The sequence below is a fragment of the Microtus oregoni genome, unplaced genomic scaffold (genome assembly GCF_018167655.1).
Source record: "Microtus oregoni isolate MIOR12 unplaced genomic scaffold, Mior012 000042F_ref0000377, whole genome shotgun sequence".
NCBI classification, from domain to species: domain Eukaryota; kingdom Metazoa; phylum Chordata; class Mammalia; order Rodentia; family Cricetidae; genus Microtus; species Microtus oregoni.
In genome coordinates, this window is record NW_024543209.1 from 11,151,911 (window position 1) to 11,723,299 (window position 571,389).

Below are 571,389 nucleotides of genomic sequence, written 5' to 3' on the forward strand. Positions count from 1 at the left end.
GCACCATGCCTGCAAGCTCCCTCCTGTGGTGATGACGGACTAAACCTCTGAAACTCTGAGCAAGTCCCCAGTTAAGTGCTTTCCTTTATAAGAGTTGCTGTGGTCATGGTGTCTCTACACAGCACTAGAACCGTGACTGAGACAGTGATATCCAATCTCCAGACTTTGATAATTATCTTGAAATTATCTTATGTATAGTATTGTTCTTGTTTTGGGGAAATACATATAAGGGAATTTAGGGGTACAGTGGCAAGGGGTAGAGTGGAATGAAGAGGAGGAGGGAAACACTCATATGGAAAACAGAGATTGAGAAAACAAATTGGATACAACTCTAAACTGTTGGTGAACTGGATAAAGGGTATATGGGAGATTCTTCTATTTTTACAGTTTTTCTGAATGTTAAAAATCATAACAACAGAAAGCTGGACAAATACCTGTGATTTTATCCATGTCCTCTCTATTTCTTTCTTGATTGTTTATACTAAAGATTAAGGTCAAGGATGTGATGATTATTCCCCTCTATCCAAGGTCCAGTGAGTAGTAAGTTGGGGACAGCTCTGTCACCAGTGTGGAGGGCAGTCCAGGTCTCCATAGCTCCTACCGACTCCTGTACATCATCTCAGGGTTATTGGTCATTGTGGTAGTTTGAATGAAAACAGTCCCCAAAGGTACATAAAGAATGACATTATTTGAAAGGATTAGAACATGTGGTCTTCTTGGGGTAGGTGTGGCCTTATCAGAGGAAGTGTCTCATTAGGGGTGGACTTTGAGGCTTCAGAATCTGAATCCAAGCCCAGCGGTTCACTCTCTCTTCCTGATACCCACCAATTCCTATGTAGAACTCTCAGCTCTTTCTCCAGCATCATGTCTGCCTGCAGGATACCATGCTTCCCTCCATGACAATGAATTAAACCTCTGAATGCAAGCTAACCTCAACTAAATGCTTTTCAAAATAAGAGTTGTCCTGGTTATGGTGTCTCTTCACAGCAAAACTCCAAGACGGGCATCTGAGTGGACAACTGTCAAGACTGATAAGCAAATCCCAGTATTTTATATGAGTGGAATAAAACATTCAGTGGTCTTGCTTCTCTCCTTACCATTGAGCTAATATGCATTGTAGCATGGACCAATGCCATATCCCTTTTTGTAGGGAAATACCATTTTGCTGTGTGTAAATGTAGACTCCATTTTGTCGGTTCTTTTAGTGACCAATGAACACTGGACTGTTTCTTGCTATCTGAAATCATGAAGAGAGCTTACGTGTATACTGGCATATATGTTTTGTTTGATCATTTATTGTCGATTCCTTGTAGTTATGGTTTTAAGTGTGCAATGTGCCCCCAAGGCTCACATGTTTGGAAACCTGATCTCCGATCTGTGGCACTGTTTGGGGGGTCTGTGGAGCCTTTATGGGGTGTGGAGTCTAGTGGAGGGAGTAGGTTATTAGGGAGCAGATCTAAGGGTTCACAGTCCAGGCCTGCTTTGTCAGTCTGAAGCATCCCAGAGCCACCAGCTGCCACCACACCTTCCCTGCTAGAGCAATACTGTGTTCCTTTCAACTGTGAGCCAAAAGTCCAACTTCTTCCCTTAAGTTTCTTTTTTTCAGGATATTTGTCCATGATGATAAGAAAAGTAAAGGATAGACTTGTGAATAAGCACCTACAAGTGGGACTGCGGGGCACATGATCAGCTTATATTTCACTTATGGGAAATTACAACTTCTTTCCCCAATATTTTTTTTTTTAGTTTTATTTTAAAAAAATCTTTTATGTGTATAGGTGTTTTGTCTGCAGGTCTGTGCACCACTTGTGTGTCTGGTGCCTGTGGAGGCCAGAGGAGGAGGACAACAGATCTCCTGGATTGAGGGGCCTCTGAAAAAGCAGCCAATGCCCTTGACCCCTGGGCCATCTCTGAGCTCCACTACTATCTTTTTAATACAGCATTTTCCCTGTAATATGGGTAAAATTCTTTTCGACGAACCCCAGTGAATATTTTCATTCCTTTTTTCCATTTGGGAAGATTGAGGCCCTGGGAGGTGGAGTGGTTTGTTCTCAGCTCTGGGTTGCTAGGGTTTGATCCTAGCTACAAACCATGTGATAGTTACAGACAGTATCCTAAGACAGAGAGGTTCTCTTTGTAATTGTGATGGCTCCCAATAGGAGTCCCCAGAGGCCAAGGGCTCTATGAGTTCTCAGGGGTCTGGGAATTATTTTGATGGTTCCAGAAGCTGTGGTGGATAGTCTGTGTTCCTACATTAAAGCTGCTTGGGGTATCTACAAGGTCAAATGACTTGCTTGGGGCCAGGGTTAAATCACCCCTTTTGGTCATAGAATTATTGCTGCGCCAGGGGACCCTGGCTGGCACGTATACCACTGACTGGTGTTTAGAGTGGAAATGAGTGATTGATTATCTGACAGTTACGGCTGTCTGGCAAATGAGACTCTCTTAAAAGCCAGGGTCCTTGGGAAGAGATATTGCTCATTAGTTTCTTGGTGGTAGAAAACCACACACACAATGGGAAGAAATCCTCACCTGGGTGCCTGGGACTCTGAGTCTGGCCTTGCTTCTGCCATGAGCATCTGGGAACATGCACACCTGCATCAAAAGCTGGCACGACTCTGCCTGCCCTTTCCTTCCCACCCTGCCATCTTCCTGCAGCCTGGCCTGAGCAACCAGGAGCTGTGCACAGTCCCCTGGATGCTCGCTTATTCCACACTGCAAGCCTCCGGGTCACCCATAATTGCTTTCTTGACATTTAGCTCGAGAAAGTGACAAAGGGCTTAGTATTTTGATTTCTGGCACTCGATCCTGTCCCTGCCAACAGTACCGCAAGTCCTGTGGGGGCTCTGTGTGCAGCTCGACCCATCCCTGCAAACACATGTCTCTGGGTGCAAAAGACACTAGGCATGGCAAAAAACCCAATGTTTTCCATGGACTTTACCTTGAGTTATGGGCATAAATAAATTAGCCTTTGTAGAAAGCTCATAAACACTGTAAGAAAAGGCCCCTTAAACGTCTCTCCAAACTGCTAGCCTCAGAATGCAATGTTTCATGTCAGCCACCATCTTCAATTGTCCCAGCAAGAATATGGAGAAGGCTGAGACATCAGCTTGACTCCCTGGGCCCCAGGTTGAAATACTTCTCACTTGTCTGTGGCTCTGAGACCTAGAAGTCAGGAAACCAAGTGCTAGCTGGGCTGGCCTCTGCCGTTGTTCAGTGTGGACTCCGTGGTCTTGGTTTCCTGAACTCTCACCCCTGACCCTTATGCCCTGCTCAGTGAGGACACAGCACAGGAAAGGGGTTGATATTTAAAAATAGTGCCAAGCCAAGCTCCGAATATGCAAACCGGGCTTGCTTAATTCTAGCCAAACACGCTTGAAGGGAAGGGTGAGAAATGGTTTGTGCATGGTGGAAGATACTCGTGAGGAGACGCTAAGATGCCTGGCTCTCTCCCTTCCTGCACACAGACACGGGATATGTTGCTTGTGTTCCTCTGCCCCATTGCAACCCTGGAGGGTCAATGCACCACAGGCAGCAGAGCTAAGGAATGGGAAGGGCCTGGGTCTCAGTGGTAGTGTGCTTCCTCTGACTTCTGGTTCTCTGGGATGCTTGGTTAAGTCACTGTGACTAGGCTGGGCATTCTGATCTTCACAACCAAACTAGCCAAATTCAGTCAGCCATTTTACACCCATGGGCTTAGGGGAATTTACCTCTAAGGTGGGGGTGCTGGATGAGTCCTAAAGTTTCTTTCAGGTCAGACCTTCTGGAACCACATTTTGCAGATGCCTCCCCGTCCTTCAATGGGGACGGTGGCTCTCTGGGAATCTGTACCCCTCACCTTTCTAATACCAGAAACTATGTCAAACACGGTCATTTCATTCTTAGGATGAGTTGGGCCCCTTCCTGCTCTGCATTTGAACCTGCATCTGCTAGAGTCCAAAGTCAGGGTTCTTAGCCACTTTGTAAACTACCATGTCCATCTTTACAATGCGTCTTCCCTGGCCATTGCAGTGTTTCCCATCTCTGATGCTGCATTGGACAAAAACTGATGCTCACCTGGCCCCAGGGTGAGTCCTTATAAAACACTAGCTACAGCTTGCTGGATGGACACAGAAATGGACAGTCACCTGCAGGCTGGACCCAGCTGGAATGGCACAGCGTGACCTGTCAGAGCTGGTCGGCCTGAGGCGTGAGGCAGGGAAGCCTGTACTCTTTAGCTTCCTCTACCGGGGTTTGGTGGTGTCGGAGCTAAACAGACAGGGAAACTCCCTGTGCTGCAGAGAGGCCCTGCAGTCTGTGCTCATCAGGGCATGGAGCTGATTAACGCACAGAGACAAGAGCAGGGCCAGCTGCCCTGGCAAAGGAACCCTGATTTACCAGGTGCCGTTTCCCTCACCAGCAGGTGACAGCAAGGCCTAGCAGAAGCTGCAGTTTACACGGCATTGTAACTGTCTGAATACGCAAGCCAAGGCAGCCTCCTCCAGGGTAGCTGGGTAGGAGACAGGAAAGGGTAGGGGAGTAGAGAGCTGGTGAAGGAGGGGCCACATGAAAGAGCTGGAAGAAGAGGAAGGAAGGAAGGAAGGAAGGAAGGAAGGAAGGAAGGAAAAGGAGAGGGAGTGGAGGAAGGGAAGGAGGGCAAGGTGGAAGGAGGATGGTGAAGATGATGGGAGGGGACCATGGTGAAAGAGAAGGAAAAGAGTGATGGGAAGGAGGAGAAGAAGGAAGGGAAGGGAGGGAGAGAAGAATAGTGTTCTGACCTCTGGACCGGGGATTTGAGGGCAGAGAAACAGGAGCAAAAGGGAGCGGCATCCCCTGACTGCCTGTGACAACCAAGGCTTCCTTTTCCTTGCCTAGGCAGGGGATGTAATGATTTGTGGCAGTTGAGAGAGCTTAGTGATGTCAACTTTGTAGAATCCATTGAAACTCATGTCCAGGTTGCTTGGAGCCCTGGGACCCTAAGTATTAACCAGGCCCAGTTTGCTGCATTCCAAGATCAGAGGCCATCAGGCACCTTCAGGAGTACAGCCCCAGACTCTAGACTGCAGATGGAGACATGGACCACACACACTCTATGCAAGCACTCTAGGCCTGGCCTCCATTGCCAGCATTCAGTCTCAATGTTTCTATCCCTTGCCACTGGGTGGCAAGTTCCTAGAGATTCCAGAGAGGGTGTGTTACCTACTGGTATGGACGTGCATTGGCCATCTATGAACTGTTCTTCCTGTCTTGGGTGTCAAGGACAGTCCATGTTCTTCTGTTACTCATTTAACTATTACATGCCCGTATGTGCCAAGGTCATCAATAGGCAGAGCACATGGCCATCCAGGGCACTCTTGACATGGACAGGCCTTCCTTGGCTGACTGCCTTAGTTCTGTGCTTGCAAAGTTTGGAGACACCCTCCCCGCCCACCCCTCCACCCCCAGTCTCAGCTGTATGGACTGAACTTCCAGACCCTTACCCTTAAGTGATACCCATGTTACATACCTCTCAAGAGGCTGCCAGGTGCAGTTCATAGGAGTCATGTGACAGCTCAGTGTCTCCTGGCTAGGTTAGACTTCCAGTCTCCTCCCTAGGTAAGAGGAGGAATCTTAGGTGAGACCCTCATTGCAGAGACTTAATGAGACAGGGCAGTGGTTTCCCTGTTTTGGGGTGATGTGTTAGGTTCTCAGGACCACCATTAAAAGTACCCTGTGGCAGTCTGAATGCATTTGGCCCCCATAGGCTCGATGGAAGGGGCACTATGAGGAGGTGTGGCCTTGCTGGAGGATGTGTTTTGCAGTTCACTTCCTGCTGCCTGATGTAGAACTCTCAGCTCCTCCTCCAGCACCATCTCTGCCTGCATGCCACCTGCCATGATGTTAACAGACTAAATCTCTGAACTGTAAACCAGCCCCAATTAAAGGTTTCCTTTATAAAAGTTGCCCGGTCATGATGTCACTTCAGAGCAATAAAACCCTAACTAAGACATACCCCAAACTAGAAATATACTTTGTCGTAGTTCTTGGGGCAGAAGTCTGATTTCAAGTATTCAGCAGATCTTTGCACTCCTTTGAAATCCATAGGGAATCTCTCCCTGTCTCCTATGGCTTGTTGACAGTCATTGGGAATGCCGAGCTCACAGACAGCTCTCCTGGTATCTCTGTCTTCATGTGGTCCTCTTCTCAGGATACCAGCCATTTGGGAAAGGGTCCATTCTCCCAGTCAGATGTCATTTTTAGCTAATTGTATCTACAATAAGCCTGTTTCCAAACAGCCTCACTCTGAGCAGCTGCCTGCCCCCTACATGCTTGCTGATAATGGCCACCTCTCATCAAATATTTATCCCAGCACTCAGAGTCTTCCATCAGCCTCCAGCATCTTGTCAGGCCTGAAATCTGATTATTAAGGCTGGTCATGAGGAAAGCAGGCAGACTACAAAGTGTACCAGGGAAAGGGGAAGACATCAAAGCCCTTGCTCTCCCTTAAAGGTCGCCTTCCTTCCAGAAGGGGAGGCCCCCTGCAGGGAACAACCGAAGAGTTGGCCCTCGGTGTGTCTCCTCAACTCAGGGCAGTTCTTGCTCCTTTCCTTCCTCTGCACCAGGGCAGAAGGCAGGAAGGTCCAAGCTCAGGGCCAACAGGCTGGCCCCTGGCCTTGGGCTTATGAAAGCGAATGGCTGCCTTGCCTGCTCTCCCCACTTTCAGGGGAAGCCCTGGCATTTCATCAGTGGCCTCTTTGAAGCCCGCCCTTTGCAAAACAAAGAAGAGAAGGGAGAAAGGATGGCAGAGATTCAAAGGCTTCCTGGACACGTGTGGTTTGGGGTGACGATCTGGTTCCAGACTACTGCGATACAGTGAATTCATCAAGAAGCAAGGCACAGGCATCTTTGGTCTCCCAGTGCATATGGAAGTATAGGCTTTCCTGATACTGCCTCCTTAAGGTGCACAATAGCTTTATGTCGGAAAAACCCATGTGTTTACCCAATTAAAAAAACTGCTAAGAAATACTAATGATTGTTCAAGTTGAAGGAAAATGGGAATGACAGGCTTGCTCAACACAGGTTGCCACAAACCTCCAATTTGTCAAAATGCAGGATCTGTGACCTGCACCGAAGCAGGCGCACAAAATCTAGGCATGCCTGTACTATACATCCAGTTTCTGAGGCCCTTCTCTGTGGCTTCACTCATTACATGGGTGGAAGAGCCTGTCAGGCGAGAAGCATGCCTGGTGCTTAATGGAACCCAGGGACCAATTAACCACGCAGAGAGTCAATGGGCCAAGCATTTCTAAACGAATAGCAGGGAGCTCTTCTATTAGTGCCTGCTTTCTCCTTCCCCCAAACAAAAGACAAATGCTACGTCAGTGCTTCTCAAAAGTAATCCTTTATTTCCTCAAAGTCCTAAAGCAGACGCATTTATCAAGAGATGACAGATACTCCAGCTCACAAACAATATCTTTCCCTGTTTCCAGCAAGTCTTGGAAGTCCATGAGGGCCGCAGCCTGAAAATCAGGACATCAAAAACGGCCCTCCACACCCAGCAGCTGCACGGCGGCCTCCTGCACAGCCTGGTGGACACTGCTGACTTCTCTCTGGGACAGTGTCCGCTCCATGTGGCGGTAGGTGATGCGGTAGCAGTGGCTGATCCTGTGTGTCCTGGAGACGAGGAGAGAATGCAAGCAGGCGAGTGAGAAACATGTTTGCACATGGACTGAAAGCAGGAGGCCTTATTCTCATGCATGGGTTGCCACATCACGATGGTATGGTATCACCTGCTAACAGCAAACCTAGTGGGGCAGGATCCAGGTATGTGTCATGTGTTACCACAGAAATACCACTTGCCACCAAGGACTACATATTTTCAGTCTGTGGGGGGATGATGGTTAGGGAAACAGCAGCTTGAATAATGGAGGGGCTGGTTCCTTCATGCTGGATGCACCACAGTCCCCATGGTAGGTGCTCCCCCACAGGTCTGATGGCCTGGGCTAAGCACAGAGTCTGATTTCAGGACATAGGACCTGGAGTTCTGAGCTCGTTATGACTCTCCAGGCATTTCTGACAGTATAAGTATTACGAGTCAATGTCAGTGACCTCCACCTTGCCACGGTAAGGAAAAGAACTGTTTGTAGACCATGCTCCAGCAAATAGTGCCAGAGACAAGGCCGGGAAGTTGCCCCAGCACCCCGTGGGCCTAGGAAGTACTTACATCATTCCATACACAACAGGCATTCACACATGTTGGATTGACCTCTGCTTTCCCACAACAGTGCGGACTTGCTTTTGGGGATAGCTCTGGGAAAGCGGCAAGACAGCAGGGGTGCTTATGCTTGTATGACAGATGCTAGGACATACTGGTACGGTGGCCTCATCACAAAGACCAAAAGGCTATGACTTGTGTCACTGACCCTTTCCTGTGGACAGAGGGAGGGATCTGAACAACATCTCTTTTGTATAATGAGAAGCCATGGACGCTCCTGTTTGCCAACCCCATTAGTAGCAGAGCCAACCCTGGGTTCTTAGGAGAAGCTACAGCAAAGCAAGTGCCCTCCAGTGGGCGCCCCTCCCAGTGATGCCATTAAATCTCTGAGCCCGACCAGCAAAGGCCACAGTACCTCTAGCAGGTAAGTAAGGACCAGGCCTTCGGTCATGCCAGAACCTTGGACAAGTGGGTTTCAGGTGCACTGGCACCTTAGGAAAACACCTCACAGGAACACAAACTAGTCCCCATGTGGCCAGAGTGCTCTCTCCCTTGTCCCCCACCTGCTGATTTCAGGTCAGACTTGGATGTAGACAGAATATGCTTGAGAAGAGAAGTGTCTGCCTTGGTCCTAGCCTCCAAAACCTCCTTCCGTTTCTTCCCCACCCTGGCGTGTCCACTCCACTCTGCTTTCTTTTCCTTCCTTTCTTCTTGGAGCCACATTTGGGAAGGGTGGACTTATAGGAGCCTTTGCTGTTCCTTGCAAGGTCTGTCCTCAGTCAGGCACTGAGCCCTCATCTACGAAGGGCAGCAAGAAGTCACCTCCAAGGCGCTCACGGTCAAGGCTAGCTGGCATGTCCCCTTCTCTTTAGCCTCAGCAGCCCATGCTAGGTGAGGGGGAACTGGCCTTCCTTCAACCCTCTATTGCTTTCCCACCCTAGCCCAAGCCATGAATTGAGACCAGTCCTAAGTGGCAGGCCCAGATCTGTGTAGCCCCTGAGATTTTCAGGGCAAACAAAAGACTTATGGAGCTTTGGCAAACTGCCAAATGTGTAAGAAATAGGATTCCTTGAAGGGAGGATGGCCTTGGCAAGGAACCCAGGAGTTTGGATCAGAGCTCTTTACTGCATCACACCCTGCATGGTGGCCCTGGAGCCCCAGTGCTCCTCAGCCTTTCACTGGACACATAAATCCACTCCAAGTGACATCTTCATTGAGCAGACAGCATCACTGTCCTCAGGATACATCTGTGATCACAGAAGGCAGAAGTGACTTGTCCAAGTTCAAACAGCAGGACTATGTGACAGGATTAGAATTACAGCCAAGTAATGTGGTAGAAATATGAAACATATGTGTTGATGTGTAAAGGTTTAGTGGGTTTGAAAACATGGAATGTATTATTACAACATAATCCAGTAATACCTAGGTATATGCCCTGGAGAACAGAAGGTGGATGCTCAAACTAAGTCAGGCAAGAATTCGCTGTTGAGCCTCTTGATCAGGCCTGTAATTCTGGCTACCTGGGAGGCCCAGTGAAAAGGATCATAAGTTCAAGGCCTGCTTAGACTACAGAGGGAGTTCAAGGCTAGCCCTAGCAACTTAATGAGACCCTGTCTCAGAAAGGAAAGTAAGAGGGGCTAGGGCTATAAGAGTTCAGTTGTAGAGTATTTGCCAAAGATGAAGTCATAGGTTCAATCCCGAGCAACACACACACACACATTTTCCTAAAATGTTTAGCTATTACCGACAGATGAACGGTTATCAATAAATTTCATATAGCCAGAGAATGGATTACTGTTTGGCAAAATGATGATCATAATGATGATGATGATGATAATAATAATAATAACCCACTAATACCGATGAGTGGGGACTAGATGAACTTCAAAACCAAAGTATGTAGAAGTCGCACACATCCAAAACATGCAGACTAGAGAAGTACTCAAAGGTACTGAATTGCACATTTCCAAAATGACTAATTTCATGTTATGTCAATTTTATTTCAATAGAACAGAAACAAACCCTAGATGGTCTGGATTTAGAATGTAGCCTTAACCACTGCACTCAGGAGCTCTGTCAAACACACTCTCCCTTTTACATCCAAGCTCTTGCTATGGTTAGGATCCTGAATCTCACCAAAGGCCCCAGCTACTAGGTGGTTGTGGGGCCTTTAAGACAGAGGGTGTAGTTGGGAGGCTGTCTTAGGTTATTTGGGGCAGGTTCTCGAGGGGGATAAGGGGACTTCAGCCCCTCCTTCACTTTTCCATACCCAGCCATTGGGTAAATGAGCTCCTTTGATCATGTGCTCCCAAACTAATGTGCTTCTACAGGCTCTAGACTGTGGGCCCAAATGAACATGCCATCTTGTCTTAGGCATTTCTTATAGTAACAGAAAGCAAATACATCCAACTTCCCTTAAGTAGCAATATAGTTTAAAGTAATCAATTTAAAAATAATCTCATCCTACATTCCTTTCTGGCTTAGGGAGGACCTGGCTGGAGACAAGGAGGAGCAGGATGCTCTTTGAGAGGGACACATAGACCAGGAACGCACTGTTAAGGGGTCTTTCCTACTGTAGTGTCATTGAAATGTGAACAGTAGGCAGCAGGCAGCTGGCTGGGAAAATAGGGCCCAGAGAGCAGGAACACAAAGCAGTCCTGGGTCTGAGTGGCAGGCAGTTGCTATAGCTTTCTATTCAATTCACAGCGCCCAACATTCATGATGAGCAGAGTGGGTTATACTATATGGAGCATCATAGGTAAATCAAAGTTTACTTTTGTATACCGCATAGTTTCTACTCATGAGAAAAATAAACAGCGTCATCTATTGCTCAGTTAGGGAGGTCAAATCCCTTTGTTGACAAGATGGAAGAGAATGCAAAAAAAAGCACTCCAGAACTTTCACTGCCTTGTAATACCAGCTGATTGTAAAATGAGCCGGCACTGGCTAGAGCTGGACTTTTTGCTTTTTTTTTTTTTTTTTTTTTAGCAGAGATTCTGATGCAAGTATCTTACAATGTTTTCAACTAGGGATAGTTCATTTATAGACTGCGTTAGCCATTCAACAGATAGAATCTTGCAGGCTCTGAGCTGGACAGAGAGGAACAGGGGAAGAGAGTGGTCAGTCTGCTGCACAGCAGTGAGCCAGCAGGCAGCAAGAGGGGCTGGTGGTCACCGGGCAGTGAAGCCAGCTGCACCACACTCCACACAACCAGATCTTCTGAGTTTCTCCTCTTCAGCTGATGGTATTTCCCAAGAAAACCGGCATGGTGCTGTCTGCCTAGCTACACTATAGAAACCACACAAGAAATCTGGGTCACTAAGTCTGTTGACACTAACACAAGACAGTCATATCTGATTGTCGTTGTCTGCTTCTGAATGAGATTCATGATGTTTGTTCTGCCAGTACTACCACCTTGTGCTTCTCCCAACCAGTCTGCCGTCCACTCCTCTTTTTTGAGGTACGGTCTAACTAGGGGGATCCAGAAACATGGCTTACTTTCTTAGAGCCCTGTTCCTTGCTCCACTGTGAATGCCAAGGTTTACCCAATTTCACCTCCTCCCCAAGTCCAGATGTTCAGGTAGAAACTGAGAGCTGGGATGGGCAATCCCATATGAGCCATGGGGAGAGCTGGCAGAATAGTGTGGGACAAGCCAACAGGGAGGGATTCCGTTTTAGTGCCTCCTCCTCTCAAACTCCTAACTTTAGACCAAAGCTAAAGCTGCGTAGGAGTTGAGAACAGTCAAGACTGGCTCAATGAAGAACTGTCAAGCTTATGCTTAAATGGGCTTTGCAATTCACTGCATCTAAAGGAAATTTTAACCATTGTGTTCAGAGGACACCTGTATCCCATGCTTACTGGGACAGTATTCATAAAGCCAAGATATGGGATTACCACAAACATCCACCAATGGATGAATGGAAGGAGAAAGTACAGGGAACACATACTCAACGGAACACTATTCATTCTTTGAAAAGATAAGATCCTATCATTTGCAGTAACCTCTCTGAATACATTCAGATAATCACTGAAAACATTATGTTTAATAGAATAAGACAGACAGAGGGGCACATAGGGTATGTTCTCTCTTATATGTAGAACCTGAAGAAGCTGGTCTCAGAAAAGAAAGCAAGGGGCTGCCAGAGGCTGGGGTTGGGATGATAGGTCAACAGGGGCAAAGTTATGGAAGACGCAAGAAACGGGTTCTAGTTATCCATGGCAAAGCAGTTTACTATGGCTAACAATCCTGTCTTGAAGATTTCAAAACAGCTATGAGAAGATTCACCTTACGAGACCTGGATAGAGGTGGGCAGTCCTTGGGCTTCCCACAGGTCAGGGAACCCTAATTGCTCTTCGAGCAGATGACGGAGGGGGACTTGATCGGGGGAGGGGGAGGGAAATGGGAAGCGGTTGCGGGGAGGAGGCAGAAATCATTAATAAATAAATAAATTAAAAAAAACAAACTCCAATGGGTTGCAAGTGAAACAAGAAAAAAAAAAAGAAGGGAGAGAAAATTGGGGTGCATACGATCAAGATACATTGTTTACTTGTACTACATTGTCAAAGAATAAATAAAAGATATTCTTTAAGACCTAAAAAAAAAGAGAGAAGATTTTAAATGTTCTCAACACAAAGAGATGGTAAATGTTTGAGATGAAGAATATGTTAAAAACTTTTATTATTATATCATTACACATAGCTAAAAATACTACACTGTACCCAATAAATATGCATATTTGTATAGATGTTAATATAAAAAAAGCTGAGCAATAAATATCTTAAAATCAAACAAATAAAAAAAGTGATAAAAGAGTACGTGAAGAGTGACGAGCACTCCTCAGTTCAGAGTATGTCAGTGGGGATGTTCTGAAGGTTGCAGGGCTATAGAACCTGCTAGAAAGAAGGAACAGTGGGTCAGAGTGTTGGTGAGGGCAGGAAGAGTTCTATTACACAACCACTTGGTTCACCGTGGCAACCAAACCAATTCTGAACTTGAAATAAAACCCTCCCTCACTGCAGTCCAAACCCAGCTCCTACAGCAGCCACAATAGTATGTGTTTCCATCTGTGACAGAGCAGCTAGTCCGTGTTCTTAGATGGTACGCCTAACACCTCCCAGAATAGAGCAGGCATGATCAGTGGGCACTGCAGACACTGCCTATCCACAGAGATTATTTAATGGAGAAAAGATGCTGCCCACAAGAGCTCCACTAACAATGAGAGACAGCCGGGCCCTTGGCTTCATCTTCACCTGGTTCCTGTCTGTTAGAGACCCGTGTTCAGTCTCAAGTTCTATGTTATTACCTCTCTGCTCAATGGAGAGAGTCAGTTCATCCAGTACTTACTCTCAGAGGCTTGTTGAACCCAGGCAAGAGGCACAGCGAGGGGAGACAGCCCCACGTCACTTCCATGAACAGAACTGAAAGCTGAAGAATGTAGGAGAGAACATGACTTTGCAGTTAAGAGAAACCTGGTTCCAATTCCTCCTCGCTTTGCTGTGGGATCTAGGGCAGTTTGTGTGACCTCTTGTGCCTCAGAGTCCTTGCCATGGAGTAGGAACTCCATTTCCTTCTTAGGCCCTCTAAGGACTAGATGGGCACTATACAGCAGTTATTTCAGAGTCTGGTGCCCCGAGTGGATGTTCATTACTGCTACCCATTTATTCGTGGGGACACATTCCAAGACCCCCAGTGATTGCTTGATGCCAGAGATAGCAGAACATACTACAGATACATTTTCCTAAGTATATATGCCATTGATGTTAGATTTAAAATTAAAGCACATTAAGAGGCCAAAACAGTAAAATAAAACAATTACAACTATGTAACAAAAAAACTTGCCAGTATCACGACTCAGGTTTTGAGCCATTATTAAATTAAAGTCTACTTGACTCAAGGACTTTCATATCACACAGCTGCTTTGATATCTGAGAAAGCTACTAACTGACGGATGGGTGAATGTATAGGTGGTGTATACAGGATAGATAGGTTGGAAAGCAAGGGGTGAGGTAGCATAAAAATTTCATTGGGCCCAAGCAATGTGAATTAGAACTTTTAAATTATTTACTCCTGGAATTTTAATATTTTGGATTACAGTTGACTTCATATAACTCAAATTGCTGGAAGTGAAATTAAAATGAGGAGGGTCCAACTCATTTGTCTCATTTTTGCCTTTTCCTCACATAGTTTATTGGAGGACTACTCCCCTCCTGTGTGTGTGTGTGTGTGTGTTTGTGTGTGTGTGTGTTTGTGTGTATTGAGCACATGTGGGTGCTCAATCCTATTTTATCATTTTTAATCTTTAATGAGTATGGAATCTGACACTGGTCTGAAGATAGCCAGAGCTATTTCTGATAAAACACAAGGCACAGATTTGGGCCTGGTCTGAATAAATGATCCAGACACTAAGTAAACCAGACTGCTCCCTTCCTGGCTATAAACAAACACTGAGAGGAGCTAATGAGACATTCTGGTAATAAGACTTGGTGGGTGGGAGGTGGAGCCCAGGTGAGCTTGGGCGAGTCACCTTGCCTGGTACCGTTTTCCTCAGTGGTGAAGAGGTAGGCTTAGAGGGCTTTAAGGTTCCTTCTGGTTCCAACAGCCTGAGAGTAAACACGAGGGGAGAGAGGTTCTGGAGAACTTTAATAGCAGCGTGGAATGAAATGGCAGGGCTGAAGTGGGCATGAGCTACAGTCATTCCTGATGTGACGTGAGGATACTAGGAAAATAAAGAGCAGTGGACTAGCTTCATGGTGTGTATGTGTGTGGGGGGGTTATTGCTCTGAAGACCAATGAAAAGAGGCATCCCATAGCCAGTGGGTCTCTAGCCATCTGCAGACACTCTGGACTCCTGCTGATTCCATCCTCATCCCCTCCTCCTCCCATAGCTGTATTCGTCCCTTCTGCATAGCCATGACTGAACGCTTGTCAGAAGCAATGGAGCAGAAATTTGCTTGGCTCATGGTTTCAAAGGGTTTGGTCCATGGTTACTTGGCCCTGTGTGATCAGGATAACCTTCGGAGGTGGAGGTTCATATCATGGTAGACAGGAAGTAGAGACAGGAGTTAGAGGAAGGGACCAGATAGACGGAGGGACATGGCCAATCTCTTGACCTATATCACCTCCCAATAGTGTCATAATATAAATATATCCATAGATCAAATAAGTGGTTAGGTTAGACCCTCAGGATACAGTCCTCCAAAGGCCTGGCAACGAAGTCCTCAGTATATGAAGTTCTGGGGGCACTTTATATCAAACTGTAACAACAGCTAAGAGGCCTGCCACCTCATTCTCAAACTCTGTCTTCTGGGCCTGGTGCCCTCTGGAGGCCCTTCTGACCTGTGTCTCTCTGGAGTTCTCAGCTAGCCAGGGAACTAGGCTTGGATAAGTGGCTCACTGCCATTGCCAAGCTTGCTAACTCCCAGAGGGATGTCTGTTCCTTGGAGTCAGTCATAAGAAACTGGACCAGATGGTTCCTCTGACAGCGTCTGCCTGGGGGAAGACAACTCCCATGCAGGCCTTCATAGAGGCAGAGCCAGCACCTGGGAAAGGAACTGAGCTGGGCCACCCCCAACCAGTCCACTCCCTGGTCAGTCCCAGTCGGCAACTTAAGAGTGCTACAGAGACACATTTTACAGGCAAGAAGTGCTTTGAACATCAAACACCTGCCAACTTCTCTGGGAAGTTCAAAGCACCCCCAGGCTCCCCCCCTTCCAACACTCCCCATAACTTCTGGTCCTCTTGAGCAGTGGCTTCTGCCAAGCAGGTATGGGGAGGGAGGTGGAGTCCCGGCCTCCTGCAGGGTGGGGCTGAAGTTCTGGATCTTCATCTGAGTAAGAGTGAAAATAACTACTTTGGGAAGTCTTTTAAAGCTCACTCTTACTACTGCTTCTTAGCTAAAGACTCTGGGGCCGGTTTCTCATCTGAAACAGGTTCTCACTCTACAATATAGACTCACAGGAGTGTTTAAATGATTGAATGAGAAAACAAACCAAGGCGATTGTTTGGCCCAGTTCAGGCCAGCTGTCACCAGCTGATCTTCCTGTACGTGCAGGCAGCATAGCAGAGTCTTTGCTTTGGCCCATGCAGAAAGGCTCAGGTGGTCGCTCAAGGTTACATGTGACGACGTGGATGAACACTGTGAGGACACAGCACTCAATGAACAAATGACAAAGACCAGCATTCCATGACTTTGCAGTGCAGGGTGCCTAGAAGTCGCATGTACAGACAGCAGGGCACAGGCACTGCCAGCTGCTGGGCAGGTGAGCACAGGGAGCTGGTTAGAGGGCACACAGCTTCAGTGCGGCGAAGAGAGACAGCTCTGAGATGGACAGAGGTGATGGCCACACGGTGCTCATGTGCTCAACGCCACTGACCTGTGCACTGAAAAGTGACAGAAGTGAGGAATGCAGTTTAAGTTCTACCATAATTAAAGGGGGATTCAAGGAGTGTTGCCCAAAATAAGCCAGAAGTTAGGAATTTACACTATGCTTAAACCAAAACCCAAACATCAGAGAATGGCTCTGGACACCAGCACTGGTCTACTGAGTTCTGGAGAGCCTTCAGAATTCCATACAGAACAGTCAAGATGCCCCGCATCTTACGGAGACAGATTTTTAAACCTTCACTCTATAACACAGCAGGATTTTCCCCTTACTGGACGATTTCTTCTTCAATTGCTCTACTATCTTCCAGGCAATCTTCTTAACAAAGGTGAAATAGCCTCTCAGTTTATACAGATTTCCAAAGCTCTGCTGTGATTTTCACTTGTGTGGAAGATTTGAAGGTGATTTTCAGCTTCCTCTCTGGCCTAGACCTGCCAAACCTAAGTCCACAGGGCCAGCTTTCACTGTGTGTTGTTACAGGGTGGCTTCCTGACTGTACTGACACAGGTCACCAAGCTTGGTTACAAGAGATGTGTGGCAGGTGAGGCGCCACAGTTCCAGCTCAGCCCATCCATCAGCAATTGCTTATTCTGTGCAGCTGGTTCCTCAGCAACTATTCATCCAGTGCTGAGGTATGCACTGTGGGAGATACAGGCGTGTAAATTCATTGCTGAATCAATACGTGAATATTCATGCAGTGACTAGTGCCCGATACTATTGGAGTGTAAGAGTGTCTGAAAGCATCAGAACGAGGGATGCCACTGCATAATGACACATGGTCAATGGCAGACAGACCACAGACACAGGAGCACTCCTGGGAGTCTATCACATAGTGACGGCATAGCCACCTTCCTTTATGGGATTAAGCTGTATGATGCTGTACCATACAAAACCATCTGATACTCATTTCTTAGAACACTTAGCAGCATGCAGCTATATTGCAATCCATTTGGATGCTAGGACATTGGCCCATGCAAAGAAAGCTGGCAAAGCACAGTTACTAGTGCTAAATATTAAAAAAATGGTATGAGCTATGAATTCAAAGGTCAGAAAAGGCCGAGAGGCAATGAGAGTAAATCTAGAACTGGGAGCACAAACAAGATAGTGACGGGAAAGTCCAGGGTCTTGATCCACCTGGGAAACCCACAGTGGTGCTGAGGACCGCAGGGGCATTTGTTGACTTCCCCCCTCCCATTTTAACTAGGAGCAGCATGTCCCAGCTATTAGATGGACCATGAGGATCTCCCAGTAGGTCGCCTGCTTCATCTCTTGGTAGCGGACATGTTGTATACAATCACAGGCCAAAGCTGTGATGGCAGGAGCGGAGGTGGTGAAGCTGCCCAGGAGAGACTGCACTGCAGTGATTTTATGAACTAATAGGAAGGAGGAGGGCACAGGAGCTGGGCATATGCACAAGTGCCGCAGAGGAATGTCCACTCTGTAAGGCATGCCAACAGTTCGAGAAGCGAGTACGTCAGTGTAGCCAGTGTAGGGATACAGAGGGTAGAATACAGAAATATATGTGTGTGCTGGGGTTGGGGTCACAAAGGTGGGCTCATGTTCCTGGCTAAGAAGCCTCAGACAAAAGTTTATCTTTAAGCCAACCAAAAAAACCTGAGTTCAGACTTGGCTTCTACAGGAATCTTCCAGAAGGTTAGAAAGGTGTTGTGGCCTGGATGAGAAATGTCTCCTGCAAGTTTGTGTGTTTGAACACTTGGCCCCAAACTAGATATGAGCTTTGAGGTGGGGCCAAACTAAAGGTAGTGAGTCCCCGGAGGTGGACCCTAATTGTTTTTTTTTTCCGAGCCTAATCCCACTAACAGTGTGGCCAGCTGTCTGAAGCTCCTGCCACCATACACCTTCCCTGCTGTGACAGATTGTGTCCTCAAATGATGCGCTACAATAAGCCTGTCTCCCGTAGGTTGTTTGGGTCAAGTATTTTGTTACACCAGGTGAAAAGGAAAGGAACTAAAGCAAAGGCCCTTGTTCTGGGCAGCTTCACTGCATACAGAGGATGTTGGTCAGCTAACATTAGAGCTTACTGGGGGCTTTCAGAGTTGCATTCCACCAGGTGTCAATAGCTACCATTTGAGCATGAATAGATGTTCCCCAGTGCCACTACACAGGAACTTTTACTTCCTTAGTGACTGTTACATATTTCAAGATTCAGGATCATGTTTGAAAGAGTCACATGTTAATAAAGAAAGATCTACAGACTTTTCTAATGACTTTATTTTGCAGATATTTTATGGAAGAGACACTTTGGGTCAAGTCTATAGTGCCACTTCTTCACAAGTAGGAATTCAGACATCAAGGGGACAAAATAGGGATTTGCTTGGCAGGATGAGCATCATTAGTCTATGATATCCTAGGCTGTAGGATACAGTGATGGCTTCATTAAGTACCACTGCACAGCTGACACAACTTATGAACCCACAGGGTGAAGACAACAGACCTTAGGGTTCTTCAGATCCACACTTGTGTTCTTCTTACAAACTATGATTGCTTCTAGGGTAGCCTGTCCAAGGCTTTCACAGTGTGAACTGAGAGGCTGCTCCCCTCATACGGAGTGGACAAATGTCCCATGATTCTCTTTGCTGGTCATGGCTTTACTCTGGTCTCTTTCTTCTAGGGCAGTTGGCTAAACTTCATTACTCAACCCCAGCATTTGGGAGGCAGAGACAGGTGGATTTCTGTGAGTTCAAGGCCAGTCAGGTTGACAGAGTGAGTTCCAGGACAGTCAGGGTTATACAGAGAAATCTTGTCTTGAAAAAAGCAAACACAAAACCCCAAACAAACAAACACAACTCCATAACTCACGACCAGCAGCAAAACGGCACAATAATCCTGGGTATGCAAGGGCCGTCAGTAATTAGAGAGGAAAGAGATCTTGGAGGGAAGGGTGGTCCAGGTCACATTAACATCACTGTTTCCAGTGTCAGGAAAATATTCATCATCCATCCATCCATCCATTCATCCATCCAATTCATTATTAGATTCACTCAGAAAATGAACAGTGTATAGCCGGTCCACTCTACGCAGTGCATTCTGCAAATGCTGAGAATCTAATGGTGGGATAATACAAATTAGACATGAGCAAGCCCTTATGGCGCTCTCAGCGTAATGCAGGAGATAGGTACTAATCAAAGAATTATGAAAAAATGTAAATTACAACTATGATAAAGGTTATAGGGAAGAAGTACATGGCACTATGAGGCTCCGTAAAAGGCCCATTAACTTAAAGGTCAGAGAAAGTTCCCTGTGGAAGTATCAGAGCTGAGATCTGAAAGAGGATGGGAACCAAGGAGGTGCATGAAGGAAGGCGTGGCAGGCAGGGGCATGCCATTGATAAACGCCTTGGGATCTATATGCAAATTCTGGTTTCTCCTCTTCTGAGTGACAGAGTCCTGCTCAATCCATCACCTTGATGAAGGGACACGTGAGGGCCACAGGTAGAATACAGCCCGGCTTGGGCTCTGCCTGTCACTAAACGGCTGTGGCTTGTCCAAGGTCCATTCTGTTCAGCTTAGTAATGTCCACAGCTGTCGCTAGCAATTGCTTGTAACAGGACTAACATGGTAATAGTTACCTACCAAGCAAATTTCAGGATGTTTCTAGAAATATGACTTTCTCCCCAAAGGGAAACAATAAAACCAATATGAAATATTACTTAGAACAGGAAGTATAGAGACTAAGAAGTAAAGGCAAAAGAAGAAAGCAAAATTATTTTAAAGAGCAAATGATCTATTTGATATTATGAATGAAGTTGTAGGTGCTTTAATGACCTTAATTTAGTCTCATAACCAACAGAAAACACGAAAAAGGTTAAAAGTCATAGGAAGAAGAAAAAGGTTGATGAGGGCAGGGAGCCAAGCCTAGAAAACAGCACAGAGCTGCTGGTTGTGCGTTTGGTCAGTGCTGAAGGAGCAGAAGGCAGGTGCCACGGACTCTATGGTTCACTAGCCAGAGAGGAGAAAACAGTGTAGAAATGTAGGCAACTTCTAACATTCTAAAAGAATTTCTTGGGAGGAGGGTGTGACGCAGAAATTTTTGATTAGTAACGGTGAGGATCTGTGGATCACTTTCTGTTATTGAAACAAAGAACTGAGGTCACACTCATTAAATCATTTAATTCTTACAACAGTTCCAACATGATGGGTGATGTGTGTGCATGTGAGTATACACACACACACACACACACACACACACACACACACACACACCAGTCACGGCTCACAGAAGTTCAAAATCCACCCAAGTAACAAGTAAGGTGTCCAGGTGCCTCCCAGCGCTCCTTTATGGGACATCATCTGAAGACAGTGGCCACTGTCTTGGCCGCATCCCCATTTCAAAGTACCCACAGCTTTCAGAGGGCTGTTCTGGCAATGAAACGCGAAGGACCAACTTCAAAACACTATCTCATGATCTTATAAAAAAGCAATTTTGCTTGGGGCAAGGAGGGAGCTGGGACAGGCTTATTTTTCAGTGGCCTCATCCTTGCTACTTGGATGAATCCACAGATTTCTCCAGGTCCCAATAAAATAGAAGCAGTGTTATTTGCTCCTAAATATTCCCTCAGTTAGGAAGGACTGAAGTCATGTAAGCAGAGTCTTGTCAGCAACTTGAACAAAGTGTTAATAAAGGAGAAGACAGAGTCAATAGAACTTCCTGCAGAATTATTGACTTGCAGCTGTCCACGTTCAGACTTAGTTAAGAGAAGGGCTCACTTTCTGTATCTTCTTACTTCAAGGAAAGAAACATTGTTTTTCAGGCTTATATTTCTAGTATGTAGGAGAGAAACACGATGAATTTTCTCAAGTTGAATTTGTCCATTATAAATGTTTTGGAGAAATTCAGGAGGGTTGGGTTAGCAGCAGAGACAAAGTGGCTTCTCAGGCCCAAGGACACTGCCACGCATCGCGGTGTGAAGCCGACACTGATGTCACTCATGTGTTTGTGCCCCTCACTTGAGGCTGAACTTTTCCGGGCCCAGGAATGAGCAGAGTCATGTCTGTTACAGACTACGGGAACTGGTGACTGGAGGACGTGTCTGTCCTCTCTCAACCTTCTCTATGCGTGTCACTTAGTTTGACATACGACATGATGCTCAGAAAGTTTTAGAATGATGCCAGGATAAGATGACTAAGGAACCTCCTGAAGTACACAGCAGGCATGCCAGATTACATAGAAGGACAGTGACTGTTTTAAGGAAATGGCAGAGGAGATAAAAAGGAGAAATTTCCAGGGACCAAAATGAAGAACATAAATGGTAGCAGGATGTCCCCAGTGCTTCCACCCCTGGAGTGGAGGACTGTGTCAGTCACCGAAGCCTGGAATTTGAAATTTAATATTCACCCCAGAAAAAAAAAAAACAAGACTCACATGAACATAGAAACTATGGATATTCAAAAGATTCTTGCCAAGGTAAATACTGTAAAGGGTTGCCTTCCCCATGCAGCAAATACATGGAAAACAATATGCCCGTGAAGACTGGATGGAAGGATCTTGGCTCTGTGTTGATTCCGTGGATGAAGGAAATGAGGCAAACCTGAAAAACCAAATCTCCAAATTCAGCTCATATCTCAAGCTGATTCATGAGCCACTATATACAGTATCTCAGATCGTAGGGTTAAAAAGTCAAGTATAAAATTGGTTCTGGGAAGTCTTAACCCTTGGATAACTAACAAAAGAAAATATAGATTCTGTCAAAAAAAAAAAAGGTGAGGTATCACCCAGTAAATGGTCCAATGAAAATAACTTCAAAGGCCAGAGAGAGAGAGAGGGGGGGGGGGAATGTATAACATTAAGGAGAGAAGAACAGCAAGACTAAAAGAAGATTTACATAAAATATGTAGAAGTAAGATTGTAGTTGTGATTTAAAAGTCTTAAAAGGGTTAAATGACAGATTAGACACAGACACAGATAAAACATGGAGGACAGATCTGTGGAACTTATTTAGAAAGAAATATGGAGAAACACAGAAATGAGCAAGTATAAACCTTGAATTTTAGCACGCAGAGGCTGAGGCAGGAGCTCATGAGCTCAAAAACAGCCTGGGCTACTTAGTGAGTGCTCCTATTAAAAAAAAAGAAGAAGAAAGAAGGAGAAACATGTAAGATAGCACATAAATACTAGAAGACTACAGAGAAAATAAAGGTAAGCAACATCTGAAGAGGGGACAGGATAATAACTGAGAAGTTTCCAGAATTAATGGAATTCTCAGGAGGCATAATAACATCCCAAATCGGGGGAACTTAAAAAACAAAGTCTTTATTTTATGCCCTGTGCTTCAAAGAGATGTCCTGAAAATAACTTGCAGTGAAAGATTTTTCCACATTCACAGAATGGCCAGGCAATATGGTTTAATTCCAGCAGAATGCCCCATGCTCTGGTCAGCTAAGCTGCCACTCAGGAATGGAAAAACTACAATACACTCAGGATTCCCATGCCTTCAGTGAAAGACTCAAAAACCACGGCAGGAAGAGACCGGATTAAGATGGAGGAAGCAAGAGTCCAGCGCATCCATTCTCCCTCTGTCACACCATGGTTTCAGAAGCCGGGTATTACAGAGAGTCTCCACTTTAGATAGCATTACCAGAATCTCCCTGAGCTGACATGAACGGCTGAGGAAATGCTGGTGATCTGCTCTGGCCATCAACACCAGTGCTGCACTTCCCAAAGGACCCGCTGCTCACTGTCAGTCTGTGAGAAGCAACAACCAGAGGCCTGAGAGTGCAGCCTGCAGGCTACAGAGACTAGCTCTCAGCACACAGAAGGTGATTTTATTTTTTTCAGATTACTAAATCTCTTTAAGCCTCAGATTTGACAATTTTAAACCAAACTAATAAAACATACTGTACAAAGTTGTGCATCACTTATCTTGGGAAATGAGCGCTTGAGTGATTGATTTTGCTGTTGGTTGAATGGCATTATACAAAGATGGCTGTAACATTGCTGGAGGGACTTCCTTCAGGTGTCAGCCTAACACACACACAGAGACAATGCAGCAAGTGACTGCATGTGTGGAAGATCTAAATAGTAACTACCACAAAACGGTCAATAAAGAGAGCCCAGCTGGCATGATGGTTATTACAATTACAAACTTGATTAATTCACTTGCTTAATTAACAACACACACATTCATTTTGGGAAAAAGTCCTGTGTCCCAGGATTTAGCTACAAAGGGGGGGGGGGGGGAAAGAGCATTGACAGTAACTGAAACTTGGGCAGCTACTTCCCACAGTCCCTCCAAGTAAGCTTTCTAAGCGCACACAATAGAACAGGTCCTCCCTCAGCATGACTGGATCGGCTTGCTCGGCATTTGCCCTCCAGGAAGCGGCTGGTGACTCCCTCAGAGAGAGATGCAGAAGCCACATCCTGGTTGGTGGTGCTCTGTGAATCACTCTCTGTAGTAATGTCTAGCCACAGGAAAAACAAACAGGGCAGAGAATGAGAGAGTACAGCCCATAGTTTCCTTCCCAGCAGAAAGACATGGCCATGAAATGTAGCCCTGTCACACGGGGAGTTGACGGGAGGCAGAAGAAAGTCAGGACTGCTGCCAGCCTCATGCCATGCTGCTCACTTCTGCAGTTCAGCAAAACCCAGCATTTACCACTGCTTCCAGGGACAGACAGATCTGCTCCAACAACAAAAGCAGCAACAGGCACGTGTCCAAAGAGGCACCAGGCAGACTCTACAGCTGGGATAGTGGTTTAAATAATAATCCTAAACCCCCAAGCAAAATTATCCAAGAAAGTGCTCTTTCTCTTTGTTATCAACCAAATACACTGATATTCCATAGACCCTTCTGGCCACCACTTTTATTCAATGTTTAGAGGAAGTGACTTTGATTCATAATATTTTCCTGTCCACTTTCTTCTTCTCTGTGCTTCAGTGCCTCCAAACTATAAAGGCATTTTTAGCCGATGAAAATGAGTGTCCCTACTTTCGGGACACTTTGAAACAGCTTTCTCATATACTCAAATGCTATGTGTCGAATTACTTTCTTAATAACAATCAGCAAACATAACTAGGCCCACTTGGCCCTGCTAAATGGAATAGGATCACCAAAGCCCCTCCTTACCATACTTATCCATCCTTGGATGGCTCTGGTCTGGGTACACAGATAGACGTGGGTCATAAGAAAGAAACAATGCCTGGGGTCCGGATGTTGGCATTGCAGTGACATGGAAATTTCTTTTATGTCATCTTGAGCAAGTGCCTAACATTTGGGGCCTCGATCTTGCACTGGGATTGGATGACGAATCCCTGAGACCCCTGACTCCCCAGATCTACATTCTTGGATTCTCTTTCAATCTCTGCTAAGCAATGACCAGAAGTTGGCAAAGTGGGGAAAGTGCTTTTCTAACTCACCAAGGGACCCCACATTTGTTCTGTTTCTCCTTGGCAAAGGTCATTGCTGGTAACCAAGGAGTGGGCTGTGGCCTGGAAGACCTGGCTGTGCGAGGTTCGCAGCCAGACTTTGAGCTGGCTGCTCTGAATAAGCAGCCAAAAAGCTGCTAATTGGATCTGGCAAGCTGCTGAGTCACTGTCGCTTAAGATCAAATCGCTGCATGCTGAAGATGAAGCCCATCCTGTCAGCAGCCGAGAACACGTCTTTGTGATTAAGAAGAACGGGGTGCACAAAGGCACACCGTGGATCAGTTTTCACAATTTATGACGAGTAATTAAAGTCTAACAAACCACAATTAGAAGGCACCCACCACAACCTTATTTTGTCATTCGTCTTTTAATTAAACGTTTCCTATGATTTAGCTGTAGCTCTGCACAAGAGCTGGAGCCCTGATGTATTGGTTGCAGCATCTTAGAGGAGGAGGGTTGAGAGAGGAAGCTTAAGTGTTTCCTTTAAATCACCAATCTTTCCTGTCTTGGGATCTCTACACATCACAAGGAGACAGTAAGTGAGGCTGGCCCTTCACAATACCAGCATGGGCAGGGGATGTGCCCAGGGTGATCCTAAAAGCAGAGCCAGGACAAAGCCAATTGGAGAATGTTTTTTAATTTGCCAACACTGACAAGGTGATAAGTGGAAGAAAGGGACCATTATATCATAAACAAGGCATATTTAGGAGGACACTCTGGTATAAACTACGGCAGAGGGAATAATTTCTCAGTGTAAAGAAAGTCAGAGTCCCCTCCCATGTTATCAAGGGAGTATCATGAATGAGAAATGGTCTCATGTGTGCCATGTCCAAGGTTACTATGGAATTAGAGACAGGGTACTTTAGTAGAGGGACTATTGGTCCTAGGGGAGGATATCTTCCTGAGTACAACTTGGAATGTCTCATGTGGTGCTGGCTCCCACCAGGCCCACCAGGGAAATGAGGCAGGCATAGGGTTTACTATTTGAAGTTGGCAATGCGGGAAAGGTTGCACTGTAGATTAGGGAGGGCCCATGTTTAGAATTAGATGCAAAAGACTGCACACCAGAATAAATGCTGCTTAAGGACAGACAGGAAAAAGGTCAATATGATGGCTCACTGTCAAGCCTGCTTTCTGCTTGGCAGAAAGTTACCTGCTGCGTGGTGGGAACTGCTGCAGTTTTACTACTTTACCAACTATCGAGTGTCTTGGAAAGCAGCACCTTACTTTTAGGATAGATGAAGCTATTGTTAGCCTCCTATTAGGGCTAGTTCAGGGCAGCCGAAAATGCCATGCTTTTAGTTAGTTTTAGTTGTACAAAATAATGGGGTTTACCACAGTTTTACACATGTATGTCATTATACTTATCTCATATTCACCCCTTCCCTCCCTTGTCCCCCCAAATTGTTACGCTTCTGCTTTCATGTCATTATGTATAAACTTAAATATATATTTAAGTTTGGGCCTACATAAAAGAAATTGTGACATAATGGTTTTCTTTTCTCCCTGTTTTTCTCTTAACCTCTCCTCTTGTCTTTGGACCTTTTCTTCTACTCCTATGTCGTGTGTGTGTGTGTGTGTGTGTGTGTGTGTGTGTATACACATCTAGATTCCACAAATGAGACAACACACATGACACGTCTTTCCGAGTTTGAAGGACTTCACTCAGTATGATGTTCACTAGCTCCATTCACCTTCTTACAAGTGGCAGAATTTCATTCTTTATGGCTGTATGAAACCCCACTGCGTATATACACCACATTTTCTTTGCCCATTCATTTGATGATAGGCTTCTAGGCTGATTCCACATCTTGAGAATACTGTTCTCTCTTCCATATGTGCCCCCGCATTCCATTTCACAAAGTTCTGCTCCTTCTGCAGCTGCCTACAGAAGAGGTCCCTGTCCCCGACTCCATACTGTGCTGTGATGATCTGGCATTAGTCTGGCACTATCTTGGAGAGATTAGAGACTGAATCCCTCTTGGGCAGTTTGGTCCTCAGTGCCCACCATTATGCTCTCCCCACAGGGGCTCAGCAGGTGTGTGCTGGATGGCAGATGAATGCAGACCTTCTGACTCCACAGAAGGCCTGCAATAAGCGAACTCACTGAAGGCCCAGAAGCTCTTCCATCAATGCGCAAATGTGTTTCTTATTCTGTCAATCACACCTGCAGTTCTGCAGGGGCGGAAGGCATGAGCAGCTTGCACTGCTGTCACAGCCGTGAGATGCTTAGTAAACTGTTAAGATGCTGGAAGGAAGGCATTTCCACCATAGGCATGGCGCTCAGAACACACTTTTCTTGGGAGCTCTGAAGGCTCAGGCCAGGGTTGCAGTTCCTGGCACAACATGCAGGATATCTGACAAGCTTGATGCAGCTGCCTCCTCGATCTCTGCCATTAGCTGTGTCCATCGCAAACCAGGTTATGACTTATTCTGAAGATGAGCTGACAGCAGGCCACACACAGGCCCTCACCAGAACCTTCTATGCAGCCTGGCCTGGTGCTCAATGAACCACTATGGTCTCCTTTTTCATGATCCTCCCCAGCCGTGCAGTTGGCCTTTCCCAACCCACTCTTCCCCCATAGGTGGCAGGATCTTTGAAAAATAAAAATCTGACAATGCCACATCCCTGCTTAAGAAACTTAATTAGGCTGCCACCACTTCTGACACAAAGAGAAAGTCCCTGCAGGCCTGGCCTTTATGTGTTTCTCAGGTTATACTGATGTTACCTCCCTGTGCTCCTGACACTTGGAATCAACAGTCTCCTGGCTTCTTCAAGGTGTTCATCATGCCCCCTGCCCCTAGCCTCTCGAGCTGATTCCTGGGAGGAAGGTTAGTCTGGGGAAAGGAAGAAAGAACAGAGAATACATGGCTCCATCTTCACAGGGTCTCCCTGGGGAGAGGCCTGGTCTTTAGATGAAGGTAGGCCTGTTGTGGAGGTACTGTTCTCCCTTGCCAACCATGGACAAAGGGGTCCAGACATTGTTGGGAAAGGAATGGCGAGGGAGAAGGCCAGAATTCCAAGGTCAAACATTAGGCCCACTTAAGTGATGGAGGCTGGAAGCTGAAGGAAGGAATGGGGGGGGGGGGGTAAAGTAGGGAGCTTTCTCAGGGTAGAACTGATTGACAGGCAGATTTTGAACAATTTTTGTTAAATCTATGTCATAGAAAGGCTTAATCTTAAGAAATGGTCTAGAATGAAGCACAGAAAATTTAAGGAAGAAAGCTCTTGTAATTAGATAAAATGGAGAATTTGAATACAGAGTTTAGAAATCAACCCTGAGCACCTGAGCTTCATCCCAGGACCGTGGTGGAAGCAGTAGTGAATCCTGAAAGCTGGTGTCTGACATCAGTACTGTGGCACATGGACGGACACACACACACACACACATACACACACACACACACACACACACACACACACACATAAAATCTTTTATCTCATCCCATCTGGCACTAGCACCTAAGCTTCATTTGAATTTCCACAGTGGTCCACTTGTGGCTTGCAACTGAGTAGGCAAAGTGCTAAGTCATGCTTAGTCATCTCTGCCCCAGGTCTTGCAAAGCTTTCCCAAACTGTTCAGAGTAAGAGTCAGTCTTTCAAAGACCTACAAGACCTGTGTGATCTAGACCCCACCCACCATTTCTGACTATCTCCTCTACACATAATCATGCAACCAGTACTAACTAATGCGGGCTTTTGGTTGCTTCCCACTACCTAACCATTCAAACTTGGGCTCTCAGTCTTTGAACCTTTGCAACTGCTCTTTCCTCTGCTGGGAATGACTTCTCAGATCACTCTAGGGTTCAGTCCTTCATCTGCAAGTATTGACTCCGCTTGTACCATCTCCACAGCCCTCCCTAATGCCTGGATGGAATCCACACTACTCCTCACCACAATGTGAATGTTCTGTGTGTTGCTCATTGATTTTATGCCTGACCTTTCCCCACTGGGCTGTTAGCTGGGTGCATGCAGTGTTTCCTTCTCGGAGAGTCACCATGGCAGTCTCTTTGAATCTGGCCAACAACAGAGTATAAACAGCAAGAGACAGATATTGGTCACCACTGGTACTTGGGACAAGTGATAATAAGGACTCATGCTGCCCCTGCCCCCCAACTTGGGTGGCTTCACTTTGGCTGGCTCTGGTGCCACATTTCTCTGAAGCTGCTGGTCAAAGCGGGTGCTATTTGCAAGGACTTTGGTTTCAAAATTCTAGGCACTCTGCCAACCTCTGTGACTGAGGGGCTGAGTTGCAGGATCTCAACGATACAGGGGTGAAAGCCACCACCTGATTTATCCCCAGAGTGCCCACAGACTATCATTCAGACAAGAACTGTCAATGTCAAGCATGTAAGTTAGACACCATCAAAACTGAAGCCGAGTGTATACGAGTCAGTGTGTATATGCGCATGTGTGAACACACACCCTTCCATTAATGCCACCTTCTTTGTTCATAGGGCAGGCACCTAGCAGAAAGCCTGGCTCTGGGCTCGTCTCAGCAGTGTACAGAACTAATTATGTGAGAGCTGCCTGGGACTGCTTGGTATCAGACAGATTACCAGAGTAATTAAACTAATGAAAGTCATCTGGGCTGGAAGATGTGCTCTGCTTCTGAAATGAAGACCTGAAAGAAGGGCTACGGTATGAGCAGGTGAGGGCGCCCTGCTTAGCCTTTCTCATAGGCAGCAGCAGCAGCAGCTGGGGAGGTTCTACATCATGGCAATTCAGGTTCCTGTCGCTGGTGCACTTTCCCCAGGGATCTGCCTGTCCCATGCAGGCCACAAGGGCTCCATTTGGTACAAAGGCGCCTCTTAAGGCCTTGCAGCAAGTGAACATTGTATGTTATGTTCAAAAAGACCTTTTTATTCTACTGTGTTTGAAAAGAGCCAATAAAGGCTCAAGGACAAGAGACATATACAGACAGAAATTGGCGTGTACGGACCTGGGGTACTTATGAAAAAAAAAAAAAAAGACTGTTCAAGCCCAGACACGCAGAAGTGTGCCCAGTGAAGATGGCCCCTCCACAATTGGGTGTGTCCTGACCCTCACTTGAAAGGCCAAGATTATGTTCCAGGCAGCAGATAAGGGTCAAGGGAAAGACTGTGTGAGAGGGACAGTTATCTCTTCTGATCAACCACTTAAGTGCTGTAGTTCCTGCAAATCTGTTCAGGGCACATTTCCTCCAAGAACATAGTATAGAACACGAACAGTGTGGAACAAGGCTCATTAGAGCTCTGATGCCACCATTGCCTGACCCAGAGAAGCAGTTTTCTGTTTCTAATGGCTCCTTTCCAGAGCATCCCTTTTGTTTTTGTAAAGACATAGTCTAAAACAGCTTGGCTTGGCTTTGAAATCATTATGTAGTCAAGGCTGGTCTTGAACCTCTGATTTTCTCACCTCTGCCTTTCTTGTGCTGGAATATAGTCATGCCATCCTGGGAGCCAGGCACCATTTTGTGGGTGTTATCTGTGGGTATTCATTTTGGTATTCATTCATTTCATTGTGTATGGTATAAATATCATGACTTTCCCTAGAGAGTGCAAATGCTACAGATATAGGGCGTGGCCAGGCTGGAGAAATGCCTGTAATGATCATCACCATTGATGATATACTTGCCAAATCTAAGCAAATTTTGACATGGGCATTATCTTTATGATGCTCATTATACTACATATTTATGTTTTATGCCCTTTTTCTGTAGGTGTGTTATATGTGGTAATAAAAAGAACTAAAGACTTAATGGGCTGCCTTCTGTGCAGTTCCCAAGGCTACCCACCAACTCCAGGACTGCCCTGGAGCTGGGAGGTGCAGGGCAGAAGCTGATAAACTCTTGCGCTGTGCTCTGGTCTTCATGTACTCAGGCTCAGAGGCAGAGTGGTACTGTGTTTTTACAGGTGCATGCTGGTCAGGACACAGGGATGAATGGAGTCCTTTGGGGAGGAAGGTTATGTAGGAATAAGGCAGAATGGGCTTGTACTGAGCTTTGCTAATTACTAGTTCTGGACTCAGGAAAGCTGCCGAGTCCCCCAAAGCCTCTGGCTCCTCCATAGATAAAGACTATCTAGTACTGATCTCAAAAGAAGCTTACAGTATGTTCACACACCCATCAGTGTCACTCAGACGTGTTGTTGGTTACAACAGAATCCCGGATATGATAGCCTCTAGGACTGCAGGGCTGTGTGGGATCACACTTATTCTGGCAAACAGGGCAGTGAGAACACTGTCCTACCTCAGAGGTCCTGGCTCAGATTCTCTGCTGCTTTTTCAGGCCTGTTCTTTCACTCACCATGGCATGTTCCTCAGACTTGTACCAGTGACTCCAGGTTCTCATCCACAGGAAAATACATTCTCTGAGCTACCCTTTAGAGGAGGACACAGGCCTAGCCACCAATAACTAATCTCTTAGGTCACCACTCCTTCCTAAGCCAGTTCCTGTGATGTCAGAAGTGCTATTCACTGTTGGTTTGGACCCAGTAGAAAAACAGAAGCCAATGGTTAAAACAATATGGCTGGCATACAATAAATAAGAGGGAGGCTGTTGAGGGGGAGTCGACAGTAAGAGTTACACATACACATACATACAGACATATATACAGACACACATACTGTTCGCTTAATATTCAGCTCTCAATAAATGGAAATCTATTACTGTGTAATAGTGTAATCAATATTTCCGATGACTGCTGATAGGATAACCCCCCCCCCTTTTTTAAACTTCCTCCAAGGAAAATTGTTACACCCCTAAACACAGGTTGGTCCCCAGACAATAGTGCTAGTGGGAGATTATAGAAACTTTAAAAAATGGGGATGATGCCAGGCAGCGCTGGCACACGCCTTTAATCCCAGCACTCGGGAGACGGAGGCAGGCGGATCTCTGTGAGTTCTGGGCCAGCCTGGTTCACAAGAGCTAGTTCCAGGACAGGCTCCAAAGCTACAAACCCAGTCTTGCAAAAAAATAAAAAAAAGGGGGGGAGGGGGGTGAATGGGACACAGGAATCTTCCTTTCTCTTCTTGCTCTAGACATTAGGTGAATGGCTTTACTCCACAAAGTGCTCCCAACATGATCCTATATTGTTACTTGTTTCATTATGTTATATATGTTATAGTTATGAAAGCAGTGGGGCTAAGCTGATCATGGACTGAAACCTCACAAACTGCGAGCCAAAAGAAATCTCTCCTCTTTATTCCTTCCTTATCTCAGGTGTTTTGCTATCATCTTGGAAAGTTGACGAACAGAAGAGTGACATAGCCAACCTTAAACTCAGCATGTTCTCAAGGAATACACTTTCTAGGGTATTTACCGAAAGTGACCTCTCTTATGAAGCTACCCTAAATGTGAAAACAATTCTCAGTGTGAGTATGAGCCTCTAATAACTGCACTAGAGGGAACATGGTTTTGTTTTAATCTATGTTGCTAGGGAAACTTTCAGGATGTCATGATAAGCATGGACTTCACCTTATATTCACACCAACATTTTATGCAGTGGCAATGAGACAATGAAATTAGAAGCATTGGTCAAGTATTCTGGAGACCACAACATACACAACAACCTTCCACCACAAGAAAGGTCATGTGAGCTTCTGACCTGACCTGTTGTTCTTCAGGATGATGGGTGCTTAGGGCTAAGAAGGAGGAAGGAAGGTCTACAAGGAAGGAAGGGAGGAAGAAAGGAAGGAAGGAAGGAAGGAAGGAAGGAAGGAAGGAAGGAAGGTTTTCCATCATGGCCTTTTGAAAGACAAAAGTTACCAAGTTAAAGTGTCTTATCATGAGATGAGAAAAGTGAAAGGTTTGAAAGGGGCTTCAGTTGTCATCTAGTATGATATCCGAGTCCTTAAAGGACACATCTCAAGGTTCTTAAGAGGGTTTGGGATTACTGTTGGGAGAAAATAGCAAAACTTGCATCACGAGATATAACCCATAAGGCACTGAAGATTGATGCTCTTATTGATCCACCTGTCTCTGCCCCCACAATACTCATACAGTTCTTTTTGATCTACTTCCTAGGAATGGAGTTATACACAGTCAATGATGTCTGAAATAACACATGGGAAATCCTAGAAATGAATAAATTATGAATTTTGAATAAGGTTCATTACAGTGCATCGTTTGAATTATTCTGTTTGCATTGTTAATTCCTTACTTTGCTTGACTTAACCAATTAATTTTGTCACTGATATGCACAGAAAGGCACAAACAGAGCCTGAATAAGGGTTTAGTAATGATTCGCGGTTCATTTATCTGCAGAATTTAGAGAATGCATGCCTCCTTAAAGGAAGGATCTTATATTTGCCCGGTTCAAACACATACACATTTGGAGGCAACTTGTTGGACACTGATCAAAAAACACAAATTCTCGAGTGCTGTGAGCCCATTTGTCAGCAGGAAGTGGTTATTTGCTTTGTTTCTATGTTCAAGAATTCCTTTATGATTGTTTTTCTATTGTAAAGTAGTTACTATGGAATAACAAGTTTGCTTTTTTGAACAATGCTACCTGCTTCTCCTCCTGTGACTGGAATACTCTTTAAATGTGTCTTTCTCTTTACAGACCTTGAAAATACGGAGGCAAGCAGGGGAGGGGAAGTGGGGGCTGTGGGAAGGTAGGAAAAAAATTAGCCAAACCAACTAAGGGAAAAAAAAAAAAACTTTGACCAGCAAAATTCTCATTGAAGCCAGAATCTAGAAGGTTCTACACGTATTGAGGGAAATAAAACAGTTAGCAACCTATTGGAATTCTTATTCCATTAGTCTGTCCATTTATTTTCCTATGTTCATTCTTTAGAGGTTGCTCTTTTGTACAAACTATGTTTAGAATTAAAGGAGTAAGAAATCCAGGAAAAGATGAAATACACAAGGATGGAGACAGAATAAGGGATGGAAAGAAAGTGAGATGACTAAACACAAAATTTTGGGAGGGTGAAAACCTACACCCCAAATTGGATCTATGGAAAGGAGAAACCAACAAATGCCCTATTGCGTCCACTATATGTGAGCATCCTGTAACAAAGGCTAGGAAATGATTTAGGAGCCGGCAAACCTAGTGAGACTTTCAAAGAAACTTGGGGACAAGGCTGGCTGCAGGTGTTCATTAATCTTAGACCTGAAAGACTTGGGACTGTCTTTCCCAAAGCCAATATGCACAGACTCTTGACGCCTGCAGAGAAGTCGGACAAGGAGGCTGTGGTAGGCCCTGGGTGCTAGTGAGTAGTCACGGGGTGACAGATCCAAAGTGCCTATAGGTACAGTGGAAGTACACATGAGCTGAGCGTGATGCTGGAGATGCTCCCAGCTGTTGAAATCCCAATGCTGTGCAGTGCGAATGAATCAGGAGGAAACACAGGAACACAATAGAATGTGCAGAAGGCTGGGGGAGGTATGCACACAGTTCAAACTGCCGCACCAGTGCTTACTATCATATGACAGATGAATCCCACACCCCCACTCCCATACCAGTGCAGGCAACTCTGCTCAGTTGGAAGGCAGCCCAAAGACAAGTGGAAGAGAAAATGTTGAAGGAGGTTCTGTGACCCCTGGTCATAGCAGAGAGGAATGAAAGCACCAAGTATCCTGGTATAAGGATGTGCTCAGAGGCAATGCAAGTGCCTGCATATTCAGGGTCTTTGATCTGTTTTTCACTTTGACTACAAGGCTCTAGGTGCTTTTTTAAAACCTTGTGTCAAGTCTGGCTTTGTTATGTGATCTTGGTAGAGTTCTTTTTCTAAGCCTTAATTGCCTCTCCCATGAAATGGCATCAGTGGCAATATCTACTTGTAGAGATACTGAGCCCATCAAATCAAATGATGCAACAAGTACAGTTAACTGTTGGGACTACGGCTTTGAGGAGAGGGACAGAGGGACTCCAGGCATCATGCGAAAATGCAGTTGCAACAGGCAACAGGTACTCTGCTCTGATATATGCAACATCTTGAAGGCATTTCAAGGGGATTAGGCAGTGTAGAAAACCCACTGCAGAAGGTTACATAAAGTATGATGACATACATATAAACAACACGGTTACAGAGATCAAAAACAATAGTGGGTGCATACTAAGTACACTGAGACAAGGAGGTGGGTGTAGCCACAAAGAAGCTGTTTCCCCTGATGGAACGCTCTGGTGTCTGACATTTCTGCTCTGGAGAAGCAGGGCCAGAAGCTACTGGTTGTTAAATACTTTGAATTTTATTTCCCATCTTATAAGCTTTAGTTTTACATTCTAGAAAACAAAAACAACAACTGTTCATTGTTCAGGATTTTCTTTGAGGAGTTCAGAAAAATTTGACTTTTTTTCTTCTAAATGTAGGGTCTGTGATAAGTATTTTGGATTTAACTGTTGGAAAGAAACCCAGCTAGCTTCGTGACTTGTAACCAGCTCTTCTTGCTGTTACCATATGGTGTTTCCTTTAATAAAAACATTTTGCAGAAATAATGATAAAAATTACTTTAAGCTTGTATAAAAGTCTGAGGTTTCTGGTGGTAAAAACACCCCTTCAATCACGTAGATAGCCGTGTACCTGGAAAACCTCCACTCTTTGGGCTCCTTTCTCTAAGACAGACTCTGGCATTCACTCGTGTGTCATTCATTAGTGGTGTTCTGACTCTCGTTCACTGACCTCACTGTAGACGACATATCACGTATATTCTGAGCTTCTGCTGTACTCTAGATTCCACTTCTTTTATGAGTTTCAGTAGAGTGGTACATCCTAGCTGTACACGCCATCATTTCTGATCAGGTCAGCTTCATTCAAACAACACAAACACAAAACTGACCTGGCTTAAACAAATCAAATATAATCTGGAGGTGCACAGACCAAAGAAGCTGTTGTAATGAGGGATCTAGACTCTTTCTTCTTTCGGGTCTATCTCCTTGGGAATGCATATATATATATATATATATATATATATATATATATATATATTCCCTAATGGCTGCATGATGGCTACAGAGCCACAAATCAGCACTGCCAACATAAGAGATAAAGGAGTCTGCATGGGGGAAAGTCATAGGGCCCTGCTAGGTCAAAAACTCCTAGGGCAGTGGTTCTCTACCTTCCCAATGCTGTGACCCTTTAATACAGTTCCTCATGCTGTGGTGACCCCAGCCATAAAATTGTTTTCATTGTTACTTCATAACTGTACTATTTCTACTGTTATGAATTATAATATAAATATCTGATATGAAGGATGGTCTTCGGCGACCCCTGTGAAAAGGTCATTTGACACCCAGAGTTTGCAATTCACAGTTGAGAAACACTGCCCTAGGGACTCTCGGAAACTTCTGCTCATTCTTCGTAGCCAAAACTGAGTCTCCAGGCCATGTCTAAGATGAGGAAAAAGAATCTATGGGGGATGAAGTCAGTTCAGTCACATGATAACACCCTGACTGACCCTACTCAAAAAAGGGAAAGAGGGTGCGCTCCCTGCCTCCCTGTGGAATGTGACTTTTGAAGATAGTTTATTTCTTGTTTTTCCCTTTTGCCCTTTAGGAGCTCTTGGCGTGGTTTTGAGTCTGTATCAGGTCTTGGCTGTTTGGGTTTGTTTCTGTGGGAAGCAACCATGTGGACTCCCTTTTATACCACCTCAACTATGTTGCTGATGTCTGGATCCTATGATGTTTAACTGCGTTCCCTTCCTGGAAGATAAGGGTGATGTGGCAACAGAGTACATTTAAATCACTATCTTCACCCTGAGTCATCTGGCTCCGTGTGGAGGGCGGGCAGGCGTGAGTGGAGTGGTAGGGCAGCTAAGAGGCGTGGGCTGAGGGGTGCGGTTTCTCAAGCAGCTAGCATAGACCAGCTTGCTAGTATCCAGCCTCTTAGATAACTTGTTCTGGATTAAAAAAAGAAGTGTTCTAGCACCTATGATGGTTTTACATTTAAAACAGAGCTGAATTCTGCTGGTCTATTTAAAGATCTGTAGCCATTTCTATGGTAAACAGCGAGGGGACACGCAAGAGGAAAAGATCCCTTGAGGTTAAACTGCAGACTCAGTTACTAGCTTTTATTTTAGAGTTAATATTATCAGTGGAGTGTTTTGCATGTGACTTCGCACACTGAACCATGCAGAAGACCCATTAAATGTGGACTGAACCTTTTTTAAGGTTTTAGGGCCTGCTGGGTGGCACTTTACAGAGGCAGCAAGTCGGGAAGAGGAGAAAAAGAAGCAGTGGGAAGAGCAGGCAAGGGCTAGGACAGCTTTTCAGAGACGAGACTGTCCCATCTCTATTCTCCATCTGCTAGAGGCCCCTGAAGATCCCCACCTCCTGGGATTCCTGCCATGTGTAGGCTCTCCCACACTGTACCAGGACTGCTGTGTGGATAGCACAGCAGCACAGAAAAGATGGTGTGGGGCCTCTAAGAGAGGCTGGAAGGGGAACCATGGCTTCTGCATTGCGCTCTCACTCGGGTGGCTCCTTTTTGGAAGCCAGTGGCTACCTGCCCGGTGTGAGCCTCGTGGTGAGGAGCTGAGCTCTCCTTGTACAGCGCAGTGTGAGAGCTTAGAACTGGTCTTCTGGTCCAGAGCTGGAATCTTGCTGCCCTTGATGACAGCTTAACTAACCTTAGCAGACAGAACTAGCCCACTGGGATGCTCATCTACAGTTCTTTGCTATGAGAGCTGTGAAGGATCAGGTAAGCCACTCTGTGCTGTGTAATACTCCCCCACAACAACCTTCTCACAGCAACAGGTAACAGCCACCTTTTCCCTGCCAAGTGGTTAAAGAGAGTATTCAAATCTTCCTAAGAAGAGTTTCCTAAGAAGATCACCAACAGCTGTCAGGATACCTAACCTTCTTGGAAGTTTTTGGAAAGGTAATGTCGAAGCCACAGGGTCCTAAGATGGAGCAGGACCCAAGGTACTCTATAGTCTTGGGGCAGAGGACACTGCCTGACTATTTATGTGATGGTTTAGAATATCACTACTATTGACAACAGTCATGACAGTGACAAGATTCAGAGTCGCCCGGTGGCATTTCGGATTTCACACTGTTACACTATGTTGAATACTCTTGATCCAAAATGCTCTAAAATCAGAAACATTTGGTGGCAAAATAATGCCATAAATATAATTATTCAATAAAAAAAAACTTTGTTTGATACATTCAGTGATGAAGAACACAGGAAGCAAATGCCAGGCGAGCATGACGACCTGAGCATGGATCCCGAGCATCTACCTAGAAAGCAAGCGTGGTGACATATGCTTGAAATCACAGTGCTGGGGAAGCTGAGAACGGAGGATTTCTGGAGCTAGTTAGGCGACCAGATTAACTGAACTGGTCAGCTCCAGATTCAAAAAATCAGGTAGAGAGCAACTGGTAAGAAACCTATCATTGACCTCTGGCTTTCAATTACAAGCACATACACACCTGTACACACACATGAACACATATGCACACACAATACTGTATGCTGAATGTAGTAGTAGTATATATCTGTAATTCTAGCACCAGGATACCTGAGGCAGGAAGATCATGAGTTCAAGGCTAGTCACAGATACAAAGGACATTCTATTCAAAAACACAAAAAAATATAAAATGTTTTCAAGCTGTGTGAATAAGATGTATATAAGTATTATGACTTCAGTTCCATGCCCCAAATATCTCATTATGTATATATGTAAATAGTCCTAAATTAAAAAAGAACCTATGTCTGAAAATGTTCCCATCACAGGCATCTGCAATAAGGGATACTCAACCTGTCAATGTCTGGGAGAACAGAGCTAGGAGCGTATATGTGTTAACAAGCACAGACCTGATGATCTCATCAGTGCCATGGAGCTGATGGAGTCAGAAGCTGACTGGAAATCACATGCTTTTACTATTGAAATCCTCACATTTCCCTTGGTACAATCTACTGACAAGATCTGGTGATCTACCCATGTCAAGTGGAGGATCATAAGGAACACTTAGAGACAGATAGATCCAAATGGTTTGAAATACTGCAGTTCCAGCACTAAACAGCTCTATGACCTTGAGGAGATCATTCATAGATAGATAAGAGAAGCAACATTTCTGTTATTAAATAATGTTATTGTTAGTGTTGTTATCTGACAGGGTCTAGAGTCTACTAGAGGTAAACCTCTAGGTATGTCTGGGAGGGAGTTGTAGATTGGGGCAGGGAGAGATTTTTGACATTACAGAAAGAGACAAGAGGGAGGAGAATTCCCCCATCATTTCAATGTACAAATTTCTTTTCTTGGTGGTTCTGCAAAGATGAATGTCCCGTGTGACCCCAGCTGCATTTGAGGGACTCAAGACCCAACCCTCATGTGAGTGACAGAACTCTAATCTCCTCCACCAAAAACCAAATTCCATTTTCACTTCTGGGTATTTCATTCATCTTTGCTTTTTTGGTTTTTTAATTACATTGCAGAAGTGTGACTGTAATTTCCTCTCCGTGTCATGATGGTGGCATTCATCAAGAAGTTTTTAATTCTCTGCAGCAATCACTTCTTTTCCCAACTCTGATTCAATCTCTGCCCAGGCAGAGGGGCAGGGCATATTGACCCCGAGGTTAATTATCTGCAGATCAGTTAAAATCACACAAACCCTCATCTGGGGAGAAGAGAAGCCATCCATTCCAAGAATTCCTATGGCTGGTCCTCTCTTGGTGGTGGCAGGGAGGAAGGTTGGGCTGGGCAGTCACCCTGTGAGGGCCCCATCTGTCCTGCAGGATGGGACTGGGTGAGGGCAGGCTGTTTTGATGTGGCTGTAGTTTTGCGAACCTAGTATGGCACATTACAAGCTGTAGGAGTGGCACAAACTCAGGGCCGTGAATGAAAGAATGGGGCTTAGACAAGATAGGTATGTGACAAAATCCTGTGGGGAGGGGGGAGAGGAGGCAACAGGGAGGCTTCCCAGGGGCCATGAAGACACTGACTCCTTACAGCTGCTGGAGGAGTCGGCTGTTCCATTGGAAGGGTCTTAGTTGTCACAGGACCTGGCCTGTCCCTCTGTATACTTCTCTCCTGACAGGACCACCTCCACATCAAGAACGTCTGCTCATCTTTCTGTCTTCTCAAATCCTCTTGTGATGAGCACAAGAGTTATTTACTTGAATTTCATTCACGACCCCCCCCGCCCCATGCAATGCAGGAATGCACACAGACAACAGAGTTGGCCACTGGGAGTTGGTTCTCTCCTTCCACCAGGGACTGAATTCAGGTTACCAGGTTTGTGTGGTATGACTTGTAGGAAAGTCTGTAGGGCATTTTCTTGATTGACAGTTAACACGGGAGGGCCCAGCTTACTGGGGAGTGGTGCCACCCCTGGGCAGGTGATCTTGGGAGGTATAAGCAAGCCGCTGAGAAGGCCATAGGGAGCAAGCATTCCTCCATGGCTCCTGCTTCTGTTCCCCCCTCTTTCTGACCCCACCTGTATTTGATGAATGATTGTGATATGGACATGTAAGACAAATAAATCCTTTCCTCCCTAAGTTGCTTTTGGTCATGATGATTTGTCTCAGCAATAGAAACCAAATTAAGACATGTGACAAGTGCTTTCACCCACTGAGACATTTTACTGAACATGTGACCACATATATGACCTAATATTGGAATTTGAAGGGAGAAGAGAAATCGTCAAGTGCCTTCTATGTGCCATGTGTAACTGTTTCCCAACCCTAAACTCATGGAGTCATTCTAGGAGGCTGAGGACACAAGGAGGTCTCTGCTCTGAGGAAACTGTGTGCTCCTGCCCTGTGCCAAGGGTTGACAGGCCTGCCACTTCTATTAACTCTTCATTGACTTTTGCATCCTCAGCATCTAGCATGATGGCTGGCACATGACAGGGCTAAGTCAATTTTGCTTTATGATTGCAGTGACTTTTAATCCAGCAAGGATGGGCATACCTGTAAGAAGTAATACAAAGATTCACTCAAAGGGGCTCAGAGGGCAGAGTTTGGGGTAAGAGACAGAATGGCAGAAACAGATCTCAAGTTGGGGAACTTTGAGATCCTGTTTCTGTGATGGGTTAACAGAACCTTGCAGGAGGTAAGGAGATGAGGAGGTAGAGGTAGGAGGGTAAGCCCAGAATCTACTGGGGAGGGGGAGTGGGGCTCTTCTAGATCACCCTGAGACTCCATGTGGCATGGGCCTATTTAATGGGGTAAATCACATCAGGACTTTGATCATGGGAAAGGTACAGCTTCAGGTAACATTCTTTGGTTCCCTAGAAGGGACCAAGGGGCCTATTTTTATGCTCTTCAATTTTTAATGAGAAAGGATGTTGGAGAAGACAAAGCAAGATCAGAAAGCAGCCATAGCTTAGAAGGGAATTTCACTGCAAAGGGGCTTTGAGCTCCAAGTTCACAGTCTGCCCAGCTTCTGCCTCCCATGGCATCATGACACTGGTGGCTCAATGAGGGATGCTCAAGAGATCACAGGCTAAGATGGCAAACACTGTTCATTAAAATTTTTATAGTCCCATGTGTTAAGAGGCCCACCTTTGGGCCCTCTGGCTTTTAACAAGCCCATGCGGCAAGTATCATGAGAGTCGAGCATCTCAGTCTCCGAGGGCTGGGATACAACCCAGCAGAGGTGCTGGATCTTGAGGGAGAGAACGAGGAGATAAGAGATAGTGGAAGGGGGCATGAGGAGAAGATGACAACAAGAAAGGAGGTGGAGAAGAAGAGGAAAGGGGGCTAATCTTCTGGTTCCTGGGAGGCTGTCCAATTAACACATCCTTTTTCCCAGTTCCTTCCTGCCTTACAAGCCCCATCTCCAGGTTCTCTGAAATGCCTCAGGCCTGCCACCCTCTCAGATGCTAGTCACGTGAGCTGCCTTCCTAAAGCTCTTTAGGGCATGGTAGCAAGGCATGCACATCCCAGCTCTCAATCACTTCTCCAGACACACTAGCTTCTGATCATGTGAGCTAGGCTTTCAGAGCCAGTGGTGTGGGTTAGCAATCCAGCTATATCACTTGGTAGCTGTGTGGTGTCTGCCAAGTTACTTAACTTTATTGGGCTTCTTCTATTTCCTCATCTTTAAATGGCCACTTAGGACAAAGAGGATCAACAGAGTTGATCCATGTAAAGCTCTTAGTACAGAACTTGGGACAAAATATACACACCCTAAAACAAGCAACTGTCATTACTAATTCCCAGCAATGGGAGGAGGTAGGATCACTGCTAACAGGAGAACCATTCAGAGGAGCAAACAGCTGAAGCTTAGCTCATGGCCTCTGAAAGGTTGCCAACTCTTGCATAATCTGTCCCTGGTGATAAATATTTTTGTCACTTGGAAGGAGGCTGAATTTCTCTCTTGGTCCTGGGCTTGGACACAGTCACTGATGAAAACATCACCATTCTTTGGTGTCTTCAGAAAAGAATGTTCCCCCAAACCCCAATTCTCACTGGACAAAGACCCACTGATAATCCAGCGAATTTCAGTACCTAGGACTGGGGTTACAGGAAGTCACCATCACCACTCAGACCGCTCCCTCTCTTCCACCCTCCTTCCGCTTTGGTCTTAGCAGCAGCAGCTGCTGCCTTCTTGATTTTCCCTGGATACTGGCTTCTGCCTTTGCTCTGGAAAGGAGCTATCTCCCCTTCTCTGAAGGAAACTCACATTAAACATATCTAAAGACTCCTATTTTTCACCTTTTCTAAGCAACTTCATTAAAAGATTCATGTCTTATCTCTACCATCCATAGCTAAAGATGAGGCCCTTTGCACTTTTCCTATTACTGCAGGCTGAGACCTTCCATCAAACTTCAGGGAAGTGTTTTTCCATCTCCCCACCTAGATCTTTGCACTATGTGCAGTGACCCCGATTTCCTCTATTGAACCTCAGTCTCTCAACCTCCTGAAGTTTTAGGGGGCTCTGGGAGAGTGCCAAACCATTTCTTGTGGGCTCAGCACCTACCTTTGTTTCCAGCCTCTACTCTACTCACTCCCCTGCACAGCTCCCCTGGATGTGGGTGGTGCCAGACCTTTTCTCTGATCCTTTCTTTCTTTCACCCTTTGCTCTGTCTACACGCATGGTTCCAGCATTCACTATTAGGAGGATGCTACAATGACTATCCCCAGAGCCCACATTTCTAAATGCTGGCAAAACACCTCCAGCGACTTCCTGTCTATAGGGCTCAGATCAGCTTGGTTCAAACTCAACCACCACCTTCTCTCTTCTACTACGTTTCCTGGTTCTATTATTTGATCACAGGTGGACTTTCCCGAGTCACTTGGATGACCTGTACCCCTCATGCTTTCTAGCCTCTGTGTCAGAATCTTATCAACTGCCATCTTCCAGCCCCACCCCCAGTCCTCACTAAACCCGTGAGCCCCACCTTCCTAGTACTCATTAAGCCTGTGCCAAGCACTGGTTCTTGGCTTGCCTTTGGTCTTCACTTTCTATTCAGAATCTGGGTTTTCTTTTGTTTGCAGCTTTCTGCAGTACTGGGGTTTGAAGCCAACTTCTTGGCCCAGCAAGATATGCATTCTGTCACTAAATAACAGCCTTGTCCCTAATCATCATCTCTGCTTTTGATCTCCCTCCATTCCATCCTGTGCCCATAAAACCCAGTCCAATCACAACCCTGCTCCATTTCCCACTTAGTGGGCTTTCTCCTCATCTGCAAAAGGTCAAATAAGGATCAGAGCAGTTAGTTATAGAGGGTGAGTATCTATATCCAATATACTACTACTGTCCTGTGTGCTGGTTAGCACCATAGACATATGGGTAGATGAGTGGGTATACAGAAGATGCTAACTAAAGAGATAATGTGGGTCTGGAATGTTCCACAATGACCGTGTGGCTAAGACTCGGTCCTCAGCCTGTGATACTATTGAAAGTGCTAAAAACCATTAGGAGGGTGGCTAGTTGACCACATCAGGTCACTGGGGGTGACCCTGAAGTGGAACTAGAGATCCTGCCACTTTTTACCTCTCTTTTCACTTCCCATCCTCCACAGAGAAACAGACCTCCTGACATGCACTCAGCATGATGGACTGTGCTGACACTGACTCAATGCAGGACCAAGAAAGGGATCATGAACTACAGTTCCGAAACTCTGAGCTCAAGTTAGCTGATTAAACCCACCTTCTTCTTCTTCTTCTTCTTCTTCTTCTTCTTCTTCTTCTTCTTCTTCTTCTTCTTCTTCTTCCTCCTCCTCCTCCTCCTCCTCCTCCTCCTCCTCCTCCTCCTCCTCCTTCTTCTCTCTCTCTCTCTCTCTCTCTCTCTCTCTCTCTCTGTTTTTATTTTTTTTTGAAGCAGGGTTTCTTTGGAGCCTGTCTTGGAACTAGCTCTTGTAGACCAAACCTACCTCTGTCTCTCAAGTGCTGGGATTAAAGGTGTGTGCCACAACCAACGGCCTGGCTGATTAAACCCTCCTTGCTTTAAGTGGCTCACATAGCTAATTTGTCATAGTGATGAAAAACAAACTGATACCTAATGGATGAGTAAGAGAAGCCCATGTTCCTCACTCAAGTTGGCTCATTCACAAGGGGTGGCTGCTTCCGGGTGCTCCCGTAGACCAGTAGATCTTAACACAGGAAATGCTTAACAGGGGAAATGCTTTCCTCCAGGGACATTTGATGGCCTTGAGGCATCTTTTTGGGGTGATAGTTGGGGGAGAGGGGATGCTGCTCCTTGGCATATGGTTGCAAGGGATCAGAGTATCTGCTGACCACCCTGAAATACACAGGAGCACCATGTATAAAGAATGATTGCCAACATGGCAGTTGTGCTAGGTTAGAAGGACTCAGAAGTCACCCTGGGAAACAGGCAGGGGTTTGAGTAAGTGAAGGAACATATTGAATCATGTTACATCTGGAAACCTCAAAAGCAAACAACTCAAAAGAACATCAGAAGCATGGCCACCTGTGCAGCAGAATGAGGACACAGCCCTTGTGTTTAGGCAGTAGGTGTAACATCTGGGAGGAGAGTCTGGGAAGGCCAGAAGCTAAACTCTGAATGCAGAAGAGTCCAAAAGTATTTATGAAATTGTCTAGAGGAGAGCAGCCTGAGTACCAACCTCACACCTGACAGCACGTCACCGATGCATGCTGCCCTTCCGAGCAAGCTCTCAGCTCTGGCACACGTCTGCACCCTGCTACCTGGCAGCATGTCACCGATGCACGCTGCCCTTCTGAGCAAGCTCTCAGCTCTGGCACACGTCTGCACCCTGCTACCCTGTAGCCCCTCTCCACATCCCCTCCACTGTCCTCAGTCTCTAGAAGGCTCTGTCCCAGCATCAGCAAACAGTCTGTTGGTCTAATCAGGTTCTGGGGCCATTTGTTAGCAAAAACTGTCCATCGGTTGGTTACCTAGAGGAGACCAGTCAGTCAGTGCAGGCTTAACACCAATGCAAGTGACAGCTGCCCAGGGCTGGCCCTTTTCTGCAGTGGGAGACTGATGCGGGCTGGAACGAAACGCTTGCTTGTTTAAGTGTCCCTTTCTGTTACTCTGTGAAAAATGGAAACCATAGCTGTCTGTAGATGAGTGAGCAGCACAAATGCCCACAGCCATGGGACCTCCCCAGCAGCTTTCTGGGGCGTGTGACAGCCTGGCACCCTGCCAGGCAGGCCACTGTTATAAGCACATCAGACACTGATGGAGACAAGGGACATTTCCTCCCACAATCTCCAAAGTCAGTGGGAGAACTCGAGAGCTTAGGTAGGGTTTTGAGGGTGGCCCAGCCTCTGCATAGTGGAGGGAGGGAGAACGGGAGGACAATGGTAGGGTAGAAACATCTGCCTCAAGAACAGCTTACCCTGGGGCAAGCACTTGGCTCTTTTTCAGGAGAAAACCCAACTGGGTTTGAGGGTTCTGAGAACTAGCTGGGCCTGCTGCACACACCCAGCTCGCACTGTGATTTAAGCCCATTCACTACCCGTTATAGCGATCCACGGCGCACAATGTGTTTTTCCTGTCACTTATTGCAGGCAGGGACTCCTGTGAATAGATTCTCAGCTTTGCCAACAGCAAAAATCATTTTGAAGAAGTCATTCTTTCTAGACGAGCAGAATTATTCCCTTTACTTCCTTGCCCCTCACTCATCATGAATAAACAGTCATTTCAGCTCCAGCAAACCTTACTTCAAAATAAGCAAAGCCCAAAACAAAAGAATAAAACAAAACAAACAAAAACCCAATAAAGCTGTAATGCTCCAAAATCCATAATTTCCCTCCAAATGTCACCGTATGAAAACACCGAGTTCCTTCTGAGCACATCTGCAAAGCCGTATCAGGCCATTTCCCAGCTGCTGGGTTATTCTGAAATACATACAAATTAATGGTAGACTCACAAGCCAGGCATAATTCCTCCATTTATGTTGCTCATGAAACTGTCGGCGTGACTGGAAATTCCTGCCACCATCGCAACGAACAAAGAATGCAACCCCACTGCTGAAATAGTAACGGCCAATTTGCAAGTCTTGCCAGTCCCTTCAGTTCACAGCATGCTCATTGATGTAGCATCCATCCACCTTGCATTGGATTCTTTCCCTTATTTAGCATCCATTAGGTGCCACGGTACATTCGTCTCTGAGCCACGCTCTAACAGCTCCGTTCATGGGGCGACCCTCCTAATAGTCTGAGCAAACTGACCTCTGCCTCCAGACACACATGCCATTTAGCAAGAACTTTCTGTTGGAATTCCCTTGTTACGTGTCAATGACACATAGCAACCATGGGTGGATGGGGGGGTAACAGTAACCCCCAGAAGTGTTCAAGCTGTCACAAGCACCAGAGGGAAAGGTACAAGACCTTGGTGTCCCTAACTACTCAGACTCATTAAATCTGCACTTAAGTAACTAGCTGGGGCACTTATTAAATATGTAACAAATGCCCACATGGTACCAACCGTTGTTCCTCTCGGAGCGGGGAAGATAGAAGGCACTGGATAAAGGACACACAAATGGAAGGTTCAGGAAGCAAGTACTTAGCAGAGCTGAGACTCGGTCCAAGTTCTCAACACACAGATTTGGGTGGATGCACTTGTTGGCATAGCTCTTCTGGTCTTAACGGAAACCCCCTGACCTGGCCTTTCAATGCTGTGGTGATTTGGCATCTTGTTTCTACCTCTGAAAGTGATAACAAACACAAAGGACCTGTTGCCACACGAAACTGACAGCTGCCAATGGAAGAGGCATGTATATAATGTCTCCAGTGCTCAGACGGGACAGAAAGTACTGGGGGAGGAATGGGGTCCAGCCTCAAGGAGGAGAGTGAAGGAGAGCTGACTAGAGTGGTGGTGCCCAGCGATGTCCGCTACTGTCATTCCATGCTTCCTGGAAGGGCTGTCATGTGGAAGGGAAGGACTCACTGCCTGGCTAGGGATTGTAGTTAGAAGACAGTGTGTTCCAGGGTGAGAGAGTGCACATGGGTAGAAGACAGTGTGCTCCAGGGCAATAGAGTGCACACGGGTAGAAGACAGTGTGCTCCAGGGTGAGAGAGTGCACACGGGTAGAAGACAGTGTGTTCCAGGGCAATAGAGTGCACACGGGTAGAAGACAGTGTGTTTCAGGGCAATAGAGTGCACACGGGTAGAAGACAGTGTGTTCCAGGGTGAGAGAGTGCACACGGTAGAAGACAGTGTGTTCCAGGGTGAGAGAGTGCACACGGGTAGAAGACAGTGTGTTCCAGGGCAATAGAGTGCACACGGGTAGAAGACAGTGTGTTCCAGGGTGAGAGAGTGCACACGGGTAGAAGACAGTGTGCTCCAGGGTGAGAGAGTGCACACGGGTAGAAGACAGTGTGTTCCAGGGCAATAGAGTGCACACGGGTAGAAGACAGTGTGCTCCAGGGCAATAGAGTGCACACAGGTAGAAGACAGTGTGTTCCAGGGCAATAGAGTGCACACGGGTAGAAGACAGTGTGTTCCAGGGCAATAGAGTGCACACGGGTAGAAGACAGTGTGTTCCAGGGTGAGAGAGTGCACACGGGTAGAAGACAGTGTGCTCCAGGGCAATAGAGTGCACACGGGTAGAAGACAGTGTGCTCCAGGGTGAGAGAGTGCACACGGGTAGAAGACAGTGTGCTCCAGGGCAATAGAGTGCACACAGGTAGAAGACAGTGTGTTCCAGGGCAATAGAGTGCACACGGGTAGAAGACAGTGTGTTCCAGGGGGAGAGAGTGCACACGGGTAGAAGACAGTGTGTTCCAGGGGGAGAGAGTGCACACGGGTAAAAGACAGTGTGTCCCAGGGTGAGAGACACACAGGTGTTCAGCTCTGCACACCACGCTGGTTCCTCCACACATGCAGCCCCTGTTTTCTATTGAAAGCACAGCTGTTCAGCAGAGGGGTCCATGAGGTCCAGAGGCCTCTTGGCAACACTCCACTCCCTCCTTAATCCTTTCTACCTTTATCTTATCACAAAACCATTAATGGAAAACCATTATTGTGGATAATCAGGCACCATCTCCCTGACCACCTCCATGTGCCTGCCATTCTCAGTGCAGCTCCTTCAAGGACACTGTAGATTCACATTTTTACAACCATACCGTTTTAGATTTGATTTGACTTAACATTATAGCCTAAATATTTCCCCGGTTGCTGTCATCACTGTCAGCATCTTGTTGGGCCACAGTAATGAAGTGCGCACCTTTCTTCACCGAGACTTGCCAAGGATCGAAGCTGCTTCCCAGAGTCACCTGTGAGAAGTGATTCACTAAATGTGTGTTTGTTCCACATCCCGATGGAGGGTTGTGGCATGTGATTAATCCCAAGTGAGGATTTAAAAAAGGGTTTCAGAAAGAAAAAAATAGAGCTTCTATTTGTGAGAGGAAACATGGGGCAGGTGCCATGTAGCGGGCAGGTGCAGCACACCTCGTTTGTCCCACTGCGACAGTCACTTACTTACCTGCTGGAATTTACCCACCCGCCTTCCAGTTATTGTTCCTAAAATGACGACACTGAGTACATCCCATGTTCCTCTTTTTGTGTCTGGCTTACCTCACTCAGGATAGTGTTTTCTATTTCCACCCATTTGTATGCAAAATTCAAGAAGTCCTTGTTTCTTACTGCTGAATAATACTCTAATATGTATATATTCCATACTTTCTTCATCCATTCTTCCATTGAAGGGCATCTAGGTTGTTTCCAGGTTCTGGCTATGACAAACAATGCTGCTATGAACATAGTAGAGCATATACTTTTGTTGTATGACAAGGCCTCTCTTGGGTATATGTAGCCATAAACCAAGGACATTGAGCCTATAATTAGTGATCCTAGAGAAGCTAAATAAGGAGAACCCAAAGAAAAACATATAGGCATCCTCCTGAATATTAACCTTCAGCAAGCGATGAAAGGAGACAGAGACAGAGACCCACATTGGAGCACCGGACTGAAATCTCAAGGTCCAAATCAGGAGCAGAAGGAGAGAGAGCACGAGCAAGGAACTCAGGACCGCGAGGGGTGCACCCACACACTGAGACAATGGGGATGTTCTACTGGGAACTCACCAAGACCAGCTGGCCTGGGTCTGGAAAAGCCTGGGATAAAACCGGACTCTCTGAACATAACGGACAATGAGGACTACTGAGAACTCAAGAACAATGGCACTGGGTTTCTGATCCTACTGCACGTACTGGCTTTGTGGGAGCCTAGGCAGTTTGGATGCTCAACTTACTAGACCTGGATGGAGGTGGGGGGTTCCTTGGACTTCCCACAGGACAGGGAACCCTGATTGCTTTTCGGGCTGAGGGGGGGGGGACTTAATTAGGGGAGGGGGAGGGAAATGGGAGGCGGTGGCTGGGAAGAGACAGAAATCTTTAATAAATAAATAAATAAAAAAAATAACGACACTGATAATGATAATGTTGATAGCAGCCATAGCAATGGCGTCCCCTATCACTGATGCTTGCTCTGTCTCTACTAGTTCCTCTTGGTCAGGGGGACCCAGAATCAGTCTATGATTCTGAAGTGTGGCATGGAAGGCACTGGTACCCGCCACATTGGTCTCTGCTGGCTGACAGGCCTGGGCCAGCCCTGCCTTAGGAAAAAGAGTCTAAGCTATTGTCATGGCTCAAATGTGAACATGTTCCCCACAGGCTCGTCTGTTTTAGCACCTGGGACCTGGCTGCTGGTGCTGTTTCAGGAGGCTGCAGAACCTTTTGGACCCGGGTCCGGACGGCAGACCTCAGTCTGTAAGCCTGGGGCTATGACAGAGGGTCACAGTCTTTCTTGCTGCAGACACATTTCTGTTTCCTGGCACGCTGAGAAATGAGTCCCGGCCACATGTTCTTGCCAGCATTAACTGGTTGTGCTGTCCCCGAAATGGTGGACTAGCACTCTTGAGTTAAAGCTTAACTCCCTTCCCTTAAGTTGTTTCTTGACAGGTGTTTGTAAACAGTGATGAAAAAAATAACTAATCCAATTATGGAAATAGACTAATCAGGTAGATTCCAAATCTGCTCAAAAGAACTACAGCCCTGAAGAGTAGGAAGAGGTGCACTAAGAAAACCCTTGCCTGGAACAGCCTTTCCCTTCTCACCAAAACCCCTTTCTCAAGCAGCCCCACTGCTCTTGGGGGCTTCTGCAATCTTAGGGGAATGTGCCTGTCTCCAGCCGGCTGCTCAGCTGAGGCTGCTTGCTCTGGATGCTTCTAAAATTCATTTCTAGCCACATTTTGGCCCAAAGCCCCGAAGCTTCTTTTCAGGAAGAGAACATGGAGCCTCCCAATTTCATTTTGTTTTCTTACTGCTTGTTCAAAGAACAATCATCGAAGATAAAAATATCATCCGCAGGCAAAAAGAATTGAATTTAAGCATTCTTAAGAACAGATTCAACAACTTTTCCCTCACAAACAAAACAAAACACAACACAACCACACAAAGCTTCTTCATTCTTGGTCCCTAGTTACCTTAACAATGAATGAAATAAAATGGGTGGAGGAAAGAGTATTCAGAAGAGAGACTTCCTACCAATTAGGAGACGGAGTGGCAGTGGATAGGCCGTATCCCAGGACATGGTCTCACACCCTGCAAGGGGACTGCCACTAGTTTACACTGCAGATGGCACCGGGGACTAGGGGGATCAGCAACGTGCCCCTAGGTCGTACAGTTGGTCTCAAAGAAAGTTTCAAAAATCAAGCAGCCTTCTCCCAGGACCCATGTTCTGATCCACAACGCTACACTTGGTATCAGCATATGGCTGTGGCCATAAAATAAGCCAGGAAGTTAACCCTTGGTGAAAGAAAAGCACAATGTGTTGGCATTTGACAGCTCTCCTCTCTCCCCTTTCTTTTGTTTTAGTGGGAGTGGTGCTGGGGAGTGAATCTTAGCTCTGTGCTGCTAAGCACTGATCCACCAGTGAGCTACACTCTCCACCCTTCTTATGCTACCCCCCACACATCGCTGTCATGAAGTACAGCTCCCACAGCCAGCTGGCCCACTTCACAGGCTGCTGTCCTTCCCTGTTCCTCACGAGATACGAAATACCAGCAAAGCCACTGGGTAGCAGAATTTGAAATCTCTGCCTTCGGAGTCTCCCCAAGCCATCGTCTGAAATGTCTCTCTGAACGTTAACAATGTTGCCTATATTTTATTTCTTTTTACCTCACCACAACTATCCACAGCTTATGACTTGGTTTTTATTTTATAAAATAAGTATCGTGCCATATATAATCTTTGGGGATTTTCTATACGCTATATTTACAGTGTTAGAACTTTGAATCTACTATGGTTGCTTGTGGGAGAATTGAAGCTTGAGGCCAAACTGGCACAGTGAGAGCTACACACACACACACACACACACACACACACACACACACACACGGGAAGAAGAAAGGATGCAAAGGAGACCTAAATATCTATTTGCTTGGGAAGCACAGTTCTACTTTTTCTCATATGCTGGGCACTAGATGAACACTGTACCAAACACTAAAGACATTATCTCTGACATCTGTCTCCTTTCTGAAACTTCTCTCTTTAACCCATTCTTTGTTTGTTTCCTTTCCTCATGAGTCCTGCAGTTTTAACAAATGCTCATAAATGTAAAGGAGACCTCCACCCCTACAAACACAGATAAACACTTCAACACAAATACAGATAAACACTTCAGAATCATCACGAATGCCTGAAGCTATTCTTTTCATTCTTGCCTTTTTCTTTTTTTTTTATTAAGAAAAGAAGAAAAAAAAACATAAACAAAAAACAAGTTTCCACCTCCTCCCAGCCTCCCATTTCCCTCCCCCTCCTCCCACCCTTCTCCCCCTCCTCCCACCCTTCTCCCCCTCCTCCTACCCTTCTCCCCCTCCCCCCACTCCTCTCCCCCTCCCTCTCCAGTCCACAGAGCAGTCCGGGTTTGCCTTTTTCTTAAGTGCCTACATTAAGACAATAATTTTAAAGCTAATTTTTACAAGATTATAAAGTAATTGCTTTCCTGTTAAATACTGGTCTCACAATATTTTTCACTTTCTGCATTGTAAGTAGAGGGCAAAGAAGTGACAGTATCATTTTCTACATTCCTTCTCCACACGTGCCAAGTTTTAAAAGCAAATCTCAAGCTCCTTTCTAGGAGAAAAGGGACACTGTAATTGTAAAGCAGGGAGTGCACAGAGTGTCACACTATAAGGAGGCCAAACTCAAAAGCAAATAATGAACTTTCCAAGATTATTCTGAGTGGGCTACAGAATCTGAACTTGGAGTTACCTCGTACTGGGGAATGTGTTCTCTCTGTTACGGAGACTGGAATGATGAACCATTGCCAAGCCCAGCTCCTGGGAGCCTATCATCAGAACTTGTAGATTCTCCATGAAGTTGAGCTTTGTGCAGACGCCTGAGAGAATGCTCACACAAGGAAGGGTATTGAGAATGCACTCACATAGCCTTGCCAGGGTTTTGCAGAACAGGGCCTGTTTCCCAGATGCTGGTTAGCATCTATATCTGTCTTTAAGGTACAGGGAGCCTTGTCTTCAGACAAGTCTAGCAGAATCACCAGTGAAGGGGATGTGGTGAGAGCAGATCTCAGGCTCCATAAGGCAAGTGGTGATTTGCTTCAGACAGGTTGTAAGCACCAGGAACAAGACAGGCAGCGGTTCAAAACACTGAAGACTCAGTATTAACAGCAAGATTCCCCATAAATGATTTCCTTGTTTTTAAAGCACACTGGCCTGAACTTAATAATCAGAATTTAATGAAAATTTTCATTTAAATCCAAAACAAGCAACCACAGCCTTAGGCTGAGAGTCAGATTCCCCCAGCTAAAGAGGAATAGGTTCTGCCTTCTGATAGGTATGCGGCCCCCAAATTTTTTTGTTTAATTAGATAAAAGAAGTTTTGGTTAAAAAGAAAAAAGAAAACAGCCTGCATTCTGAATTGTAGTCTTGGATTTGATGTTCCATGTCACTGTGTATATCAGTGTGTTCTAGCCCTTCTCACCTGGATTGATGATTACAGGGCACTGGCAAAACACCCAGAGAGCTACACAAGTCCTTCTACAAAGGCTGCCAAGTTAAAGAGCAGGTACAGGAAGGAGAGCCCAGTCCTTACTCACCGGCCTCTACTAAGTGAGTACTGCCACAACCCAGGCTGAGCGGAAGGTTGTACTGTGGGTCTAGGAGTACACGGTAGAGCTGATGCTGACTCTCAAAAGTTCACAGTCTAGCATGGAAGAGTGGAGTAACATTATCACAAGATTAGCATAAAAAGAAAAGGATCCTTTAATTATCAATACCTCACCATCCCTGCAATACAAGGGAAATAGCGGTATGGTTGGAAGATCACAGCTGCATTCTCAGGTGGCACCTGGTGAGACTGATTAGCAAAGCAGGCTTCCCCAGTGAATAGCAGGTCTAGGCAATGCTTATGGATGACTACAAAAATTGCTAATGCAAAAAAGATGATGGAGGGATTGGTGGTTAGTTTTGGTTGTAAAACTGGCCACACACAGAGTGGATGCTGAGAGAATTGGTCAGGCACACTTTCGGGCATATCTGTGAAAGTTTACAGAGGGAACTAGAATGTAGGTCAGGGATGAATCAGGAAGACCTACTCTCAATGTAGGGAACACTATCTATGACTAGTGTTGACTGAGAACTTGAGAAAAGTTAGAATTATCTGAGAGGTGGGCTTCTGGGCAGGTTTGTGGGAGAGTATCCAGATTACTTTGATTGAGATGGGACAATTCACTTTGGGTGGCACTATTCCCTAGGCTAGAGACCTTGCACCATCTAAGGGCAGAGAAAGCTAGTCAGTACTAACGTGCTGCTCTCTACTTCTGATCATGGATATCCTGATTCCATCTCTTTCCCACCATCAGGGACCACCAGGGACTGTAACATGGAATCATGAGCTACACAAACCGCTTCTCCCTTAAGTTGCTTTGGTCAGAGTGTTATCACAGCAAGGGGAAAAAAGAAAAAAAAAAGTCATGTAATAGGCTGAGGTTGATGGAGCAAAAAGCCCAAGCTAGACTATCTCTTGCCTGTGCTTGTCCCCTGAATTTGGACGTGCATCACAGGCTCCTCAGGGTTTGTATTAATTGCTTTCTGTTGCTGTGATAACGCCATGACCAAAGGCAACTTAGGGAAGCAATATTTTATTTTGGCTCAATTTTTAGAGAAATAAGAGTCTATCATCATGAGTAATCGTAGCAGCAAGTGGCAAACACTGCAGCTGGAGCAGGAAGCCAAGAGCTCAGATCCTCAACTTCAAGCATGAATCAAAGGGAGTGAAGTGGAAGTAGGGTAAGCTATATACCCTTAAAGTCTGCCCCCAGTGATGCACTTCCTCCAGCAAGGCTATCCCACTTAAACCTCCCCAAATAGCCCTACCAAACAGAAACCAAGTGTTCAAGTATCTAAGCCCACGGGAGACAATTTCATTCAAACCAACACAGGACAGGTCTTCTGGGTCTTCTGCCTTGGACTGGGATTACATTAATGGTTCTCTCCTGATGTTTTCTGGATTAAGCAGTTTCCCTGGCTTCCTAGTCTGCAGATGGTCACTGTAGGACTATCCAGGGTCTGATCCTGTGAGCCAGTCTAACAAATCCCATCTTATATACACGATGATACCTTGCTTTTCTAGAGAACTTGAATTGGGGGGGGGGATTATATAATACGCATTTTATACAATACTCTGTATAACTGACTAAACTTAAAGACATGACAAGTGACAGGGATGGACAAGCTCTGCCAATCAAAGTCTTGTCAAACGTACAAAGAAAGTTAAATCTGACCAAGCCTCTGAAGCTTGAAGGAAATCAGAGGACAGCAGAGCATGTGCAAAGACACCACAGGGATGCAGCTGGCAGGATTCAGAAAAAAACTGTTGAAGTCACATGGCCCAACTTCATTCATTCACCACAGGATCATGCAGTGGGGAAGGAAGTTTACAGATTAAGAGAGCCAAGGGACAGCAACTGAAAGCAAGCACTGGCCTTGCTTAAAGCATGAAACAAACAAACAAAAAAAAACCATGAATATTATACAATCTGATAATTCAGAGTTTTAAAAGCATTGACCACAATATTGTGGTTACACAACTCATACAACCAAGGCTCAGAGAACATTGTGGAAGAGGGTGTGGGAAGATTGTAGGAGCCAGAGGACCAGGGTGCTTGCTGTGAGGTGCTGCCTTCTGGACATGACAGGGATGCTACAACCATGCAATCTCAGCATTATGGTTGCCTATATAAACCCTGCTGTCAACCTGTTGGCACACCAACATGAATGGGGACATTTTCACAAGGCCCTACCCATGGATGAGGAGCTACAGCCAATTAATGGCTGCCGAGAGAGGGAGAATCAATGTTCACCAGCATGAAAGTCCTGATGAGGAGTTATCTAATCCCAGTAGTCAACCCTAAACACAAGTACATGTGAACAACACAGAGTGGACTCAGTAGGTTATATAATATAAATATGTTTATGTATATGTATATATATGTTAATCACAATTATAGAAGAAGAGATCATGAACTTAAGAGGGGGTGGGGAAGAAAGAAGGGTAGAAATGATATAAATACAGTGTAATCATGTATGAAATTCTCAAAACTTAAAGAATGTGGTCATCTTCAAATGTGTGTGTGTGTGTGTGTGTGTTTGCTATAGTATACATATAAGTTTTTGTGGCGGAAGACCTACAACTAATGGTAAAAGAATGGTGAAGTTGGGTGGTGGTGGCCCACGCCTTTAATCCCAGCACTTGGGAGACAGAGGCAGGTGAAGCTCTTTGAGTTCGAGGCCAGCCTGGTCTATCAAGTAAGTTCCAGGACAGGCTCCAAAAAAGCTACAGAGACACCCTGCCTCAAAAAACAAAACAAAAACAAAACGAAACAAAAGAACAGTGAGCGGTAGGTGTGATTTACCTTGCCTGTAGCTGCAACACTCAAGAGGCTGAGGCAGTAGCCAGGTGTGGTAGCTCATGCCTTTAATCCCAGACTCAGAAGGCAAAGGCAAGTAGCTTTGTGAGTTTGAGGCTAGCCTGGTCTACAATGTGAGCTCAAGGATAGCCAGGACAACATAGAAAGACCAAAAAAAAAAAAAAAAAAAAAAGGCTGAAGCAGGAAGACCGTAAGTTCCCGACAAACTTGGGTTACTACTACACAGTTTATAAGAATAAAGACAACAAGGGGTGGGTCAGTGAGTAGCCTGCTTGCTGCTAAGCCTGATAACCTGAATTTGACCCCCACACGGCTGAGAGAACCAACTCCTACAAGTTTTCCTCTGACCTTCACAGAGAAACCCTGACAGGTGTGTAGGGGAAAGCCCAGCCCAATGGGGGGCGTGTTTGCCTCGGGCTAATGTTCACATATAAATCTGGCGTGCGTGAGCCCCGCCGGTCCTTTTTTGTATTTTCTGCCCATCTCTGGATCCCTAGTGTTGTAAGCTATCCCTTCATTAAAATTTGCTGTTTCATATTAAGCTAGCCTGGTTATTACGCCGCATACACAGGTGCCCACAATAAATCAATAAATGTAAGAAAAACAACAACAAAGAGTGGTGGGGAAGGCAGACGAAGGGCTCCATATCACACACTATCAGAGGAACAAAGCAGGGTCCGAGTGACACAGCTATGCTGGCTCATGTGACAACGTAGCTTTAAATATGCTACCTAATTGTAAATTTACAGAAACATTTCTTGATAAAATTTGCATTTGTAAATGTCTTAGGCTTAGAAAAAGACCTGGGAAGGCAGCTGTCACACTGCCACCTCACAGTGTCTCCTTTATTAAGCTCCCATTAGCGGGTAAACCAATATCGAACCCTATATACTATTTCTCTGAAGTCCATCCTTTTGCAGATTGTATTCCTTTTTCCTTAATATCTTTTTCTCTGCCCAGAATTCTCCCCAGCATGCCCACTGAAAATGAGGTGTGGCTCAAGATCTCTAAGAAAAAAAAATTAAACTTAGAACTTTTTACCAAAGCAAAGTAAACTTTTTCACTGTGATTTCCCAGCTACTAGGAAACAGAAATATGGCAAAGAAAATTGTCTTATGAAGCGCATCAGAGTCCCCTATCAGTAGATGATCTTGTATTTTGCAATATGGTGATATAGCAAGATGCTGTGAAGAACTGTGTAGGGACCATCCCAGATGGGGTGTCCTTGCAGCACCTTTGGCTTTACCCCACCCTCTGTCCCATGCCACACACCACATACTCATACCTTAAGGCTCAGGCAAAGCAGAAGAAACAAATATTCGTCCTCAGAGAGGCCAGTGAGGGACTCCTGACTTCTGACTCAGTTCCCTTAAGACTTGTTTACTTCATAGCCAGTGACAAGGGCTTTGTTAAGGCAGGGAGGGGCAAGTGGCTAGCTTCTGAGTTACTGATTTGCTGTTTTTTAAAGGAGAAGGGGTGCGGTGTGTATGGGGTGTCCTGAGCTCATTTGCCACAGGAAGCCTGCTCTGAATGGGCCTAGGTTCTTTACTGATAAAATCGGGGTGCCTCCAGTGACTAGCAGTCTCTTACCCACTCCCAGTAGGCAACCACAGGGGTCATATCTGTAGATTCCCACCTCTAGTAGATCACAGACCTAAGAGGAAGACAGCTGGACCTTAATTAGCGCCTACTGTAAATGACTGAAGCTGGGACAGGGACAGACCAGCTGACCCCACATGCAGGAAGAGGAGCAACACAAACCAGTCCCCAAGTGCAGAGTGAGGCTTAGAGCACAAGGGAACCCCACACCTGGGGCAACACAACAAAATTAAGCTGCTGTTCTCCACACCGACAGCTTGTTTCCTCAAGGATAAAGCCCTTCTGCCCCTATCCCTACCAGACTGTTCACTGCTCAAAACACACCATGCACTCAAGACTCTCCCGGGCCTGCACATTTTCACTCTACCGAAAGCATCCTTCCTACCTGCTGCATCCAGGAAAACACTCCTTCCTCAAGATTCAACACCCACGTCACTCTCGTGGAATATTACTCTAACTAGGCAAAGATATTTACATTTGTTTAATGATTATGTTGCTCTGCTTGCTGAAGGCACCTGATTAGTCTAATAAAAAGTCAGACTGCCAGTAGCAAGGCAGAGGAGGAATAGGCGGGGCTGGCAGACAGAGAGAATAAGTAGGAGGAGGAATTTAGACTCTGAGAGAGGGACAGAAAGTGACAATGAGGGAGAAAAAGGGTGAGACCCCCAAGGCCAGCGAGCCAGCCAGTCAGCTACCAGCCCAACATGGGGTAGGACATACAGAATAAAAGAAAGGTTGATGAAGAGAAGCAGGTTAATTTAAGTTATGGGAGCTAGTGGAATAAGCGTAAGTTAAGGCCGAGCATTTATAACTACCAATAAGCCTCTGGGTCATGATTTGGGAGCGGTTATGGGCCCAAAAGAAAGCTTGTTACATGTCACCCTAGGTGTGGTCTCCCAATGTTCAATAACACACACGATGGCAATACGGAACTAACAGCCAGACTCTTCCCTATCTAGGTTCCACAGCTGCACCCTGAGTTCTTGCTAAGCTTTCTTCTGCTTAGGAGCATGAGGTGCTGGGGTAGAGACTGTAGTTCCATAAATCTCTGGGATCCCAAGACTAACAGAAGGCATGGTGGGAGCTTCCTGTGATGTGCACTGAAGACAGACAGGACATGAAGGAAATTGTGCCACTCTGTTGGCAGGGTACTGTTTCAAGGTAGGTTGGAAGACGTTCTCTTGCATACCTGCTCATGAGAGGCAGGAGAGGTGTTCTCATGGCTCACTCACAAGGGTATCTATCAATATCAGACTATGTTACACAACAGGGAGACGGTGATATCCAAAGTCTTGTTTCTAGCCTTGGTCATCCCACCACCTACCCACAGTGCCTTGGAGCACATCTGCAGGGCTGGCCAGTGTAATCACTGTTTCTAATCATGCCGTATGTCTCTGCCTCTCTTTGGGTCATGTGGGCTGATGGTGAAGCCTGATCTAGCATCAGGGTTTTCTGATATTTAGCAGCTCACTGAGGGCCCCGATGCCACTTTATTCTCAGATGCCAAATTTGTTTTTCAAATCTGTGTGGTATTGGAATAATGGTTGTTGCCCAGCTGGCAGCAAGAATATGCTTTTATGAGTGACGTCTGCACCACCGGCATGGCATGGGGCAGCCCGCGCTGTGAACTGCAGGCGGGACCCCCAGGAAACTGCATGGACATACTTATTTTTTTCAGCAAACATGGCAACAAGGTGATGATATCCAGCAGGCCTCTAATCAAAGAAAGTGGAGAAAGGACACAGAGGAATAGGGGCGAGCCGAGCAAACAAGCACGCACAGCCCGAGTTGACTGTGCCTCTGCTAAAACAAAAACACCGCGTTGTGGTTCATCAGGGCACATTGGGGAAAGCTGAGTTGCATCTGTTTGGACTTTAAATATGGCTCTGCTCCTAGAAACACGAGATTCATCAAGGATGCAAAGACTACAACCTCAAATACTACCCTCAAGTCTAACAAAACCCTTCTCTAAAAGCCTTTCTGGCTATTTCACCCAGCAACGTCTGGCAAATGGTGAGGCTGGAGACGAGTTACATATATAACAGGAGCTGCTGAATATATTTCTCTGCTTAAACATGTCTCAATACAGTTAAAATATAGCCTGCGATTACCAACTTGTTTGTAGCTGAAGGACTCATGTAGAAGCAAGCTAAATGTCTTCGTAGTTGTAAATTCAGCCATGTGTGCAGCCTTGGGGTTAAAGGAACATTCTTGGGCTGTTACTGTGAAGACTCCTGGAAGGGTCCTAGTACTAGCTGCCAGCCAGCGCCAGGACCTACAAGTCCCAGGAGGTCAATGACATTTGATGTGGGATGGGACAAACCCTGAAGTAACCATGACAGCACTGACCAGTGGCCAGCTGTATTAGAGGGATATGATGATGACCAGGACACAGCCCCTGGCTATCAGAGAGCTGTCATCTAACAGAGGAAAGACCAAGTGTCACTGCTGAACACAGAGGATAAGGATAATGATTGCCAAGGGAGTAAACAGCAGGCTGTCACTTAGGTCTAGAGATGCGAATGGGCACCAACAACCGTAAAATAGAGTGGCTGCAGCAGGGGCACTCAAGGTGGGTGAGCTCAGATTTGGGGAGAAAGATAGGCATTTATGAACTTGGAATATTCAGACTTAGTCAAGGAGGGACTATGTATATAGAAATAGAAAGTAAAGAGTATTATGGGATCCTTAGGGTAACGAGCACTGGACCAAGCCACTCAGTTTAGTAGAGAGAATAAGAAGCACTAGGCAGTCTCACAGAAGGCACTAGGCCTGCATCAAGGAAGACTAGCTAGACAGCCACATATAGGATAGATTAGAGAACACAGACCCAGGAAAACCAGCAGGATGAAGGAATGGATCACACAGAGAGCACTGTTCTGGGCTGGGCCACCTTGATCAGGGAAGAAAAGTTGGGGGCAGTGGTTGGACAGTACAGGGGACAGTAGGAAGGTGATGCTGAGGCCCCATGTCTGGGTTAGACAAAACTCAGGTGGGCGTAAGGTAAACCCTGAGTGTCATCAGATCGAGGGCAGAGTGGGCAGTGGGCAGTTGGAGATAGGGCTCTAGGTTAGAAGAGAAAATGCCTTTAGAAACAGATCCGGGAAGTACCCTGGTATATGGAGGATGAGGGATGAGAAAGGGAAGCCAAGACAAACAAGCATCCCATGGAAATTTACATTCTGGAGGTGGTAGGCAGCAGAGAGAGACACGCAGGCACCAGGGTTCCAGGCACATGAATCTGCCAGGGAGGACTGAATCACAGCCAAGCCCCCCAGGTGCAGGTCTGAGTGGATCTGTCATGTGTTCTGGGGAATCCCCAAAACAGGGGAGTGGGCAAAGGGAGCAAAAGTCCATGGATACAGGGAGGGGTGTTCCTCAAGGGCTTCATCCACTTCAATTTTTTTTTTTTTGAAACAGAGTCTTACTAGAAAGTCTAAGCTGGCCTCAAATTCATGGCCTTCTTGTCTTGGTCTCCCAGAAGCTAGAATGACAGGCATAGTTTCACACCAGGCTACTTCAATTCTAACAGAAGAAGGAAACTATCTTCTGTGATTACCATTTGCCAGCTCCAACAAATCATGACTTTTGTGACCATGCCAGAGTTTCTTAGCTTCTAAGGACCAATTAATTGAAGGACATCTGGCATGCCCATTTTGTTTAGTGATTTTCTTTAAAAAGCGAATACACATTGGATCGGAAAAACGTAGGCATTCATAACAAGCTATCACCTTTAGCTGCCACGAGCAAGGACCTTGCAGTGAGCCACCTTGTGGCACGGTTTTCTGGTTAATGGATCCAGTGTCAAAACACAGTCGCAGTGCATGTCATGGCTGTGCTACCTCCGGCAAGTCATTGAGTGCTCCATGCTGCCATCCTCTCAATTAGTGTGACAATTAAACACGTCTTCACAGGGTTACTGGAGTGTCCGTGAGGAAGGGGAAACTGAGTCCCCGAGAAGGGTGTGTATGAAGTGAGATGAGGGTAGGCAGTGTCAGCTATCCCTGTTACTCCCACGGTCAGAAATTCCAACAGTGCTACAAAAAGCAGCTGGTGCCATGTTTTGGGTGGCTTAGGTGGGCAGCAGTAGTCATAGCGATCCGTAGACAGATCACAGTGGGCCCTCTCAGAGGAAATTGCACTGGGAGAAGACAGATCTTAAGTCCAGAGCAAAAGTTGCCCCTTTCCATAGTGAGAAAGGACTTGCCTCTGAGGAGGTCAGCACTGGGGAGATTCCCGATTCTTCCTTTACTGCCTTTGTTTCTACAGTGTTTCCTCATGGCCTACAAGTGGTTAGTAACTATGACCTTTAATACTTCCCAATTTCCTCTCAAATGAGCAAAGGGAAACCCCAAGGAAAGCTAAAACTCTTGGGGATCCAGCTGTGTGCACTTCGGTTCAGCTGGCTGGTTGATGTGGATGAAATCTGTGGTCCTACCCTCTAAGTTGGAGTGTGACGTTTCTGTGATAGCTTCAGACTATTCAATACTGAATTCATCTCTTTGTCTTATTAAGTAGGTCCTTGAACTCGTGTAAGTGGGTCTCTCCTGGCATGGTCACTGTTCCAAAGGACGCTGCCTTACTTCAAACTCATGAGGATAATAAATGTAACTCCACTTCTCTGAAGCTCAAGAACGAATCAATTCCCACAGACAATGTTACAAATCAGGATGCTTGTTGCCGTGGAGTACCGGGTGGCATGAGAGAAGGCCCTTACAGGGAAAGGGCCTAAGGGATTTTCTGGGGTGACTACCTAGGCGAGTGCAGTTATTGAGACCATCCAACTGAACAAGGAAGATTGGCGTGCTCTACTTATTTTATATTAGTCCTGTCACCACAAAAGTTAAAATAGTTAAAAACCACAGAGAAACCCTGTCTCAAAAAACCAAAAAAAAAAAAAAAAAAAAAAAAACCAAAGAAAATCTATGTGAGTATCCTGTCCTTTCAGAGTCACAGGTCCAGGGGTAGAATAAGGAAGTAGAGGAACCGCTGTCCCCTCTGCATGGGTGCTAGATAGACCCAACCCACGGTCACACTTTTTACTTCAACATCTGAAGGGAGTCAAGGAATGTCCAGTTGCTCCTCAGAGGTCTCGCCAATGATTCTGGTACAGTCTCTTTCTTCTAAGGAGTTACTTCCTTCTGTTTATGTAGTGTGACCACTGCCAATGATCCCTGCATTCCTTCCAAGACAGCATTCCTGGGAAGAAGTCATGTGACAGTTTGGGGGTGGAATAAATACAACTAGAAGTTCCCAAGTATCTCACAGAGGCACTGGCTATGTGGAGTGTGTCTGTAGAGTGTCTTAGAGTTTCTACTGCTGTGAAGAAACCCTATGACCACAGCAACTTTGACAAAGGAAAATATTTACTTGGGGCTGGCTTAGAGTTTCAAAGATTTAGTCCATTATCATCATGGCTCCTTACAATTATGTCTAGATCAGGTTGGCCTCTTATTGAGACTCTTCCCAGGTGGCTATAGATAGAGACAAATCGAAAATTAACCAGCATGAAACTTGCTGTGTTGGATCCACCTTGTGTATTGGATCCACTTCTAGGATTTGAATATCAATCCCCTTTGTTTTAGACCGCTAGAATGATTCTGAAGCCCTGATACAGTCCCTGACAGAAAATGGCTAATTGGGCCTGATAGAGCATGCAACAAAGGGAAAACTGGACTCATGATGTTTGACTAAGACCATGGCACTGTATGAGGCTTGTCATTCATGTAATGACAATGTCATAACACATAACCCATCAGATTCCACAGATATGTCAGCTAGTGACAACTAACTCCATTCTGTTTGATGAGAATTTGAAGGGAAGTACTTTACTTTCATGAAATCTTGCTTGTGGAAATGTTCAAGTGTGAGCATCTCATTTCCCTTTGAAGCAATAGGATCTCAAAAAAGCCGATGCCTTTAAATCAAAGCCATTGTGTGCAGGAGCTATGCTGAAGTCCTATCATGGGGGTTCCTCTGCTGTACCCATGGGAACAGGGAGGTGGGTAGCATCTCAAGGTATGCAGAAGGTTTATGTCGGTCATCTCTGAACTGCTGATCTGCTCTGGCCTGTCCAGAGTCCTCCATTCCCTGCCTCCTTTTACCCTGTCAGCTCAGTATGTATGGGAACGTGGCAGTGCACAGAAGGGAACGCGGCAGTGCACAGAAGGGAACGTGGCAGTGCACAGAAGGGAACGTGGCAGTGCACAGAAGGGAACGTGGCAGTGCACAGAAGGGAACGTGGCAGTGCACAGAAGGGAACGTGGCAGTGCACAGAAGGGAACGTGGCAGTGCACAGAAGGGAACGTGGCAGTGCACAGAAGGGAAGGGAAGCCCAAAGTAAATTATCAAAAATTCTAGTTAACTATAAAACCTTAGGAACACAACCTCAGCTGTATGAACCTGGTATTGTTTTTGATGTCAGATGGAGTATTGACATAAGTAAGAACTTTCTAAATACGGCGTGGGGAGGAGTTTGACAAGATCACCTTAGCTTCTAAAATTCTGCTGTAATTACTGACTTTTAACAATCTGTTAGTGAGTTGCCTTTCCATCAAATTCCGCACAACCTGATGATTACAGTCAACTCAAGAAGGATTCCTATTACCACAGACTAAAGCTACATTTTATTCAGTCCTTTCAAAGGCAAGAAGCACGCACCACTATGGAAGACAACAGCCAGAGCAGCAATGGGTGGCATGTAGCTCGGCAGTGGACCCTTCCTACCATGCTCAAGGCCCTGGCTTAGATCTCCAGCGCTTGGGGACAGTGAGGGGTGGTCTGGAAATGAAGTTTTCTGATTCACTCTCATTAACTAGGACTACTCAGAACTGACATTATTACCTCTGTGGTCACTGTCCCTGCCCAAGAGTTGTCCCCCCACCACCAAAGAATTACCAGAATCTGGCTGAGTATACACTATGCTAAACAACTACTTTTGTTTCTAGTATTTCAGTCCAAAAGCACAAAACTGCTAACAGTGAGGAAATGCTACTGTTGTTTTCACTTTGTTTTTTGTTTGTGTCCTCGCCCTCAACGAAACATTTAAAAACCATCTATAGCATTGGCCTTCAAAGCCTCAGCTTTTTAGATACCATGTTAACCAAAATTCCAATCTGAGGTTATGTCAAGAGCAACAGTACAATAAAACAGAAGGCAGAGAGAGGCTAGACTGGCTTAAAAATAGCCAGTATGAATCTGGAAATAAAAGTGTAGGGACACATATATATGCAGACTGCTGTATTTCGTATCTGACAAGCCATCCATCTATTTCCACCTACATTACTGCTTCCAAGTGGCTAACGAAGAGACCCACAACCCACAGGCCACAAGCACCCATTACAGCGCAGTATAATAAAAACTTGGTATTAGAGAACAATGAATTTCAACAAGCCCTTTTATTACATGATCTGAGTTAATCGCGTCAAGCTTTTCATTTATTTCACATTAATGGTTGTTCCTCCTTTGTCCCTAGTGTTCCTTTAGGGATTAAGGAAGAGACTATGAAAAACACAAGGGTGGCGACACTAAAACTGGGGTTCTTGGTGTCAGTGCAGGCGACAATTGTAAGACTGGCTATGTCTGGTTTCCGAGGCTTCATTGGTCCTCAGTCCTGCACCCGTTCAAATCTGTGTGCTGTTCCCTGTTCCCAGGAAAAGCCTGGCTCCGAGAGGTACAATGCAGCCGGATTCACATTCATGCTTCTACCACTGACACAATCCCCACACCTCCAGGCTGCTCACAGGCAACGTGCAGTGACAGCCCTGAGGGAGAGATGACAAGGTGGCTCCCAGCACACCACAGACACCAGTTTTCTGCCTGTGACCAACAGCTTTTGCAGATAAAAACACACAGGGCTCTGACTCTGCAGACTCGGTAATCTGCAAGAGTGAATCCTGTCTCCAGGGACTGGGTCTGCCACGAATGCACACTTGTCACAGGCTGGCAGGCCATTTTTCTGCCGTAGCCCACCAAATCCCACAGATCCTGCTGGGCCTTAGCAATGAGCTCTTCAGACCTCAACTCTTATTTAATGCTCACACGGAAGAGCAACTGTACATGTTGTCATCATAAAAGTCCTGTAGAAAATTAACAGCGTTTGTGAGGAAAGCATGAAGGAAGCCATTTATTCTCTTCTGGGCTATTTGGGAAAGAAAACAATATCCCTGTGAGCGCCAGTCTAGCACAACAGGTGCTCTGGCGACAGAGGGACCCTTTCCAAAAAGATGGGGACCCTGCATGTGGCAGCCTTATCATTAGGGACCATTTACATCTGTCCCTATATCTGAATGTTTCTCAAATATGTGTTACTGATCATGAGTTGACATACAGAAATTAAATGAAAATGACCACTCCTATCTATTTATATATTTTAAAAGCTTTCTCAGAGTTAATTAGATAAAGCCAAATACATTACTTATTCCATTTGTCTATATTAATTATTTTTGTAGTACTGGGGATTGAATTCAGGGTCTCTTGAGTTCTAGGCAAGCATTCTATCACTGAGTTACCACCCCAGCCCTACCTAACACAGTTCTAAATGGTGAATAGTGAATAAAACAAGAAACAATGGTAGTAAATGAGTATCCCTAGGCAATCATTGAGGGAAAATCAAGAGTTACATTTTACACATTTGGAAAATACTAACAGTACAGTTTAGTAAATGAATGCATTTGTATCCACGGCACTTGCACCCCCAGCATCTTTAAAGGTGGCTGTCCTAAGCACTCTCCAGTCATGGGAAGAGGTATATCTGGAGCGCTGGGGTAGTTTACTGTTAGAGTATTCTGTCAGTACATGTAAGGCCCTGGGCTTGATCCCCAGAAATTTAAAAAAAGAGTTTTACATAATGTTTTGTGACTTCTGAAAGAAGCTAAAATACTGCCTTTAAAAGCATAGAGTATATTTGGAGACCAGAGCCCAGTTGGTACCAGTTAGGAGGGGAGATGGCCCTAGAAGGTTCTGGGCCACAGTAAGTGCCCCTGAATGCTGCCTGAGAACAGCAGCAGTGAGTCTCCAATGCTGTAGCTGACAGTCACCTGAGCTTCAGCCAATCTTGAGGTAAGGCCTCATTCAGACCTGAGGACTGGGTATTTGCAATCTGTATTTTCCTCTCAGTCCTTCAGGTGATTAAAAGTGCTGAAAAATTTGAGAACCTGCACTCTGGAGACATGATTTTCAAACTCTAATGTATACACGTCTCCTGGGCTATTGTTGAGGGGAGCAATGTTATCCAGCAGGCTGCAGTGTGGCTCATGAAGCTGCATTTAAATAGACCCCAGCTGATGCCAAGGCTGCAAATCCATGGACCAGTTTGAGTAATGAAATTAAGAGACAGTAGGAAACCTCCAGAAATTCCTGTGTGAGGGAGCGATGTTATCAAAGCTGAGTTTTCCGAATATCAGCTATGAATCCCTTAGCACGAGGAGGCTTATGGGGAGGCAATAGACCCCCAAGGGCTCTAATGAGAAAGGTAAGGACTAGCCTGAGTGAATCTGGGAAGCAAGTGACAGTAAACCTACAGTGTGCAATATTGCCCCACAAGGGGCTGCTGCTATGGGTAGTCTTATAAAAGAGGGAGGGGGACTTACCTGGGGGAAGGGGAGGGAAATGGGAGTTGGTGGCGGGGAAGAGACAGAAATCTTTAATAAATAAATAAAAAATTTTAAAAAAAAGGCCTCACAAAGGTCAGAAGACCCTATACCACTACAGCCTGGCTAGGGGTTCTGTACCAGCAGCCTGAGTCACCACCCAGCAAGGTGCTGTAGGGATGCTGGTGTCGGCCAGTTCTTGCCCAAACTACTTTATCCTCCCCATCACTTCCCATCACTTCCATTCTCCTTGTAGGCACAGATGGCCAGTGCCTTGCCCTCTGCCCTGCAACAGTTGGGAGGGCCTCTGATGGCTTCTGATCAGTGCAGTGTTTTCCTGCTTCACACTGCAAGCTGAACTAGGAACAGGATAGAATGAAGAGCCTCCATAATTCCCGGCATGGAGGTACCCCAGGCACAGGTACTCATAGCAAGAAATATCCTTACTGTGTTAAATCGTCCAACTTTTCTAGGTTATTTGCCACTGTACCATGTGTCTGGCCAATCCTGACTGACAGACAGCCACTGACACAGGCTCTGAGACCTCTGGAGTGGTTCAAGAAACCCAGAAGATATGATTTGAGGCTCCTAGAGCCGAAATATCCACTGATATGGGGGAGCTCACTGAAGAGCCTGATAGTGACTCCCCTGACCTCCAGCCCCAGGGGGAGCTTGTCAAAGGGCTGCTAATGTTCCCTGTATCCACTTTACTGTGTGGCTTTTGCTTCCATTCTCAGCGTCAGTCCAGATTCTATCCTCTACAGGCAGAGTTCTAACTAAGGGGCAGAAATCTGTTAAGATTCAAATACTATAAGATGATATTTTTGATTAAAAAACTAAGTGTTGCTTTTAAGTAGAGAATAGAGCTGGATAGCCTCTTCAGACCTTTCACTTCACACCAAACCACAGACAGTTCAGAGGGGTCTAATGCCACTCGGTTCAACTGCACCCTAAAATGAGATATTTGAAGTCTGCAAATGAATGTAAAACATGTTCTCTTTGAGCAGCGTACTAAAATAATGACACAGAACCCTTTCAAAGGTGAATCTTCAATTCTGGTCTTACCGCATGGCTTGTCTCCAGGGAATGCTGAATGATGCTCTAGGAAAGCATGCTTACATCATATGGTGCTGGGGAGTGGGAAGAAGACGGCACAGCACACTTGAGCTTTTGAATGGAGTTGATAAACTGGACCCAAATTTTGCTTTGGTAAAACAAAGCAGCTAGAACTCGTTTTGTCTCTAAATTCCTATGCAACAATGGTTTAGGACTCCCTTTCAAATTTGAAAGGATGACTTCACTCCTCTCACACACTTAACCAATTTAAAATTTATATTTATTTATTTCGTGTATGATCATATGGAGATCAAAGAACAGCTTGTAGGAGTCAGTCCTCTCTTCCCAGCATGTGTCCTGCAAAAACTGGGCCCAGGTTATCAGTCTCAGCAGGACTGGTGCCATCTCTCAAGCCCTCTCATGCCCTTCTACATACTTTCATTCCCCATCTTGTTTGTATCTCCTATAACTCAAGTTATAGAAAAAAATCATTCATCATCAAGTCAGCCATTATGCTTTATGCTTTTTCTCTTTGGTTAAGTACACTTTTGTTATCTGTGTCTACTTCTACAGCCTGTTTGAAAGAAAACCCATGAGAAGTTACTGTGATTCTCCAACTTCACTTAGGTAAGTAGGAAAAGAAAGCATCTTGCCAAAATTCTTGTGCTTTTCTAATATCTACCAGGCTGAAAAAGTCATTAAAGCTGGCTAGCTTTGCTATTTTTTTCCTCTTCTGTATTAAATCACTACTGTCTATTTTCCATGGTTTGTGAATTCTGTCTATTGGCATGCAGTGATCTATTTATGCAGGCTGCTTCCTGCACCTAGGGTCCTGATAAATAACGTCTCCCATACTTCCTTTGTAAATGAGTGCTTCTTATACAATGTAATATATGCATATCACAATGAAATATTTAAATTGTAAACAGTTCTCATTTTCAGAAATAATTGTTAATTTTTTCCTTTGTACCCTTTATGTTCTAACAAGCACAAAAGTTGATAATAGTCTATAGCCCATCGTATAACTATATTCTTTAATATATCTGTATTTCCTGTTTGTTGGTATGCAGAATACATCATACTGACTGCTACAATTTCATGGTATAAACAGTCTATGATTTACTCAGTCCTCCACTGGCAAGCAGTTTCTGGTATTGTATATACCACTGTAATCAATGTATGTACACACATCTTTGAAGGCCTGTGTTAAGATTTGTATGAAGCAGGTATGGTGATACATGCCTGTAATATCAGCACTCAAGAAGCTGAGGCACGAAGAATGTATAGCTGATCTGGGCTATACAAGAAAACTGTCTCAAAAGAAATCAAAGTAATTTAACTCTAGTCAAAGAATAGGTTAAGCACACACACATACACACACACACACACAGAAAACTGCTCTCAAGAAAATTTGTATAGATTTTTACTCTACAAATAAATAGGTGAGTAGCATTTCATACACACTGACATCACTGAGATGCAGTTCTTTGGAATCTTGGAGGATAGGTTCTGTGACCACGCCCCAGACACCTGAATCCACAAACATTCATGCCTCCTATGTAAAATGGTACAGTGTTTGCATAGAAACTGTGCATACTCCCCTATGCTTCAAGTCATCTCCAGATGGCTTATATCACCTACCCAGCATTGCAAGTTTTAAATAAGCAGCAGGTATACTGTACAGAGAACAGGGAAAGTCTGCACATGCCTGGTGTAGGTTCTTCATCTATCTTTGATCTGTTGGCTCAGTCCACAGACTTGGAACCCACAGGTGAGGATTGCCAAGTGCATTATCAACCCCTTGAACCTTTGCCAACAGCTGAAAGGGTGCCCTCTACAACCTTTAATCACAGTAACATACTTATTCAGATAAAAAGCCATTCCAGATCTCAGGTGACTGACCCCAAGTGGCAGCTGCTTTGTAGGTTAAATTTCAATTTAGGTAACACTGGCACATTGGAAATTAGCATCTAGGTCCACTGTGCAGGCGCCACTGACCTTAGCTACTGGAAGGCAGCTGCAGGCTTAGCTGTCGGCTCATGGCCAGATTTGGATGGGACTGAGCTTGGGCATTCACCCTGTCTATCTCCTACAGAAAACTCCATGTGAAGCAATGCAGAATGCCTGGCATCTACAGTTACCCGACTTTCTTCTGACAAGACTTACTCACCGACCCTTTGAGAGGTGTAGGCTGCAGTCCTGTCTCCTGGAACGTGGTGGTCATGAGACTGTTCTCGCTAACAGAGGGCAGCATAAATGCTATGGGACCATCAAGGCCTGATCACAAACACTGTTCTCTTTTCTCTCTTGAACCAATTGGCCAGTAAATGAAGGTTCTCATGACTGAGAACACTCTGCAGCGAGACACACTGGGTCGCATGGAGACTGTGGGTTCTCCTGTTCAAATCCCACAAGTCCCAGGTGTAGTTGGTACTCACTGACAGCCATGTAATGGATGGTCCTCAGAGCAGTTCTGACACTCCCAGCCCGAGGCTGATCACACAAGACTTCATATTACAGAACAGAAACAATGGTCTTGAGCATAGTGAGACCAGCACTGAGGATCTCCAAGTTTGGGGGTGATCTGCTATAGAGCAACAGATAACTGGACTTTCACACTAGGTTTATTTGAGAATGGCTACCTTGCAACTGGTGAGGATAAATCATGTCCTAAAGTGCTGTAAAATTTCCATGGGAACAGTGTAAGCACATTAGTTACCCTGCCCATTAATATAGCATTTACTCATTTACTATCACTCTGTGGGAAACAGGTTTCCATTGTTCCCACCCTCTTTCAGAGCTAAGTATGGGATTCCCACGAATCATCAAGCAGCTTCAGGGTCAGCATGAAGAGGGAAGGTCAGCTGAGGGCTTCCCATAAAAGAAAGAAAATATTCAGCCCGTCTTGTGAGGGGCTTGTCACATGCCACAGTTGTCACCATAGGTTCCAGTTAATATTTCACAGTTGTCTCCATGGCTGTGCAAGTGTAAAACCACCTTTCCAGAGACTGTGCAAGGGAACTGTCAGGCATAGTTTGCTATGCGTAAGATAAACTAATGGGATGATACTGTGTCAAAACAGCATGGCGATAACTCCTTGTTAATATTTATTCTGCAAACAGAATAGATACCCTGAAATATGAGTTCTCTGCTATAAGGCCTAACACAGAACACTAGGATAGGGAAGAACTGACACCGATTAACCTGCATCTGCGAGGGTCCTCATTTCTGATGGCAGAAACAAACAAGCAAACACAGATGCATGTCCATGTCAGGAAAGGGGACAAAGAGCCAGGAAGGAAGCTAACTTCTAGATTTAGGAAGGGAGGTCGCAATCTAGAGGCCTGGTTACAGTGCACAGATATGGCCAATTATGACAGGTTGTACGTAAAAACCAGCAAACAAGAGCAGATGCATGCATGTATGTATCAGACCCACACAATCATACGATGGTAAGTTCAATATATTAGTACAGTATGAGAATAATGTAGTTCATGTCATCACCTACTCTAGATATTTTGTATAATAACATTTTATTATTCCTCTACTAATAAATGGTTAGGAATAAAGCTGTTACAATTTCCCTAGACCAGTGGTTCCTAACCTTCCTAATGCTGCGACCCTTTAATACAGCTCCTTATGTGACAGTGACCCCCCAACCACAGAATTATTTCATTGCTGCTCATAACTCTAATTTTTTTGATGTTATGAATTATAAAGTAAATCTCTTATATGCAGGATATCTAATATGTGACCCCAAGAGGGGTCACAACCCACAGGTTGGGAACTGTTGCTCTGGACTAAGTGGGACACTGTTTAAGCGTCTGTGTGCATTGGTACTTCAGTGTTTTCAATAATCCCATTGGAAGGCCAATTTTGACTTGTCAGTACGTAGTCCATATGTGGTAGTAACTGAGTACTTTGGTAGTGTTTTTGATGGGCAAAAATGGGACCCAGAAGCCAAGAAAGAGTGAGCTGCTTGACAGAAGACAGACCTAAGGTTAAATCTCACAGATTTTAGATCTCACAGATCTAAAGCCAAGGCTGGGGCAAGTTTTAAACAGCTAGAGAAGGTCATAGAGGCCAAAACTGCTACTGTGGATGACTGACCCTGCATGCCTTCTTCAAACAGCAGAGAGCCCACTTTGGCAAGGAACAGGGGACACAGGAGAAATGAGGACCAACCTCAGTGCTCACCAGTGTCCTGGGCATAATTCTGGCTCCTCTGTTCTCAGCCCAAGTATCACTCTCACCATGCCATATAACATGCCAGTCTCTAAACCCTAAGCCCTAACTGTAACCCTTTGTATTTATGTAGTCAGCTTCATCTAGGATAAGAAAAAAAATAGAGTGTATGCCTTGATCATGAACATGAGCTGCTCACATGGACCAACATTTGTCAAAATTCCTAGGAATTACACCCAAACCTGATGCTCTGGATTCTTGGGGACTTATCAGACCACTGCTGGCTTTACTCATGGACGATTCTTTCCCAGCTGTGTGTTCCTGCAGAGAGCCGGGGATGCAGCCTGACCTGGGCAGGGGTGGATCAATCAGGGGCATACATCAGAGCCAGCTCACTGTAGATAAACAATCCTTTCTAAACACAATGTTCACTGCCTGGGACAGAAAGTAACAGGAACACCACTATGGATCAGAGGCAGATGGGCAGATGTGCACCAAAACTGCGTTGGGGAGGCTTGTGTGGGTGTATTCGGTTACACTGCTGTGATTAGCAGAGGGGGCAGACTAGAATGGCAGGCTCTTCAGTCACTGTCTTTCCAATTTCTGGACACTCCCTTTCCATATCCTAAATATACAGCCAGCAACTTCAGGGAAGTAGCAGCTGCTTCCAGGTGGAGCCAGAGTCCCTCCATCTCAAAAAGACTTTATTATTCCAGGGCCATCTATTCCAAGTAGACACCTATCTCGTCCCCTGACCCCTCAGCACATCTTTTCGCCTTGACCTTCAGTGTGATGCCCACTCCCAGCCCAATGCTCTATCACTTTTGCCTGGCCAGGCTCTCATTGTAACCACTGCTAACAGGCTCTAACTGACAATTCTTTCCCCAAGTCTCTGATAGACCATTCTCTCTGTTGAACCAGTTTTGAAATGTCTGAATCTGTTTATATTGCTGAGAACTTTTCTTGTTGTGGCCCACTGAGCCCTATACTTCCCACTTTCTGCTCATTTATCTCAGCTCACTTTCTCTAGCAAACATACTAACCCTGCCCCTCCCCAGGTGTGTGCTGTGGGACAGTGGTCTTCAACCCTGTAAAGATTTGTGGCTTATATTGCTTTAATACAATACTGATTGGCCAGTAGCCAGGCAGGAAGTAGAGGGGCAACAAGAACAGGAGAATTCTGGGAAGAGGAAAGGCTGAGTCTGCAGACATCACCCAGACACAGAGGAAGCAAGATGAGAATGCCTCACTGAGAAAAGGTACCAAGTCACATGGCTAACACAGACATGAATTATGAGTTAATGTACAATGTAAGAGTTAGTTAATAAGAAAGTCTGAGCTAATAGGCCAAACAGTTTATAATTAATGTAGGCCTCTGTGTGTTTCTTTGGGACTGAATGGCTGTGGGACCGGGCGGGACAAAAACCTCAGCCAACAGGTGTGGTTACTTTGTATAAGCTGTTCCTGTTGCTTCCCTAGACTTCACGCTGTTCTCTTCTTTCCACCTATGTCACCCTAATCTTTTTAAATTTACTTTTATTTTACATGTATGGGTGTTTTGCCTACATATGAGTCTGTGTACCACATGTATGCAGTATCTGTGGAGGCCAAAAGAAGGAGTCGGATCCCCTGGAACTGGAGTTAGAGACGGCTGTTGACTGCTATGTGTGCTGGGAACTGAACCTGTGTCCTCTGTGAGAGCAGCCAGTTTCTAAGCACTGAGCCCTTTCTCTAGCCCTCTGAATCTCCTTGCAGTAGGCTCAGCATCCGATGTTCCTTGTCTGTACTCACCTTTACTCTTTTTCACTGCGGGTAACACTGTACTCCAAATAAACTTGCCTGCTCATATCATGTCTGTTTCCCCCAACATCCCAGCTGTTTTACACTGGTCAACCCTAACAGAACCTGGCACACAGCAGGACTCAGCATCTGTTGAGTGCATGGATGAAAGAACACTGTGCAAGTCGGCAGGCAAACAAGCACACTGAGAACTGCAGACAAACTGAACTCCAGCCCAGGCACTGTGCAGGAATGGTGCACGACAGGTCCTCCCTGGTTGGAGTCCCAGCTGCCTTTGGGCACATCTTTGGAAAGGATTCCACTATCAAGTGATGGAGGAAGGTCATTGGTTAAAAAAATAAAGAAACTGCTTGGCTGGCCCTCATAGGTTAGAACACAGATGGGTGGAGAAAACAGAACAGAATGCTGGGAGGAAGAGGAAGTGAGCTCAGACTCGACAGCTGTCCTCTCGGGAGCAGATGCCTCAGAAGAGACGCCATGCCCCGCTCCCGGGCAGACACATGCGATGAAGCTCTGACCCAGGATGGACGTAGGCTAGAATCTTCCCGGTAAGATGGGTGCTCACAGATTATTAGAGATGGGTTGATCCGGATACCAGAATTAGCCAGTAAGGGCTAGAGCTAAAGAGCCAAGCAGTGATTAAAAGAATACAGTTTCTGTGTAATTATTTCAGGGCATAAGCTAGCAGGAGGCTGGGGTGCTGGGGACACAGCCCCGCCACTCTTATCACTACAATCAAGGTTCAACTGCTTTAATATCCAGCATATTAAAAAACTTTGTTAGAAAAGTACATAGTTTCAATGTTTTAGGTAAGGTGAGTATTCAATACTTACTACTCAATTACTATTTTTTAATCTGCCATTAAATTATTTTCATTTCCCATGCTTCTTCCATATCCTTCCAATACAAATGGGCATTTTTACATTGTCGTAATGACAGTTAGATACAGCATTTTACATTTTTCTTTGGTAACAACTTTTGATACTTTAACCCACTTCTTACAGGTCTTAATGGCTCTATAGCATTCTGTCAAGGGGATGCACTACTGTAGGGTACTCATGCATTCTTCTCTCTTCAAATTTAGCTAACTGAGCTATTGAAAGATCATGGAGAACAAAAGTGCCGCATAAACCCAGGTAGTATGGGAAGCATCCTTTTAGTAGAACTTAAACTACATTTTGACGAGGGCCAAATCAAAGGCACACAGTCCATCACTGGCAGTCTTAGCTGGCTAGTTTATAAGAGCAAATGGTAGGCTGTTGTCAGGAAGCTCTAAATCACTTCACAAATTATTAATGAAAGAATGACTTCAACTGCTGACCGAACGTAACCACAGGCTTAGGAAAAGGCACCAATGGAAGGAGGGAGGAGCACAAGGCAGCGACGGAGGAGGAAGCTGAGAAGACATTACCCAGGCCCAGGACTGGCTGCTTTCCTTTCTTGAGGTGTTGAGAACAGACAGCAGTTTGTGAGCAGAGGGGAGGACAGGGCTTGGGTGTCCTGGGGTTCCCTATCATGTGAAGATGTTTCATAAGCGGCTGCAGTTCCTTCTTCATTTCTTAGGACAGGATTTCATGTTGCTCAGGATTCTCTCGATCTCCATGGTCCCAATGAGGTTGGTCTCCAACTCCTGGTCCTCCCTGCCTCCTGCTCTCAAGTGTGGAAGTGTATGTACGTGCCACCACCCCAGTCGCCCTTGGCCTTTCATATTTTAATTACAGATGGAAATTTGAATCACTACTATATTAAACTGCATTTTTATACACACAAATGAGTTGGAACTTTTAAATTTTAAATTTAGATTAAACTGGTGAATTATTTTCATTTTACTGATCGTTTTCCTATTAGAATGAAGTATGCTTTCAGTGATTATTTGAGCTACTGTAACACTGCTTTGAAGAAGCAAAACAAACAGCACATGTTTATACATAAAAAAGAAATGGAAATAAGATTGGAGGGAATTCTCTTAAGTATTAATCATGGGTGAAGTGCTGAAAGTGGATACTTGAATTTTCTAGAAGTATAATTTAAAAGGTAACCAGAAGGCTACACCGCCTCCCACATAACTGCCATGCGATGATGATGCACAGAAAATGGAGAGAGCAGGTGCTGCAGAGACCCTCTCCTCTCTTGCCTGTGGACACAGGGTGGTGGCTGCTGCCGGACAGGCTGGTGACACAGCTACACATGACCCACCTGACACCTTCATCATGGCCACTGTCTTATTTCCCTGGCTATGAGCACCTTGGCCCTTGGACCGAGACTACTTTTTACAGTTATTCAACATGCAAGCACTCACTAGAGTTCAGAGCACAACCACCAGGTTTTAATCAAGGCCCTAACTGTCAACTTTTCTTCATGTACCAAAAAGGAAAAGCTGCTAAAAATTAACAGCTGCTACAGCTGCCCCCATTAGGCTAGAGGGTGAATTCAGCGGTGGCACGAGATCTGCTCTTTAGTGTTGGAAAGCGCGCCAGTTTCTTCATGAGGGGGAGCAAGGCTCTGCAGAGCTGGGCAAGTGAACTTGATGCTAACTGAGCTATGTAACAAACAGTACAGGAAACACTACGTGGTATTGTGAAAGAAAGGCAGTATTCAAACCTGAGTCAGGTCACAGACACAAGAATCTCAGGGAGACTGGACACTCACTAGGGAGGCAAGAAATTCGAGAATCTTTGCTCTAGCAGGCTGTCCTAGTGCTGCCCTAGCTGCAGGCCAAGGATGGTCTCTGAGTGTCCCTGGTGACAAATCACTGGAAACTGTGAGACCACTCTACAGAAACTCAATGGCCAGTGGTGTCTCTATTATTGCTAATTTTATGAAAGCCACTGTGCTTCTGAGGAGCCCTGGGGAAGTGGGGAGCTGAAGTGATCAGTGAAGTTAATGCCAAGGCAGGGAGGGCTGGCACATGGGGGATTAGTGGATCAAGGGGTGCAGAGGAAAGAATGAGAGTTGGGGAGTTAAACAGGAGCAGCCACAGGCAGCCTGGAAAAGCTCAGCAGGGATGCTGGTGAGGGAGGGCTGACTGTGTCTGACTTTAAAGGAGAGAGAGAAGGCTGGTGATTCTAGTGTGCCTGCAGTCACTGACTACACTGCAGTGGCCCCTGTCAGCCCTGATTACACTGCAGTGGCCCCTGTCAGCCCTGATTACACTGCAGTGGCCCCTGTCAGTCCTGGTTACACTGCAGTGGCCCCTGTCAGTCCTGGTTACACTGCAGTGGCCCCTGTCAGCCCTGACTACACTGCAGTGGCCCCTGTCAGCCCTGGTTACACTGCAGTGGCCCCTGTCAGCCCTGGTTACACTGCAGTGGCCCCTGTCAGCCCTGGTTACACTGCAGTGGCCCCTGTCAGTCCCATGAAGACCTGGTTTTCATCTCATCACAGACATGTGGTCTACAGAGAAAGAATATTGCTCCTAAGAGCATTGCCTAAACAAAGTATGAGAAAGGAGATCACTTTGTCACCTCACTTTTCTAGACTTCTTAAAGTGAGGGGCAGCATGTAATAGCTCTATTAGAAAAATAAACCTATAAGGCCATTTCCTAAGGACAGGGTGCTGTCTGGATGTTCCCAGAGCTTAGCTTGTAATTCTGACCGTGGATCAATGTGTTTAGACATTCCTTCTGATTAGAGAGGCACCAGTTCTGGGTGGAGACAGTCTGTGGTCTCATTCATTGGATTATCAAGCATGGTGAGCAAGACTTCAGGGCAGAGCATGGCTGAGAGTCTGCTTCCTGTCACCTGTAGAGGGACTGAAATGATTAAATGAATTATTAACCACTGTAATTATTCTCACTGTAATAGGGTTGCCACTGCTGTGAGGAAATACCATGACTAGAAGAAACTGGGGGAGAAAAGGCTCAATTTTGTTTAAATGTCCACATCACTCACTGTTCACATAGAAAGTAGTCAGTGTAGAAACTCAGGGCAGAAATCCGGAGTCAGGGGTTGATGTGAGAGCCACGGAGGAGTGCTGCCACTGGCTTAGTCCTCCTGATTTCTTACAGCACCCAGGAACACCATCCCAGGGGCGGAACCGTCCACAATGAGTTGGGGTCCCTACAACACTAATTAAGAAAATGCCCTACAGGATTGCTGACAGCTTCTCTTAATGGGAAATCTCTCAATGAGGCTCCTTCCTTCAGATAACTATAGCTTGTGTCAAGTTGATATAAAATTAGCCAGTACACTCACAGACTTAAGGACCACAGACAGAGCCACTCCCTCCTCATTTACATGATGCTCAGCTAAGACTACTTTGGCCTCCTGAAAAAGCTAAGAAGAGGAGATGTCTGAAGCCCGGGGCAGGGGGGGGGGGGTGGTCACAAGAGATAAAGATGGTGGTCAAGCAAGCAGTCCTTATGCTTCAAAGCAAAAGGTGCAGTATGAGTTCATCATCTTGGATGAACACATATAAAGACAGATGCATGGTTTGATAAAGCATGTGTTCTGATTTACAAATTCTCTTCATCTTTGGTTATATACAAATTCATCATCCTTGGTTTGTTTTAAGGCTTAGAATATTTAAAACGTTTTCAATCAAAAAGTAACATTTGATAAAACTACTCAAGTGCATTATTAGATGTGTGGGCAATTTAATTATACATATGGCTCTGAACTCGAGAGTAATAACTATCTCCTGGACATTCCAGAGATGCCCATTCTTCGACAACTTCAGACAGAACTGCATTTCCTCAAGTCTGTCTATATTGACTAGAGGAAGCAGCAAACACCAGGACAATCTCTGAGCAAGAAACAGAACACTTCAGGCATAGGATGGGGCTAAAATTTAAGGTGGGTTATATGATTTTAATTTCCTAATACAGAACAAAAGTACAAACCAAGCCCTATTAAGTTCAAGAGCATTTAATAGATAACTGAACAAAATGAAACTTTCACATGAAGAAATATGAGTCCATATAGTTTTTAAAGCATGCTGAGGCTCTGAGAGTCTGTCATATGAAATCCTACACTGTGATTTAATGTATTATCACAAGGCAAGGGGCACATACTACTTTAATGTGACATTGTAAATGTCCTTATGCTGCTCTGATTTCTGCAATGGTCTTATTAAATGCTGCTGAGAATTAAAGCAGATCCCAAACTGGGACACCACAGGCATGTGCAGTGAAATATATAGTTAGTGTCATGATTTAAAAATGAAAGATTAAATAAATCTGAAGTTTTGAATGTACATCCAGCCTGAGAGGACCAATGTATGTAGCAAGTGCAAAATGCAACTGAAGGCTAGTGCCTAATATGAGGAAAAAAGGAGAGAAAGAAACAAAATAATATAATCATTACAAAAGACATATTCAGCTAATGCCTGATGAAGTACATTTCTTAGACAATAAAGCCAACATCTGTAAGAGGCACCAAGAAAGGCCTCAAGGTGCTTTGTTGGACTAAGCCTGTCACAAGCCTGAGTCAGGTTGAGTTGATGGCTACTCATTAGCTTTTATATGAGTCTAGCTAGGTTTAATATAATTTGTCTTTATTTTAATTCATATTTTAAATGCCACTTTACCACAGTAAAGTAAAATTTCCATATGTCTCTCACCAGAGGTCCATTGTGGCACACGATCCAATTATAGCCAAGATTCTGAGCAGTACACAGGGAAGGCGATCAGGAAAAAAGCTTCTGTGCTGTGAGAAAGGAGCTAGCCAAGGAGAAGCACCGTGGGAACAGCAGACCATTTGTAGCTTACTTATGCATTAGTTCTGGTTCACTTTATTTTCTTCTCTAGTGCTTTACTTTGTTTTGATAAAGTCCAGTGTTTCCAGCCATTTGATGTGCTACTCTTATGTTCCCTAACTTGCCCTTTCCATACGAAATATGATACGAGAAGCTTGGAGGCAGTAATCTATCTATCCACCTTTCTATTTGATATATGACTATTTTGCCTGCATGTATGTACGAGTACCACACATGTGCAGTGACCAAGGAGGCCAGAAAAAGGATATCAGTGCATCAGGAAATGGAGCTAGAGACAGTTGTGGTTGTGATAATTAAAACTAGGTCCTTTACAAGTATTCGAGCACTGAACCATCTCTGTAGCACCTTAGGTGCTCTCTAGCTGAAGAGCTTACACTTGCTCTATGACTGACCCTGGTCCGGGAGGGCTCTTCTTAAACACTCAACTTGGTAGGCACGGACTAGTAAGGCACATGTTCAGGACTAAACCGTTACTGTGGACAATGCTGCATTGCCATCAGAATGTGAGCAAGCTGGCATGCATGGTTTTCACACCACAGTTAAGCTGGTAGATCATCACTGAAAAGGAGCATGTGATATCGTGCCTTTCTCTTCCAAACTCCCTGTGCTGACAGAACATGAGATGTAACTCCATGTGTGGTTTTATCTAATCGATCTCTCTACCCATCTGCTGGTCTAACTTGTCTGGCAGTCTAATCCTATATATTTTATCCTATCATCTTACCGCAAGCAGGCTTTGTATACCTATAAATTCTTATCTACCTACCTACCTGTCTGTCTACCATCTACCTACATCTGTCTTTCATCTGTCATGTATTTCTGTTGATCTAATAGTAAAATATATACAAGTTTATAAAATGCCTTCTAAGGGAACCCTGAATGCTCTTCAGACTGGAGAGGGAAGGGGAAAGGAGTGGGGGGAGGGGGAGGGAAATGGGAGGTGGGGAGGAGGCGGAAAATTTTTCAATAATAATAAAAAAATAAAAAAAGAAGAAAAATAAATAAATAAATAAAATGCCTTCTAAAAGTTTTTACTGATGATCTGTGCTGTAAGCAAGTCCTTTAATCTTTCCTTCTTTTCCCCCTAAGAATGCAGACTCTCATTCTTCTTTTCCTTTTTTTCTTTCTTGTTGGGACCATTTGGAGTCCTGGCCTTCAGCTGTTCTTCCCTGCTAAAGCCTTCTGATTAGATTTACTAAAAGCTGTGCCTTGTTTTGAGGATCAGAGGATAAGGTTTTCACCTGTTGGCCCACTTGACTGTTGGGTATATAAGCCTCCATGATGCTATTGAAGAAAGGGCTTCTTACCAGTGACTAGAGGTCCATGCCTCTGTCTCTCTGTCTGTGTGTCATTGTGTTTCAACCTCCAGCCCCTTGCCCGAAGCTCGGGAACTGTATGGTAGCACACACAGTGCAGACGCATTGTGTGCTGCACTTTCTTTTTCCCCCCTGTGCTGTGGATTGAACCCAGGACTTTGTGTATACTAGGTGAAGTACCTTACCTTGGAATCAAACTCCTAGTCCTAAAAGACTTTTAAACTTTTCCCTTAATTCCCCATAACCATTTGGAAATCTGAGGTGAGAAGCACTGAGCATCAGAAGTAAAAAAGAGAAGCGCCTTTGGTTTTGTTGTGCTGACCAAACTTGGGTTCTTTCCTTGCTGGTGTTGGTGTCAAAATTTCCATTTGCATAATGAAGGAACAAAACCAGACAATATCTTTTAAAAACTCCTGAGTACAAAATACCACAGTTCCAAACATGGAAATGCTTTATAATGATGGGAACTGGTAAAAATAGTTCTTCCAGAAGAACTGAGCAATGCTGATCTCATGTCGGCTATAAGCATTCCTACATGAGAAGACAACATTTCACGCACACTCTCCCCTCTGAGAATCTGAGCCTGAGCAAGCGAAATCAGGCGTTCACAAAACTGTTAGTGAACAAATGACGAGTGATCACGAACATTTGTAAATGTGAAAGACAACTAGTCGTGTCTGACTGCCAGGAAACAAGAATCCCCAGCTCCCAGACTGGATGACTTCCACATGGTGTCCTAGCGTCAGTCACCAGTGCCCTTTATGTGATGACCAGCTAGAACTAACACCTGAGCAGCAGGGTTTCCTCTTAGAAAGGACGTTAGCTGTACGAGACCACCAAAATATGGAGTAAAGTGGGCTATCCCGGCTTTCCCTAATTTGAGGTTTATTAAAATTAAGCAAATTAAAATGAATGGAGTGAATATATCAACAATTTCTCTGATTTACACCTCTGCCTGCCTGCTTTCCTCCCTTCCTTCTCCCCCTCTACTCCTTTTTCTTCCCCTTCTCTTCTTTCCTTCCTCCCTTCACCCCTTTTTTTTCCTCTTTCTTCTCCCATTTATTCCTTTCTTAAAAGAATGCACTGAGTGAAAATAGTCACCTTTAAACTGAAGAAAGGAAAATGAAGATATATCTTCAGGGTGAATGGTTTTAAAGTCAATATTTGAATACAATACATATATAAATCTTTGGTAGAATCACCCCTAGGTTTCAGTTTAATATTCTGTTTAGTGTTTGGTTGGGCTGAAAAAAAAAACTAACCAGTAATTCATATGGATTATTTAAAGTTAAATAAGCAATATAAATAAAAAAGACCATTGTCCACTGATCCAGAGAAGAGTTGCCAAACTTTCTAGTTTCCTGGGATGATATATACCTCAAATATATTGTGTATTTGTATCTCAAATTAATCCCATAATCCAGCAAACTCAATTGTTCAGAGACCCAGGAGATCACGGTGTTGACTTGCCTGCCATGCATGTCTGCCTGTGTACTAAATTGCCTGTTGGGATCTCTGCCCTACACTGTCTGCAAGTCTGTGTTCATCAGAGATAAACATCATCAGCATGTCAGTGAAACAGATTCATTTCTTGAAAACTCCCCATGTTTCTTCTTTCCACCCCTCATTTCCTCAGAACTGGCACAAATTCAAAAGCACATAGGCAAATTCTGCACAAATGCCAGCGAGAATCCTTTGCTGCTCAAGTTCCATTAGGAAGTAAAACCACTGCAACTGTACCCTTGCTAACACAGATACCTACATCATAGAGGACAGGCCCAAACTTGCGGCTTGTCACTCAAGTCCTCTGGCAAGTGTCTTAACTGAGACCGCCTGCTGACAGAAAGAGGGAACAGAGTCTGCAGGCAGTGCGAACTCACTTCAGTTCCAGATTCACAATGGAACCCTCACATAGGTACCAGCAGAATCAGATGCGGCTTCTGCCCTTATGATGCAGATCTGGATTGTGGAAATGGACACGAGACCTGCACAGAGCCTCTTTATTTGGACTGGTTTCTCTCATGTTCTTTTAGGAGCATTTGGTCATTTGCCCCCTTGACGTAACCCACAGTACTAGAACACAGGGAAGATGCACAGATATGGTGGACTTGATTCCACACTGCAAAGAGATGCAGACAAATTTCTTTCATAGTGTCAAGGCTTCATAGCTCTTGCATTATGTTAATAATTCACATCCTCCCTAATATGGCTAGGAATTCTATGTTACAGTGATATTTTATTTATGTTTTAATCAATAAAGCTTGCCTAAAGATCGGAAGGGCAGAGCTAAGCCACTAGAGGTCAGGCGGAGGTGGCACACACCTTTGATCCCAGGATTTGAGAAACAGAGGCAGATGGATCTCTGTGAGATCAAGGCTACCCTGGGCTACACAAGAACAACGCAGAAACAAATCCAGGTGGTAATGGCTCGTACCTTTAATACCAGTACTAGGGAGTCACATGCCTTTAATCCCAGCACTACAGGGAATATAAAATGGGAGGAAAGAGGGGCTCAGTCTGTTTTAGCCTGTTTAGTCTGCTTAGGATGCTTAGTGTGCAGAAGCTCAGCACTGCTAGAGATAAGACTTCTCTAGTGGCTTGGCTGCATTGCATTTATAGTTTTTTTGTTAAACCCCAATATCTGTCTCTGGTTTTTTATTCTTTGTGCTAAATGGAGTCACCAGAGGGACACATTAATTACAGTGGACCATCTCACCTCATTATGACCACTATGCAAAGATACTTGCTCTAAAGGCAAAATATGGTGCCTCCAAATTCTAGGGTGGGAGCTAAGAGGACCTGTCAGCAGAGTCAACCAATCTCAGCTTCCATCACAAACTACTGTGCCTCGTTCTTATAGTTCAGCTGCAGCCCAGTCCTGGGTCATACTGAGCACTGACTCAGCCACAGGTAAACTTTAGACCAGGGTCAACCTTCCTAGTGCTGTGACTCTTTAATACAGTTCCTCATGTTTTAGTGACCTCCTCCCCAACTATAAAATTATTTTGCTGCTACTTCATAACTGTAATTTTGCTGTTAGGAACTTTAATGTAAATATCTGATATGCAAACCCCAAAGAGAATGTGACCCACAGGTTGAGAACCACTGCTCTAGCTGCTGTAAGGGTAGGTAGGGGGCTGCAGGGAGTTGGGGTGGTGGTGCATGAAAAGTTTTATTTTTTCCCCCTGAACTTTCTTAAGCTTCAGTTAAATCTTTGTGCTGAAACCAGTTACAGCCCTGAAACTACATCACCCATAGCATTTAGCATTCTCACTGTTCTTTCTGTCAAGGTTGGAAATCACCTCTCTGGCCAAACTGAGCAAAACACAAAAGAGGAGCTTTCAGAAGAGCCTGGGCGACAAAGTATAGAATCAGAACCCCTGTCAAGGTAGGCTGTGTCATGCAGGAACTAAATATACAAGATGTTACCAAGCACTGTGCGGTAGAGCAGCTGCCTCAGCTGGAGTCTCTCCAGAGAAGGGGACTGTTATATTAGCTGTGCATTTTATGAATTCAGTGTTCTCCCCCTTTTCCTCCTCTTGTGAGTGGGCTTTAAAAAGCTGTTATAAAAAGTGTGCACTTTGAGGACACCTGTTGCTCCTTCTTTCATATTTGTCCCAGAGTATTCCTCTTTCTAAGACGGAAGGCCTAGGAAAACCTAACACTCAGAATGGCCCTGCCCTACCGAAAGGAAGGGGGATGAAGGGAAGGAGCCCATAATCTGCTGAGAACGTATCCCCATCACCAATTTTGGCCATCGTGGTTCCTTTGGTGTCTGCAGGAAACAGAAGAATTACTCAGAGTACCAACCTAAAGCTGCATTTCCCTCTCACTGGACCGTACGAACACCACATCTCGTCGGTGGGTCATTAGCAAACCACTTTCAGCAACAAATGCATCCAAGTGGGGACAGGAAGGACAAGTTGAAGAAATGCCTGCATTACATTCTGCAAGCTCAGCGGTGCAACCTCATTTTTCTTTCTGAGAACTCACAGCACTGAAACTTTCTCCTCCTCAGCTGCTGGCCAGCAACAGGCCCTAAATTAGTTAAATTTAACTATAATAAACACACTGCAAATGAATTATACTTAACCCTAGCATCTACCTCAGGGGCTTGTCTTCAGATGGAATAATTTTAGTTTATGTTCCCCTAAGTCCCCTAACTATGGCAGAGAGTAATTACCCAAGGATTTACCATAATGAGTTCACTGACACTCATTATTTATTATAGTATGGGGACAGTCCAATCATTACACAGTTAGGAACAGACTTCAGACTTCTAAAAATACAGACTTGGATGGGAATTAACAGGGCACTGAAAATAAAAATGTTCCAGATACTTATGGTTTCACCCAAGACTCACCATTAAGAGTCTAAGCTTAGCCTTGCAACGTGAAGAGAACAGGGGCTTGCTGGAAGCATGGAAAGTGTGAATCAAATGACGAACAGGGAATGTGTTAAGAAAGGAAAGAGGAGGCTGGAGAGACATCCTGGAGGTTATGAGTACCTGCAGCTCTTCCAGAAGACATGGGTTTGATTCTCAGCACCCACATTGCTGCTCATTGCTGTCTGTGGCTCCAGTTCCAGGGAATCTGATGGTTTTTTTTTTTTTCTGGCCTCCTAGTGTATCAGTGCCCCTGTGGTACACGGACATACATGTGGTGCACAAATACTCATACACATAAAATAATGAAATATATCAAAAACAATTTTTAAAAGAAAACATAGTAAGGAGATGTCAGTGCTGTGCCCGCTAGTGAGGATTAGCTATATACAAAAGCAGGGATTGATTCAGGAGCTTTTGGCTAGAACAGTGTCTAGAAGCAATGGGAACTTGTACAACAAGTCATTTCTTATCAATATTATGATATTCTATATTTCATCAATTTGAAATATATTCTCATTAATATTTAAAAAATTCTTCCTCCCCTTTATTGAAAATAGAGTCTTTCTCACACAATACATTCCAATTAGTTTTCCCTCCCTCTATTCTTCCCAGTCCCTCCTCATAACCCCTCCCAACCAGATCTACTCCCTTCCTGTCTCTCATTAGAAAAGAACAGGTTTTTAAGAGATAACAACAAAACATAACAAAATATACTAAGGTAGATATAATAAATACATAATATATTTATATAAATATAAAATATAATAAAACAAAACCCATCATATTAAAGTTGGGCAAAGCAAACCAACAGAAGAAAAAGAGCCCAAGAGAACGCATAAGAATTAAAGACCCACTCATTCATATACTCAGGAGTCTCATAAAAATACTCCACTGAAAGCTATAGCATAGATACTGAGTCCCTGGTGCAGATCTATGTAGGCCCTGTGCTTGCTGCTTCAGTACTGTGAGTTCCTATGAGCTTGGCTCTGTTGCTTTAGAGGGACTTTTCTCCTGGTGTTCATCTAGTTGTCTTTTACATATTATTGCATATCAGTTGTGGGTCCTATATGGTAAGAATAAAGACTTAGATAAGAGATGGGCTCTTTTCTCTGGAGGCTACAACTTTAGTTGGGCCACAGCCCTGTGCTGTGTTTGATTTTCATAAAATTATACTGTGTCTCACTTTCAAGGCGGTTTAAAGTGGCTAACAAAAGAAAATATGTAATAGAATGCTTGATGAAAATCAAAGAACCAGCTGACTTCCACTCACTTCCTTGTCATCCCTTTCAAAGGCCCTGAGCCATGGAAGCATGGAAAGTCACCTGAAAGTGTGGGCTTACAAATGGTTCTTAAGCCAGCTCACTCTCTTCTCCACCAACTCCTTCACTCATTTGACATCAGATCCAGTCTTGTGCTCTGTGGCTGATGAGGTGATCCCCAACAACTACTCCGCTTCAACAGTCTCAATTCTTGGGGGGTTCATAGATGCTGAGGTGACAAGAAAGGTACTAACTTCTTGAGTGGTAACTACAATACTATGTTATCAACCTTGGATATGACATGTGTGGTCAACATTAGTACTGTTGAGACCAGAGAGAAAAGTAATGCAAATTCAAGCCCTGAAGGCCGTCACAGAATCAGCAGGGTCTCTCCCCAACCAAAGAGACAGGGAAAACAGAAGCAAAATTGCTGTGGATCAATCCTTCTGTACACTGTGTGAATATATGTTGCTATGATTGGTTTAATAAACAAGCTCACTGGCCAATAGATGAACAGGAAAAAGCTAGGCAGGAAAGCCAAACTGAGAAGGATGGGATGAGGAAGGGCAGGGTTGGGAGACACAAGCCAGCCAACCAAGGAAGCAGGATGTGGTAGAAAATGAGGTGACGAGCCATGAGCCACAAGGCAAAACACAGAAGAGAAATGTGGGTTTATTTAATTGTAAGATATAGTTAGCAACAAGCCTGAGCTATTATGGACCAAGCATTTATATGCAATATTCAGCCTGTGTCGGTTATTTGGGACAGGAAAACTCCACCTACACAGAATGCTTAATACTAACTTAACCTGCACCACGAGGAAAGCTAAATTATCACAATGAACTAAAAAATTTCTCACAGAAGGTTTTACAGAGCCTTCCAGTGCTACAATGGACAAGGTCCTGAACAAGTTTACTAATGTGTCTGTAGCAAGCAACTTCCTCTGCATTTTTTCTTATACGATCTGCTGATGGAGCCAAAGTACATAATGTTTGAGAATCATCAATGACATCCATGCTACCAAAGGCTGCATTATCACAGCTAGTTTAATATTATTAAATGACTGTGACTTTTTCCATCCCAGAATTTTCCTTTCTTTTGAGGAAGAAAATTAAACTCCTGCTTCTATTTGCAAGTACAATGGAAGGTATCTTATTCAACTAGAACCTTCTTGAAAATTCTGTATAGCATCACCATTATTACCACTGGAAACACTTGAAGCCCAGAGATGTTACACAGCCTGTTAAGGTTTATATACCTATGCCAAAGAAAGCCAGGATTACACCAGAAATGCCTTCAAAACCACCCATTCAGGCCTTGGATGTTCCCACATGAAGAAAAACAAGACATGCCCTGTCTGAACAAAGCCATGAAAAACATGCAGTAAACATCAATGCATTCAGTTAATAAATTTTAGTGATCCTGTTCACTCTGGTGCTTTTGGTGGTTTGAACTGACAATGGGCCAGCTCCTTCCATTATACGTCTCTCCATCTGTACAACACCAAAATTGTTCTGGGTATCTATCTGTCAAGCTTCCAATGGCCATGAAACAATTCAGTTCCATTTATGTCCCACGTGATAGTACAGAGTGAAAATAAATTAAACATTCTCCTATGTGGTTGCTTAGAAAAATGCATATGAAACAGAAAACAGCTCACATTATGAAAGCAAGCCATTGCCGTTTAGAACAAAATGCAGAAGAGAAGCTTCAGATGCCCAGATCACTCCTAAGGGGAAAGGTAAATTTACACACCTCTCATCTGTTTTCTGCACTATTTATTGTTGGAGAGCAGAGACTTCTGAAGGGACCAGGTAGAGGAGTGGCAAGGAGAAACACTCCGAAGGTGGGCATTAAAGGAACGTGGGCTGCCAAGCATCACATGGGAGTGTTTTCAACACTTCGGTAGTTCAGGAAACCCCCATGCCACACACATATTCCACATCAATACTACAAAGTCTTTCTCATGTTCCATGAGTCTGTCAGAAGCAGCCAAAATATCTTCAGAGAAAATGGCTTCTGTCTGTCCCAACCCAGAAATACTAAGGTGCGTTTCCATACCACAGACACTGCCCAAGAGAAGGGTGGCCAAGTGCTGCTGGCGTCCCCACCTCAGGATGACTGATTTGAATAGACTGTTCTAGGGACTTGTCTTGCTCTGATATTTTGCTATTCTGTGAATTTTAGCTGCTGGCTCTATTTTTGATATTTTATAGGATTTTATTTTCTTAATGTCAAATGATGCTTCTTTTTCCCATTTCTAAAATTTGATTTTTGTTAGATACAGTCTTAATCTTACTCTCCTCACTCTGTCTTTGAACTGCACATGCCTGGTCCATAGAAACCCAGTATATCCTAGGTAATGAACTGCTGTTGGCCCTGCAGCTGGCAGGTGTCTTAGCACTCTGAGCATCATAAGGAGAGAAGCCAATACTGTCCCCATACACCATGCTGGCTACTTTCCTCAAGTGAATTCATGGGACATTTAGGTGACACTTCCTCAACACAAAGTGCACTTGGGGAGCTGCAGAGATCCTTTACCAGAAAGTGTTTGCTCCTCTCAGTTACCCACTCCATATAACTGTGAACTACACAAGCAAAGAAGACAGATGACTCAGTTGTGCCTCTTTTTAGTAAGGAGTAAATGTACAAGGTGATGGTATTACTGGATTCTTTGCACAAGCCACCATTTCTGATTCAGGCTATTATGCTCAGGAAGGCCCCAGAGTATTTCAGGGCTAGCTGAATGCAATCGAACTCACAGCCCTTTAAATAAGTACAGCACTCCAGAGGCCATGAACTGCCATTCTCCCTTCCAGATTCTACCATGGAGCGCTGTGCACTTCCCCACACAGGGCTTCTTCAACACCAATGCCTCTAGCAACCCTCTCCAAACTTCTCAGGATATAAGTACAGCAGCTCTTAACCTCAGAAACGATGAGAATTCCTCGAGAGGAAACAGGGAGCTCTCACGTGTAGGCTCCTGCCAGGGTTTTCATTACCCTATCTGAGTTCTATCAGGACACTTTGCGAAAAAACAAAACAAAACAAAACAAAAAACTAGAAAGGCAATATTCCTAAGTTAAAACCTCAGAAAGAATCCTTTAAAGAACAACAGAAAACATCCATTATTGTTCTGAGAACTTTCTCTTCTAGGCTGCTAACAGCTGTGTGGTTCTGGCTCAGATTTCCCAAGTGAGGAGAGAATGAATTCAGTGGGCTGTCTTCTTAAGGAGCAGTTGAGTGCCTCAGCCACACATAACCATGCCTCTGCATCTCCCCCCCCAAAGCCCTCAGGAGCTATGTGGCCCTAATCTCTAAGAAATCAAGTGGTATCACAGCCTGTGCCTGCTCCTGCTCTTGCAGCAGGACACCACAGTGAGATGGCAGCCCAGCAGCCTTAGGCACAAAGGGGCCATAGCCTCTGTGTAGCTCTGTGCACTTCATCTCCCCACTATACCATGCTGAACATAAGTTCCAGATGTTGCTATTGGAAGGAACTCTAAGGGAAGCCATAAGCATCCTAGCCAGCTGAGAACTGGGGTAGGTATCCTCACAACAAGAGCCGATGCTTGACACCTGACTTTGCTTAAGTGCCAAGAGTTCCCACAACCAAGCACCAGAGTGAGCTCCGGGAATCCAATCAAAAACACGGAAGAGGGCATATGAGAAAGGGAGGTGAAGATTATAATAGAGAAATCAACAGAGACAGCTGAACTAAGCTTGTGGAAACTTGGGAACTATAGACCGACACCTGTGGAGCCTCCATGGGACCAAACTAGGCCCTCTGTAAGTGGGAGAGAGTGGTGAAGCTTCAACTATCTGAGGCGCCCCTAGCAGTAGGACCAGGATCTATCCCCGCTGCACAAGTTAGCTTGTTGGAGCCCATTCCCTGTGGGCAGATGCCATGCTTGGCCTTAATGCAGGGCAAGAAAAAAGAGTTCTTGCTTTCTTACAAACATCTTCCTAATTTTTTTCCCAAGTTGAAAGAAACTTCTTGTGATTTTCTTCTGGTCCTGGAAGCCTCCTGCATCATGTATTGTCTCTTTAAATAAACCAATTAATGCTTTGCAGGTAAGAAAAGAAACAGGAAATAACTGATAAGACTAAATGAAAACAAAACCAATCAGACATTGCATCCTTTCTCTGCTAGGTGCCCCGAGGCACTCTACAGCAGACCAGGTAGACCTCCAGAGCACACCTGTAGTACATCCCTCAGGTATGCTGATACCGTGCTCATCCTGAGGAAGTTTCCACGTTGGTGCCCATAGTGCAAAGCTGACTAAGGTGAAGGTCCCACCTCATGAACTAGAGTCAAGTGCAAAACACCTTGACTGACTCAGACTCACAGTCCTGCTTCTGAGGCCACTCTGTGTCTAGGGAAGACGCTTTGATGGATCAGTAAGCAAAGTCAACACTGAGATTGGAATCTGCAGGGAAACTGTTGGAACAAAGGAAAACATCCACACTTCCCAGGCCCAAGGATGGTGAAGGAAGCCTTTTCTCTCAAACTGCCCCGCCCCTGCCCATGGGGGCAGCCTTGGCTCCCGGAGGACATTTCCTCACTGGAAGTGAAAGGAGGGTTCACTAGGATATCAGTCACACAGTTGGTCTTTGACTTCCAACCCCTTTTCCATCCTTTCCGCATAGGCAGTTTCTGTTTTCAGCATAAAATTAGCATAGAGATGAAAGTATTCCAGGGAATTCAGAGTGAATTGACACAGAAGATATTAAGTTTTCCGTTTCTTAAATGAAAAAAAATTTTTTTTGTCTTTGAAACCCCACACTGCCACTTGTGTTCAGATGGTTCTTCTACAGGGAAGGGTGCTGAGGAAGCATGCTGGGGGCTGAAGGGGGCCTAGGTAGAAGATGGTTCTTCTACAGGGAAGGGTGCTGAGGAAGCATGCTGGGGGCTGAAGGGGGCCTAGGTAGAAGATGGTTCTTCTACAGGGAAGGGTGCTGAGGAAGCATGCTGGGGGCTGAAGGGGGCCTAGGTAGAAGAGAAGAGCTGGGTGGAGGGGAGAAAGGAGAAGTAAGGACAAAGGAGGAGGGAGCTGAAGAGGAAGGGTTGGGGAAGGGGTGGAGAGGTAGAGAGCTGAGGAAAATGAAAAATGGGTACAAAGGAGGAGGGCTGAGGGGGTTTCTGAGGCAGAGGGAGACTGAGAGGGGTATAAGCAGAGAAGGGCTCAGGAGGGTGTGGAGAAAAAGGGGGCTGAGGCGGTATGGACACAGAGAAGGGCTCAGGGGAGTATGGGGGCAGAGGAGGGCTGAGAGAGAAAGGAGGGATAGAGTAGAGGAGGGAGGGAGGAATGGGTGATAAAGGGGGAGGGCTGAGAAAAGAAGGAGGGCTAGCCGAAGGAAGAGGGCTCATGTGGGGAAGAGGGGTTGGGGATAAAAGAAGGGGGTGAGGGGGTAGGTTAAGATGAGGCAGCAGAGCAGGGCTGGAGGGGAGAAGGAGTGGGGGACAGAGGAAGAAGGTTGAGGAGGGAAGGAGGGTTGGGCAGAAGAGGAAGGCTAAGGGGAGAAGGAGGAAGGGAGCAGAGATGGGTTGTGGGGGCAAGAGGGCTGCATAGGGCAGGGGTTTGGGAAGCTGAGTACTGACAAGGACTGGGTGACTTATGTGGAGATGCCAAAGAGAGAAGAAGGGAACCAGGAGGAGAGCGACTATGGGCATGGACAGAGCCATCTACAGTGGGCAATGACGTGCCTACTGACATGCCATCAGGTGGGCCCAGGAGGACAGTGACTATGGACATGGGCAGGGCCATCTACAGTGGACAGTGCAGTGCCCACTGATATGCCATCATGCGGGGGTGGGGGTGTCCATCTGTTGCTCCCAAGTAAATAGGTAAACATGTCTAGGAGCAAACACTAGCTCTGGAGAGAACTGTCTGGAGATTTGCTGGGTGGGACCTGCTCCAGCTCAGCTCCATGTCTGTCTGGCTCCCCACAAGTCATCTTCATTGCTCTTTTACCAGGATTTCTTAACTCTCCTGCCACTGGGAAACATGTTCTGGGCTGGGCAGATTTGCCCTGTGCTCTCACCAGCTTCTGTACCTTCCCAGGGTTTCCCGCATGCCTCCCTCAGCTATTTTAAGTTCTCCTGTACTTTCCAGCTTCCTTTCTTCCAGTCTTTAGTGGACTGCTTCTGCTCTCAGTGGGAAACATTTCCCAAGTCATCCATGATGAAATACTCTAGAGAAGGCTGGCTTCTGGATGGCTGGGAGGTAGGCCTGTCCAGGGACAGTGTCAGGGCCTTTCAATTAAGGAAGTGCAGGGCAGCTTTGAACAATGCCACATTCCTGCACGAAAGTATTCCACCCTAAATCCAAACACACTATAGTAAGAATTTTATTTTTTTAAATTCAAATATTTTACTCAATTGTTAAATGGTTAAAAATGGCTAAAAGCAAGTATATTTATCAGTGCCAAGCTGGCTGAAGATGCTCCCTACATCAAAGGTGTGTGGTATGTGTGTGTGTGTGTGTGTGTGTGTGTGTGTGTAGTGCAAAGGAACAGATACTGGTTATTGCCTAGGTGGTAGATAACACTGTGAAAACTAGGTCCAAAGTAACCAACTTTCAGAGCTCTATGTAACAAAACCAAAGAACATCCTAAATGAAATGGTCAACAAATGGTAGTAAGCCCGAGAGACATAGGAAGTCCCAGACCTGTATCTAAGTGGATAAACAGTTCAGATGCTGAAGAGCTCATCATGCCTCAGGTGCTGTTTTACAAGCTCCATGTGAATGAACTCATTTAACCCTGTGGTCATGAATTTAACTCATGGTCATCAGGTGAGAGGACAAGAATTCTGTGTGTTTTACAGAAAGGAAAACTGGGGCACTATGAAATTAAAAATTGTCTCAGCTTACAAAGGGCCAGGCAGTGGCTGGTCCAACATTCAAACTCAGGACATGTGACTGGAGGGACTGTCCTCTGACCAGGGTATGTACCAAGTGCTTCTCATACAAGGGCTCCAAAATCAACCCCTTTCTTAAATATGCAGTTTGACAACCAAAGGAAAATTATTTTTACAACACTTGAATGACATATACACTCCTGCTCCTAAGTTATTCAAAGTCAGCTGAGGGGTGCGACCTTGGTAAGTAATGTCTCCTTTTAGGGCAGGGTGGTGACTTCCATGTGCAGCAGCAACTGCAGCTTTGGAAGGGGACAGGGTGGGAGGTCACTTCCATAATGCAGTTTAAATGGATTGGACACACAGCACTGAGGTATTAGGATGGTTTTGTATGTCCTGAACTGCTTGCTGCCACTCATAGAGATGTCCCTGCAAAACTGAAGGAACCAATCATTCAAGACAGGAAGAACTGCTGTTGGCAATATGTTATAAAGACAGAGAACATAGAACAAAGGAAAGGTCCAGACCAGAGCAGGAGCTGTCAGAGATCAAGACTGGAACAAAACCGTGCAGTGAAAATAGGTGGATAATCTACAGTAAGAGAGTAGGGGAAATTAGAGTGGCCTAGATCCATGTCAAAGGGAAGTCCCGTGAGAACATACCACAGTAATGTACCAAGGCACCAGGGAGGGATTTGTGCTAGCATAGGTGAAGGCTCCATGCCCCTCATCAGCACCCAACTCTAACAGACCTTGACTCTGTTGTTCGTCTGTTCACCCCACTTCACATGTGCTCCCCCAACCATTTTGAATAGTCTCCAGAGCCCCCTGCCACTCCGCAGTTAACTATAGTCCAGTGTTTTATCTGTTGAATATTGAAGAGTCTCTGCATGAACTTCAGAAAGAAATTAGAGGCTATCAGGTGGGAATTCTGTGACTAGGCTGTCCTTGAACTCTCGGAGATACACCTGTCTCTGCCTCCCAGGCATTGGGATTAAAGGTGTGTTCTGCCACACCTTGAAGTCACAGAGGTCAAGCTACCTCTGCCTCCCAAGTGTTGGGATTAAAGGTGTGTACCACCACACCCAACTACTCTCTTTCTTTCTTTACTTTAAGAACTTTAACATTTTTTCCAAGCCTTCATATATTTTTAAACACACTGTAAACCATTTAGACATTTTTTTTCTACTTTGAATCTTTCTTCTACTGTATATGTCTCTTTTATGACCACATGAGTCTTTAATTTACCAAGCCGTGGTTTTGGCGGCTGGATCCAGCCCTCCTTAGCTTTCCAGCCTCATGGCAGAGGTACTGCTGGAGCCATTTTTATTGCCACAACTCTGTGGTGTTTCAAGGTCCCTGCCAGCAAGCAAGCTGCAGCATTCTGCTCACAAACCACACTCAGTCAGACTGCCTGTCTGAAAGACTCAGAGTTTGCCCTCAGTACAGACCAGAATGCCAGCATTTTTAAAACACCACAACTTTTTTCTTGCTACGGCTGAAAACAAACAAGCATGCAGTCAGCTTTTATCAACACCATTTAAGTGTTTTGTAGCAGGACCTCTTAAGAACTGCAGGGTTTTGCAGCTAAAGCTGAGTCAGGAAGTCTCTCTTAGATGAGAGTGCTTGCTTGCCTCCAACAAGCAGAGCAGACCCGAGAAATTGCTGCTACCAAGAAAACATGCTTTATTCTATTCTTTCCCAAGCTTTCTCAGGCTTTCTGTGGATTCAGTTATCCATGTCTGGGTGCCATTTGTAGAAGGAGGCCAGCAGGCCCGCTTTTCATTCTGCCCAGCTCCCACACGGCTAGCTTAGCCCCGGAATAACAACACACAAACTGTATTCATATAAACAGTGCCTGGCCCATTATATCTAGCCTCTTCTTGGCTAACTCTCATATCTTGCTTAACCCATTTCTAATAATCTGTGTAGCACCACGAGGTGATGTCTTACCTGGAAAGATTCAGCATGTCTGACCTGCATCCATCTTGGGCTGGAGTTTCATCCGCATCTCCCCCACTTCCCTTCTTCCCAGAATTCTGTTCTGTCTAATCCACCCACCTAAGGGCTGGCCTATCAAGTGGGCCAAGGCAGTTTCTTTATTAACCAATGAAATCAACACAAAGAGAAGACCCTCCCATATAATTTCCCCTCTTTCTTTTTAAACAGAAAAAGGGCTTTAACTTTAACATAGCAAAATTACATATAACAAAACACTTATCAGGTAAGAATTACAGTTACAATATTTATATCTATTTTATCTTTTATCATAACAAAGGAAAACAACTATAACTATCTATCTATTCTTCAACTCCATCAAAGACTCCAGAAGGATATAATATTACCTAAGTAAATGAGAAGTAAGCAACTTACAATTGAACTCTAGAAATCAGAGAGACATCTCACTGCCTGGACAGTCACCCAAAGTTCCTCTGTACCATTGGGGCATCCATCTTCAGCCTACAGGCATATCCATAGTTTCCAGCAGACATTCCCATGACACATATGGCAGATATGACACCCAGGACAAACGAGACAAATCAGACACGCATGACCGATTTGACACGCGTGCCTGATTTGGCACGCGCTGAAAATTACACGCTTGTAGAAATAAACACACGTGCTGAAAAATTCACACGTGCGTCCAATCTGACACGTGTGTCCAACCCGACGTGTGTCCAATCTGACAGGCACGTTCACGCATGTCGAATCTGACACATGTGTTCACGCATGCTGAAACCAGACAGTGTGTTCACGCGTGCTAAAATTGGACATGCGTCTTCACACATGTCAAAATCAGACATGTGTGTTCACGCGTGCTGAAACCGGACACGTGTGAACACACATGTTGAATCAGACACACACATTTCACGCGTGTGGAGCGGCATGTGTGTGATTTCCGGCATGCGTGTGAAATTGCCAGATTGGACATGTATGTGAATCAGACACGTGGGTCAGAAATTTTGCGTGCATTTCCGTAATTACGCGTGTGCCCAATTTGACACACATGTCCGATTTTACATGCGTGCCCAATTCAACACGTGTCCCGGAAATTACACATGGGCAACATTTCTGATTTCTGCTCTAACCTCCCTGCACTTTTAATGTCCTGGCACTGAGTTTGAAGGGGTTCTTACAGTGAAATGAATGGGTCTAAAAGAAGGGCCCCTTTCCTTGTTTACTTTACTAGTTATACTACTGGCATAAAATCAACTTGATTAATCAACAAAATTAGCTTTTGTTTACAGTTTGGTAAAGACATCCTAGTTGCAGGGACATGAGGCAGCTGGTCCCATTCTTTCTGTAGCTAGGAAGTAGAGTCCAGCAATAACATTTCAATGCTTGCTTCCACTAACCCATTTCTTCTATTGATGCTCAACCTCCTAAAGGTTTCATAACCTTTGAAAGGAGCGCCAGTAGCTGAGTATTCAAATACATAGAGCATATGGGGGACTTTCAGATGTAAACCACAATGCTTGCCCAATGATATAACTATCAACTGAAAACCATCTGTGATCACAATACTTGGAACCTTAGAAGCCCCTTCCTTGAAAAAGTCTGGGACTCTTCTGACCAAAATGACTAATGAAAAAGATGTTTTGAGGCATTATTCACCAATAACCTAGACCCCATGTGCCCAGCTTGTCCTGAGGGTCACCTCGGAACTGCTCTGCCCTGCAGAGTCTAATGGATAAGAACATGGTCCAGAACCACAGGGCTAGGGTTCAAGTTCCAGCTTTGTCACTCACTGCTTGTGTGACCTTGGGCAAGTTCCTTAGTCTTCTAAGCCTTTGTGTTCTCATCTCCAAGATGATAACATTCATCTTATAGAGTTATTTAAATGAGATACCATTTAAGCACCAGGGAAAATGTGTGGGCTGATGCCCAGGCAGGGCCAACACCCTGGTTTCCTGTACAGCGCTTCCTGGACTGGAGCCTGAACACCTGCACAGGTAGCTTGACCTTTGCATGCTCTTCCGGACTCCACAGAAGCTGACCTTAGCTTTCCAGGACTGTGCCAGATACTTGCTTTCCACAAGGCACACCGGGGACAGAAGCTTTGGATAAGTAAAAGTTTAAAAGACTGAAATGATGCGAGCTACTTTAAGGATACCGGAGATAAACGATCTATTTATATTTTTATGGTGAAGACATAAATAGAAAAAAACACAGCACCCGAAGAAATGTTCCTTAAAATATACATACAGCATGGTTGAGAGATACACACTGAACACACAGATGCTACGTAGATACCTTTTCACATCAGCCATAACTTTGCAAGACACATTAATTCAAGGAGATTTACCAGGCACTGATATAATTATAAAAATGAACTGTCTGACAAACTGGGAAATGGGGTGCTTCGGTGACTTTTTTTAGAATCCATTATATAAGCAATCTGTTAGAACAGAATGGAAGAGCTTCTGAGTCATGGCCTTGACTCCTGACCCACAGACATTACTATTAAGCAAGGACACAGTGTTTTATCCAGCATCAATCCAGTCAACAGCTGTTTACTTAGTGCCTACTGAGCACCAGGCAGAGCCAGCACTCTGGGCACCAAGCAAGAACAACAGAGATTCCAGCCCACAAAGTGATGGAGATATAATTAAACACGATCATGCTGGCTGAATCTCCCATTAAACAAGAAAGCTGTAAGGCTTGCTAGCTGGCCACTCAAGCCTGACCATCTGAATTTAATTCTGGCGTCAAGGGTGAAGGAGAGAACCAATCGGATGAAGTTAAGGCAGGCCTTTGAGTATGTGTATATTGCTCTTTTACTGTTGCTCTCATTCTGAAATGAATCCTTCAATCCCAGCATGAGGGTGGGGTCACAGAGGAGCCCTGCACCTGTGCCTGGTCCTTCCAAGTTTGTTAATCTCTTTCCATGCCAATCCAAGGTAATATTCCAATCAAGATACAGCTCAATTTATTTTGTTTATGACTCTAACTGAATAAATCTAAAGTAACAACAGACGTGCCACTCAGCTATGGCCTTGCCCAAATCCTCTTTGGACACTTGGAACACATTCCACCTGCTTCAATTCTGTCTGCATGCAGGTAAACACACTAAGTCCAATCCCTAATTTTGTCCCAGAGGAACAATGACTGCCATTTGTTGCTTTAGAGGCAGCTAATATTTACTGATGGGTGAAAGCTGTGCAGATGAAGTGTCTAAGAGGAACTTAAGCATCCTTGAAGGTAGGGATGGTAGTATTGTCCTCATTGTTCAGCCAGCCCTTACAGCAAAGATGCTCAAAACAGTATAGCCCTGTGGCATGGTATTACTTCTTCAGATTCACTGAAGCTGGAAATTGAGCAGATTTCCTATGTCCTGTTAGGAGAGTCCTTAATGATTCCGAGTGCATAGCTTTTCTCATTCATAAACATCTTCAGAGAGGATGCCATAATAAACTACCAAACATTCTAGCTTCTCTCAGTTTTTTTTTTAAAGAAGTTAAGAAATTTAAAAACTTATACACTTACCAACTGGGAGGAGGAATAAATGGGGGGGGGAGAGTAAGTAAGCTGTCGGAGCTGCTGAATTAGAGTGGGTGGGTCAAGCACGGAGCCATGGAGCAACACCCAGGCTCTCAGACTAAAGGTGCAGAGAGAGTAATGAAGATGACACGAGCAGATCTACTGTCACTCTATAAGCTGCCGAGAGACAGAATCAAAGGTACTGCATGCGATGGAAGCCATGTCCAAGAAGCACGTAAGGAATCACTGTGTTGTGTTCAGTAGAGGAAGAAATCCTTTGTCTTAATGATACTACCTATAGGCAAATCTAGCCTCAAAGCAGGTAGGTGTGTGCATGCACGTGTGTGTGTGTGTGTGTGTGTGTGTGTGTGTGTGTGCACATGCGCGTGCACTCACTATTTTTATCCTCTACTCCACAGAGTTAAAAAGTTATTTCTCATGACAGATGAGCATTCTGCTCTCCTCTGTAGAGACCAAGTGGTCTTCACCACCACTATGTTTGAATTAGTCCCAGCCTTTCATTACCTTCTCCAGGATTCTGCTGTCTCTTTTTGATTATTGAAGCACAGGTATAACTATTTCTGGAGCTGGGGGACTCTGACAGACAGAGTGTGCTTGAAAATTGGCTTCTAACCATAGGGGAGAGGCAACTTCTGTTATAGGGCACAGTTCCCTGGATGTGCCTTGTGTCCCAGGACGGCTCTAAGTCCCATCACATGCCTATCTTTGGCCACTAGGGTAGCATATGCCAACTTTCCTTATTATGGCTGCAAATGCTATCACCGATGCTCCAGACAGGCAGGGAATGTTTACTGGGTAAGTACAGAAGCACCAGTGCTGCTATCCGCAACAGCCTGCCCACTCATTAAATCTCCCTCAGCCTGTGCAGTTCAGCTCCTACTTGAGAGTTTTCCTTTTTACATCCATTTTATGCCCCTCTGATCTCACATCTTGTTTCTAATCACAGCTCTGAGTGAAACACGTGTAAGGTAATTACTCCTTGGTGTACAGTGGGAGTGCTCATTGATTAGAAATAATTTTTAGAGTGAACAGCATAGCAAGGAACTTTGATCAAGCAGGGTTATTATTTCAGTTATATATCTGCTTCTTCTTTCTGTAAAAAAGTGTGTGTGGGGGGGTGCATGAGCGCGTGCACACACCCACATGCTTGCCTGTGTAGACAAATTGGTGAAGGAGGTCCTTCTGCATTTGTGTTGATTTCATTGGTTGAATAAAGAAGCTGCCTTGGCCTTTTGATAGGGCAGCCCTTAGGTGGGTGGAGTAGACAGAACAGAATTCTGGGAGGAAGGAGGCAGAAAGAGCTGCCGTGGAGCCAGCTGCCAGGTCAGACATGCTGAATCTTTCCCGGTAAGCCAAGACCTAGAGGTGAACACAGATTATTAGAAATGGAATAAATCAAGATGTGAGAGTTAGCCAATAAGAGGTTAGAAATAATGGTCCAGGCAGTAAACTAATAATTAATACAGATTTCCATGTGATTATTTCGGGCATAAGCTAGCCGGGTGGCCCGGACGACAAGCAGCCTGCCAGCCCGGGTGTAAGCCAGTTGGGCGGCTGAATGCAGCCCGCTGCTCCATCTACAATGCAAATCGTGGGGCAGTTAAGAATTGTGTCCCTACCGCAACCCACCCCATCTTCTACAGGGTCTCATGTAGCAGAGGCTGGCCTTAAACTCACAATGTAGCTGAAGATGTCCTGGAATTTAGTCTTCCTGTTCCTACTTCCTTGCATCCTTCCCTCCCTATCCGCCCTTCTATTCCTCCCATGTACATTGCTACCTCACTCTCTCCCAAATCCACAGCTCCCTTTCTTTTAACTATTGTACCCTATAAACTAATAAATCTATAAATACAATCTGCTATCTGTTCAGTGTTAACCAAATGAATGCATGTTTTTGGGGGCTGACCACTTATCAGATGACCAGTTGGCGGGGGGTCACCCTCTCTCTGCAGTTGCTAATTGCTTGCAGTTGTTCATCTAGGAACAGAGTCTTGAGAAATTTCCCTTATATATGTGGGGACGTCAGCTGTTGTTGGAATTAATTGCTCACGTCTTGACAGGCAGTCACCTCAACAACATGGCTGCCTCTACTCTAAAATTGTTTGAATTACAGGGGCAGGCCATCAAACTTGAACTATTTCCTTTGATTTTGAGGGGTGGTGGGTAACACTCTGTAGTCCTAGCTGGTATGAAACTCACTATGTTGGAGCTTTTGACTACTCTGCTGCTTTGTCTCATGAACTCTGGGATTATAAGTGTATACCAATAGGATCCGTACTCCAGGAAAAACATCTAACAAACAGATTCTGGACTCGCTTCTTCCACAAGCTCACATCTGTACGGCTGTGTCATTCTGCTCAGGTTAGTCCCTGAGTCGAGCCTGTGTTCAGGTCAAGATTCAGTACATTAGAGAGCTAGACAAAATAGACAGTGAGACTTCAACCTCATCAGGGCAGTGGGTGCTGGGGTATAATTATACTAGGTCCCAGTGGGAATCCGTGGGACTTCACATGGGCTGTGGGGGTTTTGAGGATTCATGAGAGTTGGCTTATAGGTCCAATCTTTATACCCTTACTCTATGAGCATAATGAACTCTAGGAAGATGAGCAGCTACACTGAGGCAGGGCCTTCTTTGCAGGTGTATACACTGCACATTTTCTCAATGGAAACTAAATTTTATCACTGCAGAGCTATATTCGAGGTCTGCCACAGAAGTGGGGGCAAGATATACAGGAGAAACTTCAAAAGTTCAATTATATATGTATATGAAATATTATATTAGGATATTATAATATTATTATCTATAAACATATCTTCCATTCTTCTTGAAGTTCTGTGTTCGATGCCACACACACAGGGGAAAGATAGGGTGTTTTATGATGTCAACTCCCAGCTCCTGTTTTAGATGAGCAAAGAGAACAAGACATTCTAGAAAGCTTTAAAGTAAAGATTTTTTTAATAAAAAATTATTTTATAATTATTTAAATTATATATATGTGTGTGTGTGTGTGTGTGTGTGTTTGTGCATGTGTGTGCTATAGAGGCCAGAAGAGGGTGTCATATCCTTAGATGCTGGAATTATTTGGATCCTAGAAGTCAAACTTAGATCTTCTTGAAGACCAGCTGAGCTATTTCTCCAGACAACACCCCTGCCTTTTAGAACAACAGTCTTAACCTGGAGGAAACTACCATAAGTTATTAATCCAAGCAACCAGAAAGCTTAACCAATGAAAAAAAACTTAAAACATGTCAATCAGGAATTTTACAGTATGCAGAAGAGCACATCAGCTTTTATTTGTGTACCAGTCCCTACCATTCTAAAGAGTCTACGGTAATTATGCAGTGATAAACTAAAATATACACAGGAATATATTTATATATATTCATATCTTTATCTACATGTATATTGGTGTAAAACAGAAATTTTATTCACTTAGTAAATTTTGACTGACTATCCAGTTATATCAACAGATTTACTGTCTGCGGGGAGTTTACAATTCAGTGGTAGAGACCTGAAAATAATAAGTATCATAATAACCAGTGGTCAGTTCATGGACCTATATGCAAGTGAGGAACACCAAACATGACTGACTCTTTGAAGGACAAAGGTATTAAGGAACATTCTCTAAAGACTGTACCTTCAAGTTACAGTGGCCTTTGCATGTGAGCACTTTGAAAACTTATGACTGTTGTGAGTGTTGTGAGTGATATAACTGTATTTGGCAAATATACATCTGCCATATGGCTCCCTGGACTAATCCTGAGGTTTGCAACATGCTCATTGGCAGGGAATACACCTGGGAAAGAGCTAACCACTTACTACCTAGATGATCTTAATCTAGGAAGATATTTCTAGCCACAGCCCTATCATGGTACTACTTCATGTGTGTGTGCACACGTATATACACACCTATCATGGTACTACTTCATGTGTGTGTGCACACGTATATACACACCTATCATGGTACTACTTCTTCACACGTATATACACACCTATCATGGTACTACTTCATGTGTGTGTGCACACGTATATACACACCTATCATGGTACTACTTCATGTGTGTGTGCACACGTATATACACACCAACACACACACAACTGAGAAAAGTTACATCATATAATATCGGTAAAAAGAGACTTAAAGACAAGGAAATGTTCAAGCTTATTTTAAGAATACTTAACTTCAGAGCATCGACCACTGGAAGCGGAGGCAAGAGCACATGCATTTGCCAGCCTCACTGCATAGTAACACTTTGTCTCAACAGCAAAGCCCAAACTAGTTTGGTCCTGTGAGTGTGAGTGTGTGTGTGTGTGTGTGTGTGTGTGTGTGTGTGTGTGTGTAAAATCGTGGGATGCCTTAATGTAGTGGGCAGGAGCTTGGTCCTACCCCAACGTCATGTGCCAGACTTTGTTGACTTCCCACGGGAGCCCTTACCTGTTGGGAGTAATGGATGAGGAGTGGGTTGGAGAGGAGGTTGTGGGTGGGAGGAGGGGGAATACTATGGATAGAATTTAAAATGAAATTTTAAAAAAATTAAAATAAAAAACCCAAATAGTCAGGTAGGAGCAGTGCCCGAGAAGTCTCTTGAAATCGCTCTATTTTGCTCACTGATCAAGCAGCAAGCCACTTTTAAAACCTTTCATATTTAGCATATATATTATATATAATATAAAAGTATGTATTATATTACACATATAATATATTAACCAACAATATACTATATTACACATAACATATAATATTAACATATTATATTCATTATACATGTATGTATATATATTAATATATGTATATAGGTATATATAAATCAAAAGCAGTTCAGCCTGACAGGAACCTATGTTGTTTAAATTTGTGCGCACTGGCCACTCCTGTCACATTATGAAGCTGTGCTCCCACCAATGGGATGAGATAGTGTCTGACCTATGTTAGGGATAAAAGCCAGAGACCATCTTGGCCGAGCATGCTCCCTAGCTGGTATATGGGGACAAATACAGAGAACAACAACTGGACATGTGTGGAGAATAAGAAATCTTGGGATACCCAGTCCTAAATGGATGTCTCCATAGAATCCCTTCCCTCAGAGAACTTTGAGGAAGAGGCAAATGAGATTGTAAGAGTCAGTGGGGAAGGGAACCACCAAGGAAACAAGACCTTTGAAACACTGCATGGCTTATGCACATATGAACTCATAGAGACATAAGCAGCACACACAGGGTCTGCAAAGGTCCAAACCAGATGTGGGGGATGGAGACACACTCTCCCATCCTAACTAAGACACTATCTCCAACTGACATCCACTTTCAAATGAAAATTTACTTTTCTCCAATGGAGCCTCTCTGGGTATACAAACCACACTCATGGGCAGGCCCCAGGTCCAGCAGTACATGAACTCAATGGTATTTGGGGAGATTTTTCTTTTTGTCTCATAATATTTGGAGCATTTTTTCCTTTTCTTTTCTTTTGGTTTTTAATCATACTGGTATTCTGCTTATATATGATGCTTTCCAATTTTGTGTTATTTTTTGTTTGTTTTGTTCTATTCTGAGTTGGTTTTTTGTAAGAGAGAGAGAGAAGGTGAGAAGGTGTAGAGTTGGAAGGGTCAGGAGGTGTAGAGGATATGGAGGAGATGAAGAAAGAAAAACCATAATGAGAAAATATCGTATGAAAAAACCCTTACTTTCAATAAAAAGTACATTAAATTAAAAAAAGAAAAGAAAAGAATAATCAGGCATGAGGGCACACGTCTAGCTCTAGGGAGGCTGAAAAGGGACCTTAAGTTCCAGGCTAACCTGATCTACTTGGTGAAAGCCTGTTTCAAACAAGCAACCCAACCCATTACAATTCCTTGAAACCCTGTTTCAAAGCATTGCTATTGTAAGTCAGTATAGAAATACTGCTTTAAAATGACTGGCTAATAGTTGATGTCTTAGAAATCACTTTACCATGAACTATATTTTAGAATACCAATAGGTAATGACAAAATAGTGTCATTTCTTGAGAGTGATTGATAATCCTTGTTCCAGGAACAGTGACAGCAGCAACTACTGTTGAGTGGTATTCACTCAAACTGAATTCCAAATCTGAACACAGACCCATAGTCTGTAGGTCTCATGGCTACTAAGTCACTATGGGGTAGACACTGGGCCTGAACTGTACCTTGAGAAACAAAAGCTCAGGACCCATGCTGGGGGCACTCTTTAGCCAAACCTTCCCAATTCCCAGTGACAGTTCCTTCTATCCCTCAGGACACTTGGTCAGGCTTCAGGTATCATCAACCACGGCTCTGCACAGTGGTGTTGGCTGCAGGTGCTGGTTCTGGCACTGTTTATCAGAGGAACCCAGTGGTTTTCTTCTGCTGTATGTTCCCTTCAGGAATAGTGTGCCACCCACATGGCTACTGTGCTTCTAGAAAGACACAGACATGGAATTCCTTATACTACTATAGAAGTCCAGCTCACAGAGCTAAGGCCACAGCTTGCGCGTCCTTACTATTCCCTTTTCCTGCTTTATGCTTTCCTTCTTGAGACAGTGACAGTAGCACGCAGAGTGGGTTACCAGTGAAGCCGGTCGATGCCTATTTTTATATGAGCTCTACTAGAATTATCAGACCTCAGCTGTATTTGGAAGGCACTACCCTGGCTTAGAATTTGTTTTTCCCAGAAGTTCTCTTGTAAGATTTTATCACTGCCATCAGTAGGGAATCTTATTGGCTACTGGTGTGCAGTAGCAACAACTGTGCAAAGGCCTCTCAATCCTGAGCGGTAACACCTTTCCTCTCTTCCAGGGCTTGGTAGGATATGACTGACTACAACAAAGGTCCCACAGGGAAGCTATGTGGCCAGGGTAAGTCTCACTACGATGGTGGAGCCCCAGGACTTAGCTACCCATTGGGTCAAAGGGATAACCAGGTGCTGCCTCTGGCAGCGCAGTAGTCTCAGTGAAGGGAGAAGGGAACTGTCATGGAACCACTCCGGTAGGAAGGGAGAGCAAGGTGTCTTTTAGGAAGGATTGGAACACATGAAGGCCCAGTTAGAAACAAACTTTTTTCCCACAGAAGCTAGTCTCTGGAGTAGCTGTGAAAATGTCATGTGGAATAACTGGGTTTACGTCTTTTGTAAGAGATTGATTTATTGCAAATGGTTCATCTTATAAGGGAAACAAAAGTATGATATTCGATATTCACATCTTATGATGCAGTGGCAAAGCCAAGATGAAACTGGAAATAAACTGTTTAACAGTAACTTTAGAAAAATGTTAAGTAATATCTATAACATCTTTTGGGAATGAAGGACTTTCTACCTGTAGAAGCAATGGAATAAATGGTGAAAAATGTTACTTATGATGATATAAAAATATCTCAATGTCTTGAAAACTGTAAAGGAAAGAAAAGGTAAGCAACTACCTGAAAAATATCGGAAACAAAGATGGGAGGCATCAGTCTAGAATGTGGGCATATAATAGCTTACGATAGTGGGCAAGAGATGGTATTGCTTATACAGCCCCAACAGAAAAGAAGTAGAGACAGAACACTGGAAGCTAAGACAGGCAGAGAAGGTCCTGTTCAGAGAGGCTGTGTTCCCAGTGACTCCTGTGGGCTCCTGGCATCTATCCTCCCACTGAATTTTAACAACTAGCATTTCCAACTCTTTTTTTTAATTGGGAGGTAGGGAGGAAGCCAGGGTGAAAAACATAATCCAAAGGCTTCACTGAACAACAAACAAGTGTCTGGGTGGTGACATGGGACAGGAGGGAAAGAGCAGCAAGAGAGCAGGATGACAACTGGAAAATTCTAGCAAGCGGACTGGGAACCACAGGTGATGCCAGTGCAGTGCAGGCAGGGTTCTCAGGAGACTGCAGCTGCTTTTAAAAGAGGAGAGATGGATAACGAGGTGGATGTGGTCATTTGTTTTGGGATAGAAACCACTTAATTAAAACAATACATGAATCCCATGATGTCATCCCGCAGGTCTCGGGTATACTCGGGTATACACGGTGAAATGTACTGAAAAAAGTGTCAGAATGGTTGACTGCTATCCTTTAAGAACTATGTAATTATGAGTATAACTGACTTGTTGGTTTTAAATCACAGCATGAAACGGGAATGAAACCTAAGTAAAAGTATTATTTAAAAGAGCAGAAGTGAGTGATGACAGCTCCTAAATGCCCGCCTCGAGCACATCGGCAAGTCTGCCTTCTGACCAGTACAGTAACAGACACAGGGCTGCATGGCAGGCCAGTGAGTGGTCTCTAAGACGATAGCCTGGAAGACAGTCATATTCAGAAAGGAACGGAGAACTGATTACTGCTTGGAAGCTCTTGGTTCAAATCTCTGAGACATCTCCCCCCGCCTGGAAGGAACCTGGAATCAGCTTTGAAGGTTAGGGGGACCTTGAATTTGGGTTTTAGATTTACAGTGAGAATTTTTCATCTTGAATCTCTATATTGATCTCCTTTACTCATACAGCGCTAAAAATAGCACTATTCACGCTAGTCTCCTCAAGAATTTGATCTGTTTAATATTGCAGGTGTATTCCTGCATCAGACATGGTATAACGTTATTTCAGAATTAAGCAGGTTCATGAGCAGTAGGAGTCCCAAAACTAAGGTGTGGGAATCCCAAAACTAAGATATTCTATGAAGAAATATTCAACAGTTCAGTCTAGGTTAGAAAATCTATAATTGTCCCTCTTCTATTTCCCCTCTCTTCCTTTCCTGGAGTCTTTCTCTCATCTTGGGGAGGCTGTTTTTAGCTGGAGAAATGATCAGAGGGCAGACATAATTTCAAGAGGCATGTGTACTTCACATTGTATTTCACTTTGGTTTTCAAGACGTGGAGGTGACAGTTCCGTACAGCTGGGGCACAGACTCCCCTGCCACCTAAAGCACCAGGGAAGTATGTACATTTTAACAGGTGGGTTGTCTGGTCTCCTATTTTGAGAAATGCTGATCAATATATGGTTCAAATCCGACCCATACTTTCATTTGCGTAGGTGAGGCACCTCAGTTGCTAGGAGGTTGTTCTCTCTCTCCCTAAGATTCATTTTAGCTTATGTAGTGAGGGTTTTGCTTTCATGTATGTCTGTGAAGTCACATGTGCCCAGTGCCTGAGGAGGCCAGGAGGGCATTGGATTTCCTAGGACTGGTACTAGAGTTACAGAAGGTTGTAACCTACAACATGGGTGCTGAGAATTGAACTTAGGTCCTCTGCAAGAACACTCGGTAATGCTCTTAATTGCTGAACTATATCTCCAGCACAACTATCATCCTTAAGAAATTTTAAACAAGTGTCCATTTAGTGTGTGGGTGGGTTGGTGTGTGTGCGTGTGCGTGCGTGCATGCGTGCGTGCATGCCATGGTTGGTACATGAAGGTCAGAGGACAACTTGAGGAATCAGTTCTTGCCTTCCCCCAAGTGGGTTCTGGGTACTGAAGACAGGTTGTCAAGCTTGGCAGCAAGCACTTTCACCCAGAGTGAGCCATCTTTCTGGCCCAGGGTTCTCATCTCTAATCCAGCATCTGAGTATTTCATGCCCAGAAGGAGACTATAAATCCATCAGCTGCCCTCTGCACTAGCTGTACAAGGATGAAAAATAAAAACAGGAATGGCAGGGAAAAGTTCCCATGGCATTCTCCCAAATGACATTTGGGGACATATAACTAAGAAGAGGCAGGGCTAGTTTCCGGTCACAATCCACTGGCCCACAAAGCGTTGGACAGATACATACATAATTAAAACCAGAACTGTCTCATTATTAACATTTGTGGAAGGGAAGGCACAGTGTGTGGTGTGTGTCTATGCAGGAATACGCCACTCACCATGGAGCATTTTCTACCACTACACTGACCACTGGGGAACTCATCATCAGAGCCTTGTCATCAGGCCTGCACTCTAACTGGAAGGGAAAGGATCTTGCAAGAAAACTATCCCCCAGCCTCTGTTCCTTCAGTCACACTTTCTCTATACCCTCTGTGAACCTTGATGTTTCCAGAGTCCTGCTTCCTTTTGATTTTCCTAGCCAGACACCCACAAGGCCTCTAGGTCTTCTCCAGAGTATGAGTTACTCAGTCAGGATGCTTTCTGACCCTGGCTCTCTCAGAAGCTCTTGTGGCCATATCCCCAAATTCAGGAAGTCCAAAATAACCAGGACATTGTTCCCTCTTCTCTGTCTCCACTTCACTTTGAAACACTGTTCTCTTGGGTACACGATCAGGAGTGTATTACTTAGGTAATTACTTAGGTTTATCACTGCTATATCTTCCTCAAACAGGAAGAATTTCCTATGGATTTCATTTAAATATTCTTCAAGTAAACTTCTTTCTGACCCGGTCTTAGCCCAAACTCTTTTCTCATCTAGACTCTTAAAAAAGAAGATTTTTATTTTAATTATATGAGGGGTGTGTGTGTATGTGTGTGCACGTGCGTTTGTGTGTGTTCATGTGAGTGTAATGCCATGGAAGCCAGAGAACAGTTGTTGGTTCCTCTGTGAGTGTAAGCACAGGTGCTTTGTGAACTGCTGATGTGGACATGGGTACTGAACTTGGATGCTCTTGCAAGAATAGTAAGTGCTTTTAACTCTTGAGCCATCTCTCCAGGTGCTCACTCAGATTCTTGAGGTGTGTCTCATCTGGTGTGGTGGTATCTGCAGGAGGACCTCAGTGAGCTGAGGCCAGTTGGGTTGCTAGGGACTGACTGTCTAAAACAAAAAACAAGCAAGCAAGCAAGAAAACACTCATGATTAGGTTGTGTCCTGTGCTAAAATGCTCCAGACTGTGTAAAAACAGTGTTTTCTTCAGGTTGCACCTTGTCTCCAAGAGATTCCATTTTATAAGCAGACTTTGAGGAAGGACACTTCGCTCCCAGGTGGACACACAAACAGTACTATCTGTTTGGCATGGTGCATGACTTACTTCTGGGAGTAAAAAGGTTATGTTTTATATGTTTATAATGGTGAATTTTGATTTGGGAGCACATTGGCATATTAAAACTGTATCAGCGAAATCAAGCCCAGGAGCTTATCAGATATTCCAGATTGAAGAAAAGGTCTAACCCTTCACGTGCATTCCATAAAAATGTAGATATCTACCACTAAGATGCCATGACACTCTACCGACCAATCAGCTGACACCAGTATATATGTCACAGACCATGTACATCAAGAGCCAGTATGTCAGCCAAGGACCGACAAGCAGAAAATTAAAACTTGTCCCTGCTGTTCACATAGCCTACTCAGCTGCTGTCTGCTTGTCCTTCTGTTTGCCCAGCTGGATCTGCCTTTCATCCAATCACTGGCTGCAGCTTTGAACCTAGTCCTGCCCTTTCACCTGGAGGTGGGGTTCATCTTAGATCTCTGCCCAGACTACAGCAGCAGGTTCTTTCAGAGGACTGGTTTGGGTTCCTTATCTTATCAATACAGTTCCATTACCATCTATCAGCACTGCTGAAATCTGTTAAAACTTTATAGCTGTACCTTTAGTGTATATATGTGTGTGTGTGTGTGTGTGTGTGTGTGTGTGTATAAAACATTACAGATAATACACACACACACAAACATTCCTCAACACACACACTCATTACACACACACACATACATGTTACAGCATGGGTACAGAGGGACAAAGGGATATGTATGGGTATTGTGTGATATGTGATAACAGGTAGAAATTTAGAGAGATAAAAGAACCTGTGTTCACCTTGACCAGATAACCACAGCAAATGGGGTTGTCAGGCAAAGTTTTGCCTATAAAAGCGACTTACATTGTAAATTTGCTATTCAGTACATTTTAACATCATGGAAAGACACAAGAATGTTTTCTTATTTCTGGAATGCTTTACTACTTAAAACAATAACAAACCAACAGACATCCCTCAACTTGTTTCCCAGCCTTAAGTCTTCCTGGCCAACATCGTCCCCAAAGGAAGGAAAGGCAAATAGAATTAGATCAACAACTTTCCTGATTTTCTACCAGATAAGCTAACGTTTTATAAGGGAAAACAAGTCTTCTGCTGAGGTTTGAATGAATCTCCCCCAAAAGTTCATGTTAGAAACTTATACCTCAATTCATAGTTGGTGGCATCTGGAGGTGGGGCCTTTTGGAAGGATAATGGCTAATCTTGGTTGTCAATGTGATAGGGCTGGGAAGAAGGGACTTCAACTGAGACACTGCCACCACCAGATTGGCTCTGCGGGGGCATTTTCTTGATTGCTAATTAATGGCAGAAGACCTAAGGCACTGTGTGTGGTACCACCCTGGTCAGAACAAGCCTGAGGCAGCATTCAAACTCCTACCTTGGATTCCTCTGATGATGGACCTGTAACCTGTAAACTAAAATAAACCCTTTCCACCCCAAAGCGTTTGTGGTCAGTGTTTTATCACAGCGACAGAGAAGCAGACTCAGACTGGAAACAACACTGATCAGAGGAGATGGGGGAGGAGTCCCCCAGTGGGATCACAGCTCTGCTAGGAGTCAAGAGCCAGGATGCTCCTCTTTCCCTCATGCTGTGATATAGCAGGAGGGGCCTCTCCTGATGTTGACGCAGTGCTCTTGGACTTCCCAGACTTGACCTGTGTCATAAGTAGATCCCTGATCATTATAAATTAACCAGCTATTCCTTTCTAGTAGTGGGAAAAGACAGAGGCAGCGGCTAGCCCTTCTGAACTCGGGCTGTTTCCCGCACGTTCCCATGCTGTGTGATGCTGCTCACATCTCTTTCTCTTCCCCACATTCTGCTCAGTCCACCTAAGATTTGGGAGGCCTCCACTTTAAGCTCCATTTGTTCTCACAATTCAGTTGGACCATAACCTGCAAAAGTCACTAGAGGATTTAAGGGAAAGTATGGTGCTACCTTTCTTTGAAACAAGGGTGCTTGCTTATTTAAGGCCTTTCCCTTAAATTTCCTGAGGACCAGGGCAGGGTTGAAGGTCATCCCATAGAATCCTTTGGCAAACAGAGCAGGTGTGAGCGACTAAGGTAACTGCTTCAATTTGGCTGATGTGAGCAAAGAGGCCTGCTGTGAGAAGGTAATATGTGGATCCTTCATGGAGTGCTTGTAAGGGGCAGCTTGGGGAAAGAAGGAAGAAAGCTAAGAGCCAGGGTCCAAGCTAAAAATAGTTCCTTAGGATTGCTTTCCGGGCCATTTGAAGTACAACAGACGGTCTCTGGCCCCTGCAGCAGCACTGCAGTAAAAGAGGAAAAAGGGAGGAGGGCAGGTGAGTTCAAAGGCAGACCCTGCTGCCCCTGGCCATCTCTGTGATACTGCAAGTTGTCACTCTGAAGGAACACAACTTCAGACAAGCTTTCTGGACCCCGGGCTCTCCTCAGATTAGCAGACTATTGGTTATTATATCACTGCTACTATTATAATCATTACAAAAGATTTCAAAGGAATCTTTAAGTTCAGATAGGGCATTCACTTGGTTCCATCACAAGACCAGGAATGACAAGCAAACTAGAGAGGTCATCCCACCTGCCTCAGTCCACAACATTTTCTCAACCCAGGACCCAGGGAACAGCCACAATGGATACAGCACAGCTCTGCTGGTCAGTATTGAGGCCTCTTCTCAATGGTGCCCCCCCCCCCCTTTAACAATTCACTCAAGCTGCAGGGTGAAGGAACATCACTAAATGGCCATTTCTTCTCCTCACTCCCAGGGCTTGCAGTCAAATGGACCTGGCTGACAAACCAAGTCTCCCATCTCTACCAGGAGTGTTTAGAAGTTACTGTCTTTTGTTTGTTTGTTTATTTGCTTGTTTTAAACAAAACAGTAATAGCTAATTATCTCAGTGTATTTCCCACACAAAGCTCTAAAGTAACTAATCGAGGAAAATATCACTCCTAATAGCAGATGAGGAAATAAAAGCTCAGATCAGAATATTACACACAAGAGCTTAGGACTGGATGTACAGTTTCCAATTACACGTTCAAGGCTGCTTCTAATATACACATTGCTCCACACTAAGAACTCTTCTAAGAAAGAAGATTATCCACTCATCAAGCATGCTGAGTGAGGACAGTGAGGTTCTGGCCACCATTATAAACACTGAGAGAAGACGGAAGTTAGCTACTCCTGCCTTAGTTTGCTTCTGCTGCTATAACAAAATAACTAAGCCTGGGCGATTCATAAACAACATAAAGCAATTCCTCTCAGTTCTGGAAAGTAGGAAATGGAGATGGCAGCAGATCTGGTGCCTGGTGATGCTAAGTCGAGGCTCCTCTCATACACGCTCGCAGTACCAAGACTGTGAGAAACATAGAACAGGCAGCCCTGAATCCTCCTCTAGGACAGAAGGCCTCCTGATTCACCCACTTCTCTAAAGGCCCACCTCTCAGGACTGGCACAGTGGTGCTTAAACGTTGGCACAGGTTTCAGAAAGACAGAAGCATTCCAAACATGGTGTCTACTCAGCAGCAGCCCTCAAGGAGTGCTCGCCCTCACACAGCACCTGTGCAAATGGAGAGTACATGACAGGGAGGAGCAATGTGAAGCAGTCACGAAGTCTGCAAGTGAGCAACCTGGCCAGGGAAGGGAGGTCGCGCTCATGGGTTAGTCTGAAAGAACTGTACTGCCAGCCTTCTAACGGGAAATTGTGCTGGAGAGTACAAACAGCAGGGCTGTTTGATGAGTGGTCCTGACAAGCCGACACTGGACTCTGGCCTCACGGTGGTCATCCACTGACTGTAGAGAGCTCCAGGAGGCAGCCCGATCCAAGCACTCTGCCCCAAGGTGATGATAGTAAACTCTGCCAGTTGAGTTATGGCCCTTTCCAAAAGCCACTGTGGAATTATGGAAAGGACTGCCCAGGGGAAGCTGTGGGCCACAGGGAGACAGAGGTTGGCATGTATGTATAAAGTGGGGGAGCTGAATATAGATAGGCCTGTTGAGAAAAGGAAGAAAAGTGACAGAATCAAGGCACCAGATGTGGAGGATCTCTGCCCTTTAGGTCTACCTCAGTTTGAAGACCCTCATAGTTAAGATTCTCAAATAAATCCTTAAATAAATCCCTTCTGTCCCAAGACAGCCAGGCTACTACCCTGTGGAAATACTTCTGCCAGTGAAGACCCCTTTGGAAGCCCATGACAATGGCAGTGTTTGGGAACACCCTCTATGACAATTTAGTAAGTGAAATGATTGGTCACAAAAGGGGGTACAAGCTCTAGAGCGCTAAGAAGAAAAGTGACACTAATCTTGAGTGACTCACAGGGCTGATTTATCCCTCTAGCATCACAGCTCTGACCAACAAGTTTCAGAAGACACTCATCATGACCATATGAACAGCGGCAGTACTGCAGTCCCAGAGAAACTTGTGTCTACGAGCAAAGCCGGTGTGGGGACATCTGTATCTGCTGTTGATGCCTGCATTTTTACCACTATGCATTTCTTAAGTGCCAACCCAAATATGCAAAAGAAAAAAAAAACCCAAAAAACAAATTTTAATTCTCTCAACAACATGTCTTAAACTCAACCCAAAGCAGCCTATTTGAGGCCATTTTATTTGATAATTTATCTCTATAATTCACAATAACCTGCTGCCATATCCAAATGGAGTGTGAGCCTGGAGAAAATGGTCTGCTTTTCCCAGTTCCTCTTTACTCTTTCTCATGCCTCAGGCTAAAAATATTCTGAACAATTGTGTCGCCTAAGAAAATAAACTTGGCACTATCCGTCTTAAAGCTGCATGAACTTAAAGCTGCAGAGACTAAAGATGATTGCTGCCTTCTAAGGGAGCTGAAGGCACACATAAGATGACTTATGATTTACCTTCATTACACAGGACATGCCTAGAGAGCAATAGTCCACAGGGGTCCAGACAGCAACCCTGAGAAGGGGTGGCCACGATGGCATTTGTTGTTAGGTTAAACTTTTGAACTACAGACTCCATTTAGTACATTAAGAGGCCCAGAGAGGAAGCAACAGTAACCCTCTGGAAGAAGGTTCTGAATGACCAGCTAGAACCGAATGCTATTTTCTTCTTAGCCATGCATCCATCTTCCTGCAGGGGACAGACTGTTATCTGTAATTGAGACAAAATTCCTCCATTTGTTGAACATTATGAAATTAGCCCCATATTCAGTAGATTATGTTTCCCTCAGATATCCTGAGATGTGCTTTTGTTCAAAACACAATATGCAATTTGCTCAACACTTATTTATCTCAGAGAGGAGTCTCTGTGCTTCCTCCATGTTGACATGTGTTCTGGATGTCAGGCAGAGACAGGGTTCAGGCTCCTTTGTACCATGTTCAGTTACATCTGCAGAGAACACTCATGGTGGGTATTGACAAGTTCACTCGCCACACAACCAGGTGCCTTCTAATGGGGTGAGAGGTGTGCAGGATGCTCAAGGGGCCTTGGGATGGGGAGAAGGGGTGGAGTGTAGGATGCTCAAGGAATCTTGGGATGGGGAGAAGGGGTGGGGTGTAGGATGCTCAAGGATCCTTATATGGGAAGGGTGTGCAAGCTGCTTAGGGGGGGTCTTCCATGGGAAGAGAGGGGTTCTAGGATGATCAGAGGGTCTTCCATGGGAAGAGAGGGGTATAGGATGCTCGAGGCCTTCCAAAAAGGAAGGGGGTGCAGGATGTTCAGCATGGACAACCTCCCAGGCCAGGGTTACAGACTCAAAGTGGGGTCTTGAGTCAGCAAACTGTAGCGTACAGGCCAAATCTGACTCCTAGGTTGACCTGGGGCACAGGCAGGCCTGGCCACATGCACTCCGTCTATGGCAGCTTTTGCAGTGGCAGTCAGGTCGTGTAGGAGAGACAAGAAGGTCCACAAAGTGAAAATGCTTAACAGTCTTGATATTAATTGGAGAAAGCATGACGACCTCTGCCCACAAGACTGTGTGAATGTGAGCAACACGGCGAAAGAACATCTCTCCTCAGACATGCTCCTCAGTGGTATGGACTAGGTTTAGCTTTGGATGTGAATGACAAACACCTGTATTCAATAAGCTGCTTTTCTCTCACCTATAGTACCAGGGCTGAGGTGACACGCCCCAGGGCCAGCAGTTTTGGTACTGCTCTCTGGACAGCATCACACCTTGGTACAAAAGAGCTTTGGTACAAAAGACATTGAGTTTCAGCCAGGCACTCTAGTAAAGCCAGGAGACAAGTAGCACATGCAGGTTCCAAAAGTGGAAATCAAGTAGAAAGCCAATAGGATGAAGCAAAGAAATACATGTAATATCTCAAAAGCAAAGAAACACATGTAATATCTTACCTCAAACGACCCCAACAAATAGCTTTGCTTTTACCCAAGAGCTGAGGTTTATAGTCTAAAGAAATGTCCATTCTTGGATAAACAAGAGTACATCTGTTCTGAACAAGAATAGACTTTGGGTCGGAGGCAGGAATGAAAGATCAGGCTGGACCTGGCAGCATAAGTTTGTAATCCTAGCCTCTCAGGAGGCCAAGATGGGAAGATCCAGGTTCAAGTTTGCCTGAACTAGAGTGAATTCAAAGCCAGTCTGGGCAACTTACTGAGACCTCATTTTAACATAAAAAGAAAAAATATGTCAAGAGACATAGCTCAGTGGTAGAGTGGCAAATGGGAGGCCTTGGGTTCTCTCTCCAAATCTGCAAAGATTTGGTTCTTGGGAGTAAAGGGGAAAAGAAGTCTTGCTGATATAGCAAGTTACCATGAAGGAGGACTTGAGTGCCCCCCCCCATCCCCTACCCCAGGTCAATTCCCAACCTCCCCTGCCAAGCTTGTGCAGCACTTGGTCCAGGAAACCCAATACATTCAAATGAGTTACAAAAAGGCAATCCCACTTCTACCACACACTCATCAATCAAAACAGAGTGAATGAGGAAAGTGGTAGAAAAGCTTACTAACAAGAAATGCTAAGAGGAAAGACTGCTGTCACTGGAGTGCATACAATTTCTGATTAAATATTTTACAGTGACTCGTTAAAACCAAGTAAAGCAACTTCTCTGTTAATGAGGGTGATAAAGCAGACATAGGGAAGCCAGACAGTGGTAGCACACAGCTTTAATTCCACTACCCAGGAGGCAGAGGCAAGTGGATCTCTGAGTTTGAGTCCAATCTGGTCTACAGAGTGAGTTCCAGGATAGCCAAGGCTATACAGTGAAACCCTGTCTTGAAACAACAACAACAACAACAACAACAACAACAACAACAACAACAGACATACCAAGATTAGAGGAACAGGATGTGAGCTCTCAGGATGTCACAAAGGGGGAATCAGTGACTGAAAATGAGTACAGATGTGTGGACAGAGGAGAGACAGAAAAGATAAACCCAAGGCCAGAGTCTATCATAGTAAGGAGGCCTACTAGGTGAAGTGGAAATAAAGAGATTTAGAAGATGAGAGAGGAAAATAATAGGAGCAGAGTTATATGAAGAACATTCTCAGAATGAACCCATAAAGAAAGAATTTAAGAAAGCTCACCTAAAGCAAAAGCAGAGACAACTCTCATTTCAGAAAGATGCACACGGGAGGAAGGTTCCCATTGAGGGGTATCCTGATCAAGTGAGCCGGCTTTTTAGACAACAAAAAAATCCTTTAGGACAAAAAGTGAAAACGGTCAAGCGTGGCCTTAGATTTCTTCATACCAAGTTAAACTCAAGAAGTCAAGAGAGTAACACTACACCTATGTCTGATCCAAGTGACACTCATTTAGGTATAAACAGACTGCCAGTTTTGAAGACACACAGGTCACAAGATACTGTTTCCACAGTTTTTTGAGCAAACATTGCCTTTAACAATGAACTTAGGATCGCTAAGTAATGGGGGAAATGAGGCAAGAGCTGGAAGTGAGAGAAAGAAAGAAAGAAAGAAAGAAAGGAAGGAAGGAAAAAGAGTTAACAAAACAAAACAGAACAAAACAAGAGAGACCGTGTTCAGCAGGGTAGAGAGTGGAAGTGCAGAGCAACAATATGGCTGTGATACAAGTGTGAAGGCCAGGAAGGGGGCGCGGAGGGGTGCTAGGCCAGATTCAGTGACCATCCAGTCTCCAACAGCTGGGAGTCAAGAAGGTTCTTTGGAGAAGGATGAGCCAGGAAGGTGAGCACCCCTCCATCTCTCCTGCTCACACACTTCTGACACTTCTAATCACAGCTAATGTAAAATACAAGTCTCAGACTTGCACCTTTTGGCGTGGCCTGATCCTATGGACACATCTCTACCTAAGAGTCCACCTCTTTTCATTGGCTTCCCCCTAGCGTCTCTAGCCATATTTCTTTGCTGCCTTCAGCATCTTGTATGCGTCACTGTCCCACCAGAGGATTCTAATTTGATTTCTATTTTGTTTTATGTAGCTCTTTTTCCCCCTTTTAATCTTTTGAGTCAGGGATTCACCATGTAGCCCAGGCTGTCCATGAACTCAATGCAATCCTCTTGCTTCAGTTTTCCAAGTGTTATGAATATAGGCATGAGTGATTATGCCTGGCTCTCAAGTCTGCTTTCTGGAATGTTCTTTTCTCATTCAAAGACTGCTCAGCATACTTTTTTTTCTGAGTATTTTCTACAGTGCTAGAGATTGAGCCTGGGACCTCCCACATGCTACACAAATGCTCAACCACTGAGCTACATCCTCAGTCATTTTTTTAATTATTATTTTTAAAATTTGGGACAGGATCTCATTAAGGTCTCAGCCCATCCCTGAACTCACTCTATAGCTCAAACTGACTTTGAACTTGCAATCCTCCTGCCTCGGTCTCTGGAGCAGCTGGGATATTACAGCCATCATGTTTATTTGCTCACCTTCAATATCTTCAAGAGCTGATCTAATCTCCCAGCTGGCATCAGCTCGTTGATGGGCTGATAATGTGTTTTCCCTCATTAGACCGCCAGTGTGTGTAGCTATTTATGTACTATGTGCCCCTCCCACCAGACAGCAAGTTCAGGGAAGACACTGGAGCACAATGCACGTGAAGACCAACAGTGGCTCTTGTGTCGCTTAGTAAATGTGACTAAGGTTTGCATCACAGACTTCTTCCCCTGTCTCATCAGCTCTGCGCCTGGAGGGTGACAGGGCCAGAAACCCCTGCTCAGATAAAGGACCTTTCAAATACTGTTTCAGACACTTTCTTTACCAAGGCAGGAAAGGATAAGAGGCATTTTAGGAAATTTTCTGAGAGGGCAGTTTTCACACACACCCTCCCTCCCAGTAAGAATTCAGAAGACAGTGTGTCATGACGCAACGGGTTTCAGCGAAACTCTGTTGTAAGTCTCCAGGTCCCATTTGTCACACAGAGATGGTAAAGGAGAAAATCGCAAAGCTTTTCACTTACTTTGGATGTTCAAACTTGTCTATAAGATCAACCTTTTCCACCAGGTCTCCCCCGACTGTTCGGACGATGTCATAGAAATCATTCTCCATGTAATTCTCAGAGGGCAGCCAGAATGAAATGTCATTGAACACAGCGGGGTACTTGCTAAGAGGCTAACAAAATGACAAGAAAAGGACACATACTTGTTAGTTTCTGAGAATACATTCTCTCGTGGAAGGTCTCAGTTGGGCAATTAGGAAATACTTGTAAAACACTACTTTAGTATTTGAATTATCAGAAACAAAATAAATTTAAAAGACAAATCAATGTTCAAAATTAGAAAATTCTAGCTTGAACGCTATAGATTCTTACAGCATTCATGTATAATAATAATATATAATAATATATTATATTTACTTTGTCACTAATAGTCAATTGAGTAAAAGCAATTTGAATGTACTGTGTTTCAGGTTTTTTCATTTGAATACCGCAGAAAAAAAGTTCAAACCTAATTAACATGGGATTCATTAATTTCTTATGGTACTTTCAGGAAGTCAAACTTATTAGGGAAATAAGGGTTTGTCAAAACAGATTTCAATTAGTAAAATCATTCTTTGTTATGATTTTTAACTATTAAAACCAGGGCTTAGGTCGATAAGTCATCATTTAGAGATTATTTTTTAATTATGCTAAAAATGTGATAAACACAAAAAATAAAAAATTAAAAAATGTGATAAATATATTTCCTGCATTTTATTCCACTTATTCTTGTTTAATAGTTCAGTTGTTCATCATATTAAGTATTTAAAATTACCTATGCAAGCTTTGAAAATGCTGCATTTGTATTCATGTCTATAAATATGCATATCATATATATATACATACATACATACACACACACATAGACTTCAGTCTATACGTAATGCCACGATGAGAAACACTGCAGCATGTAACTAGGAAATGTTAAAGAAATACCTAAGTCTATATGTTTTCTAAATGGGCAGATATATAAATTGACTTATGCTAAGGCTGGTATAGCTAAAAACCCTTTGGTGAATCATTGATTAGAAGAAATGTAATCTCTGAAGAACTAAAGACTCATACATGAGTGATTATTGAACTTGAAATGTCACAAAGTTGTCAAACCAATGAGTCCGTTTCATGCACATGTGGCAAAGCTGCAGTGTGCATGCTCTCTGCAGAGTTCCCTGGATTCTGAGAGCTCCCGTGCTTTCTTTCCCTACAGGGAAGTCAGGATGCTGTGGCTACAACCCAGGGACAAGGAAAGCAGGTGGCACTTCTGTGGCTATGCATGAGGCTTTCCCTTTTATTGTCCCAGGTCATCTTTTAAGAAACATAGAAATTTAGGGAGATTAGAATCTAAGACTATCAAGGACTGCCATAAAATCTTCTCTTCCTGGTCAATCCTGAGGAACCACCTTTCCTGAGTTCTGATTGGAGGTAAGGTCACAGAGGAATGGCAGAAGGTACCCCAAGAAAGCTTCTGGGCTAGCAGCCTGTGGACAAGCCAATACAGTGATACATCAGGCAGAATGCCTCCCCCACCCAGATAATTAAAATACATAGATTATAATAATTATAGTTTCAAAACCTATACATTTAAAAGTAACAACCCACACAACTAAGTGCTTTGTAATCTACTGTGAAGCTAAGAAACATAAAAAAGTCTAAAGTACAAGATTAACTAAATGGAGCATGAAGATTGGCATTGCTAACTTGACAGAATCTAGAATTAACAGAAAATGGCCTCTGGGCATCTGTGTTACATAGGACTATTGCCATTCCATCCCCTGGCTTTGATCCTGGGCTGTATAAGATGGAGATACTTGCTGTGCACAGTGCTCCTGATTGTGGATTTGATGGGAGCAGCTTCTTGACGTTGCCTTCCCTTGACTCCCCTTCATGATGGGCTGTATCCCTGAAGGGTGAGCTGAGCAAACCCATTCTTGCTGAAGTTGCTTTCATCAGGGTATTTCATCACAGTAAGGGCAAAGAAGACCAGGATGGCGAGCATTTATTTTAATGACTGGCAGATTTTAATGGGACACCTAGTGTTCTTGAACAGGAGTTCTTGTTTTGTAAATCACAATTGCAGAGCCATGATTCCCAAAATGTGGTCCTTCAGTTGCTGAACCCCCAAAATACTCTGCTGGGGGTGGTGAGTGGCTCAGTGGCAGAGTACTCATCTAGTAAGAATCAGGCCCTGGCTTTGGCTTTCAGCATTAAAACACACAAACCACTGGTAGTAGTGCCTGGGATTGAGTTTTAAAAGTTAAAATGATTCCTATAATAGCATCTACCTATTTGTTGGGTTCTCCACATTCATAACAATATGCTGTTCAAAAATTTGGATTAAACAGATGTCTGCTCAATACAGAAAATTCACACCAGCAACTATGGATCAAATGAAGCTATTATTCAAATCTCCATACAACAAGAAGTTAACTGATGGCTCACAGTATAGCCTATCAGGTGTTTAAGGTAAAAGAACTCGTTTTGTATATAAAGCATTTCATAAAATATAAGAGAATCTAAGCTCAACAAATTTTCTGAGATTTGAAGACAAGATCAGATAAGCACAGTACAATTCTTTTTTTTTAATTTATTTATTTATTAAGGATTTCTGCCTCGTCCCCACAACCGCTTCCCATTTCCCTCCCCCTCCCCCGATCAAGTCCCCCCCCCCCCCCCCCCCGTCATCTGCTCGAAGAGCAATCAGGGTTCCCTGACCTGTGGGAAGCCCAAGGACTGCCCACCTCTATCCAGGTCTCGTAAGGTGAGCATTCAAACTGCCTAGGCTCCCACAAAGCCAGTACGTGCAGTAGGATCAAAAACCCAACACAGTACAATTCTTTAAAAAATTGACTATCAATGAAGAATCCTGGCTTTACAACATTAGTAAATAAAGTTAAAGTATATGTTAGTATAAAGTTTCAAGATGGCCAAAATTACAAGAGTGATTTCAAGCTGAAACTACTAATATGCAAAGAAAACAACCCATGATTATTTCATAAGGAGAAAGTATTTGATAAGTTTATTATTAATTCATTATAAACAAAAACAACCAGCAAATTAGAAACAGAAGGCAACTTCCTTAACCAAAGTGTGTATCTTCTAAAACCTGGCATCAGCCACCAGATTTAACCATAAATTCTAGGAGCGTCTCCAGAAGTTAGATGTAAGCATAAGACAGTTCCTGTCACCACTGCCCTGTCACATAGCAGATCTCACCCAAGCAGTGAAGAGTTAAAACAGTCTTGGGAAACGGTTCGGTGGCTAAGCTCCTTCAGTACAAGCACGAGGACCAGAGTTTGGATCCTACGGTCACACAGAAATGCTGGGTGGGTGGGCTAGCCCACAATCTAGCCTGGCGGAGCCAGCGCTAGCAGGCTAGTAAGAATAACCATATCGGAGAGCTCTGGATTACTAGCAGGCTAGTAAGAATAACCATATCGGAGAGCTCTGGATTACTAGCAGGCTAGTAAGAATAACCATATCGGAGAGCTCTGGATTACTAGCAGGCTAGTAAGAATAACCATATCGGAGAGCTCTGGATCTCATTTAGAGCCCTGACCCGATGACTAAAATGGAGGAGTGAAGGAGGATGTTTCAGACGTCAATCTCAGGCCTGCACATGCAAAGACATCCATGCACACAAACACACGGAGAATAGAAAATGAAATTAAAGAGTCTAAAGAACAACTACTTAAAAGCTGTGAACTGAATTTCAAGAAGCAAAACTTTGTGACCTGGAGGTGGCCTTTTACACAGTTACTCGAAAGACTTACATACCAGTATTTTTTTTTTCTTTATAATGATTCTTTACTAGCAACTTCAATATCCAATGCATCAATGGGGTTTACAATCTTGATCGGGGGAGGGGGAGGGAAATAGGAAGCGGTGGTGGGGACGAGGCAGAAATCCTTAATAAATAAATAAATTTAAAAAAAAAAAAGATTACATACCAGTATTAAGCATTCGTGACACACACACTAGCTCATCCCTATTTTATAATGGTTGTTGCTTCTAATGGACTTGGAACAAAATTCTGTTTTAAGACAATTATTGTTTTGCCAATTATTGACGCTTAGCACTTCTGAGACTGTTGTTCATCTTGTTTGGTACAGAGCAGGGAGATCATAAGAGTTGTGTGCTTTCCTGGCCCTAGGCCTCCTGACTACTTAGTACCTCTTGAGTTTGTTTTTCATTCTGTCCTCTAGGACAGCATACTTGGCCCATCTGTGCAGCCTTGCACTCTCTGATGAATCCCTGGTGGACTCTAGTTGAATCCATTGTGCTATAGGGCACATGTCCGTGCCCAAATTCCCCAGTGCAGTGTGGACTCTCAAAGGATCAACTCTCCGTGCTATCTTAGCTACATGAGCTCAGCTTAGAAGCCGGTGCTGTATCCCTCCCTACTTTCTTTGAGACAGCAAAGCCTCGGAATGCACTTTCTTACTAACTTCCACCCCAAGTCCATTTACCTTACCCCAGTTTTGCTTTTTTTTGTTAATCGAAGGCTTATTCATCTAGGGATCAGTTCCCAGACTTCAGGAGTCAAGAGTTCAATTTCCAGATACCAGATATTAAATAGGACATAAATGAATATGTGAGCAGTTTTTCTTTAAATCTCAATTAATTTGTCTCTCTCTATATTTTTAGATAGAGTTTCATCTGTAGCTAGGTAGCCTCAAGCTTGAGATCCGCTGTTTGGTTCTCAGCCTCAAGTGCAGGCATGCACCAAGCCTGGTTTGATTTCTCTTATCTCCTTGTTTCACTTGCTTCCATCTGTTCTTTTTCTATGTGAAAAATTAATTCACACCTTTGAAGGCTTTCCTGCCCTTAAATAAGAACATGTCTCTCTAAAATCTCTTTAGATACACTGAACAGCTTAATATGGTATTTTCGTTGTTGAGCTTGAAATAATTTTATATCACTATTTTTTACTTTACATGGCAATAATTTTTTACTTTTCAAATATATGCATTTAAATTATCTATAGCTATTGTAAAATATACTTATATAAGAATAAATATAAATATATTTCTTTTCTGGGGATCAAATTTCAGCTATCACGGAACTATCCTCCAGCTTTAAAAATAACTCTATTGCTAATTTCAAATTTAATTGCACTGATATTGAAAATTAGATAATAATTATTCCTGGTTTTGTTGAAACTTGCTCTATAATGCAGAACATGGTCAAGTCTATACATGTTTTCAGTGTGCTTGGGGACTTGACCAGCTTCATTTTGGCATGGAGTTATACACACACACACACACACACACACACACACACACACTCCTCCTCTTCATTGCACAGTTTAAATCTAGATCCCCTTCATAGTCTATGTGTTTGATTTTTCTTGACCTATCAGTTTCCAATAACAGATAATAAAATTACCCACTGTTATCACTTCATCCTATCGGTTTTACTTCATTTTCTTTTAACCTATGTTGTTAGGAATGCAATAGCGCATTCCATCTTCAGCAGTTGAGAGTACCCGAGTTTGCTTCCCAGCGCTCACACAGGCAGCTCTTGATCACCTGCAACTCCAGCTCCAGGGATCTAACACCCTCTTCTTCTCCACAGGCACCTGCCACTCACTTGTACATAGCCACACACAGACATGTGCATATGAATAATTAAAAATAAAAATCTTTAAAATTAACTTGAATTAAATAGCTTGCTTCATGTGTGTTTCTTAAAAAGATAAAACACAGATGCTAGAAAGGGATTGTTGGGGAAAAATGAAGATTTTTTTCCTATTTAAGATAGTCGGTGGTGGTACACACCTTTAACCCCACCACTCGGGAGGCAGAAGCAGGTGGATCTCTGTGAGTTTAAGGTCAGCCTGGTCTACAAGAGTTAGTTCCAAGACAGGCTCCAAAACTGCAGAGAAACCCTGTCTTGCAAAACCAGAAAAAAGAAAAAAAAAAAAAAAGAAGAACCGAATCGAGGCACTAACTATATTTTAGATTGACTATATAAAAATTTGTGAATTCTTTAAGAATTTCATACATGTGCAATGTATTTGGATCATATTCACCCTCTACTCCTCCATACCCACCCCTATCCTCTCAACTTTGTGCCCCTCCCCCAGGTAGATCTGCCCTTATACTCATGGGTACATGGCCGCCAGAGTATGGACAACCTACTACAGGTCAAGCCCTTAAAGGAAATTGGCTCTCCCTCGCCTAGAATAGCTCTTCAGTTTGGGGTGGGGACTCATGAGCTCCTCTGCCCCCATGCCAGAGCGCTGACTGGCTTGGCCTTATTTAGGCAGCAGCCATCCTGAGCTCCCGAGTACAGAAAGCCTGTCATGTCCAGAAGACATTTTCACTGCAGTCTTCCCTGACCTGTGTTCCCTGAGTTTGGGGCGGGGGGAAAGGGGCTCACGCAGATGTCCCATTTGTGACTGAGAATTTCTCAAGGACTCTCTGCTCTTTGACTAGTTGTGAGTTTTGGTGTTAACCACCAACCATAGAACAAACACGTGATGAGGTCTGAGATCCACACTACTCTCGGTATGGGCTGACCAATATGAATGTCCAGGGCAGTTTGAGACTAGGTCCATGTTTACTTTTGCTGAAATACATTTCACAGCTTCTTCGGTTCCAGAGGGAAAACGATTAGAATAGTTTTTAAATTAATCAAGCCAGAAAAAGGTGGATAAGAGGAAAATAGGAGGACAAACACTGATCACAGCCTTTTTCCAGGGTATTGTTAAGTAGCAGTGGCGGAACAGTATCCTCACCAAGTCTGGCTGTGTGTGTGGTGCTGGGATCACACTCACGGCTGCATGCACGCCACACAAGTTAGGCAAGGGCTCTGCCCCTGAGTTACACTGCCAACTTGTATAGCACAGGACCTCGGAGGAGACAGGCAGTTGCTCCTGGAGTGAAATGGAGTAGCAAGAACAGATTGCCCCCTCAGGAGAATGACAGTGGCAGTGTTTGGGAACAAAAATGGAAGTTTGTTAACAGTGCAATAGCAGAGAAGACAAGTGACCACAGGTGAACAACTGAACTATATGGAGGTCCCTCAGTGTGAGGGCTCTCTTAACCCCTGCCCTACATACACTTCACTCATGGGATTAGGGCTGGGAGAAGGAATATGAAGAGAACATTCCTGCTGCCTTTGCTGATTGAGGAAGTCCCCTGCTCCCAAGGAAGTGCTTCCCTGGCATTTTGTTCATATCCATGAAGCTAATCTGCAAGCAAAGTAAAACCTCAGCCTCTCGAGGTATTAACTCCCATCTTAACCTGTCCCTTCTGTGATGAAGACGGAGTTTGTTTTGGCTCATAGTCTCAAAGTCTCACTATGGGGTGCTTGGCCCCACTGTCTTTGGGCCTATGTGAGACAGTATGACACCAAGGTAGAAGGCAGTGCAGAAGTAAGCGGCCTACCTCAAGGCAGTCGGGGAACAAAGAGAGAAACAGGAAAGGCTGGAATCCCAGGATGTCTTCCAAGGATACTTTCCCAATGACCTAACTTCCTCCCACTGGGTCCAGCTCCTAAAAACCAGAGTCCAGTAGTTCAAAGGCAGGGGCCACATCAGTGACACCTGGGTCTTTGGGCTGTTACCATATAGCACCCGAATTTCTCCTTTGCTCTCTTTGATGAACAGCCTTGAATAGTTTTTTTTTTTTAATGGAAAATAAAAGTGTGTGGAGGCAAACCATCCCAGCGTTTCCACATCTAAGGCCCTCACACTTAGGTAATTTGGAAGAGCACAAAACTGTGGGCTTATGGTTGTTTCACCTCACCACTTTGAAAGTATTTTCCTGGTACCTATTAGTAATGCTGACAAGCCGGCTGTCAGTTAGTGCTATTCTTTCACAGGTAATGCGTCTCTTCTCCCTGACAGTCCGGAAGGCTGCGTCTTTATCCCTAAGGCTCTGCAGTCTGGTTCTGATGAGGTTGAGTATGCGTTTATCTCTATTTATTCTGCTCAGTTTGTAGAGGGTGCTCTCAATCAGAGAGCTTGGGTCTTGTTCTAATTCTGAAAAATTCCAGCCACTACTGCTCAGCCATCCCTTCCTCTGTTTCCTGGGACAGCATCAGGACTTTGTGTGGGGCTCCTGAGTTTCTCTTCCATTTCTGTTAAGTGACCATCTGTGGATTGTATCTGTGTGTCTGCACTGTGGGTGGCTTCTGCAACAACAGCCGCTGATCTATGTCCCTTAACTGAGACACATAGCACCTGTCCTTTTCCCCTTTGTGTCAGTGAATCTATGACTTGCTTCTGAGATTCTAATTTCGTTCTTTTTTCTATATTCATTCTTCATTTCTGCATGGTTTGCCCCCTATTAACACTTTCCTGGTGGTTTATTTGTTTTACAATTAGTTCTCCATCATCCCTCCCTTCCAAGATATGAGGCATCTGTTTTAAATGCTGCTTTTGACTTGACTTCAATTATAACCTGGCTGCTGATGTACAAGGCTGCCAGGGCAATATAAGGTACCCTGAGAAATGTGTGACATGTGTAGGCAGACCCTTCCTGACTGAGAGACAGCTCCTAATGTTCCGCCTGTTGTTCTTCCGCTTGCAACTCTGGGCTCTACATGGACATTACTATGGTAGTCTGGGTCTCGCCAAATGGTCCCTGCGGATGCAGCTGCACCCACTCACATCATCCCTGGCAGAACAACCTTTTATCTGTTCAATTTTGCCACTGGAATCAAGGCCCCAGTAAGCTAGAGGCCACAGGTGACAGTAGTGCTGGACTTCCCTCCTGCTCAAGCAGAGCACAACACTGGAAAAGCAAGCCCCACTCAGTTTGTCCAGGCCTGGTGAGCCATGACAGCTAAGCCACTCCCCTCTGTGATAGCTCTGGAGCCCCCGTGTTCTTAGCCTCATACTCTGCTGGATTTGAGATTGTCTCTTGCCCACAGCAATGTGTGTCTTTTAAGTGGGGTTGGGGAACAAGGATTTGACTTTTTAATTTTTTTCTTTTTAGATTTTAATCAGGCCTGCGTCTGGAGCAGGCAGAGGTGCAGTCTATGATGCAGCATCAATTAGACTATTCCTTTAGGAAATAGCCCTCACACTGTGCAGTAAGAGGGCACAGAGCTCTGAGAACATGATGTGAGATTTAAGTCCTGCTTCCATAAAGAACTTATTTTCATAAATGCAGACTTTTATAAAATACTTCTAAGACTGAAAAGCCCAGTGATTTTGACAGCTTGGAATTATAACTAAGACAATATGTGTGCTGACTGGTTTGTCAACTTGACATGAACCTAGACTTCCACGAGAAAAAGGAATCTTTTTCTGGGAAAATGTCTCCATAAAATCAGCCTGAGGCAAGTCTGTGGGGCAATGTCTTGACAAATGGCAAATGTGGGAGGGCCCAGCCCCCTGTGGGCAGTGCCATTCCTGGACAGGTGGTTCTGGGTTGTATAAGAAAGCAGACCAAGCAAGCAAGCCAGTAAGCAGCTCTCCTTCACAGCTTCTGCTTCAGTTCCTGCCTCCGGGTTCCTGTTCTGCTTGAGTTCCTGACCTAACTTCCCCCAGAAATGGATTGGTTATTTGGAAACATAAATAAACCCTTTCTTCCCCAAGTTGCTTTTGGTCAAGGTATTTTTTATCACAGCAATAGACACCCTAAGTCAATGTGCAATAGTCACAATTGAAGCATATATTTCAAATATAAATATCTGGGATGACTTCACTAATGGAGTAAAAAACTAAACTTCTACTTTACTAACAAACTGCATTTACATGGGTACATGTATCCACATTGTAAAGGATATAAATGACGACAGGATGTATATATCAAAGCATCATTATTGCCTTACAGTAGTTATATGTTTAACTTTAAAATTCTCCTTTTGGGTGCAAGAGAGATGCTCTGTGGGTAAGAGTACTTGCTATTTAAGCAATAGGACACCTGAGTTTGAATACCCAGCACGTGGGATGGAATCTTGGGCTGTATAAAAATAATGGGAGGGGAGCCGGGGCATTCATCACAGCTGCCTCAAGCTCCAGGCACCAGAACTTACATGCCAGGTTGGGCTTTACTTGCAAATTGTGAAAAAAAAAAAAATAAACCCTGCCTTCCTTAAGCTGCTTCTGTCTGGATGTCCTATCACAACAGGAGGAGTAACTATGACACACCCATTCACCAACAGGAGGAGTAACAACGACACACCCATTGACCATGTTTGGTTTGCTGTGGTCCTTTCTGAGAGAGTAGATAGCTTTAGCTTGTCTTTCTCTGTATCTAGGTAAATGAAAATCATCCAAGTCTCTGAGTAGCTGGCTGGGTCCTTTCCTGTCAAATCAAGACCATTCCACGGTGGTACAGAAAACATGAGTGACATCACTCATGAACACAATGCAGTAGTTTTTTGACTAAAATGTTGATCTGGGCAGCTCAATGGACATATAACGTCGTGTGTGTGTGTGTGTGTGTGTGTGTGTGTGTGTGTGTGTGTATGGACAGTTAAGAATTTTAATGCAGTGCACAGTGCAGCCCTCTAAGAATAAAGAGAATGGGATGAAAGGTCTAAAGGTGAAATTCTGTTTATTGCTGCTCGTCTGTCCTGCCTGGCACTTGCTTCAGGCACCTCTGTCTCCCCATCTAGAATACAAAGGCTTCCAGACTCTTCTGAGGTTACAATCCTCAAAGGTTCTCCTGTTTTCATTCTATAATAAAATCAGAATCTCTGGCTTCTATAAATATGTCATAAATACTCTCAAGGAAGATCACCCTGTAAGGTCAGCTGGTAGCAAGGCCCAGCAAGGTGCCCTTTATTCTAGTGGTTTGTTTCCACATGGAAACCGCCCTCTTATCTTACACCCCTCTCTTCGCTGGTCCAGAGACAGGATAACAGTGCCCCGCCCTCCACTATACAGTTTTGCCTGCTGCAGTCAGTTATCATTAAGTCCACCTTCAAATTTTCTTCCATTTAGGCTGAGTTATGATGTTTGCTTTCGAGTTTGGGGAGAGGAATTAACTTTGACCAGCAGTCCAACAAAAAGGGTCTTGTTCCCACAACAAGCTCGCCAGAGTTCCACGGTTGTCAAGATGACCTTTAGTTAGCTTTTGACATTGCCGAAGTTGACCCCTGAAATTCTAATGTGATTATATTCTTACCTACCCTGAACATCCCTGGGGTGCTGTGTGCCAAGCAGGTACTTTATGTGCACTGTCTCATTAACGCACAGAGTAGCCCTCTAAGACAGCCAATACAGCTATTCCCACCGTGCTCCTGAGGGGCCCAAATAACACAGACTTGACTACTTTGCATAAAATCAAATAGTCAGAAAGTGGCAGATCCAAGATCAAATGCACATCTACCAGAGCTAGGCTGTATTGTTAGTGCCTACGTTGTAAGGCCTCTCATTTAAAACTGAGGGTCCTGTCATAGTTGTGGCTGCTGAAAACCAAAATACCACAGCTTGATGGCCTAAACAACAAACAGTTTTCAGAGCTCTGGAAGCACAGTGAGAGGCTGGAAGGCCATTTCCTCCTCCCACCGTGTGTGTGTGTGTGTGTGTGTGTGTGTGTGTGTGAGAGAGAGAGAGAGAGAGAGAGAGAGAGAGAGAGAAAGAGAGAGAGAGAGAGACAGAGACAGAGACAGAGACAGATAAGTCAACACTACCATGCCCCACCATTGTTTTGAGATGGTCTTTTACTGAACCTAGAGCTATGCTGGTGGCCATCAGAACCAAGTGATCCTCCCATCTTTCCACCCCCACCCCACCCTACCAGTGTGTTTGGTAAAGTCAGGATTTTACATGGGTATGGGATCCTAAATGAGGTTTTCATGCTTGTAGGTGAGGCTTCCTACTCCTATTTCTGAGGGTGCTTCCACCATGCCCTAACCACTTCCCTAGGACCTCTATTTCCAGAAATCACATAGGAAGTTAGGATTTTAACATATGGATTCGGTAAAAGACAGACATCCAGTCTACTATAAGCTCACAGGAAGTGGCTCAGTTCCCTCTACTGTTTCCAGAACTCTGTTCAGCCTAATTAACAATTATGTAAATAAGACCAAATCTAACATTTATCCCTGTGGTGCCTTCCCTGACATTTCCTTTTCAAATGATTCATGTACCTCTTAGACTAATTATTCTGATACACAAGTACTTCCAGTCTGTTTACTGTCCATGAGATTGTGTTCTTATCTAAAGTTACTTAAAAATCACTTTTAGTCACAAAAATAGCATGTGCTTTCATTTGCTTTTACATTCAAATGCTTGACAGTCCTGATTTTAATTTCGTCTAGTCATTTGGCATCAAAAACTGCTTATTAAATTTGGCTAACATGTTTGGTATATTATTAATGTAGTTTTTTTTTAAACTCATGACTCTGTTGCCTTGATCTTTACACATTTTCTTGCTTTGTTCCAATATTTTGTTTTTAGTTTTCCTTAATCTCCTTGAGTTCCCGGCACACACTGTGGTCAGAGAGAGGCAGGCACAGTTCCTACTCAGGCAACTTTGCTTCTGTTTCTTCACCAAGAAACTGCATGAGGCTCACTGAGTTCTCAACATTCTTTCCAATGTGGGGAGGAAGCTTCTGTATTTATTGTTACCTTGTCAAATAATTTCAGTCCTTTCTGAAGATCACAGAAAATAAAGTGTTTCCATTATGAAGTCATGTGGAACAAATACTGTGAATTCAATTAACTGCCAGAACATAACATGGTCTCCAATTCATAAATGAGTACGAAGGAGAGAATTTCAAATCTGTCTGAGCCCGTTCACATTTACTTTAAACCCTGGAAGGCTTTATTAAGAGCAAATCATAAAACAGCATCATTGGAAAGTGAAGGTCTGATGTGCTCCCTTTGTTAAATGGTGTAGATGGGTAGCCAAGGTACCTCAGCACATTGTGGGTCTCTGTGTGTCTCTGTGGGTCTTGGAGATCCAATACAAACTTCAAGTCCCCTGCTTGAATGTGATGCTCTTTAACTTAAGGGAAAACAAAAAATAAAGGAGAAAAAGAAGGCTTAGACAACACTGTTCAAATATCACATAAAATTTTGGCTGAAGAAGGAACTGTAGAAGAATAGGGGGGCACAGCAGAGAGCTCTCATTTGCTGCCTCAAAGCATCCAGTGGAATATCTCACACAAGTAAAAATGCCAAATTAAATTAATATCTTTGGAGTGATAAAAATATTCTAAAGTTGATAGAAGAGATGACAGTAAACATGTTCACGGATCTCTAGGAACACAATAAGAACCCCACTGAATCTTAGGCTCCAAAGAGTGAACCCTATACTGTGGGCTGCACCTCAGTACAACTGTTAAGAAAGTAGCACATGACCAGACATATTAACAGAAGGAATAATCATGCCCCTCCCCAGTAGCGAGTGTCCTTTTTCTTTTCTGTCTCTTTAGATCAACTTTTGGAACTTATCAGATGTTATCTATCCCCTCATCATTTTTAGGTTGAGTAATCCAGCTTTTCTAGAGACTGGACTACTTTGATTCTCATAACGGAGAAGTATCTGCAGAAGTTTTGCCCCATTGTTTAAATCCTCCACCAAATTTCCATACACATCTTATTGGTCCTATATCATCATTGTCTTTTAGGGAATTTTGTCTCAGTAATCATGCTTAACACGAGACAGGGATGAACCTACCATTTGCTCCTTTTAAAGTGAGTAGAGTAGTTAGGTTTTAAAAACCAAAAGTAATGGGAAGCTCATCTGTGATTCTCTGCTATAGACCGAATATGGTTTGTCCTGGCTAAAACACAATGCGGAAGCTTATTCCCCAGCTAACGGTATTCAGAGGAGATGAGATGCTGAAGAGCTGGTGTCTGGGAGTAGGAAATTAAGCCAAAGGTGCAATCACAAGGGATTAATCACTGTCTCTAGGAGGTGGGTTAGGTCTCATGCAACTGTATTAGTTACCACGGGAGTCCGTACTTCTAAACTGAGGCCACTTGGTGCATTTTCTTCCTCATCTGGTATCTGAGAAGCACTGGGTTAAACAAGTTAGGCAGGAAAAGCCCGATAAAGAGTATTACAAGGAGGTTGTCTTTCCTAAATCTTAAATTGAAAAGAGCCAAGTAATATCCAAATTTGAGGTCCCTCTAGCTACCTCAGTCCTGCCATCCTGACCGTCAAAGCCAGAGAAGATGCCAACAGGGACATTTGCTAAGTCCTGACTTCCAGGGTACTCGCAGCTCCTACTAAATCCTATACCTGCCTCTCCAATGATCCTGAGCTTAGTAACAGTCTCTCTCTAACTTTTTTTCCTTAACTATTTAGAGTCAGAAAACAGTCTTTTCGAGTTCTATCAAATCCTCAGAGGCTCCCAGTGAGCCAGATCATTAACTCAAAGGTGCCATGCCCCGCCTACTAATGACGAATTTTTCCTCCTCAAAATGTTCAAAATGAGTAACGTGTACCGAGGATCGACCCCGAAGCCACATGTTCAGATTTCTTCTCTCAGAATTGCCCTATATGCTGGTTACCTCCATAGGATTCAGCTCTCACTTCCCATCCTCACGGTGCAGCATGGCAGATGGTGCGAGCCAGATTCTGCGGATGGGAAAGGGAAGTGCGGAAGCCACTGTGCTCAAGGATGCACAGTAAGAGTGAGAAGAGAAGGGGATCCTCCCCATATCCACACATTAGAGCACACCCACAATGTGCCCCCTCTTCCTGAAGCCCTCCCCAGATCTGCTGATCCCACCACGGTTGTGCTGTTTCTTCTGTCTCTCAGGCTCCCTCTGTTTCTCTAGATGTAGTAAACCCCTGCATCAGACTATTATAAAAATCAAATGAGATAAAATACAGACAGATGTTCCTCTACTTCTAACGAGTTACATCCTGATAAACCCATTATAAGTGGAACAAATCAGAAGTGGAAAAGGCAATTAATTAATGCAGCAACTGAATATCCAAGCTTAGCAGCTCAGTGTGTGTATGTGTGTAAGGCACCAGTTGTTTCCCCTTGTGACTGAGAAACTGGCTATGACAGTGAGTCTCTGCTCAGAAGAGCCAGAGGATTGGACCAGATAGTGGTACCCAGGGAAAAAGACACAAATTCCCAACTCAAAGCAGAGTTTCCATTCAATGCCATCACTGTGACAGCTATCAATCAACAGTCCTTACTAAACCCCCTAACATATTAGAAAACACCATACAAAGGTGAGACGTGGTAATTGTAACCTTTTTTATTTTTGTTTTTTTGAGACAGGGTTTCTCTGTAGACCAGGCTGGCCTGAAACTCACAGAGATCCACTTGTCTCTGCCTTCCAAGTGCTGGGAGCCACCACCACCTGGCATGATTGTAAGCTTTGAAAATTGTCCATCTAATCTGATAAACAGGGCACTGCCGTGCTGCTCACTCTTCACTCTATGCCCGTTTCCTCATTTAACCTTCAGATGGAACACATGCAGGAAGTCACCAGGTTTTCATGCACTGCTAGTTTTTATGACTTTGGGCAGTTCTTCAGTTCTCCACCTGCAATGCGGGTAATCATTCTAGTATTCCTTCACTGCCACAGGGGCAGACATATGGGCATGCAGAGACCACATGACTGATACATGTTTACTGTTCACATTCACCTGTAGAGCAGCTATGAGGGACTCAGATCTAGGTGTCTCTCCTACCTCTTCATGCTATTCCATTTTCATCATCGTCTATAACCTACAGAGACTTTGTGTGTGTGCATGCATGCATGCCTGCGTGCACGTGTGTTCTCTGGACAGGAACCACATTTCATCCCTATTTCTATTATGCAGAGTGATGGTCACAAAATACAAATGGCCATGTGTATGGAACAGACTTAGAGCATGTGCAGCTCTCTCAGCTTCACTAACCTTGACGCAGTGGTAGAATCAGAGATGCTAGCTCTGCGGTGGGCAAGGAAGAGACAGACAATCAGAGAAATGATGGCAGCAGAGAAAGTACTGGAAAGAGCAAATATTGGAGGAATAGGCAGGCAGGACATGTAACCAGCCACCTGTACACCATTAGAGGATTAGGGGATAGCTTTCCCCTAGTGGAGAAATGAAGGGATTAAGAAATGGACAACTGAAGGATCTTTGTACTTGTTCTGGAATGCCCAGCAATGAAATACTGAAGTGGAGAGCAATAAGCAGACAGAAAGCTTTATGCTCAGCACAGCTTTGAAAGGTGTCAGGGTTTGCTTTGAGAATGATGAAGCCAATCATCTGTAGTCCAGGGGCTAATCTCCTACCACAGATCCAAGCCCACCTACATTAGAAGCAGTGATGGGCTCTGCAAACCATGCTTCAATTTTGCCAGGGTTGCTGTGGGGCTCTGCTAATGGGACTGTAGGAAGGACTTGGACAGAGGAGCCCATTCCTCTCTATTGGCTTCCTATTAAAAGTCCTCAAATTACCATGTCTGCCCCATTTTTTAATTGGGTTAATTAGCATTTTAAAGTCTAGTTTCTTGAGTTCTTTATATATTTTGGAGATCAGACCTTTGTCTGTTGTGGGGTTGGTGAAGATCTTCTCCCAATCAGTAGGTTGCCTTTGTGTCTTATTGACTATGTCCTTTGCTTTACAGAAGCTTCTCAGTTTAAGTAGGTCCCATTTATTCAATGTTGCCCTTAATGTCTGTGCTTCTGGGGTTATACATAGGAAGCGATCTCCTGTGCCCAGCTCCTGTAGGGTACTTCCCACTTTCTCTTCTATCAGGTTCAAAATGGGGCACTGAACTGAACAGAGAATTCTCAACAGAAGAAGTTCAAATGGCCAAAAGACACTTAAAGTCGTGCTCAACTTCCTTAGCAATCAGGGAAATGCAAATCAAAACAACTTTGAGATATCATCTTACACCTGTCAGAATGGCTAAAGTCAAAAACACCAAGGATAACCTTTGCTGGAGAGGCTGTGGAGGAACGGGTACCCTCATCCATTGCTGGTGGGAATGCCATCTTGTGCAACCACTGTGGAAGTCAGTGTTTCGGTTTCTCAGGAAATTCGGGATCAACTTACCCCTGGACCCAGCAATACCACTCCTGGGAATATACCCAAGAGATGCTCTATCATATGACAAAAGCATTTGTTCAACTATGTTCATAGCAGTATTATTTGTAATAGCCAGAACCTGGAAACAACCTAGATGCCCTTCAATGGAAGAATGGATGAAAAAAGTATGGAATATATACACGCTAGAGTACTACGCTGCGGTAAAAAACAATGACTTCTCGAATTTTGCAGGCAAATGGATGGAAATAGAAAACACTATCCTGAGTGAGGTGTCCCAGACCCAAAAAGATGAACATGGGATGTACTCGCTCATAATTGGTTTCTAGCCATAAATTAGGGCCACGGAGTCTACAATAGGTGAACCTAAAGAAGCTAAGTAAGAAGGTGAACCCAAGGAAAAACATATAGTTATCCTCTTGGCTAAGGGAAGTAGACCCAATTGCCGGGGAGAAAATTAGGATCTTGGGGGTGGGGTGGGATGGGGGTAAGGGGAGATGGGGAGAGAAAAGGTAGAAGGGAAGGAGGGGGGATTTGGGGAATCAGGAGAATTGGGATATAGGAAAGGTGGATAGGGGAGCACGGAACCACAATTCTTAGTTAAGGGAACCACTTTAGGGTGAGCAAGAGATTTGACCCTAGAGGGGCTCCCAAGTGCCCAACATGAGGTTCCCAGTTAGTTCCTTGGGTAGCTGAGGATTGGGAACCTGAAATGACCCTATCCGAGAGCAATACTGACGAATATCTTGCATATCATCATAGAACCTTCATCTGGTGATGGATGGAGACAGAGACAGAGACCCACACTGGAGCACTGGACTGAGCTCCCAAGGTCCCAATGAGGAGCAGAAGGAGGGAGAACATGAGCAAAGAAGTCGGGACCACGAGGCGTGCACCCACCCACTGAGACAGTGGAGCTGATCTACTGGGAGCTCACCAAGGCCAGCTGGACTGTGACTGAAAAAGCATGGGATAAAACTGGACTCTCTGAACATGGCGAACAATGAGGGCTGATGAGACGCCAAGGACAATGGCACGGGGTTTTGATCCTACTTAATGTGCTGGCTTTGTGGAAGCCTAGCCAGTTTGGATGTTCACCTTCCTAGATATGGACGGAGGGGGGAGGACCTAGGACTTACCACAGGGCAGGGAACCTAGACTGCTCTGTGGACTGGAGAGGGCGGGGGAGAGGAGTGGGGGGAGGGGTAGAAGGGTGGGAGGAGGGGGAGAAGGGTGGGAGGAGGGGGAGGGAAATGGGAGGCTGGGAGGAGGTGGAAACTTGTTTTTTGTTTATGTTTTTTTTCTTCTTTTCTTAATAAAAAAAATGTCTAAAAAAAATAAAAAAAATAAAAAGTCAAGGGGAGATGAGCAACATCAAAAAAAAAAAAATTACCATGTCTGTATAGCATCAAAATCACTGGGGCCAGCAGCAGCAGCTGAACTCACGCTGTAGTTTCCTAACTCCTGCAGAACTGGCCTCATCTGAGCTAGGCCCCAGGTTGGAAAGTTAACTCCTAGGAAGCCTCCTCCACATGCTAATGATAAGCATTAATGTCAGCCTCTTCCTTGGTTACCTCATCTCTTTAGAAGAGTATCTTTTTGCTCTTGCAGTCGCATGATTCCTTCGTTCCTATTTCCTCTCTCGAGGTTGATACTTTATTAGAATAGGTACTTTCTTTATACCAAAACTCAATCACTGATACGGTCTCTGCCATTTGCCTAGAATCCAACATTCCCAGGAAGGAAGGGACAAAGAGACTAAGGAGTATCTGTAGTTGCTAGCCTTGTTAGCATAGCTGATTCAAATCAACAACAGGAGATTCAGAAAACCCAATTCACAGCAGAGATCTAAAGAATAAAATGAGAAAGGCAGTACTGGTAAGTTGTCCAGGGAACAGCCAAGCTCCATCCAATGCGAATCTTCTGACCATTTAAGGAAACTTTTAATTACTAACTCTGAGCCCTCTTATAACACGCAACACTGTGTAAGTCCTAATTCATTTTAAGGTGCCCCACCCCTGCAAAGGAAAAGACCATGCCCAAGTTTCCTCCTAGAAAGAATTCAGTGATGTCAGAAGAAGCTTCAGCTGGGAAAGGGATGCAATGATGAATAGCAGGGCATCTTGAAGACGGAGGCTGATGGGTGAGTGCTGGAAACTTATGCCTGGCAGGTAGAAACAGCTCCTGCCCATGGGTCCTTCACCAGGCATTTATCTGTTGTAAATCCATCCGTCTGCTGCCCAGGAGCCTCTGTCAGCAGCGGTGACAACATGCAGCCCCACACTCTTAGCCCAGGATTTTCCCCTTTACCCAACCACAGCCTCTTTGCTACCTGGCAAAGTCATGAGAAATTTAGCTTAAGACTGAGTAGAATGGAATCAAATATCTTCGTAAAGTTCATTTCTCAGGACTTCTTCCCCAGATAACGCGAGGACCCAACATGTTCTGCAGCACTTCACTGCTGTCCCCTCTGACAGGCATCTCTGTTCCTAAGCCCGATTCTAATGAGCATGATAGGGCAAAATTTCTTCTTGGCTCTTTGATTTTTTTCTTGATTTCTTTTCTTTTTTCCTCCCTTCGTTCCTTCCTTCATTTTCTCCTCCTCCTCCTTCTCCTCTTCCCCCTCTTCTTATTTTGGAAATAGAGGCTGTGGAGGGTGGGGAGAAAGGGAGGAACTGCCTCCTCATTGAGTTGTAGAGTCAGTCCAATCTGGCTTTCCTTGCTTCACCTGCTGTCTCAGTCCCAGAGTTAGGAGAACTACTGTGTTGCTGGGCAGAGACAAGGGAGGGCAGAAAGCTGGGTCCTGCATGGAGGTACCCCAGTGGAAAGTGTTCCCAGGAAAAGAAGATGGCATTGAGCTAGAGAGCCTTGGACTACCTAATAACCCATCACCTGCTTAGCTGTCCACCGGCCTCACTTAGTTCGTGTGTGATAAACGAAGCAAAACCACACCAGCGCTCAGGAACACACTGGTTGGCTCACTCTCTGGCCTGTAACAAAGAGAGGAGGTGGAAAGCTGAGTTGGGAGGAGGGAAAGAGCTTCATAAGGGAGGCTTGAAAGCTGGGCAAGAGGCAGGGTAAGGAGTAAAAGGGGCCATGACAAGTCTGAAGAAAGAAGTGTGGTGGACAGTCCTCAGAATGTCAGTCACTACCTTTAGTACTACTCCACTGTCCTTTCTGGGCTCCTTGGGGGCCTGCAGTGGCCTGCCAGGATGCTGATTATTGGAAACAGGAAGCATTTCCTGGCTATGGAAGGTAGGGTAGGGAAGACACAAGCAGAACATGTCAACATCAGAAATTGTCTGCTCTGCCTCTCACTGGCTCTTCAAAGTGCGTGGAGAAGCCACAATCCCAGCGCCCAGGAGTCACAACAGAAGGGCCTCATGTTTGAAGCCAGCCTGGGAAAAGTGACTAAAATACAAACAAGAACAAAAACCCCAAGTGTATGATATGGTAGATTGGAAATGCACTCTCAGCTTGTAGTAAAGGTACTAGAAAAATCTAATGATCCAAAGACACATCAAGGGGCTCAGTCAATCTTCCAGGATGAGGGCTCATTACATTTTCTAATTTATTTATTTTTGAGATAAAAATCTTATGTAGCTCAGGCTAGCCTCAAACTCATGACATGTCTTTGCATCCCAAATGCAGGGTAACAGGCATACATCACAGCATCCCCAGTGGATTTTAGATACCTTTAAGATTTAAATCAATAAAAACAAAGTGCCATGTTCTAAAAGGCTTGACCAAGGATATAAAAATATAAATATCGATACAATATACGTTTTCTAAACACTTTGATGTTATTTAGCCCAACTTATTCTTTCTTATCTTCATTCATCCAAAAATATACTTTTTAATCTTTATGCAAAAAAATGTAAAAGGCAAATAAGAGATACAAAATTTAGTAAAATATACTTGTTCACAAGAATTACAAACTGACAAGGAGGCAAGTACAGGCTAAATTAATGTGGATGTCAGTTAAATTGGAATGAAGAGAAAAAACAGAATTAGGGGAATTCGAGAGGAGCTTGAGTAGTTGGGATGCTGATGAGGAGAGGCTATGGAATCTGGAGAGGAGTAGGAGATGGTCCTCAGAAAAGAATGGACCCAGTAAAGACAGCCCATCATCAGAGCCCAGAGAAAATACAGAGGCTCCTTCAAGCACACAGGCGGCTGCATAGCTGAAGCATGTTCAGCATGGTGAGTATAAAATACAAACAGGGCAGTCAAGTAGACATGGCTAGGAAACACACACATTGCGTATCCCGAAGAAGAGTTGAGGAGAGCTTAAGTTCTGTCTCAAGTCTCTTCAGATTGGTTAATGTAACTTGGAGATATAAGTGTCCCGGTCATAGTCAATGAACTGTCAAATATGACACAGTGGTCATGTAGCCCAGGACCAGTCAGTCTCTCTGGTTCCCTCCTCCTGGGGCTTGTGAACAGCTGAATTTCACTTACATACAGTATTCTCTTTCCTGAGTTTCAGAAAATTAACTTTATCACACACAGTGGAGGTTTTCTTACTCAAAGTTCAGTAGCATCAGCCCCAAAGAGCTCCTTCACCCACGGAATGTTTCAGAGTGCAGCTGTCTGGGTGACTGTCAGTGTCTGGCTGCTTCTGTGCTTGCCTCCCTATCTGTGTTGTCTCAGCTGTGTCCAACCTAGATAATTTAATGATATCAGAGTAAATTCGCATGGCTGATACTGGTGGCTACTTAGTCCTTTCACAGGAAAAGAAAAAGAAGAAATTAAAAAAAAAAATAAGAGCTAAAAATTTAGTGATTGAAAAAAAAAACCCTATACAAAAGTGAAGCAAAGTCTTCTTTCTTACAAAATAAAACTAAACAAAACCCATCAAAACCAAAGAAACAGAAGTCACTGACCAGGCCGCACAACTTACAGAATTAACTCACGTGGCTGTTGTCTGACAAAACACTGAGCAGGGTAAGAAGTCCATGCAGGGAGTTCAGGACTACAGATGTGCCTGAAGAGTGGGTTAGTCCCATCTCCTGTGAGCAAACTAAGCTGGGAATATGACTCTAGAAGGTAGGAGGTGGAGGTGGATTTGGATGAACACAGATGCATCTGGCCTGCCCCGTCCTAACCAAAGAGAGACCTCTGTGCTGGAGATGATGGCCATGACTTAATGAATCTATAACATAGGCTAGTGCTGAGTTCTCAACTGGACTGTGTACTTGAGACTCCAATCAACTTGATCCATCTTTGAGAAGGAAACATTGGGTATTTTTCTTTTCTGACAGATGCTCAAGAAAACCCAATGCATTGGGAGCCAGTGTACAAGGCTGAAGGTGCACGGAATCGCACTGCTCGCTGGCTTTACACGCATTCTCTCCACCCTTACAGCCACCCACAAGGCCCAGGTGTGCAGCTGTCACTTATACTCGAAGATTTTCTGTGCCCTTTCAGTGTGCTAGGTACTCAGCTAAGGACTCCACACATATTTTAAAACATAGCAATCAAAACCCATCTTAAGAGACATGGAATATGGTCTGAGTTTAGAGGAGTGTGGACTGTTTTCACAAAGTCACACAGCTTCTAGGTGGGCCTGGGCCATGACCCCAGCCTGTCTGACATCAGAGCTTGTGCTTCTGATCATTAAGATTCACCAGCTCATTTATAGCTACAGAATTCTCATTTTTCAAATATGTCGTTTATCTCCACACATCCAGCTTTTTAAATCACATTCATCCACAAAATGCAGAAAATAAAATTTCACTTGAAAATGACTTGTCAAAAGGATATATATGCAGTGTCTATTTTCACAAAACACTCTCCTGCCTGTGTGTTTTCAGTGCAGCATCCAGACTGAGCAGAAGTTCACTGGCACTCTCAGACACAGTGTGTAGTGTGTCCCATGGTGCTTCATTTAAGCTTACAAATCACTGCAGGATTGCTGCAGCCTGGCACATCTGCAGAAGTGACCAAGGCCAGCCTACAGATTGAGAAGGCGTTGAAAAACAGGACACTGCTGAGTGAAGCTATAGGAGCTTTGCTGTTTTCAAAATTAAAAATGATTCTTCTATTGTTGTGGTTACTGGCAAGGACAAGCTAGTGCTGCGAAGTCATTCTACGTTACATCGCAATGATTGATTCCCCAACTAATGAGAGTATTTACCGTGTGCTGTCTTTGTGTCGCATGCTATCCAGAAGCCCTCACCAGACCCCCGCCATGGATGCTTACATGAAGCAGAGAGGCTGAGGGGATTGCATTAACAGAAAATTAATATTACATTACAATTCCAAAGACATTGAAAATACAGTTGACAAAATCAAAATCATCCCTTCAGAATAAAAACACTACAATTTAGGTGTACAAGGCTAACAAGGAGATGAAAACATGGACTGTAAGTTTATCTATTGTTTAGAGGCTATCTGGGGAAAAGTCATCCGAACAGTGCTCTGAGGTACTGGCAGATTTTCCCCTTTAACCTGCTCTGATGCAGTGTAACTCAGTGTAAACGGACTGGGTAAACTTATCCTCTTTCTTGCATAATCCTTCCAGGAACCATCTCTTTGGACTTGGTATTTTAACGTCTAAAGAGAAGCCACACACACACACACACACACACACACACACACACACACACTCAGATCGAATAAACTGCCTTGTAAAAGTAGAGTGTTAAGAAAACTCAACCAACCTCCAAAAGGTCTGAGTCAAATGACTTTTAAAGAAAAAGTTAAGAGGCTGCATGTTGATAGTTCCAAAGAAATCTATTATCTTCTGCTAATCTATGCCTCAAGTTTCTTGTTTTCATTCACTTATTGATTTGTTTTCCAATATAATGCTGAACAGTAGATAATCTAAGGTCTGGTAACAAAAGGAATATATCTCAACATATATACTCTTACCATATACAAAAAGTCCACAGCTAATGTTATACTCAATAGTAAAAACACAAAAAGTATTTCTCTAAGATAATCTGCAACAAGACAAGGACACCCTCTCTCATCACTTTCCTTCAACAAATTACTAGAGCTCAAACTAAAGCAATTAAGAAAAAAAAATACTCACACTAGGAAAAATGTTGTTTTTATTTGAAGATGACAATATCTTACATACTAAAAAAAATCTAAAAAATTCATTATAAACTGTTAGCACCAATAAATGAATTACTTCACTGAAGTTGAAGGATATTAAATTAGTTGACATTTCTGTTCCTGAGATAAAATCTTTTCACAGCAACCTATGGAAGACAGATTTTATTTGGGTTTATAGTTCTAGACTGTAAGAGTCAACCACAACAGGGAATCAGAGCTGCAAGTGGCCCACATGGCAGCAGAAGCAGGAAGAGCAACCTGGAAGTTGCTTTTCACTCTAAACCCACTCTGGTCCCCAGTTTTGTACTCCAGCAAGGTTGTACCACTTTAACTCCCCAAACAGTGCCATAGGACTGGGGATCTAGTATTCAAACGCCTGAGACTACAGGAGACATTTCTCATTCAAATCACCACAATTACCAAATCAACATACAAAAATCAGTTATAGTTCTATATAGTAACAATGAATTGTCAAAACAAAAAAAAAAGAAAAAGAAAGCAAGTCTTCTATATAAAACATCAAAGAAAAATATTTTGGAATTAAATAAACCAAGGAGATGAAAGATTTATAAACTGAAATAAATTAAAGAAGACACAAATAAATGAAAAGCTATCCATCCATATTAGAGGATTAAAAAAATATTACAAAACATTCACGGTTGTGAAAGTGGTCTATGTAGTCAATGAATTCAATCAAATTTCTAATAGGACGTTTTTCAAGAAATAGAAAAAATACTAAAATTGGTATATACACAAAAGAACAGAAGGGCCATATCATTCTTGAACCAAAAGAACAAAACTAATAAAATCATACTAACTGATTTTCATACTGCATTAGAAAATTATAATAATCTAAATGCTATTGTAGCAGCATAGAAGCAGAAGAGATGACTGGAACAAATAGAAATCTCAGAAACAATCTCACTTAGATGGGAAACTCTTTACAAGGTTTCCAAAAATACACAATAGGGAAAGCATAGGCTTTTCAAGAAATAGTGTTAAGACAACTGAACATCCACACGCAAAGAGAACGAACTTGAAAGTTTACCTTACCCCCAAATGAATTAAACCCTTTCAATATTTGAAACCTTAAATTTTTATAGGATAAAACAGGAATCAAATTCTCTCTCTCTTTCTCTCTCTCTCTCTCTCTCTCTCTCTCTCTCTCTCTCTCAAACACACACACACGATATACAACACCAAAAGCTCAGAACAAAAATAAAAATATTTGACTACATAAAAATGCATTTCACAGCAAAAAAAAAAAAACAAAAACAAAGGGGCAACATATGAATGGAAGAAAATATATGCAAACTTTTATCAAAGCAAAACTCTACAGACTAAGGGATCTCTGACACATAGACTTATTAAGGCATTACAGATGCAGGCCAGAAAATGAATGAGTCAATTAATGAATGACTCAATGAATGAATGAATGAATGACTCGGTCCTGGGACAAGCTCTTATAGGCTGCCAGAAACATAAACCCGAGATTTCTTATAACCAGCCTTTGGGAGCTGTTGTAAACTTCCCTAATCCTTTATCCTCTGACCTTTGTAATTTAGGAAATCTCAATCTTCTATCATTACATATCCAATAAGTAACTAATAATATATTAGGAACTATGCAAAAGCAACAAAGCTACATGACTCAATTTAAAAATTAGACAAAGGACCCAAATAAACATTTCTCCAAAGGAAGCAATTTTCAACATTATTTGAAAGGATGCTCAATGCTAACCATGCAGGCAATGAGACATCACCTCCTGTCTGCTCCGATGGCTAAGAAGATGTGGGAAAAGGGAAACTTACTGATTGTGGGTGGGTCTGAAACTGGTACGGTCATTATGAGAAAGAGTATAGAGGGCCTCAAAACTGAAAGACCTTATATCCCAGCTATGTCGTGTCTGTGAACATCCAAATCAGGATCAGAAGAGATAAGATCTGGAACCCCGTATCCATTCTTAGAGCATGACCACAGCAGCTAAGTCATAATACCAGTCTTAGTGTTGTCAAGGAAAGAATGGATAAGGAGAATGCAGAGTGTGTGCTGCGTACACACACACACACACACACACACACACACACACACTACCTCTGAATAGTGTTGGGTGTGATAATTTGTATAATTATTACAGTGAAATCAGCACAGTCTATGCCTTGAATTCATATGCTTGTATTTCAACTAAATATTTCTAAATAAAAATAATAATCAAAGAAGAAGTATAGAAGGTTTTAAATCTATAGAAGAGTAAACATTTACTTGAGACAATTCTTTCTTTTTATACAGAGTCATTCCTAAAGGTCTCTGACATTGTTTTGGTATGACACAGAATATAGGACAAAGAATATTACAGCAATAAAAATGAAGCATTTTTCTTCCCTGGGCTGCTCCTGTCATTTAGTTTCTGCATATCCTAATTCATATTCTGAACAGAAAAGGAAGTGAGAACTGGGGCTTTATTAACCCATCGCAGCCCCCTGCTCTCAGCACAGCACTGCTGCTTCTAATTCTGTGTCTCACACAGGAGCATCCCTGGCTGCTCTCCATGCACAGGATGCATAATGTAGCATTTGTTTTCAGAGATTTATGTCAAAGACTTCTTCATTAAGTGCTGAGGGAGGGCAGATGCATGTCTAGGGTAGGTTAAAACAAAGCCCAACACGCTAATAAAATAGTCATTCAGTAACTATGGCTGTGAGAGGTCCCAAAGGTCTTTCTGCAAAGGGTATATCACACACACACACACACACACACACACACAGCACACATTTGCGTACAAGCAAGCGTGCGTGTGCACAGACACACACACACACCACACATGCATGTACACACAAACCACATCTTTGCACACACTTAAGCAAGCATGTGCACATAGACACACACACAGAGACACACACAGAAACACACACACAGATACACACACACCTCTCCTTAGAAAGAGAAAGAAGAAAATGAGGGGAAGAGGGAAAAGGAGGAGTAGAAGGGCAGAAAGGAAAGCAAGGATGGGTGTAATTTTAAAAGGCTTTTAAAACCACTTTAAACACATGAGACTCCTATGCAGAGGGATGATCCAGACACTGAATGGCTGAGTTTACACAGAAGCCCAAGCACAAGCTTTGCTTGCTTACTCCTTTGTTCTGAAGGCAGGGAGTAGAGAGAGACTGCTATGAAGTGACCAGAAGCCTTTAAGAGCTTGCTGACTTCTCTAGCATTGGTCCTGCAGCTTAGATGAGCCCTTGACAGGAAGAGTAGGGAAGCTGGAGAGTGACATTCTGATCAAATAATGGCATCCAAAGCCAAGGGGCAGGGCTGCCTCCAAGCTGCAGAGACACCTGGTGAGGAGGAATTTGGCCTGACATGCTAGCGAAAGTCAGAACAAACAAGACCTGAAATTTTGTAATTTTACAAACACGCGCGTGCGCGCACACACACATGATAAATAAAAACACGCACACACAATAAATAAAAACTATAACATAGAGCCCACAAAGGAAGAGTCACTTGCCTGAGTCCAGGTTGACAGCTCATAGGAGTACAGACCAGATTAGCACTGGAGCTGCTATGTTCCCTGTCTCAGCTCAGTTTCCTCTTTTGTAAAATGGAACCATTAGAACTTCAACATCTAGGCAAGGACTTTATGTAACATGTTTACAACAGAGTCTGGAAGCAGGACATGAAGAAAGTTCTGCTAAACAATAACTCTAGCAGGACAGGTGGTGCCTGTTTTTAATCCCAGCACTGGAAAAGCAGAGGAAAATGATCTCTTAAGTTCTAGGCCAGCTTGGTTTATTTAACAAATTCTAGGACAGCCAGGCATACATAGTGAGACGGTCTCAAAAACAACAACAGCCAAACAACAACAACAACAAAATTCTATTTGTAAATATAGACAGGATGGGATTGCATTTCTTACTAACCAATGGTTTTATTAATAATTTAAACAATCAACATTTCTCTGAAAGGTTTCAGGATGCCGTGTAAATGAAATTACCTGGAAGTGGAGTCATCTTTATTCATTGGAGAACTAGGGAAACTAAGGCAGATTTAAGCATGCATGATTCTTCTCCAAGTCTTGCAAACACAGCTCAACTAGCTGTGACCAGAGCAGACATTCAATAAACAATTGTGGTCCAAGACCTATCTGCGCATTTTCTTGTCTAATTTCACTTATATTCCAGAGGCTAAGCGAGAACCATTCTGTGCTCACAGTACTTTTTAAGCACAGGAACATTCATAATGATGGAATGAAAGTTGAGAGCATAAGACTCTGCAGCAGTTATTTTTAAAGCTTCTCTTGCCGGGTGGTAGTGGCGCAGACCTTTAATCCCAGCACTTGGAAGGAAGAAGCAGGGGGACCTCTGTGAGTTCAAGGCCAGCCTGGTCTACAAGAGCTAATTCCAAGGCCAATCCCCAAAGCTACAGAGAAACCCTGTCTCGGAAAAAAACGAAACAAAGCAAAGCAAATCAAAAGCCTCTCCTAAACACTCACAGACTATGCCTCAAATGGCTTTAGGTGAGTGCTGCCTTGAATATACTCAATTGTCAAAGATACATCAGCACAGCCTATCACAAGGCTGAGCTTACTTATGTCTGCAATGATTCCAGAAACTTCATTAGTCTTTGTCTACAACTTTCAACTCATGCAAAAAAAGAACTGTCATACTTTTCTGAAAGACAGTGCATTTTTTTTTAATTTTGAAAAGGTCATTTTGTTCATCTGATGAAATCAGATTAAATGTTACCCAGTTGTTGAGGGGCACACACAGAACCTTAGTTGTCTAATGGCAAAGGCTCTGTCACAGACCGTCAGATTGAATTGTACAGAACTGCTAGTTAGTGACTGTTTCTGGATGCCTCCAAAGCTATGCTTTATTATTCTACCTGGTAGTTGTGTAACTCTGGTCAAATTTTAATTTCTCCAAAATTCGATTTTGCCGTATACAAAATAAGGATACTCTTAGTAATTACTCTATGGTAAAACTAAAAAAATCGTAGAAAGCACCTGGCAAGCCCTTTGCAGTCACTGTGGGTACCTGAGTACTTAATGAAGGTTAGTGGTTATTCACAGTAAGAGGACTGGCATCTGGCTCTGAGGTTGGGTTGGATGCCTGAACAGAGAGTGTCTCATTTGGGATCAGTTTCTAAAACACGGGAGAAACAGCCTCCTGCACAGAGCCTGCTGTGCACAGGCAGAGGTGCTTGGCCCTTCTTTCTTCCTCTCTTTGGCACTGAGAGCAGCAGTTTCAGCAAACCAGCTGCCAGCTGTGGAGGAACCCAGAGCTCAAAGCAAAGAATAAGCACAGCACACACCTTGCACACATCTGGCTGCAAAACTCTCTGTGTGCGATGCCCAGAGTGACAGTGCCCCGAGGGACCGTGTTCAGCAACACACCAGTGGCTTTTCCAGAGGCACCACTTGCAGGCTACACAGATGGCTGACTGGGTTTTTTAATACAAAGTAAGAGGGAACCCAGATAAAGACTTTCTGAATCAACTTTTCCTGCGCTAGTTCCTTTCCTTTCTTCATGTGTATTCTACTTTTCATCTTAAAGATTTGTGTGTGTGTGTGTGTGTGTGTGTGTGTGTGTGTATTATACATGGAGGCCAAATCCCCTGCAGTGGAGTTTATAGGAAGTTGTGACCTGCCCAACTTGGGAGCCAGGAACTGATCTCTGGTCTTATGCAGGAGCAGCAAGCACTCTACCTCCCATACACCTCTCCAGTCCCTAGTTCTCATTTGGTAAAATGAAAATGCAGTCTCCTGCATTCCTGGTCAAAGGTGCACGAGAAAGAGCCTCTGAAAGTGTTTCCAGTGTGCTGACTTCTCCAGCTGCAGGGGGGGACTCTCTAAGGTTGAGCCATCCTGAGTGCAGGGTGCACGCGGGCTCTAGGGAACCAGGTGGTGAGGAGAAAATGCTACAATCCACTTGTGGGTGCCCTAGTCTCCTTGCAAACCTTCAAGGCTACAAACTTCCCACACAGTCTTTTTCAGCTTCTTGTAAACACTGTCGTGCTACTGTGAATGCCAAATTCTTAATTCTACAGACTTGGGATGTTCCAGAATAGACAGTTCTCTCAAGAGTACTGTTTACCTTTCATAATTAAAAAATATTTTTTGGCAACCCAAGCTTTTCACTAATCACACATATTGACAGATTTATATCTGCAGCTGGTAACAGAGCTAAAAGCCAGGATTGCACTGTAAGTATGACAGCTACCAAGAATGGGAAAGTCAAGTCTGGGCTCCCTGACCATCTTCTACTAAGAATGGTGGTCTCCCATCCAAGTTCTAACCAGGCCCGACCCTGCTTAGTTTCCAAGATCAGGAGAGATTGGGTACATTCAGGGTGGTATGGAAGAAGAAGGGGAGAGAGGGGAATGGGGATGGTATTTAAAATGAAAAAAAAAATTAAATAAAAAATGAAGAAGAAAAGAAAAAAGTCATATTGATTTCATTTCAGTTCGTGCAGAAAACCTTAAGATCCTGTTTATTTGAATCAAATAAAATTATTTTAATAGTCAAGAAAAAGGAAAAAAGGAAAAAGAATGGCAGTGTCTAGAAGCACAATAATAATTCACATATTGATGGCAACACCAAATTCTGGACCTGTTCCCAAACTGAGTTCAGAGGCAAAGTCTTAATCACTGCTATGATATATGCAGGAGCAGCTGTTAGATGGACTTCACAGAGAATCTCTGGCTTAGATGACTGCAAGGCCACTTGGTGGACCAGTCTGCATCCCTTGCGAGTATCTGGGCTGTATGAAGGTACAGCCATTAGTGAAGGTGTATTCTTTTTCTGTGTGATTACCTTTCTGGATGTTGAGTAAATACCCAGAGCCTTATTTTCTTAAAAGAAAAATAAGAGGTAATGTCACCTAGAGAATCAATCATCTTGTCCCACAGTCTTGCAATAGGCCCTAGGTTCTAGAAAAAAAAAAAGTAGATAAAACTCTCAGCAGAAAAAGTGGAACAACAAAGACTAGGACTTGTGCTTGATCTCGATCATGAGAACCTGTTTCTAAAAAGCAATGCTGTGCTGCAGGAGACTCGCAGGTATGTGTCTTGCATCATCAGCCAATGAGTGACAGTGCTGTCTTGGCAGTACCTTATATATTTAAAACATAATCAGAAACAATCAGTGATTAAACAGGGAAGAATATGTCAGTCACACACAGGCAGCTGCAAAATTCCATACTTAGTGTACAGTAACTTAATGGACAAAAGAAAAATATTAGTTGGTGAAAAAGAATTAGGTTCTTCTACTAACCCCAGAGACGAGGCATACAAAGACAAGATGGTGGGGAAAATCATTATCGTGAAAAAAGCTGGCAAAACACTATTTCCATTCATTGATTGCTACCTTTAAATTTATATAGTGGGGCTTGTTATTGGACTGTAGGAGAGTTTATGTGTCAACCTCTAGCATACCCATTTAAGTATGTGCCGGGTGTTTATTTGCTATACTAGCACAGACATTTACAGCTATAATATTTGAGATTTACATAACACTTTTTATATGTTGGCACTGTGCTAAGGCTTTGTATTATATTTAAGCCCCTTAATCCTCTTAACAACCTTCTCTGACTAGGAGGAATTACTATTTTTCTGCTTTTCCAGGTGAGAAAACTCAGACTACAGTAGTGGCTTGGGACTTGAGTGCAGATGGTCTGCTCCAGAGCTCACACCCCGCTGTCAACCTTACTGCTGCTTCCCCAACACCCACCAAATCTTTTTTACAGCACTTTGCACAAAGAGGGAAACACAAGTTGGGACCATGAAGACAGTTTGGTTAAAAACAGCCTCAACACAGCTCAGAGTCCCTCCCTGGAGTGTTGTTCCAGATATGCCATGGGTATGTGAGGGAACAAGACCTGGTGGAGAACTCGTGGGACACTAACACCCAACAGGTGTTGAGGAAGCACTGGGCAAGGTTCCATAAGACACAACTACCAATCATTCTTACTCAGATGGAATGGAATGGATATGGAATTTCAGGAAGCACCTTGTACGGTCAATGAAAATCAAGTTATTTTTTTGGATCCAAACTAATACTTTATGTCTGCAAGCCCTACTTTTGGGGTCCATGCTTATTGGGAAGAGTATGCTCTTACTCCACAGCAATATTGGGGAATAGTTTAAGAGAAAAGTCATTAAATTTTAGACATTATTGTGAAAGGAGAAACAAAAAATGTCACAGGATTATCACCTTCTGTTTTTCCTCCTCTCCCTTTAGTCTTTTCAGCAAGGGACACTTCTCTTAATGGAAAACAGTATTTAGAAACCAAGGTTATCAGGGTTGCTCACTGCTACTGTTTCAGATGCTAAAAAAAAGGAGGGGGCACAACTATGGCAGGTCTATGAACTAACAGACAAACACTCTAGGTTTAAACAAATATATTTTCAAGGCCTGCCAAAGTATAGGGAGGGCGCTAGAGAGATGGCTCAGTGGATAAGAGCACCTGATGTCCTTGCAAGGATCTCAGCACACACATGGCAGAAACTGTCACTCCAGTTTCAGGGCATCTGATACCTCCTAGGTAAATGTATGAACATGGTGCACATACACATATGCAGGCACACCCCCATACACAAAAAATAAAATAAACTTAATTTAAACAAAAACAAAGGAAAATAGGTATTGGGGATACACCTTAGTGGTAGAGCATATGACAAGCATGTACAAACCTTAGGTTCAGTTACCAGCAACACACACACAAAACCAAATATATCAACCAGCCAATCCACAGATTTATATTAATTTCCCTGATTCTAACATATAGACTATTTATTTTTGTCTTTCCTGTTGTATTTATTTATTTATTTATTTGTTCTTAAGACAGGGTCTCACTAAGAGTTCTGGCAGGCTGGGAGTTCACTAGTTAGATCAGGTTGGCATTAAGCTTACAGTGGTCCACCTGCCTCTGCCTCATGAGTGCTGGGATTAAAGTCTTGCACTACCACTATTTCTATATCTATGATTCCTTTTAGAGTTCCATTTTGCAATCTTTTGCTTTTCTAAGGAGGATGTAAGTCTAGATACAGAGAAAAGCACAGAGCACAAGTGTTCATCTCCATGGTTTTCAGAGCAGACACACTCACGAGCCAGCTCCTGTCAAATTACAAAGTATTTCCAGTGACCCCAGAAAGTACAGCGTGTCTAGGAATCACAGAGTCATGCACAGGGACACAGAAGACAGTTGAGCACACAGTCAGAATCACATCAGACACTAAACAAAGAAATGTTGAAACAATGAATCAGTAAATCATTCACTTCTGCAAACAGAAGTCTGTGACTGCCAAAAAGTAGGCACAACACATGCTTTCTTGTATGTGTATCTAGACAAAAAGCGACGCGAAAGCAAGGGGTCATATTCTGGAACAGAAAAGGTACCTGTGGGAGCAGAGACTAGGCGGTGAGGATGATCAAAGTTCAGTATGTGCAGGTTAGAGTGAAGCCCGCTATTCTGTGCAATTAAGAAATGCTACTAAAAAAAGAAAGAGTGGGTATAAGGGAAGCAGAGCAAGAGAACCTGGATAGGAAGGGATAATTAGTGAGCAAACAGCCTGGATAAAATGGAAAGGCATTCTAAGTAACGAGAACTGCTGAAAAGGTTAGAAAAGAATAGCAGCAGCAAACGGGATGGCAGAAATGGATCAATCCAGACTCAGAGGGGAAATAGTTGGTTACTACGGCAGTGTGACTTGGGGTTTTCAAACTCTGATGCAGGAAGAACCTCAGAGTTTGTGTGGAAGCAGACTCCTGGATTCCATCACCAAAGGTTCTGACAGAGGTCCAAGAATGGATAGAAATTTACAGGAGAAACACTGAAATAAAGGTTTTCAAATCTAATACCCTTAGTCCCCCCAGCCCCCATCGAAGAGATGAAATTACTAGAGATAGAGTAGTAGTACCAGGAAGCTGTTAAGCACGACTTGAACTCAAAATAGAAAAGATCCAATTGTAAAGGGATTAATTAGCTCTGCCTTATTAGTTTTAGTTGTCTTCAACATGGAACAAAAGATCCAAACAGGAAAAAGATGTAACTTGGGGTTGACGCAGAAGATGCCTGACCAGGTAAGCAGACATGACTGAGTGAGAGCTATGGATGCTGGGGAGAGCAATCACTGTCTCTAGCTGAGCCTGATGAGCAAGAAGGCCTACGGAATGCAGGCAGAGTACATGGGAGATGGAAGATGAAGCTGAAATTAAAAAAAAAAAAAAACAAGCAGTAATACAAGTGGTAGTGTGGTAGGGGATAGGATGGGTTACTATATAAGACAGATGGACCTGTGGCTATTCATGGTGGCTTGTAAGGGCTAGATACATTTGTGAAGTCTGGCGAATATAGTTTTCTCTTTCAGAAGGTCACGATAACTATGGTACTTAAGCATTGTCCTTAGGCTGTGATGAGAAAGACACATCCAAGGACAGTAGACACTAGGACATGATGGGGAGGTGACCAGGAGAAAATAGGTATGGTTGTGAAAGGTGTCACCATTAGAAGGCTTAAGAGGAAAATGGCCACCTCTGAAAACACCACACCTGGAGAATCCTAGTAAATTTTCTATGTCTTCCTTATAGCTTTTGCTTTTATTGTATATTTACTTATTATTACTTTTTACAGTGTTTGGAAGGGATCTGAGAGTCTTGAGTATGCTACACAAGCATTCTACCACTTAGTCATAGAAGAGTTGTTTTTATTTTTTAGTAATTATTTCAGAAAAGATTCAATCAATCCATCCATCTACCTATTTTTCTTTCTCTTGGTAGTATGAATTAGGCCCAGGGCCTTCTATATGCCAAATATGTATCTTAACAAACATATCTAAGGTACTAGACTTAATTCATAGTTCCAAAATGTAAAGAAAGGGGTGTTGAAGCATGATCAATAAAAACTCAGAGAGAGAAATTGGGGTTCAACCTGAAGGTCAGAAAAGCAAAACAGCCAGCCACTGGTTCTTACCTCTAACTCAGTCTAAAATGACAGTCAAGCCTCCAAGAATCATAGAATGACACTGTGCCCAAGAGCAGCTGTTTCCTCCTGTTTTGTAATCTTTTCTAGGCTGAGATTAAAGGCGTGCACCACTGGGATTAAAGGCATGCACTGCCTGGTTTCTATGGCAACTAGTGTGGCTACTGGGATTAAAGGTATGTGTTACCACTGTCTGATCTGTAAGGCTGACCAGTGGGGCTATTTTACTCTCTGATCTTCAGGCAAGCTTTATTTGTTAAAATACAAATAAAATGTCACTACAGTGGTCCCTCTACTCCTTAATTAACTGATACAAACAAAGTATCTAAATCATTTTGAAATAAAAAATACCATGCCTGACAATCACACAGGAGGCATGAAATAATGAGATGAAAACGAACTCAACATCTGCTGAAAGCATGCAGGCCCCCACGAAAGGTTTGCACATTCTATAGGCTCTCCTCCAATTACAATAAAACTAATTAGTCAATAAATAATGTTTGAGGCTCTACCTCATTTGTTCAGCATTCAAGTTCAATTTACATACTAATTGTTGTATATTTGCCTTTAATGGATGCAGTGTGTGAAAGTAAGCATAATAAATGAATATCCATTTTAGTGTAAAGTTACTATGTCCTCATGAAAAATAAGAAAATGGAATAGCCAGTGAATCTGTTTATTTCTCCTCTGGTACAAAATAAAGCTAATCCCAGGATGAGAAGATAAATGGAAATTATTTTGTAGTACATAATGAATGTTGTTCAGTACCTCCTTGGCAAAGAAATGGGGGGGGGGCTCTGATGGGAAGGGCAGTTAGTCTGGTCCTGCGGTTTGGAGCTGGCAATGCCTAAATAGCTGTGCCCAACATGGAGGTGTTGCCTCTGCTTCCAACCTGCAAGGATCTTTCCTGTTGCTGTTCTGAAATGTGTTGAGCCACCAGCACCATCCATGATTGGGAGACTCTACCACCAGGGGCACCAGAGTTTGAAGTTGAATTTATCTACTAACAAGAATAACAAGAATATGGTTTCTATTCCCTCTTCTTTTTCTTCTTCTTTTTTTTTAATGGAAAAGGTTAAATGGCAGAATATGAGTTCTATGTAGCAGGTACAGAGATAATAAGGTGCTAATTGGAAAACTGGGTAAGAAGGAGGAGAAACAAACCACCCACACAAAACTAAGAATCTGAGTCACAGGACTACATGGACGAAATTACCTCCAGACGATGTCAATGTCATGATAATGCTAAAGATGCTAATGAAATGTTGAAGAGTGAAATAAAAATATATTGTGGGTTTTATAATGGCACCAGAATGCAAAGGGCAGGCTCGGTTGTGCAGGATTGCCAAAACTTAAGAATATAAGGAAACTTGTACTATCTTCTTCTCTTCCCATTTGCTTACATTTCTATCTGAATAAACACCCGAAGATCTTCCAAATAGTCAAATGTACATACCACCTGTTATTCCAGTTTGTTTTCCCTCACTTTTAAGTCTTTGGTTGAAAAAGAAGTATCTTTTATCCAACATTCGAAAACAAGAAGTAGAGAGATGAAATCACCCCAAGCTTGAGGCTGATTTTTCATGATGATTGTTTTTATGTAACTACTCTTAAGCAAGTTCAAGGCTTAGAGCATCTTCAGAGAGTTCAGCAAGCAGAGCAGGCAGTGAAGGCCTGGGTACTGGCCTGCAGAATCCTCTTCTACTATACCCACATACTCATGTGGCCCTTCATCCTCTAGGAAAACTCAGCCATCTTGCTATGGCAAGCTATTTTCTTTCCAGCAATTTTCCAGAGCCATCTATGCTAGTGCTTGCTACCAACTGACTCTCCCTTGGTAATCACTTCCCAGACCAACCTAAGAGAGGGGCTCAGCTATGACTCACCCTCCACAAGAAATAGCTGTTACAGCTTTTCATTTCGTGGCCTGAACTGTGACTTGGTCCCAGTCTCATCTGCAGCTATACGTCCAGCAGAAGAGCTGACCCTGCCTTATAAAATATAACAAAGGCGATAACAACGTATCAACTTGTACACTCATGGCCTCCCTTGGCCAAAACTGGACTCTTAATTTACTTCTCCAAATATTTATTATTTTTATTTTCCTCTTTCCTTTTCTAATTTACCAAATTCCAAAGGATAAAAGCCTAGGAATCACTCTGGATTATATGTGTGGTTTTACTTATGGTAACTAAAAATCTGGGCTTGTGAAAGTCAGTTAAAAATTTACCCTGCAGGGGCAGCAGTTACTAACTGTTGTTAGCAACCTCTTAGTAATCTGTTGTTCTCCATGGCAGCCAGGTCTCAGTCTAATGAGATAATTACTGCACTTCTGCCTTAAATCTTGTCCACGGCCTATGGCCTTTCAGTGTTGTCTTTGCAACATCTTTTGATCCCAGAACCACCTTTCCATCTTGTTCAGCTCCTACCTTATTTGGTCTCACATCATTCCTGTGATAGGTCTTACATGAACTACTAACCTCATGGCTCCACCCCAGATTTCTTACTGTGCAGTAACACTGGCAACTAATACGGAATTCTGGAAACAGAACACTTTACTATTTTCTTCTAGACAAAATTCAAAGACAGGCTTGATCCTCCAATCTTCCCCTGACCACATTTCCCACCCTACTTTAGAACACCCCAACCCCCTATAAACACCCTAAACTGAGCTGGAGACCATGGCTGTATTCAGTCACCAGTCATGTTTCCTTTTCTCATTATAACCCTGACTCCTCCTACCCAGGATAGATTCTCCAGGAAGCCAGCCTGCTTTATCAAAGCCCTTATACATCTTACTGTCCACTACCACCATGAGATATTAGAGGGCAGGGAATTCTCTGTATCCTCAGTGTGGAGCAAAGTGCCTGACATAAGAGTATATGCTCAGAATTTTTTTTGGAATGAATAATTCATCATGTTCTTGTGTTTGGGAAAAAAACCCTGTCAGATTTCACACACATCAACTACAGCCTCAATAAACAACAGGGAAACGACTCCCTTTGTGGATTTCATGCAGCCTGAGACCATTTCTTCCTTGCTGTGCTGACAACCTAACTTGAATCAGAATCATATATTAAGATGGTGACAGGTACAGAGTGAGATAAACGTCACCTAGAAAAAACAGAGTGAGGTGGACAGAGCTAAAAAGATGGAAGGCTGGGGAGAGGCGGAGGGAGAAGTGGTGAGAGAGGCCAGTGTTCAGGGAGTCATTAGCCCAGGGTCACAGCAAGACCTGCGCTCTTGGCTAGAAAGAGTGACACACAGAGAAGGTCTTGCTTATAAGGTGTTTTATAAATAGTTCTAGAAGAAGTGATTGTAATAGTTAAAGATCTGGCCCTCCTGACTCCATGTCATATGACCATTCCCTCTTTCCTCTTCATGCTCTAAAATCCAAAACTTGTTTTGAAGATTTCTGTCACCTGGTGTAACCTTTTCAGCAGGATGGGGTCCAGGGACACACATGGATTTGATTCTATTCTTTTACTAACCCTCCATAACTCTCAGGGTTGTGGTGGCAATGGTGATGGCGGCGGTGGTGGTGGTGGTGATGGCGGCGGTGGTGGTGGTGGTGGTGGTGGTGGTGGTGGTGGTGATGGTGTTGATAAGGCTGGCAAGATTAACTCAAAAGTGATGGCCAGGAGTTAACAATGAAATTTCAGGCAGACAGGAGAGAAGACAAGGAACTCTACTAACTCTCCATTGTCAGAGAACACAAAATGGCCTTTCAGTGTGCAAGACAAGGAACAATGACACAGTGGGTACTGAGCAGCCCAGATAAAAACAAAAAGCAGTGAATAACCAAATGGCTCTTTCCACCAAGGTCTGCCAATCCCAGGTCAAGTCCTCCTACTTAACACATTCAACATCATATAGTGGATCCGAGAAGAATGTCAGAAAAGACCCGGGAATCAGCTCTCTACCTTCCACCCACCAGGAGATAGGCTGATGATAACAGGGCTATACTCAACAAGTGCATAAGTAGTTACAAAGCAAAAAATAAGAAATGGACTTCAAAAAAAAAAAAAACACCAACAAGCCATAATAACAACCATGAGGCCATGAAAGTCTAAATGTTTTATATAAAAAGATTTTTCATCCATGATGCTTAATATCCAACTTCTATTGCTAATAATTTGTTTCTAGGACTATTAACGCAAAATTTGAAATTTCCTTAAACATATGTAAAAATAAAACAAAGAAAACCCAAATAATTTAATGACAAACCGGGGAAAGGAATTGTACAGACACTGCTGCAAAGACACACCAATAACCAACAAAAGCCTGAAAAAATATCCAATATCACTAATCACTAGAGAAATAAAAATCAAATCACAGTGACATCACTTCACATACTACCACAACAATAGAAAGATGTGCAATGGAAGCAATCGATAAAAAAGGATTTAAGCACCCATGTTTAGAGTAGTATCATTCAGTTATTAGTAACAAATAAACTAGTAAACAAATGAATATAACATTTAACAATTAAAAGGAGGAATTTTTGATATATGTTGTAATATGTATAAACCTCAAGGACATTATGTAAAGGGAAAAGAGCCAGTCACGGCAAGTCAGATAGTGTGTGATTTTTCCTTGTAAGTGGTAGCTGCATAAGTTTACTTCACAGGCTCAGAAAGTAGATGGCAGTTTCCTGAAATTTGGGAGAAGAGGAACAGGGAGTAATTATATGATGATTACAAAGGACCAGGTTTTCAAGATGAAGAGTTCTGGAGATGGCTGACAGTTATAGAGTAATGTAAGTGTGTTATTGACAATGAATTATGAACTTAAAAAGTAATTAAATGGTAAATTCTGTTACATGTAACTAATACAATGAACACAAATGGAAACAAGTTATTACTTTATGAATATTAATTTAACTCTGTTTAAAATTATACACATCTCAACTAAATAATTCATAGTTGTATAAAAAGATGATATAATCAAGTTTATTTACTATATTAAATTATATTTCAAGATTAGAAGATTGGCTTAACATTAAAAAGTGTGAGGAAGAGGGGAAAAAAGTAGAATTGCTAATTGTTCAAAAGCTTGAGCAGTGGCCTTTGCGACCTGATGTGAAATCAGGGAAAAGGCTGAGTACTTACACAGCAGTGGGCTGGGCCAAATGAAGTGAAGTCAGGGAAAAGGCTGACTTGATAAGCACAGACTTGGATCAAGGCTTAGTTCCTGACGAATAACAACTCAACTGAAGATGCTAACGTTAAGGAAATTATTTCCTTAGTGTCTCACTGCAAAATCTTGATATGATGCTTCAATGAGCTCAGGAATTGAATCGTCTCTTTAAAGGGTGTTAGGTGTACAGGGAAAAATGAAGATTCAATGCTCTTCATGAGTTATAAGCCCAAGCCCTACATTACCCCACTAACATGGTAACTATAACGAAGAGGTAAGTATTCTAAATGCCACTAGGACACTAGTTCTTAAAGACAGCACATGAATGACAAAGTGGAAGCCATACAAAACCAGAATAAACAAAAATGCAGGAAAAATAGCAAAAGTGTGAAGAAACAAGTATGTTCAAATGGCCTAAAAAGGCTGGATTCAAACAGAAAAAATTAGAATGTGAAGAGCACAACCAACTAAATCAATTAGACTATGAACTGGTTTTAGACAGGAAGCTCAGATTTCTCAAGAGTTAATTCTTATACAAGAAGAACTCAGCAAATATTCAGTGGAATAAACATAAATCCACATCAAGACATAACATAATAAAATTGAAGGACACATGTAAAGAGAAATTCTTAAGAATTATCATACCTTAAGTATTACAAAATTAATTACAAAATTAAAGGTATTACTATGTACAGAAAAACAAACTGACTAAGATCAGACTGCTCCAGAACAGGGGCCTGAAATAATATCTTCAAAATGCTAAAGCAGAATGATTGCTCCTACTAAATTAGCATTAGATGATGAGCACAAAAGAGCTGGTAGTACAGTTCAGTGGCAGACCGTGTGTTTCGCATATGGAAGGCCCCGGGATCAGTACCCAGCCTAGAAGAGGAGGAGGAAGAGAAGAAGGATGAGGAGAATGAGCAAGACTAGAAGGAGGGGAAGGAAAAGACAAAGTGGTGCAAAATGTAAAAGGCTTCGTACATAAAAATGGTATCAGCACAGGTGATTAATTACTAACTAAAAAACTAAGTATCAGAATAACCAAAGAATATTATAAACACATTTATGCCAATATATCTGAAATTTTAAATGCAATAGATATTTCCTGAGGAAGAACATACATTATCAAACTGATACAAAAAAAACCTTAAAATCTGGATAGCTTGAAATCTACAAATTTTAATTTGTAATTTAAAACTTCTACAAAGAAAACTTGAGTCACAAATGATTTCAATGGTAAATTTGGTAAATTTGATATGATGTTTAAAAAATACAATCACCTACAAAATACACTTCCAGAGACTACAAAATGGAAATACTTTCACACTAGCTTCATGAAGAAAGCACAATCTAAACCCAAGAGAAATGAAACAGATGGAAAACTATGAGCCTGTAACCCTTGAACAAAGACTTAGAAATCCTTAACAAATATTAGCAAAGCAAATCCACAGCTACACAAGGAAGGTAATATAACCAAGCACATATATGTGTTTTTCAATAATAGAAGACTGGTTTAGCATTAAAAAATTAATCACCACCACTACAGTCAAAGAATAAAGTCCCAACTCATGAGACTACCTCAGAATATATGGAAAGTGTAACACATTTTTCACACACACATTAATAATAAAAAATAAAGTTCTCAGGAAACTAGAAATAGAAGGAAATAGAAATAAAAGGAATTTGATAAAAGCCTTACCAAAAAAAAAAATGAAGAGCAACCACTTTGAATAAATAAACATTTCAAACTTTCAAGATCAGTGATATAATTAGGTTTTAATTTTACATTACCATAGTTCATTTAGTTCAATCTCCTCAATTCAATTTACTCCAATAAGAATCAAAGAACCACTCATGGTAAAATGAGTTTTTCAAGGACTGTAAGCTAATAAATCCTTTTATATTCAGATATCCAACCCCCACACCCTATCCCAGAACTCATTTATAGCTAATGAAGAATGCAGGGTCATTTCTCCTCTTTACCATATACATACTCAAATCAGTCCAGCTGCATCTACACAGACTATTCCTTTGGCACCACTTGGCAGGGCCCATATTGCCATAAGCATGGTACTGTAGGAGCAGGAGTGTTGTTCTTCAGAGTTCTAGATTCTTACATACTCCAGGGACTGTAAAAGTTTCACATTTTGTCAAGTCGTATAGATAATTATTTGGGCACTACAGGCTCTCTACATTTTCAAATCAGTTTTAGAATTTGTTTTTCAAATGTCTCACCAAGCTTCTCTGTATTTCTTTTTAACTGCGTTCATCATATGATTAAAACTTTGAAGCAATCTTATGAAACATTTTAGACATAAAGTGCATCAATAACAAAAATGACAAGCATGGAGATGAAGCGCGTGGTGACACTGTGGGGGAGAGCAGGAGGGAATTTCACTTGGATGGCAATGGGGTCTAATCAAATCTTTTGTCTTTCCTCTTCAAAGAAACACGTGGCACAAGCTGAAAGGGACCTCTAGGAGGAGACTACAGAATGGTAGACCTACAGGTAAACACTGCTCTTAGCAAATCAAATTGATAAGTACTTGTTTCAAATGCTTCATCATTTTAAAAAAAGAATAAAAGGAAATACAAAATTAACTCTAAAACAGCAGTTAAGATGAGACTGAGACTGTGCCAGCTGGTCTTTCCCAAAGGTCACGTCTCCATACTCACTGTCCTGAGACTTATAAACTGTGTATCTCACAGAGCAGCCTTGAGAAAAGAAATTCTTCCCTCTCACTGAGAGAAAACTTTTGATTCATTACTTAGCCAAGTAATAGGAAAAACAAGTAAGACATCCACGATATAATTTATTGCTTTCTTTGACCATTTTTGAGACCACAAAATCACACATAAAAAAGTCAACATAAATGCATACTTGAAAAGCTGTGCCACAATTTAACTGCAAAGTACTTGTCATTTCTCTGTTTTAACATGGACAGCTTTTAAGTCCCATCATCTCAGATGAATTTAAATTCATGTGTCTCATCCTCTACACGAGAGCAGGCTATGCCTCTGACTGAATCATTGGGAGATTTGTTTGTTCTTATGAATAAAGATGTACAGACACGTTAAACTACACTTACCTTCAGTTCTACTAGTTATTCTTACAGGCAAATTTCTTTACTCTAATTTGGTTCCAGCTCATTAATATGAACTTTAGATTTTCTGCTGTATTGACTGATCAGCATTTTTAGTTCCTTCAAAACTCTGAGAATCACACGCCTAGGCTGAATGACCTTGAAGTTAGCATTTCAGACCTTTTTCCTTTGGGCAAAACAGGTAATTTAGTCTAAGCCTCCAAGATGACCCTTACTTTAAACAGAAAGCAATGCTCTGTAGCCACATACAGAACAACAAACATCTTCTATTTGCTCTGTGAAAGTAAAAAGTTCTAGATAATACAGACAGTTCTAGACAAAAGGAATTTCCTACTGAATCAAAATTCAAAGCAGGAAATTAAGGGAGACTTCAGGCATTAGTCAGAGAGAAAGATATAGGCAGAATCATATTTTCAATAGTCTCTATCGTTCTATTTCATAAATGATAATCTATTAAAACAAGGCCAGTACAAAGCTGTTTCTTTCTGGATACAGTCTAATTATATGCACCCGGTGCTGCTGACTCTCCAATCCTGCAAATGTAAGCTTGCAGACAAGAGCACAGTCTACATATTAGGAATAGCAGGTGGGCTTCTAGACCTCTGCAGCTACCTTGAGAGGAGATGTGAAAAAGGTCAGATGAGGATCCCTGGAAGGCTTTTCCTCATACAAAAAAAAAAAAAAATAGGATGAAAAGCATGTGTATTCTCTTTTCCCTCCTGTATGTGTGGTAACTGCTGATGTTTTTGCTGACATCTTTCAGGCTTGAGGGGACAACTGCAAGCAAAACCCATATAGGGTCCTAGAGCATGGGCACTGGTGGAGGTTTGCTGTCACTGTTCTTAGCTATGTCGATTCCCACTGGCTCTTCTCTTGACTGAAGTAAAAGGTTTTCCTATCATTATAATCCTTTTTGCAACAATCTCTTCTCAAACTCACATGTAGGAGAAAACCATGAGCCTGTCCATTGCCACTTAAATGACATACTGTCTTTATGTGTGGCAGTTCCTGCCTGCACTGATGATCTCTTACTAAAATTATGCCATCTGTTATCAGTGTCCAATTTAGATGATTCTGCACAGCAAATCATTAGCACTCTTTTTTCCGTAATAGAAATAAAAGCCTTCAGCTAGTATGACAGACAGTTCCAAAAATATACTGCTCATTGGTTAGTTGTATAGATTTTGGCAATATTTAATGTTCAACATGTGATCTACCCACAAGAAGCATTTGTATATTCAGTTAAAAACTAAAAAAAAAAAATACAACCAGGGGTCCCACACCTACCCGAGGAACTATAAACAGTCATGGTCACTAGCGGAGGGACAAATGTTTTCTTCAGTGGTGTAGCCACTGGTAAGTTGACGGTGTTCCTATATATAACTTCTCACCTGTGCTCCCTTCATAACCCAATTAAACTTCTCAGTTTACCCCAAACAAACATGAAAGTAGGAGAGGCAAGCAGAGAAGAGGACAGGGACCAGCAGGAGTAGGAGTATGTTGGAGGGCACTAGGGGTGAATACAATAAAAAAGAGAAGCTTATATACACATAGAATATAAGATTTTAGGAGCCAGAAAACAGGAAATATCCTGTGACATTGTGTCTTCTAGATATGACAGGGAAGCTACACCCATGATACTTCAACAATATGGCTGTTAAACAAGACCTGAACAAGACAATACCAACAGAAATGCTAAAGTGGAAGAGGGGGAATCTCAGTTGGCTTCATTTATAGACAAAGAATGACAGGCAACTAGTGACTGTTGAAAGACAAATTCCTCCTCCTCCTCCTCCTCCTCCTTCTTCTTCTTCTTGTTCTTCTTCTTCCTCCTCCTCCTCTTCTACCTTCTCCTACTTCTTTCTCCTCCTCTTCCTCCTCCTTCTTCTTCTTCAGAGATGAACTGGTAATACCTTATCCAGAATCAAGGGGTCAGCTTGATACTTATTACATACATACATACCCACAAGCAACATTAACAGACTCAACAGTTTTTTAATATATTTTAGGCCATACATATATATGTGTACACACACAGAGAGACTACACACACACACACACACACACACACACCTAGAAGATCTTCCAAGCTGGGAGATTAATACATAATCAGGCAAGAATCTTGAGACAATTGAGACAGTTCTGGAGAGACACGAAAGGATTCAGAGAATTAACTATCAGGAAAGGATTAGAGAAAGGAAAAAGAAAAATATGACCTCCACATTCACTGGTTAATATTATCGTAACTGAGCAATCGTCTAAGTGTAGTTCCATCACTACTTATGCTTCCCAGAATAGTAATAATAACAAAGGAAAGAAGGTTATGAATTTGAGAGGGGTTGGAGAGAAGAAAAGGAAGAAGGAAAATGATACAATTATATTCTAAACTAAAAAAAATTAGCAAAAACAATAAGAAAAACTGGTTCCCAAATGTGTCTATTCTCTAACTGCTGTTCACATCTGTAAATCAATTACGCTTACTGAACTGGCCCCAAACCCTTGCTTTTCCATCTTCCCATTTCTTCCCGTGGCACCTTCTTCCGGGAAGTTATCTCTTTTCCAACAAAAGAAAATGTTTAATTTTGATTGAGTAGAAAAAAAATGCATGTGGTAGCAGTTAAAAAAATGTCACTTGCAACCCACTAAAACTCATGAGATTCTAACAACCAGATATATATGAACTAAAATAAGGAAATACTGTGAAATCCTACATTAAGTCTCTATCAGATACCATTTATGATAATGATAGCAATACCAGACCTAGAAGTTCTTTCAAGCTGGGAGATTAATACATAATCAGGCAAGAGCCCTGAGACAACTCTGGAGAAACATGGAAGGATTCAGAGAATTAACTAGCAAGAAAGGATTAGAGAAAGGAAAATGAAAAGTATGACCTCACATTCACTGGTCAATATTACCTTAACTACACAATTGCCTAGGTGTAGTTCCACCACTGCCTTCTGGTACTGTACGTGTCTCAGTGAATCTGCTTCTTCATCTAGATTGGAAACACCTTGGAGTTGGGAACTAAGAATTTCACCATAGTGTCTCCATGTATAGTACCTTGTTATAGGTAAAAAACAGAGCTCACGAAGTATAAGCAGCTGTGTGGTCTCAGGCTTGGCTTAAATTTCTGGCTGTCACTGAGTAGTAAAGTTACTATGGGTAGGTTTACTTGCTGGTACCAAGACTTTTTTATGTCTACAAAATATATTTACAATATCCACCTAACCCACTGGAGTGCATCAAAGCTGTAAATAGGCAAAGTATTAAATCATGGTTTGCATATGGCATTCAACAAGTGTTAGAAGGTTTTAATATGGTCACGTACAGGACTCAGTAAAATGGCTGAAAGTGAGTAGGTCAAAGTGATTATAATCCAAGCCTGACAACCTGAGTTGGAACCCAAAAACCAATAATGGGAAGAAAGAAGACACTCTCTGAACTCCACCTACACAGCATGGCAAGTGGAATGGTTTAAGTCAAATGCTGCAAGTCCCAAAGTGGCAGTGGCAGGCCACAAAGGCTGCTGGGTCCCAGGCAGGAAGAAGCCGCATGGCAGGTGACAGACCAAGATGGATAGGCATGCCATGCAGAGTGAAGTTGGATATTTATTTAGTGGGTTATGGAAGGGAAGAAGAGAAGGGGGAAGAGGAGAGAGAGAGAGAAAGAGAGAGAGAGAGAGAGAGAAGAGAAGAGAAAGAAACAGAAGGGGTAGGGAAGAAGTGGGGAGAAGGGAGAGACAGAAGCTACCTTTTAGAGAGAGGGAGAGAAAGGGACTCAGGTTGGAAGTTGAAGATGGGTTTGCCTCAGCAGAGAGGGGAGTGAGTAGGTGTGGCTTGTCTCTTAAAGGGACAGGACAGACCATTACAGCAAGTATCTCTTGTTTACACACACACACACACACACACACACATAATACATTATGATCACACACAGAAGAATTAAGTATTGAATTATGCCCACTCAAAAGTATAGATAAACAAGGGAAAAGAGCCAATACACAACACTCCCTTAAGAAACCTTCAGTCCCCAGATAATGCAGAACTCAGAGCTAATGATTCCTGCCACTGGAAGGCACAGACAGAGTTTCCCTTGGTGACTCAGCATAGCAGGATTCTGACAAGACTGAGCTGATACAAGAAACTTTCGCAGCTGCCATTTTCTGGAGCCTGAATACCAAAGTCTTCGTCTATTTCATTTCTTTTTAAACTTCTTATTTCATCATCTCTAATTGATATTTATTCTGATTTGAATACTGACATCTCTTCACTTTAAGCATAAAGATAAAAAAGAGATGCAAGTACCAGTAAAGGGGGAGGAAGGAGGGAAGAAAGGAATCTTAAGTGGCTCATCAAAAACTTAGAGTGTAAAAGTAACCAAAATTCTTTAAAAAAATAAAAAACATAGGGAAAGAAAAAGGGTTATAGATGTGTTTATGGAAAAGCAATGTTAAATCCACAAGAAGAGTGCACCAAAGGAGGAAGGCTCAGATCCTGGTCAGAGGGTCTGCTGCCACCCGGAGAGTGTGGCTTGTGGGCATGTGGCACCAGCAACTACAGGCAGGTAGTAAGAAATGCATAGTCTTAGTTCCTACATGGAAGCAATGAATTAGGATCTGTGTTTAACACGTTTCATGGGTGACTCATCTGTACATTAGAGCTTAAGAATCATTAATATATATGGTTCACTATGATTAATTAAAAATGGAAGTTAATAAACCTGATAGTTTATATATTTAGATATATGCCATATGCTTTGGCTGTGAATAATCCATCTATGAATTTTAAGACAATTAAGCTTTAGAAATAGGACCCTGAAATCCTGGCGGAGTAATATACTATGCTAAGGCTCATACTGAAATGGGCCTATTTCCTCGTGTATACAGTGAGAGAATATCAGTATTTAACTCAAAGGGTTGTTGAGAAGGATAAGGCAGTGAAACCTTAAAAATGTCACAGAGCAAGGCCAAAGGGAGCATCACCCAGGCTTAGGAATAGTATAGTATGCAGTTAGGGAAGGCGACCTGCAAAGACTCCTCATCTGGCAGAAAAGGAAACAGTCACTATTGCTAAATAATCATAAGCTACTATGGACAGACATTAATTAATGGCATTTAAGCAAGCTGTGTAAATAAACACATGATGTATTAATATTCTATATTATATATAGGGCTAAATATTGAGCTCACAGTTGTAGATGGTCTTAAAATTTGTGAAGGATATATAAAAGCTATTTATTGTGCATTCAATTTAGGGCACTGACGTGCAAGTGTGACTTCAAGGGAATTGAGAGAAACATCCCACAAAGGCACACGCACTTAATGGATGCACACTGGGCCTGCAGCAGGAGGCAGAGAGCTCTTGTGCAGAGCAAGAGGACACTTGGATGACAAAGCAACCACATTGCTTATCCACTTATCTCAAGTATTATCCAGGTGGGCTGAAGAGAGCCACCATAGGCAACATCTTTGATCAAAATATGCATGCCAAGACCAATAACTTAAAATGACCTAACTCAAGTTTCCTACTTACTAGGTCTAAGAAATGGCTCTCAAGGTATTACAAGAGTCTCCTAGATAAGGCCTCAGGGTGCTCTAAATCAGACACTGCTCTAGCAGCCTGAGCACCCTCACATCTAGGAGCTGATTTACAAGACCACAGAGCCTGCAGAGGATACAGCTACTGAGGTCAAGAGAGCTTAGGGCCCAAGGGAAGATAAAGAAGACAAATCTGGGCCTCCACACAGCAGGGTTCTGGAGGTTCCTAGCCAGAGAAGTCATAAGCTGTAAGACCACAGCCACAGAAGGCTCTCCTCAGCATCTCCACTCTCATCTGGGCGAGAGTATTCTCTAGGAATACAAACAGCCATCTCTACTCCTCTGGTCTGGGCGAGAGTGTTCTCTAGGAATACAAACAGCTGCTTCTGTGAAGACACTCTGAGTCCCTCTTATGAAGAGAAACATGGCAACTCTATGAAAACAGTAAAAAAGTGGCAATAACAAAATTACCAGAGTTGATGGCAAGCAACTTTATGTGAAAAGGAGAGAGTGGCAGGCAAAATATGCTCACTAAAGACATCTAGAACCCTGGAACTTGTGAATATGTCCCTATGCCTTTACAGAGGAAAGGTCTGGACAGGCTGGACATGGTGGTGCATACTTTGATTCTCATCACTTGGATGCCTTCCAAGAAGCACATTGATATTTGGGAGTTTGAGGACAGCCTGGTATACACAACAACTTCAAAGGAAGTCAGGGCAACACAATTAGACTAACTCTCAAACTAAACAAAATAAGACAAACAAACAAAAACCAGGTAAGACCTTTCTGAACTATGTTGCTAACACCATGGAATCATAGGAATCCTTCTAAGAAGGAGGCAAAAATTCAGAAGAAGTGATGAGATGCCAGGGGGTAAAGAGTCCATGTGATACATAGTCATGTTAGGGCCTAGAGAGCTGGCAAAAGCACAGGAACAGATTGTCCCCAGGAAACGCTCTAAGGAAGCACACCTACTGCTACCTTGACTTTGGACAGGCCAATTACTACATTAAGGAAAGGACACAACTTCATATTGCTTAAACCTCTGACTCTGTAGTCATGTGTCAAAGCAACAATAGAAACTGATACATACTTTGGTTTCTTGTATTTAAGGTATTTATAACAAATACCTTAAAGTATAGAAGTGGTCTTGGAATTAGTTACTGGATGAAGAAATTAAGAGGTCATGGTAGGGGCTTCCATGGGAAAGGCGGGGGTGAGTGGGTGGGGAGAACACAGTGCTAAAAATCAGGAAAGAAGAATAATCTTAACAATAATCTTGAAACTTGGAGAGCAGAGTAGAGGGAGTATAGGGAGGGATAATTAACACCAAAGACCTTCTTGTGAAATACTAGATTAAGATGTGCTACATTGATTTATGCTGGGGAATATTTGTTTAATGATGCTAAGATGTTTTGCATTATTTTATGGTGCATTTGATTAACTCTGTGAAGCTGTGTTACTTTGCCTACCTAAAACACCTGAATGGTCTACTAAAGAGTTGAACAGCAATAGCTAGACAGCACAGAGGTGGGGCTGCCAAGCAGAGAGAATAAGTAGGAGAAATCTAGGCCCAAAAGAAGAGAGAGGAACAAGAAACGGTGAAGAAGAAGTGGATGCCAGGGGACGGGACAGCTACTCAGCCACACAGCCAGCTACAGAGTAAGAAGGAAAGAAAAATATGTAGAAGAAAGAAAAAAAAATCCAGAGGCAAAACATAGTTAAAGAGAAACAGGATAATTTAAGATAGAAAAGCTGGTTAGAAACAAGACATTCAGAAGATAAATTAAGTCTCTGTGTATTTATTTGGCAGATGGGTAGTGAGCCCCCAAAGATTTTTTTTAAAGAAAGAAAGAAAGAAAGAAAGAAAGAAAGAAAGGAAAAACTACACCTTCTGAAATGTTTGCATGAGAAAACAGCTACTGTAGAAGACTTGGTCTTAATGAGGGTCTCTACTGCTGTTGACTAAGGTTTCTGTCCCACCCGGTACGGCAGTCATTCAGTCCCAAAGAAACACACAGAGGTCTACATTAATTATAAAACTAAGAAGCCTGAGCTAATGGGCTGACCAGTTTTATAATAACTGTAGACCTTTGTGTGTTTCTTTGGGGCTGAATGACTTCAGGACTGGGTGGACAGAAACCTTGGTCAACATACTGCTGTGATAAAACACCAAGACCTGCAGAATGATGGTGGTACAGCCTTTAATCCCAGAACTCAGGAGCCAGAAGTAAGTGGATCTCTGTTAGTTTATGGCCAGTCTGGTCTACAGAATGAGGTCCAGGACAACCAGGGCTACACAGTAAAACCGTATCTTAAAAACAAACAAACAACCCCCCCCCCACAAAATAAAACAAAACAAAAAACCCACCACCAAGACCTGAAATAACTTTGGGAAAGAAGGATTTATTTCATCTTACAACTCTCAGCTCATACTCCATCAATAAGGGGAAGTCAGAGCAAAATATCAAGGCAGCCTCCAGCAAAGAATGGATAAGGAAAATGAGGTACACTTGTACAATGGAGTACTACACAGTGCAAAATATAATGACATCTTCAAATTTGCGGGCAAATGGATAGATATAGAAAACATCATATTGAGTGAGGTAACCCAGACCCAGAAAGACAAATGTAATCCGTACTAGTCAAAAGTGGCTTTTAGACCTAAAGCAAAGAAAAACCAGCCTACAACTCACAAGTCCAGAGAACCTAGACAACAATAAGAACCCTAAGAGAGATACATATGGATCTAATGTACATGGGAAGTAGAAAAAGACAAAATTTCCCAAGTAAATTGGGAGCATGAGTATCATGGGAGAGGGCAGAAGGGAAGGGGTAAGGAAAGGAGGGAAGCAGAGAAAAATGTATAGCTCAATAAAAACAATAAAAAAAAAAAACCCTCAAGGCAGGAACCTGGAGGTAGGAACTGAAGCAGAAACCATGTAGGAATTATGTTTACTCATTTGCTCAGCCTACATTCATATATACACCCTGGGACTACCTCGCCAACAATGGCACTGCCCACAGTGGATAGGCCCCTCTCACATGAATCACTGATAATAATAACACCTTACAGACTTGCCCACAGGCTAATCATATGGAGGTATTATCTCAATTAGGATTCCTTTTTTCCAGATATACTTAGGTTTGTATGAAGATGAAAAAAATTATGTGTGTGTGTGTGTATATATAGATACACACATACACACACACATGATAGATAGATAGATAGATAGATAGATAGATAGATAGATAGATAGAACAAGAGATGGAGAGAGAAAAAGAGAGAGAGAAAGATTAAATGGAGTTACTCTCTAACAGGACAACAATGTCCAAAGAATACACCATAGCTTAACAAATCAAAAGCCCAGTGTCAGGAATGGGTTACCTCTTTTGGAGTTGTTGGTCTGTAAGGTCCCACAGGCCATCACATATTACAGGCATTTGCCATTGCTCTTAGTCACCTTCCAAATCCTGTTGCTGAAGAAACACTGAACTACAGTGCAATAGAATATGGAGAAATCAAGCTTAGACTGATCTAAAAACTAATGAATGGCTTTCATAGTGCTAAGCAGTGTTATGCACACCACTGGATGAAGAAAGTTATCAGTCTTACTGAGATATGAAAACTGGGAGCTATAATAACAACTTGCCTGTTTAGATAAGCTCACAAATACTATAGTTCCATAAATGTCCTAGAAGCAACCAACAGTATTTGATTAGACTTAGGCCTGCTCTACAAGATGAAACCCATATTTTATACTGTTATAAGATCCAGATACCTGTGGCCAGACAGGACATAGAACCTAGAGATCAATTTACAATTTCTACAGTAAAAGGACATGATATTAAAATAACTCCCAATGACCTACCATTATGTCATTATACCTCATATTAATATACCTCTCAAGCCTCATCAGAGAAGCTTTTATTTTTTTTCAGTAGACGGTAACCTACAACTAGTCAAGGTGAAGAGAATAAAACAATAGAATGTTCAAATCCAAATGGGACATCTATAACACACACACTTCCAATATCAAAGGGACCACTGCCAAAGAAGGAGTGGAAAGATTGTAAAGCCATAGGCAGTGGATGACGACAGCAAACAATGCCTTCTGGACAGCACAGCGCAACTGTGTCATTGAGCATGGATTGAGCATATATGAGACCTCAAACTGTAGCTCCACAGTGGCACACTTCCTCCAACAAGGCCAAACTCCCTAATAGTGCCACTCCATATGGACCAAGCACTTAAACACAGGAGTCTATGGGGCCATATTTATCCAAACCACAACACCTTAAAGAAATGCCCACAGATTTGTTTCCATGATAACTTTAAAACCCATCAAGCTGACAGTCAAGATTGTCATCCTGAATTCTAAAATAATATTTAAAAATTCTATAGTTTTCAATAAGAAGATCCTCCTCTATTTTGATGACAATTTTTATCAACATTATCCTAATTCTTATAGTCATCCTACCTGAAACTTGACCTTCTGATTGATGTCTGACACGCGGAACTGCTTCAGGAAGCGCTCGTCCTCACTCCAGAAGAGGCGGATGTCAGGGATGTCGTAGAGGATCATTGCCAGTCTTTCTAACCCAAGACCAAAAGCCCAGCCAATTTGATCTTGAGCACCAGCTGTGAGAAGAAACAAAGTAAAATGTGCATTTAGGAAAGCATCAAGTTCGCACAGATGCCTGGTGTGCTCTGATGAACACTGGCAATGACTCTTAGTGGCAGGGCTGAAGAGTGGACTCATCTAAGACAATGTTTAATCTTACATTTTCTTCATTTCCACACTCATATCCCCCTGGAAGCTCTCTGGAATCATACCAGCTGGGAGTGTCTTTAGCTTCTCAATAAAATTCAAAGGGGAAGCTTGTTCATCCACATAGTTCTCCTCCAGTCTTCTCTCCCTCCTGCACCGTGTGTGTGTGTGTGTGTGTGTGTGTGTGTGTGTGTGTGTACATTTGAGTGCATTTGTGGGTAAAGGAGCAAGTGTTTGTGTTGGAGCCAGATGTCAGCAGCAGGTACCTTTCTTAGTCCCCTTTGTACTCTATTTTTAAAAGATTTATTTATTTTTATTTTATGTATATGGTTGTTTTGCCTCCATGTATGTCTGTGAACCACATGTATGTACATGCATATAGTGCTCACAAAGGCCAAAAGAGAGCATTGGAACCTCTGGAACTGTAACTCCAGGTGGTTGTGAGCTGCCAGATGGGTGCTAGGTGTGGAACCTGGATCTTCTGCAAGAATGAAGTGTTCTTAACCATTGCCAGCCTTTATATCATATTTTGGAGATAGGGTCTCTTAATGAACCCAAAATTTGCCAATTCAGTGAGACTTGTTAGCCAGCAAGTCCTGGAGATCCTTCTGTCTTCATCTTCCCAGCACTGGGATGACAGGCTTGCATTTACTGTCATGCCTGGCTTTTTATTTGCATACTGGGGATGCAAAGTCAGGTCCTCATGCTAGCATAGCAAATACTCTACGTGCCGAGTCATTGCCCCAGCTCCAAGTCGAACCCCTGGCTCCTGCCTCTGAATTAGGATTTCCTGTAATCTGTGTTTGCTCTGATTCAAACATTAGTAGCCTATATGCAGATCACTTAAGAGAAAGGAAGATAAGATCTCTCCCTAATTAGCTAGCTATACAGAGATAAATCTTCAAAATGTGCCACTGCAGATGGCTGACAATTGAAAAACAGTATCAAGTCTTTACGAATTGTACACATGCCCCCGTCCTTAACCCATAAGCTATCTCCAATTGATAACCACTTGCAAGGGAGTCTCACTGGGGAAACAAACTATTCTTAAGAGTAGTCTGCATGTCAAACAGTAGACAGCACAGAAAATTAACTCCACAACACCTTTGTAGGTTCTCTGTCTCATAATGTCATATTGAGCCCTTTTCTTCATTAATTTTATCTTTATCTCTCTCTGTCTCTCTCTCTAGTCATAAATGTCCACTGCATATATATTATGGCTTCTGGTATTGTATTTTTATGTTATTTACAAGTGTATGAATGAGTGGGTCACTGCATCTATGTTTTTGTGCCTTTTCTGGAACTCTTTTTCTTTTTGTTTGTTTTATCCTATTCTGATGTATTTTTTTTGTTTTATCATTACATTATATTATAACATAATATATTGTAATCCTTAGAAACTGTTTGTTTTCTAATGAGAGACAAAAGGGGGTAGATTTGACTGAGAGGTGAGGTGGGGAGAACTGAGAGGAAGAGAGGGCGTGGAAACTGTAAGTAGGATATATTACATAAAAAATTCAATAAAACATCACCTTTTTAAAAATACCACTGTTAATGTTTTATAAGCTATCTCAGGAATGTGGAAAGAGCAAGCAAGCAGTTGGGAAATGAGTATTCAAAGGCAAAGTGTCCTGGTCAGATTCTGACACAGTCATGAATTCTAAGGCCGTAGTTCACATAGAGGACGCAGAGTAAGAGATTGTATGAAATGCTATGTGGATGAAGGCACAGAAGAGCATCTATGAAGAGCTCACGAAAGAAACACCATTCCAACTGAACACCATGATGAACAGGGTCCCATGGTAGTCAGAAGTGGCTCCACCTCCACGCACATGTCCTAGAGAAAGCCCTTTGAGTGTGGTGAGAACCCATAAAGAATGAGATTTCATGCCTGTGATTAGCCTCTTTTATGTAAGATTCCATTCTTACAGATGAGAGAGAATGGACTTTGATGGCCATGAACAGCCATATGGCCTTTGGAAGACTTAAGGATCTGCAAGAAGAAATGGGGACCTCATTCCTACAACCCTGAGGAACAAATACTCTAATACCTTGGTGTGCTGAGAAGTGAGCTTGGGAACTCCAGATGAGCTTCCTGCCAATGCCTGCTCTAACATGATTCTTCTCTTCCTTGTTATGGCCAGAAGGTTTGGTTGATGGGTTGGAGAGATGTCTCAGTGATTAATAGCATGTATTGATCTTGCAGAGGACTACAGTTTGATTTCCAGCATCCACATCAAGCAACTCACAAAACTTGTAACTTCAACATAAGGGAATTTTACAACTCTAGACTCCCCAGAAATCTGTAATCACCCCTCCCCCCACAGACATATTGTCTTTTCAAAAACTATAAAAGCTTGCTTATGTGTTGATGGAGGAAGGTCATTGGCTAATAAAGGCACTGCCCTGGCCCATTTTATTGGTTAGAGGATAGGTGGGAGGAGTAAACAGAACAGAACGCTGGGAGGAAGAGGAAGTGAGGGCAGAGACTCCACCGCTCTGCTCTCGGGAGCAGACGCCTCAGGGAGACGCCATACTCCCAGCTCCCAGGCAGACACACGCCATGAAGCTCGACCCAGGATGGACTAGGCTAGAATCTTCCCGGTAAGACCGGTGCTCACCGATTATTAGAGATGGGTTGATCGGGATATCAGAATTAGCCAGTAAGGGCTAGGGCAGAAGGGCCAAGCAGTGATTAAATGAATACAGTTTGTGTGTTGTTATTTCAGGGCATAAGCTAGCCGGGCAGGCGGCTGGGGTGTTGGGGACGCAGCCCCGCCACTGCCTTTATTACTTCAATGTGTGACACTCAATCAGCATAGGAGATTTCAAGAAAGAACATGGTTTGCTGAGCTGTAACAAATTTCATCTTCAAAGCACCTTGTTTTGGTCCCACCTAGACTTATATCTGAAATACACTCAGCACTATACCATGGTTCGTTAAATTATTAAGACAATGCCAGGAAGGCCTGTTAAGGGATGCTGGTTACCAAACATAGTCTTCCACGGGAGGCTTCAGGGAATAAGTAGATCGCAGATCGAAGAAAATTCCCGAGTGCTATGAACAGAAAAGGGTTCTTCCAGAACAACTGGGGTGTTTTTAACTTTGAGGATGCTATGCATTACATAATTGGTCATAATAATTCACTTTTTATTTTAACCCTGTGGAAACTTAGAGCAAAACATGTACATCCACTCAACAATTGAAGAAAAAAAACACCCATGATTTAAGTCTATGTGACTCCTATCCAAGGTTTATTTCCATATCCTGATTTCCATATTGCTCTGATTATTTCAACTACTTATTCTACCCTCTTCTATGTATTTTATAAGGTGCTTCAAATTGTTTGTGAAAGAGAGCAAGCCATAAATAAACAACACTGGAAACCATTGTCAGCTGAAGTGGGTACCATCTTTCGGCTCTTCAGTATAGCTGGCTGTAATGAACTGACAGGTGTTCAAGTTTGGACAGAGCTTACAGTAGCATTTCCTCTTCATTCTAGAACCACAGACTACAGGAAGACAGAGTCTCCAGGCGGGCATCCTTACCAACAGAACCCCTGTGATGAGAGGCACCCAGGCATTCTAATGGATGCCGTTCTGCAATGATTGAATATCCTATGAAAGAAAGAAGGCCAGTCACGGCATGAGAGGAAGAGAGTGTGAGAGTCCAGAGAAGGGAAAGTTATGGGAAGAGAGGAAGAGTAGGAGGTAGGCAGTGGAAGAAAAGACAGCAAAATATGATCACTGTGAAAGTAGAGTAACAAAACTGATCCTATGGTTTTAGATGATTCTAATCCGTGGGTGTGCTTATGGGATGGCTGGCCCTTCAGGCCCTTGCCTCTACAGCTACCGAGAAGGGACTGAAATATTAATCAGTGTCTCAGATTTCCATCTGAGATTGCAACATGAAAACAAAGATTATAAAACTAAAGATAAAATTTAAAGTAAATATAATTCCAAGGTGAGGGAGGCTAGAAAAAGCACACAGGCCGATACCACCATTGAACAGGGGAAGATTGCGATTCTCTTTCCTCAGACGCTGAGAGGGTCTTTCCTCTTTCATCTACAATTTTCTGTCAATGGCCTATTTAACCCCTGGGAGACAGGATAAAATCTTCACTAGGGATATAATTTAAGTCTAAGGAATTGGCTCAATAGGGCATGTGCTGATTTTTCAGAGGCTCTGAATTCGGGTCTCAGTGCCCACACGCAACCATTTACACCATCTGTAACTATACCTCCAAGAGATCCAGTGCCCTCTTCTGCATCATGGGCACCTTTACTCACATGCACCTGGCAGCCACACAAATAAAAACAAATCTTTCAAAAGCTGTAATTACTAAAGCTTTCATGGTCTCCTTTCATAGTTTTGCATTCTAAACCCTTGCCATGCTAACAAATAGCAGTATGCATTCTTGGCTCTTATAAAAAAAAAAAAGTAAAGGAATTCCCAGAAGAAAATTTCTTCAGCAGTTATAACATGAGGGGAAAATTCATTAAAACTAGAGATAATAGAGTTTTAAAGTAAAGTAAAATTTCAGAGGGGCATGCTAGGAAATAAAAAAAAAAAAACAGGCCAATATCCCTATGAACATAGATGCATAAATCCTCAACAAATTACTAGCAAACCAAATCCAGCAGCATATTAAAAGGATTATACACTATGATCAAATGGGATTTGTGCAGGAATGCATGCAAGGGTAAATGCAAAACATAAGACCCAATGAAAGTAATACAGCAAGCTAGTTGAAAAAAGGCAAAAAACACATCATTATCATAATTAATACTGAAAAGCATTTGATAAAATGCAGCATTCTTTCATGATTAAATAAATTTTCAATAATTAGAACACAATGGAATTCCTCTCCATGAAAAAGACTGTGTATGAATAACTCATAGCTAACATCATATTGAGTGGTGAAGAACTGACAAGCGTGTTTGGTAACCCCCACTACTATTCACACACAAAATTAGGCAAGAACAAGAGATAAAAGATACCCATTTAAAAATTACAAAATATAATTATTTCTATTTATAGATGGTACATTTTCCATGTAGAAAACTTTAATGAGTCTATGAAAAACATGAACTTACAAATTCAGAGAAGTTGAGTAATACATAACCAAAATTACAAAAATAATATATAATCAAATTGTTAAAATTAATTATATATCCAAACATCAATAATGAACAATTTGATTAAAAAAAAACTTAATTTACAAGAGCATCAGAAAGAACAAAGTAGTTAGAGCTTGGCAAAAAAAAAAAAAACAAAACCTGCCTCTAAGCCATCTTGTCTGCCCCCACCTGACACTTTATTCAAAACCTAAAATAGGTTGGAAATCTAAATTTAAGGCTTAAAAGTTTAAAACTCTTCAAAAACTTGGGGGGGGATCTCCCTCCACCTCCAAAAGCACAGGAAACCAAAGAAAGAAGCTGAGTTTCATCAACTATTTTTTTTTTTTGTACATCAATATACTTCAGGACTGTGAAACCATACCCTAGAGAATGGTAGGAAAGATCTGTCACGTGTCTGATAAAGGTTGACTGTTAAAAGGTGAGAATGGAATTTCCAGTGCAACCACAGACAGCCCTACTTAAAAGGGGGCAAATATTTGCACAAATTCCCCAATACACAAGTGGCCAACATAGTAAGATGCTTAAATATTATTAGTAACTAGGAAGTTCAAATTAAAACTACAATGAGAAACTACTTCACACATTTAACAATAAAAACAAAAAGCAGGTTTGGTGACTCCAAAGAAGTCACTGAATTAGGTTTGGAAGGCAGCAGCTCACATGTACAGCATTCATCTAGCACGTACAATGCCTGGGGTTGATTCTTAAAACAGAAAAATCTTATAGGTTCATAATATGTCACAGTAATGCATTCAGTCTCCTTCTCTTCATTCTCTCTTCCTTCCCCTACTCAAACAATTGCATACTGGTGTTCAGTGCTATTGATCCAAGTCAAATGGTGGTAATAACTAATAAGCATTTCAATAGATGAAGTGTTGATAGAGGTTTCTGTTCTGCCCAGTCTCACAGCCAAACAGTCCCAAAGAAACACACGGAGATCTACATTAATCATAAACTGGTTGGACTATTAGCTCAGGCTTCTTATTAACTTTCTTTCTTCCTTTTTTTTTTTTTTTTTTTTTTTTTTTGCTTTTTCGAGACAGGGTTTTGCTGTAGTTTTAGAGCCCATCCTGGAACTAGCTCTTGTAGACCAGGCTGACCTTGAACTCACAGATCCACCTGCCTCTGCCTCCCGAGTGCTGGGATTAAAGGCATGTGTCATGACCACCTGGCTTACTCTTTCTTACATCTTAAATTAGCCCATAATTCTTATCTGTGTTAGCCACATAATCAGCAAGGCATTCTCATCTTGCTTTCTCTATGGGCTGGGAGACTGCAGACTCACAGTTTCCTCCTCCCAGAATTCTCCTGTTCTTGTCACCCCGCCTATACTTCCTGCCTGGCTACTGGCCAATCAGTGTTTCATTAATACAAGACCATTGTCACACAGCAATGCAGGGTTGAGGAAAATGCATGATTTACATATAACTGAATATGATTGGGTGGAAAATTAATGACGTTCTAATAGATTGCACAGCAATGTGACTTCTGTAAGTAGTATGCTACACAAAGAAGCCAAGCACAAAATGCATGGTCTCTAGAAGAGACAAACTCATGAAGACAGCAAGCTGATTAGTAGTTCCCAGGGTGGGAAGGATGACTGGGGAGTTCTTGTTTAATGGGTACAAAGCTGCTGATGGAGGAAGGGAAACTATTTTGAAACCAGTGGTGAACTGTACAGTTCAGACAAGCTAACAAGGCAAGCTTTATATATTCACTACACATGAAGTATTTTATAACTAAGTAAAAAACAATTTGAAAAAGTTTAACAACTCTGAAGTTTTGTAGTTCACTTTAAAGGACTTAACTTGCACTGAATCTAAGTAAATGCTCAATGAAATATAAATTATAGCAGAAGGAGTAATTTTAACATTTAACAACAAAATTAAAGATAAATCTGTCAAGTGTTCTTTGCTATGGTCTCTGGTCTCCATGACCTTGGAAAGACACAGGTACAGCCAACTTTGATGCTGTTGATGTGACATGGTACCTACTCTGTGGTCTTCTTCCATCTGTGGACGTCTCTGTTTGGATGTCCTCTTCTCGGGGATCCCCCCCCAATACACATGACAAATAAGAACAAACATGTCCCCCAACACATATGCTAACCTCTGCTGCAGTCTGCTTCTTCACAAAATACCACCTCATCCTATCCCTCCCATCCCTCCTATCCCTCCTACTGTCCCAAGTCTTTATTTGTCACCAGACTTCTAAGACACCCTGGACAGCATCTTGGCCTTCTAATCACTGACACAGCTCCAGGAGCTTCCTAGATATTTGGCATAAAACTAGTGCTCAGTAAGAATCTGCAAAGAAAGCAGAATGCCAGGAAGGAAAGACATCTCAAAACCTTTTCATTCTCACTTTACTTGCTTCATGGAAACTAATAATCTTACAGAGAATTTCATATTTAACAACAAGCTTTCAGTTATTTTTTTTGTTTGCAAGAGATTTTATCAATCATATATGTATACATTGAGGTAACATTTTAACAGAAGTGACTTAACTTTTCTTTCTTTTTTTTTAATATAAGGGCAAAGTTTCTTATTGACCAGTCTTGTCTCAAACTCACTATAAAGCAAGGAGTGTTTCTAAATTCCTGGCCTTCCTGTACAGGTATGAGCTTCTATGCCGGGTTTATTGTTAAAGGGCAGGCCATACTGCCGACTCCCAGCAGCTGGAGCCACACAGGTGACCTCAGAGATGGCACTCCAGAGGAGATGTCACCCAGAGGAGAAGGCAACATGCAGAAGTACATGTGTTCCTCATTTTCCCCTCCCCATGGCTGACTAGGCGGACTCTGTGTGTGGGCATGAGCACACGCTTTCCTTCTGGTTGACTTTCTTCCCCAACAACAGGGATGTGGTAAGGTAACAGCCCTATCTGCTGCTATTAATTGATCACTCTTTTTCACAAGGCCAAGGGCTAAAAGAAAGATTTAAATTTCTACCTATTAAAAGGAGTTTTTGCACTATATTAAGTATATATACACCATTTTTTGTCAAAAGTGTTTAAAATATGGGAAATCTTCAACTTCTGGTAACATGTGCCCTAGATAGCTGTCACACAAAACACTGAATAACCTATCAATTACTATGCGTCCCTCATGGAATGCCATCAATTCCAGGACATTTCACCCATACTGTATGTCTTGATTTTATTCCTGACAATGAAGACATGGAAACAGACAGATTGGTACCTAGGCTTTATCAATGCTGGAACTCAAAGCTATGGACAGCTCAAGTACATATCCGGTGGCTAGTTCCCTAGATTCATGTTGAAACAGTAACTTAGAGGGGTCGCCTTAGGCCTTTCCAAACACCTGAGCACTGCATTCCACCTATGAGCCTTCTATTTCAGAAGTGCTTGTTTCCAGATTGACTTTGTCATAGGCCATGAAAGCTAGCAAAACCCCTTACATCAGATGTACCAGGAGGCATCTATGTGGGGTCTGACTATTCCAAAAATGGCCTTTATGCTAGATCTGACCTGCATATGCACACAGAACTGATCCTGGGTCAGCTAACAGCACTAGTGCTTAGAAGTGGCCCTGGATGAAAGCTTTTGCCTCCCTGCATCATTACATACAATGACCCTCATAGGAAAAGCAAGCAGTACATTGCCCAGAGAGACACTATGCACACAGAGGCAGGACTAGAGAGGCCTATGTAGCGACATCCATTCTTATTTCTCCTCTTCCTACCTACGATGTGGTCCTTGGCCTCCTTTTAGCTTCACTTCTTCAGCTTTTTCCTCAGGGACAGGCCACTGGATGATGACTTTTCCAGCTGAGCCCCAAGATCAATCTCCTGTCTGAAAAATTTCTCTAGCTCTATATATCCTTGACCCCACACACTTCTGTCATTAAGTCCCTCACATGATCCAAAGGCAGAATTTTGGAGCAGACTGTGAACTGGCCATGAAAAGAGTTCTCCTTAGAACACTGCACTGTGCACCACTCGCAGTACACAGATACCTGCATCTGCCTCATGGAACTCACTTTGGTCCAGGCCCTTTCTTTCTGGGTACAGGATTTGGTTTTATGTACCTAAGAGAAACAGAAGTTTCTGGAGCATTTGCAAATCAATAGTACATGACATGATTGCCAGAGGGACTCCCCTCTACAGGCATCCTCAATTTCCCTGAGAGACTTGAAAGTCAGGAATTTTCACCCTTTTGATCCTTTAGACTTTAATCCAGGTGTTGTATGGGTAGCCTTCCCAGCTGCTAGCATGCTCTGTGCAATTTGAATAGTGAAGTACCAACCCCCAAGGGCCTGATTCCTCTTCAAATACCTGCTCAAGGAAAAGGCATGGATGGTGAATGGGCAGATAGGAAGAGAAATCTACTATAGCACTCATTGGCTAGAGTTTCACCTCTGGTAAAGGACCCTTTAGAACTCTCCTCTTAACACATTAGCTACTGTCACTAGAGAATACAATGACTAGAATGTACCAGCCAGCAAATCAGGAGGCAACAAGCTGGTGGTTGAATGCTAGTGTACTAAGAAGAAGCAGGTAAGTGTAGAGCCTGATCCCTACAAAAGAGCCTTGAATCTTCACATTACATCTGTCTTTGAAATGAATAATGACAAGCTATGTGACTTACTCCACCATTAACTATGGTTTTGCTTCTTGCTGAAAGATGTATAAAACCTTAGATGATGAGCAATAGGGAGAGAAATATAGAAAGCTATTTGGATGACAAGTCTTGATGGAGATAAAGGGCAATTTCAATGAACAGACTTCTTTCTGGTTACTTTCCCTAAGGACAGCAAATATCAGCTTCCAGCTTTCATCTGTTCTCAGACTGCCTTCTTCAAAGTCAAAGTACCATTCCCTAGTAGATGTGCAGAGCCAAAGTTCAGGTCTCAATGACACCAGAGATGGAGCTGTGAGTATTAATAATATTATGAACATTCATTGTAAATAGCAATGAAAGTAGATTAGGAAGCATTTAGGAATTCTGGACAGAGAGAGAGAGAGAGTGAGAGAGAAAGAGAGAGAGAGAGAGAGAGAGAGAGAGAGAGAGAAGAAACTAGTCAAAGAAAATTATAAAGATTCATCACAAAGGTATTATGGATATTAAATTAATAAATATACTATCGGCTACTCCTTATAGAGAGAGAAGAGACTTGAATCAAACAGTGTCAGGGACACCTCAAGAGGGTAACTTGGTGCTTTACTCTAGCTGTTTTCTTCAATATGCACCACAACGTAAAAGTACAGCCCCACAGGAATAATGAAGACTTTTTTCCCTATGGAGTGAAGTGGTTTTATCATCTCACTCAGGAAAGATATTAACACTGTCATGCCTAGGAACAAACTTCTGATGTGGGATACTCTTCTGTATACTGTGAATATGTTTTCCTACCATTGGTTAATAAAGAAGCGGCTTTGGCCTATGGCAGGGCAGAATATAGGTAGGCAGGAAAGCCAGACTGAGACAGGGAAATAGAAGGCAGGGTCAGGGAAAGGCAAGCAGCTGCCTAAGAAGCAAGATATGAGGTAACAAGCCACAAGTCTTGTGGTAAAATATAAACTAATCGAAATGGATTTAATTAAGATGTAAGAGCTAGTTAATAATAAGCATGAGCTAATAGGCCAAACAGTTTTTAATTTATATTAAGTCTCTGAGTAGTGATTTTAAAAGTAGCTGCAGGACCAGGTAGGACGAGAAACCTCCAGTTACAATAAAGGACCCTTTCTCTTTTATCTTCCTGTCTTGCTCTCACAAATGGTTGCCATGAGTAGTCCTGTAATTATCTGGTGTTGTACAGAGAAAGAATGCTTTCCTAGTACTCCTTACTTCTTAAGGCTACCTCCCTGAGCTAGCTGGCTAGGTCACTGAGTTTTAAAGGGCCAAAGAAACATAGCTGCCTGGCTTCTCTAAGTCTAAAGTGGAAATGTCTCTAAGGAGAGCTGGCACTGGAGTTAGTTGGCCAATAGTTAGTAAGTGCCAGATCTAGGATGAGAATCCAGGAGCACAGAGCTTGAGAGCTCAGGCCACTAAGGAATATATGCTTTCAAAGCAAAGAGGTGAGAGCCATAAATCCTGTGTGTGCTAAAAATGAGGTTCTTTGGGATTACAGAGGAAGAAGGAGTTACTTTAAAATGGGCTTAAAAGTATGTTTGGAAAAGTATATCAGAAAAGCTCTTAAGTGACTGCAGGGTGTTGGGGGAGAGATTACCAACCAGATGCAAAAATAAGGCAGCCAAATGGAGGCAGAAACATAGCACTGGCCACGCTGAACAAACTGGACGGAGCGCAGTGCAGGAAAATTCACAGCTTAAAAAACATGAGAATATCACACATCATGCTTCTCTCAGCGTTTATCAAGAATTAAAAGCTAAATACAGTGGTATTCGAGTCACCGAACAGGAGTTTGTATGCTCTTAATGCCTCCCTCAAACTATCCCAAAACATTTTCTTACATTTTAGCCTATTTCCTTCAAATTTCGGTGTAAAATTCTTTAAAATAACATGTTGCAAACAAGTTATCTTACTGTAAAATTCAGCCTCCTCAGAGCTTAAAAGCTTTGTTTAACTATCTTATACTTTAATACTAAAAATATTTTGCATTTTAAAGAAAGAAACTGTGATTTATTTACTGTTCATTTGTTTGTGGCCAGGGTCTCACTAAGTAGCCCAAACTCGCATGGATCTCTTGCCTCCTGCCTCCCCCACTGAATGCTGGGATTACAGGACTGTGCTACTACAAGACTTGAAATGAAGGGTTGCCTTTTGTTATTATATAGCCAAAGATGACCTCCGAACTTCTGAAACTTCTGTTTCTAGTTTCCCAGGGCTAGGATTATTGGTATGGGCCACCATGCCTGCTTTTATGTGGTTCTAAGAATCAAATCTTCAAGAGCACTAGGCAAGCAGTGTACCAAGCAAACTAGAACTCTAGCCCATTTGTCTGTTTTGAGATAGCTCAGGCTATCCTGGAACTATGTAATACAAGTTCATCTCTGATTCCCAGCAATCATCCTGCCTCAGCCTCTCAAGTGTTATTATTCCAGGCATGAACCACCACAAGAGAGGCAGTTTTCACATTATTACTTACTCTGTTTTGTTTTTAAATTGCTTAAACTGCATACAAATATTTAAGTAATAATATATACTCTTTCAAATTTGCTGGTGATCCTGAAAGAAACTGGGTAATACTTAAAAGTACACTAAGGTGATCATTAAATTTCACGCCCAATTAAATGTGGAATCATTATATGCTGCTTCTCACAAGGTAAGTCACAGCCATAAAATGTGCTTGAGAAAACACTCCAAAAATGCTGCACACACTTGCCAGGGCTGGAAAATGCTTGCACTCACACTAGATTTCTTTATAAACAAGAGTTATCAAAAAAAGTCCACAAGCAGAAAACAAGGCAGAAATCAGGTAGTTCCCTATATTATAAAGTCTTTCAAGACAACCGAGCAGAAAAGGAAGAAGGTTCAGGAAATCCCCTAGGCACAAATTATCAGGACACTTTGATTCCAAGAGCCTTGTCTTGGGCATCAGGGTGAATATAATTTTTCTACAGAGACAATAGCCACTTATTGCTCTGCTAGTACTTAGTCACCTGACCCAGCCCTTCCTTTCCTGAGCAAAAAAGAAAAGCCCAGGAACTGCCAGGTATAAAATACAACGCAGTGGCCTAAATAGAAAATATATACACTTAAGTTATCATTTGTTCACCAGTCCACTTAATGTGTGTGCATCAACACTCACACACCCACATACATGCATGGTATACACACATATGTAAGACATATACACATCATGTACATATTAAGAAGAATGCCCTATACCTTTACAGGTGTGGAAGACATGAAACGTAACAATGTCCCTTTCAAACATTTTAGCCCATAGCTGGAATCCCTAAAGTATCAAACCAGATGTCTCATGTCTTTCTCTATGAAAAGCAGTGACCGTTGTTTTCATCTCTCCAATAGACAAACAGCTTTCCAAAATAAAAGTTAACAGTGCTCGATTTCGTATGACACTGTTGTAATCTTTTTCAGCCAGGAAAGGAACTTAATTTAGAGTAAGTAATGCTACTGCCACTTAAGTCTATGAATGATGAAAGGAATGTCAACTGTTCTAATTCCACAATTCCCAAGCAGTGACAATTAATGAAACACTCTTTACTAGTGGGAGTTGTTTTAAGCAGCAGATAAAGGAGTCACTGAGCCTTTTAAGATTTATTCTCATAACCAAATTGCATATCTCTTCATCATTATCCAAAGTATAATTAAAAGATGACATTTAAAAACAAACCTTAAAAAAAAAAAATCAAACTGCATCCCACTCCCAACGGAAAAGTAAGTAAGAAACAAGGCTTGTCTTCCAGGAGCGCTGGGAGGAACTGCACAGCCCATCTTGAGCTCAGTCTCCCTATGTGCTGCAGCTGTCACCCCGGGCATCAATCTCACTTGTCAATACAGCAAGTGCTGGATCGTATCACCGAATGCTATTGGACAGATATTAATTGTGCTCTTTCACTGCTGCCGTTGACCTTTCCCAACAGAAAACCAATCAATAGGAGGAGCTGAGGAAAACTGCTTCCTCCCTGGGTTTGCTCCAGAACTTGGAAATTTACAAAGTTACATATTTGTTAGACCATCTGCTTCATAATCATCTACACCAAGAGAATAGGTGTCCTTTCATGTTAGCCCAAACACAAAATCCACAGACCTCTATAATTTCTTGACTGGAGTCATGCTAATTATCAAAAGACAACATTTCTGAGCCAACGCTGAAGAGTTTGGCACTATCTGTCCCATATATGGAAAGGACAACTGTGTGAATGTGCCTTGTTTGCCGTCCTTCCTCTCTGGCTTTAGCTCTGCTCACCAACACTAAGCCACTTTCCTTTGTAGTTGGCATCACCAGAGAGCACATTCTCATAAGGTACACAGGATTAGGGTCTGGAGGGAGGATCATGACTAATATCATCGTGAGGTTTTCAAGGACTTAGCCCCCACCGTTGTATGCAATATTTTATAACATCTTGGAACACAGGGAACTTGACTAGAATAATAGAAGTAAACGTTTTTCTATTAACTGTTGTGATGTTTTTCTCTTTTGGCTTTTTGAGGGGCCCACCACCCGGCTCTCAAATAATACACTGAGGCGTATTCTTATCTATAAACAACCAGCCTTAGCTTGGCTAATGTCCTGTCAGCTTTTCTTAACTTAAATTATCCTGATTACCTCTGGGTTTTTTCCTTTTCTTACTTCTGCAAATCTTACTTTCACTATTACTTCGTGGCTGGGTGGTTGGTCCCTAGCATCCACCTCTCCATGTTCTCTTGCTCCCTCTTTTCCTCGTTTTTCCTTCTATTTATACTCTCTGCCTGCCAGCCCTGACTATCCTTGTTTCTGACTCACTATTGGCCACTCAGCTCTTTTTTAGACCATCAAGTATTTTAGACAGGCAAAGAATCACAACTTCACAGAGTCAAATAAATGCAGCATAAACAAAAACCACACTCCTCACAATAATATTGCCCAACAATTAACATTACACATATATTAACCAATACTTTTTAGTTAAAAAAAAATAAGAAAAAGTCAACTAACCCCAAGAAGGCCAACCCATTCTATGAACCAAGGGGCCTCAGGCAATTGACAGATATCCTTCAATTAGTACATGATCAGAACAGCTGTGAGACACACCATGGCATGATACTGTACAATAAGGGATGAAAGCTGGTAAGACACACCAGACCCCATGACTCACCATCCTTAATCATATCCTATATGATTCCCTTTTGTGTCAATATTGAATAATACAATTACAGAAACAGAGAGATCAGTAATGGTCAGGATTAGGCAGAGCAGCTTGGGAGAGCAGTTTGGGAGCAGCTTGGGAGAAGGGCGATCATGGTAATGAAAGGTAATAAGGAGGATCCTGGTGGTGACAGAATGGCTTCACATTTTGACTTTAGAAAAACATTAGACAGGCTGGAAAGATGGCTCAGCAGTTAAGAGCACTGACTCCTCTTCTAGAAGAATTGGCTCAAATACCAGCACCTGTAATTCCAGTTTCAGGGTATCTGGTACCCTCATACATACAATGCAGACAAACACCAATGCACATAAAATAAAACAGAAAATCATTAGAATTAAATACCCACACAAATGACATCAAGCAAAAGTTGAGGATCTTTGGTAGATTAAGGATTTGTATCACTATTAACTTGGCAGCTTACTTTCCAATAAATACCATAGGGAAATTGGAGAAATTTCTTGCACCTGTTCTTACAACGCACATGCATCTACAATCTCCACCCCACAGCAAGTGTAAAATTTCCACTCCCATGAAGAATCTTGCCTATCATACCCTCACAGTATAGTGAAAGCATTCTAGTAAGGGGCCTGTGGTTGTCACTCTCCCCTGAACACAGGGAATTCATCTGAAGAGGTTATGAGTCACCATTCAATTACTTCCTTCCCTTCTCATTTTCTTTTTCCTTTTTTCTTTTTTCCTGTCCTTCCCTCCTCCCTTCCTTCCTTCCTTTCTAAAACAGGGCCTCACTGTGTAGCCTTGACTGTCCTGGCACTTGTTTTTTAGACCAGGTTGGTGTCAAACTGACAGAGATCCACCTGTCTCTGCCTCCCAAGTGATAGGATTAAAGATGCTCACCACGAGGCATGGCTACTTCTCTTCCTTTTTACAGGATCCCCTTCCCATGACACATTACTCAAATCAATCCCAACTACTCTTTCCTCCTTTCAAACCAGAATCAATTACTAATGCATATATATGCTTAAGAGAAAGTGTCTGACTATATAGCCCTGGTTGGCCTAGCCTTCACTCTGTGACCAGGCTGGCCTCAAATTTTCAGAGATTTGTCTCTGCCTTGTGTGTGCTGAGAGTAAGGGAGTGTACCATCACACCTACCTAGTACTGATGGATAGTGTTGCCCGGGTTCCTGAAGGGAAACAATGCCATGCCGTTTCCCGCACTGTAAACTCTGGTTCCTAGCAGCCTGAGTTCTTACCTTTCCTGGAAATTTGTGGGCTCGCAAAGCTAGTCTGAGAAGAGGAAAACTTCTCAGTACAAGTGGACAGGTGAATTCTCTAGGGGGTAGGGCAGTTCTACTTGCTTGGAAGAAGGCAGAGTCTGCGCACAGGTGGATAAACATAGGCCATGAGCCAGCACCCTTCATCTTCCAGAAGCTCCCCAGCAGAGCACATCAAGGGAAGGACGAATTCCAACGCTGCTCTGCTCCACAAAGGCACATTTAGCAGCCACTTCCTGCTCAGCTTCTTAAACACGACAGCACCTGCTCTAGAGGGGTGCAAGGACATAAGGGCCATGGCAGAAAGCTGCTCCCACTTGGGCAGGGAAAAGTGGGTTCTAGTAAGTCAATGGCTTTTGCCATTCTCTCAGCACTAGTTTAATTACTGCTGCTAGTATACTTAAAGAGTAGATTAGCTAAAAACACTGACCTTGGAGGCAGACGAATTCCAGCTATATCACTTAACTAACAGGTAACCTAGACAACCTATGAAATCACTCTCTGAGTCAATGTTCCCATTTGGAAATTGAGGGTGACTGAAAAGTTATTAAAGGGAAAAAAGGCTCAGGACAGAAGTTCCAAGGAGGAAGACCCTCATGTTATTTATCATGAAGCAGTCTGGGAAGCTAGGGACATGCCACTCAGCAAGGGCCACGCTCCTTTCAAAACCTGCCTCAGGCTTCCCTGTGGGCAAAGAGTTCACACCATACACTCGGAACTCTTCTCATGCTCACAGGACATCTTATGTGAAGTTCAAGAGAATCTAGAACTCTCTGTAGTTCCCTCCTCCCATGCGACAACAGGCCCCAACTATGAGTCCGTTTTGTGTGTAGAGTTCAGTACCCTCCTGATGCCTCTCTTCCACACAAAAGCTCTGGCCTTGACCATGAGCTATGTATCTTGTTTTGGACTCCCTCCAGCATTGGTGTCACTTTGTGAACTATTTGGTGGGAGGCCCAACAGAAAACTGCTTCTTTGTAGGTACCACTGTGGTTTCAAAGACGGAAGTATAGGAAAGTGGTAAGTGGAATACTTGCTAGCACCAGGAGAAGTTCCACAGTCTAGGAAGCACACACCCTGGGGACATATGTGAGGTTTCCATCACTGCAACAAAATGCCCCAGATAACTGACATGAAAAGGTTTGTTTGGGCTCACTGTTTCAGAGGATTAAGTTTGTCATTATTTGCACCTCTGAGCATACGAAAGTAAAAACCTGTTTCCTCATGTCTAGGAAGCAAAAGAGAGAGGCAGGAATTCCATAGTCCTCTTCAGGGAAATGTTCTCAATGACCACCTACAGGGCACTGTTATCTCAAAGCTTTTCCATATCCCAAGAGTAAACCCTAGGGAACAAGTCTTTGTGGGATATTTACAATCCAAACCACAGTAACCAACTGTAAGAGAGGTGAGACTACTCATTCCCGCATCCATACTAGATATGTAAAAGCTAAACATTCACTGTTCTTTGCCAGATGTCCTCCTTGGAGGCCTCATTAACTAACTGTCTTCCTCTACCTCCTCAGAAAGAAAAAGTAGCTGCCTCATGAAAGGAGGGGAAAATTTAATGACACCTGGAAAATTCTAAAGGCCAACATCAGTGCAAAGGGTCATCAGAGGAACTGGAGGGTGTTTGTCTGTGCTGTATTTAAAGACGTGTGTTTGTGTGTAGTGTCTTCATTGCTCCATACAGACAGCATCTCTCCACCAAAGGCAGCTTTACAGTCCCATTTCCCTCCTCCCTCCTCTCCAAACCAAAAGGTCTCACTGGGTTCCCTCTTCCTTACTGTTTCCTCTGTCCCCAGCTTTCCTTATCATGCTAGTAACAGGCAATCATCCTAATTAGAGTAGCACATGCTAAACTGAGTAGACACGAAGGAAAAGAAAGCTGAATATTGTGAGTTAATGGGTTCCAATTCTCTAATTGTATCCTTTTTTCTTCCAATGTTAAATCTTAAAATTTTATCCATTACATCAAGTCACTCTCCCCAAACAAATCCAACATAACTTTTAGCCATGGATATGTAATATAAGAAGGAAAACAGATGGAGGGGGAACTTAAAAGGACATTGGATAAAAATAAGATATCAGTTGGCAAAGCCAAAAACATACTTCTGCCAATCTGAGCACATGAAACTTCTATAATAATATGTGTTAATCAGGCAGACCGAAATGGTAAAATGCACTCTGTGGAACACAGTGCCAAGTGCCCTGGTCAAGTCACACTAACACCAACACTTCGAGTAAATGCTGCTTGAAAGGCACCCTAGGTTCACTCTCCTTCCCAGATAAAGGAGCCACAGCTCACAGTCACCTTTGCAAACACCCTGAGACCATTCACTGCAGCTCTGTTATTGATGTCTAAGCAAACAGAGGTCTATTCCTTGGAGATCCTCAGTTCTCTCTTCCCTTGTTGTAGTAACCTTGGTGGTTACAGGTTCCAGATGTTATGATTATGACAGGAAATTCCACAATAGTGTGAATGAAAAGTAAACAATCAGTGATGGTGTAGGAGGTCCTTCTGTCTATGTGTTGCTTTCATTGGTTGAACAGAGAAACTGCCTTGGCCTTTTGATAGGGCCAAACTTAGGTAGGTGAAGTAGACAGAACTGAATGCTGGGAAGAAGAGCAGAGTGGCAGGCGCCATGAAGCTCCTGCTTGAGACTGACGCTGGTTAGAATCTTTCCTGGTAAGCCACGACCTCATGGTGTTACACAAATTGTTAGAAATGAGTTAATTCAAGATGTGAGAGTTAGCTAGAAATAATGGGCCAGGCAGTGATTTAATTAATACAATTTCTGTGATTACTTCGGGGACTATGCTAGCTGGGCAGCCGGGATGAAAAGCTCCTCCTGTAACACAGTGAATTAAGTCGTTCAGGATGAAAGTATGCTGTTAGTGCAGCAATGGCCTAACTGATCCTGATGTCAATAAGGCTTAAGATTCTGAAAAATGGAGGAATCTAAAGTCACTGAAGGGTGGCATCACCTTGGAGTGGTACCACATTCTTAAAACCAATGCCATTTTATCACTTACAAATAATTTTGATAACTCGGTATATTTTTACTTAGGTTATGGAGATTTATAGAAACATGACCACTTATATACAGTTATGAAGATGACATTCCTAAAATGTAACTGTGCATTAAGTAAGCATTTGGCTAAAATCTAACAAGTGAAATCCCTGAAAATCTAAAGAATAATGCAATAAAACAGGCCACCCAGAGGGGCTGTTGAATCATGATTTCTAGAAGTTTCTATAATGAAAACTGACAACACATTCTTGGCAATGTCAGAATTTTAATTGTCTCTTAGCATCCACAGGATGGTCATAATACCCAGGAAAGCTTTTCAAACTTTACAATTCTTTGTTCTGGTAGTGGCTTTCTGTTTTAGGATGAAAATAAAGGAAATTTGGTTGTGCTCTCTCCCAACAACAATTAAGTGTGTAGTGCCCATGGAAACAATACACAAGGGACACTAGGGTACCATGGGGGATGCAGATCATCTTAGGTGGAATTCTATTGCTGTTAAGAGACACCATGACCATAGCAACACGGAAGTATGGCTGCACACAGGCAGACATGGTGCCAGAGAAGTAGTTAAGAGTTCTACATCTGGATTGGTGGGCAGCAGGAATAGCAAGTGAACCACTGGACTTGGCTTGAGCTGAAACCTCAAAGCCCACCCCCTGTAACACATTTCTTCCAACAAGGCCACACCTCCTAATAGTGCTACTTCTTATAGGCCTATAGGGGTCATTTTCATTCAGACCAATACATAGGTTTTCTGCTTCTTCGCTGACAAGATAATGGGCTGAAGGAGACCCATATCTTGTTGGTTTAGTTTTGGTAGGCAAGGCATACATACATACTGACATACCCTCAACATACATTGATGGTTTCTCACCATCAGTGTCAACTATCAACTTCTACTCCAGATACCAAAGGTTACCAAATACCAATGTCTACTATATGTTGATCACCAAAACCTAAATCTTAGATAAAATTAAAGATCAAAGGAAACCTCTGGGACTTAGAGCCTCTAGGACTTGGCCATTTTAGAAATTAGTATCTAGGAAACTTCAAGAGAAGCAAACCAGAAAAACAAAAGTGTTATACCAGAAAGACTTCTAAGAACCTCTGTAAGCATGCCAAAAAGCTTCCAAGAACCAGAGTTCATCATTAGTATTGGCTTTATCCAGAATGAGGCAGGAACAGGTTCCTGACATTAGATCTGTCCAAAGAAGCCTGACCCTGATTTCTTTGAGGGTAGCAGCCAAATCCATCATTCAGTGGCCAATCAAAATCCAAGAGGATGTCCAAAATATTCCAATTCACTAACATATGTACATGTTGATACTCTCTCATTTTCTATTGTAATAAATTCATCATGACTTTAAATCAATATTTTACTGCTTTGGGGACTGTAGTTCTTTGAAAACTCACTTCCATGCATTATCTATTCTCAGAAACTCCAAGAGTAATTTGGAAAATACAGCTGCATCATTTTTGACTCAGTAGGATTGGCAAAATCTTCAGTGTGACAACGAAAAACATTAGCAAGAAGGTAGATTAAACAGGACTCTCATACATTGCTGCCTGGGTAAGGAGGGAAATGTAGGAGGCTGCATTCCTATCTGTAACATGTTCTCAGAAGTGGTAATGTAAACTGAATGTTTATGATATATTTCTCTGTATTAGCGGGAATGTTTCACATTTTTCTTAACAAGAATTTTAAAAACATAACCCACAAAGGGATATGTGATGAGACAGGTCACTTCCTTTATGCCAAGCCAAGTACAAAACACTGTGCAAACAAGCGTGACGATTAGGACAACAGCTGTAACCACACTTCTACTCAAAGGCTTGTTTTTGGCTCTCATGGTTCTAACATTCATTTTACTGAGTTAGTTTATTTGTTCCCCATTTTGAGAAAGGGTCTAACTCAGTAGCCCAGGCTTGCCTACAGATCAATATATAGCCCAGTGTGGCCTCAAACTCCTGACAATCCTCCTATTTCAGCATCCTCAGTTCTGAGATTACAGATAAGACCTACACACAAAACTTAAACAAACAAACATATATACACCCTCAGAGAAGAGCAAGATGGTGAGGGCCAAGTTTGCCAACCTGAGTTGAATCACTGAAAGCCACATAGTAGAGAAAGTATGGAACCAACTCCTGAAAGTTGTCCTCTGAAATATGTTTTACACACACACACAAACACACAGACACAATTTTTAAAAATTCTTTAAGAAATAAACCCAGCATTATACTCTGTCTCTGAACTGGATTTATGATGTTCTCAGGCTTGGCTTACCTTAGGGTCCAGCAGGAGTCTTTGACACAGAGTCAAGAAAGTAGTGCTTCAGGTCAAGAGAGAAGACTATTATCAGCTTTCTCAAAAATCTGTTATTTGCTTAGCATGACACTGTGGGAACTGGCCAGGTGAGGACTGGACAACACTTTTAAGAAATTCACCAAAGGTCGTAGGCAGGACTGAGTTTGGACAGGGACCACCCACATTCTTCTATAAAAGCATGTGGTCGGGTCTGTCCACAGCAAGGTCCATTTCCTGGTACCAACTTCTTAGTTACTTCTCTATGGCTGTGATAAAACACATGATCAAAGAAACTTATAGGAAAAAAAAAAGTTTACTTGGGGATTCCAAAGGAACAAGAGCCCATAACTATCACATCAGGGTGAAGAGGCAACAGGCAGTAGGAAATTGCTTCTGAGAGCCCTCACCCTGCTCCACAAACAGAAGCAGTGAGCACACCGGGGATTGCAAAAGGCATATGAAACCTTAATCTCATTCCCAGTGACATACATCCTCCCACAAGGTCAGGACTCTGAGTCCTTCCCACACAGTCACTAACTGGGACCAAGTATTCAAATGCATGAGACTTATGGCAGACATCTCATTCAAAGCATCACAGTATTTAGATTAATTCTTTGAGAATTTCAGACATACATAAATACATTTTGACAATATTCACACTCCATCCCTCCCCCAACTCTTCCCAGATCAACTCCCACATACAAGTTAATGTTTTGCTTTGTTCTTTTCTTAAATAACTCAATTTGTGATGCCCATGTAGGCATGGGTATGGAGCCATCCACTAAAGCATGGCCAACCAACCAAAGGTCCAAGCTTAAAGGAAAACCTCTCTTCCTCCTCCAGAAGCCAACAACTGTCAATTGCTTCTTCGTTAGGGACTGACACTCACAGCCCCAGTTCCTTCCAACCTGGAATGTTAGCTGTCTAGCTCTTGTGTGCATGTGAGTTCATTCATGAGGGCAGAGTTTTGTCATGGGCAGAAGATAGAGTTTCTCTCTGATTCTCCCTAACATCTGGCTCTTACATTATTTTCACTGCTTCTTACACAATAATAAGAGCCTCTTTATTAAAATAATATGTTTTAAGTTCTTCAATCATGGGCTAGAAAGATGTCTCAAAAGGAAAGAGCAACAGCCGCTCTTCAGAAGGAGTCAGGTACAATTCCTACCACCCACATGGTGCTGGCAACTGTTTGTAATTCTACTCCCAGGAGATTCAATGCTCTCTTCTGGACTCTGCAGATACCAGTTACCCATGTGGTAGACAGACATGCAGACAAAACATCTGTACAGATAAAATAAATGGGGGGAACCCTCCAATGGTGACAAACCCTTTGCGATCTTTCAGCAGGTGACATACTTTCCTTCCTCCCTTCTAGAAAAGCTTTTCTTGAAAGAGCTGTCTAAATTCAGCGTTCCAAGTACTCAACACTCATTTACTCCTTGGTACAATCAAATATGAGCGACATCTGGCTTCTATCACACCATTGTTTTAAAATTACTTTACATGTCATAAGAACCACTAGCTGCCAAATGTAAATCAGTCCCTTGAGCCTAGCTTCAGGACGTCCACTGCTTCTGATATGAACAACATCTTTGCCTTTGGTTTTGTTTAGGCAAGTTACAGCTCCCACACTCAATATGGACTCGTGTGAGATAATCTTCATTGTCAACTTGACCACATTTAGAATAACTTAGAAGCTATAACTCTGAGCATGTTTGAGATTATTTTCAGAAAGGTCTAAATGAAGAAGAAAGATTCACCATGAACGTGAACAGCCACCGTAAGAATAAGGTGAAGACAGAACAGCCACACTACTGGATATTATCTACCTGTTAGGATGGCACAACGTAGAACCATTCTGTTCAGCCAAAGTAATGGTGCTACCATGTTCTATTTCTAGTCCATGAAGTAGGTATAAAAGGACATGTGTCACTTGTGGTGTGAGCACTTCCATACTTCTATGTCACTGAAGCGCTTCTTCCCTGACCTAGGACCATTCTGAATGGCACCATTACAAAGTGAAACAGGCCTGCACTGCTGAGCTCCCCATTGGTCCCTGCTGACTCATGTAGCATTTTCAAGAGCAGGGCACACACATTTGTTGTGCTAAGTGACTGGGATTCTGAGAAGTTTGTGTTTTTCCTGCCACCGCGGCTCATGCTTAATTACCCAGACTAACACAGACAGCAAACTAAATTACATACATAAGGCTGTGCATCTCCAAGCTGAATGCCGTGCCAAATGTAATTAATACCACGCAAGCTACTGAATACAAATCTACTATACAGATATTTTTTGTTACTATTTTTTAATTTGAAAATGGTGTGCTAAACTATACATCAAATTTAAAATGCCACAGGTGTGTAAAACTGAACAAATTCACAAAATTGTCACTGTAGAAAGCACAAACAAAATCCAACCCTGACTCAGGTTTCCCTGGCGCTCTCCCAAGAGATGCCAATACCACGCTCCTGCCTGAGTCTTTGCATGTGGGTATTTCACTCCGTGAGGAATTCCTGAGTGGGCCTCACCTGTCCTGAGTACCCCTCTCTTACTGTCTATCATTTGCATCCTGAGTATTATTACACCTAAGTATCACAAAAGTTACTATTATTATTACTGCCAGGCAAATTCATATCCTCAAGTTTTATAGTTGCAAACTATTTCATTCCCAAGCATACTAGAGAATGGGGGGCTAATGATGTCCACAGTGCCTCTTGTGAGAATCCCCACAGGTATGCTGCAATGGGCTGCAGTGGTTGGAGGTAGTGTCAGGCAGAGATGCTCACAGCAAAGCAACTTTGCAAAGTGGCACTTTCTTTCCTTTGTGTTTCAGTAAGAAGAGTTTTATCCAACTGGTAAGTGATTCGCTAAGCCCAAAATTTCCAGATTTAAAATTCATACCTTAACACATTTACAGAAAATTTTCATACATGCTTCGAGTTGTCAGGGCCACCAAGCCTCTCAGATAAAACTATGCAATCTCCGGTTACTATTACAGACTCAGGAACCCACATTGGAGAGGAGTACACTTTTCCCTCTCCCTCCCTCCTTCCCTCTCCTCCTCCTTCTTCTTCCTCCCCCCCCCCCCCCCCAATCTCTGTTCCTCCAGCATGCATTTCCTTCCATTAAAGAATGTGGACTTGGGAAAAAAAAAAGAATGTGGACTTGGTTGAGAAGGATTTCAGCCATGCAATCTATTTTAAACACAGGCTAGCAGACTACTTCTGCTTCATTTGAGAGTGGCTGGATAGTTTGTGAATTTGCACCACAAAGAATGATTTTTAAAGTTACAGCAATCCTGGGACATTCCTAGATTCCCTTTATCGTTCATATTTTTCTTTCCTGATTTGCACATCCATCTTCTGTTTTCTATGATGTAGTTTATATTCTTCTATAATCACTCTCAAAGCTTGTGCGCCATGAGAGCAGGCGGATGACCACGTGAAGGGATACAACAGATTTTATCTTGACTAGTAAACATTCAGAAAACTTTAATCTCATGTGTATGAGTGTTTTGGCTACATGTATTGAATGTGCACCATGTGAGTTTCTGGTACCTGTGGAGACCATCAGTTTCAGATTCCCTTAAACTTGAGTTATAGGGGATTATGAGACATATGAGTGCTAAGAACCAGACTTGGGGCCTCTGTAAGAACAGCAAGTACTAACCACTGTGTCATCTCTCCAGACACAAACATTTTTTTTTTAATCTGAAAAAAAAATTAGTTTGGAACATTTAGAATGTGTAGTAGCATGGAAAGCCTTCCACCCTCTGGAAAACCAGCAGGTCTCTGCCCAGGACCTAAGTCCTGACTGAGACAACTTACTCCAAGGACTTAGTGTTCATTTTCCGTGCTTGAGAGCTGCAAAAGAGACTGGTAAACACAAATGGGTACTCAACAGTAGTTACCATGACAATCTCAACCCACTGCCTCCCTAGATACTGAAGAGGTTCTGGAGCAGACGGCCAAGAGGAAAAGCCAGGAAGAGATTGGGGGATGCAGCACTGAGAATAAGATAGGTGCATCATGGGTAGCATTTTAGTCACAAATGAACATATTTTATCTTCCTTGACTAATTTTAAAACATTCTTCAACCCTCTGCTAAATGGCACTTCTTGGGGGTCTTCAATGTTCTTCAATGATTTTCTGGATTAGTTTGGATTCCCATTAACTACTTGTTTTATAATATCTGATAACTACCTACTGCTATTTATGGAAGCCTTCCTCTGAGTTGGGCACCGCTCCCAGTAAGAAATGCAAACGCAAGGACAAGTTTTACTCCTTTCCTGAGTATCAGTCTTAGCTAATAACTTTCCTGCCCACCCTGGCACCCAGAACTTTCCTGGATTCTACTCTCTCCCTTACTAAGTAAATCATTTTATTCTACCCCATTCTGATCTCTGTCTCCTGAGCCTAGTTCCATAGTAATAGCCTACTAGTCTCCATCCTTGTCCAGGAAATGTTCCCAAAATCTTTGACTTCTGAGGCTCCAGTCCCTGCTTTTAGCAACCCAACCTACATAGATACAACTAGAGAATTAACGCTGAAGGGTGGTGATGATTCAAGCCTTTGAGAATCCCAGCAGGACCTAGGCTGGACCAGGCTACCTTCTCAGACTTCCCAAGTGAAGCCTCTGCCACACTCAACTGTCTGCAGTTTTCCACATCTCGACAAGTGATGTTTTATGCCCAACATTGATGCCTACTATGCCTCCTACTGGCTACTAGGTGTAGAACTTTTATTTACTGCTGAAAAGAATGAACAAATGGAGCTATGCATTCCTTAAAAAAAATGAAATGAAACAATATATTTGCTATGTGCCCTGTTTGGCCATTTTTATATGCAGTTGGGTGTCCCATACATCTGCTTCCCAAAATTAGCACAGTATCTGTAGCCCAGGAAGTACAAAGTCATGTCTTTAGTATGCACGGGTGAAGGAATGAACACATGGTTTGGCGTCCTCAGCTGAAGGCACAGTGGGTACAAAGCAATGATCTACTTTTTAATGAAGGATCCCACAGGCATTTGCTAGCTTCTGTAAGGAGTGTGGAATGTGCAGGTCATAAGAGGTAAAATCAGCATAAATGATCACTGGGAACCCAGGCTGAGGCGTGCTCTTGTTCCACTTCACTTTTAATTCCTATGATATTGATTGTGCTAGTGTAAGGGTAGCACAATATAATAGACAGAGAACTCTGCTGGGAGTGAAAGGGCCTAAGGTAAAGTACAGCATCCACTCTGCTGCAACTTAGCTGTGTGGAAGGGATTCAGCTATACCCTAAATAAACTAACACCATGGGCTTTCTGTTTATGAAATCAATCAAGTCCCCTCCCCTTTCACTTCTTACTTTAGTTGGTATTTTGACTATTAAAACTAAAGAGTGTTAATAGTCTACTTTTACTATTCCTTATGGCAGAATTAGCCTTATGGTATCAACACAAAATGAGTAGAGGGCTTGGTTTCTGAAACTCTTGAACTAAGAGATGCGAAGGATCTGACTGATGAACATATACGCTTGGCCACACGTCCCCTGCATTATGTCTGGCCCTGACCTAGCCCTATTTTATTTATGGTTCTCAATCAACACTTGAAATGACAACCCTGTTTGTCTTATCTTGAGGATCAAAAAGACAGTTAAAATAACATGCATGAATAAAGATCTGATGGTCTGCAAAGACCAAAGATTTAATAGGATAGACAAAAAGTCATTTAGGGATATAGGCCTCTGAAATGACTGTCTGCTGTAGTCAATAACATCTTATCAGCCAATTATTTATTTTGTGAGTCAGCTCCTGTGGACAAGAGGGTAGTGGTAGAACTCAGATTTGGAACACATCCTACAATCCATATGGGCGAGCTCCTCACTTTTGTTTTCCCCTTCCCCCAAAACACACTTAGAAACATTAGATAATGTAGGAAACAAAATCCTTCTGTTTTTTCTTTGTAGCTTATAATGAAGTTTCCTATCTGGGCATGTATTTTTATTCTTTGTGGATAGGGCATTATTTCTTAATTGCAACTGTTTCTATAGTTACTTGGGAATGCTGCCCATAAGTGATTAATTACCTTTTTCATTATTGTGTGTTTAAGAGCCTTGAGGTCTTTAGGCATGTATACCTGAAAATTAAAATTTATCAACATTAGCATAATGAAATAAAATGATTTTATGTAACTATGATTTATATTTATTCAGTAAGTTAGTTAAGCATAATTTATAGGTTATTTTTCAACCCACAACTACTTTTATTCTCTTCATTTCCACCTTCAGGGAAATTTCCATTCTTCTCAAATCCCTTTTTATATACAAAGTCTTCGTCTTGGTATCTCTTAGAATTCATTAGTCTTCTTGTTTGTCCCTCGATCTCCTCTTCCATTTGTTCTTTGCTTAGAGTCCAGACAACCTGAGTGGGCTGTGGGGCACTTGAACCAGTTGCTTTCTCATTCTCCTGCTCCATCCTGGGTGTGAATGAGCAATGCTAGCTCTGATTTTATGGCCTCAGTAGCCGTAAAGAAAGAAGAACAAGGGAACTATCAGCTTCCAGTACAGTGAGGTCTCCAGCTCTGTGCATCTGTAGAGCCCCCCTCCCCAACAAGCCAGTTACCAAACACACACCCAGCTCTTAGGAAACAGTAAATCATGTCTCACCCACCTATTATTGTGAGTTCAGTTCTGTGGCAGTGGATTCCCAAGAGGAACAGGGGGTGGTGGTGGAGCTCAGGCTTGGAACACATTCTACACAATGTGGCCAAAGTGCTCACTGTCTTCTCCTCTTCACACACACATTTGCTTCTTCAGTAAATGCCCTTTGGTGTGCTAGGTCCACGGGTTACTTCTGCAGTAAGCACCACTTTGTGTGCTCAGCCCACAGATTACTAGGGCAAGCTCTGCATTCTGCTCAAAACCTCTCAGTCCCTCGGCAGTGTGCCCAGAATGCGCAAGGCCCCGGCTACTGCTCTGGAAGCCTAGAGCACTTATGGACAAGAAGGGAAGACAGGCCATGCAGTAGAGAAACAAAGTGCTTTTCGAAGTAAGAAGGGAGAAAACTGCTCCATGTCCCTGACGTAATGTGGTTGCCTAGACAAAAGCTGGATGGGATGTTTTCCAGCAGAAAGAAGTCAAAGGAGCCAAGTGCAATGAGTATTCACCAAGTTGCCACCTAACCTATCTTCCTGCCATCTCTCCAGGTAGAGTGACTATCCTCCAATCTACAGTCAGTCCCAATTATTGAGTTAAAAACAAAGGTATCTGTGAAGTGAGGTGAAGTATTTTCAACAGAAACAAGAAGCAACAGAAGCTTCAGAAGCTGACATTGATCTCACCAATCTTCACTTGGCCATAGCTAGGCCATGGTGTAGAGAAAGGCAAGATCATATACACATTCTGTGTCACTCTTTGAGGGAAAACCCTTTCTTTTCAGAGTCCAACCAAAGTCTGAAAATGAAGAACAATTCCGCATGAAGCCAATTTGGAGCTGGCAAGATGGCTCACTGGGTGAAAGTGTTTGCCCTGAAAAACTGCCAAGCAGAGTTCCCTCCTCAGCATCCACACAAAGGTAAAAGGAGAGCATCAACAGCACAGAATTGTCCTGTGAGCTCTATGTATGTGGCATGGCATGTGCAAGACCTTTCTCACAATGACAAAACTTTAAAATTAAATTCTATAGAAGGTTATTCTGATGTATAAGAGGATTGACAGTAGAAAATAAAAGGGGGGGGCATTTTCCAGATGAAGTTACAAGTTTCTCAAGTTGCAGTATCACTTTCTGAGACTGTATATATGAATTATTTCTGATTATTCTCTTTATGACCTCTAAGAAACCAAATTTCTACAATTTGTGGGTATGTGTACGTCTCTGTGTACACATACACACATATAAGAGCTTGCTGTGTAAGAATGAGGATGCAAATTTAGATCCTAGCACCCAAATAAAAAGCTGGGTGTGGCCACACATACCTGTGACCCCTGTGGTGTGCAGATGTAGACAGCATGTAGACAGGGCTTGGTGGTCACCAGTCTAGATCTAGAGTCAGTGACAGAGCCTGTCTTAAAGGAATAAGCCAGAGCGGAGTAATCAGGGTACCAGTGTCCCCTTCTAGACCATGTGGGCATACACAGGTGGACACACCATCCACACATATACCACACTCCTAAACACACACATACACACAAACTGAAAAATTGCGAAAATATAAGGTTTCGGAATTTTTACAAAAGGAAGCAGAACAACAAAAATGTTAGTAATACCAACTTAATCCGAACAAAAAAATATTTACAAATTCTAGAGTTTGCTTCCTGTGTAAGAATCTTGCAATCACCGCCTCTTCTTCCCATCTATATAGATGAAAGTGGTTTAAATTCTCAGCCCATGGAGCTAAAGGGTGGCTCTGTGGTTTAGAGCACCAGCTGCTGTTGAAGAGAACCCCAGTTCCATTTGCAGGACCCACAACTGCCAGTAACTTCAGTTCTAGGAAATCTGACGTCCACTTCTGACCTCCACAGGCAGCTTCACTCATGAGGTACACATACATCCACTCACACATGACCTGATCATAAAATAAATGAATATTAATTAAACATTCCAAGACTGACAGGGCTCACCATAATAACACTGAAGTCAACATCAGAAAGAGCTAGCTCCACATAGTACAAGTAAAATAAATTGGAATTTTGAGGAAAAAATAAAAACAGAAACTCTGTATATATAGACACCTAGAGGAATACTCTCTTAAAGACTGTAGGTAACGTTCTCACCAGGACCTTGTGTTTAAGGCAGATTACAGAGGGTATCTACAGAAAGAAGCCACCATCACTAACTGCAAGATTTTTCCAAGGGAAGTTAAGTCTAGAACAGGTGTAATGAAATTTTGGCTACAAAGTTACCAGTGTGTTGCCTAATCTGCACTCTATTCTCTAAAGCTAAACATCTTTTCCCATTTCTTTTTAGGGGCTGGCAAACCACCGTCCTTCAGTCATGTGCGACCATAGTATTCATGTGAGTTCCCTGCAATTATTCTCACAGGAGGACTTTTGGGAGACTGGCCCAAAGAGCTGATGCGTCCGATGAGCCCCAAAAGCTCACACTTTACAGAAAATGTCTGTGGATTTACATTTTACATTCATCACCCTACTGTCACGTCTGTTTCCTGAAAGCGTCGCAAATCAAAATTCCTGTATCCAGCGGAAGCACTACTCATAATTCCCAAGACTTCATTTCCTCACAGTCAAGCCCATTCATTCTGCCGTCTCCTCCTAGATCTTTCTGGATACACTTGCTGAGTCCTCTCGTACTCACGCCTAAGAACGTACATGCTCCTAGTCACTATCAAAATAAGGTTCCAAATTTCCCATCCAAGACCATTAATTCAGACTTAGTCACACTTCCTCCTGCCTTTGGCCCCATCCAGTCCATGTCCACACTTCTACACACACCTGAAGTTTCTGCCACTACCATGCTGGCTCCTGCAACTCCGCCTGGCTCTAGCCTAGTCTGGCTCCATTTCTACCTGGATGGAGGTGGGTGGTCCTTGGACTTCCCACTGGGCAGGGAACCCTGATAGCTCTATGGGCTGACAAGGGAGGGGAACTTGATTGGGGGAGGGGGAGGGAAATAGAAGGAGGTGGAAGGGAAGAGACAGAAATCTTTAATAAATAAATAAACGGAAAAGAAAAAAAAATAAAGTAAGACAACAAAGACCCAACATGTCAGCAAGGACTCGGGTATGAAGAGCTCATTTTAGGATGCTCCTCCTAAATGTGGATGGCAGCTTATATTACATCACAACAGGGGACCACCTGTACGCCAGTCAGAAAGCTTCTCTCCATGCACACAGCAATAAAGTTTCCATCAGACTCAACTGTGTTCAAGATACTTAACATTTTTTGCTTTTATCTACTCAAAGAGTTAATTAGTCTCTTTTGGAAGGCATCATATATAACAGCAGTGGGATATTAGAAGAATTACAAGATATCAATGAGGAATAATGTACACTCTGCTTTTGTAAGCGCTAACACCTTGTTTATTTGCCATATCTGCACATTACAGTTCCCAGAACTAATCACTATTTGCTCAGCAGACTCTGACATGAGATGACAAACTTTGAGTCATCAGGTCTTTAACAGGCTGCACACTTAAGAATTAACATCCAGACTCCCAACAAAATAAAAAAGCCTTGCTGTAGAATCCCTAGCAAGGCAGTCTGGAGGTTTCCTCCCCTGCCGCTGCTCCCTTTTGCTCTGTTGCTCTGTTTTCTCTTTGGTGTTCTTGCCATGCGCCACCAAAATGTGCCTGTTCTGGCTGCGGAGTCAGACCTGTCGCCCTGGAGGGCAGCAACTGCTAGGCTGGGCTACTGAGAAATGAGCCTGATTTAAAAATCCAGCCCCAGTTCTGACCTCTGGCTCACTTCAAAGCCATTACCATCAACAATGAGTATCCCAGCCTGGTCTTTATAGTCTCTTAAAGCCATGCCAGAGCCTTAGCCTTCCACCCTAGCCCACCAATTTCTCACTCTTGATTGAGAACTTTCACTTTTAACTGACTTTCAAACACAAATTAAAGTACTGGAAATTAATAGTTGGAACAAGATGAAAAAGAATTTGCTTCAAATTCAGTTTTAGTCATTATAGATCAAGAAGTACTAAATATCAGACTTAGAGGTGTGTGCTTGGGGAGGGTTCTTTTCCATGGGCAAGTACAGCATACGTAAGAGATAATAGCTCAAACCCCAAGTGTGTTGTGAACATACAAATGTGTGCACCTATTTCCTAAATAAATGTTAGCTAGCATGACACATGTAACAATGGTAAGGCCAACCAGGCACAGCAGAGTTAAATACCTGCTACTGTCAACCACAGCGTAAATGTGTTAGAAGCCATGCTTTTTGCTGCCAAATTCTGAAGCCTCTGTCTTTGAAAAGCTATAAGCAGTGCATTCACAGAGAAGGCAGGTGGCATAAAGAGGTTGGTGAGGTTAGATGTTTCTGTGAATCCATTTTAGAAAGATCTAAAACTCTAGACAGCAGTGTGCATGCACTCAAATGTGCAAAACTGGGAACAAGTCATCCTGCACTGGAAAATCAAAGCCATGTACAGAACACCAACATCCAGGACAGGGCTAGTCTTTAAATATATAGTTAGCCTTTTGGCTTCTCTCTGTAGAAAAAGCTAGGACGCTAAGAACAACACTGAAGATTTATTGTCACGCTCAAATTTCCCTGCTATCCAATTGTCTGTGGACTCTCAAAGAGGCTTTCCGTTTAGCTCTTTGGGGGACTATCGGATGATCACTCACTGCAGCAGACTCTTCTCACCAGCCGCCATGTTTACTAGCTAAACCTAAAGCAGATCCATGGGAGAACCAAGGGAGCACTATCAGTATTAGGAACACTGATGGATGTCATCTTTAGCATGGTAAGACATGGAATCTTAGGCAGCAGTGAGAGCTCCTAGTAACAAAATGGAAGTGTATTCACTTACCACAACCAAATCCAAGAAAACAGTATTTGTCAACAGACTGGTGTACCCTAGTTTTATCAGACAGGCTGTCCCTGGCCCAACCATACCTACATACTAGTTGTCCATCTGAATAATGCAGATCCTAGAACTAGAGTGGAGTCCTTTCCAATCTTCAGTCTAGGTCCCGGTACTGACAGCTTTTCAGACTTTGTCCTTTCCTACACCTCCAAAAGGAAGAACCATAAAATGGGTGTTACATCTTCATCAGCTTATGCTTTCTGTTTTGGAATACAAAGCTTGGGTTCTAGAAGTATTGCCCAAAGTCTCTGATTTTTTTTTTCATTTATAAATATCACATTCCCCTATTCCTCTGCCCAACAACCTTCACTCCCTGTTTCTATAAGGCTACCCAAGTTTCCTTTGCATAAAACAATTTCATGTGAAATATTACATTATGATGTGGAATTACCCTCTGTATGCTGTGAATATGTTTTATTACCATTGGTTAATAAAGAAGCTGCTTTGTCCAACGACTTAGCAGAGTAAAGTCAGGTGCGAAATCCAATCAGAGATAGAGAGAGAAAGTAGGAAGAGTCAAGCAGACGCAAGTCAGTTGCCGAGGAAACAAGACATGGAGAAAATGAGGTAATGCCATGAGGCACTACATAGACTAATAGATATGGATTAATTTCAGATGTAAGAGCTAGCTAGAAATACGCCTGATCTAGTGGCCAAACAATGTTGTGCTTAATATAGTTTTTGTGTGATTATTCGGGTCTAGGAGGCCAGAAAACTAAAGTGCAGTCTCCGCTTACAACAGCCCCTCTTCTAACAACATCACACTTAAAAAGAGCAAGATCAAACTGATCATTTCTTTCTATGGGAACTGGATCTTGAACAAAATGTCACAAAAGCAAAAAACATTCAAAGGGTTTCCTTGAAGTTTCTGTCATATAAAGCAGAGCTTCCCTGAGTCTCATGTTTTCTAGGCATAAAAATCAGGGTTGTTTTTTTTTTGTTTTGTTTTGTTTCATTGCATTATGTACATGTGTCTTATCTATGCGTTTGTATAGCATATATAGGTGGGTGCTTGTGGAGGCCATAAGAGGGTATCAGATACCCCGGAACTGGAGTTACACTTCAAAAGTTATATATCACTATCACCTGATGGGTGCTGAGACAGGAACTCAGGTCCTCTAAAGGAGTAGCAATACTCAGAACTGCTAGCCATCTCTTTAAGGCTTAGGTCTCAGAATTAGGCTTGCCTCTTTGATAAGTTCAGAGAATTGCTTGGAGTCCCTTCAAGCTACTCCCTCATTTTCCCCAAGGCAGAGTACCCAGACTTGGTTGTTAAGGCTCACAGCCAAAACACCTGCTTTTCTCATAAATCCAGACTTGTCTGACCCTACAGTCTGTGCCTCAGCTATGGCTACCTTCCTCATCCAGTTCCTGAAAGCACTGAGATGCTTTGGAGGCAAACACAGGAAAGAGTACTACCGGCTTAGCAGTAAGGTGCCACTGAGACCCTGTCTTTGCCTCGGGCTCTGCTGCTGTGATTCCCCAATAGGCTGCCCACTGGAAATACTTTCTTCTTTCCCCGGTCTCATTTAATTCACACTCTGCATCAGCCAGATCCTTAGCAGCTATCAAAAGCCCTGAGACAAGCTGTATTCCCATGAATCCTTTCGCAGGCTGGGAAGTCAAGTCCCCATTACCAGAATTTCTCACTATACCATACACACTTTACTAACTGCAGTTTCCTAGAGTCGGAATGAGTGGGCATGGGATCAGATCCTCAACGAGCCATTTAAGAGAAGTGAAGTGGCACACGTGCTGATACAATTAGTCATGTAGAGTCATGTCTTCATAAGACAACACTTTTTCCAAGGCACTGCTTTTAGAACAGTTGCCTAATCTGGCTCCAGCTGCCCCATTTGTTTCTGCCTAACTTCTGGATGCCCTCATATTAATTTATATATAGGGAAGGGAAATGGAACTAAAAGATGAAGCAAACAGGGAAAAATTGAAAACTAAGAGCAAAGGAACAGGAAATGTAGGCCACAGCTAGACCCAAAGTTTAAGTAGTTAGTCACTACTATTTGAGTCAGATTCAGTCTTCAAAAGTAAAAGAGCAATAAATGAGCTCATCAGATATTCTGGCACACAGAATCTGAGAACTGGTTTTGTACCAGTTTTCTATTTCTGCATGTGATGACATCAACAAGCCAAGGGGAAGCAAACTGGAAGAGAATGATCCCAATGTTACTTTAAACTATCACAAAAAGTTATAACTCTATGGGCAACTGAGGGGAGCTGAGTTTTTAAATGTATACACTGTAGAGTGGGAATCATTAGCTCTCAGTCTGCTGAACTCTGGTAACATGGATCTGAATCCTGAGGCACAGAGGACTGCACCAAAGTAACAGATGCAATTAATAAAAATAGTATGTCCATGACTAGAAACCAAGTCCTCCGGCTCTCTTTTTCCATCACATTGCAACGTGTTGAACTACTCATATTGTTGGACGGAAGGACATTACAATATAACTTTCATCTCAAAGACTCTTGATGAAAAAAAAACCATAGGAGCCCCTCCCACCCCTACCCCCCTGTGGATCTGACCCTTTTTTTCTATACTTCTAAGATACTTCTTTCAAAAAAAAAAAGGTGCATATTCCAGTCTCTTGGGCTTTTGAGTATCTTTGGTAGAACCAAGTTTGAGAACCATCTTAATGGTTTAATTAGTGGCTTAATTAGTGCCCACCTCACCCAAGCCTCCTTCAGTACGAAATGGTGTTGCCGCCGGCAGAGGAAGGTTAACCACCTTGTTTCAGTTCAAAGCATCTTGGCTCAGGTAGGCGTGAATTCCTTCAGTTGAATGAAGGTTCTTCTTCCTCACCCAGCAATCTTAACATTCTCTTCATGCTGTTGTGCTGTGAGGGGCAGGAACTCAGTTCAAACAGTAACTAATGTGCAGTTGGTAGTTAAAGGAATAATAGTTTTTAGGAAGTCTGAAGAATTTAGTTACAGCCAAGATAAGACCAGCTCTATTTTCTGCAAAAACAGCAACAAAAAACTACAAGTAAAAAATATATGGATCATAAATCTAATACAACAACCAAAAGTTCAACTGTGCCAACATCTACTCAGTGCCTAGTGTTGACATTAGGGACATAGCAATGAGTGGATTCCTTCTGAAAAAGAACCAAAATCAAGAGGAGACCCAGAAGTAAAAGGAGCTAACAACTATAGTTTTAAGTAGAATAACCTCCATCAATCTTCTCTAATCAGAGAGAAGACTTGGCTCAGTCCATGCACCTTATCATTTGCTTTCTCTGTCCAGGCTCTTCAACAATGACACTAAAACTGAAGCAGCCAATGGTTTGGAAAAAAGGACAAGAGAAAAAAAATAAAGGTCTTGAAAATTCCATCTCCCAGATAATCATATCTTCTGGAATCACTGTTTTATCACAACAGTAATGTTTCCAATTTAGAACTATGAAATATCAAAAAATTAATCATTTCTTATTTTTTGAAGCTTTGTCCTAGATTCCATTTAGTAAAACTGTGAGTAGTATAAAGTGCCTAACTTAACAAATATGTAAGTCCTAACCACCCCCCCAGAGAGGCCCCCACCCCCAGAGTCACAGCACAGGCAGTGGTAGCAAAGCATTGGGGGTGATGTTCCCCCCTCAGAACCTACTCCAGAGCTGTGTAATTAGCTACAATTGCTGAATTATAGCAGCCCAGGGAGAGCGGACTGAGAAGTATTTGTTTATTCACAATGAACGATAATGTAAAATACTTCATTGCTTTCAGATGCCACAGCTCCTGTAAGAAGAAAGGTCAATCAATTACTAATCTAGGGTGGAAGAAAATAAATTCAGAAATTACATTTTTCAAAGAGACAAGGTTGAAAACTCTACTTCAAATGAGACTGTGGATAACCAAATGACCCACATCCCAAGCTCTCAAACAGAACACTGACAAAACATTTTAAATGTATTTAGGGAACTGTAAGGAGCAAGAACTCCCAATGATTAAACTCATATTCATTTTTCATGTTAATAGCTTTCTGATACTATGGTAATAGTTAATACAGGCAGAACTGAAGGCGTGAAGTGATGGTGAAACACTGTGATTTCTATTATTAAACAAGATAAATACACAATGTTCTTTGTACTCATTTTTCTGACATTTAATCCATGACAGCCAATCATTTCAGATACCGCTCAACTTGTCCTTCGGCCCACATTTAACACATCACTCTCAGCAGGCCTGGCAAACGAACCCTTCTTCAGATCTGCTCTATCTTGAACAGGGTTGGAAGCACACTGGGCACCTGTTCAGCCTGTTTCTCTGGAACTCTAGTAACAAGCACCAAAATGATACTCTTTCCCAGGTGGGTCCAATCTTTTCCAGTAAGGCTGGTAGCTTTGCCTTAAACTAACGATCATATTCACTGCTATATGTTACATAATAATGGTGCTAGTGTGCTTACACGGAGGGATATAAAGCTTTTAAAATCTTCACACACAAGAATTTGAGTATCAATACCATCCAGAGAACTCTAGATACTTTTCCATTCAATATTGGTCCAAGTTACAGGATTAGAGCTTGTTAAATGCCTAGAAATGCCACCTGTGCTTTCTAAAAGCTCCTGTCTTGAAAATCAGCATCTGGAAATGTAACTACACTAGAAGACAGAGCCTTTAAACAACTAATTCATTCAAAGAAAGTCACTAGAATGAATCATGTAAGAAGAGGGAAGGACAGTGGTATACACAAGGGAAAATACATGAGGACACCTAAAGAAGGTGCCATCTACAAGCCAAGGAGGAGAAGGAAGATGCAGATAAAATCAGCTCTGCTGACCCTATGGTCTCAGCCTTCTAGTGCTCCACACGCCTCCAGTATGTTGGAACTGTTGTGGCAGCCTAAGCAGATTAAGACACGTATATACCAACTCTTGCCTTTTCTGTAAGAATGCCCAGCCTTCAGATAGTGCAAATTCAATAATTTCACCAAAATTCTCCCCACATTTCTGGCAATATTCTGGAAGCCAAACATCTCATAAGATCTCATTTGACTTCATCTTTAATTGACTTCAATAATGTCTGTTACTAGAGTCGCCATGTAATAGTGAGTGGCAAGTTATCTTCTTAAGAACTTTCTTCTGTTATTCTTAGGTTTGGTCTTTTTATCGATGAAAGGAGACAGAGACAGAGACCCACATTGGAGCACCGGACAGAAATCTCAAGGTCCAAATCAGGAGCAGAAGGAGAGAGAGCACGAGCAAGGAACTCAGGACCGCGAGGGGTGCACCCACACACTGAGACAATGGGGATGTTCTATCTGGAACCCACTAAGACCACCTGGCCTGGGTCTGAAAAAGCATGGGTTTAAATCCGGACTTGCTGAACATAGCAGACAACGAGGACTACTGAGAACTCAAGAACAATGGCAATGGGTTTTTTATCCTATTGCACGTACTGGCTTTGGGGGAGCCTAGGCAGTTTGGATGCTCACCTTACTAGACCTGGATAGAGGTGGGTGGTCCTTGGACTTCCCACATGTCAGGGAACCCTGATTGCTCTTCGAGCTGATGAGGGAGGGGGACTTGATCAGGGGAGGGGGAGTGAAATGGGAGGCGGTGGCGGGGAAGAGGCAGAAATCTTAAATAAATAAATAAATAAATAAATAAATAAATAAATAAAAGAACTTTCTTCTGCTACCCAACAACCACAAAAGAGCATAACATTTCAGAAAGTTTGAGTATAAATAAAGCCTCCTTTCTTTTAAAAGGAAATATATCACTGCATGTGTTCATAGTAACTGGAAAGTTACCGGAAGAATCGGTTGGGGTGGTGAGCATGGAGGACCATTAGTAAAAAACTGGGGCATGGTGATTTCATGAGATTTTTTTGTTTGTTTTTGAAACAGGGTCTCACTTGAAATCCTGGCTGGCCTGAAACTTACTACATAGCCTAGGATGGTCTCAAACTCTCTGTAATACCGTTGCCTCAGTTCTGGAACTATAGACACAAGCCACCCTGACCATTCCTGACTCATGATTTTAACTTTTCCACTACAGGCAGACCTTAAAAGCTGCTAACTACTGTTCAGGCATGGGCTCACAGTGGCTGTGATATTCTAAGGATTCTAGTCTGATCCTTAGATTTCTCAGCCCTACACTCTAGGCAAATACTCAATTAGGGATAATCTACAAGTTGCAACCTATTTACCATTCTTGTGTAGAGCATATTTAAATAAAAATTCCAAATTCCAAATCATTCTGTTAAGAGCCTCTGGTTCCTGACTGCTCTAGCTGAGGAGATAATTAGTGAGCTCAAGCCACCCATGCACCTCAGCAGCTATCACTTCAGGATTACTGCTTGAGCTTCGGAGTAGATTAATTGATGATCTTCCGACACAAAGAAGAGAGCATATCTGGAGGAGCCAATCCAGAGGCTCAGGAAGTCATGTTCCCTTAGGGCCTCATTTACCCCGAAGATCAGGCTTCCATTTTTTCCTACATATCCCCTGAATCTTTTGTTCATGACTTTTCACGATTCTATTAGACTAGACCCCAGAACAGAGGTGGTGCTCCCATTTCCAGTTCACTTTTAATCATAGAAAACAGCTGGCACAATATCAAAGGCCCACGTACGAGTTCCTGTGGTCCCACTGGGAGCAGAGGGCTCACCAAGAAGAGCAGAGTGGGAGTTCTATAATGATGCAAAGAAGCAACGAGAAAATGGAGGTAGGAGCCAATGACAATTTGCATCTTCCAGCTGGCAGGATATGGCTGCAAAGCAAAAAATTACATTCTAATTTAAGGCGGCTATGACTTCCCCTAGGATTAGCCAGAGTCACACTGTTGACCTCTGCCGTTTCTATAGTTGGAAACTGGTTTTATTATTTGAGTGGGTAGAAAACAAAGGTAATGAAAGGGAGGGAGGGAAAACAACCATGTTCCCCACTCTGGCTGACCTTCTTCCCCCAGAAGGACAGCCCAAGCAGCTAGTCATTTACAGAGTGTGTTCTGGGGAGAAGAGCAATTATTCCTTTCACGGGCCAGAATGAGCATTTGTTTAAAAGGGTCAAAAGGAAAGAGTTTTGTCTAAGCTATAAGGAAGCTTATAATAGTTATTTTCCATTACTTTCTCCCTTGATAGTTTTCTTTTGACATTTTAGACTGCAGGGACACCTTGAATTAGCTCTAGGGGAAAGGAGAGAAAAATGAAAATAATAAGACATGTCTCCATACACACTATATCTGAAATTTCATTTACCAAACATATGAACTCATACAGGCAATATAGAAAGGGGGATATGGGAAAGTGAAAAAAGGAGTCCACCCGGCAAACACAACAAAAGGGGCATCCCAACAGAAGGATGGGAGGGTGTGGGAGACAGATTTGCAGGCCTGGATCTAATGATGAAGGACATCTATCATACGGGGACCCCACTAACACCCTCACCCCCAGTGTAGGTGGCCTCCACACAGCAAACCACTGTATTTTTAGAGCTTAGAAAAAACAAAGGGAATGATAACATGCTAAAGAACCAGAGTATGTCCAAATGTCTAAGCTGTGAAGCATGCCAAGCAGGGGGTAGTATGGAGCCTGGGTGACAAACAAGGATTCCAGTCCCACCAGGGTGCAGCTACAGCAGTCTTCCTGGTCTTGCTGCACATCAGTTATGAAGTTTAGAGTGGACAAACAGTACCATCACCAAGGCCTAGACTTCACTTCAAAAACATTATGGAAACTAAACTCTAGGAATTTTGCTTTGTGAAAGTAAATCCACCTCAGTATACACTGTGTATCTCATAAAATATAGTTTACCTGTCATTAATTTTTACTGCATCTATAACAAGACTATTGGAAATATTTTTTTTAATTTGAACCATTACTTAAGACATGCCCATTCTGTATGCTTTCTGTAAAGTTCTTTTGGTCCTCAAAATATCCTTATAAATAACTAAGAATAATGTCCCCACTTTACAGGTGGGCAATCTCAGCTGAGATAGCAAGGGAATCCTATCAGGCTCACAGCTGGTTATCATCACCTGAATCCTGGCATGGTCATCTCTGTAGGAAACTGGGACCTTGGTGGTCTATTACCAAAAGAAAGTCAATCTATCACAACTTTGAACCAGCAACACAAGTGAAGGCATTTCCTTGATCATCCCTCTTGCAGAGCCTTCTTCCACCTAAACAGTATCTCTAACAGGTTCTATAGTAAACATTGTGCCAAAAGACACTAAGATCCCTAATTTCAAAATTATTAAACTTTGTCAGAAGACGTGTAAATGAAAATTGAAAGCAACTATGCAACAATTAAATTAGCAAAGAGCAATATATAACAGATGCACTTAACCAGCAAAGGATGTGTTTGTAGATGCCCATGGACGCCTGAAACCATGGACAGTACCTAATCCAGTGTACCCTTTTTTCCTAACCACATACAACCATGATAAGGCTTAGTAAAATACAGTAAGAGATTAATAATGTCAATAAATAGGACAGATATAGAAATATGCTTAATAAATGAGAGCTCATTGCACTTCTCAGAATGGGGTACAGCTTAGAACTTAGAACCTTTCCAGCTGTGGTTGACAGGGTAATTGAGACTGCAGAAAGTGAGACCTTGAGCATGGGACCACCCTGCGAATGAGAGGTAGGCACAGGCACCTAGAGTGTACTGTTACAGCTGAACCCTCCACGTGTGGGTGGCTGGTCAGGAACAACTTCTGCTGAGTCCAGTACAGCTCAACTTGGCTCTGGTCACTGAGCAAATGATCTACACAACAGGCTGTGGGGAAAAGAACAAATTGGTTTAATAACACAGACTGGATCAAGTTAATGTGCCTTCTCAGGCTACATCAGTATGAGCGCCAATTATATAACGAAGATGTAGAAATAATGAAATTACATAGAGATGAATGCATTTGACAGTCAGCAAAAATGGAAGCAAATGCACTAATAAAGTTAACCTAAGTAACCTGGGTCAGTGCTGAACTACAGCCAAGAGTCCACAAACATAAAGTGGGTTGATATCACATACAGTCCAGTCCCGTAACATCCAAAAGGCTTGGTTCCAGCAGCACTCGGCCTCCCACAGCATGGAGGTAGGAGTATGGGCACCAGTTCTCAGAGGCCGCTCTGTTGCTGCCTCGTCCCGCTCATTTGGAAAATTCTTTCCTCACTCTCACTGTCTGTTTAACTTTTACAAGGTCCTCAAGATTTTGCCCGGTATTAAATCTTTCAGAAAGCTTTCCCTACCATTTCCAAGCAAAACTAACCAGGGGCTCACAAGGAGCCTCTTCCTGCTTGGCAAAAGTTCCTGCTGCTTCCAGCAGTAACCTGTGGGCATGTCCAAACTCCATGTCTCTCTTTCCAGAAAAGAGCTGCTAGCCTATAAGATTCCTGGCTTTCTTGTTTTCATAGATCTACTATGTAACACTTTGCCTAGAACACAGTAGAAACTCCATAAATACTTGTTGGATAGAAAATTAATCAAAATTCATATAAAAGATATATCAACTGCCAACATCGGTATGTATAGAACTGGTACAATGCTTATCAATACAGAGCAGATACTAAACAAATATTCACAGATATGATAGTATTGTTGTTATAATTCCAAAACTGCATAAAACTGTAAGGAAATGCCCATTTTGACAAAACCAGCAATAAATAGTCAATGCTTATATATTTGTTTTTTCAGTCTACCTCTACAGTTAGGAGAGTTAAACCACACATTATAATAATCAATTTTAAACAACAACCGGTGAAGTGGATGCTAGGAAATTGTCAATCTAGCTACCTTTTCATTCCAATACGATTCCTCTGGTTAGTGCTTAATTTTGGGATGTCAGAAGAATAATACTAACCACATGACAGCTGGTGAATACAGAGGCCATGGTCATTAAAAAGACTAGTGACACAAAATAAAATTATGATGGGGACAAAATTTACGAATCAACAATCAAACACGGAATGACTGAGAAAAGACAGATGGGTTGTGTATGAAACAAAACAGAAGCCAGAAGTTCTAAGAGTTGAGAAACAATCACTTACCTAGGATGGGACAGTGGATACACAACAATTAGTTGCTGGCAAGAGACATAACTTCTCTGCAATGTGCTAATAATCACAGCACCAGTGAAAGAGACTGTGCACATGGGGACTGTGCAGAGGTGTGAAGCCCAGGAACTTGGGCTCAAGCAAAGCCACTCTGTGGGCTAGTTACCAATCATAATCACTGCTCAGTGAAATCATACGAATGTTTTGAAAACTAACCAAATTACATTTTATATACTTAATCATATAAAAAATTGTAAAGGGGCTGGAAAGATGGCTCAGAGGTTAAGAGCACTGCCTGCTCTTCCAAAGGTCCAGAGTTCAATTCTCAGCAACCACATGGTGGCTCACAACCATCTTTAATGGGGTCTGGTGCCCTCTTCTGGCCTGTAGGCATACACACAGACAGAATATTGTATACATAATAAATAAATATTTTTTTAGCCTTTTGCGGTCTAGTTTCTTGAGTTCTTTATATATTTTGGAGATCAGACCTTTGTCACTTGCGGGGTTGAAGATTTTCTCCCAGTCAGTGGGTTGCCTTTTTGTCTTAGTGACAGTGTCCTTTGCTTTACAGAAGCTTCTCAGTCTTAGGAGGTCCCATTTATTCAATGAGGCCCTTAATGTCTGTGCTGCTGGGGTTATACGTAGGAAGTGGTCTCCTGTGCCCATGTGTTGTAGAGTACTTCCCACTTTCTCTTCTGTCAGGTTCAGTGTGTTCGGACTGATATTGAGGTCTTTAATCCATTTGGACTTGAGTTTTGTGCATGGTGATAGATATGGATCTATTTTCATTCTTCTACAGATTGACATCCAGTTTTGCCAGCACAATTTGTTGAAGATGCTCTCTTTTTTTCCATTGTATACTTTTAGCTCCTTTATCGAAAATCAGGTGTTCATAAGTTTGTGGGTTAAAGTCAGGGTCTTGTATTTGATTCCATTGGTCAACTTCTCTGTTTTTATGCCAATACCAAGCTGTTTTCAATACTGTAGCTCTGTAATAGAGTTTGAAGTCAGGGATGGTAATGCCTCCAGACAATCCTTTATTGTATAAGATTGTTTTGGCTATCCTGGGTTTTTTGTTTTTCCATATAAAGTTGATTATTGTCTTCTCCAGATCTGTGAAGAATTTTGATGGGATTTTGATGGGGATTGCATTGAATCTATAGATTGCTTTTGGTAGAATCGCCATTTTTACTATGTTGATCCTCCCAATCCAAGAGCAAGGGAGGTCCTTCCATTTTCTGGTGTCCTCTTCAATTTCTTTCTTCAAAGACTTAAAGTTCTTGTCAAATAGATCTTTCACTTCCTTGGTCAGAGTTACCCCCAAGATATTTTATGCTATTTGTGGCTATCGTGAAAGGTGATGATTCTCTGATTTCCCTCTCTGCTTCCTTATCCTTAGTGTATAGGAAGGCAACTGATTTTTTGGAGTTGATCTTGTATCCTGCCACATTACTAAAGGTGTTTATCAGCTGTAGGAGTTCTTTGGTAGAGTTTTTGGGGTCGCTTATGTATACTATCATATCGTCTGCAAATAACGAAAACTTAACTTCTTCCTTTCCAATACGAATCCCCTTGATCCCCTTATGTTGTCTTATTGCTATTGCTAGAACTTCAAGCACTATATTGAAGAGGTATGGAGAGAGTGGACATCCTTGTCGTGTTCCTGATTTTAGTGGGATGGCTTTGAGTTTTTCTCCGTTTAATTTAATGTTAGCTGTCGGCTTGCTGTAAATAGCTTTTATTATATTTAGGTATGACCCTTGTATCCCTAATCTCTCCAAGACTTTTATCATAAAGGGGTGTTAAAAATTGTAAAGAAAATGAGTTCATTTGAGTTTGTGGCTCTGTTCCAAATCTGTGATGGGCTCTGGCTAGCAGAGCCTTGAGATGGCACAGGACATTACATGGTAAGAAAAAAGAAGGCCTGGATAAATGTCTATTTCTCTGGATTCTGGTTTAAGTTCATTCTTACCTAAGCCAATCCCTAGCACTCTTCTCTCCCTCTCTTCTTTTCCTTTCTTCCTCCCATCCTTTCTCCTTCACTTCCTCCCTCCCTAATTTTCTCCCTGGAAAGCAACCAGTATTTAATCACAAAAACTCTACCCTGACAACTTCATTTAATGCTAACAACTTCCCAAAGGCCCCACCTCTAAATATCATTAGCATGAGGTTCTAAGTCTCCTGTCTCTCTGAATGGAAATTCAATTTAAGCATTAATTTTGGAAAGGCCAAAGCATATTCAAAGCACAGCAAGGACACACCACAGGGAGTAGAAACACACACATGTATTCACCCACACAAATTTGTGTACACAAATGTTCACTGCACCACCATACCTAAAAACCCTAAGCTGGAAGAAATCTAAAGAGCCATTAGCAGATGCATGCCTAAGCAAATTATCAAACATCTACACTATTAAATAATACTGAGAAAATATAAAGGACAAAATATTAATACACATAGCAAGTGAATCCCCAAAATGCTTCGTGAAAGAAAGTAAGCAAACATCAAATCTATTCATACAAAACTCAACAAAAGCCACAAAATAAGGACAAAAACCAAACCAATGATTGCTAGGAGTGAGGCTGGGGAAGGAGATAACTCCAGGGCGTGTTTTAGGATGTGAGAGCTTTCTCTCTTCTATGTCAAGATATAAGTGCTCCCACACACTGAGACAATGGGGATGTTCTATCGGGAACTCACCAAGGCCAGCTGGCCTGGGTCTGAAAAAGCATGGGATAAAACCGGACTCGCTGAACATAGCAGAAAATGAGGAATACTGAGAACTCAAGAACAATGGCAGTGGGTTTTTGATCCTACTGCACGTACTGGCTTTGGGGGAGCCTAGGCAGTTTGGATGCTCACCTTACTAGACCTGGATAGAGGTGGGCGGTCCTTGGACTTCCCACAGGTCAGGGAACCCTGATTGCTCTTCGAGCAGATGAGGGAAAGGGACTTGATCGGGGGAGGGGGAGGGAAATGGGAGGCGGTGGCGGGGAGGAGGCAGAAATCCTTAATAAATAAATAAATTTAAAAAAGAGATATAAATTATAAATACTATAAATATTATTCATCTACTTAAGAAAATTCCTCAGACTGAACATTTGAAATGGATTCTAAGTTTATGTAACTAACTTAATCAAAATAACATAATATCTGAACGCTAAAGAAAAGGATGAAAACCTATTACTGCTATGGTTTAGGTAAAAGTTGCTCAGTTTCCTGAGGGGCAGGCCACAAAGGGCAGCTGATCCCACCACCCGAGGCTTCTTTGGGTCCAGAAGGGTGGAGTGGGAAGCAGTGGGTAAGAGAGAGGGGGGGCAGGGGAGAGGAGAAGAGGGGAAGCCACCTCTTTCAAAGAGGGTGGGGACAGAGAGAAAGCAGGTAGGCTAGAAGTGGAAGGGGGGAGTAGATGGGCTTGTCTCTTAAAGGGGCAGGACAAGTCAGTAGCAGGTCATAACAATTATAATGTACAAAACTCTCACCATCTATTTACTAAGATATAAGATACAAAGTCCTTCTACACAGTAGCAATGAATTCTCTTTACAAATCAAATTTAAAAGAGATAAGTAACTGGCAAACCTACTGCAGATTCATATATCTGCACAGGGAGGAACGACAAAACCCTACACAGAGGTCCTGGCTCCATGAATGAAGAGAGAGAATAGGATGCCATTTTATGCTAGTAGAACTAACTAAATTTCTCAATGAACAGAGACAAAGGAGAATCAAAAGACCTTCAAATATCATAATACCTATATGGACATTTTACCTGCATGTTACAGTAGAAGGAACTGGATCCCATGGTAGGATGCATTGGGTGAGTTAGCCAAGGCAGTGCTGGAGGGCTATCTCATCCAGGTAGGATTAGGGAAAGCTAGTCAGCTGGCCAGCCCAGCTTCTACCCAGACCCAGACCCAGCTCTATGAGTTGGCTCACCCCAACATCCACTGAATCTATGACCTGCTGGAGCATGTGAAGAGGACGAACCTACAGATCCAAAATGGCAGGATCTCATTACACAGGACAACAGGATAGCCAAGAGGAGCCCCAGTGAAAATCCATTATTGGTGGTATAGCAGAAACCAGTGGCCTCAAGGCAGACCAAGGACTCATGGCAATGAACTCTTAAAAGTAAAGATGACCAGACTAAAAGGTGAACTGTGTGACTGTGCACCTTAATGGACCACACTACAGCTTATATGACAAAATTCTTCTTCTCTTTTCTTTTTCTGTCTTTTTGTTTGGTTTGGTTGGGTCTTTGGTTTTTCTTTTAAATTTGATTTTGTTTTGAGGGGGTTGCAAGGGCAGAAGGCAGGTGTGAGGGACAGGGAAGTAAGTGGAATCCAAAAGCATAATATGAAATCTACGAAGAATCAATAAGAGTAAAAAGAAAAAGATTATGATAATACCATTGAAACATCAAATGTCAACTTCACTTGGAGGCATCTGCTGATTGTCCCGTTTTAAGCTGAAATATACCCACCCACCCCCAACTCCCACACTCAGAACTTCCTATTATCCTTCCCTGCTTAATTATGTCATTTAGGATCTGAAGACACCAGATAACATAACTTACTCATTTAGTTATTAGTTTCCTCTAAGTACCAGACTAAGTTCTGAAAGGCAGTGTGCCCTGACTTACTTACTGCTTGATACACAGTACCTAGAAAAGTACCGAGTATGCAAGGTCAGTAATACTTAACAAATGAAAACACCATACGAAGTCAGTCTCTGGAAAAGCGCACGCGTGCGTGCGTGCGTGCGTGCGTGCGTGTGTGTGTGTTTGAAAAGATCAGGAAGAAATTGTGTGTTCATACTAGGTTACACCAGATATGAGATATTCATAGCTAAAGAAGACCCAGGGGCTACAACAGAAATCAGAATTGTTGATCTTTCAATGGATAAGGGCTAAAGCTTTGCAAAGACACAAGATCCTAAAGACGGGCCTCCATTTCGACAAGTCTACAACTAAACTCTAAATGTGCCATTAAACCCAACCAACAAAAATCCATAATACTTCTCCAGTGCTGAACTTACGCAGCTTTACATAAATGTCTTTGTATACTGCCAAGTACAATTACAGAGCAAATAATTCTGGCTATAAAATCAGATATATGGAAACATTCAGGTAGTTCCATAGTAGACATTCATTTTCCTGCATCCTTAAGCACTGATAGCATTGTGAGAATCCTGGGTCCTTCCTTTATACAAAACCTGCCACAGAGCACTGCACCAGGAAAAGAATGGCAGATTGACTGAGGAAAGCCTGTGGAGGATCCTCCACAAATGGGTGTAGGCACTTTCTTCCTTGAAGTTTGAGTTTGGGGTAGGGGGGAGTCACTTTTGTTCAAGGGAAGGTTTGGAACAGAGCCTGAAGAACAGGGGTAAACAAAGGGCGGGAGTTGAATGCTAGGGCATGAGACACACATTTGTCTGAGGACATAGTGATTAGAACTCCTACTTTCTGATGAAGAACAGTATCCCACAGAAAGCATCCTCAAAGAAAGCTACTTCTTTGGGAAGAGAATAGACCCTGGAAAATGCTCTGGCCTTGCAGGCCAGCTGCCCAGCCCCTGCCAACATGGAATACAGAGAGCCAGCCTGCTCATTCGGTATTCATGGAATCTGACCACTTGGCACATGCCCACAGGGAGCTCAACTGCTGTAAACAGAGCTGTGCAGAAGGAAGGCTGATGATTCTAGGAATTAAAAAAAAAAAATCACAGCAAGTCAGCAACTGAAGGGACTTTGCAAACGTCTAGCCCAAACACTCATTTTCCAGCAGAGGCTCAGAGCCTGTGTCAGCAGTTGGAGACAGAGTGACAGAAGACCTCCCCACCCCAGACCCCTGTGTGGGCCAGACACCAAGATCTGCCATCCGGCCACCTGGGGTTGACCACAGCTTGCCAACAATTAACACATTAACACATGGGTTTGGGGCAAGTTTCCTTGTCTAAGTGCTCTATCACCAGTGAGATGGGAATGGCACAGGAGTGTCAAATAGATGGGTAACAGGAGATACTGCAGTGCACTTTGGTGTGATACCTGGCATGAGGCTGCAGAGCAATAACAGTTGTGGCTACCACGACTGCCAGTGGTTATTAAAGACTGGTTCTTACTAACTCTGTCCCTGAACACAGGGTCACTGTTTCAGACAAAACTCAACTTCCTCAACCTGTCTGTCTACATAGCTTCTTTGAGAATTCTGGACCCTGCTATCCAATGCCACTAGGCAGAGGGCATCACCAGCTGACCTGCAGCAGGGAAGGCTGGGTAGGGACCCTCAGTCCCACCCACTCACGATGATAAGAAGTTATCTCCATGCTAAGCCCAGAAGCCATTAACAAAATACCATCAATGCAAAGCAAACAGCAAAAAAACAGAAGTCTTTCTGTGTGTGAAGTACCATTACAGCTAAGCGCCATCTTTTTACAGATATCCAACTTTTGTGATTCACTTCAAATAATTATGTATGAACATAAACAGTCAAAATCTAGTTGCCTTCATTTTGTATCTACAATGGGGACCTTCTATATCTAATAGTTGACATTGTAGTAATAAGAGCGGTGGGCTGCGTCCCTGGCACCCTGCCGCCCGCACGGCTAGCTCTCGCTTATGCCCCACTCTGTAGTAATATGAGCAGCGGGGCTGTGTCCCACCACCCGGCTAGCTTTACCCGAAATAATTACACGGAAACTGTATTCTTTTAAACACCGCTTGGCCCATTATATCTAGCCTTTTCTCGGCTAACTCTCACACCTGGACTAGCCCATTTCTAATATCCGTGTAGCTCACGAGCTGGCTTACCAGGAATGATCTTAACCTGCGTCTGCCTGGAGTGGGAGAATCATGGCGACTCACTGACTCAGCTTCTTTCTCCCAGCATTCTGTTCTGTTTACTCCACCCACCTATGTTTTAACCTATGAGGGCCAAGCAGTTTCTTTATTGCTTAACCAATGAAATCAACAGATTGATATATGACACTCCCAAATCATGACATAAATAGCATGGAATATATAAATCATATAATTGAATATATAAATCATAAAATCCACCAGTGAAGGCTTCATTTGCTAACAATCATCATTTGTCACAGTTTGATCTCTGTTGCTGTGATAAACACCACAACCAAAACCAATTTAGGAGTTAGAGAGGGTTTATTTCATCTTACATGCCCTGGTTACAACCATCACTGAGGGACTTCAAGGTACTCAAGCAGAAACTGAAAGAGAATCTACAGAGGAATACCGCTTACTGGATCATATCCTGGATCAGAGTTAGCTAAATTTCCCAGACTTAGATACTACCCAAAGTGACCTCAGCCCTCCCACACCAACTAGCAATCAAGAGAACGTCCCATAGACGTGCCCACAGGCCATCCCAAAGAAGATAATTCTTCAGTTAAACGCCACTCCCCCCAAGTGTATCAAGTTGCCAACCAAGATGAGCCATCACATCAGCTGACAGAGTTCTTTGAACATCAAGAACTTTCTTCAGTGAAGACAGTAAGGACGCAAATCCCTTAATGATAAAGGGTGAGCTCCCGGTGGGTAGCTTATATACTCAGATGATACAAAAGCCATGGATGGAAGAAGAAAAGTACCAGACTTTCAGGCCCACGGTCCGGAAGGAGTTGGCTTGCTGACACCACATTACATAGATAAGAAGCCTGTTGCTCAGCCGCAAGTGATAATAGCAGGGCAGGAGGAGCCAATCAATACAGTGCTGGGTTTAATTCTGAATGAGCAAAGGTAAAATGATAATTTACTCTGTAATTCCAATTGCAGTTATTCTCCCTCATGAGATAACCTTTACCTCTACCACTAAGCCAAACAAACATTTACTGTGGATTTTTCTCAAAATTACCAGAGTGAGCACTTACCTGGTAGAAGGTTAAATGAAATCAAGATGTGGAAATGACAGACATGAGCAGATCAGAAATCCAGGCAGGGCTTATAGCAAACCTTCCCTTTCACAGGCCAGCTAATGAAACAAAAGAAAGCTACACCCTGTTACTACACAAATGTCCTGTTAAAAAGGGTGGTGTTATCCTTTGTCAAACACAGTGGGTTGATGATGATGATGTTTTCTACAATTAACAGTAACCAAAATGTGTCTTTGTCTATAATATTAATAGCCAGCATTTACCAAGTGTAAATGGTCTTGTGTTAAGTAATTTATATTCATTAAATCCTGACCACATCCTTGAGAGAGGTAAGGTAATAATTTCTACTTTATAGTTGAGGGAACAAAGCCTCAGAAACAATAAATAACCAGCTTGAGTCCACAGGACGGTGAGCACTATAAGATTCCAGGGGACTTGGGAGCAGGGAGCACCAGGCAAACTTGTTCTATGCTCTGGAAATGATCCCTAGCCATGCTGTTGCATGGTGGCCGCCAGCCAACACATGTCTACTAGGCACAGGAAAGGTGGCAGGTAGGACTATGGAATTGAATTTTCATTGCAGCTTAAGATGAATTGATTTACATTTCAACATCCATGTGTGGCAACTGGTTGCAGATTGGACTGGAAAGGACACCTTGGGACTATAGCTGACAAACTACACGTTGCCACCTCACCGATGCTGACTGTGAGCTGGGAGGGACATTCATATTGTTGAAAGAAAGAGAAGGACCAGAGAGACACCTCAATGGGAAAGAGTTCTTGTCACTTGTTCAGAGAACATAAGTTTGGTTCCCAGGCCATATGTCAGATGGCTCACAGTTGTCTGTGACTCCAGCTCCAGGATTTAGCACACACACACATACACATGCAAAGCACATGCACACACATACACACAGAAAGAGAGAGAATGTAAAAAATTAAAAGAAGAATAACAGAGATAGTCAAAGACTACACAGTCTAAAACACGTACTGTAGAATCTAGGCCACCACAGTCACAGTTCCTGGGGGAAAAGATTAAGTGCCTGTCTCCATTTAAATCTTAATAATGTGAAGATGACAAGACCTTTGAAAGCATCTCCCTATTTTCCATTATATTAGTTAAGTGGTCTGAGTCTCAGCTAAGACAAAAACGCAGACTGAAAAGTACACTAGTTAAGATCTGTAGTGCTTTCCTCTGCAGAACATGTCACCATCATGCTTCTACGTTCCTCACCTGTGCTTATTAAAAACAGTCTCAGCACCAAGTGTGTCCATTTCGTGAAGGAGAAGCATGAGTTGCAGCTCACATCTGCATGAAAGGAAAGGTAGCTCCAAGTCTACCCATGCACAAGAAACATGTTTCTGATGAGGCTGAAGAACCTGGTCACAGGACACAAACCTGGCAGGTTTGACTGGCACACACAGAAGAGCTGAGATGCTGGGCTTTCCTCCTCTAGGAAGAACAGCCTCAATTGTCACCATCAAGTAATCAAGTACATGTGCATAGAGAGAGAGATGGGACAGGACTCCCGCAGGGACGCTTTGCAGTCACAGAACTCTAGCCACCTCTTTCCAGAGTGGATGCTGAAGATGGAGACTCAGCTCTGCCACTCTCTCTTGCCAGAGAGGCAGGGGTGCTTTCATTTCAATAAGGGCCCACCACTCTCTCAGCAAAAACTGCGGCCACAACACTGCCTGCTCATTTAGTAAAGGAAGAAGAGAGCATGCGCATCCCAACACACAGTCTAATTGAGGATCCCATGCTTCTGCTCAGGCCTCTGCTTTCCAACAGTGAATGGTAGGGTAAGGGACCCAGAGGCAAGGATCATAACTAGGGACTACAGAGCTCTCCATGCCTCTTCACTGAGCTCAACACAGGCCCCGGCAGATACAGCCCTAGTTCATCAAATCTGACATAACAGTCAGAACCACGTTGTCTTCTTTACCACTAGGAAAGAAAATGCTGAGAAAATAACTATAAAATGATGTGGACCAAATGACTAAACAGTCCAGTAATACAAAACTGGGCAGACAAGGTGTTTCCTAGATTTATTTTTAAAGCATGGTATTTTTCCATTTAATCCCAAAAGGAAAACTGTCCAGTGTTTCGTTGGCTTTGCTCCCTCTCCACTTCATCAAGCTTAGTTGTCACTCTGGAACAACAGTTCCCCAATAAAGTTTCTGGATAATGCTTTCACACTTTAAAAAAAATTCCAAGAATGAACGTGGGTGCTTAAAAAGGAGCAAGAAGTCATCACCAAAGGCTACCTGTGCAGTGGGAAATGCAGGCCAAGCCCCATGAGCCTGGCCTGACCTGGAGGGTTATCTGGAACCAAGGGAGCTGTGCCACCAGAGCCTGCTGTTCCACTGTCTTCCCCCACTCCTACCCCCAGAGCACAGGATTATTCACAGAGACCTCCAATCCTCTGGGAAAGAGTTTGGATAAACTCGAGGAAGTTCTCATGATGCTAAGCATAGCAAAGCAAGCAATAAATAAGACTATGTTCTTAGAGGCATTGGATGTGATGGTGGGAAATTAGATTCAATTTTTGCTACTTTAAAGAGTCAATTTGTTGGGTATAAACCCTGGACAGCTAGTGAAAAAGAGCTAGAGACAGCTCACCCTTTCCCCTTCTCAAGTCTGATAATACAAACTGAGAGGACTCAAAGCATACGAAGAAGAAAAGAAACTGTGGTTGTAATTAAACCAGTCCAGTGTCCAACTGACAGCTTCGTAATAAGACCCATGTCTCTCTATTCCCCCTTCACAAAACCATGAACAAGCTTAACTAGCTAATAAATAGGTGGGTGTGGCTTAAGCTATGCAGAGCTCCAGCTCCAGCCTCCCTCCCCTTCCTCTTAGCACACTGGTCTGGCACCTTGTATACATCTCCATGTGTCATGCCTCAGGGAGACACATGGAGGGCTCCCCTGGGCTCTGGGAGCAGGTGGTATCCATTCGGAATCAAGACAAAAGGATACTGGTGCCAGAGTATTTTTCTTCCCAGGGAGTGAGAGACCGAACAAGGATGTAAGACACATAAAGGACAGGCTGCTTTTTCCTGCTTCTAGGGAGCACTGCTGAAGTCTGATTGTAAGAAGAATTCTACAGAGTACCTTCATTAACTTTGTGAAACAAATTTGACACACACACACACACACACACACACACACGTGCGTGCGTTTGACTTTTTTTAACTCCTCAGAGGATCTTACAGATTCGCACTTTCAATTCATCATCATTTCCACTTAGGAGGAAGGAGGTGGGATAGATTTCAACTTAGAAAGATGTTGTTTTAGGTTACAGACATAGCAGAGACCTGGAGTGCCCGAAAGTCAGGCGGAACAGAGAAAAGGGCCTGTCCTGCTTCAGAGTTCTAACAATTTCCCCAAATGTGTTTTGAAACACTCATTTCCATTTCAAAGAATGTGTTCATAAATTACATATTTTAAATTGCAGTTAGAATTTTTTCCTTAAGTCATTAAAATATGTATGTGATTCAGTAATCCTGCACTGTTAGAACATCTGCAGTAGTGGTGGGGGTCGCAACAACCCGAAGAGCTACACCTGGTCTTAGTTTTCATGGACTACATACATGCTTCCATATTATTCCCTACATTCTTCCGCAGACTTGTCACAAGTTACTCAAATTGAGTTTGTGACAAATTACATCCTCTTCCCACCCTGGAGTTGTACAATTAATTTTCTAAACCTAATCTGAAGACTTTATATTTAACTTTACTATTTTTCACTGGGATATTTCTGGTACATTTCAGGCTATCAAGATTTTCTTGACTCAGGACCAAGTCACTAATCATATTAGCTATCCCTTCCAGCCTGGTGCCAACTGCCAATTTGATAAACATGTCTTTATCAAAGTCATTGATAAAAATCATGAACTAGACAAGTCTGAGGACAGGACCCTGAATCATTCTCCCAGAATACTTCTCAGGTTAATATTAAGTCAATAATCTACACTTTGGGAAAACGTGTTCAAATAAAGACAAATATAACTAAGGGCATTCTTCTTCGACCCAGATCATATTCTCTGTGCTGCTTGCTCACAAGGGCCTCTGAGGAGATCTTAGGAGATGCCCTTTAGAGAGCCGCACAGCCGATACACTACATGGTCTGATTCACTGTTAGACAAGTCAAGGCTCTGAGCTCAGGTGGAGAAGACAGACATTTTCAGATAAGTCTTGGTGGTAGTGTGGCCCTGAGAGCCCAGACACAGCTGCTGCCCGTGGGCACAGTAGGTCTCATCTATGGAGACATGTTCCAAAGCTCCTAGGGGAGTTCTGAACCTGTGGACAGCATGGACTTCCATACATAATATGCTTTTCCCTTTATACACATATCTATATTAAAGACTATTTTATAAAGTAGGAAGAGCAAGAGATTTACAGTAAAAAATAATTATAACTATAACTACATACTACAATACAGGTACACAATTGTGGTCTTTCTGAGTATTTGTTCCAGCTTATTTTTATGTTGCTCTGATAAGCAGCACAGAAAAGAAAAACAACTTGGGAAAATAAAGGATCTTACAGATTATAGCTGATCATTGAGATAAGGCAGGGTAGGAACTCAAGCACAAACACATGGAGGGAAATCTTTGTCTGCTTCATTCCCTGGCTTGTGTTCAGCCATCTTTCTTTTACAGCCCAGGTCCACCTGCCTATGGATGCTCTGCGTACATCAATTATCATCCAGGAAAATGTCCCAGGAACATGCCCATGGGCCAATCTGATGGCCACTCCCTCTTTTCACATGTGTCAAGTCGACGACTGAGATTGGCCATCTCAGAAACAGTATACTATGGCAGGTCTTCCAATCAGAAGAAGCTGAAATGACAAAGGTTCCTGATGAGATGGTGAGGTGGTAATATATGAGGAGAGGATGCAAAGGCATGGTTTACATTTCAAGTGGGAGGCTGCAGGCCTGCTCAAGATTCCATCATGCTACTCAGAACAGTACACAATTGCAAACTTAAGACTGGTTTATTCCTGGAACTTCCAATTTTAGTATTTTCACTCAGCAGCTGACCCCAAGTAAATAAACAATGGAAAAGAAAACTCGTGGTCTGGAGCTCTGGAATTCATGGCCACAGTTCTTCCTGGTCCCCAAACTACCTCGTCTTCATATCAGAGAACAGAATCATGTGGCTAGCAGACTCCCTTAACCAAACTGATGGGTTAAAACACGGAGATCCCATCTTTAGAGATGAGCCACTTAAAACGTAACTTGAAGCAGAGAAACATTAAAATCTGAGGTGTTGCTAATGGTTACCTCCCTCCTTGTTCAAGCTATTCTCAAGGAAGATGCTGATTCTGAGAGTTGGCTGGTTCTGAAGACACATTTTCAGGATTACCACTCCTTGGGAGAATGGACAGTCAAGGTTCCTTGTCATTGTGTTTATTTGTATGTAGTACTGCAGACTGAACACTGGGTCTCCTGCATGGTATGCAAGCTCTCTGTCACTGAGCCATGCCCCCAGCCCTCATACTATGTTATATTTTACAATAGAATCTTACTAAATCGTAGTCCAGGAAGACACTGGATTTACAATCAATCTGCCTCCAATCTTCAAGTAGCTAGAATTATAGATCTGGGTCACAAGTCCAGGCCTTGATTGCTAATTTTAATTATGAAATCATATACAAAGTACTATGAAGCCATATGCAATCAAGGTTTGGATATACAAAAATGAACAAGACATGATACATACAAAATATCGAGTCATACATAAGAACCAGGAACACTGGTTGCCAGCACTGATTATAATTAGGGGCATTTTCTTCTGGTGTTTTCACGCCTAAATTTCAACAGCAAACATCTAGGTATCCACACGGATAATACTAAGTAACTCTTACTAGTCTGCATTTCAAAAACTTACGTCCTTCTCCAGAATAGCATGCATCCCCCATTCCTCTCAGATACCCTTGGTGCCAGCTGAGAAAAGGCCTTTCCTTCTCTGGTTGAGGACATCTCTTTTGGCCAGCTCTTCACCAAAGTTACTACAACCCCAATGAGTAAGTTCTCAGTGCTCTGTAGAACATCTCTACAATTGCAATCGCTTTTCACCAGTCATGTGCAGTAGCCCTGCATGGTATTTTATAAAAGGTAATATTCACCTCCCTGCTTCAATTCATTCATTGACTCATCCATCCATCCATCCATCATCCATCCATCCATCCATCTCCATCCACCAATCCAATAAGTTTCTATTGGCTAGCCACTGACAGCTTCATATTGGCTAGGAGTTATGGATTTGACAGTCAACAAGAAAGAGAAGCTCTTGCTCAAATGAAACTTAAATTCTAGCAAGAGTGACAATAAGTATTAAATAGGATAACTCACAGATTGCTAATTTCCATGAAGAACATAAAGCTTGGAAATATTAAGAAAATCCACCAGTAAAAATGCTTTCTGATCAAACAATAGGGTATTTGACAAAGAGCCTTGAGATGGAAACGATTCCTCAGACCATGGAGAGGATTCTGGGCCAATTTCACCGAATCCCTCACACTCTGAAGTTCTCTAGGGCCACGGTTTTCCGAGTTCTGGTTTTAGATAGTCACCAGATTCAAACACTATCTCATTGGCTTCAAGTTCCAGAAAATGAAAGGGCACTTCACCCAATGGCTTTCTCAGAAGTAAGGATATTTTCTTCCAAAGTCTCTGATTGACAGCCTCTTATCTCTCTCTGGTCCAACTGTGGGTCATGAAGTGACTAAACTAGTTATTGGTAAAAGAAAAATTACTTTGATTCCATTTGACCCATCAGAAACTACCCTGGATGAGATAGGAACAGCACCCCCAAAATAGCAAAGTGACAACATATAAATAAATAAATAAATAAATAAGTAAGTAAGTAAGTAAGTAAATAAGTAAACTAAAATAGGGGAACAACTACCAGGGCCCATGTCACCAAGACACCTGCGGCTGAGGGCAGAGAAGAAATGAAAGATAATTTCCGAACTGCATCTGAACAAAGACAAAGAGGTATCTATGCAAAGCTCCAGAGGAATATTCTCCCCCACTGGGAGAAGCAAAGCCAGACATTTAAGACTCAGAAACCAATGAAGGAAGATGCAAAGAGATATAGTGAGGGGTCAATTGTGCAGGCCCCCGAAGGCCAGCAGCTTTCTGGGAGCATGTGCGTCATAACATAGTCGCCTGTATGTCAGTTTACTGTGATTCAGTTCAGTGATTATAGAATGCAGTGCAAATTCTGGCTGACCCCCTACTGTCCTTACTTATCTGGACCCACACTGTGCTCACACATGTTCAAATCAACTTTTGGTCTCTTGTTGTGATTGAAGCAATGCCACAACCAAATCCTTGTACTATTCATGCCTAATATATATTTCTTTTGCATCCTGTACACCAGTTTAAAACATGTAAGGAAATGGTGAAAAACCTAACCTTTGACCATTGGCTACGGTGAATTAAAAATCTACTCAAAGACTGATACCAGAAAACCTCCCAAATGTCTATGGAAAAGTCATTTTTCTGTATGAAACAATCGCATCCTTTGATCTAGTGTACTTCTGTAGTGGCTGTCAATTCCCACTTTGCATACAGTTCTTTTTTACTTAATCTATCTTTATACTCTGCCTACAGCAAAACGTAAATGTCTGTGACTTTATTTTCCACTTTTATGGCCACTGCATGTGCCAGGCACACTGCCTGGTGTATGTCAAACAGTCTGGTAAATAATAAATAAATGAAATAACACTTTGACAAACAAGCAAATGGACAGAGATTGCCTGCCAGTACTGCTCATTAAATTTCCAACAAAATGGACAGAAAGAGATGGTATCACTGCTATTAATGAAACCAAGCTGCAGCAGTGCTTCAAGAATGGAATGGAGTGGGGAAGAGTACCATTTCATGAGTAAGTGCTTTCCAATCTTCATAACGAGCCTGGTTACATGAGAGCATACAGTTGTCTAACTAGCAGGAGACAGATTCTGAAGTTCCATATCATCTATCTGCAGATAGGCTGGCACTCTTGTTTGGTGTTCATACCAGTGGTACCATTAGCAGTTAGACTGTATTCTGCAGAGATCTCATAGGGCAGTGGGCCTCTACTTGGGCTGATGCTTGTCTTTAACTCTACTGTGCTGGAAGATGCTGCCTGCCTCATCATTACAGATAAGTTTTCTATGTTTCTATACCTGGGAAGGTCATGATAAAATGTAGATAAAAGGACAACCCAGTTTACTCTGTGGGAAAGAAAAGAGCATCTTCTCCCATTTGATTTAAAGAAAAGCAACAGCCTAAGTAAGTAGAAGGAATGCTGCAAAGAAAACTGTGTACAAGCACGCATATAAAAATTCATTGCAACTTTTGATGACTTCTGAATCAGCGCAAGCAACTTGACACTCAAACAGCACATCCCAGGAGCCTGGGGTGAAAACAAGAGGCTTCACCTATGCTGCTCTGCATCACAACCTCCCTGATATTATTTCACTGCAATGTTTCATAAGCAAACATAGATAACAAGAAAGAACAGAGCATGTTGCTTAAAAAATAATACCATACAACCATAGCTTTGGATGACAAGTATTACCTTGTTATGGTATGAAAATGTATTTGAAGATAAGCACATCCAAATGTTTTCCTTTATTAGTGTACAAAATTTTCTTTTGATACATATTAAATTTGTGTTACTCTTACTTACCAACTTTGGGAGGCGGGGTCTTATTTCTTCCAAATAACCAAGCAGATTGACATAACAGGCTTCTTTTGCTTAGGCGCATTATTGAACAAACAAATATTTATTCTGGGTTACTCAGCTGTGATACAAGAGGGGATTCACACCATGCGATGTCTGGTGCCTGCTTAGCTATTACAAGATAATTGCACTTTGGACCACCTAGAACATTGTGTTCAATGGAGAGACAGATTTAAAAATTCAAAAACATGGTACGAGGAGAATCTAATCAGTCACACCTCCATCAAATTAAGGCAGAAATAAATAAATGGGCAATAGAAAGGTGCAATAAAACCAGGATTAATCAAACCGTGATTAATTCAGGATCAGATTAAAAACCAGTAGTGCCAGCTGCATCAGCTCTATTCTGCAGCATTCGCCTCTCCTACTCCTTTTTATCACCATGTTTCCCCATCTCCTCATCCCACTCTGCTCTCACCCCTAGGGCACTTTCCCCGGCTGGATAAACCTGCAGGAGAGTTAATTGTCACATACATGGATTTAATCACATTGTCCATCACATTCGGGGCCCTGCCTTCAGTGATCCATGACTAATTGTTGTGGTAATTTTTCAATCATTAACAGCAGCACATATGCTGCAGACAAATCCCAAGGTGCCCAGGAAGCCCCAGTGACAAGTGGACCATAGGCTCCAGAAGGATTGCCACACGCCTCACCCCAGCCCCAGTCCTATTAGTCATGCCTCCTTGTTAATGCACACTTATCCCACGGATGTCAGGCTGCGAGAGCTCCGAGGGGCTTCAGCATGCATTATGACATTGCCTTGTTTTCAATCTAGATTCTTAAAAAGGAAGAGGAAAGGAAAGGAAATTAAAACTCCATGTGGGACAAGTAGCTGAGGGCCTATTCTGAATTGCACTTGTTTTCCATTCACTTTCACACAGGCTCCTGAGCTGTGGCAAGTGCCCTTTCTTTGAGTTTCAGCAGTATTAGCAATCTCCATGGCAACCACCAGTGCGCATCTGCTGCACCACACTGCAGCATCGCTGGCTCAATTCTCAAGTTGCCCTGGTGTCAGACAGGGCATGCCATGTGCACTGGTGGGACGAGACCCTGCCTTGGGGAATCTTTCAGCTGATTGAAGCTAGCTCTAATCAGCACATAATATGAGCGAACAAGATCACAGGGAATATGATCCGCCTGCGCTAGGCAATAGGGCTCCAGGAATGCTATTTATTTTTTCATTTTCTTTTTCTTAAGGGTCTTTGTTGGTTAAAAGCAAAGAGGCACTAGCTATCTAACAAAAAGGATTAATTTTCAAGTAGGTGCTACAATGTTTCAAGTCACTGATTTGTTTCAAGCCTGTGTCTCATATACCTTTCATTAAGGAAACTATTCAAGAAGAAATGTAAATTCCTGGGGTTTCCATTTGGGATCTTCTAAAGAAAATGGATATTTGGCACATTCGCCAGAATATGGAAAGGCAAGAGAAGGATTCATGGAGTTTCATTGAAATTTTTATTCCTCCTGCAGAGTTTCAAGAAATTCCCTATTATACTCAGTTTTCCCAAGATTAAAATAAGACCCATCTCACTCTCAGGCACTTAGCCCCTGATATGGAGCAAGGTCTTAGCCAAACTTAATTAATACAAGCAGGTCATGTTTAGCTGCTCCAAAGAGAGACAGTTGTTGCAGGTTCCCTTATTCTGAAACGAGGGACAGAGCGCCCTCTGCTGCTAGTTCGAGGTCAGTCTCCCCATGCTGGAACCCCATGCTGAGAGTCACTTCTGTTTACATGCACTCTTACAGAACTCTAGCTTAAAAGGCATTTTACTGATAGGTAAGAAAAAAAGAGAGATCCAGATAACAATAGACAGGTTGCTGAACATAACAGTCCTCGAGAAAGTCACTCACCAGTAACTTGGCTATTATTACTAACAGCCCAGGAAAGAGCCTGGGAAAATTCAGAGTGATGACTCCATCACAAACACAAAGAATTAACAGAGAAAAAACAAACTTGCCTTTCCACTCACATTCTATCATGACAATGTGTCTCACTGGTTAGTATATATTCTAGAACTGCCAAATGAAAGGAGAAAAAAAAACTTGTTGTTCTTAGATTTAAATCATGGCACTAATTTCCAGCTTTGTTTCTGAATTTAGTTTAAACAAATACAGATTCGCATTTACATAGCGTTGTACAAAATTTACTTTTGAACTTCTAAAAACCCAATTATTATAAAAATAAAATTACAGAGGAAAAAAAACAAATATACTAAACATTACTTGTAACCCTCTTATATAAATGATGGCAACCTACATTTACAACTTCAAGTACTAGTTCAGCTTAGAGTTCAAATTAACTCAGTTTAGAGCTAATGCTACAGAAATTGTGCATCTTTACTACAAATTAGCTCCTTCCATAATGTCTAAATGAAAATAACGATCACTACACACTAGATAATAATCTATTAGAATTTAATGCATGGTGGATTCAAATTCCATGTCACAAACTGCTCTGAGAGCTACAGATAATCATTCAATTTTTACAACTCTTTAAAGTCAGTGCCAATATTATCTCCCAAGAATGAAATTAAAATTAATCAAGAATTAATGAACGGACTGGGATTGACGGCACAAGCCTTTAATCCCAGCATTCCGGGGGCAAAGGCAAAGGCAGAGGCAGGCTGAGTTTTATGAGTTCGAGGCCAGACCCTGTATGTCAACAAACACACAAACAAACACACAAACAACAGAAGAATGAGTGAATGGGGACTGGAGAGCTGGCCCAGTGCTGAAGAGCAGTTCCCAGGTTCAGTTTCCAGCACACATATGGCAGCTCATAAGCTTCTCTAACTCCAGTTCCAGAGTGTTTGATGCCCTCTTTTGGTCAACATGGGCACCAGACACCAATCATGGGCACTTACACATCTGTAGGGAAAACACCCTCACACAGAAAATAAACACAAACAAATTTTTAAAATAAGGATCAAAGAAGTAAGATTGTATTAAGGGAAGTTAGATTAAAGTGATAAATATTTGTTATACTATCATTCAGTTGACAAATGACAAAAGAAGAATCCAAATTTGACCTATATCGGACTTAGTTACTGAGCTCTGCCAAACAACACTGAATAAAATCACATCCTGTGCACACAGTCAGAGAAGTGGACTGTGGAATCTAGCTCCCTTGAGTGGGGTATATTATAAAACCTCAGTTACCATGTATGAGTCTTCTTTAAACCCTCAAACTTAAACCATATCCATTTTAGAAGCAAGCTCCATATTATTCCAACCCCTCTGGCTTTCTTCATGATGTAGCCCATCAGTTCAGCCTTGATGTGAGCCAGCATGACTGACAGAAACTTAGCTCAGTGATAGGACACCAAGACCAATGTATGGAATATTCTGGATGGCCAAGTTCCATAGCCTGACAGATGGTCTGTGGGTTGCTAGAGTGGCAGGGAGCTGCCAGATTCTAGCTAGTGTGTGTTAGAGTAGAGGGGTGTGAGGGGTCTTAGCTGTGAGCAATGGTCTATGGAGAAAACTAAGAAACTACCAGGGGTTAGATAGTCTGTCTTTCCAGGAGTCACTTCAGCTAATGACAGTGCGGACTCCACCACGGGGAGCAAAACCATGATCTGTAAGCAGCATGGGTCCTGGGTAGAATGGTACCACTGCTCTACAAGAGACAGAGTCCTGAGAAGGCTATGGATGACCAGAGGAAGGAAATAACAAGAGACACAAACTGCAGGTGGCTGGAGCCAGCCACTGAGGCCCAGAAACAGTCATAGTAAGAGTGGGCAAAAAGATGGGTCATGACATATTCTCTACAGAGCTCATATAGGACACGTTTCAAGAACTCAGAATCTTGAAATGATAAGAATCCAGCAGAGACTGGCAGATTACCCAAGTTTCCTGTTAGACAATGTTTGGGGAAGGAAGCTATGGCATGCCAGGGAAACCACTCATCTACATTGAAAGGTACAAAGTCTAGACACTGAATCCCCCAACCTCATCACTCTAATAAGCAGATGGACCACAAATGAAATTACCTTATTATCACTTTCCTATACAGGACCAGGACCTTAAACATCCTAGGCATCCTAGTCATGTGAGCAGTGTGAATAATTTGTTAACTGTTAGGAAATGAAATACATTGTTGACAATGCAGTCTGTATCTTATTCCACAGACAAAGAAGAAAGATCAAGCCCTGACACTCAGAATGGAGGCATTTCATTTTATGAATGAATGGCTCTTTGAAGTAGATCTAAAGAATTCTGGTCAAACTGTACTTCAGAAAATAAGTATCCTTTCTATAGTATTACGGATTCTCTTTAAACAGTTCCTTTTTGAAATACAAAGCACTTGATGAGACTATGAAAAAGACTTGCATATTCCTTTAATAAGATAACAATAGTACTTCACTTACACCCTCCTTTCATTCTATTAGATGGCTACTTTTTCTCTATCACCAGTCAAAAAAGGATGGCTCTAATTGGCACATGTGAAAATCTTAAATAGACCCCGTTCTACAAATATTTAGTTCCCTTGCACTTTGAGTGATTATTCTGCAGTGCGCTGCAGGATGATAAATGACACTCAGAGCATCGCAGCTTTGATATTGCTGACAAAGGGATTTGATGACTTCCTAGTGCTTAAAAACAAGTTTGTTTGGGTGTGTCTAACATATCCAAACAGTTCCCTTCTACAAAGGGAAGGCAAGATGCCCTTTGAGGTCCCTCTTAGCTAAAATATTATGACTATGGGCTTAAATCCCTAGATTCTGTCTCTCAGTAAAGAAAATGGCTGATCACTACTGTATCAAAATACATTCCACTTAGTAAAATTCTGAAGTTAACCACATTAATGAGAATGTGAATGTCCTGAAACAAATGCAAGAGTCTCTTGGGATAATTTTCTAAGGTAAAAAAAAAAAAACCACCTATAGTCATCCAACTTACTATCTAAAAATACCAGAAACATAAAAACAAAGGCATAAGATATCTAAAAAACACAACTTTTACCTAATTCCATTCATTTTACTGATGAAGAAACTCAGAAGTCCAGGGAATGATGATGATAACAATGATGACAAAGTCAGTGATTATTTTATCAAACCAGTATTTGCCAAAAGGCAGCTATGTTCCCCAACTTCAAGCATTTATATATACAAACACCTACAATTTTTCTCAAGCCCTTGAAGAGACAAACACTGTACTATTATTATACCATTTTTCTTAGACATGGAAGCAGAAAACAAGGAGGTTAAATCATGACTCTATTGCTACAGACAGCAAGTGGCAAAGCAAGGATTGGAACCCATAGATGCAACTCTTCAGCCCTACAGGAAGCCCAGAGAAGCCACAGCCCTTCAAACAATTAGACCAAATCAATACAGCTAAATTAATACCATCAACTAATATAAGACTGAATGGGGCTAACAAGATGGCTAGCAGGTAAAGGCATTTGCCACCAAGCATCATGACCTGAATTTAATTTCCAGAACCCACATGATGGAAGGAAAAAACCAAATCCCAAAGTTGTCTTCTGACCTACATGTGTACACCCTAACGTGTGTACATCCTCACACATACAACATAAAGTAAGGTGGAGTAACAGTAAAAGATTAAATGTATATTTCAGAAATATCATAGCAATAGATTTTGAAAGTTTCCTGTGCCAGGTACCAGACATACACAAAAATTTAAGATGGGCATTCTAACTTTACGAAAGCTATGTTCTTCACAAGGCTTGGGGGGCCATGCCTTTAATCTCAACATTTAGGAAGCAAAGGCAAATAAATCTGAGCTCCAGGGCAGTCAGTATTCTATAGTGAGACCTTATCACAAAAGGAAAAGGGAGATAGAGACAAAGAAGAAGAAAGAAAGAAGGAAAGAAAGGAAGGAAGGAAGGAAGGAAGGAAAGAAAGAACAGAAAAGGGCAAAAAAGAAAGAACAGAATGAATCAAGGTTAGCAAGCAGCAAAAGACTACCCAAGGACTATGAGCATCTAAAGAAAAAAGCAGCTAGTAAGTCCAATAGTTCATGGGCACCAAGCTCACATGGGAGATTTATATTAAAAGTTTGGTCAAATCTGGACCTCTACAGCCAGAGCAGAATTTGGTAACAGTTCTGCAATAGTTCAACCATAGGGAAATCCAGTGCTTAGAGGGCAGGAAAAGAAAGAGGAGAAAGTCATGTCTAAGTGATACCTGCTGCTTTCCAATGAAGATGTCATTCCCTTTCATAGTATATATCACTGAGGCCAACACCACAAAAATGTGTTATCTCCAGAATAAAACCAGATCTCATTAGCTTATGATGAGAAAACTTAGACATGAAGTATCTAAGGGATTTGTCAGATGCCCTGGAGGAGGAAGGAGTACATCACAGAGGAAAAACTTCATTACTATCTCAGAACTAGTGTGTCTTAGCTCAGCATGTAAGAGCTCTCTAGGGACAAATATGAGCTTCCGTGTGGAGGGCATGCAAGGGTCATAATGGGAACTATAAGGGCAGGGGTCACTAAGACATTCTCAGAAACGAGGCAGTCAGAATACGAGCTTCTGGAAAGTCATGGGTAACATAACCTAAACAAAATATTGTTATCCAATGTTTAAAATATCCAGTTAAGGACAGCAACGGAGAAATTAAGGAGTGACTCCTCAATTTACTAAAAACTGCATTACTAGTGTCTCATTGTCCCTCCATGAACCTTCCTTTGTAATCTTTAAGGAGAGATCTGTGACAGACTGAAGACTATGCTGTCTCTCCATTCTGGCCAAGAATATCACAGGATGTGCTTATAGACAAAGACGCCATTACAGTATATGACCTTCCAGGTGCTCGAGGACTCAAAGAACTCAGAGAGGAGCTAACGCCAGTAACTGCCTCAGGGTGGCCCATTACCAATGGCAGTACTTCTCAAAATGTGTTTAGATGTGACATGGTATTGGAGATGTCCAGAGTGGCACCGAAACATGAAGACAGGCCCAGGCCCCATTTTGGCCTCGGGTGGAATAGGAATGGAAACAGGGAGGTGGAACCAAAACATCGAAAGACGTAGATATGAGAAGCAGCTGAACGTTTATTAATGAGTAAAAACTGAGGGGAGTAAAGGCAAGTGGCAGAAGGGATGGTTTGAAAAGGTCTGAGGGCCAGAGATGAGGAGCATTCAGACAGCCACATAGTCTCCAAGTTTCTGGAAAATAAAAAACAAAACTAACAGGCTTCAAAGCTTGTGAGGGCCAGCACAGTGCCTGATTCTGGAGTCTGAGCTACTTGGAGGCTGAGAAAAAACAGGTTCTTGAGCATGGGCAGCTGACACTGGTCAGGGCAAAACTGGGAAACCTCACCTCTTAACAGAAAAAACACGTGGTTCTGAAAAAGAAGCATGTCTGTCCCATCATTATTTGCCATAGGGTTATGGAGATAAATTAAAAATAAAGTTGATTCCTATATAATGAGCATTTTGAAGGACAGGAGTCTTTTTTTAAATATATGGTTGGGGAGTGCCTGTGTGTATTCATGAGTGCGCAGGTGTACATGTATGTTTGCCTGCACGCATACATGTCGATGTCAGAAGCTATCTGCCTTACTTTTTCTTGATTTTTTTAATTTTATTTATTTTAGCTGATGTAATGGCTATTTGGCATGCATCACTGTATGTGAAATGTGTGTGTATTTGGTGCTGGAGGACTACAGAAGAGATCATTAGAACTTTTGGAATTGGAGTTAATGGTGGTTGTGAGCCACATGTGGGTGTTGAGAGCTAAATCTAGTTCCTCCATAAGAGCAACAAGTGCTCTGAACCACTGAGCCATCTCTCCAAGCCACACCTTGATTTTGAACCTCTCCTTGGGCTCAGTGATTAGGCTAGGCTGACTGGCCAGAAAGCTGCAAAGAGCAGCCTCCTTCCACCTCCACAATGCTGAGATTACAAGTGCCAGCGGGCCTGTCTTTTTCACGTGAGTTCTGAGGTGAACTTAGATCCTCATGAATGGATGGCAAGCACTTTAACAACAGAAACATTTCCCCATCCGTGTGTGTGTGTGAGAGAGAGAGAGAGAGAGAGAGAGAGAGAGAGAGAGAGAGAGAAGGTACTATGACAAACAAGTTAAAAAGATGTTTTAGACTTACGTGAAAAAAAAAACTGTCAATGCTCTCATAAGATCTGACAGATAAAGAAGGCTACAGGGTCTGCTTTTCCACTGGTGCTTACAGAGATATGGGCACAGATGGAGACACGGATGAAGAACCAGAAGCACACCCATCTGTGCAGCGAAGGAAATAAGGCACATAAATGCAATGCCTTCCCAGGGGTCTTTCCAAAGTCATAAGCAAGAACAAGAAGCCAGTCGGGGGCCAGGCTGAAGCTGGGAGATGGCTGTACTGCCATGCCACGATGCTGGGCAACTCTGATTTCCATTAGAAGGCAATGAGCAGACTGCTGTGCAGCCCAGGCCCAGCTAACTCTCAGTGGACATTACAATGGGACAAGAAAGTAAGTATAGATGCACAGGCAGCACTAAGAGCCAGCAAACCTTCTCCAGGAAGCTTCTACTCTGACAGCAGACTCAGGCTTACTGTGTGACTCTCAATGAATAGGCTACATGTTCTGCACCTGAGCACACACACAGGGTGAAGTTCTCAACATCTTTTCTCTTGTTTTTTTTTTTTTGTTTTGTTTTTAAATAAATCAATTTGAGGGGTAAGCAGTGCCAGAATAGACTTTTTCCAGGGATGTTCCATGAACCCTTTGAAGAGGACACTGTTAAACTTCTTTCTAAGAGATGCCAAAGTCCTGAAGATGCTCACAAGGTTCCACCTCCCCATACAGAATGCCCCTCTTCCCTGTCTCCACAGAGAGTCTTCCTGGTGTCTAACCTGTGGCCCCATGCTGCAGTATGAAGGATTCTTCTAGTTGTATTTTCAAAAACATTCATAAAGACACATTCTATTCGGAGAAAGGTTCCAATTGCATTATTTTCTGCTTGTTCAGGCTATGTGAGCTAAACAATGACACTGTTGGATCTATCTGAAATAAAGTTGTTCTCACTTTGAGAAGACATCCTCATTTCTGGTAAAGTGTTAAGGTTAATTTTAATTTTTTCAAAAAGAATTACAAGATGTGGGCAATTTAATAGTTACATGAAAATACAATACATGTTTATAAAGCAAACAGGTATCTGACAGATTGAGAAAGAGCTGCACATTATTAAGAAAGGTTTTCATCAATGGCATGGACAAAACCATCTGGCAGGTTTGGAAAAGCTTAACTATGGTGAGGAATCACCCTTCCAAACAGATCCCTCATGGGGAGGACTCGAGGGCTTGGAAGCTGGTAGATGCCCAGGGATCCTGATGATAACAGCCAGACTGTTCTACTGGATTAGAAGACATTGACCTGAAAGCAAGTCAAGGTTGTGACTATCCAGGAAAGTGTGAGGTCGGTGCATAAGGGAGCCAGCTGTGGAAGAAGCCAGCTACTCTGCAGTCACAGCCTCTCTGCAAGGGTAGCAGTGACCCAGACTGTTCTGTCTATCCAAAACAGAACCCTGGCCCTTTAACAAGACTAACTTTTCTTTGCAGATCTAAAAAACTGCCCTGGCAGATGCTGATTAAAAGCTGCTGACTAAATGATACACTGAATACTAAGTTAATAAAGGAAGAACTGGACGATCACCAGGGAAACAAACCCTAAAACCCCAGATGCTCTCCCTGCTCTAAGTTACAATCACATTAAAGAAAAATGCAGATAAACAGCATATCAGAGATTAAGCCTTGGTTAGAGTCCCCAGTGCCGCGAAACTCCTAAGGGCTCCTCTTGCGTCTCAGTATATTGGCATATCACCTACATCTTAGCAAAGACTCTTCTCGGCCTTCTCTTGAATAAGACCATTCTCAATTACCATTACTAGGGGAGAGGAGAAAGTCAGTGATGTACCGTAAAAGGAAAGGGGAAGTAGCCTAGGGTTTCAGCCACCAAGAACCAACAACAGGGCTCTGTGCACAGAAGCAAATGGAAATGGCATGTGTGACTAGTTGTAACCCTGCATGTTGTAGAAAATAAATTTGCTCATAAATAAAAAACAGCTGAACCAGATCTGCAAATACTGCTTATATATTTATACCACGGGCACATTAAACAAAACCTGAAGATAACATATATTATTAAAGTTTATCATACCTATTAGTGTTGTAATTTTTTTCTGTAATATTTTCAGTAGGGGCATAATAATGTACCAATATATATATATATGAAAAGATATATATATCATAAAACTAAAGAAAGGAGTTTTCCAATTATCAGGTTTGAAAGGTTAACAAGAAAATGGGACCAGCATATGGATGAAGGTGGGCTCACATCAAGGTATCTAATGTATGGTTTCCAAACTTTTGAATGCAACTAGGTCCCCAAAAACTCTCAGGAGACTCCAGAAACCTTATAGAACTAATAAATAGATTCTGCAAGATTATAAAGCACAAGATCAAGAAGTACCATTCAATCTATTCTACCTACCAGCAAAGAGTAACTATAAAATATGATTTTAAAAGAAACTTCACTCACAACACCATTAAAAACATTAAAGGCCTAGAAATAAATTTCCCAAGTGAGCACTTGTAAAAACTACAAAATACTATTTATTGATAAAATGTAAGTTGATCAAATCACTGTCCAGATTTCGCAGACCAAGTGTTCCTAGAAGCAGCCTCACCTGCTCTTCCAGCAGCACCAGCTGCACAGCTGGATCACTGTGACAGGGCTGTGTGGCTCCTGGAAGAAAACATTTACCAAGCCAGGTAGTGGTGGCACACACCTTTAATCTCAGCACTCGAGAGGCAAAGGCAGGTGAATCTTCGTGAGTTTGAGGCTAGCCTTGTCTAAAAGAGCTAGTTCCAGGACAGGCTCCAAAGCTACAGTGAAACCCTGTCTTGGAAAAAGAAAGAGAAAAAAGAAAAACATTTACCAACCTCAGAGCCATACACACTGCAATGTGAACTCAATACTACTAAGATGAAAGTTTCTTTAGCATTGCCTACAGATCCAATAACTGGCAAGCTTAGTGTTTTGTTTTTCCTTTTACTAAAACTGGCAAGCTGATTTTATAATCCGTACTGAAACAAAACAGTTTCAAACTGGCAAAATCAAATTTAAAATGAAAAATAAAGTCTGAGAAGTTATATTATCATATTTGTACCATGCAATAAAGCTGTATAATCAAGACTGAAACTGCTATATGCTTGGCATGGGTTTCCCCAAAGCGTCAAAGCAATCCAATGGGGGACGTTGTTATCATCCCAACAAGTAGCACTGAACAAAGGGACAGCCACAAAGATGATTTAAAGACTTCCCTTATACCAGTCACAAGATTTAAATCAAAATCATCTTATGCCTAAATATAAGAAATGACACACTTCTGGGATCTCGCAAAAAAGAATATATACACAAGTAAATATTAGGACCAATAATCCAATGAAAATTAACACAATAGTTGACATTCCACCCATGAAGCTATACAAGTGGCTAAAGAACACATGAGAAGATGCTGGGAGTCCTCTTGAGGGGGAGAAAATAAGTTACTCCCACCAGCGTTTGACGCTACAGGCCCACTGAATGCTAACATTAAGAAGTCAGTCAACATCAAATGTTGGTAAAGAGGCAGAGAAACTAAAGCGCTCACATGTTGCAAGTGGGAATCCAGATGTTTTGTTACTTTAGGAGTGCTTTTGCAGTTTCTTTACAGAGTCAACCATAAGATTACTAAACAACCAAGCAGTTTTCTCTAAAGACTCACTGAAGAGCTGAAGTCGTATGGCCCCCCAAAAGCCAGTCACGAATGTTCACAGCAGCAGCACTCATAAAAGAACTAAACTCAAAACAATCTAAATGTCCATCTCTTGGGAATAACTAAAGGAGAAAATAAGATATGCAGATATTATTCCATGATATGAAAGGAAGAATGCCTGATATATGATAATAAAACAGACCACAAAACCACACTAAATAAAATATGTCACAGAAATGGTCCCATTTGTTCTATGTGAAGAAAAGACAAACCTACAGTTACAGCAAGTGGGTCAGTTTTTGCCGCGGACTGGGCATGGGGGAAAGTGTAGTACCAACGATAAATGGAAGAGGTAACTTTGATGACTAAACCCAAACTGCAAAATTCACTAACTAATCATTAAAGCATATACTTACATATATGCACATGTGTTTTGTCTACATATATGTCTATGTACTCATGTATGCTTAGTGCCTGCAAAAGTTAGAAGAGAGTGTCAGGACTGCTAGAACTGCAGTTATAGCTGATTGTGAGCCACAAGTAGATGCTGGGAATTGAGTCTGGCCCTTTGAAAGAGTAGCCAGTCCTTCTAACTATTGAGCCACCTCTCCAGACCAAAGTGGAAAAATTTTATAACTGAAATTATTTGCTAATACACCTGTAGGGGGTAGTACCAAATAAAAGCATTCCGAATTCCAAACACAACAATAGAATCTATACAACAGTTCTAAAGAAGGCAGATTTTCATTTCACAACAAAAGCTATATGCAGACACGAATATGCAGAGATCAAGACAGAATAAATGGCTTTCAACATGTAAGGATTCAAGGAGTTAGCACCATATATCCTCTCTCAGAACAGCACGGGGATAAGAAGCATAAGACAAAAAAGTGAACACACACACACACACACACACACACGTGCACACAGGGTGGGGAGAAGAAAAGAGACAGAGACCAAAAGTCAGACAGACCTGGTATGGTATCTGGGGCAGTATAGCACTTACCACTCATTTCTAATTTCTCTCTATCCTAAACTACAGAAATTCCAAATATCTAGGTTCATTGAGTAACTTAGTTCCCTCAAATTAAGACAACTGAACAAAGATAGGAAGTGGGAGTGGAAGCCATCCTTCTGTAGCTTTTGCTTTCTCTGCTGGTTACCATGGCACAATGGAGAGGTGCTTTTTGATGAAGGCCACCACCTCTCATCACCAACAGCATAGGAATCAGCACATTAAAACTACAACGGGGTCTGACCCGTCACTGCATCTATAGCAGAATGTTCTTGAGAGGAACAGTCACAGGGTGACCTCCTGATTTCCTCTAGCAATATCCTTGCTGCCTGGCAGCTCTAGTCAATCTGGGACACCTCAACTTAAGCTTACTCCTTTTTGTCTTCTACAACTGAAGCACTGCAAAGAAAATAAGCTATAAAGAAAATCACAGGAAACAGTACATCCCACAAGAGAGCAGCAAAAGGACAGCATATGGCAAAAGAGAGACAACAAGACCACAGCGGAGAGACAGATGTGGAGAAGGAACGAGCTCAGGCATGAGTAGGTTCTCAGAATGCTTTGGGGAGATATCTCCAGGACATGGTATAGGTGGGTGGGTGGAGAGTAGATGCAGACTGTTGGAAAGGCATGATTCTGAATGGGCGAAAAACCCACAGAAGAAGAAAATAAAGAAACAAAAACAGACAAAAAGGTTAATATAGAAGAAAAGAGGCAATCACAGTTTTATCTATTAATATTATCAGTTTAAATACTGGTATATCCCAATTTAGCCTACAGCAAATTCAGTGGAATGAAAGGGGCTTTTAAAGTGTTTTAGTGTAAAGAAAGGGCTAAAATCAATTAGGTTCATATTGCACAGTCATAAGAGAATAATTAAAATGAAAATAAATCAAGAGGTAGTGGTGTGGGCTAATTACAAAGATTCACTGTAAGAGCAGAAGCTGGAAGCACCACAGTTGTTCTCAACCTGTGGGTCGGGACATTTGAATAACCCTTTCACAATGGTCGCCTAAGGCCACTGGAAAACAGATATTTACATTATGATTCATAACAGAAGCAAAATTATGGTTATGAAGTAGCAATGAAAGTAACTTTAAGGTTGGGAGTCACTCCAACATGAGGAACTGTATTAAAGGTCCCAACATTCGGAAGGTTGAGAACCAATGCTCTAGGAAATTAAGATGTGGAGCCTGGAAGGCATCACAGGACTGCCAAACCTCATAGAAATGTTTGACTCTCTAAACCAAAGAGGAACCTTGGGGTCCAGCCCCAAGGTCGTCTTCAGGGTTCAGACTGGATGCTGCAGCAAGTGAAAGGCACTTAAGAGTACCTGAGGGCAAATAAACTCTCTCACACCATGCAATTCTAAACAAGTCTCTTTATTTATCTGCTTCTATTTTAATTTTCCTGTCCTAATATTAATTCCTCCTAGCATCTTCTCCTCTACCCTAAAAACTCTTCTCTCACAGGGTGCTTGGAACCAAAGAAAAAGGAACAAGATTTACCCCTCATTTCAAAAGCACATTCCTAGGGTAAGGATAAGGGCAGAGCCAATTACCATGCAAAACAAGGTTCCAAGGTTACAGGAGTAAGTCAGGCTATGACCAGATTTGGGGGCATAGCACAGTGCCCAATGACAAACTTGGAGGCATAAGTCTATTGTCAGACTTGGCAACTGAAGACTTGGCATGCTTTTTTTAGGGTGTTTTGTATTAGCAACCTGGTTGGACATCTGAGACTCTGACCTTGTGCATAGTAAGGTTTTAAACTTATGATCTAGTGACAAAAAGGCTTTAGACTAGTTTGAATTTGCTCTGAGGTGAAAGTGAGCTAATCTGTACAGTTAGTCTAAGCAAAAGGAACGAAGCAGACATTAAAGTGTCTACAGTCCTCGTGAGACAATATATCTAGTTATGAAGCATGACCTATATATTTTCTATATATCAAAATAAAAGTCATCTTCCTGACCATTCGCAGATATATGTGCGTCCAACAGAAGGAATATTTTCAGAAGATAAACACACAAGCAGGGGGAAAACACCCAAAGCTATTCTTAAGGAAGAAATGAAGTGGCACATGAGAGAAATTACAAATACAGGCAACTGGTTTTCAGAGTCACTGGTCCTATAAGCCTTGCTAGACAGGATTATCTCCATCAGAGTCTGGTGGGTTGACACCTGAATTATCAATTCCTATATGCTATAACCTCCACACCCATCAACAGTAAACCAGACTGAATAAACTTTAACAAAAGGAGAAAAGTCTTTTTTTATTCAATACAAAAACAATAAAAGGACAGTGACATGAACCTTCTGAATCACTCTATGGCCAAGACCACAGGGCTCAGCACAGTTGTTCTTCCTGCTTTTGAGTATACCAATGCAACCAGAATGCAGCTAGGCATATCCCAGTCTTGTCTTTAATAATAGCTCAGCTACAGCCAGTCAAGAAAGAAGCAGACAGATAGGAGAGGCTCAAAAACAACTGGGTCCAGAAAGATCAGGTGCAAAAGGAATGTGCTCTTGTTACTACAAAGAGCAAAGAGGTATCTAAATAGAAAAATCAGACATTGGCTTTCACAGGTAAATAAAACATCTAGGATAATTTTGAGGTGATCACTAACAACTGCCTCTTATTTAAAACAGTTGTTAAAAAATACCAACATTTTCAGGTGAATTCAGATTTATTCAAGAGAAACCAAAAGTCAACACTTCCAAAAATCTATGGAACAATTTCTTATCATAGTAAGTAGCAAATCTACCACTGCACTCCGGTGAATCCTGATTCCCTCCATTCTGTCCCCATGATCCAATATCACAGTTCTGTTAGACACACAGGTGATAAGTCAACGTTAAAATTTTACACAGAGACTCATTATGGAAACCGATCCCATATAGTCAACTGAACACATTTTGCACATTAATCATTAAAGTAAGATGAAGAAATAAGGCTAATGTTCCTGTAAGAAAAAAGGAAAATAAAAACTCCCACCTCCATCTGCATTAAAATTTATCTTCAGGACAGAATCACACCATTTATACAGGACTGGCCTTTCACACCACAACAGATAAATTTGCACTTGCCTGAGCAAAATTTCATTCTCCCCACAATCAAATAGCTACCAGCATGTTTTGTGAACACTATAAATCTGCCCATGTTGATTCATGAAATAAAAAATAACAAGGGAAATAAATAATCCTTTACTCCCTGCCATTCTCAGGAATCAGAAGCTGCAGACATACTGAGGAGAGAAAAGAAGCAATAAAAGGTTGTCCTTAGCAGCGTCTGGATGGAAGTGGATCCTCAACGGTATACCAGGAGTTATGTAACTGAAGACTTATGGAAAATAGAATTCTGGTTTTATGTTCTCAATTATTCACTAGTAACTGTGGGAAGAGCTGATCACCTCTTGTTCTTTCTATTTATGAATTAATGTTCAGTTAGAGAAGCCCTGGATCTGCTGGCCAAGGAGCTAGAGAGCATGCTTCTTCTTGGCCAACAGCATCACTCAGACCTGAGCAGGAGATGAGCTTTTCTGCCCACCAATGTTCCCAAAATCCTGGCCCCAACAAAGCCTCCAGTATTCTAACTACAGTGTAATCAGTTCCTGCACAAACCTTCTTCCCACCAAGTTGAGGATGCATTTCCAAGCTCTGTAGGCCTCATTCTAAGTAATTTACAGAGCACCAAACCTAGACAGACCTAAGAAGCAGAAGGCAGAGGCAGGCTGACTGGAGCCAAGGGTATGAGAGCCAATGGGATTTGGCCTCAGGAACAGACATACAAGCTGTGCCCTGGAGCTGATCAGAGGACACGATGGAATTGGCAGAGGACTAGGGCAGCTACATAGAAGCCAAGCCGGAGTTAGTCAACCTAAGACTCCTTTTCTCAGTCACAGTCCTTGCAGATGCCAAGCAAACCACCAACCTTGGAGGCTTCCACCAAGCAAAGCAGTCCTTACATAGGGTGTACATGGACGCTTGACAATCCTTACACAGGGTGTACATGGACGCTTGACAATCCTTACACAGGGTGTACATGGATGCTTGACAATCCTTACACAGGGTGTACATGGACACTTGACAATCCTTACACAGGGTGTACATGGACGCTTGACAATCCTTACACAGGGTGTACACAGACTCTTGACAACCCTTACACATGGTGTACATGGATGCTTGACAATCCTTACACAGGGTGTACATGGACGCTTGACAATCCTTACACAGGGTGTACATGGACACCAGATAATCCTTACCCGGGGTGTAAGGATGTTTGGATGCTGCAGCTGGGAGCTGTCCAATAGCAAGAGAAACTGCCCCTCAACCTCCCTCTCTTCACTGCTGTGCTGGAAACATATCCACCAAGAAGAGGGACAGAGATAGGAATGAGGAACACCCTGACTTCTCAGTGGCCCTTCACTGACCACTAACCCTTCACTACTGAAAACGCCCAGGAGGAAAGCATATCCACGAGCCACTTTTAATGCTGCCTACCCATTTCTTCACTCAAAGGCTTCTATAGCCACACCCTTTCATTCACAAAGTATTTTAATATGAATAATAGAAATATAAAATCATACTTAAGTAAATATCATTAAGCCCTCCAAAAGTTCCAAGAATATAATACAAAAGAAAACAAAGTTCACTTGTTTGCATTCTAATGTATCTCAAGGACCTGGGATAGTATCTTGCACACAGTAGATGTACAAATACTCATTAATGAATGAACGAGGCTTGAATCATGGAGGCAACTGTTATCTGAGAATATAGCAGTGCTAAAGGAACTGGACTGTGGAGCTGTCAAAAGTTCCCTCTGAGACACAGTGCAGTTGTGGAAGTGTGAGTGGATTTAACTGGGTCCACACTGCCTGATCCTGCACAGAAAGCGCCATCTTCAAGCCACAGTCAGTCCCTGTACTTCCAATGCCCTATAATCAAGAGCAATGAAATTAGAAAGGAGGAGTCTATAGATCTCCAAGAAATTTTACTCTAAAAATGGTTAGAGGCGGCACTACACAGAATACTAAGGTAATAAAAATAAATTTGGAGGATGGGTGAACCACCTGATTTTGAGTCAATGAAATGAAAGCCTTGCACTCTCTGTGTTACAAGGTCGCTGCTTAGAATTCCTGAGCTTCCCTCCATTACTCTGCTTTGAAATTGTTCAGTAAGCCACATCAGACATTCCTCGACTAACACTCTCACAGTCTGGCCTTCCCTGCTGGCTCCCTGGAGACTAACGCATACCCAAGCTTCAAAAATTCTCCCTTGGCACTAAAAGTGTATATATTTTGAAAGGCAATAAATAGAGGTTTGTGTCATCTTTGGAGGAGCTTTTTGGAATCTTCTGCAAAGATTTAAAAATCAAAAAGCTGCTTGGTAACCATCTGCAGGGTAAAGAACAAGTAACAAATACACAGTCCCCAAGACAATTCTGAATGAGGAGGGAAGGGAACCCTGTGGCAATGGTGACACTGTGTATAAACAATTGTAGCACCTCTATCTGTACCACACACTATGGGCACTGCTGAGGCCGGAGGGCATGAGAGGAAAAAGATCGACAGGACCCTTGCTCCTGTGGCTCTGCAGTGATGGAAAAGGGAGGTTAGAATCAGAGACCCTAGTAAATACATGCTTGCAGTCATCACTCAGTGTTGATGCTCAGACAGAGGATACAGAGAGGCGGATCCTCTGACTGACACACGCCATCCCGGCAAAGAAGGTAAAACAAAAATGCTGTTCAGTGGCAATGCCACACGCCAAGGGGATGGTGGGCTTGGGGGGCTACGTGGCAGTCAGGGCCAGAGCACAGCAGACTCTGGGGCACAGACAAGAGTGCTGACTGGGCCTGTGAGCAGAGAGAAGGCGAACACCATGCGCAGCAGACCACCATTATGAGAGCACAGCAGACAACCATTATGAGATCAGTCCCTGTAGAACAGTACATACAGCTGGAGACGAAGCGAGGTTAATCAGGACATGAGGATGAGTTGATAGCTTAGCATTTAGGAATGACAACAGAAAATCGTGTCCACAAGTCCAAGGAATGGATGGTAGGTGCAGTAATTCCAAATGGAACTAACATTGCCTAAATCTAAGTATGTGAGCAGAAGAATCTGGAACTTCCTGTATAAATAACAAGATACATAACATAATAACATAAGTAATAAGATATACAAATGTGTGTGAGTGTGTGTGTGTGTGTGTGTGTGTGTGTGTGTGTGTGTGTGTGTTACTCAACTCTACCTCCCATTTGGTAAAGCCTGGGCTGACCACTAGGGCTGCTGGGATTCTCTGGAAAGGCTTGCAGGCTCTGGTTCCCTGAGGTACCTAGCAACCTGCCACACACAATACTCACCAATAACTGACTGACAGAGGTAACAGACAAGTAACAGAGAATTGCAGATGTGGGCTGTAGAGGTAGTTCACAATTAATTTCATCATGTGTCACACAGAGAAAATCAAATCCTACCACACTCTAGTAAGAAGTGTGGGGAGTGTTAGGAAGAACGCTCTGAATGTTACATTACTTGTATTATAAGATGTACTGTCTCACAGAGAAGGGGAGAATTTCCCTCGGCTTTCTGTGTCAAGAACGCTGTCTTCCCTGAAAGAGTTTTTATCTTGCAGACACTATAGATAGTATTAATGAACTGTTTCCCCCTTCCCTTTACTATGGGGAGCTGAGAGGCAAATATATGTCTCTCTGCAGCAACACAGAGAAATGTGTCTCTTTGTTGTAAACTTGTAATAGCTTCATTATCTTTCTATTCTTATTTCCCCTTTATCTCCTGCTTCTCATTTCATCTAGATATATCTATATCAATAGATGTCACTGCCTCATAGCCTTAATGTATAAAATTGTGTATAAAGAAATTGGTAAATAACATTTAAGCAAAGGATGCCTTAGAGTCCCACAATTTACTCCATAGTGCAGCCTTTGAAGGTTGTTTTACAAACCAAGGCAGTTAATTCACAATTAGGCCAAATTTTAATCAGAATACAGGGGGTGGTTCCCTGTGGCCCACAAGAAAGAATCCAGAGACTGCCAGGATCAGTTTCGAAGGTCTGCTCCCTGTTGCAGGAGGTCCTCCCAATCCTCCAGCCTATAGCCGCTGAGATACCAGCCCATTGGGGCGTGGTCTCTCTCCCTTTAAAAAAACGCGGCCACTTCCCTCTCCTTTCTTAAAGATACAGAGAACCTGTCTCAAAGAGCAAAAAGTTAAAAGTAAAAATAAGTGAAATAGAGGTTAAAACAAAGCTGTACAAAGATGGAAAATAGAGAATTTTGATACTGTATGCTATTATGCTCTCTTTGAATTGTTTGAATGCTGAGGAAGGAGCAACAGCTGCTAAAAGATATTTATTTATAAATGCTGCTGAACTAATCCAACATAGATATTTTAAAAATGCCTTGACTTTGAAATTTGGATCTAAGGACATGATGCTTTGGAAAGGAGTTTCTTATTTTGTTTTCACAGAGGATGAGACCCTGTTCATTTCTTCTATTCGGATATGGTATGATGGACCACGCCCTCCTGAAGGGTTGCTGTGAACATCTTCAGAAAATTGCTTTGCTCAACTGCCAACTGAGATGAAACTAGCACACAGGTTATACCATGAAAGACCTAATGAACGACGCCCCCATTCAGCAGGAAGCAGTTTGGAGAGAAAGGAGAGGGAAGTGGCTGCTTTTTTAAAGGGAGAGAGACCACGCCCCAATGGGCTGGTATCTCAGCGGCTATAGGCTGGAGGATTGGGAGGACCTCCTGCAACAGTTCCCCACTGCTCAGCTCCCTCAGCCCTTGACAACATCTGTTCACTGCCTGTGTTCCACCAGCTCTCCTTCCCCAGCTCTCCAGAAGGAATCTCCTCCTCTGAGTTCCATTGCCATGCTGTAACTGAGGCTCCCATCTCTTCTCTCCTTGGTTACTGTGGATGTTCCAGAACAATATCCATCGCCCAGCTCTGCTCCATACACTCTGTCTTTCAAGTTCACGAACGAAGCTTTGTGCCACAATCTATCCATCCATTCACTCACTGGGCAAATATCTACTGAGAATCTAGCTAGTAAAGGTTAGACTTGATGACAAGGAAATAAAGAAAGCTGATCTCTTAAATGTTTGGTGAATAGAGAAAAAGCAAAATAATAAACAATTCAGTTTGACAAGCAAACAGGAGGAATTCCCAGGGTCCTGCTGGGCTGTGCTGAGCTGCAGGTGTGCTGCATATTCATGAGCTCCCTGGGGTGGGGGTGGGGCACAATGCAACTACAGACAAGAAGGAGGGGGGTACAGTGTGGTGGTCCATGCCAGTAAACATAAGCTACAAAGGCCAATCAAGATGACCCCAAAACCCCGATCAGCCTGGACAACAGAGCAAATCTCAAAAAATATTTAAGCAAAGTCAGATGGCCAGAAACTGGGGAGGAAGGACCTAGTGGACTATTTTGTTTTGCCATGATTTCTGTCTAAAAAAACTCCAGCACTGGCCCATTCCCAATCCTGAAGCATGGATTCTACATCCCCAGAGACAAAGCCATCACTCTTCATGGTGTATTTTCAACTTCTGCTCCAGTACTATGCCCAGCTCTTTCCTTAAAGTCTCCAAGCAACTTTTATCCATAGCCAAACTCTATTTCTCTCAACCAGTGTGTGACACCACCCCACCCACCCAGCCTCTGAACCTCAACAACTAACCTTGTTTTCTTCAATGCATTTTAATGTTACAGCTACTAATGAAAAATTAAGTATGGTTCCTACCTCCATAGAGGTTGGAGCTTTGTAGAAGTAAAATGCAAAATGTCAAGCATAAAACTATAAAAGATATGAAAGTGTTACATAACAGGGATGTCTACAAAATAATTACTTCATTGAAATAAAAATAGACAGCAGGAAACCATGTGTTAGGGTCAAATACAGAATTCTGCAAATGTTTTAAAAGAAAAGCAGCATTTAAACTGATCCTTCTTGGTTGTCAGGTCTAAGCAATCAGAAGAGACAGCCATGCCCCTCACAGATGACTTCTATTTTCAATTCTCACTCTGCCTTGTCCACAGAACAAACTAAAGAATGAAGCATATAGAAACATAGTAGATGTTACACTTTTCAGGGGGAACTTGCTGTCCCAAAAGTCATTGGCTAAATGGATCGAAATCCCACATCACTCTACATTCCAAAATGAAGCATTAACCATGAGAGCATCATCCTTAACGATCTGTCTTAAGAAAAATCTACAAGGATTTTATATGAGCCCAGTGCTATTGAGACAAATGTCTCTATATGCTCAGATGCAGATTAGGATCCCCAATGAAACTGCAACTAGCCATTTCTCCATGAATCATGAAAAACAAGCAATGTGCTCCAAATCTCCAACACTTATGACAGTTCAAGAACCATCATACTGACTTACTTGAGAATTAAATACTAAGTAGAACATGTTTCCTGAAGACAGGAATAATTGAATTTTCATAAAACATAATGCAATGTTTGTTCGTTCTATGTAAACATATACAGATTGCAAGCAAGGCTAGATTAATTCCTTCAAAGCACACTAGATTTCTACAAACATAATGAAGCTGTCTGAGATAATAAAGTCTTGGAAGTCAACATTTGATGACTTTTTCATTTATTTCTGTATACCTGAAGTGGCGAGATAAAAATGAGACAAAAATACAGGACTTTTAAATGTAAATTAATACAAACTCTTCCAAAAAATACACAAAAAGCTCAGGATGAAAGAAAACTACATATATAAACACAGAGGTGAGCGATAGCCTAAGAAGCCCTTAAGTTCTTACAGCACCTACAATCAAATCAGAACATTAAGTCTCCATCAGAGAAGCCAACCTTTCCTAAATCCTTCTAGAAAAGACAATGAGGACAAAATGACAATGTGGAAGGCATGTGAACTTGGAAAGATAATGACTGAAGCTGCTTCCAAAAGGCATGGAACCGCTCTCTGTTGTGCCCCGTATCACCACTGTAAGTGCCACTGACAAGGAGTCCAGTGCACAGTCTTCACAGCGTTCAGCTCAGACAACTGACCATAGAGCAAGCTAGGTTGGTTTTAATTCAATTATGCAATTTAAAGGTCCAGGACTCAAAGAAATGGAGCTGTTCACAGACATGTTCAGAACAGCTTGGGGCATGCGTGCTATCCAGCTAATGCAGATCACCCATCCACCAACAGCCCTCCAGAAGGCAGACATACTCAGACAACCTGTCCAAGGAGAGCTAGAACAATAGTCTGGAAGAGAGAGGAGACAACTAGGCAACATGTGTTTCCATCAGGGTACACCCAAGTTTTGTGCAGGTCACAGCCACTGCGAATCCGTAGAATCTGTGTGGGAAGTAAATTTTATGATACTTTAGAAAGTTCAGGGAGGAATTGGTCTCCAATGACTCCTCAGTCTAAAAACAAAAACTCAGCAAAGACAAAACTGCTGTGCTCACCAGTACTCTTGGGACTTAGGAAACAGAATGAGGGAGAAAAGGTGCAAACAGAGACTCTGCTTTGGTTTCCCAGATGCCCAGACCCGAATAATCACACAAAAATTCTATTAATTACAGAACTGTTTGGCCAATAGCATAGGCATATTCCTAGCGAGCTCTTACATCATAAATTAACACATTTATATTAATCTATGTATCACTAAGAGGCTGTGGCTTACTGGTAATGTTCGGGCGTCTTTCTTCTTCAGGGATTACATGGCCTCTCCCTAACTCTGCCTTCTTTCTTCCTCCATCTTGGCTTGGATTTCCCGCCTTGCTATATTCTGCCCTGACATAGGCCAAAGCAGCTTCTTTATTAACCAATGGTAACAAAACATATTTAAAGCATATAGAGGGGAATCCCACGTCAAAGAGGTGTGTACCTTATGTGGTTCTAGAGCAGAATACTGCCCAAAAGCCCTATGTGTTCATTATTCTTGGGAAAGTTGCAACTGAAATTAATTTATCCTTCAATCTGTATTTTATTATCATGCCCAGACTGTTGTCAATTTGCATTGTTTCCTTTAATACACTGGCACTTTGTTTCCCTGTCTCCCCATTGTCACTTTCACCCGTGTATAACATGTACTACCATTTGGTCTTCTATCCTTTGAAGGGGTGGTTATACTCACACCATAACAAAGCCAGACTGCCAACATCAATCTTATTTCATTGTCTCTCTACCAAAGTTCTCTCAGTTGATGGCTACCACCAGTAGAATGATATGTATGGGCTTTACTTTGCATGCCAAGCCCTTCAAACACTGATCCTAGGGCTGAATAGATGGCTCAGTGGTTAAGTGAACACCTGTACAGCAGCTCACAACCATGTCTAACTCCAGTTTCAGAGGATCAAATGCCCTCTTCTGACCTCCATGGGCACCATGAATGAGCATTGTGCACAGATATTCAGACATTTATGCAGGCAAAATACCCATACAATAAGTAAAATTTATATTAAAAAGCAAAAATGAAGAACTCTGACCCTATTTAGATGTTGTCCTCCTTACATACTCCCCATACCTGTGGGTATACCCTAACAGGTCCTATGTATCAGTTACTCTAGAACATGTACAACTGCCTTCCACTCCTGATAATACTCTGCACAGGGAGAAGATCTGTGTATCAGACCTACACCACCAGTTATTCAACCTTGCTGCTCACCTCAAGCCTCTAATCCAACAAAAGATGACTTTATACAACCTCTCCAGTAGCCAGTTTCTGTTTCAGTTATTCCTACAGAAACATGGGCACTGTGGCTTCCTCATCATTCTCGCTCCTGAACTGTCTATATCTCAGAGGGAGATACTTCCCCTTCCCTGTGCCCAACACCTAGCACAGAGCCTCCACACATCATCTCCAACACTGAGAACTAATAAACATCACTGTGTGCGTGCATGTGTAGAGACACCTAATGATACCACAATCCTAAAATGCCAATTAAAAGTCATAATTTTAAGACATAGCAAATATTATGCCTTGTGATAATTCTTCACTCCCTCCCCTTAAGCATAACATGACCATTTCATGATGTTGTTGCTTCTAGCCTAAATTACAGAAATGAATACTGAAAAAAAGACAGAAGAAAATATCTTAGTAGATTGTGTTTATCCTTGCAGTACCATAAATAATTCCTAAACCTCTAAAATTGCCTTTTTGCAGGGGAGAAAATAAAATTTAGCTACTGGGAGCACATCACGCCCGCCTGCAAAGCTGCTGAGATCCCATAAAGCAAGGGCTCCATAAATACTTTACATACAATTCAATTATACGAGCATTCTAGTTTTTCTATTTTGTTTTATCTCTGAGAATTTCTTTAAAGAGTAAAAAGAAACCTCCTTAGCCGGCCATATATAACCAAACCTTTCTGGCCTACAATTTTCCACATGATAATACAGAACAGAATGTGAGGCCCAGTTGACATTTAAAAACTCGGGGCTGTTTAGAAGCCCACACTCTAGAACTGGAGCATTTAAAGGAAATTTAAACACACTGTCTTAGGCCACGCATTTGTCAGTGAAGAAATTCAGACTCACATGACTTGCGCAAGAGAGCAGCCAGGACACCAAGCCCTTCTACTCTCACAATCAGAATCACGCAGAGCAGCTAATGGCACAAGGAGGGTACACTTGGAAAAACAGGTCCCCTTTCTTCCCACTGTTCTGCTTCTATGAACCTAGAGGGGAAAAGACCCTACCAATTACCATGAGGGGCAAGAGGCCCCTCTAGTCTATCCTACCATTCGTTCTGGATTTGTGTACAGACACTAATGATGTGTTAGGCTCTGACCTAGGGCTCAAAATATCACAACAATCAAAAGCAAAACTTATCCTGCTCTCATAAAGCAACTATTCTACTGATTTCTGAGTCTTCTACCTGTGAATGGTGAAATTCAGATACTGAAGAGGATTATTCCAGAAACACACCATGTTAGCCAACATTCTACCACTGTCACGGAATACTTGATGTAATCAAATTAGAAAGAACAAAAATTTATTTTGGCAGCTTGAACTCACTTGGCAAAGGAAGCTACTAGGGCCCAACATCCTCTTCAAAGGCATGCTCACAATGACCTGAAAACCCCTGTAGGCTCCACCTTCTCAAAGGTCCACCATCTCCTAATTATACCCGGGTCCTAGTATATACTAATCTCTAAGGAATGCTTACCCCAAACCTAGCACATCCTCCTTGTTAGTAGCTTGTGAAAACGTCTGAGGGTGCAACTCTCCACATAAACTGCACTGCTAACTCCTGTCTAGTTCACAGAACCAAAACTATACCTCATGCTGAGACAGTATTTCAGTGACTGCTGTACAGTGAGAAGGAAGTAGAAAAACTCCCGCCCTTTTCAACCATCCTTTCCACTAAACTAAAGAAGAAAGCAAGGTAGAAATGCCTAGGAAGAAAATGAGTAAGGTCTCCTGGACTTCCTGTGAAATGAAATTGGAGGAGAGAATCTCAAGATCTCAGTCAGCTGAAAATAAACGCACAATACAACCACCAAGTACATTTTGTGACTCAGTAATGACATTGGACAACAAAACGGTACAAAGTCTCAAGGAAGGCAACAACCACCAGGCATCTGGGGGGCAGGGCTTTAGGCTTGGCAGCTGGACTAAGAAGAACTATATGAGCCTTTCAGTGTTAAAAAAAAACAGCAGGAGGAATGTTCCCTTAATCCAGCAGCTGCAAAGTGCTAGCCTGTCTTCCTACCACAGCTGCTAATATCCTATTGGCCAAAGCAGTCAAGAAGGTGAGCACCAAATCAGCGGGACAGAGAAATATGCTCCTCCCACAGCAGAAAATGCTTCCAAGCCCCAGGGCAACATGAGTGGACAAAGGAAGGAGAAGATGGTTGGATGAAATTATAGTTTGGATCAATCTAAACTGGCCAGATGTACAGACTTCTGACTGGTACTTCCCAGTCAACTTCATCCATTTGTGAACATGGGAAAGAGTGGGGAACTGAGAGGCAGTTACTTTATACAGTCACCAAATATACAAAACTTTAGGTGAAGAAAATAAGAATTCTATATGGGTTCTTTTCTCCATTTCCCAAGCGAACAGAGTGCAAAAACTCACTGCCAACATTGGGCATGCAGCACACAGCAGAACTGCTGCTAAAGCTCATGCCCCAGGATGAAGCCAGAGTGGGAACCTTCTCTTTTACACTAGCAAGACAAACACTGGAGGGTGAACAGGATTAAAGACAGGATTAGGGAGCATTAAAAACTCTACTAGGCAAGACATCCAACCCTCTGCAAAAGGCATAATGGAAACCTTAGACATGCTCCAAGCTACATTTCCTAATCAAGCAAGAGCACTCTAAAACATACCATCACAACCAGAAGAAACTGTCACAGAGTGACAAAGTGAGACCAAATCTGACAGAACCCTGTGAGACAGAGGTGGATGCCAGAGAGGATTGACTATGTTGAATCCCAGTGTTGAGACATGAATGATACGACAATAGCATGAGAGACACAAAGCTACCCGGGCTAAGCATGACAAGCCCAGGAGCAATCTGCATGGAGTCTGTCGGTTTCCACCCACTCACAGTTCCTGGAGAGGGATTTCTTTAAAGAATGATTGCAATATAAAGAAAACTAAAACTACTCAAGGGAGACCTATATGCATTTTATATATACATATATATATATATATATGTCTGTGTGTGTATTACTTTTATAAACTAGCAACTAAAAAGAAAGTCACAAACCTGTGATATTATAATACATAAAATAACAAGTGAATAATATCTAATACAAATGTAAAAAGCATATCAATCAGTTTAGAAAAAGAAATGGAAGATAAACCCCAGTTGAAAATGAAGAGAAAAACTATAAACATCAAACAAACACTGTGAATGCACTCAGCCATATTCCGAATCAGGTAACTGAGGAGCCCAGTGAGCTATTTCACTCCAGACAGGTGAAGCAAAACAGGGTCAAGTGGTGAAGGTGACAGTAGCAAGGAGGGCCTTCAAATGCAGTCCCCAGGCATTACAAAACAGGCAAACGACATTAGCTAACAATCTAGTAACCACACACACACACACCAAACCACAAGAAAAACCCTGAAGATGTTCGTGAAAACTGATTTTACAATTAAAACTCTGGCTTGTGCACCCCTGGAGACAGAGTGTTTTCAGCATGCACAATCAAAACCACAAACAATCAGTATGCTTTAAGAAGAGACAAACTACGGCGTATACAGCAAGTGAAATTACACAGTGTAAAACAAACGCACCACAGCGACATACAACTAGACATGGTGTTACTCCACTGCTAAAATGTACAACCAGGTTAATGTACTGTGAAAACTCTATGAAATCCAAGGTAGTAACAAAATACAAAATATTGCTTAATGGCAGGAAGGCGAGGAGAAAAGGAGTGAAGACTCTGTCATCGAGTGAAATCCAAGTATTTCCAACAGAGCTTAAATTAAAAGTCTACTTGAGAAAAGAGAATAAAAAGAAACCATGAAGATTTCCTAGTATCCTTTCAAGTGGCATCAGAAAATCTGCCGACAGAAACTACTGGAAGCATTTTCATCCCACTAGTGACAAGAAAAAGTCTTCACCATTTTAAGACTGAGAGTAAATAATTGAGCATGCTCAGTGCTGCCCACGAGCACGGTTGGAACATAAACACTGCCAAACACCACAAGAGCTTTCTCTTTGCATGTATTTGCCATGTGCAGCACAGATAAAAGAGCTACAGATTGTACTTACATGAACTCACCCCAGACACATACTAAAGAGTGCTCTAGGGCACATGAATAAAGACTGCTTTCAACAGCCCACTGATAAGGAAGTAGCCAGAAAGAAGTGACCACAATGCCATGTGATTATTAACAAAGATCATATTCAGCAATGAAAGATATTCATGCCATGTTCACTATGAACAAAACAGGATAATATTCAAAGAGTGATTCAACTTTTATGAAATATGTGATTCCATATATTCATATTCCATATTCACATAGAGGCATGTGAAAATTATACTTATTTATGTGCTTAAGATTTTGACATTTGGTTTAGGTGACCATGAAATTAACTTTTAGTCTCTTCTTTATACTTTATTTTTTTTCAGTTATTGCAGAATGCTTTTATACCAGAAAAGCTGATTACCTGTTTCAAAAAGGGAGAAATACAATGTCCATATTTGAACAGACCTCTATAAACAGACAGTCTGAAAATACACAAGAACAAATAAATGAACACAGGACTGACATGTGGGCTTTGTGGAAGAGCAGCAAGAGGGCCAAGACTCAGAGCAGGCAGAGGATTGAAAGAGGTGAAAGAAAGGGATGGGAAGGTGGTTGTCAGACTGAACTCAGACAGCCTCAGAAGTACACTAGTCTGAATCCTGATTAATAACGCCGAGATATTCAGTATTCAAGAGGCACCAATACAACCACATGCTTCCATGGTACTCACATGCTTGTGTCATGTAACTGTCCTTTCACCTGGATCATCTGCACAGTCTCACCTGCAGGTCACTTCAGGGAACCTCTCCCTCAGATTAAAAGCAAAAGCTCTGGGCATGTACACAAAACAGCCAGCAGAGGACTCCAGGAAGGAAGCAAGCACAGGGGTCAATTATGAAGGCAGGTCAAAACTTGACAATAGGATCCACAGCAAGCATTTCTTCATTGTTCCCTCCCTCCCTCCCTCCCTCCCTCCCTCCCTCCCTCCCTCCCTGCCTCTCTCTCTCTCTCTCTCTCTCTCTCTCTCTCTCTCTCTCTCTCTGTGCTATTTTTCCTCTAAAGGTGATTTCCAGTTGCAGAGTGACAGATGTCATGGGCGAGTCACATTTGAGAGAGACCTGTGTCTGTATGTAGACGAAGCGTTTACATGAATTGGACAGAGATTATCCCTCACGGACGGTCAGGAAGCAGATGCTCTAAGTCTACATGTGTAGAAAACTCTAATCTTAAGTGTCAGTCAAAAGCCTATGCAGCACACACTCAAACCTGTATAGCAAATGTCGAGTAGAATGTGAGTCTTGCTCTGAGGTTTCAGACTAATCTCCAAAGTACTCAGATCAACACTGCAAAGACACTGAGACATAAATCACTGTGCACAGAAGCACACCCAAAGTTCTTCACCTATTAAAATCCCAACCATCGTCACAGGATTATAACTGAACAAGAATGTACACAAGTCCCCTTCATAGCATCCTCACATAATATAAAACTAGTGCAAAGAACCAGGAAGCTGAGATCCATTCCACACAGACATCTGTCTCAAGATGAGCCAGGTGTTGAAATTATCAGTTATTATCTTAAAGTGACTGTTGTAGTTTTGCTCTCAGAAGAAATAATTTCGTAAGAATGAAAACACAGGCATTCTAAGCAGAAAATGGAAACTGTGAAATACAAGCAAATGTCAATTACAAAGGAACAAACATATTATGGAAGAAAGCTACTTGATGACCAGGGCAACAGAAGTGAGACAACAGAGGACACGGCCAGTGAACATGAGGTTATTCCATTGAGTTTTACCAGATCTGAAAGACAGAGAAAAGAAAACAGGAGGAAAGAGGAGAGGAGGGCATAGGGAAAGGGAGGGGGAATAAGGGAGGGCAGGAGAGAGGAGAGGAGGGGAGGGGAGGACAGGAGAGGGCAGGAGAGGGGAGGGGAGGGGAGGGGAGGGGAGGGAGAGGAGAGGAGAGGAGAGGAGAGGAGAGGAGAGGAGAGGAGAGGAGAGGAGAGGAGAGGAGAGGAGAGGAGAGGAGAGGGTTAAGAGCACCAGCAGTTCATCCAGAGGACCCAGATTAGGTTCCCAGCACCAACATACATGATGGTTTAAAACCATCTTGCATTCTAGTTCCAGAGAATCTGAAACCCTCTTTGTTCTCTGCAGACAGCAGGCATGCAACTGATGAACTGACACACATACAATCAAAACTCTCATACATTAAAAAAAAATAATATTTTTTTTTTGTAAAATAAAAAGGGGTCTCTGTGGGGGAACAAAGAGGAAAAGATTGTCATGTAAATTCAAAGAAAACTCTATCTAAAAACATGAAAATCACATTTCTGAAAATCAAGAAGGCAAAAAATAAAAACCTTAAAACTAGCTTAAGAACATAACAGAAAACACATAGATATAGACAAACAATTATCAGGCAAATGAAACTGTTGTGCTTTTCATATAACCATAGGTAAAAACAGCAACATTTTTAAATTGCTAAGAGAAAGGACAGAGCCATCAATCCATGAATCTATATTCATTAAAAATATTGTTCAGATAAAGAGGAAAGGTGTGCTCAGATAAAACACACCTTTATCATCAGTCTGTAAGAAATGCCAAGGGAAAAGAGCTAGAAAGAATTAAATACATGTTGAATGATGAGGTTTTCCATGGAGCCAGGAATAATAAATGTAAATATAATAATAAAAAGTAATTGAATAGGGATGTACATCATTTTAATACAAATAAACTTTAAGAAAGAATTACCACAGAGGAAGGTCTCACAAGGATGAAAGGAGAAACTCCTCTGCAAAACACACCAAATTCACAAATATACACACATAATAACAATACCAAAAAACATGAGGAAAAGTTGACAGAATTAAAGGACATAGTATAGAACTCCATAATCACAGCAGAAGACATATTTTTCACAGCACTAATAGAATACTAAGAGAAGAAAATTAGCAGGCACTGAAAAGGTGAATAATACTAGGCAATTATTTGGATGTTATTGACACAGAAAATTCTATTATGGATTTCTTTTCAAAAAGAGAACCATGTCCACCCAAAGGCTTATACACAAATATTTATAGCAACTTCATACTTAACTGCCTCAAACTAGGAGCAATCCAAATATCCATCAAAAAGAAAATGAATGAGTAAGCAGACTGAAGTGTAGCTATACAACAGAATAGTATTCAAAGTGAAAGGCAATGAACTGATATAGGAATGACTGTCACATAGCAGAGGGAAAACTCAAAACTGCCATATGATAAGGGAAGAAGCCACATATAAAGAATACATAGTGACCATATGACATTTACAGAACATAATAAATGAAAGGATGAAACAGCAGAAGCTATCAGTGGTAGCAAGACAAGATTGGATGTGGGGCACAAAAAGGTCAAGAGCAAACATGCTGTTGATGAAAATATTATTCATCTTCACTGCGATTATGACATAATCTTCACCAAAATAAGGGGAATATTCGGCTTATCCCAAACACAGCATTTTCAAAGCATTGTGGTACTCACACAGTTTGGGAGGTAACAGGTTATCAGTTCATGGTTAGCTGGCTTGGTGTTTTACACTGGGAATGCAGTAGCATACCACGATAAGAACATGCGGCCAAGTACACTACTCACATCATAGAGGTCAGAAACAGGAAGAAGCCTAAATCCCCTTTAAGGGAATGCCCCCAATGACCTGACTTCCTTCCAATACACTCCATATCTAATAGCACCAGCCTGAGGACCGGTCCTTGAATACATGAGCTCTAGGGTATAATCTGGATCCAAAGTACTATGCTGTAAGTTTTTGCAAGGAAAGGGCACTCTTTATTATTTCTGTAACCTCCTGATCTAATACCCTGCCTAGCATTCTTTAAAATGCTAACTATTAAACAGCATGTCAAGTGTACCTAACAAGCCAAGGCTATACCAAGGCTAATGACCTTTAAAAGCTGATTCACTTAAATCACTGACCTAACACTAAACCACACAGAGACTGCATAGGTGAGCTATCAAAGAGAAACAGACAAGAAAAAGCCTCACATTAACACAGGGAAAGCACAAGAGGAAGACCAACTGGGGAGCAGCAGTGATGCCAAAGATAACCCCTGGGAAACAGGAACCTGACTTATCCTGAGACACATTTGCAACCTCTACATCATATGTTCCATTCTGAGCCTTTCCTGATAATCTTTCTAAGCCTTCCTCTCCTCTTTCACTGTGCCTATTACTCATTCCTCTGTTACAAATACCACATGGTACCATTATCGTTTTTATGTCTATGTGTCATGACAGCCTCAAAGGGACAATATTGATTCTATTCCCTATTAGCCTTAGGAAGACTGTAAGAAAAACTTCATACACAAACAGGCAAACAATAATTGTATAGCACTAGAAACTGATAATGAATGGATTTGCAAAGGTTTCCCTAGAGCCCATTTTACAATTCAACAAGGAGGCAAGGAAACTGTATGTCAAGAGTTCTCTAAAGGAACACGACTGATACAATGAATATGCAAATTAAAAGGGGATCTATTAGAGTGACTTACAGACCAACAATCACTATCTCTTGACAGAAAGGCCAAGATCCTTGCAGTTGTTTGGCACATGAGGCTGGATGTCTCAGCTGGTCTTCAGACTATGCTGGAATCTAGAAGTAGGATCTAACCCCATTGAAAAATACTCAGCAAGGATATAGATGAATTCTCCAGTGACAGTGAGGGCAAGCAGGTAAAAATAGAAAGCTCCCTTCTCCCATGTCCTTTTGTGTGGACATCCACAAGCAGATATAGCCGAGATTTAGGATGGGTCTTGTTATGGATATTGGCCAGGAAAGAAACTAAACAAAAGAGATTAGATTCAGAGTTCTTGTTTTGGAAAGAAAAAGGGGGGGGGAATGCTATAGGATAATGCTCTTGTACACTGTAAAGATTTGAGATTAGTAGTATTTTAATAAAACACTGTTTGGGCAGTAGCCAGGCAGAAAGTATAGGTGGGGTGACCAGACTAAGAGAATTCTGGAAAGAAGAAAGGCAGAGAGTCAGTCACCAGACAGATGCAGAGGAAGCAAGATGAGAATGCCTTACTGAGAAAAGGAACTAAGCCTTGTGGCTAACTATAGACCAGAATTATGGGTTAATAAAGCTGTAAGAGCTAGTTAATAATAAGCCTGAGATAATAGGTCAAGCAGTTTATAATTAATATAAGCCTATGTATGTTTCTTTGGGACTGAACAGCTGTGAAACCAGGCAGGACAGAAAATTCCATCTAAAGGGTCTCCTGGCTTGAAGTAATCCGATTTAAAGTGAGCCACCCCACCTCAAATGAGCCAATCAATGAAATCTCTCACAGGTGTACCCAACAGCCTAGGTTCTAATTGATTCCAGACGTGGTCATGCTGACAAGCACAATTAGCCACCAGAGACATAGATTCAGTATTTTAAGTTACTTTCTACCATAGACCTTTCTCTCTGCCTTGGTCTATGTATAATCTTCAGAACTTCACAAGGTGTCAACGAATGAGAAATTCCTTCCTGGTACAATCATATCCAGTCATCATCCCTTGATGATGCCTTTAGATGTTTGCATCCCATACCCCTTACGAATAGAGAGAATCAGCCTGAGTCATCCCAGTGGGGAAACTGTGTAGTACTGGGACATGACTCAATATTATCCTCAAAGCATCAGAGGGTATGAGGTGATTGACCAAATCATCAGGAGAATAGACCACACTCACATCACAATTACTAAGTCTAGGAGCCTGAACGTCACAGTGAATATATAGAATACAAGGAAGACGAGAAAAGATACAATTCTGTGAGGCACTTGGAAAACACATGCTCTAGACATAAAAACATGTATAGCAAGGCCAACTGCAGTGTGCATGCACATTAGCAAGCTCATCTCATGCTTTAAGAATATGCACTGTAGGCCTGCCTGTTATCTGGCGTAGAGACAGTGGCCAGAGGACCACTGCCACCACCAGGCAGTACAGGCAGGGTGCCACTATAATGAGTAAATGTCTGGTAGAAAGAAAGAAAAGCAAGCAGAGCAGTTCATGTGCTGTGAAGAGAGGCAGAACTGGAGACATGACAGTGGTGGAGAACAGGCTGATGCGAGAGGACTGCAGTGACACCTGAGGTCATAGAATATCTGGACCTGTGTTGCCACCACAGCCATGTCTGGAACCATGGCCCTACTGCAGCTGGGGTCCATGTTGAGATCCCAGTCCTTGTTACCAGCAAAGGCCATGCAGATGCCAGAGGTCTGGACTGCTGCCTAAAGTCACGTTGACAATCTAGGGCCATGATGAACTAACTTGTTCTGGGAGAGCTGGCTATGCTCCTCCCTGGCCTCAAGAGGCAGGGAAGTTGGCCCTGCCCTTCACCTAAGAGGGGCAGTGCTAGCAGGGGTCTTGGCTGACCAACTCAGCTACCACCCAGGCCTATCATCCAGGATTTTGAGTTGGCCCACTCCAACTTCTACCTATCTATGACCTGCTGGAGTATATGAAGGAACCAGTTCTGTTTAGCTATAACCACTAATCTCCATTACTCAGGACAACAGCAAGAATATTTATCCAAGAGGGGTTTTGTGAGGGTCCAGTATTGACAGTATACCAGAAGACAGAGGCTCTGAACCAGACAAACAATTTATTTCAATGAACATTTGCAAGTAAAGCAGATCAGGCAAAAGGGTATACTGTGCAACACACAGCAGCTCCCAAGGCCACCTTAACAAAGGATTTGTGATGGAGAGGGAGGCAAGATGGAGGAGCAAAGTGGGCTTATTCTTTCTTTCGTGGGGGAGAATACAAGGGTAGAAGGTGTACATGGAAGGCCCAGCAGTGAGTGGGATTTGGACGCTTGATGTGAAATTCCCAAAAGAATCAACAGAAAAACTATGTTAAGAAAAAGAAGATGCACTATATCATAGATGACATCCAAGGTAGCAGAGCCCTTCTTCTAAGGGAGCTGATTATAAAACAAGTGAAAATGTGTGCTCCATCTGTTCCATTAGTATCCATTCTTCATTTCATGTTACGAAAAACTGGTTGTTCCAAATCAATTTTTGACCTCTGCAAAATCACGCACTTCCCTATTTGGGTAGCATAACCTGGTGGCTCTCTTAGTTTGATTACTATTGCTGTGACAATGACCACGACAACATGCAACCTGGAAAGCAAAGGTTTATTTCATTTTATAATTTGCAATCCTTCATAAAGAGAAGTCAGCATAAGAACTCAGGGCAGAAACCTGGAGGCAGGAACTGAAGCCGAGATAATGGAGGAATTCTACCTGCTAGCTTGCTCTTCTTGGCTTGTTCAGTTTGCTTTCCTATACAACCCAGGACTACCAGTGAACTTTGCTTTCCCACACCAATCTTCATCAAGAAAATGACCCTCAGCCTTGCCTACAGGTCAATCTGATGGATGCATTTTCACAATTGAGGTCCCACTTCCCAGACAACTAGCTTGTGTCAAGTTGAAAAATAAACCACCACGACAGTGGTTAAGTACTAGAAGCTAGCTATTTGATCAGATTCTCCTGTCACAGACAAAATAAAAAATGGGGATTATGGCAAAATCTACCTCAGAATTTTGCCTGCATGTTTATAAAGGAGACAGCATAAAAAGCATATGTTCTTAAATAGTAGTGCATGATCAGGGCTCAGATGACATCTGCTACTAACCATTACTGCTTCATCATGAGCACCTTTGCTTTCTGGTGATCTAGGCACGCACCCAATCTTCTACAAGACCTAAAACTGGTACAGTATCATGATGTTGTTTCTAGTTTTCTCTTAAGCTAGGTGTGGTAGTGCACACCTGTAATCTCAGCATGCAGAAGACGAAGCAGGAGAAGCAGTAATTCAAAGTCCAACTATACAGTAAGTTTAAAGATCACATGGGCTACATGAGACCTGATTGTAAAAACACCAAAACAAAACAAAGTTCTCTCTTCCAGTTCTCTGTTGTGAGAGAAAGGACTGGAGAAATACAGAGCGGAAAGGGAAAGCAGAGACCAAGAACCAAGAAAGGGAGAACACGTGGAAGGGCAGGGAGACAGCATGGTGAAACAACAGGGATGCTGCATACACAGCCAGTCTTTTTGGGACGCCGATATTCAGGAAAATAAAATCACTTGTCAGTCAGCTTTTCACACATTTGAAAGCTGCCTATGAAGCCTTTGGCTATGTGCAGAGATCCACTCTCTGTAGAAGAAAAGCCAGGGGAAGCCTGGATAGATTCTGAGGCTCCCCTGGCTTCAAGTCATTTGCTGTCATCATCATCAGTCATCAATCATGAAATCACATATAAACATGGTACAACCACGAGCTTTGTTAACAGTAACGTTGCTGAGATGTGGCCACTGCCCTAAGCCATGCCAATTGCCGTTTCCCAGGACCTGGAGCACTTCGGGCTACTACAACCAGGTTGAAGACATCAAGCCTTAATTCAGCCTTAATTCAGATACACACAGTTATCTGATGAGTGACCTTGACTTAAAGACCCAAAACTCCACCTTCAGAAAAACCAAACATCAACATTTCCAGAATATGCATCTTTGGAAGAGCCATGTGTACAACCACTCATGGACAGCAGACTGATCAGTTCACTCTCCCTTACCCTGTATTTAATCCCCTTTCTCTCTTTCTCAACCATCCACTTCTTTAACCCATAAATATTCTACAGCCCTATTCTCAAGGAGGCAGATTAGAGATTGGAACTCCTGCCACCTCTTAGGAATGAATTCTTTTTATTTTTCAAAATTCATCATTTTAGTGATTTAGCAGATGAAGCAGGCCTCAGTAACAAGAATTAAAAGAGTGACCAGGCATTCAGCCTCTTATCCAAGGACAGTTCCAACACTCATACCACCACCATCTCCAGTCTCACCTCATCATGAACTGGTACCAGGCCCTTAATCATAGTTTGTCCAACGGGAAATGACTTAATCTTGTCTACACTGAAAATGAGGGCTCTGTGCCCAATCCAAAATTGCCTTTTAAGACCACAAAGCAAATGCCCCTTTTCCAGGGCCAAAATGTAGATGGTAGGGGACATTGAGCAGACAAAAATCCACATCAGTACCTCTCTGTTTGGTGCTTCACTGATTAGTCTCTCGACATTCACCAAAAACATCAGACTCCACAATATATATCTACATGCATATACATATTTATTTTAGAGTGTTTGAGGCTGTTTCATGTATCACAGGCGACTCTTGAATTCACTACATGGCTGAGGATGTCCTTGAACTTCTGATATCCTGCCTCTCTGTTCACAGACCTACATCGCCATGTTTTAAAGAGTGCTAGAATTCAAATCCAGGGCTTTATGCACGTTAGGCAAGACTTGACAAACTAAGCTATATTCCTAGCCTTAAAAACGGTTCTTTCATAATTAAATTCATAGTCATATTTTTAAAATGCACAGTTCTGAAACCAAGTCTAAATGGTATCATTTCTATTAGGCAATGGTCCCCCAGATAAAGAGTTGCAAAGAGCTTTCTCAAGTTTGTTTAGAATTTAATTAGCTACATGTCTTTCCAGATTCTTTCACTTGATGGTAATACCTTTGCTGACAGAAGGGAGCAACTAGGTATCATGGGCCTGTGTGGTTTTATTTCATGCTGTAGTGTAGTTATAAAATCTCTCTTGAATTCTGGCTACTGAACTGAATGCAATAACAACAAAGGAGGATTATATATTAGCTTTATTCTTGAAGAGCTGGGAAGACAAACTGCACTCATGTGACACATATATAAATAAATGCCTTTGGGGCAATTACAAAACCCTCCCCAATGCTCCCAACGAGTACAGAATCCTAAGACCAAATCTAGCTGCCAAGAGTTGACAAGGGGGGTATCCAAAGATAAGACACATTTGCAAAACAAGGAGTGATGAGCACAGCATGAGACATGGGTCTCATGGGCATTCTTGGAGAGGTTGGTGATGCTGCCCCTGGTGATGCAACTGCAGGTGATTATGCAAATGAGGTCACATGAGAATAGGCAGGCCCTCCAGGAAACCTGTAAATGTAGTACAAGGTTCTTTCCTACCTGAATTGACCAGCTGCTGCTCCATCACTCCACAGCCAAGGACTTCAAGCCATTCTCCATGGAAGTTGATCTCCATCTCGAAGGAAGGATGGGTGAAGGGAAAGTAGCAATCCACCCACCGGACCTCCAGCCCTGCAGAAACCCAGAGGAAAGGCACACTGAGTCATAAGGTAGTCAGTCTACCCTTGCTTGGCATCAAATTTGCCTTTCAGTTACCTACACCAATTACAACATTCTAAATAAATCAAACAGCAAACACGATCATTTGCAATATGCTGGGGCAAGACAATAAATAATAAAACTTAGAAAAACTGGACATGTCTTTTCAAAAACAAACAAACAAGCAAACAAAAATCTTATGCCATTCCAGGACCCTCCAAAAGCAAATCAATCAGCTATTGATTCACTGCAATCACAAAGTATTTTGTGGAAATTAGGCCTAGACCATGAAAAAGTAGGGGATTCTGGTGGTTTCTATAAGTGATAGTGGCACATTAAGGTTAATAAAACTATACTTACACTAAACTGTCCTCCAAATGTATATATCAATGATGAAATAACAATTCTGGAAGTCCTAAGTTCAACTGCAAAGGCCTAAGGCTGGCATGCAAAGCAAACAGAGAGCAAATCAATTCCCTGCTGCAGAGGCTCCTTTCTGGGTGTATGATGAAACTGCTGACTTGAAATCCATCGTGCTGATGCCAGTCAGTGCTCTTGCTAAGCCCAGAGCTGCTCTGGGATACTTGTACACTTTGTGAAGATATCCTGCTGTGATTGGTATAATAAAAAGCGGAACGGCCAACAGTTAGGCAAGAGAGATAGGTGGGAATTCCGGGCAGAGAGAGAATTACTGAGAGGAAGCAGGATGGACAGTAAGTATGACGATGAGGAACACCATGTGGCAGAATGTAGATTAATATAAACTGGTTAATTTAAGCTATAAGAACTAGTTAAAACAAGCCTAAGCTAAGGTAAAGCTTTCATAAATAATAAGTCTCCATGTCTTTATTTATGAACTGGAGGCCCAAAGAAAAATCCACCTACACAAAACACATGTAACATACCAATTCAGAGCAGCGCTCCTTCTAGAATGCCTTCCAATCCAAAACACTGTTTATCTGGCATAATATTGCCCTAATCTCAAGGCAAGTAGATTCTATACACACAGCTTATACCTTCCTCAAATTCTATTATCAAAAAAATGCCCTTTGATCTGGCCCACTGCACCTATTTCTGCTAGTTCCCTATTCTTCTTACTGGAAGTATCAAGAAATTATTGTAGAACCTAGTCTTTCTCTGGCTAACATCTGCAATCTATCAACAAACCCTTGAATCAGGGATCCCCACCCAGTCCCAGAATTCTGTTTTCACAAACCACAATGCTTAGGTGAGGAAAACAAGACCAGCTTTCACTCTCCTCGAAGCATATGTTGACAGTTTTATAAATTATTAACAGCTAGCAAGGTAAGAAAATAAAGTCTTTCACATTTAAGTCAAACATTTAAAATATCAAACATTTTTCCTACACTAAATGGCCAATATATTTTAATATCAACAAACAAAAAGCAATCAATACCAACTAAATGTCAGAATTGATCTTCAATAATCAATCAGAATCAGAAATATGGTACCTTTGAGCATGATATCATCATCATTTAGCAAAGTTTTTCTTTTTGATTAAAAAACTCAAAACAATGATGCCTGAGAAGGGCAGAGGTGACCTGAAGGCACAGAGCAGAGGAGAAGTTCCCTAGTTGCTTCATGACCCTACCAAGAACACAGAAGAAACACAACTCATCTGAGCTCCTGTCCCTTCCTGGGATGGTCCTCTTTCTGCAATTCCACAAAAACCAATCCATTGTGAATTTAAGACAATCTGTTTTCTTTCTCAAAACCATCTAACTTTGAGCCCCAGATAAATCAAGACATGTAATAAACGGGGGTACTAGCAATGGCTTCCATCTTGTGAGCACTCACTATGCCTCCTGTTCCACAGAGAAGGAAGAACCAAACAGAGAGAGTCTATCTTGTCCAAAGTCACACCGCCAGGGCAGGCGACTAGTAGATTTGCTCTACTCTAAATCCCTCATGTTGACAATTTGAACAAAATTACCTGATCATCAATTAAAACTCAAGATTGAAGCCGACAGTAATGGGACAGGACTGTAAACCCAGCACTTGAGAGGCAGAGACAAAAGAATCACCCACAAGTTTGAGGCCAGCATGGTATACACACCAAGTTTCAGGCTAATTATGGCTACATAATGAAACCCTGTTTCAAAACAATAATATTAAAATCATACAGAAGCAAAGCCAGGAGACGTGGTCCTTTTTATGTGAAAGTGGAGCTTTCAGTTGGCTCTGTTCAACTTGAAATTTCTTTTTCTAGTTAACTGTTGTCTGTGGTACTGTTGTTAACAATGTTAATTTATTTCCCCTTCTAGTTTATACATGGAAAAACAGAAAAACATTCTACTATACGTGTAGAAAATACACAAACTGACAGATATTGGCAGATGTGTATACATGTGAATCTGTAACCACATTCAAGCTAAAGACAGAGCCGGGAATACAGACACACATCTGTAATCCCAGCCCCCGGGGAGACTGAAACAGGAAGATGTCAAGCTGAAAGCCACTACGGGGACAACTTAGCAAGATCCTGTTTCAAAATATTTTGGGGGGGGGTACAATTTTTTTTATTTTTTAGTTATTATTATTATTATTATTATTATTATTAAAAATTTCCGCCTCCTCCCCACCTCACATTTCCTTCCCCCCTCCCCCCACACCCTCCCCCTCACTCTCCAGTCCAAAGAGCAGTCAGGGTTCCCTGCCCTGTGGGAAGTCCAAGGTCCTCCCCGCTCCATCCAGGTCCAGGAAGGTGCTCATCTAAACAGACTAGGCTCCCTCAAAGCCAGTACATGCACTAGGATCAAAACCCAGTGCCATTGTCCTAATATGCTGGCATATTAGTTAATGCATAATATTGGCAAAAATATGCCATATTCTCCTATATAGTTGAATAATTTAAACTTGTTACAGTGGCTTTTTTTAAACCACTGCTAACAGAATCATTTATAGAACATTTATATATAAACACAAAAACATATTTTCTTCTTGTTTTTGTCATGCACTTTCAAGACTGTTTGTTAAATGATTTATTGAGTACTTCAGTATTAGCACCAAAATATTCTCTTTTTTCAAAGATTTATTTATTTTTGTTTACAGTGTTCTGTCTGCATGTATGCCTGCCGGCCAGAAGAGGGCACCAGATTTCATTACAGATGGTTGTGAGCCACCATGTGGTTGCTGGGACTTGAACTCAGGACCTCTGGAAGAACAATCAGTGTTCTTAACCTCTGAGCCATCTCTCCAGCCCCCAAAATATTCTTTTCTTTGCTTTTCTTCATGACCTCAAAATTTCTGTATTAACCTGGTTTTAAAAACAAATTGCTAAGCTTCCTACATTAACAATATAATATTAACATCTAATTGAAACAGTGGTTTGTTTCACATGTGAACTATGAGAAGTAAAAAATATTTACTAAAGAAAAGACATATTTTGGAAGCAGGGCTAAGTATGTCCACATCACACAGCTCTTACTCCCCAAACGCTTACTAGAGTGCTTGAGGAAAATTAACCTGTAGTAAATAATTCCGCTACTATAAAATCACATCCAGGTTTTATTTTCTCTTTCTTCTGTCTCTTCTTTTGGCAGAAAGACATTGTAATCCACATTTTCAAATGAAGCACGGGGGCTTCAAATCAGTTTCAGACCTCTGTTCATAAATGCAGTTGTCCAAAAATATACTCTGAACTTCCAGCCTAGGGCCAACTAAAGAAGAAGCATTTAATAATGAATGCAAGCCTCCGATGGGTCCAGCTGCCATATCTCCATACTGGATGAAGACAGCAGGGTTGAGGAGCAGACTCTTCCTGCCTGAGCTGGGGGGTGCGGGTGTGTGTGTGTGTGTGTGTGTGTGTGTGTGTGTGAAATCGTTCTCTTAGGAAACAAGATGATCTGGTCAAGATTGTTTCAACTCAGAATTCAACAAGATTTCCAAATAAGAACTAATATCAATACTCCACACATCAGACAGAGAACTGATTTCCAAAATATACCAAGAACTCAAGAACTTGATCATCAAAAGAACAAATAATCCAATAAAAATAAATGGAGTACAGACCTAAACAGAGAACTTTCAACAGATTAATCTAAAATGGCTAAAAAACATTTAAGGAAATGTTCAATATCCTTAGTCATCAGAGAAATGCAAATCAAAACAACTCTGAGATTCCATCTTACATGGCCAAGATCAAAAACACTGATGACAACTTATGCTGGAGAGGTTGTGGGGTAAAGGGAACACTCTTGCATTGCTGGTCAGAGGGCAAACTGGTAAAGCCCCTTTGGTTACCAGTATGGCAATTTCTCAGAAAATTAGGACACAACCTTCCTCAAGACCAAGCAATACCACTTTCAGGTATATACCCAAAGGATGCTCAATCATACCACAAGGACATGTGCTCAACTATGCTCACAGCAGCATTGTTTGTCATAACAAGAACCTGGAAAAAAATACACATATACAAAGGATTTTCTAAACACTTCTAAGGGTACCCTCCACTGAAGCAAATAATTAATCACTGTGTGTGGCATTAATTTTTCAGTAGGCCTTTGCTCAGGTGGTACCAGGAATAAACAGTAAAATGTAGCAATTTAAAGCAATGGCTCTGGTAGCCTTCTGAAAAGCATAAAGCAGGCATTCACCAGAGGGAAGGAAGGAGAAAAGAACTAAGACAAAGGATGTACTAATTGGAAAGAAGCTCCTCAAAAAGTAGCGCTGTGCTAGTGCAATGGTTCAGCAGGTAGGGACATGGCCATCAAGTCCAGTGATCTGATTTTGATCCCAGGGATCCCCATGATGGAAGCAGATAACATACCAACTTCAAGTTGGCCTCTGACCTGCACATACGCACTGTGACACACACATATACCTGCAAATAAATAAATAAATGTAATAAAAACATTTCTTAAATTGGCAGTATGATAGAAAACCACAGTGTAGCTAGGGAAATACCTCAGCCCCACGGGCAAAGGCATCTGGTCCCTATACAGGTCTAACTGGCAAGCTGATTATCTGGGGGGAATCAGATCCTGTTGAAGGGCAACACAGTAAGGAAGAAGTTAAACATACGGGGAAGAACACGACCTGGTGTCAGTCTCACAAAGCCTTACACTCGCAGAGGTAGCAGAGGTTACAACAGCATTATGGAACATATTCCTGCCAGACTCAGGCTCTGGACGTGGGAATGGATGTCCTCAGGCAAAGGAGCTCCTGGCAGCTATGGTTGTTTTCTGAGGTGCTGCTGGCTGGAGACACCTTGTATATCAGCAAAGGGATTGCTGGAGATATGTTTCAAAGACCACCACCACCAGAGACAGGAATGCTCCCTTGAGGAGACCAGGTTAGCAGGAGAGAAGCATGACCTCTTTGTCCCTTGATTTATTCATCTAACCTGCAGAGAGAAAGAGAAAGAGAGAGAGAGAGAGAGAGAGAGAGAGAGAGAGAGAGAGGGAAGAGAGAGTAATAGTCTACTAGGAAACACCAATGTATGTCAGGCACTGCTCTGGAAAAAGGCTGAGAACCCCAAAGGATACAAAAAGAAATTAAAATTCTAGGAATCCTAAATCCCTGTCTTAGATGATCTAAAAGAAATGATTACTAAGCAGGGTACAAAATACATAGAAAGCAGTAGATGTATAGAAAACAATAATGAATTTCATGAGCATAAAAAGAGTCTAAAATGTTATTTTATTTCTTTCTAATTCTAAAATGATAACCTCTCTTATAACGGCCTTAGGATACTGGTACAACTCAAATGTTAGCAGGAAATAATAAATCACATTTGGAGACAGACGAAAGCTGCATCTAAAGCTGCTATAATAACATCAAACTGACACAAGGAGAAACGTGGTCTAATTTTTAATTCTGCTTTCCAAGTACAAAGAAATCTAATAATAATAAGTGAGGAGAATCGGCTATATAAACAAACACAAAAAGAATCTTGAGGAATATGTCTGAGGCTGATAAACTGTGGCCATTAATTAAATATAGAATGAAACAAAGTTTAGGTTTTTATGTGTCCTTTGGTACTCAAAATGTAATTGAATATGTAGCAAATCAAGGCTTTGTGACAACCTGGCCCAGAACAGGAGGGAGGGGCGGGCTGGAGAGAAACGCCACTTTAGTTAGGTTGGCTGACCTTTTTGTTTTTTTACATCATAGATTTCATTGTCTCAGTCTCAGAAATAATATTAAAATGACTAATATCTCTCATTTACTCACAACTCGCTCCTTTTAATCTTTCTTGAGAGGTTGTTACCTATGTGGCCCTGGATAACTTTGATCCTGCTGCCTCAGCTATCCAAATCGAGGAATTACTAGCCTGCACCACGTGGGTTATTGAAATGGTCTATTTTTATTCTTTTAAAACAGCTAACATCAAAAATAGGTTCAAGAGTCCGAGTTCTGGGCTACACCTGGCAGCAGGAAAGAACAGCTTCTTCTGCAAGAGCTCAGTGTCGGGTGGACAGCAGCTGGCCTCTCCTGGTACCCTCTGACTGTTCTTTGAGCTCCATGACACTCAGCTTACGGCACTGACACAACTATACTAAGACACTCTCCGGGCTCTTTTCAGACTTCAGTTTACATTACCACTATTCTCCAAAAAAACAAATATTTTTTTTACTTTAATTCTACTCTGTATCTTTGTGAAGCAGGTATTATAAACAAAAGTGAGTTTAAAGACATAGAAAAGCTGAAATACTGGACAAGCACGATGGCTCACGTCTTCAATCAAAGAACAAAGAAGGGAGAGGCAGGAACATCTAAGTTAGAGGCTAGCCTAGTATACAGTGTGAGTTTCAGGCCAAACAGAAATACACAACGAGATTATATCTCAAAAAAACAAAATCAAATAACAACAAAACAACAACACCACCAATCTGTTATAAAGCATGAATTGAAAAAGTCCAAGTATACAAGACTTTAAAAAAAATCAACAAATGAACATCTCCTGATAACGAGATGCTATCTCACTACTGTTTCAAAATTCTTATATGTAGGCATGAGCTTTTGCCCTGTGCAAAGACAGGCATCACAGTCAAACAAACAGAAAATGTACCGCAGAAACAGCCTTGAATAATGAAATTACACTTCAGTGCATGGTTCTGCAAGGCATGCAAACACAAATACTAAAAATACTAATACAAAACAAGTTAAAAAGTAGATTCCCAAAAATCTACTTCCTTGGTCTCCACTGAGTCTTGCAAGCACAACACATTCGCTCATTTATTTATCTGACAGCAGGCACCCGCCATAGTATGCTGGGGAAATGAGAACACAACTTCTGAGAATCAGCTCTGCACTTCCACCATGTAGGCCCAGGAGATGAAGCTCAGGTTGTTAGGATGAACCCTGGGCATATTTATATGCTAAGCTACCAGTTCAGCACTGCTGTGGGATAACTATTATGTATGCTGTGAATATATGTTGTTCTTTTATTGGTTGATAATAAAAGCTGCTTTGGCCAACAGCAAGGAGGAACATAGCTAGGTGGGAAGTCAAAGGGAGGCTAAAAGAAAGAGGACAAAGGTAGAGTCTGGGGAGATACCAGCCAGCCACCAAATGGGCAAGACATATAGAAAATGAAGTTAAAAAAAACCACAAGCCTCGTAGTAAAATGTATATTAACAGAAATGGCTTAATTCAAGATGTAAGAGCTAGTTAGTAATAAGCCTGAATTATAGGCCAAAGACTTTGTAATTAATGTAAGTTTCTGTATGATTATTCAGGCCTAGGAAACAAAAGCACCACCTCCATTTACACAGAGAAAACATAGCTTACAAAGACACATTCCAATTGTTGCAGATGATACAAAGCTAAGCTGAGCACCAACGTGATGCAAGGAGCATCCCATTCCATTAGCTACCAGATTAGCTCCTCCATCCTCACAGCCATTTTGCATTCAGTGCCGTAATTTCGCATCTCTTCCTTAGTTTTGTTCATATTTACACTAAATTTACTATTTTCAACCTATAAGGTACATTTTGCATGTCATATTTCCTTTTGTTTGTGAAACAAGAATTATTTCAAACTAAAAGTTGGATAACTGAAGTCTAAGATATCACAGAAACTGATAAATAAATCAGGGTTTAAAAGGCAGAGAAGAGCTCTCAACAGAAATCCTCAGAAGGCATGGGATTTACTGCCATCCATATCCACATTCCTTCCTCCTCTTTGCTTTCTGTCCCTGGGTTGTAGCCCCAGCCAATGTTTTCAGTGTTGCAAACCTGGCTGCAGTCTTGGTTATTATGTGTTCCCTTTCCTTCCCACTGTTTTCTGGTTGTCTGGAGACTTCCTTGCTAATTCTCCCTCATCCTCTATTGGGAATCCTCCACCATGTGCCCTCCTGACTACAGGCTCTTCTGAGTACTCATAGACACTGATGCCTTGGTAAAATATAAAGAAGCATGACTCCTTGAAGACAGGTATTCTGTCTAGATTACTCCATACTTTGATGTCTACAACCTGATAGAAATCAAGTTCATAAAATCTCACAAGCAGCAATTTCAATTATTTTCTTACAGAAAGGAGTAAAAAAGCATGATAAGGAGGGATATAAATTTTTTGTACATAATTTGACAAAGGAAAAGGATGCAGATGAAATTCTGTCGTGCTGTGTGAAGCTGTGAGACAGAAAGTTTCTCCTTAACACTGGGATCCCTTCTTCCCTACCCTGACTCTTAAATATTTGAACAATACGATCTATCTCCCTAGATTTCAGTGTTAAGTAGATTATACTACTGCTAAAAATACCACAATTCCTTTATTGTAGAAATAAAGAGGGGCGAGCTATAATAGGATTTTCTCATCAACAATCTTGAACTGAAATCTGTTTCACATTATACCATTTGATATGAAAAGCTTCAAGTCTGGAGACGGGAATAGATAATAGCAACCATCCAAGCAGCCATTATTCTATTTTATCAAATCATAACATTTTGTCATATTTTACTTCATACTTTTACAAAATAAAACATCTTGAACACAGATGAAGGCAGTTTCCCACACCCTCACATTACTATTCCTTACTGCCTAGAAAAGTGTAAGTCTGACATCAATGTGCAAATTTAAATAATGTATGCCATATAAAGAATGTGGAGGGCTAGTTAGTGGCATCTTAAATGTTATATGAATTATGCATCTGATGATATGGAAGTAAAGATATTCCTATAAACCTTGTTAAAACAGAGCAGCAGAGCCTTACTAAATTACAGCAGAAGTCATTTTAAACACACACTAGAGTTCAGGTGTAAATTGAGGAGTCTGGAGAAACAAAAGCATACAGGTCAACCAAGATCAGTGAGCTCTGGGATCCAGCTAGGGATAGGGACTGAGGCTCCCATTGCAGGAATCACCAACAATGTTTTCCTCATTGGAGGAAGATTTGAAACAAGTACAGAAAATGAGTCAAAATCTGAACAATATAATTTTCCCTATAGAAACTCAAATTAGTTCTTCTGCTATTGACAGTAGTAGTCATACATCAAATGTATGGCTGTGGCATGGAGTACTCCACATTGTGAAGAATCTTATCCATGTAATGTAGTAATACAGAAACGAAAACCAAGCTAACCAGACTCTTTGAAGTGATAACAATCTAGTCCACTGTCACTGTTCCTTCTCTAGCTAATTCCATACTATACCTTCTATATATCAAGTTGAAAGAACCAAGAAGTCCACAGGCTTCCTCCCATTTGCCAATAACTTAGAAAAAAATCAAATCAACAATAAAAGCATTAGAGCCAAACAGCTTAAATGATTGGCTGCACAGGGTTATTAACTTTTGAACTATTGAGCCTTGAGTCACAAAGATATCTGAGTACCTACCATCTCCAAAAAGATGTGTCATAAGCCTAGTCAGTACTTGTTTAAGGTCAAACTCCACAAGTTTCACGGCCTCCATGGTGTGTGTCTCTTGCTTATGAGCAGAGCGAGAACTTTCTTCAAAGAGTTCCAAGCTTTCTCCATTCTTCACACCAGCAAATAACTGTAAACCAAAAGGAATAATGAAATGTGTTTTTTAAAAGGCCTCAGTTGGTTTCTGTCAAACAGTATAGAAATTATGGGGATAAGAATTATATTTTAAATAAAAAAAAGTAAATTAAAATTTAAAAACTTAAATTTTATAGCTAATAGGCACATTGAAACAGTAACTTTATACTAACAGTACTTTGTACTAACTAGCCAAGCTCTGAGTTACCCGGTGTGGCAGGTCCCTGGGCAACTAAAGACACTACTCAGATCTTTGCTGATCTGTTTTATATTTGCCTGAGTTTTCTGTCATTTCCTTACAAGAGACATTATCCTCAATTTTAATGGAAATGCCAAGCTTTAGACTCTAAAATAGTATCCCTAAGTGTCCTACAGGATATTTCCAATGTGATCTAAGACTAAGTAAGAAAGTACAGTTTAAGAATTAAATCCTATAAAGTCTATGAAGACAGGAAACCTGCTGGAGTTTTGATACTCTATTTCTAAAACCCATTTCAGAGCTTTGGGTATATCTCTGCCACTTACTATATACAGAAAGGGGCAAGTTAAATGATAGCGAAGTCTTGGCTCGTGCCAAATTCACAGATTTATATGGTAAGTAATGTATGAAAATACAGGGTACATGCTACAGTACAACAGCTAAATAAAATTTCCTTAATATCATCATTACCCATAGCTGTCATTAATTATAAGCTTCTTTTCCAATAAAATAGAGTATCCATAGCTGATGAGATGGATCAGTAAGTATGTGCTTGCCACATAACCAGGAGAATCTAAATTCAATCCTAAGCAACTGTGTAAGAAGGCAGACACAATAACATTCATCTGTGGTCCCATGGGGAGAAAGAAACCAGAAGCTCTCTGGAGATCACTGGGCAACCAAGCTAACCAAAGCAGTGGGCTTCAAATTCAGTGAAAGACCCTATCTCAAAAGCTAAAGTGGAAAGTGACAGACGAAATCACTTGAGATCCACCCCTGGCCTGTGTGTGCACACACATGTATAAACACAGGCATATAATCCCCCCAAACACACACACACTCAAACATATCCATCTGTGGTGACATAGCAGATCAACTTTACCTATGAGGAGAATGGGTCAAAAAAGAGAAATAAAGCCAGGCAGTGGTGGCACACACCTTTAAACTCTGTGCTTGGGAGGCAAGGAATGTAGAACTCTGTGAGTTCAGGGCCAACCTGGTCTACAGAGTTAGCTCTAAGACAGACAAGGCAAATGGCCATCATTTTTTACTCCTGAGTCCCATGGGAGACAATACTAAAGGACTGTCAGTTCTAGTAAAGTTATATTGGATGATTAAAACAATCTTGATACAAAAAATACTAAAGGCACAAAGAAAGTCCCATAGCAAGGTCTCCTCTCAAAGCTCAAAAGTCTTTTCAGAAGATCTAACCACCCTGGGGCTTCAAGTGAGTCCCAGGAGTGCTGAAATAACCCACCTTGTGTACAATCAACATAGTTCAGGACTCACGCCTAAGGAATGATGCTGCCCACTATTAGGCTGGGTCTTCCTACATTAATTAATGTAAACAAGATGATGCCCTACAGACACCTTCACAGGCCAACTCAGCCCTGAGAACTCCCTCACCGTAACTCTCGTCCCAGGTGATTTCAGCACTGAGGGAAGTGGTGACTAACTGGCCATCACAGTTGTGCATCATGTCTGGAGTTTTGAGAATTCTAAACATTAAACACAAAAATATTTTATACTGGAGAAATATCTGAACACACTGCTCAATCTACATAGGTAAGCACTATTTAAGTGTAAAAGAGAATGCAGAAGACCTTCCTAACAGCTAGAACGATGTCCAACAGGTGAAAAAGTAAAAAAGGCCAAGTACAAAGGAGCAAATGCTGCCTTTCCTGCCACCTATCCTCCCCGAACACATACTTCTTGCCTACCACACATATACATACACTTCCTCTACTAACAACATCCCACCAAATGCTACACCTTATGTGACTAATGGGCACAAACTGGCATATTAACAGATAGCCACAGTACTTAGTGTACATCAGCTGTGATCTCGGCAGCAGGCAGAGTATACATTAGGAATCACTACTGGGGCAGTTCTATGGTTTCTGTGGATTTCCAGTAAGATGCAGCCACTATTTAACACTATACAAAATAGTTTCAATGCTTTAAATATGACCCGTACTCTACCAATTTATCTGTCTCTCCCCAGCAAACCCTGGTGTCCACTGATCTTTTCACTTCAGTCTAAAGTTTCTTTTCCAAAATATCATAATTGGAAGTATAAAGCAGTCAGACTTTTCCTTTCACTTAGCTATATGCACTTAATTTCTCTCTATAACTTCAATGGCTTGATAGTTCATGTATGGGACTGTTTTGAATAAAACATTTTTACTATTTATACATTACTGATATGTAATTTTTAAAACACTTTATTTCTACACCTTAGAATTGCAAGAGCTGAACCAATTGGGTACTATTTTGCCAACCTGAAACAGCATTGTCCAGAAGTGTGTATCTATGTTAGGTGATTGTATGCCTGGGGATGGAAGCGAATCACTAGGAAGCCTGAAGGCCTAGGCTGAAGGAGCTTTTACCCTCAAAGACTATATAGCCAGAGCTCTAGGGCCAATTTGCAACTTAAGATGAGAGTTGTCGGGTTTCACTTGCCCATACTGTTTAGTCTCCAAGTAGCCCTAAAGAGGAGGATAGACCTGCAAACAGAAATCCTCAAAATGCACCTGTGCCTTCTCTAGGCTCCCAGTTCAATACACATGTCCGCTCCTGAGGGCACTGCCCCATTTTTATAAGGTTTAAATACAGCAAGGGACAGTGAGATGGTGCAGCTGGTAAAGGCGCATACCACTAAGAGTGACAATTTTCAGCAGTCCCACAGAAAAACGACAGAATTGACTTGCATGTTTCCTATATCTCCAGAAAAAAGACAGAGAGACACACACACGAGAGAGAGAGAGAGAGAGAGAGAGAGAGAGAGAGAGAGAGAACAAAAAACTTAAAATCTGAAGAATATTTTTAATTATAGCAACATTATTTCATGGGTTGCTTACCTCTTTTTAAAACTATTCCCTTTATCCCTTCGTTCAGCACACCTAATCCACACTTAGAACAAACTTCTTGATTTTGACCTTGTAAACTGAATTCAGAATCATATTACAAGACTCCCGGGAAGTGAATGTCTTTCATATTTTACCCCTGGCTTGTTTGGTTTGTGGAGCTGAATATTAAACACAGGGTCATAATATACCTGCAAAATTCAAGATGTTGTTATTTCTTTCTGCTGTGTAGTACTCCATGGTATAAATGTACCACATTTTCCTTATCCATTCTTCAGTCGAGTGACATTTAGTTTGTTTCCAGGTTCTGATTATGACAAACAATGATGCTATGAACAAAGATGAGCACATGTCCTTGTGGCACGATTGAGCATCCTTTGGATATATACCCAAAAGTGGTATTACTGGATCTTGAGGAAGGTTGTTTTGTAATTTTCTGAGAAATTGCCATACTGATATCCAAAGGGGCTGTACCAGCTTGCATTCCCACCAACAATGCAGGAGTGTTCCCTTTACCCCACAACCTCTCCAGCATAAGTTGTCATCAGTGTTTTTGATCTTGGCCATTCTTACAGCTGTGAGATGGAATCTCAGAGTTGTTTTGATTTGCATTTTTCTGATAAGGATGTTGAGCATTTTTTTAAGTGTCTCTCTTGTGTCACCTGTGTTCTAGTTCCTGCCTGTCCTCCATACCTCCTTTCCCTCTTATCACTGCCCCCTTCTGCTTATATGACCTCTACCACACATACCCAATGTATGTATGTATGCATGCATGTATGTACATATGTATGTAAACATTTCAAGTAAGGCTCTGCATATGGGAAAAACAGGTGGTACCGTTCTGAATCTGGGATACCCTGCTTAATATGGTATTTTCAGATTCATCTATTTCCCAGAAATATCATAATTTCACTTTTCTCTACAGTTGAATGAAATCCCATTGTGCATATGTCCCACAGCTACATAATCCATTTGTGTAGTGATGGACACCTAGCTAGGCTGGTTCCACTGTCTTGGTATTGTGAGTAGAGCAGCAATAAGCATGGATGGGCAAATTTCTGTAAGGCAGAATGCACGCAGCACCTTAGGTATTTGACTAGAGGTGGCAGAGCAGGGTCATATAGTAGCGTGACTTCTTTTAGTTTTTTTTTTTTTTTTGATAACTTTCCACACTGATCCCCACACTAATTACACCAGCTCATACTCCCACCAATAATGCATAGGGTTGTCTTTCCCCATGCTAGCTAGCATCTGTTCCTCTTTGTTTCATAGCGGAGGCCATGCTGACTGAAATGAGAGGGAATCTCAGAGAAGTTTTAATTTGAATTTGTTGACAACTAAGAATATTAAATACTTTTTAAAACTATTGGCCATTTCAGTTTCTTCTTTGGAGAAGTGTCCATTTCATTCACCAATTGACTGGCAGTTCTGTTATGTTGATGGTTAACTTTTGTAGTTCTTTATATATTCTAGATATTAATACCTTGTCTGGCAAAGATCTTCTCCCATTCTGTACACTGTCAACAGAGCAGACAGCCTACATATATTTTAATGTGCTAATCACTTTATGTTTCTCTATATTTTTAAGCTTATATCCTCTCTTCAGGATAAATGTCATTCATTACATTCTTTGCAAAGAAAAATAGAAACTTCTTTTAAACTAGCATTAGACCTGAGTAGACCTGATCATATAAAAAGTCAAAGACTTCAACTTCAATCCAATGAGGCCATTTTCTTGGTTTTCCTGAACCACAGCTGAGGATGGGCACACGGGACAATAAAATCTAAAGCCAAGACTCAGCTAATAGTGTCACACAAGGTGACAAGAAGGCTTTTTCACTCTGCCCTTTCCTAGAAGATCAGCATGGAAGTCTTGACAAAGGAGCCTGGTGCAGCTGTCAGTCACTACATAAGAAAACTAGAACTACCTCTGGTGTACCTTTCTCCAAACACCAAGTACATGCCTGGTAATATTAATGAAAATCTTACATTAGTATTAATGTGTACTATCCTGTTAAAAGCGCATGGTCCTCCCCTGTACCGCATGCAGCTCCTGCCACTGCGACTCTGCCCCCACACCACCTCTTTACAAACAGTTGCAGTTACCAGATAATGCTAGGAGGTAAGTTGTAGAATTCAATTCTGGACTCTGCAAAGCACTTCAACAAATCAGAAGCACTGGGATGTTTATGTAGATACACTAAACATGCCAAAAAATCTCAGAGGGGAAGTAAGGAACAACAATTGTGTGTATTAAGAAAACTTAAATAACTCCTATTTAACAGGTACCCTTTGGGGGTTCTTAGTATCATTAATAAAAAAATTAAATAATGGACTCAGGTGGAAGCACAAGAACAGTTTTATTAGAGTTAAAAAGGAAAATCACAGGGCACAAGGCAGGCAAGCAGCAAAACCTCAGCTGCTGCCTAGAAAAGAATGAAGGAAAGAAGGGAAAACTAAGCCATTTAAGTTGGGGGGCCAGGGAAACTTTAACGAAAGAGGAAGGAAGTCAAAATGGGGGGGGACTATTATGAAAAGAGATAGAAGTGAAGGAAAGGGTACTGCTTTACTGAATGGATTGGAAAAGCTGGTAGACATAAGAACCCCACATGGTTGTAGTCCTTAAGCTTCTTCACTAGAGGTTGGCGTTCTGGGATGGAATAGTAGAATATCTCATTATTTTGAGAATACTATTAATGAATTATGATTAATAAATTATTCTATCTCTTTAGCATATGAGTCCACCGTCTTAATTGTGATCCCTTAGCCAAAGTGACAGAACCAGCTCGACTGGAACGTTGGGACTACACTAGACTAGAAATTCTAGTCTCTCACCCAGTTTTCCTACTCAAACACTATATTGCAGCTTAGGACAATGCAAAATAAAAGGAGCCAAGCTTTCATAAGGCTGTTTTTAAAACTAATAACGATTACATAGCGAGTTCCAGACATCGATGACCTCCAGAGTACATGAGGATAACCAGAATGTATCTGGAACATGTAGAAAACATGGGCACTGAGCTGAACAGAGAATTCTCAACAGAAGAACTTCAAATGGCCAAAAGACACTTAAGGTCATGCTCAACTTCCTTAGCGATCAGGGAAATGCAAATCAAGACAACTTTAAGATACCACCTTACACCTGTCAGAATGGCTAAAATAAAAAACACCAATGATAGCCTTTGCTGGAGAGGTTGTGGAGAAAGGGGTACACTCATCCATTGCTGGTGGGAATGCAAACTTGTGCAACCACTCTGGAAAGCAGTGTGGCGGTTTCTCAGGAAATTCGGGATCAACCTACCCCTGGACCCAGCAATACCACTCTTGGGAATATACCCAAGAGAGGCCCTATCATACAACAAATGTATATGCTCAACTATGTTCATAGCAGCATTGTTTGTAATAGCCAGAATCTGGAAACAACCTAGATGCCCTTCAATGGAAGAATGGATGAAGAAAGTATGGAATATATATATACATATTAGAGTATTACTCAGCAGTAAAAAACAAGGACTTCTTGAATTTTGCGTACAAATGGATGGAAATAGAAAACACTATCCTGAGTGAGGTAAGCCAGACCCAAAAAGAGGAACATGGGATGTACTCACTCATATTTGGTTTCTAGCCATAAATAAAGGACATTGAGCTTATAATTCATGTTCTAAGAGAAGCTAAATAAGAAGGTGAATCCAAAGACAAACATATAGGCATCCTCCTGATTATTAACCTTCATCAGGTGATGAAAGGAGACAGAGACAGAGACCCACATTGGAGCACCGGACAGAAATCTCAAGGTCCAAATCAGGAAGCAGACGGAGAGGGAGCACGAGCAAGGAACTCAGGACTGTGAAGGGTACACCCACACACTGAGACAATGGGGATGTTCTATCGGGAATTCACCAAGGCCAGCTGGCCTGGGTCTGAAAAAGCATGGGATAAAACCGGACTTGCTGAACATAGCGGACAATGTGGACTACTGAGAACTCAAGAACAATGGCAATGGGTTTTTGATCCTACTGCACGTACTGGCTTTGGGGGAGCCTAGGCAGTTTGGATGCTCACTTTACTAAACCTGGATGGAGGTGGGCGGTCCTTGGACTTCCCACAGGTCAGGGAACCCTGATTGCTCTTCAAGCTGAAGAGGGAGGGGGACTTGATCGGGGGAAGGGTAGGGAAATGGGAGGCGGTGGCAGGGAGGAGGCAGAAATCCTTAATAAATAAATAAATTTAAAAAAAAGAAAAAAAAGAAATAGATTCAGATACAATTTAACAATGAAAGTAGATAACAAAATGATTCTTAAAGTTTAGAAAGCAAAAAATATTTTTCAAAAAGTCTTAGAAATTAAGCAAATTTTCAAAAAGGCAAATTTAAAAAGAGGAAAAAAGAATGGTCAGAATAATATATAAACATGCAAATTCCAAATGGCTAAAAGGTAAGGAGTCAGATGAAAGCGGAATTCCGGATGGTTATATCACAGCCCAGACCCTTTCCTCTTTGCTTATTTAAATATCCTTTTCTATTTGTTCATTTTAATATCAAGAGATCGCTCACTCCTGCACCACAAGCCTGTGTGTGAGTGCTAGACTCTATTTATGCTGCCTATTTCTCTGCGGTTTTGTGACAGAGCTCATGTCTCTCTGATGCTACTCACGGAACCATCAGCTGATGACAACAAGCACGGTCTACCTTATAAGGCCATTCCCCTACCCACTACGTGGTTTCATTGAATGCCGACTTACCACATTCCAGTTACTCCAATAAGAACTCAGGGGTTTACAAAGTAAATGGAGGAGAAACATTGCATAGTAATTGATGGTTCCTGAATCCAAACTCAACTGTATGATTGTGATCTAGTCTCAGACCCAGAACCCTCTCTCTGACTTCAAAACAGGAAGGACCAAATAGACAGAATGAAAATGTGATATAAAACATGAACATAACTGAGCTGCCAGGCCCCAAACACTTACATTTCCTGAAACACTGCATAAAATAATGATAGTTTACTCCAATTAAAACAGGTTTATTATATAAGGATCACTAAATTCTATCATCATCATCACCATCATTATGTCGTTGTTGTTATTACTATTATTATTATTATTAATTGGGATTGGGAGATAGCCCAGTTTGTAAAGTGAGCGCACTGCAAGTGTGAGGCCTACAAGCTACACTAGAAAATAGTCAGACATAATGGTGCATGCTTATAATCCCAGAGCTAGGGAAGGAGAAACAAACAGATGCCTGGGACTCTCTCTCCAGCCAGCCAAGTATGACTGGTGAGTTCCAGTCTTAAAGTGAACAGCTCCTGAACAACAGCACAAAGGCTGACCTCAAGCCTCTACGAGCATGTGCTGTACAAACAGACATAATTATCAACAAACAGTTAAGCTTGCCTTTTGAGTACACTAAGCATCTGTGAACTTGCACACAAGTGGCCAGTTTGGGGACCATTCACAGTGTGCGTGCCACACAGATGAAATGATCCACATTAGCACTACTCACAGAAAAACGGCATGTGGTAAAAAACAATTGTGTGAACTTCTATGGGAGATGAGTGTCCGGGAGCGTCCTGGAGTGTTCCAGTGGGTCCTGGCGCATTCTGGGACATCCTGGAGCACCTATGCTAACCCCTGTGTTTGGCTCCAATGATCTCAACCCTTTCTTCCTAAAGTGAGGAAGAGAAGTAATGAAAAGGAAAAGAAAAGAAACTAAGGCGAAAAGCATCTAAGTGTTGAATAAATCATACACAGAGAGATCAAAGGGGATTAGAAACAACTCAGAGAACTGTTCAGCAGAATCCCTCCAGAAGGAAGAAGCAGGGCTGTGACATTCTGTACCACGTACAAACTCTGAAAGATGATGTGGCTAAGAAAATATTCAGTCAGCCCCTACAGTACTTGTATGAGTAGACACAAACTCAAAAGACAGGGCCCTTCTTGGGCACTCAGCAAGCACAATAATAAAACACACCTAATGCATTCTGCATTAACCCAAAAATACTGACAGAGAACAACCGAACTTTTCTGGTGGAGTCCTGAGCCAGGAGAAGGGCAATGAAAGGAGAAGGAAGAGACAAGAATGACTTCAAAAACTGGACAATTGTCGTCAAGTGAAATTCTGGTTAATAGCATGCTTTGTCCAGATCTTGGTGCAGTTCTGCAGGTCATTTTCTTTTAAAAGTCTAATTAACCCACATAACTTTATTAGAAAATGCTTAAGAGAAAAGAGTCAAAGATTCATAGCCAAATTAAACAGGACAAATAGTTACTTTTTCAGCAATATGAGAAGTCTTGGACAATTAGAAAAAAATCAGGAGATTTTTTTGACAGACAAATATAATTGAAGTGCTTGGATGTGAAAACCCAAGAAGTCCATGAGATACAGAGTGGCTAAGTAATTCCACATGTATGCGAAGTCCTTCGCACCTTCCTTCCCAGATTCTGCAATTCCCTAGGCCTAGACAGCAGCTGTCAGAGAACTGAGTTATACAGAGGAACTATTGGGAACAACTGCCCACTAACAGCTGGACTTGGAGGGAACAGACATATCCATTATTGGTTCCTCAAATGAGCCTGCTGCAGATTACAGGACATAAACACTGTCTGCTTATAAATTCCCCAACACTCAATGTGTAACAACTCAACACTTTACAGTCACTAGCAGAGCTCCCCGAGCCTGTGTTCTGTGTTCTGCTGAGAAGTGAGTGCAGAGTGCACAACAGAACAAACAGTTTCATTCCAAATTCGTAGCTTCAGCAGTGTGGGCCAGCATGAGACCAGTGCCATCTAGAGGCAGAGGACAGGGAGCTGCTCCATCACTGACCAGGCTACAAGATTTGTCATCAAAAAGTATTCTCCTTTATTTCCATTTTCAAAATATTAAAGTCTAGCAGATTGTACTTGTAATACCTTTTATACTAAAGTCAGACATAACTGTCACTAGGGCCATATTAATTTACTAAGGTACCAGATGATATTTTTCTGCACTTTTTACCCTCAATGGTACAATTCCTGAAAGAGATAAACAGTGTTTCTAAAACAATCCCAAGGAAAGAGGAAGGCAGACAACACAGATCACTGGCTCGACTCTGCATTTGGAGGTCGCCAAGTCCTTACAATGAAAATCTAAGAGGCTAGAGCAGGAAGATTTGGAAATAAATATTGAAACAAAAGTGAGTCCAGATAGTAACAGAGAGAAATCACTTCAGGATGGGCACAGCAGCACACCCTGTCATCACAGCAAGCAATGCTGAAGCAGAAGACTCAACTGAGCCACAGAGTCTAAAACTTGCTTGGTAACAACAGCAAGATATTGTCTTAAAAGAAAAAAAAAAAACTTTAAGGTTCACTGCTATGGTTTTGATCTAAAATATTCCCCCAAGGGCTTGTCTGTAAAGACAGGTCCCCAACCTGTGACCACTCTTAAACAATAGTAAAAGAAGCCCTGTTGTTGGGGCATATTCTTGAAGATTATGAAAGCCCAAATACTTGGTCTCTCTCTTTGCTTCCTATCACAGTGAGTACCCTGCTGCTTTAGAAATTCTCCCCAGAATGCACTGAGTCTGTCAACATAGGTCAAAGTCGACAAGGCCAAGTACCCAGAGACTAAAATAAGCCTTTCTTCAATGCTGATATAGCTTAGAGAAATGTTATAGTGAAAAACCTGGCTATTACCTTAATTGTGATAAATATGCCATAGTATTTAATAGTGGGAAAGCTGCTGTTAGGGATTTCAAGAGTTCCCTCTTGTTGGCAACATTTCTACAAAACAAATAATATTCTATAATAAGAGTGGAGATGATATACTCCTTTAACTGAAATCAGCACAATGCAGGAAGAATTGGAGCCCCAAGAGTCACATCACACTCTTACTGTGAACGAAGATGGATGAGCATGATTTTCTAATAGTTTCAGCACTAGCAAAGGTCTCTGAGTACCAGCAAGACATCCAGAACAGGGACCATCACAATGACGTCATCACCATAGGAAGCACTGCAGACACTTCATGCTGTCCTTGCCAATTACTTGATTAATTTAGAACTATCTCAACAAGCCTACACTGAGTAAAGCAGCACATATCGGGGTTGAAAGTTTTAATTGTTCTCTTCAATTAACATCAAGCACTACACTAAAAACACATTCCACATTAGAATATCTATTCACACCCCTCTATCTTCACTTGAGAAAAAAAAAAAATGTTGGTCCAACTCTCTTCCCAGGAAACAGAAGCCATCCAATAGGAAATCTCCCAGAGTCTAGTCCTCCATCCCATTCCATAACCTGTCTTTGATAACCAGGCTTCAATCCTTCACTCTTACTTGACTTTAAGGAAGGGAATTATTCTTGACGCACACTTTCTTCTGGGCAGGCTCTAGACCATATCCCTCCTCTGCCTCCTAGACACACTTTATCACATTCCTGTGTCCTCAAAGTCCTTGACTAGAGCTCATGTCGTCATTTCCATGCTCGCTATCCCTAATTTGACTCTTCATCTCAACAAACACATTTAATTCTGTCCTCTGAACAGGCGAACCAAACAAATGAAAACTGGCTCCGTCCTCTGCCATCTTCCTCACAGCTTCTCTGTATTTGTGATCCAGAAGCCTCATTCTCACCCTTCTGTACTCCCCCATCTGCATACTGTGTTCCTATAACTCTAGCTTCCAACTACGAACCAATGCCTTTGAGTCAGGATGCCATTAAGTTCTTGGGAATTTATCCAAAAGGCACTTCACCCCCAAACCTGTGCTAAGACCCAAGTATACACCTGCATATAAGGTGTCTCCGTGTGCAAATTCTCCACCTAAACATAGACTAGGCTCAATTCTCTTTCCTCTTCCCATCATAAAACATAACTCTCTTGTAATCCTTAATTCTGCAAATGGTACCAAGAAAATAATGCCAGGGATTCTACTTCCCCTCTCCTCCCCACACACAATGATAAAATCCAGTCAATCTTACCTCCTTCAAGTATCTTTGTACCTATCATGCGGCCATCTCCTTAGCCAGGCCTGCACTCAACCACGCTCCTGGGAAGCAAACATTTTCTCGTGTGTCTTTCCAGCACCAATCTTGCGTGCTGCTGCTACACGCTTCACACTACTCAAGAAGGTCGATTTGGTTGTCTCGTTCTTATTCTTCAGTAGTACTGAAGACCTCTACATGTTTTTAAACTGAAGTTCAAATGCCCAGAAAGTTACACAGGAAGCTGTTCACGAAGTTGCTCAAGCCTCCCACTTGTCCTTCATCACCTATCACCTCCCCATGCCATATTACACGTTCTAGGGAGATGTCACAATTGTCCTCTTTTGAAGCTATCAAATATGCTACTCCTAATACCTTTTCTGCAACCATACCATTTTGTTCAGGATTCTCCAAAATATCATTATTTTTATATCAGAAGTGATTTCTCATTTCCATGTGCTGACCATCTTTCTCAGCATGATAATTGCATGGTATGGAGCGTTGTTTATCTCTCACAAAGCTAAGAGCAATGAACAGTGCTTAGTCAAGATCTTCTTTTATCCCAACCCTGCTTAGGAGAAGGTTCCCAAAAACATGTGCCATCTAAACACAAAGGCAAACTATATTCAACTCTGCGCAACCAAAGCCTATAGCTACATAGATGACCTGAGAGCCCCAGGACAGGGCAGATGTATAGGAAGTCATAGGCACAGCCTGTAACTCCAGTAAGTACGGCCTCATCTATTAATTTTTGGCTCAGAACGAAATAAGTAAGAATCCCCTGGAAACAGTCACATGTACATACCTCACCACAGGAACTCCCAGGCCTTCGCATCCCATGAACACAGCAAGCAAATTCAATTATATTATTCAAATCTGACTAAAGCATTTCAGCAAATATTAAGTATTCAAATCACTTTGGAGAGGATTGGGATATCTTATATTAAAGGGATAGCAGATTCATCTAAGTGGATTTGAGCTGCTAATTTTCATGGTTTTTAATTTCTTTAAACAACTGGGATCGTCTGCTTCTCATTGGGGAGGACTTGTGTTTGAAAGGGCCAGTTAAACAGCTCTCTGTCCTCAGGTCTCTGTGGGAAGTCCATTCTTGCTTCAGCTAATTGATATCGAACTGGTTTTGTCTTTCCTTGGATTTTCTGTAATGCACCACATGCCAATTAATCAAATTAGAGAGATCAGCACAGGGGAGGGAATTCACTGAAACTGTGTATTGCAAGAAACAGACTTCATTCTCTCCCTGCTGCTATCTTATTTCCTCTCCCCGTAATGAAACTTGGCGACAGTGGAATAAGGGGAAGAGATCTGAAATAGGTCGTGTGTCAAGTCACTATAACTGAAGAACAATGACTGCCAGACAGCCAGAGCAACTGTTGCTTGTCAGGATACCCAGTTTCCACTGGACACACTCGGCTAGCTTCAGTCTAAGCTTTTTAGGAGAACGTCATCCCTCATTCAAAGTGACTTTCATTCCCAAACCCACATGATCTACCCAAACCTTCCAACTTCTATAATATAAAACTCAACTTGAATACTCAGATCACAAGATAAGTAACCCGAAGATATGTTCCTAAGATGACAGGTTCAACAAAAATTCTCAGGGAGGTAGGGTCACCAAACATGACTGTTGGGATGAGCTGAAGCTGTCCTCCATGATCATCCAGTGTAGCAGCATCTGGAGTTCCTTAACCCCATGTCTCCCCAGAGACCCTGCTTCCAGGTATTCACATCTGTTGTGACGTATCCTCCTGCTTTATTGATTCTCACATGGACTCTATAGCCCTTTCTTCTCTTGTAGGTTATCCCAGGGACACTGATGGGAGAATATTGCTCTGGCCTACACACAGAAAGCACGAGAAACTTTAATACATTAAAGAAAGGAAGCTACAGACAGTTGTACAGAAAGAGCAAGAGATATTCAGTGTGCAAACATGCTGAGATAAGAAGCAAGTATGGTAACTGAGGCGACAATGCAGTCCCCCACCCATGTTTATAATCCCAGTGATAGGGAAGTGGAAACAGGAGGACTAGACTGGGGCTTGGCCAGCCAGAGTCCAGCCGAATCAGTAAACACTGGGTTAGATGAGAGACCCTGTCTCAAAAAATAAGGTGTAGAGCATAAAGACATCTAATATCCACCTCTGTCTTCCACAACACACATGCATATGTACATACACATGCATACACACACACACACACACACACAAATAATCACACTCCTCTGTGTGTACATATGCAGAAATGGTAAAAATGTAATAAAAAGCAACAATCAAAAATGGCAACAACAAAAACACCACATCCCCGTGAGAACTGGATCTCATTACAGACAACAGTTTAAAGGAGAAAGGAACACCCATCCTGCTTGCTCCTGCAGGAGATGGGAATAAAATAAATATAGAGACTCACAACTGAACAATTGCACAGGGTGAAAGATTGTGAAACACTCAGTCCTAAACAGGGTGTCTCCATCAAATCTCTCCCCTAGAGGCTCAGGGAACCCTAGAGAAAAGGAAGGGGAAAGATTATAAGATGCAGAGGTGATAAAGGACAGCACGAACACAAGGCCTTCTAAACATAGCACAACCAACACATGTATGAACTCAGAAAGTGTGGCTGCGTGCACAGGGTATGCACAGGTCTGGACCACCAAAATAGGGTTCTAGGAGGTGGGACATGAAAGGTGGACATATACCCCCATCTTTAACCCACAAGTTATCTCTAATTGATAACCACTTTCAAAAAACAATTAATTTAAAAATTTTAAAAATTAGTTTTCTCCAACAGAGTCTCACTGGGTATATAAACCACACTTAAGGGAAGGCCTTATACCTAACAGAAGATAGCCAACTAAACTCAATGGCATTTTTTTTTAGGTTCTCTGTCTCCTAATTCTTTATTAGAGCCTTTAAAAAAAAATCATGGATGTCCTTTTCATACTGATTATGGTTTCAGTTTTGTGCTTTTATGGGATTTCTGTGTGTGTGAACATGTCTCTATATCTATATGTGTTTTTTATGCTTTTCTTTGGCTCTTTTTCTTCTGTTTGTTTGGTCTCAATCTTGTTTATTTGCTTTTATTTTATTTTTTATACCTATTTGTATTCTAATGAGAGAAAGAAACAGTGTGGATTTGGGTGAGTGGTGAAGTGGCAAGGATCTAGGAGAAGTTGGGGCAGAGGAAACCATAATCAGAACATATTATATGAAAAAAGCCTATTTTCAATAAAACAAAGATTATAGAAGAGAGAAGGAGGGAGGGAGGGAGGGAGACAGACTAAAGGACAAGGTGGAGGAATCTTGAAGACACCTGAACTCCCATGAGTTCTGTTCTGGAGAGCCACCATCAATATAAATAAACTCCTAAGCTTTGAGACACATTTGGAAAGCTGGAATTCCCACAATTCTTCTGAGTGAAACTAGCAGCAGATCTTTAATGATACCCTGTGTTGACTGCAGGTTTCAAACAAGGATGGAGTCTTTCAAAAATAAATCACCACTAGTGCACTTGATTCATTGTGGATGAATTTATTGTAGCTGACTTGATAAATCCTATAGTATATAGTAACATATGACAGAATCAGTATTTAACAATATAATTCTAAAATGATATACCAGAGTTCAAATAATCATTTGTATCATTACTGCCAAAGCAGGTAATGCATATTCTACATAGTCCCACCACAAGACCCTCATGAAGAGACACAGCACATCCTAAAAGGGGAAAGAATCAATGTGACTCAATCAAAGGTATTAACCTTACTTAGGAGTCGGTGACCTTAAAAAATTAAAAATTTAGAATTATCAACTGTAAACAGAAGTTTCTCTGTCCTTCTCCATCCTGCAGCTGCTTATAAATTCAGAGGTTTAATATTAATTACAGAATGTTTGGCCTATAGTTCAGGCTTATTACTAACTAGCTTTTACATTTAAATTAACTATTTTTATTCTATGGCCATGTGGCTGTAGAATTACTGGTCTGCTGGCATCTTGCTTCTTGGGAGGCTGACTCACTTCTCCCTCAACCCTGCCTTTCTTTCTCCTTGTATTCAGGTTGGATTTTCCACCTAGCTATATCCTGCCTTGCTATAGGCCAAAGCAGTTTTTATTATCAACCAATGAGAACAACATATATTCACAGTGTACATAAGGGTTATCCGACAGCAATCAACCAAGAGAATGTAAACCCTTAAAATTCATCATCTGACTCAGAATCCTTCTAGTAAGAAGGTTCTTTATATTTGCCTGGTATAATATAATTTTAAACCTGACTCACAAATCCAAAATAACACAAACAATAACTTACACAAAGACTAACACTTCACAGGTCTCAAAGGATCAGTGTTTAGTGGGTGTGCTTAACTCTCAGTCCAGTGGGATATGAGTGTCACCACTATCAGGGTGGCCTGAGGTTGACAGGGAAAGCATCTCACCTACCATCTAGCAACTTCCCAGCTAAATATGTGAAATGATGCCAGTCCATCCCTGCTCACAGCATCCAGGAATATGTAGCACACAAAGAGATGTGGTCCCCAAAGTGTGACATATCCTGTGCAAGAGTGCAAGAACACTGAATATATTTCTGTCACTTTCATACTTCACTTAGGCTAGTAGAAAAGACATTGTCACTGCATTTATATGGATTCAATAAAACCTAAGGAGGCCTCATGGCCTTCTGTAGTAGCGCTATGCAAATGGCAGCCATTCTCTTGACATCTTGGAGGAATAAATGAAAGCTCAACTATTTCTTTTGATGTCATAGCCGGTGCCAGAGCCTAAGTCCTCACCACTCAGTACATGCTTCTATGCACTAAGAAGCAGTATTGTGGAAACGTACATACTAATTATATCCAGAAACTTTAAATTAGAATTCACAGCAAATGTGTTTTTTTCTCTAGGTGTGGCTTTTCCATACAAACCCATTTTACTGGAGGAATAATAGCCTGTCTCCCAAAATGGATCTAAACATCTTGGTATTACTTCTTCAAAATCAAGCAATCCTTCATTGTCTGCTCTGTGAGAACCTTCTGGGTCCTTGAAACGTGTTTCTTTTGTCAGTGGACACAACGTGAAGCAGTCCCTAGAGGCTGCTGGAGTGATGTCACAAAGAGGAAATTCTAACTCCTCTGGGGCACTTTGCTCTGCACTGCAGGGAAGGCAAGCAGGGTGTTGGGCTCCCCCAATGGCTCCCTCAAAAACCAGCAGTTTCCCCCAGTCCCTCTCTGTTATTTGCATAAAAATATTTCTTGAAGGCAGTGCTTCCAAGACAGCCATTGCTAAAGGGGTTATTTTCATCAAATTCTAATAGATCAACTTATTCTAACTGATCAACTTACTGCATGATTTCTTCCTCAAGGCTGGGCCCTTACTACACTTGCTCCTCTGAAAGAAGAAACAGCTCTAAGTCTGTCTAACCAGAAATGTAGACACATGAACCACCATGTACTTAAAAGTGTTAGTCGCCATCCTTTGCAGAGTGCAAACTGACAGTCTGGACTGAAAATGACATCCAGGCTCTGTGCCTAGTAGCAATCTCTCTGCTCAGGATTCCAGTCAACAAAGGAGAGACAAATAAGCCTGGCACCCTCAAGGAACCCATTAATCTGGTGGGGACACCAAGGATAAACAAGGGGATATTTCAAGAAAGTAAGCTACACAATGCAACAGTGAGTGCCAAAAGCTCCTATATAAGGCTGTATCATGGGTCTCAGGCTACGGGGCAAAAAGTCAATCTTACAGAAATCAACAATGCAAAAGCCCTATGCCATAGAAAAGACTGGTTCAATCAAATGTGCCTCCAAATCCCTCCATGTCTTCCAATAATAGGTACTACCCAAATCGCATGAGCTATGGATTCCTGAGATCAGTAAATTCACTATCAGAGAAAAAAGTAAGTAAACACCTGGGTAAAAGGGAAAAAAAATTAAAGACAAGCTGTTTCTAGTAAGTGTGTCTTTGACAGAAGCCCTGCCTAAAAGATTTTTAAAGAAGAGATTAGAGAAATGTGGTGACTGTGATCTATCAAGGCAAAATTAAACTGCCCTCAATAAAACTCCTCCACATGAGGCTATTAAGGAAACCCAATAACCACACACTAGAAAATAAATAACCATCATTCACTAAAAGACAGAAAAGTGATTTGGGGCTGAAAGCAGAAATAAAGAGAGTACCTTTGTCTCGCAGTCAGAGAGACAGTGGGGAAGCCCAAGATAGCAGGGCTCTAATGAACCATCTGTAAGGAAGGCAACAGTATCAAAGGAGGAGAAGAGATAATAATGATTGGCAGTGGCTTCCTACAAGGAATCTATACCGGAGACCAGAGAGGTACTTAAATGAAGGATATACACTCTACTATGCTCCAAATAACGGGTACACACCACTAGAAATCATGACAGCCAAGGGGTATAGCTGAAGAAGTAATGCCTTCTACACGCTCCTATGTGCAGAAAACTGTCAATGGCCAAGATCACTTTTCAAAAGGTGGCAAGAGGCACATGGACTTAAAACAGACATCTTGATGAAGTGCCATTTCAATAAGCGTGCTCTGGTTAAAATTACATCAAAACTTTCTTAGTGTACCTTCACATATCTCTCCTATAAAAGCATTTCTTTGTTTCTACATCAATATTAATGAGCTATATGCTTATATTAAAATATTTATAACTTCCTCATAAATTGGGTCTTCATTTATTAAGACCTAAAGTTTTATACCTTACAAGAGAATAAGAATTTCAAAAATATTCTAAGGAGTAAGGTAATCACATCTTTATAAATAAATAAGTAATGATTTATTTGTCAAGTTCAAGCACAGATTTAAAATACTATTTCTAACACTTGATGAAAGGAAGTAACCCAACCTTCAGTTAAGTATCAAAGACAAACACAAGTAAATATAGTTCATGAAACTTGCTCCACTGCTGTGCTGGTTTCAGTTGTCCTGTAAAATCAATAATCTTGGACTAACCAGGAAGATGAGGAACAAAACAGATGCACACATTATTACAAATAGTAATTTTAAATTGTACACATAAGTGGTTTTTAAAACTAATGAAGACAGAATGGCAAGTCTCTTCAAATGAAATAAAACCTGGAAGTAGCAACTGCATATGTGTACGTATGGACAAAAGTCCGAGTGCACCTCCCTCAAGGCATGGCGGAGGGATGCATACAAGCTTAGGAAATGCAGGCTGTGCAGCACTGACTGAAGCACAAACTGCAGGATGCCCATCTCTCCTCAACTGCATAGTGCACAGCAGCTGGTGAAACTGGACAGAGCCTTCAAGGCCAGTGGAAAACAGAACAGCTTTGCCCCACTCCAGGCATCCATGCCTACCTAATATTTTTAATCAAACTACATTGATACAGGATTTGTACAACAGACTCTCAGGTGAATCTATCAAAAGATGAAACTTGCCAAATTTTACAATAGTTTTAAAGCTTCAAAACAGTGGTTCCTACATATTTCTTCCCTAAAAATCTTCCTACAATCCTAGGAGTCCTAATACATAATAATATGCAAAGACTGTAATGCTTATCGACACATTCACCCCTTCCTCCTGATGGGTCACCATGGTCCTGATTCTCTGTTTAGCATGCCCATGAATTTTTTTCAAACTTACGCCACGTAGATCTTTAATGTAAAATCTGTGTCTGTATATAAGACAAAGAACAAAAACCACTTTGTAACAGCACTCACTGCTGGGCATAGTCTGAACAGCCATAAAAGAGAGCAGTCTAGTGCATCTCCAGTTGATGGAACACTCAAGATAACATCAGGATTAAAGCCTCATCACTGCATACATATGTACCCAGGTCATTTTACAAATAAGTCTCATTTTATTTATGATTTCTCCTCTTAATGGACATTTGAGTAGTCTTCAGCTTTTAAAGAAAAAAGGTCAAATCACAGGACATAAAATTGTTACTTTCATAGAAAAATGATCAAACTACTCTGTGGAGTGGTAGGAGCCGCACATGCTTCTAAAAGACTGAGACTCTTAGGATTTACTGAACACTGGCAATCAGCAGCAATACTAAAGGTACTGATCTGCTTTTCAGTTACATAATTCCTAGTCAAGCTGGTCCTTGTTCGCTGGCCAATCATGTATGAGCTTCTTCTATCAAGAGTTCAATATGATGTCCACCCTTTACTTTTTAAAGTATAGTAAATCATGCATAAGAAAAAGCGATTGTTTCCTGTTTCAGGAAGGAAAGCCGTCTCTGTGCTTGCCATCCATACCTCTCTTACAAAGAGCATTAGCACTGACAATTTAGAAAGCCCTCGCCCCCAAGTCTAAAGGCATTGGGTCATTCCTCAGATGGAAAATAATTTTTTTCTTTATCATTCTCTTCTTTAGCATTGCAACATCTCAACATATAACTGAATCCACATGTAATATTTTAGCTAATTATGCTCACTTTTTCAACTTTACACAAATATAACCATATTAGCAAAGCTTCTGTAGCTTTCCTTCACGTGTAGCTCAATCCTATTTCTCCTATCCATTACACTGAGAAAGTTATGACATTCAATTCTACAAGTCCATGATCGTGTAGAATCAAATAAATACATCTCAACTTAGTTCACTAAACTGGCATTGTTCCAGTTTTCATCAAATTCCAATCATTTTATAGAAAGTTAATATCTACTTGTTGGTAGATGAGACACATCCAAGAGAGAACATGGGAGCAGTAGTTCAGGTGCAGGTCTTCATACTTTCCAACTTGCAGATCCACGGTCCACAGTCACTAGCACTCAGTGTTGTTGGGCTATTTCATAAATGAAACATTTGCCTTTGCTGAGACATTTTAATATGACCAACACCTATGTGTGTGTGTGTGTGTGTGTGTGTGTGTGTGTGTGTAGCAAGGTATTTCAACCAGACAGAGCTTATCTTTGTCTCTTCAACGTAGTCTGTCCACAAATGATCATGGACAGAGGCATCTATGGCAAAAATTAATGTAATCAACTTTGACACTTTTTCCTTCCTGGAGCTTTCTTCCCACAAAGAATCTCACATTTCAGATATTAAAATCCACCAAGATAAAGGACAATAACCTTCCATTTTTTCCCACAGTTTTTAAAGACTTTCATTTCAGAATGGATTAGGTCACCCAGAAATGAATTTGTATCCAGTGAGAAAATAAGATCAATATTCCATAGATAACTGTTACAGAACAATTAAGACAATTTATTATCTTCCCATTTTTGAAACTCCACTGCTATTTTTTAAGTTCATAAATATAAGTATGATTATTTCAAAAGTCTCTATTCTAATAAATTTATTTATTTACTCATTTATTTTACATCCTAGCTACAAGTGCCCCTCCATCCTTTCCTTCCAGTCTTTCCCCTTAGATCCCTATCTGTTCACCACACAAACCCCTCCCCCTCTGTTTCTATAGAAAAGGGCAGGTCACCCATGAGTATCAACAAAACATGGCACATCAAGTCGCAGTAACAAAAAGTTCCTATTTTATCAACCTTCTGCTGCTCTGATGCTATAAATCATCTTTACAATCATAAATTATATGTCGTACTATAAAGTAAGTATAAAGCAAACCCTTTATACTTAACACTGGCCCTTGAGTTTTATGACCAGTCCTCTTTCCCAATACCCAGGAGACATTGTCAGATTTACTAAGACAGAAGAATTACCATCTTCATGGTATTGTTTGCTTACTGATAAAAGTACTCATATATGACATATCTCTCTTTTCTACATTTATTATATGTCTAATGGCATTTAATCATTTTATTCATGACTATCTTGAGTATCTTGTATAATATGTATATAAAGGACTTCAAAGTTTTAACTGGTATTGTGAATAAAATCTTTACACTATTAAATTTTCCATTTGTTATTGCTTGTGATGAGAAATATTCCAACATTTTCCTTATACCCTTTCTGAATTGTCTTCCTACCCTAAATAAATTTAGAAATTCTATTACATTTTTGATAATCACTGATATCATATTCAGTTCCTATGTCAGTGTTTCTATCTTCTTTTCTCTAAGATTTCTTTTTTTTCCCCATGTGTATGAGTGTTGAAGGAGCTACGGGCTGCTTCCTGCCACCCAGCTCCCAGCCGCCTGGCTAGCTTATGCCCCAAAATAACAACACACAAATTGTATTAATTAAAACACTGCTTGGCCCATTATATCTAGCCTCTTCTAGGCTAATTCTCACGTATTAATTTAGCCCATTTCTAATAATCTGTGTAGCACCACGAGATGTGCTTACCAGGAAAGATTCAGCATGTCTGACCTGGTGGCTGGCTGCATCGCATCTGCCTCAGAGAGCAGCGGCCTGGCATCTGAGCTCACTTCCTCTTCCTCCCAGCATTCTGTTCTGTTTACTCCACCCACCTATGTTCTAACCCATCAGGGCCATGCATTGCCAAGGTATCCACAGCAGTGCAATTCTGAACTAGCCGGTGGAAATTTACTTGGAACATCTAGAAAGAGCCATTGCAGACAACTTTAGTGCTGGACTCAGGTTTCAGACCTCGAGTTCTATGGTACCAACTGCTACCATGATTGAAAAGCTTAGGAGTGACTTCTCTTTATTAATTCAAGGCCAGGTCCAGAGATACAACTAGTCAACCGTAGTGTATAGGTTGTGGCCTTCAAAATAACTGCTAGACAGCACACCTCATGGTGCTACACAGATTATTAGAAATGGGCTAAATTAATACATGAGAATTAGCCTAGAAGAGGCTAGATATAATGGGCCAAGCAGTGTTTTAATTAATACAATTTATGTGTTGTTATTTTGGGGCATAAGCTAGCCAGGCGGCCAGGAGCTGGGTGGCAAGAAGAGGCCCGCAACTCCTTCAACAGAATGGCGCCCAAAATGGGGCCCGAACCCACGACCCTGATAATAAGAGTCTCATGCTCTACCGACTGAGCTAGCCGGGCAGCCGGGAGCTGGGTGGCAGGAAGCGGCCCGCAGCTCCTACAACATATGAGTGTATCTGTGTATAGGTTTGTTCATAAAACACAAGTGCATGAGGAGGTCAGAGATATTGGGTTCCCCTGAACCTGAAGTTACAGGTGACTGTAAGCTGCTTGACATGGGTGATGGGAATTGAAGGTAGATCCTTTGCAAGAGCAGTATGCATTCTTAACCACTGAGCAACTTCTCCAGGCATCACGTTCTCTTTCTTGCTATTGTAGGGAGACTTTCTAATTCAATACTGAGCAGAATCAGGGCCACAGATGACTCTGAATGGACGCTGATTTTGATAGAAACATGTATAGCGATTCATCATTACCTATGACAGCCTCTGAGAGTGCCTGAAAGATATCATTTGCAAAGTTCCAAATACATTGCTAAGTTTTTACCATGTGTCATTAATGTAATTAAATGTATTTTAATGCTATGAGATAATTAAATGGAAAATTATTTTCTACATCTATTGAGATAATCATATGCTTTTTTCTCTTTGCATGAGTTAATTTTGTAGAATAGAATATTTGTAAACAATAATGGAATGGGACAATACTCAATTGAATTTGTAAATATTTCATTCAATAAATGTTTATCTGTTCATTAAAACAAAATGACTGGTATCCACAAAGGTGAAATTTTTAAAGTTTCCTTTCAATTTAGCATTAATATAAACAGGTATAACCTCCCTCATAAGACGAGATTGATGAATGTCTTGTTTCTCCTTTATAAAACAAACTACATAAATCTTTAATAGTTTGGTAAAAAGTCACATCTCAAATCACATGGAAAATGGAGAAGCTATGAATTCCAGACTGAATGTCTTTCAGGTTTCTATTGTGTGTCATTTATACTGTTTTCTTTAATGTGCCCTACCTTTAAAAAAGTATTGATGGTTACCTTCCCATGAAAGAAGAAGCCACCTTACAGTACAGGCTGAGCCAATGTCATTTTGACTGACCGGTCTCAGGGTTTTCTGTATTTCCATTTTATAGGAGATGAATCTCAAACACATGTAAACACACAAAGAAGATGACTTTGGATGCACACAGTACCCAAGTAAATAACAATTCACAACCAATCCTCTTACATACACCATAAAATGCCAAAGTCACTTCCAATATTATTATGAAAAAAATCCCAAGACCCTGTTTTTTCCATATTGGTGTTTCACTATGCATTTCTAAAATAATGACTTAATAAAACGTTTATATTCTCATCACATTTTAAAATTAAATAAAGAAAGGAACTTACTTTCAGGTGTTTCATTAGTATTCACTTTTCCAACCACATTAAACATTGTTTTCCTTTTTTCCTAAAAATGTTTTCCCTTGCTAGGATCTATACATTAGGATCAGGTGAGCCAATCCTGCCTTCATCCCTAAGTTCCATTTCCTAATATTTTTTTCTTGCCATTTTCTTGAACTGAGTCATTCATTCTATTGAGTACCATTTCCAAAACTATAACAAAGGTATAGTCTCAGCTTCCCAATGAGTTATGAACAAAGACATGGGCCTACTGCACACAAATACACACATAGAACTCACAGGAAGCATTTAAGAGCACATGAATTCCTCTATACTCCATCCAACAAAAGAAGTCAAGTCCACTGACAACACAGTAGAAAATGATGACTTTAGTTCTTGAACACATCCCACTGCTTAACATTTTCAAGCACTTGCATTTGGTTCCCTTCAAATTCACTCTGTAGGTCACATCCTAAGCAGACTTGCTGCCATTCCCCATGGTCAGCACATGGATTAATTCTCTGTGCCATAACCTCATATGTTCCTCTCTTCTTAGTTTCTATAATGTGATAGATGGATCCAAAGTTTGACTGTGTTCAAATCCAACTGCGCTGGCAAGTCATGTCTTTATAGTCAGAGCCATGCCCCACCCCCATCAGCAGACACACCTCTGACAGACCCTCTCCTTTGTGTGTGGAGAGGGGTGCACCTGTGTATGCTGCTGTGCGTGGACTTGGAGGCCAGAGAATAACCCAGAACAGCATCTCTCAGGTACCAGTCACCTTGTTTGTTGAGACCATTTCCCATTGGCCTAGGGCTTATGAATTAAGCTAGGCTGGCTAACTAATGAGCCCCAGGGATCTGGCCTGTTCTGCCTCACCAGCACTAAGAATTTGAGTGCATGCTTCCACTTTTAGCATTTGTAAAAAGCTACTGTCACTGATATTGGGAAGTGACCTCAGGCTCTCATGCTGACACAACAAGTACTTTACAACCTGTGCTCCCTCCTGAGTCCCTGATTGATTCTCTTCTTATGATGGTGGTAATCACTGACGTTCAATCTTTGCATTCTTATGAGAATGTCATGACAAAGTGCCACTAGAAAATTTGGCAATCCAACTATTGCTCTCTGAGTGGTTCTTTAGGAAGCTCTCCTTTTATCAGGCACTGCTGTAGTCCTCTATGAACTCATTCTCTAACTTGGTCTGCGTTTTGTACAAGTTTTAGTTCTGCTATTCTAGGGCTCAGTACTTCTGCAAAGACTTAGGGATATCCAAAACTGTATACACATATGCCTTCTATTTTTTTATTTTTACTTAAAACAATATGGAATGATTGTGACATTTTAAAACAAATACTGAATTCATTGATTTGTATGCAACATGCAAACAGAGACAGCACACAGAATTCTTAAATGTACGTCAAGCTTGTTGATAACCTTTTCTGACTTCTATACCTTTATTCATTTTGTCTAGATAATGACAGGTGTGTGACTGAAATCACTTAACATCTTTGACCATGACCAAGTATTTGTCAAACTTGACCTTCAAGTCATCGGAGTTGCTTCATATATCAAGGTTATAACAGTGGCAGATGAAAGCGTGTAATTCACAAGGCTCCTTACCTATTTTAGCCTTCATCCACGCATATCTTTTTTTCTATAAATTCTTCTTCTAATACAGCTTCATCTGGCATCTTTGGGGAAGCATCTGCTGAATAAACCTTCCCATTCTTCACTCCACACTCTGTAGTTTTCTGGTTCTCTGAACATGCACCCTGATCATGCATTTTTGCACCTGCGAGGCTCACCCAATGTTGCTGTGGGATATTCACGCATTAGAACTCATACTAAACTGATGATCTGGGCTTTCGCTCTTCTCATCCTGACTTCTGTTGAACTAAGGTATTTTTCTACATTAGTCATTTTTCTGCATTTTTCTTTTCTCCCTCCATTGGTGCTAAAGGCATAGATTAAATTGAAATCTATACTTCTATAAAGTGTGGTCTACTCAGTGACTCTTTCTATCCTTTCTCTGGATCGGAGCTTTAGCAGATTTATGTTAATTACTCCATCAAAATTGATGCAGACGTTACTTTTATTTATCTTTTTCCAAAGAATGAAAAAGCTTTTTCAATAATTGCTAAATTAATATGCTATCATTGTTCATTCATTTCTATTATTATCAATATTTCACTCTCTACTTTTTTCCTCTTGAGACAGGACAACCCTATGCAACATACACTAGTCTCAAACTTAAAATCCTTCTGCCTCAGCCTCCCAAGTGCTGGGATTGTTGGCCCATGCACCATATCCAGCATCAGTTTATTTTATTCTATAATTCTAATAACTTGTACGTATAATGAATGCAAGCTTACTAAATATTAGGGAAATAAAACAATATATTGTTTTTAAGTACATATATACACATATTTTTAAAAATTTCAAATCTTATTCATGGATAAATAAAAATAAAAAAAAAAAAACATGTTCCTTGAGTTAAGAGTAGAGAAGATTGAGAACCAAAACTGCAATGGAAGACAGGAATTCAGAAGCGACCCCTCTCCAGGGCTCACCACTGCTGCATCAAACATGCGCTGAGTCGTAAACAGGTGTCGCTGACAAGCAGGACCACGGAAATCAGCAGAGCACTGCACTTAGAAGACCTGTCTTCCAGTTCTGCCACTGGCTGACTGTGCAATCCCAATTAGACCTTTCCAGACCTCAGATTTTTTGTGCGGAAGTGAGATGACCTGCCTCATAGGTTTTTTACTACGAGGAGTAAATGAAGCATTGAAAACTGAAGCACCTTGCAACCTGAAAAGAAGCCAGTTATATACACAGGAGCATAATTCACTAAACAATAAACCAGAAAGCAGTCACGACATTAGACTAGAGTAGCTACACATGGTGCCTGGAAAACTGGACTAGATTACAACAAATGTACACCAAAAAAAAGGGTTTATAAAGAAAACTATGTATTCTTCTCAATGCTAACTTCCTTTCATCACTCAATCCCCTCCCCCCATTAGAATGTCACTGTCAGTCTCCCAGCCTTCAACTATCTCTACCATAACACGCAGGCTTACACATTAATGTGTTCTTTAAGAAAGTAAGCCAGACTGAACACCTGTCCAATGTCATGCCATGGACAGCATGGCATCACAGGTGAATGGAAAGTGGCATTCTACCACTTGGTTGTATTCCAGACTCTGACTTGTCTCTTTCTGTTTCCTTTCAGTGCCCTAATGTTTCCATAACCTTTCTAAAATAACCACATCCCAAGTACTAGGAATGCCCTCTATGCTCCCCAGACCCAACACTGAAGCCTGTTTTGAGGAAGGTTAACCTGTGTCCCAGCTGTAAAGGATAACATTATTCTGAAGCAGATAGAGAAAGGGTAGTACCTTTCCGTTGTTTCCTGCTAATGTATTTGCTAGAATAATAAAATATTTATCTGTTAGTCTAAGGACTCTATGCTATTTGTTTTCACATTAAGAGCCCATCAAGCTGTGTTTGCAAGAAGGAGTTTTGTGACCATACTACTAATACCCCTTTCCAGTGAACAATGTGTGGAAGGGGTTGTTAGAGACACACAAGAAATGTGAACAATGTGTGGAAGGGGTTGTTAGAGACATACAAGAAATGTGAACAATGTGTGGAAGGGGTTGTTAGAGACATACAAGAAACACCTGTACTCATTACACTTTTGTCTGTTTCTTACAATAAAAGATGGAGAGTCTTTTAATATATTTGAAAGAGAGGTAATGATACAATTTTAATTATTTTTCTTTACTTTTACTTTGTTTAACCTAAGACAGTGTCTCACTATGAAGCGCAGAGTGGCCTTGAACCTGCAACCCAGCGCCTGCCTCTGCATCCCAAGTGCTGAATTACTACAAGTTTGAGCTACCATGCTTATTATGATTATTGTCTAGTAAGTAGGTTCAAGCTTTATAGGGCTTTCATACTTTGCAGAGAAAAATAAATATATACCCAGTACATTAGGACAGCATCAAACAGATGTATGAATTTGAAAACTTTTGCAGATGACCTGAATGTCAGACTTCTGACCAAGAAGACTCTACATCCAAACACACACATCTACACTAACAATGAAGACACACACCACTACCAGTGTCAGACAAGGAGAAGGAGCTGAGGGACATAGCATAGTTGATGGTGCAACAAGTGCACCTATAGACCCCCCTCAGCGCAGGAGAGCATCACTCTCCAGCAGCAGGAGACCAGCACTAAGTTCCACCAATACAAACGGACAGCCTGAGCACAGTTTCAGAGTTGCGCCTTCGCTAAGCTTGGATTAGGCTGGATGTGAACCACTAGCAGCTTATAAGTTGTAAACCAGTGTAAAGAAGGTCAGTACTGAGAGAAGGGGACCAGAAAAGACAAATAATAAAGAAAACGTTGTTTTGAAGTTTACGGTTTGCAGCGATGTGAGACAACACAGCAGACACACTGTGGCTTGGAAGGCCAGTGTACACAAAAGACATCACGAGTAACGGATGAGCGAATAACGGAAGTGAAGACCAAGGACAACTCTGCGAGTTTCACAGATCACCAGTCTTCAGTGACATCAACACAAACACATCTAAAGACTCACCTCGTGCTTGGAGAAGAGCCGGACACCCTCCAGCTGGTGGAAAACTGGGTAGTGCTGGGAGTCAATCTGGTCACGCCGGTACACGTCACCTACTACGAGGAAGGCATTAAGTCCTGCATGCAGCAAGTCCCACTGGTGTGCTGACGTGTGTGCTCTCAGCATGTGCACCCGGTTCAGGTAATAGTTGTCCCCCTTCTTCCTGCTGGGGTGGTCTGCTGGGATTAGCAGGCTATCAAAGTTCTGCCAGGTGGTGACCACTGGAGGCAGCTGGTCATAGACGGAGAACAGAGGGGTCCTGGGGCGGCCCATGTACTGCCGGTAGAAGTGCTCCTTTACCCGCTCCTTGAGCAGCCACAGAGGGTGGTACTTCTGGTTGTGCAGGTTCCTGCCCACCTTAGAAAGGACCTTCTGGGTAAGGTTGGTGTGGTCATCCTGAGGGTAGGATTTTCCCAGCAGCTCTATCACACTGCCTGGAGCACCTTGGGCAGGAAACTGGGATGTAGCTGGCCTAGAGCCCCAAGCCCGATGCTGATGGCATTTGAAGACATGACTGATCTTCCTTACTAGGTAGATGTGTTCATGAGCAGCTCGGATGAAGGTTGAACAGACCATTATAGAAGCTTCTCAGAAATTCTGGAAGGAGCACATAGGAAAAGCACAAGTTAAGTTTCATTCAGCAGACAACAACAAATGTGTCTTATATTATCTAAACAAGCTCGTTACCTTCCAAGTGACATATATGTGTCCCTCCTATCACATCCACACCACAGGAAGACAACTGAAAATATCTATTGACAGGCTGCTGTAATTTGAATGTCCTTCCCAGGAACCATGTTGAAATTTCACTGCTGTCTAATAGTATAAAAACGTGTGAAGCATGAGGGCTCTGCCTCTAGAACACAAGAGTGAGTTAACTGAGGTGGGAGTAGGTTTCTCATACACTGTTCTCTCTCTTTGCCATGAGATGATCAAAACAGAAAGGTGTGGCTTCATGCTTTGATCAATGACCCCAAACTCCAGAGCTATGAGAAACAAGTTTCCTTTTATTATAAATTACTCAGTCTGTGGTATGCTCTTATACCAAACAAATATAGGATTCTAGTATGGTGGTGAACACCTTTAATCTTGCAGTCAGGAGGCAAAAGCAGTTGGATTTTTGTAAGTTTAAGGGCCATCCTGGTCTAGCCATAGTAAGTTCCAGTCAAGACAAGTCTACACAGTACGACCCTGTCTCAAAATTTTAGTGAATTAATTTTAATGAATTAACTAAACAAAACAAACAAAACACACTAAGAGAAAGACTCTGTTTACTGCACTAAACCAGAAGAATACTGAAGGTGCTTTTAGGTCACTCATCTCTACGTGTCCTTCTCCTATCATTTAAACTCTTTGCTCTGTATTAAAAAAAAGCCTTCATCATGAACAACAACCAACTTTATTTTTTACCAAATTGTAACACCAAAGGAATCCTTAGATAGATCACCTGAAAGTTACTAGTCCACAGAGCTGGACTCATTCATTAAAGAGACTACATGCTCACACTAAGACCTCTGGTGGGCAATAAGAGAAAATTACAGTAAATACCCACACTTCTCCTTCTGCTCTCTACCCTCTTAACTACAAAGTCCTGTTTCCCTTTTACAGAGGGAGAAAGAGAGAGTACCTTCTGCCTCCTGGAATAATTTGCATAATCATAAAAGTCATTAACTATACCTTTGGAAAAACATTTGAATAGGATCTAGGGAGATAGCTCAATTGATAAAGTACCTGCCATGCATGTATGAGAGACAAAGCTTGGGTCTCCAATTCCCACATAAAAATGGTGGGCACATCAGCAAACATCTGTAAAACCATCATTCATTGGAAAGGGGTTCATGAGCCACTCAACCTAGCTGAACTGATAAGTTCCAAATTCACTGAAAGACCATGTCTTGAAAAATAAGGGGGAAGAGTGTGAGAGGCCTTGTCTCAAAAACAAGATGAAATATGTCTGAGAAAGACATCCAATGTTGATGTCGGGCTTCCACATGTACCCAAATGCACACATGCACACAACCGCATCAACACATACACACAAACATATACTCGTGTACACAGATTTTCTGATTAAAATTACTACTACTCTAGATAGTAAAGAATTTCATTCAGTGATTAAAAAATAAAAAATAAACTCAATACTAAGTCACAGACTAGCTAAGAGATAACAGAAATTATATTTGTGAATGCTAAGCCTTCTCTGGTCTTATTGGTCAAGATATTTAATCTAAAACCCTTTGCATCCTTCCATCAGAGATTATTCCTCCTAAAAGACAGTGTCTACTGTAATACATACATACAATAAACACTACCAGAAGAGAATTTACTGAAAAAAGGACACAAAGTTGACAGAAGACAGAGGACTGACCCCAGGACAGGAAAGGGAGAGGGGGGGGGAGGGAGGGAGAGAGGGAGAGGGAGAGAATATGCATAGAATTTAATAAGATTGTAGACTTTTCAAACTAAGAACTGCCACAGCAATCATGTGGGATAGATCATTGACTTCTCAGATAAAATGATAAATACCCAGGAATAGATGTCCAAATTCGGTGCCTGTTAGCCAAAAGATAGTGAGTGATCTTCTAACACTAATGATTCTTTACTTCAACAAAAGTAGTTGTGAACTCCCTCGGGGACTGATTAACAAGGGTAACATAACTAAAGATCAAAGTTGAAAATCAAGAACTAACTTAAGTTCTTAAACTTAAATAACTCAATTTTTTTTAATTTCAAACTTTCGTTTTGAGATAATTTAAAATACACAAGTCAGTTACTTTCTTCAAGACTCATGCGGTCCCACCAAGAATACAGAGCTCCATGGTCTACCAAAAGCCTACCTCACACATACCTGAGCAGTACAGTTGCCAGAGTCAAAATTGCAAGTGGGAATAACTTCCTGGAAACCTGCCCCTAGACCTATGATGGTAGAGAAGCTTCAGAGATTCCCAGGAACACTCTGATTTATGCACATGGCATTATTTTGTCAGGGTTGCTTCGAGTGTTTTGGGCTGAGTTTCAACTGTAATCTGTCTTCCCATCTACGTTGTTCAGTAACTCGTCCCTGCAGTAGATAAGAATTTCAAATTTTCACATGCAGCTTTATATATCCTAGCACAAAGTCACACTGTTAGGCTGCTAGTTACCCAGCTCAGCACTCTTGGCAAGCTATAAAAAAACATTTCTTTCTTCCACAGGCATATGCTGTTATACAAAGTTCAGAATTGGTCGAAAAGGGTACCGTTATATAGTTATTCCTGGGCTACACACTGCCACAAAAAAAAAGAAAAGAGGAGGAGGAAGAACTTAAAGCTTCAAGCTTACAGCCATGAATTACACCTTAATTTTAAAAGATGTTTTAGAATATTGGCCACATTAATGATACACAAAGGTTTTTTTACCACCACAAATCTAGCGAAGTGTTTAAACCAATAAAATGGTAAATAATGTAGTTTATTGAGGACTTATTAGTTAGACTTTACTTACTTTTTAATTATGTATAGACACGCATGCATGTGACCATGAATGCAGGCACCAAGGGCAGCCAGAATACAGTGTCAGATCCCCTGAAGTTGGAGTTGTAGGCAGTTGTGAACAACTCAATGTGTGTGCTAAGAATCGAACTTGGGTTCTCCACAACAGTACATGCCCTTTAGAGTTGAGCCTTCTCTCTAGCCCTAATGTGAACTTTATAATGGGTCCAACAATCCTCTCTCCACCTCCTTCATTCTTGTTAGAAAATCTAAGCACTTCATGAACTTACCAGAATAATGATTTCCCTTGCTGAAAAGGATCAATGGTGAGTAACCATAGCCCACACAAGGTCACCATTGGGCAAAAGTCATCAGATATATGTTATAACGACAGATATAATATATAGTCTATATGACAAAAAAAAATGTAAAATTTGACTACTTCAAAATACATGCATACATTTTTCTCTACTTGTTTCCATTTTCACTCAAAAAAGATCACATCAGGAAAGTATGTTTTGCATCCTGCTGACAAGGATGAATAACAAAATATCTCTAAGCAGGCAGTTTCCTCTATTACCTGAGAGAGAGTTATGGGCACAAGCTTTCTAGAAAGCAATTCAGCACTATCATGAAATTTAATACTGTTCACACCCTTTGGCACAGTAATGGAGGCTATCATAAGGAATATTAAAATGAAGGCAAGAGTTAAAAATAGAGTTTTATTTAATGATATTTATACTAGAAAAAAGTTCAAAACAGTATGAATATCCCCCCAAAAAAGAATAATTAAACAAACTATAGAAGAACCACACAATAAAATATCATGTAGTCATTAAATATAACAAACTTTAAAAAGAATCCTAAAGATGAAATAATTTAGTAGTGATAATTTAGGTCATATGTGTATAAAACCTTACCTATACAAATACATGTTTACTATGTACACAGTATTCTGCCTGCATGCCAGAACAGGACACACGATCTGCCATTGCTGGAAATTGAACTCAGGATCTCTGGAAGAAGAGCCTGTGTTCTTAACCTCTGAGCCATTTCTCCAGTCCCAAGTAGCCAGGTGGTAATAGCTTACACCTTTAATCCCAGTACTCAGAAGGTAGAGGCAGGTGGATCTCTGTCCGTTTGAGGCCAGCCTGGTTTATACAACAAGTTCTAGGACAACAGAGCTGTTACAATGAGAAACTCTGTCTCGAAAAAACAGGAAAAATAGTAATAATTACATGGTTACCTATAATTCTGCATGCTAGACATAGAAGCCATGAGATGAACTATGGGAAAAATTTAATAGCAGTTGCCACTGGCTCTTCATTCTATTTTATACTTCTATTAAACTTTTCTGAATAAATGTGTATTATATTTTAAAGTTTATTTTCAAAACATACAAGAAAACCTTTGAAAGTGTCCAGTTGTGTTCTAGACACTGCATGGCCTGCATTAAACAAGAGTTTTGGTGCAAATTCAGCCTTGGCAAGGTAACTGCATATGATGTTCACATACACCGTTACTTCTTATGAGAGTAAAAGAAGAACATTTGTGTGGAAAACATTATACCTGCCCAATTTTCTCTATTCAGTCATAAATTAGCTGTCATAAACACAACAGCAGTTACCCAGTGCAACTTCTTAAGAAGTAAATTTTAGGAAACTGGCCCAACTGTAAATACATTTCACAGTTATACTCATGAAAAGAAACCTTTAATATGGGTGAAACCTCAAATGCTATGTGGCCTCTTAAGGAAGAAAACAGTTCTTGCATGTAAGGAAAAGATTCATTAAAACTTGGATAAAACTAAGGCAGTCCTGTCAGCAAAGAGGTTCTTTATGCAGGGCTGCTGGGGCATGGTGAGGAAGTAGGCCATAGTCAGATTCTAACAGTTGTTTTTCCTTTTCTTTCTTTCTTTTTTGTTTGTTTGTTGTTACTGTTTTTCAAGACAGGGTTTCTATGTGTAACAGCTCTGGCTGTCTTGCAACTTGCTTTATAGACCAGGCTGGCCTTGAATTCACAGAGATCCAGCAGTTGTTAAGATTGCCTCATTGGGTGGAGCACCAGTAATAGCACAAGCAGCACAAAGAAGGCTGAGTTCTTTCAGAAAGCCTGGGAATAAGAGGAATCTGTAGCAAGACTATCATTTCATTTTGCTTTTGATCTGTGCAGACCTGTTCTTCAGGAGATTCAGGATTTCTTGCCCACTAGGCTGTCTTATAAAGATGTTTCACTGTTGAGAATACCAAGACATCACTTTGCACAGTAAGCAGAAAAGACTGTAGAACTGCCTAAGATCTACTTTGACTTCCCCAGGCCCAGGTTAGCTCCCTGAGCTCCTACAGAGCACCACTAATGATATGCAAATATGCATTCCAGCTGCCTATGGCTTCATCTATAAATAAAGAAATCTAAATAAGCCACACTCCTTTCAGAAATCTTGACGTGGGTTTCCTGTGCCACACCTGCTGCACTGGCATAATCCTATACTCAGCTCCTACAGGATACTCCTTCCTCACCTCCACTCACCAGACAGGACCAGTTCTTCACTTCCCAGCCCTACTAATCAGCCAACCTCTCTACCTACCAGCTATATAACCCTCTCCTGTTTTCATTGTTCTCAGGAGTCACTGACAGGGTACCAATTCCACAGTTTGCCTAAGCTCACTTGTCTCACTGCAGCATGCTGTTCTGAAGACATCTCACAGCCCGTTTGTAACAACCGCATTCTCTGTGCTGCTGCTAACAGATCTTTCCAGTTGCCTTATCACTGCGTCCAGTTTGCCACTCCTTCGACATTCTAATAGTGAAATTAAATTCAAAGTCAGAGGGGGAGAGAGAGGTACACACAGAGAGAAGAGCAAAAAATGCAATGACCCATTTAACACTAAAATTCCTAAGTCAAATCAGTTCAAATTTTGTACACAAGTACATTTTGGATCTATATTTTTTCAGGGCCTTTCTCAGACAGACTTGAGAATTACAAATAAGAGACCTTCGGCTCAAGTAGCCTTGGTCCTAAGTCCACTGCTTGATGTCAGTCAGGCCCCAATGAACCCCTTCTCTCAGCTTTAATCTTTTTACCTTAACAGCAGGGAAAACATGAGGGCCTTCTAAACGTTTACATGTGCCCACATCACTTCTCTACTGGGAAAACTGTTACAGTCCCAATACTACTAAGTCAAAACTTTCTAGACCAGTCCCAAGCTACTTTTCTTCCTTCCTCTTGGAATGCTTCCCATGGCATGCACCTAGCTTACTACCCAGCACCAATACACTGGAGAATAATTCCAGAAGGTTGTCTTTACATTAATAGCATTTTAATTAATTCTAATGGTTCAGTAAAATGTTAAAAGACGTATTATGACTTTAATTAATAGCAAAAACTAATAGACAAAATAGTTTCATCTCAACTTGTCTATGCTGCCTGGTTCTTGGTCAACCTGATACCAGCTAGTAATTTAAGAAGAAGGAACCTCAACTGTGAAAATACCACCATCACAATTATCTGGGAACCTGCCTCTGAAGCATTTTCTTGATTAATGATTCATGGGAGAAGGTCTAGCCAACTGTGGGTGATGCAACCCCTACATAGGCCGTTTTTCCTGTATTGTATAAGGAATCAGGCTGAGCAATCCATGAAGAGCAAACAAAGCTCCATCCTGTATGGCTTCTGCATCAGTTCCTGCCCTAACTCCCTCAGTGATGGAGTGTGAGCTGAAAGATGAAATAAACCCTTTCCTACCCAAGATGCTTTGCTCATGATGTTTATCACAGCAACAGAAACCCTAACAAGATATAAATTATCAATGACATTAACCAAAGGGAAGGTAACTTAATACAACTGAAAAACTAAAACACACTGATAGCTGGAGCACATGGTAGATTTAGAGAATCAGTTCTAGAATTCACTGCATTGCTTTTTTTGTTTGTTTGTTTGTTTTTGTTTTTTGGGGTTTTTTTTGTTTGTTTGTTTTTTGAGACAGGGTTTCCCTGAAGCTTTGGAGCCTATCCTGGAACTAGCTCTTGTAGACCAGGCTGGCCTTGAACCCACAGAGATCCCCCTGCCTCTGCCTCCTGAGTGCTGAGATTAAAGACATGCGCCACCACCGCCCAGCTGAATTCGCTTCACTTTTAATGAAAGTAAGTAGATGACATTACAAAAATGCTTATTTTTTTCTGAACCAAAGAACCTAAAAAAAAAGTCAAATGCACAGCTGACTTGCTCAACTATGACAACTATGACAAATACCAAAAAAAAAAAAAATTAAAATGAGAGGAGCAAGAGAAGGGCTCAAAAGTTAAGAGCAGTCTGCCCTTTCTGTGGTGCCAGCTTTGATCTCCAGCATATGTGTGACTCATGACCTTCTCTAACTCTACTTCCAGATTATCTTCTGGCATCTGAGGGCACTGAACGCACACAGTATACAGGCATACATGCCTGCAAAACACGAAAGAATGTCTTCAAAATTAATGACTGAACAAATGAATGAACAACACTCACTCTACAGTGCTCACAGAATGGTTTCCATGAGCTCAATATGAAACAAATTAAGTAGGATCACTCATATGACAAATGATCAACAGACATGTACTTTGAAACCATCAACTTGAAAAACCAAGAACTGCTTAAAAGGACATATCAATACACATGGAGTGGTATGGACAGCACCCCCCACACACATACACACACCTCCTACTTACATTGTCTATTAGACGGGTATATTTTTCACAGAATTTAGTGCACCTGAGTCCTAGACATGGTTGCAGCCTCTGGTTAACAGTAACCTTGCTTCTACATGGGGTAGTTCAATATTCTTGACAATCATCTAGCAAATGAACTCTTCTGTAATAATTCATCACCATGTGTTCTCCTGATAAACTCCAGATTGTATATGAGACAACGGAGAAGCTCTCAGAACAGGCAACTGCAGGTCCCACACACATAAGGGTCTCTAGCTGGTAAACACCAGCAGCCCCTTATCACACATCAGTGCTCTTAGCTTGTGTGTATAAATCTAAGTAATTTTTAGCTCAAATAGTGATTTATTTACCTATCACTGGCTTCAAGCATATTTAAGGCAGGCTTTATAACCATTAGCAAGAAACTGAAACTGGGCATTGCTGCCTGGGGCACATGGCTTCCACTGGTTGCCAAAGGTTCATTACAATATTAATGAGAATGTCATTTGTCAAGATAATTATGCATGAACTTGACAGCTACAGAAAGCAGATATTCATGTGAAAGACAAGCCCAGGGCATATGGATCAGAAGCCTTAGAAATCCCTTGGTACTTCTGTCTTTTGTAATGGTGGCCTTTTGTGTAGATAATGTCTTATTAAATCATTAAGTCTCAAGGAGGAAAGGAAGGGGGAGAAGCAAGTATTAACACAACTATTGTCTATCTGCATAATCGCCTATACCCATTCAAAAGAATCTTTTCATCAGTATAAGTCAGCTGGAAAGTGACTACCAATATCAACCCTTGATAATAAATGCCACGGTTTCAATAATGAGAATTCTGAAAGTGTTTTTCAAACTGGGAATATCTTTACTTATTCAAAAACAAAAGATCACTCATAAGAAGAGTTTCATGTGGTGGAAGCAGAAGCACAGGGACAACGCCACTTTGAAAGGTTTCTCTCTTTTTTTCCCACCCTTAAACGCAAGTTCCAAGAGGAATCGGTGTGGATATCTTAAGCCCAAAGGTTAAGATATGTAATTAAATGAATGCATGAGGGATTGACTGCAGATCCTACAAGTTAACTTGAATGCTGGTTAATAAGTGGCATAGGACACTATCGCATTTGGAAGCGATGTGACTCCCAGTCACTCTCGCTATTTTTTACTTCTCCAAGTGTCATGTAAGACAAAGCTCATGTTATCAGAATCTACTAGCATGAATGCTTTCCTAAATATGCCAGAGGAAACTCACCATGCACAAGGTACACAACACACACGCATATGTATGTACACAGATATAAACAAAGAGCAAAACAAAAATAGTACATGTTCCTCACTATCTCAAGAAACCCAAGTGAAATAGCAAACTGCTGGCTAATTTCAACATTTATTTATCTTTCTTTCTTCCTTATTTTCTACAAAAAAAAAGTTTAACTGGACTATAGTTCTATATGGTTCACATTTGAGAAGAAAGTGCAATATCCACAAACTTGAGCATTTAAACAAGTTTCATAATAATATTAGTAATGCATACACACATAACAGTTTTAAATTTTAAATGTTCAGCTAATGAAAGAGAAGATTTTCACCCAGAAATCATTTAGCAAGCAAAATGTTAATGGCAAATAAAATTAAAATTTGTTTCAAGTCAGCTCATTAATTGCATATTAAAAAACTATTTTAAGGAATTAGAAATATTACTGCTAAGCAGAAAAAAAATGCCCTCTGGGTTAAATTTTTCTCTTAAATATTCTAAATAAGCTGATTTTTATCTATGATTTTCCAAATAAGTTCACTGCATATAAAATCCCGAGCTGCTAAGTCTGGCAGAGTAGTGTGAAACAATGGTCTATATTCTGTCAATTATATTTTAAATAAACGCTGATTGGACAGTAGTCAGGTAAGAAGTATAGGCGGGACAACCAGACAGGAAGTAGAGGCGGGTCAATGAGAACAGGAGAATTCTGGGAAGAGGAAAGCTTGGTCTGAAGTCCTGACCCGGCCACAGAAGAAGCAAGATGTGACTGCCCTGCCAAATAAGGTACTGAGCCACGTGGCTGACACAGATAAGAATAATGGGCTAATATAAGTTATAAGAGTTAATAAGAAGTCTGGGCTACTGAGCCAATAAATTCATAACTAATGTAGACCTCTGTGTGATTTCTTGGGGACTTAATGACTACAGGAACTGGGCAGGACAGAAACTCAGTCAACAGCAGGGAACAAAGTAAGTTACAGCACATGAGCGCATCTAGTCTCTATGCCTAGGACTAGTATGGTAAGCAGAGGCCAACTTGTTCCAAAGTACCTCCCTACAAATGGAACTGCAGCATAGCCTCCAAAGGCTCCATGGCTTATTTCTTATTCCTTCAAACTTGAAAACTACACAAAGTCCCATTCACTGACAAAATCATGCTACAGTGAAGCACTGGGTCAGTTTGTCCAGGCTGTAGCCCACCCTGCAACACCCACTTGCTGGCCTCGCCAACAAACACCAGTCTACCATGTTTTATTCAGTATGTTCTCCGTACGATTTCTTCAAAACTTGAAGCAATGTTCCCATTAACATGAATCAAATCTCCAATAAAGTTTTATCTGCATTAAAAACTGTCTTAACTGGATAAATGTTCCTGTAATCTCAGCACTCAGAAACTGAGGTAGAAAAATTTGAGTCCCATACCAGATTGAGTTACACAGCAAAAGGCTGTCATTAATAACATAATAATAACAAGAAATGAGGAGGAAGAGAAGGAGACCGTGGGAACTGAACTCTCTCATCTTTGTTTCTTCTAGACAGGTCGTTCATGGCTCATGAAAATACTATATCAGTTAAGACAGTCTGTCTGGGCTAGGAGATGGTGGCACATGCCTTTAATCCCAGCACTTAGGAAGGAGAAGAAGGCGGATCTCTGTGAGTTTGAGGCCAGCCTGGTCTACAAGAGCTCATTCCAGGACAGGCTCCAGAGTTACAGAGCTACAAAGAAACCCTGTTCCAAAAAATAAATAAATAAAAATAAGTAAATATATAATTTTTAGAGACCGAATAAATAAATAAGAACTGTCAGATACTTGAGGATAACGTAAATAAGATATTAAAAAGGAATGCTTTTTTCTAGTGGCACTTCAGTTTTTTTATTTTTTTTTAATAAAGCTTGACTGAAGATCAGAGAGTTAATCAACCCCACTGATCAACCTTACAGACCAGACAGTGATAATACACACCTTTAATCCCAGTAGCCACACTAGTTGCCATAGAAACTGGGTAGTGCATGCCTTTAATCCCAGTGGTACATGCTTTTAATTCCAGAACTAGAGAGGATTATAAGACAGGAGGAGACAGTTCTCAGTCTCAGTCTCATTCTGAGATTCCTAGAGACAGGGCTGCCATTTTGGACTGAGGTCAAGGAAGAGCCAGTGGCTGGCTGTTTTGCTTTTCTGATCTTCAGGTTGAATCCCAGTTTCTCTATCTGAGTTTTTATTAATTGTGCTTCAGTTTTTTCAAGTCAAAAGGAATAACTCTGTGATGAACATCTAAGGTGATAGATTTCCAGATCACTGTTTAGTTAGATAAGAACCCATAACATCCACTCACCTCACAATTACCTTTACATGTCACCATCTATTCTCCTTAGCAGATGTCAAGAGACAGTGGTGAGCAAAGGCAATCCCAGTCAGTGTAGGAAGTCAATTGCAAGCACAGAATCAAACATCACTTTTAAATTAATAATTCAAAGATCATTATAATGCACACAGTATATGCTATGTTCAGTATAAGCTTGAACATAGTAGAAAGACAGCAGCAGCCTCACCCATTCTGTAGTCATAGGAGCGGCGGGGCTGCGTCCCTAGCACCCCGGCAGCCTGGCTAGCTTATGCCCCAAAATAACAACACACAAACTGTATTCATTTAAACACTGCTTGGCCCTTTAGCTCTAGCCCTTACTGGCTAATTCTGATATCCGGATCAACCCATCTCTAATAATCTGTGAGCACCGGTCTTACCGGGAAGATTCTAACCTACGTCCATCCTGGGTCGGAGCTTCATCACGTGTGTCTGCCCGGGAGCGGGGCATGGCGTCTCTTCTGAGGCGTCTGCTCCCGAGAGGACAGCTGTCGAGTCTTAGCTCACTTCCTCTTCTTCCCAGCATTCTGTTCTATTTTCTCCACCCACCTGTGTTCTAACCTATGAGGGCCAGCCAAGCAGTTTCTTTATTTTTTTAAACCAATGACCTTCCTCCATCACCATTCCCATATATTCTTTTCTCCATGTAAAATACTCTTATATTGCTCTATGAGCTCACTGGTGTTTTAAGGACAAGTAATATTTGAAGGTGTTTTAATTACCAATATACAGAAAATACTGCTAACTTATGATAGTTAATGTTATCCTACAAAGCCACTGTGACTACAGACATAGCAAAGAAAGAAGCGATGTGCACACAGAGAAAATACAGGGTTGATTTCCTGGAAGCTTTCAGTCAGGTTGTTGCCACCTGATCAATACATAACATTCTATGTGATTCTGTTTAAATGCCCTTTATATGGTTAATATATTGCATCCTCAGTAATTTCACAATCAGTACCTAAATGAAGCTTCTAACATGTATTATTTCTCAGTTGCATCTCAAAACTTCCTATACTCAGAGGTTCTGGAAAGAACTTCAGAACAATGGTTGGCAGCCATTTTAAAAAGTAAAATCAATAATAAAAACCATTACCAGTGTCCAAAATATGATACCAAACAGACCAAGCAAACATTCCCTGTTTCAGTGAGAGTTGAAATGTGAAGGAAGAACAGTGCCTGGTTCAGCCACAGCAGCGGCAGGTATGCAGATCAGCCTACCCTCATTTCCCTGCTCCATATGTCAGGCAGTTAGTGCACTATTTCAAGTCCCGATATTAGGTACAATTAATTCTGAAGAGTGAGCAAATACAAATACAGAAGGCTTGCATGATGCACACTGAGTGGATACCAAGACACTGTTCACAGTAGATGCCTCACAGGTAGGGAAAAGGTGGCTAGGAAAAGGAGGTAGAGAAACTTGTGTTTTACTCTAAACTTTTTTATCCTTTGAGTTTTGCAGAGACAGAGAGAGAGGGAGGAAGCAGACAAGAGAGAAAACACTCACAATGAAGTTTATGATGATATATGTATATAAGAAAAAAATTTTAGCTTTGGGTTTAAATAGAAAAAAAAAATGAGACAAAGGAAGAAAAAGGAAAAGGAAACAAAATAATGAAAGAACCATCTATTTTTCCTGCATTAAGGCAACTGTAAGCAGACTCTCACATGAGGAAATGGCATATAAAATGACTTAAAAGCAAATAATACTAACACCTTAAGTTGAAGAGGCCACAGAGAATACAACACATGCGGAAATTGTTTCCAAAGAACTGCATCAGAAAAGTCGTTTTACACTACAGCTATGCTCCACCAGGAAATTTAAATATACTATTTTGTACAATGCGTAAAAATTATTCTGTGTAGAGCAGTAGCTGCTCCCAAGGCCGCCACCACCAGCAGCAGCAGCTGTAAGCAGGGTTTTACCCACGTTCCTGAACAGGTACTGAGAGAGTGGGCAGTCATCACTACTTTAAAAACCCTCAATAAAGATTCTGAGGTCAATTAAAATTTAGGTATCATGAAAATAAAAACTATAAGCTATTAGAAACATTAAGTTTTTCCTATTGACAACGGTTAACCATTAAAAGAACCTGTGGCTATTTTGTGCAATCACATGAGAGTCACAGACAATAGATACGTGTCATTCCCTTTACATAATTAACATAAGAGAGAAAACTAATCTTTGGTGGAAAAAAAAAACAGAACAATACACTCCTCTGGCAAGCACTGGTAATGGGTGACTGGAAAGGGGACAGAGGGCACTTCTTAACATTGACGATGGTGTTAAAACCTTGATAGGTTTGAATTATAAAGATGCAAATATTTGCCACAAAGTGATGGATGATATACCTATTATCTGTTTATTTCATTGAATATAGATTTTGTGTGAGTGTATCCTAGTCATGTATGAATATGAGCTCCAGTTAGGTAGTTGTCTGCATTTAGGAGGAAGTCAGCAACTCCCTCTGAAAATCTTCCCTCATGAAAAGAAAGATGGATCTGTAGATGGAGAGAGGAAAAGCAGGTGAAAGACATGCATGATACATGTTTAGAGAAGAATGCAGGTGGAGCTTTAGGGAAATGCACCATGAAGCTGTATGTGTGAAAACCTTCAATAAAATATTAGCAGGATAAAGATTAGGTGCTGGGTTGTACCAAAAGTACTATGGTGCATTCAGGTATCTGACTCCTACCTGTGGGCGCGGATTTCAAATCCTAGAACACTGGGACAGCGGCTTGGGTAGTGAAAATGGGGTTCAGACTCTGATAAAAAAGACAGATTTACTTCAGAAACTTCCATTTCACAAAAAAAAAAATAGTTATAGGCTACAATGACAAAAGCAATGTGAACACATACAGGACAAAATTATTGCTGGAGATAATTATGAATTTCAGACACACATGTACCATGGGCCTTAGTAAGGAATAACGTAACACTCTTTATTCAGGAATACATGAATAACACACACAGAGCTAGGAGAAAGTTTTTACTATGTAGCCCTCAAACTCAGAATAAGCTTTCTTTCTCAGCATCCTTGTGTTTCATTACAGGTGAAAACCACCAGTGTAGCCAACACTACCCAACAGCTGGCTTCATGTCTTGACTCCATAGACGGCTGATTTTCTGGGACATCAGAAAGAGGGTGGCTGGGAGCTGAAGGCTCTGCTGGTCTAGAGCCACTGTTTCACACCACCAGGCCATGAAGCCATCTGCAGCACGCCACAGTGTCTTTTAATGAGATTTCTCCAGTTATTTTGGTGACAAAGCATTTGGGAAAAAAAGGAAAGTGAAAAGAAAAAAAAAAAAGGTCTAGATTCACTATGACAAAATACTTCAAAACCAAAAAGTCCATTTTCTTTTTAACTATCTAGGAAAGATTACAGGCTTATTTTCTGACTTTGACACTTATTTGAAATTCAGATTCTTTAGTATAACTTCATATGAGCTGTGGAGACAATTAATATAATGTGAAAATCTCAGGATAAAGTCAGAGAACAAAGAAAAGGAACGTTCTTAAAGTTCAAACTCCTTCCTACGCCGCTTCACAGCATTGAATTGTCTGCTGCTCTCAGACACACAGTCCACACACTGAGTTGAAATTCTTCCTCTGCACATCGCCATTGCCCTGTTCTGCAGAAGCACATGTGAGTGTGTGTCTGTGTGTCTGTGAGTGTCTGTGTGTAAGAACTGATGGGGAAGGCCCCTCATCAAGGAGTTCCAGCTTCAGCTACCTTTCTCTGTAAACAAACTGCTTCTCTTAATTTAATTTACCTCATTGGGAGGTAACACCCACTCAAGTGTGTTGTGTGAGTCCAGTGCCTTGGCTGTAACAAAATCCTGAAGCTCAGCAGGTTATTTGATTCACAATCCTAGAAGCTCAAGGTCAGAACCTGATGACAGTCTCCTCGCTGGGAAAGTCCTGAAGTCACACAAGGGATCACACAGCATGATGAAACAGGAGGCCGGAGTACATGTCTCTTCCGAACCCGTTTCTTATATAGCCACTGGGATTAATACTTGGATTCTACCCTGATGACCTTGTCTAACCCCAATCTTGCTACAAAGGCCTCACTTCTAAACTCCAGAGAATAAAAGTTCTATCTTCCTACCACTACACAATAGAGACTCAAGTTGCACCCAAACCGACAGCCCCTAAGCCAATGAGCCTCACAGTCTATGTGGTCCTAGCATTCCTTGATAGTTTTCAATACCAAAAGATAGCCTGCACTAAGATTTTCACCTCTACAGTAGAGCAAAGCACTAACATCACAAGAGGCAGTTATTTCCTGACAATCACCTCCAGCTGAGTCACTAAGCCTGCGGTTCCCACGTATCAGTTCACTCAGTCACCATCCTGCTGCAAGTCCACCATTTCATAGAAGCGGGACAAGGTAACTTCCACTTGTAATCACAACACTCAGGAAGCTGAAGCAGGAAGATGCCATGATTTCAAGGCCAGCTTGGGTCATATATAGCAAGAAAGTCTTGCGGGGAGGGGAACATAAGACGCTGAAGTTACATAGCATAAACTCCAGATCCAACTACAAAACTCAAATCATACTATTTTGGATCAAGAATAAATTTCTGTTCCCCAGGCCAAGTCAGCTCACGCTCCATTCTGTTTCTGACTGATGAGCAGAGTTTATCATCCTGTAGTAAGGTAGCGATTTGGTTCTGGCTCTAACATTGGACCACATTTTCAACAGCCTCTCCTGTCAACAGACTAGAGAGTTATGGTATATTCAAATGGTAACAAAATGGTCTTTTGTGGGAACCCTAGCAGTGGGACCAGGACCTCTCCCTGACATTTGAGCTGGCTCTTTGGAACCTATTCCCTTGTTGGGATGCCTTGCCCAGCCTTGATATGCCATGCTTTGTTGACTGACATGGAAGGCCTTATCCCTTCTGAATAGAGATGAAGGAGGAGTGGATGGGGGTGAGGGGTAAAATGGAGGTGAGAGGAGGGAACAGGAGGAGAGGAAGGAGGGGAAACTGTGTTTAAAATATAAAATAAATTTTAAATATATATATATATATATATTTAAATATTAGGAAAAATATGCAGCTAGAAGCCACCATGTATGAGAAAATGGAATTTGAAATCTATCACAGGTCCAAACACCACAACCTGTTTCCAGACTTAAGGTATCGGGTCACTTTCCACTTCTATGTCCACAAACCCACTCCTACACAGCAATGGTATCAAAACAGCTGCAGAGGTCGAGGCACCAGCCCACAGCAGTGGCCACTCCTACACACAACTGCAGTGATATTTCCAAATTACACTTTAGACTTACACCAATGTCGACCTGCAGGCTATCTGCTCTGAAACAGCACATCAAACAGAGTGACTCTGTGACATTAGGAGCGCTGAAACAGATTCATCCATTTGGAGGACCACATACCTTGACACAAGCAGAGCATGGGAGGACACAGCAAAGAACCATAGCATACTTCAGATCTGAGCAAGGATTGTCCCAGCCATTAGAGTGAACAAGGGCCACTTCAAATATGTACTGAATATTTGAGATAATAATTTTTTATTCCTTAAAGAAACTAGAGGAATAATTTCACTGTTTAAATTTTTAACCTGTAAAACTTATTCGACCTGCCGGGCAGTGGTGGCGCACGCCTTTAATCCCAGCACTTGGGAGGCAGAGGCAGGTGGATCTCTGGGAGTTCGAGGCCAGCCTGGTCTACAAGAGCTAGTTCCAGGGCAGGAACCAAAAGCTATGGAGAAACCCTGTCTCGAAAAAAAAAAAAAAAAAACTTATATGGCCATCAGGGAGGCATGAGTTTTGCTCCCACAGGTCACTCCCAGACAGGTCCATGTGATACTAGCTCCTAGGAGAACTTCTCCTTCCAATCCCCCAAAGTGCCTGCCGCACTTAGGCACCCACATCCCGGGGCATCCACAAACCCATGGAGCTGTACAGCTTGAAGATACTTTAGTACAGCTCTACTTTTTCACCTCCTTTCAATTTCCCTACACAGGGAGCCAGATCATAACTACTGTACTGTAAGTTTCTCTCAATTTTTCCAGTAGGAGAAAGTCAAAACATTAACAACTGCAGCATCTCATCTGTACTGGGCTGGAGAGAAATGAAATAAATACAATCAGATTGTTCAGATGGCACTGAAAAGAACAATGCTCAGTTTCAGTACTAGGACATAAATAGAGATAAGGAAGATTACTCTATACTTATAAAATGAGCAATAAATCCACTAAGAAGCTATCACAATTTTCAACATACACAAGCTGAGCACAGGTGGATCCAATTTTTAAAAAATCTACTAGAGAGGCTGGAGAGATGACTCAGTGGTTAAGAGTACTGATTGCTCTTCCAAGGTCCTGAGTTCAATTCCCAGCAACCACATGGTGGTTTACAGATCTGTATTGAGATCTGCTGCCCTCTTCTGGCCTGCAGGCACATATGCAGGCAGAACACTGTATACACAATAAATAAATAAATATTTAAAAAAATCTACTAGAGAGAAAACTCCCAATACACTGATAGTGATGTCAATACCCCACTCTCACCAACAGACAAATCATTTGGAAAAAACAAATGAGACAAACACTGGAGTTGAATGATACCATAAATCAAAATACCTAAAAGGCATATATAGAGCATTCCATCCAAATGCTAAAGAATACACAATCTAATCAACAGCCCATTTTCTCCAACCATGTTTTAGGATACAAAGCAATTCTCAATAAATATGGGAAAATGAAATAACATCTTGCATTCTACCTGACCACAATAATAAAGTTGGATAGCAATGGAAAAAAAAGAAAGTACACAAACTCATGGAAACTGAACACACTACTAAATGATAACTGGATAAAGCAAGATATCAAGAAGTATTATTAAGACTTCTTAGAATTCAATAAAAATTAAAATAGAACATACCAAAATCTATGAGACACAATAAAGGTGGTACTGCGAGGAAAGTTAACAGGACTAAGTACCAACATCAAAATATTTGGGAGATCTCAAATTAATAAATTAAAAGATGCACCTGAATGGCTTAGAAAAATAATATTCAAAAACAGTAGATCAGGAGACAGAATCAAAATCAAAACTAAAAAATTAATAAAATAGAAACAAAAAATACAAAGGTTAGTTGTTTGCAAATATTCACAAGATTGACAAAACTGTAGTCAGAATCACCAAAAGAAAAAGAGAAAAGACCCAAATTAATGAGAGACAAAAGGAAGACATTACAACAGACACTGAGGAAATTCGGAAAATCATAAGAACATTGTTTTAAAATTTTATATTCCACTAAAATTGAAAATCTAAAATATTAATTTCTAGATGCAGATGACCTAACAACATTAAACCAAGGTGAAGTAAGTAGTGCAAACAGACCCATAACAATAAAAGAAGTAATCTTAAAAAGGCCCAGAGCCAGGCTTCAGTGAAGAATTCTACCAGGCTTTCCAAGAAATAACACCAATACTCTGCCAATTGTTCCACAAAATAACTGGTACCAACAGGGGAGCTCTATCCTATTGGCTTTCATAGTGCTGGAAAGAGAAAAAACAATCAACTGTGTCACCCAATGGTGAACCAGGTGGGCTACAATAATGACCAACCCTGCAAGACAAGCTCAGTGATGCAATCATAGAACAAATATTATGTAAGCGACCAACCACTTTCTTCTTAGACATAAAGTTCACTCCACAAGACAGAACTTATGTCTGATACTGGTAAGTGGGCCAAACACCATGGCTGGCTAGGTCCTACAAGGGAATCTATGCTATTATTCTGCTAAATAGACACAGGAATAAATTTGTCCTTAAGTTCTTATCTTTATACCCAAAGAATAATCCGTCTCTCATCCCTAAGCAGAGAAGATTCTTTTTACAGTAGATGACAGATAATACACGGGTCAAGATGCTGAGATAAGAATGCGGTGAAGCTCCACTCTAAATGTCACAACCACGTCACATCACCACCTCTTTCCTCACCAAGGCTCAGGACCATCATGAAAGAGAGCACAGAAAGGCTGTAAGGGCCAGAAGTAGTGGAAAACTGCAGAGAAACAGTACTCTCTGGGCATAACCGTGGCACTAGACACATGAACTCACAGTAGCTATGACTGCATCTACAAGACTTGCACAAGATCAAGCAGTCAACATCTAGGCATGAATAGGGGAAGGACACATGAAGTCTCAGCCCCAGCTAATTTTTTTCACAAAGCCAGAGAAACTACCCATGTGGTTCAAAGAAAGTCAAAAGGAGAGAGAACAACTATGTCAAATATGTCTATAAGTGAAGGGATTTTCTGGTGCAGACTTTTGTATATTTTATGTATAGAATCATATCTTCTGAAAATAATGATACTTTGGTGTCTTTTCTTACATGCATTCCTTTATCTTCTTATCTTTTATTGTTCCAGCCAATACTTCATGCATTATGATAAACAGGAAGGTACATCACCCAAACCCAGAAGTATATGGACAGCACAAATGAAAGCTGAGGAACTATTAAATTATTTTTATAAAAAAGATATGAAGTGAGGTGGGGTACAAGGGAGAAGCTAAAGGGACAGGTTGAGGCTAACTATGATTTAAAAAATACCTGTATGAAATTCTCAAAATTATTTAAAAAGAAAGAGAACATGAAGTTGAGAGAGAAAAGTGGGAGGATGCATATCAGGTAATTTGAAAGGGAGAAAAATGTGTGGATTTGATCAAAATGTAAGAAATTCAGAAGCAATTAAAAAAAAACAAAAGAACCTATGATAAACCCAGCATGGTACATAGACCAGTAATTCAAATAGTTGGAGGATACAGAGAGGAGGATCATGAATTCAATAGCCTACTGAGTTTGAAATCAGCCTGGTCTACATGAGATCCTAACTTACATAATCAACAAGAAAATCAGAAGGCAAATTTGATCATCTTAAAGAAAAGGGAATGAAATCCAGAAAAGATTTGATTTAGTTTAAGATGCAAGACAGTCTACACTGTACAGACTGACTTTGTGCAGCCAGCATTTCCAAACACTGAAGGATCATTTTCAAAATATCCTCATAAGTAAATTGAGCCACCCATACCTTAGCTGATGAAAAAACTCATCCTGCCATATCATCCCAGTGAAGCCCAACCATCAAGGGTTCCACATAGCCAAGCAATGTTAAATTGCACAATGACATAAATGTGACACATTTATATTAGTTGGTTAAAAACTAGTGAAATTATTAAAATGTGCTGATAATAATAATAACACAATCTGAGACCAAGTGGATATAATAAAGGATCTGAATGTTGTACCCAATAGTTAAGTGGACAAACAACCTAAGTTGATTAACTTGGTATGCTAAGGAAAGAGAAAGAAACACCAAGAAAGACTATGGTAACTAAAGTCTGCCCAAGCAACAAGTGACAAGAAAGGAACCTTAAAAAAAAAAATCACTAAAATACAAAGCCCAAACCAGCACTGTAAAATGCCAATAACTGTGGCTCAAACTGCAATCAAATCTGTCAGGAGAGGGTAGCCAGGGCCTCCTAAGATAAAAGGTAGCAGGACAATGCCCCGATCTAATTCATGCATTCCTATTCTCTACTTTATATAACACTCACCAGTGAATCTTTACTTAAAACTGCACTGACGATTTATTTCAATGGTTAGAACTAGTATTCCTGCTGACAGAAGCAGAATTTGAGCTACAAAATAACTAGTTTGCAAACCTGTCCAAGTTTCAATGTAACATATTTTAATGTTTTAAAATTCCATTTGTGCTGCATAAGTCTTAGACATAAAAATATCCATTTATAACCAGGAATGTTATACTGCTTTAGTTCTCGCTCTAGTAAAGACAAATCAATGTCTAACCTTTGTATATTAAATTTGGGTCATCTTTTCCAGGGACAAGTTGTGGAAAAAGAGGACAGCACATGATAACAGAAAAAGCCAGTACTTTTTCTAAAACATGACTTACATTTTCTTACATTTCTTACATTGAAAGCTAGCTCATGCTGGATATGCAATGAGCTTTGTGACAACTGGTTACAAGGAAGCTGAGGAGGAAAGTTCTTGTTTTAGTTAGCTTGCTTTTAGAGTCTCCTATAGCCCAGACTGATCTATAATTTGCTGTGTAGCCAAAATGAGCTTGAATTCTTGACCTTCCAATTCCTTCTATGGAATATTAAGATTACAGGTCAGTTTTATGATTATATCTAGGGATTATACCTGCATGTGGGACAGGTGTAAACTGAAGTTTCTGTCCCGCCTGATCTGTCAGCCATTGATTGAGTCCCAAAGAAGCACACAGAGACTTATATTAATTACAAACTGTTTGACCTATTAGCTCAGGCTTATTATTAACTAGCTCTTATAACTTAATTTTTTAAGTTCTTTTTTTAAATGTTTATTTATTTATTATGTATACAATATTCTGTCTGTGTGTATGCCTGCAGGCCAGAAGAGGGCACCAGAAGATGAAAGCACCCAGGACAACACCCAGGAATTTGGCTTACACAAGATGGGTGAGTCCCACATACAAGCCTTTCTGCATCTCACACGTCTCAGGCACAGCCAACATGCTGCACATCACTTAGTTATCACATCTTTTACTTGCTTTCTAATTTCTCTGATATAACTCGAACAAATCAGTAAAAGGTGTTATAAGCAGAGATTTCTTTGTAACACCCTATCCCACAGCCACTTCTAAATAATCACTCAGAGGCTTAATAATAATTACAAACTGCTTGGCCTCTTCAGGCTTATTACTAACTAGCCACTTGCAGAATACAATAATTTGAGCCCTGTCCTGTGACCAGGGAATCCTATGTGGCACAACTAGGCAGACATGTGAGTAATCCCAGAGATGTGGTCTCTAGCTCTGGTTACTCTCCCATCTACACAGTACCTTAAAACTGCAACCCCTTAGTCAGGAAAAAACTCTGTGAAGAAAAATGAAAACAGCCAAGCAAAATAAGAGAAAATTTAATTTTTTAAACAAAACTTACCTAAGTATAAGCCTGAAAATATCAATCTCTGAGAAATAAGATTGAAAAAAATATGCTGGAAAATCAAGAATCACCAAGTTACTATCGACCACAGCCACGCTTAAGTCCTTTAGAGCATAGTACAGCCAAGTGTATGCATATTCTGATATTCTACTCAAATCTGATACCTATCATCAAGGCAGAATAAAAAATATATACTGAAAAGTACACTTTGCAATAATTCAAAGAATTATGACATTTGACTGATACCGTCTACTGATGAATTATTTTATGTTTCATAAGATTCCTCTTTTTATCCTAACATGAATATTTTCTTCCCAAGATTTGAATGAAATTAAAGCACAATGGACATTTGCCCCATTATCATGTAAGGAAGGTCTCTCTCATGCACACAGCTATTGTAAATGTCCATGCCATCAAACAACCAAACAAACAAACAAAAAATGAATCTTCTTACTTCAGTACATAATATACATAACACTGAGGCAAAAGGGCAGAAACAGCTCAATAAACATCTTCCAGTCAAACACGGTGGCAGACAACAGTGTTTGACTGGCACTCTGGAGGCAAAAACAGAAGGATCAATAGTTCAAGCCCATGTCTCAATAAATAAAATAAAACCAAGATACAAAATGGGAGAAAGCCCAGGGGCCTTCACAACACTACAGAAAGAACTACGGGCAACTAAAGAATGCTGAGAAGAAGAGATGACCTTCTCTAGGAAAAGCACATCAATTAGTTAACCACTCCAAAAAGCCCCGAGAACAGACATGCAAGGAACGTTATAAACGGAGGGGGTTATATCTTATATAATTCAACACAATTCATGAAAAAGAGGCCATTAATTTGAATAAAAGCAAACAGAAGTGTATGGGAAGGTTTGGATGAAGGAAAGGGAAGGAATCGTGATGCAAATATAATCTCAAAAGATAAAAATAAAAAATAAATAAAAAGACAAAAATCTACACGACCAGGCAGTGCTTAACCAAATTAAATCCCAAAGAATATTTGCCTGTGTGGTCTATGCAAATGCCAGGCAGTGTCAAGAACTGGCACAACAGGCGGCAGAGAGTTAAACAATTGGTAGATGGGCAGCAAACATTTTGCATCACAACTGTTATGTAAAAGACGTATCTACCATAGCACGGAATAAGCACATACTGGAAAATTCACTTCCTATTTCAATCATTCAAAGTTCCGAATCTTATCTGACAGTCAGACAGACTCAGTAAGGAGAGCATGGCTAAAATTACAAGACTCACCCTGATGAACTGTTCCTAAGTTGACTGTTAGTTGGGCATTTTTCCATTAAAATGATGTTTACAGAGGACTAAATATAGACTAACTGAAACAGAGGAGTTTCTGAACTGGGTAAGTACCCATCAGAGGAAGGACTGTATCAGAAAGGGAACAAGACAAGAAAGTTCTCACTCAGGACACACTCAGAGGGTGAACTGCTCCAGGACTGCCTTCCACAGGAAAGGCTGACTGGTGAAGGCATACATGGTCATGTTGAGAGATAGGTCCAGGGAAAGATGAGAAGAGTAGAACAAAACTCAGAAAACGTGCAATGGTAAAATTCTCCGAACAGGCAATCAGGTTCATAACCGAGGTTTTTAATTCCACAGGCTACATTGGAACAGGTTGAATAGTTGGTTCTCTTTTTAACATTTACTATTTGATCGAGAATTTTATGGGTGATTATAGTAGTTACATTTTCTTCCTACAGTCTCTCACATCCAGATCCTCCACCCATTCCTATTCAATTTCATGACTTCTTAATTATTGCTACATGTCTGTGTGTATTCACATATATAAATACATCCTGCTGGGTCCCTTTAGTATTACTCATATGTATATGTGCTTAAGAATGTACTTGAGATTAGAAAGCCTATCAGGATGAGCTGGATATGTCAACTTGATGCAATCTAGAGTTATACAAAAGGAGGGAACCTCAATTGAGAAAATGCCCCCATAAGATCCTGCTATGCTATTGATTGGGAGAGCCCACCCCATTGTGGGTGGAGCCATCCCTGGGTTGGTGATCCTGGCTGGGTTCTATAAGAAAGCAGGCTGAACAAGCCATGAGGACTAAGCCAGGAAGCAGCATCCTTCACCATGGTCTCTGCATCGGCTCCTAACTCCAGGTTCCTGCTCTATTTGAGTTCCTATCCCAGCTTCCTTCAATGATGAACTGTGATATGGAAGTGAAAGCCAAATAAACTCTTTCCTCCCCAACCTAATTTTTGGTCATGGTGTTTCATCAAAGCAATAGAACCCCTAATTAAGACAGGAGAAGACTGATTCTCCCTTTTTTTAGCGCTATACTTTGCTTAGAGTTCATCTTGGTGTGGGGGAGAGCCTTGAAGAGAACCATGGATTTGGTTGGCCTACCTGCCTGGAGAGGCACAAGTGTTTCAGGCTAGAGTCCATGGTTCCTGGGGCACAATGGGCCTTCCATTTCCTGGGAGACCAATGCACGACCTCAGGCAGTGAAGCGTTCAGACTGTATCTGAAATGAACTACAGTTCTTTTCTTAAGGTAGGAAAGCAACCTTTAATCTGGGCTTTACCTTCTGCTGGAAAACTATATAAGGACAATGGAAGAAGAAAGGGTTCCTTCGGTCTTTACCTGCTTGCCCTCACCTTGCCAGCACATCCATTTCTTCACTAGGGAACCTATTTCTTTGGGATCCTAGCACAAACAGAAGACGAGCTGAGACACCCAGCTCATGGGTCTGATCAACTCAGATAATCGGACTTCACATTCAGTGCTAGCGACCCATTACTGGACTGCAGCCTGTAAGTCATTCCAATAGTGTGTGTGTGTGTGTGTGTGTGTGTGTGTGTGTGTGTGTGTGTAAGAAAGAGGGAGAGAGAGAGAGAGAGAGAGAGAGAGAGAGAGAGAGAGAGAAAGAAAGATTACCTAAGTTCTGTGACTAGAACCTTGAATAATGCAGGCTGCTTTGTGTTTCTCTATATAATCCCCTGGAAGTCAAGGAAACATGGAAGCTTGATAGGAAAATTGGTCTTAGACATTAATCTTCTGTATTCTGTATAACTTGCAGATATTATTGTATCCTGGCAACTACAACTGCATTGATCCTGGAAATTGTCATTACATTCCATTTCTGGTGAAGAAACTGCTCTAATTAAATTGTCGAAGACTCAGTCTTACTGTGGCCCTTCCAACCCAAGCCAGTTTCATTCCTTGTAGCCATATCAGGTGACCTTGGCCCCGTAAGTAAGCATCCTTACAGGGTCTTATGAGATTTCCCATATCCATGTTAGGTGTCAACTAATGTCACTGTGGAAGTGTTTAGGCAATCATATATATTTTATGAGTGCTCTCTCTATCATATATGGAAGACACTATCTCATGAAATGAGCTGGTCCTCTAGTTCTTACAATCTTTCTATCCCCACTTCAGTGATGCTCCCTGAGCCTTGGGTGTACAGGTTGTGTTACAATTTTCCAGTTGAGGATGGGGCACCCCTACAGTTGGTTGTTCTTCAAAATGGCTCTTCTTGGAAAGGACTCTTCTTAACTCAACATGCCTCAAAAGAATTCAGTATACCTCAAAAGACAACAGAGAGGGTATGAACACAGCTCAGCTGGTAGAGTGCTCACTTCGCATGGTTTTTGCGTTGAATTTGATGTCTAGCACCATCTATATATGATGACACCCACCTGTAATCCCAACAATACAAAGGTGAGGCAGGAGGATCAGAAGTTCAAGGCCATCCTAGGCTACGTGGATATTTCAAAGCCAGTCTGGAACATTCAAGAGGGTGTTTCAATATTATTTTAATTTTTAAAAGCCAACAGAAGTGAAATAGGAGATGCTAAGACAACAAAAATACGTTTCCATCGTATTTGTTCCTTTACTTCACTATAAAGACACAATAATGAAGGTAAGTAGTACAGTGATATTTCAAAAACCCTGTAGATAAGGCAATCAACTGAAAATATGGAAGAATGTAAGTCCATTGTCTTGAGGGAGTCCTAGGAGCAGATGTCAGCCAGAGCCTGGGCCTCCTCACTCTCGAGCTATTCATTTCACATGGCTAGAACACTGAAAACGGAAACGCAAACTCAAGGTCCTATTTAAGAGGGGTGAAAAAAAGTTCCTATAGCTTTACATCTTCCATACCAGAAATTCATGGAGTAGCAAGACTGTTCTTAAAGAACATATGCCCTACACCACAAAAAATATAAATCCACACAATCAACTAATCTGGGCTCATAGGGGCTCACAGGGAACTGACTCACCAGCTAGAGAGCCTGCATGGGACTGACCTGGACCTTCTACATATGTGTTACAGTTGTGTAGCTTGGTCTTCTTATGGGGCTCCTAACAGTGGGAGCAGGGGCTGTCCCTAACCCTGTTACCTGTGTTTGGAGCCCTTCCCTCCTACTGGGTAGCCTCAACCAGCCTTAATAAAAGAGGAAATGTCTAGCCTTACTGCAACTTGATATGCCATTGGCTGGCTGACATAAATGAGAAGCCCGCCCTTTTCTGAAGAGAAAGGAAGAGTGAATGAGAAGAAGGAAAGGGAAGATTGGTGGGAAGGGCAAGGGAGGAACAAAAGGAGGAAAGGAGGGATGGAGAGAGGGAGGGAGGGAGGAAGAAAGAGGGTGGGAGGGAGGAAGAAAGAGGGTGGGAGGGAGGGGAAACTGAATAGAATGCAGAAAATTAATCAATTAATGGTTTAAAAAACAATATAAGTCCTAGGTGGTCATTTTCAAACATGTTCCATAGTGAATTTGAGGACAGAAAAGTGATAAGAATGAAGACAAACTAGTCTCTGACTAAAATTAAAATATTTTTTTTCATGTTCAGTAAAAGGATGAAAAGATAATATAAAGAATCTGGAAGCCACTTATTAATTCTATCCTGTATTAGAACCCAGTAAAATCAGACATCTCCTTTGGCAAAAACAGACAGTATTCATTTAGTTATCTTAAGATCTACTAAAGTGGGTGCTTTAAAGTGATCAAAAAGAATATCATGAATTTCAAGGACTTTTTTATTTCTTATTATGATCTCTGAAAGAGGTAAAACTTCCCCAAAGCTATTGAGTCCGTAGTATGAGCCAGTGTCCAATATGGTATTTCAGGAAAGCACATGTCACTGTCAGTGCCAAGGGACTCAATTCAAAGAAATGGTAGTGGGGGCTTAACTACCCCTCCCCCGAATTCCTAGTTATATAGTCTAGATACTTAAGGAAGGCAGATAAGAAAAAAAAAAGGAAAAACAAACTTAGAGAGTGGTATTCAGTTATGCAGGTTACTGTAAGCCCAAAGGAAATTTCCTTATAATCTTTAAAATCTACAATGTCAGCTTTCTTCTATTTTTATTCTTCATAAACTGAACTAACAATGAAGATTTCTTAAAAACAGAATTGTGAAATTCCTGTAACAGTATTAGCAGAGTGTTCTTTAAAAAATGAATGATTAAAAATGTCAGCTGCTCTTATTTTTCTTATTGATTTATCTTCGGAAAACAGAGTTAATTCAGTAAAAAGATATACATGACTTCCCTGAAATTTGGTAACTGAGATATCACACCAGCATAAAGAATTAAAGCTAAGAAGCATCCGCTGAGAGCTACATCTGTGAACAGTCTAGGCTGATTAACCACAACCAGGATTTTTACAAATCAACTCAATAATTAATGTCTGCAATGCCCTTAATGTGGGGTTAGGCTGAAAGCGGGAGATAACTGCACTAACTTACTTGGATTGATTAAAGAGAATCTGAAGTCATCACAAGACTGTAGTAAATTAATATTACCTGTATATAAATAAACAGGTTAAAATGTTGCCATGGTTAGAGGGGTGACCCACAAGCACAACTATTATGTACCCCCACATGCCTGTTAAGTGTAACTGAGGGAGGTACCCAACTTGCTGCTTTGTGAACAGCTTTAGTCCCATGTGGACAACAGGGTCAAGCCTACTGCCCTGGAAACTAGAGCATCAACAAAGATGGTGGGCAAGAAGGATAAGGAGGAGCTCCAGGCTCATCCAGCCTGTCCCTGATGGAGAAATATTGGGAGAGACCACCCCAACTCTCCTACATAATAACCTGCAGAAGAGTACCACCAAAGCCACCTGGGTTAGGCTTCATCTGCCGAGTCACACAAGGGCCAAAACAAGATGCTGTTTTCTTATATCAATGCTACAACCAATCCCCAACTCCAGAGGAAAGGGATGCAGAGCATGCATTGCACCAGCAAGTTAAAGAAATAAATGGTACTGAACTGGACAATGTGGACCAGCCTCCTACGGGCTGTGACCTGTGTGGTAGAGTTAGGTAGGTAGTAGAGAACTGTCACACAGATAAATGTGTATTGCATAGTGTCACTACGTACTGCCAAACAACCCTGCACAAAGACTGACCATCAACAGCATAGGAAAAGCAACTTTCCACTTCTTCACAAGCATGGCTTTTTCTTCCACCTCTGCCAGTCTAATTAGCAAAAGCCCATGCTTTCATTTTGTCTCAGAAGAACATTAAAAATGTTATCACACATTTAATAAATTTCAGTACATTTTTACTGATTCCATATCTAAGAAACTGATTATTTTCTCAGTAATTTGCCCATCAATACCTAATACAAATATTGCATATGCTCACCATTTATGGTTTATTCTTTTTTCTAATAATTCTTTAACAATTATTCACTGAAAGCTTTTATCAAATAGATGGTATTTTCATAAACAAGAGGGCCATTTTGTTCATAACCACTGTGATAACATACAGTGACACCTGCCGAGGACATTGCTGCCTAAGCTGCAGGAAGAGTCTGCAGGAAGAGAGCTCCTGCTCTCCAATGGCTGAGTGATGTGACAGACTAATGTGGCATGGAAGCTGCACTCTGCTGAGAGGAGTCCCATGCAGGTGAGCACCCAGGTAGGCTCAGCAGTGGGTACCTTGCCAGGTCCACACGGTGCCGATGGCAGAAAGGGCAGGGTGCTGCAGGTAGACTCAGCACTGGGGAGAAGTGTTAATAAAGCATCCCTGGCTGTGCAACTTGAGCTTTCTGGAGATTGCCTAGGATGTGAGGATGGGGGCTCAGGCTCACAGTATGCTAGCAGTTCCTTTCACTTTTGACTTTGTAAGCCACTTTGAAAAACATCCATCGGAGCTGCCATCCTGGAAGATGGTGAGTATCCAAAAGTGACTGTCATGCTACAGGTCTGTGCCATAATCATACATTGTTCTAACATTTGTTTTAAGAAAAAAATACTAGTTTACTTTAAAGTATGTATTATCCACAGTGAAAGTCATTTTTAATAAATGATCAATTTTTCGATCTGAAACTATGAGGTACACAGGAAGTAAAGGAGGCAGATGTTTGCCAGTGCTTGCTGGCAGCATCCTTCTTGCTGCAAGATTGCAAGATGGCATCTCTCAACTTACTTACTTAGCTTCGCTAACCTGCTTTCCTCAAGCAATCAGAACGATCTTCCTGATTCAAAAACTTGCTGGATAAAATTTTCCAGTGATCCTCTGACTCCGTAAATTGCTCTATAAATAAACTCCAATACCTTAGTATGATGCATAAGATTCTTTACAAATTGGCTCGAAGATTCCCCCATATTGGTACACAACGAAATTTTTGTAATTCCCAGTGTTCTAGAAAACACTCCAAACCAATTAGCTGAAGATGCCCAGAAAGGGAGATAAGCATCTGCATTGTTTTCTTAATTCATGTGACTTGAATGTTCAGCAAACTTTGGGAGCCACTCACCCACCATCGTCTGCTTCTCTAGATTTACCTATTACCATTCCTACTACAAAACCTACCACACCAGAACCCATCTTTTTCTTTTTCAGTACTTCCTCATGTTGTCTCCACTGAAGGACTTTGTTTAGGATATTCCCTCCTTCTGGAATCCTACTCCTCCATTAGGGACTGGGCAAATCTACCTGCCAGAACAGCTCAATTTCACCTAAGGGTTCTAAATAAATAAATAAATAAACAAACATGACTGGCAGCACTGTGGACTCGGTGAGTTTAAAGAAGAACACGAGAAGGTGTGAAGAGGAGTGGGGGAGCTGAGGCAGGGTGACCAAAACACTACATTCCTGTCAGAAATTCTCAAACTACATTTTCAAAAAGAAAACCTAAATGTCTAGCTATGAGAAAATCAATGAAGTTATCAATGAGGAAAACACACATTAAACAGACATTCAAGCAGGTCCGTGCTATAAACACTGTGAGAATCACTTGGGAATCAGATAAAATGATAAAACGGCCCTGCAATCATTTTTTCCAGTGCATGTTCATGGACGAATAGAGAGCAAAGAAACCAGCAATAATTGAGGAAGCATCAAGGAAACCAGAGATAACTGGCAGCAGTCTCCTGTTGAAAGACTCTGGCAGATCCCAACCTGATGACAAGGGACGTTTATAACAACAAAAGCAGAAGACATTTGAATATACTGTCACCTGTACAGAAAGCTCGGATGCTTATTTTGAAATGTAAAAACTACATTCACAATATCTGACACAAATGTGAGAAAGATTTATTTACAGCTCAGAGTTTCTGGGGGTTTCAGGTCACCCTGGTGGGGAAGGTCTGCTAGACCAGCTTAACTCATAGACACAGGAGCATAAGACAAGGGGTGCTCACATGACTGCAGACCAGGAAACAGAGGACAACTAAAACCTTTAAAGGCTTCTATTAACCTGATTCCCAGATAGGGCTACTTCCTAAAGATTACAGAGCTTGCCAAAACATTCTCATGGGAAAACAGGCAAACACAAGATAAGCCTGTGGATACATGTCAAATTTAAACCATACCAAAGTGCTCTTTATAGATCAGCTTGCCTTGCTTTCCAAAACATTTCAAACAGGCACATAGCCATTCCAGAATCATCAAATCGTAGCCACTTGGCACAGTTCTGTACATTCTAGTAACCTATACTGCCCTAGTATACCACTAGACACAAGGTGTCCAGGATGCTCACCCATGGCACCTCTCATGAAGGCCCAGGCTCCTCAGGAACAAGCACACATGCAGCTTGGTGAGCAGCTGAGAGCCTAAGTGAGGGACAGGGTCTATTGTCTGGCACAGGTCTCCAGTAGTTATTTCAGTACTTTTTGTGCAAAGTAGCCAAACTATATTTTATTTGAACCCCATTTGGACCTCTTGAAATTTATATTTGGAACAATGGCCTTGAAAACCTGAGAGATGATTCTTCAGGGAACAAGAGCATAGAATAGAGGGCAGAACAGACAGTTCCACATTTCCTACCACATCCTAAGAATAACCCTATTTTCAAAACGCTCCTCATTGAGCACATCCCTCATGGCTACAGAAACAAGCTACATCCTTGAAACATTGATATTCCCTTGCTTTTTCTGCCGTCTTACTCTAATATTTGACACCATTGTTAACGCCTTCCCTAGGTTGGCAATGTTGTCTCCAAATATCAAACAATAAGGCCTCAGATAATAAAGGCAATTCCCAGCTGATTTCTCAGAATTATCATAAAACTTAAATGAGAATGTATGAAAAATTCTTCTGAAACAGAAAACATCACAGAAACGTAAGTTACAAGACTTATTATGGATTAATAGTAAGCAAAGCCCAGAGGAAATTATTACTGAAAATGTTATGCTTTAATTTCTGGGGATAAATGAATGTATTATAAAGTTGCCATACTTTTGAATTAAAGATACATTCAGAAAAACTGAAGCTTTATTCATAATTTGAATTGCTTCCAGAAGATGGTCCCAAGTTATTTGCTTTTGTCAAAATCCCCTACAAGTATTAAACACTGTAGATATATAGAAAGTTCATTAGAGTCAAGCTTTATGTTCCTCAATTTTGTTTGTAGATGAATGTTTGCATCACAAAGCCCATGAGTATTCACAGGACTCTATGATGTAAGGAAAACTATTTATGCTAAATTCCAACCCCAATCAGGTCTACAGTGAGTAAATTCACAGAAGACCACAATGGCTATGTCACCATGAAACAGAAGTGCAGCGGCAAAACAAAGCAAGCTGGAGAACTATTACTACCTCAGTTTTAACAAGGTCAAACCCAAACAGGAACTCCTTCCCATCCTTTCAAACTGTTTGACCCACCCTCTACACTCATGATTAAAAACAGGTATACAACTTTCTGAGCTCAATAAACCAAGGTCAAAAACTGGGCCAGTTCGAAGCTAAGAACAGTATCATGTATTCCAAAGGCAAGATAATAAGTAAACTTGATGACTGGATAGCAGCACAGCTAATAAAGATCATTTTGTGGAAATTTTTGACTAACATTAAAGTTAGTGTTTATGTTTCTATACACATAAATGAAAAGAAAAAGCCCTGTAAATGGCACACTTGGCTGCTCTGTTGGGAGGAGTAAGAGTCAATGAAAGAACACAAGCCTATCAAGGGCAAGATCCTAGGTTTGTCTCCACCATAAACAAACAATCCTTGTCAGTATACGTCCCCTGCTTCCCCCAACACACACACACACACACACACAGAGAGAGAGAGAGAGAGAAAGAGAGAGAGAGAGAGAGAGAGAGAGAGAGAAACACACACACACTTCAAACCAGACCCTCCTTCTCCACTTCTCCATTTTTGTCATTTCTTATCATTTTTCCCAAAAGAGTTCCTGTGATATATTTTGGCAGAGTGGAGGAAAGCAATCTAGGAAATAAATCTATTGGTAAAATATCCTTTGTTTCAGGACACATCCTCCTTTGGATTTAATTACAGCTTGCCTTGGATGCATAATCTGGTGGTATTTCCGGCATTCCTCCCTCCCAATCATTGATAAGTGGCTGGTATGCTCTGAGTGTTGCCAGGACTCTGTTTCAACAAGCCTCCCGAAATAAAGACCAACAGCAACAGGAAAGACGCTGGAGAAAGGCATGCTCTGCTCCACTCAGGAAAGAGTCCTTAGGAAGAACAATTGTCCACTCACATTTCCCCATGGGTTTACTGGGCCCTAATATCGCAACACATTCAGAATACAGCAGTGAATTTCATTTAAAACGGAGAAAGAAAAAAGGCTCTGACCTCATGTTCTGATATGAGGTTGACTTGCCGGAACTCTCATGAGCAGCTGGGAGCTTCCCATTGCCCTGCTCACTGGGCACCGCCTCACTGGCATACCTGTCAGCTAATTACCCATGAGCCTACATACCTGTGCTTTACGAAACTACAAATGTAATCTATTTGATAGTTTTTTCACTATTCTTATGAATTATTTAACATTGTTACTAGCAGCTCTTCCATTGTTGCATATGCTATGAAAATTGTCAAACTTGCAAATAAATGTTTCAGGACAATTGTACACTTTTTCTTAATCAGACCAAAATGTCATATGCTAAACTTATCAATGATTACAACATCGGAGCATTGTATCCTGCTTCGTGGGAAGCTCTTCAGAATAACAAACTTAGGAATAAAACCACCTGTGTTTTTACACAGTTTTATGTCTTATGATTTTTATGCTTAAATCTTTTATTTCTCTGACATTCACCTGGATATAAAGAAAGAACTAGAAATAATATCCATAGTTTATTATGGTCTCCCTAAACACACACGTTGAAGAAAAAAAATGTTTCACAGTATTGATTTGAAAACCAGCATCATAATCTAATTCTAGGTCCATTTCAGGTGTATTCCTGAACAATATTTTATTCCATAGACATGTTTTCCTGTTTCTTCTGCTGTAGCAAGAAGTTTAAAATATTTGGTTCCAATGTTTAAATTACTGTAGTTTGATAATCTCTCTAGAACCAGTAAACTTAGCTGCCCTCCATAGCATAACTATCTTTAAATTCCCAACAATTGTTCTCACAATTGATTCTTATACCATGCTTTTAAATCTCTCCCCCCAAAAAAGCATTAGGATTCCTGTTGTTTCCTGAATTGAAACTGCACTGACTAAATAGATTAATTTATGCAGAACTGTCCTATTTCTATACTGCATATTTTTCAACATCTTCCATTTAAAGTAGTTTTCAAAGCTACAATCAAGTTTCCAAATTCTCCATATATTTGGCTTCCTCATTTTTCATGTCAAGTTTATCATGAGAATTATACCATTTGACTTTCATAAAAATTCCATTTTGGCACATGACTTTAATCCCAGCACTCGGAAAGACAAGACAGAAAGATCTCTGAGTTTGAGGCCAGTCTGGTCTGCATAGTAAGTTCCAGGACTACATAGAGAGACCTTGTCTCAAAAAACACGAAAACAAAATAAAAAATAAAAAATGTTAGCTGGCAATGATGGTGGTGCTCTCCTTTAATCCAAATATTCAGGAAGCAAAGATGAGAGGATCTCTGTGAGTTCAAGGCCAGCCTGGTCTACAGAGCAAGTTCTAGGACAGGCTTCCAAAGCTACAGAGAAACCCTGTCTCAAAAATCAAAAAAAAAAAAAAAAAAAGAAAAAGAAAAAGAAAAGGAAAAGAAAAGAAAAGAAAGAAAGAAATTTCAATCATCCTGTCTGAGGCAACCCAAACCCAAAAAGACAAATATGGTATGTTCTCACTCACATAAAAATGGATATTAGCTGTTAAGTAAAGGATAATCATGTTGCAATCCACAGACCTAGAGAGGCTCTAAGGGAAATACATAGATCTACCAGGGAAGGGGAAACAGTAGATTTTGTGGGTGGACTAGGGGTAGATAGGAATGGGGGAGGAATCAGGTGGAGGATGAAGGGGGAAAGTATGGCAAAAGATGACAGTAAGTGGGGGACTTTGGTGAGCAATGTAGAAAACTAGTGCACCGGAAGCTTCCTGAAACCCTGGAGGGTTACCCTAGAGAGGATTCCTAGTAATGAAGGACATGGAGCCTGAACCAGTCTTCTTCTGTAAGGAGGCAAGGTACCTAGTAGGAGGATTTGGACACCAACTCGGCCACAAAACCTTCAATCCACAACTTGTCCTGCTACCAAGAAGTTCTGGGGTAATGATGGCTTAGAGCTTGTGGGAGTGGCCAAAGACTGGTCTAACTTGAGGACCAGGCCACAAGAGGGAGCCCTTGCCTGACACTGTCTGGATGGCCAGGAACCAGAATCTGGATGGCCCAGAAACCTAGGATAAAACCAAACACTACTGACCATAGATAGATATATTAGATAGATGAGAGAAAGAGAGAGAGAGACAGAGAGAGAGGGAGGGAAAGAGGGAGGGAGAGGAAGAGAGAATGAATCAATGAAATGATTGCTGATAGACTGGAGCCTAGCCCAAACATTATCAGAAAGCCAAACATCATCAGAAAGGCTTCCTCCACAGATGGATGGATGGATAGATAGACAGACAGACAGAAAGACAGATAGATAGATAAAATCAATGAAATGATTCCTAATGATATTCTGATATACTCATAAATTAGAGCCTAGCTTACTTAAAAGGAAAAACTTGTCTGTGCGTAGAGTCATACTTAGCCACGCAACACATGACATAGTGATGTACAGTCACAGGACCCCTGGGCTGGTTAGGTGTTTGCCTGATTGTTTGTAGGCTGCCGGGCAGGGGAGCAGGGTGGGGGAGATGGGGGTTTAGAATAATGTTGGAATCCTAACAGTAACACATGAACTAGGGAAGCCTTTCCCCTCAGAGCTGTAACATATGCATTGGGGGAAGCCTTTCCCCTCAGAGCTGTAATACATGCCATGGGGGAGCCTTTCCCCTCAGAGCTGTAACACATACACTGGGGGAGCCTTTATGCATTCTGCCTAGGCAGGGTTCCAGCACCAAAGCCTCAAAATGCATGGCACCTGGCATCATTTATGGGTTCACGAAGCAGCTTCTAGTCCATGTAGCCACAATGCCTGTTGTTCACTGAAGACAGCAGAGTATGAGTGTTAGACAGGCAGAGAAAGGTGATGCTGTCAGATAGTCCAGAGGAGGAATAACTGGATCGCCTGTGAGCTGTCCCAGGGAAGAAATGCAGACACAGAGAGTGTGACACCCTGGACGTGGTTTAGGGTTTACACTCTGCATAAAGTAAGTTCTTCCATCAAACCATGGACAAAGGGACAAATATGCAACAAAAGCCCTCTGAAATGTAAACCTCCATGAATTCCAAACCTGAACTTACAGCAGCTCTGTCCACTGACAGCTGAGCAGGTTACCATCAATCCCCAGGGGCCTCCGGCGACCATAGAAGGAGTGAGTTCTGATACCTACAAATTCTTCAGCTCCCAAGGCTGACTCATGGGCTGGGACACTGATAATACTCCTTTGTCTCCTAGGGCAGGAGACATAGTGGAATCCAGCTGTTTGCTCAGCTGAACACCTCACATGAAGGACACGTCCATGGAAACCTCCCAACACTACCTTTTGTTTTTGTGGGTATATCAACTAAACTGGAATATTTATTCATCTGACAAATAACAAATTTATTTCACATTGGTCACCTCTGCATCACCCGTCCTATCTAATACAGCATGAGAAACCTTACATTTCAAAGTCAAAAATGCTCCAAAATTTATAACTTTTCTATACAAACATGGCACTGGAAGTGTAAAATTCCACAACTGGCCTCCTGACAGACAACAGTCAGAATATAAGTGAACAAAAAATACTGTACATTCAGCCTGTGTTTATAGGTACATATACATTTGTATGACAATATGAACTGTATGCCAATTATTTCACTGTTTTTATTTAAAATATTCAAAACCACAAAATCCAAAACATTGCAGTCCCATCAAGAAAAAGACACTCAGATCATATAGCATTTACACGTCCTATCCTATGGTAGATTTGATGAGTTCAGAACTGACTCCTGTAGAAATGATAATGTCTTTGAAAGTCCCAAAGGCTGGCAAGGTAAACCTGACATCTCCGGCTTAATCCTAACCGTGATGATATCTGAAGAGGAAGCGTATATCATCAAAAGTTTGAGGCCAGGATGGTCTACATAGCAAGTTCTGGGCCAGTCAGATCAGCATGTTAAACCTCTATCTATCTCAAAAACCAAGGAGAAAGAGGCAAAGGGAAGTGGGAGGAAGAACAGGAAGAGGAGGAGGGGGCTGAAGAAAAGGAAGACCCAGACGCTTGCTGTAGAAGAAGAGGAGCTGGCAGAACATCTCCAAAAAACAACAGGCTAGGTTTTAAAGAGTATTTGCTTGTACCTTGCTGCTCTTTTCATTTCGAATTTCTAGAATTGTTTTTTGTTTTGTCTTGTTTTGTCTTGTTTTCTGTCGAGACAGAGTTTCTCTGTGTAACTGTGTGTTCTCTATGTTGTGGAACTCGCAGAGATCAGCCTACCTCTGCCTCCCATGTGCTGGGACTAAAGGATTGTGCCACCACTGCCAAGTCAGAAAATAAATAAATAAATAAATAAATAAATAGGCAAAGTTAAGACATCAGAAAAATTAAGTGTCTTGTTTCTATAACCTTGAACCTTTTCTTAGTGACGTATCTAAGTAAGCAGCCCACAATGGTGGTCAACAATCTAGGAGTAACTAAAGATAGATGCAGGAATAATAAGTAAGTGCAGCCCAGAAAAGCTATGCCAACTGCTTCAGGAGACATCTGGAGCACAACCTCATTTTCTAAGACTTTGGAGACGATCAGATGTCGCAGGCATTATCTAAATAATCTGTCTTACACCCATCAGTGCCTAGGTCTCACTCCCACCTCTATACACAGCTGTCACCTAAGAAATTAACCAAGGGAAGAAATCTGCATAAAGGTTAAAAGAAACATTTCCCAGGTCCCTACACTGCTAAAAGATTTCCTAAACAGGAATGCCATGTCACGTATGTTCCTCTCTGAAAAGACCACTCAGTGTCAGCAGCAGGCGTCCCCACAAAACGTCATAAGCCAAAATGAAAGAGAATTTTCATATCACTCTGAATCAACAGGTATACCAGGATACAAACAGACATAACATTTAGATACTTTATAGTTACATATTTATATTGCACACATATGAACACATACATCCAGTTCATGAAGTATCTATCCATGACTTCAAATAAACGTTGGTCAAAAGAAATCAGAGCCAAAAAAAAAAACCTGCATATGTACTAAACACACCAACACTATTTATTGTTATTATTTTTCCTAACAATACAGTGTAGCACTCTTCTGAATAGCACTTACAGTGTATTAAGAACTATAAATCATCTAGAGAAGCATGAGCATATTCAGGAGCATGTGTTCTGGTGGTACACAATTAGTACATTGTTGTAGGGCATGGATGCACTTTGGCACCTTCAGTGGCTGGAATCAGCTTCCCAGCATATAATGGAATGTATGTCTGACGGGCTCTAACTACATCAAAAATGGTTTTGGAGTAGATAGGGAAGGCTTTGTCCTGAGCTACGCAACTCAGTCACTTTTAGCCATCAGTCAGATTTCTAAGACATATACCATAGGAAGGTCACAGTAAGTCATGCATTTCTGTGGCTTCAACTATGAACAGCACTACCACAGGATGACAGGAAACAAAGTAATGACAGATTACCAAATAGTATACCTAAGCATTCTTTCATTTCTTTTTCATTTTTTGAGACAGATTCACTTTGAGGTCCAAGATAGCTCTGAACTGATATTTTTTCTGCCTCTACAGGAGTGCGCCACCATGCCGATCTTAAAATATTAATTTTCAAACAATCCCCAAACTCTGAGGAAATTTCTACTAAGTAACTTAAAGTCACAGTCAACATGGCCATTGTCATTAGCAAAAGAAGAAATTCAAGAAGCACAACTTCTCTTCTGTTCTCCACGTGTTAGAAGACTGCAAATACTCTGTGGCCCACTCCCACACAAAGCCAGGTCTTCTGTTTTAGTGACATGGCTGTGTGTTTCCAAACACAGGAAGCAGAAAGAGCTGGAACAGTGTTCTTCAGAGGAGGTGAACATTTAAACGAGAAGCCTTTGGGAACTATCAGAAACAGCAGCAAAAAGACATCAGTCTTCAGTTCACACAAATAAGTAAGCACCTGGGATGGGCACTCTTAGTTGTCAACTTGACTACATCTGGAATTAACTAAAGCCCAAATGGTTGGGCACACCTGTGAGAGCTTTTTGTCTCAATTAAATCATTAAGTGGGAAGACCCACTTCTAATTCAGATCTCTGAAGTGGGAAGATAACACATTTAATTGGATCTTTTCAGGTGGGAAAATCCACCTTTAATCTTGGTCACACCTTCTGCTGGTAATCTAAATTGAGGACACGGGAGAAGGAATTGCTCTCACTCTCACGAGCAAGTCAATCCCTTTATTGGCATTAGAGCCTGCTCCTTCAGGATCCCAGTGTACACTGAGGACCAGCAGAAACATCATCCTCCTGGACTGAAGGATGACTGGATTCTCAGACCTTCCATTGGTAGACAACCATTGTTGAACTAGTTGGAACACAGACTGTAAGCCATTCTAATGAATCCCCTTTATATGTGTGTGTTTGTCTGTCTGTGTATGTGTCCTCTAGAGAACCCTAACTAATACAACACCAAATCTAGAAGGTGACTAGAACTTGTTCTGACATCTACACAGACAAATCTCTGCCCTTCTTCTGTTCTTTGGGGCGCACAACTCTACAGAGTGGACTAAATCTTTCTGCTATAGCAACCATCACTACAGCAAAGAAAGAAGAGTAATTTTCTACCATAAGTCAAATAGTAATAAAAGAGATTCCCTTCATATGTAAGGAAATACCCCAGCAACTCAGCTAATGAGTATAGCATGAGGAAAGGTATATTTGCGACTATTCATAGCAAAACTTTTAAGTAAAACCTTGTGGTGGTTTGAATAGGAATGGTCCCCATACACTCATGTGTTTGAATGCTTGGCCCATAGGGGTGGCATTATTAGGTGATGTGGTCTTGTTGGAGTAGGTGTGGCTTTGTTGGAGAAACTGTATCACTGAGGGTGGGCTCTGAGTTCTCTGATGCTCAAGTCACACCCAGTGTAGCAGTTTCTTCCTGATGCTTATGGATCCAGATGTAGAACTCTCAGCTCTTTCTCCTGCATATGTCTGCCTGCATGTCACCATACTTCCTGCCATAATGATAACGGACTAAACTGCTGAGCCAGTCCCAATTAAATGTTTTCCTTTATAAGAGTTGTGGTGGTCATGGTGTCTCTTCACAGCAATAAAACCCTGAGACAGACTTAAAGAACATATTAGAAAGAAGTTAAGGAGAATATAGCCAAGTCCCCAATACCTTCACCATATGTTAAAACTGCTAGCTTTTATAGTGTGAAACCAGTCAGAGTGGGGATGAAACCCTGGTATCCCTCTGTTTCCTTGTGGTTCTCTGTTTAGTTCTGGGATGGTACTCAGCCTCCTGCATAGTAGGAAGTGTTCTGCCTCGGCGGCATCTCAGCAGGATGTGAGCCACAGGCACTGGGATAGGACATCTTTCTCTCCTCTCAAGCCTGTTTAAGGAGCTGAGGACAGAGCACAGCAGAGCTCCCTGCTTACAAAGCAAACCTGATGAGACCAGCTCTGGGAGACCGCGAGTATCCTCCCTAGTGTCAATGTGAGGCACTGGAGACCCTGTGACAGGAACATACCAGCTGAGCTGGGCCAGCACCCCTAAGCATGGCTCCATTTTTGAAAGCCACACAGCCCCATGCATCCTTCTGAGAGAGAGCCAACACTTTCTTAGAAAAATATAAGCAGGAAAATGAATATGTTTCCTATTTTTCCTCTGTGGATAAAAGCTGTAAGTTTACTTTATCTGAATAAAAAGAAGCCCAGATGTCTACCACTGCTCCCCTCCAGGCTTTCCCGGCTTAAATCGACTTTGTATACTTTGTTTAGTTTTATTTGAAAGCAAACTTCTGACAGAGAGGGATAGAGTAGAGTTACATTTTAAAATTCACTAGAATAAATGCATATTTATTCAATAGGTTTAAAGAAAAAATTTACTCAAGAAACTCAAAAAGAAAACCAAACACTGCTGACATTTTTAAAATAATATTTTAAATAAAAGAAACATTTTAAAGTATAAATTCAGAGAGTTGGAGGAAAGGCATAAATGACATTTAAAGATTACTCTATTTTAAATAGCACTTTTACATAAAGGGGGTAAAGGCTAACAGTATCCCCCCTACAGCGGCTTCTGAATCCAGACTCTGCTGCTTACTCTCTGTACCTTATCACACTTGTGTGTCATGGGACATTGTGGTGGAGTATAGATGGTGAGTGCCAAATCCGAACTACACATATGAACTGACTTCATCTGTATGACATTTAGCTACTCTCTGCTTCCTTGCTGCTCTCCAACACTGAGGACAATAGTACCTACCTCCTGGGCAGAGACTGGAACCTCTATGGACTTGCTTGTGGGACTGCAAAATCAGACAGCCACCATATGGAAACAGTACAGAAGTGCCTGCAAAATTGAACACAACATTATCATATGGTCCAACAGTTCCACATTACAATGTATGGACACAAGGACTAAAATCAGGGACATAATGTGCTGTGGTGGTCGTATTTTATCTACAACAGACAAAAACAGAAGCAAAAAAGTCCATCAGAAATTGCAAAGAAAATAAAATGTATTGTATATACAGAATGAAGCATTCACCAGCCAAGAAAGTGAAACATGCTACAGTATGGATGACCTTGAAAACACTATGCCAAGTGAAACGAACCACTCATGAAAAGACAAATGCTGTGTAATTCCTCTTAGGTAAGGTACTAACATTAGTTACATTCACAGAGATAGAAACTAGGACAGTGGCTGCCATGGGTCGGGTGGGGGAAGAAATAGGGAGCTAATGCTTGATGGATGCAAAGGTTCAGTTTAGGATGACAGAGTTGAATGGTGAGAAAGAGACACAACAGTGTGATGCACTAAATACAACAATATATACACACACACACACACACACACACACACTTAATACTATACTATTCTGCCATGACAGAATCACTGTACGCCAGGATTAACAAACATGTGCCAGGACCTGCATGGCTTTGAGATTAACCTGACTGGGGCAATGGGAAATGAAGAATGGCAGAAGTACAGAAAAGCTAGGATTGTGTGGGCCATACACTATAATGGAGAAGCACCGACATCCATGAAACGCAGCATATTTACGCTGAATGGAGGCAGGTCAGCTAGTTCCAGTAGTCTCAGGTGGCATATCATCTGGGAGGATGAAGTCAGAGTTGACACTTTCTGCGTAGACTGTCAACATCCATACTCAGACCTCTGGGTCTGACCTGGGGAATGAAGGACCTTACCATTCCCATGGGACCGAGGCATTAGGGTGCTTGACTTGGCTATGTATGCTCATGTCAATAATATACATTGATTTAGGATTTCACCCATCCCCACACATGTAAATTGTGACTATATGCTAGCACACAGTAGAGAGCCCCATGATACCAGCTCCTGCCTTACTCGCCTGCCTCTCTGACTCCCTTCAGCCCTTACTGAAAAGCTTGTCAAAGACTGATCCTCCACCTCTGAGCTGTATGTCTTCTGTGAGGAGCCACTTTCAGCTCTGGGCTTCTGTGTCAGGAAAACACCTCTTCATGTAAACATCCACTGCCGGGAGTGAAGACAAAGAAGCCACATATCTCCACACTAAAAGGTGGCTACAGAGAACACTGATTGCCTTACTTTGTTTCCTAAATAGCTTGCTAACATTCATCTCAAAAGCAGGCTCATAGGCTAAGGCTATCATACAGATCTGACAGGAGGAAGGAAAGAAGAAAGCTCTCTGCTCTTATAAATATTCTTTTACTTGACAGCAAGCAAAAGACTATGTTATCTCTATTGTTTTTTTTTTTTCTCCCCACAAGGCACGGTTTTTCTGTGTTGCCTTGGCTGCCCTAGAACTTTCTCTCAAGACTCTGCTGGCCTTGAACTCACAAAGATCCTCCTGCCTCTGCCACTTGTGTTCTAGGATTAAAGGCATACATCACCACCACCCGGCTTCTACTGATGTTTTTAAAGATATTTTATTATAAAATTCCCAAAAAAGAATGAAAATTGGGCTCAAGCAGACCAGTCCCCAGGTAGCCAGCAGCACTCTGAATTTTCACCTTTACAGACTACAAATGTAAACTTTAAAGCAAAATTAATTTTAAAATTCTGAATTGATTACGTGTTCTTCACAGACTACTGCCTCTGCCCACCACCTTACACAGCCTCCTCCTCTTTGCCCAGTGAATGCTACAACTCTCCTGTCTACATGCTTCCTCCCTTCCCCTACTACTTCCTCCTAAACAAGGGACCACAAATCCAAGGGCCTAGTCACAAATCTGATAACTTGGAAGACCCCAAATATAAGGACAAATATAGTGAATGACTAACCTCAAGTACTAAGGTAAGTGCCAGTCTCTAAATTAAAATAAAAACATACTCATCTAGTGCTTGTGTTTATTCATAAACATAAGAAAATTGTGCTTCATCTATCTAAATTGTACAATACTAAGTATGCCTTCCTATGTAGGTCCTTCACAAGTGTGTATCTGTGAGCGTTTGTGTGTGTAAAACATAAAACTTCCTTTTTAATGACCCAAGAAGTTTTATCTGCTAATGAGATTCGTTTCCTTGTAGTGCTTCTCACCTGTGGCAAATCTGCCACATCTAATTTGTCTTAAAAGGAATTTTTAATCACCCAATCAATCAAACCCTTGACCTTCAGCCTTCACAGACACTTCACTGCGGTCAAGATCAGCACTGAAAATTCATGCTGCAACATTTGTGTTGTCCTGGAGCTCCAGAACGACCATGACAAGAATGTAATTTGAGCAAGCCCTCTGATAGATGAAAGAGTGCATAGAGTCCTGAAATTGGCTTTTGCAAACACTAATAAAAGGATCTACATTATCATTAATAAATTTTTCTCCACTGGGGTTTAAAGGCTTAGAAACAATTTAAGTTCCTATACAGCAAAATCTTAAAAACCAGTTTATTTTGGAGTTTAAATCATTTATCTTCTTCATGCAGAGATAAGGAGTCAGGAGCCTTCCCACTCTCATCCCACCCTCCAAACATGCACTCTTAACCACGTGGGTGGCCATTCTTCCTGCTTCATCGTCAGGAGAGGAGGAAGCTTGAGTCTTGTCTAGGCCAAAGCCTCATGGCTTAGTCACTTCGATGCATACACATTCCTCCCACTAAAATGAAAAGCACCTCTCTCCTGCTGATCCCATCCACTATCATCTGCCTTCATTCTCAAGAAGAAACAGACTTAGCATCTCAACAGAGCTCCTTAAACATTCGCCACCCACAACCCCTTTGCACCAGAAAAATTTTACTGTCCTGGATATATAGTACATAAAACAGATACACAAATCAAATATTTAATGATAATAAATTACTACAAATGTATTTTGGAGTATTTCTAAATATGCACATAATTTCACTATGTATTACTATATGAAGTAAATTTGCATAATAATGAGATGGATGTATTTGTTTATTTTTACATAAAGAATTCAATCTTGCATGAAAGTTTAATCCTCCATGACACATGGAGGGCTTCTTTAATGTTTTCAGAGTTGACAGATATTTTGATTTTATAAGTTTCAATACTCGGTATGACACTTCACACAAGTATGCAATAAAAAATGGTAAAGCATGCTTAGCACCACTTCATAAATTGCTAAAATTACATCCTAATACTGGGCCAAAATCTATGGAAAGATCTTTTATGGAACTTAAGTAAGCAAATCGAACTATTTTGTAAATCATATATTCAAACACAATACAAATCAAAGATAAACTAACTTAATCATGCTGAAGAATGAAGGTAGAAAATATTCTTTGTTCCCATAATTAAAACATTTGACTTCTATGAGGTCAGAAAAATTTGTAGGCACAGTAAAAACAAGGCAAACAGAAACAACAACCACAGCAGGGCAATGTGTATGCTCAGAACCAAGGAAGCAGTAAGGTCACATGACACAGCGTAGGTGAGTGGGACCAGAAGTACTAGGGATTTAGTACAGTTGGACTTTACTTTAATTTTTGGTTTCTGAATTTTCAAAAACTGCTGCCTCTGCCAAAGCTTTCAGAAGCCCCAGGGGCAGTTGCCTGACTTGACATGGCATCACTGTTTTCGGGCACTTACAGCTGAAATAGTCACCTCCAATGTCTCATCCAGCTGTCGGTACAGTGAACACCTGGCCTTCACTCTGCTGTCCTGAGCGGATTTTCACACTGTTGCCAATGGCTTTCTACATGTTACACAGTAGCCACCTCTGTGCTTACCTCCCTTGAACTCTGCAGAATCCCAATACCAGTTATGCCTTCTTCAAAAGTGGGCCTGCTCTGGTTTTCAAGGCCTCTGAAACATTTCAACTCCATCTCCTTCAAAGACCTGTCCTTCAGCCATCCCTCTCAGACTTCTCTCACCGGCTATACTCTAGTCTCTGCACACCCTTTTTTGGTTTTCTTTTTTTTTTTGGCCTAAACTATCCTCAAATATGATGAGTTTGAAATACCAATAATATGAAAGTTCCTCAAGGCTTTCAATTCAGTCCAGCATCCCTTGGAGCTTCGGCTCACATATGCATTCACATGTGGGGCTTCTACATGCGGATGTCCCTTGGGGATCTTCTACTTGGTGAATCCCTCACCTAGTTAATTTACCAACTGGGAGAATGCTCCCAACAACCACCTGGGCACTCCACCCTGAAAACTGGGAGTCATCATTAGGTCTCCGATAGTTCCTTCAGCTCCACTGCTGCTGGCTCAGACAATCAATGTTACCTTGATTACCAGATCATACCATCAGTGCAGGCCTCTGCTGCCAATCAACACGTGTACCCCTGATCAGCAATCCAGCTGCTGGCAAAAGTATCCATCTCAAAAGGCTGATATCCTACACAAAACGCTCTAGAAAAATGTAAAGAACTTTAGATTCATAATTTGTTTCCTGAACATCTGACAAACGTCTTGCCATTGACTATCCCTCCCCAAACTCCAACATGCCAGAAGCACAAACCTATGCCAACAGTATGCTCAATCAATGCCTCCTAGCTAAGTTCTGCTTCTCTAACAGCCTCCAGGAAAAGCTCCCTCTGCCTGCCTGTAAGGATGACCCTGCTCTCAGACCTCACATCGTCACAGCATCTACAGACTCTGCTGAAGTTGCTGACATTAATCTCGCTCACTGAAATAACCAAACTTTGGGGGAAGGAAATGTGTCTTACTAGGCTTTTTATATCTAACTACCACATATTAGTATAATAAATCAATGAATTTTTGTGAAGAAACATTATTTTTCAAATGTATTAAATATTTAATTCTAAAGGTAACAGAAGTAGATAAATCTCTAACTCATTAATAGTACCAAAGAAAATAAACACTTATTTTTCATAAAGCAGGCTTAAAACACCATTGTGCTATAATTAATAAAAGGTGAACAAATTTTTCTTTCTCTCACTGAAGTTGAGCTGTCTAAGGATCTGAAACTATCCCGCCTCTTAGACCATTTGTTCCCATTCTGCCAACCTAGAGGCACTTTGCCTTCAGAGAATGGCTCCAAGCAGCAGTGGATTTTAAAATGTGGTTTAGAAATTAGAGGAATAAGTTTACCATCAAAGTCTTCAGAATAAATGAATAAGGATTAGGATAGCGGTTTCCTATGCCAGATAAAACAATGTTCCATGGGCTGGTGACGTGGTTCAATGGGTAAAGGCCTCTTGCCTTGCAAGCCTGATGACCAGAATTTGATCCTCAGGTCCCATGGAGGAAGGAAACAACTGACTCCTGAATGTTGTCCTTCGACTTTTGTGTGTGCATTAGCACTGCACTGCCACATACAGTAACATTCACTGATAACAAACAAACGGGTCATGTTCTTTACATTAGAAAATGCTAACAAGATAAAATTATGAAAATAACAAGAAATAGAGACTAATTGTTGTGCCTAATGCTCACCACATACTTCATCCGGTATATACTTTTATACTTACTTCCATATGTTTCAAAATGAGAAGGAAAGTGCATTCTTATCTCTCTCTCTCTCTCTCTCTCTCTCTCTCTCTCTCACACACACACACACACACACACACACACACACACACGCACACACACGCTTCCAGTCAGACATACATTTCAGTAAGTATTCCACGGAATATTATCACAGCCTTCTTTCTGCAATAGTTCAAATTGCAGGCGGTAAGGATGACTGTGAGGGGATATTAACAACTAAGGCTAACTTCACTGGTATCAACATCATCTAAAGCATGATATAACAACATCATCCAATTACATATCATCTAAATAGTACTGTCACCCTAGAAAGACAGAACAACATTCTACCAGAGAAAGTACACTGTTTCTCCTGGGCTGTCTTTTTTTCAATTCTTAAATTTTTATTGTAAACATTACTCTGTACACACAGAGTGTGTGTGTGTGTGTGTGTGTCTGTGTGTGTGTCTGTGACTGTGTCTATGTAACTAGGGACTGAATATAGGGTCTTTGAACATAACAGGTACATCTTCTACCACTAAGCTACATCCCAAGTCAGTGGATTTTATACTGTCAATGACTTACACATCCAAATTACATGAAATTAAGTTTTTACATAGCAAATAAAACTATCAACAGACAAACAGATTAAATAATGAAAACAATCTTTCCAAGCTATAATTCAGACAGTAGGCTAATAACTACAATATATGTATAAGAACTACAAAAATTAACTGTCAGTTCTTAAGAAGCAATACAAATGTTCAATATTTTAAAAGAACTCAACATCCTTAACCATCAGAAAAATTCAAATTAAAACTCATTAGAGACCCTACCTCACACTCATCAGAATGGCTATCATAAAAAGAAGAGACAACAGCAAATGCTAGTAAGGAAAGAGGAATCTTTATTCAAGGCTCATGGGATCGTAAACTAGAACTGTAAGCTAGAACAGCCATTCTGGAAATTAGAAGTTTAAAAGTAGACCTACCACATTACCCAGTTACCACATTACCAGCTGAAGCACAAAGGACTCTACATCCTATTACAGAGATAACTGCATATCCACATTTATGGATGCGTTATTCACAACAGCAATCAAAAGGGACCAGCCTAGATGTCCATCAAGAAAAGGATAATGAAAATGTATTATATACACAATAACAATTTAGCCAGTTATAAAGGAAAAATAAATCATTAAATTTGCATAAATATGGATGAATCTAGGAAGTATTACATTGAGAAACCCCAAACTCGGGAAGTCAAAAATCATGTGTTCCCTCAGAAGTCAGTCCTACTTTATATTACTTACATGTATGCATGTAAGAGGGGTGAATGTGGACACTGACTATGAAATTAGAAAGGAGAGCACGAAGGGAGAAAAAAAGAAGCACCGAGGAAGAAAAGGGCACAATTAGAAGGACACATGCAGCATAAATGGGGAAAGAGGCTAGGAGATGGAAAGGTACAGGAGGGAGGGAGTAGGTGTTAGGGGACGTGAACTGCCACAGGTGAGCCAAGAGGGTACAATACTGTGGATGGGGAGAGGTAAGGACCACTAGGAAACTAGCGATAAACTTTGGAAAGCTGTTTCATTGAGGGATCAGATATAAACCAAACATTCCAAAGTGCTACTTGTTAAAGTCTATGCAAAATTCACAAGTAAAATATCGACAAGCAGAACTCTGTTAACTGCTAATGGAAAAACAGAATGGCAGGAGAGTGTGGGATATGACAGTCATACACAGAATGCAGCGACAATTGTTAGTGTAAGTTCATTCTTCTAATCATACACTCCACCCCTAGATGCTCTAAAGACATCTGATAAAAACTGAGTCACTTGTGATTAAAACAAACAAAACTATAATAATAAAGTAATAAAAAATAAATAAGAGATGACTATTGCCTTGATGTTATTCCAATGCATCAACCGAAACTCCATGAGAAAGCTCCACCTCACAGTCCAGTTTCTAAAGGGACAAATGGGAATCACTCAGAGGCAGAGAGTTCCCAAAAGGAGCTGTGAATGCCTCTGAAAATCAATCCATTTCACTCCAGTTAAAATGCATATTCAAATGATGAGGTCATTTTAAATAATCAAAGATGGGGAAAGATCCAATAGTCTAAGAAAAAGAAACTGCTGATAAAAATTTAATAGGAAACAATTTGGGACTATCCATACAATTTTTAATGCACATATCCTTTAATCAGAAATCCCATCTGTAGCTATCTGAACCTGTAAATAGACCTATTAAGATGAATAAATAATTCACAAACAAGGACATTCACTAAATGAATGGGAAAAAACATAATTTGTATGTCTAGGGACTACCTAAGTAAATAAAGAATAGGGCCACTCCTCATGCAATAGCTCCAACCACAGAATGGCTTAAAACACGAGCAGGGTATTGATGTGTGTGCAGGGTAGTTGACCTTGTGGAAGCAATGCACACAGAATTTATGTGCATGCATAGGAAATGCATAACAATTAGTGAGAGCTATAGGACACTCAGGCAGAGGCTTTATCACACACTCATTACACCTTCAGAGCTTCACAAATGCACCACAGCCTAATGCTCCTGACCTGGTGCTCTCTGCATTCCCTGCACTGAACAGCTGATAGGGCCTCTGACCTACAATCTCCAAGTCATTGTCCCTTGCTTTCTCTCTCACTGGAACCGATACGACATAAAGATCCTCAGTACCTTCCTTCTAGATGATTCAATCGAAACCTTACACCAATCCTAATCCACCCTTCAAAACTACAGGTTTATTTAACTTCTACAGACCAGTGACTTCCAGGCCTGTCAAGTGTTCCACACAGGCTCAAGTCTCTATTCTCTCCCAGGAGCTGCATCCAACACTCTAGCTAAACACAACAAACCCGAAGATTTTCCTAGCACCAAGCCTAACTCTCCCATTGTCCTCTGGAAAGAGAACATTCCCTGTACCTGCACTGATAAGATAGTCTGCAGTCCTCATCACCACAAGGACTGCCACTTATTCAGGAGCCTTTCCCTAATCCCTCTTCCAAATGCTGACGCCAGTGCATTTGAATGGCCCTGGGCTAGCCACTGCCTCCTTCCCCTACATACCCAGACCAGTGTACCTCTTGCCCTGTGCTTGAGTCTCTGGAACTCGAGGGTGTGCCCGCTGCAATCTCCAGAACAAAGCATCTGAGGAAAGGAATACTGTCTTTCAAATTCCAGAAGTTCACATTGCTCACGAAATAGCTACAAATTCATCCTGAATTCGCTGACTGTGATGCACTGCTCTGCAGGGTGGACTGGCTGATACCTGGAACACACTTAAAAAGTGTGACTATTTTTGTCTCTCGGTGAAAACTGGGAAAAAGCTTGAATTCCAGGTATATATACTCAAAAAAGTCACCATTACCACCTGTCACTTAAAGGTAATTTTTGAGAATTATTATTTTCTTAAATGAGCGAAATGATCAGACTTAGGGTGAAATGTCAGGTCAGCGTCGACCAGAAGCGGTGACTAAACTGGATGGCTCCACGTCCTTAACGAGAAGTGTCTCCCATTTCTCAATGTGAGGCAATTAGTGGGCTCAGTCACTTTAAAAGACATGATCCCTGAAGACACTCAGGTGTCAATGCCACACACTGGCCTGAACAATGGCTATGGATACAAGTTTAACATGCATAGTCAAACTCTCAGGAAGAAAGAGGAATGATCACCAAGAGCAGGAAGTGGCAGAAACTGGAATTATTGTATAGGAGATTCAGACTTTGATCTGAGATGTTAACAAAAATAAGTTCTGAAGAAAGCACAGAGGTGATATGTACCCCATAATGTCACTGGACGAAAGGTCAGTGAACAGCATATGCAAAAATGACTCAGGTGGTAAATTCTCCTGCTGTATGCTTCACCACAACACAAACATCCATACAGACTTTATCTTTAACACAGCAAAGGGTACAACGCTAAGCTCTTTTCATCTCTTACTTGGAGACTTGAATGAGACAACATAACACAAAGAAGTCTACTATCACTCTAGGCCACCACCCTGGGCATATCTAACCTCAACAAATCTAATTAGAGTTTATTTTGTTCTAATTCCTCACAAAATTTTACCTTCACTTGGAAAATACTAACATGTTGGTCCAGTTCAATGTGACAACTCTCTTTTTAAATCTTACTCTTCACTTGAAAACTGGTTGTCCTCTAAGAGCAATCCACGCTGATGATCACAGCCATACCTAAACAATAATTTACACAAAGAGCAAAATACCTGAATGCAAAGTAAATTCAACCGTATTTCAAAAGACATAGTCTCTCAAACTTGAGCTCAGGACGGCTCCAGTCAAATTAATATGATACAAGTAAAATAATAAAAGCAATAACTAGAAGAAAATGAAGTAAGAAAAAGTCCTAAGCTATTATGAAGACAATAAGATCCTCTAACGATGTCAAGTAAGTAAAGCACACAGCCTAACAGCTATGTATAGAAAATGACTTATACACATAGTACTACCTTTACATGACCTTTCAGCCTCCAAACAGTACCAGCATTTGCTGGCACAGTAGTCAGTGACAATATTTTTAATTGTCAGAAATCAATCAAATTTCATCCTGAGGATATGTGTTTATCGAGTACAGTAATCACTATCCACCTGTGACTCGTTAATTAAAATCATATAAAACAGAAAGTCTGTCCCTCGGTTCCAGTCATGCTACAAGCACTCCAGAGACACTTGTGGTGGTGGCTGGCATACTAGAGCAAAATAAGGAATGCATCCTCACCAGACTGTCTGCTAGATACTCCTCTAGAGCTACTCAACAGACCTAAGTGCCTTTTTTCTGAAATATACCATTTTCCTATTTCCGTCAACGAATGCTTGTGGAGTACCTGTCTGAGATGGGCTGTGCTAACTGCAGACAAAGACCAGGAAAGAATGCTGCAATTTGAGAAAGAGATAATAGAAATCTTAAAGGTAGGAATGGGGAACCATATTTTTAGATAAAAAATGACCAGGGCAGCATTATCTAAGGAAGCAAGATTTAAGTCAAGATTAGACAGATAAGTCTTGAAAAAGACGAGACACAAACCAAGTTTCAAGACCCAGGGAACTGAGTACCATGGTAGTCAGGGTGGGACTGGCTAAGCATTTTCCTAGACACTAAATTTAGTACATTTTGTAGCTGTCTCATTAACTTGAAACACCAGGCAAGGAATTTAACTGACACTCAAATCTATTCCACTGGGGAAGTTAGAGCTCGGCCCATACATAACCCACAGAGGCCGTCCTTCTTCTTCTAAATCACCTGTCGTTTTGTAATCTCATTTCTTGAAGCATCAGCTTCTGAGTGGGCATGTACTGAAAGAGCTATTAATTTTGCTGTTTCGTAACAAAGAATAGAGAGGCTTAAATGAGCTTCTAAATTACTGTGAATTTTAACTAGCTGTGTCCTTCCATGCCACTATTAAAATGGGCAATGGGGATATTTTCATCACAGGCTGAACACCTTCTATTTAAGGGCATTACCATTATTTTCACCAAAGATGAACAACTTCACAGAATTCAACACTATCAAGCTGCTTGGAGTAATAAGACAGGGTGAAAAATCCTTCCCAATTGGTTCAATATGGTAGGCCCCTAAGCACAGCCAATATGGGAATGGCTGGAGGAGGTGCTTAAAAGCCCTCATCCTTTAGAAGACTAGGCTGATGACAAACTTTAAACACTGCAATCCCTCACTGCGTGTCTGAGGGGGTCCCTGCAGGTATCCAGGCAGGAAAATAAGCACTCAAAGAGATGAGAATGAAAATCCAATACAGATTGATTTCGGCAATCTTGATCAGACTTTGGGGAGTTTAACATCAGGCGGTCCATTGTCAGTATATTTAAAACAGCATGATCTGGGAAAAGGTTTCCAGGAAACAATCAGTCCAATCAGTGCAATTCCAGGTACACACTAAAGCTTAAGGGTGACCACAGAGACACTCCTTTACACAGTACCTGTGACCAGGAGGGTGGTCTATAGCTAAAGGGCCTAACTCTAGTGTAGTCTCTGAGAACACTACAGATTAGCAGATCATAAGGTACATGTGACATCTCCCCTAAAGATGAGTAACAGTTTAGGGAGGGAAGAGTCAGGGATAATTATTCTGGGGCATTTCAGTGAGGTCTGTGTCTATAGCAAAGGTGGGTGAGGTCTGTCTCCACAGATAGCAAAAAGATCACTAGGTCATTAACAAAATTCAGTTTTCTGAATGGAATGCAGGTATTTGATTTTTATCTCTTCCAAATAAAAATCAAATGTGAAAAGTGTGCCATAACACGCTTGCAGCTTGATTTGGTTTGGATTTCTTAGCCTTACTGAACTAAAGGCATAAATTAACAGAACCCAACGAGAGGAAAGAGCTGTAAAGATAATGCTAAAGAATGTCCTTTAAATCCACACATCGAAACACTCATGGGCAGAGACTTTCAGTCTAAACGTATTTCATAATTAAAACTGAGCTTCTTTCAAGCAAAATATCACTAACATGGGCCTTCTGAGTAAAGTTTCAGATTACTGCACTCATGCACTGTTTCAGGAGATCAAAGGAGAGGAATAAAAGTGTTCTTAAACTCTACAGCAGTGGTTCTTAACCTTCCTGATGCTGCAGCCCTTTAATACAGTTCCTCACGTTGTGGTGACCACCTACCATTAAATTATTTTCATTGCTACTTCATAACTGTAATTTTGCTACTGTCATGAATCATAATGTAAATTTCTATGTTTTCCAGCGGTCTTAGATGACCCCTGTGAAAGGATCACTCGAAACCCAAAGAAGTCATGACCCACAGGTCGAGACCACTGCTCTTCAGGGTTCCTCCGAGTAAAAAGTGAGCAGAAAATTTCACTTCATTTTAAACTGAAGAAAAGCAGAAGTTGATTTGGCCGCCCCACAAAAACTGAAAAAAAAAAAAAAACTCCCTGCAGAATTACATGGTCATATTCAGGCCCTCTGTGCTTCAAGATAATAGTGAGACAACTGAAAATGTCAAAAGTTTTGGTGCCTTTGTTTAGGTTATGATTTGGATTAGGAAGAGACAGACTATACTTTAAAGAAAGAAATGCTTTAGAGAAGTAATGTGTAGTTTAAACAGGCTGAATCAGAACACCAACTCACAAATGTTGTTTTCTCAACATTTTCCTCATTTGCTAGAGTAGAAATATTGGAAACAGGCTATATATTCCTGGAAATAAGAGTGTGAAGATTGACAAAACGGTGTTAGGAATATATGGGGGGGGGGATGGAGTGTTGAGCAAGAAAAAAGAGCAATATTCTTCCACTTGATGAATTAAGCACTCAGCAGACAACCAAAGTACCGTATACACCTGAAAAACAGTCACCCTAAACCTGGTATTTCTAATAAGATGGCAATTTCATAAAAACTTCGTTCAACTTTAGTATTTCCAGCACACTCTATGCCCTATGGAGATGAATTAGGAAATGAAAGCATTTGGGCACGGGCATGCTTAACTTTAACAAGTCTGCTGCACTCTGCTCTGAAACCCTACCTTTCTTGTAAGCAGATGTGTTCTTGTAACTTAAAAAGAAAGCATACATTTACAGTCAGAGCACCTCCAAACCTCTGAAGCCAATCCACTTTATTTCAAATGCAAGACACTCTGCAGTTCTACGTGACCACTTTGGTTGGGCTTTGGTTTCTTTTAAGTCTTTCAAATGGTCAAGGTCTGCACGTGGCCTGTACTGAGTAGATGTCTACACCAAAGCAAATGTCTGCACCTGACTAGTGTCAGAGAAACTATTGTGAACCAGTGAAGTCTACAAATACACAAGCTTTTAATAAAACTCTAAGGCACTCATTCCCTGTTGCTTTAACCCACTCCTTTATCACCAAATATTCCGGGAGCAGAAAAAGTTGAAGTTAATTACAGAGAAGCATCCAACTGAATCTTGCTTAAATATGAGAAAAGGTAAATAATCTTGCACCACAGTATTCTGAGGTTGGGTAGTGAACATAGTGGGCACAGGTGCACATTATTTCAAGGCATATCAATCAAATCTTGTCCCTGGGCTGCATGGTTTATAGAGAAGGGAACATGAAGACAGAAAGAAATCCTGGTCCTCCCTAGCTGGTAGAGTGTCAAGACATCTCCTCTCCCTGACAGCCACCACATGCATGGTGATACAGCCATGTGTGTGGAAGGTACATCTCTGTTTCGCTAATGGTGCACAACAGCCTATGCTTAATTGGGAGATACAATCTATATAAACTGAAGCTAGAGTGTGGATGCTCCTCCACTCATAGAGGGTTACATCCCAGTAAACTCATGCACAAGAACTGATCTGCACTGTCAGCTGGACATGATGTGGAACTGCCTAAGAAACACTCAGCTGACCCTGTCTGTACAGTATTTCCAGAGAGGTTAACTGAGGAGGGGAAACCCACCATGAATGTGGATAATAAAGAGAGGAAAGAAGAAAGCAGGCTGACGACTTAGAATTCATTTCTCTGTGCTTCCTGACTACAGATGCAACCTGACCAACTGTCTCTTACTCTAGTTACCATGACTTCTCTGAAAAAATGGACCATAACCCCTCAGCCTATGCGCCAACATAAACACTTCTTTGACTTTTTTAAAGGAGGTTCCAGGTATTTAGTCACAGCAATGACAAAATGACTAATAGACCATGGCAAACTTAAATTAACAAAATCTGAAAACGCATTTAAACCACCTATGCAAAATATTCTAGCTCAGCAACATAGAATAATGACTCTCTCGCCCAGTAACTGCAGGCCTGACTAAAAGGACTAACTCCTGCCAACACACAGCATCTAAGAGAAGATCTTCTCACACATCCCTAGCCCTGCAGAAATTTAAATTCAAACTTCTAAGTACACATTTCTACAAATCAACTCAATGTGAATGTACATTGGTTTTGTACCATAGTAAATTCCAAAAAAAAAAATCATAACTCACCATCCTAAGTCACTGACTAGCTATACTTTAAGAGATAAAATTCACTGGCAAATATTTTTTCATTGTTACTGGACACTGAACTCAGGGCTCTGGGCAAGTCAGGTGAGCTTCCAACACTAAGCTATATATATCCTAGCCCTTTTGCACTTTTCTATTTGAAACATGGCCCAAGCTGCTCCTGCTCATCAAAAACGTAACACATAGCCGGGCGGTGGTGGCGCACGCCTTTAATCCCAGCACTCGGGAGGCAGAGGCAGGCGGATCTCGGTGAGTTCGAGGCCAGCCTGGTCTACAAGAGCTAGTTCCAGGACAGGAACCAAAAAGCTATGGAGAAACCCTGTCTCGAAAATCAAAAAAAAGAAAAAAAAAAGTAACACATAGCTTAGGCAAGCCTGAAACTAACAACCCTCCTGCTCCTGTCTCTCAAGTACCAAGGAATACACACATGGGTTACTAGACCTAACTCATTTTGAGATGTGTGTGTGTGTGTGTGTGTGTGTGCGTGTGTGTATGTGTGTGTGCATGTGTGTGTGCATTAAAAAGAGGAACACGCTAACATCGGTTGAGAAAACAGCGAAGAGTACAGAAGAGGCTCTGACTTCAAAACTTTCCCAAGGCTGGCATGCCCTAGACCAGGTGTGGGCAATAGCTGTGATCTCATGAGAGGTTCATGTCCCGGGGCAGTACTAAGATCATCAGTTCTCAGCTTTCCCCACATAGCAGATTAAGTAAGAAGCTATTTTAAAATTTCCCTCTCAAGGTACATCCTCCAATTACTTTGATCAATTGTGGAGCACAGGTTTCCTGACAGTAATTTTACAAACACCCAATGACTATAATGATCAACCACTGCTGTCAACTGCCAATTTACAAATTTCCAAGAGTGTGAGGCCCAAAATGCCTCAAACTGTTGCTCAAATTGTCCACAGTTGTTTGATTCAACTTGAGAATTCATGAAATACCTAGCACCCTACTCAAAAAATGCTCTGCTGTATATTCCAAATGCTGTTTCTGCAATTCAGACTGCAACCAGTACATAACTGCAGTTTAGGAGGCTGTGACTACCCTTAAGTTTTTCAAGTGTCTAGATTTCCACAGTGTCACTTTGAATGCAAATACTACAGCATATGATATTTCATAACGAGCTAAATTTTGAGATGCGTCAAAACTCTTTAATAAAAATTGTTGTATTTTGCAAAGAAGTCTTAGTGTTCTATTGTTGTGAGGAGATACTGTGATAAGGCAACTCTTACAGAAAAAGCACTTAACTGGGGGCTTGCTTACAATTTCAGAGGATTACATTAGTCTGTTGTCATCGTGGCAGGAAATATAGTGCCACACAAACAGGTATGGTGTTGGAGCAGAAGCTGAGAGCTACACCCTAATCCACAATGGGGAGGGATTGGGGGAAGAGTGGGGAGCCTGGGCCTAGTGTGGGCTTTTGAAACTCACAAGGACACAATTGCTCCAAGAGGGCCATCTAATTCTTCTATTCCTTCCAAACAGTTCCAAAAGACCTGTGGGACCCTTCTTATTCAAACCACCATAAAGTGAAAAGCCAGGAGTACTGGTCATGTTCAGAAAGCTTCTAACTTAGTTTCACATCATCTCCATAAAGTCTGACTAAAGAGCACTTCCCCCCACAAGTAGGGATATAAATCTAAGGTGTTGTACCTGCAACATCTGATTTAGCTGTATAGATTTGCTGTTAGGAAATTGAAATAATGAGGTACATATATTATGAGAAGACTGGTTAAATTGGGTAGAAAGAAGTCAGGGTGCAACACTCACTGTGACAAGTCTCAAGATTAAAGACAAAATCAATCCTAAAAACTGCTTAATAAGACAGAGAAAGGTCAAGTAAAGGGCTCACTCTTCCTTAGCATTAGCTTTTCTCTCCAACCCAAGGGGCTCTCCATCTGAGTGCTATACTTCGAGCTCTGAAAGGCACATAAGGCATCTGCATCATCCTCCTGAGCTCAGAGGTTTAATACAAAGGGTTGATGAGAATTGGCTCGGGCACACAAGTACAGGGTCAATGAACAAACACAGATGCCTTCTGTCATTTTAGACAGCTACTTAGCCTGCTGACATAGTGCTTTTCTTAACTAACTTTCTGCTGTCTTTCATTCTGGAACCACTCACATTCCAGGTAGGTCTTTCTGTTTCAATGAACCAACTCTAGGTAGTTCTTCACAGGCATGCCCAGTGATTTCTTCCCATGGTGGTTCTAAATCTCATCAAATTGACAATCAAGATTAACCATCACATGATCACTGTTTGATAATATCTTCATAATGGTCTTTAGACTAAGGCAGCTCTCATTCCTAGTTATTACCTTACTCTGCTTTCTTTCCATGCTTTTGCTAGTAGACTCGATTACAGTGTAGGGATGATACCTTTTGCATACATCTGTCTGTCTGTCTCCTTGACTTCTCAGCATAATATTTTTGTCTGTTATTTGGTGATGTATATATAATCCATACATTGAGCACACCCCTCCTCCCCACCCAAGATGTATGTCAAGTACAACCCAACATCTCAATGTCTGCTTAAAATTGCCCTTATTGGGGGTAATATGCCCCTGGTTGAAATTTGGTCCCTTATCCATGCCTTCTAAGGACCCAGTCATGGAGAATGGTGTTGGCATATAGATATTTTGTATTGTTTTGTTTTTCATTTCTCTGCTCGTTCAGACTGAGACTCCTGCCAATACAAGGGGAAGGAGAGTAAAGGTATTCAGTAGTTCTGTGTTCGCTGGGTGGATTAGTCCGCTAAGTGTTTAACAGGCATTTCCATGGGCTTTCAAAAAATAAATCCTGATTTGGTCCTCCCACCTCCATCTTCCTTTAGTTAACCAGTTCCTCTTTGGTTTTCTATGTCCTCTCTGTCCTGGCTCATCTGGGGTCCTTTCACAGAAGACATGTTCTTGGTGCTATTTGTTCCTATTATAAAAGGTGAAGTTTCTCTGATTTCCCTCTCTGCTTCTCTATCCTTTGTGTATAGGAGGGCTACTGATTTTTTTGAGTTGATCTTGTAACCTGCCACATCACTGAAGGTATTTATCAGCTGTAGGACTTCTTTGGTAGAGTTTTGGGGGGGTCACTAATGTACACTATCATATCATCTGCAAATAACAAAAGTTTATGAAAGAATGGATAAAGAAAGTGTGGAATATATATGCATTGGAGTACTACTCAGTGGCAAAAAACAATGACATCTTGAATTTTGCATGCAAATGGATAGAAATAAAAAACACTATCCTGAGTGAGGTAACCCAGACCCAAAAAGATGAATATGGTATGTACTCACTCATTAGTGGATTCTAGCCATAAATAAAGGAGCCTATAATTTGGGATCCTAGAGAAGCTAAATAAGAAGGTGAACCCCCCCCCCCCCCAAAAAAAAACATATAGTTATCCTCCTGGATATTGGAAGTAGACAAGATTGACAGGCAAAAATTGGGAACTTGGGGTGGGGTTGGGGTGGGAGTAAGGGGAGATGAGGAGAGAGAAGGGAGAAGAGGAGGAGGGGGAGAGCTTGGGGGAATGGGACGGTTGGAATGGAGGAAGGGTGGATATGGGAGCAGGAAAGTAGATATCTTAATTAAGGGAGCCATTTTAGGGTTGGCAAGAGACTTGACTCTAGAGAGGTTCCCAGGTGTCCAAGGAGATGTCCCCAGCTTGTTCCTTGGGCAGCTGAGGAGAGGGTGCCTGAACTGGCCCTATCCTATAGCCACACTGATGAATATCTTGCTTATCACCATAGAACCTTCACCTGGCGATGGATGGAGATAGAGACAGAGTGCACATTGGAGCACCGGACTGAGCTCCCAAGGTCCAAATGAGGAGCAGAAGGAGGGAGAACATGAGCAAGGAAGTCAGGACCACGAGGGGTGCGCCCACCCACTGAGACGACGGGGCTGATCTAATGGGAGCTCACCATGGCCAGCTGGACTAGGACTGATGGAGCATGTGATCAAACCGTTCTCTCCGAATGTGGCTGACAATGAGGGCTGACTGAGAAGCCAAGGACAATAGCACTGGGTTTTGGTCCTACTGCATGGACAGCCTAGTCTGTTTGGATGCTCACCTTCCTAGACCTGGATGGAGGGGGGAGGACCTTGGACTTCCCACAGGGCAGGGAACCCTGATTGCTTTTTGGACTGGAGAAGGAGGAGAAGGAGGAGTGGGGGGAGGGGGAGGGAAATGGGAGGAGGGGAGGAGGTGGAAATTTTTAATAAAAAAAAAAAAAGAATGGATAGATTCAAAATGGAGTTGTTTGTATACAAGAACTATCTATCACAAGACACTGAGAAACAAAGCCTTATACAACAATAGGTGTGCAAGGACTTCTATCCAGTAACTGTCTGCTCAGTCTTGGACCGGCGTCAACCATATTACTAATTCTCAAATATCTTTAAAATTAATATTCTGGCCCATGAATTAATTTAAAACATCTCTACAACTTTCTTCTGCCCATAAAATTCTATGTACCATTTAAAGTCATCTATGTTCCGGGCAAAGTCATCTACATACCCACCCCTTTTAATATGCTACAAGCAAAGCACAAAAATTCGGCACTGCAAAGCTTCCTACTTATTAACAATAGATATAATTATTCTTCAGCACGTCTCTGTGACACCAATAACCTATCACTATACAATCATTTTAGACTGTAGAGTTAAGGGGGAGAATGAGGTGTTAGAAGAAGTACTGAAACCATAAAGGTATGATTTAAATGACAACCAGGGTGCAGTTAACTCAAGACGTGACATTGAATCTAAGTGATCCTGAATCAAGTGAAAACCATGGGAGACAAATGATTTTTCTAGAAAAAGACTTTTGTGTACAAACATTGTTAAGTGAAAAGAAGCTTAGTCTATGTGTATACATAACAGATTTCTGTAAAACAACAAATGCACAAAAATATTCTAAAACTCCCTAAGTAGCAAAGACAACCTCAAAATATGTAGCAGCCAATTCTAAAACAAAGCTTAGCAAAGCTGAAGAAAGAGCACTCAGCCTTAGTTTAGGCACTGTTGCAGTTTGGGTGTAAAATGCTCCCATGGCAGCCTGGTCTACAAGAACTAGTTCCAGGACAGGCTCCAAAACCACAGAGAAACCCTGTCTTGAAAAACCAAAAAAAAAAAAAAAATGCTCCCATGGGCTCAAATGTTGAGACAGCTGGTTCCCAGCTAGTGGCACTGTTAGGAGCACTGGAGAATGTTTAAGAGATGAGGGCAAGCTGGAAGAAGTGGGTAACTTGAGGGGGTGTTGGATTACCACGACTGCCTAAGACCATTCATTTTCAGGACCTAGGCAATGGTCAGGAGGATGGACAGCAAAATTCTCTCAAATTCACAACCAACTAAACATCTGATGTATTCATAGCCAACTAACAGTATGTCAAATTCACCTGATAATTTTCACAGGTGAGTCACTTAAGAGTTTAGATCAATTAATTCATTCAACCACTGATGTTCATTGATCAAATACTATGTGCAAAGCTAAAAGCAAAGTGTTGGGGAAATGATGGTAATCAGAGAGTCTCCATCCATCCTCAAATCTTCAGCCTAGCAGCCAAGAACAATACTAACTGAATAACCACATAAAGAAGCAAGCAACTCCGGCAAGACCTCTCTAGTAAATTTTGTTGCTTTTTACAATAAATAACACCCCTCCCAGCTTGGCTTTGTTGCATGCATTTCTATGTGTGCAGGCTACACCAATACTGATCCCCAACTTTCACACCTACCCACTGAGAAGCGCTTGCCTCTAAAAGTTAAGCAGGTGACTCAAACTAAATAATCATAACCCTGTCCCTGAGAATGTATTGCCTCTGGGATGGATGAGCATCCATGTTGATTAAGACAATGGAAGAAAAGAATAGACAGGTGGGCACCCCTTCTCCAGAAGCTCGGTTCCTCTTCTCAAGTTCTAGAAACAAGCACCCAAGAATTGGCGGTAAAAACAAAGATAGGCTGCAAACCTAAGGACTAAGCAGACATTGGAAAAGACTTGTTAGGAAAAAGAACAAAACCAGGTCTTTGGCAATGTCACACAAACCAGTCAACTTATTTTTTCAATTAAAGAAGGTAAGTTAATGTAGTATCTCTTAACTGAGATGAGGAGGAGGAGCTTGCCAGGTAGATGGATAGTCCTAGCACAGGTCCAGGGCAGAGAAGGGCGATAAAAAAAAAAAAAAAAAAAACAAGAACAAGAACAAACTAGAAAATCATATATTGCTATTGCTGTTGGACAATGGTCTTGCACCCTGTAAAGATTTGTCGCTTGTATTGGTTTAATAAAATGATGACTGGTCAGTAGCCAGGTAGGAAGTATAGGCAGGGCAACCAGAATAGGAGAATTTTGGGAAGAGGAAAGGCTCAGTCTGCAGTCGTCACCCAGATGCAGAGGAAACAAGAAATGCTTCATTGATGAAGGTACCAAGCCACATGGCTAAGACAGACAAGAATTATAGGTGAATTTAAGATGTAAGAGTTTGTTAATAAGAAGCCTGAGCTAATAGGCCAACCAGTTTATAATTAATGTAGGCCTTTGTGTGTTTCTTTGGGACTGAACAGCTGCAGGACCAGGCAGGACAGAAAACTCTCTCAACAACATATTAAAGTAATACTGGCTGGAGTAGGCTGGAAAATCAGCCAGGAACAACAGGATCTTGCTGGCTGTGCTTGGAGTTCAGACTACATTCTGAAAGTCCTGCAGTGTTTTGGAGGGAGACAGGATCACAGAAATGACTGTCTACAGTGTAATAAAAAAAATCATATATATCTAAAAAATATACCATAGACTGACCCTGTAACAAACATTTTCTGCTCAAACAGTTCTCAAGGGCACAGAAAAAGATAATGAAGAAACACTACAACTGAGTACTTGAGAACACTTCTCAGCAAGGTTCAGAGCAGAAGAGTATCAAAACTTAGCTTGCTAGGTCTAGTGGCCCCCAGACAGGCTTATAAATGACATATCAAAAACTGTTTACCTGGGGGCTTTGAAAAGTCAGGACTTCTCAGCTTGGTGGTGAAGGCCTGTAATCTCAGTCCATCTGGAGGCTGAGACAAGATGCTCATACATCCAAGATCTTCCTGAGCTACAGAGTTATTTCCAAGACAGCCTAGAAAACTTAAGAGACACCTGGTCTCAAAACAAAAGATATAAAATACAAGTAGATATAACTATGAGTGTATATTTATTTGTATAGTACAAATAAATATGAAAGAAAACACAAAAGAAAAAGCTGAGGAAAAAACTCAATTTACATACTTTAAAGGGTGCTACACAAGGCCCTGAGTTCATTACTCAGAATTCACAATACAAACACAAAGGAGAGACTTGTTCTGGTTGGGTTTTTTGGTCAGCTTAACAGAAGCTAGAGCCACTGAGAAGAGGGAGTCTTGAGAAAAATGTCTCCATAAAACTGGTCTGTAGACAACTCTGTCTAGCATTTTCTTGATTAATGGCTGGTGTGGAAGGGCACAGCTCACTCTGATTGATGTCTCCCCTTAGTAGCATGTCCAGGCACGTATAAGAAAGTAGGCTGTGCAAGCCAAGAGGAGCAATCCAGTAATAAGTAGCACTTCCCATGGTCTCTGCAACAGTTCCTGCCTTCAATCTTGAGTCTATAAACTATGAACTAATATAGATCATTTACTCCCAAGCTACTGTTTGTACTAGTCTTTATTATTACAACAGTAGAAACCTCACTCAGATAAAACTACAAGTAGCTCTTCAAAACCAGCTCTATAAACTAAAGCCATCATGATATTCAGCTCCCAGGGCACTCAGAAGTCCATGCAAATGGAATTTGCAAAAGACTTGAGGCTGTGGGTGCTCAGGGAAAGGCACTTGTTTTAAAATGCCTGGGAGACTAGAAATAGATAGTTCTGCCTGTTGCAGGTGAGAGCTGTCATGCCCCCGCTAAGGCGCAGATGGTAAAGGGCTTGGTCCTCAGGAGACACTACTGGGAGGTAATTGGACCACAAAGGGGAACCTAGTGGAAGGCTATGTCATGGGAACCCAGTCCTGGTCCTCTCCTTCCTCTCTTTTTTATATTCTACCTGTGCTCACAGTTATGACTAATTATGTTAACTTGACACAACCTAGAGTCAACGGAGGGGAGGGAGCCTCAATTTAGAATATGCCTCCATAAAATGCTGCTGTAAGCAAGTCCTGAAGCATTTTCTTAATTAGTCATGGATGGGAGAGGGCCCAGCTGATTGTGGGTGGTGCCACCCCTGGGCTGATGGGCCTGGGTTCTTTAAGACAGCAGACTGAGCAAGCCCTCAGAAACAAGCCAGTGACCAGCACTCCTCCATGGTCTCTGCTTCAGCTCCTTGCCTCCAGGTTCCTGCCCTGTTTGACTTCTGTCCCTGGTTTTCTTCAATGGTGAACAGTGATTTGGAAGCATTTCTTTCCCAAGTTGACTCGGGCATAGTGTTTCATCACAGCAGTAGTAATCCTAAGATACTCAAACCATGATATGCAAACTCATATGAAAGCAAACTCATTCAGTCACGACTAAAATCTCCAAAACTACAAATGCAAACTAAACTTCCTACTTATTATAATCTAATTGTTTCATGCATACTGTTTCAGTAATAGAAAGCTGACTCAGAGAAACCATGTCTCAAAAATTTTAGGAAGATAGCGTGCTGTATGCTAACCTTTCTCCAATAGCACTACTTAACTTACATTCCTCTAAGGATTATTATGAAGCTAATTTTCCCAATAAGGTTATCCTCATTAACTAATGCTAAGTCTGTAGTGCTGTCTGCCCATATTACTGTAATGCATTTCACAAAAGGCAGACAGGTTTATTACTCTTAAATGTTATTAGTTAATTCAAGCTAACAAGTGCACACACATAACACGTTTACCAAACTAAATTGTTTTCATTGTGCTCAGTAAACAAATGTTTTACTTAATAAGTTATGAAATATTAAAACACATAGAAATATTCTCTGTGATGGCAAAGACATTAGGAACTCTATATATAGACTCTCTGGTTAAATAGTCTCCAGTATAGTTTCAAAAACACATTATCCTACTGAGAAATCAGTTATTATAATATCACAGACCTACAGGTTAAAGGTGTTGCTCAATGGTAGAGCACTTGCCTTGACTACCAAGGTCCCTGGGTTTGATGCACAGTAGTAGAAACAATGCAGCAAACTAAGTACATTAAGGCCCTGAGCTATCACTAAAAGTCGGCATTACTATGTCAAGTGCTTTCTGAAAACAACCAACTAACAGACACAAACAGGAAGTGACAACTCTTAGACCTCATTCAAAAGAGCCAATCACAACTTCAAATTTATCCTTTAAAAAATTACTAAAATGGAATTCTGGTAAACTACCTAGCAAGGCTCAAACAAGAGAAAATAAACCAAATAATTAGTAACTATTTTATCATAGTTTTATTAATAAATCATTCTCAAATATAAGCAATACAAAAACATAATAGTTATTCTTCATATGTATTAATAAAAGATGGCAGTAATCTGTAATAGAGTATTAGCACTGTCAAAGAATCCCCATGTTGATGGTCACTTTGGGCAAGGAAATATGGTTTCCTTCCAGAGGGAGAAATTAATTGGTTAAAAAATAAGAATCCTGCACAACTGACTGACAATTTCATTATTGATGCCCATAATTCAGAAAACCTAATCACTAAAGAGGACAGGACAGATTTCCTTAAATTTATTTATAGATTTCCTTACATTTATTTATAAAAGATGCTCTACAAAAATGCGATACACACACATACACACTCAGAGAGACTTAAGGCAATAATCTTTTCTCTTTGAAATGTAAATGTCATAAAAGACAAAAAACATACAAATCAACACTTCAGAGTCTCAATACTTACAAAATTTCCTTTATGGAGGAGTTAACTTTACAAGTATAAGATCCTACTAAACTGAAATTCAAATGTGACTAGAATTTACCATTATTCAAAAAAAACTAATCAGAGCTGGCAAGATAGCTAACTAGGTAAAAGAGCCTGCTGCCAAGCCTGATGAGCTAGGATCAAACACACAAATAATAAATGCGAACAATTTTTCTTTAAAAAAGCAAAATCAATTCAATTCCAAATTCCTTAAGCTGGCACAAGAAGACCATCTGCATGAAGTAAGGTAGCAAGCAGTATCGCTAGACAAAATATTCTCAGCCAATGGACATTACAGCACATTTTCCAACTGATCCTGGCTAAACCATCTGCTCACTCAGATTTGCTTTCCTTAGAGGGAAAAGTGTCCCCCCTCAGCTCAAGGACTAATTGGGCTGAGATCACATGAAGGTCCAGTTCATCTAGTGTCTTTCCACTGGATCCCCTTACCCTCAGCTCTGGAAAAAATCAATTTTGCAACAGTTTCCTAAGCTATAATTATATAGTTATATGCACTCTAGCCTCATACTAAAAGTTTGACATTTATCTCCTCTAAGAAGAAACCGCCATACCCACACATCCAAATACTCTGCCCTCAAGGCTCAGCGGAAATCTGAATCCTCCCCAACCACCCAAACATTATCACTACCTTAAAGGCCCTAATTATCAGGGTTCAGAGTTTCCCTGCCCTAACAATATCCAGTGTCCAGGGAATGCAGTCTGTGCAATAGTATAGGCATCAAGGATGGACATGACGCAACATCACATAGCCAGCACTTCCTTGGCAACCCTTTGTGCTTTCTAACCCATATCACAATCACATACAAATGCATTCAAACCATAAATCCCCAGAAACAAGATCTGTAGCCCTAAGATGTGGAGTCCAGGGAAGCCTGGCCATACATGGGACTCAGGCCATGCAGCTGCCTTGGCAGGCAGCACCAGGATCAGGGGGAAAATCCATAAGCTGACACCACCCAGGGAGAGCCAACTTCTAAGGGAAGAACCTAACACTTCAACCATTTAGATAAGATTAGATAAGAACACCAGATGTCCCTGAGCCCAGGACTCACTTATTCTCCTTTTGCCAAGCTCTCTAGACAAATGTCAGCCAATCAGGGTCCTGAACTCTAGAAATCCCCTCACCCCAACCTCTACTATGACCAAAAACCCTATCCCTACTCTGCTCTCAACCACTGTGTTGTGATGTGGGAGTCCCCTCTGAGTGCTGTGATTACCATTAATGGATAAAGAAACTGTTTTGAACCTACAGCAAGGCAGAACTTAGGTAGGCAGGGGATGCTAGGATAAACGCTGGGAGATAAGAGGGTGGAGTCAGGGAAAAGCCATGGAGCTACCCCCATAGTCAGACATGCCAAAACTTTGCTGGTAAGCCACTGCCACGTGACGATACACAGATTAATGGAGATGGGTTAAATTAATGTGTAAGAGTTAGCCATTAAAAAGCTAGAGTTACTTTTTTCCCAACATCTTAGGGAGGCTGCAGTGGTCGTCGCCACTCTCCGAACTTCATCATGCTGCCCAAGGATGACAAGAAGAAGAAAGATGCCGGAAAGTCAGCCAAAAAAGACAAAGACCCAGTAAATAAGTCCGGTGGCAAGGCCAAAAAGAAGAAGTGGTCCAAAGGCAAAGTTCGGGACAAGCTCAACAATCTAGTCCTGTTTGACAAGGCTACATACGACAAACTCTGTAAGGAAGTGCCCAACTATAAACTTATTACTCCAGCCGTGGTCTCTGAGAGACTGAAGATTCGCGGTTCCTTGGCCAGGGCAGCTCTTCAGGAGCTCCTTAGTAAAGGGCTTATCAAGCTGGTTTCAAAGCACAGAGCCCAAGTAATTTACACCAGAAACACAAAGGGTGGAGATGCCCCAGCTGCTGGTGAAGATGAATGAACAGGTTCAATCAGCTGTACTTTTGGAAAAATAAAACTTTATTAAATCAAAAAAAAAAGCTAGAGTTAATGGGCCAAGCAGTGGTTCAAATAATAGTTTCTGTGCAATTATTTTGGTTCTGGGTGGCCCGGACGAACAAGCAGCCCTCCTCCAACAAATTGGCACACCAACATGGGTGACTATATCCACATAAAAACCCAAAAAGCTCAGGTCTAAGCTAGCAGGGCATCTGGGAACCAACAACCACTGCTACTACAGTGTCGGACAAGATGGAGAGTCCAAGCTTAAGCTTGAGTAGAGGCTCTTTTACATATAAGTGCACGCTCCGTGGTGGTTTGTGGGGGACCCCACGATCTGGGTGTAACAAAGTCACTACAGGAAGCAGTCTAGTCAGCTTCCTGCTAAATATACAGATAAAGAAGGAGGCTTGCAGAGCTCCTGCAGTACAGAATTTGAAGTCTTGGGACCACGAAGGGCTCTTAACAGCAGGTCTTCCCTTCCACCTTCCCTCACCCTTGCTAACCCATTAGATGCCATTCCTAAAGCAAGCCACTGGGGTCAGTTCTCTTATCTGGCTACTTCCTATGCCTGACTCATCCCTGAGGCTGAACACCAAGATCAACTATCAAAATATCAAGGTCTAACAATCAAAATTTATTATTTAGCTACATTGATTATTATGTCCAATCAGGACTTATCAACTCACCCTAGCACAGACTCACCCTTTTCTCCTTAAAAACACCTGCTGCTGTCTCTGCCAGATTCAGAGGCAACCACCCCCACCTCCCACCCCTCAACTCTGTTTGCAGCCCTCCCATGGTAAGACAATCTCCTTTGTGTTGAGAATGTAGTATCTGGGTATGTTCTGTGCTAACTCTGAGGCCCCTTCAGGATAGAACAAGTCGCCAGTACCTTGTTAATGAATTCCACTCCACTAGGTCAACTGTCACATTCTACTTGTTGGTACATAGGAGAAGAAACGACTTAGTGCAGAAAGAGGAAATATGGCTAAAATAAAGCTGGTACAGGGCTAACCACTTCTGTAGCGTGACAGAGTTACCCTATTTCCCACTTTCAGCTATTCCAAATCACAGAAAGGTTTATACATAAATTGTGCCCAGCCTCCTTCCATACCTTCCTCAGGAACTAGTGTCAAACTTCCCACACTCATACTCATTTTCCAACTGCCTTCTATGATGTTGTCTTCCTGCAGGTCAGTGTCTTAGTTGAGCTAGGTGTGGTGGTGTACACCTGTAATTCTAGCACATGTGGGCAAAGACAGGAGATCTTCACAAGATTGAGGATAGCCATATCCCACAATAGTGAGGTCCAAGATAACAGGACTGAATACCAAGACCAAACAAACAACTGAAGAGAATGGATGGCAAAAATCTAGCTACACTTCAATGTTAGAAAAAAGCATGGCTGCAGTTTGTAGCAAGCTTTCTTTTGGGCAACCAACCAGCTCCCAAATCATGAGACGGAAACTTATCAATGACTGATCTTATACTTGTGCCACTAGCTCTTATCACTTAAGTAAACCTGTTTCTCTTCACTTATGTTTTGCCTAGGGACTCTTTACCTTTCTTTCATTCCGTATGTTCTACCCTGTGTCTTGATAACTGTTGCCTGGATATCCTCAGGCAGCTCCCTCTCTTTCTTCCTCATTCTCTCGCCTCCCTCTCTCAAGCCTAGATTCCTCCTCCTACTTCTCTCTGCCCCCAAGTCCCACCTATTCCTCTACTGCCTAGCTATTGAATATATTCAGCTTTTATTAGCCCAATCAGGCAGGCAAGGTAAAACAGCAACACATATTTACATAATTAAACAAATGCAACCTAAACAAATGTAACACATCTTTACATAGCTAAAGTAATATTCCAGAATAGGAGTTGGCTCAGGAAAGGAGGTGACATAAAACTACCCTTCAGAAATGAGCTTTATTAGAAGGCCAAGGTTGCCATGATCAGGTCTCAAAAGGAGAGTGGTGTGGGAGGTCCTTCTGTCTATGCGTTGCTTTTATTGGTTAATGAATAAAAAAACTGCCTTGGCCTGTTGATAGGGTAGAACTTAGGTAGGCAGGGAAAACGGGACTAAATGCTGGGAGAAGGAAGGTGGAGAAAGAGACGCCATGGATCTGTCACCAGAGATAGACATGCTGAAACTTTGCTGGTAGGCCACAACCTCATGGTAATATACAGATTAATAGAAATGGGTTAAATTAATTTGTAAGACTTAGCCAATAAGAAGCTAGAACTAATAGGCCAAGCCATGTTTTAATTAATATAGTTTCTGTGTGGTTATTTTGATTCTGGGCAGCTAAGATGAACAAGTGCCCCCTGCAACAAATTGGTACCCAACGTGAGGCTAAATCCACTTAAAAACCTGAAAGAGCTTAATTCTAGACACAAAACCACAGAGTTTAACACAGCTTCTTGCTGTTTATTGGTGGCATACCACAGCTCCTTTAAGACAGGTTTTTCTGATTCAGCCATAGCAAAAATAAAAATAAAAAAGCCGCGCAGTTTTAAAACACGGCTTCCTGAGCTGTGCTGCCAGTGCAAACTCTGACTATGGAGCATTTCAATGGCATTTGTGGAGCCAGTGCCCACTCTGGGTAAGGAGAAAAGCAGCTGAGACCATGCACATGATCTAGTAGGCTTGTCAGGCAGGAGAGCATAGCAGATTCGCACCGCCATACACAGAGATATTTCCAGGCTTTGCTGTGCTCTGCATGACAGATTTAGCTATCACTCAGATAAAAAGGGTTTATGTGCTACATGCTCATTCTCAGAGCTAAAGTGCTGAGCATGGTTCCTACTGGAAGCCCCAGAGTGTCCACCATTTTAAAAGTGGAGAGAGGCAGAGCCAGCATCAAGAGCAGTTGCAATCAAGCTGCTTTCCATCGTAAAAGCTCTTCAAGACACTAAAGAATTGCAGATATGCAATAAAGACAAATCCAAATGAGTCATAGTATTGGATAAATGTACGTAGGATGGAAAGAGAAAAAAAGGATAGAGTCATAAAGGTAATGCTTTAAAAAAAGAGTAAAGTCTTTAAAGAGACAGAGTACAGATAGTCATAGATTAAAAAGAGTAAAGAAAAATAAGCCATGTAAAGGAAGAATATTCAGAGAGTCTGGATTCTGTATATTATTGTGTCTTCTTTGAATTTTTTGACTGTGAAGGAGCCAAGAACAGAGAAACATTTCATTTTATGGACTGCTAAGTGAAACCAACGTACAGGTATCTTGATTCCAAAATTTGAGTCTAAGGATATGTTGCTTTGGAAAAGAAGTTCTTCTTTTGTTTCCACAGAAGATGAGAACCTGTGGATTGCTTCCAGACCAATATGGTTTAATGGACCACAACCCCCTAAAAGGTTTCTGTAAACACCCCCACAAAGAAAATACTTCATCCAATAAACAGCAGGAAGCAATTTGGAGAAACTATGCCCACATTCCCAAATATTGTCTATATATGTTTTTTTACATTTAAAAGGGGCTATGATACAGATATAAATAATTTGCATTGGTATGGATCTTGGTTTATTGATACAAAATTAAGGTCAATTTTGTTATATGTATATGTATTTCTGATCTTGACTAAGGTATTGTGTTTGTTCAGCTCATTTAAAAATGTAATATATAACTAAAAATATAACTTAGTAGATAATCATCTATAATAATCCAGTTTGTAGTCATGTTAGCTTTTCTAGATGTATAGAGATATATTTCAGTTAGATAGGTATTCTTCAGATCTTTCAGAGACCTTCAAAATATGTCTTTTAAAATGTTTTAATAACTTAGGACTTTTCATAACAATGAGACACGTCTGCTCCTGGCAGCACCAATTATTCGAGAGGAATATGGGCATCAAAGAGGCTCCTTAGCTATTTGGGCAAGAAACTGCTCTTGCATGGACTACTTAACTGGAAATGCAGGACCCACAAAGAAATGACTGCTGAACTTGCCTAAAGGTGAGATGGTCCGTCCAGGTTCCTGCTTCATAAGAGTCTGCAAGACATTCTGCAGGATACAAAAAAAAAAAAAAAAGACTGGCAAACTGCCAATAAAGATGGAACTGTTTTTGAAATTTCCTGCTTCTTGGAAACGTCTGCTGGATACTATGGGCCCATAGGCTGAAGATGGATGCTCCAACGATACAGAAGAACTTTGGGTGACTGTCCAGGCAGCAAGATGTCTCTGTCAATTCTAGAGTTTTCAAAGTTGCTTACAATGTACTTCCTGTTTACTTAGGTAATATTATATCCTTCTGGAGTCTTTGATGAAGTTAAAGAGTAGATAGTAAAAATACAGTTTTCCTTAGTTAAAAGAGATAAAGTAGATAATAAATATTGTAACTGTAATTCTTGCTTGATATATGTTTTGTTATATGTAATTTTACTATGTTAAAGTTAAAGCCTTCCTTTTTATTTAAACAGAAAAGAGGAAATGGTGTGTGAGGTCCTTCTGTATATGTGTTGCTTTTATTGGTTAATGAATAAAAAACTGCCTTGGCCTGTTGGTAGGGCAGAACTAAGGTAGGCAGAGAAAACTGGACTGAATGCTGGAAGAAGGAAGGCGGAGAGAGAGATACCATGGATCCATCGCCGGAGATAAACATGCTGAAACTTTGCTGGTAGGCCACAACCTTGTGGTACTATACAGATTAATAAAGATGGGTTAAATTAAGATATAAGTGTTAACCAATAAGAAGCGAGAGCTAATGGGCCAAGCAGTGTTTTAATTAATATAGTTTCTGTGTGGTTATTTTGGTTCTGGGTGGCCAGGACAAACATGTGCCCCCTGCAACAGGAAAGCATTGAAAAGGGGACCACAGACCATACATTGGAACCTTTGAGGGAAAGAAAGGTTTCCCTTTAAAAACTGCACAGGCACTTCATCAAGAGGAATAGCTTAAAGTAAGAAACAGTCATTATGGATTATTTACTGGCAAGAATATTTACTGACAAGTATTATGGTATTTATAACTAGGTATTAAAGAAAATGTTTATATTTTGAGGGCTAACGACAGTAGATAGCTACACAATTTTTTATAGTTATTATCTAGCAAAACACTGTTGTAAAAAAGAATGAAAGAACACATGAGTCCCACAGGGCATTGCTCTTCGGGCTGGGGGGGGGACTTAATTAGGGGAGGGGGAGGGAAATGGGAGGCGGTGGCAGGGAAGAGACAGAAATCTTTAATAAATAAATTAAAAAATAAATAAATAAAATAAAGAATTAAAATAGAAAAAAACAAACACAACAAACAAACAAAAAAAAAGGATCCAGTCTTAGTCTCTGGGCCAATTCAACTACCATCTCAGTAGAGTCATTGCATTTAAAAGGTCACTTCTTAAGTGAAAATAAGCAAAAACAAAGATTTAGTTTGGGAAATTATTTTTTTAATTAGTCCTTCAAAACAATGATAACCAGAAAAATGAGAATGCACAAAATAAAGTATGTTTATAAAGACTTGGAATAGCATTAACTAATGTTAAATATGTTAGAGCAATAATTTTAGTAGTTTATTTGAACAAAGAAAAAGAAAATGGCAAGATAAATAGGCAGCTTCTAAACCAAAGTAGGTTCAAGAACTCCAGCAGTGTGAAAGCATTTACAGAAAACGGAAACAGCACTGAAATGTCATTGGAAGTAACAAAGTCAACTAATCAATAGCTTGCAACTTTGTTGCAAGTTATTTAATTGGTTATACGACTTCTTGAATAATATTTAATTATTTAATTACTGTGATCAAACTCTACATTAGATTAATCTATTGTGTCCACTGTTGGTACCCAAGACAATTCCACAGCCTCTGAAAATTTGACTTAACACTAAGAAGCTATCAATTTCCTAATTTCAACTACTCCTTGAAGTGATAGATCTACTAACCAAATTATTTTAACTCTGCAAATTCTGTAAACTGTATTTGATCATAACAAATATAAGACAGTTAGAAGTTCCTATTTTTGTGCATATTAGCTAACTAATTCCCTTGTAATCAGGCATAAGTTGCACACAGCAATTATTCTAATTTGACTTTTAAGATGAAAGTAAAATACAGCCAAAATGTATTCCCCACTCCTTTTTGACAAATCAAAACAATTTAAACATTTTACCTTCTCATTCTGGTAATTTTGTATATCTGTAATTTGCAATGTGTAGTTTTTCCTAGCGCCCTATGTTTTTATATCAATAGCAAGCAACAGTTTATTACCTCAAGAGAACACAGCTCTGCTCTTACTCTGTAACGACGTGAAAACCTACCTTATGGTCGTCAGTCATTTAAGAAATTACAAAAGAAAAACTCAACACATTATTGGATCTCATTAAACGTGAGGCAAAGACCTGACTAAACAGCAAGGGAGCAAAGTGAGGCAAGTAAGTTTATTAAAAATTTAAATTACATTTTAAAGGCCTATTTTGATTGGGAAAAAAATCCAACAGGAAGCATAAAAGTATTTTTATAAAAGCACTATATCGCCAATATCTGTAATTGCCACTATGCCATGACTAGTAGTTTTTCTATTTAGATTCAAGCACAACAGGTTGCAGGCACACTAAAGAATTTTCAGCCTTAATGGTCCTGAAAATACAAGTTGCTTCGCACAGAGCACACATCGTTTCAAAACTAGATACACAAAAACAGATGAGAACATGTGTTAATGTAATCTTAGTCTTATCGTTTGAAATTATTCTTTGCTGTGTTTGGGGACCGGGAAGATGAGAGGATGGGCTCCTGGCAACGTCTTTATATAAAGCCAGATTCAAAAACTAGTATCAGTGCTTTCCAAACACAGTAACCAGAACTAGCAGAGGCTTCTCTTGGCAGAACCCTAAGATCAAGGACCAGAGTAAAAACTTTAGTACTTTAGCAAGATGGTCTGTAAAAGCTGAATTCTGAGGGGGAGGGAAGGAACCCTCAAGAGAAAACTTTTTGCCTTGGGTCTGAAATGATGCTTCGGAAATCCCTTAGTCCTAAGGGTTCCCTAATTAATCATGACATCCAAAGAACAGACTTTCAGCGTTTCTGGTTATTGCACGCTACAAAAGTGTGCATTTATAAGCAGAAAGACAAGAATCGCATGGTTTCCCAGGTCTGTAATTCCAGCACTACTCTGAAGGCTTCGACTCTCTGAAGGCTCGAGGACAATCTGGGCCACAAAATGAGCCCACGTCTCCAAAAACAAAAGGTAAACAGTAAAAAGAAAAAGTCCAGACCCTCGATGAATCTCCCGGAAACGGGAGAAAGTTACAGCCAAACGACAAGTGACAACAGTCGGCGACCTGACATCTCTGCGCGGCAGCAAGGGCTGCACTCACCCAGCGTTCGCCGGGAAACGCAGGCGGCGGGCGTTTCGAAGTCAGCAACGCGACCACACACTCGCTCCGCAGCCACAGCACTTCACCTCTCTCTTAGCAGCCACAGTGCGCGCTGGGCGCCGCCATCTTGACGGGAAGAGGCCCGGCCCGAGGTCCCTGCCCCCCTCGCCCAGAGAGAAGCCGGTGTCCCATGAAGTCGCTATCTAACCCAGTCCGCACCTCCGGAGCTGCGTCCGCCAGCCAAGATGCCACCTATGACCTCAGCCTGCGGACCAGGCCAAGGCAGAGCGAACTCACCCTCGCAGTCTCTCACAACGGATCAGGCGGCGCTGAAGACAGCCTGACTGGATAGGGGCGGGGCAGCGGCGCGCGCTCCGTAACCCGGGCAACCGGGCCTCGGCAGGTGTAGGGGGCGTGGTGTCCGAAGACGCCAGGGTCTCGGCCACGCCCCCGGACGGTGCGTTAGGGTGCAGGCTGTGGAAGCTGCGAGCTCCCGAGATCGAGCCCACGATCGTCCTCCCGAGGAGTGTGCCTGGGGCTGGACGGCCTGGCCTCCTGCCGCCGCAGCCGCCTGTGAGGAGCGCGGAGCCTCCCGGACGCGGGCGCCTCCCCTTAGCTGCCCGCCGCCCTGCCTGCGCCGCCTCCTCGCGCGCGTGGGACTCTCCCCCAGGCCTCGAGCCAGGCCGAGCCGCTGCTTCTGCTTTCCAGCGTGCTATTTGCATCGTTTGGCACTTGGCTTCGGTTAAAGTCTGGACCTCCTCGAAGAAGGACTTGTTGGTTTTGGTGTTAAGTTTTTTTGTTTGTTTCCAACATGGCAGCCTCCAGCCGCGCACAAGTATTAGATCTGTACCGGGCGATGCTGAGAGAGAGCAAGCATTTCAGCGCCTACAATTACAGGTGACCCGGGGGGGGGGGGGGGGGGGGATGGCCGGGAATGGGGTGCCCAGGTCTGTCTCCAGGGGTCGCGGTACAGGCGCTCACAGCTTGCGTTAGTGACAGGATCCGCTGTCCTGACCCCCACGTGCAACTGTCCACCCCAGGTGTGACCCTCAGAGCCCGGCAGGGGGGGAGCCAAGGGCTTGCCCTTCAAGTCCTGGGACATCTTCCCTGAGCTGACTGACACCCAAGTTAGTGCTTTAGGACCTTAAGTCGGTGTCTTGTTTCTCCGGTACGAAACGATGGGCGTGAGAAAAGTTAGGACAAGCGAGCATGTGCCATACATGAAACTTGCCTTGAGAATACAAGTGGAAGCGGTCTCTCGGGATCACGTGACCACAAAGCTGCCTGCTTGCTCTAACCCCAACCCCTTTCATTTACATCGGTTTTTAATTCACGATACCAGATAGAGACTAATTAGAGCAGAGTTTCTCAGCCTGTGGGTCGCGACCCCCTGTCGGGGCAAATGACCCTTTTAAGACCATTGGAAAACACAGATATTACAGTTATGAAGTCGCAGCAGAGATCACTGTATTAAAAGGTCACAGCGTTAGGAAGGTTGAGAACCACTGAATTAGACAATGAAGGAGAGGGGTACACATAGAAGGGGTGTTAAAAGGTAAGAGGAGTCGCTAAGCCTTCAGAGACTAAAATGGCAGTTTGATATTCCCTCCAGGTTCTAGACTGTAGGACTTATAACACCAAGAGGACGAGAGCATAAGTCCTTCAAAAAGGAAATTTATAGCTTAAATTTAAATTATACATAAACACACAAAAATTACACATGTTAATGAGGTGCCATGTGTGTACCTCACTTTCATGCAATAAAACTCGTTTGCATTTTTAAGCCCATTTTTCCCCATGCCTGGCCCATTCCCCTGCTTGTAAATGAGTCCTGTATACTTACTTGTTAGGAAGTTCTCCACCTCGGAGCCCCCCAGCTTCTCAGCTTCTGCTTCTTTGACACTTTGACCCACCATTTCTGAAGCGCTCTGTGGGGTTTTCTGACATGTGGTGTCTTCTTATTAATTACCTGAATCCTCAGAGTTTAAAGCATTCTCCTGAAAACAAGAATCTGATGAAAGCAGCTCATTTTTCTTTCCTGGGTTACTTATTTACAGTTGTTTCCCAAGTGTTCGGATTATTTCACAAGCAATTCTTCACCTTTTGTCATTTCCGACATTGTGGACATTGTGCCCTTAGGCGAGGCTATGGGCTAGGTGTCCTGGTGTCAGCTAACTCCTGAAACAGAACTGGTTCTAGGGGCACCCTCTGCTCGGAATTGAGCTGCAAAGGCTTGTGGGGGGCAGGCCATGCCCAACCCCGGTCTGTGGACAGATGCACCAAACCTCTCCAGCCGTAACTCATATTTTAGAAGTTTGTAGAGAAAACCTGTTTGTCCTATGAGCTTGAGAACAGCATAGGTTGTACTGGTTAGCTCGTTCCCGCTGCACACATGGTTAAATGAAATGTGGTTTCTCTTGACGACATTGCCTTGGAGAGGATAGAGGGTATAAACACTAAAGCTACAGGTGGATTTTTCGTAAATACCTACTGCTAAGTAATTGCGATTGATGGAACACAGGAACTATGAAGTAAATATTGGAGTGCTCCCCACAGTTTAGAAGATGTCCTATCTCAAGAGCAAACATGGGTGGAATAAACACAGACTAGGTCTCAGCATAGGGTCAGTCACGCTAGAGGGCACATCTGGGAACAGTGTCTAAAACACAGGGCAGCCCTCACAGCATACGTAACCCCGGCCTCTGCATTCAGTTTTCTTCACAGCAAAACTAAGTCATCGGCCTAGTTGGCCTCTTAAGGACCCTTTTGTTTACTTAGCCAGTCGCCAGTCGGTACACCAAAAGTTTTCCAAATCCATAAGACTAAACGGAAAAACCTAGACGATGCCTAAAAGAAATTTAAAACTGAGCTTCAGCACAAGCAACTGTGTGCTGACATGCACTCAGAGAATACCCTGTGCTTCACATTGCTTGTGTTTTCCACAGGAATCTGGTGGTCACCGGATATCATGTACCCAAACCTGAGAACCCTGCCAGCATTATGATGTCCCATGAAAATAAAGCTTGCTTAGCATCAAATATGTCTGCCTCTACAGTACTCTGTGGAATTCAAGACTAGCCATTTCCTCCTCTCCCAACCCAACACTGTCATTATGGCAATCACTGAGAGTGTCCATTGATTACTTCCATGTGACACTGTTTTCTGCTCTTTATCTTTATTAGTACACTTCTTTTAGACAACCTCATGAGATACTATTTTTATGAGCCAATCAAAACCAAGCTCTGGAGATGCCAACCTGAAAGTTACGAAGCTGATGCTAGATAACCAAAGCAGAGAGCAGTGTGGAGCCAGGACATGGTGGGGCACACTTGTAATCCTGTCTGGTTTATACAGCACGTTCCAGGCCAGCTTGGGTTACATGATCCTCCGTCTCAAAAACAAAATGAAAAAAAAAAAGCAGTAGTGAAAAATTTTTAAACAACCCTGAAGTTTTGGTGTCTAAAGTAATGACTACTGAAAAATTTTTGAAGACCTGTACCTAGGCTTCATTTCAATAGCATTGACCCTAGGTGCCTCTCCCAGTTCCATCCCAGCACCAGCAAGCCTCACTCACACATCCTATGTTCTTTGTCGTTCCCCCACTCCCTCTCTAGACTGACCTAGAACTCACCGAGATCCGCCCGACTTGGCCTCCCCAGTGCTGGGATTAAAGGCACCGACACAAGGCAGCCATTTGTCATATATTAAGTCCTTTATATATTATGTCCTTTAGTCCTCAGACTTTTGAAAGTTCTTCTGGGTCTAGCACATCCCTTATCACTCCTATCCTGAATTCCTTCTCTCCTTTAAGATATCCTAGTTATGTTATAACCTCTGAACAGCTCTCTCCAAAGGTGAGAGCTTTGGATTTGACAACCCAAGTTCTGTCAATAACTTGTAGCCTGCTCTTATAGAAGCTTGTGCAGGGTATAGAATTAGCTGGAGGACCGCCCAGACATTGGCATCAGATCAGCTGCATGCAGAGCAGCGTAAGCCCGGGTAACTACACTAGACTATTGAAGCTCAGATGACAGATGACCTGAAAGGCTAGAAAGGGTCACATATACCAGGGCTTGTCTCCACTGTGGATCCTGGGTTTTGTAACAGGCAGCCAAGCCACCCTTTTGTGGTTTCAAGTTGTCAAGTGACAACCAGATCTGAGTATTAGGTAAGTTCCTTTGGGCAGCAAGATAAGAGAGAATCTGAGCTAGAAGTAAAGACATCAGTGGGAATTGATTGTAATAGTGTAGAGAAGAAATTAGAGGAAATAAGAAAACAGATTTTTGGTAAATAGTTGGGAGAGTATTAGGACTCTGATTATTTGGATGCTGTCTTAGTCACTCACTATTCTATTGCTATGAAGAGACACCATGAGTAAGGCGATTCTTAAAGCATCTCTTAAAGAGTTCCAGAGGGTCAGTCCATTATTATCATGGCAGGGAGCCTGACACCACACAGGCAGACATGGTGCTAGAGCAGTAGCTGAAAGTTCTACATCCTGATCCGCAGGCAGCAGGAAGAGAGAGGGACTGGGTCTGGCTTTTGAAACCTCAAAGTTCACCTACAGGACACATGTCCTCCAGCAAGGCCACACCTCCTAAGCATTCGAATATATGAACCTATGAAGACCATTCTTATTCATACTACCACAGGTACCAAAATAAGAACATCAAAGAGGGTCTAGAGTGTGGATCAGGTTAAGGCCAAGAAAAGGAGAGACATAGATGCTCTGCCATTAACTGACAAAAACAGTGAAGAACTAGCTGATGTGGAGAGATCTTTCACTCACTTGGGAATATCCCCCAAGTGTGAATGGAGCTCAGGGCACAAGTAATCACAGTCTGTGCCTCTGGAGCCCCAGCACTGGAACATCCTGCACCACCCTGTCTGTGGCTCTGGGAGAGTTCCAAGAGTGCTCTGTCCTGCAGTTTTGTTTTGTTTTTTTTAACATTTAAAAATGTAGACTTTAATAAGTGTAATCAGATCAGCATGTGGAGAAGCTGACATAGATACATAAAGCAGGAGAGACAAGTGGCCACCCAGAGTTTCTGTACTTCATTCATTTTGCATAGTATTAAAGTTGTTTAATACACAGTTTATCATTTATCATTTTGGTAGACTTTTGTTGTAAAGATAATACTTTTATCTGGTGACAAATAGCAGTCACAACGATCATTCTGGACCTTCATCTTAGATAAATTCCATTTTCTCTTGGGTTCATACATAGGTTCCCTTATGTATTTCTGCATGTCTGGTGGCCCCTGATGCACCAGCAAATCTGGGATATACTTTAGAAGGCTGTGAAGTTACAGAAGAGTGAGAGAGGCAGCGCCGCTGATCTCAAAGCTTCTGAGGTGTTAGGGTTAGGATTGTCTCTGCTCTCAGGGAACCTTATTAATGGAACATGTGTCTAAACTACTCGCACTACCCCAAAAGCTGATGCCATCTGTATGCCCACCATGACCCCTATGTCCTGTACTTAGTAGATACAGGAAGATTCACTGTTGATAATTGTATTGCTATACTTTCATACTGTTGGCAGTGCAGCGGGTGTTCACACCAGCGTCACCACGATGATGGGCATAGCATGTGCTAATACATTGACATGATCATGGCTACCATGTGAGTAGACCACAGTATTGTGGGGCTTGGCTGTAATCTTGTGGGACCTCAGTGTATGTGCAGTTAGCATTGACTGGGATGTCCGATAGAGCACTCACCACCCTTTGATCTGGATGTTAGCGTCTTCTTCAGCCCTCTCTACCTTCTCTCACTTTTCTTTCTACAATTATGCATTAGATGTGTTGACGGTATTAATCATCCTATTAATGTTCATCAGTTCTCATTGACTTGATTGATCTATTCTCAGTAATTATTTGTTTTATTTTATTAATTGACTGCTGCCACATGCAGCGCTTTTAAGGTATTACCCGTATACTTTAGTGTTTTGTTCCTGGGGTAATTTTTGACATGTGTTTAATTCTCCCTTTAGCTTGATTTATTCAGTTGTTTATGTTATCAATTGATTATAGATGGTAAACATCACTCTTTACTATGTTTGTTAATGATTTCTTATGCTTTTTTCTGTCTATCCATACCACCATTTTCTTTAAATAATTATCTCTCTCCCACCTCCAATGGCTAAGAATCATCCTGTTTTACCAGATACCACTTATGTAAACAGAACATCTCATCTGAAATTATCTTTACCTTTGACTAATCAAAAGGCAGAATTAAATGAGCAAGTATTTCCTTAGAGACAGATTGGCGGCAGACACAGCCACTGATCCCAGTGCCGTCCAGTCGTCCTTCATTAGTTCAACAGATTGTTACTGAGCACTCAGCTGACAAGTTTTGGATACAGAGCCTTGCAGATATGGAGAACTGACCGTACTTTCTACCCCTTGACCTTAAAAAGTACAGGTCAGAATTTAGACTCTTCAGTCATTATTTCCTAATTAATTTTACTTTTTAACCTTACCGTGGCCTTCTTCACAAAGCTAAGACCTATAGTGACCATAGAACCACTCCTAGAAGCTCACAACCCATCTGTGAAAGAGTCAAGCCCCTGTAGACTGTTGTCAGAGGCATTTCAACTTTGGATCTTCCCTCCCTGGACAGCTCTTTCTCCAGTCACCTTTTTGAGAGGGTAAAGCATAATAAAAGCTGTCATTCATAGTTGATATTTTAATAGATATTGCTCCCAGCTGTTCTTCTGGTGTAAGAGTTCCTAAGTAAATGTTTTGAATTGTGTGTGAATACCCTATGGCAATATTATCACAAAGGGTGCACTTTTATAAACTGAAAATAAATTAGCTTGGTTACATTGCCATATTTCAAAGTACAAGCAGAGGAGTAAGAGTAGTGTTAATGAAAACTATTTCTGCATTGTAGCTGTAATGGGAGACCAAGAAGTGGACGGATGAGAGACAAGATATTATCAGAGAAAGAATAAATATAAATATGTATGCTTTCAAAGAGCAACCCAAAGCTGGAAAAGTTATGTGCTGGAGGAGGGGCATGTTCAGTTGCAGAATACTGGCCAAGTCTGCATGGCAGAACCAGGTGGAGTTCTGAAGGGATACTGCTGGTGACTCTGTTTCCCTCCCTGGAGGAAAACGTTTCTGGACCATAGTTTACAGACTCTGCCTGACTGGCTCGAGCAGTGTGCACTCTTCCCTGCTGCAGTGCTGAGCTCCTCCCCAGAACTTCTCTGTGCTTGTGCTGGGTTCTATCTGTATGGAGATGGTGGAGGATGTCACAGAGGAACTGTATCCAAAGAACCTTAGAGCAGAAAGCCAGGTTTTGTTGGAACATGGCCCTACTCTCCAAGAGCCTCTTAAAAACAATTTGTGACCTGTGCTTTTGGGATGCTGTCATGGAATGATCTCTGCAGCCTCTACCTTGCTAGTCTCATCCTCCTCGCTCCACCACAGTGTGACTTAACACTCCTCATATTACTCTAGTCTTGGGTTCAGTTAGTATAATGCCATCACTTTATAAGACAAGCTGGGCTCCCTGTCTTATGGCCACCCTTTGTAATGACTCGCCTTTCCTGCTTCTTTATCTTTGACAATGGAGGCCCTCGTATTCCATCTCTACCTTCTCACATTTTCCCATAGTCACCTTAGGAACTGTGGCTTCCACCCTGTTTGTTTTGATGATTCCTGCTAGTTAATCTTTGTCTCCTGAACCACATCCTCTTCTTTCCAAGATCCTCCTGGGCATTTCTGAGTGTGTTAAGAGCATCTCAAATTGAGCAGATCTGAACTCTAATGATGCTCCCCACCTAATCTGTTGTACCTTCCCAGCAAGCTTGGCCCTCTTTTCTTTGTCATGGTCCAGATATTCACTGCTTAAACTGGAAATCACACTGCTTTCTCCTGATTATGTATGAAGTCGTATGGTCTTTTTCTTTAAAATCTCTCTTAAATACTCCTTTTACTGGGTGCAGAAAACTAATTTATTAGAATTCCAAATTTTATAAGTAAATTCAACATATTTCATATAGACAAACATAGCAACATCTTGGACATAAGTTATCTATAGTCCTATGCTATTTACTGGAGTTTCCTTGTCTTCAGAATGTATTCATTTAAATATAGCCTACTCAAACTTTCTTGACAAATTTTAGCTCTTTTGGGAAGAATTGTGCTTCTGTTAACCCTTTATGCTTCTTTTTACAGTCAGACTGGGGACAGAGCAAGACATCCTGGTTGTTGCATGAAGGATGCCTAACACAACCAAGAGCTAGTGCAGAGTGACATACAGAAATTATACAAAACCAGATAAAACCTGACAGCTGACAAGATCATCACTGTGAAGACACAAAGGCACCAGATTCAGTCTCTGTGTACCCTCCTAAAAAGTTTTGTTTCATGCTTCTTACTCATTGATTTACTGTGGTCTTTACTGTTGGTTTACTTTGTCTTTTTGCTTGGCTTAATATTTGGTATTTATTCAAGTGTAGGATATTACTCCTCTGTCATATTTGTTTGTAACTGACTTAGGTCTTTAGAAATGAATTGAGTTTGCTCAAAAATCTTTGGCAAAAGAACACTTCATGTACACAGAGCTAGCTAGCGTCAAGCAGAGAACTGAGGAAATGGCATGTTTTCCCACATGACTGGTGATTGGTCCATATAGAAGGTGCTAGAAGGAATGGAAGATGATCCAGAGTCTGATAAACCATTTGACCCTGATCTCCAGACAGTGGAAAACAATGAGAAAATTCTGAACCAAGAGGTTTTATTCATAGCTACCCCAGAACTCAGAAACTTTACATTGGTCCCTAAAGTGTATTGTCTCATGGTAATTTAGCCACCTCACTCTACAACCCTTCAGTTGTCATTGCTTCCTTTTGAAACAATTAAACCCAATTATTACACTTGTGGTGCTTATATCAACAGCTCCTTCCCGCTAAGGCTCTCAGCCACTTGTCTTTGTAGGGCAGGCTCGACACTTGAACTGCTAGTAGGAGCACTTGATGGTGTTGAGAGCGAAGATGACCTTTTTAAGCTCTTCCTTGCCAGAGATTTTATAACGCCTTTCAAATGAGTATCAGTTTGTTTTGGCTTAGCCAGGCACTTATCAAATACTGGATAGTTTATTAACCTCGGGTGGAATGATTTAGGATTGAAAGATAATCACCTGAGTTCAGAGCCCAGTGCTGCCACACACTGGGCCTAATCTCTCTGAGTCACAGTGTGTGGGACTTGAATTAGAAAGGGGTATCAGGTGCTGTATATCTCATGGGTACTGTACCCTGAACATTGATGCTTTATCCTTCTGGACTGTCACATGTGAGGAGCAGCCTTTCTCTTTGGATATTAAAATTGCACATCTGAGCACATCTCTGTGTCTCATTCACTATCTTCTATTTTGAGTTCTTGCTCCTTTAAAAGTATTGTCTTCTCCAACCTTGGCCTTGGCAGTTGAAGTAAATATCTTAGTATTGTTAAATCTCAGTGATTCTTGTCAGGGTTTTACACTCAACTCTGGGACATTTCCTTTCATTATAGCTTTAATTTCCTAAACAATGTGGTTTGTTCATCCTCAGTATTCATGTTGTGTACCTTTGCCCTATTCTTGGGGCTTTTTTTTTTTTATGTATACTTTAGTAACTTACTTTGGCCTTAGTGTCCTGAGTGCTGGTATTAAAGGTATGCACCACCACACCATCTAAAACTTGTGCTGATTTTTACATTGTAAAAGTACATAAATGAAAAGGAGGGAGAGAGGAAGAAGAGTAAAACCAGAGTAAGGCAGGGTTAAAATAACTGGTGGATAGTCCTCCCACGACATGAGGGATTATCCAGTTTGTGTTGACCTTCCCCAAACTGATCGTTTGAAATATAGGCACATAACTGGGAAAGAAATTACCTATGCAAAAGCGTCTTGTGATTCTGAGCCAGTGAGTATCTTTTCTTAGAATGGAAAAAAAGAAGGGCACCATCGTGTTGTCATTTCAAAGGTGTGTATAGCTGTTGAACAGAGATTTTTTTTACTGTGTGTGTGTGTGTTTGTGTGTGGTATTGAGGAAGGTGGCTCACAGTGCCTGTATGGAGGTCAGAGGGCAATATTGTGGGATTGATTCTCTCTTTCCACTTTTATGTGAATTCCATGGATCCAACTCAGATTGGCAGGCTAGAATAGCAAATACCCTTACCTACTGAGCAATCTCACCAGCTGACTTTGGCAAATTAAATTCTCAGATATAGAGCTGAATTTCCTTAGTTAAGGCCTTTGGAAAGCTGAGGAGATTAAAAAAAAGAAGAAGAAGAAGTATAGAGCAAAATATTCTGAATTCAATCTTGAGCTTAATTGGTATAAATTGTAGAGTACCTTGGACAACTCTCTTGTTTTCTTAAACTTCAGTGGGGGGGGGACTTTGCATTTATTTCCATTCTGTGCAGTACCCGTTCTTAAAACAATAATCAGGGTATCGGTGACTCCTATAGGCTGTGGTGTTCTGACAAAAGTTCTGATAAATCCTGAATTAAAGCAATGGATGAGGGATGCGGGCAGAAGTGAGTAGTCAAGCAACAACCACAAGAAAAACATGACTCCTGGAAATCAGGTCCTGTTACATAACCAGTTTTGCATGTACATCGAAATATTAGAATTAAGTTGGGCAGTGGTGGCACACGCTTTTAATCCCAGCAGTTGGGAGGCAGAAGCAGGCAGATCTCTGAGTTTGAGGGCAACCTGGTCTACAGAGTAAGTTCTAGGACAACCAGGATTACATAGAGAAGCCTTGTCTTAACCCCCCCCCCAAAAAAAATATATTAGAATTAAGCAAAGAATGGGAATACGTGCTTACAATCTCAACACTGCTGAGGCTAAGCTAGGAGAATTGTAAGTTCTACACCAACTGGCCTACTTGTAGAATTAAAATTTTTATGCCTTTTTGATTTCCATCAACATAAAAAAGAAGGTGCTTTGGAGGAGAAAGTTGTTGTAATGAGGAACAGAGACAGTGTCATAAAAGTACACTGGAGATGCCCACGGGCCTGCTTACCCAGCTGTCATCCAATGGGCAGGAATTAGAACGCTCATCACTGTCCTTGTTGATGCATATAAAATGCATCATTTGTCCTCAGAATTCCTGATTAGTGTCTGTACAGTAAAGCGTCAGTTATCCATGTTAATGAAGGAAAGCCAGACATGCATAACTCCAAAGAGCCCGTGATCTAAGGAGCATTTTAGCAAGTTTGCCATCTGTATGTGGCTTGTTTGGGAAAGACTACTTTCCTAAAGTTGTTTGCTTAGCCATCCTAGAATAGACAAGCAAAGATCAAACTGGGTTATCTGTAGGAGAATATTTAACAGTTAATTCTAGAGAAAAATAATTCTTTAAATTCATTTAAAAGCAAAACCTCATACCTGCTAACATCTTTTCTTTTTTCCTCTGGATTCATTAGAATGTATGCCATCAGGAGGATAAGAGATGCCTTCCGAGAAAATAAGAGTGTAAAGGATCCTGTAGAAATTCAAGCCCTGGTGAATAAAGCCAAAAGAGACCTTGAAATAATCCGCAGACAGGTAAGATGGTCCAGTGACAGACTGCTTTTCATCACGCATCTTCAGCTGTGACATTCCCTCCTTGATTGGACATCACTGCTTTGGTGTTTGTGATTTACACTCAGGACGGTGAGGCACTGTCCTCTTTCCTAATGCAGACATGTGAGATGAACTATCTTGTCACCAGATTCAGGGACATCCTACAGGAACATACCAGGACCTTTTCTTCTGGGAAACTGAGCTCTCATGTTTGCTAAAGTTGATGCCTTTAGTTTGAGAAACTGGGAAAAACTACTTTTTAATCCAAGTGTTTTTAGGATGTACTCTACATGGCTATGTGGCATATATCAAAGCATAAATATATCATCCTTTTTCTCGTCTTTCTCATAAGGATTTAAGATGAATAGAATGGTTTATAAGCATGAGTTATGTTACTATGGGAGATGTGTTTGCAGGTGCAGGGTACAGAGAACATCTGCTTACATGCTAACCTACACGGGAGGTGTTCCTGATTTCATTCTGCATCAGTGCTGGGAGTCACCCTGACTCAGCCTTGGTTTTTTAGAGCTTTGTAAGGCAAGTCTCGTACTTGTGGCAGCGTGGTCATGTGAGATGCCTTTCTTCTGACGTAATTAAAGTGTCAAAGACTGATGTAGTCCTCTATTGATTGACTTTCTGCCCTAAACTTCCCATTTCACTTTTCTTCAAATTGGCACAGCTCAATTTCTCTTTTTACCTGTTTTCTCTCATAAAGGAAATATATTCATTAAGTATGGAGGGGGTACATTTCCAAAGTTCTGTTGTATTCTGGAACAGGATTTTTGGGTTCCCCACTTAGGAGATGCCTAGTTGGCTGACATTGCCTCTGACCAGTCTTTCCCTGGCTCTTTTCACAGTTGTCTCGAAGTAGAAGTTAAACAACAACAACAACAAATATATATATTAAAGAATGAAATTTACATTTTATGTCAAGATTAAATCTGTTTCTGTTGGCTACATAATGGAGCACTCTCTTCAACAGTAGCATCAGACTCTGATAATCTTCTGAGTCCCATACTTGTCTTATCAGAGAATAATCAAGCAACATTTGTACATGCCTAGGAAATGATCATCAGCTAAAGTCTCTGGTGACTCGATCATTTCATGGGATCTTCTAGCAGTAGAACTTAGGAAGATAAGCAGTCTGTATATTATATTTATGCACAATGATTTGGTTCTTTGGCACTTTCTCTGTATAGAAAATTAGCAAGCATGTTACGAACACAAACGGCATTGGAAAGGGAACTTATAAGTAGTCTCTGCCACCATTTCTCATGTCCAGTTTTTGTCTGTTTTACCTCCTGGTTTGTGTAGATGGAGTTTCTGTCCAACCTGGTCCCACAGCCATTCAGTCCCAAATAAACACACACAGGATTACATTCATTATAAACTGTCTGGCCTATTAGCTTAGGTTTATTATTAACTAACTCTTAAATTAACCCATAATTCTTGTCTGTGTTAGCGTGTGGCTTAGTACCTTTTATCAGTGAGGCATTCTCATCTTGCTTCCTCAATATCTGACTAGTGACTGCAGACTGAGCCTTTCCACTTCCCAAAGTTCTCCTAGTCTGGTCACTCTGCCTATTTTTCCTGCCTGGTTACTGGCCAATCGGTGTTTTATTAAACCAATACAAGTGACAAATCTTTACAGGGTACAAGAGTATTATCCCACAGAAGGTTTGAAATTCTAAACTACTCTCAAAAGTCAGGGTTGGAATCATGTTAATGGTAGAACACTTGACAACTCTGCAAAGCTCTTTAGTTCTAGCCCCAAAACTACAAAGAGAAAACAGACCGAATAAGGAAAAAAAAAAAAAACCAGACAGAATGTGGCCTTCAGCCAACATTCCCAGTGAACATACACTGAAAACAAGCTGCGATAACAGGAAAAATGGATCGTGAGTAAGAGAGGAAACTAGATTGTCTCACCTCTGTGCATTAGCCATTGTCATTGCTGTCACTTTCCTCAGTGTGTCCTTGGGTTCTGTTCACACACTAGAGTGATCTTTTTCCAAAGAAAGTATTGGACGGAGTCACTGTCCTGCTGAATGCCCCCAGAAGCTTCAAAGAAGCTCCTTGACAATAAAACATGGAATTCTCAAGAGGTCCTCAGAGGCCATTTGCTGTTCTCATGCCCCTCACCCAGAGGAATCCAGCCAGACTCCCAAGGTACATTTTTCCTCTTTGGCCACACTGTTTAAAGCAGCTGTGCCCTTGTTCCTCACAGCACTCATCAGCACCTTACATACTGGTACTATAGCCTCTTCTGTTCTGCTCCACACCGTGAAGGCAGCATCTGCCCTGTGTCACAGTCACTGCTTCCACAAGAGCCTGTCTGCACTGAGTCCAGACTTGGCCTACCAGGTGTAAGACTTAACCCCTCAGTGCCCGGTGGAAAGTACAAGTGAGGATAGTGGAGTTGTGGCAAGCATCACATAAGGTAATATATGAAAAGCCCCTGAAATGATATTAGTGCTTGAGAAGTATTTCCATTCTTACCACGTAAGGAACAGGCTCACATACAACTGACTCCCAGGGTTTCTGAACTAAATGAAAATATGCAGTTTGTCCCAAGATCACCTCAGGCAAAGGATCTGTGCTGCAAATTGTCATGCTTTCAACTCAGAACCCAAGACACCTAGAACTTACTTTAGAAAGCCTAAATAGTGAAACGATGGGGGAGATTTTATGAGGACCTTGAACTATCACAACCATGAACTGTGATCTTTTCTATCAGTCCCTTCTCCTGGAGCTGGTAAACCTCAAGCACCCCAGGTTCTATAACAATTCCATCACAATTTCTCTCAGTTCTCTGAACAAGAAGCCATGAACACCAGCCCAGCTGGCAGATACACTGATTCTAGAGGCAGTACCCCAGGTGAAATCCCCCCACCTCATATAATGCAGCCTGCTACCCTACTTGATAGTCACCCTTCTCAGGACAGCTTCCTCTTTCACTTCAGTCATCCTGGATATTATGAGGCTGCCAAACACCAAGTAAGATTTTGCAATGTTTAAAGAAACCTCCAAACAAAAACCAAGGTTGCAGGAAAGCTGAATGCTTTTTCCAAGGACAAAAGGCCACACAGGAGCTCAGATCTCCTCAGTCTTTAGCAAAGTCAGAAGTTCAAGGACATTATTAGCTCTTGAGTCAGTAGCAACTAATAGATAAAAGTCATACTGCCTTTTTGTTCCAGAATGATAAACTTGTCACTTACCTAGCTCAGCCCCTATTCAGGTCATTCTCTCTTCCTCCACATTCTTCATGTGCAGGATATTGAATCTTCATTGTGACAACACTGAGGGATTCAAAATGGCACCAGCATTTCTTAACTTTCACACAGATGTAATGATTATTCTTATTTTGGGAAAAACAGATTGTTTTTCTTTCACGGTGAACAAGTCAGCCTTTTGCTTCTTCTCCATAATTATGACCCCACATGTACTTGTTTTTTTCCCTTGGCATCCTTAGGCCAGCTTTTTTTCTGAAAATTGCAGTCTGGTGTGCCAGTCTCAAATCTCTTAGCTATATGCACCATACTGTATATCAGAACCAGCAAATATATTCCTCCATCTTCTGCTAAACTACCATTCTATCCATATGAGATGACTCTGGGAAGACAACGCTGGCCCAGGCAGTAAGTTCTGGAGTAGCCCTCACTAAATCTGCCTTCCCTGTTTGTTCTTCAAAGAGGGTCAGAAAGGTTGGGTAAGATTTAGGGTATGCACCAGATGGAGCCAGGAAGGTGTACTGTGGATCAGCCTGGGTGAGGAGCTCACAGGCAGCCTGGACAGTAAAGAATTTCCCATCTTTCTGTCTTAGGCAAGTGGCAAGAAAGTCAGCCAGATCTGTCTTGGGTCTTTCCCTGCTAAAGAAATTACAGAATTCCTTCTGGTACTACTTATAAGGCATTAACTGCCATTGCTATCACTTAATCATCCTCACTGATGACAGTCTGCAGTTTGCCACACTCGATGGTGGGTTTTCTTGCTTTTGTTGTTCATTTTTTTAAACAGCATCTCACTATATAGCCCAGATGTTAGAATTATAAGTGTGTGCCACCACACCTACATGCCCCTTTTTCTGTTAAGGGTACATAATGTGGAATACCTTGTTATAGGTTATTACTTGCCTTGTACTAGCCCTTGCCACTCTGGGTGGCAAAATACCCCACTTGGTGCCTTCTTTCCAGTGGCATTCATGAAGATCATGTGTTCATCAAAAAAATAGTTTTTAAGTATTATGAATTAAAGTTCTGACCTTGTTCTATATCTGGCTTGATCACCACATGCCTGTGGGCAGAACAGAGGAAGAGACTGTTGGGAATGGACACCAGATGAACAGTCAGCCAGGCTTAGGGGTCTGTATTGATAAGATTCATTTGGACACAAGCATATGATCATGATTTCAGGAATTTCCAGCCATGTCTTGACTGATGGTACCACTGCTTGAAGCTTGAAAAAATGAATTCAACTAAAAAAATCATCCCATGGTTTCAGGAATTTTCATTTCAATCCTAAGAATTTTAACACTTCTGCATGAAAACTAGTGAAAGTCAAGGTACCCATGAGAAGAAAGCTTGAGCCCTTTGCTTTTCTTTTTTTTTTAAATTTTTTTATTGATTTTATTGAGCTATACATTTTTTTTCTGTTCCCCTTCCTTCCTTTCCCCTCCCCTTCTACCCTCTCCCACGGTCCCCATGCTCCCAATTTTCTCAGGAGATCTTGTCTTTTTCTACTTCTCATGTAGATTAAATCCATGTATGTCTCTCTTAGGGTCCTCATTGTTGTCTAAGTTCTCTGGGATTGTAAATAGTAGGCTGGTTTTCTTTGCTTCATGTCTAAAAGCCACTTATGAGTGAGTACATATGATATGTGTATGTCATGCCAACAGGGGTCATTAGAGTGAAATGACTCTCCAGTTCTGTGTTCTCCCAGAGCACAAAGCTTTGCTAACAAAAGTTGGTTGTGGTGCAGTCTTGGGGAGAAAGCTTTCACAGATCTTTCATGTAATGTGGTGAACTAGATGAGTCTGTGGTTTGTAGGGAAGGAAAATGTTCTATATGAAGATGTTTCCGGCCACTAGCTTCAGCACTGCTGAAATTAGCACTAAAAGGTGTCAAAAAGTACTTGGTTACCTATCAAGGACAGTGATGGAAAGATAGCCAATGTCATGATAACAATCTTAGCATCAGCTTTCCAGTAGTCATCACTTTCTGCTCCAGTGTTTCTTCTTAAACTTGTTTTCTCTAACTATGCAATTCAGACAGTGGAAGGGTTAGAATTTCAAACCTATTGTAGAAGTCATTAAGTGCAGACAGATGTGCTACATTAAAGATACAGGTGGCTGGAATTTGGTTACTCTGAGCACACATGCATACAAGGTGAAGTATTTTCAGTGTTTCTTAGTGTGCACTTAATTATTTCTATAGGCTACTAAAAGCAAATTAAGTTGCTCAATTTATGAGTATTTTAAGTGGTAGTAAATGAATTTCAAACCATATATATTTGCTGCTTTGTTGCTATTTCTAAAGATCATTCAAGAGCAATGCTCACCAGGAGCTGAGTGTGCTACTGTGAACTGAGCAGCCGTTACCTGAGACAGTGTCTGTCCCTGTCTGCACCAGTACCCTGGGTGGTGAGGAAAGCCAGAATAAAGGTGAAATCTACCTCATAATTCCCATCCTTACAGAACAGAACACCTGTGAAAATGACAGGATTATTTTGGAGAATATAATGGCAGGAGAAAAGAGAGCGCAGCTTGTGTCTTTCACATGCATTACAGTACCATTGTAATATTTGGAGAATTTCAAAAGGGCACTTAGCTGTGGTTTTGGTGAACTAAAGGAAAGTTGATTCATACATTAGGGATAGTTGTAACACATAGTAAAAGAATTGTACACTGTCTACAAAAGTCAAAAGGTAATGATAATGTCTATTGACAGATGGGTAGATATGTGGCCTGTACCTACAGTGGACTGAGTCATCCCTACTAAACATAGGTACACCCTGAGAATGGGTTGCCTTGTGAAGTAAACCAGCCATCAAAGCACAACTGCTGCGTGATGGCATTGAGAAGTACTAGTCAGAGTCATAGAAGCAGAGACAGAACAGTTACCATGGGACCAAAGAAAAGTTGTTCATGGGTACACAGTTTTGATTTCAGAAGATAAAAATGCTTGAGATCTTACTGACAAAACTCTGAACATAGTTAACACTATTAAACTGTACACTTGAAAATAATTAGGATAATAAATTTATGTTAAGTGTTTTTTCATTATTAAAAATGCCCAAAGTAAATTTCAGCTAGCCATTTAATTTTAATTAGAAAGATGAAAATCAAATGTTTTATGTACATGTATTTGAAAGTAGGAACCTAAAGTAATTTGAAACATGAACTAGTGGATTTATGTCTCTGAGTCTTCAGTTGGCTTGTTGGGAAAAACAAAACAATTATACTCCAATTTCTACAGCTACTTACAGTTCTCAGCTTTTATGATTCTCATAAATATCTGTCCCCTCCGTCTCTGCAGAAATTACTGATACATTTTCAAGTAAACTTATCTGTGCTGAGATCTCACTGAGCGTAATTCACAAAGAACTTAATTCTGCTGAATTTAGCCTGTAGGTGAGCCAAGTTGTACACCAATATTTATTCATCATAAATATCAAAGTCTTGTCTTGGTATAATACTTCTGCTACCAGGACTGCCAGCATCTATGTTGTTAGTCTTCTTTTATTCCTGAGAAGAATCATAGTAGGACTGGAGCAAATATAACCAGACTGTTTTCTTGCCAGAAAATGAAACAATAGTTAAAAGTATAGTACAGACTTGCAGACAAGAGAAAAATTAAAATGTTTTTCCAAGTACTTCCTGAATGGCAATACTAATTTCTTCTTGGTCCTTCTTGTCCCTGTAACCTGACTGGCTTCTCAACTATATTAAACGCACTTGCTATCTCAGTCAAAAGCATTGTGTATTTTGCAATTTTTCATGCATATTTCCTTTTATGTTTATTGAACACCTGCCCATTGCCACATAATTGATAAGCTAAACAGATTTGAGATGGATTATAAGGTCCATCAGAAATTTGTAGAAGTTATTTTTCATTGGGGTTCTTCTCAGATCTAGATTTTTTCTCAATTCCCTCATTCAATACAACAGAAGCAGAGTTTAAAATCCTATCCTGGTTGCTGGAGAAATGGCTCAGCCATTAAGTGCATTGACTGCTCTTTCAAAAGGCCCAAGTTCCATTTCCAGCATCCATATAGATGTTCACAACTATGTTAACTTAAGTGCCAGGGAATCCGTTCCCCTCTTCTGGCCCATGTGGGTACCTGGCATGAACACAGTGTAGACATCAATGCAGGGAAAACATACATCCATGTAAAATAAAAATCTTTTTTAAAAAATCCTACCTTGGCAACATTTTCCCTGTGCCTAGATAGATCAACTGAGATTAGCTCCGAGGATCGATCTTCACTTAAACGGTGATAGTAAAGCAGTCAGCAGCAGAGGGGATGGCCACACTCTGTCTTGGACTTCAATAAAAAGCCTCACAGATGCAACATGAATTTATATACAGTGACCAGAACTGCACCCAACCTGAACCCTGTGTCTTTTGGATATATGGAGCTTTTCTTTATGAATGAAATAGTCCCCAGTCCCCTGTTGAAGTTTAAGAAAACAGAGCAGAGAGAAGGGTTGTTTAGTTTTATAGCTTGGCCTATATAGCACATTCCTTTTTTTTTCCTGTTTGTTCAATATATAGCTGCTCTGAAGCTATAAAAATTTCTCTTCAGTGAGAATTTAGACTAATTTGCTGCCTCCCTACTTTCTGTAGGAATTTCCAGTTAAGCCTGAAGTCTGAGACAGCTGTCTTCCCAATTCGGCATTCCTGTAAAGGACATGCTTCTCATCTGCTTCAGGTTGCTTAGATGCTAGATTCCTCCAAAATGGACAAGCACACAACAAGACTCCCTTTTCTGTCTGGAGGGAGGTTGCTTTCTTGTGCAGCAGCGGTTCTTTAGACCATTCCACGGAGAGAGGGCTCTGTGTGGATGCATGTGCTGCTGCTGTGTCTAGAAGACTTGGCTAGGAATTTCACTAGGGAATTTTTATAATGCTGTCCATCCATCTGCCTCCCATGTAAGTCACCATAGTCACATTTCCTGGTGTTCCATGAAGAACTGTCTTTGCACAGGTGTATCCTGGAAGCAGAACTCTGTGGTGAGGATTGCAGACTCATAGGCAAGAATCTCAGCCTCAGGATCTGGTGCAAGCTGCTTGTCTACCACTTTCCTTCATCCGTAAAGCAGCAGGGTCATGTTGAAAGAAGGTGGTGCTGTGGTGATGTGAAGCAGAGAATGTCAGATGGGGGAACACGAATAATTCCACACTAGCTCCGAATGGGGTATACTAAGGTTTTTCTTTATTAAAAGGGAACTCATAGGATAACCAGGAAACAACAGGAACAGGAATCCATCGTGGGGGAAGGGGGAAAATGGGCAGTCCCACTGGCCCTTTGGTACCCAAAGCCATGCCCCACCTGGTCCTGCCTCTCAGAGGCCTTTGGCTGAAGGAGGATCCTTGTCAGTGATCTGTCTGAGGTGCTTTCTGGTGCCACTCTGTGTGCAGAACCACACAGCGCTTGGGTACGTTGTCTTGGTTCTCATAAAAGCTTTATGGAACAGACATATTATCCTCTTGTCTTAGAGAGGAAAGGTGAATTTTAAAGGAGAAAGAGACCCACACATTCCTACCATTCTCACTGTTAAGCCAGCTTTCAGGAAACCTGGCACTTTGGGTGACCTTCTTATTAAAGAAATAATAATACATTATTTTTTCATACAATACACCACAACTGCAGCCTCCCCTCCTTTCCAACTCCCAACTGCCCCATTCCCCCAGATCCGTTGCTCTTCCGTTTCCCTTCAGAAAAGAGCAGGCCTCCCAGTAATATCAACTGAACTCAGGCTAAAATATATTCCAACATCTTCTGGAAACGGCAAAGCTATTGACTAGTGAATAGTGCCATCATAACTAACCCACACTCATTTTAATCCCACGCTGCCTGAGATGTGACCATTTCCTACCAAAAAGCAATCTTCTGGAAAGAGAGTCCTTGCCCCACCACCACGCTCACACACATTCTTCACTCAGGGAAGCTGGAAGGAAAGGTAATGTCAGGTAAGTTCCAACAAGCTGGCTTTTCTTCATACACTGCCTGGTGCCCACCAGGAAGCCTGAAAAACACCAAACAAGAGTTGGATAGGAATGATTTTTAGTCCTGGTTGTCACCTTCAGGCCTCTATGAATTCAGGTGACTTTCTGTGAGAACCACTTTCATATGGCCTAAACAGACATGAGTGTCCCCATGTTGCAGAGTTTCAAGGAGAATCTGCTCAGCCTATGGCAGCGTCATCCAGATCAAATAGTTCTGCACTTCTTTCATAATCTCCTGATGAAGTCAGTCTCAGTGCCGATGTTCCCAATTTTATTTCAGATTTCTAAATGTGCAGGACGGGAGCAGCTGTGGCCTGTCCCCTAGGCAGTTCCACTGAGCAGTTGTATCCTACCACATATAGTAGAGGCCCTGCCCACATGCAGGTGACTTCTCACTACCTTTCAGTCTTTTCAGTGGAGCTCTAAATGCTAAATTCCCAAAAAAAGAAAATTACCATGAAATATTTATCACATGTGGATAAAAGCATATCAGGTGATGAGGATCACAAGGACCAGGCAGAAATTCAGTCCACATTATCTAGCTTATTTTAAATGTTCTTATCACAATGCAAACTGCCAACAGTAACAGAGGTAAGGGAAGCTAGTGTTGAAAATTAACAACAAGGGTACCCATATTTGAACAAAGGTACTCACAAGTTTAGAAGGTGGAGCCACAGGACAAGCAGTCATTAACAGTCCTAGCAGGCAGTTGTTCCAAACAGTAAACTGGATGGATGGATGGATGGATGGAGACAGTCAGACAGAGATAAAATAGCCCATCCTATTTTCCATAGACATATATGATCAATGAGGTGTATCTTGTCAAAGCCTGGATGAAATTCTGCTTACTTTCCTATAATACTCATCTCGGAGTTTAATTCCTAGGCATCAGGGTGTGTCCCTGGGGGTAATTTACCAAAGTACAGTACCTTGATATCTGCAAAAGACTGCTTTAGTATCCCCATTATCTGCCAAAACCTATTGATGCTCAAGTTCCTATTTTAGTATAGCCTGTACATATCTGTAATTGTCTGAAAAGTATTTCTAATACCTAATAAAATTTGAATGCTGTGTTAATAGTTGCTGGCTGGACTGCATTTTTAGGGAATGATGACAAGTATTCAGTACAGATGTCAGAGATATTTGTAGACATATTTGTAGAGTACAGATATTTGTAGAGCCCATGGATACAGAAGACAGGCTGGACTGTAGTATCTGAGCATCGTGTTGTAGGTTGGTTTGTTTCTTTTGTTTTTGAGACAGGATCTGTGTAGCCTAAGCTAGCTGCAAATCATGATCCTCCTACCTCAACATCCCTAGTGCTGGGAATGCAGGCATGCACCCTCTGCTTGGGTAAAGGAACATGCTTCCTTTGGCATGTAAAGGAAAAATGGTTACATAGAAGACAGGTAATAAGAGTTGCTTTTGTGTTTCTTTGGTTTCTTAGAGCTGGGGGTGTACCAGTGTAATTGTGGAAATGCTAGTGTAATTGTGTAGATTATATAAAGGCCCTGAATCCAATGCTGGGGGCAAAAAATAAATGAAAGTTAAGTAGTACCTGACTTTCTAGTGTTGCATGGCTTCGTTTCTTTGAGACAGAAACTGTCCTGGCTGTCCTCATACATTATACTGTACACATACACTGATGGTGCATGAGATACCTGTGGACTACAGTTTCAAAGAAGTGATCTAGACATATTTGCATTTCTTTTTTTTTTCAGTTGAGCATGTATTTAATTCTTTTTTGCATTTTTATTGATTTTATTGAGCTATACATTTTTCTCTGCTCTCTTCCCTTCCTCTTCCCTCCCATTCAACCCTCTCCCATGGTCCCCATGCTCCCAATTTACTCAAAAGATCTTGTCTTTTTCTACTTCCCATGTAGATTAAATCCATGTATGTCTCTCTTAGGGTCCTCATTGTTGTCTAGGTTCTCTGGGATTATGATTTGTAGGCTGCTTTTGTTTGCATTATTTTTAAAAACCACTTATGAGTGATTACATATGATATTTGTCTTTCTGAGTCTGGGTCACTTCTCTCAATATGTTTTTTTGATCCATCCATTTGCCTACCAATTTCAAAATGTCATTTTTTTTTCTGCTCTTTTGTACTCCATTGTGTAAATATACCACATTTTCCTTATCTATTCTTCAGTCGAGGGGCATTTAGGTTGTTTCCAGGTTCTGGCTATGACAAATAATGCTGCTATGAACATAGTTGAGCACATGTCCTTGTGGCACAATTGAACATCCTTTGGATATATACCCAAAAGTGGTATTACTGGGTCTTGAGGAAGGTTGTTTCCTAATTTTCTGAGAAATCGCCATACTGCTATCCAAAGGGGTTGTACCAGCTTGCACTCCCACCAGCAATTCAGAAGTGTTCCCTTTACCCCACAACCTCTCCAGCATAAGTTGTCATCAGTGTTTTTGATCTTAGCCAGTTTTACAGGTATAAGATGGAATCTCAGAGTTGTTTTGATTTGCATTTCTCTGATGGCTAAGGATGTTGAGCATTTTTTTTTTTTGAGCTTTTTTTTTAAGTGTCTCTCAGCCCATTTTAGATTCCTCTGTTGAGAGTTCTCTATTTAGGTCTGTACTCCATTTTTTATTGGGTTATTTGTTCTTTTGATGACCAGTTTCTTGAGTTTTTTGTATATTTTGGAGATCAGTCCTCTGTCTGATGTGGGGTTGGTGAAGATCTTTTCCCATTCTGTAGGCTGTCGTTTTGTCTTGTTGACCGTGTCCTTTTTTCAGTCTCAGGAGGCCCCATTTATTAATTGTTTCTTTCAGTGTCTGTGTTACTGGGGTTATATTTAGGAAGTGATCTCTTGTGCCAATGCGTTCATGTGTACTTCCTACTTTTTCTTCTATGAGGTTCATTGTATCTGGCTTTATGTTGAGGTCTTTGATCCATTTGGACTTGAGTTTTGTGCTTAGTGATAGATATGGATCTATTTTCATTTTTCTATATATTTATATCCAGTTATGCCAGCACTATTTGTTAAATATGGTTTCTTTTTTCCATTTGCTATTTTTTACTTCTTTATCAAAAATCAGAAGTTTGTAGGTATGTGGATTAATATCTGGGCCTTTGATTTGGTTCCATTGGTCCTTCTGTCTGTTCTTATGCCAGGTCTACAGTTCAAGTTCTGATAGAGCTTCCTCTTGACTCCCTGCTCATCTGTTTGAATAATCTTACTTTTAATGTGAAAGCATTGTTTCCTGGCAGCCTAATTTTTCTGCACTGGTGGTGACTAGATGTGTATTGATGGGCATTACTCTTTAACTGCTGCTGTCGGAGCACTTTGGGAAGCTCGACAATCTTGTGCTTTTTTAATTGACATCAATAATATGTTTGCATTTATCAATATTTCCTAATTACCAGGTTATAACAGTGAAACATCTACAATAAATCATATGTACATTAAGGCTTTAGATTTCGGCCAATATTTGATGTATTGTAAGTTGTTTTCTGAGGAATATTTTGCCTGTGAAAGGAGGAACTGTGTAGCGGGACAGAAAGGTGAGCCCATGTTGCCAAAGGGCCATAAGTTAAAGAACCAGTCATGCCATTTTAAATAGCTCTTTCTAGAGCACCACAGTCCATTCCACAAAGTTCAGCATCTTGTCCTGAATGCTAATGTATCTCCCCTGAGAGTGACAAACTCTGCTGAGGGAGGAAACTGAAGTGTCAGATTGGGAGAAAACTAAGCGGGCCCTATTTGCTTAAATGGCTTGCAGAGTCAGTGACTTTACAGGACTAGGTTCAAATTGGGGCCATCTGAGTAGACTTGTGATCCTTTAAGACAGACTTAACCAAATCCAAGAGGACACTCGGGTATCAGAAAGATCAGTCATGTTGCTATCGAGGACATAAGGCTCAGTACTAATTCTAACCGAGAATCCGTGCAAGAGTTGAGCATTGCATTTGCAGTCATGTCTCTTTAGTCTTAACATGGAATGCTTCTGCAAATTTTATTAACATTCATGACACATACATGAAGCCAGAATGTTCTCCCATCTGAGTTGTCAGGTTGTTCTCTAGTGACACACTCAGAATTAGATCCTTGTCAAGAAAACTGCATAGGTTATATGGGAAGCCATTGCTTTATATCAGGAAACTTTTAATATCCTTTGGACTATTATTGTTCATACTTGGCTTGGTCATTTGTAAGAATGAATATAGCCAGATAATTCCATTGTAAAAATTCTGTTTCTCTCTGTAATTAATAATCCATTTATTTTTAATAAACAAATCCCCAACAGCTTTTTCTCCAGTGGTTTTCAGACCCATTAATGTACCATGTCTGAGTTGATTCTTACATTAGTGACTACAAAATGGTGATGTTTCTCACTCTTTTATCACCAACTTCTGCATAGCACAGTGGGCTTACTTTTAACAAGAATAACCTGACTTACGATCAGTTGCATTTCTCAGTCTGTTTTACTCCTCATTTTTGGTTGAACAAACTCCTGATCTGGCCCATTCTAAAGCCTGACCTAGGAGTTGGTATTCCACTGCTCTTTCACAGGGGCCTGAAGGTCAGTCTGTGTCAAAAGGGCTTGGCTTTCCTGAGCTGCCTGAGACACCACTGAACCTGCTTTCAGCACTAACGTGCACAGAACAGGAACTGCTCCCCTTCTCTAGCGCTGTATGCTGCACGCTGGGTTTATAACAGCTGCCTTATCTAACATAAGGTGATCATTTTTCATATGACTCAATATCCTTTTGTCTCATGGTTTTTAATGGTTTCTAGTTTTTATTTTTTAGCTCCCCATGATTTGTTTACTCTATCCCACAAATGTTGAATATTTGCTTAGTTTCTGGGTTTTTTTCCAATTATAATACTACCATAAATCGTGTGTGTCCCTGATAGCTTTCATAGGATAAATGTTTAGTATTAAAGGACTGGATTGTGTGAGAACATATTCTTTAAGTATATGAGGCAGCTTTTTGATACAACACCTTATATAGACTAAATTTTTGTGCTTTCCTCAGAAACAGCTACACATGTATGCAGAGGTGATGTTTTGCATGTCTCACTCAGGATTCTTGGAGAAATGGGCTCAGGTCCAGAACTCTTGCTTTTCAAGATTAGAATCTGAAAATTTCCAAGACCACACACACTGCCTATGAAACTTTCTCAGACTCACTTGGTTTAATGCATTCTACAGCTTCAAACAATAGATTTAATTCGAATTAACTAGTTATGAGGTTATTAGTAGCCTTTCTGCTCTATTGATAAAGAAATATTTGCAGTTGGCGTCTGTCAGATTGTTGTTTCTGTTTCTGAGAAGACTTGAAATAATTTCTTTTGGTAATTGATTGTGCAGCTTCACTCATTGATACTCAGCAAGGGTTTGTAGAATATGAGTGAACACTGGAAAGCAGGATCTGCCAGCATCCACTATACTCACCCTCAACCCAGGAACTTGGAGCTCTTTGTATCCTGTGTTTATTTTCTGTAGAAAATAGGATCCATTTTCTAAAACCAAAGGCTTAAGTTAGTCTATTGAAACATTAATAAAATTTATCTGTATGAACTGTGAACAGATCCTTTTTGTGTTTGTATTTTTAATAGCATCTCCACAGAAAATTCTAACCTTGTGGATATGTGGCTGTTATAGGTCCCATCTGTGCACCCAGTATTTAGAATCTGTTACCTTCCAAGAGGGACAAAAGAAGAATACTTTTCTTTAAAAGGAAGAAAAGAAAGAAAGAAGCAGTTCTTGTAAAGGAGATTGCCTGATTGCAGTAAAGTTCTTTATTGTGAGATCTCAGTGCACACTATCTGTACCTTACTTTTGATGTATTTGTTGTGAAACAGCATCTACAGTGTGGACAATGGTGGATAGCTATGTTTAGTATGTGTGAGGGTATGTAGCTCAGTAGAAGGAGACTTTCTTTCAGTTCCCATTTCCTCAAAACTTAGGTTCAGTCCCCATCCCCTCAATAAAAAAAACATAAAAATGTCTTTAATAAAAGTAATTTGAAAGATAAAAAACTGGACAGATTGCCCCCGTAGTTCCTTACACAGAAGTTTTGAAACACACAAAAAAAGATAGAACTTTTAATTTATATTTTTAATTGACAAATATAAATTCTGTGTTTTCAGTGTGGAGTGTAATATACTGATTTATATGTGTTGTAAGATTTATTAGATGATTTTATCAAATTAGTTACCATGACCATCACTTCTTGTCCTTACTGCATGTATCTGAGTGATTAGTGCATTCGAGGTCTACTCTCCCAGCAACTGTTCAGTGTACAGAGCACTACCATGGACAGCAGTCCCCATGTGCATAGTAGATTCTAGCAGTAGCTTCAGTAGCCTAGTTAATTGTCACAGTCTTTGTTCTTTTGTTTACTTTTAGCCCTGTCCCCAAAAAATGTCAATTGACCACACCTCTGTACTAATACTTATTTCCTGGCTCTGAGAAGAGGGAGGAGAGGAGAGGAGATAAATGTGACTCGGTGTGACACATCAGAATTAGTTAATAGTAACTTTATTCTCCAGATTTTTTGCCAAATAGAATCTCAGAATTATTGCATTGGTGCACAGCCCCTTCAGGAAGGATAACCTTACTTACTATAATAACTATCATTTATTGAATTGCCAGTTGCTATTACTGTTTTCACTGACCAGGGGTGAATACAAGCAATGCTTGCCTCTTCAGGCTGCAGAATTAGACATTAAGTATAGAAGATATTTTTACTCAGCAGCAAATGGAAGATGTGGCATAGGATCAGAGGGCACGGGGAACCTCTGGTTTCATATAGCAAAGAAAAGGACAAACATTACAATTCAGTATATTTGATTGATTTTCTTTTCTCAACCACATGCCCATGAGCTCTGACTAAGCCAACTAGAGACCTAGTGTCTGAGTACCTTTCTTAATCCTGCCTGTGGGCCTTAGTTAATCTCTGTACTCACCTCCACATAGAGACTAAACTCCTTAGGACGGGACAAAGAGGCAGAGGCAAAAGTCTTTCGTAATTAAGTATGTGTCAAGTATACTCAAAGTCTATATAGTTTCTCCCCTTGTTTATGGTAAAACTAGATAGTAAAAATAAAGCATGCATGCAGATAAAGTCTCCTTACAGTAAGTGTCTGAATTATAAAATAGTCTTCTCTCTCAGGTTATAGCTTCCTTAAAATTGATGTATTTTAACTAGAAAATACAGAAGATTTATCGATCCTAAGCAAAATGAGAGGTTATTATTACTCTCTGCCCTGATTAAGGGTGGACCTGGCCAGTGATCCCTCAAAGGGGCAGTTCATCAGAGAATATACATGTTCAGACCTGTCGTTGTGAGCCCTTATTCTTCTTGGTAAAGTTGTGACCCTCAGCCATTAAAACAAATAAGAGATATGTGAATGATGTACATTGAACATTGATTGGTTTTTAATAGCCAGAGGGCTGTGACCATGAATAAGTACATCACACATAATGACTAGTTTATTAATCTTAGGTATCCAATAAATGAAACTTTAAAATGGATCTTTAGTAAACATTTAAGCATTGACTAAAATCTATGTTTCTTTAGCCAATTTAAAAAGCAGTTGTTCCTCTAATATATTTGCTTTTTTTTTTTAATTTAAACAGCTTAAAGACTAGCTAAAGCAATGCAGAAACGGTCATTACAAAGCCAATTACTACATTTATATATGAACCTGTTCTAAAATGTTAATGGCATTGGTTTGACTTTACTTTTCATTATTTCTACACAACCTTGTGTGGTTTTAGGAATGTCATGTTAATTAATACCTGTCTGGGTTTAATAATCCATCATATGACCTGGGGACTCACTTTACCTGATTGCCAGAGTCTGAGCTTCCCCGTTAAGCACAAAGCTGGCTTCTTATACTAGTGTGAGTGTTTATGTGTCACTTAGTTTGAGGAATGCTGTTGTCTACAGTAGGGAACAAAGGAGACCCAAAGGACGGAAAGAGAAGTCCCTTCAGACTGCATCCAAGCTGCCGTTCTTGAGTTTTCAGTGCCTCCAGTAGGATGCAGACCTGCAGCTCAGAGACCACTTAGCGGCTGATGAAATGTACAAGTAGGCTGTGTTGCATATAAGAGGGTGAGGGAGAAAAGACACATAGAATAGCAGGAACGAGAAAGGGGAAGGCATGAAGCAGAGAATGGTTAAGGCAGGTTTTTTAAAGAAAGGGCAGATGGGTCCAGATGTGTTTGTGAAGAAGTAAAGGTGTTGTGACCTTGACTAAGAGAATGGAGTGAATACAGAAGTAATCATTGGCATCCAGTATAGAAGGTAGCGGAGCATGGATCTAGAGCTATAGGGGAAGACATGCTTCCTGAAATTCCTTTGACAGGAGGTAAGAAAGAGGGAAGGAGGGGAGGCACATAGACTGTAAGGCATACAAGATAAACCCAAAGCAGAGAACCTGAACATGCTCCTGTTTTTTCTCTTACCTTGTCATCCAGCTTTCATTCTGGTTTAGTTTAACAATGTAAACTCAGAATTATCAGATAAGCCAAGGCTCTTTTTTGTGCTTTTCTTTTTCTTGACAAGAAAATTAATTTTAAATGGTCCTGATCCCTTTAGGGATTTCAGAGTGAAATTCTCTGCGTAAAGTCTGTGTTATAGGATTAAGATATAGTGTGTGGGAAAAAATGGGAAAGTCTGTAGTGCAGGTATTTGGGAGAAACACCACACTAAGGACAGGCAGAGCAAAAGCAGCTGGGCTGGTTTTAAAGTTGAAATTGAATCAAAAGATTGATAGCAAGAGCATCCAACATTGATTTGCAGTGTATAGAGCACATAAAGAAATTGGCACCTTTTCCCTGAGCTAGAAATAGCAAAGACAAGACAGCATAGGAATCATTTGAAGAAGGCCACACTTAAGGACATCACTGCAGTGATCGATCACTAATGCCAGGTTAGCGGAACAGCGAGGCCTATAGAGCTAGGATAGTGGGAAGAACTAAAGAAGCAGAAGTCACATTGAAGAAAAAGGCCAAGTACAAGGGTGACAGGTTGAGAAAAGCAAAAAGCTGATTAAAGCCTTGACCTGGACATGTTCTATACCAATGAGATCCAGGTTGCAGCATTAGGGAAGCAAACAAGCTGCTGAGTTTGATCATGCTAGTTATTGTGGGTGAACCAGGGTGTTGAGAAGATAATTAGCATAGATGCTAAGGGGACTACACATAAAGGCAGAAGAATGAGTACACAGAAAAATAGGGCCAGGCACTAGTATCATAGGAAGGAGAAAAGCTACACATTTGGAAAGAGGTGTGGAATTGCACAGGACACATGTACACTGCCACATATGGTGGTAACACAATAGGATTGTGCTGTATTGAATAGCCTGTGCATGCTAAGATTCCTTGCTTTTCAGGTGTTGCTCAGAACAGCTCCTGTGAGATTCCAGCATTCATAGGTTAACCCAATAAACAAATAAGTTTACTTAACTATATCTATAATGTATGCCTGTATGTTGAGACTTGACTTCTTTCCATGTAAGAAACTGTGGCATGGGGGGGAGGGGGAGGGAAAAGGGAAGCGTGGAGGAGGTGGAAATTTTTAATAAAAAAAATTAATAAAAAAAAAGAAACTGTGGCATGACAGGAAACTGGTTGACTTATGTGGCCAACATAACAGGACACCATCTGTCATAGTCATATCTTCTCTGATTAAGCACAGTACAAAAGCATTAGAAGCCAGGCAGGGTGGGCACACCTTTAACCCCAGTACCTGGGAATCAGAAGCAGGTGGACCTCTGAGTTTGAAGCCAGGCTGGTCTTCATAATAGGCCCTGGGCCAGCCAGGATTACATAGTATGACCAGTCTCAAAAAAATTAAAAAATAAAAACATATTCGGAAAAAGGGCCATAACCTAAAGTGTATTTATAAGGAAGCATAATTGTATAAAGCCCAACTGAGGCTACATCTCTCAGAGTTCTCATATGGCCAGTAGCTTCACTTCTGAGTTTATTGCCTTAAAAAACTGAAAGCAGAGAAGTAAGCTGATACTTGTATGCCTTTACTCATAGCAGTGTGTTTTACCATAGCCAAAAGGTAGGTTGTGTTGCTAGATGAATGTCTAGATAAGCAAAATGTGATGATACAACAGCATGGAAAAGCATTCCCTTTAAATTGTAGGAAATCCTGGCATGTGTCTCAATATTGATGATCCAAGAAGACATATGCCAAGTAAGTAAAATAATCCCAAAAGGACAGCACTTTATCATCACAATTATAGTGGGTACTTAGAGTTGTCACATTCTCAGAGATAGTGGGGAACAGTATTGCTAGGGCCTGCAGGAAGAGAGGATAAGGAATTGGTATGTAATGAGGGCAGAGCTCTGGGTGAGGTGATAAAGTAGTTCTGTGATAGGTAGAAGTGGTAATAAGCAGGACAGTGTGAATATACTGAGTTACACCTAGTCACAGTTCAAATAGTTATATTTATGAATAATTAAAACAGAAGAATGATACGTTAAAAAGTCTTCCTATAAAAACGAATTTTAGAGCTAATTAGATTGCTCACTGGATCAAGGCAGCTACTGCCTACCTGAGTACATCATGAGTTCAGCCCACATTGGAGAAAGAGAAATTGACTCATACAAGTTGGCTTTTGACCTCCATGTGCACATCGTGGCAAACAACCTATCCCCAACTTTTAGTTACTAAGAGGTGCTTGCTCCTATTGATTTTTTTTCCAATTGTACATTTAATTGCCTGAAGAAAATCAGTAAGAACATGATTTGTGTATCGTTTTCTAATCTTAAAAGAGCACATACATTTTACATGGAACAGCAAGTTTAAACTGCCAATAAATCTTTTCTTTAAGATATTTTTTTATTTTAAATTTATGTATTTATTAAGGATTTCTGCCTCCTCCCTGCCACCGCCTCCCATTTCCCTCCCCCTCTCCCAATCAAGTCCCCCTCCCTCATCTGCTCAAAGAGCAATCAGGGTTCCCTGACCTGTGGGAAGTCCAAGGACCGCCCACCTCTATCCAGGTCTAGTAAGGTGAGCATCCAAACTGCCTAGGCTCCCCCAAAGCCAGTACGTGCAGTAGGATCAAAAACCCACTGCCATTGTTCTTGAGTTCTCAGTAGTCCTCATTGTCCGCTATGTTCAGCTAGTCCGGATTTGTCCCATGCTTTTTCAGACCCAGGCCAGCTAGTCTTGGTGAGTTCCCGATAGAACATCCCCATTGTCTCAGTGTGTGGGTGCACCCCTCGCGGTCCTGAGTTCCTTGCTCGTGCTCCCTCTCCTTCTGCTCCTGATTTGGACCTTGAGATTTCTGTCCGGTGCTCCAATGTGGGTCTCTGTCTTTGTCTCCTTTCTTCGCCTGATGAAGGTTAATATTCAGGAGGATGCCTATGTGTTTGTCTTTGGATTCACCTTCAAAGGACACTATCACTAAGACAAAAAGGCAACCCACTTACTGGGAGAAGATCTTCACCAACCCCGCAACTGACAAAGGTCTGATCTCCAAAATATATAAAGAACTCAAGAAACTAGACCGTAAAAGGCTAATCAACCCAATTATAAAATGGGGCACTGAGCTGAACAGAGAATTCTCAACAAAAGAACTTCAAATGGCCAAAAGACACTTAAGGTCATGCTCAACTTCCTTAGCGATCAGGGAAATGCAAATCAAGACAACTCTAAGATACCATCTTACACCTGTCAGAATGGCTAAAATCAAAAACACCAATGATAGCCTTTGCTGGAGAGGTTGTGGAGAAAGGGGTACACTCATCCATTGCTGGTGGGAATGCAAACTTGTGCAACCACTTTGGAAAGCAGTGTGGCGGTTTCTCAGGAAATTCGGGATCAACCTACCCTTGGACCCAGCAATACCACTCTTGGGAATATACCCAAGAGAGGCCCTACCAATAAATCTTATTAAAGCCATTTACTTTATATTACCTTCAACTCCTTGGTTGCAGGAAGGCACCCCCAAGACACTTCATTCACTCCCACCTATCTTATTAGGCAGTGTCGGTACATCAGGGTATGGAAAAGTTCCTGGCATCCGTGAAGGGCTCTCCTACATTTGCCTTCCAGATGGAGGTCTATGGTTCTCGATGGTGGGCCAGTGAACTGAACCTTTTACCCATACCCTCCGTGCATGACAAAGTGGCCATGGGGCCACACGAATTTATTTTCTTTCAGCTGAAAACTTGGAAGAGGAAGTTTCCAAAAACTGTGTAATGATTTGGTTTTTGAATGCCCTCCGAAGTCCCCTGTGTTGAACATTTGGGACCCAACATATGCTTTTGTGAAGTGGATGGGTGAGGCCCAGTGAGAGATAGTAGATCCCTGCTTTCATCTTCCGATTTCTAGTCAACATGAGGTGAGTAAATTGGTCTGCCATGCACTCCCTCTACACTGTGTGCCACAAGTCCTGACTACCAGGCTCAACTAGTCATGGACAGAAACCCTCAAAACTGAACGAAAACAGATTATTTTCCTTCATAATTTGGACATTAACAATACAGTTTGGTAATTTTTTCTCCTGCTTTGTAGACTTCTCTTTGGCCTCAATTAGAGCCACATCTTAAGTTGGTAAACCTGTAAGAGCATGTCTGTCCTGTTAGCGGAGGTATAGTGCAGGCTAACCCAGTGGGATGGAAGTAGGGTGGTAGTATGACCACACTGCAGAAACTCTGCTTCCTCCTGTAGCCACCCATAGCTTTGTCATAGCCTCACAGAAATTTGGGGACACCATTTTCCTCCTTGGACCACAAAATATATGTGACAACATAACTAATACAGGATTTCCTTCTGTTGCCAAAAATTCCCCAGTTCTCAACTGTGCATGGACTCTCTTACCATACTGACCCTTCATAACCTGCCTGCCTCTGCTGTCATGTTAGCTGCAGTACCTAGACAGTAGCAGTGTGTGGTTTCAGTTTAGATTTCACTCACGTTTAGGGTGCATGCCTAGGGAGGGGGACTTGTGCTCTGAATTTTAACTAAATTCTCCCTGTCTTAAAGTGTCCCTTGATAAGCCATGACTCATAAACTAGGATCCTAGAGTCCATGGGAATTGCCAGCAGAGCTCATAAAATCCTTAACTGGCCATTTGAGGGTGATGTTTTGAGTCTTTGAAAATAATGTGAGCGGAGCGCCATGCTGATGTGGAGACACTTTTGTCCAGAAGTCCTCTGTATAGAAAGTCCTGACTGAACATGGGTCACTACTTCTAGACTAGGAAGGGATGGTGGGAGCATCATCATCAGAATCCTCTAAGGCATAATAGAGAAGAAATACAGGTGTTCATTGGGCATCATTAGGTAAGCAGCACCATGAAAAGTAAAACTAGAACAAGATGGTTCTAATTAGAAGCTTGAATAGACCTGACTGAGTGTATATAAAAACGTAATACATGTAGGAGTAGATTCTGGACTGGCTATGTTTAGGGTAGTTAAAATATGGTTCTGTGTTTCAGTGTTAATCAGTTTTCCTGTGCTATGACAAAAATACCTGACAATCCATTTATGAGGAAGAAAGACGTACTTTAGATTATAATTACAGGACTTTCATTCTGCCTGTGTCATTGGACCCTTTTGTGGCATGGAGAGGGGGGAGATGAGGAAGAGAGGAGAAGGAGTGGGCCATGAAGGAAAGGAGGGTCTGGAGTCCAAATATTCCCTTCAAGGGCTTCCCCACCGCCTAGCCTCACCTGTCTTCCTTTCACTGGACCCTACCTCTTAAGGTTTTACCAAGACATGGACAAAGCAACATTTACTGCTTATGTTCTGGCCTGCATAGGCACCAGGCATGTATATGGTATACAGAGATACATGCAGTCAGATAACCCATATATATAAAATACAATAATTGAAAGTTTTTAAGTTGTTATTTAAACACATTAAATATGACTGATTAAAAACTAATGATGTAGAGGGAAGATCATCTCTGATCTGTTACCTATAAGTAGTGCCACAGAGACGCATGAACCAAACAGTGACAGAGGCTGGGTCTTTCTAATCATGCCTAGATGAGGTTTTGCTTTAGCTGAAGAGTAAAACGGTAGAAAGGCTTTAGCATAGAAGCCATGAGAGAACAGAAAGTGTTTGGGCCTTTCACACTGCCACACATGCTAAAATACAAGCCCATCCGTACCTCACTGTCCACTCAGGAAACACACACACAAATGCAGAAGTAGAATTTACGTTTTGAAGCCTTCTTTTAAGTTACAAAAGGAATCCAGAGCAGTTGTTTTTTAAGAGCCATGTGAGATTCCTGCATCTGAGTGATAGTCTTCTGTGTTTTTGCATGCGAGAACCTGCCAGTTAACTCTGTAAGTTTCCAGAATGGCCTGCAATTCTAGTTCATAGTACATGTAAGAAAACTGCACAGTACCACGGCCTGTCTCCACATCTAGCTCTGAATTACATCTGACTGGTTCCAAATGGCAAAGTGACCCTTAGAGGATGAAACTGTCAAAGAATAATATGCAAAAGAATATGTATTACCTGCTCAATAAATATTTCCAAGTTCCCAGAGTTTCCTCCAATCACAACAAATATAAGATGAAAAGACATCTTCATTCTCTACTATTACACTGCTGACAAGAATTCACACAATTAACTATATAGTTCTTATGGGGGCAGCTCACACGAGCATCTTCAGAGCCATGGGAAGGAGCATCTTTCTAGAATGCTTTGACCACAGACAGAAGCATCATCCCTGGGATGCACTTCCACCTCCCCAAGTGATGATCATGAGGAATGTACGAGGCAACCTGAAGAGCTCTTTTCATTTCATAATAATCACGTCTTGTCTTTGTGTAAATATGTCTGACCTTACTTGGTTTGAGAGTATTGAACAGACACTGCTGCAGGGTGATGATTTGTCCTTAGCCCCTGGACTGGTCAGAGAATACAAATCAGCACATCTGTGATTCTTGCTGGATTTTCTACTTTTGTTATTGAAGTAACCTACTGTCATAAGAACATATTTGACAGCCATAGATAAAAGGATTAGAGAAAAGATTTAAAGATTTCTCAGGTCAGAGCATCGGGACAGAAACTATAAGTCCTTGCCAGACAGCTTGGGAGAGTGTGTTTTAAAAGGCAGCTATCAAATGTCCTTCTCTTAAGTGATCGCAGCATTGGCACCAGGAGCTTGTGCACCACTGGACTGTGGCCTTACCAAGGGGGTTGGTGCTGGGAGAGCTCATCCTGGAGAGCCAAAGTAGTTTCTGCTCAGGAGATTTGCTCCAGTCAACATAATTTTGAGTGTGGGATCCTCTCCAAAGATGTGACTTGACTGTGCCTGGGCAACACCATGTTTCTAAGAAAGGCCTGTTCCATTCTTAAAAGCTCATTGACTATGTTGTTTGAAGAAAGGCTTTAGCTCTTATGGTGGTGCGGATGGTGGTAGCTCAGTGGGAGACGACTTTTCTAGCTTGTGTGAAGCCCTCAGCTCTATCCCAGCATCAACAAAGTTTTTTTTTTTATTGGTGATTCACAGAAGAATGCAAAATCAAGCATTTTCCAAATTCCTCTGGCCTCACCATTGGTTCCACCTAGAACAGAGCTGCCTTAAACTGGAAAGAGGGAGGAGGCTGAGCAGGCCTTCTACAGTTCATAGACTGTATTAACACTTCCATACTTCCCCTTCATGGTGCGTTTCTTTAGGACGACTACATGGGAGAGCAGAGGTTCTCATCCTGTGGGGTACAATCCTTTTGGGAATCAAGCAACCCTTTCACAGGGGCCACATAGCAAATATCCTGCATATCAGATATTTACATTATAATTCATAACAATAGCAGTATTACTATTATGTAAGCTTGGCTGTAGCTTAGGCTTATTCCCAACTTGCTCTTAAAACTTAAATTAACATGTTTATATTAATCTACATTTTGCCACATGACTTATTATCTCTCCTCAGTATACTATGTCCATTTCCTCTGTATGGCTGGCAAATTCTACCTCTCTTCTTCCTAGAGGTCCTATCTCTTCATGGAAGTCCCGCCTATCCTCTCCTGCCTACCTATTGGCCATTCCGCTCTTTATTAAACTGGGTCCTGGGTTTTTAGCTATGGGTGGTAGCATATGACTGTAATCTCAGCACTTAGGAGGCTGAGGCAGGAAGAGTGCCTGGAGTTTGATGTCACCCTAGTCTATATAACAAGACCTGATCAAAAAGTAAACAAATCAGTGAATTAGTGGAGTGAGCTCTACCTAACTGCAGTGTTAGTGTGTTTGCTTTAAGGAGGACTATTAGATTGGAATAAGGACTAAATTTTATTGTGAAGCTATATTTTTTTAATGGTTAATTCACTTTGTTTTCTAAAATTATGTTGTGGGCTAACCTTTCGACCGTTGTCAATGCATTGGCTCTGAGCCCTTCTGCAAAAGACCTAAGACTGACAAATAAGTTACTATCAAAGAATATACATTTATAATCTCACATTGGGGTCTGCAATGCATTTTCCTAAATAATTTACAAAGGAGGTATCTAAGAGTATAGGTTCTGAATAAGTGACCGGCATGCTTCATCTGCATATGTGTGAATGTTGTATTAATTATGTGTATGAAACCAGGTGATGGTGGAGCATACCCAGCACTTGAGAGGCTTAGGCACTGAAGAACAATGAGGAATACTGAGAACTCAAGAACAATCGCAGTGGGGTTCTTGGTCCTACTGCACGTACTGGCTTTGTGGGAGCCTAGGCAGTTTGGATGCTCACCTTATGAGACCTGGATAGAGGTGGGCAGTCCTTGGGCTTCCCACAGGTCAGGGAACCCTGATTGCTCTTCGAGTAGATGAGGGAGGGGGACTTGATCGGGGGAGGGGGAGGGAAATGGGAAGCGGTTGCGGGGAGGAGGCAGAAATCCTTAATAAATAAATAAATTAAAAAAAAAAAGAACTATTAGTCTGTGGCTTATCTTGGCTAAATAGCAAGTTCCGAGCCAGCCAGATCTACAGGATAAAACCTTGTCTTAAAGGAAAAGAACGGAAAACTTTATGTATATGATGTCTAGATGTCTCTTAAGCTTCATTGGCTAGGGAACATACTCTTAATGGTTAATTGTAGAAAAGAGTTCACTCTGACACTAACGCTAGCCTGTATTTTATACTCTCAACTCTTCCCTGAATTTACTAAAATTCATATATGTTTAGAAATGGAGGGGAATAAAGCTATTCATCTATGCCTCTTAATTTAGCATGAAGCCTTCTAGATGACAATTATAACTGTAAGATGACTAAAACCTAAACCAAAATAGACAATTTACAGTGGTTCAGACAGAATATAAGAGATCTTGAAGACTTAATTTTGTCTTTCTGACCTTCTTGACCAAAGCATTGTTTGCTCTGAGAAGAAATGTCCTAGTGACACCTAACAGGACGAGACATGGGAATGATCTTCAGTTTCATTTTTGAAATTTGAATCTTTGTGAAAATCTTTCTCCCATTTTTCTTCCCTCCTGTGATATTCATTATCACCTCTGTATCATAGCACTTCTGTTGAAGCCAGTAGGGAGAGATGGATATGCTCCTTGTTCTTTCTAACCACAGTAATTGATTTTAAAGGTGACACTCCCCTTAGTAACATGACTGGTGCCCTGTAGGACTGAAATTAGTTGCTTCCTCTGTGGAGGAAAGATTGTAGTGATTTTCATGTTCTGTAGAGCTCTCAATGCAAAATTTATTACAAGATTTGAACATTCGCTTATGGAAGACTCTTGCGGGAGAGAGGAAAAGGCAGGTTTTTGCAGAGAATTCAGGGAGAGGCTGGGATCTGGCAACAACAGAAAAGAAGGAGAGGAGTGGGTCCTTTCGGATTGCTTAATGGATCCCACTCCTGTTCTTGGAATGGTAGAACTCAGGACCAGAATTCCTCTGACTCCCATCTATCCTTACTTGAAACAGGGTCTTTATATCTGCCTCTTCCAGGGTCCTGTGTACCATCTTATTCCTTGGCACTCAGGTCTATAGGAATCTCCAGGTGTCTATAAGACAGCTTCTTGTTGGATGGAGCAAAGAAGATTGCGGCAGTATTTAGATTTGGGGACTGGGGGTGGTTTGATTTTTTGGGTTTTTTGTTTGTTTGTTTGGTTGGTTGGTTGGTTGGTTGGTTGTTGTTGTTGCTGGTTCATTGGTTTTTGAGTTAAGATCTTACCAGACAACCCAAGATGACCTGGAACTACACGCATTGTTACTGTAATTGAAAGTTGGCACATTACTTTGATATTCACATTGTTACTGGATGGAGTCATCTTTTGTGTACATGCTAAACACAAACCATACTCAGCAAAACTAACCATAAAAGTGATTACCACTTAATACATATTCAGTAAACACTAAGATTATTACTGGGGGAAAGGCTGAAATTTTGATATGGTATATTGTTGGTCATTCTTGTGTTGGCATACAAAAGAGACCACAGTAGCCCAGAATAGAGTATATTTCTTTGAGGATAAAATCACAGAAAGGGGAGCAATTCACAGTCCTGTGTGTACACTGGGAACAGGAACCGAATCCAGCAGCCAAGAGGCCCTCGCAGCTTTTCATCTACGTTTATAGTGCATGAGACCACGCCCAAAGTGGGCCAGTATCTTAAAGGCTATTGGCTGAAGGAGTTCCCACAGCACCCTTGTATTCACTGACCATTTGTTTAAATAACATAATTTGTTGAATTTCAAATGTATTAGAATAGATAAACTTACTTTACTAGAAAATAGTCATGACTTTACATATTACATTTCTCTTCGTGGTGTGACATCTCTGGTGCTGTTACTCATGTTTATTCTACAGCTGATTCAAACTTCATTTCTTGTGCATTTTGGGAACATACCTGAATATGCTACTACATGGGTTATAACCTTTGGCTGAGAGACTGTTCAGACAGAAGGTTCTGGTTCTTCAAGCAGTGCCCAGCAGAGAGTATTTCCATGATAGTACATGTAGGAGTGTTAGTGTTAACAGATGTGTACTGGCACAAAGCAGAAGAAATTTCATTACACCTCTGGCAAATTGATACTGAAAGAAAGAGGGACAGATGGTTGAAAACAGCAATGAAATATCCTATTACATGTCTGCAGAAGACATTAGCAGCCAGAGGTATTATTAACAGGTCAGACTCACTTGGAGAGTCATGTTTCTGTAATTCGCATTAAAGCAATGATACTTCTGGTATTTCTAATGTAATCCACACCAAAAACAAACATGTCTTTTTGCATAATTAGAAAATAGATTTATTGATAGTAAAGAACTCGCTCTCTGGCTTAAATCTGGATCACTTGTAGAAGTTGTTATTACCACATAGCACCAATGAGTGAAACGTAACAGAGTGCTATCCACTTAGGTCACTAAGATGGTTATACTGTCTGTTTCCTCTGATTTGGAAAAATGAAAGGTGAAGTTGTTTTTCCTAAAAATCCATTTTTAAACAGACTTGGCTCACCCTCTTGTGAACCCTGCAGGAATAATTCCTATTTACCTAGTGCTTTCTTATGTCCTTTTGTAGTTGAAGCCAATCTTAGAGTTTTTATTATGAGCATATGAGCAAATTTGATTGCTTGTTTTGCTAAAGGATGTCAAGACAGTTTTTAGCCCTCTGACATTAAGAAGTCACCCATCGCCGGGCAGTGGTGGCGCACGCCTTTAATCCCAGCACTCAGGAGGCAGAGGCAGGTGGATCTCTGTGAGTTCAAAGCCAGCCTGGTCTACAAGAGCTAGTTCCAGGGGGCTCCAAAGCCACAGAGAAACCTTGTCTCGAAAAACCAAAAAAAAAAAAAAAAAAAAAAAAAGTCACCCATCAGGTCCCTGAGCAGCTCCAAGTGAGAAGTTCTTGGTTTAAGCCTATATTGACTAGACAAGGCTAACAACAATTCCTAAAAACAAGCCTTAACTACTCTCTACAATGGTGCCCCATTTATCAAAGTATTATCTGCAGTTAGGTCAGGCAGAATCTAGCACTTCTTGTATATGTCTTTTAAACATCAAGTGATGGGCATGCTTACCTAGGAGCAGATGAAGTGGAAGAGGGAAGTAGTGTTTGTCAGGTTTCCCCTCACTATACGTGGTTGATGCTCAGATGTTGGACAGCATAGAGTCAGTGAGATGTTGGAGAGCTGTAAGACTGTGGTCTTCATTGCACAGAGGAGACTTTGAGCCCTACAGGGCCTATAGGTCATGATTAAGACCTGGGTTCTAGGAAAGTGCAGCATACTGCACAAGCTAGGAAATAGGCAGCTGACCTCAGCACCCAAGCAAAAAGAACAGCTCCTGGAACCTACACATAGTTCTTGGGTTGTCAGCATTGTGTCTTCCTAAGCTTGCAAATATATTGCAAATCTTTTATCCTTCCTCTGGTGCTTCTTCTCCTAAACTTTGTTGTTGCTCATCAGATAGAACTCTTCCTATAGTAGGGAGCCATTTCAGTGTGCAATCCCAGCATGTTAGTGCATACCCACCTTAGCTTCTAGGTTGGGCGGCCACTTGGCAGTCCACATGTCTGCACAACTCCTTGTAGGAGTTTAGAGAGTTCCTGTATACAGTCTGTGGTCCTTATGAGTGGTCTATGTATTCTTCGGCCAAGAGTGATGTTACAATGCATGGCCTTAGCCACAGCCACAGCAAACCTGTCCACACCTCCACATGGCTGATGTTGATGTCACTGATGGGTTTATGGGCTCTGTTCATTGGAATGGTGATTTACAGTGTTTGTCACTAGAAACTGATGAATTCTGAGTAGGTTTACCCCATTCATAATTCTTTCCTTATCCTTTCAACTCAAAAAGTAATAATAAAAAAGTCAATTTAAAAATGCTACATAAATCTGCTGTGTTTGATTTTAGTACCTATAGTGACAGTAGAGGAAAAGCTAGCGTTTTGCTCAGTGATTCTCCACCACAGAAAGAGATGCTTTGTCATCACTTTAGTCTCTTAAAATGTTAGTGTGGTTGGTTAGCAAGCACCAGCAAAGTGAGAACAAATGCAAATTGGTTCTTACAGCAAGATTGTGGGAAGTTTAAACTTCTTGATTTATTGATTGATTTATTTATAACAATGTCTTCTGGTCTTCTTTTAGCCTCCTTTGTTCCTACCCACCCCGAATCATTCATGTTTTGTTTGACATTTCTGTGTCTTTCTCAGATTAGAGGTATAACTGTGAACTAAAATAGATCATTCAAAAGCTGCATGCCAAGAGCAATATAAATCATACTGATTGATGCAGGACTTGAAGGGACAAAGGACTCTCATGAAACAATGTTAGTGCTTTGCCTGGCAGGGTAAGAAAGTTAAAGAGGGATATAATGTTGATGGGTGGAGAGGTATTTTGTTGATATGGGAGGACCAGTGTAAAGGAAGTATTGTCTTTTTGAATACATAAATAATATGCAATTTTAATAATAATATTTAGAGTCAAAAAATAAAAATTATAGGGATAGAGAAATAGCTCAGTAGCTATGAACTGGTACTGCTTTTCAGAAGACACATCTCAGCACCTACATTGGTCAGCTCATAATCAACTTGTAACTCCAGATCCAGTAGATCCTGTGCCTCTGGCCTCTGTGAGCACCGTAACTCACATTCATATACATGCACACAGGTATGCACCCACACAATTAAAGATAAATATTTATAAAGCAAAGCTAGCGTTGATCTTTTTGTCATGAAACAATGTCACCTTTATCTATTTCCTTCCAGAATGTTACTTCTACAGAGGTGTGTGTGTGTCTGTCTGTCTGTCATTTGATAAAATCCTACTAGTACTTAGTAGCCTATCTAATTTTAATGTCTCTCAAGACAGTAAATAATATGCTGACATCATGATTTTAAAGGTGACAAGACAGGGCACTGCCCAGTATACTCTATCCGTATAGCTGGTCTGCTAATGGTGGGCCTTTAGGTCACTTCCCAGTTTTGCTGATATGTACAGTGCTGTGATGAACATTACAAGGTAGGGATATAGATGGCTTTTTGTTTTATGATATATTGCTTAAAATAAAATTGACAGACCAAAATTTATACCTGGTATGAAAAGATTTTTTTAAATGCCACATTGGAGAGAAGGAAAGATATATTTGATTTTAATACTTGTGTGTTGCTCATAAGGTTAGAGACTGGATGATACCCTGTTGTAAGGAAAGAGGTTTCCAGACCTTTATTTGTATTGTGAATCAGAACTGTTAGGAACCGAAACAATGGGTGTTCCGCTTGAAAACTACACACATACATATATCAAGAGATTGATTGACTCTTGAACCTAAGCTTAGGTTCAGTGAAGTCTGAATTGGTTATGATGGTGGTGGGGAGTGGGGATGTATTCATTTTATTGCTGTCATGTCTTGCCCATTAAGAATGGGGAAAGGAATTGTCTCAAATGGTAACAAGCATGTTCCAGACATGCAGGGTGGGTGATTTAGCAGACATAGCACCCCGAAGAGCCACTATTTCAGTTTGAGTCTATTAAATATTGGTGCTCCATTTTGAAGGCTGGTAGATGTAGCACGATTAATAAAAACCCAGAGACAGATATTGAGGTTCAACCTGAATACCAGAGAAGCAAAGCCACCAGCCACTGGCTCTTCTTCTACTCTACCTCAGTCCAAAATAGTGATTCTTCCTCCAGGAATCTCAGAATAAGACTGACTGAGCGCTGTCTTCTGTTTTATATTCCCTCTAGTGCTGGGATTAAAGGCATGCACCACTACTGCCTGGTTTCTATAGCAAACTAGTGTGGTTACTGGGATTAAAGTTGTGTGTCACCACTGCCTGGTCGATAAGGCTGACCAGTGGGGCTGTTTTATTCTCTGATCTTCAGGCAAGCTTTATTTATTAAAATACAAATGAAATATTACTACAGGTAGACAGGAAGAATTCTATCTTATACAGATAACAGCCTTCAATTATTGAATGAGGCTCACCTACATAAGGGAACACTGTCTGCTCTCCTTAGCTTCCTGGTTTCAGTGTCATTCCTACCCGCAAACAGTGTTGAACACACAGGATAATGTTTGCCCAAATATATGAGCATCCCATGGTACACAGTAAGATGGCCAAATTAACCACCATACTGAACATTTTCATTTACTAAGAGATCCCCAGATGATGTAAGGCTTACAGAATAATCAGATCAACAACCAATAGCAAATAAAACTAAGATAGAACTGTAAGCTAGGATTTGCAGCCCTTAAAGGAAACTTTTTTTCAAGCTTTTAATTAACAAAGAAATCATATGGCATGTCCACATGAAATGGGCATACTTCATAAATGAAATAGCTGGAGATGTAGCTCAGTGACAGATCACTTACCTAGCACACATGGGGCCCTAGGTTCAATCCTCCATTCAGGGAGCAGGAGTACTATGGAACTGAAATAATCTCTATAGATGCCATGTAGTTTCCAAATTTTAACACCAAAATAACTATATTAGCATTTGTGTTTTGTCTTAGTTAGGGTTTCTATTGCTGCGATGAGAAACACCAAGACCAAAAAGCAAATTGGGGAGAAAAGGGTTTATTTGGCTTACACTTCAGCGTTGCTTTTCATCACTGAAGGAAGTCAAGACAGGAACTCAAACAGAACAGGATCATGGAAACAGGAGCTGATGCAGAGGCCAAGGAAAGTAGCTGTTTACTGGATTGCTTGGCATATCTTGCCCAGCTCACCTTCTTATGGAGCCCAGGACCAGAAGCCCAGGGATGGTACCACCCACCATGAGCTGGGCCCTCCCCCACTGATCACTAATTGAGAAAATGCCTTACAGCTGGATCTCATCATCGAGAGGCCTTTCCTCAACTGAGGCTCCTTCTTTTGATAACTCTAGCTTGTGTCAAGTTGACACACAAAACCAGGCAGTGCGTGTCTATTTGTAAATTCCTGATAAGATACTGAAACAGGTAGGAAGAGATAAACACTTGAGTGAGAAATTAGGAAAACTGAAATTGGGAGGATCTCAGCATCCCCACCCCATCACCACCACCACAAACAACACAATGTGTATGCCCCATTGTTGGCTTGTTTCTCGGAGACAGGATCTCATCTCACTTTGTTGCCCTGACTGGCCTGGAATTCACTATATACACCAAACTGGCCTCAATTTCATAGAGATCTGCCTGTCTCTGCCTCCTGAGTACTGGAATTAAAAGTGTACACCAACATGTCCAGCCCCTATTAATTTATCTAAATAAAATAGAAAGCATTTCCAGCCAGTTGCCTGTAAAGGCATTGACATACTGTAATACATATATAATACTCAAAAATAATGCATTAAAAATTTTAAACTGATGTCCAGTGTGAGAAACCTGTATAGAATTTTTTTGGCTATAAAGTGAAACCCTGTTTCAAAAATAAGATGATTGACTCCAATATGACATTTTAATGTACACAATAATGAACTTTAACTATACTGACATTTCTTTTTTTTTTAATTTATTTATTTATTAAGGATTTCTGCCTCGTCCCCACAACCGCTTCCCATTTCCCTCCCCCTCCCCCGATCAAGTCCCCCCGCCCCCTCATCTGCTCGAAGAGCAATCAGGGTTCCCTGACCTGTGGGAAGCCCAAGGACTGCCCACCTCTATCCAGGTCTCGTAAGGTGAGCATTCAAACTGCCTAGGCTCCCACAAAGCCAGTACGTGCAGTAGGATCAAAAACCCACTGCAGGGGCTGGAGAGATGGCTCAGAGGTTAAGAGCACTGATTGCTCTTCCAGAGGTCCTGAGTTCAATTCCCAGCAACCACATGGTGGCTCACAACCATCTATAATGAGATCTGGTGCCCTCTTCTGGCATACAAACATACATGGAAGGAATGTTGTATACATAATAAATAAATAAATCTTTAAAAAAAAAAACCCACTGCAATTGTTCTTGAATTCTCAGTATTCCTCATTGTCCGCTATGTTCAGCTAGTCCGGATTTATCCCATGCTTTTTCAGACCTAGGCCAGCTGGCCTTGGTGAGATCCCAATAGAACATCCCCATTGTCTTAGTGTGTGGGTGCACCCCTCGTGGTCCTGAGTTCCTTGCTCGTGCTCCGTCTCCTTCTGCTCCTGATTTGGACCTTGAGATTTCTGTCCGGTGCTCCCGTGTGGGTCTCTGTCTCTGTCTCCTTTCATCGCCTGATGAAGGTTAATATTCCTGAGGATGCCTATGTGTTTGTCTTTGGATTCACCTTATTTAGCTTCTCTAGGAACATGAATTATAGGCTCAATGTCCTTTATTTATGGCTAGAAACCAAATATGAGTGAGTACATCCCATGTTCCTCTTTTTGGGTCTGGCTTACCTCACTCAGGATAGTGTTTTCTATTTCCATCCATTTGTATGCAAAATTCAAGAAGTCCTTGTTTTTTACTGCTGAGTAATACTCTAATATGTATATATTCCATACTTTCTTCATCCATTCTTCCGTTGAAGGGCATCTAGGTTGTTTCCAGGTTCTGGCTATTACAAACAATGCTGCCATGAACATAGTTGAGCATATACTTTTGTTGTATGATAGGGCCTCTCTTGGGTATATTCCCAAGAGTGGTATTGCTGGATCCAGGGGTAGGTTGATCCCGAATTTCCTGAGAAACCGAAACACTGCTTTCCAGAGTGGTTGCACCAGTTTGCATTCCCACCAGCAATGGGTGAGTGTACCCCTTTCTCCACAACCTCTCCAGCAAAGGCTATCATTGGTGTTTTTTATTTTAGCCATTCTGACAGGTGTAAGGTGGTATCTTAAAGTTGTCTTGATTTGCATTTCCCTGATCGCTAAGGAAGTTGAGCATGACCTTAAGTGTCTTTTGGCCATTTGAAGTTCTTCTGTTGAGAATTCTCTGTTCAGATCAGTGCCCCATTTTATAATTGGGTTGATTAGCCTTTTACGGTCTAGTTTCTTGAGTTCTTTATATATTTTGGAGATCAAACCTTTGTCTATACTGACATTTCTATACCCATATATAACGCACTTTGATTACATTCACTTTCTCCTGTTCCTGGTCCCCAGTATGTTAATCCCCTTCTTTTTAGACTAGAAAATTTAAGGGCTGAGGGATAGTTCTGTAATTAAAGTGTTTGCCTCACAAAAATGAGGTATTCTGAGTTTGATCCCCAGAACACACATTAAAAAATAAAAATAAAAAATAAAATTTAAAAAAAAAAAAGCCAACCATGGTAATATGTGCTGGATTCCCAGCACTGGGAGGCAGAGGCAAGGGGATCCCTAGAGGTTGCTTTCCAGGCAGTGTAGATTTGTGCCTGCGCTGCAAGACAATCAGAGACCCTGCCTCAAGGTGAATTCTGATATTCCTGATCTGAGATTGGTCTACATACCTACATCCACACTCACACATACACATGGACCTGCACAGAAGCCAACAGCACAAACACACGTGTTTACTTGTTGAGATTTAAATTTGAATTCGTCAGAACTCATGACAATGAGCACCTTTCAACATATGTATTGCAGGATGGATATTCCCCAATAACATTGTTAATGTTCCCAACACAGCCCTGTCAAACTGCTAGAAATTTTTCTGAGACTGAATCAGTTGTTCAGGAATTGACATGAAAATTCAAAGGGCACAAAGTAGCAGAACATTTTTTTTTTAATTTCATTTATTTTGTTATCTTACATACCAACCACAGTTCCCCCTCCCACCCTTCCTCCCACTTCACCCCTGCCTTCCCCCATCCACTACTCTGAAAGGATAAGGCCTCCCATGGGGAGTCAACAAAGCCTAGCACAATAAGTTGAGGCAGGACCAAGCCCCTCAAGCCTATATCAAGGCTGAGCAAGGTATCCCACCATAGGGAATGGGCTCCAAAAAGCCAGCTCATGCACCAGGGATAGATCCTGGTCCCATTTCTAGGGGATCCTCAAACAGACCAAGCTATACAACTGGCGCCCACATGTAGAGGGCCTAGTTCGGTCTTAGGCAGGCTCCGCAACTGTCAATCTAGAGTCTGTAAGTTCCCATGAGCTTGATTCAGCTTCTCTGTACATTTCCCCATTGTGGTCTTGACCCTCTCTCTCTTGTTCATATAATCCCTCCTCCCTCTCTTTGACTGAACTTCTGGAGCTCGGCCTGATGCTTGGCTATGGGTCTCTGTATCTGCTTCAGTCAGTTAATGGATGAAGGCTCTATGATGATAGGGTATTCACCAATCTGATTACAAGAGAGGGTCAGTTCAGGCATCCTCACTACTATTTTTAGGAGTCTTAGCTGGGGTCATGCTTGTGAATTCCTGGGAATTTCCATAAAAAGGAGATAAAGGGGATATAAATTGCAAAGGAAGAAGTCAAACTTCTTCTATTTGCAGATGATATGATAGTATATATAAGTGACCCCAAAAATTCTACCAGGGAACTCCAACAGCTAAGAAACGCCTTCATTAATGTGGCAGGATACAAGACTAACTGAAAAAAAAAAATTAGTAACCCTCCTATATACAAATGATAAATGGATGAAGAAAGAAATCAGAGAAACAGTACCCTTTACAATAACCACAAATAATATGAAATATTATTTATTATGGGTTAACACTCTAATCAAACAAGTGAAAGACCTGTATGACAAGAACTTTAAGACTCTGAAGAAAGAAACTGAAGAAGGTATAAGAAAATAGAATGCTCTTGGATAGGTAGGATCGACATAATAAAAATGGCAATCTTACCAAAAGCAATCTACAGATTCAATGCATTCCCTATCAAAATTCCAACACAGTTCTTCACAGACCTTGAAAGAAAAATAATTATCTTCATATGAAAAAACAAAAAAACCCTGGATAGCTAAAACAATCCTTTAAAATAAAGGAACTTCTGGGGGCATCACCATCCCAGACTTCAAGCTCTACTATAGAACATAATAATAAAAACAGCTTGGTGTTGGCAGAAAAACAGACACATGAACCAATGGAAAAATAAGTGTCCTGGTGGCTAAGGCTGTAAAAAGACCAAGGGCCCCTGTTCCCAACCAAGCACAAATCTAATAATAGCCCAAAGGTCACTTAATAGGGCAAACCCACGTTTAAACTCTGCAGGAACCCAAGGAACAGATAGAGTGATGTGCTGGATGCATCAGTCCTGGGCCCCTGTGCAGTGGTCGTTAAAAGCTCTCCTAATGATTCCAGCGATTCCAGACAACAGACAGAATATTTTAACTTGATTTTTTGGTGGCTTTTTGAAACCTATTTTATTCTTTTATGAAACCCCTGAACGACTGCATCTTCCAGCGTTGCATAGTGCCCAGGTAGATCACATAAGAATTTTCCTTATTCCATTCATTCTATCATATATATGCCCCTTCATTATTTCCTCTAGGGATGGCATTGGTAACCTACAAAGGTGAGCCTTAGGTGGCTGTGTATGTGATAAGACATCTATGACTCAGCAATTAGAGAGAGGGAAGGAATAAGCAGGCCATGTAAGTTGGTGGGAGCTCCTGTTTGAACACAGTTTCATGGTAAAGGGAAAGCTACGTTTTTCTTAGGGTTGTAAATATGTGTGAAGCCATCTGTTGAGTCCTTCTGTCACATCCTTTAGATCCTGCATGTTTATATGTCTATGGCATCAAAATATCATGAGATTAAAACAACAATATTTACAGGACATGAGATTTTAATGGAATCATACATAATACTGGTTATTCTTAAACATAATAATTTATAATGCCAGTCATGGGGGGAGTGTTTAAATTATACACACTAACCAGGGGTGAGGGCAGAATCTCAGCACTCCAGAGGCAGAACTCTGTAAATGCAAGACCAGCTTGGCATATAGACTGAGTTCCAGGCCTGCCAGGGTTACTTAGTGAAATCCTGTCTCCAAAACAAAACAAAAATTATATACATATCTTGTCATAAGTAAAGAGAAAATGAAAAAGAAACAAGATACCTCATTTGACCACCTACATAATTGCCTTTGTAAGCTGAGTGCTCAAGTCCTTTTCCTGTCTTTAAAAGATGCCTTGTGGCCATTCTAAAAGATAATTTGTAGTTCATTATATACTGTGGATAGAGTCTTTTTCTCACATATCTTCTTCCATTCTACTTTGCCACTCTCTTAATAATGGTATTTTTGATGCTCTAATTTCGATAAAGTATAATGTTTTAACATTTTTGTTTGATGGTTTGCACTTGTGACCTGTTTGAGAATGTACTGCTACCATCAGGTTTCTCCCTAACCCCATAATGACTTCCTCTCTCAAGGTATCTCTTTCATTGCTCTCCCACTCCTTCCCTCCCCCAACTCAATCATTCAATTCCCTCATGTTCTCATTCCCCAACCCTCTTCCTCTACCCTCCCCACCCCCGCCAGATTACCCAGGAGATCTCATCTATTTCCAATTCCTAGACAATCCATGCATCCCTTTTAGGGTCCTCCTTGTTACCTAGCTTCTCTGAAGTTATGGATTGTAGTCTGGCTATCCTTTGTTTTACATCTAGTATCCGTTTATGAGTGAGAACATACTATGTTTGTCTTTCTGAGTCTGGGTTACCTCACTCAGAATGAGTTTTTTCTAGTTCCATCTATTTGCCTGCAAATTTCACGATGTCACTGATTTTTTTTTTTGATGAGTAATACCATTGTGTAAATGTACCACATTTTGTCAAAAAATCAGGTGTTTATAGTTTTGTGGATTAATATTAGAGTCTTCAATTTTGACAAAGAAGCCAAAATTGTACAATGGAAAAAAGCATCTTCAACAAATTGTGCTGGCATAACTGGATGTCAACATGTAGAAGACTGCAAATAGATCTCTATCTATCACCATGCACAAAACTCAAGTCCAAGTGGATCAAGAACCTCAACATAAATCTAATTACACTGACCCTGATAGGAGAGAAAGTGTGACGTAGCCTTGAACGCATTAGTATAGAAGACCACTTCCTAAATATAACAACAGCGCAGACACTGAGAGCAACAATCAATAAATGGGACCTCCTGAACTGAAAAGGTTCTGTAAGTCAAAGGATACAGTAAATAAGACAAAACGGCAGCCTAGAGAATGGGAAAAGATCTTAACCAACCTCACATCTGACAGAGGACTGATTTCCAAAATATATATAGAACTCAAGAAACTAGACATTAAAATACCAAATAATCCAATTTAAAAATTGGGTACAGATCTAAACAGAATTCTCAACAAAAGAATCTCAAATGGCCCGAAGGCATTTAAGGAATTGCTCAACATTCTTAGTTATCAGGGAAATGTAAATCAAAGCAATCCTAAGATACCATCTTAACACCTGTCAGAATGGCTAAAATCAAAAACACTGAGGACAGCTTTGTTGGAGAAGATGTAGAGTAAGGGGAACACTCCTCCAGTTAGTACAAACTGGTACAGCCACCTTGGAAATCAGTATGATGATTTCTCAGAAAATTAGGGATCAATCTCCCTCAAGACCCAGCAATGCCACTCATAAGGATGCTCAGTCATACTCAAGGAAACTTGGTCAGCTGTTTTGATAGCAGCATTGTTATAATATTTATAATAGCCAGAACTTGGAAACAACCTAGATTCCCTCAACCGAAAAATGAATAAAGAAAATGTGGTACATTCTTAAAGTAGAGAGGGAAAGCTGTGATGCCTTCACTACCAGATTTCAAAACTATTCTAAACCTCTGCTACTTGAGTCAAGACCAGGTAGACTGATAGAGACTGATTGTGAAACAGAATAGAGACCAGAAAGATGCCCACTTATGAAAAGCCACCTGGTGTATGACTAAATGCACACTGGGGATAACCTTTTCAATAAATGGGTTCAGCCATTTGGATAAATATTGGGGGAAGAAAGTGTCTGGACTCTTCCTCATAACACACATAAAAAATGGATTGTAGCTGGGTAGTGGTGGTGCACTTATTTAATCCCAGCACTTGGGAGGCAGAGGCAGGCGGATCTCAGTGAGTTCCAGGCCAACCTGGTCTACAAAGCGATTTCCAGAACAGCCAGGACTGTTTTGTTACATGGAGAAACCCTGTCTCAAAAAAACGGGAAAAAATGGATTCTAGATTTACTTAAATGAGAAGGATAAAGTTTTTAGAGCAAAACATCATCTTTCATATTTTGAAATGGCAAAGTATTCTGGCAATTGGAAGCCAAGGAATACCACAGGTCACACAGTAAGCTTAGCAGCTTCAAGGAGAGGTTTCCCCAAAGTAACATACAGATGAGACAACAGGTCTGACTATGTAAGAAAGTAATAGCAGAACAAGCCCTGAAAGTCAGGCAGGATTCACACACACACACACACACACACACACACACACACACACACAGCCATTAAAACACGGTTACTGAGAAATAATAGAATTTGCCAGCATCAGTAATTTCTATTCTGTGTCTGCAATCATTTTAGTTGAGTTCATTATTAGCCTCATAAAGTTGGGCTCTGAATGCTTGTTCTGTGTTTCTGTAGTGTTGGTTTTTGATAATAGTCTTGTGATCCCCAAAGTATAAAATATAATGATCCCCCACAGAATCAAAGCAAGACTTCCGAGTCATCCTTCTTTCCGTCCATACATTCAACCAACTATCCTATTAGAATGATGTTGTATGATAAATCACAGGCCTAGAATGAGGGAACCTGAATTGTGATGTCTTCCTTTTACAATTTGATTTAGGGTATACTGCAACTTTGTAAACTTGTTAGTTTTTAAAGAGGTAATATGAGATTCTGAGTTTTTTTTCTCTTCATTTTAGTCCTGTGTAAGTTTATACAAGCTATTCTTTGTTAAGTATACTCCTCCCCTTGAGGATGACCTCTGTCACCCACCTAGGGCCAGGGGACTGGTGATGAATTATAGGTAATATATTAAGATGTCAAACATATATAGACCCAATTTGCAGTGTTTATGTGAAATTCCCTCTGCTGTTTAATTCCACTAAATTGCATTTTTATGTTAACTTAATAAGCTAATACTTGATGAACTTTTAAGATTGAATATGTGGAATAGAATCAATATTTCTGATAATTACTTGATGGGGGTGGAGAAGTTCAGTAGAAAGTCATTTAAAATTTCCAGGCTGATATTGATTAAAACTAGTGGCTTTAAGATCTAGAATATCTAATTTTGCAGGGTTGGGTTTTTTCCCCTTATGGTTTATTCTAGGGCTTAGGTAAAAAATAATAATAATATTGTTGCCCCAGCATTTTTGATAACATTCAAGCAGGTAATTTTCCTTACTAGATTTAGCCAGTAATTTAGAATCGGTGCATTCTGTAGAGGTTGGTCTCAGCTTTATTGCTGCAATTTAGCATATATGTCTGGGATGTTATGCTTCTAAGGAATAAGCTCTCTGCTTCTTCTTTTGTAATTATTAGAATCTGTTTCAGCATTTACTGGGTACATGGTCATTTCATTCAAGTATTCATGAGTGGACCTAAGAACTTCAGTAATTTCTTAAATTTGTTCAGTGTTGTACAATAGTATCCTCCAACTCTGACTGTGCCTCAAAATGTATGTGTAAGACATTACAGGGATGATCTTGTTGTGCCCCCTATTCAAAAGCACAGGTTCCCAAGGGAGTGTTGTCATTGTTCATTTGCTTCTGCTCCACCCGTGATGACAGGCACAGTGTATGATGTTGGTAATCCCTCTTACAGGGAAGAAAACTGAAGCTCTGGCAAGTTAGACAAGCTGTCCCAAGGTCATACTTAATGCATCTCATCTGTTTGATTCTAGATGCCCAGTTTCCCTACCAAGGTGATCAGGCACAAGGATACACAGCTGTGACCTGGGCTCTTCACCAAATTTAAGATTATCAATAAAGGGGCTGGAGAGATGGCTCAGTGGTTAAGGGCATTGCCTGCTCTTCCAAAGGTCCTGAGGTCAATTCCCGGCAACCACATGGTGGCTCACAACCATCTATAAAGAGGTCTAGTGCCCTCTTCCGGCCTGCAGGCATACACACAGGCAGAATATTGTACACATAATAAATAAAATATTTTATAAAAAAAAAGATTATCAATAAAAAAAAACAAAACTTTTAAAGATAGTGGGGACACAGGGAAGCAAAATTAGGTGAATGCTCCATTGAAGGAGCCTGAGAGTCCAGAAATTACAAGTAAACATGTTAAAGACATACCATGAGTTGTCATATTCCTGGTCTAGAGATTAGTAACCAGATCTTTGTACCATCACCAAGTTCATCAGTACAGAACAGCGAATACAGTGCTAGCTAGCCCTCTTGTCATATTAACCAGTTGCCTGACCTGCCTGGGATGTAGACCCCACCGCCCTCAAGAGAGCAGCCCAAACAAGCAGACTTTGGAAAGAGAGGTCTCCCACATTCGAACAGCTGAATAATAAAATTGTCAGTCTTCATCTTCGGAAGCCATAGATAGGATCTCTGTGGTGATAGGAGAAGAGGGTACAAGAGCGGGCAGCCTAGCCAGAGGTGACAAGCCAGGCCAGAGACGACAGCCTGATAGTCCAGGCCTTCATATCTGAGATAGAATAAGATAAACTTGCTTTCTTCAGTTGGGAGGATAGCAGATTATTAAATGACTGTTTTCATTCCTTGCTTCACCTAGGAGGATATGAAGAGTACTAGAGACTTAGTACCTGGTTTGTCAGATTACAAATTGCTTGTTGTGTGTGGATACCTCCTTGAGTGACTTGGGGTATGGGAAAGTAACCGTTTTTATAAAAAATGCTTGTGGTTCACAAAACAGCCAGCCTTGTCCTGTTGCTTAGGAAATGTGGCACAGGAGAGACACTGAGTTGGTGTCTTCCACTCTTTACTTGCTGGATAGCATTGTTTCTCCAAAAGTTTGTTCTCAGACCATGATGCTATCAAAAGATGGTGCACCCTCTAGGAGGTACAGCCTAATAGAAGGAAGTTAAACTATTTTGGGATGTGCTTTTGAAGGGAATCTTGAAATCCTAGCCCCATCCTGACTCTCTTGTTACCAGCCACCATGAAGATTTCCTCTGACATGGTGTGTTCTGCTGCCACAGTGTGCTTTACTGCCACAAAGCACAGAGGCAACAGAGAAAATCAAAGATTTCTAAAACCCCTGAAAGCTTGGGCCAAAAAAGACTTTTTTCTAAGTTAATTTTTTCAGATACTATGTCACTGTGACAGCAAAGTCCACTGGGTTTGTGGCTTTTCTTTCCCATTTCTGGTAACATGGTAAGCATAGTTTCACTCACTCATTGCATGAGTCTTACCTCTGCTACATGCTAGGGGTTGTGTGCAGCACAACAGTGAGTCCCACAAAGATCTTGCCTTTCTAGATCCTACCATCGAACCTTAGTGCGAAATAGCACAAACAATTCTCACAGAAAGTTCAGAGTGTGAAATACCGTTCAGAAGGACACTGAGTCTGTCTTAGTGCCCTAAGGACTTACTTGATGCTTGGCATACATGTGACCTAATTATAGGATTCCAAGAGATAGAGTTAGTGTGACTTTACAGGTGGGAAATCAAAAATTCCAAGAGTGAGTGCTGTGTTCCTGCTGCAGCTCATGCATGGAGACAGAACTTGGGCTTTCCTGGCTTGAAGCACATGCTTCTCCTTTCGGATCATGCTGCTTCCTTCCTGGGAAGATGTTGGGAGACATGTGAACAGGAGGTGACATACACCATCCGGGATAAAGAAAACACTTTTTAGAAGAGCCATCTGATTAAGGACCTTAAATCGGTGGAAATGGCATGGTATGTGTAAGCTGGGGAGCAAAGGCCATGGGCAGGTGGGTGCCCAGATGTGTTTCTATAGGCAAGGGCAGTGGTAAAATGGGTATGGGGAAGCAGCTGTGGACTAGGTGAAGGCTTCAGAAGCTATTTATAGGATATTGGGAACCACCACAATTTATTTGAGTATGAAAATGAAGATGTGGAAGTCACATCCAGCCATGCCTTAAGAGTGCTGATAGAGACAAGAATCGAGTATGAGGGTCTTTGATGTAACATGGCTGTCTAAGGAGAAAGGCATGGAAAGGAGGGGGAAATATATCATTCTCATAAAGGTGTCTTCAGAAAAACCAGACATGGACAGGAGAGATGGCTCAGTAGCCAAAATGCTTGCCTTGCAAGCATAAGAAACTGAGTTCAGATCTGCAGCATCCATGTTTTAAGCCAGGTGAGGCAAAGACAGGAGGATCCCCAGGGCTCCCTAACTAGCTAGATTGGGAACTGCACTTAGCATCAGCCTCTGACCTCCACACATGCATGCACACATGTGCACACACACCCCAGCCTACATATACACACAAAGAAAAAAACAAACCCAATCTTAGAAACGATCTGTGAGATGCAGTGAGGACTCTAATTCTGGTGAGTCTAAAGTGCAAAAGATTGTTTTAACTGCAATTCTAGATTTCAGGGAAGTGGCCAGAGCCAACTAGGGTCAGCCCAAGCATGCCTGAGTAGGGGATGTCTTTGGAGAGGAGACCTGGGATCTGGGGATGGTAGTTGATTCAGCAGACACCTGGTGCTTTGCTGTTTCCAGGTCTCACGTGTGTTTGGTAGCTCAGAGTCTTTCTGGCAGATACTGAAGGGCAGACTATTGAAAGGATAATTATGCTGATAGCTAACAGTGAGCTCTGAATACTCTAGGCACGTAACCTTTCACCTCCCATTCAGAGGAGGTGGGTGCTAGAATTACCTCCATTTTATGTAGAAAGAAACAAGGCAAAGTTAAATAACCAAGATCACACAACTAGAGCACTGGTGCTATGTCCTTCGGATCCCCAGGCTTTACTAGGCAAGAAGAAAATGAGGGGCTGCGAGGGGACAGAGCCATACTGGGAAAGAGACTTGCAAAGAGAGCCACCTGGCTGATGGTGTTCATTTGCCATTGGTAACTGAGACTCAGGACTGAGGATGGAGTTACTTTCAGTGATGGGTTCACCACCATTAATAATCACCTGATTTCACAAAACTCACACACTGAGCTGCTTTAGAACAGATTGCTGTGGCATGTTACTGCCTCTGAATACCTCACATTGCCTTTTCCTGAAATGAGGGTTAATATCTGAAAGTTAGCAAGGACTCAGAGATAGCAGAGATCTGTGCAGAGTTTGCATTTCATATTTACCCTTTTTAATAGTTATCTCAGAGGTTGGCATTATTGTTAAGAGATGGTGTTTTACTCGTAGGAAATCAGTCGTAGTGTAGGATTGACCAGCTTCCCTCAATGATGAGCTACCAAGAGAACATCACATTTTTGTCTGTGATTTTAGGTAGGATTGTTTGGGTACCTGGTTTTTACATATACAAACAATTTTATATGTTACATATAAATTGCTCCAGATTTTTCCATTACATCATGATTTTATTCTTTCAGTCACAGCTCAAAGGAATGTTTATCTGAAACTCTGGCCACTCACTCCAAATTATTTTAAGAGATAAGTCCCTGAGATATCCTGATTTCTACCGCTCCCAAAGACCTTTAGGGATTCTTTTTTCTATAAAACATTCAAATTTTCCAGATTAGCTTTTCTGTGCCTAGAGAAGATTTGGGGAATGTCTCTCTAAAGTAACTAAGGACAAGTGGTGTGAGTTGACTGTGAAAGCAGACGTCTAAGGTTTGAATCTTGGCTCTACAGCATACCTGTTCTGGCCTGGGTCAGCCATTCACGATCTCCTGCACAGCAGGTTTCAGAGGGATAAAAAACCAGACACCATCCTTAATTACTGTGTCCTCTAGACCTGGAAGAATTAGTGAGCTGATGCTCTGATACTCTGTCTCACAAGAGGCCTCCCATGCAGCATTCTTTGCCAGCATGCCTTTCCCAGTGTCGGCTGCTTCAGCTCCTCCTCTTATGATCATCACCACATTAGCGCCTGTTTCACTCTAAACCTAAAACATCACTTAGATTAACGGAAGCTTCTTTCATTAGTAATGTGCACTCTAAAATGGCTAGATAGTATTCACCCAATAACTCCTCTGGAATGTGTCACTCTAAAGCCCTAAAAACACAGCAATTAATGGGAAATTTCTGGTTTTAAGTACAATATTGAAATATCAAGCAGGCATCATATCAAAAATAAAATTTTCTTAAAGAACTATTTTTGGGGGGTCAAAAAATAAAAATTTGAGTTCTGAAAAAAATAGAAAACACATTTGATTCCATCCTTAAGAAACATTGTAAGCGGAAAGATAATTTTATATGTATATTTATGGATTTAATTGACAGCCATTTCATCATTTATTCACATGCATATAAATGAAGGTCTCAAGTGAGAAACTGTCTCTTCAAGAATTATCATTGGTGCTGTTGGAAAGAGCTGATTTTTTTTTAACTCAAGGACAATTTATTAGTTTGAGAGAAAAGCCACATCACAGGCAAGCTAGAAATCTCGGCAGCTGCCAGGTGGAGAGATGTGGATAAGAGTGAGAGAGGAGGTCATGGTGCCCAGATTAAGTTTTTGTTTCTCTCTTAAATATTTATGTAGGTGGTTTACCTGCATGTATGTCTTGCATTACATGTGTGCCTGGTGCCCACAGAGGCCAGAAAAGAGTATTTTGTCTCCCTGGAACTTAAATTAGATGTGAGAGAGTGAGAATGTTACAGGGCACGTTGGGTTCTTTGTTGTGTATTACAGAATTGATTTTTTTATAATCATATAAAAAACACGACTCTCGCTCACCTCAAAGGGAGTAAGTGATGGTTTATTCTGGAGTCAAATTTAGGTGACCATGGCACAGCTTTAGATTACCCCAATTTTGATGTACCAGGGAAGTAACAGTCTCATGAGGTAGTTACAGAAGAAGGAAACACCAATAAAGATTTTTTTTTTGTTTTTTTTTTTTTTTTTAGTTTTTCGAGACAGGGTTTCTCTGTAGCTTTGGAGCCTGTCCTGGCACTAGCTCTTGTAGACCAGGCTGGCCTCGAACTCACAGAGATCCGCCTGCCTCTGCCTCCCGAGTGCTGGGATTAAAGGCGTGCGCCACCACCGCCCGGCATAAAGATGTTTTTCAAATGCATTCATCTTGCACGGGTTACAGCGAAGTGGGAAACCTCCGCTATAGGACTCAGACGTTAACCTAATAACATTTTTGGCTTTGGGGTTGGTAGAAAGAGTTGCTCTATTGAGGCATTCCAAAAGATTTCATGTGGTGATCATAGAACCTTAGGTCAGACGGGTGAGTAGTGAGTAGCCACCAAAGAGGATAAAGATCCCAATGTAGTTTGGCTTGAGATCTGCAAAATTCTAACCTCTCCCCAATACTGAAGTTCTAGTTAGTCAGTTGACTTTTATAGAATGCTCAAGTGTAAGTCCAGCCTCTTTCTAGAGATGATAGAGATAGAGAGAGATCCCCAGCAAGGATTCTTAAATCACCTAATCTGAAATTTTCTTAATGTTTTTTGTAGCTTCTCTTTTCTCTCATCCATATTTTTGCTCCTCGGAATATTTAGAAGAAACTGGCCTTACCCAAGGCTTGTTCAAATGTTGGCCCAGATCAGGCCTCTCCCTCACTTTACCAGGAAGTCATAGCTCTGTTAACCACAGGTGTGGGATTTGAACTGCTTCTCCTTGATGTTGTGCGTAAGTGTTGTGACACTGAGTGGCTAACTGCATAGTGGGTCTCTCTACACGCAGGCTAGGCGAGCAAATCTCTTACCTGGAGGAGGATGGAGAGAAACTCAGACATGCCTTGAATGGCTGTTTTCTGAGCAAGTAACAGACATGAGTAGAGGTGGTGAGGAGCACAGGAAGGACAAGTACCCTGGAAAGGGACACATTCGGTGCCCTGTGTAAGGAAGAGCTTGGCCCAGTTCAGGAACTAAAGAGAAAGCCTGTGTTGCTTTCCTGTTCCACTTGGAAGAGACGTTTTCCTAGAGCCTGTGGCTACCAACCAACCCCTAAAGAAATCACTCATTGGTACCAACCCACTAAAGAAATCACTCATTGGTGCACCATTAATGAGACCTGGAGCTTCCAAGGAAATTAAGTTTAACAAAGTACCACGCTGTTACTTCCCTGGGAAAGTAAACAAAGAAGAAAAGATGGCACAGAGGACCTAATTTGATCCCTGGTTGACAGTCTCTGACTTGACTCCCTGTTTGCTGGTGAAGCCTGTGTTCTGCCTTCTTAAAGGATTTAAAGGAACCCAGTCATAAAACAAATAAGTAGATACAAAGGTTGGTTAAGCAAATCCCAAAACTTTTTAGCCTGTACAGTGTATTTAGTGTACAGTGATACCCCACGGTTTCCCTAGAACTTCATATTGATTCTCAGAGGGAGACATTAGCACTAGTGGCCATGACATTTGCAGTGACATTCTGAGATGGTCGTTTAGGTGGCCTAATTAGGTGCCTTATTATCTAACCCAAGGTACAGGTTGTTGTGGGCTATTTGTACACTGTGTAAAGATGTACTGCTGTGATTGGTGTAATAAAAAGCTGAAGAGCCAGTAGCTAGGTAAGAGGTTTAGAAAACTCTGGGAAGAAGAAAGATGGAGTCACCTGTGAGACACAGAGAGGAAAGAGGAGATGCAAAGAGAGAGGAGAGTTAATACCACATGGCAGAATGTAAAGTAATATAAATGGTTAACTTAAATTAAGTTAGAGCTAGTTGAGACAAGCCTAAGCTAAAGGCTGAGCTTTCATAATGAATAAGTCTCTGTGCCGTTGTTTGTGGGCTGGTGTACCAGTGAGAAAGCGCTGTCAGCACAGGTTGCAGTGCTATGACTGAGGGCAGCTAGACCATGACTACGCATTTGCTTTCCAGGGCAGTTAACCTGGTTAAAGAGAAGAAAATCCTAGCATTGCCTTGCTTCCCTGAGAAAACCAAAAGAGTTCAGTTGGAGTGTAAATCTATGTTTCAATTTCTAATAAACAGGTTTTTTTTTTCTCAAACACAAATACCTCAGTGAAGCCTAACTCCTACCACCCAGTTAAGAATATCAATAAAGTAGAAAATACAAAATCTATTCAGATAACCAGTGGTCATGGCTTTATATCTGGCCTTTGGATTGTGTATCCTGACTAGGAAGAGTCCCTCTGAGAGGTTGTTATGTCAGAAACACAGATAGCCATGCTTGTGTTTTTCTCCACAAGGTCAGAATTCATTGAATAGCAGTAAGTTCACAAGCTCCATTTGTTTTGATGCCTGCAGTTTACCAAGTAATCTAGATTTCCCTTGATACTATGGCCGTTAGCAATCACGGATTCTTTTATTCCTATAGTAATTACTGTTGTTAACCCTTCACACCACATCTCAGACAATGATACAAAGAGAGAGCTGCTATGAAAGGTTAAAGATGACTTCCTATAAGTTGAGGAATCCAATTTGAGAGTTACTGAGGTGCCCAGAGCCTAAACTGCAGGACCATTGAGGCAAGACATAGTACCAGGTCCAGTAACAGTCCATAGGTGAATGGATTGTTAGAAGCCAACTGGGCCACGTTAGGCACTGGGAACATAGTGAGCCCTGGGGACAGCCAGAAGTTCTCTGCTTGTCGGTGCCTTGACCCAGGCACCAGATGGTCAGATGACAGGTTGGTGGGGCTCTTACTAGCACATTATTAGGTACCCCTCTTTCTGAGCTATCAGGGTGAGGGAGTTGCCCTGCTTTGATCTCGTGGATCTTTGCTGACAGGACTTTAATAGCACCAGTCTACTTCAGGTAGTTCATAGGTGGCACATTTGCTTACACGAAGAAGTTTCTCATCAGTCACTTCCTTGTGGTTCACACAGTACATGGTGTCTACACAGACAAGGTGCAGTCATTCTGCTCACTGTACATGGTGTCTACACAGACAAGGTGCAGTCATTCTGCTCACTGTACATGGTGTCTACACAGACAAGGTGCAGTCATTCTGCTCACTGTACATGGTGTCTACACAGACAAGGTGCAGTCATTCTGCTCACTGTACCTGGTGTCTACACAGACAAGGTGCAGTCATTCTGCTCACTGTACATGGTGTCTACACAGACAAGGTGCAGAGTCATTCTGCTCACTGTACATGGTGTCTACACAGACAAGGTGCAGTCATTCTGCTCACTGTACATGGTGTCTACACAGACAAGGTGCAGTCATTCTGCTCACTGTACATGGTGTCTACACAGACAAGGTGCAGTCATTCTGCTCAGCGTTTGCACTCACAGTGGAGCCAACTGCCGCTCTGTAAAGTGGAGTCAGCCAGGGAGAGGCACAGCCTAAAAGCCACTGTAAAAAGTCACTCTTTCCCACAATTGAGAATAACTTAGAGCAGGACAATGACTCAGAGCAAGTCACAGCATGATTCCACAGTGGACAAATGATGGCAGGAATGTTCACAGTGACTCTGGTGCTTTTCTGCAGATGGTCCAAAATGACTGTGGTCTGCCCTCTACTCCATCACATTCCTAATATAAGGATGTTACAGTTTTATATGAGATCAAATCTCGGTATGGTTAATATTGGAGACCTGATCATTTTAATTTGGCACTATCCATCATTCAGAAGAGAAAAATCTGTGACTTGCGTCTTACTTTATTATTATATTTGTTTGAATTGACACATGTTGTCTAAGTTTTCCTGGGGATACATACTCACCATTAATAATGAGGGCAGCAACACACCAAGAAAGGGTTCTGACCAAGTCCAGCTTAGTGAACCAATGAGTTTATTTTGATGATCTACAGGAGCATGAGTGACCTAAGCAGCCATACCACGAAGAAATCCCCAGTCAACCTTACACCCCATGTTCTCTGGCAAGCAGCTTCTCTGTGTTCAGCTAGGGCAGGAAAGAGCCATACCTAAGTGAGGTCTCCTCACCTGCCCATTTCTTCCACAAGGGAATGTTAATAGACTTGTCTTTGCTGTAGACCCCACTGTCAACTATCTGGTTCTGCTTATTTCATTGTCAGGCCTGGTCAGTCTGTGTTGGTCATCACTGTAGCACTGCCCAATCCAGAAGAAACTGCTCCACCATACCACACAGTATTCATTCTTATTTATGGGGTACAATGTGACATCTTTATACATATATACTGTGTGTAGTTTTTAAAGCATGGTTGTGTCCTCTAAAGGAGGATAAAGCTTTTCCAGAGGTTCCAGCTACCCTCTACATTAGTTTTGTTAGCAGTTGTGTTACAGGATTGTGCCCCAGCCAGTCCCTGGGGAACCACTGTGATCATATCAGTCAAGGCTGATGACACAAGGCTACACAGAGACTGAACTTCCCTGGGGCACAAGGAAGTAACTGAACATCCTAGCACTCTGGGGAGAAAGGAAATAGCCTGGAACAGGTCATCAACAACATCATCTGCCAGAGTGAATCCTTTACAAGGGGTCCGAGAACCTGCATTCAACACCAGGTATCATCTGGTGACATTAGTGAAGCATACACTTGATTTTGATCATGGCTCTGTCATCCTGGGCAAGACCTCTGCATTTCAGTTTGCATGTGAATACTGTATCTGACACAGGCCTTCATTCCCAGTAAAATCTAATCCTGGTAGAAGCAGCCTCAGCAATGTCGCAGGCATTTGTTTACTAGGACTGAAAGAAGTGAGGATGCTACCAGTATGTCATTAAACTAACTAGCAGTGATACAGAGGCGGATAGGACAAGGACACCCTATGCTCTAGCCCAGGCAGATGGGTCAGAATACAGTGTCGGAAGCACCATATACGGTGGGAGAAAGTTAAAGTATTTTAGGTAGTAAAGTGGTAAGTGAAATGTAGGTGTTAGAGAGGTTGTGGTAACAAGAAAATGGAGGTATAATATTCAGGTAGAAGACCGATGTAAGAGCTCATTGAGTGTTGGCAGAAGGGAATGACCGTGGAAGCAAAGGAGCGTGTGGATGATAGGGATAATATACATGTTGATTATGCTGGGTTACGGGGTCAAGAAATAGTTCTGGTCCAGCATTATAGATCCAGCAGTCAATACTGTGAGAGCACTGGTAATGAAGCCATGGGGATAAATGAGACCGTAGGTGGTAAATATTTATTAAAGACATACTGGTGGTTTCTGGTGTTTTGTAGCATTGCCTATCAATATGCATGAGGAATGAAGGCATGAAATGAATTTTCTGCTCTTTCACTGTCATCTCTCCTGTGATTTCTTCCCCCACCAATTGCTTCCCCGGTAGAATTTTTTTTTTAACTCTGCGGACAAGAAAGCCTTAGCTGTCACTGAGAAATACCACAGCTATCACCCACCCTGTCATGGTGATGAAGAGCATTGGCAGGAGTCAGGAAGACTCTGGGTTTTAATTCATCCCTTTTCGGTCTTGACTCCTGAGTATCAGCCACATAAAATTAAGGCATCTCCTAGACCTCAGTTTCCTCTCCTACAAAATGAGGCTAACAGACCAACTGAATAGAACAGTCATACAAGCCACATGCCATGATGCATTATGACTGGTTGGCGTTCACCTGACCTAGAGGAAATGTTCAGATGTAAGCTGTTAGCATTGCTAACCATAACTGCATTGTCTTCCCTTTGTGTAAACATAAATATATGTGAGACATGAAAGACTCACCTACTAGTTGGCCACCTACTTGTTTGAAATAGCAGATTGGTGTTTCACACAGGGTTGAACCTGGCCATCCCCTGATTTCTAGATGCTGTGTCCCTGCCAGAAGAGAGAGCCTATCTTTCTCACTCTCACTGTTCTAAATAAGATACTTTTCCTTCTCTGAGAGCACAACAATGGCCTCATGACCTGATCCAGCACCTGTGACCATCCCATCCATCATCTGGTGCAGGCCAATGGGGAAGGCCTTGAGCCTCAGAGTGAGTTCCACACTCCAACACCCAGATGGATAGCTAGCTACTCCTGCATGCACACACTGTTTGACATTATTTGGAACAATGAAGAGATTTTCCCAGCCCCCATGGCTGTGGGCAGCTGGAATTCTTTAGAAAAATATGGAGAAAATCTTGAAAAAGAAGTTTGTTTGGTATGAAGTCTCACAAATAAGCCCCTCTTCCCTGAGCTAACCGAGTCAGGCATTTTCTCTCCCAAGGCCAGGGTACTAGGTGTGCTGAGTAGGCTCAGGCAGAAGGAAATCAGGAAACTAACTGCCAGCTTGAGGAGGCTCCGTATGATTTATCCTCAAGGAAATTGCCTGACAGGCATTTACTTTTCTTCACACGTACTCTGTGAGACCACTCTGACGATATGGTCACATCAGATCCCTCTCCCCAGCTCTAAGCATTTCTTTTTCTGGGAATGGAGCAGCTCTTCAGGGAAGAAAAGCAATTTGATGTCAGGGGTTCCTTTGAGCCTTGGGAATTAGACCTCAGAACCCTGGAATTGGAGCTCAGCTGCTGCTGGAAAATACACTGTGAATGTTTTATTCAGTAATGCATATATAACATTGAGCAGAATCCAAATACATAAATCACTTATACAATAGCTGTTAAGAGCTAGCTACCTGCCAGCATTTCAGAACCAGTTCCTGGAATCACTTCCAAGGTCCTCTACTGCCATCTGCTGGCCAAAAATTTTTATGTTGGTTTGTTCTTACTATTTTGGGTGTGCCCCTTCCACAACCCTATCCACATTTGTTTGACATTCTAGTTTTTCTAAAGGAAAAATTTACCCCCACTAAAACCTAATTGCCTTGTGTTTAAGGGTTGCTGAGAGATATATTAGCACTCTGAAAATATGATAGAACAGAAAATGATGACAAAGGCACTTTATCCCTGCCGGCTTTATTCTATCCAGCTGTGCGCTATTTCTGAGCCCTCTAGATTAAGGCCCTATGCCATCCTTCATCACACGTCAAAGACTCTACTCAGTTTGTCCTTAGAAATGGGTCCCATTGTTGTAACTGTGAACCTCTCAGTAACTTTGCACTACCATCACCAACATATTAACATCAGTGAGGTCAGAATCCTGAACATCACCAGTAAAACCTACCTACAACTAGCCACCAAAGGGCTGCTTGCATTTTAGTTCTTGGTCTCTTCAGTGTGACCAGTAAAGGCCTTAGTGCATGCATAGATGTCACTTGAGCCTTCTGAAATCAATCAGGAATTCCCCATGCCATTCTGAGCATGGTGTAGCAATATGCTGGTCTTTTCTGCTCTGAAACAACGTGTGTGGCTGCTCAGCTCCTTGGGGGATCATGAAATTGTAAGCCGGAAATACCCAAAATGTAGACCATGGTGAGCCATGGTAGAACAGGAACAAAGGGATGCTGACACACAGTGGAAGACAGCACTAGCCATGCAGCCTATGAGGTATGAGTGGTTGCATGTGAGGCGCACGATGCCCCGGGACTCTGTATTAAATAAAGGCTTTGTACAACAGAAAGTGGCTGCACTACCATTGTAGTGCACTAATAAAATCTGGGTGTGGCTATAGTCCCCAAAGGATGTAGCATTGTCTTTTGATACAAAGGATGTTATTTTTCAAATTTATAGGGGAAATTTTTCAAACAGATGGCTTTTCTCTGTCTCCATCAACAGTGGAAGAATGTATGGATTGGAAGAATAGTAGAAGTGAAAATAAGAAGTTTAAAGTGGACTATTAATCCAAGGATCTTACATACCCATTATCATTGCATAATAAACTACCTGTCTGAACTTGGTGAATTGAAATAACAATTTTCATTTACTACCACACTCTGCTTCTGCAGGTCAGAACTTCAAACATGGCAGAAGTGGCCCATGTTGCTCTGTGCTGAACAGTGAAGTACGATTAATAAAAACTCAGTGAGAGAAATTGGGGTTCAGCCTGAAGATCTGAAAAGCAAAGCAGCCAACCACTGGCTCTTACCTCGACTTAGTACAAAAATGGTGATCCTGCCAACAGGAATCTCAGAATTAGATTGACCCTGTAGTATAATCGTCTCTAGTGCTGGGGTTAAAGGCACGTACCACCTGGTTTCTATTGAAAACTAATGTGGCTACTGGGATTAAAGGTGTGTTACCGTTGCCTGGTCTGTAAGGCTGATTAATGCAGCTGTTTTACTCTCTGAACTTCAGGCAAGTTTTGTTTATTAAAATACAAATGAAATATCACTACACACCAGAGTCTTCTATGAGACCTGAAAGCTGGGCAGCATATAACTTATAAACTTCTCTGGCAACTGGTGCTGGTCGGCATCTGAGAGCCAGGCCAGGGCTTTCAGCCAAAACACACAAGCATGAGCTCTCCACGTAGCCTGGGCTTCCTCACAACATGGCAGCTGCCCAGGCAGAAGTCACATTACCTCCAGTGTCATACAGTATCACTTCTATTGTCAGGGGGTCTGGGTCAGAGTCACAGGACCTTCCAGGCTCAGTGAAAGTGTCTCCATGAATGTTGGACTCACACAATAAGTGGAAGAGGAGCATACAGGGCACGAGTCTGTCCAGACTTGTTTATACGTTACTGTAGACTCCTTGCATACATGGGTAGCCAGAGAGAACTTCCCACAGGCACTCAGTGGATGACAGGATGGAGCAATGGGGAAGCTTTAGTTTCAATCCCTCCCCAGTTAGCAGTCTGATCGGGTCCTAGACTCTCTTATCCTTATTTTCTTCATCCTAGAAAGAGAAAGACTGGGGCCCAGTGAGAAACTGGTAGAGGCACACACCACTAACACTGAGAACTCTAGTTTGATGCCTGGAACTCACATGGTGGAGGGAGAGAGCCAACTTTGACAAATTGTCCCTTGAACCCCACACATGCTTCATTGGAAAAGAGAGAAAGTGAGGAAGTGGAGCTCAGTTAGTGGTGGCTTACACACCTGTCAGACATGTCCAAGGCTGTGGGCATCCCCAGCGTGAAAGGAAGGAAAACAGACTGTGCTTTGGTCATGACCTTGTCTTTATATTTACACATACGCCCCAGTGGGGGCGCTGGGTATGATTTCTGTTAGAGTGTCGGAATGTTTGGAGAAAACCTCCATCAAATTCTAAGACACCCTCTCCCCCAAATGCCTTCATGATCTCTAAAGTCCCTCCCATGTGCATTGAGACCATGGTCATCCTTAGCTGTTCTGAATTTCACTTTCCTACTCTGTAAAATTTAGGGGCCTCTTGTGTCCCATGTCAGCCAGTATGCATTTCCACAGAATGAGGTTCTTTTCTGCAGTTGGGTACCGTGAGTATAAGAGCCTGCAAAAGAAGAAACCCTATACTCAGAGGCTCTTGCCTTGCCTACTTGAGACATTTCCTTCATGGAACTTTAGATGCAGAGTAGCTTTTATGGTCAGCTGGGCATTTGAAACCATCACACCTGGCAGTTTACACACAAGGAAAACCATTTGCCCAAAGTCAAGGGGAAAGTTAAGTGGCAGGAGAAGCCAAAACTCCATTCCTGACAGCTGTGCACTTTACTAGTCCTGTGATCTCTTTTTAACAGAAGACATATAACCATGAGGACCTGGGCCACATCAGCCCCTACCTCTCCCTTCTCCTATAGTCTCAGGGGGCAGTCCAGTGGTCCTGGCAGTGTGCCCGTTCACATGTATTAAGTGCCCTTAATTTTATAAATGTAGGTTTTCATATATGAAAACTCTAAATTGGAAGACTAAAAGTTCAACATACTATAAACAGAAGTAGCCATGATCACATATGGAGGGAGGTTCTTGTTACACAAGAGCAAGTAAGTGAAACTGGGTGTCATTTCTGAGCATGTTTTGAAGCTTTGGGTGTAGGGTCATCAGACACAAATGTAAATGTCTATAAAACATGAAAACTTTCTTATCTGTAAAGCCCAGAGCCCACATCTTTGTTTGTCTAAGCCTATATAGGCTATGTAAAAGATTGTTCTCAGTGCTGACACCTGTGTGCTTTGGGGATATTTGTGATTTATGTACAAATTTCTTGTACTCTAGATAATATGCTATAAATCCTACCAAGTGTCAGTTAAGCCTTTAAAAAAGAAAGTCATGCGTAATATTAGCTGTGATTATCATTAAAATGTCAGTCAATGCTAAAATCATAAAACCAACCAAAGGCATGTTTTTATCTAATCTTCAGTCTCCAGCTCCAGTTTGTTTTTTTGTAAATGCAGGCTGACCTGTGTCACAGGTAGGACCTGATATTCAGTTGACTGATTTTGCCGTCTGCCTTGTCTTGGTCAGCATTTTAGAAACAATCCATTTGCCAGGCTTCTGGTGAGGAGAGGACTTGAACTTTGACTCTGTTTCTGTGTTAAATGGGGTGAAAGTGCAGTGTGGTGCCTGGGAAGGTCATGTGCACTGGGCTAGCAGGCCTGTCTGGCCAGCTCTGCTTGTCACCTGCTGTCGTCATTCAGAGCTGGCTATTTACAACTTAGTCTTACATCTTTGCTAGTCCTCCAACACAGAGGTTTTGGTATATTGGTTTTTAATTTTTTAACTGACAAATAATTGTGCATGTTTTCAGGCTACAGTGTGATAGATTGATATATGTGTGCAATGTGTAATGATCAAAATAAGCTTTGTGTTAAGAACATTCAGACTCATACATATTTTTGAGATAAATTGTTATAAACTATGGTGACTGCTGTGTGATAAAACAGTAGAACTCATTCTTCCTCTCAAGGTGTATGTTCATACCCATTATCCAACCCCTCTCTACCTAACCCCACCATTCCTAGCTTCTGATACCCACTGTATTCTACTCTACTCCCACAAGGTCAACTCTTAGCTTCAACATATGAATGGAAATACATGGTATTTTCCTGTCTTTGACTAGGTGGCTTTAATTAACATAATGTCCTCCAGTCCCACCCCTGTTGCTATGAATCAGAGAATGTCATTCTTCTTATGGATTAATGGTGACCTGTTGTGTATATACAAATGGCCAACGAGTATGTGGGAAATGCTCAACATGAGAAGTCATCAGCAAAAAATGCAAATGGAAACCCAGTGAGTTGCCATCTCATGCCCAGTTAGAGGGGTTATTCTCAAAAGGGCAAAGAAATGCTGATGGAGGTGCAGAGAGGACATTCTCATTGCTATTAGAATGTGAATAGGACAGTCTATAGGAAAGAATAAGGAGGTTCTTTCAACAACTAGAAATCAATCCTCGGGATGGCCCAACTATGCTCTGTAGGTACAGACCCAAGTCAGTGAAATCAGCACCCTGTGCCCACATGGTCACTGCAGCACCATTCAGAGTAGCCAGCAGGCCAGCCTAGGTGCCCACCCACAGTGTGTGAATGCTCTGGGGTTTGAATGAGAAATATCCTCCACAGGTTTATGGATTTGAATGGGAAATATCCTCCACAGGTTTATGGATTTGGATGTGGTGGTCGTGCTATTTGGAGGGCTATGTAACTTCTAGGAGGTGCAACTTTGCTAGAGGAAGTACATCACTGGGAGTGGGCAGCTTTGAGGGTTTATAACTAGCACCCCTCCCCCTGACTTGTTTCTTTCTTCCTGTTTTCTGTGTGCAATTAAAATGTGATCAGATTCCTGTTCTGACCAGCTGCTGTCATATAATCCTCACCATTGTGGACTCCCCCTCTGGAACTATAAGCCAAATAAACTATGAGTTGCTTTGGGTTATGGTATTTTATCATAGCAACAGAAAAATAACTAATACAAAATGGAGATATGCATATACATAGGGATTAATAGCTAGTTCCTATTGTTAAATGTTAAAGACATTAATTCCTGTACTTCAAGTGCCTACCTTAAGTGTCTGGAATGTAGTGACTCTTGTTACCACTTTAGAGTTCTAGCATGATTGCGGAGAGCAGCATGTGTAGGTCCAAAGGAAGGATGCTTCTAGCTTTCAGCTTTTTTCTAACTCCTCTAGTACTTGCTCCTTTGTGGTGTCCCAAAATCTCCCTTCTCTTAACTCTGAACTATTGTTGGCTTGTATTTGTGCTTCTTACTCCATCTCCATCTTAAAGCCCATGGTCATATCTAGCACAGGCTTGCTTCCTATCACACCTTGATATTTTCTCTGGAGTTAAATGGTATATACAGTAGGGTTCCTTATATAATGTACAACCATTACCATATTCTATATAAGGTTTTGCGGCAATTTAGAAATTATGTATTTTAGAGTCATTATTCCTATTTAAATTAGTAAAAATAATTTAGGATCATTTTTCATACAATGAAATAGCATTTGGTGATGAAAAGAATTACAGAGATGACCTTTGAAAACATGATGCTGTGTGAGAAAACCATAAAGGACTATGTACTGCATAGTTTTGTTTTTATGAGCAGAATAGACAAGAATCAGAAAGATTAGTCATTGACAGAGACTGAGAACATTTGGGAAGTCTGAGGAGTCAAGTATTAGTCAGTTTTTTAATAATACAACTAAATTCCTGAGTCAGGCTGCTTTATATAAATGATGAAAAAGGTACATTTTGGCTCATGGTTCTGGAAATAAACAGCATGGCCCAGACTCTGACAAAACAGTACCTGGCCAGGATAGCATCATCAGGAAGTATGTATATAGTCACAGGACCTTCACCCAGTGACATCCAGTCATGCCCAAGACCTTGTGCACTGCTGGTAGTTAGATTAGATTTCCAGCCTTTTGCCACCGATTCAGTGAAAAATTTAGGGATTAAAATCTTCCATTTATTTGAGGAAACATATGTGTAGAACTGTAGTAAGATGCCAGGTAACAAATGTTATGAGTCTGTCAGAGGTAATGAAAATGCTCTTAGGGTAATATATGCACAAGTGTGAATGTACCATTGTACTTTAAGTGGATAGAAAAGGTCTTTCTTTGAAGAGTCCTTTAAAATGAGAAATGGACAGTTGGCCCAGTCTCCCCACAGCACAGGACCTCAGAGCCATGTAGCTCTCCATTAGGGGAGGCTGTGGCAAGGACCTGTGGCAGTCACTCCCTCACCAACACCAAGGGCTGTTGCAGAGAAAGGACTCTGTTCAGGGGTGCCACTCCTCGAATTCCACCTTCCAGCCACTGATATATAAACACCATCTTACTTCTACATGACCAGTTTTATCTCATTCTGTATTCTGAGGCTTCGGTGTTAAGTGATATACCCAGAGATTGAAAGAAAAGCATTGTCATCATCTTTGCTTCAGACAAAGCCCGTACTCTTCTCTGTGATATTATATGAGCTTCTCCTCCTCCAGTCCAGTCCTATTCCAGACGGCAACAAGAAACTTTGAGCAAGTTAAATATAAGAATATGTAATAGAATTATTATATAATCCCATATCTCATACACACACACACACACACACACACACACACACACACACACTATATACACCTCAGAGAACTGAACAGGTATTCAGAGCAACATTATTCTCAACAGTCCATCAGCAGCATCAGCAGGTGGATGGAGAACAGTGGAGAAAATGTCTGCCTTCAGAGGGATAGGATTCTGATACAAACTACAAGATGAGTGAACCTGAAAATACTATGCCTAGTGAAATACATCAGTCACAAAGAACACATTCTGTGTGAGTCCACCTATACCTGAAGTTTCCAGAGTAGTCAGGCTTGGAAACCAAAAGTAGGATGGGGGGCACAAGGACCTGGAGGTACGAAGTGAGCTCAGTGTTGCAGGGATGCAGTTTGAGTTAGTGCGGGTGAGATGCTCTGCAGTGCGTGTGCTGAGAACTGTCCTGTTACTTTCCTGTTGTTGCAATCACATATGCCCTGACTTATGCAACTTAAGAGAGAAAGAGGCTTGCAGTTCCAGAGAGATGAAGTCCATCATAGCAGGGAAAGCAGGAGGTGCAGTGGCCACACTGCAGAGAGGGGACAGGAAGCACGGCTGAGCTGTAAAGCCTAGGACTGCCCTGCCCCCGGGGACACACTTCAGCCAGTGAGGCTCCACTTCAGAAGCTCCACAACCTTCCTAAAAGAGCTACCAGCTGGGGACCAAGGAGTTTAACAGTTGAGCTTGTGGGGACATGCTACATTTGCCACACAACAGTGTGGAACTCCTAGTGTGCTAGAACTATATAGTTATGCACGTACACATCTTACCACATATAGACACATCCAAAAAGTAGTGTTGGGTTTATTTCAAATTCTAAGGGTAGAAAATGCTTTTAAGTGGATTCAGCAGGAAAACTTAAAAGAAAAGTCTTGTCTTTGAAGGAAACAAGGCCTGGGGCATATAGAGTGAGCCCCTCCTGGGGAGCTAATTCGATTGATTACCATAAAAATTTTACCTGTAGGGAATCTATACTCTGCAGTGTCTTGGGAACACAGAGAAGGAGGTGAGGGTTTCCATTTCACTCCTTTCCAGTAGCTGAGGGTTTGTTTTTTAACTTTTGTTACTAGAGAATTTGAGTATAGAAAGAAGACAATACTCTAATAAGCCATGTTACCCGTCTAGCACCGTTTGACAGCTACATGAACAGGTCATTTTTAAACCTATGTATCTGCCCACATCTTCCTTTATCATTTTGAGGACAGTTTTATCATTCCATTGAAAATTCATATATATCTGGAAAAATATTCTTATAAAGCATAACTTCAAAGAGTATCACTGTATTAATGTAATATGCAAATGTTTACATTTTTCATTGTGTCACAAATATAATTTCCCCAATCATGTTTTTGATTAGGATTAAAATAGAGGTCCAGATGATAATGTCTTTCAAATGTCTTTAAAAGGAATCTGCAGGCTCTACTTACATATTTTTCTATCCTTTCCTTTATAATTAGTTTAATGTAGTAGTTAGCTTTAGTGTCTGGATTTTGTTGGTTTGGTTTTTTGGTGTGGTGGTGGTGGTAGTGGTGGTGTTTTGGGTTATATAAAATTTGATGGTTGATCTTAATTAACCAACTTGGGTCTGAGTCCTGGTCAGGCAGTAGATTCACCTGGGGATATTTCACTGTCCTGATGAGTGGGAAACAGCTTGTCACTTCCTGAACAAATTACCCATGGAACTGCTGTCTGACCAGCAGGCATACTCCAGAACAGATTGAAACAGGTGTGTAAACAAAAACTTGTGTGTAAATGTTCAGAGCAGTGCTATTTACAATAGTCTAAAGATGGAAACAATCCAAGTGTCCATACCATAATCTCAGAGTTATGAACAGCTGATACATACTACATTCTAAATGAATGTAACACATGAATGATTCCATTCATTTGAAATGTTGAAAATGGGGGAATCCATAGAGACATAAAGTAGGTTATTGGTTATGCGCATTTTTAAAAATCTGATGTGTAAGCAGTGCCCCAGATCAAATGAATCATAGTCTCTTGTGTGACCCATGCATCAGAGCAGTCTGAACTCTTTCCTGCATGGAATGGAGGGCTTGGAATCACTCACGGAGGCAGGATAGATGAGGATTTCTTTTTCTTCTTCTTCTCAATGCTGGGGATGGAAGCAAGGACATTACAAATATTAGGCAAGTACTCACCACTGAGACACAGCTCCAGCCACAGGAGGGCTTCTTCTGAGACTTCATTAGTCATGGTAGTGCTGTGCCGTGTTTAAACCCATGCCAGTCTGTGTGCTTCTAGAGGATTCCATCCTTGTCTGTTCGGCAACTGTAAGACAACAAAGACTATCTGAAATCTGCTGTCCAGCATGTTCATTTTCTTAAATTTTTTAAGTAAAAATGTAGAAAGCCTGAGATAAAAAATGATCACTCATCATGACATGATTGGCTTTTATAGTTTGACAAGAATTTTAAGTTTTCCTGCTGAATCCTCACAAAAGTTTTAAAATTTTCACCAATTACATAGTATTTCTACAAGTGTTCATACATGGTAAGTTACAGACATGTATGTAATCCCATAGTAAGTGTGGAGGGGAGCAGAGTCAGTGAGTGTGATCCTCTCCCACACAGTGCTTTGTATTCCAAGGACTCCGAGCATGACATTTGAACAAAGAGGGTTCCGAAGACACGTTCTTGGGATAGCTGTGGAGATAAAAAGAGGATGGGGTCATCATCTTAAAATCATTTTTTGTGACTGTCAGCTCCTTCAAGGTGGACCATAAAATCTTCACACGTGATTTCTCTCCCTACAAAGGCAAAAGTTATAGGTAGTCATTTTTATTGGCTGTCAGTCAGCCCCGCAACCTTGTCACTTTGACTTTTTTCAAAGGGAGTGTGTGCAGCTACTGTCAAACCTGACAGCTTCATTTAACCTATAGTGATTGGTGAGCTAGAGACAGGGCTCGTGTCTACGAGGCCCCTGGGTGTCCTGATTCTGCAAGTCCATGACACCCCCAATTTGAGCTAGGAGCATGGGTATGTGGGATGTGGCTGTACTGTCTCTAAGGTGCAGTTCCTCAAACCTGACAGATTCCATAAAATACCACTTTGCATGCAGTGAGAAGCCCACATTTGGGTTCTACTTAATTTTTATTATTCCTAGAGGAACCCCATTTATCTTACTGAGAGTCAACAACCTCCAGACACTGCTTCCCAGTACATCCCCAGACATCCCTCACCGAGTACTGATGGGTGATACACAGAAAAACGTAAATGATATAAATGTTACTTCCACGGTCTACATACTGTACTGTCTGCATATTGTACTATAGTTCTGTAAAGTGTGGCCACCAGGAAAATAGAAACAGGGCAGGGAGCACAAAGGCCCTCTCCGTATTACATGTGTCAACTTTCAGTTCACATGTGTATGTTTCTCAAAAACAAAAGCCAAGCAGAATATGGTGAATTACAAAATAATACAATGTGTAGTTTACATATTATATTTATATTTAAAAATTACAAATTAAAAATTAATTTAAAAAGATATCATCTGAACTATCCAAGAGAAATATAATGTATGGTATAAATTCAAGCCAGTCATGGAATCTTAAAGTACTTAGTAACAATATTTTACTTAAAATTAGGCAAACTTAGTTCTAGGATTCTGTTATTTTTAACTCATGTATCCAAAACAAGTCTTAGAAACTCCATGTGTGTTTTACACTCACAGAGCGTCTCAACTTTAATCAGTCATGTGTCAAGTATGCAGTGACACCATGTGACATAAGACAACACAGTTCAGATGACATTGGAGTAATAACTGCAAAATCATTTAGTATGTTTTACATCTTTACTGAGATTCATCATGCCATAAAATCTGTTTGAAGTATATTCCTATTTTTAGGGTAGTCTGTATACAGCAAACACCAAAATCATTTTTTAAACATTTTCAGGATACCATACAAGAACCCTACACTCATTCAGTTATTCCTCATTCTCTCCTCTTATCTATCCATCCCCAACCAAATAATCTGTATCCTGTCTTTACAGACTGCATCTTCTAGTTAATTCAGATGAACACACTCATCCAATGTGTGACTTCTGTGTCGGCTTCTTTCACTTAACTTAGTTTATCCAGGTCACCTATATTGTAGCATATGTCTAAATTTCCTTCCTTTTATGACTGAGTAATATTAGTCCGTATGTGAATGCCACCTCTACTACCATTTGTTCATCTTATGACTAATATGCTCTTGGGTTCTCACTGCTGCTTTGTGCCTGTGAATTGTGCTGCTGTCAACACCCTTGGACACTTTCTATGGGAGTATATGTGTCCACTTCCATTTCTCTGAAGTAGACTCTCACAAAATCATCCTTACACTGTTCTTAGATATTCTTTGGCCTGTATCTTCCTGTAGTGATAGGAACATGTCACTGCAGTGAAGAAACTGAGTACATGTAGCAAAGGCTTTGACATCTTTACAAATTACCCTGGAATGGGGACTTGGCACACTGGCAGGCATTATTGTCATAGTTAGATCCAGGGTCAGGGTTTTCTTCCTCTTGCTTCTGAGAACAGTGGATAACTTACCCTGTGTGAACCAAGACACACCAGAAACTGGCCCTAAGGACCACTGTGTATATAGCAGATTGTATTTGAGACTGACAAGACAAAACAAAACCGCTGCGCACAGGCTTTGTCACTGAGTTCGTGTGAAGTCTGGAGTAGTCTTTCAGATCCAGAGCTTCTTGGTTCATGAGTGTCCTGAAGCTGTTGGGTCCCTACGTCTGTTAGAAATGCTTGGAAGAGCAGCTTGGGGAGGAGCTCTTTCTTGCCAGATTCACCTGTTGCTGGACCCAGTCCACCTTCTGGGTCTTACTCTCCCAGGATCTACCTGGGATCTTGGACAAGGTCTCTTCTTAGAGTTCTTAGAATTCATCAGAGATAGTGAGGACTGTGTCGCGCACTGGGAATAGGTTGTGGCCCCTTCACTATGGGAGCTGTCTGTGAAACTGGCAGGAGAGGGGTGTGTGTGTGTGTTAGTTTTAGCTTATAAGGAAGAAAGGTTTGTGTGGGGTAATCCTTTTGGACACTCCAGCCCTTTACTGGTTAGCTCCCTTGCTTTTAGGGCAGTGGTGAGGCCACATCTCACTACAGACAACATAAGCTGGAAAAGGGCTGTACACCTCATAGCAGCCAGGAAGCAAAGGAAGAGGGAAAAAGAGGAGGATCCAATATCCCCTTCATGGCCACACTCCTAGGATCCTGTTGTCTTCTTCTAGGTCCTACCCCCTAAAGATTCCAGAACCTCCCAGCAGTGCCCCAGATTGATGCCTTTGGGGATGTTAAGGTTCCAACCATCACAAGGTGTTTGCTAATGGCCTAGGTCCAGTTCAAACCCAGATCGTCCTTTACTTCTAGACTTGAAAAGAGTTGGTTCAGGGCATGGAGCTGTATTGAAATAAGGCAAGTAAACTGTAGAAGCACCACAGGTGTGTGTGCCAAGAACTGATGGAGCTGGAGTCTCTCTACGGATGGTACCAGCCGTGACAAAAAGCGCCAGTCTCTATGTTAGTTGCTGCAGGAATTCAGGGACCTCACACAGCACTGCAGGGAGTAAGCCAGAAGTCAGTAGGGGAAGGTTTCCTCCACAGGCGCTGTCAGTGTCAGCAGGAAGTCAGTACCCTGGGATTCTTGGTGCATTTGAGGTTAAATTTGGCCCTTTTCCCTAATCTCCTTGAAGCCATTCTTTTCACCCAGAAGAAGCCTGATGTGTAAGTTATTTTGCTGTGGCTATGATCAAATACCAGGACTGAAAACATCTTAAGGAAACAGAGGTGAGATCCATATAGCTGGAGAGGCAGCGGTACTGAATGCTGGCTGATCACACATTATCTTCCACATACAGAAGTAAGGCAAAGCTCTAAAGCCTCAAAGTCAGTGACAGACTTTCTCCAGCAATTCCCGACCTCCTAAGGTTCCAAAACCTTCTCAAATGGTGCTGCTAACTGAGGATCAGGTACTCAAATACATGAGCCTATGTGGGAGATTTCTCATTCAAACCACCACATCTGGGTCAGGAGGAAAAAAGAAAAGTGAAACAAGAGGCAAAGGACACAGGAATGAATGGTGAACGTAGTTTGTTGTTGTTGTTGTTTTGTATTTGACTTTGTTGGGATGGCCTCACACTGAAGCCCAGGCTGACCTAGAAATCCATGTATAGCCCATATCATTCTCAAAGCTGGAACCCTTCTGCCTCTTCCTCTTATGTGCTGGCATTATAAGCCTGAGTTACCAAACCAACCAGTCCTAGAACCATTCATGTTTAGCTGAGGCTGGGACTCCAGCTGCAAAGACACAGTGTTTGCTGTGTGGTGATAGAATGTTCACTGTTAAGATAAAACAAAGCTTTTACCTCAAAGAGAACAAGTAGTTTATCCTGTAGTCACATTGCCCAGGAATGTGAGCTCACATTTGCCCCAAATACCATGTTCAATAGTTAAAGAGGGAAAAAAAAAAAAGTCAAGGGAGTTTCCAAATATGTTGGTCAGAACATCAGGTAGGCAGGTTTCAAGAGAGTGAGGGAATCTCTGCTGTAGGTTTCAGATGTTGATGGCATTCTTAGCTTTTGGTTTAGTGGTCACTAGTTATCTCTTAATGCCTCCCAAAAGGTTTCACATGATAGTCACAAGGATTTTAGATCAGACAGGTATGGCAGTGAACAGATACTAATGGGACTAAAAATGGCCCGAGGAAATTTAGTCTGGATCTGCAACATTCCAGCACTCCATAATCAAGAGTATTCTGATCAGTCAGCCTTGTATAAGACAGTGTCAGAACACTGCCTAGCATGCTGAAGGCCCCACGTGCTATTCCCAACACACACACACACACACACACACACACAAAACTTGTAGTTAGTAACACCAAATAGCGTAACCCCATGAAGCTACTGATTTACCTGGCTATGTAAAACCATCACAGGATTCATATACAGAGGGAAAATTGGCTTATGGTGATGGGATTGTGGCTCTTTGTTTTTGTTTTTTTTTTAATTTTCTTTTACACAAACTTAAAATTTTAAATTTATATTATGTTCATAGAATTAACTCTTATTTTGTATGTAGGTGAAAGGATTTAAATTTAGAAAAAAGCTTCAAATAAAAGTAATAAATTTTAGGGCTGGAGAGATGGCTCAGAGGTTAAGAGCATTGCCTGCTCTTCCAAAGGCCCTGAGTTCGATTCCCGGCAACCATATGGTGGCTCACAACCATCTGTAATGAGGTCTGGTGCCCTCTTCTGGCCTGTAGACATACACACAGGCAGAATATTGTATACATAATAAATAAACATTTTTTAAAAAGTAATAAATTTTAACTCCATAAAGTTTGATAAATTTACCTTTTAGACACTGATCTCTTTACCTGTGAAGCAGAGATAATGGCAGTGGCATTGGTAATGATGGTGACTGACTTAGTCACTGTTCTGTTGCTGTGAAGAGACACCACACCATGACCAAGGCAACTCTATGAAAGAAAGCACTTAACTGGGGGCCTGTCTACAGTTTCAGAGTCTTAGTCCATTATCATCATAGTAGGGAACATGGTGGCACACATGGCACTGGAACAATCACTGAGACCTACATCCTGGTTCACAGGCAGAGAGGCAGAGACAGACAGACAGACTGGATCTGGCATGGATTTTTTTTAATTTATTTATTTATTAAGGATTTCTGCCTCGTCCCCACAACCGCTTCCCATTTCCCTCCCCCTCCCCCGATCAAGTCCCCCTCCCTCATCTGCTCGAAGAGCAATCAGGGTTCCCTGACCTGTGGGAAGCCCAATGACTGCCCACCTCTATCCAGGTCTCGTAAGGTGAGCATTCAAACTGCCTAGGCTCCCACAAAGCCAGTACGTGCAGTAGGATCAAAAACCCACTGCAATTGTTCTTGAATTCTCAGTATTCCTCATTGTCCGCTATGTTCAGCTAGTCCGGATTTATCCCATGCTTTTTCAGACCTAGGCCAGCTGGCCTTGGTGAGATCCCGATAGAACATCCCCATTGTCTTAGTGTGTGGGTGCACCCCTCGTGGTCCTGAGTTCCTTGCTCGTGCTCCGTCTCCTTCTGCTCCTGATTTGGACCTTGAGATTTCTGTCCAGTGCTCCCGTGTGGGTCTCTGTCTCTGTCTCCTTTCATCGCCTGATGAAGGTTAATATTCCTGAGGATGCCTATGTGTTTGTCTTTGGATTCACCTTATTTAGCTTCTCTAGGAACATGAATTATAGGCTCAATGTCCTTTATTTATGGCTAGAAACCAAATATGAGTGAGTACATCCCATGTTCCTCTTTTTGGGTCTGGCTTACCTCACTCAGGATAGTGTTTTCTATTTCCATCCATTTGTATGCAAAATTCAAGAAGTCCTTGTTTTTTACTGCTGAGTAATACTCTAATATGTGTGTGTGTATATCCATACTTTCTTCATCCATTCTTCCGTTGAAGGGCATCTAGGTTGTTTCCAGGTTCTGGCTATTACAAACAATGCTGCCATGAACATAGTTGAGCATATACTTTTGTTGTATGATAGGTGGCATGGATTTTTTTAACCCTGAAAGTCCACCCACAGTGACAGCCTTCCTTTGACAAGGCCACAAATCCTAATCCTTGTAATCCTTTCAAATAGTTCCACTCCCTGATGACTAAGCATTCAAATATATGAGTCTGTGGGACCACTGATATTCAAACCACCGCAGTGATGAAGATAATGGTAGTAGTGGTGGTTACAGGATGGTGATAGTGGTAATGGTGGTGATGGTGACATCTGATGTCCATACTTTATAAGGATCAAATGAGCCAATAAAGTTTACTATACTATGGAAACTTTAAAATGCTGAACAGTATCCGTTGCTACTATAAATATGAAATCCTAAGTATACTTATAGTATGAAGTATACATATGAAATATAAGTATGAAATCATAATCAGTGTGCATCTTAGAATTTTATTGAAGCAAATGGAATTGAAGAAAAGTCCTAGTTATGGCCCTTTTTTAAATCAGCAGTTACAAAAACGTGTCTAGGGCAGGAATTAATTCTCTTGCATCTACCCCTTAGCAGGTGAAGGTAAGTACATGTGAAGGGACAGCCCTTGTCTCCAGAGAACAGTTATTCCAAATTGCTTTCTGTGATCCCTCTGCTTCTATGGCTAGAAATAGCCTCCTGGGTAGCACAGAGGATAAGGAGGGCGTGTACTACCATGGTTCCACAGTCCCTTTCTAGGCCAAGATAGATTTGTCCCAGGGACTTAGGATGCCAGCAAAAGTCACCCTGAGATAGCATCATCACACAAGACACTCAGAAGCAAGCAGGGAAGAAGGTAAACTCTATTAAGGAAATTTTTCTAAAGTGTGAGAAATTAGAGAAAGTACGGGAAAGGCCTAAGATTTTTTTAATTGTTTTTATTTTATTGTGTGTGTATGAGTGTTTTGCCTGTGTGGATGCTTGTGTACCACGTACATGCCTGGCACTCATGGGGGCCAGAAGAGGATATTGGATCCCCTGGAAATGAAGTTGGATATGAGCTACTATGTAGGTACTGGCAATCAAATCAGGTTCCTCTTAAAAGGCAGCCAACACCCACATGGCAGCTCACAACTGTCTGTAACTCCAATTCCAGGGGTTCTGACATCTTCACACCAATGTGCATAAAATAAATTTAAATAAATTATTTCTTTAAAAAAGCAGCCAGTGATCTTAACCACTGAGACACTTCTCCAGCCCAAGGCCTAAGATTTATAAAGGTTCAACATAGAAAGAAAGCAAAGCTGTTGGCATGAGTGAGGGGGTCCAAGCAGCTGAACATTGAGGTCCCTTCAAATAAAGACTTGTTAGGATTATGATTACAAGTGCATCTGAGGCCAAGGTAGTTCTATTAAGTAGCCTATTAGAAGGCCCCTGTTCCCCTGACCTACACAAGAGGATCACACTCAGTCCACATCTGCCTGCCCAGTTTGGCGTGGTTGAAGCCCACCCTCATCCATCTCTGAAGTCCCTTTTAGCTGTTGTTCTTAACTGCTAGTCATTGGTCTGCTGATTGGAGACCTTGGAGATGTCTTACTGGCTAGGCTGTCTTTGTTCTCACATTTGTATGGGTGGCTTGTGCTTCATCATGGTGGAGAACTGACTTAGCACAACTGTCCAGATGTAACTACCACTGTTCCTAACTCCCTCATGTTTAACTCTTGATCCTTTGGGCAATGGGTGGAGGCTTTTAGAAACTGTATTTAATTAAAATGTAGCCTCTTTTAATTAGTTGCTTTAGAAGCAGTAATATGTAAAAGAGCAACAGTATCTAGCATATGTTCCACAGAGGGTCTCATGGATCTCAGCCAGCTAGCCCACCAACACTGGCCTTACTTCTCAGAGCCTGTCTCTCTCTCTTACTAGGTCTACTTGGCTAGCCTGTTACCAACTACAAGCTCCATTTCTCGTGTCCAGTGTTCCTGCCCATAAAGTTTTAACTTGAACATTTTTTAACCCTAATGTGTATTCTCACTGTAATATGGGAGCAACTTAATAGTTTTTCTCCTCTCCCTTGCTGTGCCTGTCATGAACTAACTCCTACCTCAGTAGGGCAGAGGGTTGTGAGCCAGGGCCACTTTCCCAGGCAAGGCTGGCCAGGGTCCTGTCATCAGTCTGAGCTGCTCTGGGGAAGTGAAAGCAGAAGGCCCTTTGTCCCCAGCCATTGCAGAGCATTGGTGAAGTGCAGCCACTGTGGGTTTGTGACTCAAGGCCTGGCTCATTCCTTCTGCAGGTCGGCTTTCATTTCATCCACCAAAGGTGTGGCCCTCTTGTGCATGTCTCAGGACTTGTGGCTCACTGAAGCGGGTGGAAGGGGGATGCTCTGATGCTGAGGTTGACACTTCTGCTACAGGGCCTAGGAGGTTTTTAGTACTGATGCTTCTCTTACTTGGTATTCTTATTCAGTGTTCTATTACTGTGAAGAGACACTCTGACTTGATTAACTCTTAATGAGGAAAGCGTTTAACTGGAACTTGCTACAGTTTCAGAGGTTTAGTCCATTATCATCATGGTGGGAAACATGGCAGCAGACAGGCAGACATGGTACTGGAGGAGCTGAGAGTTCTACAACCAAGTCTGCAGGCAGCAGGAGAGAGACACTGGGCCTGGCTTGAGCTTTTGACACCCCAAAGCCCACTCCCAGTGACACACTTCCTCCAACAAGGCCATACCTGTTAATCCCTGTCAAGTAGTGCCACTCCCTAATGACCAAACGTTCAAATAGATGAGCCTATGGGGACCAGTCCTGTTCAAACCACAATTATGTCTAATTGGAAGGGACACTTAGTAACAGCTTTAGGGACCTTGGTAAGGGTGTTGAACTCCAAAGTCCACAGTGAATTTCTCATATACTAAGTTAGCTCCAGGACCTGGGACTGGGTTTGGGAGAAGAGTTGAAGAGTCCAGAGAGCCACCACTAGTAGGCTGACCCAAGTCAGCAGAAGCCCTGGTCTCATCAGAGGGCTGCTGGCATTTCAGGTCTGCTTTCTCCTTCTCTCCCTGCCCCAACCAGAATAACTTCTCACAGCAAACTAAGGGACGCATGGTTCTTGCTTCTCTTGAAAAGGAAGTCTGAACATTGTGAACAGCAGCCTGTCTTCACAAACTAGACCCCTTCACAATAGTAACTGAGACCCTTCCCTATGGGTGAGGTACAGGATACTACATTGTCTTTGAGTCCTATACTTGATCACTTTGAATGAAAGATGGCCAAGCTGGAAAACAGAGTAAGGGGGCACTGACAAGTGAGAACTTTAAATGTGTGGCATCCAGGAGGAGGGAGACAGAAGAAAGGTTCCCGAATGTGAGGGTCAGGCATCCATGGCGGGGGAGAGGCATAAGAATCAGATATTTACCTAGAGATGGTTTGACATTTTCACAAGTCTCATACATATAGCCTTGCTCTAGCCCCCAGCCAAGGGTCTTCTTTCAAGAAAGGCAAGAATCCTACATATGAACTGAAATGTCTCCTTGACCCTGTAGCCCAGGGCTCCTGGGGGAGGAGTATTCAGGAAGTAGCACTGTGGGGATGTGTGTCTCTGCCTGTTCTGCTCCTTGCCTGCCTTGCTGCTGATGGCCCTGGTTCCCTGCACTTCCCTGGCCAGTTTGCTGAATGCTTCCAGAGCAGCTGCTGTCTCCTCACCATTGAGCTACAATGAGATCCCATGTAAGACCAGTGGCCCCTCTAAGGCCCTGCCTGGCAGTCTGGATTATACTGATATTTTTCTCCCAGTGACTGTTAAGGTGTGTGCTACAGCCTGGCTGCTAGTAGGGGAGAGAAATGGAGCCCAATTAGTCAGAAGGGACCCTGAATTGTAAAGTCATTCTTGCCATCGCAAAAACCTGGAAAGTGAGTACTGCTGACTGCATACCTTCAAGTCCTTGGGTGTCACTCACAACGCCCTGTGGGCCCTGAGGACAAGGGACCCTGTTCTAAACGTCCAGCTGGAGAGTAGCTGTAGGAAACTGCCCACTGAGACTCCTGCTCATTCATTTCTGTTGTTTCCAAGCCTCTTTAGCATGTGCCTCGTTGACGTCAGCTCATGAGGACACAGGAAGAGTATCTGCTGCCAGCTGTAGCATCCTGTTAGGGATAGTTTGAGATAGAACGCACCCAGAGAAACTTCCAGAAAGCACTGGGTGTACAAAATGATAGAGCACAACCAAAAAAGAGGACACTCTTTGTGAATCATAGGGAACTTTCTCATCAAACTCCCCGGTGAACTTTGGAGGGGCCGGTAAATGAGTGCATCTCATAGACATGAACTTGAAAATAATGTGACTCCGGCTCCTACCCAGTCTTCCTGCACCGACCTTCTGTGAGGCTTTAGCCTTGACTTGGGTTCTGCTGTGTTCACAACTAAGGAAACCATGTAATGACCTCTTAATTCTGGAAGCCCACAAAATCCAAAACTTAGAAAATCACACACAGCCGTGCAGACATCAGAACTGTCCAGTGTCTAGCCAGGTAAGTTGTTGGGCAGTTATCAACTGCAAAGATAACAGACCAAAAGCAGCTGAAGCAGAGGCAGGCCAGAGCATCTGCAGTTGTATGGGCTAAGCACAGCTGGCCTTTGTCCTGAGCAACTGCTATAAGCCTAACTTCTCATTTTCCCTAATAACAGTGGTCCTGAAGGCAGCATGGGGTCCCCAGTTTTTGTCAGAGATGCTCCCCAGAGCAGGGAACAGACATATAGTTAGGCATTTGCTCATTCTGGTCTGTAACCTAGGAGGGATGGTGGGCATTTGCACAGCAATGCTACTAATATATCAGGGCGTGGCCTATTGCTGAAGTGCTGGTGACCTGAAGGAGTGAGTTCAGGAACTGACGTGTACCAAGCTTGGATCTCACCCACGGTGCAGGAGCATGACCTCCAGTGGAACATTGCCGCTGACAGCTTGCCCAGACTCTGTTGTCACCATGGATGGCAAAGTACCAAGTTTTACTCTGACGTGTTGTTTGGGTCTCAGGTTTTGCTCAGTCCAAGAAGGGCAGGGTGCCTGAGTTAGTCTGCTGTTCGGACGCTTTCATTCCACAGGACCTATTATGTAATGCTCCACGAAGCTCCCAGAAACTCCAGCTGGGCATGTTTGTTTCCACTGTCCTTGCCTTACCAGTTCTACTGCACCCCAGCAGAGATGGGAAGAACATGGTAGAAGAACCAATGCCTGTCTCCTGTTTTTCAACCCCCTCCCCACCTTGAGCAGTGGGCTAGACCAGCAGCTCGAAGCATCCACAGGACCCAGCGCAGGAGAGCAGTACACAGGCACTAATGTCTTTCGGGCCTCTTCTCCACCTCATTTGCTGTGTGTGGCCTTGTCTTCTGGAAGGACTGGTGGGGAAATACTCTACTCTGGGTTTTTGTTTGTTTGTTTTAAAGCGTATTCATTCAATAATAAAAGGAAGAGTAAATGTTTGATCCAGAATCTCTTTAAATTAGACTCTCTGTCATTTATGAACCTAGGATGTAAATCAGGAGAAAGAGAAGTGGATGGCATGATCGTCCCCTCATCCCATAAGCAACTCAAGTGTTATCCAGACAATGACTGCCTGGAAAAGCTAACCCCCAGGTTAGGGATATGGGCCTTGTTAGGAGCCTCTGCACACACATACTTACATCCATTTGAAACAGATCCATCCCTGTGGCAAGAAATGGTAAGCCTCTGGCAGTCTATGACTTCAGGCTCCTTAGAGGCCACAGTTCTTTGGAGGTCCCTTAAAATAATTTCATTTCCCCTACTAGAATACAAAGAATGGCCCTCATGTAACGAAACATCAAACATGCAGGCAAACAGTGAGATGGCCCAGAAAGCTGGTGACAGCAAGTAAGAACCATGTCATTCCTTGTCCAAACCGGGACACCTGGGAGAAAGATGACTGTGTCTCACTAATCCTGCAGGGACAGCCAGTGTAAACAGGATGCATGGATATGCTAACGAGAGCACACACTCTTGCGTCTGCTTTCTCTGCCCCTAAGAGCATTAATTACAAGCTGTGATGTGAGATGTGAGGAAGAGAGTATTTTTGTTCTTTTTTCTTTTCTGTTGCTGATAATTGTACCTGAAGATTGACAAGCAGTGAGTTCTACCAGTGAGCTCCATCCCCAACCCTGTCCATTACTCTTGCCAGGAGCAACAGAGGGATGAGTTTTGTTTCACCACCTCTGTCCTCATTAAGAGTGTCCCAGTGACTAACTCAGGGCTTAGAGACAGAATGGACAGCTGTAGCTAGGCTGCAATGTGGCACAGAGAATGGCTGAATGCCTTGCACAGTTGGCATACCCAGAGGCCCTGACGCTCTTCTTGCCCTCTACAGTGCAGGACAGTGAGAATAGATAGCTGATCACTTGCCCTCTGAGAAGAGGCCTCGGGCTGGAATTTCATAGGAGATTCATTAATTGATAGCTGAAAGGTGTTTTGTTGTGTTTATTGCCTTTCAAATCCCCTGTTGAGTGTAGCCACATTGAGAAAGCGAGAAATCTTTAAAATGTGCTTCTGAAACTGAGTGTGTGGAAGCACAGGACAAATTCTGTGTGTCTTCCTAGAAATTCATGATCACCTTGGGAAAAACATTTTTAGATTAAAATAAACAGAAATATATTTAGAGCAATATATGCCATATATTTAAGTATCTATAGGACACTTCAGAGAAATATTTTCTGTAACACCTTCAAGTCTAGCCTCAAATCGCCAAGAGGAGGATTGTGTATGAGCTAATTCATAACAGGGTCCAGTGTGGCAGGCTCTACTCTGTCAGCCTTAGCTCTTGTGAGCACCATGCTATTTTGGTTGCATCCCAAAAGTGACTTCAGATTTTAATTTTCAAATTGATCTCTGTTTTGACATCATTGTCTCTGGTGTTTCGTTTGTTTGGTACTTTGTTTTGTCTCTGAATCAGGTCTTGCTGTAGAGCCCAGACTGGCTTCACATTCACAGATGCCCTACCTTGGCCTAATACTGGGATTGTAAACATGTACTGTACACACAGCCTGGTCTCTTTCTTATTGGTCAAATAAATTATGCCTTCGGTGAGCATGACTTGTCTCACATTTCAGTAAAATCTGTTTTAGACACTGAGCAAAATCGCTCACACTTGTAATCCAAGCATTCGGGAGGCTGAAGCAGGATTCCCAAGAGTTTGAGGTCAGCCTACAACATAACAAGTTATAGGTTAGTCTGAGGCTGTAATGAGAAACCTTGCCAGAGAGGAAACATTCTAAATTTCTAAGTTTGGGCGGGGGGGGGGGGTGTAATTTTGTCATTTTGGCTTTCTATGACAATCTTGCTGTATATGGTGTGGCCACCCTGAAATGCTGTGTGTCCCAGACTGGCAGACTGGTTGGTTTTTCTGCTTCCTTGGCCTTCTGGGTGCAGGAATTACAGGTATGCATCACTGCATCCAGCCTAGATTTAAGTTTTCTGATTTCTTTCTAAAGATCACTCATATTTCTTTGTTTCTTAAAATATGATTATATTTGTGTGTTTGTCACACAGACTCATGCTACAAGCATGCATTCAAAGATCAGAGGGCAGCATGCAAGATCCCTTTCTTCCCTCCAACCCTGAAAGTCTAAAGGAGTAAACTCAGGTTGCCAGACTTGGCCTTTACACATAGAGCCGCCTCCGCAACACCCCACATTTCTTATTAAGGTCACATCCTGGTGTGGTTTTGGTTACTGCGACAGTTGGTACAATGCTAACTTTTATTGTGTGAGCAGGGTAAATCACTGCAGTACTGGCTTTAGTGTGTGAAATGAAAGGACATGCTCATCAGAGCAAGGATATGCCTTCCAAAATATGAAAAGTAAAGCAAAACAAGTTATGTTCTCTTAAGTGAAATGCGTAGAGCTGCGCCTGACACCCAGCAAGTGCTCTTTAGATGTGTTGTGACTCTCCTCACCATGGACAGTAATGCTATCGTCACAATGCTTTGGAGGCACATTTGCCACTTGCCCAGGAAATGTCCTGCCTGGCTGGCTTTCCTAACCTCCAGGAAGTGAGCAGCAGCACTCTACCCAGAGCTTCCCCTCTAACTTCAGTGTATGCACTGCCTTCTCACCAAGCCCACACCAGCTGGGAGCACAAGGGCTCTTGCTGGGCAGGAAACCACAGCCCTAGAGAAGACAAGAACCAACCCAGCAGTCATTCCTCAAGTTCAACTCCCTCCCCCTAAAAAAGCCTCACATTCAAAGCCACATGGCCTCAGTTTAATCAGTACAGAGCTATGATAGGCTCTAACAGGGAGAGAGAGGCCTTCAAGAGTCCTAAAGTTAGGGCTTAGGACCCTATGACGCACATCGTGACTGAGATGGGTCGTGCACACAATAGCACTTAACACGAACTTGCCATGTACTTCCCTGTGTTTGGGCTCTGGGAACCATTAGAATGGTTGCTAAGTGCTCCCCATACCTGTCATCTACTTTGAGTCCCTATTACTCCATGAAACAAGGAAGAAGTAGCAGGAGCAGGTTTAGGATTCCTGGCAGGGCAGATCCATTCCAAAGGCAGGTCTCTCTACACTTCCCAACCTCCAGCTGTTGAGCCCAGCTCTTCTGCCCTTGAGTCTCAGATGCGATGGAGGGTGATTGCACATCATTTTTGACGAGTTAACAGGAAAGACCTCAAAGACTAAGATCTATTCTGTTTTCTTGGATCCTCTGCTTCATCTTCAGCAGTTTCTTTGTCTATGTTTCAATTCACCCACCTACTTGGAGTTGAATAATCTGTATTTTTCTGATTTTGCCAACTCCCAAACCTTATAGGAAAAAAAAAAGTGTGATCCATTTTAATGGTCATTTTATGCACAGTAATTGTCTGGCCTGGCTGTGGAAGTCAGTTGTGGTTCTGAGCGGGCTGTAAATTGAGGCTGTTAATTGAACTTTCTTCCCTTAACCTGCAGCCCAATGGCGGCATGCTGTGTCTTCAGTGCTGCAGCCTTAATCCCACCAGCCTCCTGCGTGTGCTGATGGCTTGAACAGGCCCGAAAAATGCAAAAGGGCAGTTAGATGTACATTTGTGGGCTCGGCTGTATAGCACTCATTCAGATAGCTGTTGGGAATTTCCTCCCTGTGTGAACTCAGTGCTTCACTTTCCTCTTCTGTAATTGCTCTGGCTTCATCCCTATAGCCCTAGATTATCTCATAAAACCCTCTGCTGAGCCATTTTTGAACTGTTTGGTTCGGTTCAACAGTCAGTGGACATTCTTGTTTCAGGAAGTAATCATCCTATTGCTGTTTCGTCAGCTTGCCTTCACTGGGGCTGTATTTCTACACTTAGTCTCAGCAGATCTAGGCTTCACAGTAACAGCATAGAATCTTATGGTCACAGGCTGCAAGACATCATTTTCAGTTACCAAGTAACAGCTGTGCATCATACTGATGAGATAGATGTGTTCTGAGTAATGTGTCATTAGCCCATGTTATTACTGTGAGAGCATCATAGAGTGTTTGTACAAACTAATATGGCCACAGTGCCACTAGGCAATATGATGTTAACGGGCCACTATCATGTAGGACATGTGGCAGGTGGCGGTACTGACTGGACACTACCCACTTGCCTGTTCTGTCATGAGCAGTGAGTATGAAAGCAACACAGTTCAGTAGTTCCATTCCCTCTTGCCTTCTCCTTCCATCAGTCTTGACGTAGACTCATCTGAAGTCAGTGCAGGGCATGTGAACATATGAGTGGTACCATCTCTGTCACGCTCTCTCAGGAAGAGAGCCCATCTACAGAAGAGACCAGGGAAGCCTCAACCGGGGAAGCCCAAATGATGGGCAGGCTTTGCTGCCTTTTGCTGGGGTGGACATCAATGGAGTCTTCTCTTGAAAGAGAATACTAGGCAGAAAGGTATAGAATTCAGAGACTCACAGTCTGTTTGCAGTGTGTGAAACTTTTACAGACAGAGGTAGTGAGCAGCTGGGGAGGGCTATGTGCAAACAAGATTGTAGACAGGCAGATCTCATTCATCATTGTGCTTACTTAACACTATTTATGTTGTAAAGATCCAATTGCATAAACCACAGCCCAAGCCATAAGATTACACATCTGAATGAATTTATTTAAGAGTTGGGGGTGTGGCTCAAGGGTAGAACATTTGTTATGCACGTGGCCCTAGTTCTATCCCAGCAATGAAATTTTAACTGGACTTTAAAAACCTGATACTTAGGTCACAGTGAATTCAGTTTTGTGTCACTGAAGTCCTCAGACCACCAGAGGGAGCATCAGTAGGAAAACCAAGCACATCTCTTTTGAAAGACATTTGGAAGCTCTTTTGGGATCCCTAAGAATGTCATACCTACTCCCAGTAACTCTTCTTCTAGAAACTTTCATTAATAAAAAAGGTCAGACACACACAAAAGAGTTAAGTATTCATCCTTGTGTTAACCAGAAGCAGTCTATATGTTCATAATGTGAAACAACTAAACACATATGACGTATCTTTATAATGACACATCATTATACAGCTATTAAAGATTTTCGTTCAGGGGCTGGAGAGATGGCTTAGCAGTTAAGAATGCTATCAGCTCTTGTGGAGGACCCAAACCCACACTGAGGAGCTCTGACACCTTTGGCTCCTATGGGCATCTGCACTCATATGCACATGCGCACACACACATGCACACACACACACATCATAAATATACATAATTAAAAATAAATCTTTTTGAAAGAGATATTAGCTCAGAAAAATGGTGATCATAACATGAAGTTTAATAGAATGAGCAAGTTACAATTCCTCACTGGCTGGGGAACCTCACACTACACAAAAACACCTAGCTTCAGAACCTTAAAATCACACAGGTACCCCAGTAGCTCAGAAACCTCACAGTGTATAGAGGTATAGTGTCTTAGAGCCCTTACACTATAGAGGAGCCTCACTAGCTCATTGCCATCACAGCACAGGTACACACTGCCTCAGAGACTTCACACTACAGAGGTTGAGACCAGAGGGAGAACAAGGAGAATGTTACCCTACAAATAGAGACAGGACTATGGCCCAGTGCCCCAACCCTCACCCAAACCAGGGCCATTCTGAGATCACAGAGCTTTTACCAGAGACATCCACAAAAGACTGAGAGATGACAATGCTTTCACAGCAGAAGCTGAGCACCCATTAAGAAGGGCACCTGTTAAGCTGGATGTGGTAGCACATACCTTTAATACCTCTGTGAGGTGAAGGCCAACCTGGTCTACAATAGTGAGTTCCAGGATGGCCAGGACCCTGTCTTACAAAACCATTAGCCATAGGCATTTTTATGTTTGTGTCCTGGGGTAAACAGTAGCAGAGTTGCTTTGGGAAGGTGCCTGGAAATGATTTACCTCCCAGCTGTGTTCAGGGACATGCGGTTTTTGTTCTCACAAGCTGCTCTCCTATTCCCAAGGACTGTTTTCTGTTCTCCTTTATGTTTCTCATAGGGCTCGGTAGACAAGGGGTCTTTTGAGGACACACTGACATAAACATGCTTTGGTCTGAAATTGGACAGGGGCAACCCAGCCTCCAGAGCCAGATGTCAGTGAGTTAAACAGCACCAAACATTTTACTAATAGATTTTACAAATTTATTAGTATGTACTTTTTTTCCAACTTAATAATATATCATAAATATTCAGGGTCAAGAAAAGCACTGGTTTTTCTCTTAAGACATATGGTTCAGGACACCAGTAGTTATTTCAGGTGTCAAAGTGGGAACCCCCAGTCTACTCCTTGGCTCCACTCACTAGGATTATGATATGATTACTCATATGAGCAAAAGCAATAAATAAATAAATAAATAAATAAATAAAAACCCTACCCAGCTAATCCCAGACTGCACAAGGTCCCAGCCATGAACAGTGCTCACAGTCCTGCTTCTGAGAAATGTGCCGTCCCAGGTCTCACCCACCTGGCATCCCCTGTGCTAATGACAAGACCACAGACAAAGAAGTAAACCTACCACTGTGATTTCATTCAAAATGATTCTAAAGCACTCATTGCTGGCAACTGAAGCCACCTGTATCGATACTCATTTCCACACTCTGTGCTTAGCTAATGTATCCATTAAGTTACCTATGTGGGTGTTTGATCAGTCCAGACCAAGGATAAGACAAATGTGTGGAAAAACGGGAATTCAGGAGACCCTCTGCAGCTGCCACCATTGGTGGGAGCAAACCACACTGTGTTCCTTGCTAACAACATACTCCCTTCCCCTGCACCCCCTCTTTAAGCTAGAGCATTAAGGCAGGAAGAGGACCTGTGTGATGGATGGTGCACACCTTTAATCCCAGCACTGAGGCCAGGGGCAGGCAGATCTCTGAGTTTGTGGCTAGCCTGGTCTACAAAGCAAGTTTCAGGACAGCCAGGGCTACACCAAGAAATCCTGTCTCATGGGGAGGGTGGAGAGAAGAAGCCTTGAGAGTCTGGATTCTGACACATGACCACTCTGGGTAGCAGCCCTGGCCTTCGGGAGTGTGTTCTCATTTGTCTTTGTAAAGAGCAATTTCTCGCCCCAGATGGCCCATAGAGAGTGTCCCAGTGCTGAGATCCAGACAGACGTCCTAATGCTCAGCACTTTCTTCCCTGGTTCTCTTTGTTCCTCAAAGTGTTGCCCAGGAAGTGTCTTTAGTGGGAAACCATGACAACGACTCCTTGTTTTAGAAAAGGGACGGTCCTGCATTGCTGCTCCAGCATCTGTGGAAGTGGGGGCATTGGGATACCAACAGAGACTTAATTAAAAAGGACACAACCGAAGAAAAGAGGCAGGACAGATGGAAAGGAGCAGCGAACACAAACTGACAGCCCCAGCACAGACAGCACAGGCTGCTTGCTCCCTGTACAGGAATGAATTCCCATGGGGTAAGAGCTCCACACATGAATGGCTCTGCAGCTGGCAGCCAGGGAGCCTGGTTGATAGCCTTGCCAGCTCCAAATACCAAGACTGGCCATGGTGACATGTGAGAGAAATGTGAGGGTCTCACTAACCTCCCATTGCAAGGAGCCTAGGGGGCGGATATTAAGGGAACTAGCAACAGCACATGGGGATGAACTTTGTCCTGTAGCACAGTTTCCAGAGGCACCAACCTGCCATGGCAAGCAACTGCACATAGTTGTTAGAATGAAGCCAGGCTGATGGCACACATCTGTAATTCCAGAACCTGGGAGGCTGTGAGAAGCATGGCCAAACTAAGGCTAGCCTAAATTACATAGCAAGACTCTCTCTCAAGCCAAATTAGCTGACAGAGTCCAACAGTTCTTGACCTGTATCTCGTCTTTGCTTGCAGGTCCATATTGGCCAGCTGTATTCAACTGACAAACTTATCATTGAGAATCAAGAGAAGCCCAGGACATAGGAGCCCCACACTTGGAAACGGCCTCCAGCAGCAGAACCGACCACCTTCAGCATCCATTCTGTGTGGTGTGGAAAACTCTCAATGCTGGCTGAACACAGCCTCTTGCTCTGCCTGCCTTGTAGGAGCTGATAAACTGGGTCACATTTGCATCCTGTCACAGCCGTAATGGGAAGAAATGGCTGTGACTCCTCAATCCAGGCATTAGAATGAAGAGCTGGAGGCCACTCAGAATAATGCCATGCGTTGTCGTGTCTCCTCTCCATCCCCCCATCTTACAGATCACCCATGTGTAGAGCTTTTGCAGACTTTGTGTCTCCGTCCTTAAGAATAAACAGAATTATCTCCCTGTCCTTTTGTACCAAATAAACCTATTATAATGAATGTGCCATTTATTTCCTGAACAGATTGGGGCTGTAGAAGTGGGAACCCAAAAGGAAGGCCCCACCATTGGCTGAAGATTGCTTTAGTGAAGGGAAGTCCAGGCACCAGTTCAGACACAGGCAATAAGGACGCAGATCGAGATGAGCACAGGTACAGCCCCATCACTCAGATCTACAAGTTCAGAATACCAAGCCTCTCCACAACCTGTGCACACTGGAATCCTAGTTCTGGCAGTCCGCGGGGGAGGCCATGTGTAGTTGTGCAGCCCAGATTCGATGGACACTGGGGACACTGGGAGTGCCTTATGAATGTATATTACCTACTCTGCTTAGCATCATAGAGTCATCCAGGAATCAAAGTGTTTAAGGGGAGATGGCTCAGTGCTTACAAGTACATTTTGATCTTGTAGAAGACCCAGGTTCTAGTCCCAGTACTGGGCATGGTGGCTGCCAACCGTCTGGAACTTCAGTTCCAGGGATCTGATGCCCTGTTCAGACTACTGCAGTCACCAGGTATACACACGTTTATTTTTATAAAAAAAATAAACCTTAAAATTACTTTTTAAAAATAATAAAAATAAAATACCATTTTCTGGATGACTCTGACGATCAGCCGGCCAGCAACAACCAGGTACTAAAGATGTCGTATGTTGTAGAAATCCATTCCTTCCAAACACAAGGCACGGATTACATAACTTTCTTAACTTCTGGGGAGTTTCTAGGGACCTATCCCACTGGAAGAATCTTCTCAGGCCTGAGTAGACTCTGGATTCACCTCAGAATTGGAGCAGGCATGAGAGTAGTGAAGGTCATCCTACAGTGGCTAGACAGGGTGTCGCTAATTCTGGTGGCATGCATGTGGATTGAGAACAAGCAGTCTATCACTCTACCTTAAAAGTCGTGGAAGTTGGGTTAGGGGTGTGACTCCATCTGCAGTGTAGTGCTTGCCACACAAACCTGAGGACCTTGAGTTAATATTCCAGCACCCATGTAAAAAGCTGGGCACACCAGCACGGTAACCCTGGAGGAGGAGGGGCAGACAGGCAAATCCTGGGAGCTCACAGGCCAGCCAGTGTACCTAAAGTGGTCTACTAGATTCAGTTCATCAAACATTAACAGTGATTGAGGAAGAAACCCAATGACATCAGCCTTTGGCCTCCAAATGCATGTGTGTACCCACATGAACATATACACATGCATGCACCACACATGAAGTCATGGGTGAGCCAGGTATAAGGCTGCACATATGTAATCCTTGCACTTGAAGGCTGAAACAGGAGCACTGAGTTTGGGGTAGTTTTACATAAAAGTTCTAAGTAAGCACAGACTACATATAGCCTGTCACGGGTGTCTGTGCAGTGTAGATTTTATCATGGTAATATGATATCCACAGACTTCTATTTTGCAATACAACTTTGTTTTTTTAAAACTAGTGTGCAAAATAATGGGTTTCGTCTTAGTGTTCTTGCTGTGAAGACACATCATAATCATAGCAACTCTTCTCTTTCCTTTTTTCTTTTTTCCCCAAAACAGGGTTTCTCTGTGTAACCTCTTGGTGTTGGAACTCACTCTGTGGATCAGGCTGGCCTCAAACTCAGAGATCCACCTGCCTCTGCTTCCTGAGTGCTGGGATTAAAGGCATGTGCCAGCACCGCTCGACTACACAGAACTCTTAACAAGGAAAGCATTTAAGTGGGGCTTGCTTACGGTTTCAGAGGTTTTGTCCATTGTTACCATGGTGGGGAGCATGGTGGCACATGGGCAGACATGGTGCTGGAGAGTAATTAAGATTTCTACATCTGGATCTACAGGCAACAGAAGAAGAGGGAAACACTGGTACAGCTCGGGCATTTGAAACCTCAAAGCCCACCCCCAGTGACACACTTTCTCCAACAAGGTCACACCTACTCCTCTCAAGTAGTGCCACATGACCAGGCCTCTGGGGCCATTCTTCCTCAAACCACCACAGGTTTCATGGGGTTTTCATGCCTGTGTGTCATACTTTGTTCTCATTCATCCAGTTCTGCAACTCTTGATCTCAGAATTAAGTCTTGCACACCTGTAAGTAGTAAAGATCATTGGAAGTCTTGAATCTCATAGCACTGGGTCCACTCCCGGGAGCTGAGGTGTTCAAGAAACAGGGCGTGCAGCCTGGTGAGCGAACATGATATGAGAAGTGTGTTCTCACCTTGCGGCTGACCTGTGGAGCAGTGTCATCCAACCCTGGTGGAGGTGGCACTTGATAAAACGGTCACTCACCATCTAACAGCAATGCTGTGGGCAGTGCTCTCAATTTAAATAGCTGTACTGAGTAATCTAAGTCATCCTCCTGAAAGTGTCACATTGCAAGCAGAATGGCAGCTCCATGGGAGACTCCCCACAGGATCGCGTTCACAGTCATGGAATAAACCTGGCTTGTTCTGCAAACCATTCACAGCTGGCTGCTTTTGTGTTAATTAAACCTCCTAAATGGGTTTGGACATGCCCACGGCTTGTTAATACAGAACTAATTCTTGTAACTTAGATCAAATTAACTCCATATTTGGGGATCTGCACAGAAAACAGGAGAATTGAGATAGAAAAGCTCACAAACAGGAGTCAGTTGAGCAGAGCCTCACGTTGGGCGTCCCGCAGATACATGGGACTTCAACTTGATTCTCGGTCTTCAGAAAAAGTGGCATTTAACTGATGTTTGTGTAATGCAGCCATCTGTCTTCCTGATAGCCCCAACTGTAGAGCTTGGGTCAGGCAATGTGATGGAGAAGTTGTACCACTTGCCCAGGCCATCTCAACTTTCCCAGAGTATGCGACTTCTCTCAAGGTGCCAGGGGTCTCTCAGTGTCAGCAGCTGCAGATGAAAAATGCCACCAAAAGTTTACCTCTCCAGAGGCAAAAACCACTTGCAAAGCAGCCGTTTCCTAGACCAGCAGATGGCGTTGGCTGGGCCTAGCTGGTTCTTTAACTCTGGTTCTAGAGGAACGGTATGTAGATAGGTGTGAAGCTATGTTGTTCTGATGGCCCTTGTGGTCTAGATGGTGGCGCAAGAGAGCGTCCTTGGGCTGTGACATAGATTGATTTGCATACATGCTGTCCTGCAGCAGTCACTTTCAGCCCTTCCCTCCTTAGCCACACGCAACACTCAAAGCCTATTAATTCCAAGGATCGGAAACATTGCCCTTATTTGTTCCAGTGCTGCAAGTCACCCTCTGCATGCTAGGGAAGTGCTCTGTCATGGAGCTGTAGTGTGTGTATCATGCCATAACACAGTTTGAAAGACCATAGAGACAATTTAGCTGTAGTTCTGTAGAACAGATATGCACCTGGAGGGAGAGCTGCCTACAGAGAATGTTTTCTTTTTGGTTGGTTGTTTGGGTTTGGTTTTGGTTTGTTTTTGTTTTTCTTCAAGATAGGGTTTCTCTGTGTAGCCCCAGCTGTCCTGGAACTCCCTTTGTAGACCAGGCTGGCCTCGAACTCATGGAGATCCAGCTGCCTCTGCCTCCAAATGCTAGGATTAAAGGAATATGCCATCACTGCTTGGAGAGAGAATGTTTTCTATATTTAACAAAAGAGGGTAGTTTTTTTTTTTCGATGGCTGTGGAAGATTGAACTACATGTCGGCCTCCTATCTCTGAGGAGCACGCAGTCTGCTCCCCATTCGTCCAAGGTTTCACACCCATGGGTCTACTGACCACAGAACCAAAACACCGTGTGGTTCTGTGGGACTTTTTATTTTGATTTTGTTTTCAGGAGTGTTTTTGAGACAGGGTTTCTCTGGGTAGCTTTGGAGCCTGTCCTGAAACTTGCTCTTTAGACCAGGCTGGCCTTGAACTCACAGAGATCCACCTGCCTTTGCCTCGTGAGTGCTGGGACTAAAGGTCTATGCCACAATTGCCCAGTTGAGTGTGTATGTTCTATGCCAATACAATGCTTTTTATGTAAAAAATGACATTGTAGATTCTGCTCCCTATCGGAGCTCCTGGAATCAGTTCCCTGCAGATACCAAGGGACAATTGTACTTCATACCAACTGCTATTGCCTTCTAGATTAAAGGACATCTTAGGTATTGGGGACAGGACACAGAGAAACAATAAATGGGACCTCCTGAAACTGAAAAGCTTCTGTAAAGCAAAGGACATGGTCAACAAGACAAAATGACAGTCTACAGAATGGGAAAAGATCACCAACCCCACATCAGACAGAGGACCGATCTCCAAAATACACAAAGAACTCAAGAAATTGGTCATCAAAAGAACAAATAATCCAGTAAAAAAAAAAAAATGGAGTACAGACCTAAACAGAGAACTCTCAACAAAGGAATCTAAAATGGCTGAAAGACATTTAAGGAAATGCTCAACATCCTTAGCCATCAGAGAAATGCAAATCAAAACAACTCTGAGATTCCTTCTTACACCAGTAAGAATGGCCAAGATCAAAAACACTGATGACAACTTATGCTGGAAAGGTTGTAGGGTAAAGGGAACGCTCCTGCATTGTTGGTGGGATTGCAAGCTGGGAACGGCAGACCCTTGGGTCTTGCTCCTCTGCCTTACTCATGAGAACTGGGTCATCTTTCGTACCTCCTTGCTCCCACTGGGATGTTTTTAGGGGAGCTGCTGACTATCATGATCAGCTATGGTGGCAGGACTACCAGCTGTTGGCCACAGAGCTGGAGGTGCAAGACTACCTAACACGTCCAGGTGGTGAGAACCAGCAGCGCCCCAGAGCATTTGGCCAGGTCCAAGCAGCGCCTGCCGGTTCCATAGAGCCTGGACAGTGAAGTGAAGCAGCCAGATACTCCAGGACATGGTCAGCACCCCAGCTTTCTCAGGTTCCCAAAAGATGAATAATGCCCTGCTGCCAGGTCAGCAGGAAGTAGTCTCAAGAACATGGTGTCCTCATCCCCGCTCACATGCTATCCCTTTCTAACTCCTCACCTTTTTCTTTTTTTTTTTTGTTTTTGTTTTTGTTTTTCGAGACAGGGTTTCTCTGTGGTTTTGGAGCCTGTCCTGGAACTAGCTCTTATAGACCAGGCTGGCCTCGAACTCACAGAGATCCGCCTGCCTCTGCCTCCCGAGTGCTGGGATTAAAGGCGTGTGCTACCACCGCCCTGCTTTCCTCACCTTTTTATAATGAGCAAAAGGGAGGAATGTTAGTATCCTATTCAGGCATCTCTACTGGCCTGCCCTTGGGGTCCTGACAGGATGTGTCCTCAGCTGCAGCCACTAAGAGCATCTCCTGTGCACATTCACTACGTTCCCTTTTTAAAGGAGGGCCTTGCCCACCTCCCTTCTCTTTATTTTCTTCTCTCTCTCTCTCTCTCTCTCTCTCTCTCTCTCCCTCTCTCTCCCTCTACTTTTCTCTCTTCTTCTCTGCCTGTCTCTCTCTCCTGCCTCTCTCTGCCTTTCTCTTCCCTTCTGCTGCCCCTGTCTCCAGAGGCCAGTCTCCCCCCTCCCTTCCCTTTTTTTATGTTCCCTTTCCCCTAATAAAAAGCCCCTTCACGTGAACTCTGTCGCATAGCATCTTTCTCTCTTGTGCTGCCCTTTAAATTACAACATTCCTCAAATATATAATCCAAATGCAAAGTGTAGGACTCTTTACTGAGCTGGTGTCCTCCCAGCTGTAGCTGTTAGTGGTGCTTACATTTCCGGGGTTGCTTAGATGGCGAAAGCCAAGTCACTAAAGTGAGCTCAGCTTGTCATGTCCCTGCTCAAACCTCTATCCTCATTGACTTAAAATACATGCCCCTGATCCTATGAATCTGGCAGACCCCCTACATCGTGGGGACTGCCCAGGTAAAGGCTGGGGCTACCAATATTTCATCAGCATGTCTTAGCTTATTATAGCCAAAGTGCTCTCTCTGCCCTACATACCTGGATCCTGTAGCGTGTGCCAGAAAAGCACATTTGATTCAGTTCCATGACGCCACAGAAAGCAGAACATAGAAGTTCCCCCCTCTTGCTTTTCCTCCCATTCCTGATATAGAAGATATAAAGCAGGCACACTAAGCCACAGGCTTCAAGGCACAAGACTCAAAAGACACGCACGGCTAAGTCAGGAAATGAAAACTCAGCCTGGTAAATTAGACAAAAGCTGTGTGGCAAAAGCTGAAATTCGTGAAACCCATGAAATGGTTTATGAAAACCCTACAGCTGAGGAGAGAAGGAAGGGTGGGACAGACTGGGAGACATCGGGGTGGACATGTGCCCATGTCCGCACGCACACACACAGAGTATGAGAAACTTCACAACTGTGTGAGGAATTTGTAGAGGTTCGTGGGTAATTAAGACAGTCCCACTCCCAGGTGCTCAGGGAAGGCTCCTGCTGCTCCCGGGATTCCCGGAGTGCAGTGCTCATTCCTGAGCTGGAGCCTGGCCTCCCAAGGTCTACAAACCTTCCTCCCTCGACTTCCCGTCTTACTTCATGAGCATGGAGTTTCCTAGGGAAGCATTTGGTTCAGCCTTTCTCTTACTGCTTCGGAAACTCTTTAGATGGGAAGACGATTTCTATCCAGCATTCCCTGAAGGAGAGATTTTTGCCACCAGGAAGCTTCTGGAATCTCTCTTTAATGTAGGACAGGATCACTGAATGACTGGGAAGACATAGTCTTTAATGACTAGAGATAGATAATAGTTTTAAAGTTGTTCCACCTTCAAGCAAAATGACCACATGTATCAAATAAAGGTGCATCCTGCAAAGGGGCACCAGCTTTATTTTGTGATGAGGGCATTTCTTCCTTCCTTTTGGAAAATCAACTCTTACTCTTCCCACCCCTTCCTCCCTCTTCTCCTCCCTCCTCTCCTATGCCTTTGATTTGTGGGGCTGGGAATCAAACTCAGGCCTTCTACATGTACTAGATGCAATGGTTAACCCACATTATCCACCTGGACTAGGTTTAGAAATACCGCAGAATACACATCTCTAGGTGTGTCTGTGAGGATGTCTCCAGAAAGGTTTACCTGGGGGTGGAAGACACACCATGAATGTGGATGGCATCGTGAATGGACTGGGGTCTCATACTGAAGAAAAAAGGAGAAGGTGAGGGCTGGGAGATGGCACACTGGGAAAGGTGCCTTCCGTGCAGGAGCGGGGGCTCTGTAAAAGAACTGTGTGGTGCGGTGCACCTGTCACCCCAGCACTGGAGGGTGCAAGCAGGAAGATGCTGGGGACTGACTAGCCAGCCAGTCTGCCCCAGTGATGAGCTTCAGTGAGAGATCTTGTCTCAAAAAAGGCTAAAGTAGAGAGCAATAGAAGAAGACACCCGATGTCAACCTCTGGCTTCCACACGTGCGTGTACGGACATGGACATACTCACTATAGCATACACCACACACACGTGCACAAGCAAAGGAGCCAGTAAGCCGAGACCAGCATTCGCCTTTTTCTGCTTCCTGATTAGAGGCACAATGTGACGTAATGTGAGCAGCTGCCCCCCAGGAAAGAGATAAGTAACTGGCATGCCAGGTAAGTCCTCTGCCACTGGACAGCATCCAGATCCTACAAACGTGCTTTGAAATACTTAATGACTTTGTTAGTATTAACATTTCCTTCAAAATAAATAAGAATTTTTTTACTTCTCATTTAGCTCAGACTGGCCTTGAAGCTTCGGTGTGGCCAAGAATAACTTTGAACTCCCTACCCTCTTTCCTCACCTTTTTCATACTGGGATTTCAGTAGTCAACTATTACACACAGACTGAAATAACAAACATAAATTCTAACAAAAAAAAAACCCACAAATTTTAATAAACAAAAATTCTAACAACAAACAAAAAGGTTTTCTAATTTCATTAGTATTTATAAAATAAATGTTTCCTGGGGATAGGAGAGATGGTTCAGCAGTTAAGAGCCCTGGCTTTTCTTTCATAGGATCCAGGGTTGATCTCCAACACCCACATGGTGGCTCACAACCATCTGTAACTCTGGTTCCAGGGGATCCCACGCCCTCTTCTGGCTTCCAAGGGTACCAGGCACACAGGTGGAGCACAGACACACGTGCCAGCAAACCATTCATGCTCATAATAATAAATAAATATTTTAAAGTGTTTCCTATGCTATTAAAATAGCACAGTGTTAGAGATACTGACCTGCTAATCTATAAACCTAATATATGAAACCCTGGGATACAAAATAAAATATAAATACATACATACATACCCTGGTTTCATCCCCACAACAACAAAAATGTTTGCTTTTTTGTTTTGTGTTTGAGACGGGATCTCTCTGTAGTGACTCCCTGGGTTTTCTGGAACTCACTATGTAGACCAGACTGGCCTAAAACTCACAGAGATACCCCTGCCTCCCGAGTGCAGGGATTATAGATAGGTATATGGCACCACCCTCAGACCAGGCTTGCTTATTTTAAATGGCGATCGTCACTAAAAGGTTAACTGTTTTGTGAATTATAATTCTCGGCGTGTAGCTTTAAACATAGTGAACAGGGTTGGCATGCTGTCTAGAGAGGGCCAGAGGAGAAGTGTTTGGCACTGTTGTCTACTTAACTCCACTGCAGGTATGAAAGAGCATCCGCAGGGTGAGTTCATGGCTCTGTCCAGTAAATACCTGTGGACCACGGTGAGGTTTGAATTCCATATGATCCTTTGTTTGTTGGGGTGGTTTTGTTTTTAACCCAGCTCTCATTCTGCTGGCCTCCAACAAGCTGTGGTCATCCTATTCAGGCTTCCAGAGTCCTGGGATTTCAGGGATGGGCCACCATACTCAGCCTTGGTTTTTGTTTGATATAGTTTTTCTAGGTCTCCAAGGCTGGCCTCAAACTCTTGACAATCCTGCTTTAGCCTCCAGATGCAGGGGGTTACTGGCATGTTCCACTATATCTGTCTCTAATATAATTTTCATGTCACAAAATAATACTTTAAAATTAAAATAAAACTTTAAGCCTGTGAAAGTCATGTATAAGGTTTCTGGTTCCATGAAAACAGACTTTGGGCCATGTTTGGTCTTTGGTGATTGTGCTGACCCATCTGTAGAACTATGAAAACATCTTCCCCTTAACTTTACTGTATGCCCAAATTAATTATACTAGTCACGTTCTAGAAAATAGGACACTTTGAATAATAATTTTAAAAGAAAATGAGTTACTCGGGAAAAGCAGGAAAATGGGAGCTGAGCATTCACCCAGAGTGCGATCCCACTCAGACCTGGAGCCATCCACAGTGAGCGAAGGTCCCCGCACCCGTGCCTAGGGCTCTGCTATGCCGAGTGCCCCATTTGTTCCTGACAGCTCTTGCAAGTGTGCTCTGTTACCATCAAGTTTCCACTCATCCTTGTGCCTCTGGGAGGAGAAAGAAGCCACCTGTCCAGTCCCCGGCCTCTGTACTTGGAGTGCAGCCTGAAAGAGCTGAGCTTCTCTGACTACTAATGGCCCAGACAGTGGCACAGCTATTAGGAATTCTACTGCACAAAAGCATTTGGGACGAATGTGATGGGCTCTTGCAGCTCACAGCCAAGGCCTTTGGCATTTTAATTCACCCAACATTCTACTATGGCAAGGGACAGGACACTTTTTGCGCATCTTGAAGACCCCTTTTCCCAGTGTGGGGACCTTGGACTCTTCCACATCAGGAGAAAACGTATCCATGCTGTTGTTTCACACTTGGCCCCGTGCCCATGTCGCCAGCTGAGCATCCCCTGATTGCCAAGGCCTCCCCAAACCCAAGCCCTCAGAAGGTAAAACAGGAAGCACAGAGTGAAATTTTGCACACGTGGCCTTTACTTTTTAAAAGGACATTTGTATCCAATCACAGAAGAAAATAGCCTTGTGTCTGGGAAGACGTCTCCAGATCCCAGTTAAAAGGAAAGGCTGAACGGCACCCACAGAGCCTTCTGAGAATCAAGCCTGGGTGTGACGGTTCCACGAGCGAAGTTTTTCCTTTCCCACGGGGAGTTGGGGTGCCCTGTCTTACCCTGCAGGTCTTCATCAAGCTGTAAGGATGGCATCTCACTAGAAACAAATCCCCAAGGTCACAGGTCCTGGTTCAGGGTTCCAAAGCCCCTTTCTTGGAAAGAGTGTTTGCTTGGAGGACTAGGGTGTTTCTTATTCCATTACAGGCTGAGAGTTCTAGAACGCAAGTAGAAAGGTCAGTCGAAAGAGGGTCAGAGCATCGCCAGGCCCGCTGTACTTGCTGGTGTATCTGTGCTGCGAGTTTATGGTTTAAATGCCAAATCTGCGCTGCTCAGCCAAGGTTCCCAGAGAGCCCTTGCTAAACTTCGCGTGCTGGTCAGCCTCTCTCGGTGTCTCAAAGCTCCGGGACTCAGAGCGGGTCTGTGGAGCACACATAGCGCAAGGTGTAGTTGGCCCCCTCGTTATTATCCCAGTATTCGCCCTGTTCGCAGCGGTAGCAGATGGCGAAATGGATAGCGACGTCGCAGGCGTCAGCATCCTCCCCTTCTTTGGGCTGCAGACCTGGTGGCAGATCCAGCGAGAAGCAGAAACGCTCTGTGACTGACTCCTCCTCATTATCCTCAGCCCCTGGTCCAGAAAGTCCCGAAGGTACAGGAGGCAGCTGCTCCAGGGACTCAGGATGCAGCTCAGCCGGCACGTCCAGAAAGGTGCGCCACTCGGTAAAGGTATAGCGCACCACCACTGCCCTGGGTCCGGGGCAGCTGATCACTCGACCCGAGCCGGTCACCTCCGCACCGGGCGGCTGGGAGCATTGCACGGACTCCAGACACACTCGCTGTCGCCGCAGACGCTCCGCCACAGCACTCAGCCCCGGGAGCTGGAAGAGGGGTCGGAGCTGGGCGCGAGGAACCCACAGGGACGGGGGCACCTTTGCCGTCGCCAGAAACCCCCCGACCTGCTTCAGGTCCTCGGCACTCAGCGGGAAGCTGCGGTGACGTGAGAGCACTGCGGGCGGCACCTGCGGGTCTTCCGCCTCACTGAAGTGCTTCACGCTGGCCAAACTCAACCCCAGGGAGTCTGCGAACTGCACGCGCTTCTTGCACTTGGCGCAGCAGTCCCCGGCCGGGAACTGGACACCCTCCGCGCCTGGCTGTCCGGTCTGCTGCCGCTGCTGCAGGAGCTTGGCGGCCTGCAGGATGGGGTCGGCCGGCAAAGAGAAGGAGCGTGTACGAGGGCGGCGATATTCCTGCAGCTCCTCCTGCTCCGAGAGAGCCGCCTCTTCCTGCGGAGACGGGGGCATGTCCTGGAGTTGAGCGTCAGGAATCGGGGTCTCCGAGGTGCCACCTTCCACGCAGAGGACCTCGGCGATCGACAGCCCCTCCACGGGCGGGGGCTCTCCGGAAGGCGTAGAGCTGGGGGCCCCGGAACGTTGCAGCTGCTCCCCGGATGGCTCCATGACACCATCTAGCCCCGGGACTTGGTGCTGGAGACTCCGCTGGAAACTTATCTACTCCCGCAACAGAAGGAGCGCATAACGCCCGCAGGGCTCGCCTTCCCTGGCTCAGTCTAGCCAGGTTGGAGAGCAGATTCAGCCTGGGGCCACCAGTTTTTAGCTGCGTTAGCTGCGACAGCCCAAGAACGAGAGGGAGGAGGATGATGGCCTGGGGCTAGATCCCAAGGGGAGGGCCAGGGGCGGGAGGCGCGGCCTCCAGAACACCTGAGAACTAGGTCCCGAACAGAAACTAAGATTTTCTGAAGGTCGTGGGCTGGCTGAGAGCCTTGATTCTCCCAGCAGCAGAGCGGCGTCTGCCCCACCTCCGGGGTAGCTCGCAACTTTCAGAGCCCAGAGCGTGGACTAAGTTTTCCAGCCAGTGAAGTTAGTCTTCCGGGGAAATATTGTCGCCCTGCTGCCGCCAGCCTTGGGAGTTCGCGGAACAAGCACGTCCATTGAAGTTAGCCCTTCTCTTTCGTCCTTTGTCCCCCAAATCTCAGGCATCCCCGGGTCTCATCCGTGCATTTGTCCCTCAGTGCTCCTGAAAGCTGGGAGGCTTGAGCTGCAGCTTCCACCTACCTATCCAGTGCCCTTGCCTGTGGTCTTGCAACCGGACAGAGAGAGGACCCACAGGGAGCGGACACAGCGGCCAGTCCAGAGCAGCCGGAGGCCATTCGCGCCTGGCACTAGAGCACGTTCCCGATCCGTGTCCCCCCCCCCCCCCCCCTTGTCCCGCCCGTAGATCTGGATGTGGAAGAAGAGGGTTGGCACCTCCCTCCCAGGCTGGGCGCCTTACCACAGTAGGCAATGCGTCCTCCTCCTCAGTCAGCGCATACCGGTATCCTCCCCCCACCCCAGGATCCCAGACCAGTCTTACATAGTTCAGGCCTGGTGGGGAGTGGGGCCAAAGCCCAGTCACTGGAAGATCTATAGGAGAGCATTCCACTCTACTCTGGCGGTGGAGACTTCCTAAAGTGTTGTATTGTTCTTTTGCCTTCAGGACAATTTGCCTCCATCAAACTTGACCAAACATCACCCCACCCCCTTCTTCCCTATATCTGATTCAGAGGGTTCCAGGCAGTGCCTGAGAGGATTTCTAACAAGAAGATGCTGAGACTGGGCTCTGGGGAGCACCATTTAGGAATGACTAACTACTTGACATGGTTGTGTATACAGTTACTTACAGAAAAGTTGGGCCCAGCAGTGGTGGCACACGTCTTTAATTCCAGCACTTGGGAGGCAGAGACAGGCAGATTTCTGAGTTCGAAGCCTACCTGTTCTTCAGAAGTTTCAGGACAGCCAAGGCTTCACACAGAAACCCAGCTGGAGTGCCCCTCCCCCCAAGCATTTTCGAGGTCTATTTCAGAGGACGTTGTTTTCACACATAGATAGACATTGCTATGTTGTGGTACTGAGTCCGGTATTCACAAACGAGTTTAAAGGTGGACTAGGAACTTCAAGGAGGTTTTGAGGTTGGAGTGAATTGTGTCCCCTCACTGGGACAGATTAAACTTGGATCCTTGCCCACACCAAACAGTGCCTTGTCTAAAGTGGGTATCTAACAGTTCAAGACACTGTCTACCTGGAGTTCCGTATCAGATCCACGGGTTAAAGGCTCAAGTTTAGAAACTCCAGCCTCCCTCCCCTTCCTGGAGGTCAGCTTCTAATCACTGTTTCTTTCTGTTAGCCAACTAGTCCCGCTGTCCTAGAGGACCCAGTTTAAGTGGCCTATTAGCATAAACTCAGGTGTTACCAAAAGGAGCTTTTTAAAAATATTTAGTTATAACAAATGCATAATCAATGACCAATTTCCCTTCACTTAGAACTGAGTCTTAGTCTACACCAGCAACTAGGGTCAAAGACCAAATGTACCTGCTACTCAACCAGGACCCTTTGCCCTGGTGCAGGATGCAGGTCACTGAAATGATGAGTTTTGAAAAAGAGAGTATTTTCCTAGTTCATCCCAGAGGACAGGGTGGAGGGCAGTTTGGTCTATGGCAGAGTGATTTAAGATTTGGGGAAAGGTGATTGGAGGTGATGTAGTGCATGGTTGATCCTCACGGGACACAGAGGTGTTCAGAATAGCAGATCTACAAACAGAATTTTTGGTCCTGTGAAATGGCCCATCAAGCAAGCCCACATAACAAGTCAATAGTTTCAACAAAAATGCCCTCATATCCCCTGAAAGATAACCTAGGCGACATTATCACCATGGCCTTCACATCAGAGGCGTTATCCATAGCAAAGCTAGCGGGAGGCTGATGGGTTGCTTAGATACCTGACCTCCAAAATGTGTGCCTCTTGAAGTCAACTAAAAGCAAGTGAGGCAAGAGGGTGGGTCTCTCCTCAGCTTTGTGTGTTTCATTTTACTGCCGTAGGTCTACAGTCGGCAGGTCTGCACTAAGCTTTGAGAAACTCTGATGAGAGTAAGCAGAAGGCTGTAACAATGGAGGGAAAGAAGATGTGCAGGGAACAGGAGGAGCTGTTCCCTCAAAACCAAGAAAAGACCTGAGAAGCAAGGGCAGTAAGCACCTCACTCCACCATCAAGGGGAGCTGGGAATACTCTGAAAGGCTCAGTCTGTCTCTGGCTTCCACTGCATGTCTGTCCTCTGGCAGAGCTGGGGGGACAAAGGACATTTCCCTCAGTCTTCCTCTCTGAGACAGGGCCAGGTGATCTGCGTTTAAAGTTCTGGCTTCTAGAAGTTAGAGAGATGGTCTCTGACATAGACATGGTTCAACTTTTGGTTCTTTAGGGTTCACGATGGCACGGAAATGACATGCTTTCATAGAAATTGTAGTTCAGATTTTGAATTTGGGTAACTCTAAGACTGAGGGGACACAACGGATGCCCTTCGTAGACAACACTGCTGAGTTAAAGCGTGCAGTTGGTGAGGTGCCCTCAATGCATTTTCTACTTACGCCATTCCAGCATAAGGCAGACGTACTGGAACCAACCCCCGGTGTAAATTGGAGAACAGCTGTGGTTAAGTGAAAAAATAGCTTTTGGAATTTAGAGCCCCTAGTCGATAGATATGTGTTTAGGTCATACATGAACATCACATGACCACATGTCTCAGTTGCTAAAGTATTTACTCCACACATTCCTAGTTTCTCTGTTTTGTTTTGTTGTTTTGCAGAGATTAAGGAATGCTTGTTGCATAGTCCAGGCCAGCCTCAAATTTTTGATCCTCTTATTTCTACCTAAAAGGCTGGAGCTGGGGTCATCTGATCCCCAAGTCTAGGGTCTGGGAAGTCTCAAATGATGCAAAGAAAGTCATTGGAAAAGAAAACTACCCTTCGCATTAAAAACAAAAATGACAAGGCAAAGTTACAGTCCCACGCTGTGCTCTGAAGCCAAGGCTGACATCTTCAAACCAAACCACCAAGTGCTTCAGCTGGGTCACAGGTCACCCTTATGCAACCAGGACAGTCAGCTGCTCACCTGATTATACTGCCTCACACCAGAAATTACGAGTTTACTCACCAGTGAAAACTGGATGGGCTTGTTAGAGCCGCCGAGGGCAATGCGACCAAAAACAACAGCCTTAGAGCAACTTCAGCTTGGAGAACTGCAGTTGTGACTCTTTGTCCTTAAGCTGCACTTGTCATTTAATGTATGTGACATCAAGGTAAAAAGAACACAACCTAAACAGTCAAGGCAATGAGGGTGTGGTTGGCAGGCTCTTTTCTTTGTTAAAATGGTACTCCAGAGGGCTGGGAGATGGCCCAGTGGAGAAACCTCTGGAGTAAGCCTGTTTGTGGCTGCTGCGGTCATCCCAGCAGGGGATCCCCAGGGCAAGCTGGCTAGCTAGTCTAGCTATAAACTGTAAACCCCACGTACACAGAACTTGCTTCAGTATATAACACGGAAGTCCAGGTGTGGCAGCACACACCTTTAACCCCAGCACTCAGAAGGCAGAGGCAGGAAGGTTGAGGCCAGTCTGGTCTAGACTAGTGAGTTCTAGGACAGTCAGGGCTACAAAGTGAAACCCTATCTCAGATAGATAAATAGCACCCGGTATTGGTACGCCAAATGCTTTTAATCCCAGCACTGAGGAGGCAGAGACAGGCAGATCTCCACACACGTGTACACACGTGCATCCACACACATTTGAACATGTATATACCACACACATACACAGAAGGCATGTAAGCTCCCAGACCCATCAACTTCTCTAGGCCTCCATTTCTTATACATGCACATAAACATATTCATATTAAATAAAGCCCCCTTGGGAAGGATCCATGCCCGGGGCCCGACACTCACATGGCAACTCACAATAGCTTGTAACTCATCCCAGGAGGCCAGCATCTCCTTCTGCTATATTCTTCCATACATGTGGTATACAAAAATTCATGTAAGAAAAATTTCCACACATAAAATACATAGATAAAAAACATTTAAAAGTTGCATATGCTTTTCTGTCTTTTAATCTGTCTTTTGTACGTTTCTCAGACTGAATCAAAACTCCTAAGAGAGTAAAATCTTTCCTACCCTACAATATCCATAATATGTCAAAGTATTTTTCTTTTGGTTTGGTTTTTTACTTGCTTGTTTTTGAGACAGCGTCTATCTACATAGCCCTAGCTGTCTTGGAACTCACTCTGTAGAATAGACTGGTCTTGAACTCACAGAAATTCACCTGCCTCTGCCTCCCAAGGGCTGGGATTAAAGGTGTGTGCCACCACACTCAGAAATGTTTGTTTTGGTTTTGTTTGAGACAAGGTCTCTCTGCAAAGCCCTGGCTCTCCTGGAACTCACTATGATGTGCCTGCTATGCCTTCTGAGAGTGTTGGGATAAAAGGCCTGTGCCACCATGCCTAGTACAAGTTTTTTGCTTTGTTTTATTTTGTTTTTTCAAGACAGAATTTCTTTGTATAGCCTTGTGATGTGGGATGCCCTTCTGTATGCTGTGAATATGTCTTATTACCATTGGTTAGTAATGAAGCTGATTTGGCCAACAGCAAGGCAGAAAAGAGCTATGTGGTAAATCCAAGCAGAGAGATAGGGAGAAGGAAGGCAGAGTCAGAGAGACACTAATAGGTACCAGGGAAGCAAGATGTGAGGTAACAAGCCACAAGCCTTGTGGTAAAATATAGACTAATAGAAATGGGTTAATTCAACTTGTAAGAGCTAGTTAATAATAAACCTGAGCTAATAGCTAAAACAGTTTATAATTGATATTAAGCCTCAGAGTGGTTATTTGAGAACTGGTGGATGGGGAGACAAACCTCCATTTGCAGCCATGGCTGTCCTGGAACTCACTCTGTAGACCAAGCTGCTCTCGAACTCACAGAGATCCGCCAGCCTCCGCCTCCCAAATGCTGGCATTAAAGGGGTGCACCACCACTGCCTGGCTAAGTATTTCTTTAATAATGTAAATTTTTCATTTTTTAAAGGGCAGGAACATTTGGAAATGTTTTATAGCTTTTTGAAGCAGATTAACTTGCTTAGATTAAAGTAACAGTGATTTTTCAAGAGGTTTAAATGCAGGAAAGTCAACTTCTGGGAGTGGGAATGTCTTATGACCTGAGGTTGTCAAATTCTATACCTTTTTAGGCTTCATTTATCAACACAACTGAGGTCAAACAAAATAGTAAACTTGCAAGGAATTTGATAAAGCATGACCTTGTTTGTCTGAATCATTTTTCACTCACCTACATGCCTCCTGATAGACTGGTTAAGACCTCAGAAAAATAACGCCAAGAGAGATTCAAATGGTTTATCTAACCAAAGACATTCAACCAACCTGAAGAGGTAGGATTTGGGTGATATCTAGTACAACTAATGCCTGCTGATTACCATGTGCTGGTTACCACATACACACACACACACACACACACACACACACACACACACACTTTATCTTCAGCACTTTACCCAGTGAGGCATCTCCCCGCCCCTAAATGCTCATTTCTTTCCCTCTTGCATAGCCTTGTGGGACTGAGAACATCATTAGAAGCAGTAATGGGTATTAAAGGCATGGAGAGGGAGACTGGATTGTTCTAGATGCCCAGTCCTCCAGAACTCATGTGTTGTCATGTGTTGAATCCCCAAATTTATTTTCCTGGTTTTTATTTTTATTTTTTTTAGCTTTAGCTCTCTTTCTGTCTCTTTGTGTGTGTGTGTGTATATATATGTATTATATGAGTGTGTGTGCCTTTGTATGCATGCATATGCAGAGGCCAGAGCTCAACACCCTTCTTAATTGCCTTCTGATGGAGGAAGGTCATTGGTTAAAAAAATAAAGAAACTGCTTGGCTGGTCCTCATAGGTTAGAACACAGGTGGGTGGAGAAAACAGAACAGAATGCTGGGAGGAAGAGGAAGTGAGCTCAGACTCGACAGCTCTCCTCTCGGGAGCAGACGCCTCAGAAGAGACGCCATGCCCCGCTCCCGGGCAGACACATGCGATGAAGCTCTGACCCAGGATGGACGTAGGCTAGAATCTTCCCAGTAAGACCGGTGCTCACAGATTATTAGAGATGGGTTGATCGGGATATCAGAATTAGCCAGTAAGGGCTAGAGCTAAAGGGCCAAGCAGTGTTTAAATGAATACAATTTGTGTGTTGTTATTTCGGGGCATAAGCTAGCCAGGCTGCTGGAGTGCTGGGGACGCAGCCCCGCCGCTCTTATTACTACAGCCTTCTACATTATTTTTTGAGGCAGGATCTTGTTGGGAGCAGTGAGACCCCAGATCCTGAATTTCTTGTAATCCCCTGGTCTGAGTGCCTACAGCTGCTCTGAGACCTTCAGGAGTTCCTGATGGCAGGAGAGTAGTTTCTGGTGGGTTTGGCTGGGGCATGGCTATCTCTATATAATCTGCTCCTGAACACAATAAAGGGGGCATTCTTGGGGAATTTGAGGATGACCCGTGTCGCTGTCTCTCTGTCTCTGTGTGTCTGTGTATTTTAACCTCCAGCCCCCTTGCCCGAAGATCGCGAACTGGGTGCCAGGGCATAGAGCGTAGACACAGGGGTACGGTGCCGCGGTAGGATCTCTCATTGAACCTGAACTTGCCAGTTTCCCTTGACTGACTTGGCCTGAAAACCCTGGGACCCTCCTAATTCTGTCTCCTAGTGCTTAGATTATAGATAAACACCACTGTGCCTGGCTTTTTATGTGTCACTGGGGATCTGAAATCAGGTCTTCATGAATTCACAGCAAACTCTTTACCCACTACGACCTGATGAGACAGCCGTTGGTATCAAGAAGAATGTCTTGGTTGTGATAGAATGCCCTAAACAGTCTAAGACCTGTAACATTTGTAAACTCAATTTTCAAAATGCTCCTGGAAGCTCCAGAAAATGCAAAAAGAAAATCACATAAAAATATTATGTCTTGTATATTTCATCATGATCTAATTTCATGTTGAAAACGAAAAGCTGGTGCAGGGTTCATCGTTGCTACTCCTGGCTTCATTATAATGCTTTATTTCTCTTGTTGACTGCCTTCGGCCACACAGTCTCATTTCTGCATTGATCCTTTCTGCTGTCATAGTGTCTTTCATGTCCATTCTTTCCTTTCTAGATCACCGTTGACATCCAGCACGCCCCTTCTCCAACCCTTTGGTTACCTGATGAAGGAGTTTTGCCCACCCCTGCTTTGATGTTAATCACATATATGTACCAGGTATGAGACAAACTCCTAGCCACTCATGCCTGATATCAAACACACTACCCTCCTGCTGCCTTAAGTCATTTTCTGAAAAGTGCCCTAGGAACTCCTGGGTGGATGTAAGCTGAGAGCAACTCTAGCTGAGAATTTGAATTTTTTTTACATATTGAAATTTCCTAAAATATTGCTTGGTCAGAGAACTCCACCACAAAACAACCAAATCCCCATCACCATTGTCACCATCACCACCACACCATGACCTCAACAAAATCACAGCAATATCACCACGCTGCCTTTACCACCGCCACTGCTGGCATTGGCCTTTGTGATTCCTCCAGTGTGTAATACAGGAGGTTTTGTCTGAACTAAAAACCTGGGAGGCAGGAGGTCAGAGTTTATAGCACGTGCAACAGGTTTGCAAGTTTCACACGCTCCCTGATCTGTGGTCTCCTAGCAGCAAGTCGGAATGATAGTGCCATGAACACGGAAACAAAATGTGGACAGATTGCTTCTTATGGAGCCAGTGTGCGTTGATGAACTGTTTGCTACTATTACTTTTTAGCATAAGGCCTTCATTAATTTAACACATTGCATGCCAACTGTGTAAAGCAATAATCACACACACACACACACACACACACACATACACAAAAGCCACACACACCCCTTTCTCTTCCTTTTTCACATCAAGCCTTGGCCTTGTATTTGCAATAATATTCCTGATTGCTAGATTGCAAACCCAGCTAAAGACACTCCCCTAGGGTTTGATACTGAGCTGTCAATAAAATAGGTTCAGCTCCCTGCCCTTGGTGAGTTCACATCCTGGTGTCTGGGAATGAGACAGAAACAATACATAAACAAACGCATAAAATATGGAGCTGAAGCTGGACGGTGGCACACCTCTTTAATCCCAGCACTCAGAAGGCAGAAGCAGGCAGATCTCTGTGAGTTCAAGACCAGCCTGGTCTATAGAGAGTTCCAGGACAGCCAGGGCTACACAGAGAAACCCTGTCTCAAAAAAAAGAAGAAGGAGAAGGAGAAGGAGGAGGAGGAGGAGGAGGAGGAGGAGGAGGAGGAGGAGGGAAGAAGGGGGAAGGAAGGAAGGAAGGAAAGGAAAGTAAAGGAAAGGAAAGGAAAGGAAAGGAAGAATACATAGTTGAAATAGTTGATAACATACATGAAACTTTGCACATAGTAGGTACTCGTTAAGCTAGGGTTGACTGTTAGTTCCCCTCATCTTCACCTCTCTGACCTCTGTGTCAAAGTTCTCTTTCTAGAATGGTTAAATAACAGTCACAGGCTCTGGACACCTGAGACTAGAACTGAGACACCAGGACAGGGAGCCCAGAAGTCATGGGACATCTGGATCAGAAACATAAACAAGTATTTTGACGTGTGTTTTCTCCTGACTAATCACACTTTTGAACTCTAAAGTTTACACTTGCCGGTGATCAATAGTTGTGCACCCTGAAGTCAGGACAGTAAACAGTGGCACTCATACTGTTTATGGTTCCAGTCCTATCTCCTTCCTGTCCCAGATGTTTCTGCACTTTTGCTTCTATGGGAACCTTTCACCGGATTTACCTTTCTTGGCTCTGCAGGGACCATGTTTTCATCATAGTCCAAAACAGACCAGAGCTTCAACTTTGCCCTCCTGTTATGAGGGTGCAAAAGACCGCAGTACCGTAAATAAAGCATCCAGCACCACCAGCCCCAAATCCCTGGTTCAGAAATAGGTGAACCCAAGACTCAAATAACTCTGTGTGGGGGCATGTGGCCAATCTGTCCGAAGGAAAAATAAAATGTCAGGCTTCTTTTAAACGTGTTTTCCATCCCACATCCAGCACTGTGGTAAGTGCAGGCTCCTTTTGGAAGGTTTGTACTAAGGAAACGTTAATTGGCCACGGCAGTTCCCACATCCAAGTATCAACAAGTTAGTTCTCCCAAAACGTCAATCCTCACATATTATATTATCATATTAATATTCAATTTATACTGACATTTAATAATTTTATTTTTTATTATTATAATGATGAAAATTTCTCAACACAAATTGCTATGACTTGCCGAGATCTCTTTTGATGCTGTGTGTAGTAGTTAAATCTTACTTGGATTAAACTTTTCCCTGTTCTCCTTGCACCTTCTAGCTGCTTCCCTTCCTTCCTCCAGATAGCTCCTATTTCAGCTTCATTCCACATGAAATTCTATGTCTTCTATTCCTGTAAGTGAAACTGCTCATTCGTTCCCAGACCCAATAATCACACAGAAATTATATTAATTAAAACACTACTTGGCCAATGACTCAGGTGTATTTCTAGCTAGCTCTTACATCTTAAATTAACCCATTTTTATTATTCTATGTATCACCACGAAGCTGTGGTTTACCAGGTAAGGTTCTGGCGTCTGTCTCCTTCAGCAGCTACATGGTATTACTATGGCTCCACCTACTCTCTCTCTCTCTCTCTCTCTCTCTATATATATATATATATATATATATATATATATATATATATATATATATCTGTTTGGTTTTCCAGCCTGGCTTTAACCTGCTAAGCCATTGGTCCAAACAGCTTTATTCATCAACTAACAAAAGCAGCACATATACAGAAGGACATCCCACATGATTTCTCATTTTCTGTCTAATTAAAAAAGGAACATTTTAATGTTAACACAGTAAAATTACATATAACAAAACAGGTATCAAGCAAGAATTACACTTATAAAATTTACAAATTAGTATCTGGAAAGTTTCATATCTAATTTGTCTTTTATCATGATGATTGATGTGGGAGGGCCCAGCTTGCTGTGGGTGGTGTCATTCCTGGGCAGGTGGTCCTGGGTGCTGTAAGAAAGCCGGCTGAACAAGCCATGAGAAGCAAGCCAGGAAGCGGGGTTCTTCCATGGCTTCCACCTCAGTGGTCACATCAGGGACTTAATGTGGAAAAAGCAATTTTTTAGGTAACTGAATGAATTTAAATCGTAAACGATTGAATAAAGATGTGTTGTTACCAAATGTTTCATATAGTGATATTTTATTTGTGTTTTAACAAATAAAGCTTGCATGAAGAGCAGAGTGAAAAGCTAGCCATGCCGTGTTAGTCAGCCATACAGGCCAGTGAGTGGTGGCACACATCTTCATCCCAGCCGCCACACTAGTTAGCCATAGAGGCCAAGCGGCAGTGGCGCACGCCTTTAATCCCAGCACTAGAGAGAAATACGACGTGAGGAGACAGGAGCTCAGGGTCTCAGTGCCAGTCTGAGGATTCATGGAGGCAGGATCGCCCATTTCGGTCTGAGGAAGAGGTAAGAGCCAGTAGCTGGGTTCTTTGCTTTTCTGATCTTCAGCTTGAACCCCAATTTCTGTCTCTGGTTTTCATTTGTGCTACAGCTTCAGAACTTCAAAGCAAAGGCCAGCCCTTCCCTCTCCCACCTGGCCTTCTTCCTGACCCAAAGGAGTAAGGCAGGGCAGGAAGGAAAAAGGCCTTGAGCGCCCCCTATTGGGCAAAATGTGCAGCTCCTGCAATCCTTAAAAGCTTGTGGCGTCATGAGAGGGTGAGGTAGAAGCTGTTTTCCCATTCAACGTGTGCACTACCGACTTCTGGATGTTTGTGCTGCTGGTGTAGAATACTGGAACGGCATGGTAAAACCTCTCTAAGGTTACATAAGATCAGCCGGCTGAAGCAATGGAAATGATTTATATACTAGCATCAACCATGTGTGCAAGCCTTGAGCACTCTGTGGGAACAGGAGGCACCGGTGAGCCACTTCTCCAAAAGCGCGATGCTCACCGGGAGGCTAGGGCTTGGCTACCAAGTCTGATTTGAGCTGGCTGCTTCCTCTTTGTTGCAATGAATGGCAGATAAGCTCAGAGCATTCTAGCTTGAGTGTTGGTTGATATTTTCTTAAGTGATCCACATGAGCCTCTGACTTGGATGAAAGCGACAGGAACACTTGTTGCTGATGTTCAAATCTGAACTTTGGGGGGAAGCAGCAATTCGGGACTACTTTGTGCACCACAGTTTGACAGCTACATGACTTTAAAGAGCTCACCCTGATGTCGACAGGAAAGGAATGGGAAATGTGTTCTGTAATGGATGGCGTCATTTTGTAAGGTCAGTGTTTTTCGGTGAACTCTGTTTTCCAAATGACGGATGATTGACATCACAGCATGGTGCCTGGTCAGTGCGAGATGAGCCAGTTGTAACCGGATGTGCAAACCCCTTACGGTATCAGATTCCACACTGGAACTAGCTTAAAGAAACTGCTTCCATGTGGGCTCACACCTGGAATATCAGCATTCAAGCGTGGGTACAGACTCCATGGCTCCATGAAAGAGATAAAGAGACAGCAGCTGGTGTGTGTGTTTGTGTGTGTGTGTGTATGAGAGGGAGGGAGAGAGAGAGAGAGAGAGAGAGAGAGAGAGAGAGAGAGAGAGAGAGCGCAGAGAGCAAAACAAAAAGAGGATCATGAGAGGTGGTAACAGAACCTGGGCAAATTGGGGGAAGAAAGGAAGCCAGTTGAAGTGGGGAGGGGATATGTGGGTAAGTACTGAGAGAGAGGAATGAATTAGAACAAAATAGAGTGACATATACTTTGAAAATACCACATTACTTTGTCAGCTAACCTACACAGTTAATTGGAGGAGGGGACAAAGTTTCACTAAGTAGCCCTAGCTAGGCTGAAAATTAATTTTGAGTGTAAAAGAATTTAAAAAGAATTTCAGTAACTCTCTACCCAGTTAGATCCCACACTAAAATAAGCACTGAGGAGTATCAAATTTCTAGTAGCAGAGTATTTACCAGTCATGGATGGGTGGATACTTTTAATAATCTCAAAAATGAAAATAATTTTTTTCAAAGTGCCTGAGCTTGAGATTAGGGCAGCAGCTTATTCTTTATTAGCAAAGATGTTCATTTGGAGAAAGTGTAATGAATGTAGACTCCTAAGAAATATTGAGACTGAAAGTGTGTTTTAAAGTCTGCTTTCTCCACATAAAGTTAAATTATACTACCATAGACTCGATGCATCAATCTTTTACCAAATGGCAGCATTTGAGGAATCATAGTTTATTGTAAATATGTTACAAAGCAATTTACAGGGGCCATAACTCTTATGACTATTTAAAACATCTTTCAAGTCTCTGCTGTGTCCACTGACTCTCCTGCCTGTTCAGAGTGGCATTTTGCACCCTCAGGTGAATTTTTCATCTCACTTACTATACTTTCCAGCTCTGAGATTTCATACAGAATCTTTGGAGTTATGACAGAGGAGACATTTAGAAAGTAGAGTATAATTTGCCCTAGACAGCACAAAAACATTTTGTTATGAGAGTAAGAGGGAGGAACACAAATTAAAGTGTACGGATTCCTGCGCCCCAGCCCTTGACTGTCACCCATTTATATGGCATTAGCCAGAAAAATAGTTCTGAATTTTCCAAAGTTCCTAATGGTATCCTATCAAAACTGTGTCAGAGCATCAACTGTGTAATACAAGCATGTATATTTTTGGATGAAGCTGTCTATTCCACAATAATAGACCATGAGCTGGTAAGTTAGGAGGGTATGTGCCAAGTGCTGCTGCATTGATACATAAGCAATGGGCAGCTGTGGTGGTCACGGCTTGGGATGTGCCACGAGAGACTGTATGGGAAGCTGAAGGTCACGGTTTGGGATATTCCGCAAGAGACTGTATGGGGAGCTGAAGGACAGAGCAGAAGGCAATGAAAGGGGTGGTCCTCTCTTTCGGGAGTAGAGGAGTGTTCACAAACCTGAGGCTGATGCCCCTGCATAGAGCAGTAACCTCTGATCATTTGGGATGGCACTAATGGCTCTCCCAGTGGGGGAAGATATGGCATGCATCTTGAGTTTTAAAAAACAAGAAGAGGTCAGGATCATTGGATGCTTCAGGAGGCTGACACCTTTGGCGTCCCTGGGTGAGGGTTTAATGTGGCAGGGGCAGTGTCATCCCCAATAGTGGCCATGGGCTGGGATAATCCTAACTGAAGTAATATCTTTTCCAGCTGTGAGCTCCAAGATGATGTCCTCTTAGATGTGGGTCTGGGGCACCCTATGGGAAGGTAGATGCAGTAAAGGTTGCATGCACCATCCAAGTTGTTGGTATTTTTTTTAACAGTCTGCCCAGAAAGGTGCACCGTGTCCCTTTGGAGGTGCCAAATGCAGAGAGTGAACAGGAGAGTGTTGAAATACTCACTGAAGAGAACACAGCAAAATTTACAATAGAAGAATATTTACCAGTCATCCATGGATCAAGGTCGCTGCTTCGCCTGAGGGCAAGTACTCAGTCTCCATCCTGGCCTCATCGTCCACCTTCCACAAGTGAATCAGCAGGCAGGAGTGCAAAGAGTTGGGCCCCTCCATCATCTGCTGCCTGCGTTTAAATGGACTGATGTAAACAGAGACTTTTCATCCTGCCCAGTCCTGCAGACACTTTTAAAATAACCACGCAGAGACTTAATATTACTTATAAATGTTTGTCTAATAGCTCAGGATTATTACTAGCTATCTCTTAAATTTAAATGAATCCATTTCTATGAATCTAAGTATTGCCACGGGACCATGGCATTACTGATCTGTTGGCATGCTGTTCTTTGGGCGGCTGGCTGGTGTCTCCCAGATTCCACCCTTCTCCTGTGTCTCTGCTTGGACTTCCCACTGGCTCTATCCTGCCTTGCCATGGGCCAAAGCAGCTTTATTTATCAACCATAAGAATAACATATTCATAGCTTAGAGAAAGACATCCCACAGCAGACTGAGCAGGTGCCAGTCTTTGCTGCATGAGCGGATTCTGAAATTTCAATTTGTTCTGGCAAATGTACACACCACCTGCTGGCCTCACAAAACTGGAATCGCCTCTGAAAGGAAATGTCCTCTTGAAGCTTTTATCTGCTGTCAGCACCGGGTCACGGGACTTGTTGCTGAGTTTTGACTTTGTATTCAAGTTAGCTGTTCCTTTGGTGCATGCATAACACCCCATGCATTATCTTGACTTCGGGCTTTGGTCCATGTGGCTTGGGTCACTGGGTGGCTGAGGACAGCACGATCTAGAAGAGACCTCCAGCCTGGAGGATTGGTGTGAGATACAGCGACCTGTGCAGGGCTAAGGACAGAGCAACTGCCAAGGATTTCTCAAGGCTGGCCAGGGCTCCCGAGCCACTTATTAGTTCCTTCATGTCCACCTAACAGGGTGGGAAAGCCCTAGCCTTAGCACACAGTGCTCATTTGGGTGTTTTCCCTCCTGACTGTTGTTGGTCTCTGAGTTGGGGGCATTTTGTAATCACACCTGTAAACTTCCTTGTCCTTTTGGTTTATGTAAGATATTTTTTTACTCAGTTCTTTAAAACATAACAAACTTTGCCTTTCTACTGTTTGGCAAGAGCATTAGGCCCATCAGGCCATTGTGGGAAGAAAAGTAAAGAGCATCTGAACCCCGGGGTGAAACCAAATGAGATAAACTTGTGCCTGCTGTGGTGGTGCATGCCTTTAATCTCAGCGGATCTCTGAGATCAAGGCCAGCCTGGTCTACAGAGCAAGTTCCGGGGCTACACAAAGAAACCCTGTCTTGGGCCGGGCAGTGGTGATGCATACCTTTAATCCCAGCACACGGGAGGCAGAGGCCGGCAGATCTCTGTGAATTCGAGGCCAACTTGCTCTACAAGAGTTACTTCCAGGACAGGCACCAAAGCTACAGAGAAACCTTGTCTCGAAAAAGCAAAAGTAATAAATCAGCACCTCCTCCCCAGCTGTATTCTTCTTTACAAGCGAATCTAAGCTGCCCCATTTTTCAAGTGCTCTACACCGCTCTCATATTGTTTGGACACGCAGGCTATCTGTGGTGTTGCGCACATCAAAGCTGACAACCACAAAATGTTAGGAATAGTATCTCCAGGTGTGTGACTTTTATGCTGCACTTGATTAACTGTGAAGCTGTGTTACTGTGCCTGTCTAAAACACTTGCTGGTCCTAAGAAAGAGATGAACGGCCAATAGCGAGGCAGGAGCAAGGATAGGCCAGGCCAGCAGGCAGGGAGTGTAAATAGAACACTGAGCAAGAGAACAAGGAAAGGAGGACACCAGAGGTCAGACACCCAGTCAGTCACAGAGGAAGAAGGAAAGGAAGGTGTCTAGAAATAAAGAGGCAAAGGTGGTTGGGATAATTTAAGAAAAGCTGGCAAGAAACAAGCCAAGCTAAGGCCAGGCATTCATAACTAAGAATTAGCCTCAGTGTGTGATTTATTTGGGAGCTTGGTGGTACCACCCCCCCCCCCCCCACCGAATCAGAAAAAGTAACACACCCACAACAACAAAACCTCCAGGCTTCTCCTGTGAGTTCACTTTTGCTGTGAGTTCACTGGCCTCGCCTTTATGCGTTTTGTCTCCACAGTTCACCCTTCTCGACTCTGCCAGCGTGGCCACACCGGAAATAACTCTCGAACTTGGTTTTTGAGCACCACTATTCAATTCCATTCAACACACGGCAGAAGGAACAACTTTGGAACTGCAGTGCAATATAATCACCAGCAGGTGGCACCCCATTCCTAGTCTTATCTCTGAGGATTAAAGCGCCAACTAGCGGCACATTAGACCCCTAGTTTAAACTAGCCTGCTCACTGTATCAGTCTTATAAAATAAAATAGAAATCTTGAGGTTCGGTAATGATAACAGGAGACTCTCTCTCTCTTTCTCTCTCTCTCTCTCTCCCTCTCTCTCTCTCTCCCTCTCTCTCTCTCTCTCTCTCTCTCTCTCTGAGAAAGAGACAGAGACAGAGGGACAGGGACAGAGAGACAGAGAGAGGGGAGAGAGAGAAAGAGAGAGGCATCAAAGCAGGAGGGTCTCACTAAATAACCCAGGCTACCCTCCCACTCATGGTGATCCTCCTCTACCAGTCTCCCCAAAGAGATGATTACAGCAAGTTTATTATCCACAGAAGCCCGTGGTTACAGCAATGGCTCAGTGCTTTTGCAGAGGACTTGGATCTGATTCCCACCCCCACATGGCGGCTCACTAAGGTCGGTAACGCCAGTTGTAGCACCACTCCTGACCTCTGGCACTAGGCAGGTACAGGGCACACAGGGCTACATGCAAGCAAAACACTCATGCACATAAAATAAACAATCTAACAAAAAACAACAAAACCTTTCCTGATCACCATTCCCAAGGCACACCAACAGGAAACATCAATGTCACCAAGAGGCAGAGGGACCAAAGAGCTGCGGACAGAGCTTTCTTTGTGGTCCCTGGGGGAAGGAACGTGTAAACCGGGGTGGCATGCCCATAATGGGAATGACCTAGATGTCTGACCCCTAGCCTGAGCTGGTGAAGGCAAGGGACGGAGTGCCTGAAAGCTGTGAAGGAAGCAACACTGAGGGACACCGTCTGCAGAGAGGGCAGAGAGCCGCTAGAGCAGGGATTCTCAACCTGTGGGTCACGACCCCCCCCCCCCCCCAGGTTGCAGATCAGATACATACAGCGTGATTCGTAACAGTAGCAAAATTACGGTTATGAAGTAGCAATGAATTAATTTTATGGCTGGTGGTCACCACAACAGGAGGAACTGTATTAAAGGGCTGCAGTGTTAGCAAGGTGGAGAACCACTGCCCTAGAGAGTCTGCAAGGAAATCTCTGATGTGCTGGGAGGATTCTGATTAACTGGAAGGATGAAGAACAGGAGGGGACCGGAGAGGGGCAGGTCGGACAAGTACAGCAATCATGGCTTCTGACTCAGCACAAAGGCTGGTACTGAGGGAATGAAGGGGGAACAGAGTTCCATCCACTATCCTGTATGTAAAATAATTCTGTACTTTATTTTACTTTAGAAGAAACTTCCCACTCTTAACACATAGTAGTTACTTTATTTGGGGAGTTTATTTCTTTTCTTCTCCCCCCACTGCTCTTTTCTCGGCTGGCCTGGAAACCCCTGTGTAGGACAGGCCTAAAACACTCGAAGATCTGCCTCTATCTGCCTCTGCCTCCTGAGTTGAGATTAAAGAAAGGCACACACCCTGCCCAGCTAGGGAGTCTATTTCCAGTCACCCCAAATAGAGGGAACAGCAAAGTAACGAAGAAATGATCCCATTTAGGTTCAGCTTGGTGTTACCCGTTGTGTTCTGGGGTTTTCACAGCAGCATGAGCGAGTCCAGCGGCAACATCACTGATTAGTTGCCCTAGCGCTGGCTACCACGCCCAAAAACCACATCACTGAATTTCCGGGCACAGCATGCAGGCAGCCCCGCCATGGGCTCATCTCTCCCCAATGCTATAGAACCTTGAGAAGAAATCTTTATGACCTCTGTGGGTTTCTTGAAAATCCCATGAGCCTCTGAGCCACCCCACTTCCTCCAGGAAGGAGTGTTTCAATGCCAAGGAAACACCCACACAGTGGCATGTGACCCTGCTCTGTCCTGGTACTGAGACAGAGCCTGGTCTAGGCAAAGGGTCAGTAAATATTCCTTTAAAAAGCAACAGTAAAGTTATCACCGTTCATCCTGTTTAACATCCTTGGGTCATAACCTTGATAATAGACTATCAGTTTCAAATGAATGCATGAACGCTGTGTTCCATTAAATATTGTAAACGCTTATCCAACCTCATTTTCTCTCTCTTTCTTTAAATTTGACCTATCTGCAGTAAAATTCTACTGAACAAAATAAGCTTTAGCTTAGACCAAACTGAATAATTAGCGATTTGGAGGAAGCAGTTGGAGTTAATCAGATCCTACTCTGTTCAGAGTAATTAGAGAATTTTAGAGTCGGGAAGATCTCAATTTGTGCACGTGTTAATTAAGCTCCTCTAGGTTAGCTAAGGAGGTAGGAGGGGAAATAAAGCACCTCACAGGCTGTGTGGGGATGGAAGGAAGGTCACTTGGTTCCCAAACAACCTGGATTATAGAAGGTAAAACAGCATACCAACTGCATCCTGCCTCCATGCCTCCCCAGAACTCTGGCTCAACCTGGGGCTTGCGCACAGTAGGCAAGTGCGTTTCCACTCAGCCCCATTTCCAGCCCGACCTTTGTCTTTAACATCATTTTAAAGTTTAAGGTTGTCGGATATTCCCGAATCTACAGCATACTGCTTTTTTCTCCTTAACGTTTACAACTAACTGACAAATTTTGGGGGTATAAAGCTTATAGAAGTTGATGTTATTTAGAAGTTATTAGTGTTGTTGTTACAAGCTCTTATGTAATCCAGGCTGGCCGCGAGGTTGACCTTAAACTTCCAATTCTCCTGCCTCCACTTCCCAAGTGCTGAGATTACACCTGTGTACACTATAGCCAATATTTTATATTGCTTTATCTTAGAAGGTTAAAGCAACGTGATATAATGTGTTCATTTAATTGACACTGAGAACTAACTCTGGGCATATAAAACCCCAAGTACACAGCAGTGAAGAAAAAAGACGTGGCAATGGTTAGATAAACTTCCTGAGATAATCAATTAAAAAGGAGAAAAGGTTAATTGGGCTCCTGGTTTTGTAACAATCAGTGGGTTCCTGACCTACTCTCCTCCAAGAATGGAGTGGGCGGACAGAAATAGTACAACCGGGAGGAACTCTATTGTCAGTTCAGGATGAAGACCCTTAAGTGGGATCACGCTGCTTACGTCAGATTGCCACGTGCCATTTCAATGAAGCGGATGTGAACTGTTGGCTAGCAGTGAGACGCTAATCAAGAGTCCTTAGAGCTCTGAAAGGAGCTTGAGCAGCACTGGGAACTGGCTAGCTCAGATGTTCGCTCGCCGGGGCTTTGAGATACCAACCAAGAGCAGACCCTTGCAGATCAAATCTGCAGGTTACCCAGGGAGTGGCAACAACAGGTCTCCCATCTCCAGCAGATCTTAAGAGCTGGGATTGCAGATCTGGAGGAGGGTTTTGGAGGTGGAAGCTGCTGCAGGAATGCATTTCCATCTGTAGCTGCAGGGTCTTGGAGGCGGAGCCAGAATAAGTCCCTCTGCCTGCAGCCTCTGGTAGGTACTGGCAGCTGCTCTGGAGAGCTCCCTATCTAGGGCAGAAGCCTCGGGCACAGAGCTGATATGTCTGTTCCTGGCGAGTCCTTTTCTCATGGGCAAGATGGCTGGGAGCCGGACCTACTGTCTACCTCTGAAGAGAGCGGGAATGTTGGAGGCTGGGCTCCAGAGGCTCTGGAGTCTTCTCTTGTTCCCGTCAGCTCCTGTGGCTGTTCTGATGGAGGAAGGTCATTGGCTAATAAAGGAACTGCCTTGGCCCATTTTATTGGTTAGAGGATAGGTGGGAGGAGTAGACAGAACAGGTCGCTGGGAGGAATAGGAAGTGAGCTCAGTCTCGACAGCTCTCATCTCTGGAGCAGACGCCTGAGAGAGACGCCATGCCCTGCTCCTGGGATGAAGCTCCGGCCCAGGATGGACATAGGCTAGAATCTTCCTGGTAAGCGCACCTTGGGGTGCTACACACAGATGATTAGAAATGGGCTAAATTAATATGTGAGAATTAGCCTAGAAGAGAATGGGCCAAGCAGTGTTTAAATGAATACAGTTTGTGTGTTGTTATTTCGGGCATAAGCTAGCCGGGCAGGCGGCCAGGGGTGCTGAGAACGCAGCCCCGCCGCCCTTATTACTACATTTTGGCACCCCATGTGATGGACTAAACCCACTTAAAAAACCTGAGAAGGCTTAAAAATAAGGGAAAGAGAGTTTAACACAGATTTTTGCTGTTTGTTGGTGGCGTGCTGTAGAGAGATTTCCTGATTTGGCAACAGTAGCAGAAAAAATGCTGTGTCATTTTAAAGCGCGACTTCCTGGGGCTGTGCCGCCATTGCGATCTCTGTCTTGCTCCTGCAGGAGACAGAGCTTTTGAATAGAGCATTTGGAGTAAAGTGCTATGATTTGTTTGATGGCAACTAGACTCGCTGTGTTCTCGGGTCTACTCTGCTTGCTAGAGGCAAGCAAGCGCCTCATCTAAGAGAGGCTTCCTGACTCAGCTTTAGCTGCAAAACCCTGCAGCTCATTAAGAGGTCCTGCCACAAAACACTTGAACGGTGTTGACGAAAAGCTGAACGCATGCTTTTCGGTTTTCAGCCATAGCAGGAAAAAAGCTGCGCCGTTTACAAATGCCAGCTTTCTGGGCCATCCTGCCAGGGCAAACTCTGACTGTTTGAGGCAGGAGGGCCGGCTACCGAGAGAGGACTTGAGTGTTGTCTGTTGTAGCTCGCTGGCTGGCAGGGACCTTGAAACACCATAGAGGCTATAAACATGGCTGCAGCCTATATATCCGCCATGAGGCTGGAAAGCTAAGGAATGGACTGGATCTAGCTGGCAAAGCCACGCCTTTAATCCTACTGATATTGCTTGGTAAATTAAAGACTCATGTGGTCAGAAAAAGAGAGATATACAGTAAAGAGAGATTCAAAGACAAAGAAAATTTTTAAATGGTTTACAGTGTGTTAAAAATATATGCAGACTAAAAGTTGAAGTTCTTAAAGTAAAAAACAAAAAAAGGAAGAGAGTTGTTGTGTGTAGTAGCACACGCCTTTAATCCCAGTGCCTAGAAGGCAGAGGCAAACAGATCTCTGTGAGTTCAAGGTGTAGTAGCTTACACCTTTAATCCCAATGCCTGGGAGACAGAGACAGGCGGATCTCTGAGAGTTCAAAGACAGCCTGGTCCACAGAGTTACTTCAGGTCAGAGATACAGAGAACCTGTCTCAAAAAGCAAAGAGTTAAAAGTAAAAATAAACAAAATAGAGGTTAAAACAAAGCTGCACAAAGATGGAAAATACACAGAGAATTTTGATACTGTATGCTATTATGCTCTCTTTGAATTATTTGAATGCTGAGGAAGGAGCAACAGCTGCTAAAAGATATTTGTTTATAAATGCTGCTGAACTAATCCAACATAGATATTTTGAATTTGGATCTAAGGATATGATACTTTGGAAAGGAGTTTCTTATTTTGTTTTCACAGAGGATGAGACGCTGTTCATTTCTTCTATTCCGATTTGGTATGATGGACCACGTCCTCCTGAAGGGTTGCAGTGAACATCTTCAGAAAATTGCTTCGCTCAACTGCCAACTGAGATGAAACTAGCACACAGGTTATACCATGAAAGACCTAATTAACGACGCCCCCATTCAGCAGGAAGCAGTTTGGAGAGAAATAACGGCACCCATATTCCCAAAAAATGTTTATAAATGTTCTTTTACATTTAAAGGGGGATATGATATAGATATGAATAATTTACATTAGTATAGATTTTGCTTTATTGATAGAGTTTTAAGGTCAATTTTGTTATATGTATAAGTGTTTCTGATTTTGATTAAGGTATTGTGATTGTGTAGTTCATTTAAATATGTACTGTATAATTAAGAAATATAGGTTGTTAATGGATAATCATCGATAATAGTAAAGCTTGTAGTCATGTTAATTAGATTTTCTAGATATATAGAGATATATTTTAGATAGACATTCTTCATGTCTTTCAAAGATTACAGAATAGGGCATTTAATGTTTTAATAACTGAGGACTTTTCATGACAATGAGACACTCTGCTCCTGGCAGCACCAATCTACTTCAAGAGGAAGATGGGCATCGAAGAGGCACCTTATGGAGTTTGATAGCCATTTGGACAAGAAACTGCTCTTGCCTGGACTATTGCATAAACTGGACACAGAGAACCCGCAGAGAGAGGACTACTGAGCTTGCCTAAAGGTGAGATGATCTTTCGGGGTTCCTGATTCATGATAGAGTCTGCGAGACATTCTGCAGGACACAACAGATAGTGACTGAACTGACTTTGAAATGTTCTGCTTCATGGAAATGTCTCTGGATACCATGGGCCTGTAGGCCGAAGATGGATGCCCCAACGGTACAGAGAAACTTTGGATGACTGTCCAGGCAGCGAGATGTCTCTGTCATTTCTAGAGTTTGAAAGTTGCTTTTTTCTTGTTTGCTTATGTAATATTGTATCTTTCTGGAGTCTTTGATGGAGTTAAGAATAGTTAGTTATAGTTATAGTTTTCCTTAGTTATGATAAAGATTATTGTAATTTTTACTTGATAACTGTTTTGTTATATGTAATTATGCTATGTTAAAGTTAAAGCCTTCCTTTGTTTTTGTTTAAACAGAAAAAGGGGAAATGATGGAGGAAGGTCATTGGCTAATAAAGGAACTGCCTTGGCCCATTTTATTGGTTAGAGGATAGGTGGGAGGAGTAGACAGAACAGGACGCTGGGAGGAAGAGGAAGTGAGCTCAGTCTCGACAGCTCTCATCTCTGGAGCAGACGCCTGAGAGAGACGCCATGCCCTGCTCCTGGGATGAAGCTCCGGCCCAGGATGGACATAGGCTAGAATCTTCCTGGTAAGCGCACCTTGGGGTGCTACACACAGATGATTAGAAATGGGCTAAATTAATATGTGAGAATTAGCCTAGAAGAGAATGGGCCAAGCAGTGTTTAAATGAATACAGTTTGTGTGTTGTTATTTCGGGCATAAGCTAGCCGGGCAGGCGGCCAGGGGTGCTGAGAACGCAGCCCCGCCGCCCTTATTACTACACTGTTCTGTTAGTGAAGATGCAGGGTGTCTTTGTTTGCAGGCATGCCAGTTGCCAGTTGGGCCTTACCTGGCTGAAGGTAGATATGATGTGGTTTGAATGAGAACGATCTCATAGGCAGATACTTAAATATCTTGCCCCCCCAATGGTGGAGCTGTTCCAGTAGATTTAAGAGGTATGTTCTGTGGGAACTCCTTTCCACCAAGTTTTTTGGGTTCCAGCCTTAGGGCATGACTTCAGGGTGCAGACTTGATCTCTTATAAAAGAGAGGATGGATCTCCCTTGCTCTCTTAGGAGGCTGGAGCAGAAGCAAGCCTTTGCTGTTCTTCACATCTCCCCAGGGCAGAGCAGCAGGACACGACAGCTTCCACCTTCCACCCTTTGGGTATTCAGTGAGTCTGAGATTCCCTTTGAATCCCATTTCCTTTTGTAGCCCCATAATAAAGACAATTTTTAATTCTCGCATTACCTCTTGCTTTAGGTGTGGCCTTGCTAAAGGAAGTGTGTCACTGGGGTTGGGCTTTGAGATCTCAAAACTCTCATGCCATTCCAAGTGATCTCTCTCTCTCTCTCTCTCTCTCTCTCTCTCTCTCTTTCCTTTATGAGGTCCAAGATGTGAGCCCTCAGCTTCTTGCTCCTACCATCATGCCTCACTTCACCATCATGGACTCTAACCCCTGGAATCATAAGCCCAAATAAACTCTCCTGTAAGTTGCCTTGGTCATGGTGTTTCACCACAGCAGAAGAAAAGTGACTCATGCAGTAAGTATGCAAATAAGGTGAAAGGTAGGACCAGTCAGAGAAGAGCTGGCAAACCTGGTGGGGAAGGGGAAGAACTCTGAGCTTGCCAAGTTTCTAAAAGTTCCATGATGAGATCTCCAGGTCTCTGTTTCAGCAGCAGTAGAGAAAGCAGGAAGAAAGCTTCGGTCTGTTGTCATTGCTACAAGGACCTTTAAAGGCTGCCAGCTGCTTCCCTCCTTCCCTCCTTCCCTCCTTCCCTCCTTCCCTCCTTCCCTCCTTCCCTCCTCAGCCGGGAGCTCACGAACCAGGGTTTTGCTTCTTTTCATTCTTTTCTGCTGCTGCCCTACCAACTATCAACTCCTTTGTGTCCTGCATGAGCCTGTTAGCGGTCAGAAAGCTCTGATCTGCCTCCCCTCCCAACAGTTTCAGTGGTGACATCTATAGTCACTTGGCCCTGTGACTTCCTCCCACCAGGTTCTACCGCCTCCCAATAGCCCCAACTTGTTAGGTTTCAATGACGGAGGTGCGTATTTAACACATCAAAGCAGACCTGGCTGCCTGGGTTCTCCCAGTATCCCTCAGCCCCAACCTGTTACAGGGCTCTCCTAGCTGGCTTAGCCTGCCCTCTGTGCTGAACTCTAAGGACTGGGCTAGAGTTCAAACCATTTGGTTACCCATCCATTTTGTACCTTTGGCCTCCTGTCTGCTGCACCTGATTCCCCCCTCTCCCCTCTCCCTTCCCTCACCCTTTACCCACATGGCCCAGCTCAGCCTGGTTCTCTTCACTCTAGACTTTCCTAGACGTCCCTGCTTCTGGCTATGCTGTCCCACATATCTGTAATAAACTCTCTCCCCACTATCCCTAAGAGCAGTCATATTTCATGTTCCTTTCCTTTCTTTAATTCTGTTTTTTGTTCACAACTGAGCATCAAGCTCTTGACACATGAGCCTTTGCCGGACATCCCAGAAGCAGAGTGACAGCTGTTATCCATATTCTTGAGCTTTAACCAACAGGTATTTAACCAACCATTTGTCCTCTCCGTGTTTTCAAACAAGGAAGTGTAGGGTGAGAGGCAGAATGACAATTAAGGTTCAGAGACCTGTGGGAACCCACTCAGTGACATCAGCAATTGGACAATTCCAAGTGGCCCTTAACCCCAGCTTTCGGCCAGCTGTGGGTCAGACTGTGCCCAAAGAAGCTTTTAAATCAACAGCAGAGGTGCTTCGTGCTTCCTTTATCTTGCTCGCCTTTTCCATTTTCCCAAACAACTCCAGAGAGAGAGAGAGACAGAGACAGAGAGAGAGAGAGACAGAGAGAGAGAAAGAAAGAAAGAAAGAAAGAAAGAAAGAAAGAAAGAAAAAGAAAATGGCCCTCCTGCTGGTCAGACTTCCCTCAGCAGATTCACTGAGGCTCCTCACAGAGACATCCTTTATATCAGCTCTGTTAAGACCCAAACCACAGGCAGGAAGAGAGGAGGGGGCTCCCTCCAGCTACTCTCAGCATCGGGGAGGGCACACTGCCCACTATAGAGTGCCGATCAACATCTGGAATTCGGGTCAAATACAGCTTGATATTTGCTGCTCGTCTCCTGGACAGCAGTGGCCCCGAGCATCAGCCTCCAGGTCAACAGGTGAAGAACATCTCCTAACCATCAAGAGACTGAGCCGAGAAGACCAGCACAGCCTTTGCTGGAAAACGTCCACCCATATTAACATCACTAGAAGTGGGGCGTGAGCTTGCATCTTTGTGTGCAGGGGTGCACACACGCCCCTCATACTTTTGTGATTTGTGTGCAGGGGTGCACACACACCCCTCATACTTGTGCTTTGTGTGCAGGGGTGCACACACGCCCCTCATACTTGTGCAGCAAGCACTTTTCTGAGCCAGTCCCCAGTGATAGTTACAACTTCCCTGTTACTGCTGTTTCCGTGCAGCAGGCTTTCTTTTGGGCCACGAGCCAGCTCCCAAATCATTACAGGAAGATTTATTATTAGTTAAGAATGCTCAGCCTTCAGACTAGTCTACAGAGCAAGTTCCAGGGCAGACCCCAAAAGCTACAGAGAAACCCTGTCTTAAAAAAACACTTAAAAGAAAAAAAAGAACGCTCGGATGTATCTTATGCGTGTTCCACTAGCTCTTACAACTTAACCTGTTTTTCTTCACCTACTTTTTGCCTCAGGATGTTTGACCTTTCTTTCATTCTGTTGTCCTACTCCTTGTCTGGCTAACTGGGGACTGCCTGGCTGGTTGGCTCTGAGCACGCCCCTCTCTTTCTCCATTGTTCTCTCCTCCTCCTGTTCTCAAGCCTAGATTCCTTCTCCTACTTCTTCTCTCTGTCCAAGCCCCACCTATCCCTCTACTCCCTGGCTACTGACTGCTCAGCGTTTTATTAGATCAATCAGGTGCCTTAAGCAGGCAAAGCAATGCACCTTTACATCATTAAACAAATGTAACACACTTTTATATCCTTAAAATAATATTCCACGACATTTCATTGTTTTGCTTCTTTTTAAAAATGGTTTTATTTGTTGTATCATTATTGTCAAAGTAAGAGGACAACTTTTGGGAACTGGTTCTCTCTGCCGTGATTCTGAAAATCACACTCAGGTCATCAGGCATGCGCAACAAGTGCTTTTACCTGCTGTGCCATCTTGATTCTGTAGATGAGGCTTTACTGTGTAACCCACCTGGTCTGAGACTCACTATACAGCCTGGGCTGGCCTTAAATTCACAACCGTCCCCCTGCCTCTTGACTCCCATGTGCTGGGACTGCAAGTGTGTGCTGCCACTCCCAGCTTATGGGTTTACATCTTTGAAGGTCACCCAATTCTGCTTTTGTATTTTGAAATGGTTTTATGACCACCCCAGGGTCATATGTCTGTATGTGATTAATAGACTCACAGCCTCCTCCTCCAAGCTGCTCCCAATTGAGACAGTATCATAATCTCAAACAGTGAGTTCGAGCTCCCCACCTAGGTGCTTCTGAGCTCTGTGTCACTGGAAGCTGGACCAGCAGTCAGATTCACCTGGCAGTCGCCAGACCACTACCGTTTAGTGCTGGAATGACAGACAGCTCAATCTTGACGATGACCGGAGCACAGGTATGTACTCAATGTCATGGGCAGCTTCCTCCTGTCTTTGGAAGGATGGCTGCTGAATTCAGTTTCGGGATAATACTGTTTCATCAAATGATATTAAAATATTGACCATATTGGTCAATGTATAAATTGGAATAGATATTTAGAAAGTTATGCTTACGTTTATTGTGACAATTTTCATATCTAAAAGGAATAACAATGTCAATTATTGTTCAAGGCTGAGAGGTGGTTTTTAGGTTTGCTGGTAAGAAGGCACAAGAGCGCAAAGCCCTTGTCCAGATGGTATTTCTGAGGGACCAGGAGAAATCAGGCCACTGGTTTGGGAGGAATCTGCTGCCTGGTTTGGGATCCCCAGGAACCCACAGTCACTTTTCCTCCTGACTGTGACTCTGAACATGGAAATCGTATGACGTTATTTCTGTTAGTTTGTTTCTTTGAGACAGTCTCACTATGTGGTGCTGGCTGGCCTGGAATGCGCTGTGTAGACCAGGTTGGCCTCAAACTCACAAAGATCCACCTGGCTCTGCCTCCCGAGCTCTGGGACCAAAGACACAAGACATAACATCTAGTCATGAGCTGTTTTTATTTTAATTTTAAATTTTAGTTATTTATTTTTAAATCCTATTTTAAGTGTATGAGTGTTTTGCCTCTTTGTATGTGCATGCCCCCTGTGGAGGCCAGAGGAAGCATCAGATCCCCAGGATCTGGAGTTACAGACAGCTGTGAGCCACCACAACTGGGTGCTGGAGATGAAATTGAGTCCTCTGGAAGACAGCCAGTGCTCTTAACAACCGAACCATCTTTCCAGGTCTGACTTGTTTTTTTTTAATAAGGTGATTTAGAAGGTTTTGAATAGGCTTATCTATTTTTTAAGACTAACATCTAAAATACAACATTTAAAAATATTTTCAAGAAATCTAGGCTCACTGGGGATATGTCTATAAACCCCTGAGAGTTCTGAGAAGCCTGACACAGTTTGTTTCTGCAGAAACAATTCAGAACTCCATCTGTTCCTCTCAGGTCTTGGAAAGTCCCGCAAAAATGCCAGATTGATACACCAGCCTTGATGGCATGGTTATCCTAGCAAATCTGTTGTAATTACTAGTGACAAACCTCAAGTGAAGGAGCCTAATTTTTGTAGAACATGTTTAACATGTAAAAGATTATGGAACACGTCGTCCTCACCTTCTCACAGTTAACAATTGGCGGTCCTTCTCTACAAAATGCTGCAACCATATTACAAGAAATCAAAAACAGAGGAAAGAATCAGTGTGAAGAGAAGGAAAAATCCAGTTAAAATTAATAACAAAGAGGCAGGGAGACTGTCCAAGTGACTCAGATTCCACCAGGTCTACTTTGTATCCACATGGGTGTGTGGGTGACCCAGAGACCAGGGCAGATGCCCAAAGCAGGACCAGGCCTTCCAGAACTATACCAGAATGCTTGAAGATGGAAAGAAATGTGATTTCTCCCCACACCGAAACAAGCTCTTCACGTTTATGCTAGACATGCAGGAGGTGATCAGAGGATGGGAAGAAGGGGTAGCTTAGACGAGGCTGTGTCAGAGGGCCACAAAGATGATCTCTCTAGCTATGCCTACAGGGACACTGAGCACCCAATGCAGGCCATCCCACAGCACCCCACTTGACTTCAAAGTGGAACTTCTAAACGTCCTCTTCCCTTAGCTCCTTGCACATGAATCTACCATGGAGGCTGTCCTCTCTGTACATGCGCACATAGACCCATGCAGAGCCTTTCCTGATGCCCCAGCCCCTACTGAGCGTGCTCCATCACTCAGCTTTGTTTTGGACACCTCCATGTCTTCTTCCCGTTCCTTCTCATACATGTGCTGACCTAGCCATAAACTTTAAGTTATCCATTTTATTTTGGGGTGAAGATCTAGGTTTCTGGTGACAAATATTGTTAAGTTATCAACAGCACAAGCTATAGGTTAACTTCAGAACAGGAAGAAGAGGAACCGGTGCTAGAGGGAGAAGGTGCACGAGGTTTTATTTTGGGGTGAGAGTTTTATCTTTTATGTATTAAGGCATTCCTGCTGTTGCACTGCAAAACTGCGGCAGATCTGAGGTGCTGCTGAGGGCTGATTTTTTTTCTTCTTCAATATGAGAGATACTCAAAGCTGTATTCAAACTGAAGGGTGGAGGAAGGGAGAGAGACTTTGCTCTCCTAGCCCCTCCCATCCTTCCCTGAAACCCTCTGCCTTTTATAGTCAGCCTCTTTCACTGTAGTGTTGGACACCACAGGTCCTGTCCCTTGGCTGTCAGTGACCTCTAAAACCTTCCTGTGACCTGGCTTAAGTTTTTTCATCTATTTTTTTTTTCAGAACTTTTGTAATCTTGTAACTATCCAAGCTCTACTTCCTAAATATTTATTTATTTACTTACTTACTTATCTCTGTGTGTGTGTGTCTATGTGTGTGTGTGTCTATGTGTGTGTGTGTCTATGTGTGTGTGTGTGTCTATGTGTGTGTGTATGTGTGTGTGTGTCTATGTGTGTGTGTGTCTATGTGTGTGTGTGTCTATGTGTGTGTGTGTCTATGTGTGTGTGTGTCTATGTGTGTGTGTGTCTATGTGTGTGTGTGTCTATGTGTGTGTGTGTGTGTCTATGTGTGTGTGTGTCTATGTGTGTGTGTCTATGTGTGTGTGTATGTGTGTGTGTCTATGTGTGTGTGTCTATGTGTGTGTGTGTGTCTATGTGTGTGTGTGTGTCTATGTGTGTGTGTGTGTCTATGTGTGTGTGTGTCTATGTGTGTGTGTATGTGTGTGTGTGTGTCTATGTGTGTGTGTGTGTCTATGTGTGTGTGTGTGTGTCTATGTGTGTGTGTGTCTATGTGTGTGTGTATGTGTGTGTGTGTGTCTATGTGTGTGTGTGTGTGTCTATGGTGTGTGTGTGTCTATGTGTGTGTGTTGATGCACGTGTGTACATACCAGGTCCTCCCATGCAAGCGTATGAGCGTGGAGGTCAGAGGACAACTTTCAGGACTCAGTCCTCTCCATCTATTGTGTGGGTCTTGGGGTTGAACTCAGGTCATTGGACTTGGCTGTAAGCCTTTTAACTGTGAAGTCATCTCACTAGTTCCTAATGCATGGATTTTAAGGGCTAGAGGGATGGCTTGGCAGGTAATGGTGGTTGCAAGTTTGGTATGACAAGCTGAATTTCATTCCTGGAACCCAGGTAAACGTGGAGGGGGAGAACCCCACAAAGTTGTCATCAAGCCTCTCTATGTGATAGCATGTGTCCACCCATCCACACAAAAATAGTACTAAAGAGGGGACTAGAGAGATGGCTCAGAGGTTAAGAGCATTGCCTGCTCTTCCAAAGGTCCTGAGTTCAATTCCCAGCAACCACATGGTGGCTCACAAACATCTGTAATGGGGTCTGGTGCCCTCTTCTGACCTGCAGACATACATACAGACATAATATTGTATACATAATAAATAAATAAATATTTTAAAAAATAGTACTAAAGAGGTGTGAAGTGTGGGAACTTCAGTTGAAAGTTTAAATTGAAGGTGCTGTACATAGACTTACACCCAGAGAAAGCCCCGCAATGATGACAAATCCTTCTATCCAGGATGTTTTTACTCCCGTCTCCACAAAGGCCCAAACCAAACAAGTGGGAAAAATATCAACAACTGTTCTTGGTTCATCAGGAAGTCAGAGGGCAAGGAACAATGATGCTCCAAACCAGAGACGACACAGGTAAGGCAAACAGAGAGAATCTGGTGTTGCTTGGGGCCACACACTAGAGGAGCACCGCCATAGGAGAGCCTAAGATCCAGAGGATCTTAAGATCCACTCAACGTGTACAAGCCTGAGATTTAAAAATTAAGGCATTAAAGTCATGATTTACTAATGGATAAAGCATGGCCTCCTAAAAAATCAAGGGGCTGGAGAGAGGGTTCATCAGTTAAGGGCACTTTTATCTGGATCCCATCTATGAAACAAGCCAGGTGTGATCTGATCATGCCTGTATCCATGGCACTAAGGGGGCAGGGCAAAGACAGGAGGACCTGGGCTTAGTGGCTTCCAGCCTAACCAGAAAAACTGGCTCCAGGTTCACAGAGAGTGGCTGACTCAAAGGCATGAGGTGGAGTATAGGGGAGGGAGGAAATCTCATTTTCAGAAGGCCCAACTGTCAGTGAATCTGTCTCCCTAGCTGCATCAGAAAAAAATCTCTGTTGCTGGCATGGTGGTGCACGCCTTTAATCCCAGCACTCTAGACTGAGGCAGGTGGATCTCTGTGATCCCAGCGAGTGGTACATAGTGAGCTCTGTCACATAAATAAATAAATCCACAAAACATTGTGTTCTGAGCAAAAGGGGATTCCCTCAAGGGAATGTCTTTCCCTAGAGGCTGACGACTTTGGGTTTCCCAGAGCCTAAAGGAAGTGCAAGATAGGAAACACCCAACTTCAGTCACCCTTAGATTTCCTGTCTTTCCCATGCAGGGTTAGGGCTGAGAAGCACTTGTAAGGACTCAGGCACACAAGCAACAACAACAACAACAACAAACCAGCTAAGATGCCAGTATTTGTGGGTAGAAGCAGGAGATCACAAAGTTAAGGCCAGCCTGGTTTGCATAGCATGAATATCTATGTATCTATGCATCTATATATTTATGTTTTTCACTAACCATAGAGTTCGTTACCCAGATAGTGCCCATTCATGATGGCTTGGCTTTTAAATAAATTTCCAAAAGTATTTATGATGATGTAAAACTAATATATCTTCACTAAAAATATACCTTGATTTTTGAATTTTAGTCATTTTTTGAGCTGGGATATGCAGTATGAGTCTTAACAATTCTGGGCTGTGGCAGGGTGTTTCGGACCTCAGTCAGTCACATGAAAATGTAGGAAAACACCTGAAGTGAAGGTTACCATACTGCCAGCATTTAGGAAAATGAGTAGTCAATTACATAAGGAAATAACATTGTATTATAAAGCAGACTCTGTTTTGGAGTTTAGAAAGTTTTGTTCAACTATAGCTATTGTGAGTCTCTGTGATGGCTATTCCTAGTTGGCAACTTGACTACATCTGGAATGAACTATAATCCAGAAGTGGAGGGGTCAACTGTGAGCTTTTATTTTGTGCTTGGTTTGAAGTGGGTGAATCTATTTCTAGTCTGGACCTTTAATTTGGATTTTGAGGTGGAAATACATACCTTTTTTATGGGCCATATCTTCTGCTGGAAGCCTATATAAGGACATAGAAGAAGGAAGCTTTGGCTTTCTGCCTACTTGCCTTCCCCTTGCTAGCAAGTCCGTTCCTTTACTGGCATACTTCTTTGAAATTCCAGCATCTATTGAAGATCTGCTGAGATATCCATCCTTGTGGACTGAGCAAGTTTGGGATTGTTGGACTTTCTGTTCATAGCCCACTATTATCAAGCTAGATTTTGGTCTGTTGTTAGTTGGACTATAGTCTTCCATGATGCTAAGCTTGGAGAGAGATGCCAGGCCATGGTGGACTGCAACTCTGACCAGAGGGCATAATAATAATAATAATAATAATAATAATAATAATAATAATAGTGAATGCATAAAAGCAGGATAAGGCTGGAGAGATGGCTCAAAGGCTAAGAGCATTTGCTGCTCTTGCAGAGGAGCTGGATTCAGTTCTCACCTACATGGTGCTATAACCATCTGTAATTCTAGTAGCAAGGGATCTGATGCCCTCTTCTGACCTCTGAGAACTCAGCACACTGCATATGCATACATGCAGACAAAGCCCTCATACACACACAAAAGCAAAACAAACAAGCCTGAAAACTATTTAAAAGCAGAATATAAATATCCCACTGGGGAGTAATTTCATAAGGAGAGCATATGTATAGGAATGCCAACAACGAGGAAAGCAAGGAAGCATGGGAAGTAAACATGGCAGGGAATTTTCCAGAATTAGTAACAGACAACAAGTCTTACCGATTGTAAAAACTCAGGGAAGAATAAGCAGATAAATACTGGGGGGAAAAAAACTATACATTTGGACATTTGGTAAAACTACAGGAATTCAAAACCAAAAAGAGTCCAAGAAGAAACCAGGAGATCAAGAGGCAAGTCTGTCCTCAGCTTCCCTAACCTTAGGGTAGAGGGACAAGGGTGAGAGCTACACCAGCAAGAAAATGACCGGCCAGTGCTGGTGAGGACAGGGAAGGGGACCTTTACCCACTGTTGATGTTTATGGGAGCGAAAACTAGTGCAGCCACTGTAGAAGTCCATTGGGAGGCTTCTTTAAAAGCACCATCGTGTGATCCAGCTATCCTATTCTTGTGCACACCCAGACTCTTTATCCTACTACACAGATATTTTCACATCCATGTTCATTGCTGCTCTATTCAGGACAGCTAGGAAATGGGATCATCGCAGATATTCATCAATTGATGAACGAGAAATGACAATGTGGTCCATATGCACCATGTGATTTTAGTCATCTGTAAAAAATGATGCTATGATGCTTACTGGGAATTCATAGAACTAGAAAATACTATACTAAGTGAGGTAACCCAAGCCCAGAAAGACAAATCCTGGTGTTCCTGCAGGCTCCAGGAAGCTAGAAGGGTCCATTAGAAGAGAGGTGGTGGTGAAAGGGGCCTTGGGGAAGGGAGGACACAGAACACGTGATGTGAAAGCGGAAGGACTATTGGAGTGGAAAGGTTTAAGTGTGGATAGGGATAGGGGAGTGAGGAGAGGAAAGGGTAGCGGGAGTGTTACCATAAACTAAAGGCGTATGAGAAAGCCATCTGGAAATTATGGTGGTTACTTCCTGTCAACTTGACACAATCTTGGCAGAGGAAACCTCAGCTGCATAATTGCCTCCATCAGACTGACATTTGGGCATGTCTGTGAGACATTTTGTTGATTAACTATTGATCGGGGAGAGCCAGCCCACTGCAGGCACTGCACTCCTGAGCAGATGGCCCGAGGTTAAATGAGAAAATAGATTGAGCAGTCCACGGAGAAGTCAATAAGCAGCGTTCCTCCGTAGTCTCTGCTTCAGCTCGTGCTTCTAGGTTCCTGTCTGGAGTTCTTGCCTTGATTTCCCTCCGTGATGGACTCCAAGCTGTAAGATAAAATCAACCCTTCCCTCTCCGAGTTGCTTTTTGGTCATGATTTTTAATCACAGAAACAGAAACCAGACTAGAACAGAAACTGTTTTTTGTAAACCACTTGAAAAATACGACTTGAAGCCTGGCGGTGGTGGCGCACGCCTTTAATCCCAGCACTGGGGAGGCAGAGGCAGGTGGATCTCTGGGAGTTCGAGACCAGCCTGGTCTACAAGAGCTAGTTCCAGGACAGGCTCCAAAGGCACAGAGAAACCTTGTCTCAAAAAAAAACCAAAAAAAAAAAAAGGAAAAATACGACTTAAAAAAAAAGTTTTAAGGAAGGTGACTTTCATGGTGGATAACGCAACCCCTAGAAGCGGTAAATCAAACAAACAAAAATCCTAGTGCCAAAATAGGGCACCTCTGATTAAGTGTTGTCCGGTTAGGCCCCAAAACAACCCAGGGCTGGCGTTGCTCTTAGTTGTCACCAGAACAAGGTGACAAGACCCTATTGTAGGACATAGAGAAATCAAGCTGGAAATGAGCTGGAAGTTTCTTCACTTCAGACCAGCTTTCACGGTGCCAGAAGTTACTAACCAGGCTACTAGAGAGAAAAGCCATCAGTAGTTTTAGCCAGCTGTGAACCCTGCAAGCTGTAATGCCAACCCACCAAGCACGATGGGTCTGTTGGTGTAATAGCGGCTTGAATGTTGTGGGGTAGCCAACCATCTTTGGGTTTGATCGAGGCCTACTTCACAGGAGAAAATTCATGCCTAGTACTGGAAACCTAGACAAATGTCTAAGGTTGGGAAGGTCATAGGCCCTTCTGGAAATCCAGTACTGTTGTTTTGCTAAATGGACATGTTCTCAAACTGCCTTCTAATCATTTAACGTTTATACATATAGAACAGTGCTGGTCTCAGCCTCACTTAGATAAACCTTTGTTTGTAGTAGGTAACAGTTAGTGCAGAAACTCATTGAAGGTCAGCGTGCTGTTGAGAGCTCACCTCTAAAGGGAGCATCTATGTCACCCTTTCTAAGGCTTGATGAACGTCATGAGAGAAGGGGTAGAAAGAATATATAAAAAGCCAGAGGATGGGGAGGGGTGTTGTGACGCACTGTCTTCTGGACATGGCATGGCTGTGACACCCATGCACTCGCAATGGCAGAGGTTCCACGACTGGGCCCTTCAGTATTCCGTCGTGGATGGAGCGGGGGCTCAGCAGCCCACTCCTCCCAGAGAACTACTGTAAGTAGTTACTAGTTGCTAGGGGGTAAGGGGTCAGATTCCTCAGTGTTGTAGCCACTGATAAGTTGCCCTTGCTCAAGCCAATAAGCTGCCATCCATACTCATGAAAGCAACCCCACTTAAATGCAATGGGCACACACATAAAAACTGTTCTGAAGATAGGAGGGAGACTCTCTAGGAAGAGCAGGGTTTGTTGGGAGATGATAATGTGGAGGAGCTGATTGAAGTGTACTATGTACGTAAGAAACTGTAAAATAGTACAGGTGTTTTAAAAAAGAGAATTACATCAGACTTCTTAGGCCATGCAAACAAACAAAAAAGAAAAAGTAGTGTTGGGTTTGGTGGTGCACACCTTTAATCCCAGATTCAAGACAGAGTCAGGTGGATTTCTGTGGATTGGAGAACAGCCTGCTCTACACGATGCGCTCAAAACCAAAGAAGGAAAACAAAAATATTCCACATCCTAGAGTTTTGTACCCAGTGAAATTATTAACCTTTACTGGGAGCGACTCAGTGGTAGAGAACTTCATGCATTGGATCTGATCCCCAAAACAAGAGGAACAAGGAAACAGCAGCCAAACCCCAAACAGTGTGATTCAAAAATGTGCAGAAACTCTACGAAGCTTTCTCCGGAGAAGATACACAAGCAGTCAGTAAACATATGAAAACATACTCAACAATGTTTATCGTGAAGGAAATGCAAACTAAAGCCACAAAAATATCCTACCTCACACCCATAAGGAGTCACACACACACACACAAACACATGCACGCGCGCGCGCGCACACACACACACACACACACACACACACACACGCTCACAGCAAGTGTTGGGAACAGTGTGAATCAATGAGTCCTTATTCACCATTGGTGGTGACATTAAATAGTACAGCTACCATGGAAGGCAGTACGATAGATTAGTTCCTCAAACTTTTAAAATCAGGTGCCTGAGAATGTAGCAGATATGAGGTCCTAAAGCCCAGATTCCGCCTTGGAAATGCTGAAGATCAATTAAGCCATGATTGGTACAGATGCGCTACCGGTGCAGACCTTACCTAGCCTGAGGAATGGTACCAAGTGTCTGGTAGGCATGCAGCCTCTGATGTTACAGCCTCGGGAGGGGCTTGGCCCAGAGTGCCACAGTGGAGGGTGGTGATTGGCAGGGTGGTCTCCCTATATCCCTGCCTCCTCTCAGTCTGATGAGGTAGAGAGAGGAATTAGAGATGCCCTAAGGAAGGACATGGGTGTTTGCTTTTAAGCATTCTATTAGTGCCAGATATGGCGGCCTATACCTTTAATCCAAGCACTCACAGAAGCAGGGGCCAGACTGGTGTGATACAGCAGGCCAACCAGGGCTACATGGTGGAACCTTATCTCAAAAAAGCTATTAGTATATATTAATTGAACAAAATAAGAGGTTTCACTGTGAGTTTTCATATACTCATGATTTGACTCTGTTTACCTTCCACCTCATTCCCCTAGACACCCTCTCTCTGACCTTAAGGAACATGTGTTTTGTATTTAAAATTCACTTACAGGTGGGGGAGAAAGCTTGCTTGGGAAAATGCTTTTGATTGTAAGTATGAAGACCTCAGTTCTATCCTCAGAGCCCAAGTTAAAGAAAATCTGGGCACAATGGCACCTGATTGTAATTCCAGCCCAGGAGAGGTGGAAGCAGGCGGATCCCTGGGGCTTGCTGGCCAGTCGGCCTGGTTTCATTGGTGAGTTCCAGTTCAGGAAGAGACTTTGTCTCAAGGAAACAAAGCTGGAAAGCTCTTGAGGCCAAAGGTTTTTCCCTGGTCCTCCATATGCTCGTATAAATAAATAAAATCCATAACCAAATCCCTTTCTATGAATACACAAACACTGCATCTATGATGGCGGGCCCATAAGACTGCAGCCGAAAAATTCCCATCACTTAGTGATGTCATAGCCATTGTCATGATGTTATATTATTCATGTGATGATGTGTGTGTGAAAACACCTCCTGTACCTCCAGATGTATAATGTATCACACGTGAATGTAAGAGGATGACAAGCACACATGTTGCTAGTCACGTGTTTACTGCACGGCACTTCTGACCATTAATTTACAGTGTGCGCCTCCTACACATAAAACAAACGCTCTCTTAAATCACTCCGTCGCACAGTCTGCTGTGCCACACCAGAAGCTTGCCTCATCCGCCTTGTGTTTATTGTGTCTCTTGACCGCATCCTTTTCTCTTGTACTTCATCTCGGCTGATGTGGTTTTGTGCCCTGTGGCCTCTAAGCATATTTTACCTCCTGTCAGAGTTGGCACAAAGAGACCACGTTGGCTGCAAACAAAATAAAAAGTGTTAAGGACCGTGAAGAAAGAGTCGGCCTTGGGTATTGTTTGTCAGGTGAGCGTGGTCCATTCCACCCTGGCTACGACCTTGACTGGGAATGAAATGACCGAACTAGGAAGGTATTGCTTCCGGGTGAATCATGATCACTGTACTCTGATAACACAAAGAATAATCAAAGAAACCGAGGATCTGCTTCACTGAGGCCAATAAGATGAACACAATTCAAGGACCATGTCACGTATGAATGTTCAGTTGTGAGGACTAAAGGCCAGATCCAGATATGCAAGCTTATCAGCACCACGGCGGACACACACTCATCAACACCATGATGGACACACATGCTCCTAACCATGGCGGACACACTTCTCAGCACCGTGATGGACACACGTGCTCATAACCGTGACGGACACACCTTTCAGCACCAGAATGATTATAAGCTGTGCAACCCCCTGCCCCTCCCCGATTGTGATGTTGAAAGTAAATGCCAGATCTACTGCTGAATTTCAGGCCAGCTCTGGGTGAGTTGAATGCCTCAAGAATCATGGCTCGATACACACGTGAGAATAAGTGGCAAGCCTGCTAGAGCTAGCTGAAGGATTTTCACATATTTCGGTCAACTTTTGGAGGACAGTTGCTTTCTAGGGCAAATCTCTAATATGGAAAAATCTGACCCCACAGTGATGAAATAGAGATGTGTTTCCAGAATGACCTATCGTTAAGTAACACAGGACTGTAGTTGGTATTTTGACTAAGGACATGTTACAACTTGTTGGATCTATAATGTATATAAAATATTTTGCCTTTTCTGCATGTGTGCTTACTGATATGTGGATTATATGTGTCTTTGATGACTTTTGCCATTATATACTGAGTCATGGTATTACAGGCAAATGCTGGGTGCTGGGGATACAAACTGAGGTCCTCATGCATGCTCAACAAGTGTTTCACCCCCTTGTCCTTCTCCCCATCTGTACCTAAGTATTTTGCAAACAAATATATTTTTTGGCCAGCTTTGTGTTTGCATGGTGCACTAGCTGGGTGCTTGCATCTGGATCTGAACATTTAGGAACGTTGTCCTGTCGACTTCCAACTATATCTGGACCTGCTTAACTGCCATCCTCTCTTCTACCTTGTATATCTTAACAAACAGATTTAGGATGTCTTGAAACTATTCTCCTATCACGAGTGTTCCTGACTGTCCATCCCTTTGTTACTGAGAGTTGTAGAGATTGCTTTGGATCAGTTCCCTCTTTGTGCCATGATTTGCTCTGGTCTTCCACAATTTTTGCCAAAAACTGATCACTCTGAAGGTGTTTCCCAATTAATTAAACAATTAATTTGAGAGATGGAGTCTTGATATGTTGCCCTGTCTGGCTTCAAACTTCCAGGCTCAAGAAATCTTCCTACCTCAGCTACCCAAGTAACTGGGACTCCAGGCTGCCACTCAACTTGGCCAATTGTTACTATATTTATCAACTTTTTAAAAATTCTGTTTCCAAGGACTGAGAGGTCATTCCATGGTTAAGAGTGCTTACTGCTCGTTTTTTTTTTTTTGTTTGTTTGTTTTTTTTTTTTTTTTTTTGAGACAGGGTTTCTCTGTAGCTTTGGTGCCTGTCCTGGAACTAGCTCTTGTAGACCAGGCTGGCCTCGAACTCCCAGAGATCCGCCTGCCTCTGCCTCCCAAGTGCTGGGATTAAAGGCGTGCACCACCACTGCCTGGCATGCTTACTGCTCTTGAAGAAGAGCTGGGTTTAGTTCCCAGCTCCCAGAGGGCAGCTAACAACCCTTTGACTCCAGCTCTGGGAATTTGATGCCTCTTCTGGCCCCTGTGAGTACTGCACACACATGTCATACATACATACTATCAGACATACATAGATGCATAAAATAAATAGATATCTTAAAATTCATCTGTTTCCAGGCTTTTTGTTTTGAGCAGCTACACATCCCTAACTGAAAATTAGAAGTATTTGTTACAAAGGTTTTTTTTTTTTTTTTAAGAGTATGCCAGAAGGATACAAAAGGGAATCTATTTGTTAACAAATGTGAAAATTCTGGTTGGCTTATTTTTGTTTTTTATAAATACACTTTTTTTTTTCCTCTTAAGGGAATTTTTTCTGTATTCTCCACATTTTAATTATACAACATATGTCTTTCTTTATGCTCTGTGTTTTCTTTCTGTTCTCTATTTTGATGACCCACTGGGCTATTTGAGGTGAGGCTGTTCTACTGGACTCAAAGAAATGGTGAAGGACTTGGGGTTTATTTACCTCTGTGCAAAGAGCTGGTCAATGCTGACCTTGGGAAGGCAGGGCTGCTTTTTGTTAGGATTTGAGCAATGCTGAAAAGATCCTTCCTAACCTAGTGTCTCTCAAAATTCTTGAAGACTCCGAGTTTCTGTTAAAATGCAGATTCTAGGAGGAACATCAGCAGCCACGCAGAATCTCCCAGGGTTTCCTGTGGGCCTACAAAGAGGCTGGAGCAAAGCGACTAGGCTTGTCACTGTTCCACCTGCAGGAAGAGAGGACGGTTCCTCCTGCTGGGGACTGTGACATTATTCAGAGGAGCAGGGATTATTCCCATCCTTTACCTGTGTGGAACCATTTGGCAACAGTTTCCAAGACTTCTTTTCTCTTTCCTGATTGCTTTATTGGTTAAGTCACCCCTGTTCTCCTTGCCTGCCCATCACTGCTCTTTATAGGGGCCGCTTCAAGAGAAAAAACTGATTTTCTATCAAATGCTTGCTAAAGTTCCTTCCTACTGTTATACGGCTGTGTGGACCCTCTTGCTTCTCTCCAACCATCCCTTTCCTTTCTAAGTCCTTTAAAAGATCTTTTCCTGTGGTCTGTATTATATGCAGTGTGCGTGTATATGCACACCTGTGTGCACGTACATGGGTACATCCAGAGTACATCCAGAGGCTAGGGGAGGACGTTGGGTGTCTTCTGCTACTGTTTCCCTTTGGTCAGGATCTCTCACTGAGCCTGGAGCTGGCCCCTTCAGCTAGGCTTGCTACTGAGCTCCCAGGATCCTACTGCCCCGATCCTGAATGCTGGGGTTACAGGCATGTGCATTAACACCTGAATTTTTTTTTTATAAAGAGAGTAACTCTTATTTATTCGTTGTTAATTTCATACATGTAAAGAAGTATCTTGATCATACTTGCCCCCACTTTCCCCTATTACTCCCCTAGTGCCCCCTCACTCCTTTCATGCCCTTGCCTTTCTTCTTCTTTTTATTTTTTTAACCCACTGAGTCCAGCTGGTGCTGCCTGCGGGAATGTTGACCGAGCGTGTCGGTTTTGTGTAGGTGACTCCAGCCGCTGGGAGACGGCAGTGTAACAGCCACGTCGTGTCCAAGAGACACTGCTTTTCCCCGTCCTCCAGCTCTGACATTCTTTCCATCCCCTCTTTCCTGATATTTCTTGAGGCTCAGTGGGGATTTATACAGATGTCCCGTTTAGGGCTGGGCACTCCAAGCCACTTACTGTCAGAGCTTTGATCAACTATAAGTCTGCACTAACTGCTGAAGTCTGCAGAGAGAGCTATCTCTGGCCAAAGCCGAGGCAGCTGAAACCCAGAGATTTAGAAGGTGTGGGGGCCAGCTATGAAAGCTACATCTGGACAGGTCACCCAAAGGAAGTTCTTTACTTCCAACCATTATCACCTGAAACTCTGGCCATCAATAAATTTAAATAAGAGGCCTGAGTCTCAGTAGTTTACCCTGAAGCAATGCCTGGTAGCAGGAAAACACCACAAGCTGAGATTACCCGTTCCCCCGCCCAAGAGCAGACCATTCAAAGGAAATGCCCAACATTCCAACCGCTGTAGATAGGATCACATTCCAGCGCACCTCACCAGGACACCCCAAGACAAATGTCAGCCAACCAGGGGTCCTGAACCTCAGAGACCCCTCACCCCCACCTTTACTACTATAAAAACCCAGTTCTAATTGAGCTCAGGGCTCTTCGGATATTCCTACGTTGAACATGCAAAGAGACCGAGTTTGCAAGTTTGATTAAAATAAAGGCTTTTTGCTTTTACATATGGGACTCGGTCTCCTTTGTTGACTTTTGTGGGGACCCACCGATCTGGGCAAAACAGAAGGCAGTTTGATAACCTACCCGCTTAGCTACAAAACAGCAATAGGAGGCCTATGACATTCCCAGCCACAGGCTTTTGACTGTTTACAGTAACTGGCTTGAATTCTCTCCTGTGGAGCAGGCCTCAAATCCAACTCAAAAGTCACCTTGTAACATGTGGTCCACCAATTGCACCAGTCATAACTGGCTTTCTCAGGTGAGGGTTGGAAATTTGAACTCAGATCAGAGCTATTTCTCAGCCCCCTTTTTCAGTTCCTGTTCTGCTTCCTTCAAGTGCTCTGAATATGGCGAAGGAGCAGTTCTGCCATTTTGGAAAATGAGTTTTGATTTACCAGCGTGTGAAGAGTGCATATCCCAAACCTAACGATACATGGAAAAATCTGTCTGTTCATAGCCACAATTCAATACATTGAATTCCTCGGCCTTTTCAGCTTGGCTGACTTCCTGGCATGTGACACCCTTCCAGAAGGTTACCATGTCACCTGGCCCTCTACCAAGATTAGATCACATGTCTCCTTGGTCACCTTTGTGCCTAAGACTGTGCTGAGAGACGAGCCATCTTCCACAGGAAGGTGTTAGCTAGCAGCGCAGGCAAACATCTGCCCCTTGCTCTTCCTACGTACCTGGATGTCACATTCTGAGCATTTATAGAAGATGAGTTTTTCTGTTCAAAATTCCTCTTTAGTTTTGGTTGATCATTTTAATTTTAAATGGGCATTTAATGTGGCTTCTCACAAATCCACAATGCAGCAGTTCCTTTTGAATATCGCATTCCGTTCCAAGCCATCAGCCCTGGTGGATGCTTTTCAAATGTGTTTCCTTCCCCCGCCCCCCGTGGGAACGCAGGGCAACTGCTGGCACACTGCACACCAGAGCTCGGAAAGGACTTCTACTTCCAACTTAAATGGCAGAGCCAAGGCCAGGGCGATGCATTATTAACTTAACTGCCCGATGCTAAGTGAGTCCCACCCCTTCCCTTCCATCCAGTATGGGGGAGTGCCTGGCATACCCTCATCTCTGAACTTGGGTTGGGCTCCTGCCAAGCTACAGGGCTCCCATGCCAGCTGTGTGCAGTCTTCCTACTTTAGGAGTTCAGTCGGTCACTCAGCCACCGCAGAGCAGGAGCCGGGAGCATTTGTGCTAGTCCAGGGCAGGACACAGACCCTTCTGGCAGTGCAGACAACAGGGTCCTCAGCAGGTTTCAGTCCTACTACTGTCTGTTATCATGCTGGCTGTGAAGAACATGGTGCGTTTGTTTATGAAGGTGCCAATCTGTGCTTTATGAGGAGAATTTTATGATTGTGCAAAATTATGGAGCAGCGTAAGGAATGATTGAAGGCAAATGACCAAACATTTGCAACATGTGTGATGAATAAATTGGTGGAAAAAAATTATTAGTAAGATATCAAGAAAAGGCAGGGTTTTAAGATTTATTTTTATTATTTTTAATGTATATGTTTTTGTGTGTCCACATGAGTGTAGGTGCCAATGGATGCCAGAAGTACTGGATCCCCAGAAATATGCGATCCCCAGGGAGCTAGAGCTACAGGTGGTTGTGAGCCAACTGATACGGGTGCTGGGAACTGAACGCGGGTCCTCTGTAAGAGCAGTGCGCCCTCCTAACCACTGAACCAGCTCTCCTTCCCCCAAGGCAGTTTTTTAAAGAAATTTAAGAGTATAGAAAAACATGAAACTATTTCAAACATCACTAATAATAACAAAAATTAAAAGCATAGATTCAATCAGGAACAGATCATGAGAAATGGAGAAATCTCACAGTTGCTCACATCAGGAAAGAACTTTTTAGAAAAGTGCCTTCTCATGCATTGTGGGTGGGAACGTTCATAGGGGCGGGGCTTCCATAAAGATGTGTGGCAGTGCATGGTGACAATCAGTTTGCCTACATTTTCCAATGTGACAGTTCCAGGTTTGCTACCTCATCTGTCACAACATAGCAAAGCCCACAGGACTTTGGTCCACATTGTTTAATGCAGCTGTATCTATTTTCTTGGACCATCTGAGGACATCTTATTCTGTGTCCATTTAACTTCCCCCTTTCCAATTCGAATCCCCTTGATCTACTTTTGTTGTCTTGTTGCTATTGCTAAAGCTTCAGAACTATGTTGAAGAGCTATGGAGAGAGTGAGCAGCCCTGTCTTGTTCCTGATTTTAGTGGAATCACTTTGAGTTTCTCTCTATTTAATTTGATGTTGGCTATCAGCTTGCTTTATATTGCTTTTATCATATTTAGATATGTTCCTTGTATCTCTGATCTCTCCAAGACCTCTATCATGAAGGGGTGTTGGATTTTGTCAAATGCTTTTTCAGCATCTAATGAAATTATCTTATGTTTTTTCTTTCAGTTTATTTATATGATGGATTACATTGATAGATTTTCATATGCTGAGCCAGCCCTGCATCTCTGGAATGAAGCCAACTTGATCATGATTGATGATTTTTTTGATATGTTCTTAGATTCCGTTTGCCAGTATTTTTGCATCGATGTTCATGAGTGAGAGTGGTCTGTAATTCTCTTTCTTGGTTGAGTCTTTGTGTGGTTTTGGTATCAAAGTAACTGTAGCCTCATAAAAAGAGTTTGGCAATGTTCCTTCTGTTTCTATTTTGTGGAGCACTTTGAGGAATATAGGTTTTAACTCTTCTTGAAAGTTCTGGTAGAATTCTGCACTAAAACCATCTGGCCCTGGGCTTTTTTCTGGTTGGGAGGTTTTTGATGACAGCTTCTATTTCCTTGCAGTTTTTAAGTCTATTTAAATTGCTCACCTGGTCTTGATTTAATTTTGGTATATGGTCTCTATCTAAAAAATTGTCCACCTCTTTTACATTTTCCAATTTTGTGGTGTACAGGTTTTTGTAGCATGACCTAATGATTCTTAGAATTTCCTCAGTGTCTGTTGTTATGTCCCCTTTTTCATTTCTGATTTTGTTAATTTGGATGTTCTCTCTTTGCCTTTTGATTAGTTTGGATAAAGGTTTATCTATCTTGTTGATTGTCTCAAAGAACTATCTCTTTGTTCCATTGATTCTTTGTATTGTTTTCTGTGTTTCTATTTTGTTGATTTCAGCCTTCAGTTTGATTATTTCCAGTCTTCTACTCCTCCTGGGTAAGTCTGCTTCTTTTTGTTCTAGAGCTTTCAGGTGTGCTGTTAAGTCACTAATGTGAGCTTTCTTTATTTTCTTTACGTAGGCACTTGGTTCTATGAACTTTCCTCTTAGCACTGCTTTCATAGCGCCCCATAGGTTTGGAGATGTTGTGTCTTCATTTTCATTGAATTCAAGGAAGTCGTTAATTTCTTTCTTTATTTCTTCCTTGACCCAGGGGTGTTTCAGTAGTTCACTGTTCAATTTTCATGATTTTTGTAGGCCTTCAGAGTAGTATTGTTGTTAAATTCTAACTTTATCCATGGTGATCCGATAAGACACAAAAGGTTACTCCAATTTTTTCTATCTGTGGAAGTTTGCTTTGTTACCAAATATGTAATCAATTTTAGAGAAGGTTCTTTGAGGTGCTAAGAAGAAGTATATTCTTTTGTGTTTGGGTGGAATGTTCTATAGATATCTGTTCAGTCCATTTGATTCATGACATCTATTAGTTCTCTTATTTCTCTGTTAAGTTTCTGTTTGGTTGACCTGTCCATTGGCGAGAGTAGAGTGTTGGATTCTCCTACTATTAGTGTGTGGGGTTTGATGTGTGATTTAAGTTTTAGTAATGCTTTTTTTTTTACATACGTGGGTGTTCTTGTATTAGGGGCATAGGTGTTCGGGATTGAGACTGCATCTTGATGAATTGTTCCTGATATGAGTTTAAAATGTCCTTCTCCATCTCTTCTGACTGATTTTAGTTTGAAATCAATTTTGTTAGATATTAGGATAGCTGCACCTGCTTGTATCTTAGGTCCATTTGATTGGAAAATTTTTTCCCAACCCTTTACTCTGAGGTAGTGTCTGTCTGTCTTTGAGATTGAGGGGTATTTCTTTTTTTTTTTTTTTGGTTTTTTTTTGTTTTGTTTTGTTTTTCGAGACAGGGTTTCTTTGTAGCTTTGGTGCCTGTCCCGGAACTAGCTCTTGTAGACCAGGCTGGCCTCGAACTCACAGAGATCTGCCTGCTTCTGCCTCCCGAGTGCTGGGATTAAAGGTGTGTGCCACCACCGCCCGGCGAGGGGTGTTTCTTGTACACAGCAAGAGGCTGGATCCTGTTTTCGTATCCATTCTCTTAGCCTGTGTCTTTTTATAGGTGAATTGAGTTCATTGCTATTAAACGATATTAATGACCAGTCATTATTAATTCCTGTTATTTTTCAGTAGTAGTGTTTTTGTGTTTCCCTTCTTTGGTTATGCTGGTGGGGGTGGGTATCAGATGCCTGTGTTTTTGTGGGTGTAATAAGCTTTCTTGGATTGGGGTTTTCCTTTTAGTACTGCTTGTAAGGCTGGGTTTGTGGATGCATATTGTTTAAATCTGTTTTCATCATGGAATATCTTGTCTTCTCTATCAATGGTGATTGAAAGCTTTTCTGGGCACAGTAGTCTGGGCTTGCATCTGTGGTCTCTTAGTGTCTGCAGCATGGCTATCCAGGACCTTATGGCTTTCATGGTTTCCATTGAATGTAATTCTGATAGGTTTACCTTTATATGTTACTTGACCGTTTTCCTTTGCAGCTCTTAATATTCTTTCTTTATACTGTATGTTTGTATTTTGATTATTATATGGCAATGGGATTTTTTTTTATCCAGTCTATTTGGTGTTCTGTAAGCTTCTTGTACCTTCATAGGGATATCCTTCTTTAGGTTGGGAAAGTTTTCTTCTATGATTTTGTTGAATATATGTAAAGGTTTTCCCACTTCCATGGTTAGATTAATTCCAAGCTTTTTGTTTTGTTTTGTTTTCCAAGACAGGGGTTCTCTGTGTAACAGCCCTAGCTATCCTGGAACTTGCTCTGTAGACCTCAAACTCACAGAGATCTGCCTGCCTCTGCTTCCTGACTGCTGGGATTGAAGGTGTGTACCACCACTGCCCAGCTTATAATTTTTAAATCAAATGTGAATGGTATTATTTTCTTGATTTTTTTCTCAAGGTGCTTGTTAGTAAAGTATAAGGCTACTGAGTTTTGTCAATTTCATATTGCCACTTTGCAAAAAAAAAAGTTTACCAGTTCCATGAGCTTTCCTGTGGAGTCTTTAGATTCTGTAATGTATAGGGTCATATCACTTGCAAACACGGATACTTTGACTTCTTCATTTCCTTTTTGTCTCCCTTTATTTCCTTATCTTGTTTTATTGCTGAGGCTGACTTCAAGTAGTATATTAAGTGAGGCTGGAGAAAGTAGACACACTTACTTGTCTTGTTCCTGATTTTAGTAAATGCTCTCATGTATTTTCCCATATAGTATGCTGCTGGCCATAGGTTTGTCATATATAACATTTATTATTTTGAGATATATTCCTTCTATTCTTAATTTATTCAGTTCTTTTACAGTGAGGAAATGTTGGATTTTGTCAAATGCCTTCTCTGTATCTATTAAGACTGTCACGTGATTTCTACCCCAAGTCCATTTACGTGTTGCACGTATTGGTTTGTTTACGTTGAGCTCTCCCTGGACCTCTGAAATGAAGCCAACTAGATCACAGCAAATGATATCATCAGTGTGTTCTTGAATTCAGTCAGCAAATATTTTTTTAATATTTTATTTATTATTTATTATGTATACAATATTCTGTCTGTGTGTATGCCTGCAGGCCAGAAGAGGGCACCAGACCTCATTACAGATGGTTGTGAGCCACCATGTGGTTGCTGGGAATTGACCTTTGGAAGAGCAGGCAATGCCCTTAACCTCTGAGCCATCTTTCCTGCCCCTCAGCAAATATTTTATTGAGAATTTCTGCCCTTATGTTCAGGAAGATCATTTTAAAACTTTATTTTTTGTTGTATCTTTATCTGATTTTGATATGAGGGTAATAATAGCTTCACTGGAGGAGTTTGCATATTTCTTTTCTTTTTTGTGTGTGTGTGTTTGAAAAGTACCTTATCCTCCTTTTCACTTCCTGGAAATGAAACAAATTTGCTCTAGCATTCATTTCCACGATGATGTCCTGCTTCAACACGAGCTCAGTGCAATATGTCACTCATCGTGAACTAGAAACTCTAAAATTTGTCAGTCAAAATTAACTTCTTCTATCCACAAGTACATTATACCAAGCACGTTTGTTACAGTGACACAAAGCTTACACAAGAGTCTGGAGATTGGATTGAAGTGTAGATGAAAAAAATGGTAAATAATCGCTAGGTTTTGAAATTGGGTGAGATGCCAATGATATTGTTTTGTTTCTTCATATATGTCTAAATTTTATGTAAAAAAATATAAAGACAAAATGAATGTACAATATTGGGTCTTGGGATCTTTGGTTTTTATTTTTGTTTTTTAAGGGTCAGTGAAATGACTTAGCAGGTAAAAGTGCTTGCTGCCATAGCCTGGAGACCTGAGTTCAGTCCTTGCAACTCATGGTAGAAGAGGAGAAACAACACCTCAAAGTTGTTCTCTGACCTCTGAACAGACTTTGTGGCACATATGCACCCACACTCATATCTACACATCTCTCTCTCTCTCTCTCTCTCTCTCTCTCTCTCACACACACACACACACACACACACACACACACCACACACTATATATACATACATATATATATATGTGTATATATATATATTTATAAAAAAATCTTTGCTATCTTTAAGAGAAGGGAGAAAATGGTGCCTAGAGAAGTTGCTTTTCTATTTCTTAGTTCTGTAATTATATGCACTTAATAATAATTCACCAAAATAGGATACTTGTACGTGTACTATTTGCCTCTGTCTTAATTAGTTTTTCCTGATGCTGTGACTAACTACTGAATGAAAGCAACATCTGGGTGGGTTTATTCTGGTCCACAGTTTGAAGGGCTTCAGTCCACCATGCACAGTGGTAGGCGTGTGAGGCTGCTGGTCACCCAGCATCCGCAGTCAGGAAGCAGAGAGTGACGTGCACTCATGTTCCACTTCCTTTAACCCTTTTTATTTTCATCCCAGGACCCCAGCTCATGGATGGTGACACCCGCAATCAGTTCTTCTCACCTCAGTTACACCTCTCCGGAAACACCCCCATAGATACATTCACACATGTGTCTCCTAGGTGATCCTAAGAGTTGACACTGAAGATGACCTATCAGAGCAGACTATATTCCCATGAAAGGTTTAAATGCTACGTGAGTACTTTCTTTCAAAGTGGCAGATGACTGTCGGTGGTGTCGTGTGACGGTCACAGCACCTATCGGTGTCTTGGGCCCAGAAGACAGGAACAAAATCAGCAGCAGCAGAGGACTGCCTCTGCAAAGACAGGAAGTAGACACTGCAGGGAAGCCTGAAAGGCTACAACTTAATAGCAGATGTTTTCTATTCAACTGACAACAAATTTGTAAGTAATTCCCCAAGACAAGTGGGTTTAAAGTGGCGGTCTTCTGTCTTGTGTGTGCACTAAAATCACTGGAGAGCTTTGAAACAGCCTTAGGGGGCTGGAGAGATGGCTCAGAGGTTAAGATCACTTCCGGAGGTCCTGAGTTCAATTCCCAGCAACCACATGGTGGCTCACAACCATCTGTAATGAGATCTTGTGCCCTCTTCTGGCCTGCAGGCATACAAGGAGGCTGAACACTGTGTACACAATAAATAAATAAATCTTTAAAAAAAAAAAAAAGAAAAAAAAAAAAAGAAACAGCCTTAGGCCTGAGTCCGGCTCCAAGGATCCTGACTTAACTGGTTTTTCCTTCCTTGGACTTTGGCAAATTCCAAGGCTCTTTGTAAGGGACAGTCCTCGGTGAGAAACTCGGACTTAGGGTTAAGAATATGTTGGTTGTATGGGTGTTGTGGGGGTTTGCTCCATGGCAGCATCTCAGTTCGGGGGGGTCTTGGGAACCAGTTTTGCCCTGTTAATCCCAAGCCTCAGTCAAGTCTCCCTCAGCCACTGGCGAACTGCCGCAGGGGGAGATGTCTTCTCCGCAGTGTGATTTTTGTGACTTGCTTCCAGACTATGAGGTTGTTTCAGGCACCATTTGGTTTAGCTTGTGACAAAAACCATAAATGGCTTACACATACCAGAGAGAGATAAAAAGACTGTGAAAACATGTGGAATGCATTATACGTGTTTGCAGATTTATCCTATGATTAGAAATGAAAGGTGTATTGCTTGGTCCTTAATTTCTAAACTTCATCCTCAGCTATTTCCTTAAATTATTCCAAGTCCTTGTGAGATATTTCGGCATTCTCTTGGCAAGATTACGCCAGTGGTGAGGAGTACATGACTCATGCTTCTCTTATAGAAGGGGCTCTCTCCATACCCACAGGGAACCCTGCGTTAGCAGCGTGATGGAGTGTAGGGCTACATGCTTTGAAGCCAGGCACATCTGATAGAACTAAGGCCCAGCCCAGTCATTTCCTAGCTGTGAAGTTTCAGGCTTCATTTGGAATATTATTTAAGCTTCATCCGCCAAGGAGGTTTGGTGACATCAAATCCCCAACCAGCATGTCTCCTTCCTCACCTGCTCCTGTGCTATCTGTGATGTGGTTTTACGGTTGTTCCCATTTCTGGGTAGCATGTGTTTTCCCCACATTGGATCTGAGCTGACCCTCCACTGGGCAAGAGAATGAAGCAGATATGACTGTGAGAAGAGGCCTTGAATGCTCCTTGCTTTTTCTTTCCAGAAGTTTTGCCATCTCATCTCCATGGGAAGAAACCCACTGGAGCCTGCTGAAGGGTGAAACAGGGGAGGAGAATCAGGGCTTCCTAGAAGGAGAATTACCTAGACAATCAATAGTTGATCACACAGATACATGCTCACAGACAGACACACACACACACACACACACACACACACACACACACGGAGAGAGAGAGAGAGAGAGAGAGAATCCCAGTAAAATGAATGCCCCAGCCAAGCCTCCAGTTAAATAACTCACCAGGCCAACCATGAGCTAAATAAATTTCAGACTAGTTTGTTATACAGCAATAACCAACTAATACATGCAGGATGGGATCCCAGTATTTAATGGCATGTTGATTACAAGTTCCCTGGCAGGCAATGAGTACCCTACAATTACTGACTTCCTTTTCTTTTTTAAAGTCCAGTTTCTTGAATAATAAAGAAACACATGCAGGCATGTGTGTTTGTGACTGGAGTTTCAACTATACAGCACCCTGTGGGAGGAAACAGACAACCTCTCTCTATTCAGCAGGGCTCCAAGGCCAAACTGCAAAGTCAGTTTTTTAATCTGTTCCCATCACACCAAAATTCTAGTGGTAAAGACTAGATAGAAATAAAGATGGGGTCCCCTCCTTGATAGTGACACTGTTCTTCAGGTTCCCGGGAAAAGAGAATAGACTAGAGCCAGCAGCAACAGAGAAAGAATGGCCACCTTTGGAGCCTCCTACTCAGTTCCTCGGGGATGCCGTCTCTTCCCTGTGGGCCCAAGAAAAAATGGGAAGGATGGAGAGATTATCTCCCTGACGTGGGTGCAGGTCAGATCCCCTCAGATCACCTTCTATAACAACCCAGCTAAAAGGGAGATGGAAGAAGAAAGCTTTCGTTTTGCCTGCTTGTCCTCACTCCGGTTGGCAAGTTCCCCTATCCTGTTGCGACCACTCCTGCACTGCTTTGCTGATATTAGAATGAGCTTCCTCAGGCCTCTCATGCAGGATGAGACCAACAAGTCTCCTACAGTACCAGACTGGAATCGCTGAGCTATCCAGCCTCATGCACTGAGAAACTGTGTTACTGGCCTCTCCAGTGTGAGACAGCCATGGTCAGAATACCCAGAGCTCATCATTCAATCAGAATTCTTGTAAATTCTAATGAGCCAAACCAGACAAAACCAAAGGCCAGTCAGTGTGAGTGGATGACTTCAGTAGGTCCCTGAGAACCTGCACGGCCTGTGCCTGGCACCATGATGAAATCAGGATAGAGGGAGCAAACCTCAATGGCTAGAACCATTTTTAAGGATGGAGGACCAAAATGGAAATTATGGTAATTTGTAGAAAATAAAATCATATGTCTTACATTAAAAGATATTGCACAACTAAATCAATAAGTACATATAATATCCTCATGTCCATTATAAATGCCACCTTATAAACATGTAAGATCCAGTTAGAGTCTGGTCCAAAGCAGTTAATTTAGCAAGTGTTTTAAAGCTTGGCTGTGGGTCTCTGTAGTTTTGTTTTCCATAGATTCTCCTCCTTGTGACCAGGAAAAAGGCCAACATTGTGTCCGCAGCACTAAAATCCCACAGGGTTGTTCTTTCCTTGGCATATCAGAATTTTTATTTTCTCACTTCTAAAATACCAATTTCAGAACACAATTGAGAGAAAGAACTTGTTGAGTTGAGGCTGGAGTGAAAGGATATGTTATGCTCACACACACACTCGTAACTAAAAGCAGGCATAATTCCCAAAATTTCAGCAAGGTCCCGGTCCACACTGGGTCTTAGATTATGCCCATGTACCACTGAGGGGATTGTGTGCTGGATTCAGACCAGACCGGCTGAGAGGTAAGAAAGCAAGCAAAACTCTACTGCACACTGAACAAATCACAGTCTTTCGGGAGAGCAAGAATGATAGCCAAAGTTAGCTTACTCAAGGGAACTTCCTGCTTTGCTTCTCCAATAAAAAAGAAAAAGGAAAACATTTTCAGACAGTGAGTCCCAGTCCAAATATTGAAATACTTTGATGGCTGCTCCGGATTATGACTGAACTCCAGAGGAATAAAGGACCCAAAGCCCCCAAACAATACACCTGCCGCGAGCATCAGTGTGAGCATCAATATTAGAAAATTAGTTTTTTCATTTTCTATTTGGTTTGTATTGTTAACTTTAAAAAGCCAACATCTCTGATATCGCATTTAATTTTTTCATTGTAACAAAATGCACATAATACAGAAGTTTACCATCTTAGCCCTTTTAAAGCATAGAATTTAGCAGTTAAGAGATTTCTATAGTTTGAGCTCCCCAAACCTTTTCATGCAGCAAAGCTGAAATTAGCCACTTAGAGGCTGCATTTTTGTAAAGGAAATCTGAATATAAAATGCTTCATTTCTTCAATTATTCACTCTATACAGACTATACTTCCTGGAACTGCGGTGAGATGGAGAAGAAATAACAAAAATTGTTCTCATGAGATGGTAAGCTCTCTGAAACGGGAACAGGGATATTACATCTTGATGCTTTATATAGTGTCTGTCCCGCAGCAAGCTCCTAGGGGAGAGGCTGGTTGGTTAAAACGAAATGAATACTTCTAGTAGACACGAAGGGCAGTGAGATTTACATCCTGGAGCTGAGGGCTTGCAGGCATCTGCAGATACACCTGTCCACTGACTTCCCATACCCTCTGACTCTTCCCCGCCCCAGCTCCCGTTTCTGTTCTTCCATCCCATCCTCCCCTCAAGCCCGCACCAAGCTATCCTTGCCCCTTTCCAGCTGCCTTCCCCTGCTCGGTCTGCACCAGGAGCTGCCTCCCCTCTATTCCTCCATCTTCTTCTGTAGCTCTTTGGTCATTTTTGTGCCCCTTCCCCAGTAAAATAAGTATGTCCCCACTCCTGCCACACTTAATGTCACTAGAAACCAAAAATCCAACCTACAGCTTAGCATCCCCAGTTTGGGAAGTCACTAAAGTCCCTTTAGGATCTTAGAAGAAAGCTTTGTTTTTCTCACCTCCTTCTATTTTTATTCAAATACAATATTCAGATGAAAATTCACACACACGCATGCACACACACACACATTGCGGCAGTCATAACAAGAAGTAAAGTACTGACGCACGCTAACGATAAGCTGATAACCTCAAAGGTTATAATTAATAATTAATATAAGCCTCTGTGGGTTTCTTTGGGACTGAATAACTGTGAGACCGGGAGGAACAGAAACTTCTGTTTAGAATCTTGTCCTCATACTGTCTCCTCAGACTTCATACTCAGACTGCCACTGTCTCCACCAAACCTCAGACTTCAATGAGCTCTTGTCTCCTCCCACCTAATATTCCTCTCTCTGCCCAGTCATATTACTCCTGTCTCCATCTCCCTAGTGTTGGGATTAAAGGTATGGGATCCCAAGTGCTGGGATCCCCTTTGTGTGAGCTCTGTTTCTCTTTTAGACAGATTCAATCTTGTGTAGCCCAGGGTGGCCTTGAACTCATAGATGTCCATCTGCCTCTGTCTCCCAAGTCTTGGGATTAAAGATGTGTGACACTACTCCTTGGCCTCTAGTGGCTTAGCTCTGCACTCTGATCTTTAGGTAAGCTTTATTTGTTAGCGCACACCTTTAATCCCAGCACTTGGGAGGCAGAGGCAGGCAGATCTCTGTGAGTTCGAGACCAGCCTGGTCTACAAGAGCTAGTTCCAGGACAAACTCCAAAACTACAGAGAAACCCTGTCTCGGAAAACCAAAAACAACAACAACAACAACAACAACAACAACAAAAAAACATAAACAAAATTTCACTACAAACCAGCAATGGATGGAAAAAGATACAGAGACCCACAGCCAAACATTAGGCAAAACTTGGAGAATTTTATAGAAGAGTGAGAGGAAGGGCTATGAAAACCAGAGGGGTTAAGGACACATACAAAACAAACAAACAAACATCCCACAGAATTAACTAACATGGGCTTATTGGAGTTCACAGAGACTGAACCTACAATCAGGGAGCCTGCATGGGCCTAACCCTAGATCCTCTGTATATATGTTAAGATTGTGTAGCTTGGTCTTCTTCTGGAACTTATAACAGAGGGAGTAGGGACTGTCTCTGACTCTTTTTGCCTGCTTCTGAAACTCTTTTCCTCTTACTGGGTTGTCTTGCCCAGCCTTAATATGAAGGGATGTGCCCAGTCTTATTACAGTCTGACATACCATGTTTGGTTGATATCCCTGGGAGGCCTGCCCATTTCTGAAGAGAAAAGGAGGAATGGATGGGGGTGCTGGGAGGAGAAGAGGGAGGGGTGTGGAATATTCTCATTATACTATGTGAATATATGTTGCTGTGATTGGTTTAATAAAGAAACTGACTGACCAATAGCTGAACAGGATCAAGTTAGGTGGGAGAGCCAACCTGAGATTGATGGGAAAAAGAAGGGAGGAGTCTGGAGTCACCAGCAGATGCAGGGAGAAGCAAGATGGGCATGCCATACTAAGAAAAGGTACCAAGTCACATGGCAAAGTATAGATAAGAAATACAGATTAGGGCTGGAGAGATGGCTCAGAGGTTAAGAGCATTGCCTGCTCTTCCAAAGGTCCTGAGTTCAATTCCCAGCAACCACATGGTGGCTCACAACCATCTGTAATGAGATCTGGTGCCCTCTTCTGGCCAGAATATTGTATATATAAAAAAAATAAATAAATATTTAAAAAAAAAAAAAAAAAAAAAAAAAAAAAAAAAAGAAATACAGATTAATTTAAATGTAAGAGTTAGCTAGTAACAAGTCTGAGCTACTGGCTGAGCATTTACAATTAATATTAAATTTCTGAGTGGTTATTTGGGAGCAGCTACAGGACAGAAACTTGTGCCTACAGAGGGGAAACTGTAATTGGGATGTAATATATGAGAGAAGATAAATTTAAAAATTAATTAAATAAATAAATGGTCTTTGCCAAATCTAGACTTTTGCCTCCCCACATAGAAGAACAATTCACTTGAGGCTTAAAAATTTTTTTTACTTACATAATACTTTTATTAATGAACAAACACTAACTAAAATTATTAATCATTCATAATATATTGTTTACCATATGTGTTTTTAATGTTTTTTCTCTTTTTTCAACTAGTATTTACTGTTTGTGTATGTATGTGCATGGATATGTGCTGTGTGTGTGTGTGCTGTGTGTGTGCATGGATGTGTGCTTTGTGTGTGTGTGTGCATGGATATGTACATGCCATGGCATGAATGTGGACATTAGAGGACAACTTTTGGGAGTCAATTTTCTCTTCCCACTGTAGGATCTAGAGATCAAATTCAAGTCATCAGGTGTGCAGGCAAGCAAGCCATCTTACTGGCCCATGTTCATTTGGGTTATAGCAGAACACTACAGACTGGGGACCTTACAAACAACAGAAATTTATTTCTGATGGTTCTGAAAGCCAAGAAGTGGAAGGTGTTATGTCCAGTAAAGTCTCTTTCTTATCATGGTATATTCTGTGTTCCTGCAGGTTGAAAGGCTACTAATCCCACTTATCACTTCCCAAAGGTCTCATCTCCATACCATCACACAGGGAACATGAAACGCCCAGACCAGTCACAGTAGAGATTGGTTCCCATTGCTGTGGTCAGGCTGGGTCTACTCTGCTGCAGAAGGGCAGTCTGGGTCTCATCCCCAAGGTGGTTTGCAGCAGGACCTGGAGTCTGAAAAGGTGTGCGATGTGGCGTTCATGCTCGGCAGGAGGAAGCCTCTGATTTCACACCGGTGTCTGCAGGAATTACAAATCCCTGTACCGCTGGGTCTACTTGTAGTAAGATGGTGTTAAATGAGTCCAGGGCAGTGCTGGCATCTCATTACTATAACCTGGTCACTTTCAGTACTTTTGAGTCAGAGAACCCTTTAAGAAGCACCACACGTCTGTGGAAATATTTGACAGTATGTATATTCAAACATTATGATTTTGTGTTTGATTTTAACTTTGCCCCAGGATTAATTTATTTAAAACAATATTTTTAGTACTTTCCGGAAGCTGAGTATCTTTCAATTCTGTTTTGGTTGTTAGCAATTTTATTGCACCATGGCTCAAAATGTGCGAATTGTTTAGTAGTCTATATTTACTAGCTATACCCTTTTGTTTCGGGAATATGATCAAAGGTATTTCAATTTCTCTGCAAACCCCTCGACCTGGGTTTACTAGTTTACAGTCACATTCTCTGGGGAATACAAACACAGAACAAGTATACTTTCATGTATTTGTATGCTTTTAAATTTTGGTTTAATTATATATTATTATTATTATTTATTTGGGGGTGGGGAGATTGAGATAGCATTTTATTCTTTAGCTAAACTGGGCTGAAACTTAGCCAGCCAGGTTGTAACACAGGTTGGCCCTGCATTCACGGTAATCCCCCTGCCACAGCCTACCAAATGCTGGGATTATAGACATGAGCCACTGCACCTGATTGTTTTTAATATTTGTTTTCTTAGTTTTAAAACAATAATCTTAAATGTCATTTTTTTTTAAAGTTAGCATACAAAGTAATAGGTTTCATCGTGGCATTTCGACAGCATCTGTCACTGAACTGTTTTTTTTTTTTGGTTTTTCGAGACAGGGTTTCTCTGTGGTTTTTCACTGAACTGTTTTTGCTCATTCCCTCCCTGACAGCGCAGCCCCATTTCCCCCTCCCCTTCTAGTCGGTCTCCTCCTAGCCCCCACCCCATGGTCTCCCCCTTCTGCAATCATGTTGCACGTATTCCATTTCCTTTCTTATTCCGCCTTCTCCTCAGGATCGGCTCCTTAAGTCTTGTGTTCCTCTTTCTGGTTTCCTGACCTTTATACATTTGAATGCACATATATTCAAATCCAGATCCCATGAATGCGAGAAAACAAAGAATGCTGTTATTTCATTTAAAATAATGATCTCTGGTTCCATATAGTCTCCTGGAAATGTCATGGCAAAAAAAAAAAAGAAAGAAAAGAAAAGAAAGCCTACTGCATACATAAACCCTTATCTTTCTCTATGCTTTTTTTTTTTTGAGCCAGTATTTTTTTTTTTTTTTTGAGACAAGGTTTCTCTGTAGCTTTGGTGCCTGTCCTGGAACTAGCTCATGTAGACCAGGCTGCCTCGAACTCACAGACATCCACCTGCCTCTGCCTCCCTAGTGCTGGGATTAAAGGCGTGCACAGCTGCCACTGCCGCCACCACCACCCAGCTCACTCTGCAATCCAGGCAGGCCTGCAGCTGCCTAGCTAAACCAGGAAGGCCTTAAGCTCTTAGCAAACCTCCTGCCTCAGCCTCCCAAGTGCCATCAGATCAGCACGCTTTCTTTCTGAATTCATATTGACGGGGCGAGCAAGCAGGTTCCCGTATAGTAATGACCATGGGTGTGCGATCATCTCTGTGCCATACAGAGTTATAATCTTTCAGCTATGCACATACCTGGGAGTGGAGCTGGTTCACACGGTAGCTCTGTTTTAGTTGTTTTGCGACACTGATTTCCATAGTGGCTGCACTAATTTACATCTCCAAAAGCAGTGCATGAGGGTCCATTTTCCCTGAACCAGAATTGCTGTTTGTTTTCTTGACAACAGTTGTTTTGACAGATATGAGCTGGAATCTCAATGCCTGGTTTTTTATACTGGGATTTCTTTATCGGTGAAGGTTGGGGAATTCTTTTCCATACATTTACTGGCAACGTGTATGTTCTTTTGAGAACTGTCTGATTCGTTTGCACATTTATACACGGGATTATTTTGATGTTTGGTTTTGGGGGTTCTTTTAGGATCTAGATAGTAATCCCCTGTCTGCTGTATATTTGGCAAAGATTTTCTCCCATTCTACCAGCTGTGTCTTCACTCTGCTACGCAGAAGGTTTTACTGTTATGTAGTCTTATTTAGGATCATCCCTTATGCTTTTGGAACCCTTTTCAGCAGTCCTTGCCTCTGTCTATATCTTGAAGCACTCTGCCTGTATTTTTCTGTAGCAGTTTCATACTCTGCGGTTTTACATTGAGGTCTGGCTTGGTTACTTTTCTGTTGCCGTGATACGTACCTTCCAGCAAGGCTTCTCAAACAGCACCACCAACTGGGGACCCAGTGCTCAAATACACACATCTATGGGGGCATTTCTCATTCAAGCCACGCATTCTGCTCCTGGTCCCTGCAGGCTCGTGGCATAAAATGTTCGTGATGTAAAATACATTTAGTCCAACTTCAAAAGTCCTATAGTCTCTAATAGTCTCAACACTGCCCAAAAGTCCAAAGTCTCTCTTGAAACTCAAGGCAATCCCTTAACTGTGACCCCCTGTAAAACAAAAATGCAAATCACATACTTCCAGCATACAATGGCACAGAATAAATATTCCATTTTCAAAAGGGAGGAATCGAGCATAGTGAGGAAAAATCAAACCAAAGCAGGCTGAAATCCAGCAGGAAAAACACCAAATCCACTGGCCAGTTTCAGCGGCCCTAGACAGCTCTGTCCTTCCAGCTTTGTGGCCAGCAACGTTTATGGCTCTGTGTTCCACTCCCTGCACGCAGCTAATGCCTCTAGTTTTGTTGGTTGATTTTCTGTTGGATTACTGTTGGATCTCTTCTTTCTCAACACATCCGCACAAAGGGACTGTGTGATAGATTCCTCCTGCCTAGGTTGTCTTTACTCACATTCCTCTCACGGTTTATTCTGTCTGCATTCTCACGACGCCGTTAAGCCTCTTCTGTTAAATGCTGGCTTCGTGGAAATAGAAATATTGTAAATGAAGCTGGGCGGTGGTGGCACACGCCTTTAATCCCAGCACTCGGGAGGCAGAGGTAGGTGGATCTCTGAGTTCGAGCCCAACCTGGTCTACAAGAGTTAGTTCCAGGACAGGCTCCAAAGCTACAGAAACCCTATCTTGGAAAACAAACAAACAAAACAAAAGATAAATCAAACAAAAATCAAAGCAATGGAATCCTAGTGGATATAAAATGCTGAAATACCACATTATCTCCCCCCCCCCCCCCCCACACACACAATTTCCTATACCTTTTGGGAAGGCTCAGTGGGAACTCAGAGGCCTGTAGGTGAGTGTGCATTAGGAACTAGACCATGTCAGGAGTCAGGATCATAGAGTGTGCCACAAGACAGGCGAGTTTCCTTACTGTACTGTACCTTCCCTATGTCTTATCTTCTTCCTATTTATAACGTGACAGAGAGCAGGCCTTCTCTGAGTTACTCCCTGGAGAAATGCTGTGGGATGGAATGAATATGTCAGGACCTCGAAAAGGAAACCCTCCTTTCACTCCTATCCAATGCGCCTAGAAATTGACAGCAGAAATTTCACATAGGAAACCCTCCTTTCACTCCTATCCAATGCGCCTAGAAATTGACAGCAGAAGGGAAGGAAAGAATTCGGGGCGTGGAGGGGGAGGGACGAGCATCAGAAAGGGACAAATGGTGGAGTGAGGGGCGGTCCGGGAGGCGGGGCGGCCGGGGAGGCCCGGGAGGCGGGGCGGCCCGGGAGGCGGGGCGGCCCGGGAGGCGGGGCGGCCCGGGAGGCGGGGCAGTCGGAGAGGCGGGGAGCACGTCGACTCGTGCTTAACATGGCCACGCTGCGCAGACTGCAAGAGACTCCCCGGCACTTACTGGTCTGTGAGAAATCCAACTTTGGCCACAACAAGTCTCGCCATAAACATCTCGTGGAAACGCACTATCATAACTACAGGGTGAGTCAGATCCACCCGGCCTCCTTTGGTCGTGGAGGTTTAGGGTAGAGCCTTTCTGGGCTTTCCTCGGCGGGACCTTTTCGTCGTGCGGGGGCGGGCAGAGTCTGTCGCCAAGCATCCTGGGAGCTGTATTCTCTTCAGTTTACCGATCACCTTTCTTTGAAATGTGTAGGACTACAGCTCCCAGCATGCGCCGGACACAGGGCTGTGCTCCGCCCTTCAGGAAGAGTAGAGTTTTGGGGTGTTCGTTTTCTGAGTTTGGTTGTTTAATGCCGGGTTCAAGATTGAGTCTCCAAGGCCCACGGTAGCTAGGTGAAGAGTTAGGTAGGCACGGAAGAGTTAGGAGTGTGACCTGAACAACGTGTAGCTGCCCTTCGCCATAAATTTGTTCTGGTCTCCACGTACCTCAACGTATGCCTCTTTCCAAAGCACCACCGTGTTTGACAAATAAGGAATTAAAAACAAAACAAAAAGCCCACCTTAATACGATAAGGGCCTAAGCATTTTACACCTTAAATATCTGCTTGGTATGTTTCTCAGAGACATTAGCTGACGTCCTTGTCCCTGTGTCTCAGGCACAGGCTGATTGTTGGAGCTTTGCGGAATGGACTTTAGCTGTGGGGATCATTTGAAATCCGCGCGGGTTTTAAGTCTCCGCTTCAGTTGAAATCTCATCCCTCCCTGCGTTCAAGAGTGTATCGCCTATTTTGCCTGGCCTGACCTGTTAACGTTGGTCTAGGAAATGGAAGCACCAGGAGCGCATCTGTTTCTATTACACATCTATTTATAGAATGTTCCTAAACTCCCTATGCTCCCAGGAGCAGCTCCTTTGATTTCAGTGACTCAAGTGTAAACAAATCCAGGCATGATGAATTATACTCTACTTCCTTGAATATAAAGTTTGTATGACATAGCATGTATTGTTCGTGTGCAAAAAATAAAATTTAAGCAAGACCTCCATTGTATTTCTGCTTGGTCTCTTGCCTCACATGGCAATGCAGAAACGAAAAGCTTAAGTAATCAAATGTTTGCCTGAGATTTGATAGATTAAAAGATTTGTTGCTTGGGCTGGAGGGATGGCTCAGCAGTTGAGAGTATTGACTGCTCTTCCAGAGGGCCTGAGTTCAATTCCCAGCAACCACATGGTGACTCACAACCATCCATAATGAGTTCTGGTGCCCTCTTTTGGTGTGAAGCCATTCATGCAGGCAGAACACTATACATAATAAATAAATCTTTAAAAAAATGTGTTGTCTAGCAGAACAGTGGTAGTACACACCTTTAATCCCAGGCAAAGGTGGCTAGATCTCTGAGTTCAAGGTCCACTTGACAGTTTCTTGTCAAGAAAAAAACCTTGTCTCAGAAAAAAAAAAAACAAACTTTAAAATGATTTGTTGCCAGTGTTTGTATGTCCCAGTAAAACCTGTGAAGTGAAGTAATAAGGGCGGCGGGGCTGCGTCCCCAGCACCCCGGCCGCCTGCTCGGCTAGCTTATGCCCCGAAATAATTACACGGACACTGTATTCCTCCAAACACTGCCTGGCCCATTCTCTTCTAGGCTAATTCTCACATATTAATTTAGCCCACCTCTAATCATCTGTATGTAGCACCCCAAGGTGCGCTTACCGGGGAGATTCCAGCCTAGTCCATCCTGGGTCGGAGCTTCATCCCGGGAGCGGGGCATGGCGTCTCTCTCTGAGGCGTCTGCTCCCGAGAGAGCTGTGGAGTCTCTGAGCTCACTTCCTCTTCCTCCCAGCATTTTGTTCTGTTTACTCCTCCCACCTATCCTCTAACCAATAAAATGGGCCAGGGCAGTGCCTTTATTAGCCAATGACCTTCCTCCATCATTTCCCCTTTTTCGGTTTAAACAAAAAAAAAAGCTTTAACTTTAACATAGCAAAATTACATATAACAAAACAGTTATCAAGTAAAAGTTACAATAATCTTTATCATAACTAAGGAAAACTATAACTATAACTAACTATTCTTAACTCCATCAAAGACTCCAGAAAGATACAATACTACCTAAGCAAACAAGAAAAAAGCAACTTTTAAAACTCTAGAAATGACAGAGACATCTCGCTGCCTGGACAGTCACCCAAAGTTCCTCTGTACCTTTGGGGCATCCATCTTCAGCCTTTAGGCCCATGGTATCCAGCAGACATTTCCATAAAGCAGGAAAATTCAAAGTCAATTCAGTCACTATCTGTTGTGTCCTGCAGAATGTCTCGCAGACTCTTTCATGAATCAGGAACCCCGAAAGATCATCTCACCTTAGGCAAGTTCAGTAGTCCTCTCTCTGCGGGTTCTCTGTGTCCAGTTTATGCAATAGTCCAGGCAAGAGCAGTTTCTTGCCCAAATGGCTATCAAACTCCATAAGGTGCCTCTTCGATGCCCATCTTCCTCTTGAAGTACATTGGTGCTGCCAGGAGCAGAGTGTCTCATTGTCATGAAAATTCCTAAGTTATTAAAACATTAAATGTCCTATTCTGTAATCTTTGAAAGACATGAAGAATGTCTATCTAAAATATATCTCTATATATCTAGAAAATCTAACTAACATGACTACAAGCTTTACTATTATCGATGATTATCCATTAACAACCTATATATATTACATTTTTAAATGAACTACACAATCACAACACCTTAATCAATATCAGAAATACATATACATATAACAAAATTGACCTTAAATCTCTATCAATAAAGCAAAATCTATACTAATGCAAATTATTCATACCTATATCATATCCCCCTTAAAATGTAAAAGAACGTTTATAAACCATATTTGGGAACATGGGCGCAGTTTTTTCTCTCCAAACTGCTTCCTGCTGAATGGGGGCGTTGTTAATTAGGTCTTTTATGGTATAAACTGTGTGCTAGTTTCATCTCAGTTGGCAGTTGAGTGAAGCAATTTTTTGAAGGCGTTCACACCAACCCTTCAGGAGGGCGTGGTCCATCATACCAAATCGGAATAGAAGAAATGAACAGCGTCTCATCCTCTGTGAAAACAAAATAAGAAACTCCTTTCCAAAGTATCATGTCCTTAGATCCAAATTTCAAATTCAAGGCATTTTCAAAATATCTATGTTGGATTAGTTCAGCAGCATTTATAAATAAATATCTTTTAGCATCTGTTGCTCCTTCCTCAGCGTTTAAATAATTTAAAGAGAGCATAATAGCATACAGTATCAAGATTCTCTGTGTATTTTCCATCTTTGTGCAGCTTTGTTTTAACCTCTATTTTGTTTATTTTTACTTTTAACTCTTTGCTTTTTGAGACAGGTTCTCTGTATCTTTGACCTGAAGTAACTCTGTAGACCAGGCTGTCTTTGAACTCTCAGAGATCCGCCTGTCTCTGCCTCCCAGGCATTCAGGATTAAAGGTGTTTGCTACTACACCTTGAACTCACAGAGATCTGTTAGTCTCTGCCTTCTAGGCACTGGGATTAAAGGCGTGTGCTATCACACACAACAACTCTCTTTCTTTTTTTGTTTTTTACTTTAAGAACTTCAACTTTTAGTCTGCATATATTTTTAACACACTTTAAACCATTCAGAAATTTTCTTTGTCTTTGAATATCTCTTTACTGTATATCTCTCTTTTTCTGACCACACGAGCCTTTAAATTACTGAGCAATATGGGTAGGATTAAAGGCGTGGCTTTGCCAGCTAGATCCAGTCCATTCCTTAGCTTTCCAGCCTCATGGCGGATATACAGGCTGTAGCCATGTTTACTGCAACAACTGTATGGCATTTCAAGGTCCCTGCCAGCAAGTGAGCTACAACAGACAACACTCACGTCCTCTCTTGGTAGCCGGCCCTCCTGCCTTAAACAGTCAGAGTTTGCCCTGGCAGGATGGCCCAGAAAGCCAGCATTTTTAAACGGCACAGCTTTTTTCCTGCTACGGCTGAAAACCGAAAAGCATGCGTTCAGCTTTTCGTCAACACCATTTAAGTGTTTCGTGGCAGGACCTCTTAATGAGCTGCAGGCTTTGCAGCTAAAGCTGAGTCAGGAAGCCTCTCTTAGATGAGGCGCTTGCTTGACTCTAGCAAGCAGAGTAGAACCGAGAAATTGCTGCTACCAAGAAACCAGGCACAATGCTTTCACTTTGTTCTGGAATTACTTCCCAAGCTGTCTCAGGCTTTATGTGGAAGCAGTTGTCCACGTGGGCGCCATATGAAGTAATAAGGGCGGCGGGGCTGCGTCCCCAGCACCCCGGCCGCCTGCTCGGCTAGCTTATGCCCCGAAATAATTACACGGACACTGTATTCCTCCAAACACTGCCTGGCCCATTCTCTTCTAGGCTAATTCTCACATATTAATTTAGCCCACCTCTAATCATCTGTATGTAGCACCCAAGGTGCGCTTACCGGGGAGATTCCAGCCTAGTCCATCCTGGGTCGGAGCTTCATCCCGGGAGCGGGGCATGGCGTCTCTCTCTGAGGCGTCTGCTCCCGAGAGAGCTGTGGAGTCTCTGAGCTCACTTCCTCTTCCTCCCAGCATTTTGTTCTGTTTACTCCTCCCACCTATCCTCTAACCAATAAAATGGGCCAGGGCAGTGCCTTTATTAGCCAATGACCTTCCTCCATCAGTGAAGGAATAGCTAGCAATTTTAATATTTCACTTCTGAAGACATGGTGTTGATCTTCATAGAATATAACTTTGTACTTCTACTTTCCAATAGGTTTCATTTCTTATTCCTGAATGTGGGATGCTGTCGAAAGAACTGAAAAGCCTGGTTATGGAAATTGGGCCCTATTACTCTGTGAAGAGCTTACCTCTTCATGAATTAATTACATGTGAATTCATCCAGACCTTTGTAAAGAAAGGTAAGAAAAGGCGTCTAGCGTCTCATATGAACAAGGCAAAATGAAGAGCTCTAGGAAGACCATAGCAGATACTGGGGTACTTCACTTGTTTTTAGAAGGGCCTGTAGAGGATAGACCATGTGGTTAGCTGCACGCATCACTTCTCTGTCTGTCGTTATTGTTCATTCTCCTCCTTCCTGTGGCCTCTTTAGGTGATGGCTAGATATCCGACCAGATTTAATTAACCCTTGCAGCTACTCGGTGAAGTAGGTCGAATCCCTACTTAGCAGATAAGGAAGATTAAGTAGCTTCTGATTATTAGCTTGGTTAAGTAATTTCTGACTATTAACTTAGAACTTTGTCTCAAAGGTTTGTCCTCTTGCATCTTCTGCTCTGCAGCTTTCTTTCTGCTTGGATCCCCAAGCTTATAGGTTCTAGTCTCAGTCTGTTCTCAGCCTGTTGCTAGTAAACCTGCACAAAAAGACCCTGAATGGGTCCAGAGCAGGAACTTAGCACGTGTATGTTCCAACTTATCCCTGGCGGGCATTGGGCTTATTGAGTGACTTAGAGTAGTGCTAAACACTGACTGTTACCTACCTGGAAGATTTGTTGTCATGTGAAAATAATTCATAAGAAAACATTGTGAAGGGTTAATTGTTTTTCTTGAATTTCTTTTACAGGTTCATTCTCTGCATTAACATACAATGCAAGTATTGATGAAGACAATGCTGTCGCCCTCCTACCAAATGGTGACAAAATTCACTTTTTTTCTGTCTTTTTTCAGTTATAAAAGAAATCAGTATAGTTAAAAGAAAACAAAACAAAAACTCTAGGGTGTAGAGAGATGGCTTAGCAGTTAAGAGCACTGGCTGGTCTTCCAAAGGACCAGGGTTTGGTTCCCAGCACCCATTTAATAGCTCACAACTCTCTGTCTGTAGCTCCAGTTCCAGGGAATCCAGAGCCCTTGTTTGGCCTCCACAGGCACACATATGATGCACAGATATACGTGTGGGCAAAACACCAGCACACATAGAAATATAAAATAATAATTTTTAAAAGGTCAAATCATACAGCTCGAAACAGAGTGAAATGAAGCTCCTCCTTGAGTTTAGACGTCCTTCTTAGATGGAGCAGTTTGGCGTTTACCAGAATTTTCTATGAATTTATAAGCATTGAATTTTAACATTGGTTGTATTACATTGTTTCTCAGTAGTTGAGCTGTATAGCATAGACATGTTCGTCAGTGCAAACAGTTGTGAGTTAGAGCTTTTTGTTTTGTTGTGAGATGGGATCTTGCCATTTAGCCCAGTTTGGGCTCGAGTTTTCGTTCCCCCTGCCTTAGCTTCCCAAGCGCTGGGAATACAAATGTGAACCAGCACATCCCTACCTGGCTCTAACGTAGTTTTTAAATGTCTTGAAGATACTTGAAGTAGGAGCTGGAGAAATGGTTCATCAGCTAAGAGTGCTTACTGCCATTGCAGAGGACCCAGCTTCAGTTCCCAGTATCTACATGGCAGCTCACAGCTCAAGTTCCAGGAGATCTGATAACCTCTTCTGACCTCCACAGGCTCTTTGGTGTATTTGCATACGCCCAGGCACATAAATACACATAAAATTAAATCATATTTAAATTTGGGAAGAAGGTATTTGAAGTGATATACAGACCAGAGTTTGGTGGTTTCTTACTTAATATAATTACAGTTATTTCTAGTTTCACTACTGTAATATCTACATATGTGTATATGATAGATAATATCACCAAGCATGGTGTCTTACATCTATAGTCCCTATATTTGGAAGGCTGAGGCAGGATGATGGCCACCAGTTTGAGGCCAGCCTCAGCAAGTCCCAGGCCAGTAAAGTACATGACTAGATAACATTAATGTGTTTTAAATAAGTTCTTCATATGTACTTACACTGCTGTTTCGCTGCCCAGTTGTCTACCTTCCTTAGAGAATATCAGCCATATTTTAACATCTCTCTTATGGGAACTATTTTTTGATTTATAGGAAAATTAATTTTATCATTGGATAAAGATACTTACGAAGAAACTGGGCTTCAAGGTCATCCATCTCGGTGTTCTGGCAGAAAACCTATGAGGTTTGGTAAGTACTATGTGTGGTCCACTGGAGTCTAGCCAGTCTGCTTCTCTGTTCAGGAAAGATAGGGCTCTTTCTAGCCTCTGAAATCCTGACTCAAGGAGCTGTTGGTTGTGCTTCCCAGGGGCTTAATTGGTGCTATTCGACTGTTTCTGACGGTTTCTCTTCGCTGTACACGGCCTTGAATAAGGGTTGTAGAACTGGACTAGACCTTTGTACGCAGTGGAGAGCAGCAACTTAGTGTGCTTGGCACACAATTTTTTTTTCTTTTTTTAAGATTTATTTATTAAGCATACAATGTACTGCTGGCAAGGAAGGCACCAGATCTTATTACAGATGGTTGTGAGCCACCACGTGGTTGCTGGGAATTGAACTCGGGACCTCTGGAAGAGCAACCAGTGCTCTTACCCTCTGAGCCATCTCTCCAGCCCCGGCACACAATTTCTTTACTCTCAAGTGAAGAGGTGGTTTTGATGACACTGTGTGGTGTGGACTACAGTAACCAAGGTTGCCACATACACAGAAGATTGGAGTTGACCTCCTGAAGACCTCTGCCCTTGATCTTTGGCCTCGGAAGATTTAAAGTATTTAAAACAACTGTAGTAGAAATAACCCCCTGAGGGATGTGTTTTTGATAAAGGAAAAGGAGTGAAGAACAAAATAATCTGTGTTATATGTCAGCTTACTAAAACTTCAGGTGTTTCTCAGGGTTAGCTCTGTGTAATTTAAACGAAACATGGTTATTGCTTTTTCTACTTTAAGTTATCTCCATTGATTTAATGGATTTATCCCTTAACCTGGATTCTAAGAAGTATGAAAGAATATCTTGGTCCTTCAAAGAAAAGAAGCCTTTGAAGTTTGATTTTCTTTTGGCATGGCATCCTACAGGTATGGAGTATAAACTTTATAATGATACAGTGGTTTTGAAATCTTGCTGTTGGCGGGGTGTGATGGAGGGTTGAGTTGTGATGAAGGGTTGAGTTGTGATGGAGGGTTGAGTTGTATCACTGTGGTCAAGGGATACTGTTTACCTAGGGGTGTGGCAATGTGAAGGAGCTGCTCTGACTTTCCAGATGTCCGCAGCACCTTAGGTCAGGGTAGCCCAGTTCTGAAGCAATCTGCCCCAGTCTTCTTGAGTTTCCTGCAGAAGCAGAGAGCTTCACTGTGGCTTCAGAACGGCAACCTGTATCCACTCCCTTCTCTCTCTCCCATGTACACCAGACAGGCTTGGCTAGAGTACTTTAAAACAGCATCAGTTAGAATTATGTGTGTGTGATCTGTTTATCATTATTGCAGGATAGCACCCCAGACGGACTGTTAAATGTCAGATAGCTTTTGTTGTGACTTTAATTGATTAGAATACTGAATTTAGTACCAGCCTTAATGGTCATCAAGTATATTCATCTGCTTACAACTTCCACATGTATTGCTCCCTTTAGAAGTGTTCTTTGCCCTATTACCAGATTGCAACGAATCAGATTGTTGGGAGTTATGCTGGTGTAGTATCTCCTTTGGAGGACAGGGAGACCTAGTCCATTTTGGAACTCGGTCCATCTGTCTGCTTCTCATGGAAAATTCTTGGATTCTGCCGGCCCCAGATGGCTCCTGTCTGTCCAAATTTTCTAAAGTTTAATGCCTCTCTTCCTTCTGCATATGGTAAATATACAAGAGGGGGGAGAGATTAACTGATGTTTCTGTCAGTTGGCAACTTCTCGGAGGACTGTTCGTGCTATGGATTCTCCAGAGAAACTAAGAATGGCCTGACTTTTACTATCTTCCAGCCAGCAAAGTGAGCCACAAGTGTCCTGGGTCAAAGACAGAGGATTTGGTTGATCACAGTGGGAGCAGTTGACCGGTCTAGAAGCCCTGCTGGCAAACTTAGGTTGAGTCAAGGGCCTGACACCCTGGCGCCTGATACCCAGGAGCAGGAGAAGCTGGGTGTCTCAGCTCCAGGAGATAGAGTGAATTTACCTTGCCTCTGTCCTTGTTCTGTCTGGGCCCTGGCTGTTGGAATAACTCACATGTCTACCACCCTCAGAGTGGGGCTCTCCTAAGCAGTCCGTGAACTCACAGGCCACTCTCCTTTTGAAACATCCTCACAGACACACCTAGAAGTGAGCTTTACCACTAATCCAGTTTGACACCTGGAATTAATCAACACATAAGAGAATCGGCATTTGTAAAGTTCACCAAATTCCACTAGGCATGGAGTGGCACGGAACTGGTGTAGTAATGCCAGCATATGCAGTGGGTTACATGACAGAGAAGCATAGAACCCAAGGAACTCAGTCGTTGTAGAGTGGATAATAGTGGGAGTAAGCAGACCTGCTCTGCTCACAGATGGGGGTGGGGCCATTATTTCCATCTTACTGGACAGTAAGCCAGCCTGCCCTGTGCTTTGGAGGGAATGTCTGTTCTGCCTTCCAAAGCTGTTGGGTGCACAAACTTCTCTGAAAAGATACAGTGGATTTTCCTGGGTCTTCAAAGGGATAGTTAGTAAGAGCTTCTATTATCATTCAGTTCCTCTGTTGTTTCCTATTAGATTGTACAAGCACACTCCTTTCTGTAGAGTTCACTAGCATCCCTATATAGGGAATACTTGGGGTTTATATAGGAAGTTGAAATTTTCTTGTTAGAGCAAGTAAAACAAATACCGGCCTGAGCTGACGGCGTCCTGTGTTTTCCAGGGAAAGTGAGGAGGGAGGTTGTTCGTGATGTTTTAGCATACGCAGCTGAAAGCAACTTTAAGAGGTTGTAATTAGTATGCAGCTTTGCCTAGCTTCCATTTTACCTTATCTTAGCTGTTCTGCATAACTCAAAAGGGAATGGGAAACGTCTTGGGCATGGTGGTACTTACCTATAAAGGGAAGGGAGGCTTGCAGGAGGATCATGCATTTGAGGCCAGCGACATACTGAGACCCTGTCTCAGAAACACACAGAAGAAGAAAAGGGATGTTGGAGTTGGGTCAAGACTCATCCAAGTTGTAACAGTGTTGACTCAGCCTTATTTGGTGTGTTCTAAGGTGCAGAAGAATCAACAATGAGGTCATACTTTTCCAAATACCAAATTCAGGAGCATCAGCCAAAAGTGGCCTTGAGCACAGTAAGAGAGCTGCAGTGCCCGGTGCTACAGAGCAGCTCACTTGCAGGAGAGCTGGAGGAGGCCTGCAGTGCCCAGGAGCTCTTTGACTGGCTCGGCGCTGTCTTCTGCAATGTGGACATGTAGGTATATGAGCTCTTGGTTGCTTGTCTTCAATAAGAGTTCCGTACTTTGCATGTGGTTATGTAGTGGTTGTAAAAAACGTTTTCTTTCCTTTTTATGGCAGGAATAACCAGCCTTATAATTTCATATCAACCTACTGCTGTCCCCAGCCGAGCACAGTCATAGCCCAAGCTTGTCTGTGCACAATCACGGGTTTCATACTGCCAGAGAAGATACAGGTCCTTCTGGAACAGCTGCGGTGAGAACCCTTCTTGGCTGTGTCTCTCACTTGTTGGTGCTAGTGTGGGGCGTTAAGGACTTTTGTTAGTGTGGTACAAGGCAGGACCTTCCACATGTTACTGGTACCCAAAGTATAGTAACATTTTAAATGTTGTTAGTGTTCATTAACAACAACAACAACAAATAACTTTGTCTTTTTAAAGATTTATTTTATTTATATGCACTTGTGTGTGAGTGCCGGTGGGGGCCAGAAGAGGGCTGCAGATTTCCTGGGGCTGGAGTTACAGTTTTGAGTCTACCTATGGGTGCTGGGAAGCAAACTTGAGTCCTCTGGAAGGAAGTGCTTTTAACTGCTGTGCCTTCTGTCCGGCCCTGGCTCTAATTCTTGCTGACAGAGACAAATGCTATTTGGAAGTACTAATCCTTGTGGAAAGAGAAAGCAGAACCTCGGTAGGCTTCTTGAAACAAGCTGTTCATTTTCCCGGTTATGTTTTGAGCCATTTTGTTTTTAAAATGTTTACTACTACTACTTGAAAACACTTCAGTATTCTGTGAGACAAATTATGACCAATGTTATATGAAAGAATTCTGCAAATCTTTCATTTAGAATTAGGAACTCTGTATGGTGGGGCATGCCTTTAATCCCAGCACTTGGGACCCAGAGGCAGGAGAATCTGAGTCCGAGGCCAGCCTGGTCTACATTGTGAGTTCTAGGACACCTAGGGCTATATAGAGAGACCCTAGATTTTGTTGTTGTTGTTTTTGTTTTTTCCCTTCCATGCTGGGAGTCAGACTCAAGGCCTTAAGGATGGAACGCAAGTGTTAAGCACTAAGTTCCCACCCCAGCAAGAATATTTACTGTTCATGGGAGAGAGACCAGTGAGATAGCTCAGTGGGTAAAGACACATGAGCCAGAACCAACAACCTGAGTTTGATTCTCAGGATGCACAGAGGACCTCAAAGTTGTCTTCTGACCCCTACACAGGCGTACACATATTGAGAAATAAACAAAAACCCACCTTAATAGGAGGGAAGCTATTATGTAATTTGGGTGGGGTGGATGTTATTCTCTTGGTCTTAACTGATTTTTTTCCAGGCTGTAACAGCTGCTGATTTTGTTTTCTGAGTGTTAATGTTAGGTAATCTTTATGGACTTCATAATATAGTACCAAGTATTTAATTCACATAGCCTAGTTTTTATGAATCAAAATAGTCTCAGTTTAATTAGACCGTCAGAAATACCCCTAATCCAGGATAATTTCTCTAATGTGGATGTTCCTGACCTCTTATTTATAAGAATTTTCTTTCTTTTTCAGTCACTACTTTGATGAACCAAAGTTAGCGCCGTGGGTCACCTTGTCAGTTCAAGGCTTTGCAGACAGCCCTGTCTCCTGGAGAGAGAACGAACATGGCTTCCAGAAAGGAGGAGAGCACTTGTACAACTTTGTGGTTTTTAGAAATCAGGACTATTGGCTTCAGATGGCCGTTGGGGCCAATGATGACTGTCCACCATAAGAAAATGCAAAATGTAAAACTGTGTGTGTTTGTCGTCATATTTCCTCATTGTGAAAGGGTTATGTGTCACCCAGCCTTGTCATAAGAATTGACTTCTCAGACTGGCCTCTGCTTGCTGTCTGCTCTGCAGTGGCCCCTGGACACGGGCTGCTCGTCCACTGAATAGCTCTGAGCTGATTTTTCTGTTGATCACAGAGCATTGCTTACTACAGAGCAGGGCAAGCTGGAAGATGGCGCTTGGTGAGGTTTTTAGGTTAGAAAGGAATCCTTATCCTTATCTTTGAGGCCCAGTCATGGGTGCTATTCACATAGTAACTGTTCTAGTTTGATTTTCTGTTGACCAGAAGCAACTTCTGGAAGGAACAAACAGTTACAGTCCTTCATCAAGGGAAGTTGAGGCAGGACCTTAGAGACAGGAACTGAAGCAGAAACCATAGAGGAATGCTTTTTCTGACTTGCTCACCTAGCTTTCTTATACAGCCCAGGACCACCTGCTTAGGAGTGGCACTCCAGTATAAATACCTGGCTTCTACCTGATGTATATGTATACCTGTGGGGCTGGAGACACAGAGGGCATGGGCTGCTCTCTGAGGGGAGGACATTTTGGAGAGCAGTTACCCTGCTTCAGTCTCATTAGGTCATACTGATCTGACTGTTATGGCTGAAGGCACAGAGTGTAGGGAGGGCTGAAATGTGACTGGACCTTTCCCCTATGGAGAAAGCCACCAGGGAGCTTCTTCAACATAGAATTACTTTATCCACCTCCAGCCCACACCCTGGCCGGAGCTTCTGAGGAGCCGCCTTCCTCTAGGGGCGAATGGAAAGTGTGTATCAGAACAATTCGCTGCTTTGTGGATACAGTGTTTTCCTTGATAGGGGCCCTATTTCAGAACTGAGTATTCTGTGCCCTGTCTTAGTTTAGGGCAGGAGGCTCCAAGATTGAGTCCCTTGGACTGATTTTCTGTATGGTATGGTAGAGTTCGAAACTCACCCTCTTGCATGTGGATATCCAATTTTTCCCTGAATGGTTTGCTGGGGATCCCGTTCCCTTCCGTGTGTCTCAGCATCACGGTGAAGAGTCAACTGATTAAATTCCATGTCACTGACTGATGCAGGGGTGGGAAGATGGGAGGAGAAAGGAGCTTACAGGAGATCCATACCTGGGTAAAAGCATGCTGAAGGCAAGCTGGGCTGAGACATGCACCTTCTGCAAGGCAGAACCAAGAGAAGCAAGGGCTTTTCCTGGATGGCATCCTGTTGGGAAAATGTCCCACCAGCTTTGCCAAGGGACATAGGGAGGTGTCAGCTCTGGGGTTTCCTGGAATTCCACGAGAGTAGATTGCTGAATCTCTGCACTTCCTACAAAGGCCGGTCCAAATGTCACCAAATGCTGGCCTTAGCAACCAGCAGCCAGGGGTGTAGGCTCAGCTCTTGGCCAGGGTCCAGGACAGTGTGTGAGAAAAGAGCTTCACGTTTCTGCAGACTTGCTTTAGAAGTGCAGGGAGGAAGCTGGATGAGATGGTGCACAGATGAGATCTCCATGCTTGGGAGGCAGAAGTTCCAGGACAATCTAGGTTACGTGAGACCTTGTCTCAAAATAAATGAAATAAAACCAATGAATGGAGGAATAGGAGCCTTGTAAAATATCTATAAATGTCTCAGTTTAATTTATGGGAAAGAAAGGGGGGGAGAGAGAGAGAGAGAGAGAGAGAGAGAGAGAGAGAGAGAGAAGCGTTTCACGAAATTCTGCTTCTCAAAAGGAAGCAAGATTGCTTGCACCACAATGAATATCTCAGAGAACTTCTTTTTTCCATTTAGCCCAGGAGCTGAAAAGTGAGCGATTTTACCGTGTCTTCTTTCTGAAGGATAGCAGATGCAAGTTGCTGCTTGGTGTGAGCCCCAAACCTAGTGATTAAATAACAAGACCATGTGCAGCTGGCAGACAAAGGAATTGGTTCCCTCACAGCCACACCGCAGCCAGAAAGGTGAGCTGGGATGACCTGTTCCCTCTCTAGGACCTGGCAGTAACCTGTCAACTCTCCGGCACAGCCACTTGGTCAACGGTATCATTCGGGAGATCCCACTTTAAAAGAAGTCCAGCTCGTGTATGAAAATAAAACGGGTGGCTAGGCTGAATGGGGCCCTGCCAGAGAGAGAAAGTATTCATTTAAATATCTGATTTGTATCCAAATTCATTCCATCAAAGACCTGACTCGAGTTTGCCAACCCGCTGGAGGAACAGCATAGGCATTTCTGGTGTGCCTGTAAAGTGGCCTCAACTTCCCGTGCCACCAAAGCCAAAAGCCATAATTGGCTCTGAGAGTTGGGTGTCAGGTTACCGGTCCCAGGATAACACGTGGCCCAGTTCTGCTGAAACTGGAGCTGCCCCAAGGCCGCTTTCTGCTGGCTCTCCGCCAGCACTTCCTCAGTCACAGCCAGATGGGGCCAGAGGCTACGAACTGGGCTGGAGCTGGGCACGCTGGGAGAACTGGGATCCAGTCTCCTGGCTCATCCACACTTCCTCCCACCCTGTCATCCTCCCTGTCCCCCTCCTGGCTATCTGCTGCTCTTTTTGTTCCTTCAGTGGCAGATTTGTAGCGTTCCTGCCAAAATCTGAGACAGCCACAGAACAATAAGCGGCTGCGGGTGAATCCATCCCGGCTTGCAACTGTTGTTTTCATTAAGAATTTTCTAGACGCTTAGTTACCTTTCCCATCTCCCCAGTCAGTGGTCTTTGCTAGGCTTTCGGACCTCTGAGGCAAGCATGTGGGGATGTCTTTAGGCTTCCCCACATAGACAAGATAGGGGGAACCTGACAGTGGAAGATGGAGTGTTGGTGGCTTCTTCAGGAGATGGGCACACCCAGGATTATAGACTGCCCTGCCATTACCTGTGTGTCTGTGGCACAAGACGTCATCTATGAAAAGCTCAAGTAGGAACATATGCAAAAGAGTGGCACAAACAAATCCTACCCGTATGCGTGGCACACTGTGGGTCCCCTGTCAGCTGAATAGAATTGCTGGTTGAAATCATCACTCGCTGATGTGCAAACTCCTTCGTTTTGTTCTGCTTTGAAAAGGTTAAGTTCCTTGTACTGCAGAGCTTGCTCTGGGGAGGACTTCCTCTTGATGTCACACACCTGCGCGCACACACACACACACACACACACCACACACCATACACCATTTTGTTGATCAAGAACATTAGAAGCTGGGCGGTGGTGGCGCACGCCTTTAATCCCAGCACTCGGGAGGCAGAGGCAGGCAGATCTCTGTGAGTTCGAGGCCAACCTGGTCTACAAGAGCTAGTTCCGGGATCCGGGACAGGCACCAAAGCTACAGAGAAACCCTGTCTTGAAAAACCAAAAAAAAAAAAGAACTTTAGAAACATTTTGCCCTCCAGGATCCAAAAACTTACATCAAGGAAGTAAACAAATTCTGTGGAACCTTTTATTTTTATTATTTATTTATTTATTGAGATACGATCTTTCTATTACATAGCTTTGGTTGTCCTGGAACTCACTGTTTAGATCAGGGTAACCTCAATCTCACAGAGATCCACCCACTTTTGCCTTTGAGTACTGGGATTAAAGGTACGCAATAATCTTTTAAAAACTATTTGATTATGTTAAATCATGGTAAAACACACAGCATAAAAGTTATAATTTTATCAGCCTTAAGTATGTAGTTCCGCAGGCTTAGATATAGTCACAGGGCTAGAGGTGTAGCTTTAGGATGAAGCAATTGCTTGTCATGTGCAGGGCCCTGGGGTCATCCCTAAGACCACAAACCTGCACAGAGAAGTCTGTGAAATACAAAGAAACAAACAAATGTATATATGTATGTATGTGTGTATGTATATATGTATGTATGTGTGTATGTATACATGTATGTGCACATTTCCAAGGTTGTACAGACATTGCCACCACCTCTAGAACTTTCCGGTCTTCCCAACCTAACCTCTGTATCTATTAACATTGGCACCAGGTCCCCAACCCCCACCCCAACACCCAAATCCTGGCAATGACCAGCCCGGTCTCCGTAAACGTGACTCTTAAGTGCCTCGCTTAAGTGGAAGGAAAAGTTGCTTTGTTTTGTTTTTCTTTTTTTTAAGGAAATATTTTATGACTAAAGAGGCAATAATTTTTAACTCACAGAATTGACATTTTGGTTAATGGATTCATAGGCACAAAAGCTCCCACCCCCCATTATCATGATCATCTTATTGTGGGGAGGGTATTCTAAGCTGGTCACCATTCCTGAAGAGCGGTGTGAAGCAAGCATTTGGACGCAGGATAGGTTTTGGTCAACAGAGTCTCCCCTTTGGCTCTGTTTCTCAAGCTTTGTTTTTCACACCTGTGAGAAACTTTTTGGCTTCTATCAGAGGTAGTTAATCTGGTGAAGAACCATATTTTCTGATTCTTCCCCTTTGCACCAGTTAGCCAATTGCATCAGATTGTGAATCTGAGTTCCCACCGGTGGGATGAGATGTAGTTACCACCTACATCAGGGGTAGAAAAAGAAAGCTGTCTTGGCCAAGTGTGCTTGCTGGCCAGGTTTGGCTTTTGGTACACCCTTATTTATTTATTTATTTATTTATTTATTTATTTATTTTTTAAAAATTTGCCATGCCAAGCTACTTCACTTTGTTCTCCTGTTCTTTTGTGTGAAACCGAGACTTTTCTTTGTTTCTAGCTTTTGACTTGTTCAACTCTCTCTGGTGTCGAGGCGTCTTCTCCACCTAGCTCCTCCCCGTCACCCAGCCTGCCTTCCTCCTCTCTCCCTCCCTTTACCTCTCTGTAATACAATCTACAGGCCAGTTGTTGATTTAAGACCAGCACACTCTTCAATTTAGGATTCATAGAGCTCGTTGAGTTTTTATGGTCATAACACAAGTGCCACTAAGAAGTACACACGAGTTTATTTATTGCACGGAAGCCTGACTGCTGGGAGCTTTTCATGAAGCAAAAAGGGACACTGAGGACGATAGCAAGGGACACCAAGGACGACAGCAGGGGATTGTTATAAATAAAACACTGGCATTGCTTGAATTAGGCTGGGGTTATAGCCAACTAACCAATGACAAGTTTGAGACACCTTACCTCCCAACGCTCTAGCTTAGCAGCAAACCCTGTGCGTGCTGCTTCCTCGGCTTTCCTAGTCCAAGGGAAAGAATTTGTACAAGTAAGGTTTCTGCTAGATGCACATTCCCTTCCCACTGTAGCAAAGTTCAAACCATCACAAATCAGAGCATCAACTGTTTAGCTTCTTCACCAGTAGAAGGGTCCAAAACTTGCTGGAAAGAAACTGAAGTGATGGGGAAGAGACGGCTAAGAGCACTTGACGCTCTTGCAGCTGACCCTGGTTTGGTTGCCAGCACCCGTGTGCCTCACAACCACCTTGAACTCCAGATCTGACTTCCTCTTTTGGCCTGCGTGGGCTCCTGCATGCATGTGGTGCATATATACACGAGGGAACACAAGCACATAAAATAAATAAATAAATCCACCTGAAACACTGACGTAAGCTGGGTCTGGTGGCTCAGGACTTCCATCTCAGCACTTGGAGGCCCTGTGTGAGTTCCAGGACAGCTTGGTTTATATGGCAAGTCCCAGGGCAGTAAGGAATACATAGTGAGACCCCGTCTTGACAACAAAATAATATACATTGTCACACAGTGTGCTTGGAGGTTTTCTTACCAATGGGCATGCAGAGCTCTTACACGGTGCTGCTGCAGGCCTGCGGGGCACAGGAGAGGGAGCTGCCAGTCTCCTTGAAAGTCTCATAGAATATCTCTAGTAATAAAAAGGAAAAAGTTAGTGGTGACTGTCACACGTTGCTGTTAACAAAACTTACAATGAGATATGAGGGCCAATGGTCTTCTATTTTTTCCTTTCATTAATACCCGAATGATGTCTGGTTAGGGAAGCACTATTCAGGCGGTAGTCTAAGAATGACCAGCCTTGGCAGGGTGCGCCCAGCCTTTCTGGGAGGTAACTGGAGCCTGTTGCACAAGTGACCTCTTTCTAATTGTCTGCTGTGTTGTTGGAGTCAGTTGGCTGCTGGGGGTTTTTGGTGCGGAATCAGAGGCCGTAAACAGGTCCTCATGCAAGCACCACGCCTCCTTGGCTCAGCACTTCAGCCATTAGAACCACCGGTCTGTCCAGATAAGGAAAGCTCCGCTGAGCTTGAAGCAGAATATTGCCAAGCTTCCTCCTCTTCGAAACCAGGGGCTTCATGGTAAAACCTAAAAAGCTCATGTGGTACATGCTGTGTGGGCACACGCCTATAATTCCAGCACACAGGAGGGGGCAGCAGGAGGTCAGAGAGTTCCAGGGCAGCCTAATATATTTAGCATGAGCCTGGTGTCCCTTCAATCACAGGCCACCCCAAGAAATGACAATGTGAAGCTGTGAATGTTTCCATGGAATCAGATTGCAAGTGGTGGCATCAGACTCCACTCATTCAAGCTGTTCTTTCAGAATCTGATTTACGCTTCCTGAGGTAAGAAGGGACCAGAGACGCCCTATCAATAGATCCGCCCCATCAATAGATACATGTGATAACAACTAGCTAATTAAACAGGCTGTGAAGTTTAAACACTACAGCAGTTTATTTGGAGAGTAAAGGATTCTTGTAGTCGATCATACTCACTAGAGATAAGCAGTGAGAATGAAGGCCAGGACTTGGTGTGTACTCTCTGTACATAATGGCCCATCACTACCCAGCCAGCTGTTGGCTTCTGCTTTAGATGCTGGAAGTCAGTTCAGGGGACTCGGGAGAGAGGCATGCACCCCAGGTGACTTCCATTCCTCTGCTCAAGACAGTGAGAGGCAAGAGTTCATGAAAGAAGACAAAAGCAATTTCATTGTACTGGAGCCTGGAACTTGGTTGTAAACGTTGGGCTTGTGGACAAGTGAGAGGGCTTAGCAAGGGAGGGAGCTTGCAGCATGAGCCTGGCAACCTAAGTTCAATTCCTGGAACCCACATAAAGGTGGAAGAGATTTGACTCCACAAGATTTTCCTCTGATCGACACACACAAGCACACAAGCCATGGAAAGCATGTTCCCCATCACAATCACACACACACACAAATGGGTTGCCACACTAATAAACAAATAAAGGGGTTGTTTTAAGTTGGGTTAACCATGATACATAGAATAATCTTCATTGAAGATCAGTGAAAACAGAACTGCTCCTGTGTGTGATTTACCTACTTAACAAACCCAAAAATACAAAAATTGATACTGATGCTAAAAAGATGTGTACAAAATATAAAGGGAACTTTGGACATGTGTCAGTGAGTGACAGATGTTAACCCTCATATTTCTTCCATGCGGATAAGGCCTGTTTGGGGCATAGTTTGTGTCTGAGAGTTCCTGAGTGTGGTGGCCACCTCTGCTCCTGGCCCCAGCAGCCCCACCTCCAAGTCTAGACCTCCCCCAGGAGCGTCACTCTCCCTTAACCGAGGCTGGAACTGGTGGCTTGTTTCCAAGCTTGAGCTCAACGAAAGCAGTAGGATACCACTTTTGGGTCACAGACCTAGGGGATGCGGCTCCTACAGAGAGGCCCAGGAGCCCGAAGGGAGGGTGATCTCCTGCACATAGCCAGTGGCCCTCAGTCCAATGGTCCACAGGAGCCCATTCCTGCCAGAGCTCATGGAAGCTGAGGCCAGAATTCTTGTCCCAGAGTTGTGAGAC

The 571,389-nt window shown here is 42.3% G+C and overlaps 5 protein-coding genes across 8 annotated transcripts; 3 read left to right on the top strand and 2 right to left on the bottom strand.

Annotated features, from left to right (window-relative positions):
* Nucleotides 1-7,341: 7,341 nt before the first annotated feature.
* Nucleotides 7,342-388,241, bottom strand: Fars2 (phenylalanyl-tRNA synthetase 2, mitochondrial). Of its 3 annotated transcripts, none has more exons than XM_041632916.1 (8): nt 388,127-388,241; nt 352,528-352,614; nt 310,474-311,106; nt 281,446-281,605; nt 271,486-271,617; nt 172,968-173,128; nt 119,718-119,869; nt 7,342-7,632 (listed from the first exon to the last, which is right to left on the bottom strand). In XM_041632916.1, exons 3-8 carry the CDS (start codon nt 311,083-311,085, stop codon nt 7,494-7,496), a joined length of 1,356 nt encoding a protein of 451 aa, XP_041488850.1. In that variant the 5' UTR covers nt 311,086-311,106; nt 352,528-352,614; nt 388,127-388,241; the 3' UTR covers nt 7,342-7,493. The 3 variants fall into 3 exon arrangements, with proteins under 3 accessions (XP_041488850.1, XP_041488849.1, XP_041488851.1); XM_041632915.1 differs by lacking the exon at nt 388,127-388,241 and adding an exon at nt 386,284-386,434; XM_041632917.1 differs by lacking the exons at nt 352,528-352,614; nt 388,127-388,241 and adding an exon at nt 386,284-386,375.
* Nucleotides 378,561-378,956, top strand: LOC121434109 (40S ribosomal protein S25-like). The gene has a single exon (XM_041632918.1). The coding sequence runs from the start codon at nt 378,576-378,578 to the stop codon at nt 378,951-378,953; it is 378 nt and encodes a 125-aa protein (XP_041488852.1). The 5' UTR covers nt 378,561-378,575; the 3' UTR covers nt 378,954-378,956.
* Nucleotides 386,686-480,312, top strand: Lyrm4 (LYR motif containing 4). Its single transcript, XM_041632919.1, has 3 exons — nt 386,686-387,180; nt 397,707-397,827; nt 479,853-480,312. Exons 1-3 carry the CDS (start codon nt 387,095-387,097, stop codon nt 479,919-479,921), a joined length of 276 nt encoding a protein of 91 aa, XP_041488853.1. The 5' UTR covers nt 386,686-387,094; the 3' UTR covers nt 479,922-480,312.
* Nucleotides 480,313-490,004: 9,692 nt separating this feature from the next.
* Ppp1r3g (protein phosphatase 1 regulatory subunit 3G) lies at nt 490,005-492,320 on the bottom strand. Its single transcript, XM_041632816.1, has one exon. The coding sequence runs from the start codon at nt 491,613-491,615 to the stop codon at nt 490,569-490,571; it is 1,047 nt and encodes a 348-aa protein (XP_041488750.1). The 5' UTR covers nt 491,616-492,320; the 3' UTR covers nt 490,005-490,568.
* Nucleotides 492,321-551,660: 59,340 nt separating this feature from the next.
* On the top strand, nt 551,661-563,713 carry Rpp40 (ribonuclease P/MRP subunit p40). 2 transcript variants are annotated; one of them, XM_041632866.1, is made up of 8 exons: nt 551,661-551,820; nt 556,510-556,654; nt 557,314-557,382; nt 558,643-558,738; nt 559,495-559,620; nt 561,756-561,954; nt 562,059-562,193; nt 563,491-563,713. In XM_041632866.1, exons 1-8 carry the CDS (start codon nt 551,698-551,700, stop codon nt 563,687-563,689), a joined length of 1,092 nt encoding a protein of 363 aa, XP_041488800.1. In that variant the 5' UTR covers nt 551,661-551,697; the 3' UTR covers nt 563,690-563,713. The 2 variants fall into 2 exon arrangements, with proteins under 2 accessions (XP_041488800.1, XP_041488801.1); XM_041632867.1 differs by having other exon boundaries at nt 561,762-561,954.
* The last annotated feature ends 7,676 nt before the right edge of the window (nt 563,714-571,389 follow it).

Bases quoted from the DNA above. Each gene is read 5' to 3' on its own strand.
- Fars2 (XM_041632916.1), bottom strand. From the start codon at position 311,085: ATGGTCTGTTCAACCTTCATCCGAGCTGCTCATGAACACATCTACCTA. The intron at 281,606-310,473 runs GTGAGTCTTTAG...TTTGGTTTACAG, and splicing joins GGCTCTTCTCCAAGCACGAG to TTATTTGCTGGTGTGAAGAA. The intron at 271,618-281,445 runs GTAGGTACTCAG...GGGTTTCTGCAG, and splicing joins GACACATCTTTTTGGAGATG to GGCTGGAGGTCCGGTGGGTG.
- Rpp40 (XM_041632866.1), top strand. From the start codon at position 551,698: ATGGCCACGCTGCGCAGACTGCAAGAGACTCCCCGGCACTTACTGGTC. The intron at 551,821-556,509 runs GTGAGTCAGATC...ACTTTCCAATAG, and splicing joins CGCACTATCATAACTACAGG to GTTTCATTTCTTATTCCTGA. The intron at 561,955-562,058 runs GTAGGTATATGA...TTTTTATGGCAG, and splicing joins GTCTTCTGCAATGTGGACAT to GAATAACCAGCCTTATAATT.
- Lyrm4 (XM_041632919.1), top strand. From the start codon at position 387,095: ATGGCAGCCTCCAGCCGCGCACAAGTATTAGATCTGTACCGGGCGATG. The intron at 387,181-397,706 runs GTGACCCGGGGG...TGGATTCATTAG, and splicing joins TTCAGCGCCTACAATTACAG to AATGTATGCCATCAGGAGGA. The intron at 397,828-479,852 runs GTAAGATGGTCC...CTTTGCTTGCAG, and splicing joins TTGAAATAATCCGCAGACAG to GTCCATATTGGCCAGCTGTA.
- Ppp1r3g (XM_041632816.1), bottom strand. From the start codon at position 491,615: ATGGAGCCATCCGGGGAGCAGCTGCAACGTTCCGGGGCCCCCAGCTCT.
- LOC121434109 (XM_041632918.1), top strand. From the start codon at position 378,576: ATGCTGCCCAAGGATGACAAGAAGAAGAAAGATGCCGGAAAGTCAGCC.